Here is a 576,716-nt window from a genome sequence, read left to right as displayed (position 1 = left end):
GCTACATTTATTGGTCCTATGTATAGGAATATTTGTACCCATGTTTTCATTAAAATATCAATATGTATGTAAAAAATAGATGCAAGCATATATCACCTATTCCAAATGCAACCTTTGCCCAGGGATGCTATATATATTTTTAATACATATATAAATATAATTATATCTAATAATAATCTTCGCCTACATGTATATATGTATGATATACATATATACATGTAGACTGTAAACCATATAGTTATATTATATTTGTTTGTAAATATATATGTTCGAAAAAATAAGGGAATCAAATATTTGTGTTATGTCACTTTAAATTAAAGGGATAGTATATTCACAATTAAACATTCAGGAATCAGATAAAGCATTCAATTCCAATCAACTTACATATGCACTCATAAGCAATTTAATTTTTATTTCTTTCTTATTTTAATTATATATTTAAATTTAGGAGGCATTCCATTTAATGTTCAGCATCTGTGTTGCACTTGCTGATTGTTAGCTACATTTAGACAACAATCATCAAGCGCTCCCCATGTGCAGAATCAAAATGGGAAGATTCCTAAGCTTACATTCCTGCTTTACAAAATTACAGATGACAATGACGTTAAATAGATAATAGGAGTACATATTTAAGTATATTAATACTGCATGCTCTGATTCATGAATATAATTTTGAATAGACTATCCTTTTAAGAAATATGTCAAATCCTTATTTTAAAGAGACAAATACAGATATAATATAATCCTTCAAATAAACATAGATTATCAATGCATACAATCCCCTGAAATTAATCACTTGAATGGCATGGTTACCTGAAAAACAATAATATAGAAAAAATAAGTCAAAGGAAATAAGTTGTTTATCATGAAGATGAGTTTTATTATTACAGATTTACCCTCATTTATATGTAATTGTCAATAAGTAAATCATTGAACATATTTATTCAATAGCAAAACGATGACACATTAAAGTATAATGTGGCATAGTACTAATATTTATAAAATATATGTAATATCATGTCTGCTAAAGCAGACAATACATTTGCAATATTTAGAATATTAACCAAAATACATAAGTGCTACATATTACATACTTCAAGAGATTTGAAGTATTGTCTTTAACATGGAGTTATTGAAACAATTTAAAAGTGCATTGTGCATTGGTCCCAGGGAGAGTCTGTGGGGTCAATTTATTATAGTGCGAGCGGAAATGATACAATGTAGCGTATCATGTCCGTTGCACATCGATAAATGCAGACAGCATACGCTGTTGGCATTTATTATTGCACCAGCAGTTTTTGTGAACTGCTGGTACAATACCGGCCCCTGCAGATTGGCCACTAGCAGGGGGTGTCAATCAACCCGATCCTATTCGATCAGGTTAATTTCTGTCCGCCGCCTCAGAGCAGTCGGACAGGTTATGGAGCGCAGTCTTCTGTTTCCATACGGAGCTTGATAAATATGCCCCTTTGTCTGTTCATATGATGTTAATTAAAATTTATTAATCACCTCTATATCATGGCAATCACATATATGCTGTGCATACATCAGTGCTTAAATATCATATAGCTGCATTTCTCTAATTAGTCTAAATATTTAATAATATTCTTGACAAAAAGGAGTGCATTAGTCATGATAGGTATAGGTTTCAAATATTACATTCCACACATGACTATAAGCATGAATGCAAGGTATTTGGCCATATCAACAGGAAGGAGTATTTACTTTTCACCTCTTCTACAACAGGATTACCCTTATTAGCTTCATCTGAAGGAGCAAACAACATATGCTTGTGGAATATTAATCATAACATTTACACATGCCATGTTGACTGATGTTAGATAGCATATACTGTATTGATTTCAGACACGTATCCTCAAGTATTCTTAAATGGCATAATATTCTTGATAGAAGTACGCATACATTTATTAACAATGTACACCTGCATATTAATTGACATCATGTAAAATAAAAATGAATAAAGCTGTTAATTTTCAGCAAATAAACAACTATTAGAATAATATTAAAATATATTTTCAAATTTGGATTAGAAAAATAAATGCATATTTATGAGATGGAAATTGCACTTAAAAAGTGCTTTAGTGCAAAAACTAGATATGATATATCTTGGGGGAAGAAAATAATAAATAATATTACTTAATTCTTGCGGCGGGATTTGGCCTTTGGAGGAGAGGTACTTGGGGAGGAAGTATGGTGTTTTGTGTGATGCCCACTAGCTGAATGTGAGGCTAATAGACGGGATTCAGGGTCCTGCAGGGAGATGACAGAGGATGCAAGCCAGGATGGAGTTTGCGGCCTATCCGCGAGTCTCTCCACTGCCAATGCTAGATGGACGAGTGAGGCATCATGGATGTCCATTTTGCTCTGTATCCTCCTGAAAGCCTGCTGCTGCTGGAGCCTGGACAGCCTAAGCTCTCTATGGATCAACTTCAGTAGATCATCCTGCTGGGACTGTGCCGGACCCTGTTGTAGACTTGGTGTCTCAGGAACCAATTGTTGGCTGGTTCCAGGGGTGTTTCTCTGTATTGGTGACTGGGAGGTTGTCTGTGATGGCACTGTTGGCAAAACATTGGTGGGTGCAGTGGGTGGTGGTGGTGTGAATTCCTGGTGTACATGACTAAGAGCCTATTGTAGGTTCGAAACGTTGTTCCTGTAATTTTTGGACCCAACTAATGAAAATAAAAATCTTTTAAACAAAGAATTTTGATGGTGGCTGGAGTGCTTTGGATGTATGACTATGTGGATTCCTGGTGTGCCATAGGAGTGGGAGGCATATAGTACAGATGATGCAGATCTGTATGCTGCTGTGGTGGGTGCATAATCTGCTGCGGGGGATGATGTTGTGGGGGATGCATCATGTGCTGTGGTGGGTGCATCATCTTCTGCGGTGGGTGCATCTGCTGCGGTGGGTGCAGCTGTCGGGGGTGTGTTATCTGTTGCTGCGGAGTATGCATGAACTGCCAGTGTTGAGGAGAATGAGTCTGCTGGGGTTCATACCCCATAACATGATATGTCGTCTCCGAGGTAGATGGTTATATTTAATATAGAATATTCACCTTCATACACCTCTTCAGGTGGCACAGAGGTGTCCATTGTCCCGTTACATCCTAGGACAGCTTCACCTGAGATGACGTTGGACAGCATCTCCTCCCTTGACTTCAGGTGAATCTGCTTACTAGGACCACCACCTGTCTCACGTGCATATTTAGCCTGCTGCTCCATCTTCCTGACACTCGCCCTCAGGTTAGGGTTCTCCAGCTGAGGTGCCCTCTCCAAGTAGGCCTCATCCAGATCCTTATAGGCGAACCTGTGCCAACATATAGATATCTATTTATATAGTGGTAAGGACTAGGCATTACTGCGAATAGCAAAGATAACTTCAGGTTTAATATACTATCTTAACGTCAGAGTACATAAAACAGAAGTGTAAGGGTACAACAAAATATACAAATGGGTCTGGATTATTTAAACTTGCCCTCTCTAATAAGTTCTAGGCTTCTGCCTCACCTCTAGCCTATGCCGTTATCTGAGAACAAAAGGTCAGAGTTCATTTATGCACTCCAGGCGCATTCAAAAACCTGATGGTTTAAAGGGTGGTGTTTCTCTATTAAGGAGTGGTGGCTCGCAAATAGGGGACTTAACTGCTGATCGCCATTAGAAAGGTCAATAACCCTTGCAGGATGTCTGATAGTTCATGTCTTTAGATCCATGAGATGTATGGGGAAATAACATACATATCCCGGCAACAATCTCTCCAGGTGCTTCAGTTTCATGTCACATCTTAATCCCCCATCAACCGGAACCAGACTGTATGTATAGTGGAGAGTCTAGATGGGTATCATTTAATGGCACCTTTCTGCCGTCATCTGGTAGTGCATCAGCTTTATCGGTTTCATTCGGATCGTTAACAAGACCACTGTCATAGTCTACTTCACTTGTGTCTTGAGTCGGGGCTGACATGTATGTCAAGTTCTCATCCGAGATGTTGTCCCCCTCTGCTCTCAAACTCCCCATGAGGGAGGTAAAATGGTCCTCCATCTTATAGGATATCAGCTTTAAAAGCGCTATGATGTCAGGCTCCATAATTATAGATAACAGCCTGATATTCTCCGATTCCATGTGAACTGTGTTTTTCACTTGTCTCTTTTATAGGAGTACAGTCAAAGTGGTGAAGTGTATCACTCTCAGCAGACTAAAGCCACTCTTACCCAGCCTGTTGTCCGACTGGGGGAGGGGGGATGTTGTAACGTGACATAGGCCGCTGCCAACAGGCTCGATTGGTTTGGGTCTTCTAAAATCTGGATCTTGGTAATAGAGGTAACAGCTGACTCCGAAACTTCTTAGTGTATACTATAAGTTACATCGATAGATGTGATGTTAGAAATGAGATAGTCAGCAGATAATTCAAGGTATGGTCGGAGCTACTGAAATTTGTGACTTAACATTGCCATGGCTTAGACATGCCCCCACTTGCAATTATTTTTTAAACCTCAAGCAATTGTATTCTCTGGATTTGCTATTGAAAAAGCAAGCAAAAGTATCTCAGCACACAAATCAGTGCCTACATGCTATAAACTAGACATGCAATGGCTAAAAATTTGATTTGTTTTGTCCAAAAGATTTGTTTCAGATTTTTTTAAATGTTCGGTTTGGCCTAATTTCGTCCATGCAGACATTCGGTTCGGACGAATATTGGATTCAGGTTTGTTACCATTATTTCCAATGTGAACAGCTAATATAGACAATATTAACAAACAAAAAAACTTACATTATAGGATTTGAACAATTAAAAGAACCATTTTTTCAATGTTAAAAGAACGTACAACTCCTGTATGACTAAAATCCAGCATTTAGTGCCTGGCCGGCTGTCCTTAACATCAGTCATTATAAATACTATAGCAGGATTGGACAGTAGATGATGAACAAATGAATGATAAGAACCTTATTAAGCTTATTAGCCAAACAATATAACTCCTTCCCTCCATTCCTGCACCTTTTGCTTGGCGCCAAACAGCACGAACAAATTAACTAATCAATTTCGTCAAGCAATCATTTGTTTTTCATCTGTGTATCCAATGACTCGACGAATCAGCAACATGCACATCTCTACTGCAAACGCTCCTGTGGGAGAGCAATAGGGCAAACAGAGCCAGAATAGCTGCACATACAACAGAAAAAACAAACAAAGAAAAAACACCTACATAGATTTTATGGCACTCATTCTTCCTCAGAACATCTAGCAACAACAATTACATAAAGGGATAATATCACATATTTGTTTTACATACATACAACTTGTGTTGATAAAAATAATTAAATGAATTACAAATAACAAAATTTCAGGATACAAACGTTTACAGTTTTCACATAAAATTGGACACTATAATATGGTTTTCACAACTTGTGACAATATAAACTTTTATGTGGCCTTCAAACAAAGGTTTTCATGTAAATTATAAGGTTTTCATGTAAATAAATATACAAACTTTTACGTGGAATTCATGTGTACTTTTCTTTTGGTCTGCAACGCTCATCCAGAAGCATTAAAGTGACATGAAATCCATGATTCAGATAAAACATACAATTTTAAACAACTTTCCAGTTTACTTATATTATCTAATTTGCTACATTCTTTTGGTATCTTTTGTTGAAGAAGCAATTCACTACTGGGAGCTAGCTGAGCGCATTGGGTGAGCCAATAACATGAGGCATATATGTGCATCCACTAATCAGCAGCTACTGAGCCTACCTAGGTATCCTTTTTAACAAAGGATATCAAGAAAACAAAACAAATTACATAATATAAGAAAATTGGAAAGTTGTTTAAAATTATATGCTCTATCTGAATCATGAAAGAAAAAAAGCGTGTTTCATGTCCCTTTAAAGGACCAGTAAATACAGTAGATTTACATAATCAACAAATGCATGATAAAAAGACAATGCAATAGCACTTAGTCTGAACTTTAAATGAGTAGTAGATTTTTTTCTGACAAATTTCAAAGTTATGCCTATTTCTACTCCTCCTGTATCATGTGACAGCCATTAGCCAATTACAAATGCATACACGTACCATGTGACTGTCATCAGCCAATCACAAATACATATACTGTAAGTATATTCTGTGAATTCTTGCACAGGCTCAGTAGGTGCTGGTGACTCAAAAGGTGTAAATATAAAAAGACTGTGTACATTTTATTAATGTAAGCAAATTGGAAAGTTGTTTAAAATGTCTGCTCTATCTGAATCATAAAGTTTAACTTTGGCTTGAGTGTCCCTTAAAGTATGGTTTGTGTGGATTTATTGCATTTATTAGGCAACAAAATATTTTTATTAGGCAACAAAATATATATATGGTGTAATCTGTCTTTACAGAGGATCTTTTTGAATTTTGCTCTTGATACTCTAAAGCTCTCTAGTCTTGCAAGATGTCTAAGGGCTCGATGATTGAAAGCTCTCTGGGCTGGCGGAATTATTAAAGAATGTTCACCAGTCCTTCTATTTCCCTGGTGGAATTATCTAAAGCCACTTGTTACCCAGGGTGTTTAACTAGGGGGCATATACTGCATTTTCATACGAAAAATGCACGTTAAAATTCGTATTTTAAACATCATATAAAACAAATATTTGAACCAATCACACAAAAATAAGCAGGGAAAAATTGTATTGTTAAGTGCATCAAAAATCGTAACAACATTTTTCACCAAAAATTTTACTTTTACAAAATGCAAAGTGTAATTGTTGTTTTTTTCGTAAAATGGGCTGAACATGGGCGTTCCATGGGCGTATATGAAATTGTCTCTCTAATCCCAGTGTAATTCTATAAAGATTTTCACCCTGCAGATCTAATTTATTTCTCGCCAACTAAAAGGCGGCAAGCTTTTCTCAAAACACTACGAACACTTATAACCCCAACAGAAAAACAAATGCATACTAAAATATAGGCAAATGTAAGATGTTATATGCAGAAAGCAGCGTCATGTGATTTATATTGGCTGCAGGATTTTAATTTAAAGTGCTCCCCCTGCCTCCTGCTAACTTTGCACTAAGGAGCGAAGTGTCCCTATCCAGCGAGCCCCATTACTTTTAATAGGAGCCATCTCGCCACTCGCAGTACTGCCCCTTTTTTACAATCATTCCACCAGGTTTCAGTTTGCAAAGTTTTTATCATCGAGCCCTAAGAAGTTTTGTAAATTCTGAGATATCCCTCAACAATTTTAAGAAAGACAAATTTTAGCTTCAGAGCTGTTTATCCAGCCATGCAGGTTCTGGATGTGACAAGAAGCTAATTTTTCTTATAATCTGACATGAAAATCAAAATGAAACTTTCATTATACGGCTTGAGCATGCAATTTTAAGAGACTTTTCAATTTACATATCTAGGTAGGCTGAGGAACAGCAATGCACTACTGTGAGCTAGCTGGTGATTGCATATATATCTTCTTGTCATTGGTTCAGCAGATGTGGATTACTGACTTTAACTATGTATTGTATGCAAAGAATAGTACAATAATAAAATGCTCTAACACATTAGAGTGGAGTAAAAAGTTTGCGCGCGAACAAAAAGCCGGCGTGTAAAGAGTTGAACTTTAAATATTGCAACCGCATTAACGTAGTCTCCCATAGATTTCAATGGAGAGTGAAAACTGTAAAAAAACTAACACCCATACTAGGGCGCTAACCCGGTTGTTTTTATTCAAATGTGCTAAACCCAACATGAAATATGAATATTTCATATTCTAATATTCTTCACATAGAAGAATATGTTCAATTTTATTACAAGGATAGAGACTTATATTTTGCATAAGCCTTTTCCTTTACTGCTCAACAGCTATTTAAAGTAACAATAAACAGTTTAAACATTTAAAGGGACACTGAACCCAAAAAAATCTTTCATGATTCAGATAGAGCATATAATTTTAAGCAACTTTCTAATTTACTCCTATTATCAATTTTGCTTCGTTCTCTTGATATCTTTATTTGAAAAAGAAGGCATCTAAGCTTTTTTTTGTGGTTCAGCACTCTGGACAGCACTTTTTTTATTGGTTGATGAATTTTTCCACCAATCAGCAAGAACAACCCAGGTTGTTCACCAAAAATTGGCCGGCATCTAAACTTACATTCTTGCATTTCAAATAAAGATACCAAGAGAATGAAAATTTGATAATAGGAGTAAATTAGAAAGTTGCTTAAAATTTTATGTTCTATCTGAATCACAAAAGAAAAAATTTGGGTTCAGTATCCCTTTAACATAGAGATAACAGAAATGAAAATAGTGACCAATGAGAAACAACCCTGTATGGTATGATTTAAAGCAGACCAATTGGAAAAGTTAATCTTGTTATAAACTGACCACACAGTATCCCAACTGCCTCTTTTCTCTTTGCTGCTCTCAAGATAAGTATATTTCTTTGTGAGCTCATCAAGAGTTTTTTATGCTTGTATAATACATTAGTATTGTTCGTTTTTTCATTATTGCATATATATATTTGTTTTTTATCATTTATCTTTTCTTCCTTTTCTTTCATTCTTTCTTGTTACTTCATTTTTTACTTTTGCATTTTACTTTCGTTTTTATTTTATATTTTTTTTCCCTCTTATAGCATTGGGATCTGACAATCTCTTTACTGTTACTTTTATTACATCACTCGTTTTCCTTGTTTTGTTTGTCTCTGGTTTTCTTACCCCTCCGTTGTTGCTTAGCTGTCCTCTTCTGTTTCTCTTCCTGTTGCTTGCCGACTTCTTACGTCCGGGTCTCGTGACCACACCCCCATCTTGTGACGCGGTTGAATTTCCTCTCCTTAGCTGACGCAGCTCCTTCCCGCCCACATTCTTCCCTCAGTCGGCAGTTGATACATCATTTCTCTTTGTGCTCGTAGTGAAATTGTTATTGTGCGGTTTTACTTATTTCAATTACAGGGTTTTTTTCACACATACTTTTTGTTTATTTTATTTAGTTAATTGATTTAGGTCTTGCCTATTATTTGGTGTTTTAACATTTAGGTTTAGTTAACTTAATTTTATTTGCTCAATCTCCTTAGAATAGTTTTATTTTATTTAAGTTAATTATTTGAATTATTTATTTAAAATATTTAAATTATTTTAATTACTTCTTCATTGTTTGGCTAAGATGTCTCAGGAAGGCTCTTATTCTTTAAGTACAGAGTCTGTAAAAAATTCAATTGATTCATCTATTAAAGATCTGAGGCATAAGTTTCAGACAGCTATTAAATCTGTCCAAAAGATTCTGGATCACCCAGAAAGGCTACTCATAAAAGAAAGCATTTGTCTAAAAAATTTAGAGATAATGTTTATGATGACTTTGATGAAGGAGCTTCCAGTTTATCCAGATCAGACAAAAGAGTTAAAACTCGTAAATTAATACATTTAACTTCAGATTCAGATTCTGAGTCTGAGATTTTTGCTCCTAAAAAACGTGCTGCCAAGAGGAAGGTAGACTTGGTCTCTACAACTGAGTCTTCAAACTCCAATATAGATACAGATATTAATTCTTGGCAGTCTATTTATACTCCAGAATTTTCTGAGAATTCTACTTCTGATTACTCTCCTAAAGCCAAAAAATGCTAAGAAACTTAAAAAAGTTAAAAAATTATTTAAAAAATCTAAAGTTAAATTGACAGTCAATGAGGGCCATGAATATTTGGATCCGGAAGATCTCCAGCACCCTAGATCTTCCAATTGGAGACCCTCCAAGAGGGTTGCTAAATTTCTTGATCATTATTTAAGAAAGTCCCTTTCCAATAAGACTAGATCTACTCTAAAAGCAGAATGTCCTTGTCCTGATTTGCTCCATAAAACCTCTATTACTCCGTAGATTGATGCAAGTATTGTTAAATTTGTCAATAATACATTTTTTTATCTCAAAAAAGGCCCTGACAGATTTTTTAAAAGCGTGTCAGGATAGATATTTGGATACTTTAGGTCCGATTACTAAAGTTTTCGAACAGAAGAAGCTATTGTAAATAAAGCTATGTTGGATCTCTACATTGTAAGACAATGGATCCAAATACCTGTTTATTTATTTGTGGATGCTAACACAGCTCTTTCTTCTCAATGTTGGAGAATGGTTTTAAGGAGAATAGATCCCAAAATATCTGATTTTGCTCCCACAGAGATGGGTCCTCAAGCTGAGGGTCTTCTTTTTGGGGATTTAGGCCTGAAAGAACTCAGTACATATGTCAATACATTCAATTCACTAAACAAAGTTAAAACATCTACTAAAAATATTTTTTACAGTCAACCCAGTCATGTTTTTGAATGGGCCGGGAAAGGAAGAGGTCGTTTTCCAGGTCGTTCATACTTAACAGACCTCAATTCCAACAATTCCATCAATTCCCCCCTTCAAACCCCTCCCTTTCAAATCTTTTCCCCTCAAGACAACGTTCCTGGACACCTAGATTCTCAAGATCAAGATCTCGCCCTAGACCTTTCCCAGGTAAGACTTTTCTCATTACACAACATACATTTTTTCCCACACAGAGATGGAGGCAGATTGTCCCTTTTCATAGAAAATTGGAAATTAATTACTTCAGATGCTTGGGTAATAGAAGCTGTCTCAGGTCTTCTTCTAAACTTTCAGTCCCCTCCTTATCAGATTCGAATTCCAAATCCTATCGTTTTCGCAAAAACGGATTCAGACTTATTAGATCAAGAGATTTTGAATCTCCAATTGAAACAAGCTATAGAACCAGCTCCAGACATGCTAGATCCTTTTCTCAGCAACATGTTCTTTGTGAAAAAGAAAGAGGGTTCTCTTCGTCCTGTGATAAATCTGAGGAATCTGAATGCCTTCCTTTCTTACAATCATTTCAAGATGGAGGGCATTCATCTTCTGAGGGATTGTCTAATGGACAAGGACTGGTTGGTAAGATTGGATTTGACAGATGCCTATTTGACAGTTCCAATTCATTTTTCTCACCGCAAGTTTCTCAGATTTCTTTGGAAAGATTCTATTTGGCAGTTTACTTGTCTCCCCTTTGGTCTGTCTTCTGCTCCTTGGGTTTTACCAAGATTTTAAAACCGTCTGTAGCCTGGTTGAGACTCAGGGGAATTCATTTGATCATTTTTTTAGACGACATTCTCCTTATGAATCAAGACCCTTCTCTCCTTCTTCTTCATTTAGAAATGACCAAAGATATTTTAAAGAATCTAGGTTTTCTAATCAATTACAAGAAATCAGTTCTTTACCATCTCAGAAATTAGTCTTTCTTGGTTTTCTAATAGACACCACTGTTTCTACTCTGAGTTTACCTTTAGAGAAAATAAAAAAAATAAAATTAGAGATTTCTCATCTTTTAAAGAAAGAATTCTTCCCTATTAGGACTCTTGCCAGAATTGTGGGACTTCTATCTTCCTCAATTCAAGCAATATTTCCAGCTCCATTACATTACAGAGCTTTACAGAGATTACAAATATTTTATTTAAGGAAGGGTTTTTCTTATTCTCACAGAATCTCAGAAGAAGCCAGACTCGAATTGATCTGGTGGCTTTTCAATATAGAAGCCTAGAACAGCAAAGCTATATTTGGGAAAGCTCCAGATATCATAATTGAATCAGATGCAAGCAAATCGGGTTGGGGTGCTAGATGTGGTTCTCAAATAACTGAAGGAAAATGGTCTATTTCGGAACGCAAATTACACATAAATTGCCTGGTGTCAGGGTGCCAGGAATCAGACTGAGATGAGAAGTGCAAAAATAATCACACCTTTATTAATAACAAAAAATAATAAAAAGTCCACAAGTAAATAACAAGCCAGGAGTCAAAGCCAGAGCTGGTAGTCAGACGAGCCGAGTCAGGAGCCAAAGCAAATAGTCAGACGAGCCGAGTCAGGAGCCAAAGCGAGTAGTCAGACGAGCTGGAATCAGGAACAAGGAGAACAGCAGAGTCAAGAACAAGCCAGGGATCAGGAACCAGGAGGGATGTAAGACAGCCAGGTAATAAACAGGAACAGGAACTCACAAACAGGTCTGAGACAACGCAAGGGCAAAGCATACTGAACAGAGGCCCTTTAAATAATAAGTGATGACATCACAATTCTGAGACTGCAACCTGTCTCACACGGATGATGTACACCTATCTGGCCATAAGAGGGAAATGAGCAGCATCACACACTCTGCACCAGACTCAGCAAGAGAGGTGAGTAAAATGGCTGCCAGCAGCGCATGGCAAACAAAGCAGGAAAAAAAACCCTGACAGTACCCTCCCCTCAACGACCCCTCCCCCATGGGAGGACAAAAGGCTTATTGGGGAAACAGGCATGGAAGGCACGGAGGAGGGCGGGAGCATGAACATCAGAGGAGGGAACCCATGAACGCTCCTCCAGACAGTAGCCCCTCCAGTGAACCAAATACTGTACACGGCCCCTGGATATACGAGAGTCAATAATGCTGCTGACCTCATATTCTTCATGGTTGTCAACAGAGATAGGACGGGGATGAGGCTACACAGTGGTAAACCAATTACAAACAAATGGTTTCAAGAGGGAGACATGAAAAACATTGGAGATGCGCATTGCAGGAGGAAGGTCAAGAGCGTAGGCCAGAGGATTAACCCGTCGGAGTATTTGAAAAGGACCAAGATAACGGGGAGCCAGTTTATTGGAAGGCGCACAAAGATTCAAGTTGCGGGAGGACAGCCGAACCATCTCACCAACCTGGTAGGAAAGCACGGGCAGACGCCTACCTGGAACTTTTGGCGCATAGAACGATGAAGGCAAGCCTGAATCTGCACCCACGTGGAACGGAGTTGCCGGATATGCTCCTCCAAAGCCGGAATACCTTGAGACATGAATGAATCGGGCAAGAAGGATGGTTGAAACCCATAATTCGCCATGAACGGGGATAACTGGGAGGAAGCATTAATAGCACTATTACGAGCAAACTCTGCCCAAGGTAACAGTTCAGACCAATTATTGTGGTGATCTGTGACATAGCAATGGAGGAACTGTTCCAGAGCTTGATTAGACCATTCCGCAGCCCCATTGGATTGAGGGTTATATGCTGAGAAGAAGGAAAGCTGGATCCCCATTTGAGCACAAAAGGAACGCCAAAATCTGGGGACAAACTGGCTACCCCAGTGCGACACTATCTCCTTGGGTAACCCATGTCAATGGAAAACCTTCCGGGCAAAAATTGAAGCAAGCTCCTGAGCGGTAGGCAGCTTCATCAAGGGAATGCAATGTGACATTTTAGAAAAACGGTCAACCACCATAAGGATAACAGTATTGCCACTGGAAACAGCGAGCTTGACAATGAAGTTTATGGAAAGATGTGTCCAAGGACGCTCACCATTAGCACTAGGTTGAAGAAGACCCACAGGAAGACGTCGAGGAGTCTTATTCTGTGCACAAACTGAGCAGGAGGCAACATATGCAGCAACATCAGAATGAAGACCTGGCCACCAGAATTGTCGAATGACAGACCAAATCATCTGGTTCTTGCCCGGGTGACCTGCGGCTTTAGGATAGTGGTAAGTGTGCAAAAGTTTAGTTCAAATATTCTCAGGAACAAAGCACTTATCACTAGGTTTCTCAGGAGGTGCATTGGTTTGTGCAGCCAGGATCTCCTCCCCCAAGGGAGAAGTCAAATTAGTACGTATGGTAGCCAAAATATGCTCAGGAGGTATAACTGGAGTAGGTACAGACTCCTCCTTGGACAGAGGCGAAAATTGTCGAGAGAGGGCATCAGCACTAACATTCTTATTACCTGGCAGGTAGGAGACCACATAATTAAACTGAGACAAAAATAGCGCCCATCTGGCCTGTCGGGCGACAAACATTTTGCTTTGGATAGATAAGTTAAATTCTTGTGGTCAGTAAGAATGAGCACTGGTACGTTAGTACCCTCGAGAAGATGCCTCCATTCCTTGAGTGCCAAAATTATGGCCAGTAATTCCCTGTTGCCAATTTCATATTTGCACTCCGCTGAAGACAATTTCTTAGAGAAGAAACAGCATGGATGCAAGGAACCGTCAAGCGTAGGACGTTGAGACAAGAGGCCACTACTCCAGTCTCAGACTTCAAGAGCGAAAGGCAGGACAGGGTTAGGATGAGCCAGAACTGTAGCGGCAGCAAAGGCAGTCTTAAGACTATCAAAGGCCTTAATGGCAGTAGGTGACCAATGGAGTGGATCATTATCTATGTCTGTGATAGGTTTGACCAAGGAAGAAAAGGTTTTAATAAACTTTCTATAGTAATTGGCAAAGCCCAAAAAATGTTGAATAGACTGAAGACCAACTGGGCGAAGCCACTGCAGAACTGCAGACAACTTGTCAGGATCCATGGAGAACCCTGCAACGGAGATAACATAACCTAGGAAGGTTACTTGAGTCTGATGTAACTCAAATTTCTTGAGTTTACAAAACAGGCCGTTCTCATAGTCTCTGAAGAACCCGTGTAACATCAGAAAGATGAGCCTCAAGTGTGGGTGAGTGTATGAGGATGCCGTCTAAGTACACCACAACACACTGTTGCAACATATCTCATAGGACATCATTAATAAATTCCTGGAAAACAGCAGGAGCATTACATAGGCCAAAGGGCATTACAAGATATTCATAATGCCTGCTCCTGGTGTTAAATGCTGTTTTCCATTTGTGGCTCTTCTTGATCCTAACGAGATTGTACGCTCCTCTCAAATCAAGTATAGAAAAGACCGTAGCTCCCTTGAGGCAGTCAAAGAGTTCCGTAATGAGAGGAATAGGGTAAGCATTCTTAATGGTAAGACTATTAAGACCCCTATAATCGATGCATGGTCTTAACTCGCCATCCTTTTTCTTCACAAAGAAGAAGCCAGCCCCTGCAGGAGAGCAGAATTTGTGGATGATCCCCCGCGACAGAGCATCGGCAACATACTCCTCTATAGCACAATTCTCAACAGACAGAGGGTAAACCCTGCCCCGAGGAGGAATGGCTCCGGGTTGCAGGTCTATGGCACAATCGTAAGACTGGTGAGGAGGCAACATACCAGCACGCACCTTGTCAAAAATGTCTAGGAACTCTCTGTACTCCACTGGCAATTGAGATACCAAAGAAGTGCACAAGACTTTAACTGGTTTCCGAAGAAAAGTGGAAATACATTGCGGAGACCATGACAACATTTCGGACCTGCGCCAGTCGAGACTGGGATTGTGCTTTTGGAGCCAGGGATAACCCAGAACAACTGGAAAATGTGGAGAGTTTATCACCTGGAACTGGAGGGTTTCAAAATGGAGAGCCCCAACAGCCATGGATAATGGAGCGGTTTCGTGAGTAACGAGTGTGGGCTGAAGGGGCCTGCCATCAATGTCCTCAATAGCAAGCAGAACGGACCGAGGCAAAACAGGAATGGAGTGCTTTGATACAAAAGCACTGTCAATGAAATAGGCCGCAGCACTGGAGTCAACCAGAGCCTGGGTGACTATGGAGGAGTCGACCCAGGAAAGGACAACCGTGACCAAAGGTTTCTCCTTTAGCGGTTCTGGGGACGAGGATAAACCACCCAAGGTCTTCCCCCGAGAGGACCTTAGGTGCGAGCGTTTCCCGGCCATGTAGGACAAGACTTTAAAAGGTGGCCCTGTAACCCACAATAGAAGCAGAGCCCCTCCCTCCTCCTAAAGGCCCTTGCATAATGTCAGGGTACCAGGAATCAGACTGACACGAGAAGTGCAAAAATAATCACACCTTTATTAATAACAAAAAATAATAAGTCCAGAAGTCAAACAACAAGCCAGTAGTCAAAGCCAGAGGTGGTAGTCAGACAAGCCGAGTCAGGAGCCAAAACGAATAGTCAGACGAGCCGAGTCAGGAGCCAAAGCGAGTAGTCAGACGAGCTGGAATCAGGAACAAGGAGAACAGCAGAGTCAAGAACAAGCCATTGATCAGGAACCAGGAGGGATGTCAGACAGCCAGGTAATAAACAGGAACAGGAACTCACAAACAGGTCTGAGACAATACAAGGGCAAAGCATACTGAACAGAGGCCCTTTAAATAATAAGTGATGACATCACAATTCTGAGACTGCAACCTGTCTCACACTGATGATGTACACCAATCTGGCCATAAGAGTGCGTGCAGGAAATGAGCAGCATCACACACTCTGCACCAGACTCAGCAAGAGAGGTGAGTAAAATGGCTGCCAGCAGCACATGGCAAACAAAGCAGGGAAAAAACCCTGACACCTGGATCTGATTGCAGGCTCTTTTGCAATCAAGAGTTTTATCAGACAGAATTCTCCCATTTCAATTCTCTTAAGGATGGACAATATTTCAACTGTCCGTTATCTGAATCGTTTGGGTGGCACTCATTCCAAACAATTATCAGATATCACAAAGAATTTAATTCATCAATGCCTTCCAAACAACATTTCTATTTGAGCAAAATATATTCAGGGCCTTTCCAACACTGCAGCGGATTGGGGTTCTCGTTATATTCTAGACTCAAGCGATTGGAAATTACACCCAGATCTTTTTCAAAAATTACTTCTTATCAGAGGTCCTTTCTCAATAGATTTATTTGCGTCCCGGCTCAATAATCAGATTCTTCCCTTTTACAGTTGGCGTCCGGATCCGGAAGCTTTAGCGATAGATGCATTTCTCCAATCTTGGCCACTTCAAGGAGCTTATGCCTTCCCACCTTTCTCAATGATTCCTCGAGTCTTGAATGTTGTCAGGAGGAGCAAGATTTCGCTGCTCCTGATATCCCCGTTTTGGCCAACTCAGTCCTGGTACCTGTCACTATTAGAAATGTCATTTCAGTTTCCAGTTGCAGGAGATTTTCACGAACTAGTTCTTCAAGGTTCACTTCGACTTATTGCATGGGCAATTTCAGGGGATCCTGGACTTCCGAAGGTCTTTCTTCATCAGCTAAATCATTATTACAAGATTCATGGGTGCCAGGAACTAAGAAATGTTACTTATCCTCCTGGTCTAAATGGTCTTGCTGGTGCAGTCAAAGACATTTGGATCCCTTTTCAGCTCCTTTAAATGAGATTTTAAATTTTCTCTCTTCTCTTTTTGACAAAGGTTTAGCCTATAGGTCTATTAATGTTTATAGATCGGCTATTTCAGCAGACCATGAATTAATCAATAATTGTCCTATTGGTCAACATATTTCTGTTTCTAGACTTAAGAAATCTATTAAAATTAAGAGACCTCCTTCGGCTAAATATTCTTCTTTCTGGGATGTTAATTTATTATTTTTTCTCTTGGCCTTATAATGAATTACTTTCCCTTAAACAACTTACTTCTAAACTTGCTTACCTCTATTATCTTGCAGAAGGGTCAAGGCTATAGATTTTTCTTCTAAAATGTTCTCACCTCAAGGTGTAATTTTTAATATTTTTAAAAGAACTAAATCTATGTCTTCTTCTATATGTTATATCTTCTATATGTTATCCTTATTTTTCTGATCATCTTCTTTTATGTGTAGTACTTTGTCTCAAAGAATATGAGAAACTTACTTTTTTTTTCGAAATTCCTCTTCTAATCAACTTTTGATTTCTTTTTCTCCTCCTCATCTTCCTGTTTCTTCTACTTCTGTTAGCAAATTGATCACATGGGTTATGAATGAAGCAGGCATAGATAAATCTTTAACTTCTCATTCTATAAGAGGAGCTGCTGCTTCTAAAGCTTTTTGTAAACCAGCATCTCTTCAAGAAATTCTAAATGCCGCTGACTGGTCTTCAGACTATGTCTTTAGACAATTTTATTTTAAACCTATTAATTCTTTACCTCAATGTTTATTAGATTAATTATTGTATTTGTTAGCTATAAACTTGCAAAATATAAGTCTATGTCCTTGTAATAAAATTCAGATTATCCTAGCTTTGTGAAGGTATAATCTAGATTTTATTAAAGAGACAGAGACGATTATTTTCCCTCCCTATTCCCATGCCCTGTTTTATGTTTTAATATTTATTGTTAATAGTATATTTTTCAGCTCTAGGTCCCTCTCCTTCTGGATTCTGAAATTCGGATTTCTTCAAAGGATTTTCTTTGAGTTCAAAATTTATCTGCCATTTTACCTTCCAGTTCTTCAGGATTTCTTCCTTCGTTTCAAGTTTCGTCTGATGGACTATGTTTCCAGTTTTTTCGGGTTCCTGATTATTTTCTTTATTTCAGTTGGACTTATTTCAGAAGATTTCAATTTTTTCTTATCCAGCACCAAAGATCAAAGAGGCAGTTGGGATTCTGTGTGGTCAGATTATAACAAGATTAACTTTTCCAATTGGTCTGCTTTGGATCATACCATACAGGGTTGTTTCTCATTGGTCACTGTTTTCATTTCTGTTCCCTCTATGTTAAATGTTTAATCTGTTTATTGTCAGTTTGAATAGCTGTTGAGCAGTAAAGGAAAAGGCTTATGCAAAATAATCGTCTCTGTCTCTTTAATAAAATCTAGATTATACCTTCACTAAGGATAATCAGAATTTATTCTTAAATAAATATTACCATATGTATATCTGATTTTTATTAGTAAAATATATATATACCTATATATACAGTTAAACACTTTATTAAATATGAATATTGCATAAATATGATTTTTCATGATTTCAGCTATTTGACTGTAAAGGGCTCCAATGCATGTACTGTGAAAAAGTCTTAGGCCACCATTAGATTTGTTGTTTTAGCAATGGTATAATGACTATATATAATTATTTCTCTCTTTATTAGAATACAATCAGAAAATACAGGGTATTTGTATGCAGTATTAAAAAAACAGAAAAAAATCAGAATAACAGCTTCTATAGGCTAAAGTGGCAAGTATTTAGTGTGACCTCCCCTTACACTACAGCAATATCAGGAACCTTGTAAACCTAAATGGAATGGAACCCAAAATAATGTCATTGCTAACACCTGTATTTGTCCTACTATTTTATGTCAAAATGACTGCTGTGAAAAAGGTCTATTACACCAGGTTTGTGCAAGACATGCTTGAGCATTACATACACATGTGGTATGAGTTTAATTAATTGGAAGGTTGCTAATAAGATCGACTTTCAATCACATCATTCCACCCAAAAGGCCAAAGATCACAGAATTTGACAGACATAAAATCATACTTTTGCATCAGCAAGTCCACTCTCAAAGGGAAATCAGCAAAAAAACTGGATACTCAAGATGTGGTATTCAAGCTGTTATATAGAAATTTGAAGAATCAGGAGAGGTCAAGGACAAAAAAAGGACTGGAAGGCTGAGAAAACTTTCAAAATCTGATGAGAAGTTTATCAGAGTTTCTTCTTTGAGAGACCGGAAGAAGTCCAGCAAAGACATGGCTCGGCATCTGGCAGCTTTATCGGGATGCCAAGTTGACCCTTCTACAGTCCGAAGAAGCTTGATCAGGAATGGTCTTTATTGAAGGGTAGCAGCCAAGAAACCACTTTTTCGGAAGGGAAACAGGATGAAAAGGCTAAGATATGCTATAGCTCACAAAGATTGGAATGAAAATCAATGGAAAAGAGTATTATGGAGTGACAAATCCTAGTTTAAAACTTTTGGGTCCAATCGTAGACAATATTTGAGAAGAAGAGTTGGAAGAATTAGTGCTTGTGGCCTTCAGTGAAACATGGTGGAGGGTCTGTCTTGGTTTGGGGCTGTATTTCTGCCAGTGGTGTTGTCGATATTGTCCGAATTGATGGGTTCATGAATGCTGAAAAGTACAGACAGGTTTTAATTCATCATTCCTTCTGGTAAGCGCCTGATTGGGAATGGTTTTAGTTTTCACCATGATAACGATCCCAAGCACACTGCTAATGAAGTGAAATCAAATTTGGAGAGAAAAACAGCTGATAAAACACTGACAGTCAGGGAGTGGCCTCCACAGAGTCCAGTCCTGAATATTATAGAGGCAGTATGGGATCACCTGGACAGAGAAATAAATAAAAGACAACTTACATCTAAAAAAGAACTCTGGGAAGTGCTGTATGAAGCCTGGTATAATATACCAGAAGATTACTTCAGAAAACCTCTGGACAGTCTCCCCAAAAGAGTTCAAGATGTGCTTAGTGCCATAGGAGGTCCCACTAAATACTGACTTTTGCCTGAAGAAGAACCCATTTTGTTCTGAAAATTCTGTTTTTTTATATTTTGTGTACATAGTTCCTGTATTTTCTGTTTGTATCTTAATAAAGAGACAGAAAAATAAATATGGATGGTCATAAAAACTTTGCTAAAACAACAAAGCTGGTGGTGGCCTAAGACTTTTGCACAGTTGATGTGCAGTGAGGTCAGAGGCTGGTGAGGCACTGGCAATAATATGCCCAGGAAACATACACACATACATATTATTTTATATATATATATATATACACACACACACATACGCACTAACTCTCACACTCACTCTCTTTATCTCTCTCACACACTCTCTCTCTCACTCTATCTCTCTCACATTGTCTCACTCACTCTGTCACGCTCTCTCTCACACTCTCTCTATCTCTCTCAGTCTCGCTCACTCCCTCTCACACTCCATCTCACACTCCCTCTCACACTCAGGGGCAGTAATCATCAACAGCTTATATACAAGCACCCCAGAAGATGCCCCAAGATTATTTCAAAAATGCGCAGAAGAAAAGGGGTTATTAGGTTATCCTAGCATACTGCATAAAAAATTGCTAACATTTTAAAGATAAGTCCCTTTAATTGTTTTCTATTTTGCAATGACATCACACACAGAGGTATATAGTAGCTAGGTCAGCACAGACATCACACACAGAGGTATATAGTAGCTAGGTCAGCACAGACATCACACACAGAGGTATAGTAGCTAGGTCAGCACAGACATCACACACAGAGCTGACAATAACACAGTGCGTGTAGTACTGTTATCAGGCCATTAGATAACAGACAAGACCAGATAAATTAAACATTTTCAAAATAGGAAATTTGCAAGAAAAAAAACTAAGAATTACTGCTGTATTTGAGCATAAATAATCTAAAATATACAGACAGTATTAAGCAAAATCATCCTTAGCTCAATCTGAGCAATAAGCATTGTCATAGTCCTTGTAACAGGCAGCTTGTAGACTTTTAGTATACACGTCACACACAGAAGAGCTCATACTCCATAAGGCATACATTTGCACAGGAGTAGATCAAGCAAGCAGTAATATTAAAGTTTTTTTTTAATTAATGGAGTGTGGAAAAGGCTTTCAACCTTTGGCAGCAGAAGATATCAAAAGGAGAAGTTGTCCTGTATGTTAACCAGTATTTAAACTGCAGGTAAGCAGCAAGCCTTCCTTCTCCCAACTTTTATATAGTGTGCAGATTTTGTAATACAGTCACATAAACATTATCTTCAGTGTTGCAATTAAACCATATACTGTATATAAAAAAGAAAAACAACTCTGAATTACCTGAGGAATGGAGACTAGTACCTCACAGACAAGGCTCAATATAAATAAATAAGTCAGCAGACAGTCCCTCTAGAAATCATACCTTCAACTTATGCAGCTAGAGAATCAAAAATTAGAGTCCCATGTCAGGGACTCCACTTGTCATCACACTCAACACTAGCAGCTCTCCTTGGCAGGAGTGGAGTTTTATGCAAATACTCCACCGTACGTGACCTACCTACTAAACCTTACCCAACTAATATTACTAAGCCACTCACAGTCTCAAACACTGACTGTTGTCCACTCCAGAGTCCACAGTCCAGTCCACACATATACATATAGAATTTGAAAACAAGGGACGAGTACAGAGGGATCAAGTGTGACACACAATTAATGTCTATTCTCCTGATCATGATACGGTGCAACAATTTACATTATAAATTAATCTCTTTCTGGGTAATCAGCCTGGCGCAGATTGAATCACTCCACTCCAGTGACCAGTCCTCCACCTCCTCGGTAGTAGTATAGATTAGAATCGATAGTAGTGTACTCACTGTTTTGTACCACCGGTCGCCGTTGGTAACGAAGTCCAAGTCCAACCGACACTGGCAGTCTGGCACTAACCACCACAAGGACTTTGGGCCCAGCTTACGGCTCATTGACACTGAGTGTCCTCCTGCTCAGTCACACATGTCCCGGCAGGTCGGCACCACCTTACCAACACATAACTGCTCATCTCAGTCCGCGTCTCTCTGTGTCGGCTCAGCACCCAGGCTGCTACATCATAAAAAAAGCTGGGCGCTGATTGGCTCAGAGGAGCTTAGAGAGCAGCCTCTATGGGAGGGGTTACAATGGTATGGGCATTGGGCCATGAACAGAGACTTAAGCACGTTAAGCGCCACTGGGGGCAGTCTCTAGTAGCAGCTTATATGATTACATCCATAATATTGTGCAAAGGAGGGGAGCTGAATGGCTCACAGCCTCTCCTTCTTTGCACAATATGGATATCGATAGATGTGGATATAGTTTACTAATTAGGCAGCCTTATTGTGAGAAAATGGTGGCCGAGTTGTTGGTGGGTGGTTAGGGGGGGTACTTTTAGTGTACAAAAAAAATATAAAAAATATTTTTTTAATAAACTTCAATAAAACGTGACGGCACGTTTTTATATATATATATATATATATATATATATATATATATATATATATATATATATATATATATATACATATATATATATGTATGTAGACATGTGTATGTATGTATTTCTATGTTAAATCCCTTTTTCTAACACCTGAGACCTCATATCTTTGAGCCTTATATCTTTTTAATGCAATTTTTAAAAAAATAATTTTTTATCAGATAGTGCAAATATGTGTAACTGTACTGTTGAATGTATATTTGATGTGTTTAATACAGTTTTTTTAACTCTCTGAAGTTGCACTAACCTAATGCATGTTAAATTTGATTGTGCAGAAGCTAATGTTTACTTTTAACTCGTAATATGCGCACTATTTCCGTTTCATGCAAAGAGCCAAGAAAAGCCCCATATTGCTTGCGCGCTACAGTTAGCGTACCACTCGTAATCTATCCCAATATTAATTCATTTGCAATGAACGATTTCACATAATTTTGATTAACTTACATTGATTAAATACATTTGTTTTTAAATATTCAAACATTTCCTTTGAGTTATAAATACATTTGTTTACAAGTTTCATAATTTAAATGTGAGATTTAAACTATATTTTTACATTTTTATTAAACAAAACATTGTAATAAACACGTGACTATGCAAAAAAAAATAATTAACCTTGATAAAAAGGTTGGTCATTTAAAAACCCCCAAAACAAAACATTATTTTGAAGTTAGATGTTAATTTCTTAATTTTTTATTTTTTATTTTTTATAATTGTGGGTTTGCGTATTCATCCTTCATTTCAACAGCTATTAAATTGGCACAAACTAATATTATTACATGTTGCCCAATTGCTAAATAATATATGTAATGTATTTTCCAAGTGATGCAGAGAGAGTTTTGTTCTCCTACGCAAGGCTTGTACGTGCACACCCAATCATTATCAGTAAGTACATGGTTACATAATCTTGCTCATCTTGTATTATGCATTGTAACATATAAGAATGTTACTACCCAAATATACAGTGCTTGATTTTAAGGGGTGTGGAAAACAAGCTAACAAGGCTAGCACAAGTCATAATCACCTAGATTACGAGTTTTGCGCTAAACAGGGTGCGAAACTAACGGAAAAAAAGTTGCGATATGGTGGTGTTAAGCTCCATACCACACAAAAGCCAAGGGCTGCTTTGACGTGCTCGTGCACGCTTTCCCCCATAGACATCAATGGGGAGAGAGTGTTAGAAAAAACCTAACACCTAAAGTGCGGAATTAAAAATCTCGGTAACACAACCCCATTGATGTCTATGGGGAAAAAAGTTATGTTTAAACCTAACACCCTAACATAAACCCCAAGTCTAAACACTGATCTTGCTCATCTTGTATTATGCATTGTAACATATAAGAATGTTACTACCCAAATATACAGTGCTTGATTTTAAGGGGTGTGGAAAACAAGCTGTAAAATTGATATTAGGATATTTGCACCACAATCACTGAGGGTAACAGAATGCACAAAACTCTTGTAATTCCAAGACATTTATATAAGTAGAATTACTTATCAGCCAAGTCTAAACGTTTTTAAAACAAATTGCATCTTGTTTCTCACTATCCAAGCTGACCCACCACATCCTCTCATTTAGAGGAGCTAATATGGGCTTGAGTCTGTAGTTAACAAGGCTAGCACAAGTCATAATCACCTAGATTACGAGTTTTGCGCTAAACAGGGTGCAAAACTAACGGAAAAAAAGTTGCGATATGGTGGTGTTAAGCTCCATACCACACAAAAGCCAAGGGCTGCTTTGACGTGCTCGTGCACGCTTTCCCCCATAGACATCAATGGGGAGAGAGTGTTAGAAAAAACCTAACACCTAAAGTGCGGAATTAAAAATCTCGGTAACACAACCCCATTGATGTCTATGGGGAAAAAAGTTATGTTTAAACCTAACACCCTAACATAAACCCCAAATCTAAACACTCCTAATCTTCCGCCCCCGACATTGCCGACACTAATAAAGGTTATTAACCCCTATTCCGCTGCTCCCCGACATCGCCGTCACTAAATAAAGTTATTAACCTCTATTCCGCCGCTCTCCGACATCGCAACACTATAATAAAGTTATTGACCCCTATTTCGCCGGTCCTCGACATTGCCAACACTATAATAAAGATATTAACCCCTAAACCTCCGCCCCCTACATCGCCACTACTAAATAAACTTATTAACCCGTAAACCTCCGGTCCCCCACATCGCAAAACACTAAATTAAACTATTAGCCCCTAAACCTAACATCCCCCGAACTTAAAATTTAAATTACAATATAACTATGTTAAAATAAATAAAAACTTACCTGTGAAAAAAAAACAACTAACATTAAACTATAAATTAAACTAACATTACTATTCTAATTAAATAAAAAAATACTACTAGTTAAAAAATCTAAATTACAAATTTTAAAAAACCTAACACTTACAAAAATTTCAAAAAATAATAAACACTAAATTACGAAAAATAAAAAACACTTAGCTTACAAAAAATAATAAACAAAATTATCAAAAATAAAAACAATTACACCTAATCTAATAGCCATATAAAAATAAAAAAGCCCCCCAAAATAAAAACACCCCCTAGCCTTCAATAAACTACCAATAGCCCTTACAAGGGCCTTTTGTAGTGCATTGCCCTAAGTTAAACATCTCTTTTACCTGTAAAAAAAAATACAAAGTCTCCCAACAGTAAAACCCACCACTCAACTAACCCCCCAAAATAAAAAAAACTAACTCTAAAAAAAAACTAAGCTACCCATATAGGGGCATTTGTATGGGCATTGCCCTTAAAAGGGCATTCAGCTCTTTTTCACTGCCCTTAAAAGGACATTCAGCTCTTTTACAAAAGCCCAAAGCCCTAATTTAAAAAAAAAGCCATATATAATTTACACACACACACTCACATACATATATAAATGCGCACGCATTCATGTGCACATACATACAAACACATTCACATGCAGTATAAATACACACACACACACACAAATATATATATACAGGTGGCCCTCGGTTTACGCCGGTTCAATTTGCGCCGTTTCAGACTAACAACCTTTTTTTCAGTCATGTGACTGCTATTGAAAAGCATTAAAAAGCAGTGCACTAATTAAAATAGCCAGTAGGTGGAGCTGTCCGCTTGTGTTGCAGCAAAGTTATGCAACTTAGCAGACTGAAATGAATCTGTGTACACAGAACAGACCTTAGCTATCTAGCAGCTTTCAAGCAACAAGATCTAGCAGCCACTTCCCTATTATCTTCCTGTCCAGCTGCTTGAGGTTAGGGTGCCTAACTGCCTATTAATCACTCTAGATTGAAATGCATAGAATAGGTGCAGACCCAATATTATCTAACATGCTAACAATGCAGAAAAATGCAAGTAAAAAAATGTTTTTGATCATTAAACTTAGTTTGATGATACAGTCTGTTGTGTGATTATTTGATTAGGTTTATAATGCTGTTTAGCATTTAAAGTCTTCATTTCAAAGCTTTAAAAATAATGTATTAGGTGTTACTTATGACAATTTTGAGAGGGGCCTGGAATCTAACTCCCTCACTTTCCATTGACTTACATTATAAACTGGGTTTCAATTTACAACCGTTTTGATTTACAACCATTCCTTCTGGAACCTAACCCCAGCGTAAACTGAGGGCTACCTGTATATACAGTATCTCACAAAAGTGAGTACACCCCTAAGTGGAAATGTCCAAATTGGGCCCAATGTGTCAATATTTTGTGTGGCCACCATTATTTTCCAGCACTGCCTTAACCCTCTTGGGCATGGAGGTCACTAGAGCTTCACAGGTTGCCACTGGAGTCCTCTTCCTTTCCTCCATGACGACATAACAAAGCTGGTGGATTTTAGAAAACTTGCGCTCCCCCACCTTCTTTTTGAGGATGCCCCACATATGCTCAATAGGGTTTAGGTCTGGAGACATGCTTGGTCAGTCCATCACCTTTACCTTCAGCTTCTTTAGCAGGGCATCTGGTCATCTTGTAGGTGTGTTTGGAGTCGTTATCATGTTGGAATACTGCTCTGCGGCCTAATCTCCAGAGAGGGGATCATGCTCTGCTTCAGAATGTCACAGTACACGTTGGCACTCATGGTTCCCTCAATGAATTGTAGCTCCCCAGTGCCGGCAACACTTATGCAGGCCCAGACCATGACACTCCCACCACCATGCTTGACTGTAGGCAATACACACTTGTCTTTGCACTCCTCACCTGGTTGCTGCCACACACGCTTGACACCATCTGAACCAAATAAGTTTATCTTGGTCTCATCTGATCCATGTCCTTAGTCTGCTTGTCTTCAGCAAACTGTTTGCGGGCTTTCTTGTGCATCATCTTTAGAAGAGTCTTCCTTCTGGGATGACAGCTATGCAGACCAATTTGATGCAGTGTGCAGTGCATGGTCTGAGCACTGACAGGCTGACCCCCACCCCTTCAACCTCTGCAGCAATACATCTATTTCTTAAAAACAACCTCTGGATATGACGCTGAGCATGTGCACTCAACTTCTTTGGTCGACCATGGCAAGGCCTGTTCTGAGTGGAACTTGTCCTGTTAAACCGCTGTATGGTCTTCCCCACCGTGCTGCAGCTCAGTTTCAGAGTCTTGGCAATTTTCTTATAGCCTAGGCCATCTTTATGTAGAGCAACAATTCTTTTTTTCAGATCCTCAGAGAGTTCTTTGCCATGAGGTGCCATGTTGAACTTCCAGTGACCAGTATGAGAGAATGTGAGCGCAATAACACCAAATTTAACACACCTGCTCCCCATTTACACCTGAGACCTTTTAACACTAACAAGTCATATGACACCGGGGAAAAAATAGCTTATTGGGCCCAATTTGGACATTTCCACTTAGGGGTGTACTCTCTTTTGTTGCCAACGATTTAGACATTAATGGCTGTGTGTTGAGGAGACAGCAAATTTACACTGTTATACAGGCTGTACACTCACTACTTTACATTGTAGCAAAGTGTAATTACTTCAGTGTTGTCACATGAAAAGATATAATAAAATATTTACAAAAATGTGAGGGGTGTACTGTGAGATACTGTATATGTGTGTGTATGTGTAGTACTTTATTTTGTTTATGTTTTAAGGTACTTTTATTCTAGCCCGCACCCTGCGCAATCAATAGCACTCCACTTGAAATCTATGCCTATATGTTTATATTGTCTCCCTTTACAAATATCTACGGACCCTGGATTAAAACATTTAACTAATTGGATTTTTATTTGCCTCACTGTATAATTTTGGGATATATTTGCTGATTGATTCATGTTTTATATTTACCACCTTTGAATTGTATCACATTTATTTGTTACTATTTGACACTACCCATTATCCTGATGGTCATTACTGCTTGTGATTTTACTGGCCATTTCTTTCATTAGATGGAGAGAGTCCATGAGCCATCACATGTGGGAATATTCTCCTCCTGACCACCCTAACACAAGAGCTTTACATACACCTTATACTAATGGTATGGACACTTTTGAAATTTTTTGTTTTTTGAGGTTACTGTTGCTTTAAATTTAGCACCATCGGCTTAGCACGCTCAGAAGTTGCTTCTAAACTATGCACAGTATGTATTACTCCACTTGTTCCAAATTTTTGCTTGTTGCTTTCGGGTTTTTAGCTATAGCATCCACGCTTAGTGCAGGTGCCCCAAGGGTTAACTGTTAGCGTGTAGGAAGGTTCTCAGGACTGGTGGAGGCGGTAAGGCACTCTAATCATCAAGGCTAAAAGGGATAGGAAAATCAAAATTAAACTTGCATGATTCAGACATGATTTTATTTTCAAATGTTCTTTGTTTTCTTATTATCCCTTGTTGAAATACAATACACACATATCTTACACTAGTGGGAGCTAGCTGATTGGTGCCTGCACACATTTGTGTCTTTTGATTGGCTAAATAGATGTGTTTAGCTAGCTGTCAGTAGTGCAATGCTGTTCCTTCAGCTAAGGATACCAATAGAATGAATAACATTTGATAACAGAAGTAAATTTGAAACTTGTTTAAAATTGTATGTTCTATCCAAAACATGAAAGACAATATTGGGGTTTCCTGTCCCTTTAATTTGAAATTTGGGGTACAAATTTTATTTAAACCTTGTGTGCTATTTGCTATGTTCTGTTTTACAATTTGTCAGCATATATTTGAACAGTACCTTATGTTATTTTTGCTTATTACTTTTTTTGGGTTAATTAGTTTTACATTGTGCCTTTTTTCTGTTTATCTATAATACTTACTCTATTTTGTTACTGGCACTATGGAGCAAACTGGTGCATCTCAGACCTCTGGTCCGTCAGCTGATCATCTAGAAGGGACATAGAAACATAAATAATGACCAAAAGGCCATTCAAGTCTACCTATATTACATGTTACTGTTTTCTTAGGGTAGCCTTATGCATGTGTCAGGCATTTTTTTAATTCTTTTACTGTCCCTGTTACTTAAACCCCTTTTAGCTTGTATTCGCTTTGTAAGGATTCTCAGGTGTGTGTCCCTGCTCAGCTATGTATCTCATGTGCTGAGTCTATTGTTAATCCTAAACAGGGTTTTACTGTGCTTCAGAGTGTGCAAGGGTTTTTAACTTATCAAAGTTGTTCGCAGGAGAGCTCATCTGAAATTTCTCCAAAAAGAAGGCTTATATTCACTCTGCTATTAGTTAGGTTTTAGCTTGCTTGATTGTTGAGAATTTGAAAATGGTCCTTCTTTGGCTTTTAGCTCATTCAGGGACTTCTCTTAGGATCTACCACTCTAAGTGATAAATGATAGGTATATGATTCTTATTTTTAGGACAGTATTCTTAGTATAGTCTCTCTGAGTCTCAGGACCCTGTTGCTGTAGCTAGGGCATATACATGCCTTATTGCAGGAACTTTTAATTACTTTAGAGGTAAAGGATTGCCCGGCTACAGTCAAGCAACCTGTTAAGAGGACTGACAAAACAGCCTTCCTCTTTACCCATGCCTGATTCAGTTTCTGAAATTATCTGTTTTTTAAGGAATGGCAAGTATTCCTTTTGTTCCATCTGCTAAGTTTAAATCTATCTCCAATATTTCCACTTTGGCAAGGTCTACTACTATTCCTTTGGAGGAAAGTACCTATTTTATGGATCCTTTAGATAGAAAGCTTAAAGGTTTTTATATGTGATCCTTTCATCTTGCAGGTTTTATACTTAGACCTGCAGTCAGTGTAGCCTGTATCATTGCTGCCACTGCTGTTTGGTGTGATAATTTCTTAGAACTTGTTTCTGGGGAAACTCACAATGGATGAGATTCAGGATTGTATTGATCTGCTGAGAACAGCAAATTATTTTGTTTTGTGATCTTGAATTAGCTGTTTTAGCTAGGCGAGCTTTGTGGCTTAAGTCTTGGTCTGCTGATATGGTTTCTAAGTGCTGACTGCTTTCTCTCTACTTCCAGGGTAAATATCTGTTTGGGCCTGGGTTGGATGCTATTATTGTCACAACCACTGGGGGTAAGGGAGCTTTTTTGCCATAGGATAAGAAATCTAAGTGTAAGCTTAGATCTGCAGGACATTTTCGTATCTTTGACAATCTAAGGTTTAGGAAGATTCCCCCTCTGCCCAGAGTTTTGACTGCTCCAAATTCTCCTGGAAGTCTAACTCTGGTCAAAAAATAAACAGTTTAAGGAGACTACCCCAGCTCCCAAGACCACATGAAGGTATGCCCCTCCACTAGATCAGTTTGTGGTGGGGCAGATTGAGCCTCTTTTAGGAGGCCTGTGAGAGATCTGTTTATTATACCTGGGAATTGAAAATAATTTTCAGAGGTATCAAATAAGCTTTTGTTAAAGGCCTCCTCAGGGAGTATTCTTTCTTTCTTGATTTCCTTGAGATCCTTTAAAGGCCCAAGTCATCTTGGCTTGTGTGAGATATCTGAAATTTATGGGAGTGATTACCCCAGTAATCTCCAATCTCTTTATAGCTTCAAAGAGGATACATGTGCAGTCAGTGGGTCTTGGAGAGCTCAGGGAGGTTGGTCTCCTCAGGAGGCAAGGTTACCGAAAAAGATTCTGGAACTCCATGCAATATTCAGGGCTCTGCAGAGTTGGCCTGAACTTAGACACAAATCTTTTCTGAGATTCCAGTCAGACAAAGTAATTGCAGTGGTTTATGTCAATCATCAAGGAGGAAATAATAGTTCCTTAGCGATGAGGGAAATGTCCTGCATCATCAGTTGGGCAGAGCTCTGTCATGCAGAATTGCTTCCATCCACATTCCGGGTTTGAACAATTGGCAGGCAGACTTTCTCAGTTGCCAGTATCTTCACTCAGGCAAATGGTCTCATAATCATGAAGTTTTCTACCAAATTGTGAGACGTTGGGATCTGCCAGAGATATATCTAATGGCTTCTCATTTAAATCACAAACTGCCTGAGTATTGTGCCAGGTCTCAGGACCCTTGGGGAAGTCTGATATATGCCCTAGTGGTCCCTTGGTTGTTCAACCTGATTTACATTATTCCTCTGTTTGTGTTGCTATCTAGAATATTCAGATAGCCACATTAAAGCAGGAAGAAACCTCAGCAAATTCTGATTTCTCCTGTGTAAATTTTGTTTTTTCTGATGACCATTAGTTCATGTGCTCTTGTTGGCCATTACCTTCTGTGTTCCTGCAGGCCGTTACTTGCTGGGTACCTGTAGACCATTACTTCCTGTGTTCCTGCAAGCCATTACTTCCTGTGTTTCTGCAGGCTATTGATGCCTGTGTTCCTGCAGGCCATTACTTCCAGTGTTCCTGTTGGCCATTACTTCCTCTGTTATTGTTTTTCTTAGATTTTAGTAAATAATACTGAAAATGGCCAAGTGACCACTGCTGTTACTTTGATAACCTTACTAAATTGTCATCATGGGTAGCCACATGTAAAATAGAGGCCTATACAGGTGTTTAGGGGTTATAATATAGAATAGACACAGTAATCACCTGCCTATACAAATAAAATTCATATTGTGTTTTGAGAGAGGGACTTGTCTACTAGAAAATAAACTTTATAAGGGGTCTCTACACTAGATTTTTTTATTGCACATATGACTCATTCCCAAGTAAATCCCCATGTGTTTTTTCTACTTAATTGTTAAAACATCTGCTGTATGGTACTGTCATAATTTTAAATAACAGATGATTCTCTTTCAAATAAGGAGTCTTGGAGGTTTGTAGCTGCTATGGGAGTTGAGATTGAGGGGTTTAAAGAACTTTCCCCCATCCAGCTCCCTTGCAGCTATACTGAGTTTCCCGGTTCTGCCCACTTTGTGGGTGGTGATGTCACAACACTCTCATGAAGCTTGGCATGTCTCCCAGTAGGCTACCAATGATTCCTGTCCTGTAGTGCGAGGATCTCCAAAAGCAGCATTTGATCCCCAGCATGACGAAAAGGGCTTGTCATGAGCACACTATAGGTTGTGATGCACATTAATGGGGTTAATTGTAGGTTTTACACACTATGCTATTAGACTCGCATGTTGCCTTCTTCTCAGATGAAACTTCTTCAACCAAAATTGTCAAATTTGTATTCATCAGTAACCAGGACATTTTTAAATTCTATAAATTTCACTGTGAAATTTCTAGTAGTTTTAGCCCATGCTGTTATTCTCTTGTGAAGGCTGCAGTTTGCCAGTTGTCTTTTGACTGTTCTTTTGCCTACTGGGGTAGGATGTTCCAGGTTTAGCTGGGCTTGAATTGTGAATGCAGATGCTGTTTTATTCTGTAATGATTTTATCTTGATATGTTTGTCTTCTAATGGTTTAGTCGCTTTAGGTCTGCCTGGTCTTGCTTTGGATGAAAATGGTTTGGTTTCCCTTAGAAATATTCTAAGCTGCAATTTGGATTTGGTATACTTTTGCAGCACTAGAAAATTATAGGACCATACTATTGGTAATAATAAAAAATAATAATAAAGTGTTTAAAGACAATACAATTCACGTGTGATAGGATGTTACCCTTTTAATAAAATATAAAGTGTCACAACTGTTTTGAAAATGTGTAGGTAAATTATGTGTCTCAGTTTTAAATAATACATATCAACTGATTACAATACGTTATTACTTTAAAAAAATTATAATAAAATGATTAAGTGATATTTGGCTTGTGGCAAGTGACACTATGGGGTAGATTTATCATACCCCGGGCGGAAATGATTTGATATAGCTTACAATGTCGGCATTTAACATTGCACAAGCATTACTGGTAAAATGCTTGTACAATGCCGCCCCCTTCACATTTTCGCTAGCAGGGGTTGCCAATCATCCTGATCATATCTGATCAAGATGATTGCAGTCCACCACCTCAGAGGTGTCGCATGAGTTAAGGAGCAGCAGTCTTAAGACCGCTGCTTCTTAACTCCTGTTTCTGGCGAGCCGAAAGGTTCACGCGGAATAAGCAGCATCTGTTGCTTAATAAATCCGGTCCTATTTCTTAATATGGACATATTTAAGTTCTGTTTTCCAATCAGAATAATAAGGAGGGCTTTTGTCAATAATTCCTTCTTTTTGATTGAATGGACATAATACAATAATATCTTTTTGCTATTTTTCAGTAAATAATTTGTTTAGAATATACACCTTCTTCTAGTTGCTATGGATTTTTTTTTATGATGAACATTATTTGAGCCTTTTGATTATAACACCCTTCCCCTAACTTTCCTCCATGCTGTACTTAATAAGGTTATAATGTCTTTCATCATGAGTCGTTCTGTTCTGTAAAAAGTCACACACTTAGCCAGATCTAATTGATAGCGTAATAAGAAGACAGTACCCATATCTACTCATGGGAAATGCTTTGTATTTAAGGAAAATGAAAAACGTGTTACCCTTACATGACACTATTCTTAGACTGGCACTATTTGTCCCCAGACAGGTATTCAAATGGCAAGATGACCTTATTCTGAGCCCAGAGCAGCACAGTTATATATTAGTGTCTTAATTTGGATTTGTAGGATTTAGTAGACTTGAGGTGAATGAAGGTTGCTGGATAGTTGAAATGCAATCACCTTGTTTATTACAAGAACTGAGACAGACAGCAGGAGAGGCGGCGAGATTTCTTGAGGAAATGAAAGACAGAGACATGTTGAATAATATCAATACAGTGTGTTTGTCAGGGAGACAGCTCACATAGGAAAAAATAAAAATAAATAGGGAGGGTTAAATGAAGTGGAAATCCAGGTAACATTTTAAAGTCAAATAATTCCACTGTGATATGTTTTTAAATAATCAGGATCCAATACCAAAAAACAAAAAACTTACGTTAATTCCAGAGTTTGAGATAGATCCTCAAACAGTAAAAATACAGAAATTCCAAAATGAATCCCCCAATTAAAATAATATTTTATTATATTATCCCGGTTAGGTGGAATTTATTTTATTTTCTAAGCTTGATTGGGAATTTATTAATATAGATTTTTATGCCATTGAATTTCCTAAGCATGTGATTGTAAAATTGTAAAAAACAAAAGTTTATATGTGTGTTTAGTACGTGTGCTGCTTATAGTGAAAAAATTAAGGGCCAGATTACAAGTGGTGCACTATTTAGCGCTTTTGCTCGAGTGTTAACACTGCCACATATAAAGTTTTTGTGCACTCGTATTACAAGTTGAAGGTAAAAAGTTTGCACGCAAGTGTAACCAGACTCGTGTTAATTAACAGACCTTGGATATTGCGACCGCTTTAACTTCTTCTCCCCATAGACTTTAATGGAGCGCGCTGATAAAAAACAACACTTATCGCTCGTGCGCTAACCTGGCACCATCTTAAACCCACAGTGCTATACCCAAGAGGAATTATTAATATTTCACATTCCTATATTCTTCACATACAGGAAAATGTTCTTTGTATTTTAAATAGATATTTATATTGGGCTTAGCCAGGTATTTCTTTTTAATCCTTCGGTGAGAAGTCTTCATCCAGACGGCCTCTTCAATCTTCATCCCGGCGGCATAGTCCTCATCCAAGTGGCGAGAAGTCTTCATCCAGGCGGCCTCTTCAATTTTCATCCAGGCAGCCTCTTCTATCTTGATCCCGGAGGTGCAGAGCGGGTCCATCCTGAAGACATCCGGCGCGGGGCATCATCTTCATACGGTTGCCGCTGTACACTGAATCTTCAATGCAAGGGACGCGATCCAAGATGGCGTCCCTTGCATTCTTACTGGCTGAAAAATTTGAATCAGCCAGTAGGAATTAGAGCTGCTAAAATCCTATTGGCTGTTCAAATCAGCCAATAGGATTTAAGCAGCTCTAATTCTATTGAATGATGAATCAGCCAATAGAATGAGAGCTGCTTAAATCCTATTGGCTGATTTGAACAGCCAATAGAATTTTAAGCAGCTCTCATTCTATTGGCTGATTCATCATACAATAGAATTAGAGCTGCTTAAATCCTATTTTTTAGTTTAGGGTCTGGGCAGTAAAAGAGCTAAATGCCCTTTTAAGGGCAATGCCCATACAAATGCCCTTTTCAGGGCAATGGGTAGCTTAGGTTTTTTTAGAATTCGGTTTTTTTATTTTGGGGGGTTGGTTGGGTGGTGGGTTTTACTGTTGGGGTTTTTTTTGTATTTTTTTTTTACAGGTAAAAGATCTGATATCTTTGGGGCAATGCCCCACAAAAGGCCCTTTTAAGGGATATTGGTATTTTGTTGTAGACTATTTTTTTTTTTTTTGGGTGGGATTTTTTATATTGATAGGGCTATTAGATTAGGTGTAATTCTTTTTTATTTTGGATCATTTCGTTTGTTATTTTCCATAATTTAGTGTTTGTTATTTTTTGTAACTTAGTATTTTTTTGTTTTTGTATTTAGATACTTTGTAATTTTTAGAATAGTGTTAGGATTTTTTTTTAATTTGTAGTTTAGTTTAATTTAATTGGTAGTTAGTTTAATTTTAGTTTAATTATTATATTAGTTTAATTGTTAGTTTAAACTTATTTTTTTTTAATTTGACAGGTAAGTTTTAATTTAAGATAGGGAAATTGTAATTTTATAAAATTTAGGGAATGTTAGGTTTAGGGGTAAATAGTTTAATTTAGTTTATTTTGATGTGGGGGCTTTCGGTTTAGGGGTTAATAGTTTAGTTTAGTATATTTCATTGTGGGAGGGCTTGCGGTTTAGGTGTTAATAGGTTTAGTATAGGGGCGGCGGTGTAGGGCTTAAAGGGTCATGAAACCCATAATTTCTCCAACATTGGTGTGTCCGGTCCACAGCGTCATCCTTACTTGTGGGAATATTCTCTTCCCCAACAGGAAATGGCAAAGAGCACAGCAAAAGCTGCCCATATAGCCCCTCCTCAGGCTCCGCCCCCCAGTCATTCTCTTTGCCGCTCTGAACAAGTAGCATCTCCACGGAGATAGTGAAGAGTATGTGGTGTTTAGTTGTAGTTTTTTATTCTTCTATCAAGAGTTTGTTATTTTAAAATAGTGCCGGTTTGTACTATTTACTCTAAAACAGAAAAGGATGAAGAGTTCTGTTTAAAAGAGGAGTATGATTTTAGCAGCAGTAACTAAAATCAATTGCTGTTCCCACGCAGGACTGTTGAGCCCAGAGAACTTCAGTTGGGGGGAACAGTTTGCAGACTTTTCTGCTCAAGGTATGACTAGCCATTTTTCTAACAAGACTGTGTAATGCTAGAAGACTGTCATTTTCCCTCTTTGGGATCGGTAAGCCATTTTCTTAGACTCATAACAGAATCAAGGCTTATTATGGGATATATACTGGTTGACACTATTGTGGGCTAAATCGATTGCTTTATTTAATATTTTTATAAGGTTTGAAGTGCTTTCAAAACTTTAGAATTGGGGAACGTTTTTAGGCACCAGGCAGTCGTTTAGACACCTTCCCAGTCAGGAAGGGCCTTTCACTATAGTAGGCAGAGCCTCATTTTTGCGCCATAATTGCGCAGTTTCTTTTGGATGCAGTGCATGCAGCTTCATGTGAGAGGGTCTGGTGGCCATTGAAAACGTTCCTGAAAGGCTTATTTTGGTGTCGTATAACCCCCAAGGACAGGTGAAGCCGCAGCAAACGCTGTGGCTGGGACTGTAGTGGGTTTAAAGTTGCTAATTGATAAAACAGCTCCGGTTTCCTCATTTAAGGGGTTACAAACTTGAAAATTGTGGTGCAATACTTTAAAAGCATTAAGACACTAGGGTAAATTTGGTAAAGATCGGATATTTCCTTCATAGTTTTTCACACATTCAGAAATAAAGTGTGCTCTGTTTAACATTTAAAGAGACAGTAACGGTTTTGTTTAAAAACGGTTTTATTGCATTATTAGCCTGTGTAAGCCTGTCTAACATGTCTGTACCTTCAGATAGAACATGTTCTGTATGTATGGAGGCCAAGGTGGTCCCCCCTTCAAATGTATGTGATAATTGTGCCATGGCGTCCAGACAAAGTAAGGACAGTACTGTCACACTTAATAAGGTTGCCCAAGATGATTCCTCAAATGAAGGTAGTGGGGATAGTTCTTCATCCTCTCCTTCTGTGTCAATACCAGTTATGCCCGCGCAGGCGACCCCTAGTACATCTAGCGCGCCAATGCTTGTTACTATGCAACAATTAACGGCTGTAATGGATAATTCCATAGCTAATATTTTATCCAAAATGCCAGCATTTCAAAGAAAGCGTGATTGCTCAGTTTTAAATACAGTAGAGCAAGAGTGCGCTGACGATAATTTATCTGTCATACCCTCACACCAGTCAGAAGTGGCAGTGAGGGAGGGTTTGTCGGAGGGAGAACTTTCTGATTCAGGAAGAATTTCTCAACAGGCAGAACCTGATGTTGTGACGTTTAAATTTGTTAGAGCATCTCCGCGCATTACTTAAGGAGGTACTAACTACGCTGGATGATTGTGACTCTTTGGTCATTCCAGAAAAATTGTGCAAGATGGACAAATTCCTAGAGGTCCCGGTGCACCCTGATGCCTTTCCGATACCTAAAAGGGTGGCGGACATAGTGACTAAGCAGTGGGAGAAACCAGGCATACCTTTTGTCCCACCTCCTATATTTAAGAAAATGTTCCCCATGGTCGATCCAAGGAAGGACACATGGCAAACAGTCCCTAAGGTTGAGGGGGCAGTTTCTACGCTAGCCAAACGCACGACTATTCCCATTGAGGACAATTGTGCTTTCAAAGATCCTATGGATAAAAAATTGGAGGGTTTGCTTAAAAAGATTTTTGTTCAGCAAGGTTTCCTCCTTCAACCAATTTCGTGCATTATTCCTGTCACTACGGCGGCGTGTTTTTGGTTCGATGAACTAGAAAAGTCGCTCAATAAGGAGACTCCATATGAGGAAGTCATGGACAGAATTCACGCACTTAAGTTAGCTAATTCCTTTATTTTAGATGCTGCTTTGCAATTAGCGAGATTAGCGGCGAAGAATTCAGGGTTTGCAATTGTGGGGCGCAGAGCGCTCTGGCTAAAGTCTTGGTCGGCGGATGTATCTTCCAAGACAAAATTGCTTAATATCCCTTTCAAATGTAAGACCCTTTTTGGGCCAGAATTGAAAGAAATTATTTCAGACATCACTGGGGGAAGGGCCATGCCCTCCCACAGGATAGGCCTTTCAAGGCTAAGAATAAGTCCAATTTTCGTTCCTTTCGTAATTTCAGGAACGGACCGTCTTCTAACTCTGCAGCCTCTAGACAAGAGGGTAACGCTTCCCAGGCTAAGCCAGCTTGGAAACCAATGCAAGGCTGGAACAAGGGTAAACAGGCCAAGAAGCCTGCTGCTGCTGCCAAGACAGCATGAAGGGGTAGCCCCCGATCCGGGACCGGATCTAGTAGGGGGCAGACTCTCTCTCTTTGCTCAGGCTTGGGCAAGAGATGTTCCGGATCCCTGGGCACTAGAAATAGTCTCTCAGGGTTATCTTCTAGAATTCAAGGAACTTCCTCCAAGGGGAAGGTTCCACATGTCTCGCTTATCTTCAGACCAAATAAAGAGACAGGCATTCTTACATTGTGTAGAAGACCTGTTAAAGATGGGAGTGATACACCCAGTTCCAACAGTGGAACAAGGTCAGGGGTTTTACTCAAACCTGTTTGTAGTTCCCAAAAAAGAGGGAACTTTCAGACCAATTCTGGATTTAAAAATTCTAAACAAATTTCTCAGAGTTCCATCGTTCAAAATGGAAACCATTCGAACAATTTTACCTACAATCCAGGAGGGTCAATATATGACTACCGTGGATTTAAAGGATGCATACCTACACATTCCTATCCACAAAGATCATCATCAGTTCCTAAGGTTCGCCTTTCTGGACAAACATTACCAGTTTGTGGCTCTTCCGTTCAGTTTAGCCACTGCTCCCAGAATTTTCACAAAGGTGCTAGGGTCCCTTCTAGCGGTTCTAAGACCGAGGGGCATTGCAGTGGCACCTTATCTAGACGACATTCTAATTCAAGCGTCATCTCTTTCCAAGGCAAAGGCTCATACAGACATTGTTCTAGCCTTTCTCAGATCTCAGTTCCTTTTGCTCAAATTCATCTAAGACCATTACAACTGTGCATGCTCAATCAGTGGAATGGGGACTATGCAGACTTGTCTCCCCAGATTCAAGTAGACCAGGTAACCAGAGACTCACTCCGTTGGTGGTTGACTCAGGATCACCTGTCTCAGGGAATGAGTTTCCGCAGACCAGAGTGGGTCATTGTCACGACCGACGCCAGTCTATTAGGCTGGGGCGCGGTCTGGGATTCCCTGAAAGCTCAGGGTCTATGGTCTCGGGAAGAGTCTCTTCTCCCGATAAACATCCTGGAACTGAGAGCGATATTCAATGCGCTCCGGGCTTGGCCTCAACTAGCGAAGGCTGGATTCATAAGATTCCAGTCAGACAACATGACGACTGTAGCTTACATCAACCATCAGGGAGGAACAAAGAGTTCCTTGGCGATGAGAGAGGTATCCAAGATCATCAAATGGGCGGAGGATCACTCCTGCCATCTATCTGCAATTCACATCCCAGGAGTAGACAACTGGGAGGCGGATTATTTGAGTCGTCAGACTTTCCATCCGGGGGAGTGGGAACTCCACCCGGAGGTCTTTGCCCAGTTAACTCAATTATGGGGCATTCCAGACATGGATCTGATGGCGTCTCGTCAGAACTTCAAGGTTCCTTGCTACGGGTCCAGATCCAGGGATCCCAAGGCGACTCTAGTGGATGCATTAGTGGCGCCTTGGTCGTTCAACCTAGCTTATGTGTTTCCACCGTTTCCTCTCCTTCCCAGGCTCGTAGCCAGGATCAAACAGGAGAAGGCCTCGGTGATTCTGATAGCTCCTGCATGGCCACGCAGGACTTGGTATGCAGACCTGGTGAATATGTCATCGGCTCCACCATGGAAGCTACCTTTGAGACAGGGTCTTCTAGTACAAGGTCCATTACAACATCCAAATCTAGTTTCTCTGCAGCTGACTGCTTGGAAATAGAACGCTTGATTTTATCCAAGCGTGGGTTTTCAAATTCAGTGATAGATACTCTGGTCCAAGCCAGAAAACCTGTGACTAGAAAGATTTACCATAAAATATGGAAAAAATATATCTGTTGGTGTGAATCCAAGGGATTCTCCTGGAGTAAGATTAAAATTCCTAAGATTCTCTCCTTTCTCCAAGAGGGTTTGGATAAAGGGTTGTCAGCGAGTTCTCTAAAAGGACAGATTTCTGCTTTATCTGTTTTGTTACACAAACGACTGGCAGCTGTGCCAGATGTACAAGCTTTTGTACAGGCTTTGGTCAGAATCAAGCCTGTTTACAGACCCATGACTCCTCCTTGGAGTCTAAATTTAGTTCTTTCAGTTCTTCAAGGGGTTCCGTTTGAACCTTTACATTCCATAGATATCAAGTTACTATCTTGGAAAGTTCTGTTTTTGGTTGCTATTTCTTCTGCTAGAAGAGTTTCTGAATTATCTGCTTTGCAGTGTGATCCACCCTATCTGGTGTTCCATTCAGATAAGGTTGTTTTGCGTACCAAGCCTGGTTTTCTTCTAAAAGTTGTTTCCAACAAGAATATTAACCAGAAAATAGTTGTTCCTTCTCTGTGCCCGAAACCAGTTTCTAAGAAGGAACGTTTGTTACACAATTTAGATGTAGTTCGTGCTTTAAAGTTCTATTTAGAAGCAACAAAGGATTTTAGACAAACCTCATCTTTGTTTGTCGTTTACTCTGGTAAGAGGAGAGGACAAAAAGCTACGGCTACCTCTCTTTCTGGCTGAAAAGCATTATCCGATTGGCTTATGAGACCGCCGGACGGCAGCCTCCTGAACGAATCACAGCTCACTCCACTAGGGCTGTGGCTTCCACGTGGGCCTTCAAGAACGAGGCTTCTGTTGATCAGATATGTAAGGCAGCGACTTGGTCTTCTCTGCACACTTTTGCCAAATTTTACAAATTTGATACTTATGCTTCTTCGGAGGCTGTTTTTGGGAGAAAGGTTTTGCAAGCCGTGGTGCCTTCTGTTTAGGTAACCTGATTTGCTCCCTCCCTTCATCTGTGTCCTAAAGCTTTGGTATTGGTTCCCACAAGTAAGGATGACGCCGTGGACCGGACACACCAATGTTGGAGAAAACAGAATTTATGCTTACCTGATAAATTTCTTTCTCCAACGGTGTGTCCAGTCCACGGCCCGCCCTGGTTTTTTAATCAGGTTTGAAAAATTTCTTTCTCTATACACTACAGTCACCACGGCACCCTATGGTTTCTCCTTTTTTTCTCCTAACCGTCGGTCGAATGACTGAGGGGCGGAGCCTGAGGAGGGGCTATATGGGCAGCTTTTGCTGTGCTCTTTGCCATTTCCTGTTGGGGAAGAGAATATTCCCACAAGTAAGGATGACGCCGTGGACCGGACACATCGTTGGAGAAAGAAATTTATCAGGTAAGCATAAATTCTGTTTTTTCTTTATGATTTAGAAAGAGTATACCATTTTAAACAACTTTCTAATTTACTTTTATTACCTAATATGCTTAATTCAATCGATATCCTTTGCTGAAAAGCATATCTAGATAGACTCAGTAGCTGCTGATTGGTGGCTGCACATAGATGTCTCATGTGATTGGCTAACCCATGTGCATTGCTATTTCTTCAACAAAGGGTATCTGAAGAATGAAGCAAATTAGATAACAGAAGTAAATTGGAAAGTTGTTTAAAATTGAATCCTCTATCTGAATCATGAAAGAAAATTTTTGGGTTTAGTATAGTGGGGGCAATGTGGGCAGACAGCAGATTAGGGGTTAATAATATTTAAATATTGTTTGTGATGCGGGTGGGCGGTGGTTTAAAGGTTAATAACTTTAGTATAGTGTTGACGATGTCGGGGAGCGGCGGAATAGGGGTTAATACATTTTTTAAGTAGCAGCGATGTCGGGAGCGGCAGATTAGGGGTTAAAAACTTTAAAATAGCCTTTACGATGCCAGAGGGCCTTGGTTTAGGGGTTAATAGGTAGTTTATGGGTGTTAGGGTACTTTTAAAACTTTAGTTATGAGTTTTATGTTACAGCTTTGTAGCGTAAAACTCATAACTACTGACTTTAGATGGCGGTACAGATCTTGTCATTTTAGGGTGTAACACTCGCTTTTTAGCCTCACCGCAAAACTCGTAATACCGGAGCTATAGGAATCCCATGAAAAAAATGTCATTTTTAGGAGTGCCGTACTGACGTTGCGTTACAGGCTAAAAGGTTTGCGATACACCTATATATATATTTTTTTTTAGCCTGATAAAACAGCTTGTTATAGCTGAGAAATGCGTCACATTTTAAATAAAGATTTTTAAGTTATACACTTGCTTTTTTAATGTAGGTTCTTTCACCACTTGAATGATGCTAATTTACATGCTGGCACCTGAGAGTTATCCTGTTTTCACCTGGAGTTATCAGTCTACTGGGCGACTGTTTGGTTCCAGTATGCTGTGAATGCACCTGCAGGTGCTCTTGAACTTGTAAGTAAGATTGCTCATTTCACCATTTACCTGTTTAAACGTTACTGGGCTATGGTATGCACATTTTGTGTCCACTTAGGAATCTGACAACAACTATCACCAAGGACTCTGATTGACTCCTGATGTGCATCAGTGAGCTGGACCACTGAGAGGCTCCAGTCTGTCCCAATAGCACCAATGGGTGAGTCCCCTTTGTGAGTATCCAATTGTTATTTGTGTGGATTGCAGATTTTGGTTTCTGGCTGTACTAGGCCATGTTTGGCGCCTCTGTGTTCTCTCTTTTTTCAGCTCACGAGAGCTGATGGTGCAATGCTGAATACGGAGAGCGTATTGCTCTCCGCATTCAGCAAGGTCTGTCGGACCTGATTTGCACTGTCGGATCAGTTCCGACAGACCCTTGATAAATAGGGGCCATGATCTTTGCTTTACTTTGTGAAGTTAAAAGGCGTCCTAACACACTACTGACGTGTTTCGCCCGTTAGGGCTTTTTCAAAGGCAGCGAGGCGCCGGTTCAACAAGAATTTACATGATTTGGTTCCCGGAAGTTCCACATTTTTTAGTTTTCTATTGGATATATTGACGGTCTGTCAACATACACTTGAGATCGTTAAGGTAGTCTATACCTATTGATTATGATAAAGCATGTCTTTGGCAGTACTTTCTAGGGCTTTTTTGGTTAAGTCTGGGTCTATGGATATGGTTTCTAAATACAGACTTTTATCTCTTTCTTTTCATGGAAAGATTTTATTTGTCGCTTGTTTGGATTCTATTAGTATTTGTTCCTTTTTTTGGAACAGGGCAGAAATCTGATTCCTTCTCTCATAAGCTGGTTCCTCTGGTTCTGTCTGGAAACCAAGTTCTAACTGGAAAATGTCTGAGCAGTCCAACTAATCTACCTTATCTCGGTTTGCATGAAGGTGGGGCTCTTGTTCCAGAGACTCTAGTTGGGGGCAAGTTTAGTTTCTTTCTGGAAGTTTATTTTCAGTCTGTTCAGGATCCTTGGTTTTTAATATAGTCTCCCAGGGTTAATAAATAGGTTTCAGAATGAGGCCTTCCTGGGAAGGTTTATTCTGTCCTATATTTTGTGAATTCATGTGAAGGCTCAGGCCTTTTTTTTTCATTTTAGGATCTAGAATTTATGGGAGTGATTGTTCCTGTACCTTTGTTAGTACAGGGAATGGGGTTTTGTTCTAACCTCTTCCTTATTCCTTTATATGAAGGAATTTTCAGACAACTTCTGGATCTAAAGGCTCTGAACTAATCTTTGAGAGTTTTTATTTTTAAAATAGTGACTATTACGATTTTTCTGCCCCCTTATTTTGCAAGGTCAGTTTATGTCCATAATAGTTTTATGGTATGTTCATCTTCATGTTCCTAATTTCTAGGAACATCATCAGTTTCCTAGGTTTTCCTTTTTTGGTCTAGCATTATTAATTTGTTGCTTTACCGTTTGGTCTGGGTTCAGCTCCTAGAATAGGTCTTGGGTACCCGTGTGTCTGCAATAAGAACTCAGGGTATTGCAGTGTTTCCTTTTCTGGGCTTTTTTTTTGTTCAAATTTCATCTTTTTATTTAGCAGAATCTGTCACCTTCAAATTGTTGTTTTTTCAGTATCATAGTTAGAAAAATATTTTTTTCTTAAGGGTTCACTGGTGCCTCAGACTAAGATGGTTGTTTCTCAGATTCAGTCTCCATGGATCTTTTCTTTACAGTTTAAAAGTATGAAGCCAGTGTCTGTATCACACAATCACACTCTATAGGGATATACAATTCTCAGATTAGACAGTATCTGGCTATTACATACATAGACAGATTACTTGCCAATTTTACATGTGATATCAAATGGTAGGGTAGTAGTGTATGCAGGGTTAATGGGGAGGATCTATAGTAAAAATCCACTCCAGGTAGAACCTGCAATTTTATATAGTCAAAAAAGAAAAATATAGACAAAGGAAAATCAAAAGGAAAAAATAGAAAACACAAAATGTATGTATTTTTTGGAGAGGTTTATTGTAAACAACTCAGCAGAAACCTATGAATACTATAGTGTTAATTCTGGCTTAACACATAGCTAATAAGGTAGATGTAGCAAGAACTATTTTTAAGGCAAGACTAACTCCAGGTATAGATTATTACAATTTAGATTATTTATACAATAAGGTCAGGAATGTAGGAATTAATACAACATTCATCATTTACTAAGCAGATAGTAATAGATTGTATCTGACAGTTCCAGAGTATAACTGGTCCATGGAATCAATCTGCTGAGAAAAAGTAGTTCCAGCCGTAGCGGTTAGCTACCAGAAGCATGCAGAGGAGTAAGACAACTTGGATGTTACCAGAAGAGCAGTTAGAGACCCGTATAATTAGAGGTTCGAGATGAAGGCTTCTCAGGTCTTAGATGCAAATAATTACTTAACAGCTGGATAGCAGTGCGGTCAGGATTAGGAAAATGTGGAGCATAGCTGCAGAGAGGTTTAGATGAGAATGAAAGAGAGACTGATATAAACAAATCAATTACAGAATGCAGCCAAGCACAATGACTAGCATGAACGATAACCAAGCACCTCTCAGTTAGAGCAGGTGCTTTTTATTAGGAGAAAGAAAGGTTTTTAAAGAAACAGCAGCAACAACAGATCAAGTATGTGACAGTCTGTCTGTCTAAACCTTCTGTTTCTTTCTTTTCCATCAGTTGCTCTTTACATGGAGGTGTTAGGTTGTATGTTGGTGGCTTTGGATGCTAATCCGTTTGCTCGTTTTCTCATAAAGCCTTTTCAGCTTTGTATGCTTTAGCAGTGATGCAGGAGTCTGGCTCTGCTATTTCAAGAATTCATCTAGACTTCAGATCGAGCTAGTCTCTTTCTTGGTGGCTGTATCATCAGCTTTTTTCACAGGGGGCTTCTTTTGATCATCCTACTGGATCCGTATTCTTTACAAATGCAAGTCTTTCAGGGAGGGGGTCAGTCTGGGGGTCTCAGAGAGTACAAGGTTTTTTCTGGTTTCCTTGCGGGCAAGGTTTTATTTCTTATATTTTTTAACTCTGTACTATTTTTAGAGTCCTTTAAAGTTGGCCTATGTTGGTAAGCGAGTTTTATCTCTGATTTCAGTTAGATTATGTTTCAGCAGTAGCATATGTCATCATCAAGGGGGGATAATAGATCTTTGGGGTCTCCCAGAGATAGATATGATAGTTTTTTTTATTTCATTCTCTTTCTTTCTGTCAGGGTACCTGTGAAATAACATTAAATAAACTACAGATGTGTAGAACAAAAGAAATAGACACTTGTAAAACTCAAGATGTCACTTTAACAGAGGATCCCTCTTCTATGTAATAAACATTATCAGGTAATGACCCCATGTGGAGTTATACAGACATACTGTTTATAATGACCTCTTTGAAGCTCAGGAAGACAGTAAGTAACACAATGGCTCACTAGACCCACTTTAAAGATCTAATACACATTCTTATTTTGATTTTTCTGCCCCTTATTTTGCAAGGTCAGTTTATGTCCATAATAGTTTTATGGTATGTTCATCTTCATGTTCCTAATTTCTAGGAACATCATCAGTTTCCTAGGTTTTCCTTTTTTGGTCTAGTATTATTAATTTGTTGCTTTACCGTTTGGTCTGGGTTCAGCTCCTAGAATAGGTCTTGGGTACCCGTGTGTCTGCAATAAGAACTCAGGGTATTGCAGTGTTTCCTTTTCTGGGCTTTTTTTTTGTTCAAATTTCATCTTTTTATTTAGCAGAATCTGTCACCTTCAAACTGTTGTTTTTTCAGTATCATAGTTAGAAAAATATTTTTTTCTTAAGGGTTCACTGGTGCCTCAGACTAAGATTGTTGTTTCTCAGATTCAGTCTCCATGGATCTTTTCTTTACAGTTTAAAAAGTACGAAGCCAGTGTCTGTATCACACTATCACACTCTATAGGAATATACAATTCTCAGATTAGACAGTATCTGGCTATTACATACATAGACAGATTACTTGCCAATTTTACATGTGATATCAAATGGTAGGGTAGTAGTGTATGCAGGGTTAATGGGGAGGATCTATAGTAAAAATCCACTCCAGGTAGAACCTGCAATTTTATATAGTCAAAAAAGAAAAATATAGACAAAGGAAAATCAAAAGGAAAAAATAGAAAACACAAAATGTATGTATTTTTTGGAGAGGTTTATTGTAAACTACTCAGCAGAAACCTATGAATACTATAGTGTTAATTCTGGCTTAACCCATAGCTAATAAGGTAGATGTAGCAAGAACTATTTTTAAGGCAAGACTAACTCCAGGTATAGATTATTACAATTTAGATTATTTATACAATAAGGTCAGGAATGTAGGAATTAATACAACATTCATCATTTACTCAGCTGATAGTAATAGATTGTATCTGACAGTTCCAGAGTATAACTGGTCCATGGAATCAATCTGCTGAGAAAAAGTAGTTCCAGCCGTAGCGGTTAGCTACCAGAAGCATGCAGAGGAGTAAGACAACTTGGATGTTACCAGAAGAGCAGTTAGAGACCCGTATAATTAGAGGTTCGAGGTGAAGGCTTCTCAGGTCTTAGATGCAAATAATTACTTAACGGCTGGATAGCAGTGCGGTCAGGATTAGGAAAATGTGGAGCGTAGCTGCAGAGAGGTTTAGATGAGAATGAAAGAGAGACTGATATAAACAAATCAATTACAGAATGCAGCCAAGCACAATGACTAGCATGAACGATAACCAAGCACCTCTCAGTTAGAGCAGGTGCTTTTTATTAGGAGAAAGAAAGGTTTTTAAAGAAACAGCAGCAACAACAGATCAAGTATGTGACAGTCTGTCTGTCTAAACCTTCTGTTTCTTTCTTTTCCATCAGTTGCTCTTTACATGGAGGTGTTAGGTTGTATGTTGGTGGCTTTGGATGCTAATCCGTTTGCTCGTTTTCTCATAAAGCCTTTTCAGCTTTGTATGCTTTAGCAGTGATGCAGGAGTCTGGCTCTGCTATTTCAAGAATTCATCTAGACTTCAGATCGAGCTAGTCTCTTTCTTGGTGGCTGTATCATCAGCTTTTTTCACAGGGGGCTTCTTTTGATCATCCTACTGGATCCGTATTCTTTACAAATGCAAGTCTTTCAGGGAGGGGGGCAGTCTGGGAGTCTCAGAGAGTACAAGGTTTTTTCTGTTTTCCTTGCGGGCAAGGTTCTCTTTCTTATATTTTTTAACTCTGTACTATTTTTAGAGTCCTTTAAAGTTGGCCTATGTTGGTAAGCGAGTCTTATCTCTGATTTCAGTTAGACTATGTTTCAGCAGTAGCATATGTCATCATCAAGGGGGGATAATAGATCTTTGGGGTCTCCCAGAAATAGATATGATAGTTTTTTTATTTCATTCTCTTTCTTTCTGTCAGGGTACCTGTGAAATAATATTAAATAAACTACAGATGTGTCACATAATCTAATATTTCATTTTTAGCTAATATCTAATTTGAGATGAATTGGTCTCACTATAGCCCCAACCCCCTCTTGTTCTGAAACACAGATGTGTAGAACAAAAGAAATAGACACTTGTAAAACTCAAGATGTCACTTTAACAGAGGATCCCTCTTCTATGTAATAAACATTATCAGGTAATGACCCCATGTGGAGATATACATACATACTGTCTATAATGACCTTTTTGAAGCTCAGGAAGACAGTAATTAACACAATGGCTCACTAGACCCACTTTAAAGATCTAATACACATTCTCATTTGGAAAGGCTGCTGGCTCAAATAACAGCAAATTCTCAGATAAATGACTTGTGCCTAATTTTCATGTAGTTTAAGATACTCAAATAAATATATATTCAGACGCATATTAAATATGAACATATGAATCTGGGAGATTGTCTATGCCTAAGAATGATAATATGGGAAGTTGAAAGCATAAGAATTAAGATTTGAAAATATCTATGTACTTTTGATAAAAAATTATCTATAAAGTTCTTAGGAAAATTGATGTGTACCACAGACTGCCTGAATAATATGTATAACGATCTAAGAGATACATCACATGTTACATACTGTCATGATCCGGTGTACATGCGCTCAGGACACAGACCCTCGGGGCAGTGGTAGGGATTTGAAGACACCGACCCCTGACCCGGGGAAGAGTATCCTGGACGTGGATAGATGATATTCTGTGATTCATAGTTGCTAGAAGTTATTGTAGAATAAATGGAGAGTGCAACATTTGTATACAATATATTCTGAGTTCACTGTGACTTATAGTTAGTTAATAGAAGTAACTGCAGGATTCAAAGAGACAAAAATATAGCAAAGTGGAATGTTCAGGCTTCAGAGTAATCTGGTAAAAGATTGACACTTAGATGCAAACTAAGGATTGTTGCAGGTTCACAGTACATAATATTATATAAAGCTGTATGTCAGAGTTAAAGCACAGCTGCACAGGTACTTAGACAAGCTGCAAATTTAGGCATTAATTACTGTTTGTGCATTTAGATGCAAACTTGGTTTGTTGCAGGTTCACAGTACTTATTATTATAAAGAGCTGTATGTCAGTAATTAGCAGAGCAGCACAGGTGAAAGTTAAGTTTAAGGCATCAATTACTGTTTGAACATATATTGGAGAATCACAGGAAAGCTTTTAATTGAACACATAGATGCAGAGTTCAGAATATGTTAACATATTTGCAGCAGGATATTTCAGCAATGACAACTTGTAGCAGAGAAATAGTTATAAAGTTCTGAGTAGGATGCTGTTGTAATTAGAGAGTGATGATAACCAAAAGTATGCTTGATTTATAATAAAGTTCTGAATTTGTTAAGTAGCAGTGTCCAGGAAACAGAAAATGGAATTATTTGGATACTTGCGATTTGATGATTTTAGGCATTGGAATAGAAAATGCTGTAGGTTGAAATAGTTGGTAAATTCATACAGGAAACAGTCACAGACCTCTGTTGTTCAGGATCACAACTTCAATGTTAATGCAAGGCACATTAGACCTGAGAAGGCTTAAAAAGAGGCTGAGGTAATCAGGTGCATGAATGATTAATCAGGCAGGCAGGCAAGCTGAATGTGAATACTGCCCAAATGCAGCAGTCAGAGAAGGATTTCTTAAAGGGATAGTGACATTAGGCTGAGATATGTTACACATACTGTGTTGGATATAATGAATTAAAAATAAATAACTGCATTGATATTTATTAATATTTGACTTATTTCAAAATAACAACATCTGTTTCTTTATTTTTCAGACGTGTAATAAACCAACAAGATGCCCTATGAATATTGGTCATAAACATAAGTACATGCACTCAAAAATTATTAGAAACATGAAATATACTGTATTCATATTAAGATACAATATAATGCCAGGATGTTGAATGCTATGATTCTGTGAAGACCAAGTAATTAACAGTATAATTGCTTACTAATATTATGCTGGAAGCATACTCATGTTTAGTCTCAATAGATACATGCTAAATTATATTAGATGGAACATATATGTGACCAGATAAGTTTATTAATACAAGAAATTATAGTATATGGAATAAACATTTTAAGGTGAGATATTTAGGCTGTAGTAGTGTTGATGGTAAAACTGCCTTTCTGGTTGTCTGCTGCCACCTATAGTTCAGAAATGGTATTGCTGCCAAAAGATATCTGGCCGCTCAGGGAGGCGTCTCCCAAATAACCAATGATAGTTCAGATCCGAGGGCAAATCAGAGACAAGCATCGGTAAGGGCCTATCCAATTCTGTGGGAATGATTAAAGAAAAGAAGGAGGGGTTATATCTTTGATAAGAGCCCACATACACTAGACAAAGGACAGACTCAAAGAAGCATAACTTTTGGAGAGAAAAATACACAGGTTTTGTGCCAATTATATTCTCTGCCATTTTGGGACACTTTCTTGGACAAAGGAAGATAACAATTTTGAGGCCTGTATCCTTACAATAGTGGACTAAATTCTTCTTAGATGACCCACAAGAAATTCTGGAAGCTGAACACTCATTTGGTTCTGTGGTAACATATGGCTGCTCTATATTTTTAATATTTTAAACAAAGGTATTCTAAAACTATAGTTATATCGTAGTTGTGATTTAAAAGGAAAATTTATTTTTGTATTTAATATAAATTATACCAAGGGTAGTAAGTATACTGATATTAAATATTAATGTTTAGAAATAATTTTGTATTTTAATATCATAAATTAATTACAGTTATTGCTATCTATATATTTTGGAATTTGCCTTATTGTAGCTAAATAAGAGGTTATTTCAGGTCAGACATATTGACTTATAAATTGACTGTTTGCATTAATACTATACACAATATCTGGTGTTTTTAATTGAAGTTATATAAAATCATTTGTGGGCTAAGTAGCTTAATTATACTTGTCTGAAAGTTATCTTAAATCTATTGAGATCCAGTAAGATTTGTGTAAAGTATTTTGTTATTTTGTTTAACTAAACACTGTTAAGTTAACGGTCCGTACTCTGGTATTTTAATTTGATTAATTGTGAGTAAAGTTAATTTTAAAGGTATATTTTTTTATGATCTGTTGTATAGAATATTGTAACGGAATAAGCATGCATAATTGATTCATAATCTAGTATCTACTTAATATATTTCAATGTGTTTATAAATTTAACTAATCTCAAGAATTTAGGAATAAATATTAATTTCAATTGTTTTGTATATACATTTTAATTGGAGGTTATTTTAAAGAATAATAATAAGTAAATTATATTTATAACCCTGGTATATACTGACATTTCCAGGTACTGTACTCCAGGTCCATGGAGCCTCAAGCAGTGTTTGTGGTTGCTTAGATAGTTCCTCTGTCATTTCGACTAACCTTTGTTTTTTCCATCTCTGGTTCTTCTTCCAGGATGGTTGCATAATCAGTTTAGAGGGAGCATCTGTGATTCTATTATCTCCAATTTGGTCTCGCTGTTTTTGGTATGCAAATCTAGTTTAGATGTCCAGTTACCATTTTTGGGTTTCTTCTTTTGCATTTCCGATTTTTGGTCTCAAATCTCTTAGCCTGATGGCATGGAGATTGAATGAATACTTCTTAAGAAGAGAGGGTTATCTGATTCTGTTATTGAGTCTCTGATACAGGTTTGTGAGTCTGTGTTCCAGAAGTTTTTTTATAAGGTTTAGAGGACCTTTATTTCAAGGGACAGTCTACCATATAATTGTTATTGTTTTAAAAGATAGATAATCCCTTAATTACCCATTCCCCAGTTTTGCATAACCAACACAGTTATTTTAATATATTTTTTACCTCTGTGATTACCTTGTATCTAGGAACCTTCTTCCAGCCCCCTGATCACATGACTGTGACTGTTTATTATTTATTGTCTTAAATTTAGCATTGTTTTGTGCTAAATCTTAAATAACCCCCTGTGCCTGAACACAGTGTTATCTATATGGCCCACGTGTACTTTCTGTCTCTTTGTGTTGAAAAGAGATTTAAAAAGCATGTGATAAGAGGCAGCCCTCAAAGGCTTAGAAATTAGCATATGAGCCTACCTATGTTTAGTTTAAACTAAGAATACCAAGAGAAAAAAGCAAATTTGATGATAAAAGTAAATTGGAAAGTTGATTAAAATTAAAAGTCCTATCTGAATAATGAAAGTTTAATTTATACTAGACTGTCCCTTTAAGGATCGTGATTTTTTTCCTGCCATTCTTTTCAGAATTTGTAGATTTTTTTTTGCAGAATGGTTTGGATAAGGGTTTATCCGCAAGTCAGATTTCAGCTCTTTCAGTTCTTTCCCTTTGGAAGATTGCTAATCTTTCAGACATTCATATCTTTGTCTAGCTTTGGCTATTGTTCAACCAAATCTACTTCTTGGATTCTTATTTTGGTTTTGAGTGTTTTGCAGACTTCTCTATTTGAGCCTATACATTAGGTTTTCTGAGTTATCTGTTCTTTTATGTGATTTTCCTTATCTTATCTTTTTAGGATAAGGTAGTTTCTTAGGACTAGATTTGTTTTCTTTCCTAGTGTTGCGTCTTCTGTCTGTATCAGACAAGAATTTGTTTTTAAGGCATCAAAGTATTATGTTGACGTAACTATAGTTTTCAGACTAACTTCTAATTTGTTTGTGCTCTTTTCTGGTTAAAGAAAAGGGCAGTAAGCTTCTGCCATTTCTTTGTCTTCTTGGTTGAGACTTCTGTTCCATAAGGCTTCCTTGGAGGCAGGTTAGCCTCCACCTTAACGGATTACTGCTCATTCTATTACATTGATTGCCATTTCTTGGCCTTTTAGAAATGAGGCTTTAGTTGTCCTAGTTTGCTAGGCAACTATTTTTTCTTAAATTCTACCATTTTGGTGTTTTTGCTTCTTCTAAGACGGCCTTTAGTAGGAAAGTCCTTCAGCTAGTTATCTCAGGATGATTATTTGCCTGTTGGTTAATTTTTCTTTGCTTCGTTTTGCCCCTTTTGGGTTTTATTGGGATTGTAGATTTAGTATTTCAGTGAAAAAAAGATGTTTCTTAAATCCCACCCTTTATGTTTTATTACTCGTGGACTCAACTGCTTGGTTATTAGTTCCAACGAGTAATGGATCTTGGAATTTATACTTACATGATAAATTAATTTTATTAATTGTTTTTCGGGTGTTGTTGTTTTATTAATGCACATCTTTTTTCCCTGCTCCTATTTTTTTGCTCTTGATTCTTTTCATACCCCTTTGGCTTGTTTTTTTTTTATAGAGTTCCTGGATTTGGGAATCTTTCCCTCCTCCTAGTGGTAGGGAGGAGTAATGGATTGTTGACTCTCACCAACATGAAAGAAATTCATTTATCAGGTTAGCATAAATTATGATGGTTTTTTTTAATAGGGGTTAGCTTTTAGTTGTCCTTTATATACAGGTTAAACCAGGGGTCGCCAACCTTTCCGACCTCAGGGACCACTAAACTCACAATTTTGAATCCCGTGGACCACTAACATGAATTGTTTTGAAAAGGTACAAATCTGTAATGTGTGTATGTATATATACAGGGAGTGCAGAATTATTAGGCAAATGAGTATTTTGACCACATCATCCTCTTTATGCATGTTGTCTTACTCCAAGCTGTATAGGCTCGAAAGCCTACTACCAATTAAGCATATTAGGTGATGTGCATCTCTGTAATGAGAAGGGGTGTGGTCTAATGACATCAACACCCTATATCAGGTGTGCATAATTATTAGGCAACTTCCTTTCCTTTGGCAAAATGGGTCAAAAGAAGGACTTGACAGGCTCAGAAAAGTCAAAAATAGTGAGATATCTTGCAGAGGGATGCAGCACTCTTAAAGTTGCAAAGCTTCTGAAGCGTGATCATCGAACAATCAAGCGTTTCATTCAAAATAGTCAACAGGGTCGCAAGAAGCGTGTGGAAAAACCAAGGCGCAAAATAACTGCCCATGAACTGAGAAAAGTCAAGCGTGCAGCTGCCAAGATGCCACTTGCCACCAGTTTGGCCATATTTCAGAGCTGCAACATCACTGGAGTGCCCAAAAGCACAAGGTGTGCAATACTCAGAGACATGGCCAAGGTAAGAAAGGCTGAAAGACGACCACCACTGAACAAGACACACAAGCTGAAATGTCAAGACTGGGCCAAGAAATATCTCAATACTGATTTTTCTAAGGTTTTATGGACTGATGAAATGAGAGTGAGTCTTGATGGGCCAGATGGATGGGCCCGTGGCTGGATTGGTAAAGGGCAGAGAGCTCCAGTCCGACTCAGACGCCAGCAAGGTGGAGGTGGAGTACTGGTTTGGGCTGGTATAATCAAAGATGAGCTTGTGGGGCCTTTTCGGTTTGAGGATGGAGTCAAGCTCAACTCCCAGTCCTACTGCCAGTTTCTGGAAGACACCTTCTTCAAGCAGTGGTACAGGAAGAAGTCTGCATCCTTCAAGAAAAACATGATTTTCATGCAGGACAATGCTCCATCACAGGCGTCCAAGTACTCCACAGCATGGCTGGCAAGAAAGGGTATAAAAGAAGAAAATCTAATGACATGGCCTCCTTGTTCACCTGATCTGAACCCCATTGAGAACCTGTGGTCCATCATCAAATGTGAGATTTACAAGGAGGGAAAACAGTACACCTCTCTGAACAGTGTCTGGGAGGCTATGGTTGCTGCTGCACGCAATGTTGATGGTGAACAGATCAAAACACTGACAGAATCCATGGATGGCAGGCTTTTGAGTGTCCTTGCAAAGAAAGGTGGCTATATTGGTCACTGATTTGTTTTTGTTTTGTTTTTGAATGTCAGAAATGTATATTTGTGAATGTTGAGATGTTATATTGGTTTCACTGGTAAAAATAAATAATTGAAATGGGTATATATTTGTTTTTTTGTTAAGTTGCCTAATAATTATGCACAGTAATAGTCACCTGCACACACAGATATCCCCCTAAAATAGCTATAACTAAAAAAAACTAAAAACTACTTCCAAAACTATTCAGCTTTGATATTAATGAGTTTTTTGGGTTCATTGAGAACATGGTTGTTGTTCAATAATAAAATTAATCCTCAAAAATACAACTTGCCTAATAATTCTGCACTCCCTGTATATATATATATATATATATATATATATATATATATATATATATACACACACACATACACACATACACATACACACACAACTAGTATAACCATAGCTAAGTTTACATTATGTATATATTTACATATTTTTAAGAATTATTTTTTGGAATTAACTAACTGATGATGAAGGGTGAGTGCCAACTTTTGAGCTGGAAACAGAGATGCAGAAAGTAGGAAAAAAAGAATTATGTTTAAAAGGAACACAAGACTTCCAAGTTACCTCCCCAGTTAGGAATTATTCAAAACTACTTATGATCATGGACAGACATTGGAGTCATAAATGAAGTTTATATCAGAAAGCTCTTGATATGGATGTGAGCTAACCAAGACAGATGTTACTGGCAATTACTATAATACTGTGGGATATGGCTGATCTGCTGGATAGTAATTACTGGAATTCAGGTGGAATGACTTTGTGCAACGCAACGTGCGTAGGGAGATTGTAATTTAACTCCTCCTCCGTCAGTTTTCTCTAATGTCCAGCTAGGCACTGTATGGAGTTGCGGAGTGATGGGGGTGACACCATCAGAAGAGATAAAGTCCTGCTTGATGGTGTCGCGGACCACCAACATCTTCTCACGGCTAAACCCTCTTGTTAATTTATATTAAAAAAAGTTAACTTATTTTCCTTTGAAAACATATTACCTTATGTATATTTTAATATTTTCATTGATAATGTGAGAATTTATTTGATTTTTTCCTATAATTTATATGTCAATGCTAGTTGTTTATACTGTAATAACGGCAATGGGTCTGACTGATCACGTGGTGTATTGATCTCAAAAGGAGGCATGGTCGTCAATATTTTTTTTTATGGATAATTACTAATACAGTTTTTATATTTTTATAATTAAGACCTGTGAATGCCTTTCAACATGTAAAGTTTTCTGTTTATATTAATTAAAGAGCACACAGGCATTACAAGAGGAGAGTAGTCAGTCAATGCCTACATATACATATATATATATATATATAGAGAGAGAGAGAGAGTATATATATATATCTATATATATATATATATTAGGGTGGCCATATTGCCGCTTTAAAACAGGACACATATGAAATATACATATGTTTAAAGAAATGTTTTGAATAATGTTACCTTATAAGAACCCTGACATATGTATTTCATCACTGTGAGTGTGTTTGAGCTGTCCCTGGACTACGTGCAGCTGTCGGGAGCAGGTGAGCTGAGACACCTTTATACTGCCAGCCTGCGTCTACTAGCACACAAGGGTGCTCTATGGAAATGTGAGTACCCTGTGTTTGACATTTTCTATATGATTTGTCTATTTGGTGACTGATACACACATGAGGCGCCTCTCTTATATTTGCTAGATGCTGTTATTTTATTCCAGACCTTACATTGTAGCAAAGTGTAATTTCTTCAGTGTTGTCACATGAAACAATATAATAAAATATTTACAAACATGTGAGGGGTGTACTCACTTTTGTGGGATACTGTATATCAGGACACTGCTGCTTGGATTAATTTAATAATTAAAATGTTGAGTTCAGTTACTTAATTGCAAGCAAACATTAAAGTAATGGTAAATCGTAGCATTTCTGAAAGTATAAAAAATTTCCTGCTGAAAGTTCCTTTATTCACAGCGGGTTTATGCCAAGCTGAGCACCTCTGGCTGCAAATAGCTGTGCTTGCCCTTTGGCATTATGCTGGATGGCTAACACGCTATTGGCTAAGAGGTGGAAATACCACCTCATTGAGGAAATAGAGTTTTTTGCCGTGGGCAGCCAGAAGCACTCAGCTCGGCATAAACTGGCTGCAAATAAAGGAACTTTCAGCATGAAGTTTTTATGACTGAAAGTCCCCTTTATTTATAGCACTGGTAAATCCTAGCTTTTCAAAAAACTATCTAATGATTTTATCTAATTTGTGTACAAGTTTCATGTGTTATCTATTGTTTTACTTTTTACTTTTCATTAAACAAACAAAAAAATGTTGTTAACATGCAAACGTAGCATGCACAGGCACATTTAAGTAGATATTAAACACTATTGGGTAAATTTATTAATGTGCGAGCGGACATGATGTAGCATAAATGTATTTATTTAAACCTCAAGAGTAGGTTAATTAAGATATATAGCAAATAATCAAAAAACAATTGCAAACAAAGGAAAAACCAGAACATTAGCTCTGCTGCAGTCAGAGCTATCTGATTAAACAAATAAATGTAAAAGGTATACCTATTTCTAAACAATATGGTACAATCACTAACTCACCTAAAAAATTAGCATGTGCTTAAAACATTTTTATATCATAAAAAACAATGTAGACATATATATACAATGATACTGCTAATTTCCTCCAAATAAATTCTTAACTGATGACAATATGTTCATTGATTCTTCAGCTGAGAGAAGTATAGTTTGTTTCCCATTTTTATATATAACGGATATGTTCTTTGAGCACGCTCTGATTTTTTTTTAGGTACCTGATAGTCACTGTTTGAAAAAACACACCGGAGCTCCGGGTATAAGGTTAGATGTTTCCTGAATCCTGTGGATTATGTCTTTTTCATAAGATTTATTACCCTGTATAATGTAGGGTGCACTTTAGAAAACTTCTTCTACTTTACAGCCCTGGGGTCCCTGAAGCTGTACACGAAAGAAAGCCGCAAATCTCCTCCTTCCTGTTTGCTTCTGGAAACACTTTCCGCTGTCAGCTGTTTGGTTCTCAGCTGTATGATCCTCCGTGTCTCCTGGAGTATGGTGTCCCTTCTCAGACAAAGAGAAATAATAGCAACGCGTTTTAGCTCACTCCAAAGCCTTTGTCAAGCCTATCTTTCTCTGTCTGAACTCGCTCCTTAAGTACTCTCGCCACAATAAGTTTTTTTAAAGGGGCCAAACTTTTTTCTCTCTTTTCTCTTGTACTCATTTGGTTGAGGAGTCTTATTCTAAATCAATAAACTAAATATTTCAGATTTCTATAGATCTCATAGTCACATATATAATAAGACTATTTGATAAATCTCTAAAAATATACATTAAGATATTAATACAAACTAATTTGTATTAAAATTAGTATTTCCCAAAGATGATTACTTTCCACATATTAATAGATTCCAAACAATTAATAAGTACCAAAAATTAATTAATAGTTTGGCTCTCTAATAAACCTCAATTGAAATCAATATATATTCTATTTAACATTAAAATCCATATAACCTCAAATATAATATATAAAAAATATATATAAAAAAATATATAGAGAAAATATTGTTACCATTAGACCATATTATAAAATACAATTGCTTATCCGCAGAATTATGAAGCTAGGTTCTCTTCTAATTTGCATGGTTTGTCTCCAAACCAGCATAAATAACACAGAACTAATATTTAGAGCTTACAGGTCGCAAAAGCTTCTTTTAAATGTAAGATTTTGCATAAGTAAGCAGTAGAGAGTTTATGTGCCAAGTACTTCAAATTAAACTCTAAATATAGCTCTCCAGAAGCCGCATAATAACTGTAATTATGAGAACTTTAATGTGTAGGTACTTCAGTACAATGCACTGGTTCATGTAGAAACACTTTGTTTAAAGATAAAACATTTTTAAAAAGAAAAAAAACTGCTCTCATAATTTTGATAATTGGGGAAAATATTTTATAGCATCTGCACACTTAAAATGCATAGATCAAAACTACTTCTTTAGTTGCTGAATGCAGAAGATGGCCTGTTTTTCAATAGGTTTTTAATAGGTGTTAAAAAAATAAGGACTGCATAGGGTTGTTTACATAAAGATAGATACATACACATGTCTAAATGTTTCTATGTGTTTAGGTATGTATTTATATGTTTATTTATGTTTTTACAGACATATATACACATTTAAAACATAAATACATTTGTACACATATGTAGACAGATATATAAAAAGCATTTGGAGCTCTTTGCAGTCAAGTAGCAGAAAACATAAAAAAACATATTTATGCAATATTTATATTAAATAAAGTGTTTAACTGTATATTGATGTGACTCACATTCCAATGTTCTTCACTAGGAGGAATATGTTCTCAGTATTTTTAAATAGTTATTCATATGTATATATTTATCTCTCTCTCTCTCTCTCTCTCTCTCTATATATATATATATATATAAATATATATATATATATATATATATATATATATATATATATATATATATATATATATATATATATATATAGATCCGCGTGAAGAAGGGCACTCTCAGGATTTGTAAATTTACAAATCCTGAGAGTGCCCTTCTTGACACGGATCTACATAGTTATTCTTTGAGGATTGCACCCAGGTCTACTACACACCACTTTGGTTTGAGTGCTGGGCCACAGGCTAATTGTTATACTATATATATATATATATATATATATATATATATATATATATATATATATACATATACACACACACACACTCACCGGCCACTTTATTAGGTACACCTGTTTAATTGCTTGGTAACACAAATTGCTAATCAGCCAATCACATGGCAGCAACTCAATGCATTTAGGCATCTAGATGTGGTGAACCCCAAGGCAGAACATGCTGTGATCTGAGATGTCATCACAGAAAATTGTCTGCAGAAAGTATGTGGACACATGTAGGAACTGTTAGCGTTTTCACTTTGCAGCGCTGCCCACATTAGACTATTCTCTTCAACAAAGCATTTCCCTGGCTGCACTGTGTAAGTTTTCCTTAACACAGTGCAGCCAGAGAAAAGTGTTGTTTGAGGAGAACAATCAAATACAGACCAGCGATGCAAAGTAGTGTGCATTGATTTTTTCAGCCTGCCCCATAGCCTTTCCTGGTCTGCAAAGCTGTGACTTCTGAATGTAAGACATTCTTTTGAGCAAGAATGTAAGACATTCTTTTGACCTTTTATTTCTAAATTTTTACCATATAATTATGTGATGTTAGAGCAAGAGAAAAGAAAACAAATTTGTTCGAAGCATTTTAAAAACTTTCATTATTCAGATAGGGCCTGTGATTTTAAACAATTTTCAATTTACATCTATCACCAATTTTGCTTTTTGTGCAAACATCGCTAGTTGAGTTTTTTCGTGCATGTCCATGTGTCTTCCCATAGAAATCAATGGAGAAAAAAAAGTGGGAACAAAAATCAAATTACAGATTCAAATCAGCCAGTAGGAATGCAAGGGTACCCATATATAAAAGGTGTACCTTGCATTTAATCTTCAGTGTGCGGCTGGAGACCACATGAAGAGGACCTTCGTGTTGCTGGTCTGAAGAGGAGGACCAATGTCACCGCTGACAACGGGCTGAAGAAAGAAGATACAGCCGGCACCAATGGAAGAAGATGAATATGGATGAAGATGAAGCGCCGCCAGGATGAAGATGGAGTGCCGCCCATCATCATTGGTGAGTACAAATTTTGGGGTTAGACTTTTTTTTGGGGGGGTGTTTTTTTTACATTTTATTTGGGCTGCAAAAAAGCTGAATACCCTTTTCTGGGCAACAGGTAGTTTAGGATTTTTTTAGGTAGGTTTTTTTATTTTGTGGGGGTGGGGTTTGTAATGTTAGGGGGTTATTGTTTTTTTATACAAAAGAGCAGTTTGCTGTAGGGCAATACCCTACAAAAGGCCCTTTTAAGGGCTATTGGTAGTTTAATTTTAGAATAGGGCTTTTTTATTTTGGGGTGATTTTTTAGGGGGTATTAAAATAGGATTATTTTTTTTGTAAGGGTAGATTTAAATTTTTTTGTAATGGTAGGGTTTTTTATTTTTGTAATGTAGGTTTTTTATTTTTTGTAAAAAAAATTTTAAATTAATATTTTATTAGGTTTTCAAAATATCAAACAATCCACAGTTCAAAGATGTTTACAATACATTGTCTCTACGCAATCATTACAGTTTGATTAAATGAAAGTCCATATAACGAGTAATCAGACTTTATGATCATATCTTCATCCTCTGAGCAGGACTGATGCGGAGAGCTGGATGACTGGTTCAAAACATAAACTCTAAATAACTTACAACAATGAACTTAAACCAAACAATAATAATAAAATAATATAAAGTAATTCCAAGGAATGGTCTGTATTGTAATTTTTTTTTTTTTTTTTTTTTAGTAATGGTAGGCTTTCTTTTTACGGTAAGCTTAGATTTTAATTTAATTTTACAGGTTTTTATTTATTTTAAGGTAGTTAGAATATTTTTTTAGTTATTCTATGGGTATTTTAATTGGGGTTAAATTAGGGGTGTTAGGTTAGGGGGTTTAGATGTTTATTACATTGTGTTGTGGGGGGATGGCGGATTAGGGGTTAATGTTTATTTAGTTAGTTTGTGTTGTGGGGGGATGGTGGTTTAGGTGTTAATTGTTTATTGAGCTAGTTTGTGTTGTCGGGGGATGGCGGTTTAGGGGTAATTAGTTTATTTAGTTAGTTTGCTTTATGGGAGATGGCGGTTTAGGGGTTAATAGTTTATTTAGTTCGTTTGCATTATCGGGGATGGCAGTTTAGGGGTTATTAGTTTTATTTAGTGTTTGCGCTATGGGAGGGGTGACGGTTTAGGGGTTAATAGTTTTATTCAGGGTTTACATTAGGGGGTTTAGATGTTTATTACATTGTGTTGTGAGGAGATGGCGGATTAGGGGTTAATGTTTATTTAGTTAGTTTGTGCTGTGGGGGGTGGTGGTTTAGGTGTTAATTGTTTATTTAGCTAGTTTGTGTTGTCGGGGGATGACGGTTTAGGGGTTAATAGTTTATTTAGTTAGTTTGCGTTATGAGGGATGGCGGTTTAGGGGTTAATAGTTTATTTAGTTGGTTTGCGATGTGAGGGATGGTAGTTTAGGGGCTAATAGTTTTATTTAATGTTTGCGATGTGGGTGATGGTGGTTTAGGGGTTAATAGTGTAGTTTATGTGTGTAAGTGTACTTTGTAATGTATATTTGTTGTGTTTTGTGCAATTTTTTTTTTTTTTCGTAAAACAGTTTACCAGAGCTTTTAGATTGCGGTAAGGATTGAAGCGGAAAAGGCGATTGCGCTAGCGCAATTGTGATTTCTCCCAACTTGTAATATCAACGGGAGAGAAAAATTACATTGGGTTGTCTGGGGGATGGCGGTTTAGGGGTTAATAGTTTATTTAGTTAGTTTGCGATGTGGGGGATGTAAGTTTAGGGGTTAATAGTTTTATTTAGTGTTTGCAATGTGGGGGATGGCGGTTTAGGGGTTAATAGTGTAGTTTAGGTGTGTAAGTGTACTTTGCAATGTATTTTTGTTGTGTTTTGTGCAACTTTCTATTTTTGTAAAACAGTTTACCAGAGCTTTTAGATTGCGGTAAGGATTGAAGCGGAAAAGGCAATTGTGCTAGGGCAATTGTGATTTCTCCCAACTTGTAATATCAGCGGGAGAAAAATGGATCCCAAAATCGCGATTGTGCTAGCCCAAAATCCTTTGCACTACACTTGTAATCTATCCCTATGTTTTTAAAAATAAATAGAACATATTCTGCTATGTGAATAACATTAGAATGTGAAACAATAATATTTAATTTCAGATTAGCGCACTTGAGAAAATGCGATTGGGTTTGCACGTGAGTAAGGGTCTTTTTTCCACTTTTGCGCTCCATTGAAGTCTATGGGGAATACGTTAACGCAGTCGCGATATTCAGATTTTGTGCTTCAAAGTAAAAACTGATCTGGTAGAATAAGAAGTAATACACTTTGAAGAAAATTTTCGGCCACCAAGTAATCTTTAACCACAAAGCTTAAGTAACAGCAGAAGCCTTCTGACCCTTCCATGGACCTGAGAAATTAATAAAAAAGACTAGAAGACTGTTTAAACTCTGATGTAGCCTGAAGATAAAACTTCAAATCACACACTACATACAAATTTATGCAAAAGACATCCTTTAGAATTTTGAGGGTTGGGATAAAGAGAAGGAACTACAATTTCTCTACTAATGTCTGAAGAGACTACCTTTGGTAAGAAATCAAATTTAGTTCTCAGGACCACCTCAACCTGATGCAAAACTAGATAAGGAGTATCACAAGAAAGCGCAGAAAGCTCACATACTCTTCTAGCTGAGGACATAGCTAATAGAAATTTATTTGATAGTAGCTGAATGTCCAGGGAATACATAGGCTCAAATGGAGACTACAACACTCTTAAAACCAAGTTAAGGTTCCAAGGAGGAAAAAATGGCTATATAAAAGGTCTTAATTGATGCAAAGCTTGAACAAAATTCTGCACATCAAGAAGTTTAGCATTCTTTTTATGGAACAAAACAGAAAGAGCCAATAATTGACCCTTTAAAGAGCTAGCAGACAAACCTTTGTCTAAACCATCTTACAAAAATGGTAAAATTCTAGGAACTCTGATAGAATGCCAATTAAAATTGTGTTTTTTCTACACCAAGAAAGAAAAACGTTACAGATCTTATGATAAATCCATATTGTTATTGGTTTTCTAGCTTCAATTAAAGTATTTATCACTAAATCTGAAAATCCTCGCTGTATCAAAATGATGTGTTCAATCTCCAAACCGTCAAGTTGAGAGACTTGAGAACTTGATGATAAAATGGGCCTTGAGACAGGAGGTTGTGTTGAAGTGGAAAAGTCCAAACTGGATTTTGTACTAAGTCTGCAAACCAAGGTCTGCGAGGCCAAGCTAGAGTCATAAGAATTACGAATGACAGCTCCTGCTTTATCCAAGCTATCACTTTTGGAAGAAGAACAGTAGGATGAAAATATGTCAGACAAAATTACCTGCTTTGCCTGAGGCTCCCTGGACTTCACAAAATATCTTGGAAGCTTGTTGTTTAATGGAGAGACCATCCGGTCTATCTCTGGAAGAACCCATCTCTGAATGAATGAAGAGACCATTCCCATGGATGAAGTGATTGGCGACTGTGAAAGTGTGGGATTTGTATTTGTAATTTTCCCAAAGTGTAAATATACTTTGAAGTTTAAACTACCCAAGTAGTTGTGTATCTCTTTGTTGCTTTTCACCAAGGAACAATACCTATGTTTAAATGGTGAACGAACAGTGAGACATATTACTGAAGAAGATTTAGGTATTGATAGACACAATGTCTGTGGTTAACAAGAGATAGATTGTAACTAATGCCTAAGCATTAAAGATAGATATCGTAAAGATAAACACTGTGGCTCATTAGAGTTAGTAAAGATAATTTCGCAAAGCTAACTTGGATTAGATAGAGTTCCTGAGACTTCAGGGGTTAATATATGACATCAGTATAGATACAATAGGTTTTAGCAAGGTTAGTAAACAAAGTCCTGGATACAAGGAGTTAATACTGAGGTAACTCTTTAAGGTTAGTAATGAATTCTCACACGGGTTTGAATATATCTCCAATTGAATTTATAATCCACAAAGATAAACTTGGTGTTGCCGTTTTCAGGATGTAATATCTTCACACACTCACACATAATCATTCAAAGGTAAAATATTTACAGTTCTCCATTCACTCAAATAATTCTTAAACAGAATATTTGCAGGTTGGTTAGTTTGCGTGTTAATGCAAGGTAAAGATATACAAATAGCAAACAGAAGCTGCGATAACTCAGTTGCACATAAATAATGTAAGTAGAGCCAGTTTACAAAGAAGCAAGCATGATTATCCTCTTAGCGATATACAAATTTCCTCTGGAAGAGATAATACATGGAGCGGTACCTTGATAAAAAGTTTCCCCCAGAGCGATACTTTACCAACTGCTACAGTGTCCAGTGTGAGTGTGTCTGACTTCCGGAACGCCGGGGAAATGAGATCCATCACAGCTGATAGTGGAGTGATCTAGAGGTGGATAACAGCCGGTCCTGGCTGTAAGGTTGAAATAAGCTACGAATGGATTAACCACAGGTACAATGATCAAATGAATAAGAGTTATACAAGGTATATCACATATCCCCCTTCTCAAGGAACCACCCCAGGAGAGTCCAAGGCAGGTTTGAAAGAGTTTCTCAAATGATAAGCACGTAGTAACCGAGGAGCATGTACATCCGAATGAGGCTGCCATGAATCCTCCTCAGGACCATAACCCTTCCATCTAATTAAATACTCTAGTCTATTACGTTGTATCCTTGAGTCAAGGATAGTTTTTACTTCATAATGTTCAGAATCATCAATCAACGTAGGAGGTGGTGGTTTTGAGTTACTTCTTTGAGCCTCAGAACAATACGGTTTCAAAAGGGATACGTGAAAAGTTGTATGAATTTTATAATCTTTCGGTAAATGCAAACCTACAGCATTGGCATTGACAATCTTATTTATGGTGAATGGACCTATATATTGGTTTGCCAGTTTTTTGCTTGGTAAGTGCAATTTGAGGTGTTTAGTTGAGAGTAGGACCCTATCCCCTAATTTGTAATTTGGACTTGGACTGTGCTTTGTGTCATAATATGTCTTCTGATGTTCTTTTGCTTCAGATAAATGAGTTTTTAGTACGTTCATTCGTGTTTGTAGTGATAAAGCGATCTCTGTAGCGCTAGGTGAATTATTGTTAATGGTGGTTAGTGATAAGGTGTTTGGGTGATATCCATAAGTTGCGTAAAATGGTGACATCTTTAGTGATGATGGTTTAGAATTATTATATGAAAACTCTGCCATAGGGAGATATGACTCCCAGTCATCTTGCAGATATGTAATGTAACATCTGAGATACTGCTCAAGTGTTTGGTTTAACCTTTCGGTTAATCCGTTTGTTTGGGGGTGGAAAGCTGTGGAATATCTTGGATTGATATGCAATGTATCACAAATAGCCCTCCAGAAAGAAGAGGTAAACTGCGAACCTCTGTCTGTGATTATATTCTTTGGTAACCCATGTAAACGGAAAATAGTGCCAATAAAGACTTTCGCAGTGGTTTTTGCAGATGGTAAACCTTTAAGTGGTATGAAGTGTGCCAATCTAGTTAGGTGATCTACTATAACTAGGATGGTGTTGAACTGTTGTGATATAGGTAAGTCTACTATAAAATCCATTGCTATAGTAGACCAAGGCCTATCAGGAATTGGTAGAGGCATTAATAAACCAACTGGTTTTTTAAGGTTCTAATTTATTACGTGCACAAGTATCACAGCTTTTGACGTAATCGTAAACATATTGGTCTATATTGGGCCACCAGAAATGTCTTCTTGTCAAATCTGTTGTTTTTTTGTATACCCATATTTCCAGACATAGGGCTATCATGAGTATGAGTTAAAATGGTTTTTCTTAGAACTTTGGGTATATATAATTTTCCATCATGATAGAATAAGTTTGTGATCGGATCTTTATAACAAGATTTTGGAGATTCTGTCTCAGTTTTCAATGCTTCTTGGACCTCTTCCTCTAACGTGGTAAGATTTCCAATAATCTTCTCATGTGGGATGATGAATTCTTCATTTCCAGTTTCAGGTGATGAATCAAATTGACGTGATAAGGCATCAGCCTTAGTATTATGATGCCCAGGTCTGTAAGTGATAAAGAAATTAAACCTATCCAGAAACAAAGACCATCTTACTTGGCGTGCAGTTAAAGTTTTACTCCTCTTTATATATTCAAGGTTTTTGTGATCTGTATAGATTGTAAATACATCCTGGATGCCTTCTAGGAGATGTCGCCAATGTTCAAGTGAACACTTTATTGCCAGTAACTCCTTATCTCCAACACAGTAATTGGTTTCTGCTGGTGTTAGTGCCCTAGAGGAAAATTCTATTGGATGTGGTTCAGAAGTATCTTTGTCAATTTGAGATAATATAGCACCAATACCTGTATTTGATGCATCCACTTCAACTATGAATTTTGAATAATAATCTGGCATTCGTAAAACTGGTGCTGTTACAAAACACTGTTTTAAGATGGTAAAAGCTTCTTGAACTTCTTCTGTCCATTTGAATTTGTGTTTTTTACCTCTTAATTGAGTTAATGGTTTTACGATTGTTGAGAAATTCTTTACAAATTTTCTATAAAAATTTGCTAATCCAATAAATCGTTGTACAGATTTCACGGTTGTGGGTTTCGGCCATTTTGTTATGGCAGAAAATTTTTCAGGATCCATTTCAATGTTATTTGGGGTTATTATGTAGCCAAGAAATTTTATACGGTTTACATGAAAACAACATTTTTCCTGTTTAGCGAACAACTTATGTTCTTTCAGTCTGGTTAATACCCATCGAACATGGTGTTCATGTTGTTCTTGGTCTTTGGAATAAATTAATATATCGTCAAGATATATTATCACACATATGTCGGTTAAATCATGAAAAATCTAATTTATAAAATGTTGAAAAGTGGCTGGTGCATTTGTAAGACCGAAAGGCATGACATTATATTGAAAAAGTCCGTATCTTGTACGAAACGCTGTCTTCCATTCGTCCCCCTCCCTTATTCTGATTAAATTATAGGCTCCTTTCAGGTCTAACTTGGTATAAATGGTTGCTCCATTTAAACGTTCTAGCAGCTCAGGATTGAGGGGTAATGGGTATTGTTTTTTTTATTGTAATTGCATTCAAAGCTCTATAATCTTTAATTGGTCGGAAGGTCCCATCCTTATTCTTTACCAGAAACAAACCTGCGGCTGCAGGTGAAGTAGAGTGTGAGATAAAACCTTTCTTTAGGTTTTCATCTAAGTATGCTCTTAAGTAGGTTAATTCTGTTTGAGATAAAGGATATATCTTCCCATGAGGGATTTCAGATCCAGGTATGATATCTATGGGGCAATCAAAAGTTCTATGAGGTGGTAAATTTTCTGCCTCTTTCATATCAAAAACCTCCACCATATCCTGATAGACCTCAGGTATACCACTTACAGTGAGAGATATAGTACTATGTGGAAAACATGTTTTTTGACAGAAGAGTGAATCAAACCTTGCAGTATGTTGTGACCAATTTATGATGGGATTATGTCTACTTAACCAAGTATATCCTAGTATTATAGGGTGTAATGAGTTAGGTAGTACGTCAAAGGTCAAGCATTCTACATGTCCTGAATTTGTGGTTATCAGTATTGGTATGGTTTGGTGTGTTATGGGTGCTTTCTGTAACAGTCTTCCGTCAATTAATTTAACAAAGACTGGAATTTGCTTACACACTAGTGGAATTTTATTGTTGTCAACATAACTTGCATCAATATAATTCTCAGAAGCTCCTGAGTCAATCAGCCCTTTAGTTTGTGTGCTTGTCTGGTCCCACTGTAAAGAGAGAGGGATTAACATGTGTTTTAGATTTACTAAACTGTGTATTTGGTTAAGTATATTTAGCTTACCCCTCTTTTGCTTGGCTAATATTGGACATGTCGCTACAGAATGTTCTTTTTGGGCACAATACATGCAAAGGTTTCTTAATCTCCTCCTGGTCTTTTCCTCCAAAGTTAGAGGTCCCTTCATAGCTCCTATTTCCATGGGGGTTGATCCACTTGTAGTTTTGTCCTGTTGTGCTGTGAAAGGTCGTCTTATAGGTATTTCGCTTGATACTTTTTCTGCCCGTCTCTCCCGTAATCGTCGGTCCAAGGTTGTACTTAATTTAATGAGAGAACTTAGTGTCTCTGGGAATTCTACTCGTGACAATTCGTCTTTTAATGTCTCGGACAATCCCAGACGAAACTGATTTTTCAAGCTAATTTCATTCCACTGTGAATCAGTGGCCCACATTTGAAAATCTGTGGTGTATTCTTCGACTGTGCGTTTGCCTTGTTTTAATTGGCGTAAACGTGTCTCTGCATATAATTGATTATTAGTGTCCTCATATAAACTTGACATGGCAGTGAAGAAATCCTGGATAGACTCTAATATAGGATTGTTTGTTTCATAGAATCGGTTTGCCCAAGTACGTGGTTCACCCTGTAAATAGGAAATTACTGTACAAACGTTAATCCTATCAGAGTGATAAGTCCTTGGTTTTAGGGTGAACATTAAACTGCAGGCATTCTTAAACTCTCTGAATTCACTCCTTTTACCAGAAAAAGGTATAGGTGGTAGGATTTGTGGTTCTGGTATTTCAGCTTGTTTAGGTGTCATACACTCTTTAATAATATTTTTTAATGCTAATGTTTCTACTTGCACTTCAGTTAGCCCATGTGCCAAGTAGTCAAGTTTATTATGTACATTAGTGAATTCTTTCTTTACTTCTTCAGCATTCATTATACTTAATGGAAATATAAACTTCAAATTATAGTATATTTTATTGGCCTGAAAATTATGTGGGATATGTATTTGTAATTTTCCCAAAGTGTAAATATACTTTGAAGTTTAAACTACCCAAGTAGTTGTGTATCTCTTTGTTGCTTTTCACCAAGGAACAATAGCTATGTTTAAATGGTGAACGAACAGTGAGACATATTACTGAAGAAGATTTAGGTATTGATAGACACAATGTCTGTGGATAAACAAGAGATAAATTGTAACTAATGCCTAAGCATTAAAGATAGATATCGTAAAGATAAACACTGTGGCTCATTAGAGTTAGTGAAGATAATTTCGCAAAGCTAACTTGGATTAGATAGAGTTCCTGAGACTTCAGGGGTTAATATATGACACCAGTATAGATACAATAGGTTTTAGCAAGGTTAGTAAGCAAAGTCCTTAAAGAGGTAACTCTTTAAGGTTAGTAATGAAATCTCACACGGGTTTGAATATATCTCCAATTGAATTTATAATCCACAAAGATAAACTTGGTGTTGCCGTTTTCAGGATGTAATATCTTCACACACTCACACATAATCATTCAAAGGTAAAATATTTACAGTTCTCCATTCACTCAAATAATTCTTAAACAGAATATTTGCAGGTTGGTTAGTTTGCGTGTTAATGCAAGCTAAAGATATACAAATAGCAAACAGAAGCTGCGATAACTCAGTTGCACATAAATAATATAAGTACAGCCAGTTTACAAAGAAGCAAGCATGATTATCCTCTTAGCGATATACAAATTTCCTCTGGAAGAGATAATACATGGAGCTGTACCTTGATAAAAAGTTTCCCCCAGAGCGATACTTTACCAACCGCTACAGTGTCCAGTGTGAGTGTGTCTGACTTCCGGAACGCCGGGGAAATGAGATCCGTCACAGCTGATAGTGGAGTAATCTGGAGGTGGATAACAGCCGGTCCTGGCTGTAAGGTTGAAATAAGCTACGAATGGATTAACCACAGGTACAATGATCAAATGAATAAGAGTTATACAAGTATAACCCGGTTATAGCGATTAAGATGCAGAATTGACCTGAAGAGAAAATAACTAATAAGACAAAGTTATTAGCTGAACACATTACTGCAATTTTCAGGCACGGTATCCTTGTATTGAGCTCCTTAAATAGGGTGGAGTTGTATAATGGCGGGGATATACCTTAAAGGTATATCACAGAAAGTCTGCTTCCCAGTTGTTCACAACTGGAATGAGAATCATCAAAATGATACAGCAATTGTTCTCTACCCATATGAGAATTCAAGATACCTCCTTCATCGGTAGAGAACTGTGAGTCCCTCCCTGATTTATTATTTATATATGCCATAGTTTTGACATTGTCCGATTGAAAGCGAAGATGATACCCTTCTTTTTGAATGGGCCAGCTCTGGAAAGCTCTGAAGATCGCACGGAGCTCCAACACATTTACAGGTAACTTTGCCTCCTGAGGTAACCAAACTCCCTGCACTCTCCTGGATCCTGACACTGCTCCACAACCTGAAAGACTGGCATCTGTCATTATTGTTGTCCAGGGTGGATGAAGGAAGGATGACCTTAAACAGATGGACTGGACTTATCCCCATGAAAGAGAATGGCTTCCTAAAGAACCCAACAGAATCCTTTGAGAAAGCTGATCGTAATCTTTGCACCATTGACTTTACATGCAAAGCTGAAGAGGTCTCATGTGAAACTGAGCAAAAGGTATGGCATCTGATGCCGCAATTGTAAGAGCTAATACTTTCATACAGAGGGTTACTGTAGGATTGGGAAATGACTGAAGACTGGTGCAAGTTGACTGTAACTTTAATTTTCTCTGATCTCTTAAAGAAAGAGTCATTGAAGCAAATTGATGATCAATCCAAGAAAAGACAGGTCTGAGGAAATAGAGAACATTTATTCTCCAACCATGCTGTTATAGAATAAAAAGAAGATTAATGAAATGAGAAATTGCTAAAGGTAAAGATGGAACCTGAACCATGATATCTTCCAGGTATGGAGCCACCAATATACCTTGAGCTCTGAAGACATATAAGAGAGTAAAAATTCTGGGAGCCATAGCCAGACCAAATGGAAGAGCAACAAACTGGAAATATTTGTCCAGATAAGGAAATCTGAGAAAATGAAAACGGTTCTTGTGAATTGAAATATGAAGGCATCCTTCGAGTCTATTGTGGACATAAATTGTTGAACAGGAAAAAGAATAGTTATGATTGTCTCCATTTTGAAGGTTGGATCTCTGAGAAACTTGTTCAAGGACTTTAGATCCAGAATAGACCTGAAAGTTCCTTCTTTCTTGGGAACAATGAAAAGATTGGGGTAAAACCCCTGTCCTCATTCCTCCAAAGGAACAGGACGGATCACTCCCATGAGTTCTCGATCTTTAATACACTGAAAGAGGGTTTGAGTCTTTAAAGAATTCTTTGGGATGTTGGACAGAAGAAACCTTCCTCTGGGAGGTTGAGATCTGAATACTATTCTGTATCCCAGGGAAATAATACTGAGAAACAATAATACCTTATGTCATTTATGCAATATTTACATATAATACAGCTTATACATGCAACATAAAGGTAGTTTTTTTTATATAATTTTTCATACTTTTATATATATATAGTATAATCATAAAGATAGTATAGTTCATTCATTAAAAAGGTAATAGTTGTTGTTTTACATAAATATAGAATGGTATTTAGTTTTATATTACAAAAAATCAAACCAAAGACACATACAGAAATTCTGTTCTTTGGAACAATTCCAGATTTTGGAATTCCGGATTTGGGGATTTGTACCTGTAATAATAATAATTATCATAATAAATAATAATTCCAAGTAGGTCATTAAATATTTTGGTCAGTTTTTTAAAAGGGGGAAGGTTTACTCAGCTTGTGTTTATTAAATCCACATTTCACCTTATGTACCTCCTTTCCACTGTGGCTCCAATGATCGAAAGTGCCACGAGGCAGTAGGATATTTTAGAGGGCTCGGTCACAATATGTCAATATAGCTGGCAAAATATTCCAATCGGCTGATATTAGTGTTTGAAGGCATCATTGCCAAGAGGTGTTTTACTATACATCTCAATGGGTGGCGGATGCGATGCTGGCGAAATATTCCAAGCAGCATCACCACTTACATTGATGATGTAAAGTAAAGGCTTCCTTTTGCATATATCACACAACCAAATAAACGTACAGCAGCCTACAACAATTGAAAAAATAAAGAAACAATGTATTACTGAAAACTATTAATACATTTGTTTAGTCCTTATTCTTTTAATGTAAATACAGCACACCAATAAATATGTTAAACGACCCTACAATATTAACCATTTCCACGCCCTTACCAACACTGCAACCTAACCTTACGACATTATTAACCTCCTCTTCACCCTCGGGCTTCCTGCATCCTAACCCCACTACATTTTGAACCCCATTCCATGACCTTAGGCCCACTGCACCCTAACCCTTTTACACTATTAACGTCTTCTGCACCCTTATCCCAGTGCATCCTAAACCCTCTAAACTATTACACCCTCTGCACCTTTTCCCCCAGCACATCCAAACCCATCTACACTATTAACTCATTACGCGGTCTCACCCCCAGCGCATCCTAACGCCTCTACATTATTAATCCCTTACGTTGTCTCACTCCAAGTGCATTCTAATTCCTTTTCACTATTAACCCCTAAACTAATGAAACACCAATGCATAAAAGAATAAAAGAGAACAAAAAAAAAACAGCAATAAGAAAAGAAAAATTTAAAACAAAACAATAAAAAAACACTACCATAAAACCTTCCAGAAAAAAAAAAACACTAACCAAAAAGCAATCTTAAAAAAATACACTAACCAAAAACCTTGGGGGGGGGGGGAAATTACACAAAAATAATAATTAACCAATAGCAGTACATAAAAAAACATTATACTCACCATTCAGAAGTTTTCATCAGTTGTACATCCTTTACAATTCAGGGGAGGAATTTGACAAAAAAAAAGGAAAAAATAAGGGCCAAAAAAATGAAGGGCATTATCAGTTGTACATTCACAGCTATCCTGGCGATGAAAAAACATGACTAAATTAAAAAGCCCCCCAAAAAATAATTAAATCCAGGAAGAGCCATTTGTAATCCACAAGGGTTTTGGCGAAGTCAGCAGTGGTCCTACAGGTCACCGATGTCAGCAGTGGTCCTCCCCAGTGACAGTTCCTTAATCAATAGTGATGTGTCCATGTCGTTGATTAATCCATACCGGCGGTGACGATCATTGTTAGAGATGGTTCCCCTCCGTCAGAGATGCTCCTTGGCAGCGATGGATTCCCTCCGGTTGCGACGGATCACTTGTGGTGATGTCTCCTCGAAGGGAACCCTCCTCTTTGTCTCGGCTCCTCTCTACATGCTGTCCAGCAGAACACTCAATTCAGGGTTTTCACATTTTGTTAAGGGTGTGCTGGCATCCTATTGGCTGATTTTTCAATTTTTTTCAAATCAATCAATAGAAATGTTTCTCTTTTTTCAAATCAGCAAATAGAAGAAAAATATTATCTATTGGCTGATACATTTTTAAAATCAGCCAAAAGAATTTACTTTATTTCTATTTGCTGATAGAAATGACTCCTCATCGCTGCCGTGGAGGAGCTGTCACCAGGGAGGACCACTGTTGACATTGGTGACCTGGAGGACCACTGCTGACTTCACCTAGTCCCTTGTTTTGTTATGTTTTTTCATCACCAGGATCGCTGTGGAAGTACAACTGATAAAAAAAGAAGAGGATCCTTGTTTTGTTTTTTGGCCCCTCATTTTTTTATTTATTTTTTTGGTCAAATTTTCCCAAGGTTTCTGGTTAGTGTTTTTTTAGGATTGCTATCTAGTTATTTTTTTTTTTTTTTAGGATTGCTTTTTGGTTTGTTTTTTTTTTAGGAAGGTTTTGTGGCTGTTGTTTATTTTTAGGAAGGTTTGTGGTTGTGGCTTTTATTGTTGTGCATTTAATTTTTTTCCTTACTGCTGTTTGTTTTTAATTTTTGTGTCTTTTATTATTTTTTTATGAAAGGTGTTTGGTTAGTTTAGGGGTTAATAGTGTACAGGGGTTAGAATTTCCTGGGGGTGAAACCGTTGTGACAGGAACACTTTTAACCACGGTCTTCTAGGGCACAAATGCAGCACAGGACAATCCACTGTAGTTTAAAAGGCTTTATTTTTCACAGCAATAACAAACAGGCAGTTCATTTTCAAAAGAGGGAAATCCTTCCCCTGCAGCAAAGTTAAGTACTTTTAAATGTGTCCCAGCACTTCACAGCATTCCACAAGTGCTTTGTAAAAATAATGTCCTTTTACAGTTCACAGGAACAAAAGTCTTTTACACAGTGTAACAAACACACACACCAGCTTCTGTAGCTGTATATCTCTCTCTCAAGGCCTAAGTGAGGCTCCTATTTAAACCCTCACAACTTCTAATTAGCCACACCTGTGATTAGCTGCTGGACAGCTTCACAGCTGTCTGGGATAATCAAATACACACTCTTTCTCCCTGGGGTTTTAACTGAAAGGAGAAATAGTATGTACAATGCTTGGTCTTAAATATCTTCCATTTATAACCAGGCCTTGCTTTCTGTCACATATCCTCCCCCTCAGCTCACACCCAGTGGGTTGAGCAACCATGGACATAAATGAATGTACCCGAGACAAACCATCAGCATTGCCCTGCAAAAGACCGTCCCTGTGCTCAACAGTAAAATTGAAGGGTTGCAAGCTAAGAAACCACCTAGTAACCCTTGAATTTGTTTCCTTATTCTGACTCATCCATGTGAGAGGAGCATGATCTGTTATTAATTTAAATTTTCTTCCCAACAGATAGTACCTAAGGGTCTCCAAAGCCCACTTAATGGCAAGGCATTCTTTCTCCACTATAGAATAGTTCTTTTCCTGTGAAATAAGTTTTCTGCTTAGGAAAAGGACAGGATGCTCTTCTCCCTGACACTCCTGCAAGAGAACTGCTCCTAAACCAACATCAGAGGCATCTGTCTGTACAATAAAATCTTTAGCGAAATTGGGGGTTACCAAAACTGGATGGGCACAAAGGGCATCTTTCAAATGCTTAAAAGCTTGTTCTGCTTCTGGGGACCATTTTATCATAATTGGGGCCCTTGCTTTTGTGAGATCTGTCAAGGGTGCCGCAATTGTAGCGAAATTCGGGATAAACCTTCTATAATAACTAGTTATCCCAATAAATGCTCTCTTATCCCCTTTATCCCCTGAACAGTCTTACCAGTTCTTGTAGAGCTCTGGGACTTGGGATTGTGGGGCTGATCCATTGAAGATTGTTGCAAAACTTCTCCTGAAGCTATAAATCTTTCGACCAATACAATCAACTGATCCGCTGTTTGAGGATCACCTTGATTAACCCACCGCCGCAGGGAAGCAGGTAATCCACGCTGAAACCGGTCCATCACCAGTAGTTCCACTATTTTGGTAGCCAAATTAACCTCTGGTTGCAGCCACTTCCTGGCAAGGTGTATAAGGTCGAACATCTGGGATCTTGCAGCATTATGAGATGAAAACATCCAGGAATGGAATCTTTGTGCACGGACTGCCGAAGTCACCCCCAGGCGTGCAAGGATTTCTGCTTTCAATTTCTCATAGTCACCGGCTTGTGCTGGCTCTAAATCAAAGTAGGCCTTCTGAGGTTCACCACTAAGAAATGGCGCAAGTATACTCGCCCACTCAACTGTCGGCCATTTTTCTCTTTCTGCTGTGCGTTCAAATGCCAAAAGATACGCCTCAACATCATCAGCTGCTGTCATTTTTTGAAGATAATGACTAGCCCTTATTACTCTGGAACCTTGGCTGCCACCAACATATTCAGAGTTCAGTCTTTCTGATATGGCTTGAACCTCTCGTTGCAGAGTCTTTGTAGCACTTTGCTGCTCCTCCCGGGTCTTCCTGAATGTCTCAGCTTGCACAGCAGCCATCTGTTGTATCAACAATTCAGTGTTCTCCTTCTGTGATTTAGCCAGCAGCATAGCACTCTCTGACTGGGCCAAGACCAACTGTTGCAGTGCTGCACTATTTTCAGCAGCTTTTCTGTTAGTCTCCTGCTGTATAGCATTAGAATGGATCAAAGCTTTAATGACTTCCTCCATGTTGCTTGCAGATTATTATGCCCACAGACATACAACGTGGTTGCCTGGATTCTCCACCAAGTGTGACAGGAACACTTTTAACCACGGTCTTCTAGGGCACAAATGCAGCACAGGACAATCCACTGTAGTTTAAAAGGCTTTATTTTTCACAGCAATAACAAACAGGCAGTTCATTTTCAAAAGAGGGAAATCCTTCCTCTGCAGCAAAGTTAAGTACTTTTAAATGTGTCCCAGCACTTCACAGCATTCCACAAGTGCTTTGTAAAAATAATGTCCTTTTACAGTTCACAGGAACAAAAGTCTTTTACACAGTGTAACAAACACACACACCAGCTTCTGTAGCTGTATATCTCTCTCTCAAGGCCTAAGTGAGGCTCCTATTTAAACCCTCACAACTTCTAATTAGCCACACCTGTGATTAGCTGCTGGACAGCTTCACAGCTGTCTGGGATAATCAAATACACACTCTTTCTCCCTGGGGTTTTAACTGAAAGGAGAAATAGCATGTACAATGCTTGTTCTCAAATATCTTCCATTTATAACCAGGCCTTGCTTTCTGTCACACCGTGTAAGGAGTTAATAGTGTACAGGGGTTAGAATTTCCTGGGGGTAAGACTGTGTAAGGAGTTAATAGTGTAAAGGGGTTAGTGTCCGCTGGGAGTAAGGGCGTGGAAGGGGTTATTAGCTTAGAGGCATTTTAAAAATATATGATATAAGTCTACACTGTGTGCACATTAGGCAAGTGAGTATTTTGACCAAATCATCAATTTTATGCATATTGTCCAACTCAAAGCTGTATAAACGTGAATGCTTATTGGATTTAAGCATATCAGGTGATGTGTATTTGTGTAATGAGGGAGGGTGTGGCCTTAGAAGATCAACACCCTATATCAAGGTGTGCATAATTATTAGGCAGCTTCTTTTTCTCAGGCAAAATGGGCCAAAAAAGAGATTTAACTGACTCTGAAAATTATTTATTTTTTAAAAAGTCTTTCAGAGGGATGCAGCACTCTTGAAATTGCTAGGATATTGGGGCATGATCACAGAACCATCAAACGTTTTGTTACAAATAGTTAACAGGGTCGCAAGAAACATGTTGAGAAAAAAAAGAAGCAAATTAACTGCCAAAGATTTGAGAAGATTCAAACGTAAACTACCAGCTGTCATATTCCAGAACTGCAACCTACCTGGAGTGCCCAGAAGTACAAGGTGTTTAGTGCTCAAAGACATGACCAAGGTAAGAAAGTCTGAAACCTGACCACCACTGAACAAGACACATACGTTAAAACGTCAAGACTGGACCAAGAAATATCTGAAGACAGATTTTTCAAAGGTTTTATGGACTGATGAGATGATAGTGACTCTTGACGGACCAGATGGATAGGCTGTGGCTGGATCAGTAGCGAGCACAGAGCTCCACTTCAACTCAGACGCCAGCAAGGTGGAGGTGGGATACTAATAAGGGCTGGTATTGTTAAAGAACAGCTAGTTGGACCTTTTCGGGTTGAAGATGTTCTTAAAATCAACCCTCAAACCTACTGCCAGTTTTTAGAAGACACTTTCTTCAAGCAGTGGTACAGGAAAAAGTCTGCATCTTTCAAGAAGACCATGATATTTATGCAGGACAATGCTTCATCGCATGCATCTGCGTGGGTAGCCAGTAAAGGCCTTAAAGATAAAAAAATAATGACATGGCCCCCTTCTTCACCTGACCTAAACCCTATTGAGAACTTGTGGGCCCTTCTTAAATGGGAGATTTACCGTAAAGGATAACAGTACATCTCTCTGAACAGCGTCTGGGAGGCTGTTGTTGCTACTGCACAAAAAGTTGATTGTCAACAGTTCAAGAAACTTACAGACTCCATGGATGGAAGGCTTATGACTGTTATTGAAAAGGAGGGTGGCTATTTTGGTCACTGATTTTTTTTGTGTGTGGAAATGTCAGAAATGTTTATTTGTAAATTTTGAGTTGTTTGTTTATTATACTCACTTTAACAGATGAAATAAACAAGTGAGATGGGAAAAGTTTTGTTTTTTATTTAGTTGCATAATTCTGTACACATACTGTAGATATTCTCAAAAGAAATCCAAAACCTCACCTTTTACTTTCTTAAATATTCAGGTTTGAGGTTTATAAACATTTTGGATTGACCGAGAGCACTGTAGTTGTTCAATAATTAAATGAATCCTCAAAAATACAACTTGCCTAATAATTGTGCACACAGTGTTTATGTTTACTGTATATGTATTGTATAGTATAGTGTGAACTTTAGGAGTGATTATACAAATCTTTGAACTTTTTTTAACATCGAAATGGTGCAATCACAATTTTAATATTGTGATATATGTTCTGTTTTAATGTTTTAATATTGTGATTGCATTGTAGCAAACGTATTATTAATATAGAATTTGAATGCGATCACAATATTATAAGTAAAACACAATTGCGCCATCACGTTTACAATGTTAAAAGTATGATACACATGCAGAATTGAAAGCATAAAGCTAGATTACAGAAACACAAATCACATGAAATTTATGAAATAGTAATATTGAAATCACACCATCGCAATCTTAAAATAAATTTCAAAAAATACGCACAAGGACACAATTAAACATTTGTACAATCAAGCCTAACGTTTACATACATATTAAAACACTATACTATAGATATAGATTAAACATTGTGGGCCATATTACAAGTGAAGTGCAAAATATCGCTTTAGCTAAAGTGATATTTGTGCTCTTCTTTGTAATACCAGCACACTCTAATGTGCGCTGGTATTACAAGTTTACAGCAATGCGCTCACGAGAGCGCTCATCTATAGGCTCCTATGGGTGCCTCGTTCTGATGCCATCTGTGACCACGCGCAGAAAAGAGGTAAGTATCACAGCTATGGGCAGCAGTTAATAAATATATACTGTATGTATATGACTATATACATATATATGTGTTAATATGTGTATATCCACATAGCAACACTTAAATATATATGTATATTGTCAAATACATATATATTTCCTGAGAACACACAGTTTCCATAGGATGCAATGTAAAGGCACTTTTCAGTGCTGTTTTTTTTCTAACACCCCCCTCCCACCAACTTTAAAGCCCCAAAACTGCCTAGTGCATCTGATCTCTGGTTAATTTTCATAGTGCTAATTGCTACCACTTGCACTTGAAATGGCTGGTTAATTATCCCGCTCCCACATACGGGCAAATTTGCCCATTTGCAGGAGCGCGATAATTTAGCGCTATACTTGTAATCTAGCCCCCATATATATATATATATATATATATATATATATATATATATATATATATATATATATATATATATTTCATATACCACATTCCAAGCTTATATAGATTTTAATAAGAAGCTTTTGTTTATTTTGTCTTTATAATTTAGGTAGATGAAAGACATGACGTAGATATAGGCATTCTGTGGGAGTTTGCTGGGTGTTCCATGGGAGTAACCTGCATTTTAATGGGGAAACATCACCAGTAGTAAAATATATTCCAAGCGCTGCACTGCAGGTTAGATACAGGTTTTCAGCCATAGTTGTCTCACCACCTTTTCAGTGGCGAGAGTTTCCAGTGTGTGAAATTTAGTGACTGTAGAGTGACACTAAGGTTACAGGTGCACTATTTGAAGTGTTCGTACACAGAAACCTCTTCGAATACAGCCCTACTTCCTCCGCTGATATTGCAGAAAAGTGACGATGTTAGCAGACTTTTGCTGAAGCAGCGATCCCTATTATTTTCTATGAGAGACACATCACCACTCGCCGGCACAGCGAGGGTCAGCCCACTTTTTTAGAATATATCACCAGACCGACAGACTGCGAGCTTGGCAAACCCAAAGAGGCAATTTCTCTTCGGTCTGTCAATGTTTTGAATATCGGGCCTGAGTCAGAAATGCACAAACCTCAGTGGCGACTAATTTCCACCACTACCAGCCTGCTCCAAAGCCACATGCTCACCATCTCAAACCTTTTTCTTAGGGCATGTATAGGGTTGCCAGTTTTCTTTCACAAAAATACTGGAAATCTGTAGGTAACTGGGCATGATGGGCTGAGGAGTAGTGATGTCGCGACTTGTTCGCCGGCGAATAGTTCCCGGCGAACATAGCTTGTTCGATCCGCCCCCTATTCATCATCATTGAGTAAACTTTGACCCTGTATCTCACAGTCTGCAGACACATTCCAGCCAATCAGCAGCAGACACTCCCTCCCAGACCCTCCCAGCTCCTGGACAGCAGCCATTTTAGATTCATTCGGAAGCTGCATTGTTAGTGAGAGGAGGGACAGTGTAGCTGCTGGTGATTTTATAGGGAAATTGATAGCTAGGCTAGTGTATTCAGTGTCCACTACAGTCCTGAAGGACTCATCTGATCTCTGCTTTAAGGACAGTACCCCAAAAAGCCCTTTTTAGGGCTAGAACATCATTTTTTTCCCTGTGTAATCTAATTGCAGTTGCTTGCCTGCCAAGCCACTTGCCCAGTGCCACCACTCAGTCTGCTAGTGTAATCTAATTGCAGTTGCCTGCCTGCCAGCGTGTGTGCCAGACTCACAGCGTATACTTGCGTGACTTTTCCGCCACCAACTAGGGTCAAGCCGCAATGTTTTAGGGCACTTTCTGCCTGGGAAACAAACATCAATTTTTCTGGCCGCTACTACAGCAACGGCTGCAACAATACCTAATTTTTCAGGCATGTGTACATGCCAAATTTTTCTGGCCTCTGGTGCTGCACTGTGGCTTCAAAAACCACACCACTCATATCTGGTGGCACAGTAGATTGCACGCGCAGTGCCCCAAATTTGAAGTAGGAGGACCGACCAAGCATCTTTTTCCATCTCCCGGTTCCTAAAATCCATGCCATATACACATCCCCTGATAGGGGACGTAACAGGGATTAAACTGATCAGAATAGTACTACTTAACACACCACTCATATCTGGTGGCACAGTAGATTGCATGCGCAGTGCCCCAAATTTGAAGTAGGAGGACCGACCAAGCATCTTTTTCCATCTCCCGGTTCCTGAAATCCATGCCATATACACGTCCCCTGGCGCCGCAACTGCCTCTGGGAACCTTACCATGGGTCCCAGACCGCACGTCTTGTAATTCTCTGTCTGGGAAATTATATATCTATCAAATTTATCTATTTATCTATCACATCTATCTATCTATCGTATCTATCAAATGTATATTGCATCTATTGATCTATCTATCTAATCTATGTATATATCTATCAAATCTATCTATCTCGTGGCCTGACTGTTTTGTGACAGCCACTTGTGTTTCGGACAAATGTCCATCGGACAAATGTCCGTCGGCTAAAAGTCCGGCCACGATTGCACGCGCAGTGCCCCAAATTTGAAGTAGGAGGACCGACCAAGCATCTTTTTCCATCTCCCGGTTCCTAAAATCCATGCCATATACACGTCCCCTGATAGGGGGAGTAACAGGTATTAAACTGATCAGAATAGTACTACTTAACACACCACTCATATCTGGTGGCACAGTAGATTGCACGCGCAGTGCCCCAAATTGGAAGTAGGAGGACCGACCAAGCATCTTTTTCCATCTCCCGGTTCCTAAAATCCATGCCATATACACGTCCCCTGGCGCCGCAACTGCCTCTGGGAACCTTACCATGGGTCCCAGACCGCACGTCTTGTAATTCTCTGTCTGGGAAATTATATATCTATCAAATCTATCTATTTATCTATCAAATCTATCTATCTATCTATCTATCGTATCTATCAAATGTATATTGCATCTATTGATCTATCTATCTAATCTATGTATCTATCTATCTATCTATCTATCAAATCTATCTATCTCGTGGCCGGACTGTTTTGTGACAGCCACTTGTGTTTCGGCCAAATGTCCGTCGGCCAAATGTCCGTCGGCTAAAAGTCCGGCCACGATTGCACGTGCAGTGCCCCAAATTTGAAGTAGGAGGACCAACCAAGCATCTTTTTCCATCTCACGGTTCCTAAAATCCATGCCATATACACGTCCCCTGATAGGGGGCGTAACAGGTATTAAACTGATCAGAATAGTACTACTTAACACACCACTCATATTTGGTGGCACAGTAGATTGCACGAGCAGTGCCCCAAATTTGAAGTAGGAGGACCGACCAATCATCTTTTTCCATCTCCCGGTTCCTAAAATCCATGCCATATACACGTCCCCTAGAGCCGCAACTGCCTCTGGGAACCTTACCATGGGTCCCAGACCGCACGTCTTGTAATTCTCTGTCTGGGAAATTATCTATCTATCAAATCTATCTATTTATCTATCAAATCTATCTATCGTATCTATCAAATGTATATTGCATCTATTGATCTATCTATCTAATCTATGTATCTATCTATCAAATCTATCTATCTCGTGGCCGGACATCTTTTTCCATCTCTCGGTTCTATGTATCTATCAAATCTATCTATCTCGTGGTTGTGCAAATGGACTGTTTGCGGTTGTTTGTGGTGCGTTAAATGGGGAGTTTGGTCTGTCACTGTGAAGCGGGCGTAACCCTTACACTACCTGATGTTTTAAAGCACGTTATTCCAAACAATTTAGGAATGTTAGGTGATTAATGCCCTTTATGGATTAAAACCAGACTATGTAATTTTCCATGGGAGTTTTGCCGTGGATCCCCCTCCGGCATGCCACAGTCCAGGTGTTAGTCCCCTTGAAACAACTTTTCCATCACTATTGTGGCCTGAAAGAGTCCCTGTGGGTTTTAAAATTTGCCTGCCTATTGAAGTCAATGGCGGTTTGCCCGTTCATGAACAGTTGCGGACGTTTGCTGTTTGCGAACGGAAAATTTTCAGTTTGCGACATCACTACTGAGGTGTCACAAAGTCCCACAAACCAAAGATCTGCCTTAGACTCCAGTAACCTACAAGCACCACTTTGGTTGCCAGTAACAAATGTATACAGTAGAGACAACCTCATTGCCTGTTCCTTGCTTCTTTCTGCTCCATATTTGTACTGCATTAAGGCATAGGATTAATTTTACATTTAGCTAACGCTCAGTGGCTTTAAATTTTGTTTAAGATTTTACTGGACAGCCTGCTAAAATACTGGACTGCCCTGTTAAATACAAGGCACCTAGCAACCCTAAGCATGTTCCTTATAGGGACAGGAAACACCAAATGTTTCTTTCAAGATTTGGAAAGAACAACTTTTTTATTGACTTATATTATCAAATCTGCTTCATTCTCTTGTTTTCCTTTGCTGAAGAAACAGCATTGCTGTCAGCTAGATGTAGGGCTAGAAGTAGAGCTCTAGTTTATTGAGCACCATGCAATAAATAACCAGCCATTACAAGTGGTAAAGTTGGCTGAGTGGGGTATTAGAAAAAAAAAAATGGCACTGAAAGGTGCATTAGCGTGCATTGGTATTACAAAGTAGAGTGCAAATATCGCTTTAGCGAAAACGATATTTTGCACTCCACTTATAATCTGACCCCTAGTTAGCCAATCACAAGAGTCCAATGTGTGCAGGCACCAATCGGCAACTAGTTCCCACTAGTGTAGGATATGTGCATATTCTTTTTCAACATAGGATACCAAGAAAATGAAGCACATTTGAAAATAGAAGTGAGTTCAAAAGTGTCTTCATGACATGCTCTCTGAATCATGCATGTTCACACTCCACCCCACCACGTGCCTTATTTGGAAATGCAAATTCAGGGTTGCTTCTGCAAAAAAAAAACATTTTATGTGAAAATCTCAAAGTGCCCTAAATGTGAGGTCAAAGCTCTTTCAGTCCTCTCTATCTTCCTGGCTCAGTCTCTCTTAAAGGGACATGAAAGCCAATTTTTTTCTTTCGTGATTTAGAAAGAGCATGTCATTTTAAACAACTTTCTAATTTACTTCTATTATCTAATTTGCTTCATTCTCTTGATATCACTTGCTGAAAAGCATATCTAGATATGCTCAGTAGCTGCTGATTGGTTGCTGCACCTAGAGGCCTTGTGTGATTGGCTCACACATGTGCATTGCTATTTCTTCAACAAAGGATATCTAAAGAATTTAGCAAATTAGATAATAGAAGTAAATTGGAAAGTTGTTTAAAATTGCATGCCCTATCTGAATCATGAAAGTTTAATTTTGACTAGACTGTCCCTTTAATCATTTTCAGGAAGATTACAAGTTTTGCGGTACGGCTATACTGCTGTAAAATTGGCCTTTTTTAGTGGCATTGGCAGGTCTCCCGTATTACAAGTCGCGGCGGTACAGCTATACCGCTAGCATTTTAGCCTGTACCGCAACTCTCCATTCTGCACTCAAAAAATGGCTTTTGAGTGTAGAATTTTTAGCTCACCGTATTACAGGTTGTGTGGTCTGGCTATTTTGCTAGCGCTATAGCTTATACCGCCACGATCCATTCCGCGATCAGAGACTAGTAATTATGGATTTTGCAAAACAAAAATGTTTCACAAAACTTAGAACAAAAATGTTAAAAAGTACACTAACACAGATAATGTACCTATTAACCCCTACACCGCCATCACCCCGCATCACAAATACTTAGTTAAACTTATTAACCCCTAAACCACCCTCCCCCCACATCGCAAATACTAAACTAAACCTATTAACCCCTAAACTGCCGGCCCCCCACATCACAACTACTATAATAAAGCTATAAACTCCTAAACCGCCGACCTCCCACATCGCAACTACTATAATAAAGCTATTAACCCATAAACCGCTGCCCCCCCCACACCGCAACTAGTAAACTAATCCTATTAACCCCTAAACTGCCGCCCCCCCACATTGGTACACACTAAATTATTAACCTCTAAACCTAACCCCCCCCTAACTTTTAACTAAGGTTACAATATAACTATCTTAAAATAAATAAAAACTTACCTGTGAAATAAAAAAATAAGCTACCCATTGCCCCAAAAGGGGCATTTGTATGGGCAATCAGCTCTTAAGTGCCTATTAAAAAATAAAATAAATCCCTAATCTAAAAAAAAAAAACACCCCAAAAATTAAAAAAAAAACAATCTAACACTAACCCCAAAAAATGTACTCACAGTTCCTGAAGTCCAGACATACATCTTCAACCAGGCGGCGACAAGTCTTCCAGGCTGCAACACCTATATCCATTGAGGGGGCATCTTCTATCTTCATCCCGATGACACTGAGCTGTGGCAGCACAGGGCAGAGAAGAACCGGCGGCGATGATGACATCCAGTGCAGAGCCTCCTCTTCATGCGATCTCCGCCGCACACTGAAGATTGAATGCAAGTTACCCCTTTTATATTTGGGGTACCTTGCATTCCTATTGGCTGAACTATTCAAATCAGCCAATAGGATGAGAGCTGCTTAAATCCTATTGGCTGTTCAAATCAGCCAATAGGATTTAAGTAGCTCTCTTCCTATTGGCTGATTTGAAAAGTTCAGCCAATAGGAAAGCAAGGTACCCCAAATATAAAACAAGTACCTTGCATTCAAGCTTCAGTGTGCAGCGGAGATCGCATGAAGAGGAGGCTCTGCGCTGGATGTCGTCGTCGCCACAGCTCTGCACCACAGGTATAAAGATAGAATTTGCCCCCATGATGGATAAAGATGTCGCTGCCTGGATGAAGACTTGTCGCCGCCTGGATAAGGATGGATGTCTGGACTTCAGGAACTGTGAGCAATTTTTGGGGAGTTAGTATTAGGGTTTTTTTTTTATTTTTTGAGGGTTTTTTTTTTTAGATTAGAGATTTTTTATTTTAATTGGAACTAAAGAGCTAATTGCCCTTTTAAGGGCAATGCGCATACAAATGCCCATTTAGGGGCAATGGGTAGCTTAGGGTTTTTTTTTGGGGGGGGGGGGGGTTGGTTGGGTGTTTTTTTTTAACTGTTATTTACTTTGTAATTTATTTATGTAAAAGAGCTGATTGCTTCAGGGCAATGCCCTACAAAAGGCCCTTTTAAGGGCTATTGGTAGTTTATTGTTAGATTAGGGGGTGTTTTTATTTTGGGGTGGCTTTTTTGTTTTTATAGGGATATTAGATTAGGTTTAATTTTCATTATTTTGGATAATTTTGTTTATTATTTTTGTAATCTTAGATTTTTTGTATTTTTCGTAATTTAAGTGTTTGTTTGTTTTTGTAATGTTAGGATTTTTTAATTTTGTAACTTAGTTTTTTTATTTTCATTTATATGTTAGGTTAAAGGGACACTATACGCAAAAAAATTCTTACATGATTCAAGTAGAGAATACAATTTTAAACAACATTCCAATTTACTTGTATTATCTACTTTGCTTCATTCCTTAGATATCCTTTGTTGAAGAAATATCAATGCACATGTGTGAGCCAATCACACAAGGCATCTATGTGCAGCAACCAATCAGCAGCTACTGAGCCTATCTAGATATGCTTTTCAGCAAAGTATATCAAGAGAATTGAGCAAATTAGATAATAGAAGTAAATTAGAAAGTTGTAGGTAAGTTTTTATTTATTTTAAGATAGTTATATTGTAACTTTAATTTAAAGTTAGGGGGGTGTTAGGTTTAGGGGTTAATAGTTTAATTTAGTGTGTCGCAATGTGGGGGCCCGGCAGTTTAGGGGTTAATAGGTTTAGTTTAGTATTTGTGATGTGGGGCGAAGGCGGTTTAGGGGTTAATAAACTAGAGCTCTACTTCTAGCCCTACATCTAGCTGACAGCAATGCTGTTTCTTCAGCAAAGGAAAACAAGAGAATGAAGCAGATTTGATAATATAAGTCAATAAAAAAGTTGTTCTTTCCAAATCTTGAAAGAAACATTTGGTGTTTCCTGTCCCTATAAGGAACATGCTTAGGGTTGCTAGGTGCCTTGTATTTAACAGGGCAGTCCAGTATTTTAGCAGGCTGTCCAGTAAAATCTTAAACAAAATTTAAAGCCACTGAGCGTTAGCTAAATGTAAAAGGAATCCTATGCCTTAATGCAGTACAAATATGGAGCAGAAAGAAGCAAGGAACAGGCAATGAGGTTGTCTCTACTGTATACATTTGTTACTGGCAACCAAAGTGGTGCTTGTAGGTTACTGGAGTCTAAGGCAGATCTTTGGTTTGTGGGGCTTTGTGACACCTCAGTAGTGATGTCGCAAACTGAAAATTTTCCGTTCGCAAACAGCAAACGTCCGCAACTGTTCATGAACGGGCAAACCGCCATTGACTTCAATAGGCAGGCAAATTTTAAAACCCACAGGGACTCTTTCAGGCCACAATAGTGATGGAAAAGTTGTTTCAAGGGGACTAACACCTGGACTGTGGCATGCCGGAGGGGGATCCACGGCAAAACTCCCATGGAAAATTACATAGTTGATGCAGAGTCTGGTTTTAATCCATAAAGGGCATTAATCACCTAACATTCCTAAATTGTTTGGAATAACGTGCTTTAAAACATCAGGTATGATGTTGTATCGATCAGGTAGTGTAAGGGTTACGCCCGCTTCACAGTGACAGACCAAACTCCCCATTTAACGCACCACAAACAACCGCAAACAGTCCATTTGCACAACCACGAGATAGATAGATTTGATAGATACATAGAACCGAGAGATGGAAAAAGATGTCCGGCCACGAGATAGATAGATTTGATAGATAGATACATAGATTAGATAGATAGATCAATAGATGCAATATACATTTGATAGATACGATAGATAGATTTGATAGATAAATAGATAGATTTGATAGATAGATAATTTCCCAGACAGAGAATTACAAGACGTGCGGTCTGGGACCCATGGTAAGGTTCCCAGAGGCAGTTGCGGCTCTAGGGGACGTGTATATGGCATGGATTTTAGGAACCGGGAGATGGAAAAAGATGATTGGTCGGTCCTCCTACTTCAAATTTGGGGCACTGCTCGTGCAATCTACTGTGCCACCAAATATGAGTGGTGTGTTAAGTAGTACTATTCTGATCAGTTTAATACCTGTTACGCCCCCTATCAGGGGACGTGTATATGGCATGGATTTTAGGAACCGTGAGATGGAAAAAGATGCTTGGTTGGTCCTCCTACTTCAAATTTGGGGCACTGCACGTGCAATCGTGGCCGGACTTTTAGCCGACGGACATTTGGCCGACGGACATTTGGCCGAAACACAAGTGGCTGTCACAAAACAGTCCGGCCACGAGATAGATAGATTTGATAGATAGATAGATAGATAGATAGATACATAGATTAGATAGATAGATCAATAGATGCAATATACATTTGATAGATACGATAGATAGATAGATAGATTTGATAGATAAATAGATAGATTTGATAGATAGATAATTTCCCAGACAGAGAATTACAAGACGTGCGGTCTGGGACCCATGGTAAGGTTCCCAGAGGCAGTTGCGGCGCCAGGGGACGTGTATATGGCATGGATTTTAGGAACCGGGAGATGGAAAAAGATGCTTGGTCGGTCCTCCTACTTCCAATTTGGGGCACTGCGCGTGCAATCTACTGTGCCACCAGATATGAGTGGTGTGTTAAGTAGTACTATTCTGATCAGTTTAATACCTGTTACTCCCCCTATCAGGGGACGTGTATATGGCATGGATCGTGGCATCTTCTATCTTCATCCCGATGACACTGAGCTGTGGCAGCACAGGGCAGAGAAGAACCGGCGGCGATGATGACATCCAGTGCAGAGCCTCCTCTTCATGCGATCTCCGCCGCACACTGAAGATTGAATGCAAGTTACCCCTTTTATATTTGGGGTACCTTGCATTCCTATTGGCTGAACTATTCAAATCAGCCAATAGGATGAGAGCTGCTTAAATCCTATTGGCTGTTCAAATCAGCCAATAGGATTTAAGTAGCTCTCTTCCTATTGGCTGATTTGAAAAGTTCAGCCAATAGGAAAGCAAGGTACCCCAAATATAAAACAAGTACCTTGCATTCAAGCTTCAGTGTGCAGCGGAGATCGCATGAAGAGGAGGCTCTGCGCTGGATGTCGTCGTCGCCACAGCTCTGCACCACAGGTATAAAGATAGAAGTTGCCCCCATGATGGATAAAGATGTCGCTGCCTGGATGAAGACTTGTCGCCGCCTGGATAAGGATGGATGTCTGGACTTCAGGAACTGTGAGCAATTTTTGGGGAGTTAGTATTAGGGTTTTTTTTTTATTTTTTGAGGGTTTTTTTTTTTTAGATTAGAGATTTTTTATTTTAATTGGAACTAAAGAGCTAATTGCCCTTTTAAGGGCAATGCGCATACAAATGCCCATTTAGGGGCAATGGGTAGCTTAGGGTTTTTTTTGGGGGGGGGGGGTTGGTTGGGTGTTTTTTTTTAACTGTTATTTACTTTGTAATTTATTTATGTAAAAGAGCTGATTGCTTCAGGGCAATGCCCTACAAAAGGCCCTTTTAAGGGCTATTGGTAGTTTATTGTTAGATTAGGGGGTGTTTTTATTTTGGGGTGGCTTTTTTGTTTTTATAGGGATATTAGATTAGGTTTAATTTTCATTATTTTGGATAATTTTGTTTATTATTTTTGTAATCTTAGATTTTTTGTATTTTTCGTAATTTAAGTGTTTGTTTGTTTTTGTAATGTTAGGATTTTTTAATTTTGTAACTTAGTTTTTTTATTTTCATTTATATGTTAGGTTAAAGGGACACTATACGCAAAAAAAATCTTACATGATTCAAGTAGAGAATACAATTTTAAACAACATTCCAATTTACTTGTATTATCTACTTTGCTTCATTCCTTAGATATCCTTTGTTGAAGAAATATCAATGCACATGTGTGAGCCAATCACACAAGGCATCTATGTGCAGCAACCAATCAGCAGCTACTGAGCCTATCTAGATATGCTTTTCAGCAAAGTATATCAAGAGAATTGAGCAAATTAGATAATAGAAGTAAATTAGAAAGTTGTAGGTAAGTTTTTATTTATTTTAAGATAGTTATATTGTAACTTTAATTTAAAGTTAGGGGGGTGTTAGGTTTAGGGGTTAATAGTTTAATTTAGTGTGTCGCAATGTGGGGGCCCGGCAGTTTAGGGGTTAATAGGTTTAGTTTAGTATTTGTGATGTGGCGCGAAGGCGGTTTAGGGGTTAATAGGATTATTGTAGTGTTGGCGATGTGGGTGTTTTTTTTTTTACATTTAACACAGAAAAAAAAATGTGAATCAGATTACATGTCTGCAAAAGGAGGTACCCTGTGCCCACAGTCTGTGAGATGGTCTGACCCCTATTACTGTATATAGTGACACTGTTTAACCCACCAGTAGTGTATATAGTGAGTTAGTGAATGTAATCTGCCGGTGAGATGGTTGGCCTGATCCTACCCACCCCAGTACTTTATAAAGTGACCACAGCAGTCTGTGACATGGCAAAGTGAGTTTGCAGCTGCGACAGCTCACGGAGCACACAACACAGATCCGTCCCGGGCAAGTGACGTCATCCGCCTCAACAGCAGCGTAATCTTCCAGTAGTTAGACCCTCAATCCTGGCAAAGTGCAGTGCTCTGGGGTGCGGGAACCATCCGCCCAAAGTAGTACCAAAAGATAGATGAGCCGCACACAGTTTAAATGTCCAACTTCACAAATGTATTGCAGAAGTAAAAGTTACCAACACAAACACAGAGACCAGGTGTCTGACGCGTTTCCCGCCCTATAGTGGCGCTTCATCAGAGACATAATGACAATGTAGACAATCCATCCTTGCTATGCTTTTCAGCAAAGTATATCAAGAAAATTGAGCAAATTAGATAATAGAAGTAAATTAGAAAGTTGTAGGTAAGTTTTTATTTATTTTAAGATAGTTATATTGTAACTTTAATTTAAAATTAGGGGGGTGTTAGGTTTAGGGGTTAATAGTTTAATTTAGTGTGTCGCAATGTGGGGCCCCGGCAGTTTAGGGGTTAATAGGTTTAGTTTAGTATTTGTGATGTGGGGCATAGGCGGTTTAGGGGTTAATAGGATTATTGTAGTGTTGGCAATGTGGGTGGCTGGCAGTTTAGGGATTAATAGGTTTATATAGTGTTAGCAATGTCGGGGGCAGCGGTTAAGAGGTTAATAACTTTATTTAGGTGTTAGCGATGTGAGTGGGCAGCGGAGTAGGGGTTAATCACTTTAGTGTCGGCGATGTCAGGGGGCGGCGGATTAGGGGTATTTAGACTAGGGGTTTATGTTAGGGTGTTTGGTTTTTACATAACTTTCTTGTCCCCATAGACATCAATGGGGAATGCGTTATAGCCAGAGGCGTAACTAGAAACCACCGGGCCCAGGTGCAAGAATCTAAAAAGGGCGAGTAGACAACTGGGTACTAGAGCACGAGAACATTTTAACGATGAATTACAATAAAGATTCTAGCATAGCTCAGCACTTCAATGGAGTACATTTCACGAATGTCGGGGACTTCAGCATAAAAGCAATAGATAAGGCATTGACTCCTATAAGAGGGGGTAACAGATATAAGGTATAAGATAAGAAAGAGCTTTATTGGATCTTCAAATTGAAGACCAGGGTCCCCTTGGGGTTAAACAAAGAATGGGACATCAGTTATTTTGTTTAGCATATTTAAATAATGTCATGAGTCTATCCTAGATTCTAAGTTAAGATATATTTATAAACTAATGCCCATATCTGTACCTCTATACACCATTTATCTTTATAAGCTATGCGCATGTATGATTATGTCATATCAGCCAACTAGGGCCACATGTACATGCCCATTTAGATGGATATTTTACATGTGGCCTATACTCGAGCGGATTGTGTATTCGTGTCCTGTACAAAGTAATTCACTATTCAAAGGGTGCTATATTAATACGGAAATATAATATAATATATACACCTAGGGGTACTTAGTTGTATTAAATGTTTGTATGTGTTTTCACACTAACTTATCTTTTTTATTTCTAATGATAACTCGGTGGAGTACCGTAATATATCGCACCACTAATGAAATGTCTTTCTTTAGTTAACTAGAATATTAAGTGTGTTTAATATTGTACAGAGGAATAATAATATATTGAAATGTGATTTGTATTACATTCCACCATTGATTGTTTTCTGAGTACGAAGGTTGGGGTGCTTTGCTACTATGTATAACATAAAGACATTTTCAGATATATAGTTATTTTGTATTGTCTGATTGGCTACTATCATAGGGCTTAGGATGATGTTATTGTGTGCATGCACATATGATCAATGATACATTGTTTGTTTATATAGATTGAGAGAGTGGATTTTCCCTTTTCTCTTTAACATTAATATGTGTTATAGTGCGAGCAAACAACAACATAGTATCAAGAAGCTAATTAGTTTTTTTTTCAATGGTTAAACTGATTTATAGAATACTTAATATTAGTCTAAAACAGCATTGCAGATGAGATGTACTTTGTTCTGTTTTTATCTGTTTTGCATGTTTCTTTAAATTTGTTTTCATGTGTGGGCAGATGTGAGGGCAAGTATTGCTCTATATAAGGATGGATTGTGTACATTGTCATTATGTCTCTGATGAAGCGCCACAAGAGGGCGGGAAACGCGTCAGACACCTTGTTTCTGTGTTTGTGTTGGTAACTTTTACTTCTGCAATAAATTTGAAGTTGGACATTTAAACCGTGTGCGGCTCTTCTATCTTTTAGTCTGTGACATGGTACTGTATATAGTGGTATTGTATAGACTGACACTGTTTACCCCCTACCCCCCCATGCTATTGTAACAAGGTCTGTAATTTGCTGGTTCCACAAACATACAGACACACACATACATGCATAAATACACACACAGTCACATACCGTACATACATACACACATATACACACACACAAACACCAATGGGTAAAACAGAAACACTAACCCCTGTAGTCAGAGACACTAGTGAAGCATCATGTCACACTCACATGATATCAGTGCAGGCAGTGGCAGGCCAACGTTTTTTATTGTAAAATTGTTTTTATTTTTTTTTAAGCTGGGCCCCCAATTGCGACCTCTGCACCCCCTGTAGTTTTGCCCCTGATTATAGCGATCGCCATTCCACGATCACAGGTGTTAGTTTTTTTCTAATACTTTCTCTCCATTGATGTCTATGGAGGAAAACGTGCACAAGCACATCAAGTCAGGCCTTGGCTTTTGTGCGGTATGGTGCTTTAAGCTCCATACCGCACAAAAGCCAAGGCCTGACTTGACAACAAAAGAAGGTTTTTCTGTAACTTGTAAAGGCAGCTCTATGGAAAATGCAGCAGCGCTAAATTTTTAGCGTTATTTACGCAACGAGTTTAGCGCGCAACTTGTAATCTTGGTATTTATCAGGTACAGTCAAATCCATCTTGTGTTTATTTTGAAGCTAACATAAGGTGCAACTGGTACTCAAGCCTGATTGCTCACAGGCTGATATCCTGTTGCTCTATTGGTGGACAGTGACACACCTCACAAGCATAAAAACAAAAAATCAGTACAAGAAAACATTAAAACAAACAAAACTGCTATACGTTTTAAGATAAGCAATTTGTAAGAAACCAACATGTGATTTTAAGCGTTGAAGGCTGTTGAAAGAGAAAAAGTATTACAGCGCTATAGGTTTAACGCGGGCGGTGTTAGCTTCAACAGCACTAATATTTTTGCCCTCTATTGCAGAGGTTAAACAAATAGCCATGCAACTTCACTACATGATCTAATGATTTAGAACATGGAATTTCTTTTCACTAAAATGTCCCTTTAAATTTAAAAACCCACTTGAAGTCAGGTGAAACAATTTCCACAAGTTTTTTAACAAAACAAAATGGAAGTTTGCCTAATTATGTGACATCAACCAGAAACTTAAACCTTTACATTCATTTAATATTGGAAATGTTTTAGTTTAGTGATAAGGCTTCATAATGGAGATGTTCAGGTCATTACTGTATATATCCTCTATTAACTAAAGTCTTAGAACTTTCAAACAGTTGGATGTCAGACACATTCCATTTTAGAAACGCAGCATGCAATGTATTATCCCCACACTTGCCATAATTGTATTGTTTATTAAGGGGAAAAGCAGCTCATTGTATTTGGAGGCAGATGGCTCAAACCTACAGGGAACTTGTAAATGATAAATATAGCTAAATAACATTTAGGCTTTATGGAGCAGGGAAATTGCAAGAAGCAGGTTATAAAATGTGTAAAATGTGTAATTATTCATTATATCCTCAATTTTACCATTATATGTCTAAATAATTGAGAACTTTGCTATATTCTCTGAGAAATTTACATAAACTCAAAGGTCAATATAAAAAAAATCTTGTTTTCTTGAATGACTCAAATGAAATATTTGCTGTGTATTGTTTTGGGTGCATGAAAAGTAAGGAGAAATATTTGTTATAGCAATATCTATTACCTAGTCTCTTTTAAAATAGTAGTATGTAAAAATATTATTATATAGTCCAGAAAATGGTATTATACATATAAGACAATTCAACAGAACAGGTCTAAGAGTTGTGGAAGTCACCTGAAATAACATAAAAAATATGTTCTTATTTGATACAGTAACTTTTTTATTTTAGTGTATGCTTCTCCCTGTCCACCAAAAGTTATGGATGTGTTCCTTAAGAGCCAATAATCATATGGTACATAGGAATCAGTTGTGCACAAACACACATCTTTGAAACAATATATTCTGGCTGGCCATGAACTGTAACTGGAGGAGGTGGAGGTACATTTCGGGAAAAACGGTTAAACATGAAGAGATGATGGAAGTGCTAGTTTGAAGACCGTGTCAGTGACTCGTTGTACAATTCAGTAGGGACCGATTAATTAATTAAAGACCGAGTTTGTAGGAGGGCTGTTTTAACCGGGGTGGCAAGTAAAGAGCCACACCTTGTCACCAACTTTCAGTTTAGGAGGAACACAATGGGATCTGTCTGTGGACTTCTTGTAAAGATAAGGAGAACATTGAAGTATGATGCGGATCTTGCACCAATAAGCTACTAGATTTTGGACACGACGGTCAGCCACAGGTACACCAAATTGTGGTGAGTGTAGAGGAAAAGTTCTGTTTTGATAACCTAGAGCAGCCAGAAATGGAGTGGTCTTTAGGGAGCTCTTCCACAGGGAATTCTCAGCCAACTCTACTAAAGGAAGAAGATCTGCCCAGTTTGACTGTTGAGAATTAACATAATTGCGGAGATAGCTTTCAAGTTGTGGGTGATGACTGGTAGAAAAAGATACTGTAGTACCCAGGCGTTTGCAAAGACCTCTCCAGAAAGCAGATTAACTGAGTTCCAAGATCAGAGACAACTGTTAGGGAAACAGGATTCTTGTATTGGGCTGCTTGCAAACGCTTTAGAAGAGATGTGGAAAGTTGTCCAATAATCCACTCTGCTGGAATAATAGGTCGAGGGGCTTCTGATGAGTGAGGTATCTGGAGCAAATTGCCTAGATAAGGCATCAGCTTTAGTGTTCTTAGATCCAGGAATGTAGGACACAATGAAGTTGAAGTGTGAAAAAAACATTGCCCAGCGGGCCTGTTGTGCATTTAGTCGTTTAGCAGTTTCAAGGTATGTCGAGTTCTTATGGTCAATAATGTTAGGTTAATTTATAGTTTAATCTTTTTTTATTTTTTTATTTAACAGATGAGTTTTTATTTATTTTAATTTAGTTATATTGTAACTTTTATTTAAAGTTAGGCGGTGTTAGGTTTAGGGGTTAATAGTTTAATTTAGTGTGTCGCGATGTGGGGGCCTGGCAGTTTAGGGGATAACAGGTTTAGTTTAGTATTTGTGAAGTGGGGCGTAGGCGGTTTAGGGGTTAATAGGATTATTGTAGTGTTGGCGATGTGGATGGCCGGCGGTAGGTTTATTTAGTGTTGGCGATGTCGGGGGCGGAGGTTTAGGGGTTAATAACTTTATTTAGGTGTTAGCGATGTGGGTGGGCGGCGGATTAGGGGTTAATCACTTTAGTGTTGGTGATGTCAGGGGGCGGCAGATTAGGGGTATTTAGACTAGGGGTTTATGTTAGGCTGTCTTTCTTGTCCCCATAAAAATCAATGGGGAATGCGTTATAGCGATCGCCATTCCGCGATCACAGGTGTTAGTTTTTTTCTAATACTTTTTATCCATTGATGAGTAGAGAGCCATACCTTGTCACCGACTTTCAGTTTAGGAGGAACACGACGGGATCTGTCTGTGGACTTCTTGTAAAGATAAGTAGAACATTGAAGTATGATGGAGATCTTGAGGAGATCAGTCTGTCCATTAGTCTGTGGGTGATGACTGGAAGAAAAAGATACTGTAGTACCCAGGCGTTTACAAAGACCTCTCCAGAAAGCAGATGAACTGAATTCCAAGATCAGAGACAATGTTTTCTAGCAAGCCGTGCAGTCTAACAATGTAAGTAATAAATAATGAAGCCATGTCTGGAGCAGAAGGTAATTTAGGAAGCGGAATGTAATGAGCATGTTTGGAAAAGCGATCTGTTACAACCCAAATCACAGTGCAGCCATTAGATGGGGGAGGAAACATATTCTTTAACATCTCTTTGAAAATTCAGCCACCATAAATGTGACTGAAGTTGCTGAGTAGTGCGTAGTACTCCGGGATGGCCAGAACTCATGGGCCCAAGACAGTGGACTCTTGTGAAGAGAACCAGGGACAAAGTATTTCTGTGGTGGAACTGTTAGGGAAACAGGATTCTTGTATTGGGAAGCTTGCAAACGCTTTAGAAGAGATGTGGAAAGTTGTCCAATAATCCACTCTGCTGGAATAATAGGTCGAGGGGCTTCTGATGAATGAGGTATCTGGAGCAAATTGCCTAGATAAGGCATCAGCTTTAGTGTTCTTAGATCCAGGAATGTAGGACACAATGAAGTTGAAGCATGAGAAAAACATTGCCCCGCGGGCCTGTTGTGCATTTTGTCAATTAGCAGTTTCAAGGTATGTCAAGTTTTTATGGTCAGTAAGGATAACAACAGGTAATATGGTACCCTCCAGTAAGTGCCTCCATTCAGAGAGAACCATCTTGATAGCCAAAGCTCTTTATCTCCCACACCATAGTGAAATTCTGCTGAAGAGAATCTCTTGGAAAAGAAAGCTACAGGATGATTTTTTTATGTTAACAAAGTACTGCCCGAGCACCAACGTCTAAAGTATCCACTTCCATGGTAAACTGTAAAGATGCGTCTGGGTGAGCAAGAATTGGAGCAGCACAAAAATAATTCTTTAATGTTTCAATGGCCTTGAGTGCAGGTTCAGGCCAAATTTTGCACTTAGTCCCTTTGCGGGTAAGCGCAGTTATTGGGGCAATAATTTGTAAAAAGTCCTTTATAAACTTCTGGTAATAATTGGCAAAGCCAATGAAGCACTGTATTCCCCTGGCAGTAGTGGGCTGAGGCCAATCAGCAATTGCCTGTAAATTATTGGGATCCATGGCAAATCCTTCTTTAGATATGACATAGGCCAAAAATTAGATCTCTTGTCTTTCAAACTCAAATTTGGACAATTTAGCATAAAGGACTTGATTCACATGACTGCGGTGCTCTTTTATGGAGGAAGAAAAGATCAAGATATCATCCAAATAAACTAGCACATATTTGTTGAGAAGGGCCTGGAAGATACTTAGAAACTTCAAGCTTAGTGGGGCTTCTCCTGACTCCACTAAGCACTGTTTTTTCCCTGGACGGGAAGGGCATTCTCTGAGTAGGTGGTCCTTGGCACCACAATAAAAACAAAGTCCATGAGCGCGTCTCTTAAGTCGTTCAGTTTCAGATCGATGGACAGCTTCTAGATCGGCTCCACAATCAGCACTTTGCTTTTTCCCCAAATCATTCTGGCGGGCCATCCTAATCGCCCAGTGAGACTTCAGCATCTGCAATTCCTATGACTATTCTGTATCTGATTTGCTCTTCTTTAGCAACACCAAACTTACAGAATTCCGCTAGTTCATACAGGCTGCGCACAAATGACTCCACAGATTCTCCCACACGCTGAGCACGTTTGTGAAAACAAGTCCTCTCATGAATTACATTTCTTTTGGGCACGAAGTGAGCACTGAGTTTTTTCATAACTATTTCAAAGTCAAATTCTACCCCTTCTTGGACTGTAAAGACATTAAACACTGACTCCACATCTTTCCCTATAGAGTATAAAAGAGAATTAACTTGTACTTCACTACTCTCCTTGTCCATCTTGGAAGCAATCCTGAAGCGTTGAAACCACTGACGCCATGTGGGCCAAGCTGCAGGCTGAGAGAAATCAAAAGGCTCAGGTGGGGTAAACTACGACATTGTCATTTCTCAGGAAACAGAAGCGCAGGAAAGTACTTCTGACACCATTTCATGAATGCAGGACACAGTAACAAGTTACAAGTAAACATTACAGGACTGTATAAAAGGAGGCAACTAATTTGATTACTGTAAATTTATTGCAACTGTTGCAGCATCAACAAATGTATTTAAAAAAGTATAGTTATTAATAAAGGTATGAAATACTGAGTACCAGTGATGATGTTACTAGCAATGAAACATCATTATATTACATTAAAGGGACATGAAACCCACAATTTGTTTCATTCTCTTGGTATCATTTGTTGAAGGAGCAGCAATTCACTACTGATTTCTAACTGAACACATAGGTAAGCCAATGACAATCGGTATATATATGCAGCCACCAATCAGCAGCTAGAACCTAGGTTATTTGTTGCTCCTGAGTTTACCAAGATAAACCTTTCAGCAAATGATAACAAGAGAAGGAAGCTAATGAAATAATAGAAGTAAATTGGAAAGTTGTTTAAAACTGTATGCTCTGTCTAAATCATGAATGTATAATTATGACTTACTGTCCCTTTAAGACTTTATTTATAATCAGGACATGGCAAATTGTTTTGGTTGCATCATTAAAAAACCCATATAGCAACCAGTTGGATAACTGTAACCTCAGCGCTTTTAAATGATAATGAGTATGAAGAATTTGGCTAGCTTATAGAAGATAGCTTCACAGTGAGTGTTTAATAGTACACCCAAACATGATGAAATAATCTGTTTCTTCAAATGTACAAAAAACAGGAAAGTATATCTGCTTAGTTGTACTATAATAACACACATAGGGGCCGATTTATCATGTGTCTGGCTAACATGATGCGCTGAAGCAATCATATCCGCCAGAGATCGATAAATGCCGACAGCATACGCTGTCAGTATTTATCATTGCACAAGCAGTTCTGGTGAACTGCTTGTGTAATGCCGCCCCCTGTAGATTCGCTGTCAATCATCCCAATCGTATGCGATTGGACGAATTGCTGTCTGCTGGATCAGAGGTGGCGTACGAGTTAAGGAGCAGCGGTCTTAAGAGGAAACAGATGTATATGGCCCCATTCGGGCCAGGATAAATCGGCCCCATAGACTAAGTTTTATTATGTAGAGTGTAAGCTGCTGATTTTTAGATCAAATCAGATCAACCAAAAAAGGAAATTATGGAATGAGAACAAACTGAGGAGATTTTGATCTGTGTCCATAAATATCTACATTAAAAAGTCCCTTTAAAGAAATGAGTATCTATTTTTTTATATAAGACACACTCAGGTTAATTAAACAGTCCTGTGTTGCTTGTATTGTTTTTAATTGTTTTTAATAAATGCTATTGCCTGGTGTTGACGGTGTGAAGTCTAATCCCAGTTGATGCTGCAGCATCATTGAAGACACTCGCATACACAAGAAGCAGATAGTGCCCTATAGACAAGAAACATGTTGCGTAAGTGTGACATTCTGTTAGGCTAATTCAACTGGCTGTGATGGTGCTTTGTACGCTGGAACCAACTATAGTATTTTTTTATACCCTTTTCGGTCTATTGACAGATGGGATTCATTCATTTATTCTGGACTTTACGTGTCTGGGAAAACCTAGGCTGCGCTTTAAAGGGCCTAGTTATCAAGCCGTCAACCTCAAATACGCTGGAATTCCGCAGCGTATTTGTGGCGAGGCTGATTCGCCTTAGTTATCAAAGGCTAGAGACCGGCAAAAGTAGAATTTTGTGACGTAAACTTCGATCCGCCGGACTCAGTCCAACACAGATCGATTCTTACGTCACTCCAGATGTTCCGCACACAAGTACGGCACAATCTGACTACTTTTGCTAGTTATCAAAAAACTAGCAGGTACGCTCTGCACTTTTATGGCCCAGCGTACCTGGTTTTCAAACCGCCACCCTGGAGGCGGCGGATCCCATAGGAATCAATAGGAGTCTGACCATAGCGAAAGTACAAGTTCGCTGCTGCCAGACATCCCATTGATTCCTATGGGAGATGTCTGCACCTAACACCCTAACATGTACCCCGAGTCTAAACACCACTAATCTGTCCCCCCTACACCGCCGCAACTAAATAAAGTTATTACCCCCTAAACCGCCGCTCCCGGAGCCCACCGCAAGCTACTCTATACATATTAACCCCTAAACCGCCGCTCCCGGAGCCCACCGCAACTATAATAAATGTATTAACCCCTAAACCGCCGCTCCCGGAGCCCACCGCCACCTACATTATACCTAGTAACCCCTATCCTGCCCCCCCTATACCGCCGCCCTCTATAATAAAGTTATTAACCCCTATCCTGCCGATCCCGCACCTCGCTGCAACTAAATAAATAGTTTAACCCTAAACCGCCGCTCCCGGACCCTGCCGCAACCTATATTAAATTTATTAACCCCTAATCTGCCCCCCCTACACCGTCGCCACCTATAATAAATTTATTAACCCCTATCCTGCCCCCCACTACACCGCCGCCACTGTAATAAATGTATTAACCCCTAAACCTAAGTCTAACACTAACCCTAAATATTAATTAAATAAATCTAAATAATATTTCTATTATGAACTAAATTAATCCTATTTAAAACTAAATACTTACCTTTAAAATAAACCCTAATATAGCTACAATATAAATAATAATTATATTGTAGCTATCTTAGGATTTATTTTTATTTTACAGGTAACTTTCAATTTATTTTAACTAGGTACAATAGCTATTAAATAGTTATTAACTATTTAATAGCTTACCTAGCTAAAATAAAGAGAAATTAACCTGTAAAATAAAAACTAACCTAAGTTACAATTACACCTAACACAACACTATACTTAAATAAATTATTCCTATTTAAAACTAAATACTTACCTGTAAAATAAACCCTAAGATAGCTACAATATAATTAATAATTACATTGTAGCTATCTTAGGATTTATATTTATTTTACAGGTAACTTTGTATTTATTTTAGCTAGTTAGAATAGTTATTAAATAGTTATTAACTATTTAATAACTACCTAGCTAAAAGAAATACAAAATTACCTGTAAAATAAATCCTAACCTAAGTTACAATTAAACCTAACACTACACTATCATTAAATTAATTAAATAAATTAACTACAAATAACTACAATTAAATAGAATTACATAAACTAACTAAAGTACAAAAAATAAAAAAAGCTAAGTTACAAAAAATAAAAAAAATAAGTTACAAACATTTTAAAAATATTACAACAATTTTAAGCTACTTACACCTAATCTAAGCCCCCTAATAAAATAACAAACCCCCCAAAATAAAAAAATGCCCTACCCTATTCTAAATTAAAAAAGTTCAAAGCTCTTTTACCTTACCAGCCCTTAAAAGGACCTTTTGTGGGGCATGCCCCAAAGAATTCAGCTCTTTTGCCTGTAAAAGAAAAATACAACCCCCCCAACATTAAAACCCACCACCCACATACCCCTAATCTAACCCAAACCCCCCCTTAAAATAACCTAACACTAATCCCCTGAAGATCATCCTACCTTGAGTCGTCTTCACTCAGCCGAGCAGCGATGGAACCGAAGAGGAGACCCGGAGCGGAAGAAGTTATCCTCCAAGCGGCGCTGAAGAAATCTTCCATCCGATGAAGTGATCCTCCAAGCGGCGCTGAAGAAGTCTTCCATCCGGGCGATGTCATCTTCCAAGAGGCGCTGAAGAAGTCTTCTATCCGGGCGATGTCATCTTCCAAGCGGGGTCTTCAATCTTCATCCCGATCGGAACAGCCAATAGAATGCGAGCTCAATCTGATTGGCTGATTGGATCAGCCAATCGGATTGAACTTGAATCTGATTGGCTGATTCAATCAACCAATCAGATTTTTCCTACCTTAATTCCGATTGGCTGATAGAATCCTATCAGCCAATCGGAATTGAAGGGACGCCATCTTGGATGACGTCCCTTAAAGGAGCCTTCATTCGTCGGTAGTCCGTCGGTAAAGAAGGATGTTCCGCGTCGGAGGGATGAAGATTGAAGACCCCGCTTGGAAGATGACATCGCCCGGATAGAAGACTTTTTAGCGCCTCTTGGAAGATGACATCGCCCGGATGGAAGACTTCTTCAGCGCCGCTTGGAGGATCACTTCATCGGATGGAAGATTTCTTCAGCGCCGCTTGGAAGATAACTTCTTCCGCTCCGGGTCTCCTCTTCGGTTCCATCGCTGCTCGGCTGAGTGAAGACGACTCAAGGTAGGATGATCTTCAGGGGATTAATGTTAGGTTATTTTAAGGGGGGTTTGAGTTAGATTAGGGGTATGTGGGTGGTGGGTTTTAATGTTGGGGGGGGGTTGTATTTTTCTTTTACAGGCAAAAGAGCTGAATTCTTTGGGGCATGCCCCACAAAAGGTCCTTTTAAGGGCTGGTAAGGTAAAAGAGCTTTGAACTTTTTTAATGTAGAATAGGGTAGGGCATTTTTTTATTTTGGGGGGGTTTGTTATTTTATTAGGGGGCTTAGATTAGGTGTAAGTAGCTTAAAATTGTTGTAATATTTTTAAAATGTTTGTAACTTATTTTTTTTATTTTTTGTAACTTAGCTTTTTTTATTTTTTGTACTTTAGTTAGTTTATGTAATTGTATTTAATTGTAGTTATTTGTAGTTAATTTATTTAATTTATTTAATGATAGTGTAGTGTTAGGTTTAATTGTAACTTAGGTTAGGATTTATTTTACAGGTAATTTTGTATTTCTTTTAGCTAGGTAGTTATTAAATAGTTAATAACTATTTAATAACTATTCTAACTAGCTAAAATAAATACAAAGTTACCTGTAAAATAAATATAAATCCTAAGATAGCTACAATGTAATTAGGTTTTATTTTACAGGTAAGTATTTAGTTTTAAATAGGAATAATTTATTTAAGTATAGTGTAGTGTTAGGTGTAATTGTAACTTAGGTTAGTTTTTATTTTACAGGTTAATTTCTCTTTATTTTAGCTAGGTAAGCTATTAAATAGTTAATAACTATTTAATAGCTATTGTACCTAGTTAAAATAAATTGAAAGTTACCTGTAAAATAAAAATAAATCCTAAGATAGCTACAATATAATTATTATTTATATTGTAGCTATATTAGGGTTTATTTTAAAGGTAAGTATTTAGTTTTAAATAGGATTAATTTAGTTCATAATAGAAATATTATTTAGATTTATTTAATTAATATTTAAGTTAGGGGGGTGTTAGGGTTAGTGTTAGACTTAGGTTTAGGGGTTAATAATTTTATTACAGTGGCGGCGGGGTAGTGGGGGGCAGGATAGGGGTTAATAAATTTAATATAGGTTGCGGCGGGTTCAGGGAGCGGCGGTTTAGGGGTTAAACTATTTATTTAGTTGCGGCGAGGTACGGGATCAGCAGGATAGGGGTTAATAACTTTATTATAGAGGGCGACGGTATAGGGGGGGCAGGATAGGGGTTACTAGGTATAATGTAGGTGGCAGCGGTGTCAGGGAGCGGCGGTTTAGGGGTTAATACATTTATAAGAGTTGCGGCGGGGTCTAGGAGTGGCGGTTTAGGGGTCAGTAACTTTATTTAGTTGCGGGAGACTCCGGGGGCGCCGGTATAGGGGGTAGAACAGTGTAGTTAGTGTGGGTGCTTAGTGACAGGCTAGCAAAAAAGCTGTAAAAAAGCCGAAGAGCAGCGAGATCGGATGAGTGATAACTCTCACAGTCCGCTGCTCATCGCCCCGTACTTGGTGCGCAGCTTTTTCACAGCTTTTTTGATAACTTAGGCAAATTTTTGCAGGTCCGCGGCGGCGATGTGAGGCGAGCTTAGGCGGGCGTATTGGGCCGGCGAAGGCAGGAAAAGTAGACACGTTGATAACTACCCCCCACTGAATACAATTGCAGTAGAATGGTTACTTCTCCCCATGATATTGTTCCTCCTGTACCTGCAGCTGTTTTCAAACCCCTTATCATTATCGGTTAGTGAAGCTCTTGATCTTCACACTGGGTACCGCCATCTTGGAGCTTATATTTGTTATGTAACTTTTAAACTGTGCAATAAACTACAATAATGTAACACTTCTGCTCTATATTATGTGCAAGGAGCAGCTGTCAGAAGTCACAGACCTGTGAAAGCACACTGCTTAGGTCACAAGATGGCGACGCTCAGTAAAAAATGCAGAGCTATACCAGTTGGATTCTGTAATTAATTAAAATAAGATGGCTTTAAAGAGAGCTGTAGGTACAGGCAGAAAATCAATTACCTGGTGGGCTGTAACCATCCTACTGTAGATGTGCACAATAGTTCAATGTCCCTTTAAAGGGACAATCTACTCTAAAATGTTTATTGTTTAGAATGATAGATAATCCCTTTATAACCATTCCACAGTTTTGCATAACCAACACGGTTATATTAATATACTTTTTACCTCTGTGATAACCTTGTATCTAAGCCTCTACAGACTGCCTACTTATTTATTTTAGACTTTTATTTTAGCCAATCAGCGCTGACTCGTAAATAACTCTACGGGAGTGAGCACAATGTTATCTATATGGCACACATGAATTAGCGAGTGTTTCCAGTGAAAAGCTAATAAAAATGCACTGAGATAAGAGGCTGTCTGTAGTGGCTTTGAGACAGGTCGAAATGTAGAGGTTTAAAGGTTATAAGGCATATTAATATAACAATGTTGGTTGTGCAAAGCTGGGGATTGGGTAGCAGAGGCATTATCTATCTTTTGTATAATCAAACATTTGGGAGTGGACTGCCCTTTTAAGCACATGGTGGTGCTTTATGCTTCTGAGCGCTACTTTTATTGGGTTCATTATTTTTTAATATATCACACTATTTGGCACCTTGTTTTTTCTTACAGATACTTTTATATAGTTTCTTCAGATCTGAATAGCACCATACAAGACTGTTATACAATAATGCAGAAGCTTTAAATGTATGACAGATTTACTTCTAGGCCTTTACAGAGAAGTACTTGGTTTCTAACATCTAGATTACGAGTTTTGCGCTAAACATGGTGCGAAACTAACTGCAAAAAAGTTGCGTTATTTCACTCTCCATATCGCTGCCATTACGAGTTACTGAAAAGCCTCCTTGTGCGTGTGATATGGTGGCGTTAGCTCCATACCGCACAAAATACAAGGGCTGCTTTGACATGCTTGTGCACGCTTTCCCCCATAGACATCAATGGGGAAAAAACACCTGAAATGCGGAATGAAAAACCTCTGTAAAGCAACCCCATTGAAAAAAATAACGTTTAAACCTAACACCTTAACATAAACCCCTAGTCTAAACACCCCTAATCCGCCGCCCCCGACATCGCAGACACCTAAATAAAGCTATTAACTCTTTTTCCGCCACTCCCCGACATCGCCGACACTATAATAAAGTTATTAACCCCTATTCCATCGCTCCCCAACATCGCCGACACTATAATAAAGCTATTAACTCCATATGCGCCGCTCCCCAACATCGCCGACACTATAATAAAGTTATTAGCCCCTAAACCTCTGGTCTCCCACATCGCTGCCACTATATAAACCTATTAACCCCTAAAACTTCGGCCTCCCACTTCACTGCCACTAAATAAACCTATTAACCCCAAAACTACCAGCACCCCGCCACATCACAAAACACTAAATTAAACTATTAACCCCTAAACCTAACACCAGCCCAACTTAAAATTAAAATTACAATATAACTATCTTAAAATAAATAAAAACTTACCTGTGAAATAAAAATAAACCTAACATTAAACTATAAATTAACCTAACATTACTATTCTAATAAAATAAACAAATACTACCAATTAAAAAATCTAAATTACAAATTTAAAAAAACCTAACACCACGACAAAAAATAAAAAAACTAAAATTACAAAAATTAATAAACACTAAATTTCCGAAAAATAAAAACCACTAAGCTAATAAAATAATAAACTAAATGATCAAAAATAGTTTAATTTAGTGCTTTGGGATATGCGGGGGCTGGTGGTTTAGGGGTTAATAGGTTTCTTTAGTAGCGGCGATGTGGGAGTCGGAGGTTTAGGGGTTAATAGGTTTATTTAGTGGCGGGGATGTGGGAGGTTGGAGGTTTAGGGGTTAATAGGTTTATTTAGTGGCGACGATGTGGGAGGCAGGAGGTTTAGGGGTTAATAACTTTATTATAGTGTCCGCAATGTTGGGGAGCGGCGGATTAGGGTTAATAGATTTATTATAGTGTTGGCGATGTGGGTGGGCGGCAGATTAGGGGTTAATAGGTTTATTTAATAGTTGAGATGTGGGTGGGTGGCAGATTAGGGGTTAATAAGTTTTAAATAGTGTTTGCTATGCAGGAGGGCAGCGGTTTAGGGGTTAATAGGTAGTTTATGGGTGTTAGTGTACTTTGTAACAGTTTAGTTATGAGTTTTTTAAACATTTTTGTTTCGCAAAATTCATAACTACTGCTCTCAGATGACAGAATAGATTGTGTCGGTATAGGCTGTAACGCAAGCATTTTAGCCTGAACGCACAACCTGTAATACAGGCGCTATGAAAATCCCACACAAAAACGTAATTTTTTTGAGTGCGGAATGGACGTTGCATTACAGGCCATTATTGGCCATTACGCTGGAATGAATATTTTTTCAGCGTTAAAAGCCGTAACGCAACACTTGTAATCTAGCCTATGAGGCCTATTTATCAAGCCGTCAACCGCAAATACACTGGAATTCCGCAGTGTGATTGTGGCAAGCTTTATTCGCCTTATTTATCAAAGCCTACAGACCGGCAAAAGTTTAAATCTGTGATGTAACATACGATCTGTTGGTCTCAGTCCGACACAGATCGATGCTTACGTCATTACAGATGTTCCGAATGCAATTTCTGCACTATCTGACAACTTTTGCTAGTTATCAAACTGCTAACAGGTACGCTCACCACTATTCCGGCTTAGCATACCTTGTTTTCAATCCGCCGCCCTGGAGGCCGCGGATGCCATAGGAATCAATGGGAGTCTGAAAGCAGTGAAAGCAGCGAAAGCTCATGTTCGCTTCTGTTCCAATCAGCCAATAGAATGCGAGCTCAATCCTATTGGCTGATTGCATCAGCCAATAGGATTTTTTCACCTTTAATTCCGATTGGCTGATTCTATCAGCCAATCGGAATTCAAGGGACGCCATCTTGGATGACGTCACTTAAAGGAACTTTCATTCGGGAAGAAGACTTCGATTGAAGAGGATGCTCCATGCCGGATATCTTGAAGATGGACCCGCTCCGCGCCGGATGGATGAAGATAGAAGATGCCATCTAGATGAAGACTTCTGCCCGTCTAGAGGACCACTTCTGCTGGCTTGGATGAAGACTTCTCCCGGCTTCGTTGAGGACTTCTTGCTGCTTCGCTGAGAACTTCTCCCAGCTTCGTTGAGGATGGATGTCTTCAAAACTGTAAGTGGATCTTCGGGGGTAATGTTAGGTTTGTTTAAGGGTTTATTGGGTGGGTTTTAGTTTTAGATTAGGGTTTGGGCAATTGAAAAAGAGCTAAATGCCATTTCTCCAACATTGGTGTGTCCGGTCCACGGCGTCATCCTTACTTGTGGGATATTCTCTTCCCCAACAGGAAATGGCAAAGAGTCCCAGCAAAGCTGGTCACATGATCCCTCCTAGGCTCCGCCCACCCCAGTCATTCTCTTTGCCGTTGCACAGGCAACATCTCCACGGAGATGGTTAAGAGTTTTTTGGTGTTTAAATGTAGTTTTTATTCTTCTATCAAGTGTTTGTTATTTTAAAATAGTGCTGGTATGTACTATTTACTCTGAAACAGAAAAGGATGAAGATTTCTGTTTGTAAGAGGAAGATGATTTTAGCAGACAGTAACTAAAATCGGTTGCTGTTTCCACATAGGACTGTTGAGATGAAGTAACTTCAGTTGGGGGAAACAGTTAGCAGACTTTTCTGCTTAAGGTATGACTAGCCATATTTCTAACAAGACTGTGTAATGCTGGAAGGCTGTCATTTCCCCTCATGGGGACCGGTAAGCCATTTTCTTAGTCAAAAACAAACAGAATAAAGGGCTTATTATGGGCTAAAAAACTGGTAGACATTTTTATGGGCTAAATCGATTGCTTTATTTGTGCATATTATTCAAATTTAGGCTAACAATTGACATTTATAATCTTGGGGAACGTTTATAAAACGGCAGGCACTGTATTGGACACCTTTTTCAGTCAGGGGGCCTTTCTAGTCATAGACTGAGCCTCATTTTCGCGCCATTAATGCACAGTTGTTTTTTGAGAACAGGGCATGCAGATGCATGTGTGTGGATCTAAGAATCTCTGAAAAAGCTTTTAGTAGGCGTCATTTGGTATCGTATTCCCCTCAGGGCTTGGTTGGGTCTTAGCAAAGACTGTATCTGGGACTGTATAGGGGTTAAATTGAAAAACAGCTCCGGTTCCGTTATTTTAAGGGTTAAAGCTTAAAATACTTTTAAGGCTTTAAGACACTGTGGTGAAAATTTGGTAATTTTTGAACAATTCCTTCATACTTTTTCACATATTCAGTAATAAAGTGTTTTCTGTTTGAAATTTAAAGTGACAGTAACGGTTTTATTTTAAAACGTTTTTTGTGCATTGTTGACAAGTTTAAGCCTGTTTAACATGTCTATACCTTCAGATAAGCTATGTTCTATATGTATGAAAGCCAATGTGTCTCCCCATTTAAATTTATGTGATAATTGTGCCATAGCGTCCAAACAAAGTAAGGACAGTACTGCCACAAATAATGATATTGCCCAAGATGATTCCTCAAATGAGGGGAGTAAACATGATACTACATCATCTCCTACTGTGTCTACACCAGTTTTGCCCATGCAGGAGGCCCCTAGTACATCTAGTGCGCCAATACTTATTACCATGCAACAATTAACGGCTGTAATGGATAACTCCATAGCAAATCTTTTATCCAAAATGCCTACTTATCAGAGAAAGCGCGATTGCTCTGTTTTAAACACTGAAGAGCAAGAGGACGCTGATGATAATTGTTCTGTCATACCCTCACACCAATCTGAAGGGGCCATGAGGGAGGTTTTGTCTGAGGGAGAAATTTCAGATTCAGGAAAAATTTCTCATCAAGCTGAACCTGATGTTGTGACATTTAAATTTAAATTAGAACATCTCCGCGCACTGCTTAAGGAGGTGTTATCTACTCTGGATGATTGTGACAATTTGGTCATTCCAGAGAAATTATGCAAGATGGACAGGTTCCTAGAGGTTCCGGTGCCCCCCGACGCTTTTCCTATACCCAAGCGGGTGGCGGACATAGTAAATAAAGAGTGGGAAAAGCCCGGCATACCTTTTGTTCCTCCCCCTATATTTAAGAAATTATTTCCTATGGTCGACCCCAGAAAGGACTTATGGCAGACAGTCCCCAAGGTCGAGGGGGCAGTTTCTACTCTAAACAAACGCACTACTATTCCTATCGAAGATAGTTGTGCTTTCAAAGATCCTATGGATAAAAAATTGGAAGGTTTGCTTAAAAAGATTTTTGTACAGCAAGGCTACCTTCTACAACCAATTTCATGCATTGTTCCTGTCACTACGGCAGCGTGGTTCTGGTTCGAGGAACTAGAAAAGTCGCTCAGTAGAGAAACTCCATATGAGGAGGTTATGGACAGAGTTCACGCACTTAAATTGGCTAACTCTTTTATTTTAGATGCCGCTTTGCAATTAGCAAAATTAGCGGCGAAAAATTCAGGGTTTGCTATTGTGGCGCGCAGAGCGCTTTGGCTAAAGTCTTGGTCAGCGGATGTGTCATCCAAGACAAAATTACTTAACATTCCTTTCAAAGGTAAAACTTTATTTGGACCTGATTTGAAAGAGATTATTTCAGACATCACTGGGGGAAAGGGCCACGCCCTTCCACAGGATAGGTCTTTTAAGGCTAAAAATAAGCCTAATTTTCGTCCCTTTTGCTGAAATGGACCAGCCTCTAATTCTGCATCCTCTAAGCAAGAGGGTAATGCCTCACAACCCAAACCAGCCTGGAAACCAATGCAAGGCTGGAACAAAGGTAAGCAGGCCAAGAAACCTGCCACTGCTAACAAGACAGCATGAAGGAGTAGCCCCCGATCCGGGACCGGATCTGGTGGGGGGCAGACTCTCTCTCTTTGCTCAGGCTTGGGCAAGAGATGTTCAGGATCCTTGGGCGCTAGAAATAGTTTCTCAAGGTTATCTCCTGGAATTCAAGGAACTACCCCCAAGGGGAAGGTTCCACAAGTCTCACTTATCCTCAAACCAAATAAAGAGACAGGCATTCTTACATTGTGTAGAAGACCTGTTAAAGATGGGAGTGATACACCCAGTTCCAATAAAGGAACAAGGAATGGGATTTTATTCCAATCTGTTCGTAGTTCCCAAAAAAGAGGGAACGTTCAGACCAATTTTGGATTTGAAGATCCTAAACAAATTTCTCAGGGTACCATCGTTCAAAATGGAAACTATTTGAACGATTCTACCCACCATCCAGGAAAGTCAATTTATGACTACCGTGGATCTAAAGGATGCGTACCTACATATCCCTATCCACAAGGAACATCATCAGTTCCTAAGGTTCGCTTTTCTGGACAAACATTACCAGTTTGTGGCTCTTCCATTCGGATTAGCCACTGCTCCAAGGATTTTCACAAAGGTGCTAGGGTCCCTTCTAGCGGTTCTAAGACCAAGGGGCATTGCAGTAGTACCTTACTTGGACGACATTCTAATACAAGCGTCGTCCCTGTCAAAGGCAAAGGCTCATACGGACATCGTTCTAGCCTTTCTCACATCTCACGGATGGAAGGTGAACAAAGAAAAGAGTTCTCTGTCCCCGTCAACAAGAGTTCCCTTCTTGGGAACAATAATAGATTCCTTAGAAATGAGGATTTTTCTGACAGAGGTCAGAAAATCAAAACTTCTAAGCTCTTGTCAAGTGCTTCATTCTGTTCCTCGTCCTTCCATAGCGCAGTGCATGGAAGTAATAGGATTGATGGTTGCAACAATGGACATAGTTCCTTTTGCACGAATTCATCTAAGACCATTACAACTGTGCATGCTCAAACAGTGGAATGGGGATTATACAGACTTGTCTCCAATGATTCAAGTAGATCAAAAGACCAAAGATTCACTCCGTTGGTGGCTGACCCTGGACCATCTGTCCCAGGGAATGAGCTTCCGCAGGCCAGAGTGGGTCATTGTCACGACCGACGCCAGTCTAGTGGGCTGGGGTGCGGTCTGGGAATCCCTGAAAGCTCAGGGTCTATGGTCTCGGGAAGAGTCTCTTCTCCCGATAAACATTCTGGAACTGAGAGCGATATTCAATGCTCTCAGAGCTTGGCCTCAACTAGCAAAGGCCAAATTCATAAGGTTCCAATCAGACAACATGACGACTGTTGCTTATATCAATCATCAAGGGGGAACAAATAGTTCCCTGGCGATGAAAGAAGTGACCAAAATAATTCAATGGGCGGAGGATCACTCCTGCCACTTGTCTGCGATCCACATCCCAGGAGTGGAAAATTGGGAAGCGGATTTTCTGAGTCGTCAGACATTTCATCCGGGGGAGTGGGAACTCCATCCGGAAATCTTTGCCCAAATAACTCAATTATGGGGCATTCCAGACATGGATCTGATGGCGTCTCGTCAGAACTTCAAGGTTCCTTGCTACGGGTCCAGATCCAGGGATCCCAAGGCGACTCTAGTAGATGCACTAGTAGCACCTTGGACTTTCAACCTAGCTTACGTATTCCCACCGTTTCCTCTCATTCCCAGGCTGGTAGCCAGGATCAATCAGGAGAGGGCCTCTGTGATCTTGATAGCTCCTGCGTGGCCACGCAGGACTTGGTATGCAGACCTGGTGAATATGTCATCGGCTCCACCATGGAAGCTACCTTTGAGACAGGACCTTCTTGTTCAAGGTCCATTCGAACACCCAAATCTGGTCTCCCTCCAACTGACGGCTTGGAGATTGAACGCTTGATTCTATCAAAGCGTGGGTTTTCAGATTCGGTGATAGATACTCTGGTTCAGGCCAGAAAACCTGTAACTAGAAAAATTTACCATAAAATATGGAAAAAATATATCTGTTGGTGTGAATCCAAAGGATTCCCATGGAATAAGATAAAAATTCCTAAGATTCTCTCCTTTCTTCAAGAAGGTTTGGAGAAAGGATTATCTGCAAGTTCCCTAAAGGGACAGATCTCTGCTTTATCTGTCTTACTACACAAAAGACTGGCAGCTGTGCCAGATGTTCAAGCATTTGTTCAGGCTCTGGTTAGGATCAAGCCTGTTTACAGACCTTTGACTCCTCCCTGGAGTCTAAATCTAGTTCTTTCAGTTCTTCAAGGGGTTCCGTTTGAACCCTTACATTCCATAGATATTAAGTTACTATCTTGGAAAGTTTTGTTTTTGGTTGCAATTTCTTCTGCTAGAAGAGTTTCAGAGTTATCTGCTCTGCAGTGTTCTCCTCCTTATCTGGTGTTGCATGCAGATAAGGTGGTTTTGCGTACTAAGCCTGGTTTTCTTCCTAAAGTTGTTTCTAACAAAAATATTAACCAGGAGATAGTTGTACCTTCTTTGTGTCCGAATCCAGTTTCAAAGAAGGAACGTTTGTTACACAATTTGGACGTTGTCCGTGCTCTAAAGTTCTATTTAGAGGCTACTAAAGATTTCAGACAAACATCTTCCTTGTTTGTTGTTTATTCTGGTAAAAGGAGAGGTCAAAAAGCGACTTCTACCTCTCTTTCCTTTTGGCTTAAAAGCATCATCCGATTGGCTTATGAGACTGCCGAACGGCAGCCTCCTGAAAGAATCACAGCTCACTCCACTAGGGCTGTGGCTTCCACATGGGCCTTCAAGAACGAGGCTTCTGTTGACCAGATATGTAAGGCAGCGACTTGGTCTTCACTGCACACTTTTGCCAAATTTTACAAATTTGATACTTTTGCTTCTTCGGAGGCTATTTTTGGGAGAAAGGTTTTGCAAGCTGTGGTTCCTTCCGTTTAGGTGACCTGATTTGCTCCCTCCCTTCATCCGTGTCCTAAAGCTTTGGTATTGGTTCCCACAAGTAAGGATGACGCCGTGGACCGGACACACCAATGTTGGAGAAAACAGAATTTATGCTTACCTGATAAATTACTTTCTCCAACGGTGTGTCCGGTCCACGGCCCGCCCTGGTTTTTTAATCAGGTCTGATGAATTATTTTCTCTAACTACAGTCACCACGGTATCATATGGTTTCTCCTATATATATTTCCTCCTGTCCGTCGGTCGAATGACTGGGGTGGGCGGAGCCTAGGAGGGATCATGTGACCAGCTTTGCTGGGACTCTTTGCCATTTCCTGTCGGGGAAGAGAATATCCCACAAGTAAGGATGACGCCGTGGACCGGACACACCGTTGGAGAAAGTAATTTATCAGGTAAGCATAAATTCTGTTTTTAAGGGCAATGCCCATCCAAATGCCCTTTTCAGGGCAATGGGGAGCTTAGGTTTTTTTACTTAGGGTTTTATTTGGAGGGTTGGTTGTGTGGGTGGTGGATTTTACTGTTGGGGGGGTGTTTGTATTTTTTTTTTTTTACAAGTAAAAGAGCTGATTTATCTGGGGCAATGCCCCGCAAAAGGCCCTTTTAAGGGCTATTGGTAGTTTAGGCTAGGGTTTTTTTTATTTTGGGGGCTTTTCTTATTTAGGTAATTTATTTAATTGTAGTGTAAGGCTATATTGTAGCTAGCTTAGGGTTTATTTTATAGGTAAGTATTTAGTTTTAAATAGGAATTATTTAGGTAATGATAGCAATTTTTATTTAGATTTATTTTAATTATATTTAAGTTAGGGGGTGTTAGGGTTAGACTTAGGTTTAGGGGTTTATAAATTTAGTATAGTGGCGGCGACGTTGGGGGCGGCAGATTAGGGGTTAATAAATGAAGGTAGGTGGTGGCGATGTTAGGGGCGGCAGATTAAGGGTTAATAATATTTAACTAGTGTTTGCGATGCAGGAGTGTGGCGGTTTAGGGGTTAATATGTTTATTATAGTGGCAGAGATGTCGGGAGCGGCAGATTAGGGGTTAATCATTTTCTTTTAGTGTTTGTGATGCGGTAGGGCCTCGGTTTAGAGGTTAATAGGTAGTTTATGGGTGTTAGTGTACTTTTTAACACTTTAGTTATGAGTTTTATGCTACAGCTTTGTAGTGTAAAACTCATAACTACTGACTTTAGATTGCGTTTAGAATCTTGCGGGATAGGCTGTACCGCTCACTTTTTGGCCTCCCAGAAAAAGCTTGTAATATCGGCGCTATGGAAGTCCCATTGAAAAAAGACTTTACGCAAATTGCTAAAGTTAATTTGCGTTAAGGCCAAAAAAGTGTGCGTTGCCCCTAAATGCAAGACTCGTAATACCAGCGGGAGTGAAAAAGCAGCGTTATGAGCCTTAATGCTGCTTTTTCACTCATACCGCAAAACTCGTAATCTAGCGGCATGTTTACTAATCAGCTGATTATTTCACCTGCGCTCCAGTTCAGATATCCTGAAAATCTTGCCTCTTAGGAAGGCCTGAGGACAGGTTTGAAAACCCCTGCTTTAGAACAAAAAGATCAGACTAGTGCAGGAAAGAGCTGTAAATAAAAAACAATATGTATTCAAATATAAGTAACTTAAATCTGTAGACATTTTATAAAATATTACGTATAAAGATATGTATAAAAGCAAAATATTACCATTTTAGGTGTGGGTTACAATCTTGCGGCTGTTTTATGTAGATATTGGCCATTGTTGTCAATGTGTTTTTACAGTGATCAAAATTCTGAAATGCTTTTGTCTTTACAACCCACCAAGCTTGGATTTGTTACCTCTCAAAAACAAAACAACATAATTATCTGCATTGTTCATCTAAAGATGATGTAATCTGGAATATGCGCGATAAATGACAAAAATATTTAGAATTTTTGGGGGGTTTAGTGATTACATCATAGGTCGAAGGGTCTGTAAGTTGACAGATTCTTTTCAGTTGAGTGTAGAGATGCTATTAGGAGATGTGTGATTAACTTGTGTGTCAGAGCTATAGAGATGTGTGCAGGTCTTTTTTAGGAATTTGAATGAGGGCATTTTCGTTGTATGTGTTTGCTGGGTTATTGATTTTGCTAATTTTTATTAGTCTAAAAATGCAATTGTTTTAGCTTTAATTGGTTGAGCAGGAAGCATTTAAATCTGTTTTGGTGACTTCCTAATCTCATCCAATATGACGTGGTAAGGTCAGAGTGCATTGCGCGTGTACAAAACCAATGTAAAATGTATAAACTTTTTGGGGTACTCTGTAATCATTTAAAAAGTGTTGTCTGGGGCTTTATCAAGTCCCATTAGCTGTGAAATTAGATAAGTGAAAATGGCCCTGTAAATGTGTCATCTAGAGATGAGAATCTGGATTGTAATCAGTCAAACAAGACTAGTATATGCTACGTATGGGACAATTTCCCCCAGAAGGTTTTAAAATTAGAAATACACCAGAGCTTCAGATATATAACAAGCTTATAGTAAGAAGACATATTGAGGAAATTATTGATGTTCAACCAAACATTTGGTTTCCAGAGGGGGAATACGTATTTGTTATACCATAAGGATGTAGAACTTTTATCCCCCCATGAGGACATTTTCCATTGATTTAATGGGTGTAGGGTATGACCTAGTAAGCATTTTTATACTTGTTTCAGTAGTTGATATAAAGAAAGTGGCTTTAAAGGAGGAAATTAAAATAAGTGTCCACTGATCATGGGGAGAGTTGTCTTAAACCTTTGGTAGGATATCTGGGAATAGCCTTGTGAATTGCCTGGAGGAGGAGTTAATGTGAAAGACAAAGTAGTTTGCAAGAATGGAGTTTGCAGTAGCCTAGTTAATTGTTTGGTGTTTGGTTATGAATAAGTATGGTGAAATTGACAAAATGATAACCAGTTTCTAAATGGATACCCTAGCTCCTGTTTTAGCTCAGTATAGATCCCCCCCCCCCCTTTAAAAAAAAACAAAACAAAAAAACCTCATTAATAATAAATAAATATTAGAGTGTGGATCCCTTTGGGTTCCTAGCTTGTTGGTAGAAAAAAAAGGGGAGTCAGGGTTTACCAATATGGGGCTAAATTTCATGTGGAGCACTATATATCGCTAAGCGATATTAGCTCTCCACTTTGTAATACCAGTGTGCAATAATGTGCGCTGGTATTACAAGATAGCCGCAATATGAATGCAAGCTTGCGTTCGCATTGCTAGGAAGCACTGCACTCATGAGATCGCGCTTCCATAGCTCCTATGGGAGCCTCATTCTAATGCCTTCAGAGACGGCGTCAGAACTTCTGCGCCAGCGGAGGTGGTAAGCCGCGCAGCAATGGCTGCATGTATAAATATATATGTATATGCTTATATACATAGATATTTATGTGTTAATATGTGTATATACACATATTAACACTTAAATATATATATATATAACCATAAACTATGGATTGCACTCGCTGTCTGAGGAAGGGGATACGGTCCCCGAAACGTTACATTAAAGGCACTTTTTTTAAAAAGACCAGCGCGTGCAATCCATGGTTTATGGATATACATTCTCTGTTTGCACCCTGGCAATTTGACTTGAAGTGAGAGTGCTCTTCATTTGCTTATATATATATATATATATATATATATATATATATATATATATATAAAAGCATATACATGTATATTTACTGGGGACACACAGTTCCCATAGACTGCAATGTACAGGCTCTTTTCAGTGCCATTTTTTTTTCTAACACCCCACTCCCACTAACTTTAACCCCCAAATACTGCCTAGTGCAGTACTTTTATTAAAAAATAAAGATGCTGCCATCTTCAATTTTTTAATAAACTACACTAGACAGTATTTTGGGGGCATTTATAAAATTATTCTGATTCTTAAATTTATAATTTAATTATTATTCTTAAATTTATAAATTATATCTGATCTTAAATTTTATAAGCGCTAATTTCTACTGCAAGCTCGCGGTTGCAATACCCAGCCATTTGTAATGTCTGGTTAATTATCCCGCTCCAGCAAACGGGCAAATTTGCCGTTTGCGGGAGCGCAATATTTAGTGATACACTTGTAATCTAGCCCATGGTTGTCAACAGGGAGGTGATATAGGAAATCAGGAGCTTTTTTTATATCTTATCCTAGATTGTTAGAGTGGATTTAGTCAAGGGGTTTGTGAGAGTCTGAGGGTGTCTATGTATAGGCAGTATCCAACACCCAAATTACTAGCAGAGATAATACCTTCTTCCTAACTCAGTGCCATTTTATGAATCTCATCACATGCAAGGCTAAGTAGCATAACCATAAATTTGGGACACCCAACCTGTCCCTTTTTCTAGTTCTCTAGAGGATTTGTTTATTGATTTGGGATTTGTGGGGGCCCCATATAAAATAGTCAAATGGTGCTTGTGAGTTAGTAATATAGTTGAAAGAAAAATCTATAGGGAGAGTCTGGAAAGGAAAAAGGATTTTAGGTAAAACAGACCTCTTTAGGGTATGGATGCAACCAAACTAAAATAAATTAAGATGTGACTATCAGGTAGATAATTACTGTTTCATCTACTGAAGTGTTGTGCAATTATTATGGTGGAATAAACTATTTTAATGTATTGTGAGTTTAAATAAAATATTTATTTTTTGTATTAGTTACTTGATATTCTGAAATCCTGGCTATCTGTGTTAGGATTAGTGCTGGTATATTTAGATTAGGATGTCAGGCCTATTTATATTTATTAAGAAATTGGAGAAAAAGACTGTGGGGTTAATTTATCAATGCGTCAACCTGACCACATTTGCTTCATTAAATACGCTCACTGATGTGAATCTCCATTTGATGTTGTTACTTATCCAAAAAACTGTCAAACTCACTTCCGTCAAGTATGAAGCGAAGAACATCGCACTGTTGATAAATATGAAGCATCGTTGGCGAGGATTTCACTATTTATTAAGTAATCTACCCAGAATTGTGTAGGATCCTCATCAAATGTCCATCACTTAACTTGTGTTTCATACAGTTTTTACTCTGTACGCCATTTTACTTACAACATTTCTTTATTGTCCATGAATAAGTATAGTTCTTTAATGTAATATTTAGTTGGTTAACTTGTGTCCCTAAAATAGCTATTTTTATACCAGTACAAACAATAAATCTTACATATATTTACTTATACACATAACTATTTTAGATTTGATGGTTTGTATTATCTCCAAATTAGAGGGACCGCCATGGGGGCAAGGTTTGCCCCAGCATATGCTAATTTAACGATGGGGTGGTGGGAGACCACTCATATTTTTGGAGATCATAACAAATTTGCCAACAAAATTAAATCTTATCATAGATTTATCGATGATCTGCTTTTTGTTTGGAAGGGTACTGTTAGTGAGTCTTTCTGTACATAGGGATCTAGGGCAACTATATCTATTGTTTATTATTTATTATCTATTAACTGTTTAGAATATAGATCATTATTGTAGATGTGATAAGCATACAGAAACATAATCAAGTTAATAGCTATATAGTAAGGGTTAGATCTGTACTAAACGTTATGCATATATACAGTAAGAAGTATATAGGGATACAGGGCCATCTCATAATTATTTATTGATTATTTATTCATCATGTATTATTTATTTATATCACAACAAGATCATTGATATATATGTACATTGTTTAATAATATGTGACAAGCCCATATAATCTGAATCATGCATAGTTATGCTTCGACTGGTTATAATATGGGTTACATTTGTATATAACATGTATGTTTCAGTATATATTTTCTGTAGTATTAATGGTCACAATCAACATACATGTAGAATGTATAGGGTTAATGGGGTGTATATATCACTCAATTAGGACACATGACTATAGCTATCCAATTAGGAAACAGCCACAGGTATAAATTTTTAAAGGTTTTAAGTACGAGTTATGTTTATGATTAAGGCCTGATTGGCGAAACATGTTAAACAATTCATCCTGTGAGAGCTGCTAATTTGCGTTTTTTAATCCAAGATTAAATAAAGGAACTTTGTTTTTACATACATTTGTGATTGCTGGATTATCGTTTTCTCTTATATATATATATATATATATATATATATATATATATATATATATATATATATATATATATATATATATATATATATAGATAAATAAATAAAAAGAGAGAAGCGCTCAACCTGAAAACGAACAATAGCATAATAGCTTGTTCTATGGCTAGTTACCACCCAAGAAGCAGCCTCTTTTTGCTCAACATGTGCCTTTGAAGCATATCAGTCTGATCCTGACTTAACAGTACAGTCCAGCCCCGAAATACCAGGGAATCCCTCTCTGAACGAGAGAAGCGCTCAACCTGGAAACGTACAATAGCATAATAGCTTGTTCTATGGCTAGTTACCACCCAAGAAGCAGCCTCTTTTTGCTATTATGCTTTTGTTCGTTCCCAGGTTGAGCGCTTCTCTCTTTTTATTTATGCAAATTATGACATTTTGGGAAGTCTCCCTAAGTGTGATGCAGGAATCCAGACGTGGACCCGTTGCTCAGTGTGCCTAGAGGGATATGGCTGCACCTCACTGACGAGGCCCACAATAGGCCGAAACGTACATCTGGGGTTTTGCTATTTCTCTCGTTCAGAGAGGGATTGCCTGGTATTTCGGGGCTGGACTGTACTGTGAAATCAGGATCAGACTGATATGCTTCAGGAAAGTTCTTCTCTGTGAAAGGCACATGTTGAGCAAAAAGAGGCTGCTTCTTGGGTGGTCACTAGCCATAGAGCAAGCTATTATGCTTTTGTTCGTTCCCAGGTTGAGCGCTTCTCTCTTTTTATTTATATATATATATATATATATATATATATATATATATATATATATATATATATATATATATATATACATACAGGGAGTGCAGAATTATTAGGCAAGTTGTATTTTTGAGGATTAATTTTATTATTGAACAACAACCATGTTCTCAATGAACCCAAAAAACTCATTAATATCAAAGCTGAATATTTTTGGAAGTAGTTTTTAGTTTGTTTTTAGTTTTAGCTATTTTAGGGGGATATCTGTGTGTGCAGGTGACTATTACTGTGCATAATTATTAGGCAACTTAACAAAAAACAAATATATACCCATTTCAATTATTTATTTTTACCAGTGAAACCAATATAACATCTCAACATTCACAAATATACATTTCTGACATTCAAAAACAAAACAAAAACAAATCAGTGACCAATATAGCCACCTTTCTTTGCAAGGACACTCAAAAGCCTGCCATCCATGGATTCTGTCAGTGTTTTGATCTGTTCACCATCAACATTGCGTGCAGCAGCAACCACAGCCTCCCAGACACTGTTCAGAGAGGTGTACTGTTTTCCCTCCTTGTAAATCTCACATTTGATGATGGACCACAGGTTCTCAATGGGGTTCAGATCAGGTGAACAAGGAGGCCATGTCATTAGATTTTCTTCTTTTATACCCTTTCTTGCCAGCCCCGCTGTGGAGTACTTGGACGCGTGTGATGGAGCATTGTCCTGCATGAAAATCATATTTTTCTTGAAGGATGCAGACTTCTTCCTGTACCACTGCTTGAAGAAGGTGTCTTCCAGAAACTGGCAGTAGGACTGGGAGTTGAGCTTGACTCCATCCTCAACCCGAAAAGGCCCCACAAGCTCATCTTTGATGATACCAGCCCAAACCAGTACTCCACCTCCACCTTGCTGGCGTCTGAGTCGGACTGGAGCTCTCTGCCCTTTACCAATCCAACCACGGGCCCATCCATCTGGCCCATCAAGACTCACTCTCATTTCATCAGTCCATAAAACCTTAGAAAAATCAGTCTTGAGATATTTCTTGGCCCAGTCTTGACGTTTCAGCTTGTGTGTCTTGTTCAGTGGTGGTCGTCTTTCAGCCTTTCTTACCTTGGCCATGTCTCTGAGTATTGCACACCTTGTGCTTTTGGGCACTCCAGTGATGTTGCAGCTCTGAAATATGGCCAAACTGGTGGCAAGTGGCATCTTGGCAGCTGCACGCTTGACTTTTCTCAGTTCATGGGCAGTTATTTTGCGCCTTGGTTTTTCCACACGCTTCTTGCGACCCTGTTGACTATTTTGAATGAAACGCTTGATTGTTCGATGATCACGCTTCAGAAGCTTTGCAATTTTAAGAGTGCTGCATCCCTCTGCAAGATATCTCACTATTTTTGACTTTTCTGAGCCTGTCAAGTCCTTCTTTTGACCCATTTTGCCAAAGGAAAGGAAGTTGCCTAATAATTATGCACACCTGATATAGGGTGTTGATGTCATTAGACCACACCCCTTCTCATTACAGAGATGCTCATCACCTAATATGCTTAATTGGTAGTAGGCTTTCGAGCCTATACAGCTTGGAGTAAGACAACATGCATAAAGAGGATGATGTGGTCAAAATACTCATTTGCCTAATAATTCTGCACTCCCTGTATATATATATATATATATATATATATATATATATATATATATGTATATATATGTGTGTGTTTTTTTTTTGCTTGATGGAGTATTCAAATGTAAAGACATTAATCATGTTCATTTTAATGACTGTATGAAAGGACAAACAGCCTAGGGCCTCAATTTATCAAAGCGTCAATCTTGGTGCATTCGTTGGCGTCAATACGCTCGGCAGACATCGCTGCCGCGGATCTGCATACAACGCCCTTATTTAACAAAAAGTCTGTCAAAAACATGCGCGTCAAGTACATAGCTATGAGCATCAGACTTTTGATCAATTTAGAGTCATCGATGTCGCGGATATTCTGTTTTTTCCAACATTATTTATACCATTTCATTACTGTCCATGAATAAGCACATTTCTCTAAAGCTAATATTTTTCATCTGTTAATGTTAAGCTATATTTATACCTTAAAAAACAATAATAGCTCATAGATATTTATTTTTCTTTTTATTTGTTATACAAAAAAAATCTGCTATATGATATTTTCACATACATTAATGTGTATTAGTATTTCTCTGATTCATTATATGCCTATCTCATGTTTTTTTATTTTTATTTTATTTAATGATTATTAATGCTAGAATTTGTACATATATCTTTGCACAAACTTGTATATATATATATATATATATATATATATATATATATATATATATATATATATATATGTATGTCAGAAATATTTTGCAAACATATTTACATGTCCCTAAATTACTTTTTATATTGTAAACAATGTTGTCTGTCATATCTCTGTGTTTATTTATACCACTATATGTATATAGTGTATATTTATTATTATTCTGAGCAGAAATAATTGCAAATATAACATGTAATCAGAGTATCATATGTATTTATTTGAAATCAATGGATATTTTAAGAGCTGGGACAGTTTTCTCTCTGTACCTGTGTAACCCCTCCTGATTGCAATCTAGTTTTAAAAGCCATCCCTTCACAGGTGTTATAAAATGGGCTGGCATATAAGATGACATTTCTTACTGAAAAAGAAATTCAAGAGAAGGAAGAAATACACTGAAAATAGCATGACAGTAAAGAGGTGATTTTAATTTCTGCTGCATCTAAATCATGACAGTTTAATGTTAGGTGGGCTATCCCTTTGTGCAATCATTTTAAGATTATATTGAATCAAACATCAATTTGAATTTTAAAATCCTTGTCTAAAATATTACACTGTGTGTCCTAATGTCAGCATTAATATTTATATTTAATACTATTTTAACATATATATATAAAGACACAATGTAACAAATGGCACTTACAAGTTTTGATGAGTGATCAATGACAAAAGTATTGAGCAATTTGATTCATTAGTGATAGTTTAAAATGTATATTTGAATCAGATTGGCTAATTTCATAAATCATGTGATTATGCATATTCCAATCAAAACTGGTTGAAAAATTCAAGTGGTTGTTTAGGAGTTTGCATCATAATTGGTGCAAAAAGTGTTGCGTCAAATTTGGTGCGAAGTGGAGAGTGGGTCTTGTATTACATGGCTTAAACATAGTGCACATAGATTTTTCACAAAAAATAAAAAGGAAGTTAGCTATATTATGCTGTGTATTTATTTCATTTGTATCTCTTTATCTATTAGTGCGACAAGTTTGGTGCAAAACTTTTCAACAAATTTGTAGAAATAATATTGTCCCCTTGCTTTGTAATGAGAGACAAATTTGTAGCATAATCCATAAGTAGTAGTGTATTTTTTATTTTTATCCCTATATCAACTAGTGCACCAAATGTGGAGCAATAATATTGTTTGATTTAGAAAGGGCATACTATTTTAATAGTGTTTCTAATTTACTTTAATTATGTAATATACTTCATTCTCTTGCAGCATCGAACATAAGATTTCTGTGTTTTCAAACTCCCATTGAGTTCTATGGCATCCGCGACCTCAAGGGTGGCAGTTTGAAAACTAGGTACGCTGCGTCGGAATAGACGTGAGCGTACCTGTTAAATGTTCGATAAATTAGGAAAAGGGTCAGAGTCGAATGTGAATTCGAAACATCTGTAATGACGCAAGCATCGATCTGCATCGGATTGAGATTGTGGGATCGTATTTTACGTCACAAATATCAACATTTGACAATCTTGACACTTTGTTAACTACGGCGAATCAATCTCACGTCATATTCGACTCGGAATTCAATCGTGTTATCTGTTGAAGCGTTGATAAATTGAGGCCTATAACTAAACCTTTTTGTGTTGGTAGACACACCCTTTTATAGTCTAGTAGCATCCCTTTTATTTTGTTGGCATTCACATGCTCAAAGGTGGCAGATTGAAATTAAAATCAGGTTCGCTGCATCATTTGAGATGCGAGTGTATCTGTTGAATGTTTCAGAAATTGTAATTTGGTCGAATAGAGTCGTATGTAAAAGCAGATTACCAGTAGTGCACTCAAAGAACGCGAGCATCGATTTGCATCAAACTCATCTTGCCTCAGCGTATGTTACAGTGAACTGGCCTACATTTTACTATGTTGACGCATTGTTAACATTGGCGTATCAATTTTGCGTTTAATTTGATTCAGAATTACAGCGTATTCACAGTTGAAGCTTTGATAAATCGACCCCTGTATCTACTTATTTCAGCTTCTAGTGCTGGTATTTAGGTATTTTCTGAACTAAAATGTTATGGTCAAGGCGAATAGTAAAGGGGACAGGGGGCCTGTTTTGTACCGTTATGGATATAAAAGAGGTCTGAGAGATCACCATTTGTTTTCACTCAGGTGGTGGCTACTCTGAAAAGTGTTAATATCCTGTGTATAAATGTATCACTGAAGTCAAAGTGTAACAGGGTGACAGAAATTAAAATTCCAATCAACCCTGTGAAACTCTTTTTCAGCATCTGTATTCAAATTTTTTTACAGAAAACCATGTATGTGTAAAAATATATATATATAAAATTCTACCATTTAAAGATACAGTTATAAATTAGTTTGTGGGGTGTTCTAACTAAAACAGAATGTATAAAATATCAATGGCATAAAACAAATGTACATACTGTGACACGTTTTGCTCTGTTTGCTACATTAATTAAAGAGACAGTCTACACCAGAATTGTAATTGTTTAAAAAGATAGATAATCCCTTTATTACCCATTCCCCAGTTTTGCACAACTAACACAGTTATAGAAATATACTTTTTACCTCTGTGATTACCTTGTATCTAAGCCTCTGCATACTGCCCCCTTATTTCAGTTCTTTTGACAGACTTGCATTTTAGCCAATCAGTGCTGACTCCTAGGTAACTCCATGGGCATGAGCACAATATTATTTATATGGTACACATGAACTAATGCCCTCTAGTTGTGAAAAAAATGTCAAAATGTATTCAGATAAGAGGCGGCCTTCAAGGGCTAAGAAAATAGCATATGAGTCTACCAAGTTTAGCTTTCAACAAAGAATACAAAGAGAACAAAGCAAATTGATGATAAAAGTAAATTGGAAAGTTGTTTCAAATGACACGCCCTATCTTAATCATGAAAGTTTATTTTGTCTAGACTGTCCCTTTAAAAGAGGTTCAAGCAAGCAGTTTATTGTATAAATGTGTTGGTGCTGGATTGTGCATAAGCAGCACTTTTGCTGGAACAGGGGGCTATACATAAGGTTAATTGCAATGTGGGGTATCAGATTAATCATGGACAAGGTTAATTGCAGTGAGGGTGTAGGTTGAGCAGCCTTTAGGGCTTAGTTACAGTGTGGGGATTGTGCAGCAGCAGTGTCAATTAGGTTTAACTTGTAGTGGGAGTATTGAGTCAACAGTGACCAGGTTGCTGTAAGGGTTAAGGGGATCAGGTAAGGATATAAGTTTGGTTTCGGGTTTGGGTCAGCTGTGGTTAAAGGTAATTGTCCAAGGTCATGGTTTCACTTTATTGTGATAAAAAGTTAATCAATGTGAAGAATCATTTCTTATTCACCCTTTACTTTGAGCTGTGTTTATTTAAAATCTGTTGTGCAGTAGCTAAAAAGCTAAAAAGAATTGGTCTGCAGAAACAATACAACTCCTCATGTTAGTGATAGTCATAAATTACTGTAGTTATAATGTTCTATTTGCTGTTACTTGAGCCACTTATTTTCTTCAAAAATGTATCAACACCTTCAAAGTCTTGAAAACCCTTTTTCCTCGTTATCGTATAGGTCCAGATGGCTTAATGACCATACTGAGCCATTAAATAGAATTAGAAATGCATGTTCACTAAGTAGTAATTAGAAAGAGTGGGACTATAGTCCTCACTGAGGGTGACTGTACTTGGCTGCATGAGATAAATAGCTACCTGGGTGAAACGGTTGTATAAATTAACTTAACATGGAATACAAAAATGGCTTTAATATACATAGCACTTCAACACCTAAACCCAAACCTAAAACATAAACCTCTCCAAAATTGCAAAAAAGTCCTAAAATAATAATAAAAAGAAAAATAATATGAGACCCACATATGTTCACTCCCTGAAGCCTATTTAAAGAATCTTTATTCTTCAGTTTGCAGCAACATAGTATAAAACTAAGGGGATTTATCACATATAATAAATGTGTTTGACTTACAAACTACAAAGCTTCTGTTACAACTAATTTCTTTATGGTAATGTATAAAATAATTCTGTATACAATGTATCTATTTTGTTGTGGCACAGCTTGCTGTAATTTAATAGCATCAATTTTTGTGCAATTCTATAAACTTTCAGGTCATTTGCGTTCAAAACTTTCTGTAAATATATCTTTGGAATATCTGGTAATATCGATTTCTCTTTTAATAAGCCTTTAAATTATCTTGCACTGACATACACAACAAAAACGTAGAAAACCTGATCTCATGCCAACCCACAGTTACACTAGTATGTGAGAATGAAGGTGATGTTACAGAGCATATTTATGATATTATGATACATAAAAGCATAATTTATTTTAAAATGGCTTATAACATTGGACATATTATCATTATTACCATTTAATTGTAGAGCGCCAACAGATTCCGCAGATTAACTCTTTATCACGTTTGTGTTCATGATAACAGAATGCTGCATTATAAAGCCTTATTTTTGTTTTTGTAATGCTTATTACTGTGGATTGGAATAACCAATTTGTCTCAAATTTAGTATTAATAGTAGACAAATAAATCAGGTATTTGGTCATGAACAGAGGACAGCTGCCATTAGGGAGCCTGTCTATGATTAATTTTTATGTGGTATTGAACCACACAGTTCAATACTTTCAGCTAGATTACAAGTTGTGCGTTCGTGTTTTAATGATGAAAAAATGGTAATTTCAGCTTGAAAACAGCACCACAGCCATTACAAGTTTTGTCGGTATAGCTGTACTGCAAGCCTTTTATCCGTTAACGCAACGTCAGTCCCGCACTCATAAAAATTATGTTTTTTTATGGGACTTCCATAGCGCAGCCATTACGAATTTTGCGTTCTGGCTAAAAAGCCGGCATTATAGCCTACCCATTACGCCATCTAAAGTCAGTAGTTATGAGTTTTACACTACAAATCTGTAACATAAAACTCATAACTAAAGTGTTAAAAAGTACACTAACACCCATAAACTACCTATTAACCCCTAAACCGAGGCCCTCCCGCATCGCAAACACTATATTAAAGGGACACTGTACCCAAAATTTTTCTTTCGTGATTCAGATTGAGCATGAAATTTTAAGCAACTTTCTAATTTACTCCTATTATCACATTTTCTTCATTCTCTTGGTATCTTTATTTGAAATGCAAGAATGTAAGTTTAGATGCCGGCCCATTTTTGGTGAACAACCTGGGTTGTCCTTGCTGATTGGTGGATAAATTCATCCACCAATAAAAAAGTGCTGGCCAGAGTACTGAAACCAAAAAAAAAGCTTAATGCCTTCTTTTTCAAATAATGATAGCAAGAGAACGAAGAAAAATTGATAATAGGAGTAAATTAGAAAGTTGCTTAAAATTGCATGCTCTTTCTGAATTACAAAAGAAAAAATTTGGGTACAGTGTCCCTTTAAACTTATTAACCCCTAATCTGCCGCTCCCGATATCGCCGCCACTAATAAAATTTATTAATCCCTAATCTGCCACTCCCGACAATGCTGCCACTTTAGAAAAATATTAACCCCTAAACCGAAAGCCCCCACATCGCAATAAACTAATTTAAACTAGTAACCCCTAAACCTAACTCCCCCCAACTTTATATTAAAATTACAATTTCCTTATCTTAAATTAAATTAAAATGTACCTGTCAAATTAAAGGAACTAAGTTTAAACTAACAATTAAACTAATATAATTATTAAACTAAAATTAAAGTAACTACCAATTAACTAAAACTAAACTACACATTTAAAAAATCTTAACGCTACTCTAAAAATTACAAAGTATCTAATTTTAAAAACATACAAAAACTAAATTACAAAAAATAACAAACACTAAATTACAGAAATAACAAACGAAATTATCCAAAATAAAAAAGAATTACACCTAATCTAATAGCCCTATCAAAATAAAAAAGCCCACACAAAATAAAAAACCCTAGCCTACAATAAACTACCAATAGCTCTTCAAAGGGCTTTTTGTGGGGCATTGCCCCAAAGATATCAGCTCTTTCACCTGCAAAAAAAATACAAAGCACCCCCAACAGTTAAACCCACCACCCAACCAACCCCCCCCCAAAAAAAAACTAACTCTAAAAAAACCTAAGCTATCCATTGCCCTGAAAAGGGCATTTGGATGGGCATTGCCCTTAAAAGGGCATTTAGCTCTTTTACATGCCCAAACCCTAAACTTAAAAAAAAAAACACCCAAAAAACCCACCCATAAAACCCTTAAACAAACCTATCACTAACCCCCGAAGATCCACTTACAGTTTTTTAAGTCCCGCTTGAACGATCTTCATCCAGGCGGCGAGAAGTCTTACTCAAGGCGGCCTCTTCAATCTTCATTCAGGCGGTGAAGTCCTCATCCAAGCGGCGAGAAGTCTTCATCCAGACGGCCTCTTCAATCTTCATCCAGGCGGCATCTTCTATCTTGATCCCGGCGGCGCGGAGCGGGTCCATCCTGAAGACATCCCACGCGGAGCATCCTCTTCATACGGTCGCCGCCGTACACTGAATCTTCAATGCAAGGGACGCAATTGAAGATGGTGTCCCTTGCATTCCTATTAGCTGAAAATTTGTAATCAGCCAATAGGAATTAGAACTGCTAAAATCCTATTGGCTGTTAAAATCAGCCAATAGGATTTAAGCAGATCTCACTCTATTGGCTGATTTGAATTAGCCAATAGAATGAGAGCTGCTTAAATCCTATTGGCTGATTTGAACAGCCAATAGGATTTTAGCAGCTCTAATTCCTATTGGCTGATTTAAATTTTTCAGCCAATAGGAATGCAAGAGACGCCATCTTGAATTGCGTCCCTTGCATTGAAGATTCAGTTTACGGTGTCGACCATAGGGGTGTTTAGACTCAGGGTTTATGTTAGGGTGTTAGGTTTACACGTTAGTTTTCTTTCCCCAAAAGACTTCCCCAAAAAACTTTTCATTCCGCGATCGCAGGTGTTAGGCTTTTTTTCTGACCCGCTCTCCCCATTGATGTCTATGGGGAAAGCGTGCATGAGCACATCAAAACAGCGCTTGTTTTTGGTGCGGTATAGATCTTAAAAAACCCATATCGCACGCACAAGCCGGGTTTTGAAAAGCTTGTAATGGCTGCGCTATAGGGGGTTAAATAACGCAACTTTTCTTGCAATCGTTAAATTCTCTATAGCGCACATGACTCGTAATCTAGCTTGTTTCTAAACTGTATGAAAACAAAACTGTCACATAAATATATTTTTTTTACATCCCTACTGAAGTGATGGGGCCTGTTTGTAGTGACATAGTGATGTCACTCCTCATATTGTCATGTTTTCTCTGGCTGGCAGCCAGGCCAGGTCTTCTCCTCTCACTGCCCCCTATACAGAGAGAGAGAGGCTACACATCCCATGCAAGAGACACCGAGATGGTCCATTGTTTATTAAGGAAATGGGCTGTAAGGGTGAGGGATCTGATGTCATATGTGAGTCAGAAGTGGGATGTGATGTTGGTATGTGGCTAAGACAGAGGCTGCAGAGAAAGGGGTATTATTTTGGGTCTGATATGAGTATATAGCTAATAGGCTGGATATAGACCAAATGTCTAATTTTATGACTGACAGACATGTGGCTGGAGAGGGGCTGCAGAAGACAACGATCTGATCTGAAATCTAATGTTTTTCAGGATGTCAGTGTGAGAAGGGATTATGTACCTGCATCCAGATGATTAATGTGCATCAACAATAAACTCACATTTGTGACACTGCAGACGTTCTCTAAGAAGTTATTTTTGTATTATTATTATACTTTATTTATGAAGCACCAACATATTCCGCAGCGCTGTCCATGGATACAATTCATTTAAATAAAACAATGATATAAAACTTGTAAGAGACAAGACAAAATTTACAAACACATACAGGAATTTACAATCTAGAAGGGTAGGAGGTTGAGAAACAGGAGGTGAGGACTGCAAGATTGAGAAAGATGTTAATGCAGAGTTAGATGAGGGAAATGTTGTTAGGTAAGTGAAATTAATTTATTATTGAGTTGTGGTAGGCTTCCCTGAACAGAAAAGTCTTCAGGGAACATTTAAAGGAAGACAGATTAGGGCAAAGCCTGACAGCATGAGGGAGAGTATTCCAGAGGGTAGGTGCTGCACGACTGAAGTCCTGCAGTCTAGCATGAGAAGAGCTGATAGTCGCGGATGCAAGGAGCAGGTCATTGTTGTATCTTAGTGGGTGGGCTGGAGTATACGTGTTTATTAGAGAGGATAGGTAGAGGGGAGCGGCGTTGGTGAGAGATTTGTAAGGGTAAGAATTTTGAATTTAATTCTGCTGTGAATGGGGAGCCAATGAAGGGACTCTCAGAGAGGTGCAGCAGATACAGAGCAACGGGAAAGGTGGATCAGCCTGGGAGAGGCATTTAGAATGGATTGAAGGGGGAGAGGTGGGAAAGAGGAAGGCCAGTAAGTAGGTTATTGCAGTAGTCAAGTCGGGAAATAACAAGGGAGTGGATTTTTTGCTTTGTGGTGTTAGCTCTCAGAAAAGGTTGAATCTTGGAAATATTGTATAGATGGTTGCGGCAGGATGTAGAAAGCGATTGGATATGGGGGACGAAGGATAGATTTGAGTCAAGTGTAATTTTGAGGCAGCAGACTTGGGGTGATGGGGAAATGGTGATGCTGTCCACAGGGATAGAAAAGTCAGAAGTCGGTGTAGAGCTTGGGGGGGGGGGATAAGAAGCAGCTCAGTCTTGGACATGCTAATCTTTAGGTGGTGAGAGGCCATCCAGGAAGAAATACCAGATAACAGCAGTCGCTGACATGAGAAAGGACAGAGGGAGAGAGAGCAGGGGTGGAGAGGTAGAACTGGGTGTCATCAGCATAGAGGTGATATTTGAAGCCACAACTGTTGATAAGTTTACCTAGCAAAGAAGTATAAATGGAGAAGAGCAGAGGACCCAGAACAGATCCTTGAGGTACTCTAAGAGACAGAGGCATTGGAGAAGAGGAGTCGCCGGCAAATGACACATTAAGCTTCATGTACACACTCAGAATGATGCATAAATATTTAAAGGTAGTTGTGGGTGTGATGTCGCTGACTTTAACTTTAGCATTCACACCCAAAGTTACAGAGGTAACCCAACATTGTACCTGTCACTCTCAGATTCCTACCTATAAATTCCAAGTGTGTGTCGATATCAGTATTTGGTTATTTTTGGCTGTTTGTAAAATAAAGACCTGGACCTGGTTCAAAGGAGTATTTACTCGGTACCCACACATTCCTTTCCCCTTTCCTGATAAAGAAGATTATTTTGGTTCTCTTTCCTGTATGCTATGAAATTTACTTCCTTTTCTTGGTATGTTTTCTTGAAGAGGGTGCCTAGGTAGGCTCAGGTCTGTGCATGTGACTTGGTGCTGGGCACTATATGGTAACTGTCATGAGATGCAGGACATATGCAGGACACAGCAATGATGGTATAACTCTATTTTATTACAGAGCATAGCAATACACATCCAGACAGGTTGATTGTACTAAACTAACTGCGACACAGACACCGGACCTAAGCCCCGCCCACCAGCTAGTGACATCACATCCTGCTATCATCACATCTTCCCCTTTTTCAAAGGCAAAGCATACATTCGCATATATTAAATAACAAGGTACACCAACAGGGTATACAACAACATTTTGTTTTAGAACATTATAAGAACAGATAGATTAGAAAACATGAACAAATAAATTACATCCTGACTTGGACATCGGGGTAGACTACCCTAGTCCACAGTGACCATGGGATTATTCTGCCCATACTTCCGGTCACTGTTCTAGCTAAAGTCAGTCCCTGTATCGGGCCGGAAGCCTCACCACTCTTCCGCTTGATGTAACTTTGCATGAACTGTCCTCTGATACAGAAGATGGTGAACAAGAGTCTGCTGGAGGCAAAGATATATCCCCGCTATGATCTTGCTGAGGGGAAGGCACCTCTCTTAGAACAGGGGATCCCACCGGCGGTGGTACTGAGGTATCCGGTTCCAGACTCTCAGGTACAGGCTGAAGATGTCTTCGGTTACGGCGTGTAACCGTCCCTCCCTCTGTAAGGACTGTGTAAGACCTTGGTTCTGGAGAGCGGCCCACTACCGTAGCAGGCGTCTTCCATTTCTTCTCATCATCCAGTTTAATTCTGACACTTTGGCCCGCTTTCAGTTCCTGTAAAGGCCTGACAGAATGTCTCCTGTCGTAGAAGAAACGATAACCCTTTTTGGCCTCTTCATCCCTCCTAAGGACTTCGTCCCGAGGAACAGGGCCAGGCGGCTTGAAGACACCCACTGAGGGTAAAGTGGTGCGAATCTGGCGTCCTAGCATCAGCTGTGCCGGGCTAAACCCGGTGGCTTGAATGGGCGTCGCCCTGTATGACAAGAGGGCTAGGTACGGTTCAGATTGCTTTAGGATGAATTTTGTTGTTTGAACTGCCCTTTCAGCCATTCCGTTGGCCTGCGGATAATGTGGACTTGACGTGGAATGTACAAAATCATATTCCCTGCTGAAAGCACTGAACTCTGTAGAAGCGAACTGCATGCCATTATCACTCACCAGCTCCATTGGAATGCCCCAGCGGGCGAACAAGCTCTTCAGGCGAATGATAACGGCCTGACTTGTGATATCATTCAGGGGTGCTATTTCCAAATACCTGGAATAGTAGTCGATAACAACAAGAAACTTTTTCCCGTGCAGTTCGCACAAATCAGCAGCTATTTTCTGCCACGGCCCCGCAGGCAGCGGAGTAGACATTAAGGGCTCCCTTCTCTGAGTAGGCCGGCGTTCCCGGCAAAAGGCACATTTAGACACGTGATTTGCAATGTCGGAGCTGATCCCAGGCCACCACACAGCTGTAGCTGCTCTTTCTCTGCACTTTGTAATGCCTAAGTGGCCATCATGAATCCTGTTTAACATCTCCTTCCTCATGCTGACAGGAATTACAATACGGTCTTGGAACAGCACCAACCCCTCCAGCTCCGTGAGCTGCGACCTCTCTGGCTGGTAAGCATTTAAAGACATCCAGGCTGCCCGGCTCTCGGGCCAGCCATCTCTTATGTACCTTATAACTTCTTGCAGATCTGTGTCCAAATATGTCTCTTTCTTTATCTCTTCCAGTTTCCTTGAAGAAATGGACTTAGAGGCCAGAACTGAATCAACATACACTTTTACATCCGATTCTGTAGAGGATTCTTCAGCAGCAGCCAGCGGGAGCCTGGACAGTGTATCTGCCACAACCAGCTGCTTCCCCGGCACATGCACTGCCTGAACATTGAACCTGAGCAGTCTCATTAAAAGTCTCTGGCATCTCAAGGGTGTTTTGTCGATGTCATAAGAATTGATAAGAGGGACTAGCGGTTTGTGGTCAGTTTCCAGACTAAATTTCTCCAAACCCACTAGATAACGCTGAAAGCGCTCACAGGCCCAAACTGCAGCCAGGCACTCTTTCTCAATTTGAGCGTATTTTGACTCCGCAGCCGTCAGTGTGCGGGAACAGTAGGCGATGGGCTGTAGTTTGTTGTCATTCAGCTGCAGGAGTGCAGCCCCCAACCCATAACTGCTTGCATCAGCACTAACCACAGTCTTTTTTGAAGGGTCGTAGAACCCCAGCACTGGGGCAGACCCCAGCAGGGACTTAGCATGCAGGAACGCTTTTTCTTGTGAGGGTCCCCAGACCCAGGCAACATCTTTCTTAAGCAACTCTGTGATAGGGTGCAAAACTGTAGATAAATCTGGAAGAAACTTGCCCACGTAATTTACTAGGCCCAATATCTGTCTCAGCTCATGTACATCAGACGGGCTTTTCATCTGTTCGATAGCCCGAATTTTCTCGGGGTCCGGCTTGATGCCATCCCCGTTGATGATATGCCCAAAGTAGCATAATTCCGTTTTCCTAAAATGACATTTTTCTTTATTCAGCTTCAGCCCAGACTCTTTGATAGCCTGCAGCACACAACTCAAACGCTGATCATGCTCTTCCACTGTAGACCCATACACTAGAATGTCGTCCATGACGACTGCTGTGCCCACGTGGCCACTCAGGAGAGAACTCATTTCCCTCTGAAAGATCTCAGGAGCGGAGGATATCCCAAAGGGAAGTCTGCAGAAACAGAACCGACCTACCGGAGTGATAAAGGTAGTCAGTTTGCGGCACTTTGGATCCAGGGGGATCTGCCAAAAGCCGCTAGAAGCGTCTAATGTGGAAAAGAACTTCGCCCCAGCCAACTTCGGGGCTATATCTTCCAGTGTCGGCAGCACAAATCTCTCCCTCTTCACTGCCTCATTCAACCTTTTCAGGTCCACACAGATGCGCACCTTTCCGTTTTTCTTTGCAACTGGAACAATGGGGGCACACCAATCAGTTGCTTCAACAACCTCTTCAATAACCCCCATAGACTTCATGCGCATGAGCTCTTTCTCCACTTGAGGCATAAGCGGGAACGGAATTCTGCGAGGAGTAGAAATACTGTACGGGACTGCGTCACTTTTAAGTGCTATACGGACAGGTTTGCAGCTCAGTAGGCCCAACTCGCCAAACATATCTTCAGAGATCTCATTCACTCTGGCCACGAGGCCCAAGTCACAGGCTGCTTTTCTGCTCAATAAACTGTTAACACACTGACCTCGGATCACATGCACCCACATGGTGAACTTCCTTTGTTTGTACTCACAGCTGGCAAGAAATTTCCCCACACAATCAATGCGGCCACCAGGACTATGAACATTTGTAGTAACCTTCGCCAGCTGGGGCTGTCGAGGCAGTCTCATAAATTCAGCAAAAGACATTACAGTGATATCTGCTCCTGTGTCAATCTTAAAATCAACATTGGCTCCCATTACAGTAAAGGTAACTTTCCAATCTTCCTCTGAGCTTGTCCGTTCCACAACAGACCCCACAAAAGACACTTCCTGACCCTCCTGGTCACTGTCCACCTGCATCTCCTTAATGTATTCAGTTTTACACACCACTTCAAAATGGCCTATTCTGTTACATTTTCTGCATCTTTTATCTCTGGCCGGGCATATAGCACTCTGATCATGAGCCCGGTAGCACCGTGTGCATCGGCCATGTTGCGCCCATCCACTTCTAGGCCTTTCCAGTACTTTAGATCTACCGCTCACACTGTGCCTTTCACTAGTAATTTTCCTAGACTGTTGCACTTCATCCACAATACTCTCAGACCTCAGATCAGCACTTTGCTTTTTCACCAGTTCACTCTGGCGGGCCATCCTAATAGCCCCGTCTAATGTTAAATCAGGCTCTAACTGCAGCTTCAGGGAGACTTCAGCATCTGCAATTCCAATAACTATTCTGTCTCTGATTTGCTCTTCTTTAGCAACACCAAACTCACAGAATTCAGCTAATTCATACAGGCTGCGCAAAAATGACTCCACAGATTCTCCCACACGCTGATTACGTTTGTGAAAACAAGCTCTCTCATGAATCACATTTCTTTTGGGCACAAAGTGGGCACTGAGTTTATCCATAACTATATCAAAGTTAACTTCTTCCCCTTCTTGGAAAGTAAAAGCATTGAACACTGGCTCTACATCTTTCCCCATAGAGTATAAAAGAGAATTAACTTGTACTTCACCACTCTCCTTGTTCAGTTTGGATGCAATCCTGAAGCGCTGAAACCGCTGACGCCATGTGGGCCAAGCTGCAGGCTGAGAAAAGTCAAAAGGCTCAGGTGGGGTAAACTTTGACATCGTCATCATCAGAAACAGAAGCGTAGTCCAGAACTTCTGACACCATGTCATGAGATGCAGGACATATGCAGGACACAGCAATGATGGTACAACTCTATTTTATTACAGAGCATAGCAATACACATCCAGACAGGTTGATTGTACTAAACTAACTGCGACACAGACACCGGACCTAAGCCCCGCCCACCAGCTAGTGACATCACATCCTGCTATCATCACAGTAACAATGCTTGCAATAGTGTTTTTAATGTTACATTGTTACAAATAATGCTGCCAAAACACAAGCACGACACTGAACATATCTAGATATGCTCTTACAAAATGCTTTCCAAGAGAACAGTCAATGTAATAATAGAAGTTGTAAGAATATTATTTTTTTAATTGCATACTTTATCTCAATCATTAAATTTTAACCTTCTCACATCTAAGAATGTAAATGATGTGTGATAAACAAATATACATGTATTATAAATGATTTCTCTCTATAGTGACTTTATGTGATATCACCAGATACACAATTCATTGCACATTTTCAAGTTGGTAGGTCAGCAAAATATAAGCTCTTCTGAAGAACTGAAACAGACTTCATTCACACTGATCTGTTCTTCATACGTTTTTACAACTCTTGTGATACTACTGTGTTGAAGAACCGAATTCAGGTATATAGTCACCAACGTAATGTCTAAATTACAATTGTGTATGTTTTACTTTAAATATCTTATGAGCATAAAATAACAATAATACATTTCTTCTAATTAATTTGCCAAAACCTAAAACATCAACAAAGCGGATCGTCACTATTTACTATACATTCATTCCATTCACACGAGCCGCCTGACATGACCCCCAAACGCCCCTTCCCTGCTTTTACTGTCACTGCGCATGCACCTGTTCTTGGGTGACGTGCACACTGCCTGCGAGTCCACGATTAACCCGTAGAGATTGCGCATGCGCAATATCGCCCAGTGCAGGGACTGGATGAGGTGCGGACTCTCCGCCTCATTCTTTGGAACAACACAGACTATCAGCTCTTGGTCAGCGCTCGGCGTCCTGTGGATCGCATTTTTACCAGTGGCGTTTAATGAAACGGAAAAGCATTTCGGACGCTATTGCCAAGAGTATTATACCGGAGTTACGCGTCACCCCACCCAGTGCACCCGGACTGTATGCTGAGCTGTGACCCGGCAGCCGGGGAAGTGCGCGAGCCCCGGACTTTATCTGCACGTGCACCCTATTGACAGCCACAATCTAGTACACTATATAAAACACGCACATCTGTACATACTCTCCGCACACATGTGCACATGCACTTTTGTCCTATGCACACCGTCATTATCATTACCTACACTGACAGCTCCTGCACTTCATCCCATCTGTAGGTAGGCGCTCACACCCCCAGGTACACTGTCAGTACAGTACACCTGTATCGCTTCCATCCTCATACATCTGGAGATGCTATCCTGCCATTACCTACAGATCTGATTTCTGCAACACATTTACTGTTTTCCCAAATAGAGTTTTAGTTATTTGCTTTTGAGTCTACTTCGATTTTAGTCCATATAGGTATCCTCTGCAGAGAATAATATTTATAAAATGCAATACCCATTTTAGATCTGCAGATTTCCAATCTTATGGTTTAAAATACATGTAAGTACCTTGTGAAATTTAATATTATACATAACTATTTAAAATTCTATTATAAAAATACATATACCTATATTTAACTGCTTCCATTAAGTAACATATGCAAATTAAAAATCTCTTTATCAAATAACATTTAACTCTTTCTATGAAACTTCTGAAACTGTAGCTTGTTCTGCAATAAAACCTATAACAAATATATATTTATATTAAGTCTATGCACATCCTTTAAGGGAATTGTAAATGCTGACATATCTTGCAATACAGGTGCACATTGGTTCTGTTTTATTGATAATATAAATACTGATATTAGGTACATCTCAGTATAGGTCTTACATCTGTACACAGTTTAATAGCTAGGTTCCAGTGACTCACGGTACAATGGCAATGCTGCCATTATTGAGCCGGACTACTTTACGCCCAACTGTTACTCTGAAACCATGGACCTGGCTTGGAATGAGCAGGAAGAAATGCCTGGGTAGTCCCATCATGCCCTCCTGCAGGGCCCTTGGCACCCATCCAAGGAAGGAACCTATGGAGCCCCTCAACACAGCTCAAGGAGCCCGGGATTTCATATACAGTCTTCACCCCACTGAGAGAAGCTGCTTGCTGCGAGAACTGCATCGATTTGAATCCATAGCTATTGCACAAGGTGAGTGGGAACAAGAAAAACAAACACTGGGGTTATAATAAATCAAAATAGTTCTATTTCAAATGCACCAGAATTATCTCATTCTCAAAAATACTGAATAGGTTAGAAAAGTAAAAACAGTCTATTAAGACTCTAATATAAATGAAAGAGCAAGAAACAGTTTATACATTATAGTGTGTGTGTTTTTTTACCTGTGGTGACACTTTAGGTGAACTAATTTTTTGAGGCAGAATGTAAGTATTTAAAGGGACAGTCTAGTCCAAAATAAACGTTCATGATTCAGATAGGGAATGCTATTTTAAACAACTTTTCAATTTACTTTTATCACCAAATTTGCTTTCTCTTGGTATTCTTAGTTGAAAGCTAAACCTAGGTAGGCTCATATGCTAATTTCTTAGACTTTGAAGGCCGCCTCTTATATAAATGCATTTTGACAGTTTTTCACATATAGAGGGCGTTAGTTCATGTGTGTCATATAGATAACATTGTGCTCACGCACATGGAGTTGCCTAGGAGTCAGCACTGATTGGCTAAAATACAAGTCTGTCAAAAGAACTGAAATAAGGGGGCAGTCTGCAGAGGCTTAGGTACAAGGTAATCACAGAGGTAAAAAGTATAATAATATAACCGTATTGGTTATGCAATACTGAGGAATAGGTAATAAAGGGATTATCTATCTTTTTAAACAGTAAACAAATCCGGTGTAATCTGTCCTTTTTAACACTAAAAACTTAAAAGCAGTGAATTGCCATGTTCTATTTATTTTTCAGATCATGTCATTAAAAAGCACATCGTATTTAGGGTTTTGTATACTTTGTGATATTTTGCAGGGATTAAAGGGATGGGAAAGTCAAAATTAAAGTTTCATGGTTTAGATAAAGCTTTACATGTTTAGAGCATATTCAATCTCTAATGTACTTTGTTCTCTTGGTATCTTTTTTTTTTTTTTTTAACCCCATATGTAGGTATGCTTTGTAGTAGCAATGGGCTACTGGGAGCTAGCAGGTGATTGGTGGCTATGCACATATGCCTCTTGTCATTGACTCACCAGATGAGTTCAGCTAGCTCCCAGTAGTGCCGTACTGCCCTGGAGCTGACTTTGATGTGTTTAGGCAAACAATAGTGTAATAATATACTTGTCTAACAAATTGTAGCATTGTATTTTAATAGTTTGTAGTCTACTGGAATGTGTACACAGAATTCATCTATAGACTTTACTAATCTGTATTTTGTTTGTTAGTTGGAAGATGGGACACATGCATCTGTACAATACACACTTTTTTAAGATTGAGTCTGCGTGAGTACAGGTTGTTACTGTGAGACACTCATTGGTTGATCCATCAGTGCCCAGACAGGAATTCTAACATTGTTTCCACTTCTTGTTCACCTTTTGTTGTTAAACAACTGTAAAAGGAAATGTGACCAATCTATGTACTGTATTTGTGCCATTATACAGGATTAGGGCCCCACTTCTTTCACCTGATATCAGGGTGGGGTAAAATACTGCAAAATATTTTGTTTGGCTGGTTACAGAATTGAAAATGAGCACTACTGTCAGCTGTTTGTAGCCAATCTAACTGATCATAGAACCTTGGGGTTTTGTCACAAAGGAAATGTCAGAATTAATAATATTCTTATTAACAGTGACATATTTAACAAGATTCTCTGGTGCTGCAGCCTCGCAGCTCGTGCTCTAATAGGCTTTATTTGTAGTGATCACTTTTATATTTATTGTATAGGACATAGCTAGATATGTCACACATTTGTATTGTTTATTCATTTTAAAGGGACAGTCTACTCCAGAATTCCTATTGTTTAAAAATATAGATAATCCCTTTATTACCCATTCCCCAGTTTTGCATAACCAACACTGTAATATTAATACACCTGTTACCTCTGTGATGATTAGCTTGCATCTAAGCCTTTGCAGACTGCCCCCTTATCTCAGATCTTTTGACGGACTTGCATTTTAGACAATCAGTGCTGACTCCTAGGTAACTCTACAGACATGAGAACAATGTTATCTATATGACACACATGAACTAATGCTTTCTAGCTGTAAAAATAACTGTCAAATTCATTCAAATAAGAGGCGGTCTTAAGGGCTTAGAAATTAGAAAATGAGCCTACCTAGGTTTAGCTTTTAACTTAAAATACCAAGAGAACAAAGTAAATTGGAAAGTTTTTTTAAAATTACATGCCCTATCTGAATCATGAAGTCTAGACTGTCCCTTTAATGGTATTGTAAACAAGTGGACCTCATCTGATAAAACTTTCACTTGTGTGTCTTTTTTGGAACTTGGCAAAAACATGTTTCATGCCTTATTCCCCTGACTGCAACGCTTTTGAAAGTTGATGAGATAAGTTGAAAAATGGTTTTATTTTATATAAAAAAGATAAATTATATCTAGTAATTGTGTATACTTTATTTTTGCTGCAGTTGCCAAATTCTGCTGAGTTCTGAACGAACATGAGTCCTGATACCATCTCTATGTCTCATAGCCACTGTTGTAAATATCTTATTGGTACGGGGACATTTGTTTTTTTTCCACAGATTTATAAGATGTCAGTAACACTTTATACTATGCTGCTGTAGTAAAGTTCATATTTTCCTTAGCATTTAAGACAATACAACATTTGGGTGTAAAAATAAAATGCTCTAATTTTTTTTAGCACATTATAATGGTAAATACTAAAGTATTTTAATGTTGCACTGTTTACTTCTGTAAAGATGTGGGCTTTCACATGAGGTTTGAAGAGAATTATATAACTGTTTGTAGAAGTGCTTTATTTACAAAGGCAAAGCTGAGAGCATACTGCAGTAGTGGTATTTGTGGTCAAGTGGAGACATTCCTGAGCAGAAATTTAGCAAGAGAGATTAGATGTGAAAGCTTGGAGGAGTGAATAGCCCTGGATGAAACGAGTAGAATTCGGAATCTCTTTAATGTGTAGACACAAGGGGATTCTGCAGTGCACTAGAAGAAAATGACATGAACAATGTCATTTAGGATATTCTACACATGAGAATAGGAAGTCCGGGAAATAAGGTTTTATTTTACAAAAAGCAAGAGACGAGTAATATTTTTCAGTGTAATGAACTGTAATGGTAAAGTTTTCACACCTGATTACATATGGAATGAAAGAAACATATTTTCCTGTATTGTGTGTGTGTGTGTGTGTATATCAGAGCTTTCCAAACTTTTCATGTTGGTGACACACTTTTTAGACCTACATAATTTCATGACATAGTAATTCAGTTGTACTGCCAAACAGGAGGTTAAACTAACTTGTTTTAAGAGATACGGACACATACATAAATGATATAATCGCGAAATGTATTTACAAGTAACAGTATGTAAGTATGTGCAAGAATTTAATTTTTTTTTAATATCACTAATAGCTACTTACTATTTTAATAGGATGTATGAGGTTGATGGGATGAACACAGTTTCTGAATATTTGGTGGAATATAAAATAAAGACACTCACATTTCATCATCAAGCATTTTTAAGCTTCCACTTCCTATCCATATATCAAGAGCAGGAGCAGCAATGCACTACTGGGAGCTAGCTGCAAAAATAAAAAACACTTTGACTTCTGACTAAGGGCTAGATTTATTAAAGCTGAGGGGTACAAGAGCTTAGGGAAGCAGCGGTCTTGTGACCGCTGCTTGATAAATAACGGAGAGCAAGTTCTTGTGAGAACTTGCAGGCGTAGGGGCTTGATAAATCGAGCCCTTAAGCTTAACGTTTAAGCTGTGGCCCTCAGAGCTCTGAGAGTTGCACTGACTACTGACCGTGCTGCAAACACACTGCTGTCTCACTCACTGACTACACATGCAGTGACGAGCCGATTGAGGAGACTACACATGCAGTCAGGAGCCAATGTGCCGCTAAAGCCGCCAATAGGAATAGTTTCAGTTCCCACTGAGCTTCGCCAATAGGTTAAGATGATCTGTAACTAACCCACTAGGTATCAATCACGAGTCAACCATGTGATATGCGTAGCAAGCAGGCGGAAACCAAAAAAAAATTTTAAAAAAATTTGTGCTGAAGCAGGGACACACCTACATATTGCTGCTGACACACTAATGTGTCACGACACACAGTTTGGAAAGCACTGGTGTATATGATATTACTTGACAGTCAGTCACTTTATCACATTTATTGAATCTCCTGAATTTCTTATACATTTTTAGTAACTGTAGACAGCTTGTAATCATTGCAATAACTCGTGCCGGAATTTATGACTGCCGCCTTAGAAACTCATTCAAATTGGCTGAATTACTGTGCTCCAGTACAGATATTATAGTCATGTAGTGGCTTTTTGTTGTCAACAGGAACCGTTTGGGAAGTACAGCTATGATTAGCTGTTCGCAGTCAGCACTGTTGTTACACGGAATTAGTGCTGAATCAATAAAGATATCAAATTCATTTTGTTTGTATTTTCTTTTGTGTCTAAACTCGGGATCTTGAAAAGCCTTAGTGACAGATTTTGTGTGATTGTTTTTATACTTTTTATGTAATAGCATTTTAATTTTAATTAATAGATTCCTTTTAGAAATCTTGAACATGGGGAAAAAAAAGAGGGAAGCAAAAAATATGGTTACCACAATCACTGCTCTAGATTGTTGGTCGTTTTGACATTTATGCTTAAAGGGACATAAATGTGTAAATATAAATGGGTTTATTTGTCACGGTGTAATTACTATAACTTTTTGATATAATAATGTTTTGTATATAATGTATATTTAAAGGGACAGTTTAATATAAATTTAAACTTTCATTATTCAGATAGGACTTAATTTTAATCAACTTTCCAATTTACTTTTATCGTCAAATTTGCTTTTTTCTCTTGGTATTCTTAGTTTAAACTAAACATAGGTAGGCTCATATGCTAATTTCTAAGCCTTTGAGGGCTGCCTCTTATCACATGCTTTTTAAATCTCTTTTCAACACAAAGAGACAGAAACTATACATGGGCTATATAGATAACACTGTGTTCAGGCACAGGGGGTTATTTAAGATTTAGCACAAAACAATGCTAAATGCAAGTCAATAGATAATAAACAGTCACAGTCATGTGATCAGGGGGCTGGAAGAAGGTTCTTAGATACAAGGTAATCACAGAGGTAAAAAGTATATTAATATAACTGTGTTGGTTATGCAAAACTGGGGAATGGGTAATAAAGGGATTATCTATCTTTTAAAACAATAACAATTCTATGGTAGACTGTCCCTTTTAAAGGGACATTTTACACCAACTACATTTTATAAGCATAGTATTGAGGTTATTCCCGCCTCCCTCTAGTCATGGGTGTCGCCGTGTTGAAATATTTCACTTAATTCCAGTGCTATTGTGTTTGCACATGTGCAGTAACTCTCCTTCAGATACCTGTAGTGAAACCTAGGTTCCAATATGGCGGTACCCAAAATTAGAGGGAGGTGTATGAAATGTATTTAGTTTTTATATCACAAAGTGGCTATAAAGTTATACTGGGGCAAAATATAATTTCTGTTGGCATTTTTTTTTCTCTCTCTGAAAATTAGTGAGTTTAGATGCCAAGGTCAGTGGTTTCCATGGAACAAATCTATTGGACCTATCAAAATACATTGTAATATGTGTCTGAAAATAAAATTGGATTTGCAAAGCATTTGTGTAACTTTTGGCCTCTGCAGTACTGAGAGCATATGACGGGTGAAACAGGGAAGTCAGCTGCTAGTCTGCACTGTGATTCATTATAAGCTTTGAAAGCATATGATTTTGTTATGCTTGTGGGCGTGCCTGCATGAGTAACGCTTGCCAGCACATAGTTTCCTATTCCTTTGCTTATAATTATTTGCAGAAATACTGTGTGTACAATATATTTATTTTTCATTGAAAATTATGAATGAACAAGAGACCAGAATGACCAACCCAATTATTTTAATTATTATTTTTCTCTTGTTACACAAAGGTGTAGATTTATCAAAGCCTTCGGCAGGCTTTGCCTATGACTGCAGGTTCTCACAAGAGAACCTGCAGTCCGTATTTATGAAACGGTGATCACCTCTTTCCCAACCTCTTCACCACCTCTTAGGTGGCGAATTTCATTTTCCACGGTCCCATCCGGTCTTGTCTGGCAGCGGAATTCAGCCAGCCAGAGGCGAGCTGCGGCGGACAGGGGTGCCTATGTACGCCCCTGTCCGCCGCAGCTTGATAAATCGGCCCCAAAGTATACATTGGTCTGTTTTCCACATAATCTACCGGGATTGCAATTTGGATTTATGACCTGCCATTAAAAAGAGGGTGATACCTTCTTTGCCCACTCTGGAAGGGGCCTGGTCAGAAAGATGACCTAAGGGAAACCTGTATATAATGGTGAATTTAGCAAATTAATATTGCCATTCTACATAGGAAGCTGCGGGCAACAGTGTGTCTGACCATTCCCATTACATTTCCCTGGAGCAGAGGCTATACTGGTATAAAGTTATAGGTTCTGTTATATTTCTCCTTTTATTTTTTTAAAACTGTTTTGCTTTGTGTAATTGTGTTTAAAGGAACAGTATGCACTCATTTTCATATAACTGCATGTAATAGACACTACTATAAAGAATAAGATGCACAGATACCGATATAAAAATCCTGTATAAAACTGTTTTGCTTTGTGTAATTGTGTTTAAAGGGACAGTATGCACTCATTTTCATATAATTGCATGTAATAGACACTACTATAAAGAATAAGATGCACAGATACTGATATAAAAATCCTGTATAAAACTGTTTTGCTTTGTGTAATTGTGTTTAAAGGGACAGTATGCACTCATTTTCATATAATTGCATGTAATAGACACTACTATAAAGAATAAGATGCACAGATACTGATATAAAAATCCAGTATAAAACTGTTTAAAAACTTACTTAGAAGCTCTCAGTTTACCTCTGTTGAAAAGGTAGTTGGAAAGCCCACTGCAAGTGGCAAATAAGACACTCCCCCCTCCCCCTACTTTTGCATATGAAACGACCCTTTACACAAACAGGAGCAAGCTGGAGTAGGTAGCTGACAGTATTCACATAAAACTTTGGGGCTTGGTTAGGAGTCTGAAAATCAGAGCAATGTTATTTAAAAATAAGCAAAACTATACATTTAAAAAAAATAAAAATAAATAACTTTATGGGCTATATAAATCGATCATCTACAAAACATTTATGCAAAGAAAAAATGAGTGTATAATGTCCCTTTAACTCCTTTTTCATGTAAATGCATTGTGACTTTTTTTCCACTATAAATGTTCCTTTTATTAAGTTTTTTTTGCCTTTTTCTAAAATTTGTACCACATTCCTGAAGAGACTGGTAGTAGTACTGTTTATTTTAGATTGATTTTTGCCAAATTGTGTTTTAGGATTTTTAATCTGTTAGTCTGGGGTTTTGCTTAGGGTTTCCTATATAATAATCTTAAAGTAGTGGCAGCAGAGTAGGTTTAGTGTGGGTTGGATTAAAGGGAAGTTTGGGCATTTTTCTGGGTCTAGTACACGATCTAGTAGACTTGGCTTGTCTAGAGTGGCTCGACTGTGACAAACTGGTTAAGGTGGAAAGGGTCTGTTAATCCTTTCTGTGACACACTATTGACTGTTGCAGGGTTGGCAAAACCCTGTACGACACCGTTGTTTTTAAGCATCATACACACATATGCTGTGAGTGCTCTTTGCACCAGCATTCACCACACCTTTTTCAGAGGGTCAGCAGTGGCTTGTGTATTGTCACTGAAGACTGAATTTGTATCACACCTCCTGTTCTCTGAGCAAGCATGGTGTTTGAATCCTGATACTGTAGTCACACGTAAATATGTGCATGTCGCTGAAACAGTTATACGTTATACTAGAAGTATTTTTGTTAATTGAATTATATTGCAAAAATGCTTCTGTTTAAAATTGAAATGCATTCATGCACATTCAAATTTTGACCTTTCTAGCCCTTTAACTGCTTAGATGCGCATGACGAGCCATTATCATGCAGGGGAATCACAGACCAGAAGCTGTTTTCAGCTCCCCCCCCCTGCACTACAGCCCACATCGTTAGTGGCTGGCACTTCCAAGCCTTCAGTGGGAGTCTCTGTGACATTGCCATAAATGTTTGGTGATATCACAAAGGGCCGGAGTCACAGTAGATGCAAAGGTGGGGGGTTATTTAAACTCTTTAATCTCAGCTCTCTTAGCAGCTAAAGATGATCAAAACCTCTCAATTGAAAGTGAATCACCTGCTCTTCCAAAAAATTGGGTTTTCCTGGTGAGGAGATATTGAAGGACACATAATAAAAAAAGAAAATCTAAAATGTTCATAGAGTAAAAGCAATCAAAATTTGTTTTGTATATTAATTTAATACAGGGCTCAACAAACCCAGGAGCCAGTGAGCTGCTGGCTCCTAGAATTGTATCCCTGGCTCCTAATTTACTGGGTTATTCTCCATATATCTTTATTTACAAATACTCTGGTCTGACTCCTAAATATTCTTACTGACTCTTAAATTTTAAACCGATTTGTCGACCCCTGTTTAATGTGTATGTAATGTTTTTTTTTTTTTCTGACCAGCTAGGTGATCACTGTGGTGGGTGAGCATGATCACCTAGCAGAAAAAAAGTGTTTGTTTATTTTTTTTCTGGCACAAAGCGGGCCCTATAAAAGCTTTTGTATGTAAATAAATATTTAATTTTTATGACTGTGACTAGCCTTGTTGTCTGCAGGCTCAAGGTCAGATTGGCTGCTGCAAATAAGGCAAATGGTGGGTGGAGTTTGGCTATTGAAAAACAGTTGCGGTAAAAAGGATGTTAATTTGTTTTATACTTGGCTAATATGTTGTTCAATAGCAACACAACAAAAATATCTTGTAATTACAAGGTGTTTACTTTCCCTTTTTAAAAAGAAAGAAAACCAAGTCTGTTTGGTGCAGCTTCATTATTATCTCTATAAAGAAATCTGCAGTGCTTTTAAAATGACATCCTCGTACGATCTGAAGCATCATGTCAAACGCGTTCCTTAACATAAACTTCCTAAATAAACTTGTGAAAATAATACATATAAACACCAAAAATAGCAATGTGTGTGAATCATTTATGATACCATCTGCTATACAGAGTTTAACTGTGACAATGCAATGAACCTGCTATATACTGAGAAGCAGTGTGCGTTCCAGATATCCACTATATTGCCTACACTTTGTAGATAATACAGTTATGAAAATGTTGTTAAATAACCAGAGTTCTAAATGTATTTGCAGTGAACAGAAGGGTAAATGAAAGCTAATTGTACATTAGTCCAGGGTTCCATTCCAGTCCTGAGGACCAATCAACAATCCAGAAGTTCAGGATTACTTTTTACAATTTTATTAAAAGGACACTGAACCCAAATTTTCTTTCATGATTCAGATAGAGCATGCAATTTTAAGTAACTTTCTAATTTACTTCTATTATCATTTTTTCTACGTTCTCTTTCTATCTTTATTTGAAAAAGAAGGCATCTCAGCTAAGGAGCCAGCAGATGTTTGGTTCAGTACCATGGACAGCACTTTTTTTATGGGTGCTGTCCAATCAGCAAGGACAACCCAGGTTAGTCACCAAAAATGGGCCGGCATCTAAACTTACATTCTTGCTTTTCAAACAAACATACCAAGAGAATGAAGAAAATGTGATAATAGGAGTAAATTAGAAAGTTGCTTAAAATTGCATGCTCTATCTGAATCACAAAAGAAAAATTTTGGGTTCAGTGTCCCTTTAAGTGCAGCTTATATCACCTTTACTGTAGTTCAGCTTTTCTGAAAATCTGGCCTGTCAGTGGAGTCTGCGTGTTGCTTCTGTCTCATAAACCTTTAGCTATTTTACTATATGTTTTATATATAACATATTCTACAACAGATATATTTGATATTTCATCTGGCTCATAGGTTTCATGCACATTTGTATGCTTTGTATTAATAAAGATCTGAGAATACATTTTATTTTTCTCTCTCTTTTTTTTCCGCTCTTTTTTTTTTCTCTCTTTCTCTTTTTCTTGCTCGCTTGCTCTTTCGCGCTCTTTCGCTCTCGCTCTATTTCTCTCCACAAAAAGCTACTGTGGCTAATACTTAATAGAAATCATTCCAGCATGTATTATTCATCATTTTTAAAATTATTTGACCATTTTTTTTTTCATGGCCCATTACTTCCTGTCACAGCCCCAAAAGGGAGCTGTAATCTCTACAGGAAGACAAAGGACTAGCTTTTTCTCTAATGTGGTTGCTAGGAGTTACCTGCTCTAGCTGCAGTCAGTTTATTGCCAGTGCTGTAAGATAATATGACAGTAAAACTTAAGTTTTGTAATGTCAGCTCTCTTATCTGACTAAAGACAGTGGCTACACTGAGAATTTCTCATTGGTAATTTTGCCAGAAAACAAGTAGTGTTGCTGTTTTGTAATCCAATAGGCATTTTTATGTTTACTTTGATTTAACAATTTTATATTTTTAATGGAGCACTTTTTCAAATCCCTTTAACAACTTAATGACAAGGGTGTACCATATTTCACGTGCTTAAAGTGAAGGTCCATTTTGATGAATTAGTGCCCGGTTTTTAATAAACCTATTAAAAACAAGGACGCTCCAGCGATTTCCCCCGGCCGTCGGAAGCCTCTGCAGACGTCAGAAATGACGAATCAGGCTTCCTCCAATCACAGCTTCCCCCCCGGGGGAATCTTGGCCTGATGCAACGCTGTGATTAGAGGAAGCCGGATTCGCCATTTTGGACCCGCGAAGACGGCTTGCGACGGGCGGAGGAAGTGCTGGAGTGGCTGCTAGGATTAAAAGGTAAGTTTTTGAAGAAAACGGTGAAATGTCAATTTTGGTGAATTAAAGTGCCCTTGTTTTTAATAGGTTTATTAAAAACCGGGCACTAATTCATCAAAATGGACTTTCACTTGCAACATGCCTCATTCTCAGAGGCATAGGGCTATAGCGCAGACTCACTCTGTTGGCAAATTGGATGTTAGACAGTACACACACACGGCTCCATTTATGAAGTTGTGAATGCAGCTTCTCAGTCCTTTTTGATGTAGGCTCGCTCAGAGCTAGCCAAGTTAAAGGGACAGTCTAGTCCAAAAAAAATGTTCATGATTCAGACAGAGCATGTAATTTTAAACAATTTTCCAATTTACTTTTAGCACCAATTTTTCTTTGTTCTCTTGGTATTCTTAGTTGAAAGCTAAACCTAGGAGGTTCATATGCTAATTTCTTAGACCTTGAAGGCCGCCTTTAAGAATGCATTTTAACAGGTTTTTTTCCACTAGAGGGCGTTAGTTCATGTTTTTCATATAGATAACACTGTGCTCATGCACGTGAAGTTACCTGGGAGCCATCACTGATTGGCTAAACTGCAAGTCTGTCAAAATAACTGAAATAAAGGGGCAGTTTGCAGAGGCTTAGATACAAGATAACCACAGAGGTATAAAATATATAAATATAACTGTGTTGGTTATGCAAAACTGGGGAATGGGTAAAAAAGGGATTATCTATCTTTTAAAACAATAACAATTCTGGTGTAGACTGTCTCTTTAAATCACCCTGGACTGATCCGACCAGATTGACTGACAACCCCTTCTTTTACAAGATTTGGTTGCGTGGGAGCAGTGGGCAGGATTGCGCAAGAAAGTTCACCAGTGTTAACTTCGCCAGCGATTAGGGTTGCCAGCTCGGCCATGTTTTCCTGGACTCTTATGAGTTACACATGCTGCAGGGTATGCAGAGGGCAACATGCATTGCACACCTAAACAGTACACGAATAGTGACCCTGGACAACACTATCCATGTTCCTCCCTGAAGCATGTGTAACTCATATGTGACCAGGAAAAAATGACTGAGGAGGCAACCCTACCAGCGATGCTTGCACCTTTATTAAAGTGATGGTAAATCAAAGAGTATAAAAATCACTAAAAATAAACATTACTTTGTCATCATTTATTAAAAAAAATGTTGTTAAACTCACCCTATCTTTGCAGCAAGTAGATCTCTAAACTCGGCGCCTCCGACTGACCACAGCACAAAGCTCTTCTCCAATGAGGTGACGTTTCCACCTCCTAAACCAAATAGCGGTGCTAGGATGTCAGTTGACGCACACAGCTATTAGCTTAGAGGTGGAAACGTCACCTCATTGAAGAAAAGCGATGTGCCGTTGGCTCTGAGTTAGCAATTATACTTGCGGCACATATAGGGTGAGATTAACACTTTTTTTTTTTTTTTTTTTTTTTTTTAGTAATAAACTAATGGTTTTTTTTAGTGATGGTAAATCCTAGCATTTGTTATATGCTTGGATTTACTATCACTTTCAAGGGGGCAAATTGTGTGATTTTGTAAATTAAATTCCTTGGCCTTTCTGAGTTATTCAACTGCTTACTTTGACTATTAAATGGGCGTTTAATTTTTCTATATCTGGTCATAAATTCACTAGCCATTAATAAAGCAAGTTAAATATTTGTCAACAAGCTGAATGGTAGTAGCTTATATTAAATGATATCCCGCAGCACTAATGCATTTTTGTAGTACGCTGCATTTAGATATGGGAAATATTTCAAATATGCAACCCTTCAGAATGTGTTTTTTTTGTTTATGTAATTTTTGCTTATGTTCTATTGTGTGATGGTTTTAATATTTTATTCTTCTTACTAGTCACATTGTGGTTTAAAATACAAACGGTTAATCTAGTGCTTTTATCTATTTTGTTCTTGTAATATAAATATTGCTTTTGAAGTATTATCTGTGGATTGGTAGATATTGAAGAGAGTAACATTCGGAGCAATCCTGTAGGAGTGTCTATCTGAATATGCATGTTACTCTCGTCCGTTTCTGAGTGCTGAAACTACTAAACAGCTAATCTACTCCCTGGTAATTTCCCGACTTGACTACTGTAACAATCTGCCAGGCTAATCCACCTCTCTCAACGCTCTGTTTCTGCTGCACCTCTCTGCGAGTCCCTTCACTGGCTCCCCATTCACAACAGAGTTAAATTCAAAATTCTCACCCTGACCTACAAAGCCCTCACCAATGCTGCCCCACCCTACCTGTTCTCACTCATCAACAAATATACTCCTGCCAGTCCCCTAAGATCTAACAACGACTTGCTCCTTGCTTCCTCTACCATCAACTTCTCTCGTGCGGCACCAACCCTCTGGAACGCACTTCCTCGAGATGTCAGACTTGCCCCTAACCTTTCCCCCTTTAAACGTTCCCTAAAGACCTTTCTGTTCAGGGAAGCTTATCACCCGACTTATTAACAAACTAACTTCACTTAAAGGGACATTATACACTCATTTTTTCTTTGCATAAATGTTTTGTAGATGATCTATTTATAAAGCCCTCTATCTCCTCACTAATATCATTCTCACCTTTGCAGTCCCCACCTCCTGTTTCCCATCCTCCTACCCATCTAGATTGTAAGTTCCCACGGGAATAGGGCCCTCAATTCCTCCTGTATTCGTCTGTAAAATGTTGTCTCTTATTGTATTGTTTCTCCGTTGTGCTTTTATCTTTGTACCCATGGGCAGCGCTGCGGAATATGTTGGTGCTTTATAAATAAAGAATAATAATAATAATAATATGCACAATATACAGAGAGAACTATAATCTTACAGAAGAATGACACTTGATAGAAATATTTCACTAAAACATTGAACATTTTATAGGTGATCACTGGACATATGTAACTTTCTGACACTAAATACAATTATTGTCTTGTTTGTATGTAGAATAAAATGTGTGTGTGAAAAGAGAACGGACATTTCAGTGCAGACAAAAATAAAAAACCGCTACAAAGTAGTTACATTATCTCACAGAACAGGCGTGTGAAATATTAAAGCTTAAAAAATAGGTCATGTAATTCCCTTATTGTCCATCAGTATTTTAGGTTTCCTACAATGAGGCATGGCGTACCCACCTGTAAACAAGTAATAGCATTAGATATATTTTCACAGATCTGTCAGGTCTCGGTGGATACATGTAATTAAGCTCCGGCACAAGCTAGCTGTTTGTATTGTGAGCTCACTGTATGATGTCTGTAATACTCATTTACTCTGCAGAGATTTATTTTTGTAGTTCGTGTTTCCTGCTTTCTCATTAAGCTGCGGGCTTTGTTAGATACAGTAGTGAGATTAATGGGGAGTAAATCAGTGGTGAGAGATGCTCAGCATCAGGACCTGTGGTTAGAACACAGCTGAGGGTATTGGCCTGTGTTCTGTTTGAGCAGCATTAGGGTGTAGTAAATTAACATCTTACCTTAAGGTGTATATATAATATTGTTAACACTTTGTGTTCCTGTTTCCATCTAGTTAAATCTGTATTTATTAAATCAGTATATCCTTCAAATAAATGCTTTTGCCTGGAATTGACAAATCTATACAGTTAAGCAGCTTGCTATACATGTTTTTTTAATTGCATTTTTGTAACTAGTCTTTTAAAGGGACAGTCTAGGCCAAAATAAACTTTCATGATTCAGATAGAGCATGTAATTTTAAACAATTTTCCAATTTACTTTTATCACCAATTTTGATTTGTTCTCTTGGTATTCTTAGTTGAAAGCTTAACCTAGGAGGTTCATATGCTAATTTCTTAGACCTTGAAGGCCACCATTTTTCAGAATGCATTTTATCAGTTTTTATTTACCACTAGAGGGTGTTAGTTCACGTCTTTCATATAGATAACACTGTGCTTGTGTATGTGAAGTTATCTGGGAGCAGGCACTGATTGGCTAAACTGCAAGTCTGTCAAAAGAACTGAAATAAAGGGGCAGTTTGCAGAGGCTTAGATACAAGATAATCACAGAGGTTAAAAGTATATTAATATAGCTGTTGGTTATGCAAAACTGGGGAATGGGTAATAAAGGGATTATCTATCTTTTAAAACAATAAAAATTCTGGTGTAGACTGTCCCTTTAACAATTTAACCTGTATTATGACGTACATATTGCCTAAATGACGTGATATTGTAATTTACACTTGGTCCCATTCCCTCTCCTCAAGCTGTCCAATCTATTTACTACTCAGAAAAAAAAACCATTCTACTCTTGGTTTCTTCTGTTAAGTGTGATCAGTCCACGGGTCATCATTACTTCTGGGATATTACTCCTCCCCAACAGGAAGTGCAAGAGGATTCACCCAGCAGAGCTGCATATAGCTCCTCCCCTCTACGTCACTCCCAGTCATTCTCTTGCACCCAACGACTAGATAGGATGTGTGAGAGGACTATGGTGATTATACTTAGTTTTATTTCTTCAATCAAAAGTTTGTTATTTTAAAATAGCACCGGAGTGTGTTATTACCTCTCTGGCAGAGTTTGAAGAAGAATCTACCAGAGTTTTGCTATGATTTTAGCCGGAGTAGTTAAGATCATATTGCTGTTCTCGGCCATCTGAGGAGTGAGGTAAACTTCAGATCAGGGGACAGCGGGCAGATGAATCTGCATAGAGGTATGTAGCAGTTTTTATTTTCTGATAATGGAATTGATGAGAAAATCCTGCCATACCGATATAATGTCATGTATGTATACTTTACACTTCAGTATTCTGGGGAATGGTACTTCACTAGAATTACACTGTAAGAAATACATAAAGCTGTTTAATAACTAGAGATTATGTTTAACGTTTTTGCTGGAATGTAAAATCGTTTTCATTTGCTGAGGTACTGTGTGAATAAATGTTTGGGCACTATTTTTCCACTTGGCAGTTGCTTAATCTGTTTTTCTGACAGTTTCTGTTCTCCCTCACTGCTGTGTGTGAGGGGGAGGGGCCGTTTTTTTGGCGCTTTTTCTATGCATCAAATATTTCAGTCAGCAACTCATTGTATTCCCTGCATGATCCGGTTCATCTCTACAGAGCTCAGGGGTCTTCAAAACTTATTTTGAGGGAGGTAATTTCTCTCAGCAGAGCTGTGAGAATTATAGTTTGACTGAGATAAAAAACGTTTATTCTGTAATTTGTTTCCTGCTTTCAGAATTTGTTATCTTTGCTAATGGGATTAAACCTTTGCTAAAGTTGTGTTGTTTACAAGGATTGAGGCTATAACTGTTTCAATTTATTAATTTTCAACTGTCATAGATCTTCTGTGCTTCTTAAAGGCACAGTACATTTTAATATTATTCTAATTGAATTGTATTTCCAAGTTGCAAGTTTATTTGCTAGTGTGTTAAACATGTCTGATTCAGAGGATGATACCTGTGTCATTTGTTGCAATGCCAAAGTGGAGCCCAATAGAAATTTATGTACTAACTGTATTGATGCTACTTTAAATAAAAGTCAATCTGTACAAATTGAACAAATTTCACCAAACAACGAGGGGAGAGTTATGCCGACTAACTCGCCTCACGTGTCAGTACCTACATCTCCCGCTCAGAGGGAGGTGCGTGATATTGTAGCGCCGAGTACATCTGGGCGGCCATTACAAATCACATTACAGGATATGGCTACTGTTATGACTGAGGTTTTGGCTAAATTACCAGAACTAAGAGGTAAGCGTGATCACTCTGGGGTGAGAACAGAGTGCGCTGATAATATTAGGGCCATGTCAGACACTGCGTCACAGGTGGCAGAACATGAGGACGGAGAACTTCATTCTGTGGGTGACGGTTCTGATCCAAACAGACTGGATTCAGATATTTCAAATTTTAAATTTAAACTGGAAAACCTCCGTGTATTACTAGGGGAGGTGTTAGCGGCTCTGAATGATTGTAACACAGTTGCAATACCAGAGAAAATGTGTAGGTTGGATAAATATTTTGCGGTACCGACGAGTACTGAGGTTTTTCCTATACCTAAGAGACTTACTGAAATTGTTACTAAGGAGTGGGATAGACCCGGTGTGCCGTTCTCACCCCCTCCGATATTTAGAAAAATGTTTCCAATAGACGCCACCACAAGGGACTTATGGCAAACGGTCCCTAAGGTGGAGGGAGCAGTTTCTACCTTAGCTAAGCGTACCACTATCCCGGTGGAGGATAGCTGTGCTTTTTCAGATCCAATGGATAAAAAGTTAGAGGGTTACCTTAAGAAAATGTTTGTTCAACAAGGTTTTATATTGCAACCCCTTGCATGCATTGCGCCGATCACGGCTGCAGCGGCATTCTGGATTGAGTCTCTGGAAGAGAACATTGGTTCAGCTACTCTGGACGACATTACGGACAGGCTTAGAGTCCTTAAACTAGCTAATTCATTCATTTCGGAGGCCGTAGTACATCTTACTAAACTTACGGCGAAAAATTCAGGATTCGCCATTCAGGCACGCAGGGCGCTGTGGCTAAAATCCTGGTCAGCTGATGTTACTTCTAAGTCTAAATTGCTTAATATACCTTTCAAAGGGCAGACCTTATTCGGGCCCGGGTTGAAAGAGATTATCGCTGACATTACAGGAGGTAAAGGCCATGCCCTGCCTCAGGACAAAGCCAAAGCCAAGACTAGACAGTCTAATTTTCGTTCCTTTCGTAATTTCAAAGCAGGAGCAGCATCAACTTCCTCTGCACCAAAACAGGAAGGAGCTGTTGCTCGCTACAGACAAGGCTGGAAACCTAACCAGTCCTGGAACAAGGGCAAGCAGACTAGGAAACCTGCTGCTGCCCCTAAAACAGCATGAATTGAGGGCCCCCGATCCGGGATCGGATCTAGTGGGGGGCAGACTTTCTCTCTTCGCCCAGGCTTGGGCAAGAGATGTTCAGGATCCCTGGGCGCTAGAGATAATATCTCAGGGATACCTTCTGGACTTCAAATACTCTCCTCCAAGAGAGAGATTTCATCTGTCAAGATTGTCAACAATCCAGACAAAGAAAGAGGCGTTTCTACGCTGCGTACAAGAGCTCTTGTTAATGGGAGTAATCCATCCAGTTCCACGATCGGAACAGGGACAGGGGTTTTACTCAAATCTGTTTGTGGTTCCCAAAAAAGAGGGAACTTTCAGACCAATCCTGGACTTAAAGATCCTAAACAAATTCCTAAGAGTTCCATCGTTCAAGATGGAGACTATTCGGACAATTTTACCTATGATCCAAGAGGGTCAATACATGACCACTGTAGATTTAAAAGATGCTTACCTTCACATACCGATTCACAAAGATCATTATCGGTACCTAAGGTTTGCCTTCCTAGACAGGCATTACCAGTTTGTGGCTCTTCCATTCGGATTGGCTACAGCTCCAAGAATCTTCACAAAGGTTCTGGGTGCTCTTCTGGCGGTACTAAGACCGCGGGGAATCTCGGTAGCTCCATACCTAGACGACATTCTGATACAAGCTTCAAGCTTTCAAACTGCCAAGTCTCATACAGAGTTAGTGCTGGCATTTCTAAGGTCACATGGATGGAAGGTGAACGAAAAGAAAAGTTCACTCGTTCCACTCACAAGAGTTCCCTTCCTGGGGACTCTTATAGATTCTGTAGAAATGAAGATTTACCTGACAGAGGACAGGCTAACAAGACTTCAAAGTGCTTGCCGCACCCTTCATTCCATTCAACACCCGTCAGTGGCTCAATGCATGGAGGTAATCGGCTTAATGGTAGCGGCAATGGACATAGTACCCTTTGCACGCTTACACCTCAGACCACTGCAACTGTGCATGCTAAGTCAGTGGAATGGGGATTACTCAGACTTATCCCCTTCTCTGAATCTGGATCAAGAGACCAGAAATTCTCTTCTATGGTGGCTTTCTCGGCCACATCTGTCCAGGGGGATGCCATTCAGCAGACCAGACTGGACAATTGTAACAACAGACGCCAGCCTTCTAGGTTGGGGTGCCGTCTGGAATTCTCTGAAGGCTCAGGGACAATGGAGTCAGGAGGAGAGTCTCCTGCCAATAAACATTCTGGAATTGAGAGCAGTTCTCAATGCCCTCCTGGCTTGGCCCCAGTTGACAACTCGGGGGTTCATCAGGTTTCAGTCGGACAACATCACGACTGTAGCTTACATCAACCATCAGGGAGGGACAAGAAGCTCCCTAGCTATGATGGAAGTATCAAAGATAATTTGCTGGGCAGAGTCTCACTCTTGCCACCTGTCAGCAATCCACATCCCGGGAGTGGAGAACTGGGAGGCGGATTTCTTAAGTCGTCAGACTTTTCATCCGGGGGAGTGGGAACTTCATCCGGAGGTCTTTGCCCAAATACTTCGACGTTGGGGCAAACCAGAGATAGATCTCATGGCGTCTCGACAGAACGCCAAGCTTCCTCGTTACGGGTCCAGATCCAGGGATCCAGGAGCAGTCCTGATAGATGCTCTGACAGCACCTTGGGACTTCAGGATGGCTTACGTGTTTCCACCCTTCCCGTTGCTTCCTCGATTGATTGCCAGAATCAAACAAGAGAGAGCATCAGTGATTCTAATAGCACCTGCGTGGCCACGCAGGACTTGGTATGCAGACCTGGTGGACATGTCATCCTGTCCACCTTGGTCTCTACCTCTGAAACAGGACCTTCTGATACAGGGTCCCTTCAAACATCAAAATCTAACTTCTCTGAAGCTGACTGCTTGGAAATTGAACGCTTGATTTTATCAAGACGTGGATTTTCTGAGTCAGTTATTGATACCTTAATACAGGCTAGGAAACCTGTTACCAGAAAGATTTACCATAAGATATGGCGTAAATACCTATATTGGTGTGAATCCAAAGGTTACTCTTGGAGTAAGGTTAGGATTCCTAGGATATTGTCTTTTCTACAAGAAGGTTTAGAAAAGGGTTTATCTGCTAGTTCATTAAAGGGACAGATCTCAGCTCTGTCCATTCTGTTACACAAACGTCTGTCAGAAGTTCCTGACGTCCGGGCTTTTTGTCAGGCTTTGGCCAGAATTAAGCCTGTGTTTAAAACTGTTGCTCCACCATGGAGTTTAAACCTTGTTCTTAATGTTTTACAGGGCGTTCCGTTTGAACCCCTTCATTCCATTGATATAAAGTTGTTATCTTGGAAAGTTCTATTTTTAATGGCTATTTCCTCGACTCGAAGAGTCTCTGAATTATCAGCCTTACATTATGATTCTCCTTATTTGATTTTTCATTCGGATAAGGTAGTCCTGCGTACTAAACCTGGGTTCTTACCTAAGGTAGTTACTAACAGGAATATCAATCAAGAGATTGTTGTTCCTTCCTTATGCCCAAATCCTTCTTCAAAGAAGGAACGTCTACTGCACAACCTGGATGTAGTCCGTGCTCTAAAATTTTACTTACAGGCAACTAAGGAATTTCGACAAACGTCTTCTCTGTTTGTCATTTACTCTGGGCAGAGGAGAGGTCAAAAAGCTTCCGCTACCTCTCTTTCTTTTTGGCTTCGTAGCATAATTCGTTTAGCTTATGAGACTGCTGGACAGCAGCCTCCTGAAAGAATTACAGCTCATTCTACTAGAGCTGTGGCTTCCACTTGGGCCTTCAAGAATGAGGCCTCTGTTGAACAGATTTGCAAGGCTGCAACTTGGTCTTCGCTTCATACTTTTTCCAAATTTTACAAATTTGACACTTTTGCTTCATCGGAGGCTATTTTTGGGAGAAAGGTTCTTCAGGCAGTGGTTCCTTCTGTATAAAGAGCCTGCCTATCCCTCCCGTCATCCGTGTACTTTTGCTTTGGTATTGGTATCCCAGAAGTAATGATGACCCGTGGACTGATCACACTTAACAGAAGAAAACATAATTTATGCTTACCTGATAAATTCCTTTCTTCTGTAGTGTGATCAGTCCACGGCCCGCCCTGTTTTTAAGGCAGGTAAATATTTTTTGATTTATACTCCAGTCACCACTTCACCCTTGGCTTTTCCTTTCTCGTTGGTCCTTGGTCGAATGACTGGGAGTGACGTAGAGGGGAGGAGCTATATGCAGCTCTGCTGGGTGAATCCTCTTGCACTTCCTGTTGGGGAGGAGTAATATCCCAGAAGTAATGATGACCCGTGGACTGATCACACTACAGAAGAAAGGAATTTATCAGGTAAGCATAAATTATGTTTTTTACACATTTGTTATGTTATTGCAATCTGTGGACTCCAGTATCAGAAACTGATGTGTGTAAACTGTGACGTCACACACAAATAGTTCTTTCTGTTAAGATTGTGCATGTTTGAACATACGCGAGCGATAGACATTTTAAATAAATTTCCAATTTACTTCCATTAACAAAATGTGCACAGTCTTTTTATATTTACACTTTGAGTCACCAGCTCCAACTGAGCATGTGCAAGAATTCACAGAATATACGTATATGCATTTGTGATTAGCTGAAATTTGTCAAAAAAATGTACTACTTAATTTGAAGTTCAGACTAAGGCCTCTAGTTATGAAGGTCTGGCGGACCTGATCCGACACTGCGGATCAGGTCCGCCAGACCTCGCTGAATACGGCGAGCAATACACTCGCCGTATTCAGCATTGCACCAGCAGCTCACAAGAGCTGTTGGTGCAACGCCGCCCCCTGCAGACTCACGGCCAATAGGCCGCCAGCAGGGGGTGTCAATCAACCCGATCATACTCGATCGGGTTAATTTCCGGCGATGTCTGTCCGCCTGCTCGGAGCAGGCGGACAGGTTATGGAGCAGCGGCCTTTTTGATCGCTGCTTCACAACACACGGGGCATCAAGCTCCATTCGGAGCTTGATACATATGCCCCAATGTGCTATTGAATCGTCTTTTTATCATGCGTTTGTTGATTATGCAAATCTACTGTATTTACCGGTCCTATAAGGATCGATTTCTCATACATTTTATAATCTGCAGCTGGTATAACAAGTCAATGGGAACACATTAAGGGGAAAACAATTTTACAATCTTTTAATTATGCAAGAGTTAAACGTTGAAATTATACATGACAGGTAATTGTGCTTTTCCTATCAAAATCCATATTTATTTATTTTTTGTTGGTTGTGGAAAGGGACATTTTAGATTTCAGTTTTTCCCCTTTAACTTATAAACTTCCTTATCAGTTTAAAGCTGTTTAATCTTCCTACTTCCCTCTATTTAATACTTTTCTATTGAGTGGCTGTGTTCAATGTGCTTTATAAGTTTCAAACAAATTAACCAGCCACAGCATGAACAGTCAGTGTCACTAACCTGCACTATTCTAGGGAGCCCATTTAGAGCTTGGGCAACGATGCATAGAACAATATCTTGCTCAGCATCCTGTATGGAAAAGGATATAGTATTTCCTGCTGGGCTCCATTCATAAATATCGGCTTGCTTATATGGGATGATAGTAATAATGCCGTAAGCGCTCTCTTGGTTTCACTGTTGATCTTTCAGCAAGAGCAGTTCAAAGCTAAACAGTATTTGCAGTGAAACTGTTGGTGTTGTGGGTGGTAGGGTTGTTTTAGTTGTGTGTGATATGTGAACATTTAGAAATAATGAAACTATAACAATTGTGATATGCATAAAAAGTTTAATGTGAATTGCTTTTCTGTATAATAATCATTGATCTTGCTTTGCTTTTTGCTTTTTAAACGTGGCATTGTTCTTTTAACTGTAGCCTTTCAGGAATAAGATTGTGTCCTTTTATAAATAACATCTGTTTTCTTTTATATTTCACTTTGTTCAATAAGCAATAGGTGAATTGTTTGAGCTCAGAAGCTTTAGTGTTGGTCATATCCATGGGAGAAAACCTGTATTCCCATGAGTAAGGGGAGGGACTGGTTAAGTGCCTGTAACAGACAGTACAGATTTCATATCATTTCTGGGAGCGGAAAACAAGTGCAGAGAGACGCAGTGGATGTGATAGTCATCTATGAATTCAATGAAGCGTTTAATACAGTCTGGTAGCTATTATCTTGAATTCAGAACTGAAAATTGGACTTGGAGGTACCAGCAGATAATCAACTAGCACAGAGATTGGTGCCAAACTATCAATCATCAATGACAGGCAAGATGTAGCAGGAGATTAAAACATCAGCATTGGGCTGGCATGTTGGGATTTTTGAGTTCAGGTATTTTAGCCACATCCACTGCTAACAGGTGCAAAAATACAACATATAGCAATGAAATATCCATAGACAAATTTTGAAGTGGGTCATTCTTAAGAGTCCAGTCTAAACGTGGCATGGTTTTGTTAGTTGTCACCTTTGCCCTGCCCAACTGTAAGCGCTATTGTTGTGAAGTGGAAGTATTTAGGAGCACAGACCACACAAACTTACAAAGCTGGGCCGACAAGTGCGTCACTCACTACAGAATTTCAAACTACCCCCGGAAGCAACATTGGCACAAGAACTGTGCATTGTGAGATTCATGAAATGGGTCTTAATGGCCGAGCAGCTGTATGGTTTACTATCTGACAGTCTGATGGAAGAATCTGGGTGTGGGGGATGCCAGGTGAACCCTAGCTACCAGAATACATAGTTCCTACTGTAAAGTTGGCTGGAGAAGAGATAATGGTCTGGGGCAGTTTTTCAGGGTTTTGGCTTGACCTCTTAGTTCCATTGAAGCATCATTTTAATGCTATAGGATACAAAGACATTTTAGACAATAGGTTGCTTCCAACATTGTGGCAATAGTTTTCCAGCATGACTGTGCCCCTGTGCACAATGCGAGGTCCATGAAGATAAGGTTTGACAAATTTGTAGTGGAGGAACTCAAGTGGCCTGCACAGAGCCCTGCCCTGTATTTTATTGAACACTTTTGTGATGAATTGTAAGGCCGATTGCAAGCCATACCTTCTTGTCTAGCATCACTGCCTGACCTCACAAAGGCTCTTTTGGCTGAATTCCTACAGGTACACTCCAAAATCTTGTGGAAAACCTTCCCAGAAGAGTTGTGACTTTCATAACCACAAAGCACCATCTTCATTTTAATACCCATGGTTTTAGAATGGAGTGTCCAATTTTTGCTATGTAATGTATTTGATGCCAATGAGCCTGTTAGTACAGCTTTCCATTGAAAGTACAGGCTACACTTTATGTATCTGACATGGTAAAAATGATTTGGTCAGATAATTTAACGGAAAAACCAATGCAATGTTGTTGTTTACGTGAGCCAAGCATAACACTTGTAATCTAGGTCTTTGTGTTGGGGATAAAGTCCCTCTCTGTTGTCACAGATATTGCAGCACCTTGGTGTATAGGCATTTAAAAAAGGATACTAAGAGAACACAGTAAATCTGATAATAGAAATAAATTTAACTGTGTCTTACATTTATCTCTCTGAATAATAATGAAAGTTTATTTTTTACTTTCATGTCTCTTTAATCTTTATGAATTTTTCTGGAAATAATGGATATTTACAGAATTATTTACATATTATTATTATTATTATTACTTATAGCAACAATAGACTCATGGAAATATTAATCCTAGCTATGGGATAGTTTCTGTTATGTCATGGAATGGCTTTGCTGTTATTGTGATGAAACTGATCTTTTAAGTTTTGTGAATATTATACATTACTTCTAACTCACATTAGCTTCAGTGTTACAATAATTAGTTAATTTAAAGGGACACTGTATCCCTTTTTTTTTATACCTTTAAAAGAGCATTTTTTAAACCTGTTTGTTTTGCATGAAAAAAATGTGACGTAACTACTGCTTAAGTTTCAATTGAAACTAATGCAACCTCTTGTGCCCCTCTTGCTAATGCTCATTGGTTGTTTGACACTCAATCCTGCTAGTGTTCAATGGCTAAAATATACTTCCTGCTAGTGCTCATTGGTTTATAGGTACTTTATGCTTTTGCTTATTGAGCATTAGTAGAAAGTGCAGCGCTTCAATTGGTGTGCTGGTTTAGAGTTAAACAACTTTTACTTAATAATTTTTTCAGGCAAAATAAAAATGTCAAAATGTTTTAAATGCAGTTTATTTCATGTGGATGATACAACTTTTTTTCTCTGTATGATCTCCTTTTAAGAACCTGGAGTATGGTAAATAAAGGGAAAATTGGTGCTTCCTTTTGGAGTTAAAGGGCCATTTTAGTAAAAAAATGACGTTATCTAATCCGTTAGACTATATAATATTAAAGGACCAGTCAACACTGTAGATTTGCATAATCAACAAATGCATGATAAGAAGACAATGCAATAGCACTTAGTCTGAACTTTAAATGAGTAGTAGATTTTTGTTAAATAAATTGCAAAGTTATGTCTATTTCCACTCCCCCTGTATCATGTGACAGCCATCAGCCAGTCACAAATGCATATACGTATATGCTGTGAATTCTTGCACATGCTCAGTAGGAGTTGGTGACTCAAAAAGTGTAAATATAAAAAGACTGTGCACATTTTGTTAATGGAATTAAATTGGAAAGTTGTTTAAAATTGGTGCTCTATCTGAATCATGAAGTTTAATTTTGACTTGAGTGTCCCTTTAAAGGGACAGTATACTGTAAAATAGTTTTTCCCTTAATGTGTTTACAATTGCTTTTTTTACCAACTGCAGAGTAAAAAAATTATGAAAATGAGCTTTTTAAGGTTTATTTCTGTATATTAAAGCTCTTATTTTGTGTTTTGAAGCCACAGCCTAATAAAATAGGTTGAGCTTGTAGGTATAATCAGATCTCATTACTGTATCACATTTGTGCACATATACCGGCTTCTTTATCTTATATCTGTCCTTAAAACAATCACAAATACTTTGAGAGAACAATGGAAAATCAAAATTTTATTACCTTATCTCTCCTTTATCACACTGGGATTGTAATTTCTTCTGCTGGCTTTGTTTACAAAGCTTATCTATAGCTGGTACGCGCGGCCACAAACTTTCCGAATAGGTGGGGATACCACATGCTAAATTAACAATTTCAAATGCCAATATAAGGGTAAAGGAGCTACTTGTAAACAATTTAATACACTCCAGCAGGTAAAGTGGATCATTGGGAACAAATTAAATGGGAGAAATTTTTTGAGTAAACTGTCCCTTTAAGGCTATAGGCCCTGCAGTCTTGTGCGTTTAGCCCCTCTCTTAACCACACAGTAGAAATACTGCTTGGGACTCGCAGAGCAACAGATCTAATCCACATCTGATTCTGGCAACTAGTGCTGCTGATTGGAACAGCAGCATTTTTCTCTCATGACCAGCAGTGCTCTGCGTGTCATACGTGGTATTTCTACTGTGTGTTTAACCACTTTGCAGGGATTAAACACAGTAGTCGAGGGTCGACAGTCTTAAAATGAACTAGAGAATAGAGCATAGCAATTATTCAACTATAATGGCCCTTTAATGAACATAATAGCTGTTGCTATGAAAATGGTCAAGACTGTGATCCTTGCAGTTTAAATCTTCAAGGTTTTTTCTTGCTACCCTCATCGATACAGCAGTACTATATATAGAATTCACAGCCTCTTTCCTCATTTAATTATCATCACTTCTGATGTGCCGAAATAATAGTCGTACTACATTAGATAGGATAACAGGGCATGTTTCCATAGCAACATCAGAAACACATGCATACAAAGTCATTCACTATTAGTGTTTACAGGAAATTGATACATTCCTATAATTTTTTGTTATTTTCAAGGAAGTGGAAATATTTAAATTGCTATTTTATTTGGATGAAATGTTCTCCTATTGAATGAATATATTGCTCAGGATCTGTATTATATTTCCCCCGTAATAGCAATAGGCGTAATGTTCTACTTCTGTAAGGTATTTTCCAAGCAGATTTTCTTTTCTGCTTGTTACTTAAAATACCCATGAACTCAGTTACAAAGAAGGCAGGAGATGTGATGCGAAGTACTAAGATGTTTTATTCACTACTGTAAAATGATTCTAGCTCATGGGCTCTTGGAATATTTATATTACTGATGTATTTGATCAACCATTTCAAAATCTCATTATCCATTTTTAAAAAAAATATATTCCGTCCATTAAAGAGGGGGAAAATGGTTCCTGCCATCATGTATTGTACACTCTGTACTATTGACAGACTATATATATATATATATATATATATATATAGAGAGAGAGAGAGAGAGAGAGAGAGAGAGAGAGAGAGAGAGAGAGAGAGAGAGAGAGAGACAGACCCCTCACAAAGGCTCTTTTGGCTGAATTCCTACAGGTACACTCCAAAATCTTGTGGAAAACCTTCAAAATGACATTTGAAATGTGATACAAAACTATTCAAGTGTTTTATTCAATAAACAAACAAAAAAGCTTTATTTAACAAAATAAAGTTGAATGTTTGGCAAACCCTTGACCTTCGTTTATAATGAACAAATAGCATCAGTGTTCCTTATTATTTTTATTTGATCAAACATTCGGTCCTCTGTATTAGAGCTTACTAGCTTGGAATAAGGAAACCAGTTTCTAAACTAATGCAGGATGTGAAGAACAAAATATAAACTTTAAGCATGTTGTTATGAACGTGCTCCTCACAATAACCTAACACACAAGTTTAGTGTTCTAAATGCAAGAGAAAAGCTGAGATATATCGGTTTTGAAAATGTGTTTTTTTTGTTTTAATTTCTTTTTATTGAGAGAAGACATGTGTATACACAGCCATATCATCATTACATTGCAATTCTTAGTACATTCAAGAATAGGTTGTAGGAATGACAATGCCTGAAATAGTTCATGCAGATCATCATTTTCTAGAACCATAATAGCAATATACAATATACATGTTTTTCATAAACATAGCATATACATTTTTCCACATGTAGCAAACTCTAATATGTTGTATTTTCCAATTAGAGAAGATTACTTCTCTTAACTATTCTCTTACCAAACCTATTAACAATCTAACCTTAAACCTAACCTACATGAATAAAATGAAAGACCTGCTTTTACATTTCTTTTCCTTTCCTTAATTATTACCTTATCCTCTCCCTCTTTGTTTGTTTGTTTGTTTGTTTAGTTAAGCATCATCGAGGATCCAGCAAAGAGAAAAAAAAAAAGGAAAGGCCATATGCCCGTTCTCCTCTCCCTCCCCCTAGTGTCTCTGTTCTTCATGAGAAAACAATATGTGATTCCACTCCCCTCGCAGGGAATCTTCTAAAAAGATACTCATGTGTCGAAATGGAAAGAGAACCTGTCTTTGGACTTCTAACTCAAATGTTAAAATTAATCTACGCCATTTTCGTAAAAACAAGTTTAGCCTATTGCCTACATCTACTCTAACGTCTATTTGCTCCACAAACAACTGCGCCTTCAGCATATTACGAAAGTGAGCCACAGTGGGCCCTTGAAAATGTATTTTTAAATCGGCCTTTTAATGGTGTCTGCCTGCACAGACAGAAGCTTAAGTGAGATATATAACAATGCCATTCGTCGCATTTAAGTTACCAGCAGGAAGAGACTTAACTGCCATCTGTAATGAGAAGCGATTCTGTTGTATATTACAATCTGTAGATCCTTTACACAGTACAGTGTGAAGAAAATGAGAGCTGTGACTGTACAACTGGAAGAATGATCCCGCTTTTCTGGGGAGTCCATAGTCATTCTTGAGCCGTTAAATCAGTACCAATAACTGTAAAACGAAGATTCCACAGAGAGAAGACAGAGATTACTTTGTTACAGCTATTTCATCCTGTTTTTTTTTTTCTTTTTTGTTTCTTTTAATTAGGTTTTTTATTTATTTTTAAAGGGTAAATGGACTTGAAACACAATTTTTTTTATTGCATGATTTAGATAGAACATACAATTTTAAACAACATGCCAAATTACTTCTATTACCAAATATGTTTCTCTTGGTAACCTATTTGAAGGAGAAGTAATGCACTACTGGGAGTGAAATTAACACATGTGAGCCAGTAATGAGGCATATACACTCACCGGCCACTTTATTAGGTACACCTTCCTAGTACCGGGTAGGACCCTCTTTGGCCTTCAGAACTGCCTTAATTCTTTGTGACATAGATTCAACAAGGTGTTCGAAACATTCCTCAGACATTTAAGTCCATATTGACAAGATAGCATCATGCAGTTGCTGCAGATTTGTTGGCTGCACATCCATGATGCAAATCTCCCGTTCACCACATCCCAAAGGTGCTCTATTGGATTAAGATCTGGTGACTGTGGAGAACATTGGAGTACAGTGAACTTGTCATGTTCAAGAAACCAGTTTGAGATGATTTGAGCTTTGTGGCATGGTGCATTATCCTGCTGGAAGTAGCCATCAGAAGATGAGTACACTGTAGTCATAAAGGGATGGACATGGTCAGCAACAATACTTAGGCCATTGCGTTTAAACAATGCTCAATTGGTACTAAGGGGCCCAAAGTTGGCCAAAAAATTATCCCCCACACCATGACACCACCACCACCAGCTTGAACCGTTCATGTTGTTTAGGCTAAATTCTGACCCTACTATCTGAATGTCGCAGCTGAAATCGATCAGACCAGGCAACATTTTTCCAATCATTTATTGTCCAATTTTGGGGAGCCTGTGCGAATTATAGCCTCAGTTTCCTGTTCTTAGCTGCCAGTAGTGGCACCCGGTGTGGTCTTCTGCTGCTGTAGCCCATCTGCTTCAAGGTTCGGCATGTTGTGCCTTCAGAGATGGTATTCTGCATACCTTGGTTGTAACGAGTGCTTATTTGAGTTACTATTGCCTTTCTATCATCAATGTTGCCCATTCTCCTCTGACATCAACAAGACATTTTCGTCCACACAACTGCCGCTCACTGGATATTTTCCCTTTTTCGGACCATTCTCTGTAAACCATAGAGATGGTTGTGTGTGAAAATCCCAGTAGATCAGTAGTATTTAAAATACTCAGACCAACCCGTCTGGCACCAACAACCATGCCACATTCAAAGACGCTTAAATCCCCTTCCCTATTCTGATACTTTGTTTGAACTTTCTTTGCCCAAGTCTAGATGCCTAAATGCATTGAGTTGCTGCATGTTATTGGCTGATTAGCAATTTGTGTTACCAAGCAATTGACCAGGTGTACCTAATAAAGTGGCTGTTGAGTGTATGTGCAGCCACCAATCAGAAGCCATCTCCTGAACCTACCTATGTATGATTTTTTTTTAACAAAGGATACCAATAGAACAAACAAATTTGATAAGTCAATTACAAAGTTGTTTAAAATTGCATGCTCTTAATCATGAAATAAAAATGTTGTGTTTCATGTCCCTTTTTATGCTTTTAAAAAAAGAAAAAGTAACAAAGTAATTTCTGACTTCACTTTGTGGAATCTCCATTTTACGGCTCTAGAATTACTATTGGCTCCCCAGAACAGTTCCTGTTGTACACAACTCTTATTTTGTTGACACTGTGCTGTGTTTTGGATCTACAGATTGTAATATACAACAGGTATATTGCTTAATATAGGTTGCTTAAAATATATATTTTCTTTCTCAACAAGAAGTATCATTCTTCTGAAATGTACAATGTTTTCTTGGTGTAACTAAATAACTGGTCATCTGTCTCTATAGGTGGGTTTAGGAGTGTGTTTGTGAAACCATAGATATTGATAATATGAGGTGTCTCTCTGTAAGAAAGAAACATTCTATGTCCTGTATTATACTACTATACTATATGTTTAAATCTCCTGTCATTGATCTTGCCCACAGCATCTCTGAAGTGACACAATTCTAATTTATTTGCAACTGAGCTTTCCTCAAGATATAAATACATTGTAAAAAATGCTCAGGGGTAAAGTGGACCTTTTTTTTTATTATAAATTTGTGCTTAAAAAATCAGTTAAATATATGAATTATATTGCTTCTTGGGCCAAGTGAATAAGATTATAAATTGTAAGATGGTTTGAGATCACATTGATCGTAAATGGTCATATAACCTTGCCTGGCAGGAATAAGATACACCTTGTTGCCATTGATCAATAAATCTGATATGTTATAACCATAACACAGACGCTCATTATTTTTTGCAAAGGCTTCAGAATTGAATACTATTTTTCTTTTTTTTTCTTTTTTAAATATTTTTATTAGATTTTTACATGTGATCAATTAATATGTCAAAGATTAATTTACATCTGACCAAACAAAAATAATTATGTATACATAAGCTCTTCTCATACCATAAACAAAACAATATGCTGGGTTTACAATAACACAATATAACAGAAATACATGTCATAAATTCTGTACAAAAGAATACCTGATACATTATAAATTTCTTCTCAATTTTTACAATTATTCAATAATTCCTAATGTGAAGAGCAATACAACACTCTATTTATGAGTATCAAAAGAAGGGGAAAAGAGAGAGGGGAAAAAAAACAGTACTAAAAGTCAGTCCTTATATATCTCTACCGTCACCTAATCTTCTAGAGACCATGTACCGGGTATTTCCCCTACTTCTAACTGCTGTCTGACCCAGCTGGAGGTTTTAAAATATGACACTGCCTGTCGTAACCCTAGTGGAAGTGAATCAACAAACTCTCTCCATTCACTAAAGTACCAACCAATTTGCTTATTATTGGGATTTTTTAGATTAAATTGTTCGGAGATCATCTGGTATTGAACATAATTAATAAACTCTGATATTTTAGATCCATTATGTCCTTTCCAGTTCTTCAATATTAAGTTCCCCCCTATTAAAAAAGAGTGTTAATAAATCTAATATTGGGTATATTGACTGTATAGTTACGTAGGAAGAATATTTGCATATAATCCAATTTAAAGGGAGTTCCCAATATTCTCATACACCAAAAAGTAACTTTTTGCCAGAATTAATGAATATTTGGACATGCCCAGAAACAATGAACTTGATCCGCATTTTCCCATCCACATTTATAGCACTTCCCTTTATACTGCGCCCACTTTGCCATTCTAGCTGGGGTCAGGTAAACCATATTTAGCATCTTCATATGTGCTTTTTTCCAACTGATAGAAGCTGCTGCTTTGGTTACAAGAGTTATACTATGCATAATCTTTTCCCTATATACATGGATCTTAACCTTATTCCATTTGACTAGCATTTTTGTAATATGTCCTTCCCCATGCGATTTCAGTATTAAATTATAGGTCTGGGAGATGGCGTTAACCCCCCCCCCCCCCCCCCATGAAAATCCCTAATTATTATTCCCAATTTCCCTAAATCTAGTTCTGAACCTGTTTCTTGCCTCAGGTTCCCTATCCAGTGTCTTACCTGGAGATAGGCATAGAAGTCTGTACTCGGCAGGCCAAAACATTGTCCCAGTTCCTCAAAGGAATTTACCATCAATGTCTTATTTTCACATAACTGGCCTACATATTTAAGACCCTTATCAGCCCACCTCAAGAAGACAGAGGTATCCAATCCGGGGAGAATTTGGAATTACCTAACAATGGAAGGAAGTCTGATTTACGGTAACTTATATTGATCTCAGTACACATTTTTTGCCATGCCTAAATAATATATTTAAATGAATACAAGCAAGAGATATTGCTAGGAAGTTTAGTGAAGGGATGATGTAAAATCGCTTTCAAGGCGAAAGGTGTGACCAGTCTAGATTCTACTTCATAGAACGTGACACATTCTTTCTCTGTTATCCAGTGTAATGCAAACTTACATAGAGCTGCATAGTTACAAAATTTTATATTTGGGCATGCCAGGCCACCATAATATTTGGCTAAAGTTAATGTAAATGGGGAGATGCGTGGTTTTTTACTCTGCCAAATAAATTGGCTAAAGATCCTATTAAGAAAGGCTATATCTTTTTTTTTTTTTCTTTTTTTTTTATACAGCAGAAGTGGTAAATTCTGCCAAAAATAAAGTAACTTAGGAAATAGGATAGCTTTGATCAGCATCACCCGGGCAGTAATTGACATAGGGAGGTTAGCCCAACTTTGTAGTTTTGTCTGAAACTCATTGAAACACTTCACAAAATTGAAACACAGTCCCGGGTTACTACTCAGGTCAATGCCTAGATATTTATTATGTTTAGTCTCCTTAAACAAATGTGGGGCTACCTGAACTGGTTTATAAATCCACAATAACTCAGATTTCTCGTAATTGGTTTTGTAGCCAGAAAAGGAGCTGAATAGGTTGCAAATCTGTAGGACCTGTGGGATCGAATCTGCTGTCTTGCTCATAAATAGTAGGAGGTCATCTGCATAAAGCAAGAGTACCATATTTTGTCCTCCTATATTCCTTTTAATTCCTGCCTCAGGTAAATCGCTAAAGGTTCCAAAGATAGGTTAAACAATAGGAGAGACAATGGGCACCCCTGTCTACCTCCCTTAAAGGTGAAGTTGTCTGAAAGATCCCCATTAACTATTATTGCTGAGAGGGGGGCCCTATAAAGCTGCCTAACAAAATGTTGAAAAGGTCTTATTAAACCAAACCCTACTAATGAGGAGAAAAGATGTTCCCAGATAATAGAATCAAATGCTTTCTCAGCATCGACCATGAGAATAGCTAGGTCTGGCTTAGCATGCAATTTTTTTTTTTTTGTTCTACATTTTTATTCCAGAAAAGTCTATCACCATTTGCACCTTCCGTATATTCTTAACTGGGTTCCTACCTGTCATAAAGCCGGTCTGGTCTGAATGAATAATATAATCTAGACAGGATTTTAATCTTTTGGCAATGATGGCTGTTAAAATCTTATAGTCCTGATTCAAAAGGGATATAGGCCTATATGATGATGGTAGTTCTGAATCTCTGCCTTTTTTAAGAATCAGAGTTATATTTGATGCGGCCAAGAGTGGTGACGGGTTTATTCCCTATAAAGTATTCATTATATAGGGCGCATAGGGTAGGTGACGTTTGCTCAATTAGTAATTTATAAAACTCAGTTGGCAAGCAGTCTGGTCCTGGAGATTTTCGTGGTTTGTTTCCTAATAGTTTCCACAATTTCTGCTTCCAAGATAGGTTTATTTAAACTCTGAAGGTAAGAGTTCTTGATCTGGGGGAGAATTACGCTATGCCAAAAAGCTCTTTATTCACTTTGTTAGTCAAACTTGAGGAATAAAATTCCTGGTAAAAATTCAGAAATGCCTGCCTCATCTCCTTAATATTGGTGATTTCTTTTATTCTGGTATATCAATGTTATATAGTTATTCTGCTGCCTAATTTTGGATATCTTGGCCAAGTACTCAGCTGAAGAACCTTGTATGCCAGTAAAAAAATGATTTCTGCTTTTGTTCCTCAAAAATCATATTTTGTTTAAGAAATACATCATGTTCTGGTTTACTTTCTTTATATTTATTCCATAGGTCGATGGACGGATAGTTGAGATACCTCCTATAGCTATTCTTAACCATATTCGCAAGTTGTTCCTCCTTCCTTTTCCTTATAGCCTTCATCCTCACCAAATATACTTTAATATGCCCTCTAAAGACTGCCTTTGCAGTTTCCCAAAATATTTCGGGCTTATCCAGATAATCGCTGTTATCATCATAGAATTGCTTCCATCTATTTTGTATCCAGGATTTAAAATGCATATTCTGCAAAAGATATTGTGGAAAAATAGTCTAGCATTACCTACCGAGCACCGTTTTCCGTAGCCCAACTCCAGCTAAATAATAGCATGGTCTGATACTGCAATTTCTTGGATATCTGACTTCATTTGTGTCAGGGTTTTTTCCCTGTTGTGTGTGCCTTGTGCTGCTGGCAGCCATTTTACTCACCTCTCTTCCTGACTATGGTGCATTGTGGGGGATGGTGCTCAATTCCTGCACTTCCTTTTATGGCCAGACTGGTGTGCATCATCCATGTGAGACAGGATGCAGTCTCAGAATTGTGATGTCATCACTTATTATTTTAAGGGCCTCTGTTCAGTATGCTTTGCCTTTGTGTTGTTTCAGACCAGTTTGTGAGAGTTCCTGTGTATTACCTGGCTGCCTGACGTCCTTCCTGGTTCCTGATCACTGGCTTGTCCCTGACTCTGCTGTTTTCCTTGTTCCTGATTCCGGCTCGTCTGACTACCAGCTCTGGTTTTGACCCTTGGCTTGTTATTTGACTTGTGGACTTTTTATTATTTTTTGCTATTAATAAAGGTCTGATTATTTTTGCACTTCTCGTCTCAGTCTGATTCCTGGCACCCTGACATTACGCAAAGGCCATGAATCCTGATGGTGCTAATAATCCACCTTTACCTGCCATCATTTCCAGGATGGATGAACAGGATCACCGCTTGGATCAATTTTGCACTAGCCCTGCTAACCCTGCTGACTCGCACTGCACATTTGGACCAAAGTGTCTCGCAAGTTATGGCTGTTCCTGTTTCCGCTGCTGCACCTATGCCTACAAGGAGCATGTCTGGTTCTGCACCTCTACCTCAGCGATTTGGAGGTGATCCTATTCAGTGCAGAGGGTTTTTGAACCATGTGGGCATTTACTTTGAGATGTTACCTCAGGCGTTTCCCTCTGACAGAGCTAAGGTGGGATTTCTCATCTCGTTACTCTCTGACACAGCTCTTGCCTGGGCTAATCCCTTGTGGGAGACTAATAAACCTGTGATTTCAAATTACCCTGAATTTGTGGCCTCCTTTCGAAGGGTATTTGATGTTCCGGCTTGCTACTCCTCTGCTGCTAAACGACTCATGTCCATTCAGCAAGGTACAAGATCTGTTGCTCAGTATGCTATTGAGTTCCGTACGCTTGCCGCACAGGTAGGTTGGAACAATGAAGCCCTTGTTGCTGCCTTCTTTCATGGGCTCTCTGATGTGATTAAAGACAAAATTGCTGCCAGAGATTTACCAGAGGATCTCGAGGCATTGGTGTCTTTTTTGATCCTAATTGACAGACTCAGAGAGAGGCCCTCTTTCAAGGAGCGCTTGCGGAAGCCTCCTGTTCCGTTGTCTCCTATGTGTTCTTTTCCACCCATGCCTCCCTCTCCTCCCATGCCTCCTGGTCCCGAGTCACCAGGTACTGCTGAGCCGATGCAGCTGGGATTCACGCGTCTCTCCACGGCGGAGAGGGCCTTTAGGAGGAGGGAGGGGCTCTGCCTCTATTGTGGGTTACAGGGTCACCTTTTGAAGTCTTGTCCTACACGGCCGGGAAACGCTCACACCTAAGGTCCTGTCAGAGGCAGACCTTGGGTGGTTTATCCCCGGAACCGCTAAAGGAGAAACCTTTGGTCACGGTAGTCCTTTCCTGGGTGGACTCCTTCATAGTCACTCAGGCTCTTGTTGACTCCGGTGCTGCGGGCTATTTCATTGACAGTACTTTTGTATCAAAGCACTCCATTCCTGTTTTGCCTCAGTTCGTTCTGCTGACCCCTTCAGCCTTCACTCGTTACTCACGAAACTGCTCCGTTGTCCATGGGTGTTGGGGCTCTCCATTTTGAAACCCTCCAGTTCCAGGTGATAAACTCTACGCATTTTCTGGTTGTTCTGGGTTATCCCTGGCTCCAAAAGCACGATTCCAGTCTCGACTGATGCAGGTCCAAAATTTTGTCGTGGTCCCCGCAATGTATTTCCACTTGTCTTCGGAAACAAGTTAAAATCTTGTGCACTTCTTCGGTATCTCAATTGCCAGAGGAGTACCGAGAGTTCCTAGACGTGTTTGACAAGGTGCGTGCCGGTACGTTGCCTCCTCACTGATCTTACGATTGTGCCATAGACCTGCAACCCCGAGCCATTCCTCCTCGGGGCTGGGTGTACCCTTTGTCTGTTGCAGAGAATTGTGCTATGGAGGAGTATGTTGCCGATGCTTTGTCGTGGGGGATCATCCGTAAATCCTGCTCTCCTGCAGGGGCTGGCTTCTTCTTTGTGAAGAAAAAGGGTGGTTAGTTAAGACCATGTATCGATTATAGGGGTCTTAATCGTTTTACCATTAAGAATGCTTACCCTATTCCGCTTATCATACAATCTCGTTAGGATTAAGGAGGGCCACGAATGGAAAACAGCATTTAACACCAAGAGCGGGCATTATGAGTATCTTGTAATGCTCTTTGGCCTATGTAATGCTCCTGCTGTTTTTCAGGAATTTATTAATGATGTCCTACGAGATATTTTGCAACAGTGTGTTGTGGTGTACTTAGACGACATCTTCATACACTCACCCACACTTGAGGTTACACAGGTTCTTCAGAGACTACATGAGAATGGCCTGTTTTGTAAACTCGAGAAATGTGAGTTCCATCAGACTCAAGTAACCTTCCTAGGTTATGTTATCTCCGTTGCAGGGTTCTCCATGGATCCTGACAAGTTATCTGCAGTTCTGCAGTGGCCTCGCCCAGTTGGTCTTCGGTCTATTCAACGTTTTTTGGGTTCCCTCCTCTGATGTTCATGCTCCTGCCCTCTTCCGTGCCTTCCATGCCTGTTTCCCCAATAAGCCTTTTGTCCTCCCGCGGGGGAGGGGTCATTGAGGGGAGGGTACTGTCAGGGTTTTTTCCCTGTTGTGTTTGCCATGTGCTGCTGGCAGCCATTTTACTCTCCTCTCTTCCTGACTATGGTGCATTGTGGGGATGCTGCTCATTTCCTGCACTTCCTTTTATGGCCAGACTGGTGTGCATCATCCATGTGAGACACGATGCAGTCTTAGAATTGTGATGTCATCACTTATTATTTAACCCCTTAATGACAACTGACGTACCAGGTACGTCCTGCAAAAACTAGCAGTTAGTGACAATGGACGTACCTGGTACGTCAGTTGTTTAAGAGAGTGCTGGAAGCGATCGCAATCGCTTCCAGCAGCTCTCAGGGTATTGCAGTGATGCCTCGATATGGAGGCATCCTGCAATACCTTTTAACAAGCCTCCGATGCAGAGAGAGCCACTCTGTGGCCCTCTCTGCACCGGTAACAATGGTGCTGTGTTCCGGGGGGAAGGGAAGCAAGGAGGCGGCAGCGTGCGGGCGCGCGCGTGTGCACGTGGGCGCGCGCGCATATTAGCCACTGACACCAATGGGAAAAAAATTAAAAGTTCAAAACATAAAAAATAAATAAAATATATATATATATATATATATATATATATATATATATATATATATATATATATATATATAAGGATCGGGGGGGGGGTTGGGGGTATTGAGGGGGGGGCTGCTACAGTACAAAAAAGTTTATAAATATTTTTGGGGGCAAATTGGGTACTGGCAGACAGCTGCCAGTACCCAAGATGGCGGCAATTAAGTAGCAGGGAGGGTTATAGAGCTGTTTGGTGGGGGATCAGGGAGGTTGGGGGCTAAGGCAGGGCTCCATTACAGCAGAATACATTTTTTTTAAAAATAAAATAAAAAAAACTCCTTTTATTTAGTACTGGCAGACTTTCTGCCAGTACTTAAGATGGCGGGGACAATTGTGGGGTGGGGGAGGGAAGAGAGCTGTTTGGGAGGGATCAGGGGGTGGGATGTGTCAGGTGGGAGGCTGATCTCTACACTAAAGCTAAAATTAGCCCTACAAGCTACCTAATTAACTCCTTCACTGCTAGGCATAATTCCCGTGTTGTGCGCAGCAGCATTTAGCGGCCTTCTAATTAACAAAAAGCAACGCCAAAGCCATATATGTCTGCTATTTCTAAACAAAGGGGATCCCAGAGAAGCTTTTACAACCATTTGTGCCATAATTGCACAAACTGTTTGTAAATAATTTCAGTGAGAAACCTAAAATTGTGAAAAATGTAAAGGTTTTCTCCAACATAGGTGTGTCCGGTCCACGGCGTCATCCTTACTTGTGGGATATTCTCTTCCCCAACAGGAAATGGCAAAGAGCCCAGCAAAGCTGGTCACATGATCCCTCCTAGGCTCCGCCTACCCCAGTCATTCTCTTTGCCGTTGTACAGGCAACATCTCCACGGAGATGGCTTAGAGTTTTTTAGTGTTTAACTGTAGTTTTTATTATTCAATCAAGAGTTTGTTATTTTAAAATAGTGCTGGTATGTACTATTTACTCAGAAACAGAAAAGAGATGAAGATTTCTGTTTGTATGAGGAAAATGATTTTAGCAACCGTTACTAAAATCCATGGCTGTTCCACACAGGACTGTTGAGAGGAATTAACTTCAGTTGGGGGAACAGTGAGCAGTCTCTTGCTGCTTGAGGTATGACACATTCTAACAAGACGATGTAATGCTGGAAGCTGTCATTTTCCCTATGGGATCCGGTAAGCCATGTTTATTAAGATAGTAAATAAGGGCTTCACAAGGGCTTATTAAGACTGTAGACTTTTTCTGGGCTAAATCGATTCATTATAACACATATTTAGCCTTGAGGAATCATTTAATCTGGGTATTTTGATAAGATTATATCGGCAGGCACTTTTTTAGACACCTTATTCTTTAGGGGCTTTCCCAAATCATAGGCAGAGCCTCATTTTCGCGCCGGTGTTGCGCACTTGTTTTTGAGAGGCATGACATGCAGTCGCATGTGTGAGGAGCTCTGATACATAGAAAAGACTTTCTGAAGGTGTCATTTGGTATCGTATTCCCCTTTGGGCTTGGTTGGGTCTCAGCAAAGCAGATACCAGGGACTGTAAAGGGGTTAAAGTTAAAAACGGCTCCGGTTCCGTTATTTTAAGGGTTAAAGCTTCCAAATTTGGTGTGCAATACTTTTAAGGCTTTAAGACACTGTGGTGAAATGTTGGTGAATTTTGAACAATTCCTTCATATTTTTTCGCAATTGCAGTAATAAAGTGTGTTCAGTTTAAAATTTAAAGTGACAGTAACGGTTTTATTTTAAAACGTTTTTTGTACTTTGTTATCAAGTTTATGCCTGTTTAACATGTCTGAACTACCAGATAGACTGTGTTCTGAATGTGGGGAAGCCAGAGTTCCTTCTCATTTAAATAAATGTGATTTATGTGACAATGACAATGATGCCCAAGATGATTCCTCAAGTGAGGGGAGTAAGCATGGTACTGCATCATTCCCTCCTTCGTCTACACGAGTCTTGCCCACTCAGGAGGCCCCTAGTACATCTAGCGCGCCAATACTCCTTACTATGCAACAATTAACGGCTGTAATGGATAATTCTGTCAAAAACATTTTAGCCAAAATGCACACTTATCAGCGTAAGCGCGACTGCTCTGTTTTAGATACTGAAGAGCATGACGACGCTGATAATAATGGTTCTGAAGGGCCCCTAAACCAGTCTGATGGGGCCAGGGAGGTTTTGTCTGAGGGAGAAATTACAGATTCAGGGAACATTTCTCAACAAGCTGAACCTGATGTGATTACGTTTAAATTTAAGTTGGAACATCTCCGCGCTCTGCTTAAGGAGGTATTATCCACTCTGGATGATTGTGACAATTTGGTCATCCCAGAGAAGCTATGTAAAATGGACAAGTTCCTAGAGGTCCCGGGGCTCCCAGAAGCTTTTCCTATACCCAAGCGGGTGGCGGACATTGTAAATAAAGAATGGGAAAGGCCCGGTATTCCTTTCGTCCCTCCCCCCATATTTAAAAAATTGTTTCCTATGGTCGACCCCAGAAAGGACTTATGGCAGACAGTCCCCAAGGTCGAGGGAGCGGTTTCCACTTTAAACAAACGCACCACTATACCCATAGAAGATAGTTGTGCTTTCAAAGATCCTATGGATAAAAAATTAGAAGGTTTACTTAAAAAGATGTATGTTCAGCAGGGTTACCTTCTACAACCAATTTCATGCATTGTCCCTGTCGCTACAGCCGCATGTTTCTGGTTCGATGAGCTGGTAAAGGCGGTCGATAGTGATTCTCCTCCTTATGAGGAGATTATGGACAGAATCAATGCTCTCAAATTGGCTAATTCTTTCACCCTAGACGCCACTTTGCAATTGGCTAGGTTAGCGGCTAAGAATTCTGGGTTTGCTATTGTGGCGCGCAGAGCGCTTTGGTTGAAATCTTGGTCAGCTGATGCGTCTTCCAAGAACAAGCTACTTAACATTCCTTTCAAGGGGAAAACGCTGTTTGGCCCTGACTTGAAAGAGATTATCTCTGATATCACTGGGGGTAAGGGCCATGCCCTTCCTCAGGATCGGCCTTTCAAGGCCAAAAATAAACCTAATTTTCGTCCCTTTCATAGAAACGGACCAGCCCAAAGTGCTACGTCCTCTAAGCAAGAGGGTAATACTTCTCAAGCCAAGCAAGCTTGGAGACCAATGCAAGGCTGGAACAAGGGAAAGCAGGCCAAGAAACCTGCCACTGCTACCAAGACAGCATGAAAGGTTGGCCCCCGATCCGGGACCGGATCTGGTGGGGGGCAGACTCTCTCTCTTCGCTCAGGCTTGGGCGAGAGATGTTCTGGATCCTTGGACACTAGACATAGTCTCCCAAGGTTATCTTCTGGAATTCAAGGGGCTTCCCCCAAGGGGGAGGTTCCACAGGTCTCAGTTGTCTTCAGACCACATAAAAAGACAGGCATTCTTACATTGTGTAGAAGACCTGTTAACAATGGGAGTGATTCATCCTGTTCCATTAGGAGAACAAGGGATGGGGTTCTACTCCAATCTGTTCATAGTTCCCAAAAAAGAGGGAACGTTCAGACCAATCTTAGATCTCAAGATCTTAAACAAGTTTCTCAAGGTTCCATCGTTCAAGATGGAAACCATTCGAACAATTCTTCCTTCCATCCAGGAAGGTCAATTCATGACCACGGTGGATTTAAAGGATGCGTATCTACATATTCCTATCCACAAGGAACATCATCGGTTCCTAAGGTTCGCATTCCTGGACAAGCATTACCAGTTCGTGGCGCTTCCTTTCGGATTAGCCACTGCTCCAAGGATTTTCACAAAGGTACTAGGGTCCCTTCTAGCTGTGCTAAGACCAAGGGGCATTGCTGTAGTACCTTACTTGGACGACATTCTAATTCAAGCGTCGTCCCTTCCTCAAGCAAAGGCTCACACGGACATCGTCCTGGCCTTTCTCAGATCTCACGGATGGAAAGTGAACGTGGAAAAGAGTTCTCTATCTCCGTCGACAAGGGTTCCCTTCTTGGGAACAATAATAGACTCCTTAGAAATGAGGATTTTTCTGACAGAGGCCAGAAAAACAAGACTTCTAGACTCTTGTCGGATACTTCATTCCGTTCCTCTTCCTTCCATAGCGCAGTGCATGGAAGTGATAGGTTTGATGGTAGCGGCAATGGACATAGTTCCTTTTGCGCGCATTCATCTAAGACCATTACAACTGTGCATGCTCAGTCAGTGGAATGGGGACTATACAGACTTGTCTCCGAGGATACAAGTAAATCAGAGGACCAGAGACTCACTCCGTTGGTGGCTGTCCCTGGACATCCTGTCACAAGGGATGACCTTCCGCAGACCAGAGTGGGTCATTGTCACGACCGACGCCAGTCTGATGGGCTGGGGCGCGGTCTGGGGATCCCTGAAAGCTCAGGGTCTTTGGTCTCGGGAAGAATCTCTTCTACCGATAAATATTCTGGAACTGAGAGCGATATTCAATGCTCTCAAGGCTTGGCCTCAGCTAGCGAGGGCCAAGTTCATACGGTTTCAATCAGACAACATGACAACTGTTGCGTACATCAACCATCAGGGGGGAACAAGGAGTTCCCTGGCGATGGAAGAAGTGACCAAAATCATTCAATGGGCGGAGTCTCACTCCTGCCACCTGTCTGCAATCCACATCCCAGGAGTGGAAAATTGGGAAGCGGATTTTCTGAGTCGTCAGACATTGCATCCGGGGGAGTGGGAACTCCATCCGGAAATCTTTGTCCAAATCACTCAACTGTGGGGCATTCCAGACATGGATCTGATGGCCTCTCGTCAGAACTTCAAAGTTCCTTGCTACGGGTCTAGATCCAGGGATCCCAAGGCGGCTCTAGTGGATGCACTAGTAGCACCTTGGACCTTCAAACTAGCTTATGTATTCCCGCCGTTTCCTCTCATCCCCAGGCTGGTAGCCAGGATCAATCAGGAGAGGGCGTCGGTGATCTTGATAGCTCCTGCGTGGCCACGCAGGACTTGGTATGCAGATCTGGTGAATATGTCATCGGCTCCACCATGGAAGCTACCTTTGAGACGAGACCTTCTTGTTCAAGGTCCGTTCGAACATCCGAATCTGGTCTCACTCCAGCTGACTGCTTGGAGATTGAACGCTTGATCTTATCGAAGCGAGGGTTCTCAGATTCTGTTATCGATACTCTTGTTCAGGCCAGAAAGCCTGTAACTAGAAAGATTTACCACAAAATTTGGAAAAAATATATCTGTTGGTGTGAATCTAAAGGATTCCCTTGGGACAAGGTTAAGATTCCTAAGATTCTATCCTTCCTTCAAGAAGGATTGGAAAAAGGATTATCTGCAAGTTCCCTGAAGGGACAGATTTCTGCCTTGTCTGTGTTACTTCACAAAAAGCTGGCAGCTGTGCCAGATGTTCAAGCCTTTGTTCAGGCTCTGGTTAGAATCAAGCCTGTTTACAAACCTTTGACTCCTCCTTGGAGTCTCAACTTAGTTCTTTCAGTTCTTCAGGGGGTTCCGTTTGAACCCTTACATTCCGTTGATATTAAGTTATTATCTTGGAAAGTTTTGTTTTTGGTTGCAATTTCTTCTGCTAGAAGAGTTTCAGAATTATCTGCTCTGCAGTGTTCTCCTCCTTATCTGGTGTTCCATGCAGATAAGGTGGTTTTACGTACTAAACCTGGTTTTCTTCCAAAAGTTGTTTCTAACAAAAACATTAACCAGGAGATTATCGTACCTTCTCTGTGCCCGAAACCAGTTTCAAAGAAGGAACGTTTGTTGCACAATTTGGATGTTGTTCGCGCTCTAAAATTCTATTTAGACGCTACAAAGGATTTTAGACAAACATCTTCCTTGTTTGTTGTTTATTCCGGTAAAAGGAGAGGTCAAAAAGCAACTTCTACCTCTCTCTCTTTTTGGATTAAAAGCATCATCAGATTGGCTTACGAGACTGCCGGACGGCAGCCTCCCGAAAGAATCACAGCTCATTCCACTAGGGCTGTGGCTTCCACATGGGCCTTCAAGAACGAGGCTTCTGTTGATCAGATATGTAGGGCAGCGACTTGGTCTTCACTGCACACTTTTACCAAATTTTACAAGTTTGATACTTTTGCTTCTTCTGAGGCTATTTTTGGGAGAAAGGTTTTGCAAGCCGTGGTGCCTTCCATCTAGGTGACCTGATTTGCTCCCTCCCATCATCCGTGTCCTAAAGCTTTGGTATTGGTTCCCACAAGTAAGGATGACGCCGTGGACCGGACACACCTATGTTGGAGAAAACAGAATTTATGTTTACCCGATAAATTACTTTCTCCAACGGTGTGTCCGGTCCACGGCCCGCCCTGGTTTTTTAATCAGGTCTGATAATTTATTTTCTTTAACTACAGTCACCACGGTATCATATGGTTTCTCCTATGCAAATATTCCTCCTTAACGTCGGTCGAATGACTGGGGTAGGCGGAGCCTAGGAGGGATCATGTGACCAGCTTTGCTGGGCTCTTTGCCATTTCCTGTTGGGGAAGAGAATATCCCACAAGTAAGGATGACGCCGTGGACCGGACACACCGTTGGAGAAAGTAATTTATCAGGTAAACATAAATTCTGTTTTTTTTATTTGCTCGCATTTGGCGGTGAAATGGTGGCATGAAATATACCAAAATTGGCCTAGATCAATACTTGGAGTTGTCTACTACACTAAACTAAAGCTAAAATTAACCCTACAAGCTCCCTAATTAACCCCTTCAGTGCTGGGCATAAAACACGTGTGGTGCGCAAAAAGCAACCCCAAAGCCATATAAGTCTGCTATTTCTGAACAAAGGCGATCCCAGAGAAGCATTTACAACCATTTGTGCCATAATTGCAGAAGCTGTTTGTAAATAATTTCAGTGGGAAACCTAAAGTTTGTGACAAAATGTGTGAAAAAGTGAACATTTATTTTAATTTGATCGCATTTGGCGGTGAAACGGTGGCATGAAATATACCAAAATGGGCCTAGATCAATACTTTGGGATGTCTTCTAAAAAAAAATATATACATGTCAATGGATATTCAGGTATTCCTGACAGATATCAGTGTTCCAATGTAACTAGCGCTAATTTTGAAAAAAAAAAGTGGTTTAGAAATAGCAAAGTGCTACTTGTATTTATGGCCCTATAACTTACAAAAAAAGCAAAGAACATGTAAACATTGGGTATTTCTAAACTCAGGACAAAATTTAGAAACTATTTAGCATGGGTGTTTTTTAGTGGTTGTAGATGTGTAACAGATTTTGGGGGTCAAAGTTAGAAAAAGTGTGTTTTTTCCATTTTTTCCTCATATTTTATAATTTTTTTTATAGTAAATTATAAGATATAATGAAAATAATGGTATATTTAGAAAGTCCATTTAATGGTGAGAAAAACGGTATATAATATGTGTGGGTACAGTAAATGAGTAAGAGGAAAATTACAGCTGAACACAAACACCACAGAAATGTAAAAATAGCCATTGTCATTAAGGGTAAGAAAATTGAAAAATGTTCCTGTCATTATGGGGTTAAAGAGCCTCTGTTCAGTATGCTTTGCCTTTGCGTTGTCTCAGGCCTGTTTGTGAGAGTTCCTGTGTATTACCTGGCTGCCTGACGTCCTTCCTGGTTCCTGATCCCTGGCTTGTTCCTGACTCTGCTGTTTTCCTTGTTCCTGATTCCGGCTCATCTGACTATACGCTTTGGCTCCTGACTCGGCTCGTCTGACTACCAGCTCTGGTTTTGACCCCTGGCTTGTTATTTGACTTGTGGACTTTTTTTATTTTTTGCTATTAATAAAGGTGTGATTATTTTTGCACTTCTCGTCTGTCTGATTCCTGGCACCCTGACAATTTTCATTCCCATCATATGTTTTGCTATTAGAAAAAAATCTATTCTAGAAAAGGATCTATGGACATTGGAAACACACGTATACTTTCTGCTATCTGGATTTTGAATTCTCCAGATATTGTTTAGTGCCAGTTTCTGGCAGAGCATTCGTAGTATCTTCAATAAGCTCTTTTTTTTCCTAGACGTATATCTCATATTGGATCTACCTAAGGTATATGAAAAAGCCATATTAAAATCACCCACCATCACTATATTTTTCCAGATAAATGAAAACAATTTTAGGCTAAGGCCATCCCAAAACTCCTTCTCCACCGTATTTGGCCCATATACATTACAGAACACAATCTGATTTTTGTTTTTCTATTTCTATTATCTGGTATCTCCCTTCTGGGTCATTATCCAGTGATACTATATGATAATCCAACTGCGTATTAATCAACATAGCTAAGCCTCTTTTAGATTTGTCATATGGGGTAAACGCCACCTCCCCCACCCATTTAGATTTGAGTTTAATAGCTTCCTGTGGCCTGAAATGCGTCTCCTGGACAAACGCTATATCCGGTTTCAGTTCTGCTAAATGCTTAATCATAAGCTTCCTTTTAATAGGGGATGAGATCCCTCCAATATTTCATGACACCAATGTAAATCTATTCATTAGCCTTTAAAGCAGGGATCCCCCAAAGTAGGAGAGAGAGTAGAAAAAAAAAAAAATTAAAAACCCATTCCTTATCCGGATAATACATATAAAACGGCAAAGGAGCCCCTTCACACACATAGGAATACCTAACTATCTGGAAATCATCATCATCATTTTCAACCAGCATACAATTGTCAAGTACATTATAAAGACAGACAGGGTAGAGGCCTTGCTCATTTTGTGTTTTTAAAACTAGACACATTAACTTCTGGATATTTACTCCACACCATTCTTAGAGAAAAAGCCTGGGCTTCCTCAGCCTTGTTAAATGTTACTCTGTAATATCCCAGAAGGGGATACAAAAAGGCGCGCTGTCAGATTTGAAAACGAAGGGGGCGGGAAAAGAATGAGGGAATGACAGAAAAATAAGATATAAAGAGACTAAAAACAATATATATTTCACAACAATGTGATGGTTATCAAAGTTAAAATACCGTGTCCCAAAAGTGTTGATCACAATGTTTTAGTCCATAAAATAGATTACCGCCGGACGTTTCCTGGCGGGGCAGCTCCTCTTGGTCCCAGAGAGCGGGGATGTCACTGTAGTTGGAGAAAAAGCAAAAGAAAGTGTTGGAAAAAACTAATAAAGTGCTTGTGTTAATAGTTAATAAATTGAACAATTTATAGTATATAAGGAGGCTCAATTTGACTTACCATAATACAGTCTTGGGAAAGGCCCAAGGAAGGGCCGAAACGCGTTGGCTAGTTTATGGTAAGCCTCATTTCATTTAGATATAGGATTTACTTAGCGTTATTGCACTATTTTGTTATTTGTATTCCACAGGTACACTGGGAATTTATGTTCTATTTTTGGATTTATTGTGCCATCTCTGGTATGAATCTTACTACAGAATGCACTGACTATTAACACAAGCACTTTATTAGTTTTTTCCAACACTTTCTTTTGCTTTTTAATTGTGTTTATAACTGAACAAATTGGATTTTTATTTTTATTTTTTCTATTTTTTACTATTTTTCACCGCACATCTTTTTTCATTGTATAGTTTTTTTCACCATCTTTTGCATCATTTTTTAGACACAGCTTTAACGTTTCTACATTTTGGACACCGTCACATCAATTTTTTCTGCACATCATTTTTTTCCCCACAGGAGAGACTTTATTTAAGAGCTTTCTATAGGACTGGGTGCCTTTAAAGACTGGGAAAACCACTCACACCCTGTGAATCAGGGAACGCTTATATTGTATGCGGAAACGCATATACACTGATTAATTACAAGTTATTTTTAGTAGAAATTTAAGATTGTCATTGTAGATTGTCCATTCAGGATTATTTAGGAAGCTTTAGGACTGTTTTTTAAGAATATCATTTGTTGGTATACTATCCCTCCTAACCGAGGCGTAGCACAATATACTCTAAATATATATCTACATTGTAATCTTCATCTATTATGGTTATGTATTGATTTTAATTTTTATGTAACATGGATCCATGAATATTTTTATAACTAATTTGTATGTGATATTTTTATGCTGAGGAATTTCCTACTGGTCATTTTTACATTTTATATATCATTTTTAATATTTTGTGTACGTTAATAAATTTGTAAATTATCACCATTTATCACCTCTATTTTATCATATATATACATATCAGGATTATCCTCTGCCCACTCTGAGGCGCTCCCTAGAATCTCTTGTCTTCTGTAACTGCCTCCAAGATATACTAGGTGTCTTGTTTTTCTGGGGAGCCAGTAGGATAGATAGAAGGCGCTTTGAGAAAACCACAATTTTTCATAAAATATACAGTGCCCTAGGGCTGGGCGATATGGGGGGGGGGGAAATCACAATTTTCTTATAAATTAATATAACACATTAATTTTGGACACGTGATGGGTCTCTCCCCCTGAGCAGTCGGCGTTCCTGGGATGGCCCGGGGAGGAGGGGTGGGGCATAGACTGGGATGGAGTTGTGTCTCTAGCAGGTGATTGGTGGACTGGTATTACTGTAGCACAGACACGACACCGGCTTTTTCATTACAGGTGGTGCTGTGGGATCATGATACTTCCTGTTCTGTCATTACAGTTCCTGTGAACCCCACATCTTCACATCTGAGGGAAAATATTAACTTGTTTTAATGTTTAAAATGCACTCCGGTCCCTGGGAGGCAGCTTCGAAAATACTATTTCTCCAACATTGGTGTGTCCGGTCCACGGCGTCATCCTTACTTGTGGAAATATCTCTTCCCCAACAGGAAATGGCAAAGAGTCCCAGCAAAGCTGGCCATATAGTCCCTCCTAGGCTCCGCCCACCCCAGTCATTCTCTTTGCCGTTGCACAGGCAACATCTCCATGGAGATGGTTAAGAGTATGTGGTGTTTAAATGTAGTTTTTTTTATTCTACTATCAAGAGTTTGTTATTTTAAAATAGTGCTGGTATGTACTATTTACTCTGAAACAGAAAAGGATGAAGATTTCTGTTTGTGAGAGGAAGATGATTTTAGCAGACAGTAACTAAAATCGATTGCTGTTTCCACATAGGACTGTTGAGATGAAATAACTTCAGTTGGGGGAAACAGTTAGCAGACTTTTCTGCTTAAGGTATGACTAGCCATATTTCTAACAAGACTGTGTAATGCTGGAAGGCTGTCATTTCCCCTCATGGGGACCGGTAAGCCATTTTCTTAGTTTCAAACAGAATAAAGGGCTTAATATGGGCTATAAAACTGGTAGACAATTTTATGGGCTAAATCGATTGCTTTATTTGGACATTTTATACATGTTTATGCTGATAATTCACACTTATAAACTTGGGGAATGTTTTTTAACGTCAGGCACTATGTTAGACACCTTTTCCAGTCAGGGAGGGCCTTCCCAGTTGTAGGCTGAGCCTCATTTTCGCGCCATTTCTGTGCAGTTGTTTTTGAGAGCAAGACATGCAGATGCATGTGTGAGGACCTGAAAGTAGTTGGAAAAGTTCCTAGAAGGCGTCATTTGGTATCGTATTCCCCTCTGGGCTTGGTAAAGTCACAGCAAAGGCTGTAGCTGGGACTGTATAGGGGTTAAATCTGTAACCGGCTCCGGTTTCGTTATTTTAAGGGTTAAAGCTCTGAAAATTGGTGTGCAATACTTTTAATGCTTTAAGACACTGTGGTGAAATTTTGGTAAATTTTGAACAATTCCTTCATACTTTTTCACATATTCAGTAATAAAGTGTGCTCTGTTTAAAATTTAAAGAGACCGTAACGGTTTTGTTTTAAAACGTTTTTTGTGCTTTATTGACAAGTTTAAGCCTGTTTAACATGTCTGTGCCTTCGGATAAGCTATGTTCTATATGTATGAAAGCCAATGTGTCTCCCCATTCAAAATTGTGTGATAATTGTGCCATAGCGTCCAAACAAAGTAAGGACAGTACTGCCACAGATAATGAAATTGCCCAAGATGATTCCTCAGATGAGGGGAGTAGACATGATACTACATCATCTCCTACTGTGTCTACACCAGTTTTGCCCACGCAGGAGGCCCCTAGTACATCTAGCGCGCCAATGCTTATTACCATGCAACAATTGACGGCTGTAATGGATAACTCCATAGCAAATATTTTATCCAAAATGCCTGCATATCAGAGAAAGCGCGATTGCTCTTTTTTAAACACTGAAGAGCAGGAGGGCGCTGATGATAATTGTTCTGTCATACCCTCACACCAATCTGAAGTGGCCATGAGGGAGGTTTTGTCAGATGGGGAAATTTCAGATTCAGGAAAAATTTCTCAACAAGCTGAACCTGATGTTGTGACATTTAAATTTAAATTAGAACATCTCCGCGCACTGCTTAAGGAGGTGTTATCTACTCTGGATGATTGTGACAAATTGGTCATTCCAGAGAAATTATGCAAGATGGACAAGTTTCTAGAGGTTCCGGTGCACCCCGACGCTTTTCCTATACCCAAGCGGGTGGCGGACATAGTGAATAAGGAGTGGGAGAAGCCCGGCATACCTTTTGTTCCCCCCCCTATATTTAAGAAATTATTTCCTATGGTCGACCCCAGAAAGGACTTATGGCAGACAGTCCCTAAGGTCGAGGGGGCAGTTTCTACTCTAAACAAGCGAACTACTATCCCTATTGAGGATAGTTGTGCTTTCAAAGATCCTATGGATAAAAAATTGGAAGGTTTCCTTAAAAAGATTTTTGTACAGCAGGGTTACCTTCTACAACCCATTTTGTGCATTGTTCCTGTCACTACAGCAGCGTGGTTCTGGTTCGAGGAACTAGAAAAGTCGCTCAGTAGAGAGACTCCGTATGAGGAGGTTATGGACAGAGTTCACGCACTTAAATTGGCTAACTCTTTTATTTTAGATGCCGCTTTGCAATTAGCTAGATTAGCGGCGAAAAACTCAGGGTTTGCAATTGTGGCGCGCAGAGCGCTTTGGCTAAAGTCTTGGTCAGCGGATGTATCATCCAAGACAAAATTGATTAACATCCCTTTCAAAGGTAAAACTCTCTTTGGGCCAGAATTGAAAGAGATTATCTCAGACATCACTGGGGGAAAGGGCCACGCCCTTCCACAAGATAGGCCTACGCCCTTCCACAAGATAGGCCTTTCAAGGCCAAGAATAAGTCTAATTTTCGTTCCTTTCGCAATTTCAGGAACGGACCGGCCTCTAATTCTGCATCCTCTAAGCAAGAGGGTAATGCCTCACAGCCCAAACCAGCCTGGAAACCTATGCAAGGCTGGAACAAGGGTAAGCAGGCCAAGAAGCCTGCTGCTGCTAACAAAACAGCATGAAGGAGTAGCCCCCGATCCGGGACCGGATCTAGTAGGGGGCAGACTCTCTCTCTTTACTCAGGCTTGGGCAAGAGATGTTCAGGATCCCTGGGCACTAGAAATAGTTTCTCAGGGTTATCTTCTGGAATTCAGGGAACTACCCCCAAGGGGAAGGTTCCACATGTCTCACTTATCCTTAAACCAAATAAAGAGACAGGCGTTCTTACATTGTGTAGAAGACCTGTTAAAGATGGGAGTGATACATCCTGTTCCAATGACGGAACAAGGAATGGGATTTTACTCAAATCTGTTCGTAGTTCCCAAAAAAGAGGGAACCTTCAGACCAATTCTGGATTTAAAGATCCTAAACAAATTTCTCAGGGTACTATCGTTCAAAATGGAAACCATTCGAACGATTCTACCCACTATCCAGGAAGGTCAATTTATGACTACCGTGGATCTAAAGGATGCGTACCTACATATTTCTATCCACAAAGAACATCATCAGTTCCTAAGGTTCGCCTTTCTGGACAAACATTACCAGTTTGTGGCCCTCCCATTCGGGTTAGCCACTGCTCCAAGGATTTTCACAAAGGTACTCGGGTCTCTTCTAGCGGTTCTAAGACCGAGGGGCATTGCAGTAGTACCGTACTTGGACGACATTCTAATACAAGCGTCGTCCCTTTCAAAAGCAAAGGCTCATACAGACATTGTTCTGGCCTTTCTCAGATCTCACGGATGGAAGGTGAACATAGAAAAGAGTTCTCTGTTTCCGTCAACAAGAGTTCCCTTCTTGGGAACAATAATAGATTCCTTAGAAATGAGAATTTTTCTGACAGATGTCAAAACTTCTAAGCACTTGTCAAGTTCTTCACTCTGTTCCACGTCCTTCCATAGCTCAGTGCATGGAAGTAGTAGGGTTGATGGTTGCAGCAATGGACATAGTTCCTTTTGCACAAATTCATCTAAGACCATTACAACTGTGCATGCTCAAACAGTGGAATGGGGACTATACAGACTTGTCTCCAGTGATTCAAGTAGATCAGAAGACCAGAGATTCACTCAGTTGGTGGCTGACCCTGGACCATCTATCCCAGGGAATGAGCTTCCGCAGACCAGAGTGGGTCATTGTCACAACCGACGCCAGTCTAGTGGGCTGGGGCGCGGTCTGGGAATCCCTGAAAGCTCAGGGACTATGGTCTCGGGAAGAGTCTCTTCTCCCGATAAACATTCTGGAACTAAGAGCGATATTCAATGCTCTCAGGGCTTGGCCTCAGCTTGCAAAGGCCAGATTCATAAGATTCCAATCAGACAACATGACGACTGTTGCGTATATCAATCATCAGGGGGGAACAAGGAGTTCCCTAGCGATGAAAGAAGTGACCAAAATAATACAATGGGCGGAGGATCACTCCTGCCATCTATCTGCGATCCACATCCCAGGTGTGGAAAACTGGGAAGCGGATTATCTGAGTCATCAGACTTTCCATCCGGGGGAGTGGGAACTCCATCCGGAGATCTTTGCCCAGTTGACTCAATTATGGGGCATTCCAGACATGGATCTGATGGCGTCTCGTCAGAACTTCAAGGTTCCTTGCTACGGGTCCAGATCCAGGGATCCCAAGGCGACTCGAGTGGATGCACTAGTAGCACCTTGGACCTTCAACCTAGCTTATGTGTTTCCACCGTTTCCTCTCATTCCCAGGCTGGTAGCCAGGATCAAACAGGAGAGGGCCTCGGTGATCTTGATAGCTCCTGCGTGGCCACGCAGGACTTGGTATGCAGACCTGGTGAATATGTCATCGGTTCCACTGTGGAAGCTACCTTTGAGACAGGACCTTCTTGTTCAGGGTCCATTCGAACATCCAAATCTGGTCTCCCTCCAGCTGACGGCTTGGAGATTGATCGCTTGATTCTATCAAAGCGTGGGTTTTCAGATTCTGTGATAGATACTCTGGTTCAGGCCAGAAAACCGGTAACTAGAAAGATTTGCCATAAAATATGGAAAAGATATACAGGGAGTGCAGAATTATTAGGCAAATTAGTATTTTGACCACTTCATCCTCTTTATGCATGTTGTCTTACTCCAAGCTGTATAGGCTCGAAAGCCTACTACCAATTAAGCATATTAGGTGATGTGCATCTCTGTAATGAGAAGGGGTGTGGTCTAATGACATCAACAACCTATATCAGGAGTGCATAATTATTAGGCAACTTCCTTTCCTTTGGCAAAATGGGTCAAAAGAAGGACTTGACAGGCTCAGAAAAGTAAAAAATAGTGAGATATCTTGCAGAGGGATGCAGCACTCTTAAAATTGCAAAGCTTCTGAAGCGTGATCATCGAACAATCAAGCGTTTCATTCAAAATAGTCAACAGGGTCCCAAGAAGCGTGTGGAAAAACCAAGGCGCAAAATAACTGCCCATGAACTGAGAAAAGTCAAGCCTGTAGCTGCCAAGATGCCACTTGCCACCAGTTTGGCCATATTTCAGAGCTGCAACATCACTGGAGTGCCCAAAAGCACAAGGTGTGCAATACTCAGAGACATGGCCAAGGTAAGAAAGGCTGAAAGACGACCACCACTGAACAAGACACACAAGCTGAAACGTCAAGACTGGGCCAAGAAATATCTCGACTGATTTTTCTAAGGTTTTATGGACTGATGAAATGAGAGTGAGTCTTGATGGGCCAGATGGATGGGCCCGTGGCTGGATTGGTAAAGGGCAGAGAGCTGCAGTCCGACTCAGACGCCAGCAAGGTGGAGGTGGAGTACTGGTTTGGGCTGGTATCATCAAAGATGAGCTTGTGGGGCCTTTTCGGGTTGAGGATGGAGTCAAGCTCAACTCCCAGTCCTACTGCCAGTTTCTGGAAGACACCTTCTTCAAGCAGTGGTACAGGAAGAAGTCTGCATCCTTCAAGAAAAACATGATTTTCATGCAGGACAATGCTCCATCACACGCGTCCAAGTACTCCACAGCGTGGCTGGCAAGAAAGGGTATAAAAGAAGAAAATCTAATGACATGGCCTCCTTGTTCACTTGATCTGAACCCCATTGAGAACCTGTGGTCCATCATCAAATGTGAGATTTACAAGGAGGGAAAACAGTACACCTCTCTGAACAGTGTCTGGGAGGCTGTGGTTGCTGCTGCACGCAATGTTGATGGTGAACAGATCAAAACACTGACAGAATCCATGGATGGCAGGCTTTTGAGTGTCCTTGCAAAGAAAGGTGGCTATATTGGTCAATGATTTGTTTTTGTTTTGTTTTTGAATGTCAGAAATGTATATTTGTGAATGTTGAGATGTTATATTGGTTTCACTGGTAAAAATAATTGAAATGGGTATATATTTGTTTTTTGTTAAGTTGCCTAATAATTATGCACAGTAATAGTCACCTGCACACACAGATATCCCCCTAAAATAGCTATAACTAAAAACAAACTAAAAACTACTTCCAAAACGATTCAGCTTTGATATTAATGAGTTTTTTGGGTTCATTGAGAACATGGTTGTTGTTCAATAATAAAATGAATCCTCAAAAATACAACTTGCCTAATAATTCTGCACTCCCTGTATCTGTTGGTGTGAATCCAAGGGATTCCCATGGAATAAGATAAAAATTCCTAAGATTCTTTCCTTTCTGCAAGAAGGTTTGGATAAAGGATTATCTGCGAGTTCTCTAAAGGGACAGATTTCTGCTTTATCTGTCTTACTACACAAACGACTGGCAGCTGTGCCAGATGTTCAAGTATTTGTTCAGGCTCTGGTTAGGATCAAGCCTGTTTACAGACCTTTAACTCCTCCCTGGAGTCTAAATCTAGTTCTTTCAGTTCTTCAAGGGGTTCCGTTTGAACCTCTACATTCCATAGATATTAAGTTATTATCTTGGAAAGTTTTGTTTTTGGTTGCTATTTCTTCTGCTAGAAGAGTTTCAGAGTTATCTGCTCTGCAGTGTACTCCGCCCTATCTGGTGTTCCATTCAGATAAGGTTGTTTTGCGTACTAAGCCTGGTTTTCTTCCAAAGGTTGTTTCCAACAAGAATATTAACCAGGAGATAGTTGTACCTTCTTTGTGTCCGAAACCAGTTTCAAAGAAGGAACGTTTGCTACACAATTTAGATGTAGTCCGTGCTCTAAAATTCTACTTAGAAGCTACAAAAGAATTCAGACAAACATCTTCTCTGTTTGTTGTCTATTCTGGTAAAAGGAGAGGTCAAAAAGCAACTTCTACCTCTCTTTCCTTTTGGCTTAAAAGCATCATCCGATTGGCTTATGAGACTGCCGGACGGCAGCCTCCTGAAAGAATCACAGCTCACTCCACTAGGGCTGTGGCTTCCACATGGGCCTTCAAGAACGAGGCTTCTGTTGATCAGATATGTAAGGCAGCGACTTGGTCTTCACTGCACACTTTTGCCAAATTTTACAAATTTGATACTTTTGCTTCTTTGGAGGCTATTTTTGGGAGAAAGGTTTTGCAAGCCGTGGTGCCTTCCGTTTAGGTAACCTGATTTGCTCCCTCCCTTCATCCGTGTCCTAAAGCTTTGGTATTGGTTCCCACAAGTAAGGATGACGCCGTGGACCGGACACACCAATGTTGGAGAAAACAGAATTTATGCTTACCTGATAATTTACTTTCTCCAACGGTGTGTCCGGTCCACGGCCCTCCCTGGTTTTTTTAATCAGGTCTGATGAATTATTTTCTCTAACTACAGTCACCACGGTACCATATGGTTTCTCCTATATTTTTCCTCCTGTCCGTCGGTCGAATGACTGGGGTGGGCGGAGCCTAGGAGGGACTATATGGCCAGCTTTGCTGGGACTCTTTGCCATTTCCTGTTGGGGAAGAGATATTCCCACAAGTAAGGATGACGCCGTGGACCGGACACACCGTTGGAGAAAGTAATTTATCAGGTAAGCATAAATTCTGTTTTCAAATTAAAACACAGTGCATAATAAAGCGGTACTTTATTAGCGTTTTAGCCTCTCAGCTGCCTCCCAGGGACCTCAGTGCATTTTAAACATTAGAACAAGTTAATATTTTCCCTCAGATGAAGCCGTGGGGCTTCTTTTCAGTCGCCGCTAAGCCTGTTTACATGGGGCGAGTGATGTCACTTCTGGGCGGGGCTAAAAATTTCGCACTATTGCAGTTTTTAAACCGCAGCGATAAGTCGCGGTTTAAAACTGTAACCGCGATTAATTGTGCAGCGCTACAGTGCCCCTCATATATTTCCCTACATCCAGTATGGTTGTTTCCTTGTTATCTGCTCCAAATACCCATCAGTGGTTATGCATATTTAGTTGTAATCCACATCACATATATGAGCAGCAACAAAAAGAGACAAGAAAAAAAAGGAAATGAATACTAGTTAATAAAATGAAGCTGTTCTGAATTACTTGGATTCATTCTGAAACTGTCCTGCTATGTTCAGTCATTCTTTCCCCACTCTTTAGAGGCTCTACTTTTAAAGGGATAGAAAGGTCAAAAATAAAATGTGTATAGGTGCATTTCGATTTAAAATATATGCATTTTTGCAATATACGTGCACTAGCCAAAGCTCTTTTAAGTGGCATACGCACATATCCTGCAAAGGTTTGTGCACCAGTTATCGTACACCACACCTTCTCAGATAGTCCAGCAGTGTCTTGCATGGCACAAATTATGTCTTAAGAAGCAATATCTCTCTCTGTCTGTCTGTGTCTCGCTCTCTCTCTCTCTCTCTCTCTCTCTTTCTCTTTCTCTTTCTCTTTATCTTTCTCTCTCTCTCTCACTACAAAAAAAACAAGATATTGTGTTGCATGTTGAGTTAATAAACCTAGCAAATATACAAACTGTTCAGAGACGTATTTATTTATTCTGTGGTTCCTACTGGCAGGTGGATGCAGTTTATTATGTATTTATTTGTTTTATTTGCAGAGTGCTTTGCACAAAACTTTAAAAAACGACTCTTACATGTGGTTAATTGATTTAACTGATGTGTATGTGTTTTAATGGTACTGCTAATATTTTATTTGATGTCACACATGTTCTTTTTATGACCAATAGGAAGGTGACTTCCTTCAAACACTTTTCCAACCACAACACTTAAAAAAGGTTGGAAATCAGGTTCCATGCAAACTTAATGGCCTTTGAACATCCTTTTTAAGCAACCCTTCCTGTTTCATGATTCAGGTAAAAACTTCCTAATTCAATTCTATTATCCAATGTACTTTGTTTGATTGGCATCCTTAGTTGAAAAGCAGTTCAGTAGGTTAAGAAATGTTCACGTGTCTAGAGGACTATATAGCAGCAGTTTTGCAAGAATTTGTTTAACAATGTTATGCATAAGCAAGAGCACTAGGGGGCAGGAGTGTTTGCTGCCATGTAGTGCTCCAGAAATGTGCACGCTACCTACCGAGCTTCATGTCCCTTTAATGTAAAAATTTTTTGACAAGATTAAAGCAGTGCTCGGCGAATTCTAAGAAGCAGTGGCTCCCTGGCTCCCTGGCTCCTGGGTTTGTCAAGCCCTGGATTAAATAAAATAAAAAGTGAAATTTCTATTCATGAAGATCTGAACAAACTACAGTTGTTTTTAAAGTGTTCATTTGTGTTGTCACTGCAGAGACTCTTCCTATTACTTGCCTGCAACTAGACATTTGCTTATAAACCATTTCTATTGGTTTGAGTATGTGTTGCATGGAAAAGTTTATTCTTTAAAATAAAGATCTGCAATCACATTCAGCACTGGTATTTATTTGAATGTAAACACCACAAAACCAAGCTTTCTCTTTTTTTCGCTCTCGCTCTCTCTCGCTCTCACTTTTTCCCTCTCTCACTTTTTTCTTTTGTTTTTGTTTCTCTCCTTTCTCTTTCTCCTAGGCCTCCCTAGGAACTAAGTCACAGAATGAGTTAAATAAAAGGTTAACATTCTTCAAGACACCAGCTTTATTTTTAGTACACTTGGTGGTAATCCATTCCAGCTTATGTTTTAGATAGATGTGGCTGCATGTACACTGAGCACACTGTGTATTACAGAAAATATGTGGGAATCTGAGATGCATGACTACAGTGTTTCTGGAATAGATGAGTCATTTTATACTGTAGTTTAAATTCTCTTCTTTAAGATACAAAGCAAAGCATTACGTTTTTTAATCTGACTGTGATGTTGTGTCAACTTTATTTGCATCTCATTCATTATAGCTAGTAGTAGAGTGAAACTATTTTTTTTTGTAAACTTTAATTAGATATGTTGTATGCAGCATGTATATGTATATTGGTGTATAATAGTATCTACTGATAGACGTAGGGACCAGATACTCATAAAGACGGCCACTGATACCTTAGCTCCACTCATGACTTTAATACCTGCCCATAGAACCCCTTGCGACCTCTTCCTCTACACTTTTATAAGCACATAAAACCCAACATTTTGTCTTTCATGATTCAAATAGAGAATATAATTTTAAACAACTTTGCAATTTATTTATATTATCTGTGCTTTATTCTTTTTGTATCCTTTGTTAAAGAAGCAACCATGCACTAATGAGAGTTGAGCCAATATCATAAGGCATATATGTGCAACCACCAATCAGCAGCTTCTGTGCCTACCTAGGTATCCACAAAAGAAATTGGATATCAGTAGTAAATTAGAAAGTTGTTTAAAATCGCATGCTCTATCTGAACCATGAAAGAAAAAAATTGGGTTTCATGTCCATTTTAAGTCTCCTCTCAGAAATGTTGTGAGGAATCTGTCTGTAATGTACTGCAGAAAATAGGTGCAGTTTCTCTACATAAATACCTCTATGGACAGAACCCAAGAAAAGAACCCTTGCTTGCTCTTTGGCAACTGCAAGATTAAGCTTTGCTAAACAACATGGAAAGAAGCCTGAGGAATATTGGGAGCACATTCTTTGGTCAGATGAGACCAAGATAAATTTGTTTGGCTCAGATGGAGTCCAGCATGTTTGGCGTGAACCTGGCCAGGGTTATTACAGTAAATTTATAGTCCCAACAGTGAAGCACAGAGGTGGGAGTGTGAAGCTACGGGACTGCATAAGTGAAAAAGGTGTTGGGGAGGTGGCATTTATAGAGGGCACCATGAATGCCCGTGGATATACCAAAATAATGGCTGACAAGATGACTCCCTATCTCCAGAAGAGGAGTATTCCAGCATGATAGTGATCCAAAGCTCACTGCCAAAATCACAAAAGCGTTCTTAAAAAAAAAAAAAAAAAAAAAGTGAAAACTATGACTTGGCCAAGTCTGTCGTCTGACTTGAAAGCAATAGAACACCTTTGGGATATTTCTTTCTTATTGTTGTGAGAGTCCATGATTCCTTACTTTTGGGCATTAATCTCCTGGCCACCAGGAGGAGGCAAAGACAACCTACATCAGAGCTTTAAGTATCCCTTCTTCTTCCCTTTCCCAGCCAGTAGTTCTTTGCCTCGTCAAGGAGAAGGCAAGGATAGAGGAGTTCAGGATTTGTTGAAGATTTACAGCAATATTAATCCCAAAATTCCTCTTAATGTATAGTTCCTGGCAGAGAGGACATCAGACGTCGTTGGGAAGTTCCTTTAAGCTGCCTGCTGTTTGGCCATGTAGATGTACTCTTTCTGTATATCCTTTACTGTTAGTTACAGTACAGGAGGGGCTCTCTACTGTATCCTCAAGACTAGTTGCTGGGTAAGATCAATGGAGGGGACATTATTTGGGTAAATACCTTCATTTCTAACACAGCCCACAGGCTATCAGTAGGTACATCCCTTCTTGTACATCAACGCTAGGTCATTGCAGCATAGCACATAAGCAGCTACCTCAGACTGAAGCACATGGTAAATATAAGCACTGCAAGGGGCGTAACAGTACAATCATGTGATACAAATCAGCTTGGTAACTGGCTTGTTATATTGGGGGCACACTGTATCCAGTCAAGGGCTTGTGAACTTTTAATTTTGCCAAGGCAGTTTAATCATTTTTTTTTTTTATGGTTCTAAGGGACATGACTTACATTATTTTTATACATAAGCATGCAGGCCTGGGTGCTTATACTGTGTTTTCATTTGTATATGCTGCAGCCCCTTTAAATACCAGATTCTGCTCAGGACCAGCATTTTTAGCGCTCCTCTTTCAGTATATAAACCTACTCAAGAGAGTTATGATGACCAGGGTCCATTTCTACTGCAAGGGGTAAGATGGTTCAGAGCACAGCATGGAGGATTAGGAGCGAGACATTTTAAAGATTTTCCCACGCCGTGTCAATTTGGGCACACTTCCTGCCTCTTCCTTTCATTTTCCTGTCTGCTATAGTGTGCAACGGGTGGTTTCCTCTGCATTGTATTTACATGTGACCAGTAACCATTCGTCACCATGTGCCGTATTCGGTAGCAAAGGGACAAATTTTGAGATTGAAATGCAAATGGACTAGGGCAAATGAATATGAACAGGAATGTGAGGTCCTAACCCAACAACTAAAATAAAAAAAGGTTATTCCAATCAAATTATACGAAGGGCAATTGATCAAATTGATTGATTTATTATCAAGGTCCGCACTTCTAGAGGAGGTGTGCAGGAAATATGAGGCAGAAATAACCTCAGGATATGACTTTTGTCACAAGCTTTAGAGGTTTGTATACACAGATTTGCAAGGTAGTGAAATAAACATCTAATTCTTTTTGACAGATGACAAATTAAAAAATATTATAATATAAGGATTTTCCTATAGACGTGGGGTGACTTTGGGTAATATATTGTCCCAGGCACAATTACATGTGATGACTAGCTACAGCTCGTGGCTGTTACATAAGGGTGCTTTCAAATGTGGTAGCAATCGACCTAGAGCCTGTGATTTTATTCAGTTTACAAAGTATTTTCAATCTTTTATCACAGGTTAAAGTTTTTAAACCGCACATTATATAAATGGGCTACATAATTTGATATTATGTGTCAGCTGTAAAATGCAGTGTGTAGGTCTCGCCACCAGGGAGGCGAGATCTAGAATTGGGGAACATTTGCGCAATATTTCCGTTGACAGAGTGCGCTCAGCTCTGGCTAGCCATTTTATTTTCAAACATAAAAAGAATGTGTCTACATATATCACAGGTATGCCCACATTTTTCTGGCTACTAACTTTATGGATTGTTTTCTAGATTGTGAACATTTGTTGAGACGTGCTTTAAACAAAAAAAGGTATTGTCAACCATTCACAATGTAGAGAACAGTAGTGCTTTTCCAAATTCATACATCTTTACAGCATACTGGGACTGTATTATGTAACAAATCAACAAATCCATTTATTGCAAATCCAATAGAAATATCTAGCAGCTTGTAAATGCTGGCTGTTTGATTTTTAGCAACTGGTCAAACCTTCTGAAACAGCACGGATTAGCTTTCCTTATGTGCCAGCAATCTGACAGTGCTGACTGCAGCATTTTGAACAAGAAAATGTGATTTATTTTGTGTAATGGTTATTAACAGTGGAAACTACTGATAGTGACAATCATCACCTACAGTTGGTGAGCTGGCTGATACTGCTGCTTCTGTGAATATTCATGTGAATATGTATCTCCAAATGCAGGCACTTAACTTAAAAAATGCAATAAAAAATTGTGAATTTGGGGGTAAAAAAGAGCATTCTTTAGTCCAATGAGTGCCTGAGTTTGTATTTTTATGTACTATGCATATTTATGTACCCTGGCATGTTGCTATTGCAGGTAGAAAACCCTCTATCCCAACTGCTTGGGACCCGAAAACGTTGTTGTTTTAAATAGACTACTATTTGTATTTTAGAACACTATAAAACACAGGCAGAGAAGACTGTCACTTACATGTGGGGAAAATTGTAATTTTTGAATGAATTATAAAAGGTTTGATTTCAGAATAAGTTTGGATTTTGGAATTCCAGATTTGGGGATTTGTACCTTTTATTTGTGCTGGTTATATTGAAATGTAAAATAGATGTGATAGAGATTATACAGTCGGTCAGTAGTGTGTGTGTATGTATTTGTAGTTCATTGTATTGCCCACCGGTATATTCTTCCACAACCACCAGTATTTTCCTCTGGAGCTAAGGACTTTGGGTAAAGATACACAAAAAAAAGTATAATAATAATACCTCACCTTTTTGCTTGAAGTATCTGTTTTAAACATAAATTCCCTCATGGGCTTCTAAGCATAGCAGGGATTGAGGGGTGTAGCAAATAAAATCATAGGTTTCACAAGATATAAAACCAAATGTGCCACAGGGCCATGGTATAAAACAGTCACGTTCTCCAATTTCATTTCATGTTTTTCATCCCACAGCGTATAACGTGGTAAAATAGTATGTTGTGGTCACTATAGTGACGTACTTTCCATGCGTTGCGCATACAGGAATATAAATTCACAGGAGTATAATAATCTTCCCCAGTTTGAGTACTGCTATAGAGGCAGTAAAATTCCCAGGTTAATTGTATTCGTACATCATAGATTTGTAGCCTTAAGTAATCTACATAAACTGCGATCTGTCTGTAATGTAGCAATAATCCATCATAGAAATGCAAAGCTTTTACTCATCTCAGCTGTATTCCAGTAGCAGTGCTGTGAAGTGTCTGAGCTAATGAATACCCTTTTCTCCAACATAGGTGTGTCCGGTCCACGGCGTCATCCTTACTTGTGGGATATTCTCTTCCCCAACAGGAAATGGCAAAGAGCCCAGCAAAGCTGGTCACATGATCCCTCCTAGGCTCCGCCTACCCCAGTCATTCTCTTTGCCGTTGTACAGGCAACATCTCCACGGAGATGGCTTAGAGTTTTTTAGTGTTTAACTGTAGTTTTTATTATTCAATCAAGAGTTTGTTATTTTAAAATAGTGCTGGTATGTACTATTTACTCTGAAACAGAAAAGAGATGAAGATTTCTGTTTGTATGAGGAAAATGATTTTAGCAACCGTTACTAAAATCCATGGCTGTTCCACATAGGACTGTTGAGAGGAATTAACTTCAGTTGGGGGAACAGTGAGCAGTCTTTTGCTGCTTGAGGTATGACACATTCTAACAAGACGATGTAATGCTGGAAGCTGTCATTTTCCCTATGGGATCCGGTAAGCCATTTTTATTCAGACAGTAAATAAGGGCTTCACAAGGGCTTATTAAGACTGTAGACATTTTCTGGGCTAAATCGATTCATATATTACACATTTTTAGCCTTGAGGAATCATTTAATCTGGGTATTTTTGTTAAATAATATCGGCAGGCACTGTTTTAGACACCTTATTCTCTAGGGGCTTTCCCTAATCATAGGCAGAGCCTCATTTTCGCGCCGGTATTGCGCACTTGTTTTTGAGAAGCATGACATGCATGAGGAGCTCTGATACATAGAAAAGACTTTCTGAAGGCGTCATTTGGTATCGTATTCCCCTTTGGGCTTGGTTGGGTCTCAGCAAAGCAGATACCAGGGACTGTAAAGGGGTTAAAGTTAAAAACGGCTCCGGTTCCGTTATTTTAAGGGTTAAAGCTTCCAAAATTGGTGTGCAACACTTTTAAGGCTTTAAGACACTGTGGTGAAATTTTGGTGAATTTTGAACAATTCCTTCATACTTTTTCGCAATTGCAGTAATAAAGTGTGTTCAGTTTAAAATTTAAAGTGACAGTAACGGTTTTATTTTAAAACGTTTTTTGTACTTTGTTATCAAGTTTATGCCTGTTTAACATGTCTGAACTACCAGATAGACTGTGTTCTGAATGTGGGGAAGCCAAGGTTCCTTCTCATTTAAATAAATGTGATTTATGTGACACTGAAAATGATGCCCAGGATGATTCCTCAAGTGAGGGGAGTAAGCATGGTACTGCATCATTCCCTCCTTTGTCTACACGAGTCTTGCCCACTCAGGAGGCCCCTAGTACATCTAGCGCGCCAATACTCCTTACTATGCAACAATTAACGGCTGTAATGGATAATTCTATCAATAACATTTTAGCCAAAATGCCCACTTATCAGCGTAAGCGCGACTGCTCTGTTTTAGATACTGAAGAGCATGAGGACGCTGATGATAATGGTTCTGAAATGCCCCTACACCAGTCTGAGGGGGCCAGGGAGGTTTTGTCTGAGGGAGAAATTTCAGATTCAGGGAAAATTTCTCAACAAGCTGAACCCGATGTGATTACATTTAAATTTAAGTTGGAACATCTCCGCGCTCTGCTTAAGGAGGTATTATCCACTCTGGATGATTGTGAGAATTTGATCATCCCAGAGAAACTATGTAAAATGGACAAGTTCCTAGAGGTCCCGGGGCTCCCAGAAGCTTTTCCTATACCCAAGCGGGTGGCGGACATTGTAAATAAAGAATGGGAAAGGCCCGGTATACCTTTCGTCCCTCCCCCCATATTTAAAAAATTGTTTCCTATGGTCGACCCCAGAAAGGACTTATGGCAGACTGTCCCCAAGGTCGAGGGAGCGGTTTCTACTTTAAACAAACGCACCACTATACCCATAGAAGATAGTTGTGCTTTCAAAGATCCTATGGATAAAAAATTAGAGGGTTTGCTTAAAAAGATGTTTGTTCAGCAAGGTTACCTTCTACAACCAATTTCATGCATTGTCCCTGTCACTACAGCCGCGTGTTTCTGGTTCGATGAGCTAGTAAAGGCGATCGATAGTGATTCTCCTCCTTATGAGGAGATTATGGACAGAATCCGTGCTCTCAAATTGGCTAATTCTTTCACCCTAGACGCCACTTTGCAATTGGCTAGGTTAGCGGCGAAGAATTCTGGGTTTGCTATTGTGGCGCGTAGAGCGCTTTGGTTGAAATCTTGGTCAGCGGATGCGTCTTCCAAGAACAAACTCCTTAACATTCCTTTCAAGGGGAAAACGCTGTTTGGCCCTGACTTGAAAGAGATTATCTCTGATATCACTGGGGGTAAGGGCCACGCCCTTCCTCAGGATAGGTCTTTCAAGGCCAACAATAAATCTAATTTTCGTCCCTTTCGTAGAAACGGACCAGCCCCAAGTGCTACGTCCTCTAAGCAAGAGGGTAATACTTCTCAAGCCAAGCCAGCCTGGAGACCAATGCAAGGCTGGAACAAGGGAAAGCAGGCCAAGAAACCTGCCACTGCTACCAAGACAGCATGAAATGTTGGCCCCCGATCCGGGACCGGATCTGGTGGGGGGCAGACTCTCTCTCTTCGCTCAGGCTTGGGCAAGAGATGTTCTGGATCCTTGGGCACTAGAAATAGTCTCCCAAGGTTATCTTCTGGAATTCAAGGGGCTTCCCCCAAGGGGGAGGTTCCACAGGTCTCAATTGTCTTCAGACCACATAAAGAGACAGGCATTTTTACATTGTGTAGAAGACCTGTTAAAAATGGGAGTGATTCATCCTGTTCCATTAGGAGAACAAGGGATGGGGTTCTACTCCAATCTGTTCATAGTTCCCAAAAAAGAGGGAACGTTCAGACCAATCTTAGATCTCAAGATCTTAAACAAGTTTCTCAAGGTTCCATCGTTCAAAATGGAAACCATTCGAACAATTCTTCCTTCCATCCAGGAAGGTCAATTCATGACCACGGTGGATTTAAAGGATGCGTATCTACATATTCCTATCCACAAGGAACATCATCGGTTCCTAAGGTTCGCATTCCTGGACAAGCATTACCAGTTCGTGGCGCTTCCTTTCGGATTAGCCACTGCTCCAAGGATTTTCACAAAGGTACTAGGGTCCCTTCTAGCGGTGCTAAGACCAAGGGGCATTGCAGTAGTACCTTACTTGGACGACATTCTGATTCAAGCGTCGTCCCTTCCTCAAGCAAAGGCTCACACGGACATAGTCCTGGCCTTTCTCAGATCTCACGGATGGAAAGTGAACGTGGAAAAGAGTTCTCTATCTCCGTCGACAAGGGTTCCCTTCTTGGGAACAATAATAGACTCCTTAGATATGAGGATTTTTCTGACAGAGGCCAGAAAAACAAAACTTCTAAACTCTTGTCAAACACTTCATTCTGTTCCTCTTCCTTCCATAGCGCAGTGCATGGAAGTAATAGGTTTGATGGTAGCGGCAATGGACATAGTTCCTTTTGCGCGCATTCATCTAAGACCATTACAACTGTGCATGCTCAGTCAGTGGAATGGGGACTATACAGACTTGTCTCCGAAGATTCAAGTAAATCAGAGGACCAGAGACTCACTCCATTGGTGGCTGTCCCTGGACAACCTGTCACAAGGGATGACCTTCCGCAGACCAGAGTGGGTCATTGTCACGACCGACGCCAGTCTGATGGGCTGGGGCGCGGTCTGGGGATCGCTGAAAGCTCAGGGTCTTTGGTCTCGGGAAGAACCTCTTCTACCGATAAATATTCTGGAACTGAGAGCGATATTCAATGCTCTCAAGGCTTGGCCTCAGCTAGCAAAGGCCAAGTTCATACGGTTTCAATCAGACAACATGACGACTGTTGCGTACATCAACCATCAGGGGGGAACAAGGAGTTCCCTGGCGATGGAAGAAGTGACCAAAATCATTCAATGGGCGGAGACTCACTCCTGCCACCTGTCTGCAATCCACATCCCAGGAGTGGAAAATTGGGAAGCGGATTTTCTGAGTCGTCAGACATTACATCCGGGGGAGTGGGAACTCCATCCGGAAATCTTTGCCCAAATTACTCAACTGTGGGGCATTCCAGACATGGATCTGATGGCCTCTCGTCAGAACTTCAAGGTTCCTTGCCACGGGTCCAGATCCAGGGATCCCAAGGCGACTCTAGTAGATGCACTAGTAGCACCTTGGACATTCAAACTAGCTTATGTATTCCCGCCGTTTCCTCTCATCCCCAGGCTGGTAGCCAGGATCAATCAGGAGAGGGCGTCGGTGATCTTGATAGCTCCTGCGTGGCCACGCAGGACTTGGTATGCAGATCTGGTGAATATGTCATCGGCTCCACCATGGAAGCTACCTTTGAGACGAGACCTTCTTGTTCAAGGTCCGTTCGAACATCCGAATCTGGTCTCACTCCAGCTGACTGCTTGGAGATTGAACGCTTGATCTTATCAAAGCGAGGGTTCTCAGATTCTGTTATTGATACTCTTGTTCAGGCCAGAAAGCCTGTAACTAGAAAAATTTACCACAAAATATGGAAAAAATATATCTGCTGGTGTGAATCTAAAGGATTCCCTTGGGACAAGGTAAAGATTCCTAAGTTTCTATCCTTTCTTCAAGAAGGATTGGAGAAAGGATTATCTGCAAGTTCCTTGAAGGGACAGATTTCTGCCTTGTCTGTGTTACTTCACAAAAAGCTGGCGGCTGTGCCAGATGTTCAAGCCTTTGTTCAGGCTCTGGTTAGAATCAAGCCTGTTTACAAACCTTTGACTCCTCCTTGGAGTCTCAACTTGGTTCTTTCAGTTCTTCAGGGGGTTCCGTTTGAACCCTTACATTCCGTAGATATTAAGTTATTATCTTGGAAAGTTTTGTTTTTGGTTGCAATTTCTTCTGCTAGAAGAGTTTCAGAATTATCTGCTCTGCAGTGTTCTCCTCCTTATCTGGTGTTCCATGCAGATAAGGTGGTTTTACGTACTAAACCTGGTTTTCTTCCAAAGGTTGTTTCTAACAAAAACATTAACTAGGAGATAGTCGTGCCTTCTTTGTGTCCGAAACCAGTTTCGAAGAAGGAACGTTTGTTGCACAATTTGGATGTTGTTAGCGCTCTAAAATTCTATTTAGATGCTACAAAGGATTTTAGACAAACATCTTCCTTGTTTGTTGTTTATTCTGGTAAAAGGAGAGGTCAAAAAGCAACTTCTACCTCTCTCTCTTTTTGGATTAAAAGCATCATCAGATTGGCTTACGAGACTGCCGGACGGCAGCCTCCTGAGAGAATCACAGCTCATTCCACTAGGGCTGTGGCTTCCACATGGGCCTTCAAGAACGAGGCTTCTGTTGATCAGATATGTAGGGCAGCGACTTGGTCTTCACTGCACACTTTTACCAAATTTTACAAGTTTGATACTTTTGCTTCTTCTGAGGCTATTTTTGGGAGAAAGGTTTTGCAAGCCGTGGTGCCTTCCATTTAGGTGACCTGATTTGCTCCCTCCCTTCATCCGTGTCCTAAAGCTTTGGTATTGGTTCCCACAAGTAAGGATGACGCCGTGGACCGGACACACCTATGTTGGAGAAAACAGAATTTATGTTTACCTGATAAATTACTTTCTCCAACGGTGTGTCCGGTCCACGGCCCGCCCTGGTTTTTTAATCAGGTCTGATATTTTATTTTCTTTAACTACAGTCACCACGGTATCATATGGTTTCTCCTATGCAAATATTCCTCCTTAACGTCGGTCGAATGACTGGGGTAGGCGGAGCCTAGGAGGGATCATGTGACCAGCTTTGCTGGGCTCTTTGCCATTTCCTGTTGGGGAAGAGAATATCCCACAAGTAAGGATGACGCCGTGGACCGGACACACCGTTGGAGAAAGTAATTTATCAGGTAAACATAAATTCTGTTTTTTGACTGCTGTAGTATGCAACATTCAATGACTTTCCTGAGATTTCCCTAGTACCAGCAGACCCAGGGGCTGTGTAGTATCTAACTATTGTGTGTTTGTTTCATTTTACCAAGCAAGCTATAGTGTTGATCTACATAAAAATCCCTGATGACAGGTTATAAAATAACAAACTGTCACACATTGTACAATCAACCCAATAATTTCACAGGTGCTGCTTTTCATTGATTGAGCAAGCTCAATTCACTGTAATTAGTTTGCTAAAATAATTGTGTAGCTGTGGGAGAGAGAGCAAAATACATTCTCTACGCTTTAGAAGTCTGACATTGCAATTGGATTGTTCAAATTTATAATAGTCTCTTTTATATGTAATACAGTTTAAAGTAATGTGGAATGATAAAATTGTATTCAATCTAAAATGAAATTGTAATAATCATTCCCATTAACGTCTAATATCACATTTGACTTTGTCTTTCGTTACCCTTTGTTAAAACCTAGTTGCTTTCCATGAGTGTACAGAGGTAGGCTCAGGAGCATGCGTGTGTCTAGGGCACTATCGGCTTATTGTTGCAAACACTGTTGATATAGGCTAAGGAGTGTTCACATGTGTATGAGCTCTACCCTAGGTATGCTTTTATGGAAAGAAGCAAACTATATAAAGACACAGGATTAAATTTGCCTTTTTTTATTTATACATTGGGCTCCATGTACTAAGCAGTCAGCGAGCTACCCGCAACAAATCTCGCGTCAAAACTCGCAAACTGATATGTACAAAGCCGTCAATTATGTTAAAACTCGCATCTTTAAAATTGCGAGCGTACTTATCCGCCAAACCTCGCTACCGCTCCATTTTTCACTGTAATTAGACACATTTGACCACCAACTCGCCAAAAAACGAATGTACTAAAAAATCTATTTGTCCGCTCGCTACAATTTCCGCTCCCACCTCGCTATTTTTGCCTCGCCACCTTTTAGGTGGCGGGCAAGGTACAAAACAATAGGAAAGTCAATCTAGACGCCAGTCTAGACATATATAAAAGGCAGTAATATCAGCATTGTACTTACAGCATAACTGGCGTCTAATTTGTCTCTCATTTCCATGTACATAAATTGCGCCCAATTTGTCGACTGTAATTAAAGAGTAATCTATTTAAATTTGTATTGTTAGTTGTCAATCTTTATAATTATTTTTATATTAATATTTATATATTATCAGATCCAGATGAAGCCATATCCAAATTGTAAATAAATATTACAAAAATAACGCTCTGTTATCACTCTTCAAAAAATTTTGAACAATAATAAAGTTGTTTAGATAAGTTGAACTTTTATAGGAGCAAAATTCTATTCCCGCGACTACTATGATGTTCGTGACACCTTGCATGTCACGTGTTAATAATTGGCCAGACAATTCAACTGAAAGTTAAGTACCATCAGCTTAGTCGCGGCGAGCGAGGCGTCAAATTTATCAACAATCCGCAACTGCTCGCGGCGGGCTAGACTTGTCTATTTATTGGGGGAATATTAGTACATAGCGACAGCGGACACCATTTCGCCCGCGGCGAGTAACGGCGAGTTTATCCGCGTCTACAATGACGGATGAATTGACGGCTTAGTACATGGAGCCCACTGTCTGAATCCATTAAAGTTTAATTTTAAATTCCATGTCACTTTTTAAGTTTTTCCTTTTGCTAAATAAACTTCCATATTCTTCCAGGCTTGTAAAGACATACTCTTTTATTCATTGCAGATGCTGTAGAGTTACCTGTTGGGATAACCTACCTTTTAGCTGTGCACAAACTTGCATTTCCTTTTAGGTTACATTTTAAAATGTTTTTACTTACCCTTTTTGTTCATGGAATTGTATTTAATATATTTAATTGCTATTCATTTATAGCCAGGATAGAATATATAGCCTTTAAAGGGATATTATACACTAGATTTTTCTTTGCATAAATGTTTTGTAGATGATCAATTTATATAGCCCATACAGGTTGTTTTTTAAAAAAATATATAGTTTTGCTTATTTTTAAATAACATTGCTCTGATTTTCAGACTCCTAACCAAGCCCCAAAGTTTTAGGAGAATACTGATGTATACCTACTCCAGCTTGCTCCTGTTTGTAAAAAGGGTCTTTTAATATGCAAATGAAGGGGGAGGGGTGAGTGTCTGCTGTTTCCCACTTGCAGTGACTGTTCCAGTTACATTTTTAACAGAGCTAAACTGGGAGCTTCTAAGTAAGTTTTTAAATGGTTTTATACTGTTTTTTAATATCAGTATCTGTGCATATTCTTCTTTATAGTAGTGTCTATAGCATGCAATTATATTGAAATTGGTGTATACTGTCCCTTTAATAAAAAAATAAAAATTTTAAAATGTGCCAATAAAAGAAGTCATTTAATTAGAGAATTTGAAATAATATTTATATATTGGAGTTCTCCCCAGGATCTTTTTAAATATGGGTGCACCACCCTGCTAAAATTTAGCCAATATTAATCTAAAATTAGCTAATATTAAAGGGACATTATACACTCATTTTTTCTTTGCATAAATGTTCCAGTAACCTTTTTAAATAGAGCTAAACTGAGAGCTACTAAGTAAGTTTTTAAACCGTTTTATACTGTTTTTTTATATCGGTATGTGTGCATCTTATTCTTTACAGTAGTGTCTATTAGATGTAGTTATATGAAAATTGGTGTTTACTGTCCCTTTAAAAACTTTCAATGTTTATTGCCCACATTATTAATACATACATTTGTTAAATTATGCAATTTGTGCTTTATGTGTTTAACTCATTTGCAGGTAGGCAGGGGTAAAACACACAGTAAAATGAGATATAGTTAGATAAATGCATTTGCGCACTTCGTGACCAAACAAATCAGGAAGAAGGCACATTTGGCTCTTTTCAGAGTCAGATTTCTTCTTGTGAAAGTGCAACACACTGACATCTGGATTTGCACAGATCTCATCATGCTGCACTTTCACAAGAATAAATCTGGATCCAAAAAGAGCTGAATGCGAATTGTGGCCGCCGCCTTCCTGTTCTCAGAAAAGTTTTCCAGCTGGGTAACATTATAAAGTAGTCAAAATTTAAAGTTTCTTGATTCAGATAAAGCATACAGTTTATGAATTCTTTATCAAAACGTGCACATTCTTTTTATATGCACAATAGCTGTGGCCCAGCACCTCCTGAGCATATGCAAAAGTGCACAGTACAGTTGTGCTCATAAGTTTACATACCCTGGCAGAATTTATGATTTCTTGCCCATTTTTTCAGAGAATATGAATAACACAAAAACTTTTCTTTCACTCATGGTTAGTGTTTGGCTGAAGCCATTTATTATCAATCAACTGTGTTGACTCTTTTTAAATCATAATGACAACAAAAACTACCCAAATGACCCTGATCAAAAGTTTACGTACCCCAGTTCTTAATACTGTGTATTGCCCCCTTTAACATCAATGACAGCTTGAAGTCTTTTGTGGTATTTGTGGATGAGGCTCTTTATCTTCTCAGATGGTAAAGCTGCCCATTCTTCCTGGCAAAAGCCTCCAGTTCCTGTAAATTCTTGGGCTGTCTTGCATGAACTGCACGTTTGAGATCTCCCCAGAGTGGCTCAATGATATTGAGGTCAGGAGACTGAGATGGCCACTCCAGATTCTTCACTTTATTCTGCTGTAGCCAATGACTGGTCGACTTGGCCTTGTGTTTAGGATCATTGTCTTGTTGGAATGTCCAAGTACATCCCATGCGCAGCTTCCGGGCTTAGGAATGTACATTTTCCTGTATTTCACCTGAAGTTATTTGTGGGTTTTTCTTTGCATATCGAACAATTTTCCTGGCAGTTGTGGCTGAAATTTTAGTTGTTCTACCTGACCATGGTTTGGTTTCAATAGAACCCCTCATTTTCCACTTCTTGATTAGAGTTTGAACACTGCTGATTGGCATTCTCAATTCCTTGGATATCTTTTTATGTCCCTTTCCTGTTTTATACAGTTAAACTACCTTTTCCCTCAGATCCTTTGACATTTCTTTTGCTTTCCCCATGACTTAGAATCCAGAAACGTCAGTGCAGCACTGGATGAAAGATGCAAGGGTCTGTCAGGAGTCCAGAAACTCACTGACCTTTTATACACACACAGCTCACAGGTGAGGATGGTTACCTTTTAATAGACATTCAAACCCCTTTGTGTCAACTTGTGTGCATGTTATCAGGCCAAAATCACCAGGGTATGTTAACTTTTGATCAGTGTCATTTGGGGAGTTTCTGTTGCCATTATGATTTAAAAGGAGTAAACACAGTTGATTGATAATAAATGGCTTCTGCCTAACACTAACCATGAGTAAAAGAAAAGTTTTTGTGTTCTCATTCATATTCTCTGAAAATTGGCCAAGAAATCATAAATTCTGCCAGTGTATGTGAACTTATGAGCACAACTGTATATACATATATGCATTCTGTGATTAGCTGACGCCAGTCACCTGATACAGGGGAAGGGAAAATTGAATTAATTTGACATTTGTCAGAAAATATTCTACTACTCATTTACAATTCAAAGTGCTATTGTATTGTCGTCGTATTGTGAGTTTGTAAATTATTTACTACTGCATTTAGTGGTCCTTTAACTTTAGCACTGCACTGTTGCTATAGGTCTTCACTGCTTGAGAACTAAGTCCCAATGTCCCACGTGTGATGGTTTGCAACCTCTCGCTATCATTTCAAATATAATAAAATCTATGCTTACCTTAAAAGCCAACGACCCCACCCTGTTACTTCATTGGACAACAGGTCCTATTATGCATTTCATTTTCCCTGCATTGGTCCTTTCCTGTTTCACTACGAGATTGGGGATATTTTAATGCTTATAATGTGACGATGGGAATCCACACTTTATTTCCCTAGCTGTTAGATATTGTATTTGAGGTTTAGTCATCCTATAATATAAATGGCCAAGTGTGTTTGTCCGAAGCTGTCATGCGCAGTAGAGACTGTGCGAGGACAAACACTGTTGGCCTTCAACAGAGTTTCAGACTGACCTGGCATCTGGGTCCGAGGGGGTGTGACGCTGGCGGGGCTGGGCGTGACACGTACAGGGCTGGGCGTGACGCGGGCGGGCCGGCGTGATGTGCGCGGGGCTGGGCGGGCGTGAGAGAGCTCAAAAGAGGGCAGATAGAGAGAGAGAAAGAGCAAAAGAAAGGGGAGAGAGAGCAAAAGAGAGAGGGTAGAGCACAAAAGAGAGAGACAGAGAGAGCGCAAAAGAGAGGGGGGAAAGGGTGAAGAGAGAGCAAGCAAAAGAGAGGGGGGAGAGAGCGCAAAAGAGCGGGGGAGTAAGAGACAGCAAAAGAAAGGGGAGAGTAAGAGAGAGAGAAAAAGAGAGGGGGGAGAGAGAGAAAAAGAGAGGGGGGAGAGAGAGAAAAAGAGAGGGTCGAGAGAGAGAAAAAGAGAGGGGGGAGAGAGAGAAAAAGAGGGGGAAAGAGAGCAAAAGAAAGGGGAGAGAAAAAGCAAAAGAGGGGGGATATAGAGAGCAAAAGAGGGGGGATATAGAGAGCAAAAGAGAGGGGGGGAGATGGCAAAAGAGAGGGGGGGAGATGGCAAAAGAGAGGGTGGGGAGAGAGCAAAAGAGAGGGGGGGGGATAGAGAGAGCAAAAGAGGTAGGGGGGGGGATAGAGAGAGCAAAAGAGAGGGGGGGATAGAGAGAGCAAAAGAGAGGGGGGGATAGAGAGCAAAAGAGAGGGGGGGGGATAGAGAGAGCAAAAGAGAGGGGGGGAGAGAGAGAGCAAAAGAGAGGGGGGGAGAGAGAGAGCAAAAGAGGGGCGATAGAGAAAACAAAAGAGAGAGAGAGGGGAAGAGAGCGCAAAAGAGAGGAAGGAATAGAGAGGGGGTGAGAGAGCAAAAGAGAGGGAAGGGAGAGAGACAGCAAAAGAGAGGGTGAGAAAGGGGAGAGAGCAAAAGAGGGGGGAGAGCACAAAAGAGGGGAGAGAGCGTGCAAAAGAGAGGGGGGAACAGAGAGGGGGGAGAGAGAGCATAAGAGTGGAGGAGAAGAGCGCAAAAGAGAGGGGGGAAAGAGAGGTAGCAAAAGAGAGGGGGGGAGAGAGACAGCAAAAGATAGGGGAGAGAGAGCAAAAGAGAGGGGGGATAGAGAGAGAGCAAGGGGTGGAACCGCTATACTGCAAAATGTCCCGTGTACACCGGCTTTAGGACTAGGTAGCTATATTTAGGCTGCTTCATTTTTTTTTATTTGTCGCTTGTTTGGATTCTATTAGTAATTGTTCCTTTTTTTGGAACAGGGCAGAAATCTGATTCCTTCTCTCATAAGCTGGTTCCTCTGGTTCTGTCTGGAAACCAAGTTCTAACTGGAACATGTCTGAGCAGTCCAACTAATCTACCTTATCTCGGTTTGCATGAAGGTGGGGCTCTTGTTCCAGAGACTCTAGTTGGGGGCAAATTTAGTTTCTTTCTGGAAGTTTATTTTCAGTCTGTTCAGGGTCCTTGGTTTTTAATATAGTGTCCCAGGGTTAATAAATAGGTTTCAGAATGAGGCCTTCCTGGGAAGGTTTATTCTGTCCTATATTTTGTGAATTCATGTGAAGGCTCAGGCCTTTTTTAATCCGTTTTGGATCTAGAATTTATGGGAGTGATTGTCCCTTGGAATTTGAAAAGACCTGTTGTATTATACAGTGCAAATGAAAAAACAAAAAATAACTAAATGACTATATATAAAACAGCAAAAAATATTTAAGTAAAGTGCCAATTATTACGTTGTGTTCTCCCCAGAACTTTTTTCATGTGTTCAACACCAGGCTGATTTTACTGGCCACAGGGCTAAAATTCAAGTATATTCATATAAATTTGTTAATTGTTTATTTCCAATGTTTATTGCACAAATTATTAATTTGCAAAATAATTTTCATGGAAAATGATTCCTGCTTGCCGTTCATATAGTGTGACTGACTGGTTTCATTACTACCTAGATATTTGATTAGATTTGTTTTTTGTTCTGACCACTGATGTGGCTCTGTATGCTAATGTAATTATATACTGTCTTTTTCATGTATTTTTATGTGTAAAGTTAAAATATGATCTAACCCTGTTCTTGTACCATTTCATAATTTAAGCAAACTCGTTAGCTGCGTATGGTGCTCCTCAGTACAAATTGTAAATACTTTAGTTTTGTAGAGGAGAAACGTTTCTAGCACAATCGGTTTAATATTATCTTTCTCCTGGTGGTTCAGTTAAGAAATGAGAAATTTTAAGATTATCCTTCAGTTTGGGATGACCTAGATTGAGAACTACATCAGTTGAAAGTGGCAACGCTGTCTGTCACTGCTGTGCTTCCAAAACGTGTCCCTCACGGGCTTGTAACGCATTGAGCAGACCATTGTGGAGAAGCCTAGCCATGATTGACATATGTGTCCTTCTGTGAAGTGTTAATTCTCTTTCACTGTCATACCAGTGTAGCACATGATTTTATACACCTGTCTGATGTATTAAGCTAGTGTCAGTTTGATATGATAGAATGCAATGGTGTTACTTTGCTAATTGTTGCAGGGTTTAACATCTGTTTGAGGGGGCAAAACCATTTCGTTACATTTAGATAACTTAAAATGTTTTTGTTTGTTTTTTAGCACATACATTTTTAAACACTATATATTTGTTCTAGCCCCTATCTATCTGTCTGTCTATCTGTCTATCAGTCTATCTGTCTGTCTATCTAAAAATAACCAAATTATGATTAAAATATAAAAACAAAGTCGAAATTAAAATTTCATGATTCAGATAAAGCATGAAAAAATGCAAAATCATTATCAAATTGTGCAGTCTTTTTATACGCACAGTTTTTTAGGCACCAACTCCTGAGCATGTGCAGGAGTTCACAGTGCATACATTGTTATTGAATTACAGCTGTCACATGATACAGATGGCCGGTATATTAAAGTAAATTTTACAATTTCTCAGTAAAATATCTACTACTCATTTAAAATCATCCATAGTAAGTGCTGTTGCATTGTGTTTTTTTTTTATTATGTTTTTGTTGCTTATGCAATTTTACTATATTTAAAGGTCCATTAAAATATTCTCTCTACCCAATATCTCTGCAAAACAGGAGTTCACTAGTGCATGCATTATATGGCCAAACATATATGGACACCTGACCATTACATCCAAATGAGTTTGTTAGACATCCCGTTTCAAAACCATAGGCATTAATATGAAGTTAGCTCCCTTTGCGGCTATTACAGCTGCAACTCTTCTGGGAATGCTTTCCACAAGATTTTTGTAGTGTCTGTGGAATTTGGGCCCATTTAGCCAAAAGAGCATTTGTGAGGTCAGCACACATGTTGGACAAGAAGGTCTAACTCACAATCGGCATTCCAGGTTATCCCAGATTTGTTCAGTGGGTTGAGGTCAGGGTTCTGTACATGCCACTTGAGTTCCTGCACACCAAACTCATCAAACCATGTCTTCATGGACCTTGCTTTGAGCACAGTCATGCTGGAACAAGAAAGGACCTTCCCCTAAAACTGTTGCTACAAATTTGGAAGCACCCAATTGTCACTTGAACTAAGGGGCTAGCTAAACCCTGAGAAACAGCCCCAGACTATTATCCCTACCCCACCAAACTTTACAGTTGGCACTTTACATTCTAGTAGGTAGCTTCCACTTTGCATCTGCCACACCCAGATTCTTCAATCAGCCTGTCAGATAGTGACACATGATTCATCACGCCAGAGAACATGTTTCCACTGCTCTAGAGTCCAGTGGCATGAGGCTTGTGAAGCTCCGGACGCAAAGTTCTTGTGCTGATGTTGCTTCCATAGGCAGTATGGAACTCTGTAGTGAGTGATGCAACACATGATAGGTGATTACTCACTACACTCTTTAGAAGTCGGGGGTCCTGCTCTGCTTGCATGGTCTACCACTTGGTGGTGTGGTTGGGCTGCTGTTGCTCCCAGACGCTTCCAAAGGTGTTATTCTATGCAGTGCCATGTTTAAAGTCACCAAGCTCTTCAGCATGGCCCCATTGTACTGCCAATGTTTGTCTGTGGAGATTTCACAGCTATCTGCCTCATTTTATGCACCTGTTAGCAATGGGTGTGACTGAAACACTTTAAACTCTGTAATACAAATGCATACAGAAAGAGAAGCACTACACTAGGAATGAACAGCTCAGTACCTTGTACTATGGCGAGTTACCACCTAGAAGCAGCCTCTTTTAGCCCAATTGTGCTTTTCACAGAGGAGGACTTTCCAGAAGTACAACAGTCTGATCCTGCCTAGTAAGGCCATTACAGCTCCGAAATACCAGGCAATCCTCTTCTGAACAAGGAACATGACAACCCCAGACAATCGTAATAAGTAAGGTTGTCCACATTGTTTTGTCCATATAGTGCATATTAAGATTAGGAACCAACAAGAATTTTGAGGAGCCAGCCATTCATTTTATTGAGCATATTTGGAACTTCTGGTGGTGTTGAGCTATTGTCTAAAATTAGTACACAAAGCTTTAGGGTTTATCTAAGTCATTCTTTTGCTACATTTAGATGTTGTTTTTTTTAACTGTAAACTTTCATGATTCAGAGACAGCACTCCGGTTTAAGCAACTTTCCCATTTACGTCTATTTGCTTTGTTGTCTTTGTTTCCTTTGTTGAAAACCACATCTTAGTAGGCTCAATAGCAGCAATTCACTATGGAACGTAGGTGCTCTCAGTAGTGCTTAGCTGCTCCTTCAGCAAAGGATACCAAGAGAATGAAGAAAGTGTGGTAATATAAATAAACTGTTCTATCTGAAACACATAAGAAAACATTTGGGTTCATGGCCCTCTAAACCCCCCTAGCTTATGCTGCTATTGGTGAAGAATCCCTTGGTACTGTGAACACTGTAACTCACTTATAACTATTGTCAAATGGTCTGCTAACCTGATACAACTACTATTTAGTTTTTCTATATATGCATTTCTTGGCAGAAGAACACATTCATACTTTCTTGGCAAGCATAATGTTTTTGTATAATAGGTTTGTTAAAATCTCTTTTAAATTGTTTTTAGCTTCTCGGTATCCAAAAACTCAGCCTATTGTGAAGAAGCCTAAACTTAAGGTGGTTTCCCTGGAAGACACTAATAATTATGGTATGGTGGTAGCTATTTGTTGTGTGACGCGAGCTGGCTTGAGCTTGCTGCTCATCAGCTTTTAGCTTGGCATCAAGCATGTTTGATGGTATCTGTGCTCTCTTGTTTAGAGTTATTGCATGACTTAGATAATTTAATGGATTGCTCGACATTTAATTACACAAATCAGACTTTCTTTAATACAGGTGGTGAGCGTCCACAATCCATTACTCCTGGGAATTACTCCTCTCCTCCACTAGGAGGAGGCAAATATTCTCCAACCACAAGAGCTCTATAAAACTCCTCCCACCTCATGGGTAAATCAGTCTTGTCATGAAGAATGAAAATGTGCTTGTTGTTCTTCAGTGAGAAGGGGTTCTCAGTCTGAATTGAGGCCCATTTCCCATCAGAGTGCAGTGCTTGTGAGTGTTGTATATGGAGTGTATGTGTATGTATATTGGTGAGATTCTATTGAGAAACGCACATGGGCATGGGATCCTTGTTTCATGCCAGGCCAAAGATAAGACTAAACTGAAAAATCTCTGTTATTTATTATGCTGAACACTGCAAAATGCATTATTCCTAGACACTGAAGGACCCTTGAGGTATCAAATAGGGAGTAATAGGTAGCCCAGATGACAGAATTCTTGCACTTAGAAAGATATCATCTTTAAACAGGCAAAGTAGAACTGCATTTGAGAAAACAAAAGGAGAAAAGAAAAGAGGCGCACAAGGCACGACTCAAGTGAAAGATTTATTTACATATATTGCACACGCAAGGGATAATGCACTTACTAGATTAAAACGAATAGCAAGCATTCAAATGGATCATTAGAAGTTTGCAGCTCCTTGTCTCACACAGGCATAGATGGTCCGCCTTCTCTTAGCTAATACAAGTTGCTGCAGGCAAAAGTAATCTGGATCCTTTACTCGGCTGTTTGTATAGCTTGTGTGACAAAGTTCCTGCTGCTCTCCTACGATCACCAAGTGATGTGTCTGCTGGCCTGACGCGTTTCCCCTGAGCTGCGGTCGGGCTTTTTCAAAGGCTCATTCAATAACGGATATCCCCAGAGTTGCGCCTGTTTTTTTTAAAGGCGTTTTGGCCAACCCAAATGTAGGTGTGTGCTAAGTGGCCAATAATATGAGAGGGTGTGTAAAAGTCCCGTATCAAAGTTTGCAATAGCAATTTCGGAGAAAAACAAAATATCTAAAATCTGCAAATAAAATACAAATTATAAAAACAACATGTACACTAAAACATAATTTTAACACAGTTTGAAACTTATGTTATAACATATGAACACATACATTCTTCCATTTGGAAAAAAACACATGGCGGGCCAATACCAATGCAAGACTATACTGACTGGCCAAAAATGAGAGTATATACGTTCTCCGAGTCAATGACACCGGTGAATAGCAAATTATACAGTGTATCTTTGGTTAAAAATACAAAGAGCTACGTATTATTACAATTACTTATAAGATAAAAACAATCTTACAATTTCATCATTAACAAATATATAAATGCATTAATTTAAAAACAAAATAGTGCACACAGATTTAAAAACATAAGAAGCAATGCATAAACCGTACAAGTTCATTGCAAGTTAATTTTCCTTAAGAGGCTCCCATTATGCGCTGCTAGCTACAAACTTAGAAATAACTCTATGTGCAGAAAACAGGGGATACTTTGCGAGTGTTAGTTGTGACCCATTAAATGACATGTTCTATTGTTGCAAAAATGTATATGTGTGTATATACACTGCTCAAAAAAATAAAGGGAACACTTAAACAACACAATGTATCTCCAAGTCAATCACACTTCTGTGAAATCAAACTGTCCACTTAGGAAGCAACACTGAGTGACAATCAATTTCACATGCTGTTGTGCAAATGGGATAGACAACAGGTGGAAATTATAGGCAATTAGCAAGACACCCCCAATAAAGGAGTGGTTCTGCAGGTGGTGACCACAGACCACTTCTCAGTTCCTATGCTTTCTGGCTGATGTTATGGTCACTTTTGAATGCTGGTGGTGCTTGCACTCTAGTGGTAGCATGAGACGGAGTCTACAACCCACACAAGTGGCTCAGGTAGTGCAGCTCATCCAGGATGGCACATCAGTGCGAGCTGTGGCAAGAAGGATTGCTGTGTCTGTCAGCGTAGTGTCCAGAGCATGGAGGCGCTACCAGGAGACAGGCCAGTACATCAGGAGACGTGGAGGAGGCCGTAGGAGGGCAACAACCCAGCAGCAGGACCGCTACCTCCGCCTTTGTGCAAGGAGGAACAGGAGGAGCACTGCCAGAGCCCTGCAAAATGACCTCCAGCAGGCCACAAATGTGCATGTGTCTGCTCAAACGGTCAGAAACAGACTCCATGAGGGTGGTATGAGGACCCAACGTCAACAGGTGGGGGTTGTGCTTACAGTCCAACACCGTGCAGGACGTTTGACATTTGCCAGAGAACACCAAGATTGGCAAATTCGCCACTGGCGCCCTGTGCTCTTCACAGATGAAAGCAGGGGCACACTGAGCACATTTGACAGACGTGACAGTCTGGAGACGCCGTGGAGAACGTTCTGCTGCCTGCAACATCCTCCAGCATGGCCAGTTTGGCAGTGGGTCAGTAATGGTGTGGGGTGGCATTTCTTTGAGGGGCCGAACAGCCCTCCATGTGCTCGCCAGAGGTAGCCTGACTGCCATTAGGTATCAAGATGAGATCCTCAGACCCCTTGTGAGACCATATGCTGGTGCGGTTGGCCCTGGGTTCCTCCTAATGCAAGACAATGCTAGACCTCATGTGGCTGGAGTGTGTCAGCAGTTCCTGCAAGACGAAGGCATTGATGCTATGGACTGGCCCTCCCGTTCCCCAGACCTGAATCCAATTGAGCACATCTGGGACATCATGTCTCGCTCCATCCACCAACTTCACTTTGCACCACAGACTGTCCAGGAGTTGGTGGATGCTTTAGTCCAGGTCTGGGAGGAGATCCCTCAGGAGACCATCCGCCACCTCATCAGGAGCATGCACAGGCGTTGTAGGGAGGTCATACAGGCACGTGGAGGCCACACACACTACTGAGCCTCATTTTGACTTGTTTTAAGGACATTACATAAAAGTTGGATCTGCCTGTAGTGTGTTTTTCCACTTTAATTTTGAGTGTGACTCCAAATCCAGACCTCCATGGGTTGAAAATTTTGATTTCCATTTTTTAATTTTTGTGTGATTTTGTTGTCAGCACATTCAACTATGTAAAGAACAAAGTATTTAATTAGAATATTTTATTCATTCAGATCTAGGATGTGTTATTTTAGTGTTCCCTTTATTTTTTTGAGCAGTGTGTGTATATATATATATATATATATATATATATATATATATATATATATATATATATATTTATTAAAATATATTACAATTTTTTTTATTTTATTAAAAATATATACTTCATATAAGATATAGATTTCATAAAAATACCCCTATCTTGAAATAATTTAATACTCTAAAATACTTAAATAGGCTTATAAAATATTTAATAATTTAAAATTTAAAAGGTCATTTTGGTCACAATCTACTCTAAGTTAAAATTACAGACTCCTACTAACTATAAAACTAATATATATTTATTATTAAATATTAAAATACCCTAAAAAATTATTTATAGGAAAGCTGCCACATCTATGTCTATATTTAATCCTAGAGGTTGTAGTGTTTTGAGTTTATAAATCCACTTTGTTTCCAATTTTCTCAATTCCAATAGTCTATTTGGTTTTGTGTGAGAAACATAATCTATTATTTGTACTTTTAAAGAGCTAGGATTACTTCCATGGCAGTCCAAAAAATGTTTTGGAACACTATGGTTAACCAATTTTTCCTTAATATTATAAAGATGTTCATTGGATCTACGTCTTGCTTTCCTTTTTGTGTGGCCTACATATAATAGGCCACACCCACATTCTAATAAATAAACAACATGTGGAATCACAATTGCTCTTACATTTTATGTTGTATGTTTCTGTTTATTGACTGTTATGGAAAGTTGGTGCTCTATTGATGTGTTTACACATATTACATCTCGTTTTGCCACACCTCATAGTACCTTTCCATTCTTTTAACCAATTATCGGTCTTTTTATCATCAATGCTCTTTAGAATGGGTTTGATTTTGCTTGGAGCCAACAAATTTCTGAGACTTTTACCCTTTTCATATGTAAAAATGGGTTTATCCTCCAGATGTGGTCCTAAAAGAGGATCTGATTTTAAGAGGCCAGTGTTTTTTTATTATATTTTCTAATTTCTTGGAACCTTCATTATAGGTAGTAATAAACCTTATAGGATTACTTTTATTGGATTGTGAATTTATAAATTTATTATGTAAATTCGTCCCTATTACTGCTGAATTTTCTGTAGAAATATTATTATGAAAAAACGTCTTTCTATCCTTGGACGCTACCTTTGATTTGGCTACCTCTGCATTTGAGTATATTTGAGATTCTGGAAGTCAAAAAATAACCTAATTGGTAGAATAACTACTACTTAGGAGATGTCTATACATGCTGGATATGCCTCATTGAATATTTTTAACTACTCCATGTTACACAAAAATTCACTTTAAAACTAGCTCACTTATACCGGCTGTAGTGCCCACCTCTACATCATTCAGGCAGCCGATCAGTCTGCTGTTCTGTATGCAGCATTACACTCCGCTGAGTGTGTAATACTTGCCCCTTCACTTGTGCTACTGTCAGAGGTGGCAAAGAATGTAAGAATCAGCAGTCTTATGACTGTTGCTTCTTACATTGTGGGAAGCAGGCTCACATGTGCGAACCTGCCCTGCAAGGGCTCCGGAGCAGCTAACGCTGCTTCATATGTGGAGCCCCTAGTCTTTCTCAGTATTTCTTTACTAGTTGATACTATCTTATTTTCTGTAATGTTCTCTTGCTTATTATTATGAAACTTCTTAAGCAACTTATAACATATTCTCAATAGTCCATAGAATACTAAAACCTCTGAAAAACAACAAGCTTAACAAGGGGATTAAGATATGAAGGGTTCTTGTGAACTGCTTCTGCCTAGCTCACCCATGTAGATATGGATAAGCTGGACTTTGGAATTTATGTTGAGTGCAGGAACTATGCACTATCTTTTAACCCCCTCACTACCGGGACTTTCAGAGAAAAACTTGCCCAAAATACCGGAGATTTTTTAGCATTTTTGCTATCACTCCATTTAAACAGAAATAGAGCCTTGCATTTTTTTTTATTTACCTGTCAAGGTATTGATCTAGGCCCATTTTGGTATATTTCATGCCACAATTTCTCCGCCAAATGCGATCAAATAACATTTTTTTTATTTTTCACAAACTTTGAGTTTCTCACTGAAATTATTTACATACTGCTTGTGCAGTCATAGCACATATGGTTGTAAACGTTTCTCTGGGATTCCCTTTGTTTAGCAATAGCAGACATATATGGCTTTGCCATTGCTTTTTGGTAATTAGATGGCCACTAATTGCAGCTGTGCACCACACTATATATATATATATATATATATATATATATATATAATTTCTTTCATGTAATTGGCAAGAGTCCATGAGCTAGTGACATATGGGATATACAATCCTACCAGGAGGGGCAAAGTTTCCCAAACCTCAAAATGCCTATAAATACACCCCTCACCACACCCACAATTCAGTTTTACAAACTTTGCCTCCTATGGAGATGGTGAAGTAAGTTTGTGCTAAGATTTCTACGTTGATATGCGCTTCTCAGCATTGTTGAAGCCCGATTCCTCTCAGAGTACAGCGAATGTCAGAGGGACATGAAGGGAGTATCACTTATTTGAATATGATGATTTCCCTAACGGGGGTCTATTTCATAGGTTCTCTGTTATCGGTCGTAGAGATTCATCTCCTACCTCCCTTTTCAGATCGACGATATACTCTCAATTTACCATTACCTCTACTAATAACTGTTTTAGTACTGGTTTGGCTATCTGCTATATGTGGATGGGTGTCTTTGGGTAAGTATGTTTTTTATTACTTAAGACACCTCAGCTATGGTTTGGCACTTTATGCATTTATATAAAGTTCTAAATATATGTATTGTACTTATATTTGCCATAAGTCAGGTTCATGTATTTCCTTCTGCAGACTGTCAGTTTCATATTTGGGGAATTTAAACATTTTAAGAAATGTATTTCTTACCTGGGGTTTAGTCTTTTTTTCAATTGACTACTTCTTGCTATTGCGGGTATTAGGCCCGCGGGTGCGTAAAATGCTAAACTTTATTGCGTCATTCTTGTTGCGAAAAATTTTTTGGCACGAAAAGACGTTTATGACGCAACTTCGTCATTTCACATGGTGGCGTCATTAGTGACGCAAGTGTGTCATTTCCAGTTATTTTTGGCGCCAAAGAAGTTTACGTTACGTTGTGCGTCATACATGGCGCCAAATTTTTTTCATTATTTCAATACCCCTTGTATGTTTGCCTCTTGCTTTTTGCTATCAGAGGCCTATGCTATTGCATTTTTTCACATTCCTATATATGTTGTTTTTTCTCTTACATTGTGCAAGATGTCCCAATCTGATCCTGCCTCAGAAGTTTCTGCTGGAACATTGCTGCCTGACATCACCAAAGCTAAGTGCAATTGTTGTAAAATTATAGAAATTATTCCACCGAATGTCATTTGTAATAGTTGTCATGATAAACTTTTACATGCAGATAGTGTTTCCATCAGTAATAGTACATTGCCAGTTGCAGTTCCTTCAACTTCTAATGTGCATGATATACCTGTAAATTTTAAATAATTTGTTTCTGATTCTATTATGAAGGCTTTGTCTGCATTTCCACCTTCTAATAAACGTAAAAGGTCTTTTAAAACTTCTCATTTAGCTGATGAAAATTTCAAATGACCAACAACATAATAATTGATCCTCTTCTGATGAGGATCTATCTGATTCAGAAGATCCTTCCTCAGACATTGACACTGACAAATCTACTTATTTATTTAAAATAGAGTATATGCGTTCTTTATTAAAAGAAGTGTTAATTACTTTGGATATTGAGGTAACCAGTCCTATTGACGTTCAGTCTAATAAACGTTTAAATGCTGTTTTTAAACCTCCTGTGGTTTCTCCAGGGGTTTTTCCCATTCATGAGGCTATTTCTGTTATGATTTCTAGGGAATGGAATAAGCCAGGTACTTCTTTTATTCCTTCTTCAAGGTTTTAAAAAATTGTATCCTTTACCAGCAAAATCTATAGAGTTTTGGGAAAAAATCCCCAAAGTTGATGGGGCTATTTCTACTCTTGCTAAACGTACCACTATTCCTATGGAAGATAGTACTTCTTTTAAGGATCCTTTAGATAGGAAGCTTGAATCTTATCTAAGGAAGGCCTATTTATATTCAGGTCATCTTCTCAGACCTGCTATTTCTTTGGCTGATGTTGCGGCTTCATCAACTTTCTGGTTGGAAAATTTAGCGCAACATGAATTGGATTAGATTAGATCCATGTCTTTAGCTGTATTAGCTAGAAGAGCTTTGTGCCTTAAGTCTTGGAATGCTGATATGACATCTAGATTATTATCTCTTTCTTTCCAAGGTAATAATTTATTTGGTTCTCAGTTGGATTCTATTATTTCAACTATAACTGGGGGAAAAGGAGTTTTTTTTGCCTCAGGATAAAAAACCTAAGGGTAAATCTAAGGCTTCTAACCGATTTTGTTCCTTTCGTCAGAATAATGAACAAAAACTCAATCCTCCCCCCAAGGAATCTGCTTCCAATTGGAAGCCTTCCTCAAATTGGAATAAATCCAAGCCATTTAGGAAACCAAAGTCAGCCCCTAAGTCCGCATGAAGGTGCGGCCCTCATTCCAGCTCAGCTGGTAGGGGGCAGATTAAGGTTTTTCAAGGACTTTTGGATAAATTCTGTCCAAAATCATTGGATTCAGAGCATTGTCTCTCAGGGGTATCGAATAGGATTCAAAGTAAGACCTCCTGTGAGAAGATTTTTTCTCTCACGCATCCCTGTAAATCCAGTAAAAGCTCAGGCTTTTCTGAAGTGTTTCAGACCTGGAGTCTTCAGGGGTAATCATGCCAGTTCCTCCTCAGGAACAAGGTTTGGGGTTTTATTCAATCCTATTCATTGTACCAAAGAGAGAAAATTTATTCAGACCAGTTCTGGATCTAAAAATTTTGAATCGTTCTGTAAGAGTACCAACTTTCAAGATGGTGACTATAAGGACTATTCTGCCTTTTGTTCAGCAAGGACATTATATGTCCACAATAGACTTGCAGGATGCATACCTTCATATTCTGATTCATCCAGAACACTATCAGTTTCTGAGACAAGCATTACCAATTTGTTGCTCTTCCATTTGGCCTAGCAACAGCTCCAAGAATCTTTTCAAAGGTTCTAGGTGCCCTACTATCTGTAATCAGAGAACAGGGTATTGCGGTGTTTCCTTATTTGGACGATATCTTGGTACTAGCTCAGTCTTTACATACTGCAGAATCTCACACGAATCAACTAGTGTTGTTTCTTGGTTGGAGGATCAATTTACCAAAAAGTTTCTTGATTCCTCAGACAAGGGTCACCTTTTTAGGCTTCCAGATAGATTGTGTCCATGACTCTGTCTCTAACAGACAAGAGATGTTTAAAATTGGTCGCAGCATGCCGGCACCTTCAGTCTCAGTCATTCCCTTCAGTGGCTATGTGCATGGAAGTTTTAGGTCTCATTACTGCAGCATCGGACGCGATCCCCTTTGCTCGTTTTCACATGAGACCTATACAGCTTTGCATGCTGAATCAATGGTGCAGGGATTATACAAAGATATCACAATTAATATCCTTGAATCCCATTGTATGACACTCTCTGACATGGTGGATAGATCACCATCGTTTGGTTCAAGGGGCTTCTTTTGTTCGGCCAACCTGGACTGTGATCTCAACAGATGCGAGTCTTTCAGGTTGGGGAGCTGTTTGGGGATCTCTGACAGCACAAGGGGTTTGGAAATCTCAAGAGGCGAGATTACCAATAAATATTTTAGAACTCCGTGCAATTCTCAGGGCTCTAAAGTTTTGGCCTCTGCTAAAGAGAGAACCGTTCATTTGTTTTCAGACAGACAATATCACAACTGTGGCTTATGTCAATCATCAGGGTGGGACTCACAGTCCCCAAGATATGAAAGAAGTATCTTGGATACTTGCTTGGGCGGAATCCAGCTCCTGTCTAATCTCTGCGGTGCATATCCCAGGTGTAGACAATTGGGAGGCGGATTATCTCAGCCACCAGACTTTACATCCAGGGGAGTGGTCTCTCCATCCAGATGTGTTTTCTCAGATTGTTCGGATGTGGGGTCTTCCAGAGATAGATCTCATGGCCTCTCATCTAAACAAGAAACTACCCAGATACCTGTCCAGGTCCAGGGATGTTCAGGCGGAAGCAGTGGATGCACTGACACTTCCTTGGTGTTATCATCCTGCTTACATCTTCCCGCCTCTAGTTCTCCTTCCAAGATTGATCTCCAAAATCATCATGGAACAGTCTTTTGTGTTGCTGGTGGCTCCAGCATGGCCACACAGGTTTTGGTATGCGGATCTGGTTCGGATGTCCAGTTGCCCGCCTTGGCCACTTCCGTTACAGCCGGACCTACTATCTCAAGGTCTGTTTTTCCATCAGGATCTCAAATCCTTAAATTTGAAGGTATGGAAATTGAACGCTTAGTTCTAAGTGATAGAGGTTTCTCTGACTCAGTGATTAATACTTAGTTACAAGCTCGTAAATCTGTCTCTAGAAAGATTTATTATAGAGTTTGCTCTTCTCATAAATTCTCCTGGCATTCTTTTAGAATTCCTAGAATTTTACAGTTCCTTCAGGATGGTTTGTCTGCAAGTTCCTTGAAAGGTAAAATCTCCGCTCTTCCTGTTTTATTTCACAGAAAGATTGCTATACTTCCTGATATTCACTGTTTTGTACAGGCTTTAGTTCGTATTAAGCCTGTCATTAAATCAATTTCTCCTTCTTGGAGTCTTAATTTGGTTCTGAAGGCTTTACAGGCTCCTCCATTTGAGCCTATGCATTCTTTGGACATTAAACTACTTTCTTGGAAAGTGTTGTTCCTTTTGGCTATCTCTTCTGCTAGAAGAGTTTCTGAGCTATCTGCTCTTTCTTGTGAGTCTCCTTTTCTGATTTTTCATCAGGATAAGGCAGTTTTGCGGACTTCTTTTCAATTTTTACCTAAGGTTGTGAATTCTAACAACATTAATAGAGAAATTGTTGTCCCTTCCTTGTGTCCTAATCCTAAGAATTCTTTGGAAAGATCCTTACATTCTTTGGATGTGGTAAGAGCTTTGAAATATTATGTGGAAGCTACTAAAGATTTCAGGAAGACTTCCAGTCTATTTGTTTTATTTTCTGGTCCTAGGAAAGGTCAGAAGGCTTCTGCTATTTCCTTGGCTTCTTGGTTGAAACTTTTGATTTATCAAGCTTATTTGGAGTCGGGTCAGGCCCCGCCTCAGAGAATTACAGCTCATTCTACTAGATCAGTCTCCACTTTGTGGGTTTTTAAGAATGAAGCTTCAGTTGATCAGATTTGCAAAGTGGAGACTTGGTCCTCTTTACATACATTTACTAAATTCTACCGTTTTGATGTATTTGCTTCTTCGGAAGCAGTTTTTGGTAGAAAAGTTCTTCAGGCAGCTGTTTCAGTTTGATTCTTCTGCTTTTGTTTTAAGTTTTTTTTCTTTCAAAAATGAAATAAACTTATTTTTTTGGGTTGTGGATTAATTTTTTCAGCGGAATATGGCTGTTTTTATTTTTATTCCCTCCCTCTCTAGTGACTCTTGAGTGGGAGACTCCACATCTTGGGTATTGCTATCCCATACGTCACTAGCTCATGGACTTTTGCCAATTACATGAAAGAAAACATAATTTATATAAGAACTTACCTGATAAATTCATTTCTTTCATATTGGCAAGAGTCCATGAGGCCCACCCTTTTTATGGTGGTTATGATTTTTTTGTATAAAGCACAATTATTTCCAAATTTCCTTTGTTGATTCTTTCTACTCCTTTCTTTATCACCCCACTGCTTGGCTATTCATTAAACTGAATTGTGGGTGTGGTGAGGGGTGTATTTATAGGCATTTTGAGGTTTGGGAAACTTTGCCCCTCCTGGTAGGATTGTATATATGTCACTAGCTCATGGACTCTTGCCAATATGAAAGAAATGAATTTATCAGGTAAGTTCTTACATTAATTATGATATATATATATATATATATAATTTTTTTATTACTTTCTGTAGCGTAGTGCCCCCCATCTCCCCCCACGTGGATAATTAGTGTAGCTGTTCCATCCCTCCCTGTCCCTTTATTTTTGGTTTTCTATAGCGTAGTGCCCATCCGCCTGCTTCCCGCCGGCACCTGGAATGATCATTATAGACGGTGATACACCATCTGTAACGATCATGCATCTGCCCTCATATGGAACTGGAGCACCGATCGAGCTCCGGTTCCATATGTGGCAGATGCCTGGAGCTTCAGGAACTCCAGCTCTCGGCTGTAACTTAACAGCCCAGACTGCTGGAGTTTCCTGAAGGTAATGCGTATATTTATGTCTTGCGGTACGATCGTCAAAGTACCGCAAGGCGTATATATGTCTTATTGGGTAAAGGGGTTAATACCTCATTATTTACTACAAGTGAAATACGGATATTTTTTGTTTACCTTTTCACATTTTATTTCTGATATTGCAGATAAAGTTTATAAAATAAATAAAAAGACAGTCTAAAAGTTTAGATATTTCTATTGTTTTTTTTATAAGAAATCTCTCTCTTTCTTTCTTTCTTTCTTTCTTTCTTTCTTTCTTTCTTTCTTTCTTTCTTTCTTTCTTTCTTTCTTTCTTTCTTTCTTTCTTTCTTTCTTTCTTTCTTTCTTTCTTTCTTTCTTTCTTTCTTTCTTTCTTTCTTTCTTTCTTTCTTTCTTTCTTTCTTTTTCTTTCTTTTTCTTTCTTTCTTTTTCTTTCTTTTTCTTTCTTTCTTTTTCTTTCTTTTTCTTTCTTTCTTTTTCTTTCTTTTTCTTTCTTTTTCTTTCTTTTTCTTTCTTTTTCTTTCTTTTTCTTTCTTTTTCTTTCTTTCTTTCTCTTTCTTTCTCTCTCTCTTTCTCTCTCTCTCTCTCTCTCTCTCTCTCTGTCTCTCTGTCTCTCTGTCTCTCTCTCTCTCTGTCTCTCTGTCTCTCTGTCTCTCTGTCTCTCTGTCTCTCTGTCTCTCTCTCCTCGTCCTCAGACGGACAAAATATGAACCTGTCTGAGGACGAGCATGTTAAGCTCGAAAACGTTCACGGAATAAAGGTGAATTATCATACAAGTCCTTTGGAGTGCGCTTTCTTCTGCAATACTGGATATTACTTTTGCTGCACCCAAGGCTTAACTACAGAGGTTTGGAGTGCACTTTGTCTATCATATTATATATATATATATATATCCAATACATTCATTTGGGGTTCATTTATTATATGTCGAGTGGACATGATTCGCTATCCGCATTTATCATTGCACAAGCATTTCTAGAGAAATGCTTATGCAATGCTGCTCACTGCATAAGCATTCACTGCTTCATAAATGGACCCCAATTGATTTTGGTTAATACATATAAGGAGTATAATTACGTCATTTGTAATAAAAAATAAAAAATCTGAAGCAGTGGTGATAGTAGTCCACTGCCTGATAAAGAGTTGGAACCTCAAAACGCGTTTTGTCACATAGTCTGGCCAGACTCAAGAAACTGGATCAACTACATTAGTGGAATGTCTAATTATTCAAGTATCCTTGTTTAATGCATTTTATTACATTGTAATATTGTTTTTAGATAATTTTTATTTTTTTAATAAATATATACTATTTTTATTGAACAATACTGTTTGAGCACTGTCTGTTGTTTCTATTGCTATTTACATCATTTGTACATACTTGCATTATGTGTTTTAAAATAAAAATTATTAATTGCACTAACTTTTGCTTCCGTTAAACATTTACAGTTACTAACATGGTTAAAGAATGCTGCAGGCTAATTAAACTGCATGAACATATCAAGTTTTGATACTTTGATTCCATGACAGTGTTATCATTTGTTCATTTTGCATTTTTACTCTGAAAAGTAAATCTTGCCTGATTTGCTAGACTTATGCCACAAATTGTTCTGTGGAAATTAGGTTGTTATACACAATTGTAAATAAATTATTGCCATTGCACATCTCTGGTGCAAATTATAATTTATGTTGCTATAATGGTTCCCACAAAATAGGAATAATGTTTAACAGTGTAGTAAAAGCAAAGACGTTTTACAGCGCTCTGGATAACTATAACACAAGAACTAAAAAACTTTTTGTGTGTCCACAGAGATATAACCCTTGGTTTATTGCATATGTGTCTTACACTTTGTGCGATACATTACAAATGTGCTTGGAACAATTGCTGCAGCATAACGAAATTAGAATAATTTGCAATATCAAATTTATGTAACTTCAATACAATTTAGCTTTACTAACTAAAATGTATTACATATTCTATATGTGCATTTCTGGATATATGGACAATTTTTTTTTGGTGTAAACTCCTTTTAATGGGACAGTTTTTTCCAAAATTGTTATTGTTTAAAAAGATAGCTAATCCCCAGTTTAGAACAGCCACCATGTTTATATTAACCCTTTAACGACCGAGGACGTGCAGGGTACGTCCTCAAAAAAAAAAGGCATTTAACGCCTGAGGACGTACCCTGCACGTTCTCGATGTGGAAAGCAGCTGGAAGCGATCCTTCTCACTTCCAGCTGCTTTCCGGTTATTGCAGTGATGCCTCTATATGGAGGCATCCTGCAATAACCTTGTATGGCCATCCGATGCAGAGAGAGCCACTCTGTGGATCTCTCTGCACTGGACATCGATGGCCGTTATCGTTGGTGGGTGGGAGCCGACTTGGGAGGCGGGTGGCGGCCATCGATGGCCCTGGTGATGTGGAGGGGGGCAGGATCGTGGGTGGGGATGGCCGGGGGCGCGCACGTGCACGGGAGGGCGGGTGCACGGGGAGGGAGCGGGTGGGAACCGCTACACTACAGAAAAAGTTGTAGTAAAAAATGTAAAAATTGGGATAAGGCAGGTGGTGGGGGTTGGTCTGATGGGGGGGAAGCTACACTACAGAAAAAAACAAAAAAAACATTTTTTTTTTGCAAACTGGGCACTGGCAGACAGCTGCCAGTACCCAAGATGGCCCCCAATAAGACAGATAGGGAGGGTTAGAGAGCTGTTTTGGGGAGGGGGATCAGGGAGGTTGGGGGCTAAGGGGGGATGCTACACCACAGCATATGTAAATATGCTAAAAAAAACAAAAACAAAAAAAACTTATTTTAGTACTGGCAGACTTTCTGCCAGTACTTAAGATGGCGGGAACAATTGTGGGGTGGGGGAGGGAAGGGAGCTGTTTGGGAGGGATCAGGGGGTCTGATGTGTCAGGTGGGAGGCTGATCTCTACACTATAGCTAAAATTAACCCTGCAAGCTCCCTTCAAACTACCTAATTAACCCCTTTACTGCTAGCCATAATACACGTGTGATGCGCAGCAGCATTTAGCGGCCTTCTAATTACCAGAAAGCAACACCAAAGTCATATATGTCTGCTATTTCTGAACATAGGGGATCCCAGAGAAGCATTTACAACCATTTGTGCCGTAATTGCACAAGCTGTTTGTAAATAATTTCAGTGAGAAACCTAAAATTGTGAAAAATGTAACGTGTTTTTTTAATTTGATCGCATTTGGCGGTAAAATGGTGGCATGAAATATACCAAAATGGGTCTAGATCAATACTTTGGGTTGTCTACTACACTACACAAAAGCTAAAATTAACCATACAAGCTCCCTAATTAACCCCTGCACTGCTGGGCATAATACACGTGTGGTGCGCAGTGGCATTTAGCGGCCTTCTAATTACCAAAAAGCAATGCCAAAGCCATATATGTCTGCTATTTCTGAACAAAGGGGATCCCAGAAAAGCATTTACAACCATTTGTGCCGGAATTGCACAAGCTGTTTGTAAATAATTTCAGTGAGAAACCTAAAATTGTGAAAAATGTTACGTTTTTTTTTAATTTGATCGCATTTGGCGGTGAAATGGTGGCATGAAATATACCAAAATGGTCCTAGATCAATACTTGGGGTTGTAGATACAAGGTAAATGAAGGATACTCGGCAATCTTGTGCAGCGGTAAAATCTTTTTCTTTATTCATGAGGACCAATTTAAAAGACAGATGTCAGCTTCTTTTTTCCAAATACTATATACAGCACACTAATGCTAATGCTGACGCGTTTCGGCTCCCCACGCCGTAGTCATAGCATACCTTAGTGGCCATCAACCTCAATTTAAAAAGGATTACATCAAACCCTATTGGTTAATTCCAAACACACCTCCTATGCTGCTTAACTACCATATTGTCTCTTATAGATGAGTACATACTGGTATCAACCTAGTCTAAACTTAAACTGACAGGTTACCCTATGTGACTTAATACAATATCCTCATCACTCTTTTTTCTTTTTTCAACCGTAATCATATTAGTTCTGGCTTATGGGTTGAATTAAACTAAACTTGGTTATACTTAATTAAATTTGATTTAATTCTTAATGTTATCATTTTAAGGCTCCATTGACTATTGTTTAATATCAATGGGTGATATTTCAAATATGATACACTATAATTCATTTATTGATTTATAAAGTGTAATTCATTTAGGTAATGCAATGTTTTGAAGGCTGTAATTACTTAATGCCAAAAGTTAATGAGGTCATATTCACTGTTTAGACCAGATGGTCTTCTCGTTTTCATTTTTAGTATCCAGAAGACCTCCTCTCTGGCTAACATGAGATCTCTGTTCCCTCCCCTTACTGGGGGGGGGGATATATTTGACTATTGTCCAGGTGAGTGGGCTGGGGTCTTTGTCATGGACCTGGAAAAAATGTGTGATTAGGGGTGTAGTGAGTGTACCCATTTTTATGTTATTTATATGCTCACGAATTCTAGATCTGACCTCTCTTGAGGTCATACCTATGTATTGCAAACCACATTGTGTGCACGTGAGCATATAAACAACATAAGTTGCCCTGCAGTTAAAGCATCTTTCATGTAAATATGCCTCCCCAGTAATAGTACTGGTGAAACCATTTCCAACTGCTAAATGCTTACAGGCTATGCAGTCTGTGTAGTGGCACCTGAATACACCTTTTGTACTTAACCATGAACTTGTGTTGTTTCTATCTCCTGATTTGAATACAGTGGGTGCTACCTTGTTTCCAATTGTGACTCCTCTTCTGTAGGAGAAGCGACAGCCCCCTCTGACTATATTGGCTAGATCATCATCGGCCAAGAGTAATGGGAAGTGCTTAGATATAATGTTGCAGACTTCCTTGTACTGATCACTATATGTTGTCAAAAAACTTTTGGCCGTTGGTTTGCGAAAAATACTTGTGATGATGTTGCCCTTGTCACCTCCAATTTCCCCTTCCAAAGTTACATCCAAATAGGTGATTTTCTTGGGGTCAGTCTCAAAGGTAAAGCCCAGATTCATCTTGTTATTGTTGAGGTATTCAACAAAGTGTTTCACCTGATCTCTGTCACCTCTCCAAATCACCAAAAGATCATCTATAAATCTTTTGTAGAAAATAATATTGGGCTTGTGCATGTTTCTATCTCCATAAATGTGGGACCTCTCCCACCACCCCATGTAGAGGTTGGCGTAGGAGGGGGCAAACTTGGCCCCCATCGCGGTCCCACATTTTTGGAGATAGAAACAGCCATCAAAACAAAAATAATTATGGGTAAGCAAAAACTCAGTTACCCGTAGTATGAAACTACAATGTTCCTCCTCATGCTGCCCTGAATGTGTAAGAAAAAACCTTATAGCTTTTAGGCCTTCCTTATGTGGGATAGAGGAGTATAGAGATTTTACATCTATCGTTAGCCATACATTGTCCTCTTTCCAGTCTTGTTCTTTAAGTAGGCCTAGCAGATGTTTCGTATCTTTTAGATGGCTTGGAAGATTTTCCACAAAGGGCTGCAAAATCGCATCCAACCATTGCGAGAGCCTCTCCGTAAGTGAACCAATGCCACTTATGATTGGTCTTCCATGTATCTCTATGCCAGGTTTATGAACCTTTGGCAAGTGGTTGAACGTAGGTCTGATGGGGAAATCTACTTGCATAAATTTGAATGTTTCCTCATCAAACATGCCTATCTCTCTACCCTCATCTAATAGGTCTTTGAGCTCATTACCAAAGTCATTGGTTGGATCCCTTCTTAATAGAATGTATTGTTCCCTATCTGTCAATTGTCTCCTGGCCTCCTCTACAAATTGACTCTTGTTCATTACAACAATTGAGCCGCCCTTGTCTGCGGCTCTTATTACAAGATCCGCATTATTCTGTAATCTAGAGAGGGCTTCTTTTTCTTTTTTTGTTAAATTAGAACCGCCCCTCTGTGATCGATTATTAGCATCCAGTGCAGTTAAATCCTTCTCTACTCTTTTTTGGAAGGTTTCCAGGATATGTCCCCTGTTCTGTATGGGGTAGAAGTTTGAATTTCCTTTAAATTTGGGAAAATATTTATTATCATTATTTCCCTCATTCCCTGGTGTATATAAATCTTCCAATGCCAACAAATCACAATCCTCACTGAAGGTGAGATTGGGCCTAGTTGGAGCTATTGTTCTATCACAATCTATGTCAATGCTGGACGAAGACGTGACGTCAGACGCTGAGCCAAGTCACGCGTCATTTCTCTGTACCCGGAACCAACAGGCGGCTTGAGGAGGGGAGCGGGCAAGTGTTGCCGAGTGAACCGCAGTCAGCGGAGAGTCTGCGCTCCCCCAGGACCGAGTGCCACGGACGGAATGGGACAGAGGAAACTGTGAGTTATAAAATAGAATGCACAGAATCTTCTTTGCAAGGAATTTGCAACTGTTTATCAACTTATTGTTTTAAAGTCTGCTAAGGTGGTGTATGTGTGAGGAGTTGGGAGTACTGGTCATACACGGAAAGGAGAAAACCCCTTCTTTGTTGTTTTTTCAATACTTGGGGTTGTCTACTACACTAAAGCTAAAATTACCCCAAAAAGCTCCCTACATGCTCCCTAATTAACCCCTTCACTGCTGGGCATAAAACACGTGTGGTGCGCAGTGGCATTTAGCAGCCTTCTAATTACCAAAAAGCAACGCCAAAGCCATATATGTCTGTTATTTCTGAACAAAGGGGAACCCAGAGAAGCATTTACAACCATTTATGCCATAATTGCACAAGCTGTTTGTAAATAATTTAAGTGAGAAACCGAAAGTTTGTAAAAAAAATTTGTGAAAAAGTGAACGATTTTTTGTATTTGATCGCATTTGGCGGTGAAATGGTGGCATGAAATATACCAAAATTGGCCTAGATCAATACTTTGGGATGTCTACTAAAAAAAGATATATACATGTCAATGGTTATTCAGGGATTCCTGAAAGATATCAGTGTTCTAATGTAACTAGCGCTAATTTAGAAAAAAAAAAATGGTTTGGAAATAGCAAAGTGCTACTTGTATTTATGGCCCTATAACTTGCAAAAAAAGCAAAGAACATGTAAACATTGGGTATTTCTAAACTCAGGACAAAATTTAGAAACTATTTAGCATGGCTGTTTTTTGGTGGTTGTAGATATGTAACAGATTTTGGGGGTCAAAGTTAGAAAAAGTGTTTTTTTTTCCATTTTTCCTCATATTTTATAATTAATGTTATAGTAAATTATAAGATATGATGAAAATAATGGTATCTTTAGAAAGTCCATTTAATGGCGAGAAAAACGCTATATAATATGTGTGGGTACAGTAAATGAGTAAGAGGAAAATTACAGCTAAACACAAACACCGCAAAAATGTAAAAATAGCCTTGGTCCCAGATGGACAGAAAATAGAAAAGTGCTGTGGTCATTAAGGGGTTAATATACTTTTAATCTCTGTTATTACCTTATATCTAAGCCTCTTTTGACAGCCCCCTGATCACATGGCTTTTTATTTATTATCTATTGACTTGCATTTTAGCCAATTAGTGCTGTGTCCTGCAGAACTCCACTGGAGAAAGCACAATGTTATCTATACAGCACATATGAATTGGCAGTCTCTTGTTGTGAAAAGCTAAAAAAAAAAAAAAGAGCATGTAATAAGAGGCTGTTTGTAGTGACTTGGAAACAGGTAGAAATTTAGAGGTTTAAATGTTATAAAATATTAATATAACAATGTTGGTTGTGCAAAGCCGGGGACATGGGTAGTATGGTAGTATGTTCAGTCATTGAACCATTGAGCAAACTGAAGCTGTGTGCTTAATGGGGTTACATTTTGAGTGTATGTGGAAGTTTCAATACGCAAAAACATCTGTTTGTAAATAGTTTAATACACTACAGAAGGTAAAATGGATCATGAAAGTTTTATACTGAACCCACAGTTTTTCTTTAATGATTCAGATAGAGCATGCAATTTTAAGCAACTTTCTAATTTACTCCTATTATCATTTTTTCTTTGTTCTCTAGGTATAATTATCTGAAAAAGCAGGAATGTAAGCTTAGGTGCCCGACCGTTTTTGGTTCAGAACCTTGGGTAGCGCTTGCTGATTGGTGGCTACATTTAGCTACCAATCAGCAAGCACTATCCATGTGCTGAACCAAAGATGGGCCAATTTGTAAGATTACATTCCTGATTTTTCAGATAAAGATATCAAGAGAACAAAGACAAATTGATAATAAGAGTAAATTAGAAAGTTGTTTAAATTTGCATGCTGTATCTGAATCATAAAAGAAAAAAAAATTGGGTTCAGTATCCCTTTAAGAACATATTAAAGGGAAGACATTTCTTTCCTATAGGTGGTGAGAGTCCACGATTTGTTACATATGGGATATACATTCCTACCATGAGGAGGCAAAGTTTCCAAAACCTCAAAGCCTATAAATACCCCACCCTCCTCACTCATCTCAGTTTAAACTTTGCCTCCTTTGGAGGTGGTTAAAGTATGATATGCTTCAGTGTATATGTTGAAGTCCGTTTTTTTCCCTCAGATTTACAGTGCTGGTCAGAGGGACGTGAAGGGAGTTTTGCCTTAGGTTATCATGTTCTACCTGTATTTAAAACCTTTCTATGGGCTATCTGTAAACCGGTCGCAGTGATTTATCTCCTGCCTTACTTTATAGTTCAACATACTTCTATATCTGTACCTCTGCTGATATGTTTTCAGCACTGGTTTAGCCTGTCTGCATTTGTGGACGAGTGTCTGCTTCATTACGGTAAGTATAATTTTTTACTAAGGAACTCCTGACTAATTTGGACACTTTTTTTTTTAAAAGGTTATTGCATTATTGTATCATATATTGCAGCCCAGGGACTTTAGTTTTTTCTCTGCTTAAATTGAGACATATTTGCAAAATGTTAGTGTTTTGATGATAGATTATTAACTGGTGCTATGTGCTAAGGTTTTTTGTTTAATGCTCTTAAACTTAGATGCTTACTTTTTACCGGTCACTTGAATCCGGCAAGTGTGCCGCCGAATAGCGTCTTTTTTAAACCCGCCCCTATGACTTAATTAATTTTACTTTTTTCAGAATTGTTTCATTTTTCTCTGCCATAATCGAACAACCCACTACTGTCCCTGAAATCACCATAGGACCTGAGTCTGTTGAACACATTTTCTACCAAAGCTAAGTGTATCTTTTGCAAAACTACTGAAAGTGCCATTTTCAGCAAATTTATGTGACTCATGTATAGTGTTTTTATTATGACCTACTGATGTCCCTATGGTTTCAAATGCTCCTTCTGTTTCAATTTCACAGATGGATGTAGATGGCATACTCCCAGCAATGAAGAAATGTATTGCTGCTTCAATTGAGAAGGCTCTGACTGAATTTCCGCCTTCAAATAAGTGTAAGAGATCACACATGTTTTGCCTTCATCTAGTAAAATCTGTACTGATCAGACTAATACTGACGTATCTTGTCATGATGATGATTCCTCTGATACTGAGGCTCCATCATCTGATACAAAACCAGATAAATCTTTTTTTTTATTCATTTAAAATTAAGCACATTCGTTCTCTTATAAAATAAGTTTTAGTCACTTTAGGTATTGAAGAAGTTAAACCTTCTGATGATATTCCTTGTAACAAGTTAAATTCCTTTTTTAAGTCTAACATTGTTATTTCAGAAATAATTCCTGTTCCTACTGCAGTCTCTAATATTAACTCTAAAGAATGGTCTAAACCTGGTACTTCTTTTAATCCTTCTTCTAGGTTTAAAAAATTGTATCCTTTACCTGTTGCCAATTTGGAGCTATGGGAAACTATCCTGAAGGTAGATGGGGCTATTTCTTCTCTAGCTAAGCATACTACAATTCCGTTAGAAGATAGTACTTCTTTTAAAGATCCTTTAGATAGGAAATTTAAATCTTTTTTAAAAGGGCTTATTTACATAGTGGTTATGTTATTAGGCCAGCAATATCTATTGCTGATGTAGCAGCCTCCTCTACTTTCTGGCTTTCTAATCTTGCTCAGAAACTTTCTTCAGACCCTGAATGCTCTAATGTGATACATCTACTACAAGAAGCAAATCTAGTATTTGAAATTGTCAAAATTTGCATTAAAACTATGTCTTTAGCTATTCTTTCTAGAAGAGCTTTATTGCTTAAAACTTGGAATGCTGATATGGTTTCCAAGATGAGATTACTATCTCTTTCTATTCAGAGTAAGAATCTATTTGGTTCACAATAAGATTCAATCATTTCTTCCATTACTGGAGGTAAGTCAGTTTTTTTGCCCCAAGATTATAGATCTAAAGGGAAGTTCAAGGCTCCAAATAGTTCTTGTTCTTTTCGAAACAAAGATCAGTAGCCTTCCCCCTCTCCAAAAAGCCACTGGCTCTAACTGGAGACCTTCTTCAAATTGGAAAAAATCTAAACAATTCAAGAAACCTAATCCTGTCCAGAAAACAGCATGAAGGTGCGGCCCTCCAATCCAGTTCTTCTGGTAGGGGCAGGTTAAAACTTTTTCAGAAAATTTGGTCAGAATCTGTCCAAAATCCCTGGATTCAGAATATAATTTCTCAGAGATATCGAATTGGTTTCAAAATCAAACCTCCATGGGGACGGTTTTATTTTACTCATGTTCCAAAACATCCGTTAAAAGCTCAAGCTCAACATGTGTCTCTCATCTAGAATTGGTGGGAGAGATTGTCCCATTTCCTCTACAGGAACAAGGAAAGGGGTTTTACTCAAATCTATTCATTGTACCAAAGAAGGAGAATTCCTTCAGACCAATCCTAAATCTGAAAACACTAAACAAATTTGTAAGAATTCCAACTTTCAAGATGAAAACTATAAGGACTATTCTACCTTTTTTTTCTGCAAGGTCATTATATGTCCACAATAGACTTACAGGATCTTATCTTCACATCCCTATTCATCCAGACCATTTTCAATTTCTGAGATTTTCTGTTCTAGAAAAGCATTTTCACTTTGTTGCTCTTCCGTTTGGCCTAGCAACAGCACCAAGAATATTTTCAAAGGTTCTCGTGCCCTTCTATCTGTAATCGGAGATCAGGGTATTGCTGTGTTTCCTTATTTGGTTGATGTCCTGGTTCTAGCTCAATCTTTTCATTTAGCAGAATCTCACACGACTCACCTTTTGTTGTTTCTTCAAAATCATGGTTGGAGGATCAATTTTCTAAAGAGTTTCTTGATTCCTCAGACAAAGGTCGCTTATTTGGGATTCCAAATAGCCTCAGTGTCCATGACTCTTTCTCTGACAGAAAAGAGACAAAGTTAATTTCAGCTTCTCTGAACCTTCAGTCTCTATCATACCCTTCAGTGGCTATGTGCATGGAGGTGTTAGGTCTAATGATTGCAGCATTGGACGCAATCTCCTTTGCTCGTTTTCATATGAGGCCTTTTCAACTTTGCATGCTGCGCCAATGGTGCAAGGATTATATTCAAATATCACAACTAATATTCTTGGATCCCAACACTCGTTTTTCTCTGACATGGTGGCTAGACCACCAATTTCTTCAGGTGGCCTCCTTTGTTTGCCCTACCTGGTCTGTGATTACAATAGATGCAAGTTTTACAGGTTGCAGAGCAGTATAGGGGTCCCTGACTGTACAGGGAATTTGGAATATTCAGGAAACAAAGATTCCAATCAATATCTTTGAACTCTGTGCTCTTTTCAAAGCTCTTCAAGCTTGGCCTCTTTTGAAGAACGAACCTTTCCTTCGTTTTCAAACAGACAATATCACAATAGTGGCATATGCCAATCATCAAGGGGGAACTCGATGTTAACTAGCCATGAAAGAAGTATCTTGGGTACTTTCTTGGGCAGAAACCAATTCCTGGCTCATCACTGCGATTCACATCCCAGGTGCGGACAACTGGGAGGCATATAATCTCAGTCGCCAGTTACTACACCTGGGGGAATGGTCTCTCCATCAGGATGTATTCTTACAAATTGTTCAAATCTTGGGTCTTCAACAAATAGATCTTATGGCCTCTTGTCTGAACAAGAAACTTCCCAGATACCTTGCAAGATCAAGGGATCCTCAGGCAGTAATGACAGATGCTCTAGCAGTCCCTTGGTCTTTCCAATATGCTTATATATTTTTTCCACTAGTTCTACTACCCAGAGTGATTTAAAAAATCAAGATAAACAATCATCTGTACTTCTAAAATCTCCTGCGTGGCCTCTCAGAATCTGGTATGCAGATCTAGTTAGGATGTCCAGCTACCCGCCATAGCATCTTCCTCTAAAACCAGACCTTCTGTCTCAAGGTCCCTTCTTTCATCCAGACATAAAATATCTGAACTTAATGGCGTGGAGATTGAACGCCTAATTCTCGGTCACAGAGGTTTTTCAGACTCTATAATTAATGCTATGATTCAAGCAAGAAAACCTGTTTCCAGGAAAATTTATTATACGGTTTGGAAAACTTATATTTCCTGGTGTTCCACTCATAATTTTTCTTGGTATACATTTAGAATTCCTCGAATTCGTCAGTTTCTTCAAAATGGTTTAGATAAGGACTTACCTGCCAGTACTTTGAAAGGAAAGATATCTGCTCTTTGTTATGTTTCACCGAAAGATTGCTCTTCTTCCAGACATTCATTGTTTTGTTCAGGCTTTGTCTAGAATAAAACCTGTAATTAAATCTATTTCTCCTCCTGGAGTCTCAATCTAGTGTTAGTCTTTACAGGTGCCTCCTTTTGAGCCTATGCATTCTTTAGACATTAAACTACTTTCTTGTAAAGTTCTATTTCTTTTAGCTATCTCTTCTGCTAGAAGAGTTTCAGAATTATCCACCCTTTCTTGTGAAACACCTTACTTGAATTTTCATCAAGACAAAGCAGTTTTGCGGACTACTTTAACATTTTTGCCAAAGGTTGTTAATTGTAACAACATAAACAGGGAAATTGTTGTTACCACTTTGTGTCTTAATCCTAAAAAATATGCAGAAAGATCTTTGCATTCTTTGGATGTTGTCAGAGCTTTGAAATATTATGTTGCTGCCACTAAAGATTTCAGACAGACTTCTAGTTTGTTTTATTTTTACTGGTTCACGGAAGGGTCAAAAAGCTTCTGCTATTTCTTTAGCCTCTTGGTTAAAACTTATGATTCACAAAGCTTATTTTGAAGCGGGTCAGTCTCTGCCTCAGAGAATTGCTGCTCATTCTACAAGATCAGTTGCCACATATTGGGCTTTCAAGAATGAGTCTTCAGTTGATAAAATCTGCAAAGCAGCCACTTGGTCTTTGCATACTTTTACCAAATTTTGATGTTTTTGCCTCCTCAGAAGCAGCTTTTGGTAGAAAGGTTCTTCATGCAGTGGTCACTCGTTGATTCTGTTGCCTATAAAAATTTCTTCATGTTTTTTAGTGAAAAAAGCTGTTTATATTTTATCCCTCCCTTTTTATTTTATTACTCGGGGTCTTCCACATCATGGGTATTATATCCCATATGTAACAAATCGTGGACTCTTGCCACCTATATGAAAGAAAACATAATTTATGTAAGAACTTACCTGATAAATTCATTTATTTCATGGTGGTGAGAGTCCATGAGGTACTCTCCCTATTATGGGATGTTTTTTAACAGAGCACATCTTTTTCCTCACTTTTTGGCTATACGTTAAACTGAGATATGAGTGAGATGGGTGGGGTATTTATAGGCTTTGAGGTTTGGGAAACTTTGCTTCCTCCTGGTAGGAATGTATGTTTTATCAGTAACAAATGGTGGACTCTCGCCACCATGAAAGAAATTAATTTATCAGGTAAGTTCTTACATAAATTATGTTTTTTACAGTACACTGTCCCTTAAATGGATAGATGACAGCCATTTTTATAGTGGTTGTCTACTAGCTAGAGGGGTAATTCTTTTTAATTGGATGGCTGTGTTTATGTAAAGTATATATTCTCTTTAGAGGATTGATTTACAAAATTATTTGTAACCAAGGAGCCACAACATACTGAACAGCTATCAATACATTTTACGCTGAGGAAAACAAAAAAGGATGCATAGTAGATGAATTACCTTGAAATCTGTCTTAAATAGTTTTGATCTGGCTTTTGAATAGATTTGACACAGGTGAAGGTCAGCCCCTCTGATTGACTCTTATATAATTTTTTTTCTACCAGGTGTTGCACCTCTGTTGAAATCATTGGGATATACAAGACTTCTGGGATGTTCTTACAGACTCAAAATGGCACAAATCTTTATTCCTGCCAGTGAATCCCATAATTTATCTTGATTATAAATAAATATTTCCATCTTAAAGGGACAGTCAAGTCCAAAAAAACTTTCATTATTCATATAGGGCATATCATTTTAACCCCTTGAGTGCTAACGACGGCTCTGAGCCGTCGCAGAGTTTCCCACTCAGGTGCTAATGATGGCTCAGAGCCGTCGCTAGCACTCTCCCACCTTGAGGGAGATCTTGGGGCTCCCACCCACTCCTACCCTGGCGATCGGGGCTGTATAGTGACGGGCATCGCCGGGGCTTCACATTATGTGGGGTGACGTCACGCGCAATGACGTGATGACGTCACCGCGCAACTTTATTTAAACTTAACAATGTTATGTATAGGAAAAGGGGGCATGCTGCTTAGATGCCTGTGTCTCAGGCATCTAAGCAGCTACAGACCCCCAAGACCCACCGTTGGAATGGTAATTGCCTAACCTTTCCAACAGTGTAAGTGTGGATCTGGAGAAAGAAAAAAAAGTTAATAAAAATAAAATTTAAAAAAAGAAAAAAATCCTTTGAACAGCTTATCACCCAGGTGGGAAAGTGCTTAGCACTCAAAGGGTTAAACAATTTTCCAATTTACTTCTATCACCATTTTTGCTTTGTTCTCTTGGTATTCTTAGTTGAAAGCTAAATCTAGGAGGTTCATATGCTAATTTCTAAGCCCTTGAAGGCCGCCTCTTAGCTCAGGGCATTTTGACAGTTTTTTTCACCACTCAAGGGTGTTAGTTCATGTGTTTCATATAGATAAATGTGCTCGTGGAGTTCCTAGGAGCCCGCACTGAGGCAAAAGACACCCCAGCCAAATGCTTAAATACCTCCCCCACTCCCCTCATCCCCCAGTCATTCTTTGCCTTTCGTCACAGGAGGTTGGCAGAGAAGTGTATGAAGATTCAAAGTAGTCTCTTATGGAGGGTAGTACTTTTCGAAATGGGACTGGACTTTTAAGTAGTCCTGTCAGCCTCTCAGTGAGAGCATGGGTGAATGTTAGAGTCCAGAGATACAGGGAGAGTCTTTTTGCGAAACCATCCTGACTGATGATTAAGCAATCAGCGTTGACGAGTTTCACTGCCTGCTTTTCTTTTCTCTACTCCTTGTCAGGAGAGACGCTACTAACCTGTCACACTTGAAGGGCCATGTTCCTGTTCCACGATGTTGATTCTGGTAAGATCGTTTATATATATATATATATATATATATATATATATATATATATATATATATATATATATATATATATATATATATATATATATATATATATATATATATATATATATATATATATATAAGCAAATGAAGAGCACTCTCACTTCAAGTCAGATTCCCAGGGTGCAAACAGAGAACAAATAACCATAAACCATGGATTGCACTCGCTGGTTTTTTGAAAAAAAGTGCCTTTAATGTAACGTTTCGGGGACCGTATCCCCTTCCTCAGATGTGTATGTGATAACGCAAGAAGACAGGATCACAGTGTGTCTCCTTTTATCTGTATAGATTCTAGGATAATACCGTCAGAAGGGGGTTATGGAACAGGGGGATTTTATTATGTATAATATTGTTTATTGTGTTTCTGCTGCACTTGTGGGAGATGAGGCTCTGTCAGTGTGGAACAGTTAGAGAGATTGAGGCGTTTTTTTTGGCGCGTCTCTCTCGAGTGCAGGGGCGGTCCTGCTGGCACTCCATGTGACCGGGTGTGGCCTCTGTTACTGCCTCTTTCTCGACCTGCGTTCGGAGGAGACAAAAGCTGTTTCTTGTAGTCCAGGTCATAGGAGGTGGTGAGTGCCACGGCCATTGGGATATAAAGGTGCCATTTAATAATTTGATCAAGTCCATAATAAAGGCGCAAGCAATGGAGGACTCTGATATGTTAGAGGATACTCCCTCTTTATCTAAACCTATTAACTGTGTATACTGTGAGGAGGTTCTGGTCAAACCACCAACACAACTCTGTTCCACATGTTTTGACAATATTGCTATATCAAAAAAGAATAAAGTATTTAGTACGACTGAGCCGTCCACCTCTGAGGGTTCTCTGCCCCACGAGGTGCATTCTCTACAATCATCTCCGAATACACAAGCAGTTCTACTGGCCTCCAGACTTCGCAGATCAGTTGTAGACGGCGGTTTCTGCGGCCATAAATGCGATGCCTCATTCTACTAAGCAGAAGGTACGGCACTGCTATCAGTCTCAGGGGTCTTAGACTCCGCTGGATGTCTCAGACAGATTATCCGCTGAGGAGGACAACTTCGACTTATCGAAGGATGTCGCTTCTGGGTCGGAATCGGCTACTTCTAGGCCTCCGTCTGCGGAGGAACCAGATTTCAAATTTAAGATGGAGCATTTGCCTTTTCTGCTGATGGAAGTGCTTGCTACGATGGAGGTTCCGGAACCGAAACTCCAGGAGGAACCTTAGATCCCTAAACTGGATAGGGTTTACGAGGACAGGGTAGTGCCCTAGGCCTTCCCGGTTCTTATCAAAATGGCGAACATTATTAAGAATGAATGGTAGAAACTGGATTTGTCCTTTTCTCCCTCGTCTTCTTTAAAGAAGCTTTTCCCCGTTCCTGACGCGCAGCCTGAACTGTGGGGAACCGTCCCTAATGTGGATGGTGCTATCTCCACGCTCGCTAAGAGAACGACCATTCTGCTTGAGGATAGCTTCTCTTTTTAGGAACCCATGGATAAAAAGATGGAGTGCATGTTGCAGAAGATGTTGCAACTGATGGGGTTAATTTTCCAACCAGTGGCGGCAGTCGCTGCGGTGGCTGGTGCGGCTACCTACTGGTGTGACACACTATCAGCAATGGTCAAAGTGGAGACCCCCCTCGATGAGATTCTGGATCGAATCAAAGCCCTATTCGTTCATTTGTGATGCTCACATGCAGATCATTCGCCTGAATGCTAAGACATCAGGGTTTTCTGTTTTAGCCCGCAGGGCTCTGTGGATAAAATCGTGGTCTGCTGACATGACGTCTAAGTCTCGCTGGCTTTCCCTACCATTCAAGGGGAAGGTTTTATTTTGCCCGGGCCTGGATTCTATCATATCTGCAGTCATGGGTGGCAAGGGTGCCTTCTTACCTCAGGATAAATAAAGCCAAACCTAAGGGATCTACTTTTCGTCCCTTTCTTGCGGACAAGTCTCAGCGCCAGCAGCCTTCCGAGGGATCTTGGAAGCCATCAGACTCTTGGAACAAGTCCAAGCAGATCAAGAAGCCCGCAGAGTCAAAGTCGGCATGAAGGGGCGGCCCCTGACCAGTCCTTGGACCAGGTAGGGGGCAGACTATCTCTTTTTGCGGAGGCCTGGAGGGGAGACGTTCCAGACCCTTGGGTCCTGGAAGTCGTCGCCTAGGGGTACAGAATAGGTTTCAAATTGTATCTGCCCAGAGGCAGGTTCCTCCTGTCGAACATCTCCAAGACAAGAAAAGAGACTCCTTCCTGGGGTGTGTGAGGGATCTCTCATCTCTCGGAGTAATCGTCCCAGTCCCTCCGGCAGAAAGAGGTCTGGGGTATTATTCAAACCTTTTCATGGTCCCAAAGAAGGAGGGCACGTTTCGTCCAATTCTGGACTTAAAGACCCTAAACAAGTTTTTGTCAGTTCCATCGTTCAAGATGGAGACGATCAGGTCAATTTTGCCCCTGGTCCAAGAGGGGCAATTCATGATGACTATAGACCTGAAGGATGCTTACCTTCATGTTCCAATCCACAAGGATCACTTCAAATTTCTTAGGTACGTATTCCTGGACCAGCACTTCCAGTTTGTGGCCCTTCCGTTTGGTCTGGCGACTGCCCCAAGAGTCTTTACAAAGCTTCTGGGAGCTCTTCTGGCAGTAGTGAGAGCCAGAGGGATTGCAGTGGCACCGTATCTGGGCGATATCCTGGTCCAGGCTCCATCCTACAGTCTGGTGGAGGATCACTCGAGAGCTCTTCTTCTTCGGTCCCACGGGTGGAAGATAAACGTAGGAAAGAATTCATTGGTCCCCAACAACAGGGTTGAGTTCCTGGGTACGATAATAGATTCTTCAGCAATGAAGATATTTTTGACAGACCAGAGACGTTGCAAACTTGCGTCCAACTGTCTAGCCCTGCAGACATCCTCCAGGACATCTGTGGCCCAGTGTATGGAGGTTATCGGGCTCAAGGTATACAGCATAGATGTCATTCCATTTGCCAGGTTCCATCTCAGACCTCTTCAGCTGTGCATGTTGAGACAATGGAATGGCGATCATTCAGATTTGTCCCAACAGATATCTCTGGACAGACCGGTGAGGGAGTCCCTGTCTTGGTGGACCCGACTGGGGCAGTTGTCTCAGGGGACATCCTTCCTGAGACCATCCTGGGAGATTATAACCACGGATGCGAGTCTATCAGGATGTGGAGCCGTTTGGGGTGCCAGAAAGGCACTAGGCAGATGGACTTGAGAGGAATCGAGTCTACCTATAAATATTTTGTAACTTTGAGTGATATTCAATTCTCTGAGGGCTTGGCCCCCTCTGGGGTTGTCCCAATTAATCGGATTCCAATTGGACAACATTACCTTGGTGGCTTACATAAACCACCAGGGGGGGGGATGAGAAGCTCCCTAGCAATGAGGGAAGTATCTCGGATTCTGGAATGGGCGGAGACTCACAATTGTTCACTCTGTGATCCACATTCTGTGTGTGGACAACTGAGAAGCGGATTATCTGAGCAGACAGATGTTTCATCCAGGGGAATGGTCTCTCCACCCCGAGATGTTTGCAGAGATCTGCAGCAGATGGGGGACCCCGGAAATAGATCTCATGGCGTCAAGACTCAATTGCAAGCTACACAGATATGGGTCACGATCCACGGATCCCCAGGCAGAACTGATAGACGCCTTGGCGGTACCCTGGGACTTCAACCTAATTGACATATTTCCACCGTTGCCTCTTCTACCTCGAGTAGTGGCCCACATCAAGCAGGAGCAAGCTTCAGCTATTCTGATTGCTCCGTCGTGGCTGCGGAGGACGTGGTTTGAGGATCTAGATGGGTACATGATATGCATCATCGAGTTTTTATAGCCACAATCCTGTGCTTGAGGAAGGAGCGCTTGCGGGTTGTGATCTGTGTGCGTTCTGCCCTGCAACTCATCTGTTGAGAGCTCTGCAATTATGAGGGTATAGGTTTTGGGTAGATATGTAGGACTCTTAAGAGCAGCTTCTGATCTTTTCGCTGGCACTCTCTTGTTTCTATGGCCTTGCATTCCGGATCACTCACAGGCTCTTCATAGACAGGGTGTGGACCCCGGGGCCCCAAAGCACCACTACTCCTCCCTTCTAACGTGTTGGTCTCAGTTTGAGTGGGTTGTAGAAACAAGTAAGTGCTGCTGCTATCAGTTGTTGAATAGAGCTTGTCTTCTAAGGCAGCGTGGTAGCTCGCGAGCAAGCTACATAGTTCCTCAAGGAAGTTTGATGGGATCTCCATATTAAGTGTTTGGCATTGAACTTTAGATATGGATGTGTGAGCGATGTTTAAGATAAATATAGTGTCTTGCTGGTTTGAGAACTTGCAGTGTCGTGCGGGATGTCACTGCTTTCTAATGACAGAGGCAAGTGATTGCCCTGCTGGGGGGTTAAGATGGTAGGCTGCAACCTCTAGATATTTCCGGAGTGCTGGATATTGCATCAAATCCAAAAATAGTGGTAATGCACAAAGAAGCTTGCTTTACTGTGGTAGTTTAACCCAAAAAATACGTGTGATGCAGTGTTAGGGAGAGGATTTCATATAGATTTGTGCTGAGGGTTGAAGGAGCTGAAAGTCATGCGACCTATCATGGCCGCCACTCGGAAGTTCCCCCCATAAATAAATAATTTTATGTGGTGTATAGACTTATTATTATTTATTATAAGAAACTGAGAGTGTTCATGGTACCTTTTTTATAAATTGATATACACATTTCTTACTCTGATTTATTCATATTTAAATATTCTGGTTGCACGCCTATTCCACCCCCCCCCCCCCCCCATATACAGCAAAGTATAACTATCAATTATTTATTTGGCACATTCTGCTTTGATTACTGAGCCAGAATAGAAATCAATTTTAGGCATCACAGTTCTTCTATGATCTTGGGAACTCATATAGCCAGACTTTATGATTAATGTTGCAGTGGCTTAGAATACCTCTCATCAATAGAGAGAGACTAGTGTCCGTATTTTGATATTTGAATAACAGAAAGAATGCTTGTCTTGAAATTCTGACATATAGAAAAAATGTAACATTTCTGAAAGTTTTTATATTTTTATTTTACTTTTGTATATTAATAAATGTAATTATTACATTAAAGTCTGAGAATTCACATTTAAATGTTAAATTCCATTAAAGGGATATGAAACCCCCCAAAATTATTTTGTGTTTCAGACAGATTGTGATTCTTTTCCATTATCAAATTTGCTTTGTTCCCATTGTATTCTTTGTGGAAGATACTGTTAGGTGTCCCCCCAGGGGGGTAAGTGTCAGGTCAGGCCAAAGCCACGGGGCCAGTGTACCACCTGAGGCATATGTAGATTACCTGATAAGGGCCCCTTAGAATGACTCAGACCACGCAGCATTATGATCGAAAGCCAATTCTGTTTATTGCACAGTGCAAGCCTTTCTTATAGTGACATACAGGGTTAAGGGGATGACACGTTAGGACCGCGTCATCTTACACAGTTATACAGAGCAAAATACAAGGAAAAGCTGGAACATGAGTTTCTCATAACAATACTTAGAGTCATAACAAGCTACCATCTGCAGAGACAACAAGGTTTCTGAACCATCTTGTTTACATTATCTTATTCTATCTTATTCTGGGCGTAGGGCCAGGGTACATTGGCAAGGCCGAACAGCTAAGGAAACTATCATAACATGCACATAGTTCTCACTACATAATAACCCAGTATAATAAAGTTTACTCATTACAAAATGGCTACTAGGAACAAGATGGCTGCGAGGAACAAGATGGCTGCCATCAGGTTCATATTACCCCTAACATACCATCCTTTTATTCTAACAGAATAACATAAAATAGACAGGCATAGAAAATTAGTAAAGCCTTATATTATGGTAACAGAACTCTATAAGAATACTAAAGAGAAAAATATTCCTATGTCGTGATATACTTTTATAGGCTAATTGTCACTGCATATAGGTACAACCCCTCCAATACCCTCCATCTATCTTCCAGCCTTCCCAAAACTACCGGTCTACCGGCACAGAGACCCAACCAGCCCCCCCATCTACCCCCAAACAACGCTGCATCGTTTATTTCTCCACCTGCATTGCTAGCACCCCCCCAATATGTCCAACAGTTCCTTTTTCCACAGTAAAGCATGACATAGCAACAGCACAACTGTCTCTAGGTGGCCTCTGATCACTTTAAGAACAGTCTTTGTCCATTTGAGAGCGCTGCACCTTGACACTTTGCTATAATACAGTTCTTCAACAGTTCATTTGCAGTAGGGGTGCTTATCCACGGTTCTTCTGCAGGGAGATACTGGAAATCTGATGGTTTGTTCATGTGGTAGACAAGGCAACCAGTGGATACCCATAGCAAGCAAACACTCGAGTCACAGGGAGTCTAGGAAGCAAACAGAAACAGTACAGGATGAGTACACACCGCAATACAATCACAATTATGTCCAAATAAAACGTCACTTTCATCCTATGTCATTTAAAATCAAGAAAAATATTGTTGATATATAATACAAACTAAATACATTGATATTTCTCAGAGAATAATTTACAACTTCCCTATACACTTTTAAATGATACTTCATGAATACTACGCAAGTGAAAACCTGTCAGACTTCATCAAGGGCCTGAATGGTTATGCTAAAACTTATGCTAAGGCCTGCCCTGTAGTAAGAATGGAAAAAAGAAAACAGTCAATGAAAATAAATGAATTTCTTTACACTGTCACTTTGAACTTCTAAAAATAAAAGAGCCTTGTGTTGCTTTATTCTGGATGGCTGCTATCTATAATGTTTATAATTCTCCAACCTAAATTCTCTCACACTCCTGTATGAGGAAAGCATACAAACAGAGCATCATTTAAAACTACAAGTTCTTTTAAAGGTAAACACGTCTTTATGGTAAGAATTACTCTCTTTGACAAACATCAGGAATGACCAAATTCACTTTGCAGATACCATACTAATTAATAAAAGGGAAAAATACTTTTGCTTTCATAAACTATAATTATGAAATTATAGTTCAGCAACTTTTTTTTACTGCAGTATGGTGGGTAAAACAAGCTTGACAAAAGGTCTTTCATTTTCTTCTTTTCTTTCTTTAAAGGTTTACTTGCTTTCAATCTTTAATCTTTTGAAGAGTGCACTTATGGAATTTTGCCTGTACAGATTTTACCTAAATATGGAAACTCAAAAATAATTCAGTTAGTGTGTTTCAATCTCTGAATACAGCATACTCTCCTGCTGCAAATACAAATATAGTGTTAAGAACCAAATAGGAAAATAAAACATTTTAGGCATCTGAAATTAACACAGAAAGACAATAAAAAGATCTAATCCACCAGGGAGGGAAAAAAAGGAGTGGGGTGTGGGTGTACAGGCTACGACCGGGGTGGCCAGCAAGGTAGATGCTTTTCCGTGGCCAGATTCCCAATGAAGGAAAGTTCTAGACAATCCTAGGGACGTAGTGCATCCTGCATAGGGGTAAGACAAGGAAATTTAGGGCACAGCTGGTGGTTAGACAATAACATTGTACGAGGAGATTCAAAACGTTTTAGGTTCACCTCCTAAAAACAATCACCCCCATTACATAAAGATATTCATCAATACTCATCAACACTTCCCCCATGTTTGCGTGAAACATCTCATGTGACACGCAAACACAAGATAACAAGAAACTAAACGGCAAATCATGCACTCCACTCATGCAGAGACAATTCTCAATAGCAAGCAAAAATGAAATACACTTCACTATTCACTATGCTGTCCATACACACGCTTCCACACGTAGTCACAAAAGAGAAAAACATAACAAACAAACAGTGAAAACTAATCGTTCTTGTCTTTCACAAAACAAAACATTAGCTGCTGACACAATTTTCAAACAACCACAATTAACTTAGAATGCAACACATATTCTGACATTCACTGGAATGCAACACTCTCAGAACACTACAAACAATTAAAAACATCCACTATGTACAATCACGGCAGATGCACAAGAAACTTCAGTTGCAGATTATACAAATAAAATTGCGCTTATTTGGGAATGATCAGATAACCACGGTAGCCACTGTTAAAGGGACAATCCAGAGCACTGCATGGCAGGAAATAGTGCAGCCAATTAGTGCTCTTGCATATGGATAACATTCTTGCAAAACTGCTGCCATATAATGCTCCTGACGTGCACGCATCTGATCTTGCATCCCTGCTTTCCAACGAGGGATTACAAGAGTACAAAGAAAGTGTGATAATAGAATTAAATTATAAAGTTGTCTAAAATTGTATGCTCTATCTGAATCATAAAAGGACAATTGTGTGTTTCATGACCCTTAAAGAAAAAGAGAACGTTACATTTCAAGCAGACAATAACGTTTGTTTAGCTCTAATAAATTATACCATCAGATGTCATTTTAACATGGTTCAAACATTTACCCATCCATGCAGAATATCTAGATCTATCCTACTATAAGTATTTTAATAGTGGCTGAGTTTTTTTGTACACATTTTTTTTTTATTTTTTTTTTTTAATATTTTTATTGAGGTCGAGATTTTGGCATACAAATAAAGTATTACAACATTGGGTGGTTACATTCCAAAAAGACTTATGACAAAGTAGATAACATAGGTTACATATTGAGAAAGGCATATGCATTGAACAGAGTCTGCTGTAACAAAAAGCTTAAGGTAGATTAGTCTCTAGCAATGCTTATAACGAAAGTCATAATATAGATTACCAAATAAAAGTTTGCATGTCTGTTGTCTATATGATATAAAACTTAGAGAATAAACAGTTGCTGCAGAGAAGTAAGGAAAACACCCATAGGGAAAAAAAAGTTAAACGTGCCAATAACAATTTAAGCCCTCTCAGTTATACAGGAGGCCTCTCTTGGACCTCATTCTCAATGGGGTGATGATGTTAATAGAGGGCTAACTAAAAAAAAGGAGAGACCGCTTATGGATCTCCTACTTTGGACCTCAGGTTTTTTGTTTATTATTGCATTACATAACAAAAATTATACTGTACTAACCAACTCTCGGTAAATAATGGCCTCAGGAGAAGTTGTATGATAAAGTAAAGGCAAAGGTAATACTTAATCCAGCTAACATTTAGTAAAGGATGTATACTGTAATCACATGGAGTTGTTTGCAGCAGATGGTTGCAAAGCCACCGTGGCTGTGAGGGAGATATAACTAGTCAGAGAAAACAGAAATCTATCCCCATTAGGTCATAGACTGAGAATCTAACATTACTTCCTATCTAGAATAGGGAGATTGATAAGGTGAAAGAGGGGACCTTGTCATGTGTAAAAAAAAAAAAAAAAAAGAGGGTCTAGAGGGTTCAGAATTGCACTCTCACATGAAATTAGTCAAATAAGCAGACAGATTATAGAGTGTAAAAATAAAATCTGGGGCAATCAGCACATTTTAGAGGCACACTATAGGAAACTGAGCATTTTCCTATATCCTCTGTTAGCTGGAAAGAGACTGGTCAAATAGCTGCATAGAAAGCGCACCGTCTCGGCCGCTGACGGCGCGACACCACGCAGCAACTTTCCAAAATAACAAGTGATAGCTTACTCATTCTATGAGAAACAGTATTTGGCATAAAACAATGATAGTGTGTTGGTCTCCCCTATCTAGCGATATAACATTCTATGTGGAGCAGATACTCAAGCAGTTCAGGTTACCAAAACCTGCAGCTAGCTAAGTCCCTGTGTCAAGTAAACATATTTTATAAAGCTACGAAAACGCTTAGGCAGAAGTACAATTGTATAGAAAAACAAAACCCTCATGACCCATGAAATAAACTATAAGGACTCAATCAGGGTCAAACCGCTATTGAAATATAACAATATCTTGCATTAACAAAGTGCGAGGAAGCAATAAAGTTATTATCATAGTTCTGTTATTCTTATTATGTCCTATGTTTAACCAACTCCTGACCGGGTCTCCTGGAGGTAATCTATAATATCAGTCAGCTGCAAAATCGCCAGGTGTGATAGGCATATTGGTGAGAGGGAAGAAAGGCAAAGTCTCAGTGTCCAGACATCCTCCCAATTAAGCCCTGGCAACTCTGTATAACATGGGGCTCCCATGAGCAGAAAGGTAGCAGAGGAGCCTATTCTTAATGATCGTGAGTCTCTTTGGCTCTGGGAGAAGCTTTTGACAAGGGCTCTCTTGAATGTGTATATCCATGTGGTCGGAGTAGGCATACAAACTGATTGAGACTCAGCTGCGCTATTGATGTCGGTCTGGACAGAAGCAGCGTTGCTTGCAAGAAATCTGTCACTGATCCCGGCTGCAGGCATAGCATCTCCGGACACAAGCTCCGTGATAGATTGTGCCTTAAATTTATCTCGGTTGGTCAGGTTAGTTACACAGCGCTGGGGCCCCAACGCGCTGTTGTCTGGGTACTTCACCATAACAGGCTCAGCTTGTATAGGCAGCCGGGATACTTGCGGGGGTTCAGGTGCAAACGCCATATGTAGCTGTTGAGCAAGGGCTGCATGGTGATCTAATAAGAGATCATGTAGTGCCTTGAAAAATTTTGCAGCGTTCTCCATACCGGCCTTCTAATGTGTTTTTTGGGTCAGACAATACAGTAGATAGAGGATGGCGGTTATACTTGCGGTGCTATTGCAGTGATTAGTGAGGCAACACTGCTCCTTAACGACAGGCCTACTAAGAGTACCCGCCGGGGGGTCCAGATGGTGGTAAAAGTCCTCACAGTATCTTGGAAGTCCGGGTAGATTTGTGAAAATCTGTAGCCACGAGGGTGGCAAAATGGCTGCAGCTTGAGCAGATTTAGGTAAGAGCCCCGGTCCTAGTACAAAGGAATAGCTCTTGGATTTAATTTTGGCTTCCACCAGCCGTTAGATAATAGCCCAAGGTGTGTGTAGAGAATTTTTCCAGCTTCACTCTAAGAAAAAATTATATATAGAAGGGTATATTGCATAACTAGGACCAGAGCAGCAAGATTATGCGACTGCTCCCATGAGCTCCGGACTCCGCCCCCTTTTGTACACATTTTAAATATGTGATTGTAGTCGTTGTCATATTTTTTTTTTTGTACAAAATACATATAAAATAACTAATATAAGATTATAATGTGTATATGCTCAAAGGATATATGTGAAAAGTCCCAATCTGGGTGTGAAGAAAGTCCTCAGATATGTTCCATGTGAAGTCTGAGGACTATCTTCACACCAAGATTGGGACTTTTCACATATATCCTTTGTGCAATACACATTGTATGCGTTATTTTTGAGTATCAACAGGTTTTTCCTATAGTTTACTGCTTTATATAAAATAGCTGCCTATTTTTTTTTTCTTTTTCTTAAGAGCAGTCTTGCACAGTCTATAGCCTACAGCCCAGAACAGTGGCTAAGTGCCACCCCACTTCTGTCCTTTTTGGCAGTAAACAGCCATACAGTTTATTTTTACCTTGATTAAAAAATTCCAAGGCAGCCAGGACCAGATGATTCTTCTGCTTTCTCTAACCCTGTGCATGACTCTATGGCCTGAAGAATCATACCTTTAGCAGCAAAAAGTATCAACAAAATTGGGCATGTAGTTACTTGAGAGTATAACGTTTTTGCTTGGCAGATGTGTCTTCTGATATTTTTAGACTCCTAGCTGGCACATATTTAATGTTAGGTAGCTAAACACAGGCAATGATGCCTTATTAACCTTTTGTTGTAATGAACAGCTGTTATTGGCAAGACGAGGTGGACTTGCTTCCATGAATAAAGGGACATAACAGTTGGTTATTTTTGGAAAAATGGTTTTATCCATATGAGAATACTTTGGGGGGGGGGGAAACAACCAAATTCTGTGTACACAGTCTTTGTACAGTTCTTGCTAAAACCTAGATGTTTATTCTTGGATGTATGTGCTGCTTTATTTACACTTTAGATCAAAAGGCTACTTACTACCTGTGTATTAACAGGGATTAACCCTTGCACTTCTATCAAAACTTTTTAATCTTTTGACTTTTTGCAAAAACAAATAGTATACCATATAGGTAATATAGATGTAGCACCTCTAAGGCTAAGCTACCACCTATATAATTTGATTATCTTTAACCACCACAGAACTGCCAATAAAATATTAAAATACAAATTCAGTTAAATTCAGCTATCAGTCTACAAAATAACTGATATCCCATTAATGGTTTTATGGTCTCATACTATTCCCTTTGGACACAACATTAATTTTGTCACCACATTAAAATGGACCTTAACCACTGTAAACCAGCACATCACTTTCCTGTTGTTTTTTAAAAAGTTAACATACTAGCTGAATGTGAAATATATTACGGACTACTAAATACTGTAGAATTGTATAATTAACATGCACATAATAGGCCCCCTGTATCATGTGACAGCCATCAGCCAGTCACAGACTAGTATACGTATACCCTGTACCCTAGTTTTTTAGTAGCCCGACGTTCCACCACTTGATTTATTCGGAGGAGGCAATCCAAACTTGTAACTGGAGACAAAACTAGTCGCTGTCATTTTGTGTTAACAAAGCTTCCATTGTTTATCAGTTGCTTATCTAATCACCTCTGCTGAGACCAGTTAGTGACCAGTATATAGTATAATTGGAAAACTCACAAGTTTCATAGTTAAATTACATGAAAAGGGGCAAAATAAATAATGAAAGTATATTGCAATGTTGTTTTGCTATTATTAATGAAATATTTTCTATTACAATCTGCAGGTGTTTTATATCCCTTTTATTGTTCTATCTATTTGGATTTTGAAACGGCATACTTGAACATTCATTTGCCTAAACCATGGATTGGGTATTTATGATGTGGTCTGATAGCTGTATCTGTATTTTGTATATTTTTAAAATTATAGTTCTTGGGTGATGTGGAAATTGCAGATTATAGTAGCTATTTCTTTCCTATGGCATGCAAAGTCTACAAAACATTCTAATTACTAGTGGGATATTCACTCCTGGCCAGCAGGAGGAGGCAAATAGCACCCCAGCAGAGCTGTTAAGTATCACTTCCCTTACCCATAACCCCCAGTCATTCTCTTTGTCTTGATCACGGGAGGATGGCGAAGATGGTGTCTGAAGATTTTAATCCTTTTAATGGGTACTTTTCCCTGCAAGCAAGGATTGGGGCTATGCTGTGTCCATGTCAATCTCTTAAGTAAGAGTAATGGTGGCTATTAGCAGTTAGAAGACGGCGAGGTGGTCTTTGCTTAAACTTCTAACATTATTGCTACCCCTATTATAGAAAGCCAGAGTTGGTTACTCTGTTCTTTCTTTTCTATAGGTCCCTGGTAGATATGGTGAAGCTGCCACACCTCAGAAAACCGCTCCGGCCTGACAGAGCAGGATCCACAGGTAAGTGCTTTCCCTTATAGGTTTGAAGGTACCGGCACTATAGGGGTAAAATCCTTGTGGAAAGTATTTGAATCTGTTTTAGGGGCACTCCTTTTATGTGAAGAGGCATAATTTTTTATCGGGGGCTCAGAGATGGAGAGTGTATGAAGTGTTTGATAGGTGTTTGTTTTACTTTTTACTTGTTGCAATCGCTTTTTCAGCTCAGCTTATTGGCCCAATCACTTTTCCTTTTCTGCTGTTGGTTTTCATGCTGTTTTTGCTTGGCACAATTTAAAAAAAAAAAAAAAAAGTTTTTTTTTTTTATTGCGTTCACGTGACCGCTCCTCTGCACTTCAGGTTTTCAGGTTTTAGGTGCTTATTTATGTTTTAGTGCTTCATATAAATAAACCGAATTTGGCATTTAAATTTTTTTGTTAATTGTTAGGAACTGACACCCAATTATGGACATTAATACTGAAGTTGATTCATTTGAAAAATGCTTATTGTGTTTGGAGGGTGATAATTCCTCCTGTACAGTTTTGCTCTTCATGTCTAAATAAAACTTTAAAGTTGAGAGATAAGATTTCTCTTGCTTAGCCTCCTGTCTCTCAGGATAGTGTTATCCTAGCTACGCCTCAGCTTTCCCCTCAAGCTTCTCAAGCTTCACATGCAGTGGCCTGTAGTTCCTCTCAACCTCCTGGGGGTGTTTTTTTACCTGGGGATTTCGCTGCGTAGATTACTTCTGCTGTTTCTACAGCTTTATCAGCTTTTCCAAAGGTTTCTGGTAAGCGTAAGAGGAATTCTAAACATATTGATGTTAGTAAGGCTGACTGCCGCTAAGTCTGAGTTAGTCAGTTTGTCTCAATTATTTGATGAGGATGATTCTTCAGTGGCTTCTGAAGGGGAATTGTCAGTTTCTGATACTGTAGTGACAAATTCTGCAGATGCAGAGGAGATTAATTTCAGATTTAAGTTAGAACACCTACAAGTTCTTTTGAAGGAGGTTCTTGCTACTTTGGAAGAATCCGACACATCTGTTGTGGAGAATCCAAAGAGGTCTAGTAAGCTTAATAGGGTCTTTGATGTACCCACATCTGTGGAAGTATTTACAGCTCCAGACCATATGGCAGATAATATAACTCAGGAATGGGATAAACCAGGGATTCCCTTTTCCCCGTCTCCTGTTTTTTTGTTTTTTTTTCAATCCAAGTCTTCTTGGAGGTCCAGTCAGCCTTGGTATAGGGGGAAGCAAGCTAAGAAGCCTTCCGTTTATTCTAAAACAACATGAAGGGGCCATCCCCGATCCTGCAGTGGATCAAGTGGGGGGCAGGCTTTCTTTTTTCAGCAGGCTTGGATATGCGATGTTCCAGATCCTTGGGCCATAGATATAGTATCCCACGGTTACAGAATAGGATTCAAATATTGTCCTCCCAGGTGCAGGTTCCACCTGTCAAGGTTCTCTGCAAACCAGATAGAGAGAGGCCTTCTTAAACTGTGTAAAGGACCTATCATCCCTGGGAGTGATTGTTCCAGTTCCTCTAGCGGAAGATGGTCTAGGATTCTATTCAAATCAATTCGTAGTTCCCAAGAAGGAGGGCACTTTTTGTCCCATTCTGTACCTAAAGTGTCTCAATCAATTCCTCAGGGTTCCATCCTTGAAGATGGAGACTATCCGTTCTATTCTTCTTTTTGGTCCAAAAGGGTAAGTTCATGATGACCATAGATCTGAAGGACGCATGTCTTCATGTTCCTATTCACAGGGATCATTACCAGTGTCTAAGGTTTGTCTTCCAGGACAAACATTTCCAGTTTGTTGCCCTTCCTTTTGGCCTTGCTACAGCTCCCAGAATTTCTACAAATGTTCTGAGGGCTCTTCTGGCCATGGTGAGGTCCCATGGTATTGCTGTGGTGCCTTATCTAGACAACATGCTAGTTCAAGCTCCATCTTTTCATTTAGCAAGATCTCATACCGAGATGTTGTTGTCTATTCTACGTTCCCATGGGTAGAAAGTGAATCTAGGAAAGAGTTCCCTTGTTCCAGATGCAAGGGTTTGTTTCTTGGAAACAATCATAGATTCCCTGTCCATGAAGATTTTTCTGACGGACGTCTTGCCTGTCTCTCTAGTCTGCTATTTGTCCATCTGTGGCTCAATACATGGAGGTGATTGGACTGATGGTTGCCTCCATTCACATCATTCCTTTTGCTCGGTTCCATCTGGGACCTCTGCAGCTATGCATGCTCAGTCAATGGAACGGGGACCACTCAGATCTCTCGCAGAAGATACATTTGGATTCCCCAACAAGAGTCTTACTCTCATGGTGGGTTTCACAGGACCATCTGTCTCACATGCTTCCTGAGGCCTTCCTGGGTAATTGTGACCACGGATAGCAGTTTGGGGTTTCTTAAAGACACAGGGTCTGTGGACTCCAGAGGAGTCATCTCTTCCAATAAACATCTTGGAGTTGAGAGCAATTTTCTATGCCTTAATAGCTTGGTCTCAACTAGCTTTGGCCAGATTTATCAGATTTCAGTCGGACAACATCACCTCGGTGGCCTACATCAATCACCAGGGAGGAACTCGGAGTTCCTTGGCAATGAAGGATGTGTCTCGCATTTTCCAGTGGGTGGAGTCTCACGATTGCCAACTCTCCACATACCAGGGGTGGACAACTGGGAGGCGGATTTTCTAAGGAGGCAGACTTTTCATCCAGTAGAGTGGGCTTTCCACCCAGAGAATTTCACAATGATAACTCTCAGATGGGGGGTACCGCAGTTGGATCTGATGGCGTCTCGTCAAAACGCCAAGTTTCCAAAGTACGGTTCAAGGTCAAGAGATCCTCAAGCCATTCTGGTATATGCTTTAGCAGTTCCTTGAAGCTTTAATCTAGCATACCTGTTTCCCGTTGCTTCCACGAGTAATTGCATCAAACAGGAGAGAGCTTCTGTGATTCTAATAGTTCCTGCATGGCCTCGCAGGATCTGGTTTGCGGACCTGGTGATGTCATCTCTTCTGCCGTGGAGGTTACCTTTTCAGAAAGGACCTTCTACTTCAGGGTCCCTTTCTTCATCCAAATCTGGTTTCTCTGAAGCTGACTGCTTGGATACTGAACGTCTAAGTTTGGCTAGACGTTGCTTCTCTGAGAAAGTCATAGATACTATGCTTCAGGCTAGTAAACCGGTTACTCACAGAATTTACCATAGGGTATGGTGTAAATACCTTCATTGGTTTGATTCAAAAGGTTTTTCTTGGAACAACGTAAGGGTTCTTCAAATTTTGGCTTTTCTTCAGGGTTAGTCAGTTAGTACTTTAAAGGGGCAGATTTCTGCTCAGTCTATTCTTCTGCATAAATGTCTGGCAGTTCTGCCAGATGTTCAGTCTTTTGTTCAGGCCTTGGTCAAAATCAGGCCTGTGTTCAAATCTGTTGCTCCTCCTTGGAGTCTTAACCTTGTTCTTAGAGTTTTGCAGCAGGCTCAGTTGGAGCCGATACATTCTGTTAGTATTAAATTACTATCTTGGAAGGTTTTGTTTCTTCTTGCTATTTCTTCTGCTCGCAGAGTTTCCGAACTTTCGGCTCTGCAGTGTGATTCCTATTAACTTATTTTTCATACTGTTAAGGCGGTCGGTCATACTAAGCTGGGGTTTCTCCCTAAGGTAGTGTTGGATCGCAATATTAATCAGGAAATTGTTGTTCCTCCTTTTTGTCCTAACCCTTCTTCCCAGAAGAAACTTATTTTGCATTACTTGGATGTTGTGCGTGCTCTTAAATTTTACCTTCAAGCTACTAAAGATTTTCGGCAGACCTGTTTATTGTTTTCCAGTTCCTTTAGCGAAAGATGGTCTAGGATTCTATTCAAATCAATTCGTAGTTCCCAAGAAGGAGGGCACTTTTTGTCCCATTCTGTACCTAAAGTGTCTCAATCAATTCCTCAGGGTTCCATCCTTCAAGATGGAGACCATCCGTTCTATTCTTCCTTTGGTCCAAAAGGGTAAGTTCATGACGACCATAGATCTGAAGGACGCATGTCTTCATGTTCCTATTCACAGGGATCATTACCAGTATCCTCCTTTTTGTCCTAACCCTTCTTCCCAGAAGAAACTTATTTTGCATTACTTGGATGTTGTGCGTGCCCTTAAATTTTACCTTCAAGCTACTAAAGATTTTCGGCAGACCTGTTTATTGTTTTCTCTGGTAAGCGTAGGGGTCAGAAGGCCACTTCTACCACTCTTTCTCTCTGGTTGAGAAGTCTTGTCCAGCTGTCTAATAAGCTAAACGGATAGCAGTCTCCTGAGAGAATTATGGCTCATTCCACTAGAGCTGTTTCATCTTCATGGGCTTTCAAAAATTGCTTCTGTGGAGCAAATCTGTAAGGCAGCCACTTGGTCCTCTATTCATACTTTTTCCAAATTCTACAAATTTTATACTTTTGCATCAGCTGAGGCTTCTTTTGGGAGAAAGGTTGTTCAAGCTGTGGTGCCTTCAGTTTAGGTCCACCTGTCTTGTTCTCCCTCCCTATTCATTCTGTGTCCTCTAGCTTGGGTATTGGTTTCCACTAGTATTTAGAATGTTTTGTGGACTCTCCATGCCATAGGAAAGAAAACAAAATATATGCTTACCTGATAAATTTATATCTTTCCGGGCATGGAGAAGTCCACGACCTGCCCTTATTCAAATTAAGACGGCAGTTTTTTTGTCTAGTCCTCAGGCACCTTTTATACCCTTGTGTTATCTTCTTTTTCCGTTTCCCTTTGGCCGAATGACTGGGTAATAGAAGTTATATTTAACAGCTCTGCTGGGTGCTCTTTGCCTCCTACTGCTGGCCAGGAGTGAATATCCCACCAGTAATTAGAATGTTTCATGGACTCTCCATGCCCGGAAAGAAATACATTTATCAGGTAAGCATAAATTTTGTTTTCTTGAGGGGCGTCTATTTCCTACTTCCTATTTTACATTTTGTTAATGTTGCAGGTATGTTAAATAAGCTAAATGTATTAAGTGCAAATAAAGTGTATCTAATTATAAAAACAATGTGATAAAAAAAAAATAACATTTAGTTAATAATGTGATTAGTTTGTCAGTCTCTAATAATTTTTCCTTGTAGTCAAATGGTTCAACGTTATTTTTAAAGAATATGTAAGAAAAAAAACAATAGTGCAGAATTGCGACGATAAACGTTAATCCTGTAAGGATGGAGTAGTAGTCACACATTTTTGAGTTGTAAATCACGCTCTTAGTATGTAAAGCATTGGTCATAGATATCACAAGTCTCAGCAGTGATCTGGTACAACAACCCAGGTATGTATAAACAAACTTTTATTAAAACAGTAAAAACATACAGACAGGATACCAATCACATAATAGAGGTAGGTAGTGCGAAACTCCAGACCTCCTGTTAAGTCCAAGATTTTCAGAGTTAGTCCCAAAATGAGTCCAGACACAATACTGAAACCCTCCTCCTACTCGTGATGGCTCTCCTCATCCGACGTAAGTTTATCAAAATCTTGCTTTTTCAAGGATGATAGTCTGTAGCTTTTCACTCCACTTTTAAATCCCTAAGAAGTTCCTCATTGGATGACAAAGTTAACTATTTATTTCTTTTTCAGAGTAAAATCTACCATATCTACCTTCTTATATGTAAGGGAACCAACAAATGTAAATAATATATATATATATATATATATATATATATATATATATATATATATATATATATATATATATATATATATATATATATATATATATATATATATATATATATATATATATATATATATATATAATATATATATATATATAATTTTTTTATTTTATTTTTTCTCAATATTCCTTTAACAATACCTACACATAATATACGTAGAAAGAGAACTCATATTTGAAATATTTTCATAAGTTCAAAAATGATAACGTGGGAATCGAATTCTGGTCCTTATGATCCCAGGCATAAAACAATACCTCAAGACTATTTTAGGTCATGTGTACTAACTATATAAAACCTTAATATCTCATCTCATTTAAAATGTTTTGGATATTATAATAATATTATGACATCTATATTCATACTTATGAGTTGGTTACTTTCAATGCATAATACATCGAATTATATAAAAAAAAATATTAAAAAAAATGTCCTTTTTTTTTTTAACTATTAATTGAACTTATGGGTGGTATGCAGGTTCTTAGGTGGTCATCTTACCTCTAAGCCACTATTCATTTAATTGGAAATTATCCTATAAGGATTAAAAAAAGAAACATTTATGATATCTCCATTCTTACAAAACCTTAAAATGTAAGAGACACACCTTAAACAATATAATAATTTAGGCCCACATTCAGTTTGTTATAAAAATTGATGCAGCTTAAAGTCGATATTTAACCCACTAGTAACCAAGGTGTTTAATTGATAAATACACCTTATCTTCATTTATCCTTATTCCTGTGATTATATTCCCTCCTCTCCAATGATATTTTACATGTTTAATTCCAACAAATTGAATTATCTCCTTTGGATTGTTATGCATTTTTTTAAATGCTCAAGACACATAGACATGTTCAACTAATCTTTTACACAGTGGTCTTGTGTTACGTCCCACATACTGCATTGAACAAAAGCATTCCAACACATAACATTTTTAGGATTGCAAGAAATAAAATGATCAATATTATAACTCATCCCATGTTTAGATCCAGTAAAGGTCTAGGTTATCCTTTCCTGACTACCAACATTTGTATAGCCCATACACTCATTAAAAATAACAAACCCTTTAACATTTCTATTTAACCATGTTCCTTTGTCTTCAGGTTTTAGATCACTCTTTGTAAGTAGATTTTTCAAATTGGGGGCCTTTTTAAAAATGATCCTAGGTTGATCATCTAAACATTTTTTTAATGGACTGGTCTTTTTTTAAAAAAAATATCCCAATATTTCCTTATGATATTGACCACTTCTCTGTTTTGAGTATTGATATAAAATATCAATGACTCAACTTTGTTTTTTTCCAAATAATCTGTCCTTGGTTTATATTCCAAAAATTCAGATCTCTTTCTGATAGTTAATAGGTTGTTCAATTATCTCTTTACAATATGTTTTTCTCCAAAAACCTTTTGTTTATTATATTACTTTGGTGAAAAAACACCCACTTCTTTATCAGTATAGTTTCTCCCAAGTCTATGTATTTGACCTTTCAATATATTTCTGAGCCATTTCCTATGGTGGCAAATATTCATTTCTATATCATTGTCCACATTCACAATTTAAATATTTTTTTGTTTTTATTCTACATCCCCCCCCCCCTTCCACACACACACACACACACACGCATAATATATAAAATAACAAAAGGACAGTGCACCTCTGATTCCCAGCAAACATTTAATGCAAAGAAAAGGTCCCTGTTTACATCTGCACCTACTAAAAATGTGAGTAAAGACAGCTCATCACTTAACACAGAAGTCCGTTATTTGTACAGCAATAACACATCGTGTTATCTATATATTCTGTCAGCTGAAGTTTCTCGATATGCGTGTTCCACTGTATGTTCCTAGGACAAATCACAGGCAGTAATCGCTGGCATCCTCTGTGGGTGAGAGAGGTTAGGAATACCCAACGTGTTTCGTCTGCTTAAAACGAGCAGACTTCCTCAGGGGTCTAAAAACTCAGCTATTTAGGACTGTGTTGGTATCACACCTTTAAACAGCCCAGACCGAAAGTGACACAACGCCAATGGCAAAGTGTCATATATGCCATCAAACGTTACTTATATTGTTAAGTAATTAGAAACATGTTATGCACTTTAAAACATATGTGGCATATATATATATATATATATATATATATATATATATATATATATATATATATAGTTGTGCAGTCATAGGAGGCAGGGAAGGTACTGCTTCCCCTGCCATATGGGCCAAAGTTTAGTTAAATTAATTTTAATTAAAAAAATAAATAATATATATATATATATATATATATATATATATATATATATATATATATGAAACTTATTTTATGATAACATTCCCATTTTAAATATATTTGCCAAACTTTACTTTTTAGATGACCCATAAATTATCCCAATTGGAGTTCTGTTCGCTTCATGTTCTTTGGAGATAAATTTGAATCACTTGATTTAAAGGGACAGTCAACACCAGAATTTTTGTTGTTTAAAAAGATAGATAATCCCTTTATTACCCATTCCCCAGTTTTGCAAAACCAACACTGTTATATTAATACACTTTTTACTTCTGTGACTAACTTGTATCTAAGCATCATCTGACCGCCCCTAATCACATGACTTTTAGTTATTATCTATTGACTTGCATTTTAGCCAATTAGTGCAGTGTCTGCCACTAGCCACGAGCGTGATCACAATGCTATCTATATGGCCTACATGAGCTTGATCTCCCATGCTGTGAAAAGTAAATAAAATAGAGGCGGCCTTCAAGGGCTTAGAAATTATCATATGCGCCTTCCTAGGTTTGCTTCCTACTAGAATACCAAGAGAACAAAGCAAAATTGTTGATAAAAGTAAATTGGAAAGTTGTTTAAAATTACATGCCCTATTTGAAAAATGAAAGTTTTTTTGGACTTGACTGTCCCTTTAAAGGAGAAAGTATTAAAGACTGACAAACCAATCTGAATATATAGCCTTTAAATATGTTTCATATATATGCACGGTGTAGTGTTAACTGTATTTTTTCTTTTTTATGTTGCAGTTATAATTGTATACGGGTTAACACATAAAAGCAAGGCTAATTAGCCATTAAATAGTTAACACTCTACAATTAATTTGATGCATTTCTCTTTAACAATTGCTCTGGTTGTGTGCCTTGATGTGTACATCATTTACCCCCTAACAATGTTGTGTGAATAAATGACACTCGTGTGTATGCAGTTATTGCGTGTTTTTGTTTTGTGGAACTTGAATGAAATGACTTGACTTTCACTTGGCACAGTATAAAGCAATCCATGAATAATTTATTTGTGTAGCAAAAGACTAGTAAATATATTAAGGTTGGTCATTAGAGAGACTTGTTCAAGCACCTGTTTAAAACTCTGCCCATTCATAAAAACCAGGTGCACCAGTTAGGGTGCGGCTGAAACTGCTACTAAGTATGTATTTTGTATGAGGCTCAATTTTTCTTGCTGACTCTTAATTGAAGTTGTGGTTTCATTACACAGAATGAGATCACATCAAATGCATTTCCAAGTTTCTTTTCTCTTGTAAGGTGTATCCAGTCCACGGATCATCCATTACTTGTGGGATATTCTCATTCCCAACAGGAAGTTGCAAGAGGACACCCACAGCAGAGCTGTTATATAGCTCCTCCCCTAACTGCCATATCCAGTCATTCTCTTGCAACTCTCAAAACGCATGGAGGTAGTAAGAGAGAGTGGTGAAATATAGTAACCTGATTCTGATATTTCTACATTTAAATTTAAGCTTGAACACCTCCGCGTGTTTCTCAGGGAGGTTTTAGCTGCTCTGAATGACTGTGATACAATTGCAGTGCCAGAGAAATTGTGTAGACTGGATAAATACTATGCAGTGCCGGTGTGTACTGATGTTTTTCCAATACCTAAAAGGTTTACAGAAATTATTAATAAGGAATGGGATAGACCAGGTGTGACGTTCTCTTCCCCTCCTATTTTTAGAAAAATGTTTCCAATAGACGCCACCACACGGGACTTATGACAGACAGTTCCTAAGGTGGAGGGAGCAGAATTCTGGTTTTGCTATACAGGCGCGCAGGGCGCTATGGCTTAAATCATGGTCAGCTGACGTGACTTCAAAATCTAAGCTGCTTAACATTCCCTTCAAGGGGCAGACCCTATTCGGGCCTGGTTTGAAGGAGATTATTGCTGATATCACTGGAGGAAAAGGTCATGCCCTTCCTCAGGACAGGTCCAAATCAAGGGCCAAACAGTCTAATTTTCGTGCCTTTCGAAACTTCAAGGCAAGTGCGGCATCAACTTCCTCTAATGCAAACAAGAGGGAACTTTTGCTCAGTCCAAGACGGTCTGGAGACTAAACCAGACCTGGGACAAAGGTAAGCAGGCCAAAAAGCCTGCTGCTGCCTCTAAGACAGCATGAAGGAACGGCCCCCTATCCGGTAACGGATCTAGTAGGGGGCAGACTTTCGCTCTTCGCCCAGGCGTGGGCAAGAGATGTCCAGGATCCCTGGGTGTTGGAAATTATATCCCAGGGATATCTTCTGGACTTCAAAGGTTCCCCCCCAAAAGGGAGATTTCACCTTTCACAATTATCTGCAAACCAGATAAAGAGAGAGGCATTCTTACACTGTGTTCAAGACCTCCTAGTTATGGGAGTGATCCATCCAGTTCCAAAGGAGGAACAGGGACAGGGTTTTTACTCAAATCTGTTTGTGGTTCCCAAAAAAGAGGGAACCTTCAGACCAATTTTGGATCTAAAGATCTTAAACAAATTCCTCAGAGTTCCATCATTCAAGATGGAAACTATTCGTACCATCCTACCTATGATCCAGGAGGGTCAATATATGACTACAGTGGATTTAAAGGATGCTTATCTTCACATTCCAATAACAAAGATCATCGGTTTCTCAGGTTTGCCTTTCTAGACAGGCATTACCAGTTTGTAGCTCTTCCCTTTGGATTAGCTACAGCCCCAAGAATCTTTACGAAGGTTCTAGGGTCGCTCCTGGCGGTCCTAAGGCCGCGGGGCATAGCAGTGGCCCCTTATTTAGACGACATCCTGATACAGGCGTCAAACTTCCAAATTGCCAAGTCTCATACGGATGTAGTACTGGCATTTCTGAGATCGCATGGGTGGAAAGTGAACGAGGAAAAGAGTTCTCTATCCCCACTCACAAGAGTTTCCTTCCTAGGGACTCTGATAGATTCTGTAGAAATGAAAATTTACCTGACGGAGTCCAGGTTATCAAAGCTTCTAAATTCCTGCTGTGTTCTTCATTCCATTCCGCGCCCTTCGGTGGCTCAGTGCATGGAAGTAATCGGCTTAATGGTAGCGGCAATGGACATAGTGCCGTTTGCACGCCTACATCTCAGACCGCTGCAACTATGCATGCTCAGTCAGTGGAACGGGGATTACACAGATTTGTCCCCTCTACTAAATCTGGATCAAGAGACCAGGGATTCTCTTCTCTGGTGGCTATCTCGGGTCCATCTGTCCAAAGGTATGACCTTTCGCAGGCCAGATTGGACAATTGTAACAACAGATGCCAGCCTTCTAGGTTGGGGTGCAGTCTAGAACTCCCTGAAGGCTCAGGGATCGTGGACTCAGGAGGAGACACTCTTTCCAATAAATATTCTGAAAGAGTGATATTTAATGCTCTTCAGGCTTGGCCCCAGTTAGCAACTCTGAGGTACATCAGATTTCAGTCGGACAACATCACGACTGTGGCTTACATCAACCATCAAGGGGGAACAAGGAGTTCCCTAGCGATGTTAGAAGTCTCAAAGATAATTTGCTGGGCAGAAACTAACTCTTGCCACCTATCAGCTATCCATATCCCAGGTGTAGAGAACTGGGAGGCGGATTTTTTAAGTCGTCAGACTTTTCATCCGGGAGAGTGGGAACTCCATCCGGAGGTGTTTACAGAATTGATTCATCGTTGGGGCAAACCAGAACTGGATCTCATGGCATCTCGCTAGAACGCCAAGCTTCCCTGTTACGGATCCAGGTCTAGGGATTCCAAGGCGACGCTAATAGATGCTCGAGCAGCGCCCTGGTCTTTCAACCTGGCTTATGTGTTTCCACCGTTTCCTCTGCTCCCTCGACTGATTGCCAAGGTCAAGCAGGAGAGAGCATCAGTGATTTTTATAGCGCCTGCGTGGCCACGCAGGACCTGGTATGCAGATCTGGTGGACATGTCATCCTTTCCACCATGGACTCTGCCTCTGAGACAGGACCTTCTACTTTAGGGTCCTTTCAACCATCCAACTCTAATTTCTCTGAGACTGACTGCCTGGAGATTGAACGCTTGATTTTATCAAAGCGTGGCTTCTCCGAATCAGTCATTGATACCTTAATACAGGCACGAAAGCCTGTCACCAGGAAAATTTACCATAAAATATGGCGTACATATCTTTATTGGTGTGAATCCAAGGGTTAGGATTCCCAGAATATTATCTTTTCTCCAAGATGGTTTGGAAAAAGGATTGTCAGCTAGTTCCTTAAAAGGACAGATTTCTGCTCTGTCTATTCTTTTGCACAAGCGTCTGGCAGATGTTCCAGACGTTCAGGCATTTTGTCAGGCTTTGGTTAGAATCAAGCCTGTGTTTAAACCTGTTGCTCCCCCATGGAGCTTAAATTTGGTTCTTAAGGTTCTTCAAGGAGTTCCGTTTGAACCTCTTCATTCCATAGATATCAAACTTTTATCTTGGAAAGTTCTGTTTTTGGTAGCTATTTCCTCGGCTCGTAGAGTCTGAGTTATCTGCTTTACAATGTGATTCTCCTTATCTGATCTTCCATACGGATGAGGTAGTCCTGCGTACCAAACCTGGGTTTTTACCTAAGGTGGTATCTAACAAGAATATCAATCAAGAGATTGTTGTTCCATCCTTGTGTCCTAATCCTTCTTCAAAGAAGGAACGTCTATTACATAATCTGGACGTGGTTCGTGCTTTAAAGTTTTACTTACAAGCTACTAAAGATTTTTGTCAAACATCTGCTTTGTTTGTTGTCTACTCTGGACAGAGGAGAGGTCAAAAGGCTTCGGCAACCTCTCTTTCTTTTTGGCTAAGAAGCATAATCCGCTTAGCCTATGAGACTGCTAGCCAGCAGCCTCCTGAAAGGATTACAGCTCATTCTACTAGAGCTGTGGCTTCCACTTGGGCCTTTAAAAATGAGGCTTCTGTTGAACAGATTTGCAAGGTGGCGACTTGGTCTTCGCTTCATACTTTTTCAAAATTCTACAAATTTGATACTTTTGCTTCTTCGGAGGCTATTTTTGGGAGAAAGGTTTTACAGGCAGTGGTACCTTCCGTTTAAGTACCTGCCTTGTCCCTCCCTTCATCCGTGTACTTTAGCTTTGGTATTGGTATTCCACAAGTAATGGATGATCCGTGGACTGGATACACCTTACAAGAGAAAACACAATTTATGTTTACCTGATAAATTTATTTCTCTTGTGGTGTATCCAGTCCACGGCCCGCCTTGTCATTTTAAGGCAGGTAATTTTTTCATTTAAACTACAGTCACCACTACACCCTATGGTTTCTCCTTTCTCTGCGTGTTTTCGGTCGAATGACTGGATATGGCAGTTAGGGGAGGAGCTATATAACAGCTCTGCTGTGGGTGTCCTCTTGCAACTTCCTGTTGGGAATGAGAATATCCCACAAGTAATGGATGATCCGTGGACTGGATACACCACAAGAGAAATACATTTATCAGGTAAGCATAAATTGTGTTTTTTTAACTTGAGCACATTTTAGTTAAAGGGACAGTATAATCCAAAATAAACTTTCATGATTCAGATAGAGAATGCAATTTTGAACAATTTTCCAATTTACTTTTATCACCAATTTTGCTTTGTTCTCTTGGTATTCTTAGTTGAAAGCTAAACCTATAAGGTTCATATGCTAATTTATAAGCCCTTGAAGGCCACCTTTTCTCTCAGGGCATTTTGACAGTTTGTCACCACTAGAGGGTGTTAGTTCATGTGTGTCATATAGATAACACTGTGCTCATGCATGTCAAGTTCAGATGAGCCAGCTCTGATTGGCTAAAATGGATGTCTATCAGAAGAAGTAAAATAAGGGGGCAGTTTGCAAAGGCTTAGATGCAAGGTAATCACAGAGGTAAAAAGTGTATTTATATAACAGTGTTGGTTGTGCAAAACTAGGGAATGGGTAATAAAGGGATTATCTTTTTAAACAATAAAAATTCTGGTGTAGACTGTTCCTTTAACAATTGCAGTCGCAGACGTCGGCTGAATCAGTGGGGGGATTTAACCTTTAACAGTAAAATGGTTAAAATAAATTAAGGCATTGCTGGGAGGATGCCTCTAACATGAAATTCCTGGCAAGCTATGTATCTTACTATATTTTACTGTATTAAACTTGTATATTCTGAGACATGGTAGGATAATCTGTAGTTTGCTCTAAAGCCAATGATAGTTGCAAAATGAATGTAATCCAGTAAATTACCCCTTTTTCACACCCCTGTGCTAGAGGTGTTTTTAGTTGTTTGGCCTTCATTACATTAGCACATACGTGTTCACTTTTTTTGAGGTACTCAATCAAATTATACCTTGTTTTATCTAAATATTCCTTATGTTTTATGTCCCCACATTTAGCATCAGTTCATCTTCCCAAAACCGCAAAAGTTATGATTTTATACTTTATGGTTCAATTAAAATTCAAAAAGAAAGTACTGTAGCACCTTCCAATTCTGTGTACCGTTTGCCAAAGTGTTCAATATATACACATAAGAATTACTCAGTCCCTTAGGGTACTCAAGAAGAAATCCCCTTGAGTTTACCAATTCACACTGTTGTAAATTTAATTAAACACAAAATGCAAACACTTTGCAAGACTAAAATGTAGAAAATACAGTACCGGTCACTTGGGGGTAGCTTTTCATACCATCGGTATCCGCCTCGTGGTGTCCCTCCTACTCACAAGCAATCTTTCAGTACTCCACCTCCTCTAACTACGTCACAGTGATACAGCGTTAAGTGTGATTACTCACTGGGAGCTTGTCCGGCAAACAGTTTGCTCCAATTAACGATCCGTGCTCAACTTAAAGGGACAGTATACTGTAAAATAGTTTTTCCCTTAATGTGTTTACAATTGCTTTTTTTACCAACTTCAGAGTAAAAAATGTATGAAAATTAGCCTTTTAAGGTTTATTTCTGTATATTAAAGCTCTGATTTTGTATTTTGAAGCCACAGCCTAATAAAATAGGTTGAGCTTGTAGGTATAATCAGATCTCATTACTGTATCACATTGTGCACATATACCTGCTTCTTTATCTTATATCTGTCCTTAAAACAATCACCAATACTTTGAGAGAACAATGGAAAATCAACATTTTATTACCTTATCTCTGCTTTATCACACTGGGAGTGTAATTTCTTCTGCTGGCTGTGTTTACAAAGCTTATCTATAGCTGGTACGCGCGGCCACAAACTTTCAGAATAGGTGGGGATACCACATGCTAAATTAACAATTTCAAATGCCAATATAAGGGTAAAGGAGCTACTTGTAAACAATTTAATACACTCCAGCAGGTAAAGTGGATCATTGGGAACAAATTAAAGGGGAGAAAAATTTTGAGTAAACTGTCCCTTTAAGGATCCCAAACAGCATAGGTAAACATCAGAAGACAGGAGCACCGGTAATCGTTAAACTCAATTTATTCACAAAAATAACATGGATGGTTCACATCAAAGTATCTTGCAAGGAAGAATGGAGTGTTGGTGGGGTGCTCCGTTACCCGCTGATGCATTTCGGCAATTCAAATTAACAATTACAGGTAGAAAACCCTTTATCCAAACTGCTTGGGACCATGTATCTTTTAAAATGGGACAGTTTGGAGAGGGGATGGAACCAAGTATATACAATAATGTTATGTCATTTAGGCATTGCATACATGTCATAATACAGCTTATACATGTAACCTATATGTAGTTTTATATAATTTTGTATGCATAGTACCACCAGAAACTGTATTTTTAGATGATTTAAAAAAAAAAAAAAAAAAATTATTTAAAAAGTTTTTTGTTTTCAGAGTAAATTTGGATTTTGGAATTCTGAATTTCAGAATATGTACCTGTAAAAATCAGGAAAGAGAACAATTATTTTTGTCTTTATTCACCATCTTTAAATTTATTTAGAAAATGAGTAGGTATAATATATGCAACCATACAAATATTACATACTTTTAAAATTAGAAAACATTCAAAATCCCCAGAGGGGTGGATTAGCCCATTTTGAAACTGTATGTATGTTTTTATGCCTGTCCAAAATCACTCAACAAAGTAAAAATAATATTTAAAAATAAAACAAAAAAAAACCTTAAATATGAAACCCAATTTTTTTTTTCTTTCACGATTCAGATAGAGCAGGCAATTTTTCTTCGTTCTTTTGGTATCTTTATTTTAAAAAACAGGAACGCAAGCTTAGAGGCCAGTCCATTTTTTGTTTAGCACCAGCTTATAGTTCTGATAGGTGAATATTGTTAACACACTGGTCAGCGGATAACCACTTGGGCATGTGACCCCTCCTTTGAAAGAACGACCTTGCCTCTTTATAAAGAGGGGTCTCTAGCCTTGTGGTAGTGTATATTTCTATAGCAATCACCTGCTATTTAAATGGGTGTGAAACCACTCGTTTGATGATGGGCAGCATCCTTTTTTATATGAGGGGTATTGTGTGCATGTGTGTCCTATTCTGCCTTTAGGGGGATAGGGGTATCTTTGTGGCCGCTGTCCTCAATACAGTAAAACAAATGTTTTTAATATATTCAATTTCATCTTACTTTTTGCCCTGTGACCGTTAGTGTGTGTCCGTTCACCAACCCCTCCTTGTCATCTCAAACGTGGGCAGTATAGACCGAATCGGTACCTCCCACATGCAAATGATGTTACGCCCATTTTACCTCCCTTTGAAGCTCGCTCATGCTTCAGTGACAACAGAGCGGCTTTTTTTTTCTCATAGCAACAGCGCATGTGTAAATAAAGTATCTATACCTCGATCTGATATAATTTCTAACTCTGCGTTTGCTACGGTAATTACATACAGATTTTAGAGACATTAATTTTGTCGTCATTTTCTTTATTGATAACAAACCATTTATATTTTATAAATTGATCTTTTATAAACTCTATATACATTGTTGGAAGCATCGATCACTTCCTGTGAATGTAGGATTTTGGGCATTTGCATAAATGAGAAAAGAGGAAACCAGAAGTAGATGATGTCATTGTGCGTGCGCTTTCACTTATCTGGTACATAGCGCGGCAGATATCATCACTATAGGTTGATCTCTAATTCTTAAAAAATCGGGGGAAAAAAGTGGCGGTTCGGTATGCGAACAGTGAACACACAAGGGGTAAAGGTTTGTAGATCAAATATATAGTCTTAAAATATAGTTTTGATTGTAGGTTGATTTACATGTTGAACATGTAATTTTGATCTTAAAATTTCAGAGTATACTGTCCCTTTAAGCAACAAAAATATCTAGTAGCGTGTGCTTTAAATATTTAAAGAACTATAATGTTATAAATACAACTTTTATTATTCTCAAACTAATATTTAAGTCTGGCATGTGTTCCTTTTTTATACTACAGGGAACGGTGCTTAACAGAGATTTTTGTGTGCAATGATAAATGCAGGCAGCCCGCTACACACTTAGTTGGATAGATTCTTTAGCAAGGTGACTGACAAACCCTGCTTGCTTAAGAGAAGTAAGGACGCTTTACAGAAATTTTATTGTGCAATGATAAATGCAGGCAGCTCACCACACACGCAGTCGGATAGGTTCTTTAGCAATGTGATTGACAAGCCCTGCTTGCTTGAGAGCAGCGATGGCGCCTCAGAACGTTTTTTTTATTGTGCAACTAGTGGGAAAGCCTGCCCATAGGGCAGTCTATTGTGATGATGGAACCACCCTGCCATATTCGGAAGGTCAGTCTATTGTGGTGACGGAACCACCCTGCCATTTTTGGAATGCACCTGGATGCAGCTTATTCTGCATCCAGGTGGATTCCGAAAAAAGCAGGGTGATGAAAGAATCCATCCAGGTGGATTCTTTCACCCCCCTCTCTTTTGCTCTCTCTCCCCCCTCTCTTTTGCTCTCTCTCCCCCCTCTCTTTTGCTCTCTCTCCCCCCCTCTCTTTTGATCTCTCCCCCTGTCAAACTCACTAACCTTAGTGGTAAAATCAGATCCAGATTTTAATTGAGTGACTAAGTTTTGTGACAGGTGGGTTAACAACTGTTGACAACAGTCAGAGTTAACCCCTCTGTCTTATTTTAGCCAGAATCTTTACTCGGTTTACACACCGGTGCAACTGATGGGGGTATGACCTGGCAACAGGCAGTTCAAGTCTTATGAGACTATAATCTCTGGAGATTAACAAGTTGGTAAAGAAAACCTTAGGTTAACGCTGAAGAATAGTGAAGCAACAGGTGTAAAGTACTTATGTAAATCTGCGGAGGCCAATGATAGCTTTATAAACATACAGTATAAGAATCACATATGTAGTTGCTGCTATGAAGCAGTTATACAACCTGTCCTGGAGTGGATGTCTGGAAAGGACAAGCGACAGACTGAGACACTGAATCCTCCGTGTATTGCTGGAGGATAGGCCGTGCAGTGAGAGAGAGGGAGCTACGGGCGGTAGCTGATGACGTCAGATAAGCCGAGCCGAGTATGCAGTCTGAGGCTACGGAACAAAGGCAGGAAGAAGAGTCCCAGTACACTGCAGGCAGCAGCAGATCGATCAGGTTACCTTCAGGCGAAAACAAGCAAGGGAGACTGGAGAGCAGGACAAGCTATTCAACTTCAATAATCCAGCAAAGAGTGCTGGAAGGGTGGAGCTTTAAATAGCATTCTGAGGCTGGTGTCCTTAAAGGTATAGTGCGGTATGAGTATAATGGTAATTGGAAGGAAGACCTGACATAGTCCCCCCAAAAAGACACCTCAAGGAGGTGCTAAGGAGAAGGCCTGTCGGGTTCCGGCTATGAAACCTAGACACCAAACGAGGGGCTGTGAGGTTGGCAGCGGATTCCCAGGAATCTTCAGAATGATCATATCCGGTCCAGTGTACAAGATATTTGAGGATACCTCTACGTCTCCTGGAGTCAAGGATGCTATGAACCTTATATTGCATATCGGGTACATGTTGAGGTAGGGAGTCGGGTGAGAGAGGAGGGGAAAGACACGGCTTTACCAGGGACACATGAAATGTTGGGTGAAGCTTATAAGTGTCAGGAAGTCGTAAGGTTACAGTCACTGGATTGGGGAATGGCCCAATGTATAGCTTGTTGAGTTTACGGGATGGCGTTCGCAACCTTAAGTTTCTGGTTGATAACCAAACATGTTGTCTAATCTTGTAGGGAGGTTGTGGTCTATGTCTGAGGTCATAGAAACGTTTATGTGAAGCCTGTGCAAACTTAATGTTGTCTTCAATAATGTAAAAAGTCTGGATTATATTGTTTATGGTATCGTTGACCACAGGACATGTGACATCTACTCGAGGGTAAAAATCCAATCGCCGATGCAGTCCATTATTAGCGAAAAACAGACTATTGTTAATTGTAACATTTTTTGCATTGTTATATGCGAATTCGGCGAGTGGAAGGAATTTAGCCCAAGAGTCCTGTTGGTGTGAGCAATAGCAACGGAGGTATTGTTCGATCTATTGATTTGTTCTCTCTTTTTGCCCATTAGTCTGTGGGTGGTATGAAGTACTAAGCTTCTGGGTGATGTGAAGTGAAGCACAGCGTTGTCTCCAGAATCTAGATGTGAATTGAGATCTCCTGTCACTAAAGACTGAAATGGGAAGTCCATGAAGCCTCACAATTTCCTTGATAAAAATGTCTGAGGTCTGTGCAGCCGTTGGAATCAAAGTGAGTGTAACGAAATGTGCCATCTTGCTGAACATGTCAACAACCACAAAGATGGTAGAGTATTTAGAGGATTTCGGGAGGTCCACGATGAGATACATCCGTCCAAGGATGTTTTGCGACAGGATAAGGTTGTAGAAGGCCAACTGGGACCTGATGAGAAGGATTGGATGTTGAGCATGTTGGGCAGTGCGATACATACTTTTTGATGTATGCAGACATAGTTGACCACCAATAAAATCGTTTTAATAGATCAATGGTCTTCTCAATCCCGAGATGACCAGCAAGAGGTGTATCATGATTTGCTTGTATAATCTTGTTCCTTAATGCTGGAGGTATATATAACCGGTCATGGAAATAAAACAACCCATTGTCTAATTTATGAAGTAGGTGTATTGGTTTAGTCACATCTTGATCCTGGAAGGTTTTGACCTTTGAGTCCGGTTTAACTAATAAACCCAGTATGTTCTCTTTAGGGACGATGGTAGTAGGAGCACTTGGATTAGGTGGCCTTTGATCCTTTCTTGACAAGGCGTCTGCCTTCCCGTTCCTATTTCCGGGTCTATAGGTAATTACATAGTCAAAACGTGAAAAGTAGAGACTCCATCTCAACTGGCGTACTGATAGTCCTATTCTTTTGGAGTATTGAAGATTTTTATGATCCGTACTATGACTGGGTGAGTAGCTCCTTCTAACAGGTGCCGCCAGTGTTCAAAGGAAGATTTGATGGCGAGAAGTTTTTTCCCCGACAGGATAGTTTATTTCAGCCTGACTCATGATTCTAGAGTAATAGGCGACTGGGTGCATCCGTCCCGTAACAGTATTCTTCTGTGAAAGTATTGCACCAATTGCAAAATCAGATGCGTCTACTTCGAGTAGAAATTGATGGTTGGGGAATTGTAGTACTGGAGCTGTGGTAAAACAAGACTTAAGTTGGTCGAATGCCAATTGAGAAGAACGGTTCCAGTGGAAAGTTTTATTGTTTTTGGTCAGGTCAGTCATAGGTTTCGCTATGGATGCAAAATTTGTAATAAATTTGCGGTAAAAGTTTGCAAACCCTAAAAGCCTCTGAACATCTTTTTTGGATTTGGGTATTGCCCATTATTCTACAGTGAGTATCTTAGTGTTTTCCATCTCTATACCGTCTTTTGAGATGTGGTAACCCAGAAAAGATACTTCAGTGGCATTAAATAAACATTTTTGAAGGTTACCTTCAGGCGAAAACAAGCAAGGGAGACTGGAGAGCAGGACAAGCTATTCAACTTCAATAATCCAGCGAGGAGTGCTGGAAGGGTGGAGCTTTAAATAGCATTCTGAGGCTGGTGTCCTTAAAGGTATAGTGCAGTATGAGTATAATGGTAATTGGAAGGAAGACCTGACACCCCCCTCTCTTTTGCTCTCTCTCCCCCTCTCTTTTGCTCTCTCCCCCCCCTCTCTTTTGCTCTCTCTCCCCCCTCTCTTTTGCTCTCTCTCCCCCCTCTCTTTTGATCTCTCTCCCCCCTCTCTTTTGATCTCTCTCCCCCCTCTCTTTTGATCTCTCTCCCCCTTCTCTCTTGATCTCTCTCCCCTCTTATTTGCTCTCTCTCCCCTCTCTGTTAAATTAATTTTTTTTTTAAAAATATAAAAATAAAACCTAATCCCTATGAAAATAAAAAAGCCCCCCCCCCCCCAAAATAGGCATTGCCCTAAATTAAACAGCTCTTTTGCAGTTACCAAAAATTATAAGTCCCCCCTAACAGTAAACCCCCCCAAAATAAATAAACATAACACTAAAAAACCTAACCTATCCATTGCCCTGAAAAGGGCATTTGTATGGGCATTGCCCTTAAAAGGGCATTTAACTCTTTTACTACCCATCCCTAATCAAAATTAAACAACCCCCCCAAAAAAATAAAACCTTACAAAAACCTAAGTCTAACCCCCAGGTTGGTACTCACCGTTCCTGAAGTCCAGCGGAGAAGGTCCTGTTCCAGGCGGTTGAAGTCTTCCAAGTGGCGACCTGTTCTTTCTTCTTCCAGGAACATCTGGCGCGGCGTGGATCTGAAGACCGATGACCGCAGAGCTGAAGACCGGCTATCCTGGAACTGAAGACCGGCGACCGCAGAGCCATGGAGCGTCGAGGATCCTCTTTGTACGATCGCCACCATACACTGGATAGTGAATTCAAGGTACGCGATTAAAATGGCGTCCCTTAAATTCCTATTGGCTGATTTGATTCTTCAAATTCAAATCAGCCAATACGATGAGAGCTACTCAAATCCTCTTGGCTGTTCAAATCAGCCAATAGGATGAGAGCTACTAAAATTGGCTGATTTGAATATCCAATAGAATTTCAGTAGCTCTCATCCTATTTGCTGATTTAAACAGCCAATAGGTTTTGAGTAGCTCTCATCCTATTGGCTGATTTGAATTTGAAGAATCAAATCAGCCAATAGGAATTCAAGGGATGCCATCTTTAATCACGTACCTTGAATTTACTATTCAGTGTATGGCGGCGATTGTACGCAGAGGATCCTATACGCTCCATGGCTCTGTGGTTGCCGATCTTCAGCTCTGTGGTCGCCGGTCTTCAGCTCTGTGGTCGCCGGTCTTCAGCTCCGCTCCGCGCCGGATGTTCCTGGAAGAAGAAAGAGGTTGCTGCTTGGAAGAGAACTTTATCGCCTGGAACAGGACCTTCTCTGCCGGATTTCAGGAACGGTGAGTAGCAACCTGGGGGTTAGACTTAGGTTTATACTAAGGGTTTTTTGTTTTTTTGGGTTTTTTTTTAGATTAGGGATGGGCAGTAAAAGAGCTAAATGCCCTTTTAAGGGCAATGCCCAAATAAATGCCCTTTTTAGGGCAATTGGTAGTTTAGATTATTTAGTGTTAGGTTCTTTTATTTTGGGGGGTTTGGTGGGTGGGGGGGGTTACTGTTAGGGGACTTTTTTCTGTAAAATAGCTGTTTATCTTGGGGCAATGCCCTGCAAAAAGCGCCTTTTTATTTTCTGTAATGTTAGCCTTTTTTATTTTTTGTAATCTTATTTTTTGTAACTTTAGTATTTTTTAGTTTAGTTAATTTGTGTTAATTTAGGGGGTGCTAGGTTAGGGAGCTTAGTAATTTAATTAGTTATTTGCGTTGTGGGTTTTGGCAGTTTAAGGGGTTAATAGGATAATTAGGTTTATTGCGTTGTGGGTTTTTTGCGGTTTAGGGGTTAATAGGGTAATTAGGTTTATTGTGATGTGGGGGTTTAGGGGTTAATAGGGTAATTAGGTTTATTGCGATGTGGGTTTTTTGCAGTTTAGGGGTTAATAGGGTAATTAGGTTTATTGCGATTTGTGGGTTTTGCGGTTTATGGGTTAATAGGTTAATTATGTTTATTGCGATGTGGGTTTTTTTGCGGTTTATGGGTTAATAGGTTAATTATATTTATTGCGATGTGGGGCGTTTTGCGGTTTAGGGGTTAATAGGGTAATTAGGTTTATTGCGATGTGGGTGGTTGACTATTAAGGGGTTAATGACTATTTTGCGATGTGGGGGTTTGCGGTATATGTGTTGATACTTAGTGTGGGAGGTTAGTTTTTTTTGTTATACTTCGTGCGGGCGTTTTTTTGTTTTTTTTTAATACTTGATGCGGGCGGTTAGGTTTTTTTTTTTTTAATACTTGATATGGCCGGTTACTTTTTTGCTTTTGTAATTCTCCGCTTCGCTGCATCCAGGTGAATTCTTTAGTCCTCGCGCTGCCAACATTCCATTGAGGATGTGTGCGCAACTGCCGATGGCAACGGACATTACAAACGCAATTATAGTATAGATGATTAATGCACACAGCTTGCCACAAACTTAGGCAGATACCAAGGAATATCTTCCTTCTATATGAAATGTGGAAGATCCCTCAGGAAACTCAATTAAAAACTTCTTTAGAAAGTGGGAAACGTTGATACAAAGCTACCCAAATAATCTATATTTACAATGTATGTCTCCCTTTATTTTGATATAAAATGTAATGTTCCCATGAAAGGTCACACTTATGTTAGAGGTTGTGGGAGATATCTTTGTATGAGTTAATGTTTTCATTGAGCTTTTTGAAAGTTGGTAAAGGGGTTGATTGTGTACATAGAATTGCAGAGGAACAATTAGATTAAAGGGACTGTAAAGTCAAAATTAAACTTTATGATTTATATAGCACTGCTGGGAGCTAGCTGCTGATTCATGGCTACACATATGTGCCTCTTGTTATTGGTTCACCAAGTGTGTTCAGCTAGATTCCATTAGTGCATTGCTGCTCCTTCAACAAAGGATACCAAGGGAACAAAGCAAATTTGATAATTTAAGTAAATCTGAAAATTGTTTAAAATTGCATGCTTTATCGGAATCATAAAATAAAAATGTTGGGTTTAAGTCCATTATAGGTTTATTTGTCAACTTTGTGTGTTTTAAAAATTGTTGCTGTGAAGAAGAGATTTTTCTGCAGACACAAATAAATTCACAGTTTGGGAACTACAAAACCAAGAATATGTGATTATGTATTCTAGATAACCTAATGAGCATGACATTGTGAATGGATTAATTGAATTAATTTCATTCCCCAAAAATAAACATTGCAGCCATTCATATACAGCCTTGTGCTACATAATTAGTAACTGTTTATTTGACAATGAATAACCTTTAGATTATAATATAACTTAAAGGGACATGATACTCAAATGTTGAAGCATTTGAAAGTGATGCAGCATAGCTGTAAGAAAACTGACTAGAAAATATCACCTGAACATCACTATGTAAAAAAGGAAGATATTTAGCTCAATATTTCCTAAGATTTTGCACCAAACTGTAAAGAGACTTTAGTCTTAGGACTTCCATGGGAGTGTGCATCTATCATGTGCAGGCACAGTCATGTTATTTACCTATTCATTTTAAGGACGTTTACTGTTAAAGGACCAGTCAACACAGCAGATTTGCATAATCAACAGATGCAAAATAACAAAACAATGCAATAGCACTTAGTCTGAACTTCAAATGAGTAGTAGATTTTTTTTCTGACAATTTTAAAAGTTATGTCTATTTCCACTCCCCCTCTACCATGTGACAGCCATCAGCCATTCACAAATGCATACACGTACCATGTGACAGCCATCAGCCATTCACAAATGCATACACACTTATTCTTGCACATGCTCAGTAGGAGCTGGTGACTCAAAACGTTTAAAATGGCATGCTCTATCTGAATAATGAAAGTTTAATTTTGATTGAGTGTCCCTTATGAGATTAAAGTGAAATTTAAGTGAGATCACAGCAAAGCCTCAGCGCTACTGACTTTTTTTTTTTCGTTTTGGTTTTTCCAACTTGCAACTTTAAAGCATCTCTAACTGTTCACAGAGCACTTACTGAAGAAATTTTGAGGTACAATATCTTCCCTTTTTATAGAGAGATGTCTAGGTGATATTTTTTTACAGTTCTGCTGCATCACTTTTAAGTGATTTAGCATATGAGTATTATGTCCCTTTAAGGGAGTGTGCACATTTTTTCTTTCATGATTCAGATAGAACATGGAATTTTAAGCAAAATTCTTATTTACTCCTATTAATTTTTCTTTGTTCTCTTGGTATCTTTATTTAACAAGCAGGATTGTAAAGCTTAATAACTGACCCATTTTGGTTGATAACCTGGGTTATGCTTGATAAATGGTTTGCGAAATGTAGCCACCAATAAGCAAGCACTATCCAAGGTGCTAAACCTAAAATGGGCCGTCACAAATTGATAATAGGAGTAAATTAGAAAGTTGCTTAAAATTGCCTGTTCTATTTGAATCATGAAATAAAAAATGTGGTATTTAGAATCCCTTTCCTTGTACTATTAATTCTCAAGAGATTTCAGTGAAATCGCATGAGAGATCACAGTAAAGCAAAGTGTTTCAAATATGCATCAGACAGTAACTAAAAGATAACTGTTCACAGAGCACTTTCTATTGTAAGCTGAAAAAACATTGAGGTAAAATATCTTGCTTTTTTACATAGAGATGCTCAGGTGATATATTCTTGCCAGTTTTTACAGTTATGCTGCATCTCTCAAGTGATTTAGAATATGGGTATTATGTCCCTTTAAATAGTAATTATCTTTAGATAGATTGGTTCTCAAAAAAACTTTTTATTTAAAAAAAAATCCTATTTAAATTGGAAAAAAATCTGATTTTTTTTTTTTAAACATCATTGCTTTTTATCCTCCCTACTTAAAAGCATGGAATGCCCATTTTTTCAAGAAACGCTGTTCTAAAGTTAAAACTGCCATCAGAGAATAAAGACAGGGGCTTAATTTCTTAGAGCATCTCATAAGTCCAGAGAGGTTTAGATAATTGGACCTTAAGTGTTGTGTTGGAAACCTAGTTAAATAAACCTTACTTATAGCCACTCACTATATATCCAGAAAGTGTTGAGAAGAGGATTCACATTTAAAATTCTGTGAAAAAAATCAATATAATTAGCACTTTTTCATAATATTTTTGAGGTAAGATGTTTCAGAGCATATTTTATTCATAAACCAATATGACTTTAAGTACACATTTTAGTTTATTCTAAAATGTGTTCTGAAATTTCTAAATTATTTGTTGAATAAATTGTAGCAGTTTCTTGGCAGACATTTCTCAAGTGTAATTAATTTGTTAGATAAAGACATTTGCATTATTTTACAAAATCTCCATGGAATGATTTCACAAAATAAACACACAATAATGCTGAAATATCCCATCTTAAGACCTTCCTTTACCGTAAAGTGGTAGAATACCTCAGATAATGGAAATTTTTTATAATCATAATTAAAACTTATATTACCTATATAAGTTTATATATATCTATATCTCTATCTATATATATATATATATATATATATATATATATATATATATATATATCTATCTACAAGAAAAAATTCCCCTGTATACGGATCCCAGACCAAGTAAGATGTCCACTGAGTTAGGCACAGCACAGGCACTTAAGTCAAGATAAAGTGTATCAATTCATACCTTTATTGTGGCATATCCGACAAACACTCTGCATACAATTGCGGTGTGACTACCAGGAGACACAGGTGTGTGTGGAGTGTGACGTCATCTGACGCGTTTTCAAGCCCTTCTGGCGCTTTGTCAAATCTTTGACAAAGCGCCAGAAGGGCGTGAAACGCGTCAGATGACGTCACACTCCACACACACCTGTGTCTCCTGGTAGTCACACCGCAATTGTATGCAGAGTGTTTGTCGGATATGCCACAATAAAGGTATGAATTGATACACTTTATCTTGACTTAAGTGCCTGTGCTGTGCCTAACTCAGTGGACATCTTACTTGGTCTGGGATCCGTATACAGGGGAATTTTTTCTTGTGGAAATTTATACCTGAGAACCAGCAGCCTGGTCTGCAAGCTTAGGTTTGTGCCGGGAGAGGCGCCGACACAGCTTCCCTTTTTGGCTCCTATTCAGACCAAACCGCTCATTATTCTTAACTCTCACCCTTCCGTGTACATATATATATATATATATCACTGTTGCACTCAGAACAGGCCTCGCCATGGTTGACCAAAGGAGTTGAGTGCACGTGCTCCGCGACATATCCAGAGGTTGTCTTTGGGAAATAGATGTAGGAGTGCTGCCAGCATTGCTGCAGAGGTTGAAGGGGTGGGGAGTCAGCCTGTAAGTGCTCAGACCATACGCCGGACACTGCATCAAATTGGTCTGCATGGCTGTCGTCCCAGAAGGAAGCCTCTTCTAAAGATGATGCACAAGAAAGCTTGCAAACAGTTTGTTTTAGACAAGCAAACTAAGTACATGGATTACTGGAACCATGTCCTGTGGTCCGATGAGACCAAGATAAACTTATTTGGTTCAGATGGTGTCAATTGTGTGTGGCGGCAACCAGGTGAGGAGTACAAAGACAAGTGTGTCTTGCCTACAGTCAAGCATGGTGGTGGGAGTGTCATGGTCTGTGCCTGCATGAGTGCTGCCGGAACTGGGGAGCTACAGTTCATTGAGAGGACCATGAATGCCAACATGTACTGTGACATACTGAAGCAGGGCATGATCTCCTTCCTTCAGAGACTGGGCCGCAGGGCAGTATTCCAACATGATAAAGACCCAAAACACACCTTCAAGACGACCACTGCCTTGCTAAAGAAGCTGAGGGTAAAGGTGATGGACTGGCTAAGCATGTCTCCAGACCTAAACCCTATTGAGTATCTGTGGGGCATCCTCAAATTGAAGGTGGTGGAGCGCAATGTCTCTAACACCCACCAGCTCCGTGATGTTGTCATGGAGGAGTGGAAGAGGACTCCAGTGGCAACCTGTGAAGCTCTGGTGAACTCCATGCGCAAGAGAGTTAAGACAGTGCTAGAAAATAATGGTGGCCACACAAAATATTGACACTTTGGGCCCAATTTGGACATTTCCACTTAGGGGTGTAATCACTTTTGTTGCCAACTGTTTAGACATTAATAGCTGTGTGTTGAGTTATTTTGAGGAGACAGCAAATTTACACTGTTATACAGGCTGTACACTCACTATTTTACATTGTAGCAACGTGTCATTTCTCCAGTGTTGTCACATGAAAATATATAATAAAATATTTACAAAAATGTGAGGGGTGTACTCACTTTTGTGAGATACTGTGTGTGTGTTTGTGTGTATATATATATATATATATATGTATGTATGTATGTATGTATGTATATATATATATATATATATATATATATGTGTGTGTATATATATATATATATATATATATGTGTATGTATATGTATATACAGGTAGCCCTCAGATTATGCCAAGGTTAGGTTCCAGAAGGAATGGTTGTAAATCAAAACCGTAGTAAATTGAAACCCAGTTTATAATGCAAGTCAATGGGAAGTGAGGGAGTTAGGTTCCAGGCCCCTCTTAAAATTGTCATAAGTAACACCTAATACAGGTGGCCCTCGTTTTACAACGGTTCAATTTACACCGTTTCAGAATAACAACCTTTTTTCCCAGTCATGTGACTGCTATTGAAAAGCATTGAGAAGCAGTGCAGTGCATTTATTAAAATAGCCAGTAGGTGGAGCTGTCCGCTTGTGTTGCAGCAAAGCCAAGCAAGCTGAAATGAATCAGTTTAACCAGACCTGAGCTATCGAGCAGATTTCAAAGGAACAAGATCTTCCTGTCTATAAACCAGTCCAGATTGGAATGCATAGAAAGAACTGTTTGCAGAAAAAGTGAAGTCTGTGTTGTGTGATTATTTTATTAGGTTTATAATGCTGTTTAGCAAATTTTTTTCTTCATTTAACTTAGTTTAATTATATATTCTGTGTTGTGTGATTATTTTATTAGGTTTATAATGCTGTTTAGCATTTAAAGTCTTCATTTCAAAGCTTTAAAAATAATGTATTAAGTGTTACTTATGACAATTTTGAGAGGGGCCTGAAACCTATCTCCCTCACTTCTCAATGACTTACATTATAAACTGGGTTTCAATTTACAACGGTTTCGATTTACAACCATTCCTTCTGGAACCTAATCCTAGCGTAAACTGAGGGCTACCTTACATTATTTTAAAAGGTTTGAAATGAAAACTTTAAATGCTAGGCAGCATTATAAACCTAATAAAATAAATCACACAACACAGAATATATAATTAAACTAAGTTAAATGAACAAAAACATTTGCTAAACAGCATTATAAACCTAATAAAATAATCACACAACACAGACTTCACTTGCATTTTTCTGCAAACAGTTCTTTCTATGCATTCCAATCTGGACTGAGTTATAGACAGGAAGATCTTGTTCCTTTGAAATCTGCTCGATAGCTCAGGTCTGGTTAAACTGATTAATTTCAGCTTGCTTGGCTTTGCTGCAACACAAGCGGACAGCTCCACCTACTGGCTATTTTAATAAAAGCACTGCTTCTCAATGCTTTTCAATAGCAGTCACATGACTGGAAAAAAAGTTGTTATTCTGAAACGGTGTAAATTGAACCGTTGTAAAACGAGGGCCACACACACACACAGTGGATATAAAAAGTCTACACACCCCTGTTAAAATGGCAGGTTTCTGTGATGTAAAAAATTAGACAAAGATTAAATCATTTCAGAACTTTTTCCACCTTTAATGTGACCTATAAACTATGCAACTCAATCGAAAAACAAACTGAAATCTTTTAGGTGAAGGGAAATAAAAATAAAAAAATAAAATATGGTTGCATATTTGTTGTTGAAGCAACTTTTGATTTTATTACAACACTCAGTCTTTTGGGGTATGAGTCTATCAGCATGGCACATCTTGACTTGGCAAGATTTGCCCACTCTTCTTTGCAAAAACACTCCAAATCTGTCAGATTGCGAGGGCATCTCCTGTGCACAGCCCTCTTCAGATCACCCCACAGATTTTTGATTGGATTCAGGTTTGGGCTCTGGCTGGGCCATTCCAAAACTTTAATCTTGAATCTTAAGATTCCTTTGTTGATTTGGATGTATGCTTTGGGTCGTTGTCATGCTGAAAGATGAAGTTCCTCTTCATATTCAGCTTTCTAGCAGAAGCCTGAAGGTTTTATGCCAATATTGACTTTGATTTGGAACTGTTCATAATTCCCTCTACCTTGAATAAGGCCCCAGTTCCAGCTGAAGAAAAACAGCCCCAAAGCATGATGCTGCCATCACCATGTTTCACTGTGGGTATGGTGTTCTTTTGGTGATATGCAGTGTTGTTTTTGCGCCAAACATATCTTTCTCCAACATTGGTGTGTCCGGTCCACGGCTTCATCCTTACTTGTGGGAATATTCTCTTCCCCAACAGGAAATGGCAAAAAGAGCACAGCAAAAGCTGCCCATATAGCCCCCCCTCTGGCTCCGCCCCCCAGTCATTCTCTTTGCCGCTCTGAACAAGTAGCATCTCCACGGGGATGGTAAAGAGTATGTGGTGTTAGTTGTAGTTTTTTATTTCTTCTATCAAGAGTTTGTTATTTTAAAATAGTGCCGGTTTGTACTATTTACTCTACAACAGAAAATGAAGAAGATTTCTGTTAAAAGAGGAGTATGATTTTAGCAGTAGTAACTAAAATCGGTTGCTGTTCCCACGCAGGACTGTTGAAACCTGAGAACTTCAGTTGGGGGGAACAGTTTGCAGGCTTATCTGCTACAGGTATGATCAGTCATATTTCTAACAAGACATGTTAATGCTAGAAGACTGTCAATTTTCCCTTAAGGGGTAGGTAAGCCATTTTCTTAGACTTATAACAGATTAAGGCTTATTATTGGGCTCTATACTGGTTGACACTATTGTGGGCTAAATCGATTGATTTATTTCATGTTTGGGTGGCAGTGTTTTTGAGTATGTAAAAACACTTTTGGGAGCGTTTTTATTCGCCTGGCATTTAGTTAGACTACTATTTCTCTCAGAAAGGCCCCTTCACTCTGGTATGCAGAGGAAGGATTCCCCGTTTTCGCGCCTCAATTGCGCAGTTTACTTCCATGGCAGTGCATGCAGCTTCAAGTGAGGGGTCTTGTGGCTTCAAAAAACGGACTCAGGAAGGTTTATTTCAGTGCTGAATAACTCTCAGGGAAGGTAAAGAGCCGCAGCAAGGCTGTGTCTGTGATTGTAGTGTACTAAAGTGGTTAAATTATACAAATAGCTCCGGTTTGCTCATTTTAAGGGTTAAAGTCTTGAAACTTGGTGTGCAATACTTTCAAGGCATTAGGACTCTGGGGTAAAATTGTAAAAATCGGACATTGCCTTCATTGTTTTCCAACCTATCAGAAATAAAGTGTGTCTGTTTATTATTTAAAGGGACAGTAACGCTTTTCCTTAAAAACGCTTTTATTGCATTATTAGCCTGCCAAAGTCTGTCTAACATGTCTATACCTTCAGATAACCTATGTTCTGTGTGTATGAAAGCCAAGGTGGTTCCCCCTGTTAATGTATGTGCAAATTGTGTCATAGCGTCCAAACAAAGTACGGACAGTCCTGACACATTGAATAAGATTGCCCAAGATGATTCTTCTAATGAAGGTAGTGAGGATAGTTATACATCCTCTCCTTCTGTGTCAACACCAGTTTTGCCCGCGCAGGCTAGTACATCTAGCGCGCCAATGCTTGTTACTATGCAACAATTAACAGCAGTAATGGATAATTCTATAGCAAATCTGTTATCCAAACTGCCATCCCACCCTAGAAAGCGTGATAGCTCAGTTTTAAATACAGAAGATGAGCAGGCTGGCGCTGAGGACAATTTATCAGTTGTACCCTCACATCAATCCGAATTGGTAGCGAGGGAGGGTCTGTCTGAGGGGGAAATTTCTGATTCAGGAAAAGTTTCTCAGCAGGCAGACACTGATGTCGTACTATTTAAATTTAAGTTAGAACATCTCCGCGTCCTGCTTAAGGAGGTCCTAACTACTCTTGATGACTGTGATTCTTTGGTAATTCCAGAGAAATTGTGCAAGATGGACAAATTCTTAGAGGTCCCAGTGCACGCTGATGCCTTTCCGATACCCAAGCGGGTGGCGGACATAGTGACTAAGGAGTGGGAAAAGCCAGGTATACCTTTTGTTCCGCCTCCTATAGTCAAGAAAATGTTCCCCATGGTTGACCCCAGAAAGGACGCATGGCAAACGGTTCCTAAGGTGGAGGGGGCAGTGTCAACATTAGCTAAGCGCACAACTATTCCTGTTGAGGACAGTTGCGCTTTTAAAGATCCTATGGATAAAAAATTGGAAGGATTGCTAAAAAAGATATTTGTTCAGCAAGGTTTCCTTCTTCAACCTATCTCGTGCATTATTCCTGTCACCTCGGCAGCGTATTTTTGGTTCGAGGAACTAGAAAAATCGCTCCAAAAAGAGACTCCATATGATGAAGTCATGGACAGAATTCACGCACTAAAATTGGCTAATTCCTTTATTTTGGATGCCGCTTTCCAATTGGCTAAGTTAGCGGCGAAAAATTCAGGTTTCGCAATAGTGGCGCGCAGAGCGCTCTGGCTAAAATCCTGGTCGGCGGATGTTTCGTCCAAGAATAAATTGCTTAATATTCCTTTCAAGGGTAAGACCCTTTTCGGGCTGGAATTGAAAGAGATTATTTCGGACATTACTGGTGGAAAGGGACATGCCCTTCCACAGGATAGGCCTTTCAAGGCTAAGAACAAATCCAATTTTCGTTCCTTTCGCAATTTCCTAATCCTCTGCGGCCTCCAGACAAGAAGGCAACTCTTCCCAGCCTAAACCAGCATGGAAACCATGGCAAGGCTGGAATAAGGGTAAACAGGCCAAGAAGCCTGCTGCTGCTACCAAGACAGCATGAAGGGGTAGCCCCCGATCCGGGACCGGATCTCGTGGGGGGCAGACTTTCTCTCTTCGCTCAGGCTTGGGCAAGAGACGTTCCGGATCCCTGGGCGCTAGAAATAGTCTCTCAGGGGTATCTTCTAGAGTTCAAGGAACTCCCTCCAAGTGGAAGGTTCCACATGTCTCGCTTATCTTCAGACCAGATAAAGAGACAGGCATTCTTGTATTGCGTAGGAGACCTATTAAAAATGGGAGTGATAAACCCAGTTCCAACAGTGGAACAAGGTCTGGGTTTTTACTCGAATCTGTTTGTAGTTCCCAAAAAAGAGGGAACTTTCAGGCCAATCCTGGATCTAAAAATCCTAAACAAATTCCTCAGAGTTCCATCATTCAAAATGGAAACCATTCGGACAATCTTACCAACAATCCAGGAAGGTCAATATATGACTACCGTGGACTTAAAGAATGCGTACCTGCATATTCCTATCCACAAAGATCATCATCAGTTCCTGAGGTTCGCCTTTTTGGACAAACATTACCAGTTTGTGGCTCTTCCATTCGGTTTAGCCACTGCTCCCAGAATTTTCACGAAGGTGCTAGGGTCCCTTCTAGCGGTTCTAAGACCGAGGGGCATTGCTGTAGCACCTTTTCTAGACGACATTCTAATCCAAGCGTCGTCTCTTTCCAAAGCAAAGGCTCATACGGACATCGTTCTAGCCTTTCTCAGGTCTCACGGGTGGAAGGTGAACGTAGAAAAGAGTTCCCTGTCCCCGTCAACAAGAGTTCCCTTTTTGGGAACAATCATAGATTCTTTAGAAATGAAGATCTTCCTGACAGAGGTCAGAAAGTTAAAGCTTCTAAACGCTTGTCAAGTTCTTCACTCTATTCCTCAGCCTTCCATAGCTCAGTGCATGGAAGTAGTAGGATTGATGGTTGCAGCAATGGACATAGTTCCTTTTGCTCAAATTCATCTAAGACCATTACAACTGTGCATGCTCAATCGGTGGAATGGGGACTATGCAGACTTGTCTCCCCAGATTCAAGTAGACCAGGTAACCAGGGATTCTCTCCGCTGGTGGTTGTCTCACGATCACCTGTCTCAGGGAATGAGTTTCCGCAGACCAGAATAGGTCATTGTCACGACCGACGCCAGTCTCTTAGGCTGGGGTGCGGTCTGGGAATCTCTGAAAGCTCAAGGTCTATGGTCTCGAGAAGAGTCTCTTCTCCCGATAAACATTTTAGAACTGAGAGCGATATTCAATGCGCTCCTGGCGTGGCCTCTCCTAGCAAGGCCAAATTCATAAGGTTTCAGTCGGACAACATGACGACTGTAGCGTACATCAATCATCAGGGGGGAACAAAGAGTTCCTTAGCGATGAGAGAGGTATCCAAGATCATCAAATGGGCGGAGGATCACTCCTGCCACCTATCTGCAATTCACATCTCAGGTGTTGACAACTGGGAGGCGGATTATCTGAGTCGCCAGACTTTTCATCCGGGGGAGTGGGAACTCCACCCGGAGGTTTTTGCCCAGTTAACCCAACTATGGGGCATTCCAGATATGGACCTGATGGCGTCCCGCCAGAACGCCAAGGTTCCTCGATACGGATCCAGATCCAGGGACCCCAAGGCGACACTGGTGGACGCATTAGTGGCGCCTTGGTTGTTCAACCTAGCTTATGTGTTTCCACCGTTTCCTCTCCTTCCCAGGCTTGTAGCCAGGATCAAACAGGAGCAGGCCTCGGTGATCCTAATAGCCCCTGCGTGGCCACGCAGGACTTGGTATGTTGACCTGGTGAATATGTCATCGGCTCCACCATGGAAGCTACCTTTGAGACAGGATCTTCTGGTACAAGGTCCGTTGGAACATCCAAATCTAGTCTCTCTCCAACTGACTGCCTGGAAATTGAACGCTTGATTCTATCTAAGCGTGGGTTTTCAGATTCAGTCATAGATACTCTGGTTCAAGCTAGAAAACCTGTAACTAGGAAGATTTACCATAAGATATGGCAAAAATATATCTGTTGGTGCGAATCCAAGGGGTTCCCTTGGAGTAGAATTAAAATCCCTAGGATACTTTCCTTTCTCCAAGAAGGTCTGGATAAAGGTTTGTCAGCTAATTCCTTAATAGGACAGATATCTGCTCTGTCTGTTTTGCTACACAAACGTCTGGCAGCAGTGCCAGATGTACAGGCGTTTGTACAGGCGTTAGTTAGAATCAAGCCTGTTTATAGACCCATGACTCCTCCTTGGAGTCTAAATTTAGTTCTTTCAGTTCTTCAGGGGGTTCCGTTTGAACCCATGCATTCCATAGATATTAAGTTACTATCTTGGAAAGTTCTGTTTTTGGTTGCTATTTCTTCTGCTAGAAGAGTTTCTGAATTATCTGCTTTGCAATGTACTTCTCCCTATCTGGTATTCCATACAGATAAGGTAGTTTTACGTACCAAGCCTGGTTTTCTTCCAAAGGTCGTTTCCAACAGGAATATTAACCAGGAAATTGTTGTTCCTTCTCTGTGTCCGAATCCAGTTTCAAAGAAGGAACGCTTGTTACACAATCTAGATGTGGTCCGTGCTTTAAAGTTCTATTTAGAAGCAACAAAGGATTTCAGACAGACGTCATCCTTGTTTGTTGTGTATTCTGGTAAGAGGAGAGGGCAGAAAGCTACTGCTACCTCTCTTTCTTTTTGGCTGAAAAGCATCATCCGATTGGCTTATGAGACTGCCGGACGGCAGCCTCCTGAACGAATTACAGCACATTATACTAGAGCTGTGGCTTCCACTTGGGCTTTCAAGAACGAGGCTTCTGTTGATCAGATCTGTAAGGCAGCGACTTGGTCTTCTCTGCATACTTTTGCCAAATTTTACAAATTCGATACTTATGCTTCTTCGGAGGCTATTTTTGGGAGAAAGGTTTTGCAAGCCGTGGTGCCTTCCGTTTAGGTAACCTGGTTTGCTCCCTCCCTTCATCCTTGTCCTAAAGCTTTGGTATTGGTTCCCACAAGTAAGGATGAAGCCGTGGACCGGACACACCAATGTTGGAGAAAACAGAATTTATGTTTACCTGATAAATTTCTTTCTCCAACGGTGTGTCCGGTCCACGGCCCGCCCTGGTTTTTAATCGGGTTTGAAAAATTTCTTTCTTTATACACTACAGTCACCACGGCACCCTATAGTTTCTCCTTTTTCTCCTAACCGTCGGTCGAATGACTGGGGGGCGGAGCCAGAGGGGGGGCTATATGGGCAGCTTTTGCTGTGCTCTCTTTGCCATTTCCTGTTGGGGAAGAGAATATTCCCACAAGTAAGGATGAAGCCGTAGACCGGACACACCGTTGGAGAAAGAAATTTATCAGGTAAACATAAATTCTGTTTTTGGAATTATTGCCAAAAAGTTCAGCCTTGGTTTTATCAGACCATAACACCTTTTCTCCAACATTGGTGTGTCCGGTCCACGGCGTCATCCTTACTTGTGGGAATATCTCTTCCCCAACAGGAAATGGCAAAGAGTCCCAGCAAAGCTGGCCATATAGTCCCTCCTAGGCTCCGCCCACCCCAGTCATTCTCTTTGCCGTTGCACAGGCAACATCTCCACGGAGATGGTTAAGAGTATGTGGTGTTTAGTTGTAGTTTTTTTATTCTACTATCAAGAGTTTGTTATTTTAAAATAGTGCTGGTATGTACTATTTACTCTGAAACAGAAAAAGATGAAGATTTCTGTTTGTGAGAGGAAGATGATTTTAGCAGACAGTAACTAAAATCGATTGCTGTTTCCACATAGGACTGTTGAGATGAAGTAACTTCAGTTGGGGGAAACAGTTAGCAGACTTTTCTGCTTAAGGTATGACTAGCGATATTTCTAACAAGACTGTGTAATGCTGGAAGGCTGTCATTTCCCCTCATGGGGACCGGTAAGCCATTTTCTTAGTCTCAAACAGAATAAAGGGCTTAATATGGGCTATAAAACTGGTAGACACTTTTATGGGCAAAATCGATTGCTTTATTTGGGCATTTTATACATGTTTATGCTGGTAATTCACACTCATAAACTTGGGGAACGTTTTTTTTAACGTCAGGCACTGTGTTAGACACCTTTTCCAGTCAGGAAGGGCCTTCCCAGTTGTAGGCTGAGCCTCATTTTGGCGCCATTACTGCGCAGTTACTTTTGAGAGCAAGACATGCAGATGCATGTGTGAGGATCTGAAAGTGGTTGGAAAAGTTCCTAGAAGGCTTCATTTGGTATCGTATTCCCCCCTGGGTTTGGTAAAGTCGCAGCAAAGGCTGTAGCTGGGACTGTAGAGGGGTTAAAACTGTAACCGGCTCCGGTTTCGTTATTTTAAGGGTTAAAGCTCTGAAAATTGGCGTGCAATACTTTGAATGCTTTTGAATGTGGTGAAAATTTGGTATATTTTGAACAATTCCTTCATATTTTTTCACATATTCAGTAATAAAGTGTGCTCTGTTTAAAATTTAAAGAGACAGTAACGGTTTTTGTGCTTTATTGACAAGTTTAAGCCTGTTTAACATGTCTGTACCTTCAGATAAGCTATGTTCTATATGTATGAAAGCCAATGTGTCTCCCCCTTCAAAATTGTGTGATAATTGTGCCATAGCGTCCAAACAAAGTAAGGACAGTACTGCCACAGATAATGAAGTTGCCCAAGATGATTGGGAACAATAATAGATTCTTTAGAAATGAGGATTTTTCTGACAGATGTCAGAAAGTCAAAACTTCTAAGCGCTTGTCAAGTTCTTCATTCAGTTCCACGTCCTTCCATAGCTCAGTGCATGGAAGTAGTAGGGTTGATGGTTGCAGCAATGGACATAGTTCCTTTTGCGCGAATTCATCTAAGACCATTACAACTGTGCATGCTGAAACAGTGGAATGGGGACTATACAGACTTGTCTCCAGTGATTCAAGTAGATCAGAAGACCAGAGATTCACTCCGTTGGTGGCTAACCCTGGACCACCTATCCCAGGGAATGAGCTTCCGCAGACCAGAGTGGGTCATCGTCACGACCAACGCCAGTCTAGTGGGCTGGGGCGCGGTCTGGGAATCCCTGAAAGCTTAGGGACTATGGTCTCGGGAAGAGTCTCTTCTCCCGATAAACATTCTGGAACTAAGAGCGATTTTTAATGCTCTCAGAGCTTGGCCTCAGCTAGCAAAGGCCAGATTCATAAGATTCCAATCAGACAACATGACGACTGTTGCTTATATCAATCATCAGGGGGGAACAAGGAGTTCCCTGCCGATGAAAGAAGTGACCAAAATAATACAATGGGCGGAGGATCACTCCGGCCACCTATCTGCGATCCACATCCCAGGAGTGGAAAACTGGGAGGCGGATTATCTGAGTCGTCAGACTTTCCATCCGGGGGAGTGGGAACTCCACCCGGAGATATTTGCCCAGTTGACCCAATTATGGGGCATTCCAGACATGGATCTGATGGCGTCTCGTCAGAACTTCAAGTTTCCTTGCTACGGGTCCAGATCCAGGGATCCCAAGGCGACTCTAGTGGATGCACTAGTAGCGCCTTGGACCTTCAACCTAGCTTATGTGTTTCCACCGTTTCCTCTCATTCCCAGGCTGGTAGCCAGGATCAAGCAGGAGAGGACCTCAGTGATCTTGATAGCTCCTGCGTGGCCACGCAGGACTTGGTATGCAGACCTGGTGAATATGTCATCGGCTCCACCATGGAAGCTACCTTTGAGACAGGACCTTCTTGTTCAGGGTCCAGTCGAACATCCAAATCTGGTTTCCCTCCAGCTGACGGCTTGGAGATTGAACGCTTGATTCTATCAAAGCGTGGGTTTTCAGATTCTGTGATAGATACTCTGGTTCAAGCCAGAAAACCGGTAACTAGAAAAATTTACCATAAAATATGGAAAAGATATATCTGCTGGTGTGAATCCAAGGGATTCCCATGGAATAAGATAAAGATTCCTAAGATCCTTTCCTTTCTACAAGAAGGTTTGGATAAAGGATTATCTGCGAGTTCTCTAAAGGGACAGATTTCTGCCTTATCTGTCTTACTACACAAACGACTGGCAGCTGTGCCAGATGTTCAAGCATTTGTTCAGGCTCTGGTTAGGATTAAGCCTGTTTACAGACCTTTGACTCCTCCCTGGAGTTTAAATCTAGTTCTTTCAGTTCTTCAAGGGGTTCCGTTTGAACCTCTACATTCCATAGATATTAAGTTGTTATCTTGGAAAGTTTTGTTTTTGTTTGCTATTTCTTCTGCTAGAAGAGTTTCAGAGTTATCTGCTCTGCAGTGTTCTCCATCCTATCTGGTGTTCCATGCAGATAAGGTGGTTTTGCGTACTAAGCCTGGTTTTCTTCCAAAGGTTGTTTCTAACAAGAATATTAACCAGGAGATAGTTGTACCTTCTTTGTGTCCGAATCCAGTTTCAAAGAAGGAACGTTTGTTACACAATTTGGACGTAGTCCGTGCTCTAAAATTCTATTTAGAAGCTACAAAAGATTTCAGACAAACATCTTCTCTGTTTGTCGTCTATTCTGGTAAAAGGAGAGGTCAAAAAGCGACTTCTACCTCTCTTTCCTTTTGGCTTAAAAGCATCATCCGATTGGCTTACGAGACTGCCGGACGGCAGCCTCCTGAAAGAATCACAGCTCACTCCACTAGGGCTGTGGCTTCCACATGGGCCTTCAAAAACGAGGCTTCTGTTGATCAGATATGTAAAGCAGCGACTTGGTCTTCACTGCACACTTTTGCCAAATTTTACAAATTTGATACTTTTGCTTCTTCGGAGGCTATTTTTGGGAGAAAGGTTTTGCAAGCCGTGGTGCCTTCCGTTTAGGTAACCTGATTTGCTCCCTCCCTTCATCCGTGTCCTAAAGCTTTGGTATTGGTTCCCACAAGTAAGGATGACGCCGTGGACCGGACACACCAATGTTGGAGAAAACAGAATTTATGCTTACCTGATAAATTACTTTCTCCAACGGTGTGTCCGGTCCACGGCCCGCCCTGGTTTTTTAATCAGGTTTGATGAATTATTAACTACAGTCACCACGGCACCCTATGGTTTCTCCTATTTTTTCCTCCTGTCCGTCGGTCGAATGACTGGGGTGGGCGGAGCCTAGGAGGGACTATATGGCCAGCTTTGCTGGGACTCTTTGCCATTTCCTGTTGGGGAAGAGATATTCCCACAAGTAAGGATGACGCCGTGGACCGGACACACCGTTGGAGAAAGTAATTTATCAGGTAAGCATAAATTCTGTTTTCTCACATGCTTTTGGGACACTTCAGATGTGTTTTTGCTAAATTTAGCTGGGCTTGGATGTTTTTCATAAGAAAAGGCTTCCGCCTTGCCGTCTACCCAAAGCCCAAACATATGAAGAATACGGGAGATTGTTGTCACATGTACCACACAGCCAGTACTTGCCAGATATACCTGCAGCTCCTTTAATGTTGCTGTAGGCCTCTTGGTAGCCTCACAGACCAGTTTTCTTCTCGTCTTTTCATCAATTTTGGAGGGACATCCAGTTCTTGGTAATGTCATTGTTTTGCCATATGTTCTCCACTTGATGATGAATGTCTTCACTGTGCTCCATGGTGTATCTAATGTCTTTGAAATTCTTTTGTACCCTTCTCCTGACTGATACCTTTTAACAATGAGATCCCTCTGATGCTTTGGAAGCTCTCTGCGGACCATGGCTTTTGTGTAGGACGTGACTAAGAAAATATCAGGAAAGACCTACTAGAACAGTTGAACTTTATTCGGGGTTAATCAGAGGCACTTTAAATTATGGCAGGTGTGTGATGACATATTTAACATGGTTTTGAATGTGATTGCTTAATTCTAAACACAGCTACATCCCCAGTTATAATGCAACCACGTTAAGTTATTTTAGTTTTTTTTTTTGTTTACTTCCCTCCACCTTAAAGATTTCAGTTTGTTTTTAATTGAGTTGTGTAGTTTATAGGTCACATTTAAAAGGTGGAAAACATTTCTGTAATGATTTATCTTTGTCTAATTTTTTTACATCACAGAAACCTGACATTTTAATGGGTGTGTAGACTTTTTATATCCATATTTATATGTGTGTGTGTATATATATATATATATATATATATATATATATATATATATATATATATATATATATATATATATATATATATATATATATATATATATATACTGTGTATATGTGTATGTATGTGCGTATATATATATATATATATATATATATATATATATATATATATATGCATTGTTAGATCATGTTCTTGGTTCTTAGGTTCTTCCTAAGGGTTATGAGGTAATCCAGACGTGGACTCCTTGCCTAGAGGAATATGGCTGCACCTCACTGACAAGGCCCAAAGAAGGCCTAAACGATTGTCTGGGGTTGTTATGTTCCTTGTTCAGAGGAGAATTGCCTGGTATTTCTGACCTGAACTGACCTTACTAGGCAAGGTCAGACTGATATAAACTTCAGGAAAGTTCTCCTCTGTGAAAATCATAATTGTACTAAAAGATGCTCCTCCTAGGTGGTAACTCGCCATAGAACAAGCTACTGGGCTGTTGTACATTCCTGGTAGAGACTTTGTCTTTGTTCATGCATGTGTGAAGTAATTTTTCATTTGAGTTTTTTTAATATTTGAACTTTAAAATATTTTGAACATGAAAATGATACCTAAACGAACAAAAATTAAAAAGTGTCATGGACAACATTTTTCTTTCTTTTTTTTTGAGACTGAATGAATAATGTGTTTATCGTTAGCATGTGCATTCAGTCGATTCTGACGCAAACTACAGGGAGTGCAGAATTATTAGGCAAATGAGTATTTTGACCACATCATCCTCTTCATGCATGTTGTCTTACTCCAAGCTGTATAGGCTCAAAAGCCTACTACCAATTAAGCATATTAGTTGATGTGCATCTCTGTAATGAGAAGGGGTGTGGTCTAATGACATCAACACCCTATATAAGGTGTGCATAATTATTAGGCAACTTCCTTTCCTTTGGCAAAATGGGTCAAAAGAAGGACTTGACAGGCTCAGAAAAGTAAAAAATAGTGAGATATCTTGCAGAGGGATGCAGCTCTCTTAAAATTGCAAAGCTTCTGAAGCGTGATCATCGAACAATCAAGCGTTTCATTCAAAATAGTCAACAGGGTCGCAAGAAGCTCGTGGAAAAACCAAGGTGCAAAATAACTGCCCATGAACTGAGAAAAGTCAAGCGTGCAGCTGCCAAGATGCCACTTGCCACCAGGTTGGCCATATTTCAGAGCTGCAACATCACTGGAGTGCCCAAAAGCACAAGGTGTGCAATACTCAGAGACATGGCCAAGGTAAGAAAGGCTGAAAGACGACCACCACTGAACAAGACACACAAGCTGAAACGTCAAGACTGGGCCAAGAAAAATCTCAAGACTGATTTTTCTAAGGTTTTATGGACTGATGAAATGAGAGTGAGTCTTGATGGGCCAGATGGATGGGCCCGTGGCTGGATTGGTAAAGGGCAGAGAGCTCCAGTCCGACTCAGACGCCAGCAAGGTGGAGGTGGAGTACTGGTTTGGGCTGGTATCATCAAAGATGAGCTTGTGGGGCCTTTTCGGGTTGAAGATGGAGTCAAGCTCAACTCCCAGTCCTACTGCCAGTTTCTGGAAGACACCTTCTTCAAGCAGTGGTACAGGAAGAAGTCTGCATCCTTCAAGAAAAACATGATTTTCATGCAGGACAATGCTCCATCACACGCGTCCAAGTACTCCACAGCGTGGCTGGCAAGAAAGGGTATAAAAGAAGAAAATCTAATGACATGGCCTCCTTGTTCACCTGATCTGAACCCCATTGAGAACCTGTGGTCCATCATCAAATGTGAGATTTACAAGGAGGGAAAACAGTACACCTCTCTGAACAGTGTCTGGGAGGCTGTGGTTGCTGCTGCACGCAATGTTGATGGTGAACAGATCAAAACACTGACAGAATCCATGGATGGCAGGCTTTTGAGTGTCCTTGCAAAGAAAGGTGGCTATATTGGTCACTGATTTGTTTTTGTTTTGTTTTTGAATGTCAGAAATGTATATTTGTGAATGTTGAGATGTTATATTGGTTTCACTGGTAAAAAATAATTGAAATGGGTATATATTTGTTTTTTGTTAAGTTGCCTAATAATTATGCACAGTAATAGTCACCTGCACACACAGATATCCCCCTAAAATAGCTAAAACTAAAAGCAAACTAAAAACTACTTCCAAAAATATTCAGCTTTGATATTAATGAGTTTTTTGGGTTCATTGAGAACATGGTTGTTGTTCAATAATAAAATTAATCCTCAAAAATACAACTTGCCTAATAATTCTTCACTCCCTGTATTGGGAAAGATTGAGGCCACCACTGTTGTTTGGCTCTTTTCGGAGCTGAATTTCATCCAGTGAAAGTGGAACACACTAAGATCAGTGCAAATCCAGATCTAAGTGTGGTGGCCACCATCTATTCCATTCGATTGCAGCTGAATTTTCCTAATGCACATTCCTATTTATCATGCAGCACTTTTTTTATCATAGTATTTTTTTTTCCAACAAATGTGTATTGGTGAGATGTGGGAGAAAATTAGGGAAGTTGCATATTTCTGTCTGCACAATAGCACAGGTTCATTCCTGCACCATGTTGCCAGGTAACTACTGACATTTATAGCTAAAGCATTTTTAATCTGAAGCCTTCTTCTGTAAATTTCAGCACCCGGGTACTGTAATTAAATAAATAAAACAGGCGTGCAACTCAAAGTATCTGTGAAAATAAAAATATTCTGAGTTGCAGAACTACACAAATTCGGGAAACTGAGGATAACTTTGTTATTCATTTTTGGAATTTATGTGTTGCAATATTCTACAAATGTTTTGTAACAAATAGGAACATTTTAATTTTTCACCAGAATGTTCATTTAAATGAGTTTGTCACTACTGCTTTATAATCTTGTTGAACAATACAGTATATCATGTTTTTGTCTTCATGCTTCTTCATCTTGGTATAAAAAAAGCCTATTACATCAGCTTTGCCTGTAGGTCTGAATGCTACGAACATATTGATAAATGATCATTCCTTTATCCTGAATAAAACTACTTTTTTATTGTTGAATATTCCTCTTGAATATGCCAACTGCATATTCTTAGCCATAAAAAAATCTTTTTAAAGATTTTTTTTTCATTTATTATTTTCTCTTGCACACAATGTACGGCCACTTTGCAATAAACATTGTTCTTGGGGAAAATAAATCCTAATTATTCAATAAGGCCCCACAGACTCATTTGTCTTTCTTGGCACCCAGAAGTTTCTAAGGAAAAAAAAAAATAGTGCATTTCTTTCTGATTAAAAGTATTTGTCTAAAATGACTTGGTAAGATTGTATTATTGGTACACATCTAATGTTTTCTTTTATTTTGTTTTCAGAAAAACTGGAAGTTGCCCCACCATCTTCAACACAACTAAAACATGGTAAGTACAAATAAATTTCCTATTAGCTAAGATTTTTTGTTAATTTTAACAATGGGTAATAACATTCGTTATTGGTAAACAGCATTTTGTAACCCCAAATAGATGCAAAATGATCAACTTTATGATTCACAAGAGTGTACAAAAAAATCAATTGATTACTGAATTAATTGTCCATTTAGTTTACTTGCATTGTGTACTAAAATGGGAGGTTCCAATTTTTTTTCAAATTCTTTAGGCAGGAGTAATACAGAGTAGCTAGTGACACACTTTTTTTCTAATGACACAATGAGTCCATGGATCATCATTAATTACTGGGAATATCACTCCTGCCCAGCAGGAGGCGGCAAAGAGCACCACAGCAGAGCTGTTAAATATCTCCTCCCTTCCCTCCCACGCCAGTCATTCTCTTTGCCTACTTTAGAGCAAGGAAGTGGTAAAGTTAGGTGTTAGTAAAAGATTCTTCAATCAAGAGTTTATTATTTTTTAAGTAGTACAAGATTGTGCTGCTTTGTTCTGGGGTGTAGCTGTAGTCCATATCAGTCTCTTCAGTAGAGCAGTGGTGGCTTCAGAGCAGGTGTGGGCAGACTTTTGTAAGGCAAGGGCTACCTCTATTTTTATTCCAAGTGACCTGGTCATCTAACTAAAAAAAGTCGGTGACTGAAAATTGTATTTTTGCCACAAATAGGACCTGCTGGCTGAAAATGGCATTTTTGCTTTAAAAATCAGCCGCACTCTTTAATAATAAATACAGCCGCTCTCTTTACTTACTGCGAGAGCTCTATATTTACATTATACAGGGACCATCAAGCAACCTTATCTGTGTACCGCGACTGAGTATGAATAAGTAGTCTCACAATTAAGATGGCTCGAGTCTAGGGCTAGCGAAATAGTCAAGCCCTGGAACACATGGGAAACCCACAGCTCAGGTACAACGATGACAATAAACTATTCTCAGCCAATCATAGACAGACTCATTCTTCAAAGTAATTTTATTGGCTGGACACCATGTCAGGTTGATTAGGGGGCAGGTCCTGTTGGCTGCTCTCCATCTGTACTAGCTGAAGACTACTTCCAATAGTTTAGACAGTGACAGCGGCAGGACCTGCTGGCTCTGTACCGCCTTACACAGCAACCATAGACTGGTATAGCAGCAACAGCACTGACCTGCACAATTTGGTGACAATAATTTCTGGGGACAAAAAAGCGGCAGAAACTAGCACAAAGTATAGCTAATATTAGTGTGTCAGATAATGTATCAGATAGCAGCATCAAAGCCTGGTACAGAGAAATTAAAAGAACCTAAGGGGTAGTAACAGACCCTGGGGGGGGGGGGGGGAGAAAAATCACCAGACCATTCACCCAGCAGAGCCTGGTGACAAGTAATGGAGGACAGAACTAGAAAGTAGCAGCAGAATATCAGACAGGACAGGACCTGGAACTGCCAAACCCAGGGATACCGAGCAGCATCTCAGCCTGGCGCATGAAGAGTCTGTACTATGGGCTGACCGCTCTTGAGACAAAAAGTAGGAGAATTTGGGACAGGCAGTAACCAAAGCTGGGGCAGCGAGTTCAGCTACAGCCACCTTGTGCATGCTGAAGTACACGTACCGCCGTCATAGACTCATAACCGATTTCAAAAGTCTGCATAAGAGAAACATTTCTCATACATCTACGGTGACGAGGCTCTTCACTCAGAATCTAGATGTGTGAGAAATGTTTCTCTTATTATGCAGACTTTTGAAATCTTCCAGGAGGTCACCTCAAAATTCACTCGCGGTCCACTGGTAGACCGCAATCTACCTCTTGCCCACCCCTGCTTTAGAGCAATGGGAACTTGTGGGACATAATTCTCACTGCACCTCCCATATATTTATGCTGCCCTAATCCTGATAGCCTAAGTAAGATTACTCAGGCTTTATCTTTTCTCCACAGGCCTATGTGAGGGAGAGGACCTCTCAAACCTGGTGAGCTGCCTTGCTGTCTGGCAGATTTAAGAGGTAAGTGTTGACTTTTTATTCTGGTTCTGGGAAATAAAAAACGGATCTCAGAGGAAGTGGAGCACTTTATTTATTTGGGACAATAGCCTCCCATAGATGAAAGGAGGGGACTTAACAACAGCATTTTCTAGGCAGGCACTGGGGCTAATAGACTTGAGGTGTTTTTCACTGCTCCCAGTGGCTTAAATCACAAGGGCTGAAGAGATAGGCTCAGTATGAGGTGGCTTTTCACTATTCCCGGTGGCTTAACTTTTACATAAAATGCCGACCGGGAAATTGCTTTTTGAAACGCCCACGATGGGCGGAGCTATGTGTGGCGCCAATTTGGGTTGCGCTTCACTGTTTCAACACTTCCTGCTATCGGAAGGAAGAGAGGGTTATAAACAAAGTCCTCAGAATGTTAACACATGCGTTAGGACCGGATAGCGGTTCGTTAAATAACATCTACAGCTGAGTTCCGGATGTTTTCCTGAGGGGATTGTACGCGGTGTCAGAGGGGCAGGTAGGCACCTCAGCAGCAAGTTAAGCTGAGGTGTAGAAGTGTTCTGCATTATTTGTGTAGATATTTAGTTTTTTCTGCACATGTAAATAAAAAAGTTACGTTTTTAAAATTTGAGACAGTAAAGTTTTTTCTGTTTTAATTTTTATTACATTTGTTTTAGACTTTTATGTGATTAAATCATCCATTGTGAGTCAGAATGGACCAAGAGGCCCTGCAATATGTTTTGATGCTAATGTGGAACCACCAATCCCTTTCTGTTCCTCATGTAGTGAGAGAACTTAAATTATAGAGAGATTTTTTTCTGAGCCAACTCCTTCTAAGGTGGATGCTGTTCAGGAGTCTATTGACAAATTTCAATATATGCTGCAAATTACTCCAAGTGTCCCAAATTTTATCACCCACACATGCAGTGCCCTGCGCTTCCTCTCAAACTCCACCTGGAGTTACCTTGCAAGACATCGCTTCTCTAATGTCATCGGCGGTATCTGTTGCATTGTCTGCTTTTCCCATGCTGCAGGGAAAGCACAAGAGGAAATGTATTCAATCAGTGAATAATGTTGCTGATACAGTAGTGACTATTCCGAATGTTTCTTGCCTGAAGAGGAAGATACTTTGGTAGTATCTGAGGGGGTAATATCAGTGTAATACCTTTATCTGATACTGAAGTTGTTTCTTTCAGTTTTAAGCTTGAATACCTCCGTTTGTTACTTAAGGAGGTTTTAGCTACCCTGGGCGACTCCGACACCACAGGTGTAGTCAATCCAAAAAATTCCAGTAAACTATACAAATATTTTGACGTGCCCTCCATGGTGGAAGTATTTCCTGTACCAGATAGGGTTACAGAGATGATTGCTAAGGAATGGAAGAAACCGGGTATCCCCTTTTCTCCATCTCCTATTTTTTTAAAAAGATGTTTCCTATAGCAGACTCTATCAAGGAGTCTTGGAAGACGGTACCCTAGGTGGAAGGGGCAATTTCCATGCTAGTCAAGAGAGATACTATTCCCATAGAGGATAGTTATGGATAAGAAGTTAGAGGGTTTACAATAGCAATTTGTATTGCTACTGTCACCAGTGCGGCGGCGTACTGGTTTGATGCGTTGTCTGATTCTATTCGGACAGACACCCATCTCAAAGAAATCCAGGATAGGATAAAGGCCCTTAAGTTAGCCAACTCCTTTATTACAGATGCTTCCCTTCAGATTATTAAAATGGGAGCTAAGATTCCAGGCTTTGCCATTGACCCGCGGAGCGTTATGGTTAAAATCTTGGTCTGCGGATGTCTCATCTAAGTCTAAACTTTTGACTATTCCTTACAAGGGAAAGACCTTGTTTGGACCTGGTTTGACAGAGATAATTTCTGATATTACGGGAGGTAAGGGACATTCCCTCCCTCAGGATAAGAGAAATAAACAAAAAGGATGTCAGAGTAATTTTCGTTTCTTTCGAAGTTTCAAAGGAAATCCTTCCACTCCCTCTTCCAAGCAGGAGCAGTCTAGACCTTCCTGGAGACCCAATCAGTCTTGTAATAGGGGAAAGCAATCCAAGAAGCCTGCTGTTGAATCAAGACAGCATGAAGGGCCTGCACCCGATCCGGGTCTTGGGGGGGGGGGGGGGGGAGGCTATCCTTCTTCGCTGTGGCTTGGGTTTGAGATTTTCAAGATCCCTGGGCAGTGGACATTGTGTCCCAGTGATACAAACTAGAGCTCAAGACTTTTCTGCCTTCAAGATTATCTGCAGACCAGACACTGTGTACGGAACCTCTCCAACCTGGGAGTAATAGTTCCTGGTCCAATGCAGGAACAATGTCTGGGATTCTATTCCAATCTATTTGTTGTTCCCAAAAGGAGGGAACCTTCAGACCAATTTTAAATCTTAAGAGTCTAGACAAGTTTCTCAGAGTGCCGTCCCTCACAATGGAATCTATCGTTCCATTCTTCCTTTGGTCCAAGAGGGTCAATTATGACCACAGTGTTCCCATCCACAAGGACCATCACATATTTCTAAGGTTAGCTTTTCTAGACAAACCCTTCCAGTTTGTGGCTCTTTCTTTGGCCTTGCCACAGCTCCCAGAATTTTCTCAATGGTTTTGGGATCCCTGCTGGTGGTGCTCCGATTGCGGGGCATTGCAGTGGCACCTTCTCTGGACGACATTCTGGTTCAGACGCCTTCCTTTCAACAAGCAAGATCACGCATGGAAATGTGGTTATTTTTCTTGCGGCCTTGCGGATGGAAGGTGAATTTGGAAAAGAGTTCCTTAGTTCCAACTACAAAGGTAGATTTATTGGAAAACTATATTAGTCTCTTCATCAATGAAGTCTGACAGTAGTCAGGAAATCAAAGTTTTTCGATTCTTGCCTGGCACTTCAGTCCTCTCCTCGGCCATCAGTGGCTCAGTGCATGGAGGTGATTGGGCTGATGCTAGCGGCAATGGGCATCATCCTGTTCACCCGTTTCCACCTCAGACCAGTTAAGCATAATCAGGTAGTGGAACGGAGATTATGAGGATCTGTCTCCGCCGTTTCAGTCGGAGCAGGAGACAAAGGATTCTCTACTTTGGTGGTTGTCTCAGAATCTTCTTTCCCAGGGAACCTGCTTTTGCAGTTCTTCCTGGGTGATTGTGACAACAGATGCCAGCCTTTTGGGCTGGGAAGCAGTTTGGGGCTCTCTAAGAGCAGGGAACATAGACTTGGTCGGAGTCTGTTCTACCCATAAACATTCTGGAATTGAGAGCAATTTTCAATCCTCTCCTAGCCTGGCCTCAGTTAGTTTCGGCCTGGTTCATCAGGTTCCAGTCGGGCAATATAACCTCAATGGCTTACATCAACCGTCAGGAACTCAGAGTTTTCTTGGCCATGACAGAGGTAGCCAAGATCGTTCAGTGGGCGGAGACCCACAATTGCTGTGTGTCGGTGATTCACATTCCAGAAGTGGACATCTGAGAAGGCGGTCTTCATAAGTAGGCAGACCTTTCACCCGGGGGAGTGGGAACTCCAGCCGGAAGTGTTTTTCCAGCCTTACTCTCAAATGGGGTCAGTTGCAATTGGATCTCATGGCTTCTCGACAGAATGCCAAGCTTCCGAGGTACGGGTGGAGGTCAAGGAACCCTCAGGCTGTACTGATAAACGCTCTTGCGGTACCTTGGAATTTCAGTCTCGGAAACCTATTTCATCCGTTTGCTTTTCTTCCTTGAGTCTTGACTCAAATTAAGCCGGAGAGGGCGTCAGCACTGGCGTGGCCTCGCAGGATTTGGTATGCAGTCCTGGTGGACATGTCACATTTTCTACCTTGGAGACTTCCGTTGAGGAAGGATCTTCTACTTCAAGGACCCTTCTTTCATCCAAATCTAGTTTCTCTGAAGCTGATTACTTGAAGATGAACTCTTTATTTTATCCAAACGTAGATTTTCGGAATCGGTCATTGAGACCATGATTCAGGCTTGTAAGTCTGTGACTACGGAAATGTTATCCATAAGATATGGCATAAATATTATACTGGTGTGAATCCAAGGGCTTCTCTTAAAAACGAGTAGAGTTCGAATTCCTAGAATTAGGTCTTTTCTCCAAGAAGGTTTGGAGAAGGGATTATCGGCAAGTTTCCTAAAGGGTCGAATAACTGCCTTGTCTATTTTGTTACATGAACGTCTGGCTGACTTCCCAGACGTACATTCATTTGGTCAGGATCAGACCTGTGTTCAAATCAGTTACTCCTCCTTGGAGTCTTAATTTAGTTCTTAAAGTTCTTCAAGGGGCTCCGTTTGAGCCGCTGCATGCCTTAAGATATTAAGTTATTATCTTGGAAAGTTTTGTTTCTTGTTGCTATTTCTTCTGCTCGTAGAGTGTCAGAGTTCTCGGCTTTACAGTATGAGTCTCCTTACCTTATTTTTCATTCGGATAAGGTGGGTTTACGTACTAAATTAGGGTTTCTCCCTAAAGTAGTTTCAGACCGGAACATTAATAAGGAGATTGTTGTTCTTTCCTTGTGTCCTAATCCTTCTTTTCATGAGAAACGGCTTCTACACAATCTGGACGTGGTACGTGCACTATGATTCTTTTTACAGGCGACTAAGGATTTTCGTCAGTCTTCTGTTTAACGTAAGAGACAGAAAGCTATGGCTACTTCTTTTACTTTGTGGCTGAAGAGTATCATTTGCTTTGCTTATAAAACTGCTGGACAGCAGCCTCCCGGCCGAGTAACGGCTTTGTCTGCGAGGGTTGTTCCCTCTTCCTGGGCATTCAAAATGAAGCCTTTATGGAACAGATTTGCAAGCCTGCAACCTGGTCCTCTCTTCACACTTTTTCAAACGTCTATAAATTTGACTCTTTGCCTCAGCTGAGGCCTCTTTTGGGAGAAAGGTTTTTCAAGCAGTGGTGCCTTCCGTTTAGGTTTCCTGTCTTGGCCCTCCCTTATCTGTGTACTCTAGCTTGGGTATTGATTCCCAACAGTAATTAATGATGATCCGTGGACTCATCGTGTCATTAGAAAGAAAACAAAATTTATGCTTACCTGAAAAATGTATTTATTTCTTGACACAATGAGTCCACGGCCCGCCCTGTTATTTAGACAGGTTGTTAGTATGTTATAAACTTCAGACAGCTCTGCTGTGGTGCTCTTTGCCGCCTCCTGCTGGGCAGGAGTGATATTCCCAACAGTAAATAATGATGATCCGTGGACTCATCGTGTCAAGAAAGAAATACATTTATCAGGTAAGCATAAATTTTGTTTTTTATCAGAGATGTGCAAATATTCTGAATTTGGAAGTCCTAATCCAGATAGTTTTGTCTTACACTTTTACTGTAATAATTCCGGTGCGGAAATGATCTTAATGCTGCAGACAGTGGCCATTTTTGTCATTTGTTTCAAGAACGAATTCTGAATTCCAAATATTTGTGCATCACTATTTTTAGGCCCTAGAGACAGGCATTTTATACAGATATGTGTAGAATAATCATAAATGTTAAATTTATAGAATAATTCTCATTTGATTTGTCAAGCCTTGGTCTAAGTAGTTTTGGTAATAGCATTTTCTCCTTAGACTGCAAAAGATTTTCTTATACTTTGTAATAGCTCCTCCAACTGAATAAATTTAATAATAAATGAAATGAGCATCTGTGCCATCTGCTACCATGTTCAAATCTTAGATAGTGGTTGGTTGTTTGTATTATTTACAGGATCACAATATCTACATTTCTTTCCTAAGATATGGTAAGGCCAGCAGGAGGAGGCAGTGTTGGCTATCAAGCAGTTAGGAACTTGTGAGGTGGGCCTCACTGCGTTTTCCCAACATATTTGCTGCCCATGGTATAGAAAGCCTGAGTAGGTTTACTCTGTCCTTTCTTTTTCTACAGGTTTTCAGTCTACACTAAGCAATATTGTTGACATTTTTTTTTGGTAGAAATAAACACATTAAAAATAGATTAATAGACTGGATTTTGTACAAGATCTGCTTGCCATAGTACTCTGTAATATACTACAGGGGTTGACGGATACAAAGTGGTCAGGACACAATAGGTGACAGTATGACACATTATTTGAGGTCTCCCCACCAGATCACACTATGAAGCAGTAATATCGTGTTGTAAAAAGAGCAATAAAAATGTGTGATCGATCACCCAGGCTCCGAAATGTGAGGCAACAGTGTATTGTGTAATGTGCTTTTGTCACATTAAAAGGACTAAAATGTTTTTGAAACCGTTAAAAGAACCTTGCTAAAATTAGATTTCATAAACCATATTTACCTGTTACATATAGAGTTAACACATTATTTTTATTTTCTCATTAGCAAAATATTTAATTTTACACAATGAGATTTTGCAAGTTTCAATACATTTTTTAAAAATTGTTTTAAAAACAAAGATATCACAGAACTATTTACTAATACAAATCTATACTTTTTTATTTATCCTCCTTAATAAAAATATGAAGCCTTTTCTGTTTCAGATGCGCAAATAGCGTAGCGAGCTGCGTGTGCGCAGTTGCACTTCAAGGCTGAGTCTGATTCTAGTTACAAGCACGGGAGCGTGCTCTCAGTAAATTACATCGGGCATATGGCGAGGCTCCGATTGACTTAATGATCTGCCGGTCAAATCACAGAATAAGAAAATCTGTGACAGAGGCTGAATTGAAGCAGGTAACGGAGCTTCACAAAGACGGTGTTTTTATCGAAGTTGAATACGATTTGAAATAAAATAAGCCCATTGATATGCTTAACATTACTAGAGGTTTCAATATATTTAGTTAGTGAGGTAAATTTACCATCACTTTAAGTTCTAAAATGCTCACATTTGTAAAATACTGTATAGGTTTATCAAAAGTTTTTTGAATATTGCTCTTTTTCTACTGTATATTTTAAATGCTTTAATTTGTTGGTGCATTCTATAGTTCAGCAAAGGCTCTTCTCTAATTGTTACATATAAAGTCATGTACCAGGGCTCTGCTGAGCAGTAAAAAAGGTCAGTGACTGCCAGCTACGCGAGAATGTCGCTCACTAGCGTTGTCTTGCTCAGGAACAGTAAAGCATTGACAAAAAAACAAACATTAGCTCAATAATAAAATACACTTTCTTCAATATTTATTCTACAGTTTTAACCCCTCTCATAGGGTTAAACACATTGTACAAGATTCTCTCTTATGCCCAGATGAGGACATGACAATTATAAGTGTTGTACATTCTTATGTTTCAGTCACATGGGAGTGCGCCGGCTGCTCGGTGTTGACAGTGTTTTTAACCCTTTAGAGTGTTTTGTAACACTGACTGAAGCAAATTTGTTTTACAATAATGTCACGTTTTGCTGTAATTTGTATTTGTACATGTTTTCCCAGCACATTAATAGTTTTACTGTACATCTTTGGGTGCTTCCATTCAAGTGCCCCTGCAGTCAGCGAGATTCCAGTGAGTCATCTTTAAAGAGGAGCATCTGGCCCCACTTAAGGTTGCTGAAAGTCTAATTCACTTCTTATAGGGAATAGGGGGAGAATAAACAACATATACAAACAAATGGCTATTCTTTGCATTACTACGATTAACCCTTCAGTTTCCAAAGTAATTTGACTTGCCGTGTGCATTTAATTATATGAAACGTTTGATGTTTTAGTTCCATAACCTGGCAAAGTAGCTTTGTTGGTCTTTTCATGCCAGCCTTGTTTTTTTGTTAAAGGGACATGAAGTCGAAAAAATTTTCTTTCATGATTTAGATAGAGGTTACAATTTAAAAAAAATATTTCCAATTTACTTCTATTATGAAATGTGCTTTGTTCCTTTGTTATTCTTTGTTGAAGAGATAGTGTGCACATGCCTGAAGCACTACATGACAGGAAATAGTGCTGCCATCTAGTGCTCTTGCTCATGTATAACATTGTTGCAAAACTGCGGCTATTTAGTGCTGCAGACACGTGCACACTCCTGAACCGTCTTGCTTTTAAACAGAGGATAACAAGAAAACAAAGACAATTTGATAATAGAAGTCATTTGGTAAATTTGTATGCTCTGTCTGAATCCTGAAAGAAAAATGATGGGTTTTATGTCCCTTTAAACTTACTAAGCTGTTACTGTGTACAATTAACGAGCTGTTATTTCTTATTTTTCAGTGTTCTTCCACAATGCCCTTCCATTTGTAGGCTTTGGTTTCCTAGATAACGCCATCATGATTGCTGCGGTAAGATGCGATTTCATGTTCTTTACTTATACACTGGTCCAGTTGATCATCTTGGTGACTCACATTTATTTCTGTCCTGTATATATTGAGCACTTTTACAACTAAATAATAATTAGAACAAACACTTAAAGGCACATAAAGTACAAAAATAAAATGCTGTAATGTATTCTAGTTTGTAAATATCAGTTAAACCAATGTAAAAGCAGTTAAAGGGACGGCCTACTCCAGGATTTGTATTATATTAATCCCTTTATTACCCATTCCCCAGTTTTGCATAACCAAAACTTATATTTATACACTTTTTACCTCTGTTATTACCTTGTAACTAAGCCTCTGCAGGCTGCCTCCTTATCTCAGTTCTTTTGACAGACTTGCATTTTAGCCAATCATTGCTGACTCATAAATAGCTACACGGGAGTGAGCACAATGTTATAGAAACATAGGTTTTGACGGCAGATAAGAGCCATAGGCCCAATAAGTCAGATATTTCCTAAACGTATAAACTTAAAGGGACAGTCTACACCAGAATTTTTATTGTTTTAAAAGATAGATAATCCCTTTATTACCCATTCCCCAGTTTTGCATAACCAACACAGTTATAATAATATACTTTTAACCTCTGTGATTATCTTGTATCTAAGCCTCTGCAAACTGCCCTTTTTTTCAGTTCTTTTGACAGACTTGTAGTGAAGCCAATCAGTGCCTGCTCCCAGATAACTTCACGTGTACGAGCACAGTGTTATCTATATGAAATATGTGAACTAACACCCTCTAGTGGTGAAAAACTGTTAAAATGCAATCTGAAAAGAGGTGGGCTTCAAGGTCTAAGAAATTCGCATATGAACCTCCTAGGTTAAGCTTTCAACTAAGAATACCAAGAGAACAAAGCAAAATTGGTGATAAAAGTAAATTGGAAAATTGTTTAAAATTACATGCCCTATCTGAATCATGAAAGTTTATTTTGGCCTAGACTGTCCCTTTTAAGTTTGTAGGATAGTCTTATGCTTATCCCCCACAGTGTTTGTTATTTATATGACACACATGAACTAGCTGTGTCAAACTGTCAAAATGCACTGAGATAAGAAGCAGTTCAACAGCTTAGAAATTACCATACAAACCTACCTAGGTTTAGCTTTCCACAAAGAATACCAAGAGAGCAATGCAAATTTGATGATAAAAGTAAATTGGAAAGTTGTTTAAAATTGCATGCCATATCTGAATCATGAGAGTTTAATTTTGACTATGCTGTCCCTTTAAACATGCTTTTTAAGTCAGTTTCAGAACTGCAATGTACTACTGGGAGCAAGAGGCGCATATCTGGTGAGACAATGACAAGATGCATATATGTGTAGCCATCTTTCACAAGCTAACTTCCCATATTGCATTGTTGTTCCTGAGCCTACCTAGGTATGTTTTTTAACTAAGAATTCCAAAAGAAAAAAGTAAATTTGGTGACAGGAGTAAACTGAATTTATTTTTAAAAATTGCACCCTCTATCTGAGCCATGAAAGGTTAATTTTGACCTTTATGTCCCTATAGAGGGACCTAAAATACATTTTGCTTTTGCGTAAAATTTGTGTGAGAAACTGTCATAAATGAGGACTTAAACACTACAGGTGGCCCTCGGTTTACAACGGTTCAATTTGCACCGTTTCAGAATAACAACCTTTTTTTTCAGTCATGTGACTGCTATTAAAAAGCATTGAAAAGCAGTGCATTGATTAAAATAGCCAGTAGGTGGAGCTGCCCGATTGTGTTGCAGCAAAGATAAAATGAAGCAAGCTAAAATGAATCGGTATAACTAGACCAAAGCTTTAAAAATAATGTATTAGGTGTTACTTATAACAATTTTGAGAGGGGCCTGGAACCTAACTCCATCACTTCCCATTGACTTATAAATTATAAACTGGGTTTCAATTTACAACGGTTTTGATTTACAACCATTCCTTCTGGAACCTAACCCCGGCGTAAACTGAGGGCTACCTGTACATTCTAATGCAAACATTTTTAAAATAAATTATAATAAATTTGTGTGGTGTGAAAACATTCTAAAAAAACCCAAACATAATTAAAGCAAGACTGCAGACTTGCGGCTATTTTTTTACTAGTTGAGAAAGAAGCCTTTTGTCCTTGTGCTTTTTTTATATTTGATCATCTTCTGTCCTGTTTTAATGCATAGATATTACTTGTTGCAGTTGTCACTGTGCGCAAGTGTGATCATCACTACAAACGGTCACTACTATAAATGCGCCTGACGTGTTAGGCCTGCAAGCAGCGGAAGGTTGAGTGTATGCAGGTGCATATATTTTACAGCCGTTTTTAGTAACACAATTTACTCTCTGTCGAAGGTCGCACTAGGAAAATGCAACTTGCAGGACTCAAAAATACACCAGATGCTGTAGTCAAGCCACATAAATAATGCTCCTGAATACATCTGTATGTCTTAAAGATGTAACAGGAATCTGTTTTTGCCTTTAAGTGTCATAGCATTTGTCTTTTCTCCAACATTGGTGTGTCCGGTCCACGGCGTCATCCTTACTTGTGGGATATTCTCTTCCCCAACAGGAAATGGCAAAGAGTCCCAGCAAAGCTGGTCACATGATCCCTCCTAGGCTCCGCCCACCCCAGTCATTCTCTTTGCCGTTGCACAGGCAACATCTCCACGGAGATGGTTAAGAGTTTTTTGGTGTTTAAATGTAGTTTTTATTCTTCTATCAAGTGTTTGTTATTTTAAAATAGTGCTGGTATGTACTATTTACTCTGAAACAGAAAAGGATGAAGATTTCTGTTTGTAAGAGGAAGATGATTTTAGCAGACAGTAACTAAAATCGGTTGCTGTTTCCACATAGGACTGTTGAGATGAAGTAACTTCAGTTGGGGGAAACAGTTAGCAGACTTTTCTGCTTAAGGTATGACTAGCCATATTTCTAACAAGACTGTGTAATGCTGGAAGGCTGTCATTTCCCCTCATGGGGACCGGTAAGCCATTTTCTTAGTCAAAAACAAACAGAATAAAGGGCTTATTATGGGCTAAAAAACTGGTAGACATTTTTATGGGCTAAATCGATTGCTTTATTTGTGCATATTATTCAGATTTAGGCTAATAATTGGCATTTATAATCTTGGGGAACGTTTATAAAACGGCAGGCACTGTATTGGACACCTTTTTCAGTCAGGGGGCCTTTCTAGTCATAGACTGAGCCTCATTTTCGCGCCATTAATGCGCAGTTGTTTTTTGAGAGCAGGGCATGCAGATGCATGTGTGAGGATCTAAGAATATCTGAAAAAGCTTTTAGAAGGCGTCATTTGGTATCGTATTCCCCTCAGGGCTTGGTTGGGTCTTAGCAAAGACTATATCTGGGACTGTATAGGGGTTAAATTGAAAAACGGCTCCGGTTCCGTTATTTTAAGGGTTAAATTTGGTGTGCAATACTTTTAAGGCTTTAAGACACTGTGGTGAAATTTTGGTAATTTTTGAACAATTCCTTCATACTTTTTCACATATTCAGTAATAAAGTGTTTTCTGTTTGAAATTTAAAGTGACAGTAACGGTTTTATTTTAAAACGTTTTTTGTGCTTTGTTGACAAGTTTAAGCCTGTTTAACATGTCTGTACCTTCAGATAAGCTATGTTCTATATGTATGAAAGCCAATGTGTCTCCCCATTTAAATTTATGTGATAATTGTGCCATAGCGTCCAAACAAAGTAAGGACAGTACTGCCACAAATAATGATATTGCCCAAGATGATTCCTCAAATGAGGGGAGTAAACATGATAGTGCATCATTTCCTACTGTGTCTACACCAGTTTTGCCCATGCAGGAGGCCCCTAGTACATCTAGTGCGCCAATACTTATTACCATGCAACAATTAACGGCTGTAATGGATAACTCCATAGCAAATCTTTTATCCAAAATGCTTACTTATCAGAGAAAGCGCGATTGCTCTGTTTTAAACACTGAAGAGCAAGAGGACGCTGATGATAATTGTTCTGTCATACCCTCACACCAATCTGAAGGGGCCATGAGGGAGGTTTTGTCTGAGGGAGAAATTTCAGATTCAGGAAAAATTTCTCATCAAGCTGAACCTGATGTTGTGACATTTAAATTTAAATTAGAACATCTCCGCGTACTGCTTAAGGAGGTGTTATCTACTCTGGATGATTGTGACAATTTGGTCATTCCAGAGAAATTATGCAAGATGGACAGGTTCCTAGAGGTTCCGGTGCCCCCCGACGCTTTTCCTATACCCAAGCGGGTGGCGGACATAGTAAATAAAGAGTGGGAAAAGCCCGGCATACCTTTTGTTCCTCCCCCTATATTTAAGAAATTATTTCCTATGGTCGACCCCAGAAAGGACTTATGGCAGACAGTCCCCAAGGTCGAGGGGGCAGTTTCTACTCTAAACAAACGCACTACTATTCCTATCGAAGATAGTTGTGCTTTCAAAGATCCTATGGATAAAAAATTGGAAGGTTTGCTTAAAAAGATTTTTGTACAGCAAGGCTACCTTCTACAACCAATTTCATGCATTGTTCCTGTCACTACGGCAGCGTGGTTCTGGTTCGAGGAACTAGAAAAGTCGCTCAGTAGAGAAACTCCATATGAGGAGGTTATGGACAGAGTTCACGCACTTAAATTGGCTAACTCTTTTATTTTAGATGCCGCTTTGCAATTAGCAAAATTAGCGGCGAAAAATTCAGGGTTTGCTATCGTGGCGCGCAGAGCGCTTTGGCTAAAGTCTTGGTCAGCGGATGTGTCATCCAAGACAAAATTGCTTAACATTCCTTTCAAAGGTAAAACTTTATTTGGACCTGATTTGAAAGAGATTATTTCAGACATCACTGGGGGAAAGAGCCACGCCCTTCCACAGGATAGGTCTTTTAAGGCTAAAAATAAACCTAATTTTCGTCCCTTTCGCAGAAATGGACCAGCCTCTAATTCTGCATCCTCTAAGCAAGAGGGTAATGCCTCACAACCCAAACCAGCCTGGAAACCAATGCAAGGCTGGAACAAGGGTAAGCAGGCCAAGAAGCCTGCCACTGCTAACAAAACAGCATGAAGGAGTAGCCCCCGATCCGGGACCGGATCTGGTGGGGGGCAGACTTTCTCTCTTTGCTCAGGCTTGGGCAAGAGATGTTCAGGATCCTTGGGCGCTAGAAATAGTTTCTCAAGGTTATCTCCTGGAATTCAAGGAACTACCCCCAAGGGGAAGGTTCCACAAGTCTCACTTATCCTCAAACCAAATAAAGAGACAGGCATTCTTACATTGTGTAGAAGACCTGTTAAAGATGGGAGTGATACACCCAGTTCCAATAAAGGAACAAGGAATGGGATTTTATTCCAATCTGTTCGTAGTTCCCAAAAAAAGAGGGAACGTTCAGACCAATTTTGGATTTGAAGATCCTAAACAAATTTCTCAGGGTACCATCGTTCAAAATGGAAACCATTCGAACGATTCTACCCACCATCCAGGAAAGTCAATTTATGACTACCGTGGATCTAAAGGATGCGTACCTACATATCCCTATCCACAAGGAACATCATCAGTTCCTAAGGTTCGCTTTTCTGGACAAACATTACCAGTTTGTGGCTCTTCCATTCGGATTAGCCACTGCTCCAAGGATTTTCACAAAGGTGCTAGGGTCCCTTCTAGCGGTTCTAAGACCAAGGGGCATTGCAGTAGTACCTTACTTGGACGACATTCTAATACAAGCGTCGTCCCTGTCAAAGGCAAAGGCTCATACGGACATCGTTCTAGCCTTTCTCACGTCTCACGGATGGAAGGTGAACAAAGAAAAGAGTTCTCTGTCCCCGTCAACAAGAGTTCCCTTCTTGGGAACAATAATAGATTCCTTAGAAATGAGGATTTTTCTGACAGAGGTCAGAAAATCAAAACTTCTAAGCTCTTGTCAAGTGCTTCATTCTGTTCCTCGTCCTTCCATAGCGCAGTGCATGGAAGTAATAGGATTGATGGTTGCAACAATGGACATAGTTCCCTTTGCACGAATTCATCTAAGACCATTACAACTGTGCATGCTCAAACAGTGGAATGGGGATTATACAGACTTGTCTCCAATGATTCAAGTAGATCAAAAGACCAGAGATTCACTCCGTTGGTGGCTGACCCTGGACCATCTGTCTCAGGGAATGAGCTTCCGCAGGCCAGAGTGGGTCATTGTCACGACCGACGCCAGTTTAGTGGGCTGGGGTGCAGTCTGGGAATCCCTGAAAGCTCAGGGTCTATGGTCTCGGGAGGAGTCTCTTCTCCCGATAAACATTCTGGAACTGAGAGCGATATTCAATGCTCTCAGAGCTTGGCCTCAACTAGCAAAGGCCAAATTCATAAGGTTCCAATCAGACAACATGACGACTGTTGCTTATATCAATCATAAAGGGGGAACAAAGAGTTCCCTGGCGATGAAAGAAGTGACCAAAATAATTCAATAGGCGGAGGATCACTCCTGCCACTTGTCTGCGATCCACATCCCAGGAGTGGAAAATTGGGAAGCGGATTTTCTGAGTCGTCAGACATTTCATCCGGGGAGTGGGAACTCCATCCGGAAATCTTTGCCCAAATAACTCAATTATGGGGCATTCCAGACATGGATCTGATGGCGTCTCGTCAGAACTTCAAGGTTCCTTGCTACGGGTCCAGATCCAGGGATCCCAAGGCGACTCTAGTAGATGCACTAGTAGCACCTTGGACTTTCAACCTAGCTTACGTATTCCCACTGTTTCCTCTCATTCCCAGGCTGATAGCCAGGATCAATCAGGAGAGGGCCTCTGTGACCTTGATAGCTCCTGCGTGGCCACGCAGGACTTGGTATACAGACCTGGTGAATATGTCATCGGCTCCACCATGGAAGCTACCTTTGAGACAGGACCTTCTTGTTCAAGGTCCATTCGAACACCCAAATCTGGTCTCCCTCCAACTGACGGCTTGGAGATTGAACGCTTGATTCTATCAAAGCTTGGGTTTTCAGATTCGGTGATAGATACTCTGGTTCAGGCCAGAAAACCTGTAACTAGAAAAATTTACCATAAAATATGGAAAAAATATATCTGTTGGTGTGAATCCAAAGGATTCCCATGGAATAAGATAAAAATTCCTAAGATTCTCTCCTTTCTTCAAGAAGGTTTGGAGAAAGGATTATCTGCAAGTTCTCTAAAGGGACAGATCTCTGCTTTATCGGTCTTACTACACAAAAGACTGGCAGCTGTGCCAGATGTTCAAGCTTTTGTTCAGGCTCTGGTTAGGATCAAGCCTGTTTACAGACCTTTGACTCCTCCCTGGAGTCTAAATCTAGTTCTTTCAGTTCTTCAAGGGGTTCCGTTTGAACCCTTACATTCCATAGATATTAAGTTACTATCTTGGAAAGTTTTGTTTTTGGTTGCAATTTCTTCTGCTAGAAGAGTTTCAGAGTTATCTGCTCTGCAGTGTTCTCCTCCTTATCTGGTGTTCCATGCAGATAAGGTGGTTTTGCGTACTAAGCCTGGTTTTCTTCCTAAAGTTGTTTCTAACAAAAATATTAACCAGGAGATAGTTGTACCTTCTTTGTGTCCGAATCCAGTTTCAAAGAAGGAACGTTTGTTACACAATTTGGACGTTGTCCGTGCTCTAAAGTTCTATTTAGAGGCTACTAAAGATTTCAGACAAACATCTTCCTTGTTTGTTGTTTATTCTGGTAAAAGGAGAGGTCTAAAAGCGACTTCTACCTCTCTTTCCTTTTGGCTTAAAAGCATTATCCGATTGGCTTATGAGACTGCCGGACGGCAGCCTCCTGAAAGAATCACAGCTCACTCCACTAGGGCTGTGGCTTCCACATGGGCCTTCAAGAACGAGGCTTCTGTTGACCAGATATGTAAGGCAGCGACTTGGTCTTGACTGCACACTTTTGCCAAATTTTACAAATTTGATACTTTTGCTTCTTCGGAGGCTATTTTTGGGAGAACGGTTTTGCAAGCTGTGGTGCCTTCCGTTTAGGTGACCTGATTTGCTCCCTCCCTTCATCCGTGTCCTAAAGCTTTGGTATTGGTTCCCACAAGTAAGGATGACGCCGTGGACCGGACACACCAATGTTGGAGAAAACAGAATTTATGCTTACCTGATAAATTACTTTCTCCAACGGTGTGTCCGGTCCACGGCCCGCCCTGGTTTTTTAATCAGGTCTGATGAATTATTTTCTCTAACTACAGTCACCACGGTACCATATGGTTTCTCCTATATATATTTCCTCCTGTCCGTCGGTCGAATGACTGGGGTGGGCGGAGCCTAGGAGGGATCATGTGACCAGCTTTGCTGGGACTCTTTGCCATTTCCTGTTGGGGAAGAGAATATCCCACAAGTAAGGATGACGCCGTGGACCGGACACAACGTTGGAGAAAGTAATTTATCAGGTAAGCATAAATTCTGTTTTTTAGTCTGTGCAGCAATATGATATTAAGAACACACATTTAAAGGGACAGTATACTGTAAAATTGGTTTTCCCTTAATATATTTCAAATGACTTGCTATCCCAGCTGCAGGGTATAAATTGTAAAATAAATAGCATTTTCAGGTTTATTTGGGTTATATGAGTAGCTGGTTTTGTCCTTTGAAACCACAATCTATTAAAATGGGTAAAGCTTGCAGGTAAAATCAGATATCATTATTTTATCACTCTGTGTACACATACATGCTTCCTTATCTTTCATCTGTCTGTAAATCAAAACCCAATACTTAAAGAGAACAATGGGACATTACAATTTTATTCCTCACCTCTTATACACCCCATTGGGAGTGTAATTTCTTGTGCTGGCTGTGTTTGGGTATAGGTAGGGATACCACAGGCTAAATCGTTTTTTTTTCAAATGCCAAAATAAGGGTAAAGGAGTTACTTGTAAACAATTTAATAAACTCCAGCAGGTAAAATTGATCATTGGGAACAAATTCAAGGGGAGAAAATGTTTGCGTAAACTGTCCCTTTAATTTCAAACCTCCTTGTATGAATCAGTATGCAAATTATAATACAACTTTTATGCATGATTTAATAAGCATTATGAAAAAAGATTTTTCAAAGAGGCCAAACATAATTTTAGGACACATGAAGGGTTGTGTATTAAAATATATTGTCTAAATGTTTCTTTTCATGCACAGAACCACATTGGTTTTCACAAGCCTAGTAAACGCTTCTTGTAATTGTTGTTAATATAAGCACATTCAAAATTGTAGGTACACACTTAAAGGGACATAAAACCGGTTGAGATCTGTGCATATCCTAAAAGGCCTTATTAATTAAAAATAGGTTGCAGAAAAACTATCAGTGTTTAGACACATGCATTGTATTTCAATGAGTTCACAGCTTCTAGGCATGCTCCAGCAGATAATCTCTATTTACTTTTTTATTCTACGAAAAGCAACCATAGATATAGATAAAGCCTTATAAATAAAAATAAAAGTAATTGTGTGTGGGGAGTTAGAGCTTTACAATTCAGAAACTAAAAAGAAAGGGTTAATGGTGAGGCACTGCAGTATAAATTTGCAGGTAAAGTAATTAAAGTACATATTATTATATTTTATCTCTATCCCAACTTGTTTTATGTCCCATTAAAAAAAGCAACAAAACTGCTTTTGTAAAGAAACAGCCTTTGATTGTGTAGACTTCAATGCTGGTATTGGTAATTTGAACAATGTGTTTGTTCAAGAGTGGTATTAAAGGGATGTTAAACTTAACATTTAAAATCTGTGGATAATGTTTGTCATTTAAAATATTGTAATGTCTTATTTTGATCAAAGTAAAGGTAGATAAGCTATCTGTAAAAAAATGTAATACACTCCAGCAGATAAAATGGATCATTTGGGAACACATTGAAGGGGGGATACAGTTACATATGTGGCCGAAAGTATTCGTATCCTTGAATTTTAATCAAATAATGCACCATTTGCCCTGGAAAGTGTTGAAATAAAAATATATTTTGTCATCCATACATAGTGCAATTGTGCACAAAGTATGGAGCAAATTCTTATAGCGGAAAAGCAGAGAGTTGTCTGAGGAGGTTAGAAAGAAGGTAATAGCCAAGCATAGTCAACGTAAAGGCTACAAGACCATCTGTTAAGAGATTGATGTTACTGCGAACACTGTTGCCAGTATGATTACATGGTACTGTAGCCAACATCCCTGGACCTGGCCAGCAAGAGGACAATATACCCAGGATTGATGAGAAAGATTGCTTGAATGGTGGAGAAAGAACTAAGGACAACTCCAAAACCGATCCAAGCTGACGTTGAAGTTTCAAGTTGCACCATCCATCACTGTCTGAATGAAAATGGGCTTCATGGTAGAAGACCTAGGAAGAACCCACTTCGAAGAGAGAAACACAAAAAAGCCAGACTGGAGTTTGTCAAAATACATGTTGACAAGCCACAGTCCTTCTGGGATAATGTATTTTGGACAGACTAAACAAAAGTAGAGCTTTATTTGGCAAATCACAACAATTTCATGTTTACAAAAGGAAAAAATAAGCTTCCAAAGAAGAAAATACCATTGCTACTGTGAAACATGGAGGAGATTCAGTAAAGTTTTGGGGTTGCTTTGCTGCCTCTTGCACTGGGGGCCTAGGATCTGTGCAGGGCACAATAAAATCAGAAGACTATCAAGGCATTCTGGAGCAAAACATCTGCCCAGTGTCAGAAAGCTGTGTCTCAGTCATAGGTCATTGGTCCTCCAGCAGGATAATGACCAAAAACATATCTGAAAAAGCACTCAAGAATGGATAAGAAGAACTCAAGAATGGATAAGAAGAACATATTGAATCATTTCGAAGTGGCCTACTATGAGTCCAGATCTGAGTCCCATCGAACATCTTTGGAAAGAGCTGAAACTCTCAGTTGGGAAAGGCACCAATCAAACTTGAGAGAACTGGAGCAGATTGGTCAAGAAAAATGGCCGGTTGAAAGTGTAGAAATCGTATTCAGAGCTTGATTGCAGTTATTGTCTTCAATATTAGGTTAAGAGTACCAATATTTTGTCTGTTTCATTCTCATTTGTTTTACTGTTTAAAGTAATGTGTCCAGTATTGCTGTCCTGAAAAACCTGCCACCATATTTGTATAGAAAGGCTGCATACTCTCTGGCAGTGTTCTCCCCAGGACCTTTTCATTGGTTTTACTGACCAGCCGGGCTAAAATTTTACCAAAAATTAGCTTATGTTACAGAAAAATGTTTCAATGTTTATTGCTCAAATTATCATTAAATAAATTTGTTAAATTATGCAATTTAATTTGTGCTTTGAAAATGTTGTAATACCAGAAAGTATTATACTACTTCCACGTGGGTACTTTATAATGCCAATCTGGCTGGCAACATTTTCTGTGGAGAACACTGCTCTGGTGTAATTTAGATACGGAAGAATGACTCGTCACAGAGAAGCAGCTCCTCTTTCTCCTATGTTGCTGCCAGCTCAGGTTTTCCAAATGTCCAGAAAGGGTACTGTTGAAATAATAGGGGCCTATCACAACCATTGCCTTGGGGCCCAGTGATGTTTAGTTACACCCTTGTTGTGACCAGATATTAGTGTTTAATAATACAGGCTACCTCTCAGTCCCTTGTGCTAATACTTTTTTATAATTGTTTTATCCTCATTGGCCGTGAAAACACCGTAACTGACAGCTGATAAACAGTGACGTGCAGTAATAGGAGGCAAGGGAGGCAGTGCCTCCCCTGTCCAATCAGAAAAAGAAGTTTTTATTTATGATTAAAAAAAATAAAAAAAGGTTGTGTAATTTATTTTGTACATTTTGTGACCACGCCCCCCCAGCTACAACACCCCCCCCCCCCTTGTCGGCTCCACAGATGCAATACCATCCATTCCCATCCATGTTGCGCAATTAAGAGGCAGTGAGCTGCTCCGCTGCCCTCCATTAATTGTGCAACATGGATGCTAGCTACTGTTTAGTGCTCACTATGAGCTAGCGCCACCCAGTGGTGTCTTACCGGGCCCATGCCTCTCTCCAATAGAGGCGGTTCTCTAAACCGCCTCTATGAGATGGAGGTGACCACAGCCAATCAGCATCAGTGCTGCTAGGGAGGCGTGCCGGCTGGGCTTGTTTGAAGCAGTGACTGGGACGGCTGTTGGCGGGAACTAGTGAGCAGGGGGAGCTGCAGCAAGAGAGGGGACTGTCTGAGACTCGTGTCAGAGTAAACAGACCGGTAAGTAATAACAGCTTATTTGGGTCATCAAGGTCTATTCCCCAATCCCCTCCCCCCTCCATGCTATACACAGTCACTCGCATACCCTCTCAGCCAGGCCAGCAGAGCAGTCACTCAGAAGAACGTGTGTCCACCGGCTGCAATATACTTTATTTCAGGATCATCTCTCCTCCTGGGCACTCTGTGTTATTAAGCAAGTTCTCACTGCAGCAGTATGGCTATGTGATGATCGTGACATGATGTTATTTTTTTCCAGATCTAAGGGACTGAAGATTCAGAATCATTAGCATTTTCTAATGGGAAATGTTAATGATTCTGAATCTTCAGTCCCTTAGATCAGGAAAAAAATAACATCATGTCACGATCTCATCACATAGCCATACTGCTGCAGTGAGAACTTGCTTAAAAACACAGAGTGCCCAGGAGGAGAGATGATCCTGAAATAAAGTATATTGCAGCCGGTGGACACACACTGTTGTGAGGTCAGTAGGGGGCTAGGGACCTCAGGCAATTCCATATACTGAGCTCAGCACTTTCCCTTAACGGCTCTAACTAACACACAGAGCCTGCTGCCTTAGCACAATATAGTGATTTAGAACTGAGGGGAAATGCAGCCTACAACGGCAGCTGTTATGACAAGTGGGAACGCTGCCTGATAAGAGAACAACTATAAATCAAATCCTTCCCTCAGTAGCCCAGCCCTGCATTTACAACCCCTTCGTTCTCAGGGAAGAGCCTGTCGTCCTCCTGCTGCTTAGTGCTGCTATGTAAGGAATGTGCCCTTCTTCTTACTTTGCTATGTAAGAATACTCTATCTCTAACCTGTGTTTTCTCATGGATTGTGGATCTCTACTTGAAAAGGTGCATGTATGTATTTAGGGAGTGCACTATTTTCTGTGTTATCAATTACTAGTTAACCTCTTTGATGCCTGTGGATTTTAATGAACACTGCTTATCAATGGAATGCAGTAGCTCTGGCACCTTGTAAATTAAGAGCACTCTGCCTGCCTTTGTAAGCCTTCCCTACACAGCTAGCTATTGCGTAGAATAAATCTCATATTACATTTCCACATGTCAGTTTGCATTGCAACACACACAGCACATCACTAATGCATGCAGTTGACATTTAAAGTTAAAGAATAATTTTCTTCCCATTGTGCCTGGGTCATTCCTGTCCTTTCTGGGGGAATAGAATGAATTTGCTGATTTGTAGCTCTGGTTCTTATTGGAAATAGGGGGAAAATGTAAAGATATTACAGTGAAAATCAGCACAGAAATGTAGCTTGCAACATTGCTGCTGATTATGGATTGCAAAACTTTTCTATTTATATCTATTTATCTATTTCCATGAGTTATGAGTACTGGATTTGCATATTTAGTATTTACAAATTGCATTAAACTCTATGCTTTTTTAAAATAAATATAAATATTAAATATAAATAAGCACATGGCTCTTTATAAAAACTGTGTGCATTTGTAAGATTAGTATACAAGTCTGTTTGTCAGTGAGTCAAGTGAACTTAGTGAAGAGTGCTCAGTGGTACTAGTAGTGCTTCATCTTTTACTATATTGAATTATTCCTGGTTTTATTTTATTTTTTAAAAACTCCCCTCCTTTATCCCTGCATGAGCCAGAACACAACACTTGATATGTACAGTGTGTGTGTTGAGTCTGTCTGTGTGTGTGTGACTGTATGTGTGGGTTTGGGGGGGTCTGTGTGTGTATGGATCTGTGTGTGTGGGTTTGTCTGTCTGTCTGTCTGTGTGTGGATGTGTGTCTGTGTTTGTGTGACTGTATGTCTGTGTGTTTGGGGGTCTGTGTGTGTGTGTGGGTCTGTGTTTATGTGTGTGGATTTTTCTGTGTGTGTGTTTGGGGGGTCTGTGTGTGTGGGTCTGTCCCTGTGTGTTTGTGTGGGTCTGTTTGGTAGGGGTCTGTGTTTGTGGGTCTGTCCCTGTGTGTGTCTTTGTGTGTGGGGGGGGTCTGTCTGAGTGTGTGTTTCTGTCTGTGTGTTTGGGGGTCTGTCTGTGTGTGTGCATCTGTTTGTGTGTGGGTCTGTTTCAGTGTGTGTGGGTCTGTGTGTGTGAGTCCAGTACTTGTGTTATGTGCTATTTCCCATAATGCTCAGCCACCATTTCAGCTGGGAAATCTAGTTCCAAAACCTCTGGAGGGTCACAATTGATGAGCCCTGTGCTGTAGGTGAACATAACTAACTCTTTTCAGGTGCAAAATATTTGTTGGTGCCAATAATTTAGTGATATGTATATGTGTGTGTGTGTGTGTGTGTGTGTGTATATATATATATATATATATATATATATATATATATATATATATATATATATATATTTACACACATATATATATATATATATATATATATATATATATATATATATATATATATATATATATACATATATATGTGTGTGTGATTCTTGTGCGTATCATTGTCAGTGCCTCACTTGCCGCTGACGTCACCGCACGTCACTGCTGATAAATAGGTTCCTATGAAAGCTGACACCTTTGTTTTCTAATACACATTGGGGGTAAAGCATCTTCTGTTCAAATTACAATTATGTACATGTTTGTAGCTTAAATACGTGATGTGCAGGATGAGAAGGGGAAGCGGTTTGTATCCTTCCTAGCAATATTAGAAACACATTTTCCAACTTAAGAGCTCATTTGTTTGTTTTGTGTAAATAAATGTACTGCTATGGGATGGATGGCCTAAACAATGTTTATATTTAGTGTAAGATATATGTTTACCATAGCTGGTTTCCACATCTTACCGCTTGCCAAGCTAGGGATTACCTACTCCAGCTTGTCATTTGGTGTCTTACCTGCATATCTTCCCATTTTTGTAAGCACAATCATCTCAACCATGAAACCATTGAAAGGTTTTAGGCAGAAGAAATATCTGTGCTTGTGTGTTTCTGTACATTCAGAGATGAAACGTAAGTGGATTAAATGGCATGACAACAATTCCTGTACCTCAGGGCTTGACAAATTGCTGAAGCCGTGGCTCCAAATATTCTGTTGTTGGCTCCAACCTTTTTGGATTTTACTATATACAAAAATATATTAAATAATTCTGTGTATCTAAACTAATGATTTAGAATGCTAGTAATCAAATCTTTTGCTATACCTTTTTGTAATCTACTTTTTGCTGTATGTGATGGGTAGTGTGATCCAAGATGATCCGTAATTGAATAATTGACAACTTCACAATAAAAAGAACATACAATAGTATTTACTTTGAATTTGAAATGAGTAGTAGAATATTTTTTGCCAAATTTCAAAGTTAATCCGGTTTTCCTCCCCATGAATCACGTGACAACCTTCAGCCAATCAGAAAATGCATTTACTTGTATACTGTGCACAAATGCCCAGTAGGAGCTGGAGCCTCAGAAAGTGTGCAAATAAAAAGAATGTGCGCATTTTGACAATGGATTTTTTTTTTATATTGAATGCTTTTTCTGAATCATGAAACTTTAATTCGGACTTCAGCGGCCCTTTGAGACGGTTCTGTTGGTTTACTATAGAGTATCATATCAACAAAGTTTAAATATTTTTAAAGCAACAATCTTGTTTGCTGTAGATTTTTTCAATAGCCAAACTCCAACCACCACTTGCCTTATTTTGTGAAGCCAATCTGGGCTTGAATCTGCAGCAAACAGAACTAATCACAGTAATAAAGTTAGTATAAAGTGATTTGTTTTGCAGCTGTTATCTGTTAAAGCCAATTAAAGAGATGTATAGAGCAGGAATAGCCTTAAAGGGATATTATCACATTTGCATCGTTCCTATGGTATTCTTTGTTGAAGAGATACCTAGGTAGGCATCTGGAGCACTACATGGCAGGAATTAGTGCTGCCCTCTAGTGCTCTTTCAAATGGATAGCATTCTAGCAAAGCTGCTGCCATATAGTGCTCTTTCAAATGGATAGCATTCTAGCAAAGCTGCTGCCATATAATGCTCCAGTTATGTGCATGCTCCTGACCTTATGACCCTGCTTTTTAACAAAATATACCAAGAGAACAAAGACAATTTGGTAATAGAAGTAAACTAGAAAGTTGCTTAAAATTGCATGCTCCATCTGAATCATTAAATGCACATTTTGGGTTTAATGTAGATTAAGAAGTCAGATTTCTGGGTCCAGCATAAAGTTGTCAGCTTGCATTTGCTTTCCAGAAGAGACAAAGCACACATTTGTCCTGTTGAATGGTACAGTCTGGAGCAGTCATTACACAGAACACTATTGTATAGGGAGCAATGTTACACAGTTACTTTATCCATGGTAACTGACAACCTGACAGCAAATGTAGTAGAGCTCAGGGTGATAAGGGTCAGGATTGTCTGAAAAATACACAGACAATTTAACAGCAGTAGCCTACATCAGCCTTCAGGGAAGTACTTGTAGCTGATGCAGGAAGGCAGACTGACTCTGCTGTGGGCAAAGTAATCCTGAAAATCTAGCCTGTTGGGGCTAGACTTTCCTGGGATTTTGCCTGTACAACAACTACTGATTCTTGCAAATTCATGAAGTTTTTTTTTCTCTTCATTCTATAGCTGTATTCCACCTCAAATCTGTTCACGAGGGATTGATTACGTTTTATGTTTCAGTCTCGGTTTCATTGTTTTGAATGTTCAAGTCTCTGCTTTGGTAGCCATCACTAGAATAAGATAGCATAAAGTTCCTTGTTCATACATTCTTTTAAGGAAGTACTAGTATTCATCCAAGATGTAAGTCTGCAGACTGCACGGTCTCACATTTTGACCATTTGCAGAAAGAATTGCTCTTGTTTCTTCTGGCTATTACTTTGGCTTGTTGAATAAGCTGCTTTTAATCATTTCTTATCAGCTACTTGTGTAAGTCCATTGTCCTTTTTTTTTACCCTTTTCTTGCCAAAATATAGAGTAATATGTGTAATTGTAGCTCTTTATATGCATGGCAGCATGTTCGAGTTAACTTTGTCTGTGAGTCAAATTATTTGCTGACTTCACTGCTGTTACACAAACATTTAGAAATCCTTTAGCTGTATTATCATAGCAGCAAATATCATACTAATAAAATAATGTTTTAAAGGGATATGAAACCCCCCCAAAAATGTTGTGATTCATTATATTCTTTCTTGAAGAGATAGCTGGAATAGGGGTCTGCCATCTAGTGCTCTTGCAAACGGATAACATTCTAGCAAAGCCGCAGCCGTATTGTGCTCCAGAAATGGGGCGTCTCCTGAGCTTATGTCCCTGCTTTATAACAAAAGATACCTAGAAAACAAAGAAAATTTGATTATAGAAGTAAACTAGAAAGTTGTTTAAAATTGCATGCTATATCTGAATCATGAAAGAAAAATGTAAGGTTTCATATCCCTTTAACTTTAGTTACAGTGTGTCTAAACTACATAAAATGGTTTTGTACTATGTTCTTAAGTTTATATGTTTTCTAATTTCAGGGCACACAGATAGAATTATCTATAGGCGTCGTTTTAGGAATCTCAACAATGGCAGGTAAGTGTGCTTTTATATTTCTTTTCCTTCTTCTTTTAATTGTGGTCCAAGCTCAGATATTACAGTTCTTACAGTTTATATATAGAAAGCAATGATGATCTGGCTACTAGAAATATGTGATGGGGGTGGGGGGGGGGGTGCCTTTTGGAATTTTGACGTTTAAATGTTTCCCTTGACACTTGCTCTGCCTTTTAGAAGTTTCTAAAGAATGAATGTTAACATTTGAATGTAACAATAACATATTCAAACAAATTAATATCCATATACGTTTAGTGACTATTACATTCGATAATCAAAATGTTATGTTTGATACAGGAGAAATGTAACTTTTGGAGAAAGGATGTATAATGCCTGGCAGTATGTGGCCAATATTAGTTATTTTCAATAAATATGCAAAGGCATTTACACATCCCCTGTTAGAAATGTATACCAGCTGTTCTAGATATATAAAATGAACAATGTAATAAAAGTTGTACAGTTTGACCTGACACAACTGATGCTAAAATGTTTTCTGTATCCACCAGAAACTGTGTGAGTCTTTAAGAATGTGCATTTTTTTTCTGCTCTTTCATAAACTGTAACCAATCAGTGTGGTTCATCTTCTTTGCTGCTAGTCAGTGTGGATTTATATGAAAGGAACTCTTTATTCCACTCATTTCATGTCTAAAAATATCTCAATCATTTCTTATAAACTACTTTCCCCAGGGAATGTATTCCTGCCATTATACAGTAGGCTATTAAACTGTATATATCCTACTACATAATAACTTAAGAGATTTGATGTTTTGAATCTGCCAAAATGCTGCTAAGCAGAGATGTTAGAGATTTGGAAAGCTCACATTTCTATCACATTTTGTTTTAGAGGTTTTAAGACTTTTACTTATCAGTAAAAGCAAGTTTCATTCTTTAGAATCTGGCCCACCCTAGCAGCACTCACTAACAAAGAGTTATTTTTGTTTAAAGGGACAGACAGAAGCCCAATACCTCCACCATTGCAGGTGGGTAAAATATCTCTACCTTTTCTGCCAGATTCCATTATTTTTTGTTCTTTCTAGTGGCAGGTTAGAAGATTGCTGATTGCTGTCCATGCTTTGATGTCCCTCTCCATCAAATTAATTTATTAAAAAAAATAAATAAAAGGAAACAAATGCAGTAATGGTGTATTCCATACACCAATGCCCATAAGAAGTATTGTAAGCTCGATAAGTCCACCCAGTCAAGCATTTTATATTGTTCACTTCCAGAACAGCATGTTCTCCGCAACATGTTTAGTAAAGCTCAGCAAAGTACTTTCACTGAAAAATGTAGCCCTTGTCTGGGTGATCTCTGTGACAATTATACAGTCAGCCAATTGGAAGATGTGTCCTTTTAAATGTTTCATTGTAGATGTTTTACACCCCTGCATTAAAGTTGTGAGCGAACCTGGCATTGTCTGGGTGCCCAGTGCAGTCCAGTTAGGAGTAGAGTGGTCCTTTGACAGGCCTGCACTTGCTATTTATTTAACAAAGAAAACTCATATATACCTTTGGTCATTAGCTGTGTTGATGATGATAAATACATTGCATCTCAGGATGATTGGTCTGGCTTTTCATCATACGGCTGTGAATGTCTTTCATAGGAAGTATACAATATTATGCTTCAGTTTTCAAAAGTCCAGGAATCCAGTCACATTCTGCACTGGATGGAAATGCATTTTCTAGAAAGCCAGTAGCAGTTTGCCACCCAGTAAATGGCAATTGTTAGGTGGAGACTCTGTCACCAACAGATGTTTCTGGGGATTGGAGCCCCCACAGGTAAATCATCAAATAGAAACATCTGCATTACCACTAAGACATGGATTAATGTGCTGGTTTGTCTAGTTGCTTTACTCTCTCATCTTTCATGCCCTCTGAGAAGAGAATGCATTAGTAGTAGCTGTCCTGTTATATTGGCCAAGACTAATTGCCGATTCTGTTAAATTGATTATGGCTCCTTCTTGGATTTGGCCAGGGCTACTGTTGCAAAGTCCACTCTTTTTCCTCTGTATCCACATGTCCACCATGTGACTGCTTAAAGAATTGGTGCTGTTTTGAACTTTCTGTGGTGGGTGTACTTTAGAAAGCTCATTCTGTCAGCGTTCTCTCTTTATGAATGCAGTTTTATAGACTGGTTTTGGATTATATTACTATACACCATTAAATTCATGCCTGATGGATTCCAAAACTATCTGCATTCAAGTGTAAATAATAGTAAATATATATATATATATATATATATATATATATATATATATATATTAGTATTTTATTAAAGACATTGCACACAATTTAATTTGACTTCCATGTTCCTTTAAATGTTTTAGATTTAAAATGAAACTAGCAGGTGTGTGCAGCATGCCTGGGTATTAAGGGGGTTTTAAATGATGGCTATAATGATGCATTAAAAAAAAAAAAACGATTAGCCTGCTAGTAGTATTGTAGGGGAATTTTTCAATTATATTATTGTTTAAATATTGAATAAATAATTAGTGTTTTAGTTTCTATTAAGTAATGGAAGCTGCCCTGTAAAGACCTTCCTTTGATTTATATAATCTCTTCTGCTGAGGACAATTATAGACAGATATAAAAAAAAAGCCAACAAAGTACTCAAGCAACGGTTGTGTGGAATATTGCAATGTTAAAGGGACTTTAAACCTTGTGAGATGGACAAATTGTCTTTGTTTTTGGAAGGGATCATTGTCTTTCAAGAAGATGTGTGTACCTTTTTAAACAGGATTCTAGTTCTTCATGTAATTGCCCTCAGTTTTGTAATTAGTACAATTTGTAAACTATTTCTATCAGCCCTTTTAAAAAATCCATTATAGCCCCTTATGTGAAACTTCAGGGCACCTGTGGCCTTCATCAGATTAATAGGTTGTGTTTAATCTTCATTTAGCTAGAAATATAGATACGTACAGTTTCTTGAGATACTTTAAAGGGATATTCCAGCCAAAATTGGAAACCACATGGGTGCATTTCAGTATTGAACTGAAGCAATTTTGTAATATACATGCATTAGCTAAAATGCTTCTAATAAAAGCTATAGCTGTTTCAAAAGAGTATTTACATATGCAACGTGCACCAGCATTTTATACACAGTACTTGCTCAGACAGCCTAAGGTGCTTGTATCATCTGGTAAAGATTCAATTTGTTAATTGCTGACATGACACAAGCCCCAGTGATGAGCTGAGCCGCTGCAGTATTTAAAATGTGGGTGCAGTGACAATATCTAGCTATGCTTCACATGCACGTGCAGAGAAAAATGTTAACACTAAAACAATGATAACTTTTACTAGAAGCATTTTTGCCAATACATGTATATTGTAAATATGTTTCTATTCAAAGATTTAATTAATCTATGTGCATTTAAATTTTGACTGGAATGTCCCTTTAAATATCAGTGTTTAACAGTTTCCTATTAATAGGCACTGCAGGATTCCAGATACCCCTCTGTTATGAAAAGAAGTTCAGCAGTCACTTTCTTGTTCCACTGAACTAAGCATTCACATTTTTCATAATTAGATTTCAATTGGAAATCTGCATTGAAGTTGTGAAATAAAATCCTTTATTAAACTACAATTGTTAATTATGCCATTGTTTGTAATTTACAATGGAAAATGTTTGTTTTTTACCCCACTTCCTCGCTGCAAGACTTAAGGGACATAAGAACCCCAAATTTTCCTATTCATGATTCAGATAGTATTTTAAACAACGTTTATAATTTATTTCAGTGATCTAATATGCTTTCTTCACTTGGTATCCTTTATTGAAGAGCATATCTAGGTAGACTCACAAGCAGCAATCCACTTCTAGGAACTAGATGCTGATTGATGGCTGAATATATATGCCTTTTGTCATTGGCTCTACCGCCCAGTAGTGCGTTGCTGTTCCTTCAACAAAGGATGCCAAGAGAATGAAGCAAAGTTGATAATAGAAGTAAATTGGAAAGTTGTTTAAAATGGTATACTCTATCTATATCATGAAAAAAAAATACCTTTCTTTCATGTAATTGGCAAGAGTCCATGAGCTAGTGACGTATGGGATATACATTCCTACCAGGAGGGGCAAAGTTTCCCAAACCTTAAAATGCCTATAAATACACCCCTCACCACACCCACAATTCAGTTTTACAAACTTTGCCTCCCATGGAGGTGGTGAAGTAAGTTTGTGCTAGATTTCTACGTTGATATGCGCTTCGCAGCAGGCTGAAGCTCGGTTTTCCTCTCAGAGTGCAGTGAATGTCAGAGGGATGTGAAGAGAGTATTGCCTATTTGAATACCATGGTCTTCCTCTAGGGGATCTATTTCATAGGTTCTCTGTTATCGGTCGTAGAGATTTCTTCTCCTACCTCCCTTTTTTCTGATCGACGATATACTCTTATATACCATTACCTCTACTGATTCTCGTTTCAGTACTGGTTTGGCTATCTACTTTATGTAGATGAGTGTCTTTGGGTAAGTAAGTCTTATTTCTCTTGTTAGGTGTATCCAGTCCACGGATCATCCATTACTTGTGGGATATTCTCCTTCCCAACAGGAAGTTGCAAGAGGATCACCCACAGCAGAGCTGCTATATAGCTCCTCCCCTAACTGCCATACCCAGTCATTCTCTTGCAAGCTCTCAACATAGCTGGAGGTAGTTAGAGGAAAGTGGTAAAATATAGTTAGTTTTTTCTTCAATCAAAAGTTTATTGTTTTTAAATGGTACCGGAGTGTACTATTTTATCTCAGGCAGCATTTAGAAGAAGAATCTGCCTGCGTTTTTCTATGATCTTAGCAGAAGTAACTAAGATCCACTGCTATTCTCACATATGTCTGAGGAGTGAGGTAACTTCAGAGGGAGAATGGCGTGCAGGGTATCCTGCAATAAGTTATGTGCAGTTAAGTTTTTCTAGGGATGGAATTTGCTAGAAAATGCTGCTGATACCGGATTAATGTAAGTTAAAGCCTAAATACAGTGATTTAATAGCGACTAGTATCAGGCTTGCTATCAGAGGTGTATACTCTGATTAATGTGCAATATAAAACGTTTGCTGGCATGTTTAATAGTTTTTATATATGCTTTGGTGATAAAACTTATTGGGGCCTAGTTTTTTTCACATGGCTGGCTTTATTTTTGCCTAGAAACAGTTTCCTGAGGCTTTCCATTGTTATAGTATAAAAGTTACAGTTGGTGCAGTTAAAATTACAAACTGTGACATTCAGCTTCCCTCAGCAGTCCCCTGCATGCTATAGGACATCTCTGAAGGGCTCAAAAGGCTTCAAAAGTAGGAGCTGTGGCAGTTGTTATGACTGTTTAAAAAACATATTTTTCGTTTTGTTAATCTGTTTTTTGTATTAAGGGGTTAATCATCCATTTGCAAGTGGGTGCAATGCTCTGCTAACTTGTTATATACACTGTAAAAATTTTGTTAGTTTAACTGCCTTTTTTCACTGTTTCAAATTTTGCCAAAATTTGTTTCTCTTAAAGGCACAGTAACGTTTTTTTTATATTGCTTGTTAACTTGATTTAAAGTGTTTTCCAAGCTTGCTAGTCTCATTGCTAGTCTGTATAAACATGTCTGACATAGAGGAAACTCCTTGTTCATTATGTTTAAAAGCCATGGTGGAACCCCATAGGAGAATGTGTACTAAATGTATTGATTTCACTTTAAGCAATAAAGATCAGCTGTTATCTTTAAAAGGATTATCACCAGAGGATTCTGACGAGGGGGAAGTTATGCCGACTAACTCTCCCCACTTGTCGGACCCTTTGACTCCCGCTCAAGGGACTCACGCTAAAATGGCGCCAAGTACATCAAAGACGCCCATAGCGATTACTTTGCAGGACATGGCGGCAATCATGGATAATACCCTGTCAGCGGTATTAGCCAGACTGCCTGAATTCAGAGGAAAGCGCGATAGCTCTGGGGTTAGACGTAATACAGAGCGTGCAGATGTTTTAAGGCCCATGTCTGATACTGCGTCACAATATGCAAAAGCTGAGGAAGAGCTTCAGTCTGTGGGTGACGTCTCTGACTCGGGGAAACCTGATTCAGATATGTCTACTTTTAAATTTAAGCTTGAGAACCTCCGGGTGTTGCTTGGAGAGGTTTTAGCTGCTCTGAATGACTGTGACACAATTGCAGTGCCAGAGAAATTGTGTAGACTGGATAAATACTACGCGGTGCTGGTGTGTACTGACGTTTTTCCAATACCTAAAAGGTTTACAGAAATTATTACTAAGGAGTGGGACAGACCCGGTGTGCCGTTTCCCCCCCCTCATATTTTTAGAAAAATGTTTCCAATAGACGCCACCACATGGGACTTATGGCAGACGGTCCCTAAGGTGGAGGGAGCAGTTTCTACTTTAGCAAAGCGTACCACTATCCCTGTCGAGGACAGTTGTGCTTTTTCAGATCCAATGGATAAAAAATTAGAAGGTTACCTTAAGAAAATGTTTATTCAACAAGGTTTTATCCTGCAGCCCCTTGCATGCATTGCTCCTGTCACTGCTGCTGCGGCGTTCTGGTTTGAGTCTCTGGAAGAGGCCTTTCAGACAGATACTCCATTGACTGAAATACTTGACAAGCTTAGAACACTTAAGCTAGCTAATTCTTTTGTTTCTGATGCCATTGTTCATTTGACTAAACTAACGGCTAAGAATTCTGGATTCGCCTTAAATCTTGGTCAGCTGACGTGACTTCAAAGTCTAAATTACTTAACATTCCCTTCAAGGGGCAGACCCTATTCGGGCCTGGTTTGAAGGAAATTATTGCTGACATTACTGGAGGTAAGGGTCATACCCTTCCTCAGGACAGGGCCAAATCAAGGGCCAAACAGTCTAATTTTCGAGCCTTTCGAAACTTCAAGGCAGGTGCAGCATCAACTTCCTCTGCTACAAAACAAGAGGGAACTTTTGCGCAATCCAAGCCGGCCTGGAAATCTAAGCAGCCCAGAAAGCCTGCTGCTGCCTCTAAGACAGCATGAAGGAACGGCCCCCTATCCGGCAACGGATCTAGTAGGGGGCAGACTTTCTCTCTTCGCCCAGGCGTGGGCAAGAGATGTTCAGGATCCCTGGGCGTTGGAGATCATATCTCAGGGATATCTTCTGGACTTCAAAGCTTCCCCCCAACAAGGGAGATTTCACCTTTCGAGATTATCTGTAAACCAGATAAAGAAAGAGGCATTCTTACGCTGTGTGCAAGACCTCCTAATAATGGGAGTGATCCATCCAGTTCCACAGATGGAACAAGGACAGGGATTTTATTCAAATCTGTTTGTGGTTCCCAAAAAAGAGGGAACCTTCAGACCAATTTTGGATCTAAAGATCTTAAACAAATTCCTCAGAGTTCCATCGTTCAAAATGGAAACTATTCGGACAATCCTACCTATGATCCAGGAGGGTCAGTACATGACCACAGTGGATTTGAAGGATGCTTACCTTCACATACCGATTCACAAAGATCATCATCGGTTCCTAAGGTTTGCCTTTCTAGACAGGCATTACCAGTTTGTGGCTCTTCCCTTCGGGTTAGCTACAGCCCCAAGAATTTTTACAAAGGTTCTGGGGTCTCTTCTGGCGGTCCTAAGACCACGGGGCATAGCAGTGGCCCCTTATCTAGACGACATCCTGATACAGGCGTCAAACTTCCAAATTGCCAAATCTAATACGGACATAGTGTTGGCATTTCTGAGGTTGCATGGGTGGAAAGTGAACGAGGGAAAGAGTTCTCTATCACCCCTCACAAGGGTTTCCTTCCTAGGAACTCTGATAGATTCTGTAGAAATTAAAATTTACCTGACGGAGTCCAGGTTATCAAAGCTTCTAAATTCCTGCCGTGTTCTTCACTACATTCCGCGCCCTTCGGTGGCTCAGTGCATGGAAGTGATCGGCTTAATGGTAGCGGCGATGGACATAGTGCCATTTGCGCGCCTACATCTCAGACCGCTGCAATTATGCATGCTCAGTCAGTGGAATGGGGATTACACAGATTTGTCCCCTCTGCTAAATCTGGATCAAGAGACCAGAGATTCTCTTCTCTGGTGGCTATCTCGGGTCCATCTGTCCAAAGGTATGACCTTTCGTAGGCCAGATTGGACAATTGTAACAACAGATGCCAGCCTTCTAGGTTGGGGTGCAGTCTGGAATTCCCTGAAGGCTCAGGGATCGTGGACTCAGGAGGAGAAACTCCTCCCAATAAATATTCTGGAGTTAAGAGCAATATTCATTGCTCTTCTAGCTTGGCCTCAGTTAGCAACCCTGAGGTTCATCAGATTTCAGTCGGACAACATCACGACTGTGGGGGGACCAGGAGCTCCCTAGCGATGTTAGAAGTCTCCAAGATAATTCACTGGGCAGAGACTCACTCTTGCCATCTATTAGCGATCCATATCCCAGGTGTAGAGAACTGGGAGGCGGATTTTCTAAGTCGTCAGACTTTTCATCCGGGGGAGTGGGAACTCCATCCGGAGGTGTTTGCTCAATTGGTTCATCGTTGGGGCACACCAGAATTGGATCTCATGGCGTCTCGCCAGAACGCCAAGCTTCCTTGTTATGGATCCAGGTCCAGGGACCCAGAAGCGACGCTGATAGATGCTCTAGCAGCACCGTGGTTCTTCAACCTGGCTTATGTGTTTCCACCGTTTCCTCTGCTCCCTCGACTGATTGCCAAAATCAAACAGGAGAGAGCATCGGTGATCTTGATCGCGCCTGCGTGGCCACGCAGGACCTGGTATGCAGACCTGGTGGACATGTCATCCTTTCCACCTTGGCCTCTGCCTCTGAGACAAGACCTTCTACTACAAGGTCCTTTCAATCATCCAAATCTAATTTCTCTGAGACTGACTGCCTGGAGATTGAACGCTTGATTTTATCAAGGCGTGGCTTCTCTGAGTCAGTCATTGATACCTTAATACAGGCACGAAAGCCTGTAACCAGGAAAATATACCATAAGATATGGCGCAAATATCTTCATTAGTGTGAATCCAAGAATTACTCATGGAGTAAGGTTAGGATTCCTAGGATATTGTCCTTTCTCCAAGAAGGTTTGGATAAAGGATTATCAGCTAGTTCTTTAAAGGGACAGATTTCTGCTCTGTCTATCCTTTTGCACAAGCGTCTGGCAGAGGTTCCAGACGTCCAGGCATTTTGTCAGGCTTTGGTTAGAATTAAGCCTGTGTTTAAACCTGTTGCTCCTCCATGGAGCTTAAACTTGGTTCTTAAGGTTCTTCAAGGAGTTCCGTTTGAACCCCTTCATTCCATTGATATCAAACTTTTATCTGGGAAAGTTCTGTTTTTGATGGCTATTTCCTCGGCTCGTAGAGTCTCTGAGTTATCAGCTTTACAATGTGATTCTCCTTATCTGATTTTCCATACAGATAAAGTAGTTCTGCGTACAAAACCTGGGTTTTTACCTAAGGTAGTTTCCAACAAGAATATCAATCAAGAGATTGTTGTTCCATCATTGTGTCCTAATCCTTCTTCAAAGAAGGAACGTCTTTTACATAATTTGGACGTAGTCCGTGCTTTAAAGTTTTACTTACAAGCGACTAAAGATTCTCGTCAAACATCTTCCCTGTTTGTTGTTTACTCTGGACAGAGGAGAGGTCAAAAGGCTTCGGCAACCTCTCTTTCTTTTTGGCTTCGGAGCGTAATATGCTTAGCCTATGAGACTGCTGGACAGCAGCCCCCTGAAAGGATTACAGCTCATTCTACTAGAGCTGTGGCTTCCACCTGAGCCTTTAAAAATGAGGCTTCTGTTGAACAGATTTGCAAAGCGGCGACTTGGTCTTCGCTTCATACCTTTTCAAAATTTTACAAATTTGATACTTTTGCTTCTTCGGAGGCTATTTTTGGGAGAAAGGTTCTACAGGCAGTGGTTCCTTCCGTTTAAGTACCTGCCTTGTCCCTCCCTTCATCCGTGTACTTTAGCTTTGGTATTGGTATCCCACAAGTAATGGATGATCCGTGGACTGGATACACCTAACAAGAGAAAACATAATTTATGCTTACCTGATAAATGTATTTCTCTTGTGGTGTATCCAGTCCACGGCCCGCCCTGTCCTTTTAAGGCAGGTCTAAATTTTAAACTACAGTCATCACTGCACCCTATGGTTTCTCCTTTCTCTGCTAGTTTCGGTCGAATGACTGGATATGGCAGTTAGGGGAGGAGCTGCTGCTGTCTGCTGTGGGTGATCCTCTTGCAACTTCCTGTTGGGAAGGAGAATATCCCACAAGTAATGGATGATCCGTGGACTGGCTACACCACAAGAGAAATAAATTTATCAGGTAAGCATAAATTATGTTTTTATTTATGACACTCTCAGCTATGGTTTGGCACTTTATATGTAAAGTTCTAAATATATGTTTTATACTTATATTTGCCATGATTCAGGTCAATCAGTTTATTTTCCTTCTTTCAGACTGTCGGTTTCATTTTTTGGGAAAATGCATATGAATGAAATATTTTTCTTACCTAAAATTTTCAATTGACTTTTTTCCTTTAAATTGCGGGCTGTTAGGCTCGCGGGTGCAAAAAATGCTAGAATTTATTGCGTCATTTTTGGCGCAAGATTTTTTTGGCGCGAGATTGACGTTTGTCTGACGTCAATGACGTCATTTCCGGCGTTTTAGTTCATGCCGGAAGTTTTCACATAGTTGCGTCATTTTTTACTCTCGTGTTTATTACAGACGTTTTTGGCGCCAAAAAATATGTGGGCATCATACTTGGCGCCAGTTTTTTTACATTATTTAAGTCTCACTTTTTAGTTGCTTCTGGTTTCTAGAGGCTTGTTCTGTTTGCATTTTTTCCCTTTCCTGAAACTGTCATTTAAGGAATTTGATAATTTTGCTTTATATGTTGTTTTTCTATTACATATTGCAAGATATTCCAAAAACTGTTCCTGTATCAGAAAATACTGTTGGATTCCTGATGACTGATATCAGTCCTACCAAAGCTAAGTTAATTTATTTTAATGTTATGAATTTTATCTTTAGCTATGGTTTGTAATAAGTTATCATGATAAACTTTTACATGCAGAGTCCATTAGTATTTATGCATTATCTATTGCTATTCTTTTTACATCTAATGTTCAAGATATACCTAGGAATTTATGATAATGTTTTTCTGATTCTATCCTAAAGGCTTTGTCTGACATCCCGCCTTCTAATAAAATTTATAGGTCTTTTTGAAACTTCTCATTTAGTTGATGAATTTTTAAATGACCGACAACATACTGAATTATCCTTCTCTGATGATGTTTTTTCTCATTTAGAATATACTTCATCAGATATTTGACACTAACAAATCTACTTTTTTATTTTTAAATGGAGTTCATTCGTTGTTGAAAAGGTGTTGATTATATTGGATATTGAGGAGTCTAATGCTTTTGATTTAAGACTAGCTAACATTTAAATTCATTAACCTCCTGTGCTTTCTTCAGAGGTTTTTTTTCCCAGTTCATGATACTAGGGAATGGAATAGGCCTGGGACTTTTTTTATTCCTTCTTTAAGGTTTTTAAATTGTATCCTTTGCCGGCAGTTAGTTTAAAGTTTTGAGGAAGATCCCCAAAGTTAATGGGGCTATCTCTACTCTTGCTAAACATACTACTATTCCTATAGAAAATAGTATTTATTTTTTTCCTTCAGATGGGAAACTTGTATCTTATTTAAGGAAAATTATTTTATTTCAGGTCCTTTTCTTAGGCCTGCAATTTATTTGGCTAATGTTGCAAATGCTTCAACTTTCTGGTTGGATACTTTAGTGCAACAAGTATCGGATTATGATTTGTTTTAGCATTATTAAGTTGATCAACATGCTAATAATTTCATTTGTGTCGTCATTTTTTGTTATATTTTCACAATTGAGGTTTAATCTATGTCTTTAGCTATTTTTAGCTAGAAGAACTTTGTGACTTAATCTTGGAATGCTAATTTGATTTCTAAAATTCATATTTCTTTTTTACCAAGGTTGGATTTTTTTCCAACTGTTACTCTGGGGAAGGGAGTTTTTTGTTGCTTCTAAGAGTAATTCTTAACCTTATATTAGTTTGTTCTTAATAAGGAACGGAATCCTAATTCTTTCCCAATAACATGTTTATAATTGGAAGCTTTCTTCAATATGGAATAAATTTAAGCTATTTAAAAGATCATAGTCAGCCCCCCAAATTTGCATGTAGGTGCGTTTTTTTATTCCAGCTTAGCTGGTAAGGGGCAGGTTTTGACTTTTTTAAATTTGTTTGGTTCAATTCGGTCCAAACTTCTTAGATTGGAGTACTGAAAAGGATTCAGAGTAACCGCCTGTGAGAAGTTTTTTTTCTCTCTAGCATATTCCAGCTATTCCAGTAAAGGCTCACACTTTTCTGAAGTATGTTTCAGACCTGTATGTGTTGGATACTTGTGAGGTGCGGCTGGTTACCCGTTGGGGGCTCAGACCTGGAGTTATCTGGGGTATTCATACCAGTTCCATTTCAGGAACAGGGTTTGGGGTTTTGTTCAAAATTATTCATTGTCCCAAAGATAGAAAATCTTTTTGATTTGTCATATAAGAGTTCCTTATCTTCTTCTGTTTTCATTCAGATTATTTTAAATTTTCTGAGATTATCTTTTTTTTTTTTTTGACAAGCATTACCAATTTGTTGCTTTTCCTTCTGGTCTGGCGACAGCTCTGAGAATCTTTTCAAGGTTCTCAGTGTTTCCATATTTGGACAATCTCGTGGTACTGGCTCAGTCTTTTAGTTCTGCAGAATCTCATACGATTCAACTTTTGTTGTTTCTTCTTAGACATGGTTGGAGGATCTTTTTATCAAAAGATCCTTGGTTGCTCAGACAAGGGTCACCTTTTTTAGGTTTCCAGATAGATTGTGTCAATGTCTTTGTCTCTAACAGACAGGAGACAATTATATTGGGTTCAGTTTGTCGGAACCTTCAGTCTCTATTATTTCCTTCAGTAGCTATATGCATGGAAGTTTTAGGTCTCATGGCTGCAGCATTGGATTCAATTCCCTTTGCTCATTTTCATATGAAACCTTTCCAGTTTTTTATGCTGAATTAATGGTGCAGGGATTCTAGGATATCATTTTTAATATCTTTGAATTCCAATGTTCAACTATCTTTGACTTGGTGGTTAGATCACCATCATATAGTTCTACGGGTTTTTTCGATTCATCCAACCTGGACCTTGATCACTACAGATGCGAGTCTTTTAGGTTGGGAGGCTGTCTGGGGATCTCTGTCAGCACAAGGGGTTTGGAAATCTCAGGAGGCGAGATTACCATTCAATATTTTGGAACTCCGTGCATTCTCAGAGTTCATCAGTTTTGGCTTCTTTTTGATGAGAGAGACGTTATTGTTTTTCAGACAGACAATGTCACAACTGTGGCGTATGTCAATCATCAGGGTGGGACTCTCAGTCCTTAGGCTGTGAAAGAAATATCTCGGATACTTGCTTGGGCTAAATCCAGCTCCTGTCTAATTTCTGCGGTCCATGTCCCAGGTTTAGACAATTGGGAAGCGGATTATCTCTGTCAATCAAGCTTTACATCCGGGAGAATGGTCTCTTTACCCAGATGTGTTTTTTCAAATTGTTCTGATGTGAGGGTTTCCAGTAATAGTTCTGATGGCATCTCATCTAAACAAGAAAACTTCCCAGGTACTTATTCAGGTCCGGGGATCCTCAGGCGGAAACATTGTATGCATTGACACTTCCTTGGAGTTATCAATCTGCCTATATTTTTGCTCCTTCTGGTTCTTTTTAAGAGTGATTTCTCTTGTTAAGTGTAGTCAGTCCACGGGTCATCCATTACTTATGGAATATATCTCTTCCTAACAGGAAGCTGCAAGAGGATCACCCAAGCAGAGCTGCTATATAGCTCCTCCCCTCACATGTCATATTCAGTCATTCTCTTGCAGCCTAACTAAAGATAGGTCGCTGTGAGAGGTCTGTGGTGTTTTTTAACTTAGTTTATTTCTTCAATCAAAAGTTTGTTATTTTAAATGGCACCGGAGTGTGCTGTTTGTTCTCAGGCAGCATTAGAAGAAGAATCTGCCTGCGTTTTCTATGATCTTAGCAGACGTAACTAAGATCCACTGGCTGTTCTCATCTGAGGAGTGAGGTAACTTCAGAAAAGGGGAATAGCATGCAGGGCCCCCCTGCAAACAAGGTATGTGCAGTAAATTATTTTTCTGAGGAATGGAATTGACTGAGAAAATACTGCTGATACCAATGTAACGTAAGTTCAGCCTTAAATGCAGTGATAGCGACTGGTATTAGGCTGATGAGTGTGTGTACACTGAATGTATTTTTCTAAGGAATGGAATTGACTCTGAAAATACTGTTAATACTGAAATAATGTATGAGCCTTAACTGCAGTAAAAGCGACTGGTAGCAGGCTTATTAATAACACTTCATAACTTTTAAAATGTATGTTCAAAACGTTTAATGGCATGTTAATCGTTTTTTGTGAGGTACTTGGTGATAAAACTTATTGGGGCATGATTTTTACCACATGGCCATCTTTGTTTTCTGCATAGAAACAGTTAACTGAGCTTCCCCACTGTTGTAATATGAGTGGGAGGGGCCTATTTTAGCGCTTTTTTGCGCAGTAAAAATTCATTCACAATCTGTCTACTTCATCCTCCATGATCCAGATCGTCTCTAGAGAGCTCAGGGGTCTTCAAAATTCATTTTGAGGGAGGTAATCAGTCACAGCAGACCTGTGACAGTGTGTTTTGACTGTGTTAAAAACGTTAATTATTAAATTGTTATCCGTTTTTGGGTATTAAGGGGTTAATCATCCATTTGCTGGTGGGTGCAATCCTTTGCTAACTTAATACATTTACTGTGAAAAATTGGTTGCTATAACTATTTTGGTTCATTGTTATTTCAACTGTGACAGCTTTTTGTGCTTCTTAAAGGCACAGTAGCGTTTTTTATATTGCTTGTAAATTTATTTAGAAAAGTATTTCCAAGCTTGCTAGTCTAATTGCTAGTCTGTTTAAACATGTCTGACTCAGATGAATCTCTTTGTTCACTATGTTTAAAGGCCAATGTGGAGCCCAATAGAAATTTGTGTACTAATTGCATTGATGTTACTTTAAATAAAAGTCAATCTTTACATGTAAAGAAATTATCACCAGACAACGTGGGGGAAGTTATGCCGACTAACTCTCCTCACGTGTCAGTACCTTCGCCTCCCGCTCAGGAGGTGCGTGATTTTGTGGCGCCAAGTACATCAGGGAGGCCCTTACAAATCACTTTGCAAGACATGGCTACTGTTATGACAGAAGTATTATCTAAATTGCCAGAATTAAGAGGCAAGCGCGATAGCTCTGGGTTAAGGACAGAACGCGCGGATGAGGTGAGAGCCATGTCAGATACTGCGTCACAGTTTGCAGAACATGAAGACGGAGAGCTTCATTCTGTGGGTGACGGGTGAGAACCTCCGCATATTGCTAGGGGAGGTATTAGCGGCTCTGAATGATTGTAACACGGTTGCAATTCCAGAAAAATTATGTAGGTTGGATAGATACTATGCGGTACCGGTGTGTACTGACGTGTTTCCTATACCTAAAAGGCTTACAGAGATTATTAGCAAGGAGTGGGATAGACCTGGTGTGCCTTTTTCCCCTCCTCCCATATTTAGGAAAATGTTTCCTATAGACGCCACCACACAAGACTTATGGCAGACGGTCCCTAAGGTGGAGGGAGCAGTTTCTACTTTAGTTAAGCGTACCACTATCCCGGTGGAGGATAGTTGTGCCTTTTCAGATCCAATGGATAAGAAATTAGAGGGTTACCTTAAGAAAATGTTTGTTCAACAAAGTTTTATCTTACAGCCCCTTGCATGCATTGCGCCTGTCACTGCTGCGGCGGCATTCTGGTTTGAGTCTCTGGAAGAGGCCATTCGCACAGCTCCATTGGATGAAATTATGAACAAGCTTAAAGCACTTAAGCTAGCTAACGCATTTGTTTCTGATGCCGTCGTACATTTAACCAAACTTACGGCTAAGAACTCCGGATTCGCCATCCAAGCGCGCAGAGCGCTATGGCTTAAATCCTGGTCAGCTGACGTGACTTCTAAATCTAAATTGCTTAATATTCCTTTCAAAGGGCAGACCTTATTCGGGCCCGGCTTGAAAGAAATTATAGCTGACATTACGGGAGGTAAGGGCCATGCTCTACCTCAGGACATGGCCAAATCAAAGGCCAAACAGTCTAATTTTCGTGCCTTTCATAACTTCAAGGCAGGAGCAGCATCAACTTCCTCCGCTCCAAAACAGGAAGGAGCTGTTGCTCGTTACAGACAGGGCTGGAAAGTTAACCAGTCCTGGAACAAGGGCAAGCAGGCCAAGAAACCTGCTGCTGCCCCTAAGACAGCATGAAGAGAGGGCCCCCTATCCGGAAACGGATCTAGTGGGGGGCAGACTTTCTCTCTTCGCCCAGGCTTGGGCAAGAGATGTCCAGGATCCCTGGGCGTTGGAGATCATATCTCAGGGATATCTTATGGACTTCAAAACTTCTCCTCCACGAGGGAGATTTCATCTTTCAAGGTTATCAGCAAACCAAATAAAGAAAGAGGCGTTTCTACGCTGTGTACAAGACCTCTTACTAATGGGGGTGATCCACCCAGTTCCGCGGACGGAACACGGGCAAGGATTCTATTCAAATCTATTTGTGGTTCCCAAGAAAGAGGGAACCTTCAGACCAATCTTGGACTTAAAAATCCTAAACAAATTCCTAAGAGTTCCATCATTCAAAATGGAAACTATTCGAACCATCCTTCCCATGATCCAAGAGGGTCAGTACATGACCACAGTGGACTTAAAGGATGCCTACCTTCACATACCGATTCACAAGGATCATTATCGGTACCTAAGATTTGCTTTCCTAGACAGGCATTACCAGTTTGTAGCTCTTCCCTTCGGATTAGCTACGGCTCCAAGAATCTTTACCAAAGTTCTGGGCTCACTTCTGGCGGTACTAAGACCGCGAGGCATAGCGGTGACTCCGTACCTAGACGACATTCTGATACAAGCGTTAAGTTTTCAAACTGCCAAGTCTCATACAGAGATAGTTCTGGCATTTCTGAGGTCGCATGGGTGGAAGGTGAACGTGGAAAAGAGTTCTCTATTGCCACTTACAAGGGTTCCCTTTCTAGGGACTATTATAGATTCTGTAGAGATGAAAATTTACCTGACGGAGGCCAGGTTATCAAAACTTCTGAATGCTTGCCGTGTCCTTCATTCCATTCCACACCCGTCAGTAGCTCAGTGCATGGAAGTAATCGGCTTAATGGTAGCGGCAATGGACATAGTTCCATTTGCGCGCCTGCATCTCAGACCGCTGCAATTGTGCATGCTAAGTCAGTGGAATGGGGATTACTCAGATTTGTCCCCCCTGCTAAATCTGGATCAAGAGACCAGAGATTCTCTTCTATGGTGGCTTTCTCGGCCACATCTGTCCAAGGGGATGACCTTTCGCAGGCCAGATTAGACGATTGTAACAACAGACGCCAGCCTTCTAGGCTGGGGCGCAGTCTGGAACTCCCTGAAGGCTCAGGGACTATGGACTCAGGAGGAGAAACTCCTCCCAATAAATATTCTGGAATTAAGAGCAATATTCAATGCTCTCCTAGCTTGGCCTCAGTTAGCAACTCTGAGGTTCATCAGATTTCAGTCGGACAACATCACGACTGTGGCTTACATCAACCATCAAGGGGGAACCAGAAGCTCCCTAGCGATGTTGGAAGTCTCAAAGATAATTCGCTGGGCAGAGTATCACTCTTGCCACCTGTCAGCGATTTACATCCCAGGCGTGGAGAACTGGGAGGCGGATTTTCTAAGTTGCCAGACTTTTCATCCGGGGAAGTGGGAACTTCATCCGGAGGTCTTTGCTCAACTGATTCATCGTTGGGGCAAACCAGATCTGGATCTCATGGCGTCTCGCCAGAACGCCAAGCTTCCTTGTTACGGATCCAGGTCCAGGGACCCGGGAGCGGTGCTGATAGATGCTCTGACAGCCCCTTGGGTCTTCAACATGGCTTATGTGTTTCCACCATTTCCGATGCTTCCTCGTTTGATTGCCAAGATCAAACAGGAGAGAGCTTCGGTGATTCTGATAGCGCCTGCGTGGCCACGCAGGACCTGGTATGCAGACCTAGTGGACATGTCGTCCTGCCCACCATGGTCTCTGCCTCTGAGACAGGACCTTCTAATTCAGGGTCCTTTCAACCATCCAAATCTAATTTCTCTGAGGCTGACTGCATGGAGATTGAACGCTTGATTCTATCAAAGCGTGGCTTCTCGGAGTCGGTTATTGATACCTTAATACAGGCTAGGAAGCCTGTTACCAGAAGAATTTACCATAAGATATGGCGTAAATATTTATATTGGTGCGAATCCAAGAGTTACTCATGGAGTAAGGTTAGGATTCCTAGGATATTGTCTTTTCTACAAGAGGGTTTAGAAAAGGGCTTATCTGCTAGTTCGTTAAAGGGACAGATTTCTGCTCTGTCTATTCTTCTACACAAACGTCTGGCAGAAGTTCCAGACGTTCAGGCTTTTTGTCAGGCTTTAGCTAGGATTAAGCCTGTGTTTAAGACTGTTGCTCCGCCGTGGAGCTTAAACTTAGTTCTTAACGTTCTTCAAGGCGTTCCATTTGAACCCCTTCATTCCATTGATATCAAGCTGTTATCCTGGAAGGTTCTGTTGTTGATGGCTATTTCCTCGGCTCGAAGAGTCTCTGAGTTATCTGCCTTACATTGTGATTCTCCTTATCTGATTTTTCATTCAGACAAGGTAGTTCTGCGTACTAAACCTGGGTTCTTACCTAAGGTAGTTACTAACAGGAATATCAATCAAGAGATTGTTGTTCCATCACTGTGTCCTAACCCTTCTTCAAAGAAGGAACGACTTTTGCATAAGCTGGACGTAGTCCGTGCCCTGAAGTTCTATTTGCAGGCAACTAAAGATTTTCGTCAAACTTCTTCCCTGTTTGTCGTTTACTCTGGACAGAGAAGAGGTCAAAAGGCTTCGGCTACCTCTCTCTCTTTTTGGCTTCGTAGCATAATACGTTTAGCCTATGAGACTGCTGGACAGCAGCCTCCTGAAAGGATTACAGCTCATTCTACTAGAGCTGTGGCTTCCACCTGGGCCTTTAAAAATGAGGCCTCTGTTGAACAGATTTGCAAGGCTGCAACTTGGTCTTCACTTCACACTTTTTCAAAATTTTACAAATTTGACACTTTTGCTTCTTCGGAGGCTATTTTTGGGAGAAAGGTGCTTCAGGCAATGGTTCCTTCTGTTTAAGGTTCCTGCCTTGTCCCTCCCTTCATCCGTGTACTTTAGCTTTGGTATTGGTATTCCATAAGTAATGGATGACCCGTGGACTGACTACACTTAACAAGAGAAAACATAATTTATGCTTACCTGATAAATTTATTTCTCTTGTAGTGTAGTCAGTCCACGGCCCGCCCTGTCTTTAAGGCAGATCTAAATTTTAATTAAACTCCAGTCACCACTGCACCCTATGGTTTCTCCTTTCTCGTCTGGATTTTGTCGAATGACTGAATATGACATGTGAGGGGAGGAGCTATATAGCAGCTCTGCTTGGGTGATCCTCTTGCAGCTTCCTGTTAGGAAGAGATATATTCCATAAGTAATGGATGACCCGTGGACTGACTACACTACAAGATAAATAAATTTATCAGGTAAGCATAAATTATGTTTTTTTCAAAATCATCATGGAGCAATCGTTTGTGCTGCTGGTGGCTCCAGCATGGCTGCTCAGGTTTTGGTATATAGTTCTTGTTCGGATGTCCAGTTGCCACCCTTGGTCACTTTCATTTAGGCCAGACCTTATATCTTAAGATTCGTTTTTTTCGTCAGGAAATCAAATTATTAAATTTGATGGTATGGAAATTAAAACGCTTAGTCATAGAGGTTTCTCTGACTCAGTGATTAATACTATATTGCAGGTTTCGTAAATCTGTGTCTAGAAAGATTTATTATCGACTTTGGAAGACTTACATCTTATGATGCTCTTCTCATAATTTCTCTTGGCATTCTTTTAGAATTCCTAGGATTTTATAGTTTCTTCATAAGGTTTTGTCTGCAAGTTCCTTGAAAGGACAAATCTCTGCTCTTTCTGTGCTGTTCACAGAAAAAAATTGCTAATCTTTCTAATATTCATTGTTTTGTTCAGGCTTTGGTTCGTATCAAGCCTGTCATTAAGCCAATTTCTCCTCCTTGGAGTCTTTATTTGGTTCTGAGGGCTTAAAAGGCTTTTCTGTTTGAGCATATGCATTCTTTGGACATTGAATAATTTTCATGGAAAGTATTGTTCCTTTTGGCCATCTCTTCTGCTAGAAGAGTTTTTGAATTATCTACTCTTTCTTGTGAGTCTCCTTTTCTGATTTTTCATCAGGATAAGGTGGTTTTGCTGTCTTTATTTAAATTTTTACCTCAAGTTGTGAATTCTAACAACATTAATACAGGAATTATTGTTCCTTCCTTGTGTCCTAAATCCTAAGAATTTTTTGGAAAGATCCTTACATTCTTTGGATGTGGTCAGAGTTTTGAAATATTATGTTGAAGCTACTAAGATTTCAGAAAGACTTCTAGTCTATTTGTTAACTTTTCTGGTTTTAGGAAAGGTCAGAAGGCTTCTGCCATTTCTTTGGCGTCTTGGTTAAAACTTTTGATTCATCATGCTTATGTGGAGTCGGGTAAATCCCTGCTTCAAAGGATTACGGCTCATTCTACTAGGTCAGTTTCTACTTCCTGGGCTTTTAAGAATGAAGCTTCTGTTGATCAGATTTGCAAAGCAGCAACTTGGTCTTCTTTGCATACTTTTACTAAATTCTACCATTTAGATGTTTTTTCTTCTTCAGAAGCAGTTTTTGGTAGAAAAGTACTTCAGGCAGCTGTTTCAGTCTGATTCTTCTGCTTATAATTTAATTTTTTTTTATTATAAAGATTAAAACTTTTGATTTGGGTTGTGGATTGTTTTTTCAGCGGAATTGGCTGTCTTTATTTTATCCCTCCCTCTCTAGTAACTCTTGCGTGGAGTTCCACATCTTGGGTATTTGCTATCCCATACGTCACTAGCTCATGGACTCTTGCCAATTACATGAAAGAAAACATAATTTATGTAAGAACTTGCCTGATAAATTCATTTCTTTCATATTGGCAAGAGTCCATGAGACCCACCCTTTTTTGTGGTGGTTATGATTTTTTTGTATAAAGCACAATTATTCCAATTCCTTGTTGATGCTTTCGCTCCTTTCTTATCACCCCACTTCTTGGCTATTCGTTAAACTGAATTGTGGGTGTGGTGAGGGGTGTATTTATAGGCATTTTGAGGTTTGGGAAACTTTGCCCCTCCTGGTAGGAATGTATATCCCATACGTCACTAGCTCATGGACTCTTGCCAATATGAAAGAAATGAATTTATCAGGTAAGTTCTTACATAAATTATGTTATTCCTAATTGATCTCTAAAAAGATCAGAAATATACTGAAGAAGCCTTTCAAGGTTTATGTTCCTGGACTTCTCTTAAATAGGAAAACATTTCCAATTTCCCTAACAAATTAAATTGAAAGGCTTATAACATATTTATTTTATATGCAGATATTTTGCAATACAATGTTTTTAGAGACATCATAATGTTGTAATAATTGCCCTTATTGTATGTATTAGAGAATTTTCGTATTGCTCTGTCGCTTGCCTATACATATGTGCAAAGGGAGGTTGATAATAATCTTCCACTTGTTTCCATTGACCACAATCCTAAAACTCTTCTGCTGTTAATATCCCTGTGTTGTTATTACCCCAATTTTGTAATGCAAAAGCCAAGCTTTTGCATGTGTTTGATGGTGATGCTCCCTAATATCAACCAGTATGGTTGGGGTGATATCAGTTACATTTGAAAACTTCTTTGGCACTCTGTAATAAGTAAAGTGTTCATTTAGCTTTTGAACTTGATCCCTGAAAAAAGGGCCTATAAATGTGTAGTTACATTTGGATCGTGATCAGAAAAACAGAGCTGGCACATATGTACAAAGCTACTTTTCACCAAAATGATCATGTAAAAAGTGCTGCTAATAAACTATAAAAAGTGGGTGGATTGTGAGCTCATCATTAAAGAAAACGGCTCATTAGTTGATCGTAACTTGCAGATAATTATCATATGATAGATTATGATCAAAAACCCATAGTCCCCTCTGGATTTGCAATGCGCTACTATTCTTTAGCTGAGTGTGGCAGTAGAGCCAATTAGAACAGCATGTGTAGCTGTGTTCCGCTCGGGATAGGCAGTGCATTTCCCCCAAGGCAGAACATAGTGCGATCTGCGATGATATCGCAGAAAGTGGAGCCTGCCTGCAGAAAGAATGGCCAGTTCTGTTAAGCACAGAATTTTCTTCAACAGGAATTTTTTTTTTTTTTGTGCAGTGCAACCGGCACATTTTTACTTTGAAATTATTGGCTAGGCTGCTCTGCTCATAAAATTGATACTTTTTTTAGATGCTATATCTTAATTGTTACTTTTAGCCGCCAGAACGGCTTCTGCGACTGAGAGGTAAGTGTAGCCAGGGATGCGCAATTCATATCGCACAGGACATGCAGTTGTGGGCGCAGGGCATGTTTTTCTTTTTACATTTAGGGCAAGCAGAAGGGGTAAAAGCTTTCACGGTAGTGTGAGAAGAGAGCATAAAAAGAAGCTAGCGCTGCGCGCACATTCACAACAAATGTTTACCGCTTGGGCGCGGGCTTCAGTAGAGAGGGGGGTTAAAGCACTGCTTTAAATAATTTGCTGCCTGAGAGAGCGACGGTTACTTGAGGAGGGATACACTTATTCACATCCTCGTAGCACACACATCCTGGTGAACTCAAGCTTCCGGAACCCCAGCCAGCCGAAACAGAAACTTGTTTTGTGACGCTTCTAACTTAGTACAAAATAAAATTTGTTGCAGATATAGTCTATACCATACGAGGGATAGAGACTAGAAGGATGCACTTAAGTAGCCCTTCTGTTTCCAAAAATTTTTTTTGGGTGTAAATGAAAACTTCATTCAATACCTTCCAAAACCAAAGGGTTGATGTGTGAGATTAAAACATAACTTTTATTGACACTACAATAGATAAAAAAATAATGTGTAAATGTGTGCACATAAAAACTCGATCAATAATGGGAATGGCTATAGGTATATTGTTGGTAAATTACCTAGGACCTTTAATACTGATGTGGTGGGCAAATATTAAGTATTCATGGGTCTATTAGGTAAATAATATAATCATATACGTAAGGATTGCGCACCGTAGGGGAATTCAATATATCCACATTTAAACTGATATCTTATAGGATGGAGAAACCATATGGAAATTATTATTGGATACAAAGGTTATTCAGGGGAGTATTCCTTCTAGAGGGATATTAGTTTCTATCCCTTATTCATATTACCTTAAATAGTAAGATTGTCTCACATTTATTAATAGCTGTTATTGGGTATTGGATCAGTATATCGCCTTATGTCTCAGAAAATCAATCCTGAATACCACATTTTATTACAATTGTTTTTGGGTAATGCAGTGGAAAGTTTGCTATGTTAATGTGAGCAGTTCACTCCTGCAGTTCGAATGTTTGGCCCCAAATAGTTGTGGGATCTATATACAGATTAACCTTAATTCTGGTTTCTCATCAATATTTATACAGTAACTTGTACTGTTTATACTTGTATGGAGTAAGTGATGTGTGCTTTTAGTTCCGTTTTTTAGTCTGGTAGATTCTTCAAATACTGAAATCAGCGGATTCAAAATATATATGCACATACACATAGAGTATAGTTTAATTATGATTTCAACATGTACTATTGTGGATTAATTGTTCTGCAACATGCAACAGTGCTTAATGTACATTAACATAAAGTATCTTAATATAATCTGAGAATAGGCGTTTATATTTTTATCAGTAGTGATATTCAATTTTCACCATTATACATTTTCATTATGCTATTGGCTTCCGGAACCCCAGCCAGCCGAAACAGAACCTTGTTTTGTGACGCTTCTAACTTAGTACAAAATAAAATTTGTCTACCCCTGAAGAGGAAAACGCTAAATTAATTTGCTCCTTCCTTCCATGATGTTCATGTCCCTAGCCAAAGCCGCCCTGGGGCCACAATTCATTTCTCCAGTCAAAACTCCTCCTCTGTTTCATTCCTTTCCTCACACCCTCAGTGTTAATATAATGATCTACATTTGCGTGTGTGTCTATGTATCTGTTTTTAAAAAAAAAAAAAAAGTTTTAATTTACTTTTTAAGTTCACTGGCTGTGTCTGTGTGAGTGTAAATAATACATTCCCAGGGCCAGTACATTTTAGGTTCTTTTGGCATTACTGCAATATTTTTTTTTTAATTTACATTTTCTCTAAAAATAAAATAAAAATAATTAGTAGTAGTATTTTATTGATGAAACATTAAAGTCTACATTAGCAGTGGTTCCTCAACAACTAGAACAGTAAAAATAAAACCAGGGTTGTGATATACATTTTAAATGTTAACAGACCAAAAATTCTATTAACATTTAAAATGTATATCAATATCACCACCCTGGTTATTTTTCTTTAGAAAAAAGGAATGGTAACTCTATTGTGGTTCTTTAAGCATATATGCACTGTATGCACAAAAGGTAGATTAGGGGATAGGGGACTTTATAGTTGTCAGCTGAGCTGGTAATGATAGAATGGGGTCACATTAAAATAAAATAAATGTATACATTTGCTTTACACAAGATGACTATAACCATAGATACAGATTATATAGTGTATAGAGCTATATAAGACAGGGTGTTAATGTGTGTATGTGTGTGTGTATATGTATATGTGTGTCTATCAAGAGATGACTGTAACATACAGATTATTGATTGTATTGAATAGAGCTATATGACAGTGTGTGTGTGTGTGTGTATATATAAATCAATTATATATATATTTATTAAAACTGAATTTTATTTCAAAATGCCCTGCAGAAAATTATTTACTACAAAAAATCTCATCGCAGAAAGTGAAAAAAGTTCTGCTTCTGGGTACATTTCCACCCAAGCTAAACTTTAACCATGTGTTTAACCCCTTGCTGTTTGTTGCACACATAGGTGTAGGCAAGCAACAAGAAAATAGTTTACATTATACCCGTTCTAGAAACCTTAGCCAGGCTCCTTTAAATTTTCTGAATTTTATACCACTTTTCTCTAAACCAGCAAAAACTATTATTATAGCTTTTTGTTTTGAGATCTGATCTTGGATAATTATGTGCTTCACAATAATGATTATGTCTTGCGAGTTCACTTATTTTATTGTTTGTTTTGCAGCTGCTGCCTTAGGAAACCTAGTGTCGGATTTAGCAGGGCTTGGGTAAGTTTTATTTTTTAAATCTCTTTTCAAAGTTTTTTTTCTTTAACATTTGGCCTTAACTTTAAATATGTTTTTAAAGATCTGCTTGTAAATTAATGTTTTTATGTTTGTTTTTCTTCTACTAGATACGACAAGTCCACGGATTCATCCTTACTTGTGGGATATTATCCTCCTGTTAACAGGAAGTGGCAAAGAGCACCACAGCAGAGCTGTCTATATAGCTCCCCCCTTGACTCCACCCCCCAGTCATTCTCTTTGCCTACACTAAGTAATAGGAAGAGGTAAAGTGAAAGAGGTGATAAAATGTTAGTTTTTATTTTCTTCAAGCAAGACTTTTTTATTTTAAATGGTACCGGTGAGTGCTATTTTTTCCCAGGCAGCAGATGGATGAAGATTTCTGCCTGGAGACTGATGATCTTAGCAGTTGTCACTAAGATCCAGAGTAGTTCCCACATAATGGCTGAGGAGTACTTGAGAAGCTTCAGTGTGAGGAACGTTTTTCATGCTACAAGCATTGAGGTATGTTCAGTCATTTATTTCTGGAGAGACTGTTATTTCAGAACTGGCTGACAGTATTCCCATAAGGGAAGTGGTAAGCAGTAATCCTACATATGATAGAAGGGTATTACTGGGACCTGTATGTTATGGGCTAATAAATGGTTGACACTGATAAAGAATGATTTTATGTTTGGAAGGCAATTTAACGTTTTTTGTTTGTATGCAAACGTTTTTTGACTTTGATGGCACTGAGGGTTCACATGGCTTTCTATGATAGTTTGGGTATAAGGAAACCCACATGGCTAGGTTCTAAACCACTTTACAGCGGTTTTTACTAGGCAGTGAGACATCGATGTAGATGGGCGGGGCCTAATTTCGCGCCTCAGATGCGCAATTGAATTTCCCATGCAAGCAGCAAGCTCCAGCTCCGGTGGGCCTAAACTGACAGATTGGGCCTAAACAAAATGCTAGGGTGATTTAACAAACCCCTGAGGGCAGGTAGGCACCACAGCAGAGCTGTGGCGAGGTGCAGTTGATAGATTGTTTAAATTCATAACGTTTTTTTGGGTAACGTTTTTTCATTAAGGGTTAAAAACATCTTACTTGTGGTGCAATCTTAGCTGGCAAGATAAGTCACCTGTATACTAAAATTGGGACAATTATAGCATTTTAGAGCAGTTTTGGAAAAATTGTAAGCTTTTTTTGTCTTAAAGGCGCAGTACCGTTTTTCAGATTGTTATTTTTTTCACCAAATAAAGTGTTTTCAAGCCTGTTTGTGGTCATTACTAGCCTGTTTCAACATGTCTGACATTGAGGAAAGTCAGTGTTCTATGTGTTTAGAAGCCATTGTGGAACCCCCACTTAAAATGTGTCCCTCATGTACTGAAAGGGCCTTACATTGCAAAGAACATATTTTAGGTGATAAAAGTATGTCTCAGGATGATTCTCAGTCAGAAGAGAATCAGGTTGTGCCATCTAATTTTTCCCCAGTGTCACAACCTTTAACGCCCGCTCAAGCGACGCCTAGTACTTCTAGCGCGTCTATTTCTTTCACCCTGCAAGATATGGCTGCAGTTATGTCTACTACCCTTACAGAGGTATTATCTAAACTGCCAGGTTTACAGGGTAAGCGCAGCAAGTCAGGTATTAGAGTAAATGCTGAGCCCTCTGATGCTTTATTGGCCATCTCCGATGTACCCTCACAGTGTTCTGAATTGGGGGTGGGGGAATTGCTGTCTGAGGGAGAGCTTTCAGACTCTGGAAAGATGTTCCCTCAAACAGACTCAGATGGGACGGCCTTTAAGTTTAAGCTTGAACACCTCCGCTTGTTACTCCGGGAGGTTTTAGCGACTCTGGATGATTGTGACCCTATTGTCATCCCACCAGAGAAATTGTGTAAAATGGATAAATATCTAGAGGTCCCTACTTACACTAATGTTTTTCCAGTCCCTAGAAGGATTTCGGACATTGTCACTAAGGAATGGGATAGACCAGGCATTTCCGTTCTCTCCCCCTCCTACTTTTAAGAAAATGTTTCCCATATCTGACACCATTCCGGATTCCTGGCAGACGGTCCCTAAGGAGGAGGGAGCTATTTCTACCCTGGCTAAGCGTACAACTATCCCTATTGAGGACAGTTGTGCTTTCAAAGACCCTATGGATTACAAAATTAGAGGGTCTTCTAAAGAAATTGTTTGTTCATCAGGGTTTTCTTCTACAACCTATAGCGTGCATTGTTCCAGTAACTACTGCAGCAGCTTTTTGGTTTGAGGCTCTAGAGGAGTCTCTTCAGGTTGAGACCCCATTAGATGATATTTTGGATAGAATTAAGGCTCTCAAGCTAGCTAATTCTTTTATTACAGATTGCCATTTTAGCGCGTAGATCGTTATTGCTTAAGTCTTGGTCTGCGGATGTGTCCTCAAAATCTAAGCTTTTAGCTATCCCTTTTAAAGGTAAGACCCTATTCGGGCCTGAACTAAAGGAGATCATTTTCGACATTACTGGAGGTAAAGGTCATGCCCTTCCTCAGGACAAGACAGTTAAAATGAGGGCCAAACAAAATAATTTTCGTTCCTTTCGAAACTTTAAAGGTGGACCCTTTACTTCCTCCTCTGTCACAAAGCAGGAGGGGAATTTTGCACAATCCAAGTCAGTCTGGAGACCTAACCAGACCTGGAATAAAGGTAAACAGGCCAAGAAGCCTGCTGCTGCTACCAAGACAGCATGAAGGGGCAGCCCCCGATCCGGGACCGGATCTAGTAGGGGGTAGACTTTCTTCGCTCAGGCTTGGGCAAGGGATATTCAGGATCCCTGGGCATTAGAAATCGTGACCCAGGGGTATCGACTAGATTTCAAGGAATTTCTCCCAAGCGGGAGATTTCATCTTTCACGTTTGTCTGTAGACCAGACAAAAAGAGAGGCGTTCTTACGCTGTGTAAAAGACCTATATACCATGGGTGTAATCTGCCCAGTTCCAAAACCAGAACAGGGGCAGTGGTTTTAGTCAAATCTATTCGTGGTTCCCAAAAAAGAGGGAACTTTCCGACCGATTTTAGATCTCAAATGCCTAAACAAATCAAGATGGAGACCATTTGATCAAGATGGAGACCATTTGAACTATTTTACCAATGATCCAGGAGGGTCAATATATGACTACCATGGATTTAAATGATGCGTACCTTCACATTCCTGTCCACAGAGATCATCACCAGTTTCTCAGGTTCGCCTTCCTGGACAAACACTACCAGTTTTTGGCCCTTCCCTTCGGGTTGGCCACAGCTCCCAGAATCTTCACAAAGGTGCTAGGGTCCCTTCTGGCGGTTCTAAGGTTTCGGGGCATAGCAGTGGTGCCCTATCTAGACGATATTTTGATTCGGGCGTCAACTTACCAGCTAGCAAAATCTCACACGGACATTGTGCTGGCTTTTCTAAGAACTCACGGGTGGAAGGTGAATATACAAAAGAGTTCACTAGTTCCGCTGATAAGAGCTCCATTTCTAGGAACTCTGATAGACTCAGTAGATATGAGAATATTTCTGACGGAGGTCAGAAAGTCAAAGATATTAACCACTTGCCGGGCACTTCGGTCCACTCCTCGGCCATCAGTGGCGCAGTGTATGGAGGTCATTGGATTAATGGTAGCGGCAATGGACATAGGTCCGTTTGCTCGCTTACATCTCAGACCACTGCAGCTGTGTATGCTCAGACAGTGGAATGGGGATTATGTGGACTTGTCTCCTCAGATAACTCTGGATCTAGAGACCAGAGACTCTCTTCTTTGGTGGTTGTCACAGGATCATCTGTCCCAGGGAATGTGCTTCCGCAGGGCAGCATGGGTCATAGTGATGACGGACACCAGCCTATTGGTCTGGAATTCCCTGAAGGCTCAGGGTGTTTGGACTCAGGAGGAGTCCCTACTACCAATCAATATTCTAAAAATGAGAGCAATATTCAACGCGCTTCAAGCGTGGCCTCAGTTGGCCTTGGCCAAATTCATAAGGTTCCAGTCGGACAATATCACGACTGTAGTATATATCAATCATCAAGGGGGAACAAAGAGTTCTCTAGCGATGATAGAGGTTTCCAAGATAATTCGATGGGCAGAGATGCACTCTTGCCATCTATCAGCAATTTTCTTCCCAGGAGTGGAGAACTGGGAAGCGGATTTTCTAAGTCGTCAGACTTTTCATCCTGGGGAGTGGGAGCTCCATCCGGAGGTGTTTGCGACATTGATTCATCAATGGGGCACACCGAAATTGGATCTGATGGCATCTCGTCAGAATACCGAACTTCCTTGTTACGGATCCAGATCAAGGGATCCTCAAGCAGTACTGATAGATGCTCTAGCAGTACCTTGGTCATTCAACCTGGCTTATGTGTTTCCTCCCTTTCCTCTCTTGCCTTGTCTGATTGCCAGAATCAAACAAGAGAGAGCTTCGGTAATCTTGATAGCACCTGCGTGGCCACGCAGGACTTGGTATGCAGATCTGGTGGAAATGTCATCTCTGCCACCGTGGAAACGGCGACTGAGACAGGACCTTCTCATTCAAGGTCTGTTCCAACATCCAAATCTAAATTATCTGCAACTGACTGCCTGGAGATTGAACGCTTGATTTTATCTAAGCAGGGTTTCTCTGAGTCGGTTATTGATACCTTGATTCAGGCTCGGAAGCCTGTCACTAGGAAAATTTACCATAAGATATGGCGTTAATATCTTTATTGGTGCGAATCCAAGGGCTACTCATGGAGTAGGTTTAGAATTCCTAGGATTTTGTCCTTTCTCCAAGAAGGGATTATCAGCTAGTTCCTTAAAGGGACAAATTTCTGCTTTGTCAATTTTACTACACAAGCGTCTGGCGGATGTCCCAGACGTTCAGTCTTTTTGTCAGGCTTTAGTCAGAATCAAGCCTGTGTTTAAACCTGTTGCTCCGCCATGGAGTCTGAATTTAGTTCTAAAGGTTCTTCAAGGGGTTCCGTTTGAACCCATGCATTCCATAGATATTAAGCTTTTATCTTGGAAAGTTTTGTTTTAAGTTGCTATCTCTTCTGCTCGAAGAGTTTCTGAGCTTTCTGCATTACAATGCGTCTCGCCTTATCTTATATTCCATTCTGATAAGGCAGTTTTGCGCACTAAACCTGGATTCCTTCCTAAGGTTGTTTCAAATAAGAATATTAATCAGGAAATTATTGTTCCCTCTCTATGTCCTAATCCTTCTTCTAAGAAAGAGCGTCTGTTACATAATCTGGATGTGGTTCGTGCCTTGAAGTTTTACTTACAAGCGACCAAGGATTTCCGTCAAACATCTTCTCTATTTGTTGTTTATTTTGGAAAGCGTAGGGGTCAAAAAGCTACGACTACCTCTCTTTCTTTTTGGCTGAAAGGCATCATCCATTTGGCATACGAGACTGCTGGACAGCAGCCTCCTGATAAGATTACAGCTCATTCTACTAGAGCGGTGGCTTCCACATGGGCTTTTAAAAACGATGCTTTTGTTGAACAGATTTGTAAGGCTGCGACTTGGTCCTCCCTTCATACATTTTCCAAATTTTACAAATTTGATACTTTTGCTTCTTCTGAGGCTATTTTTGGGAGAAAAGTTCTTCAAGCAGTGGTTCCTTCTGTTTAGGTATCTGTCTTGTCCTTCCCGTTCATCCGTGTCCTGTAGCTTTGGTATTGTATCCCACAAGTAAGGATGAATCCGTGGACTCGTCGTATCTAGTAGAAGAAAAGGAAATTTATGCTTACCTGATAAATTGATTTCTTCTACCATACGATGAGTCCACGGCCCTCCCTGTCATTTTGGACAGATTATATTTTTAATTTTTCAAACTTCAGTCACCTCTGCACCTTTTTAGTTTCTCCTTTTTCTTCCTATACCTTCAGTCGAATGACTGGGGGATGGAGTCACGGGGGGAGCTATATAGACAGCTCTGCTGTGGTGCTCTTTGCCACTTCCTGTTAGCAGGGGGATAATATCCTACAAGTAAGGATGAATCCGTGGACTCGTCGTATCATAGAAGAAATCAATTTATCAGGTAAGCATAAATTTCCTTTTTAACAAATTGCACTTTGGGTGCCCACTTTCACATTTAAAGAATTTAAACTAAACATTTTTATTCTGAACATACACAGAGAAATCATTGTGTTAAATAAATATAATAGATACATCGGTATTTATTTGGACATTTGATAAATAGAACTTAGTTTTAGTTTTATCCAGGACAGTGGTTTGCAATTATTTGCTCTCTAAATTAAGGACTGTTGAGCTACATTAGCTAGTTTGCTTTAGTGTTATGGATTCGTAATATAAGCAACACACCCAAGTTGTGTTTTCACTTGTTAAAATTATGTTTGATTATTCCTCTGGCCTACAATAAAACAATTATTTTTTTCTAATTAAATGTAACACAGCATTACCATATTTCTAACTTAAAGGGGAAATGCATTTTATTTTTACACACACACACACACACACACACACATATATATGTGTATATATGTATATATATATATATATATATATATATATATATATATATATATATATATATATATATATATATATATTGTAGCACTGCATATTTATGAAAGCTATCAATATAAAAACAGTCCTTGCATTAAGAATTTAGTCCCAAGTGTGTGCCGAAATACTCACATTGTACTGCCGTGCCACTGAAAGAAAGCAAAGTGCTCTCCTGCACCTCTGCTTCTCAGGCTAAAGTTTTTTGTTTGATGGGTAAAACAGAGGTATTGCACATATGTGATCTCCCAACCATAAATATTAGCAGTGGAGCTGTAGGAGTGCACTCTACTTTCTTTCAATAGAGAAATGGTAAAACATCTGATTGGCTTTTCCACCTACCAAGTCATAAGTTTAACAAATTGCTAACATCTAAAGGCTGGCTGGGTATGTGAATATGCAGGCACCCACAGGGGTGTAAAATATTTAAGAGGTAATAAAACGTTCATAATTCTGATATAGCATGCAATAGTTCTCTTGATATCATTTGTTGAAGAGCAAACATAGGTAGATGAATAAATATTAAAAAGGGTACATTTTTCGAGTAGCTTTGGTTGGCAAACGTATATTCTTTTAAATAATCCAAATAAAGCAATATGGTTTTTTTTTTTTTTTTTTTTTTTCAAAAAGCTTTATTTGAAAGTAGAATGATACAATACAGTTTAAACCAACTGGACATAAATCAAGAAAACAAAAATTATAAAACAATACAATCAAAATGATATAAGGTTGTCACTAAATTGTCACTCATGTTAGTTACATGAAAAATATATATTCAATAGAGTTGCTTATGGGTCATCTTCTACAGTTCAATTTTGCCTGCATCCCATATGTATTACTAAATATTTAATGTTTATGCCTTCAGGGTAACCGCTTAGATGTATTGGTTGGTGTTCCTAGTGTAAGGTATCGGTTGGTAAAATAGGAGACATTAGGCCGCCTCTAGGGAGAATATATATTCTTCCCAATAGAATTCCAAGAGATGATAAAAGTCGAGCCTGTTAGTTTGTTGAAAGTGATATTTATCTAATGAAATGAGTCTAGTGACATTTTGTCTCCATTTCGAGATTGTTGGGGTTTGTGGTGTCTTCCAGAGCCTAGGTATCAGCTGCTTAGCTAATCATTATATAAAATAAGGCCAGTCTATAGTGACATGTGAGCTTCGGTGGTTTATTGAATATGAATATCTTTGGGTCTAAATATAAGTTCTGTGCTACTACTGTTGATATTTCTTTACTCACAGCTTCCCAATATTTAACAACATGTGGGCAGCTCCACCATACATGTGCCAGTGTACCATCTTGCCCGCATCCCCTCCAGCACAATTTGCTAGTGTGTGGGAACATTTTGCTTAACCTCTCTGGGTATAAATACCATCTGGTTAGTAGTTTCATGTTTGGTCTCTGTAATGCTCATCGAGGAGGGTGATTTTCCCATGTGTTTAAATATAATTTGCCACTCTTTGGGGGATATTGTGATGTTGAGTTCCTTTTCCCAGGCTTTAGTGTATTTTGGTAAGGTTTTTGAGTGGAGTTCTAACAATATTCTATAAGATAGAGATAAGCCCTTTTTAGAGAGTCCCGGGTAATGACAAAGAATCTCGAAAGGCAGTAGTGGTCTATTTAGGTCTTGTTTATTCATGTTGCTTTGTATAAAGTGAGCCATTTGGAAAAATGTGTACCAATTCTGCGTTGTAAATGGGATTTTATCCCTAATCTCTGACTCTGACAATAGTTTCCCGTTATTTAGTATAATATATACTGGAATATGTGCATGAATGTTTGCTGTAGTGGATTCGTGTTTTGTTTGTAATGCTGGGATGTCTGGACAAGAGTGGTGTTAACGGAGAAGGCACACTAGATATCTCTTTTTTCCCCCTGAGTAGTTTGTCCCAAGTATTAAGGGTTTCTAGAGTGATGTTAGAGGGGAGAGTTGACGTTTCATTTTATGAATCCAGCAGGTACTGCTTAGACTCAAACATTCTGTTAAAGTATGTTCCAGTCCCACCCATTCTTTATGATCTATATGTTTACTCTACAGTTTATTATTCTTGTAGGATGGACTGCTATTTTATAATGAGAGATTTGGTACCCCTAGGTCCCCATTATCTCTATTTCGGAACATATGAAGTTTTGCTAATCTGGGTTGTTTATTGTGCCATATGAACCCAAAAGATATGTTTTGTAAAGATTTGATATAGGTCTCTGGTACCTGTATGGGTAACGTTTGAAAGAGGTAGAGGATTTTTGGTAGCATGGTCATTTTAAAGGCGTGAATACATCCGAGCCAAGAGAGAGGTTTCGTGCTCCATTTCTGGAAATCTGTCTGTAGGTCTTTGAGTCATTTTTGATAATTTAATGTGATTAGCTCTTGTGAGGTTTTTGCTATCTGGATCCCTAAGTATTTGATGGGATTCTGCTGGTTGGAAAAGTGATATGTGTTTTTAATATGTCAGAGTTCAGACTCTGGTATTGCTATGCTTAAGAGTTCTGATTTAGTGGTGTTAATTTTATAATATGATAAGGAACCATATAGGTCGGATTCGATTTTAAGGGCTTCTAGGGAGCTTATTGGGGACGTTGGCATTAATAGTACATCATCCGCATAAAGGGACATTTTTTATTGCTTGGTGCCTATCTCTAATCCTTGTATGTCGTCGTTTTGCCTTATCCTAGATGCTAATATTTCTATGGCTAGGACGAAGAGGATCGGGGACAAGGGGTATTCCTGTCGCGTGCCGTTAAAAAGTTATTTTGCCCGATAGAGTGTCATTAAGTTTTATGCGCGCCGTGGGATTGGAATATAATGCCAATATTCTATCGATCGTTATGTTTCCAAACCCAAACCTATCAAGAGTAGCTTTTAGAAAAGACCAGTTCAGCCGGTCAAAGGCTTTTTCAGCATCTATTGCCAGCAGGGCAGTTGGTATTTTACGTGTTTGCGCAAAGTCTAGTAAGTTAAGTACCTTAAGGGTGTTGTCCCAGGCTTCCCAGTGTGGTACAAAGCCCACTTGGTTAAAGTGAATTAGTTGTGGTAGTATTCTATTGATGCGTGTTTCAATGATTCTAGCATATATTTTGATGTCGACATTTAATTGCGAAATTGGTCTGAAATTTGGAGGCGTGTCAGGTAGCTTCCCTGGCTTTGGTTAAAACGAGATTTGGGCTTCCAGCATTGTGTGGGGAAATTGTGTCTGGTTGTCTATTTTATTGAAGATTTAAGTGGGGTATCAATATGTGTTGGAGTTTTTTATAATATTTTACTGTAAAACCGTCCGGTCCAGGACTTTTACCAGTGTTCATTAGGGTGATGGCTATCTTAATATCAGACTCTGAGATGGGGCTGTCTATTGAATCTTTTTGTTCCTTAGTTAGTTGGGGTAGATTCACGGTCTCAAGGTATGAGGTTAAATCCAACGGAGGTAATGGGTAATGTTCTTTGTTTTTGATATCATACAGATCTTTGTAATAAGCTTCAAATTGGTGCATTATGTCTGGGGTAGTGTGTACTAGCGTATTGGTCTTTATTTTAATACTATGTATGAAGGTTTTAAGGTTTTTTTTAGCTTCAATGAACGTGCTAACATTTTTCCTGCTCTATTGCTTTCGAAGTGAAATTTTTGTTTGGTACGTTGAGCTATCAGGTTATGCTCTCTAAGCAATAGGTATTGCAGCTCTTTTCTGATTTTGTGTAATTGTAGGTACAGTTGCTGGTCCTTGGGATTCTGTTTGTGTTTAAATTCTGCGGTTGCTAGGGATTGGGATAGGGTTAGGTATTGGTGTCTGGCATTCTTGTTAATTTGTGATTTCGTCTTGATGAACTCCCCCCTCATAAAGCAATTATTTGCTTCCCATACCGTGTAAGGATCACATTCTTCTAAAGAATTAAAGGTGAAGTATTCGGTTAGGGCCTTTGCGGCCTGTTCTAATAGGGTGGGCGATTCTAACAGGGTATCATCTAGTTTCTAGATATAGGGGTGCAGGGGTGTATTAGGCCGTTTGAATTGTGTAATTATCGCTGAATGATCAGACCAACTAGTGTTGAGAAATCCTGGTTGTCTGCGTGAGCAATAGGCCATCTGCATTTGTGAGTAAATAGTCAAGCCTGCTGTATGTATGGTGCGGGTGAAAAAATAAGGTATAGTCCCTTCTATTTGGGTGCATGAATCTCCATATATCATGAAGGTTACAGTCCCTCATCAGCTTTCCTAAATATCTAATGGGTTTTTTGGGGGTATTTTTACTTGGATTCGACGTGTCCATTGGAGGATTCAGCGGTAAATTAAAATCGCCCCCAACCAATAGTATTCCCTTTGTGATATCTAGTATTCTATTGAAGGATTTCCTGAAGAACTGTAATTGTTTGGTATTTGGTGCATATAGGTTAACTAGTGTTGTCGGGTGCCATATAATAAGCCAAACACTCCCAGGAACCTGCCCTCCTGATCTCTGTTTGTTTGTATATGTTTGAACGGAATGTCTTTATGTAGTAATATGCTGACCCCACTTTTGTTTGATGTGGCCGAGCTGTGATAATGTTGGGTGTAATGGCTCCCTAAATATTTTGGTTCTTTTGATTTTAGGAAGTGTGTCTCTTGTAGAAACAGAATGTTCCCCTTCCTCTTTGATAAATCTAGCAGTGCCATGGCTCTTTTCTGTGCGTAATTTAGGCCCTTTGCATTTTGGGATATAAGAACAATGTTTTTATTTATGTGTGCCATTTATGTGGTCTATTAAGTTTGTATAATAACATGGAAGCTCCCTGAATGACATAGTATAGATCAGAGACCCCTGGTGAAAAAAATACCAACAACGTTGTGACATGTTTTTCATAGTGTACAGCAAGAATCACAATAAATAATAATAAAAATAAAAAAATAACAGAATTTAACTGGTATAACTCAAATTGAAAATGCAAACTACAGTATTTAACCTAGATAACCAATATAGATTATACCCTAATGGTATGTACTGTATTAGTCTTAGAGTCATATGATATTAACAAAGGGGAAGAAGGTGATAACCAGCTCCTCTACAAGCTTTTATGTCTTAGTCTAATTGTTGCCTTTTGATCTCATTTATTCTGACAGTAAACTTTTATATGTCATGTTCTACTTTCTAAATCCTATATAAGTTACTAAACATTAACCATTATCAAGTATTCCCTAACTCAGTGACACACAGCCATGACATTTTCATATCATTTAAGCCTACTTTTAAGCATGGTATGTAATCGTGTAACATTACCCATCTACATCGCCTTCTGTCTCATCTGTCCATTGTCGCTATATCTTCCATTTAGGATAAAGTACCTGGTATGCAGGCAGGGTTACTATGGAGTGTCTCTTAATGGAGAGGTGAGAGTCTTGGAAGTAACTTGACTTCCCAATTTGGGGTTTACCCGTTGCCATCTTTGATAGTCTATTTGGGCTGTCTTTTGTTTTTGGTGGTTGCTGAAACTCATCTGGATCCGGCATCTTCGGAGGTTCTATGTCCAATGCTGAACAAAAGTCTCCTATGTCTGCTGTAGTTCTGCAAATCAATTTCCTATTACCATGTAAGACGTACAGATGGAAAGGGAATCCCCATCTATAGAGAATTCTCTTTTGAGGCAGGAGGGTTGTTAGTGGTGCCAGTTCTCTTCTCCTCTGCAGTGTTTGTTGTGACAAGTCCTGGAAAAATTGGAGCACAACTCCCCTGAACTTTACTGGCTGTTTTTTCTGTGAGAGATTTAAAATGTCCTCCTTTTCTGTGAACTCCTTGAATTTCATTACAGTATCCCTTGGGGGTGCTGTGTCGGGAGGTTTTGGCCTCAACGCCCTGTGGGCCCTGACCCTGGGGATATCTGTAGATGGTGCGGTGTTCCTTATATGCGCAAATAAGGCTGGGAGATATGTGGGAAGACCCTTAGGGAGCACAGACTCCGGTATACCTCGGATTCTGAGGTTCTTTCTGCGACTCCTGTTTTCAAGATCTTCGATTTTATCGTATAATTCAGCCATCATGGTCGTATGATGTGTTACAGAATCTTAAACGGTATTTATTTCATCTTGTAGGTTATCTGTATATTTTCCCAAAGCTTCCACCCTGTTCCCTATGGTATCTAGATCTTGCTTGATTTCAGCAATTTCCTCTCTTATACAGGAACGTATGATATCTGCAATGTCCTGTTTGGATGCTAATGTGGAAAGAAGCGCATTTGAAACTGGTGTACTTTCTTCTGCAGGGTCTGAGTTGTTTTGAAGTGTGGTGACCCTGCTCCTTGGTGATGTACCTGCCTCTCCATCCATTCTAGCTTTTGGGCCTGACAATGAGAAGAAATGTTCCACCGTATTGTCTTTTTGGCTCGTTATTTTAGCTGTTCTGGTGGATTTGGGTAATCATTTGCTGTTCATGATGTAGTTTTATTGATGTGCCTCCGTGTCCAGTGGCCCTTCCCTAGTTTCTTATATAAAGGGTTTCTTTTTCTGGATGGGTGCATTTCTGCTTATGTGTTTTCTGGCTTGATCTCACTTCTGCTGCTCACTGTGCTTGTTGGGTGTTTTTTAGGTAGCTAGGGCCTATGGCTCACAGCTGCGCCGTGCCTGTCTTGGTAGGGGCAGTATGTATCTCTTTCTCTTGTTAAGTGTATTCAGTCCACGGGTCATCCATTACTTATGGGATATATTCCCTTCCCAACAGGAAGTTGCAAGAGGATCACCCAAGCAGAGCTGCTATCTAGCTCCCCCCCTCACATGTCATACTTAGTCATTCTCTTGCAACTCTCAACATAGTAGGAAGGTCGTGAGAGGAGTGTGGAGTTTTTATACTTAATTATTTCTTCAATCAAAAGTTTGTTATTTTAAATGGCACCGGAGTGTGCTCTTTTTCTCTCAGGCAGTATTTAGAAGAAGAATCTGCCTGCGTTTTCTATGATCTTAGCAGAAGTAACTAAGATTCACTGGCTGTTCTCGCACATTCTGAGGAGTGGGGTAACTTCAGAAAGGGAATAGCATGCGGGGTCCCCTGCAAATGAGGTATGTGCAGTAAAATATTTTTCTAAGGAATGGAATTGACTAAGAAAATACTGCTGATACCGATGTAATGTAAGTACAGCCTTAAATGCAGTAGTAGCGACTGGTATCAGGCTGATGAATGTATGTGCAGTAAAGTAATTTTCTAAGGAATGGAATTTGACTAAGAAAATGCTGTTAATACTGAAGTAATGTATGAGCCTTAACTGCAGTAGAAGCGACTGGTAGCAGGCTTATTAATAACACTACATAACCTTTAAAATGGATGTTTAAAACGTTTACTGGCATGTTAATCGTTTTTGTGAGGTACTTTGGTGATAAAACTTATTGGGGCATGATTTTTCCACATGGCTGACGTATTTTTCGGCATAGAAACAGTTAACTGAGGTTTCCCACTGTTGTAATATGAGTGGGAGGGGCCTATTTTAGCGCTTTTTTGCGCAGTAAAAATTCAGTCACAGTCTTCCTGCTTCTTCCTCCATGATCCAGGCCGTCTCTAGAGAGCTCAGGGGTCTTCAAAATTCATTTTGAGGGAGGTAATCAGTCACAGCAGACCTGTGACAGTGTGTTTGACTGTGATAAAAACGTTAATTGTTAAATTGATTATCCGTTTTGGGTATTAAGGGGTTAATCATCCATTTGCTAGTGGGTGCAATACTTTGCTAACTTAATACATTTACTGTGAAAATTTGGTTGCTATAACTGATTTGGTTCATTGTTATTTCAACTGTGACAGTTTTTTTTTTTTTTTTTTTGTGCTTCTTAAAGGCGCAGTAGCGTTTTTTATATTGCTTGTAAATTTATTTGAAAGTATTTTCCAAGCTTGCTAGTCTCATTGCTAGTCTGTTTAAACATGTCTGACACAGATGAATCTGTTTGTTCACTATGTTTGAAGGCCAATGTGGAGCCCCATAGAAATATGTGTACTAAATGTATTGATGTCACTTTAAATAAAAGTCAGTCTTTATCTATAAAGAAATTATCACCAGACAACGAGGGGGAAGTTATGCCGACTAACTCTCCTCACGTGTCAGTACCTTCGCCTCCCGCTCAGGAGGCGCGTGATATTGTGGCGCCAAGTACATCAGAGAGGCCCATACAAATCACTTTGCAAGACATGGCTACTGTTATGACAGAGGTATTATCTAAATTGCCAGAATTAAGAGGCAAGCGCGATAGCTCTGGGTTAAGGACAGAGCGCGCTGATGATGTGAGAGCCATGTCCGATACTGCGTCACAATTTGCAGAACATGAGGACGGAGAGCTTCATTCTGTGGGTGACGGATCTGATCCAGGGAGACCGGATTCAGAGATTTCTAATTTTAAATTTAAGCTTGAGAACCTCCGTGTATTGCTAGGGGAGGTATTAGCGGCTCTGAATGATTGTAAGACAGTTGCAATTCCAGAGAAATTATGTAGGCTGGATAGATACTATGCGGTGCCGGTGTGTACTGACGTTTTTCCTATACCTAAAAGGCTTACAGAGATTATTAGCAAGGAGTGGGATAGACCCGGTGTGCCCTTTTCCCCTCCTCCTATATTTAGGAAAATGTTTCCAATAGACGCCACCACACGAGACTTATGGCAGACGGTCCCTAAGGTGGAGGGAGCAGTTTCTACTTTAGCTAAGCGTACCACTATCCCGGTGGAGGATAGTTGTGCTTTTTCGGATCCAATGGATAAAAAATTAGAAGGTTACCTTAAGAAAATGTTTGTTCAACAAGGTTTTATCTTACAGCCCCTTGCATGCATTGCGCCTGTCACTGCTGCTGTGGCATTCTGGTTTGAGTCTCTGGAAGAGGCCATTCGCACAGCTCCATTGGATAAGATTATGGACAAGCTTAAAGCACTTAAGCTAGCTAACGCATTTGTTTCTGATGCCGTTGTACATTTAACCAAACTAACGGCTAAGAACTCCGTATTCGCCATCCAGGCGCGCAGAGCGCTATGGCTTAAATCCTGGTCAGCTGACGTGACTTCTAAATCTAAATTGCTTAATATTCCTTTCAAAGGGCAGACCTTATTCGGGCCCGGCTTGAAAGAAATTATTGCTGACATTACTGGAGGTAAGGGTCATACTCTTCCTCAGGACAGGGCCAAATCAAAGGCCAAAAAGTCTAATTTTCGTGCCTTTCGTAACCTCAAGGCAGGAGCAGCATCAACTTCCTCCGCTCCAAAACAGGAAGGAACTGTTGCTCGTTACAGACAGGGCTGGAAAGCTAACCAGTCCTGGAACAAGGGCAAGCAGGCCAGAAAACCTACTTCTGCCCCTAAGACAGCATGAAGAGAGGGCCCCCTATCCAGAAACGGATCTAGTGGGGGGCAGACTTTCTCTCTTCGCCCAGGCTTGGGCAAGAGATGTCCAGGATCCCTGGGCGTTGGAGATCATATCTCAGGGATATCTTATGGACTTCAAAACTTCTCCTCCACGAGGGAGATTTCATCTTTCAAGGTTATCAGCAAACCAAATAAAGAAAGAGGCATTTCTACGCTGTGTACAAGACCTCTTAGTAATGGGGGTGATCCACCCAGTTCCGCGGACGGAACAAGGGCAAGGATTTTACTCAAATCTGTTTGTGGTTCCCAAGAAAGAGGGAACCTTCAGAACAATCTTGGACCTAAAAATCTTAAACAAATTCCTAAGAGTTCCATCATTCAAAATGGAAACTATTCGAACCATCCTACCCATGATCCAAGAGGGTCAGTATATGACCACAGTGGACTTAAAGGATGCCTACCTTCACATACCGATTCACAAAGATCATTATCGGTACCTAAGATTTGCCTTTCTAGACAGGCATTACCAGTTTGTAGCTCTTCCCTTTGGGTTAGCTACGGCCCCGAGAATTTTTACAAAGGTTCTGGGCTCACTTCTGGCGGTGCTAAGACCGCGAGGCATAGAGGTGGCTCCGTACCTAGACGACATTCTGATACAAGCGTCAAGTTTTCAAATTGCCAAGTCTCATACAGAGATAGTTCTGGCATTTCTGAGGTCGCATGGGTGGAAGGTGAACGTGGAAAAGAGTTCTCTATTACCACTCACAAGGGTTCCCTTCCTAGGGACTCTTATAGATTCTATAGAGATGAAAATTTACCTGACGGAGTCCAGGTTATCAAAACTTCTAAATGCTTGCCGTGCCCTTCATTCCATTCCACACCCGTCAGTAGCTCAGTGCATGGAAGTAATCGGCTTAATGGTAGCGGCAATGGACATAGTACCATTTGCGCGCCTGCATCTCAGACCGCTGCAATTATGCATGCTAAGTCAGTGGAATGGGGATTACTCAGATTTGTCCCCTCTACTAAATCTGGATCAAGAGACCAGAGATTCTCTTCTCTGGTGGCTTTCTCGGCTCCAAGGGGATGACCCTTTAGCAGGCCAGATTGGACGATTGTAACAACAGACGCCAGCCTTCTAGGTTGGGGCGCAGTCTGGAACTCCCTGAAGGCTCAGGGATCGTGGACTCAGGAGGAAAAACTCCTCCCAATAAATATTCTGGAGTTAAGAGCAATATTCAATGCTCTTCTAGCTTGGCCTCAGTTAGCAACACTGAGGTTCATCAGATTTCAGTCGGACAACATCACGACTGTGGCTTACATCAACCATCAAGGGGGAACCAGGAGTTCCCTAGCGATGTTGGAAGTCTCAAAGATAATTCGCTGGGCAGAGTCTCACTCTTGCCACCTGTCAGCGATCTATATCCCAGGCGTGGAGAACTGGGAGGCGGACTTTCTAAGTCGCCAGATTTTTCATCCGGGGGAGTGGGAACTTCATCCTGAGGTCTTCGCTCAACTGATTCATCGTTGGGGCAAACCAGAACTGGATCTCATGGCGTCTTGCCAGAACGCCAAGCTTCCTTGTTACGGATCCAGGTCCAGGGACCCGGGAGCAGCGCTGATAGATGCTCTAGCAGCCCCTTGGGTTTTCAACATGGCTTATGTGTTTCCACCGTTTCCGCTACTACCTCGACTGATTGCCAAGATCAAACAGGAGAGAGCATCGGTGATTCTGATAGCGCCTGCGTGGCCACGCAGGACCTGGTATGCAGACCTAGTGGACATGTCGTCCTGTCCACCATGGTCTCTACCTCTGAGGCAGGACCTTCTAATTCAGGGTCCTTTCAACCATCCAAATCTAATTTCTCTGAGGCTGACTGCATGGAGATTGAACGCTTGATTCTATCAAAGCGTGGCTTCTCGGAGTCGGTTATTGATACCTTAATACAGGTTCGGAAACCTGTTACCAGAAAAATTTACCATAAGATATGGCGTAAATATTTATATTGGTGCGAATCCAATAGTTACTCATGGAGTAAGGTTAGGATTCCTAGGATATTGTCTTTTCTACAAGAGGGTTTAGAAAAGGGCTTATCTGCTAGTTCGTTAAAGGGACAGATTTCTGCTCTGTCTATTCTTTTACACAAACGTCTGGCAGAAGTTCCAGGCGTTCAGGCTTTTTGTCAGGCTTTGGCTAGGATTAAGCCTGTGTTTAAGACTGTTGCTCCGCCGTGGAGCTTAAACTTAGTTCTTAAAGTTCTTCAAGGTGTTCCGTTTGAACCCCTTCATTCCATTGATATTAAGCTGTTATCTTGGAAAGTTCTGTTTTTGATGGCTATTTCCTCGGCTCGAAGAGTCTCTGAGTTATCTGCCTTACATTGTGATTCTCCTTATCTGATTTTCCATTCAGACAAGGTAGTTCTGCGTACTAAACCTGGGTTCTTACCTAAGGTAGTTTCTAACAGGAATATCAATCAAGAGATTGTTGTTCCATCATTATGTCCTAACCCTTCTTCAAAGAAGGAACAACTTTTGCATAATCTGGACGTAGTCCGTGCCCTGAAGTTCTATTTACAGGCAACTAAAGATTTTCGTCAAACTTCTTCCCTGTTTGTCGTTTATTCTGGTCAGAGGAGAGGTCAAAAAGCTTCGGCTACCTCTCTCTCCTTTTGGCTTCGTAGCATAATACGTTTAGCCTATGAGACTGCTGGACAGCAGCCTCCTGAAAGAATTACAGCTCATTCCACTAGAGCTGTGGCTTCCACCTGGGCCTTTAAGAATGAGGCCTCTGTTGAACAGATTTGCAAGGCTGCGACTTGGTCTTCGCTTCATACCTTTTCAAAATTTTACAAATTTGACACTTTTTCTTCTTCGGAGGCTGTTTTTGGGAGAAAGGTTCTACAGGCAGTGGTTCCTTCAGTTTAAAGTTCCTGCCTTGTCCCTCCCATCATCCGTGTACTTTAGCTTTGGTATTGGTATCCCATAAGTAATGGATGACCCGTGGACTGAATACACTTAACAAGAGAAAACATAATTTATGCTTACCTGATAAATTTATTTCTCTTGTAGTGTATTCAGTCCACGGCCCGCCCTGTCTTTTTGAGGCAGATCTAAATTTTAATTAAAACTCCAGTCACCACTGCACCCTATGGTTTCTCCTTTCTTGTCTTGTTTCGGTCGAATGACTGGATATGACATGTGAGGGGAGGAGCTATATAGCAGCTCTGCTTGGGTGATCCTCTTGCAACTTCCTGTTGGGAAGGGAATATATCCCATAAGTAATGGATGACCCGTGGACTGAATACACTACAAGAGAAATAAATTTATCAGGTAAGCATAAATTATGTTTTTGACTTGTTCCTGCTTTTGAGATATGAAATAAAATATTGTTCCCACAAGCTTGTGTGTCTATATATCCTTTTCGTGGGATTTATTGTACTAGATGTGTTACCTGTCCCTTTAGGCAGATGTTGTTTCGTTTGATTCGCTTTCCACTTGATTCTTTGCAGGATCTGCAGATTGCATACTATATTACAGTTCTATGATCACTGGTTGAGGTGTCTAGAGGATATGGTGTAAAAGACTGCCGTTTGATCTGCGTTCCAGGCAGCACTTCTGTGCTTGTCTTATGCTAAGGGTTTCGTGCACTGTTCACTGTTACCAGCAATATGTTTTAAAGGGACACTGAACCCAAATTTTTTCTTTCATGATTCAGATAGAGCATGCAATTTTAAGCAACTTTCTAATTTACTCCTATAATCAAATTTTTATTCATTCTCGTGGTATCTTTATTTGAAATGCAAGAATGTAAGTTTAGATGCCGGGCCATTTTTTGTGAACAACCTGGGTTGTTCTTGCTGATTGGTGGATAAATTCATCCACCAATAAAAATATGCTGTCCGTAGTTCTGAAACAAAATTTGTTTTTTAAATAAAGATAGCAAGAGACCGAAGAAAAATTGATAATAGGAATAAATGACAAAGTTGCTTAAAATTGCATTCTCTATCTGAATCACAAAAGAAAAAAAATTGATTCAGTGTCCTTTTAATGCTCTGTAATGCATGAAAAGCAGACACGTGTAGAAATAGTCATAAAAAATTGTAGATATAGTAGAAACTCCAGTTAGCAATTCAATTTAGTCAGATCTCTTTTTTGTAAACTCACCTGTCAGAAAATGTTTTGTCACTAGGATGGGTGTGTCCAAATGCGGAAATCCTTAAAGGGCCAGTCTACACCAAAATTGTTATTCTTTAAAAAAAATAGATAACGCCTTTTCTTCTATAAGGTACGACGAGTCCACGGATTCATCCTTTACTTGTGGGATATTATCCTCCTGCTAACAGGAAGTGGCAAAGAGCACCACAGCAGAGCTGTCTATATTGCTCCTCCCTTAGCTCCACCCCCCAGTCATTCTCTTTGCCTACTCTATGTACTAGGAAGGGTAAAGTGAAAGAGGTGATAAAATATTGGTTTTTAATTTCTTCAAGCAAGAGTTTTTTGTTTTAAATGGTACCGGTGTGTACTATTTACTCTCAGGCAGCAAATGGATGAAGACTTCTGCCTGGAGGATGATGATCTTAGCATTTGTAACTAACCAGAGCTGTTCCCACCGAGGCTGAGGGGTACAAGAAACTTCAGTGTGAGGAACGTTTTCATGCTATATAGCAGTGAGGTATGTTCAGTCCTTTTTTCTGGAGAGACTGTGTATTTCAGAAAGGCTGACAGTATCCCCATGAGGGTAAGGGTAAGCAGTAATCCTAAGAGCTATAGAAAGGCATTACTAAGCTTGCATAAGGGGCTAATTACAAAAATGGTTGACACTGAGTTTCGAATGTTTGTGGACAAACGTTTTATGAACTGGGAGTGATGTTAACGTTTTTTGTGCAATAACGTTTTTTGGGCAACTTTATTGAGGGTACACTTGGCTTATTTTTTGGGTCTCAGAACCCACATGGCTAGTTTAAAACCGCTCTGGTGCGGTTCTTTGAGGCTGTAGAGACATCGAGTGAGATGGGCGGGGCCTATTTTCACGCCTCAGACGCGCAGTTGTTTTCACGCAGCAAGCTCCAACTCCTGAGGGCCCTTGTGGATGTTTTGGGCCAAATCGAAGCTTTAACCCCATATTTACTATCCCTGAGGGCAGGTAGGCGCCACAGCAGGGCTGTGGCAAGGTGCTGGGGGTGTTTTTTCCGGATTTAGGCCTAATTTCAATCCGGTTTGCACATTAAAGGATTAAATGTTAAATTTCCTTGTGGGGCAAACTTAACTACACATATTGAGGCTGCTTGCAAAAATTTTAAAAATTTGGTGCATTTTAAAGCAGTTTTGCAGAACGTGTATGCTTTTTTTCTCTTAAAGGCGTAGGCGCAGTACCGTTTTTTAAGATTGTTATTTTTTTCACTAAATAAAGTGTTTTCATGCTTGTTTGTAGTCATTACTAGCCTGTTCAACATGTCTGACATTGAAGAAAGTCATTGTTCAATATGTTTAGAAGCCATTGTGGAACCCCCACTTAGAATGTGTCCCTCATGCACTGAAAGGTCAATAAATTGCAAAGAACATATTTTAGCTACTAAAAGTATGTCGCAGGATGATTCTCAGTCAGAAGGGAATCGGGTTATGCCATCTAATTCTCCCCAAGTGTCACAACCATTAACGCCCGCACAAGCAACGCCAAGTACTTATAGTGCATCTAATTCTTTCACGCTGCAAGATATGGCCGCAGTTATGAATACTACCCTCACAGAGGTTTTATCTAAGCTGCCTGGGTTGCAGGGGAAGCGCAGTAGGTCTGGTGTGAGAACAAATGCTGAGCCCTCTGATGCTTTATTAGCCATATCCGATGTACCCTCACAATGTTCTGAGTTGGGGGTGAGGGATTTGTGGGGTGACAGTAGAGCGCTGGTACAAAGAGATACCACACACTTACAAAATGAGAAGATCCTTCGTTCTTCTCGGTGTTGTTTAAGTGAAAAAGGGGGAGTGGGGTAAGTGCGATAAAAAAAGCTAAAGGTATCAAAATAAAGTTTAATTACTAATAGTATTAATATTGGAAAAAATGTTTATGTATAACTATATTTAAACAGTGTGAAAAAAATAGTAAAATGTGATTTACAAAAAATAAAAATAAATTACTAGAACAAGTGTTGTTCTTTGTATTAAAATTGGGAGTGGATTTCAACTCTCTAAGTGATATCATAAAAAGGTCACTAAGGCAATGTGAAAAAATGTATCATTAATAATGTTTTAAATTTGTTACATGTGATAAACTCCTTATATAAGGTAATTAGATACTAAATAGTAAGAATAGATTATCGATAGCAAAATATTAAGATTATGTTATTCTATGGGTCCAGAACTGAAAAATAGCAGGTTCCCAGGGACCTCTCAAATAGCCCTAATATAGTAAATGCACACAGATGTAAAGAATCTTATATATTTATTATTAGTTAAAAGTTTTACAATATAGCAATTATAAAGGGGACGTCTCCCCAAATGCACAGCCTAAAATTTCTCTGAAACCATTAAAAATCTAAAAAACTGAAATAAAACAATCTCTGTAATTGTCAGTAAATATTCAGAAACCATATATCATATAAGCACGATAGAATTTTGTATTGTGAACTCTTGTAATGACTATTATGATAGATTCGTTATCCAGAGTGAATTTTTTATTTCACCTGAGGATTATGAGTGGATAGTACATAGTCTCTATGCAAGTTCAGTAATAAAATATGTTGACACGCAGAGGTATGTTATCTAGGGGTGATTACACACTCCCTTCAGTTGTGGTTAAGACAAATTTTTAAAGCTTACTTTATCTGAATCCTTGAAGAGCTTCTGGATCCTGTGTCCACCGGCTATCTCTCAGTCGAGTCAGCACGCCGCATGGATCTTGGCGTCTGATGTCACCGGTAAATCGCCGGTTGTCAAAAAATTATTTTCGGCTAGAGTGTATATTGTATCCAGATATGATTTGAGAAATAAGTTCTTTGTCTGTCAGTAGAGATTACACCCTGCACCTAGTGCCAATGCACGCAGGGGAAAGTCAGACTCCGATATTGATGAATCAAAACGTAGCAGAATAACCCGGGTTACCTCAGATATTGATTACAAATTGATTTGGGAATCAGATGTCATCATCTGTAGTAGGCACAGTCACTTAGATCGACGCGTTTCACTCACCAGGGAGCTTTATCAAGATGCAGGTGACTGGCAAAAGGTGTTCTTAAGTAGGCAGTAGATGATTCTGATTGGTCCTTTTTCGGATACTTTTTTATAAAGGTGGAATTACAGGTGTTTTCTTCATACGGGTATCGTATTCCTTATACATGCTCAGAGATTTAAGGTGGAAGTCTTTAAACTAAAAAAAAAAGGCTTTGAAACTTTTTAGTGCAGTTCTTTTTTGGTGGTGCTTAAGTCATTTTCCTTACCGGTTTCCTATTGTTAATTTCCATTATACATTGAAGATCAAGTTTTAATTTGTGAGGGATTTGCTGTCTGAGGGAGAGATTTCTGATTCAGGAAAGATGTTCCCTCAGACAGACTCAGATATGACGGCTTTTAAATTTAAACTAGAACACCTCCGCTTATTGCTCAGGGAGGTTTTAGCGACTCTGGATGATTGTGACCCTATTGTAGTTCCAGAGAAATTGTGTAAAATGGACAGATTTCTAGAGGTTCCTGCCTACACTGATGTTTTTCCGGTCTCTAAGAGGATTTCGGACATTGTTACTAAGGAGTGGGATGGACTAGGTATTCCGTTCGCTCCCCCTCCTACTTTTCAGAAACTTTTTCCCATATCAGACACAATGCGGGACTCATGGCAGACGGTCCCTAAGGTGGAGGGAGCTATTTCTACCCTGGCTAAGCGTACAACTATACCTATTGAGGACAGTTGTGCTTTCAAAGATCCTATGGATAAAAAATTAGAGGGTCTCCTAAAGAAAATATTTGTTCATCAGATTTTTGTTCTCCAACCTGTAGTGTGCATTGTTCCTGTAACTACTGCAGCTTCTTTTTGGTTCGAGGCTCTGGAGGAGACTCTTCAGGTTGAGACCCCATTAGATGATATTCTGGATAGAATTAGGGCTCTCAAGCTAGCTAATTCTTTCATTACAGATGCCACTTTTCAACTGGCTAAATTAGCGGCAAAGAATTCAGGTTTTGCCATTTTAGCGAGTAGAGCGTTATGGCTTAAGTCCTGGTCTGCTGATGTGTCATCAAAATCTATCTTGGAAAGTTCTGTTTTTAGTTGCTATCTCTTCGGCTCGAAGAGTTTCTAAATTATCTGCATTGCAATGTGACTCGCCTTATCTTGTTTTCCATGCTGATAAGGTGGTTTTGCGTACCAAACCTGGATTCCTTCCTAAGGTTGTTACTAATAGGAATATCAATCAGGAAATTGTTGTTCCTTCTCTGTGTCCTAATCCTTCCTCTAAGAAGGAGCGTCTGTTGCACAACTTCAACGTGGTTCGTGCTTTGAAGTTTTACTTGCAAGCAACCAAAGATTTCTGTCAAACGTCTTCTTTGTTTGTTGTCTATTCTGGAAAACGTAGAGGTCAAAAAGCTACGGCTACCTCGCTTTCTTTTTGGCTGAAAAGCATCATCCGTTTGGCATATGAGACTGCTGGACAGCAGCCTCCTGAAAGGATTACAGCTCACTCTACTAGAGCGGTGGCTTCCACATGGGCTTTTAAGAATGATGCTTCTGTTGAACAAGTTTGTAAGGCTGCAACTTGGTCTTCGCTTCATACCTTTTCCAAATATTACAAATTTGATACTTTTGCTTCTTTGGAGGCTATTTTTGGGAGAAAAGTTCTTCAAGCAGTGGTGCCTTCTTTTTAACCATCTGTCTTGTCCCTCCCGTTCATCCGTGTCCTGTAGCTTTGGTATTGTATCCCACAAGTAAAGGATGAATCCGTGGACTTGTCATAACTTATAGAAGAAAAGTAAATTTATGCTTACCTGATAAATTAATTTCTTCTATGGTACGACGAGTCCACGGCCCGCCCTTTCATTTTAAGACAGATTATATTTTTTCATTTTAAACTTCAGTCACCTCTGCACCTTGTAGTTTCTCCTTTTTCTTCCTGTACCTTCGGTCGATTGACTGGGGGTGGAGCTAAGGGAGGAGCTATATAGACAGCTCTGCTGTGGTGCTCTTTGCCACTTCCTGTTAGCAGGAGGATAATATCCCACAAGTAAAGGATGAATCCGTGGACTCGTCGTACCATAGAAGAAATTAATTTATCATGTAAGCATAAATTTACTTTTCTACTCATTCCCCAGCTTTCCACAACCAACATTGTTATTTTAATATACTGTACTTTATAACATTTAAAACTCTATTTCTGCCTTTTTTCTAAGCCATTACAAACAGCCTCTTATCACATGCTTTTTTATTAGCTTTTCACTGCTAGTTCATGTGAGCCATATAGATAACATTGAGCTCACTCCCGTGGAGTTGTGCAGGACACAGCACTAATTGGCTGACATGCAAGTCAATAGATAATAAATAGCCATGTGATAATAGGGCTTTCATCGTAGGGGGCTGATTGATTTGGTTTCAGAAGGCCTGGTCTCGATCAGTACAGGATCCCTGGGTTCTCAATATCATATCCCAGGCTTTCTCACCAGCCCTCCCTGGAAACAGTTTCATCTGTCTCATGTTCCAAAAGACCCTGTTCAATGTGGTTAAGACTTAGAGGACATGGGAGTGATCAAATATGTTCCAATTTCTCAACAGGGACAAGGTTTCTATTCTCTTGTCCCAAAGCAGGAGGGCACCTACTGTCCTAAAATGGAAAGGTCCGTACCATTTTGCTTCTAGTTAAAGAAAGTCAATTTATGACATCCATAGATTTAAAGGATGCTTATCTACACATTCCAATTCACAAGGACCATTTCCAGTTTCTAAAATTTTGTATTTCTCAACAAACATTACCAATTTGTGGCCCTCCCCTTCGGTTTGGCCACAGTCCCACACATCTTCATGTTGGTATTAGGGGCTCTCTTAGCAGTGATCAGTGCACAGGGAATCTCCATTGCCTTATCCAAAATGCCAGCATTTCAAAGAAAGCGTGATTGCTCAGTTTTAAATACAGTGGAGCAAGAAGGCGCTGACGATAATTTATCTGTCATACCCTCACACCAGTCAGAAGTGGCAGTGAGGAAGGGTTTGTCGGAGGGAGAACTTTCTGATTCAGGAAGAATTTCTCCACAGGCAGAACCTGATGTTGTGACGTTTAAATTTAAGTTAGAGCATCTCCGCGCATTACTTAAGGAGGTACTAACTACGCTGGATGATTGTGACTCTTTGGTCATTCCAGAAAAATTGTGCAAGATGGACAAATTCCTAGAGGTCCCGGTGTACCCTGATGCCTTTCCGATACCTAAAAGGGTGGCGGACATAGTGACTAAGGAGTGGGAGAAGCCAGGCATACCTTTTGTCCCAACTCCTATATTTAAGAAATTGTTCCCTATGGTCGACCCAAGGAAGGACACATGGCAAACAGTCCCTAAGGTTGAGGGGGCAGTTTCCACGCTAGCCAAACGCACGACTATTCCCATTGAGGACATTTGTGCTTTCAAAGATCCTATGGATAAAAAATTGGAGGGTTTGCTTAAAAAAGATTTTTGTTCAGCAAGGTTACCTCCTCCAACCAATTTCGTGCATTATTCCTGTTACTACGGCGGCGTGTTTCTGGATCGATGAACTAGAAAAGTCGCTCAATAGGGAGACTCCATATGAGGAAGTCATGGACAGAATTCACGCACTTAAGTTAGCTAATTCCTTTATTTTAGATGCCGCTTTACAATTATCAAGATTAGCGGCGAAAAATATTAGCGGCGAAAAATTCAGGGTTTGCAATTGTGGCGCGCAGAGCGCTCTGGCTAAAGTCTTGGTCGGCGGATGTATCTTCCAAGACAAAATTGCTTAATATCCCTTTCAAAGGTAAGACCCTTTTTGGGCCAGAATTGAAAGAAATTATTTCAGACATCACTGGGGGGGAAGGGCCATGCCCTCCCACAGGATAGGCCTTTCAAGGCTAAGAATAAGTCCAATTTTCGTTCCTTTCGTAATTTCAGGAACGGACCGGCTTCTAACTCTGCAGCCTCTAGACAAGAGGGTAACGCTTCCCAGGTTAAGCCAGCTTGGAAACCAATGCAAGGCTGGAACAAGGGTAAACAGGCCAAGAAGCCTGCTGCTGCTACCAAGACAGCATGAAGGGGTAGTCCCCGATCCGGGACCGGATCTAGTAGGGGGCAGACTCTCTCTCTTTGCTCAGGCTTGGGCAAGAGTTGTTCCGGATCCCTGGGCACTAGAAATAGTCTCTCAGGGTTATCTTCTAGAATTCAAGGAACTTCCTCCAAGGGGGAGGTTCCACATGTCTCGCTTATCTTCAGACCAAATAAAGAGACAGGCATTCTTACATTGTGTAGAAGACCTGTTAAAGATGGGAGTGATACACCCAGTTCCAACAGTGGAACAAGGTCAGGGGTTTTACTAAAACCTGTTTGTAGATCCCAAAAAAGAGGGAACTTTCAGGCCAATTCTGGATTTAAAAATTCTAAACAAGTTTCTCAAAGTTCCATCGTTCAAAATGGAAACCATTCGAACAATTTTACCTACAATCCAGGAGGGTCAATATATGACTACCGTGGATTTAAAGGATGCGTACCTACATATTCCTATGCACAAAGATCATCATCGGTTCCTAAGGTTCGCCTTTCTGGACAAACATTACCAGTTCGTGGCTCTCCCGTTCGGTTTAGCCACTGCTCCCAGAATTTTCACAAAGGTGCTAGGGTCCCTTCTGGCGGTCCTAAGACCGAGGGGCATTGCAGTAGCACCTTATCTAGACGACATTCTAATTCAAGCGTCGTCTCTTTCCACGGCAAAGGCTCATACAGATATTGTTCTAGCCTTTCTCAGATCTCACGGGTGGAAGGTGAACGTAGAAAAGAGTTCCCTGTCTCCGTCAACAAGAGTTCCCTTTTTGGGAACAATAATAGATTCTTTAGAAAGAAGATCTTCCTGACAGAAGTCAGAAAGTCAAAGCTTCTAAACGCTTGTCAAGTTCTTCACTCTATTCTGCAGCCTTCCATAGCTCAGTGCATGGAAGTAGTAGGATTGATGGTTGCAGCAATGGACATAGTTCCTTTTGCTCGAATTCATCTAAGACCATTACAACTGTGCATGTTCAAACAGTGGAATGGGGACTATGCAGACTTGTCTCCGCAGATTCAAGTAGACCAGGTAACCAGAGACTCACTCCGTTGGTGGTTGACTCAGGATCACCTGTCGCAGGGGATGAGTTTCCGCAGACCAGAGTGGGTCATTATCACGACCGACGCCAGTCTATTAGGCTGGGGCGCGGTCTGGGATTCCCTGAAAGATCAGGGTCTATGGTCTCGGGAAGAGTCTCTTCTTCCGATAAACATTCTGGAACTGAGAGCGATATTCAATGCTCTCCGGGCTTGGCCTCAGCTAGTGAAGTCCGGATTCATAAGATTCCAGTCGGACAACATGATGACTGTAGCTTACATCAACCATCAGGGGGGAACAAAGAGTTCCTTGGCGATGAGAGAGGTATCCAAGATCATCAAATGGGTCGGAGGATCACTCCTGCCATCTATCTGCAATTCACATCCCAGGAGTAGACAACTGGGAGGCGGATTATCTGAGTCGTCAGACTTTCCATCCGGGGGAGTGGGAACTCCACCCGGAGGTCTTTGCCCAGTTAACCCAATTATGGGGCATTCCAGACATGGATCTGATGGCGTCTCGTCAGAACTTCAAGGTTCCTTGCTACGGGTCCAGATCCAGGGATCCCAAGGCGACTCTAGTGGATGCATTAGTGGCGCCTTGGTCGTTCAACCTAGCTTATGTGTTCCCACCGTTTCCTCTCCTTCCCAGGCTCGTAGCCAGGATCAAACAGGAGAAGGCCTTGGTGATTCTGATAGCTCCTGCGTGGCCACGCAGGACTTGGTATGCAGACCTGGTGAACATGTCATCGGCTCCACCATGGAAGCTACCTTTGAGACAGGATCTTCTAGTACAAGGTCCATTCGAACATCCAAATCTAGTTTCTCTGCAGCTGACTGCTTGGAAATTGAACGCTTGATTTTATCCAAGCGTGGGTTTTCAAATTCAGTGATAGATACTCTGGTTCAAGCCAGAAAACCTGTGACTAGAAAGATTTACCATAAAATATGGAAAAAATATATCTGTTTGTGTGAATCCAAGGGATTCTCCTGGAGTAAGATTAAAATTCCTAAGATTCTTTCCTTTCTCCAAGAGGGTTTGGATAAAGGGTTGTCAGCGAGTTCTCTAAAAGGACAGATTTCTTTCATGTAATTAGCAAGAGTCCATGAGCTAGTGACGTATGGGATATACATTCCTACCAGGAGGGGCAAAGTTTCCCAAACCTCAAAATGCCTATAAATACACCCCTCACCACACCCACAAATCAGTTTTACAAACTTTGCCTCCTATGGAGGTGGTGAAGTAAGTTTGTGCTAGATTCTACATTGATATGCGCTCCGCAGCAGGTTGGAACCCGGTTTTCCTCTCAGCGTGCAGTGAATGTCAGAGGGATGTGAGGACAGTATTACCTATTTGAATTCAATGATCTCCTTCTACGGGGTCTATTTCATAGGTTCTCTGTTATCGGTCATAGAGATTCATCTCTTACCTCTCTTTTCAGATCGACGATATACTCTTATATATATCATTACCTCTACTGATTTTCGTTTCAGTACTGGTTTGGCTTTCTACTACATGTAGATGAGTGTCCTGGGGTAAGTAAGTCTTATTTTCTGTGACACTCTAAGCTATGGTTGGGCACTTTTTTATAAAGTTCTAAATATATGTATTCAAACATTTATTTGCCTTGACTCAGGATGTTCAACGTTCCTTATTTCAGACAGTCAGTTTCATATTTGGGATAATGCATATGATTAATCAATTTTTTCTTAACTTAAAATTTGACTTTTTCCCTGTGGGCTGTTAGGCTCGCGGGGGCTGAAAATGCTTCATTTTATTGCGTCATTCTTGGCGCAGACTTTTCTCCAACATAGGTGTGTCCGGTCCACGGCGTCATCCTTACTTGTGGGATATTCTCCTCCCCAACAGGAAATGGCAAAGAGCCCAGCAAAGCTGGTCACATGATCCCTCCTAGGCTCCGCCTACCCCAGTCATTCTCTTTGCCGTTGTACAGGCAACATCTCCACGGAGATGGCTTAGAGTTTTTTAGTGTTTAACTGTAGTTTTTATTATTCAATCAAGAGTTTGTTATTTTGAAATAGTGCTGGTATGTACTATTTACTCAGAAACAGAAAAGAGATGAAGATTTCTGTTTGTATGAGGAAAATGATTTTAGCAACCGTAACTAAAATCCATGGCTGTTCCACACAGGACTGTTGAGAGCAATTAACTTCAGTTGGGGGAACAGTATGCAGTCTCTTGCTGCTTGAGGTATGACACATTCTAACAAGACGATGTAATGCTGGAAGCTGTCATTTTCCCTATGGGATCCGGTAAGCCATGTTTATTACGATCGTAAATAAGGGCTTCACAAGGGCTTATTAAGACTGTAGACTTTTTTTGGGCTAAATCGATTCATTATTAACACATATTTAGCCTTGAGGAATCATTTTATCTGGGTATTTTGATATAATAATATCGGCAGGCACTGTATTAGACACCTTATACCTTAGGGGCTTTCCCAAAGCATAAGCAGAGCCTCATTTTCGCGCCGGTGTGGCGCACTTGTTTTTGAGAGGCATGGCATGCAGTCGCATGTGAGAGGAGCTCTGACACTTAGGAAAGACTTTCTGAAGGCGTCATTTGGTATCGTATTCCCCTTTGGGCTTGGTTGGGTCTCAGCAAAGCAGATACCAGGGACTGTAAAGGGGTTAAAGTTTAAAACGGCTCCGGTTCCGTTATTTTAAGGGTTAAAGCTTCCAAATTTGGTGTGCAATACTTTTAAGGCTTTAAGACACTGTGGTGAAAATTTGGTGAATTTTGCACAATTCCTTCATGTTTTTTCGCAATTGCAGTAATAAAGTGTGTTCAGTTTAAAATTTAAAGTGACAGTAACGGTTTTATTTTAAAACGTTTTTGTACTTTGTTATCAAGTTTATGCCTGTTTAACATGTCTGAACTACCAGATAGACTGTGTTCTGAATGTGGGGAAGCCAGAATTCCTATTCATTTAAATAAATGTGATTTATGTGATAATGACAATGATGCCCAAGATGATTCCTCAAGTGAGGGGAGTAAGCATGGTACTGCATCATTCCCTCCTTCGTCTACACGAGTCTTGCCCACTCAGGAGGCCCCTAGTACATCTAGCGCGCCAATACTCCTTACTATGCAACAATTAACGGCTGTAATGGATAATTCTGTCAAAAACATTTTAGCCCAAATGAACACTTGTCAGCGTAAGCGCGGCTGCTCTGTTTTAGATACTGAAGAGCATGGCAACGCTGATACTAATATCTCTGAAGGGCCCCTAACCCAGTCTGATGGGGCCAGGGAAGTTTTGTCTGAGGGAGAAATTACTGATTCAGGGAACATTTCTCAACAGGCTGAACCTGATGTGATTGCATTTAAATTTAAGTTGGAACATCTCCGCATTCTGCTTAAGGAGGTATTATCCACTCTGGATGATTGTGACAAGTTGGTCATCCCAGAGAAACTATGTAAAATGGACAAGTTCCTAGAGGTGCCGGGGCTCCCAGAAGTTTTTCCTATACCCAAGCGGGTGGCGGACATTGTTAATAAAGAATGGGAAAGGCCCGGTATTCCTTTCGTCCCTCCCCCCATATTTAAAAAATTGTTTCCTTTGGTCGACCCTAGAAAGGACTTATGGCAGACAGTCCCCAAGGTCGAGGGGGCGGTTTCCACTTTAAACAAACGCACCACTATACCCATAGAGGATAGTTGTGCTTTCAAAGATCCTATGGATAAAAAATTAGAAGGTTTGCTTAAAAAGATGTTTGTTCAGCAGGGTTACCTTCTACAACCAATTGCATGCATTGTCCCTGTCGCTACAGCCGCATGTTTCTGGTTCGATGAGCTGATAAAGGCGGTCGATAGTGATTCTCCTCCTTATGAGGAGATTATGGACAGAATCAATGCTCTCAAATTGGCTAATTCTTTCACCCTAGACGCCACTTTGCAATTGGCTAGGTTAGCGGCTAAGAATTCTGGGTTTGCTATTGTGGCGCGCAGAGCGCTTTGGTTGAAATCTTGGTCGGCTGATGCGTCTTCCAAGAACAAGCTACTTAACATTCCTTTCAAGGGGAAAACGCTGTTTGGCCCTGACTTGAAAGAGATTATCTCTGATATCACTGGGGGTAAGGGCCACGCCCTTCCTCAGGATCGGCCTTTCAAGGCAAAAAATAAACCTAATTTTCGTCCCTTTCGTAGAAACGGACCAGCCCAAGGTGCTACGTCCTCTAAGCAAGAGGGTAATACTTCTCAAGCCAAGCCAGCTTGGAGACCAATGCAAGGCTGGAACAAGGGAAAGCAGGCCAAGAAACCTGCCACTGCTACCAAGACTGCATGAAATGTTGGCCCCCGATCCGGGACCGGATCTGGTGGGGGGCAGACTCTCTCTCTTCGCTCAGGCTTGGGCAAGAGATGTTCTGGATCCTTGGGCGCTAGAAATAGTCTCCCAAGGTTATCTTCTGGAATTCAAGGGACTTCCCCCAAGGGGGAGGTTCCACAGGTCTCAGTTGTCTTCAGACCACATAAAAAGACAGGCATTCTTACATTGTGTAGAAGACCTGTTAAAAATGGGAGTGATTCATCCTGTTCCATTAAGAGAACAAGGGATGGGGTTCTACTCCAATCTGTTCATAGTTCCCAAAAAAGAGGGAACGTTCAGACCAATCTTAGATCTCAAGATCTTAAACAAGTTTCTCAAGGTTCCATCGTTCAAGATGGAAACCATTCGAACTATTCTTCCTTCCATCCAAGAAGGTCAATTCATGACCACGGTGGATTTAAAGGATGCGTATCTACATATTCCTATCCACAAGGAACATCATCGGTTCCTAAGGTTCGCATTCCTGGACAAGCATTACCAGTTCGTGGCGCTTCCTTTCGGATTAGCCACTGCTCCAAGGATTTTCACAAAGGTACTAGGGTCCCTTCTAGCTGTGCTAAGACCAAGGGGCATTGCTGTAGTACCTTACTTGGACGACATTCTGATTCAAGCGTCGTCCCTTCCTCAAGCAAAGGCTCACACGGACATCGTCCTGGCCTTTCTCAGATCTCACGGATGGAAAGTGAACGTGGAAAAGAGTTCTCTATCTCCGTCAACAAGGGTTCCCTTCTTGGGAACAATAATAGACTCCTTAGAAATGAGGATATTTCTGACAGAGGCCAGAAAAACAAAGCTTCTAGACTCTTGTCGGATACTTCATTCCGTTCCTCTTCCTTCCATAGCTCAGTGCATGGAAGTGATCGGGTTGATGGTCGCGGCAATGGACATAGTTCCTTTTGCGCGCATTCATCTAAGACCATTACAACTGTGCATGCTCAGTCAGTGGAATGGGGATTATACAGACTTGTCTCCGAAGATACAAGTAAATCAGAGGACCAGAGACTCACTCCGTTGGTGGCTGTCCCTGGACAACCTGTCACAAGGGATGACATTCCGCAGACCAGAGTGGGTCATTGTCACGACCGACGCCAGTCTGATGGGCTGGGGCGCGGTCTGGGGAGCCCTGAAAGCTCAGGGTCTTTGGTCTCGGGAAGAATCTCTTCTACCGATAAATATTCTGGAACTGAGAGCGATATTCAATACTCTCAAGGCTTGGCCTCAGCTAGCGAGGGCCAAGTTCATACGGTTTCAATCAGACAACATGACAACTGTTGCGTACATCAACCATCAGGGGGGAACAAGGAGTTCTCTAGCGATGGAAGAAGTGACCAAAATCATTCTATGGGCGGAGTCTCACTCCTGCCACCTGTCCGCTATCCACATCCCAGGAGTGGAAAATTGGGAAGCGGATTTTCTGAGTCGTCAGACATTGCATCCGGGGGAGTGGGAACTCCATCCGGAAATCTTTGCCCAAGTCACTCAGCTGTGGGGCATTCCAGACATGGATCTGATGGCCTCTCGTCAGAACTTCAAAGTTCCTTGCTACGGGTCCAGATCCAGGGATCCCAAGGCGGCTCTAGTGGATGCACTAGTAGCACCTTGGACCTTCAAACTAGCTTATGTGTTCCCGCCGTTTCCTCTCATCCCCAGGCTGGTAGCCAGGATCAATCAGGAGAGGGCGTCGGTGATCTTGATAGCTCCTGCGTGGCCACGCAGGACTTGGTATGCAGATCTGGTGAATATGTCATCGGCTCCACCTTGGAAGCTACCTTTGAGACGAGACCTTCTTGTTCAGGGTCCGTTCGAACATCCGAACCTGGTTTCACTCCAGCTGACTGCTTGGAGATTGAACGCTTGATCTTATCGAAGCGAGGGTTCTCAGATTCTGTTATCGATACTCTTGTTCAGGCCAGAAAGCCTGTAACTAGAAAAATTTACCACAAAATTTGGAAAAAATATATCTGTTGGTGTGAATCTAAAGGATTCCCTTGGGACAAGGTTAAGATTCCTAAGATTCTATCCTTCCTTCAAGAAGGATTGGAAAAAGGATTATCTGCAAGTTCCCTGAAGGGACAGATTTCTGCCTTGTCTGTGTTACTTCACAAAAAGCTGGCAGCTGTGCCAGATGTTCAAGCCTTTGTTCAGGCTCTGGTTAGAATTAAGCCTGTTTACAAACCTTTGACTCCTCCTTGGAGTCTCAATTTAGTTCTTTCAGTTCTTCAGGGGGTTCCGTTTGAACCCTTACATTCCGTTGATATTAAGTTATTATCTTGGAAAGTTTTGTTTTTAGTTGCAATCTCTTCTGCTAGAAGAGTTTCAGAATTATCTGCTCTGCAGTGTTCTCCTCCTTATCTGGTGTTCCATGCAGATAAGGTGGTTTTACGTACTAAACCTGGTTTTCTTCCAAAAGTTGTTTCTAACAAAAACATTAACCAGGAGATTATCGTACCTTCTCTGTGTCCGAAACCAGTTTCAAAGAAGGAACGTTTGTTGCACAATTTGGATGTTGTTCGCGCTCTAAAATTCTATTTAGATGCTACAAAGGATTTTAGACAAACATCTTCCTTGTTTGTTGTTTATTCTGGTAAAAGGAGAGGTCAAAAAGCAACTTCTACCTCTCTCTCTTTTTGGATTAAAAGCATCATCAGATTGGCTTACGAGACTGCCGGACGGCAGCCTCCCGAAAGAATCACAGCTCATTCCACTAGGGCTGTGGCTTCCACATGGGCCTTCAAGAACGAGGCTTCTGTTGATCAGATATGTAGGGCAGCGACTTGGTCTTCACTGCACACTTTTACCAAATTTTACAAGTTTGATACTTTTGCTTCTTCTGAGGCTATTTTTGGGAGAAAGGTTTTGCAAGCCGTGGTGCCTTCCATTTAGGTGACCTGATTTGCTCCCTCCCTTCATCCGTGTCCTAAAGCTTTGGTATTGGTTCCCACAAGTAAGGATGACGCCGTGGACCGGACACACCTATGTTGGAGAAAACAGAATTTATGTTTACCTGATAAATTACTTTCTCCAACGGTGTGTCCGGTCCACGGCCCGCCCTGGTTTTTTTAATCAGGTCTGATAATTTATTTTCTTTAACTACAGTCACCACGGTATCATATGGTTTCTCCTATGCAAATATTCCTCCTTAACGTCGGTCGAATGACTGGGGTAGGCGGAGCCTAGGAGGGATCATGTGACCAGCTTTGCTGGGCTCTTTGCCATTTCCTGTTGGGGAGGAGAATATCCCACAAGTAAGGATGACGCCGTGGACCGGACACACCGTTGGAGAAAGTAATTTATCAGGTAAACATAAATTCTGTTTTTTGGCGCAAAATTTTTTTTCTGTTTCCGGCGTCATACGTGTCGCTGGAAGTTGCGTCATTTTTTGACCTTTTTTTGCGCCAAAAGTGTCGGCGTTCCGGATGTGGCGTCATTTTTGGCGCCATAAGCATTTAGGCGCCAAATAATGTGGGCGTCTTTTTTTGGCGCTAAAAATTATGGGCGTCACTATTGTCTCCACATTATTTAAGTCTCATTATTTATTGCTTCTGGTTGCTAGAAGCTTGTTTTCTGGCATTTTTTCCCATTCCTGAAACTGTCATTTAAGGAATTTGATCAATTTTGCTTTATATGTTGTTTTTTCTATTACATATTGCAAGATGTCCCACGTTGACACTGAGTCAGAAGATACTTCTGGAAAATCGCTGCCTGGTGCTGGTTCTACCAAAGTTAAGTGTATCTGCTGTAAACTTGTGGTATCTGTTCCTCCAGCTGTTGTTTGTACTGAATGTCATGACAAACTTGTTAATGCAGATATTTCCTTTAGTAATGTTACATTACCTGTTGCTGTTCCGTCAACATCTAATACTCAGAGTGTTCCTGATAACATAAGAGATTTTGTTTCTAAATCCATTAAGAAGGCTATGTCTGTTATTCCTCCTTCTAGTAAACGTAAAAAGTCTTTTAAAACTTCTCATTTTTCAGATGAATTTTTAAATGAATATCATCATTCTGATTCTGATAATGGTTCTTCTGGTTCAGAGGATTCTGTCTCAGAGGTTGATGCTGATAAATCTTCATATTTATTTAAAATGGAATTTATTCGTTCTTTACTTAAAGAAGTCTTAATTGCATTAGAAATAGAGGATTCTGGTCCTCTTGATACTAAATCTAAACGTTTAAATAAGGTTTTTAAATCTCCTGTAGTTATTCCAGAAGTTTTTCCTGTCCCTGATGCTATTTCTGAAGTAATTTCCAGGGAATGGAATAATATGGGTAATTCATTTACTCCTTCAAAACGTTTTAAGCAATTATATCCTGTGCCATCTGACAGATTAGAGTTTTGGGACAAAATCCCTAAGGTTGATGGGGCTGTCTCTACTCTTGCTAAGCGTACTACTATTCCTACGGCAGATAGTACTTCCTTTAAGGATCATTTAGATAGGAAAATTGAATCCTTTCTAAGAAAAGCTTACTTGTGTTCAGGTAATCTTCTTAGACCTGCTATATCTTTAGCAGATGTTGCTGCAGCTTCAACTTTTTGGTTAGAAGCTTTAGCGCAACAAGTAACAGATCATAATTCTCATAGCATTATTAATCTTCTTCAACATGCTAATCATTTTATCTGTGATGCCATCTTTGATATCATTAGAGTTGATGTCAGGTATATGTCTCTAGCTATTTTAGCTAGAAGAGCTTTATGGCTTAAAACTTGGAATGCTGATATGTCTTCTAAGTCTACTTTGCTTTCCCTTTCTTTCCAGGGTAATAAATGGTTCTCAGTTGGATTCTATTATCTCAACTGTTACTGGAAGGAAAGTAACTTTTTTACCACAGGATAAAAAATCTAAAGGTAAATTTAGGTCTAATAATCGTTTTCGTTCCTTTCGTCACAATAAGGAACAAAAGCCTGATCCTTCATCCTCAGGAGCGGTATCAGTTTGGAAACCATCTCCAGTCTGGAATAAATCCAAGCCTTTTAGAAAACCAAAGCCAGCTCCTAAGTCCACATGAAGGTGCGGCCCTCATTCCAGCTCAGCTGGTAGGGGGCAGATTACGTTTTTTCAAAGAAATTTGGATCAATTCCATTCACAATCTTTGGATTCAGAACATTGTTTCAGAAGGGTACAGAATTGGCTTCAAGATAATGCCTCCTGCAAAGAGATTTTTTCTTTCCCGTGTCCCAGTAAACCCAGCGAAGGCTCGAGCATTTCTGAAATGTGTTTCAGATCTAGAGTTGGCTGGAGTAATTATGCCAGTTCCAGTTCTGGAACATGGGCTGGGGTTTTATTCAAATCTCTTCATTGTACCAAAGAAGGAGAATTCCTTCAGACCAGTTCTGGATCTAAAAATATTGAATCGTTATGTAAGGATACCAACATTCAAAATGGTAACTGTAAGGACTATCCTGCCTTTTGTTCAGCAAGGGCATTATATGTCCACAATAGATTTACAGGATGCATATCTGCATATTCCGATTCATCCAGATCACTATCAGTTTCTGAGATTCTCTTTCCTAGACAAGCATTACCAGTTTGTGGCTCTGCGGTTTGGCCTAGCAACAGCTCCAAGAATTTTTACAAAGGTTCTCTGTGCCCTTCTGTCTGTAATCAGAGAACAGGGTATTGTGGTATTTCCTTATTTGGACGATATCTTGGTACTTGCTCAGTCTTCACATTTAGCAGAATCTCATACGAATCGACCTGTGTTGTTTCTTCAAGATCATGGTTGGAGGATCAATTTACCAAAAAGTTAATTGATTCCTCAGACAAAGGTAACCTTTTTAGGTTTCCAGATAGATTCAGTGTCCATGACTCTGTCTTTGACAGACAAGAGACGTCTGAAATTGATATCAGCTTGTCGAAACCTTCAGTCACAATCATTCCCTTCGGTAGCCTTATGCATGGAAATTCTAGGTCTTATGACTGCTGCATCGGACGCGATCCCCTTTGCTCGTTTTCACATGCGACCTCTTCAGCTCTGTATGCTGAACCAGTGGTGCAGGGATTACACAAAGATATCTCAATTAATATCTTTAAAACCGATTGTACGACACTCTCTGACGTGGTGGACAGATCACCATCGTTTAGTTCGGGGGGCTTCTTTTGTTCTTCCAACCTGGACTGTAATTTCAACAGATGCAAGTCTTACAGGTTGGGGAGCTGTGTGGGGGTCTCTGACAGCACAAGGGGTTTGGGAATCTCAGGAGGTGAGATTACCGATCAATATTTTGGAACTCCGTGCAATTTTCAGAGCTCTTCAGTCATGGCCTCTTCTAAAGAGAGAATCGTTCATTTGTTTTCAGACAGACAATGCCACAACTGTGGCATACATCAATCATCAAGGAGGGACTCACAGTCCTCTGGCTATGAAAGAAGTATCTCGAATTCTGGTATGGGCGGAATCCAGCTCCTGTCTAGTTTCTGCGGTTCATATCCCAGGTATAGACAATTGGGAAGCGGATTATCTCAGTCGCCAAACGTTACATCCGGGCGAATGGTCTCTTCACCCAGAGGTATTTCTTCAGATTGTTCAAATGTGGGGACTTCCAGAAATAGATCTGATGGCCTCTCGTCTAAACAAGAAACTTCCCAGGTATCTGTCCAGATCCAGGGATCCTCAAGCGTAAGCAGTGGATGCATTGTCACTTCCTTGGAAGTATCATCCTGCCTATATCTTTCCGCCTCTAGTTCTTCTTCCAAGAGTAATCTCCAAGATTCTGAGGGAATGCTCGTTTGTTCTGCTGGTAGCTCCAGCATGGCCTCACAGGTTTTGGTATGCGGATCTTGTCTGGATGGCCTCTTGCCAACCGTGGACTCTTCCGTTAAGACCAGACCTTCTGTCGCAAGGTCCTTTTTTCCATCAGGATCTCAAATCCTTAAATTTAAAGGTATGGAGATTGAACGCTTGATTCTTAGTCAAAGAGGTTTCTCTGACTCTGTGATTAATACTATGTTACAGGCTTGTAAATCCGTATCTAGGGAGATATATTATAGAGTCTGGAAGACTTATATTTCTTGGTGTCTTTCTCATCATTTTTCCTGGCATTCTTTTAGAATTCCGAGAATTTTACAGTTTCTTCAGGATGGTTTGGATAAAGGTTTGTCTGCAAGTTCCTTGAAAGGACAAATCTCTGCTCTTTCTGTTCTTTTTCACAGAAAGATTGCTAATCTTCCTGATATTCATTGTTTTGTACAAGCTTTGGTTCGTATAAAACCTGTCATTAAGTCATTTTCTCCTCCTTGGAGTTTGAATTTGGTTCTGGGGGCTCTTCAAGCTCCTCCGTTTGAACCTATGCATTCAATGGACATTAAATTACTTTCTTGGAAAGTTTTGTTCCTTTTGGCCATCTCTTCTGCCAGAAGAGTTTCTGAATTTTCTGCTCCTTCTTGTGAGTCTCCTTTTCTGATTTTTCACCAGGATAAGGCGGTGTTGCGAACTTCTTTTAAATTTTTACCTAAGGTTGTGAATTCTAACAACATTAGTAGAGAAATTGTGGTTCCTTCATTATGTCCTAATCCTAAGAATTCTAAGGAGAAATCATTGCATTCTTTGGATGTAGTTAGAGCTTTGAAATATTATGTTGAAGCTACTAAGAATTTCCGAAAGACTTCTAGTCTATTTGTTATCTTTTCCGGTTCTAGGATAGGTCAGAAGGCTTCTGCCATTTCTTTGGCATCTTGGTTGAAATCTTTAATTCATCATGCTTATGTCGAGTCGGGTAAAACTCCGCCTCAAAGGATTACAGCTCATTCTACTAGGTCAGTTTCTACTTCCTGGGCGTTTAGGAATGAAGCTTTGGTTGATCAGATTTGCAAAGCAGTAACTTGGTCTTCTTTGCATACTTTTACTAAATTCTACCATTTTGATGTGTTTTCTTCTTCTGAAGCTGTTTTTGGTAGAAAAGTACTTCAGGCAGCTGTTTCAGTTTGATTCTTCTGCTTATATTTTCAGTTTTTCTCTTTATAAGATTTAAACTTTATTTTTGGGTGTGGATTTTTTTCAGCGGAATTGGCTGTCTTTATTTTATCCCTCCCTCTCTAGTGACTTTTGCGTGGAAGATCCACATCTTGGGTAGTCATTATCCCATACATCACTAGCTCATGGACTCTTGCTAATTACATGAAAGAAAACATAATTTATGTAAGAACTTACCTGATAAATTCATTTCTTTCATATTAGCAAGAGTCCATGAGGCCCACCCTTTTTTGTGGTGGTTATGATTTTTTTGTATAAAGCACAATTATTCCAATTCCTTATTTTTATGCTTCGCACTTTTTTCTTATCACCCCACTTCTTGGCTATGCATTAAACTGATTTGTGGGTGTGGTGAGGGGTTTATTTATAGGCATTTTGAGGTTTGGGAAACTTTGCCCCTCCTGGTAGGAATGTATATCCCATACGTCACTAGCTCATGGACTCTTGCTAATATGAAAGAAATGAATTTATCAGGTAAGTTCTTACATAAATTATGTTTTCTGCTTTTATCTGTTTTGTTACACAAACAACTGGCAGCTGTGCCAGATGTACAAGCTTTTGTACAGGCTTTGGTCAGAATCAAGCCTGTTTACAGACCCATGACTCCTCCTTGGAGTCTAAATTTAGTTCTTTCAGTTCTTCAAGGGGTTCCGTTTGAACCTATTCCATAGATATTCCATAGATATCAAGTTACTATCTTGGAAAGTCCTGTTTTTGGTTGCTATTTCTTCTGCTAGAAGAGTTTCTGAATTATCTGCTTTGCAGTGTGATCCACCTTATCTGGTGTTCCATTCAGATAAGGTTGTTTTGCGTACTAAACCTGGTTTTCTTCCAAAAGTAGTTTCTAACAAGAATATTAACCAGGAAATAGTTGTTCCTTCTCTGTGTCCGAATCCAGTTTCAAAGAAGGAACGTTTGTTACACAATTTAGATGTGGTCCGCACTTTAAAGTTCTATTTAGATGCAACAAAGGATTTCAGACAAACCATCTTTGTTTGTCGTTTACTCTGGTAAGAGGAGAGGACAAAAAGCTACTGCTACCTCTCTTTCTTTCTGGCTGAAAAGCATCTTCCGATTGGCTTATGAGACTTCCGGACGGCAGCCTCCTGAACGAATCACAGCTCACTCTACTAGGGCTGTGGCTTCCACTTGGGCCTTCAAGAACGAGGCTTCTGTTGATCAGATATGTAAGGCAGCGACTTGGTCTTCTCTGCACACTTTTGCCAAATTCTACAAATTTGATACTTATGCTTCTTCGGAGGCTATTTTTGGGAGAAAGGTTTTGCAAGCCGTGGTGCCTTCTGTCTAGGTAACCTGATTGGCTCCCTCCCTTCATCTGTGTCCTAAAGCTTTGGTATTGGTTCCCACAATTAATGGATGACACCAATGTTGGAGAAAACAGAATTTATGCTTACCTGATAAATTACTTTCTCAAACGGTGTGTCGGTCCACGGCCCGCCCTGTTTTTTTAATCAGGTTTGAAAAAATTTCTTTCTCTATACACTACAGTCACCACGGCACCCTATAGTTTCTCCTTTTTTCTCCTAACCGTCGGTCGAATGACTGGGGGGCGGAGCCCGAGGAGGGGCTATATGGGCAGCTTTTGCTGTGCTCTTTGCCATTTCCTGTTGGGGAAGAGAATATTCCCACAAGTAATGGATGACGCGGTGGACCGGACACACCGTTGGAGAAAGTAATTTATCAGGTAAGCATAAATTCTGTTTTTCTTTCATAAGGGGGTGAGAACTCCTGGCCACTAGGCGGAGGCAAAGGTTCCCAAAACTTTCAAGAGTACTTTATCGCTCCTACCTCACTGGTATGCTAGTCTAATCTTTGCTTCCCAGGAGGAAGGTGAAGAATTCAGGCGCTTTAAAATAAAAAATTTGTTCACTCCAGTGGGAGGTAGAAGAGAGAGGCAATAAAAAGTTAATTTTCAATTCTCTCCAAAATCGCACAAAATCTTCAAGATTTTTTTTTTAGACCTTAAGTTGTAATATAAGAGTCTCTCCATTACATACATAACCTTGTATAGTGAGATAAACATTTCTCATGATAAAATTTGTGTTTCTACGATCTTTACCTCGCTGTACTGATGAGACGACTTAGATCATCTCGCCAGAGCAGAGAGATTTAAGTCATCGGGCCCTAAGTATTGGGTTTTGGTATACAAACAAAAATACGATGATGCATTTATGTGTGCAGAAAGGGATAATATAAGGTGGTCTGATTCCCCTGCAAGCTCAACTTATTTTGATGGGTTGTGGTGACAAAGAACAAGACCAGCTATTTCATATAAAAATTAAACCTAAAGAAGAAAATTTTCATATACTTTATACTCTGCAGTTAGTATAACGAGTCATTGGAAACACATTAAGGAAAACATTTTTTTACAGTATACTGTCCCTTTAATTTTCAGGAGCCTGGTTTCTATTTTTGGGGTAAATTTTCACTAACTTTTTTATTTCAAGTCTGTTTTCTCTACTATTTCCCCCCTCTTATTCTTGGACTTAAACGTTTAAGTTCCTGCATATTTATGGGCCGCCTCTTGTACCCTCCTGTTTTAGCATTCAGCGTCCTCTATGGCTTGGGATTCAAATTTAAATATTATAAAGTTGTTACTGCTAATATCCAACTTTATAATATTTAAATTTGAATCCAACTGTGAGTTACAAATTACACACAGTACATTCGAGTCAATATTACAAGATAGCAGCTTTACTGATACTAAGCAAGTGCTACTAATATCGAAATAATACACAGTGATAGAGAATACCCTGATGTCCAACTGACTATCAGTTAAAGTTTCTCTTAAACATTTATCACAACCACTCCAATCTCCCGTGAATCACGGAGAGAATCTAACCAGACCCAATCCTGTAATTTTAATAAAGTATGTATGTAAATTGTGTTTGTTGTTGCTTTTTATTTTAATTTTCAAAATAAGTTATATTTTAATATATCGCCACGCACTCCTCCCATTTCAGACTTCTATATCTTGTCCAACTCTTGCCATTATTCAATAGGGGAAGAGTGCTACACAGGTGTACATTCCATCAATCCCAGGATTGATAATTCTTGAGTCAAGCAGCAAGCAACTTCTCCAGAGGTCCTGATACTCTTCTGGGGCCATAATCAAAGCTTTATACTCGTATTATTGTTCCCTAAGGGCAGGTAGGGCCACAGCAGAGCTGTGGCAAGGTGCTAACAGGGGTTTTTACCGGTTTTAGACATTTATCAATCCGTTTTTTTCATTTGGGGGTTTATTGCTTATTTACTTGTGGTGCAATCCTTCTAGCTTAGTGGGTACACTGTTAAAATTTTGGAAAATTTGAAGCAATTTTAACCTGTTTTGCAGTTTGTGTATACCTTTTTTTCTCTTAAAGGCACAGTACCGTTTTTGCAAATTGTGTTTTTTTCATTAAATAAAGTGTTTTCCAAGCTTGCTTGCCTCATTACTAGCCTGTTAAACATGTCTGACATTGAGGAAACTCCTTGCTCAATTTGTTTAGAAGCCATTGTGGAACCCCCTCTTAGAATGTGTCCCACTTGTACTGATATGTCTATAAATTGCAAACAGCATATTTTGACTTATAAAAGTTTGGCATTAGATGATTCTCAGACAGAAGGAAATCAGGTTTTGCCATCTAGTTCTCCCCAAGTGTCATAACCAGTAACGCCCGCACAAGCGACGCCGAGTACTTCTAGTGCATCTAATTCTTTCACCTTGCAAGATATGGCTTCAGTTATGAATACTACCCTCACAGAGGTTTTATCTAAACTGCCAGGGTTGCAAGGGAAGCGCAGTAGCTCTGGGTTAAGATCAAATGCTGAGCCTTCTGACGCTTTAGTAGCTGTATCCGATATTCCCTCACAATGTTCTGAGGTAGGGATGAGGGATTTGCTATCTGAGGGAGAGATTTCTGATTCAGGAAAGATGTTCCCTCAGACAGATTCAGATATGACGGCATTTAAATTTAAGCTAGAGCACCTCCGCTTATTGCTCAGGGAGGTTTTAGCGACTCTGGATGATTGTGACCCTATTGTAGTTCCAGAGAAATTGTGTAAAATTGACAAATATTTAGAGGTTCCTGTTTACACTGATGTTTTTCCGGTCCCTAAGAGGATTTCGGACATTGTTACTAAGGAGTGGGATAGACCAGGTATTCCGTTCGCTCCCACTCCTGTTTTTAAGAAAATGTTTCCCATATCTGACACCATAAAGGACTCATGGCAGACGGTCCCTAAGGTGGAGGGAGCTATTTCTACTCTGGCTAAGCGTACAACTATACCTATTGAAAACAGTTGTGCTTTCATTGATTCTATGGATAAAAAATTAGAGGGTCTCCTAAAGAAAATGTTTGTTCATCAAGGTTTTCTTCAACCTATAGCGTGCATTGTTCCTGTAACCACTGCAGCTGCCTTTTGGTTTGAGGCTCTAGAAGAGGCTCTTCAGATGGAGGCCCCACTAGATGATATTCTGGACAGAATTAAGGCTCTTAAGTTAGCTAATTCTTTTATTACAGACGCCGCTTTTCATCTTGCTAAGTTAGCGGCGAAGAATTCAGGTTTTGCCATTTTAGCGCGTAGAGCGTTATGGCTTAAGTCCTGGTCGGCTGATGTGTCATCTAAATCTAAGCTTTTGTCCATCCCTTTCAAAGTTAAGACCCTATTCGGGCCTGCACTGAAAGAGATCATTTCAGACATTACTGGAGGGAAGGGTCATGCCCTCCCTCAAGATAAGTCAAATAAGACAAGGACCAAACAAAATAATTTTCATTCCTTTCGAAACTTCAAGAGTGGCCCCACTTCCTCTTCCTCTGCTGCAAAGCAAGAGGGGAACTTTGCTCAATCCAAGCCAACCTGAAATCAGGCTTGGAACAAGGGTAAACAGGCCAAAAAGCCTGCTGCTGCCACTAAGTCAGCATGAAGGGGAAGCCCCCGATCCGGGACCGGATCTAGTAGGGGGCAGACTCTCTTTGTTCAGGCCTGGGCAAGAGACGTTCAGGATTCCTGGGCAGTAGAAATTGTAATCCAGGGATACCTTCTAGATTTCAAGGATTCTCCTCCAAGGGGGAGGTTCCATCTTTCTCAATTGTCTGTAAACCCGACAAAAAGAGAGGCGTTCTTACGCTGTGTAGAAGACCTTTTTACCATGGGAGTGATCTGCCCAGTTCCAAAAGCAGAGCAGGGGCAGGGGTTCTACTCCATCTGTTTGTGGTTCCCAAGAAAGAGGGAACTTTCAGACCAATTCTAGATCTCAAGATCGTAAACCAATTCCTAAGAGTCCCATCTTTCAAGATGGAGACCATTCGGACTATATGACCACCGTGGACTTAAAGGATGCGTATCTACACATTCCTATCCACAAAGATTATCACCAGTTCCTCAGGTTCGCCTTTCTGGACAAGCATTATCAGTTTGTGGCTCTTCCCTTCGGGTTGGCCACGGCGCCACAAGTCTTCACAAAGGTGCTAGGGTCCCTTCTGGCGGTTCTAAGGCCGCGGGGCATAGCAGTGGCGCCTTATCTAGACGACATTCTAATTCAAGAGTCGACTTTTCAATTAGCCAAGTCTCACACGGACTTAGTGTTGGCTTTTCTAAGATCTCACGGGTGGAAGGTGAAAGTTCTCTTTCCCCACTCACAAGAGTTTCATTTCTAGGGACTCTGATAGACTCGGTGGACATGAAAATATTTCTGACGGAGGTCAGGAAATCAAAGATTTTGTCCACCTGCCGAGCTCTTCATTCCATTCCTCTGCCGTCAGTGGCTCAGTGTATGGAGGTAATCGGTCTAATGGTAGCGGCAATGGACATAGTTCAGTTTGCTCGCTTGCATCTTAGACCACTGCAACTATGCATGCTCAATCAGTGGAATGGAGATTATGTGGATTTATCTCGTCAGATTAATCGGGATCAAGAGACCAGAGACTCTCTTCTTTGGTGGTTGTCACAGGGTCATCTGTCCCAGGGAATGTTTCCGCAGGCCAGATTGGGTTATAGTGACAGATTCCAGCCTTCTGGGCTGGGGTGCAGTCTGGAATTCCCTGCAAGCACAGGGTTTGTGGACTCGGGAGGAGGCTCTCCTACCGATAAATATTCTGGAATTAACCCCTTAATGACCACAGCACTTTTCCATTTTCTGACCGTTTGGGACCAAGGCTATTTTTACATTTCTGCAGTGTTTGTGTTTAGCTGTAATTTTACTCTTACTCATTTACTGTACCCACACATATTATATACCGTTGTTCTCGCCATTAAATGGACTTTCTAAAGATACCATTATTTTCATCATATCTTATAATTTACTATAAAAAAAAATATAAAATATGAGGAAAAAATGGAAAAAAACACACTTTTTCTAACTTTGACCCCCAAAATCTGTTACACATCTGCAACCACCAAAAAACACTCATGCTAAATAGTTTCCAAATTTTGTCCTGAGTTTAGAAATACCCAATGTTTACATGTTCTTTGCTTTTTTTTGCAAGTTATAGGGCAATAAATACAAGAAGCACTTTGCTATTTCCAAACCACTTTTTTTCAAACTTAGCGCTAGTTACATTGGAACACTGATATCTTCCAGGAATCCCTGAATATCCCTTGACATGTATATATTTTTTTTTAGAAGACATCCCAAAGTATTGATCTAGGCCCATTTTGGTATATTTCATGCCACCATTTCACCGCCAAATGCGATCAAATAAAAAAAATTGTTCACTTTTTCACACATTTTGTTACAAACTTTAGGTTTCTCACTGAATTTATTTACAAACAGCTCGTGCAATTATTGCACAAATGGTTGTAAATGCTTCTCTGGAATCCCCTTTTTTCATAAATAGCAGACATATATGGATTTGGTGTTGCTTTTTGGTAATTAGATGCCACTGCGCACCACACGTGTATTATGCCCAGCAATGAAGGGGTTAATTAGGGAGCATGTAGGGAGCTTGTAGGGTTAATTTTAGCATTATTGTAGTGTAGTAGACAACCCTAAGTATTGATCTAGGCCCATTTTGGTATATTTCATGCCACCATTTCAACGCCAAATGCGATTAAATAAAAAAAAAGTAAAATTTTTCACAATTTTAGGTTTCTCACTGAAATCATTTACAAACAGCTTGTGCAATTATGGCACAAATGGTTGTAAATGCTTCTCTGGGATCCCCTTTGTTGAGAAATAGCAGACATACATGGCTTTGGCGTTGCTTTTTGGTAATTAGAAGGCCGCTAAATGCTGCTGCGCATCACACGTGTATTATGGCTAGCAGTGAAGGGGTTAATTAGGTAGCATGTAGGGAGCTTGCAGGGTTAATTTTAGCTTTAGTGTAGAGATCAGCCTCCCACCTGACACATTACACCCCCTGATCCCTCCCAAACAGCTCTCTTCCCTCCCCCACCCCACAATTGTCCCCGCCATGTTAAGTACTGGCAGAAAGTCTGCCAGTACTAAAAAAAAAAGCTATCCTTGATAAAAAATAAATTAAAAAAAAGGCATATTTACATATGCTGCTCTGGAGGATCCCCCCTTAGCCCCCAACCTCCCTGATACCCCCCAAACAGCTCTTTAACCATCCCCCTCTAACTTATTAGTAGCCATCTTTGGTACTGGCAGCTGTCTGCCAGTACCCAGTTTATAGTAAAACATGTTTTATTATTTTTTTTTAAATAATTTTCTGTAGTGTAGCTTGCCCCCCCCAAAAGACCAACCCACCACCCCTCCCAGATCTCTCAGATTTACATATATTTAAATATATTTGGCAATCACTGCCACTTTTCTCCCATCATTTTTCTGTAGTGTAGCGGTTCCCACCCGCTTCCTACCCCCGCGCGCGCACCCTTGTGCGCGCACCCTCGTGCGCACCCGGCGTTCCCGCCCACGATCCCGCCCCCCTCCACATCATACGGCCCATCGATGGCCGCCCACCCGCCTCCCAGACTGGCTCCCACCCACCAACGAAACCGTCCATTGATGTCCGGTACAGAGAGGGCCACAGAGTGGCTCTCTCTGCATCGGATGGCCAAGGGGGGTTATTGCAGGATGCCTCGATGTTGAGGCATCACTGCAATAACCGGAAAGCAGCTGGAAGCGAGCAGGATCGCTTCCAGCTGCTTTCCAGACCAAGGACGTACGCCACACGTCCTCGGTCATTAACTGTATTTTTTTTGAGGACGTGTGGCGTACGTCCTTGGTCGTTAAGGGGTTAAGAGCGATATTCAATGCTCTCCAGGCATGGCCTCAGCTGGCTTCGGCCAGATTCATCGGGTTTCAGTCGGAAAACATCACGACTGTGGCTTATATCAATCATCAGGGCGGAACAAAGAGTTCCTTAGCGAAGATAGAAGTCTCAAGGATAATCCGATGGGCAGAGGCTCACTCTTGCCATCTGTCAGCGATCTATATCCCAGGAGTAGAGAACTGGGAGGCAGATTTTCTAAGTCGTCAGACTTTTCATCCGGGGGAGTGGGAACTCCATCCGGAGGTGTTTGCTCAACTGGTTCGGCTATGGGGCACACCAGAATTGGATCTGATGGCGTCTCGTCAGAACGCCAAACTTCCTTGTTACGGATCCAGGTCAAGGGATCCTCAGGCAGTACTGATAGATGCTCTAGCAATACCCTGGTCGTTCAACCTGGCTTATGTGTTTCCACCATTTCCTCTCCTTCCTCGTTTGATTGCCAGAATCAAACAGTAGAGAGCTTTGGTGATCTTGATAGCTCCTGCGTGGCCACGCAGGACTTGGTATGCAGACCTGGTGAACATGTCATCTCTGCCACCATGGACTCTGCCACTGAGACGGGACCTTCTCATTCAAGGTCCATTCAAGCATCCAAATCTAATTTCTCTGCAACTGACTGCTTAGAGATTGAACGTTTGATTCTATCAAAACAGGGTTTCTCTGAGTCAGTCATAGATACCTTGATTCAGACTCGAAAGCCCGTTACCAGGAAAATCTATCATAAGATATGGCGTAAATATCTTTTTTGGTGCGAATCTAAAGGCTACTCCTGGAGTAAAATCAGGATTCCTAGGATTTACTCTATTATCCAAGAGGGATTGGAGAAAGGATTGTCAGCTAGTTCCCTAAAAGGACAGATATCTGCTCTGTCTATTCTGTTGCACAAGCGTCTGGCAGATGTTCCAGACGTTCAGGCTTTTTGTCATACTTTAGCTAGAATTAAGCCTGTGTGTTAAACCTGTTGCTCCGCCATGGAGTCTAAATTTAGTTCTGAAAGTTCTTCAGGGGGTTCCGTTTGAACCCATGCATTCCATAGATATTAAGCTTTTATCTTGGAAAGTTTTGTTCCTTGTTGCTATCTCTTCAGCTCGAAGAGTTTCTGAACTATCTGCATTACAATGTGATTTGCCTTATCCATGCTGATAAGGTGGTTTTGCGTACCAAGCTTGGGTTCCTACCTAAGGTTGTTACTAACAGGAATATCAATCAGGAAATTGTTGTTCCTTCTCTGTGTCCTAATCCTTCTTCTAAGAAGGAACGTCTGTTGCACAACTTGGACGTGGTTCGTGCTTTGAAATTTTATTTGCAGGCAACCAAAGATTTTCGTCAAACATCTTCTTTGTTTGTTGTCTATTCTGGAAAGCGTAGGGGTCAAAAGGCTACAGCGACTTCTCTTTCCTTTTGGCTGAAAAGCATCATCCGTTTGGCTTATGAGACTGCTGGACAGCAGCCTCCTGAAAGGATTACAGCTCATTCTACTAGAGTGGTAGCTTCCACATGGGCTTTTAAAAATGATGCTTCTGTTGAACAGATTTGTAAGGCTGCGACTTGGTCTTCGCTCCATACCTTTTCAAAGTTTTACAAATTTTATACTTTTGCTTCTTCAGAGGCTTTTTTTGGGAGAAAGGTTTTGCAAGCAGTGGTGCCTTCCGTTTAGGTTGCTGTCTTGTCCCTCCCTTCATCCGTGTCCTAAAGCTTTGGTATTGGTATCCCACAAGTAAGGATGAATCCGTGGACTTGGTACATCATGCAAAAGAAAACAGAATTTATGCTTACCTGATAGATTTCTTTCTTTTGTGATGTACCGAGTCCACGGCCCGCCCTGTCTATTCAAGACAGATGGTATTTTTTTATTAAAAACTTCAGTCACCTCTGCACCTTATTGTTTCTCCTTTTTCTTCCTTGGCCTTCGGTCGAATGACTGGGGGGTAGAGTTAAGGGGGGAGCTATATAGACAGCTCTGCTGTGGTGCTCTCTTTGCCACTTCCTGTTAGGAAGGATAATATCCCACAAGTAAGGATGAATCCGTGGACTCGGTACATCGCGAAAGAAAGAAATTTATCAGGTAAGCATAAATTTTGTTTTTTAATGACCCCTGCCCAATTGTATTAATATTTAAAAAAATAATAATCTTGAAACAGTTCCATTTTTGCACCTCTATGTTCTGTGCTTTACCCTTTCCTACCTTTCTTGCTATTTCTCCTTACTTGGCTTTACATCAGCCTGGCATACCAGTGAGGTGGGAGAGATGAAGTGCTCTTGAAAGTTTTCGGAATCTTTTTCCATCTCCTAGTAGCCAGGAGTTGAATACCATGTACCGAATACCGAATTGTACAGCTCTAACTCCCCCCACACAATTCCTATTTATGGCTGCATATATATCCACTGTTGATATGATGGAATGCAAAACTTTAACAGTCATTATCTGCTGGAGCATGCCTAGAGGCAAATAAGCTGCTGTGAACTTAGTTAAAATACAATGCCTGTGTTTCTTCTGTTAAACACTGATAAAGGGGGGCTTCGGTCTACTCCAGAAAGCACAGCTATATAAGTCATTTTGCTTATTTTTGAAAATTATTTTAAAATACTTGCCAGAAAGTTTTAAACAATTTTTTAATGCAATCTATTTTACTTAATTAGTCCTTTTAGAATATGCACAGATCTCAATATGTTTTATGGCACTTTAAGAAAGTACCACTCCCTCAGACTTTTGTGATTTTTTTCTAATTGAATGTCTTTTTTCATTTTGTTAAGGATTACTGTGTATTTTAAAGGAATTTCGGTTTTACTATTTAAGTGCTATTTTAAATTCAGCTTTGTAATTCTATGGTATTTATTTAGCATTTCATAATGTTTTATTATATTACCATGTTCTGGCAAATATTTGATATGAATTGATCTACATTGTCCAGTGAATGACATGTGTTGGATCCTAAGGTTTCTTATTCTGAATATTGCTTCTTATTGCTTCTTATTCTGAATATTACAAGTGCATTGTATTTTTTAACCATTGGAAGAGGTTTTATTTTAACTAATACAGTTGTTAGAATGTGTAGAAAACGTATGAGCACAGACTGTTCACATACCATTTTCACAAAATACATTTGATCGAGACCAATTTAGAAGTTCTTGTGTACTAATGATTTAAGATAACATTTAAAGGATTACTTTCTGTTATAATTTTTAAGCTAAACAACTAACATATTAAAGTTAATAAACATTAATTAAAACCTACTGACCTATATTTTCTCCAAAACGAAGTTTCATAACGTTCTAAAACTTATATCTTTTATTCGCCGATGATTTCACGTTATCCTGCCCACTATTTTCAGCACTGCATGTTCAAAATACTTAAACCAATAACTTTGTGTTTAAAGCGCCATTTTGAAACCTAGGTATTGTAAACGGATTGGTACAGAGCAAAGGATACCCACGGAGTGGGTTTGGAAAACAATTAAATTTGCAGACAATATTTCTCCTGTTAAGTGTAGTCAGTCCACGGGTCATCATTACTTATGGGATATTAACTCCTCCACAACAGGAAGTGCAAGAGGATCACCCAAGCAGAGCTGCTATATAGCTCCTCCCCTCTACGTCACACCCAGTCATTCTCTTGCACCCAACTAATAGATAGGATGTGTGAGAGGACTGTGGTGATTATACTTAGTTTTTATATCTTCAATCAAAAGTTTGTTATTTTAAACAGCACCAGAGTGTGTTGTTTCTTCTCAGGCAGAATTTGAAGAAGAATCTACCTGAGTTTTGTATGATCTTAGTGGACGTAACTAAGATTCATTTTGCTGTTCTCGGCCATTCTGAGGAGTGAGGTAAACTTCAGATCAGGGGACAGCGGGCAGGTTCACCTGCAAAGAGGTATGTTGCAGTATATTATTTTCTAAGGAATGGAATTGACTGAGAAAATACTGCCAATACCGATATAATGTAAGTTCAGCCTTAAATGCAGTAGTAGCAACTGGTATCAGGCTGATATGTATATATGTTTACACTTCAGTATTCTGGGGAATGGCACTTCACTGGGACAATACTGTATGCATATAACTTTTAGCCTAACTTGCAGTGTGAACGACTAGCAGCAGGCTTTTTAATGACATTTCATATAATTAGATTTTAAACGTTTGCTGGCATGTTAAATCGTTTAATTATCGGAGGTACTTGGTGAAAAATTGTTTTGGGCATTATTTTCCACATGGCTGTCGTTTATTTTAAATTAAAAACAGTTTCACTGAGCTTCCCTCACTGTTGTGTGTGAGTGGGAGACGGTCCCTAAGGTGGAGGGAGCAGTTTCTACTCTGGCTAAGCGTACCACTATCCCGGTGGAGGATAGCTGTGCTTTTTCAGATCCAATGGATAAAAAGTTAGAGGGTTACCTTAAGAAAATGTTTGTTCAACAAGGTTTTATATTGCAACCCCTTGCATGTATTGCGCCTGTCACGGCTGCGGCCGCATTTTGGTTCGAGTCTCTGGAAGAGACCCTTGACTCAGCGCCAATAGATGAGATTTCAAACAAGCTTAAAACCCTTAAGCTAGCTAATTCATTTATTTCTGATGCCGTAGTACATTTAACTAAACTTACGGCTAAGAATTCCGGATTCGCCATTCAGGCACGCAGAGCACTGTGGCTAAAATCCTGGTCAGCTGATGTTACTTCTAAATCTAAATTACTTAACATACCTTTCAAGGGGCAGACTTTATTCGGGCCCGGTTTGAAAGAAATTATCGCTGATATTACAGGAGGTAAAGGCCATGCCCTGCCTCAAGACAGAGCCAAACCTAGGGCTAGACAGTCTAATTTTCGTGCCTTTCGTAACTTCAAGGCAGGAGCAGCATCAACTTTCTCTGCTCCAAAACAAGAAGGAGCTGTTGCTCGCTACAGACAAGGCTGGAAACCTAACCAGACCTGGAACAAGGGCAAGCAGGCCAGAAAACCTGCTGCTGCCCCTAAGACAGCATGAAGTGAGGGCCCCCGATCCGGGAAAGGATCTAGTGGGGGGCAGACTTTCTCTCTTCGCCCAGGCTTGGGCAAGAGATGTCCAGGATCCCTGGGCGTTAGAGATCATATCTCAGGGATATCTTCTGGACTTCAAAGCCTCTCCCCCAAAAGGGAGATTCCATCTTTCAAGGTTGTCAACAAACCAGATAAAGAAAGAGGTGTTTCTACGCTGTGTACAAGATCTTTTACTAATGGGAGTCATCCATCCGGTTCCGCGGTCGGAACACGGACAAGGGTTTTACTCAAATCTGTTTGTGGTACCCAAGAAAGAAGGAACCTTCAGACCAATCTTGGATTTAAAGATCCTAAACAAATTCCTAAGAGTTCCATCGTTCAAAATGGAAACTATTCGGACAATCTTACCCATGATCCAAAAGGGTCAGTACATGACCACAGTGGATTTAAAGGATGCCTACCTTCACATACCGATTCACAAAGATAATTTCCGGTATCTAAGGTTTGCCTTCTTAGACAGGCATTACCAGTTTGTAGCTCTTCCATTCGGGTTGGCTACGGCTCCAAGAATCTTCACAAAGGTTCTGGGCTCTCTTCTGGCGGTACTAAGACCGCGAGGAATTTCGGTGGCTCCGTACCTAGACGACATTCTGATACAAGCGTCAAGCTTTCAAACTGCCAAGTCTCATACAGAGTTAGTACTGGCATTTCTAAGGTCGCATGGGTGGAAGGTGAACAAAGAGAAGAGTTCTCTCTTACCACTCACAAGAGTTCCCTTCTTGGGGACTCTTATAGATTCTGTAGAAATGAAGATTTACCTGACAGAAGACAGGTTAGCAAAGCTTCAAAATGCTTGCCGTGTCCTTCATTCCATTCAACACCCGTCAGTGGCTCAATGCATGGAGGTAATCGGCTTAATGGTAGCGGCAATGGACATAGTACCCTTTGCACGCCTGCATCTCAGACCGCTGCAATTGTGCATGCTAAGTCAGTGGAATGGGGATTACTCAGATTTGTCCCCTACTCTGAATCTGGATCAAGAGACCAGAAATTCTCTTCTATGGTGGCTTTCTCGGCCACATCTGTCCAGGGGGATGCCCTTCAGCAGGCCAGACTGGACAATTGTAACAACAGACGCAAGCCTACTAGGTTGGGGCGCTGTCTGGAATTCCCTGAAGGCTCAGGGATCATGGACTCAGGAGGAGAGTCTCCTTCCAATAAACATTCTGGAATTGAGAGCAGTTCTCAATGCCCTTCTGGCTTGGCCTCAGTTAACAACTCGGAGGTTCATCAGGTTTCAGTCGGACAACATCACGACTGTAGCTTACATCAACCATCAAGGAGGGACAAGGAGTTCCCTAGCGATGATGGAAGTATCAAAGATAATTCGCTGGGCAGAGTCTCACTCTTGCCACCTGTCAGCGATCCACATTCCAGGAGTGGAGAACTGGGAGGCGGATTTCCTAAGTCGCCAGACTTTTCATCCGGGGGAGTGGGAACTTCATCCGGAAGTCTTTGCCCAAATACTTCGACGTTGGGGCAAACCAGATATGGATCTCATGGCGTCTCGCCAGAACGCCAAGCTTCCTTGTTACGGGTCCAGGTCCAGGGACCCGGGAGCGGTCCTGGTAGATGCTTTGACAGCACCTTGGACCTTCGGGATGGCTTATGTGTTTCCACCCTTCCCGATGCTTCCTCGTTTGATTGCCAGGATCAAACAGGAGAAAGCATCGGTGATTCTAATAGCGCCTGCGTGGCCACGCAGGACCTGGTATGCAGATCTAGTGGACATGTCATCCTGTCCACCTTGGTCTCTGCCTCTGAGACAGGACCTTCTGATTCAGGGTCCTTTCAAACATCAAAATCTAATTTCTCTCAAGCTGACTGCATGGAAATTGAACGCCTGATTTTATCAAAGCGTGGATTTTCGGAGTCGATAGGTAATCGATACCTTAATACAGGCTAGGAAACCTGTTACCAGGAAGATTTACCATAAGATATGGCGTAAATACTTACACTGGTGTGATTCCAAAAGTTACTCATGGAGTAAGGTTAGGATTCCTAGGATATTGTCTTTTCTACAAGAAGGTTTAGAAAAGGGTTTATCTGCAAGTTCTTTAAAGGGACAGATCTCAGCTCTGTCCATCCTTTTACAAACGTCTGTCAGAAGTTCCAGACGTTCAGGCTTTTTGTCAGGCTTTGGCTAGGATTAAGCCTGTGTTTAAAACTGTAGCTCCACCGTGGAGCTTAAACTTAGTTCTTAACGTTTTACAGGGTGTTCCGTTTGAACCCCTTCATTCCATTGATATCAAGTTGTTATCTTGGAAAGTTCTGTTTTTAATGGCTATTTCCTCGGCTCGTAGAGTCTCTGAGTTATCAGCTTTACATTGTGATTCTCCTTATCTGATTTTTCATTCAGATAAGGTAGTTCTGCGTACTAAACCTGGGTTCTTACCTAAGGTAGTTACTAACAAGAATATCAATCAAGAGATTGTTGTTCCATCATTGTGCCCTAACCCTTCTTCAAAGAAGGAACGGCTTCTACATAATCTGGACGTAGTCCGTGCCCTGAAATTTTATTTACAGGCAACTAAAGATTTTCGTCCAACTTCTTCCCTGGCTTCGTAGCATAATACGTTTAGCCTATGAGACTGCTGGACAGCAGCCTCCTGAAAGAATTACAGCTCATTCTACTAGAGCTGTGGCTTCCACTTGGGCCTTTAAGAATGAGGCCTCTGTTGAACAGATTTGCAAGGCTGCGACTTGGTCTTCTCTTCATACTTTTTCCAAATTTTACAAATTTGACACTTTTGCTTCTTCGGAGGCTGTTTTTGGGAGAAAGGTTCTTCAGGCAGTGGTTCCTTCCGTATAAAGATCCTGCCTGTCCCTCCCGTCATCCGTGTACTTTAGCTTTGGTATTGGTATCCCATAAGTAATGATGACCCGTGGACTGACTACACTTAACAGGAGAAAACATAATTTATGCTTACCTGATAAATTCCTTTCTCCTGTAGTGTAGTCAGTCCACGGCCCGCCCTGTTTTTTATGGCAGGTCTAAATTTTAAATTATTCTCCAGTCACCACTGCACCCTATAGTTTCTCCTTTCTCGTTTGGTTCTCGGTCGAATGACTGGGTGTGACGTAGAGGGGAGGAGCTATATAGCAGCTCTGCTTGGGTGATCCTCTTGCACTTCCTGTTGGGGAGGAGTTAATATCCCATAAGTAATGATGACCCGTGGACTGACTACACTACAGGAGAAAGGAATTTATCAGGTAAGCATAAATTATGTTTTCTGATATACGGTAGAGATATGTTAATGAAATGCTATTGATAAAAAGCGTATTTGGGGTAGTTAGTTAGTAACAGGCATAGAAAATATTTACTTACAGTGGCCCTTTAAGGCTGTGAACAAGAACAAAGCCTCCATGTGTTACTTGAGAAAATGGGATAAATATATAGAAAGATGTTCAGTTTGGTCCAAAAGTAGGAGCTAACCATCCCCATCTGGTTTTAGTTCATTCAAAAGTAGTAAAACACGTTAATCAATTAATACTACTTCTTCAAGAACACATTACGTAAAACCAAGACAAATACTATTTTTATCTTTGTTAAATCTTTATTATATTGCCATTAATAGGAATATTGTCATCACACACAATTTAAATATACATTTTCAATGTCACTGTTGTGGCACCAGATATTTCATTCAAAGGGTAACAATTCTCTTGCAAGTGTTCCTTGATTAGTGAAGCAATTAAAGGATAAGTTTAGATTTTAAGTTCCCACGGGAACAGGGCTCCCAATTCCCCCTGAATTTGTTTGGTAAATTTTTTCTGGTGTCTCATATTGTACTGTCCTTTTATCTTTGTTACCTATGAACAGCGCTACAGAATCTGTTGGCGCTTTATAAATAAAGAATAATAATAATAAAAGTTGATTGCTGAAAAACTTCCTGAGCACCAAATTGCAGCTAAGTTGAATAATTTTAAGGGAGCAGTACAGTGCGCACTGAAGATATTTTCTGAAACCGAATCATTTTCATCCAAAGCAAGAGCAGGCAGATCAAGTAACCACACTATCAGATCAGTATATCAAGCTAACATCATTACTTATTAGAACATTATCTGCATTTACAATTCATGCCCAGATGAACCTGGAATGTCCTACACCAGTAGGCAAAATTACAGTCATAGGATAGCAGCAGTTTCTACAGAACTTGTCTGTAGAAGAACAAGTCTAAACCTTTAGCATAAACCTTCATAGGTGTGTCCGGTCCACGGCGTCATCCTTACTTGTGGGATATTCTCTTCCCCAACAGGAAATGGCAAAGAGCCCAGCAAAGCTGGTCACATGATCCCTCCTAGGCTCCGCCTTCCCCAGTCATTCTCTTTGCCGTTGTACAGGCAACATCTCCACGGAGATGGCTTAGAGTTTTTTGGTGTTTAAATGTAGTTTTTATTCTTCAATCAAGAGTTTGTTATTTTAAAATAGTGCTGGTATGTACTATTTACTCTGAAACAGAAAAGAGATGAAGATTTCTGTTTGTAAGAGGAAAATGATTTTAGCAACCGTTACTAAAATCGATGGCTGTTTCCACACAGGACTGTTGAGAGGAATTAACTTCAGTTGGGGGAAACAGTGAGCAGACTTTTGCTGCTTGAGGTATGACACATTTCTAATAAGACTTGGTAATGCTGGAAGCTGTCATTTTCGCTATGGGATCCGGTAAGCCATTTTTATTAAATGAGAATAAAGGGCTTCACAAGGGCTTTAAAGACTGGTAGACATTTTTCTGGGCTAAAACGATTGATATATAAGCATTTTTGATACTTCATAGTTTTGAGGAGTTATTTTATTCTTGGGAATTATGTAAAATAACCGGCAGGCATTGTATTGGACACCTTTTTCACTGGGGGCCTTCTCTAATCATAGGCAGAGCCTCATTTTCGCGCCTCTATTGCGCAGTTGTTTTTGGGAAGCAAGACATGCAGATGCATGTGTGAGGAGCTCAGATACATAGAAAAAGCTTACCGAAGGCGTCATTTGGTATCGTATTCCCCTTTGGGCTTGGTTGGGTCTCAGCAAAAGCAGATACCAGGGACTGTATAGGGGTTAAATATAAAAACGGCTCCGGTTCCGTTATTTTAAGAGTTAAAGCTTTCAAATTTGGTGTGCAATACTTTTAAGGCTTTAAGACACTGTGGTGAAATTTTGGTGAATTTTGAACAATTCCTTCATACTTTTTCACATTTTCAGTAATAAAGTGTGTTCAGTTTAAAATTTAAAGTGACAGTAACGGTTTTATTTTAAAACGTTTTTTGTACTTTGTTATCAAGTTTATGCCTGTTTAACATGTCTGAACTATCAGATAGACTATGTTCTGTATGTGGGGAAGCCAAGGTTCCTTCTCATTTAAATAGATGTGATTTATGTGACACTAAATTTAGAGAAAATGATGCCCAAGATGATTCCTCAAGTGAGGGGAGTAAACATGGTACTGCATCATCCCCTCCTTCGTCTACGCCAGTCTTGCCCACACAGGAGGCCCCTAGTACATCTAGTGCGCCAATACTCCTTACTATGCAACAATTAACTGCTGTAATGGATAATTCTATCAAAAACATTTTAGCCAAAATGCCCACTTATCAGCGAAAGCGCGACTGCTCTGTTTTAGAAAATACTGAGGAGCATGAGGACGCTGATGATATTGGTTCTGAAGTGCCCCTACACCAGTCTGAGGGGGCCAGGGAGGTTTTGTCTGAGGGAGAAATTTCAGATTCAGGGAAAATTTCTCAACAAGCTGAACCTGATGTGATTACATTCAAATTTAAATTGGAACATCTCCGCGCTCTGCTTAAGGAGTTGTTATCTACTCTGGATGATTGTGAGAATTTGGTCATGCCAGAGAAATTATGTAAGATGGACAAGTTCCTAGAGGTCCCGGGGCCCCCCGAAGCTTTTCCTATACCCAAGCGGGTGGCGGACATTGTAAACAAAGAATGGGAAAGGCCCGGCATACCTTTTGTCCCTCCTCCTATATTTAAGAAATTGTTTCCTATGGTCGACCCCAGAAAGGACTTATGGCAGACAGTCCCCAAGGTCGAGGGGGCGGTTTCTACTCTAAACAAACGCACTACTATCCCTATAGAAGATAGTTGTGCTTTCAAAGATCCTATGGATAAAAAATTAGAGGGTTTGCTTAAAAAGATGTTTGTTCAGCAAGGTTACCTTCTACAACCAATTTCATGCATGGTTCCTGTCACTACAGCAGCGTGTTTCTGGTTCGATGAACTAGAAAAGTCGCTCAATAAAGATTCTTCTTATGAGGAGATTATGGACAGAATTCATGCTCTCAAATTGGCTAACTCTTTTACTTTAGACGCCACTTTGCAATTGGCTAGATTAGCGGCGAAAAATTCAGGGTTTGCTATTGTGGCGCGCAGAGCGCTTTGGCTAAAATCTTGGTCAGCGGATGCGTCTTCCAAAAACAAATTGCTTAACATACCTTTCAAGGGGAAAACGCTGTTTGGCCCTGACTTGAAAGAGATTATTTCTGATATCACTGGGGGTAAGGGCCACGCCCTTCCTCAGGATAGGTCTTTCAAGGCTAAAAATAAACCAAATTTTCGTCCCTTTCGCAGAAACGGACCAGCCCCAAGTGCTACATCCTCTAAGCAAGAGGGTAATACTTCTCAAGCCAAGCCAGCCTGGAGGCCAATGCAAGGCTGGAACAAGAGTAAGCAGGCCAAGAAACCTGCCACTGCTACCAAGACAGCATGAGATGTTGGCCCCCGATCCGGGACCGGATCTGGTGGGGGGCAGACTTTCTCTCTTCGCTCAGGCTTGGGCAAGAGATGTTCTGGATCCTTGGGCGCTAGAAATAGTCTCCCAATGTTATCTTCTGGAATTCAAGGGGCTTCCCCCAAGGGGGAGGTTCCACAGGTCTCAATTGTCTTCAGACCACATAAAAAGACAGGCATTCTTACATTGTGTAGAAGACCTGTTAAAAATGGGAGTGATTCATCCTGTTCCATTAGGAGAACAAGGGATGGGATTCTACTCCAATCTGTTCATAGTTCCCAAAAAAGAGGGAACATTCAGACCAATCTTAGATCTCAAGATCCTAAACAAGTTTCTCAAGGTTCCATCGTTCAAAATGGAAACCATTCGGACAATTCTTCCTTCCATCCAGGAAGGTCAATTCATGACCACGGTGGATTTAAAGGATGCGTATCTACATATTCCTATCCACAAGGAACATCATCGGTTCCTAAGGTTCGCCTTTCTGGACAAGCATTACCAGTTTGTGGCACTTCCATTCGGATTAGCCACTGCTCCAAGAATTTTCACAAAGGTACTAGGGTCCCTTCTAGCTGTGCTACGACCAAGGGGCATTGCAGTAGTACCTTACTTGGACGACATACTGATTCAAGCGTCGTCCCTACCACAAGCAAAGGCTCATACGGACATTGTCCTGGCCTTTCTCAGATCTCACGGGTGGAAAGTGAACGTAGAAAAAAGTTCTCTATCTCCGTCAACAAGAGTTCCCTTCTTGGGAACAATAATAGACTCCTTAGAAATGAGGATTTTTCTGACAGAGGCCAGAAAATCAAAACTTCTAAGCTCTTGTCAAGTACTTCATTCTGTTCCTCTTCCTTCCATAGCGCAGTGCATGGAAGTAATAGGTTTGATGGTCGCGGCAATGGACATAGTTCCTTTTGCGCAAATTCATCTGAGACCTTTACAACTGTGCATGCTCAGTCAGTGGAATGGGGATTATACAGACTTGTCTCCGACGATACAAGTAGATCAGAGGACCAGAGATTCACTCCGTTGGTGGCTGACCCTGGACAACCTGTCACAGGGGATGAGCTTCCGCAGACCAGAGTGGGTCATTGTCACGACCGACGCCAGTCTGGTGGGCTGGGGCGCGGTCTGGGGACTCCTGAAAGCTCAGGGTCTTTGGTCTCGGGAAGAATCTCTTCTCCCGATAAATATTCTGGAACTGAGAGCGATATTCAATGCTCTCAAGGCTTGGCCTCAGCTAGCAAAGGCCAAATTCATACGGTTTCAATCAGACAACATGACGACTGTTGCGTATATCAACCATCAAGGGGGAACAAGGAGTTCCCTGGCGATGGAAGAAGTGACCAAAATAATTCAATGGGCGGAGACTCACTCCTGCCACTTGTCTGCAATCCACATCCCAGGAGTGGAAAATTGGGAAGCGGATTTTCTGAGTCGTCAGACATTTCATCCGGGGGAGTGGGAACTCCATCCGGAAATCTTTGCCCAAATTACTCAATTGTGGGGCATTCCAGACATGGATCTGATGGCCTCTCGTCAGAACTTCAAGGTTCCTTGCTACGGGTCCAGATCCAGGGATCCCAAGGCGACTCTAGTAGATGCACTAGTAGCACCTTGGACCTTCAACCTAGCTTATGTATTCCCACCGTTTCCTCTCATCCCCAGGCTGGTAGCCAGGATCAATCAGGAGAGGGCATCGGTGATCTTGATAGCTCCTGCGTGGCCACGCAGGACTTGGTATGCAGACCTGGTGAATATGTCATCGGCTCCACCATGGAAGCTACCTTTGAGACAGGACCTTCTTGTTCAAGGTCCGTTCGAACATCCGAATCTGGCCTCACTCCAACTGACTGCTTGGAGATTGAACGCTTGATTTTATCAAAGCGAGGGTTCTCAGATTCTGTCATTGATACTCTTGTTCAGGCCAGAAAGCCTGTAACTAGAAAAATCTACCATAAAATATGGAAAAAATATATCTGTTGGTGTGAATCTAAAGGATTCCCATGGAACAAGATAAAAATTCCTAAGATTCTATCCTTTCTTCAAGAAGGTTTGGAGAAAGGATTATCTGCAAGTTCTTTGAAGGGACAGATTTCTGCTTTATCTGTTTTACTTCACAAAAAGCTGGCGGCTGTGCCAGATGTTCAAGCTTTTGTTCAGGCTCTGGTTAGAATCAAGCCTGTTTACAAACCTTTGACTCCTCCTTGGAGTCTCAATTTAGTTCTTTCAGTTCTTCAGGGGGTTCCGTTTGAACCCTTACATTCCGTAGATATTAAGTTATTATCTTGGAAAGTTTTGTTTTTGGTTGCAATTTCTTCTGCTAGAAGAGTTTCAGAGTTATCTGCTCTGCAGTGTTCTCCTCCTTATCTGGTGTTCCATGCAGATAAGGTGGTTTTGCGTACTAAACCTGGTTTTCTTCCGAACGTTGTTTCTAACAAAAACATTAACCAGGAGATAGTCGTGCCTTCTTTGTGTCCGAATCCAGTTTCAAAGAAGGAACGTTTGTTACACAATTTGGATGTAGTTCGTGCTCTAAAATTCTATTTAGAGGCTACAAAGGATTTCAGACAAACATCTTCCTTGTTTGTTGTTTATTCTGGTAAAAGGAGAGGTCAAAAAGCAACTTCTACCTCTCTATCTTTTTGGCTTAAAAGCATCATCAGATTGGCTTATGAGACTGCCGGACGGCAGCCTCCTGAAAGAATCACAGCTCATTCCACTAGGGCCGTGGCTTCCACATGGGCCTTTAAGAACGAGGCTTCTGTTGATCAGATATGTAAGGCAGCGACTTGGTCTTCACTGCACACTTTTACCAAATTTTACAAATTTGATACTTTTGCTTCTTCTGAGGCTATTTTTGGGAGAAAGGTTTTGCAAACCGTGGTGCCTTCCATCTAGGTGACCTGATTTGCTCCCTCCCATCATCCGTGTCCTAAATCTTTGGTATTGGTTCCCACAAGTAAGGATGACGCCGTGGACCGGACACACCTATGTTGGAGAAAACAGAATTTATGTTTACCTGATAAATTACTTTCTCCAACGGTGTGTCCGGTCCACGGCCCGCCCTGGTTTTTTAATCAGGTCTGATAATTTATTTTCTTTAACTACAGTCACCACGGTATCTTATGATTTCTCCTATGCAAATATTCCTCCTTTACGTCGGTCGAATGACTGGGGAAGGCGGAGCCTAGGAGGGATCATGTGACCAGCTTTGCTGGGCTCTTTGCCATTTCCTGTTGGGGAAGAGAATATCCCACAAGTAAGGATGACGCCGTGGACCGGACACACCGTTGGAGAAAGTAATTTATCAGGTAAACATAAATTCTGTTTCTTTCATGTAATTAGCAAGAGTCCATGAGCTAGTGACGTATGGGATATACATTCCTACCAGGAGGGGCAAAGTTTCCCAAACCTCAAAATGCCTATAAATACACCCCTCACCACACCCACAAATCAGTTTTTACAAACTTTGCCTCCTGTGGAGGTGGTGAAGTAAGTTTGTGCTAGATTCTACGTTGATATGCGCTCTGCAACAGGTTGGAGCCCGGTTTTCCTCTCAGCGTGCAGTGAATGTCAGAGGGATGTGAAGAGAGTATTGAATTCAATGATCTCCTTCTACGGGGTCTATTTCATAGGTTCTCTGTTATCGGTCGTAGAGATTCATCTCTTACCTCCCTTTTCAGATCGACGATATACTCTTATATATACCATTACCTCTGCTGATTCTCGTTTCAGTACTGGTTTGGCTTTCTACTACATGTAGATGAGTGTCCTGGGGTAAGTAAGTCTTATTTTCTGTGACACTCTAAGCTATGGTTGGGCACTTTTTTATAAAGTTCTAAATATATGTGTTTAAACATTTATTTGCCTTGATTCAGGATGTTAAACGTTCCTTATTTCAGACAGTCGGTTTCATATTTGGGATAATGCATATGAATAAATCATTTTTCTTACCTTAAAATTTGACTTTTTTTCCTGTGGGCTGTTAGGCTCGCGGGGGCTGAAAATGCTTCATTTTATTGCGTCATTCTTGGCGCGGACTTTCTTGGCGCAAAAATTTTCTTGTCATTTCCGGCGTCATACGTGTCGCCGGAAGTTGCGTCATTTTTTTTTATGTTTTTTGCGCCAAAAAATGTCGGCGTTACCGGTTGTGGCGCCATTTTGGCGGCAAAAACATTTAGGTGCCAAATAATGTGGGCGGCTTTTTTGGCGCTAAAAAATTCGAGCGTCATTGTTGTCTCCACAATATTTAAGTCTCATTATTTATTGCTTCTGGTTGCTAGAAGCTTGTTCATTGTCATTTTTTTCCCATTTCTGAAACTGTCATTTAAGGAATTTGATCATTTTTGCTTTATATGTTGTTTTTTCTATTACATATTGCAAGATGTCTCAGATTGACGCTGAATCAGAAGCCACTTCTGGATAAACGCTTAACTGAGTTTCAGTTCTACCAAAGCTAAGTTCATTTATTTTAAATGTTATAAATGTTTATCTTTAGCTATGGTTTGTAATAAGTTATTATGATATACTTTTACATGCATAATCCAGTAGTATTTATGCTTTATATATTTCCATTCTTACATCTTATGTACAAGAAATATTTAGAAGATTTATATTATTGAAGTTTCAAATGACCAACAACATACTGATTTATCCTTCTCTGATGATGTTTTTTCTCTTTCAGAAATTTTCTTCATCAGATATTGACACTAACAAATCTACTTTTTTATTATTTTTCTATTATTAAAGTACATTTGTTCTTTGTTGAAAAGGTGTTGATTATTTTGGATATTAAGGTAACTAGTTCTTTAAGACTAGCTGACACTATTTCTGCCTATTTATTTCTTCTGTGTTTTCAGAGGTTTTCTTTCCAATTCCCCATTCTAGAGAATGGAATAGGCTGAGAATTTTCTTTTATTCCTTCTTCGAAGGTTTTAAACTATATTCTTTGCCAGCAGTTAAATTCAATTTGGAGGGTTCTGCAATTTATTGGGGCTATCTCTACTTCTACTAATTATGCTATTGTTTCTATAGCAAAATAGTATTTATTTTCCTTTAGATAGTTGTATCTTATTTATGGAAAATTATTTAGTTTCAGGTACTTTTCTTGGTCCTGTGATTTATTTGGATATTGCAATTGCTTCATTTTTTCTGTTTACTTTAAGATCAAGTATCAGATTATGATTTATTTTAGCATTGTTAAGGGACAACATTTACTAGACTAGGTGCTGTTGCATTTGTCTTGTTGTTTTGCATTTATTGATTATGCAAGTCCACTGTATTGACTGGTCCTTTAAACTGGACTATCATGCTAATAATTTCATTTGTGTCTTCATTTTATTGAATATTTTCGCAAATGAGGGTTAATCTATGTCTTTAGCTATTTTAGCTAGAAGAATTTTGTGATTTAAAAAAAAAAAAAAAAAAAAAAATCCATATTTCTTTTGTTCTAAGATAATCAATTATTTGTTTTATAATTGGATTCAATTCTTAACTGTTACTCTGGGCTTCAAGATTGAGTTCTAAGACTAAAACTTTAAGCTTATACTAGTTTGGTTGTTCTTATTAAGGAACGGATTCCTGAGTTCTTTCCCAAGTAACATGTTTATAATTGGGGTTCGAAATCAGCTCCCTAATATTGCGATGTACGTGCCGTATTCCAGCTTGGCTGGTAAGGGGCAGGTTAAGACTTCTTTGAAATTTATTTGGTTCTATTTTGTCCAAATTTCTTTGATTTTATTCTAGTAAGGCTAACACTTTCTTTAAGTGTGTTTCTGTCCTATATATTTTGGGTACTGTTGAAGCATGGCTGGGCACCCATGGGGTTCAAGCGCTGCTCAGACCTGGAATCTTCTGGGGTATTTCTTCCAGTTCCTTTTTTAGGAACCGGGTTTGGAGTTTTATTCAAACTATTTTGCCTTTTTATGGTCATTGATAGCATTATTTGTTTTCATTAGATACAATAAATGCATATTTTCAGTTTTCAGTTTTCATTCAGATTATTTTCTGAGGATGCGGAATCTCATATGATTCACTTGCTCTTCAGGACATAATTAGAGGATCTTTTTTTCAAAAGCTCTTGATTCCTCACACAAGGGTCACCTTTTTTAGGTTTCCAGATAGTTTGTGTCACTGTCTTTGTCTCTATCAGACAAGGGATAATTCTATTGGGTTCCGTCTGTCGGTACCTTTAGTCTCTATTATTTCCTTCAGTTGCTATATATGCACAGAAGTTTTAGGTCTTATGGCCACAGCATTGGATTCAATTCCCTTTGCTCATTTTCACTAGAAAGAACCTTTCCAGTCTTTTATGAGTGTTGTTTCTTCTAGAACATGGTTGGAGGATCAATTTACCAAAAAGTTTGTTGATTCCTCAGACAAGGGTAACCTTTTTAGGTTTCCAGATAGATTCAGTGTTCTTGACTCTGTCTCTGACAGACAAGAGACGTCTGAAATTGGTTTCAGCTTGTCGAAACCTTCAGTCTCAATCTTTCCCTTCGGTAGCCTTATGCATGGAAATTCTAGGTCTTATGACTGCTGCATTCGACGCGGTCCCCTTTGCTCGTTTTCACATGCGACCTCTTCAGCTCTGTATGCTGAACCAGTGGTGCAGGGATTATACAAAGATATCTCAATTAATATCTTTAAAACCGATTGTACGACACTCTCTGACGTGGTGGACAGACCACCATCGTTTAGTTCAGGGGGCTTCTTTTTGTTCTTCCAACCTGGACTGTGATTTCAACAGATGCAAGTCTGACAGGTTGGGGAGCTTTTTGGGGGGTCTCTGACAGCACAAGGGGTTTGGGAATCTCAGGAGGTGAGATTACCAATCAATATTTTGGAACTCCGTGCAATTTTCAGAGCTCTTCAGTCATGGCCTCTTCTAAAGAGAGAGTCGTTCATTTGTTTTCAGACGGACAATGTCACAACTGTGGCATATGTCAATCATCAAGGAGGGACTCACAGTCCTCTGGCTATGAAAGAAGTATCTCGAATTCTGGTATGGGCGGAATCCAGCTCCTGTCTAATTTCTGCGGTTCATATCCCAGGTATAGACAATTGGGAAGCGGATTATCTCAGTCGCCAAACGTTACATCCGGGCGAATGGTCTCTTCACCCAGAGGTATTTCTTCAGATTGTTCAAATGTGGGGACTTCCAGAAATAGATCTGATGGCTTCTCATCTAAACAAGAAGCTTCCCAGGTATCTGTCCAGATTCAGGGATTTTCAGGGGGAGGCAGTGGATGCATTGTCACTTCCTTGGAAGTATCATCCTGCCTATATCTTTCCGCCTCTAGTTCTTCTTCCAAGAGTAATTTCCAAGATTCTAAAGGAGTGCTTGTTTGTTCTGCTGGTGGCTCCAGCATGGCCTCACAGGTTTTGGTATGCGGATCTTGTCCGGATGGCCACTTGCCAACCGTGGACTCTTCCGTTAAGACCAGACCTTCTATCACAAGGTCCTTTTTTCCATCAGGATCTCAAATCCTTAAATTTGAAGGTATGGAGATTGAACGCTTGATTCTCAGTCATAGAGGTTTCTCTGACTCTCTGATTAATACTATGTTACAGGCTCGTAAATCTGTATCTAGGAAGATATATTATCGAGTCTGGAAGATTTACATTTCTTGGTGTTTTTCTCATCATTTTTCTTGGCATTCTTTTAGAATTCCTAGAATTTTACAGTTTCTTCAGGATGGTTTGGATAAAGGTTTGTCTGCAAGTTCATTGAAAGGACAAATCTCTGCTCTTTCTGTTCTTTTTCACAGAAAGATTGCTAGTCTTCCTGATTTTCATTGTTTTGTACAAGTTTTAATTCGTATAAAACCTGTTAAGTCAATTTTTCCTCCTTGGAGTTTGAATTTGGTTCTGGGGGCTCTTCAAGCTCCTCCGTTTGAACCTATGCATTCGCTGGACATTAAATTACTTTCTTGGAAAGTTTTGTTTCTTTTGGCCATCTCTTCTGCTAGAAGAGTTTCTGATTTATCTGCTCTTTCTTGTGAGTCTCCTTTTCTGATTTTTCATCAGGATAAGGCGGTGTTGCGAACTTCTTTTAATTTTTACCTAAGGTTGTGAATTCTAACAACATTAGTAGAGAAATTGTGGTTCCTTCATTGTGTCCTAATCCTAAGAATTCTAAGGAAAGATCGTTGCATTCTTTGGATGTAGTTAGAGCTTTGAAATATTATGTTGAAGCTACTAAAAATTTCCGAAAGACTTCTAGTCTATTTGTTATCTTTTCCGGTTCTAGGAAAGGTCAGAAGGCCTCTGCCATTTCTTTGGCGTCTTGGTTAAAGACTTTGATTCATCATGCTTATGTCGAGTCGGGTAAAACTCCGCCTCAAAGGATTACAGCTCATTCTACTAGGTCAGTTTCTACTTCCTGGGCGTTTAGGAATGAAGCTTCGGTTGATCAGATTTGCAAAGCAGCAACTTGGTCTTTTTTGCATACTTTTACTAAATTCTACCATTTTGATGTGTTTTCTTCTTCTGAAGCAGTTTTTGGTAGAAAAGTACTTCAGGCAGCTGTTTCAGTTTGATTCTTCTGCTTATAATTTCAGTTTTTTTCATTATGAGATTTAAACTTTATTTTGGGTGTGGATTATTTTCAGCGGAATTGGCTGTCTTTATTTTATCCCTCCCTCTCTAGTGACTCTTGCGTGGAAGATCCACATCTTGGGTATTCATTATCCCATACTTCACTAGCTCATGGACTCTTGCTAATTACATGAAAGAAAACATAATTTATGTAAGAACTTACCTGATAAATTCATTTCTTTCATATTAGCAAGAGTCCATGAGGCCCACCCTATTTTGTGGTGGTTATGATTTTTTTGTATAAAGCACAATTATTCCAATTCCTTATTTTTTATGCTTTCGCACTTTTGTCTTATCACCCCACTTCTTGGCTATGCGTTAAACTGATTTGTGGGTGTGGTGAGGGGTGTATTTATAGGCATTTTGAGGTTTGGGAAACTTTGCCCCTCCTGGTAGGAATGTATATCCCATACGTCACTAGCTCATGGACTCTTGCTAATATGAAAGAAATGAATTTATCAGGTAAGTTCTTACATAAATTATGTTTTTTCCTTTTTTAATGCAACAAGTATACAAAAAAATTCTTTAATAAATTAAACAGTAATCCAGAATACCCACATTACTTCTGTGTGATTTAAACCAGGTGATGACTTCAAATATCACTTTCTTTGTATTAAACACAATTATTTCTTTTTCAGACTTGCAGGCTATGTTGAAGCAATATCTTCAAGGTTAGGTCTACCGATTCCAGATTTGACTCCCAAACAAGCGGATATGTGGCAGACACGTGTCAGTGCTCACGTTGTAAGTACAATGTTTTGTGTCACTATTGTACTTATGCCTTAGTAACAAAACAAGATCATTAATTGTTTTATAAAAAAAAAAGTGTTATAGTATACAAACAACAGTATGCAAAACAAATTGTGTTTTTTTTTTTCCCCAATTTGTTGTGCTCAGTAGCTCATACAGTAATTATGTCAAGTTTTGACTTAAAAAAGACAAAAAAAAACAACCACCACTAAATATCTTGCAGGGCTTGATTTTGTTTTGTTTTTTTTCTTTTCATTTTAATAATGTTTTCTAGTCAAAGCATGACAAATTTGTTTAAAATTGTAATACACACTTCCCGCTGCGATTAAACAATTTGAGATAGATAATATTTATTTTGTCCAATTTTCTGTAATATCACCTTAAAAATTGTGTGCGTTCAAATTTGTGTACAAAGTGGAAGTGCAGTATCCAAATGTAACACTGCTATATTTATTTATTTGTTGCCCACTCTAGTAGTTCATTTCTTTCCTAAGATATGGTGAGTCTACGGCATCATCGATTACTAGTGGGAATATCACTCCTGACCAGCAGGAGGAGGCAAAGAGCACCACAGCAAAGCGGTTATATGTCACTTCCCTTACCCATAACCCCCGGTCATTCTCTTTGCCTCTGTTCATGGAGGAGGTGAAGTGGATTTATTTCACTTCAATCAAGATTTTATTATTTTGAAAGCCAGAAGGAGGTTTACTCTGACCTTTCCTCTCAAGATTGGGTTTAGCCGTACTCCATGTTAGTCTCTTCAGTAGGGCAGTGGTGGCTTTAAAGCACTTAGGAACTTGTAAGATTTGCCTTGCAGCGTTTTCTTAACATGTTTGCTGCCCTAACACAGAAAGCCAGAGTAGGTTTGCTCTGATCTTTCTTTTTTCTACAAGTCCCTGTGAGGAGTGGCTTACTCTCATACCGGGTAGGCTGTCCTCCTGCCAGACGGCTAGACTGCAGGTAAGTGCCTTTTTGTCTTCTGGGACTGGGAGACTAGCACTAAAGGGGTTAACTCTCTGCAACTTTTTTTTGGGACATACATATCCTTTCAAAGGATATTTTAGGCAGGATGCAGGCACTTTGTGGTGACAAGAGACTAGGGAGATCCCCTGATTTTGGGCTCATGTGTTTTTGAGGCACCTAAGGGGTTAATTCACCTATTTTTTTATTATTTTGTCTTTGCATGCAAACGTTTCAGATATTAAGCATCTATTTGTTATTTTTATTCTCTATGCCCATTTGTTCGAAACTCCGATAGGCTAGAGTCCTTGCTGGTGGCTTGTTTCGGCTGGGAGAATGAAGCGCGATGTTAGTAATTTTCGTGCTTCATTCTCATACTGCTGCCGTGTTCCCGCCTCCTTCGCTGAGTCATGTGACCCCTCCTGATTCCGTTTTCTCAGTCTGAGAACGGAACTCCAATAGAAGGAAAGTCTACCGGGTTATTGACTTAGCTTGTCTCTGTGAGAGAAAAAAATGCTGTTGGCAAAGTGTTCTAGACCGGTAACTGCTAAGGCTTGTTTCGCCAACCTTAAAGGGACAGTCTTTCCCCAAACATAAGTTTAAGGGAGGTGTTATTGTAAACTGAATTTTTTTTATTCCAAATCTCTGCTTTTAGTTTTCACTAGCAGACTAGGATCTTTTAAGTTCTAGAATCGCTTAAGATAACTGTTTAATTTTAAAGTGACAGTTTTGTTTGTACTATTTTAATAATAAAATATTAAAATCTTTGCTTTTAGTTTTCACTATACTGTGTATGCTATTGCCACTGTAGTATATTGGTAACCATCCAAGATGGGGGATATAGGCTAGGATGTTTTAAGTTCTAGAATCACTTAACATAACTGTTTAATTTTAAAGTGTCAGTTTTGGTTGTATTATTTTTATAACATATTAACATTTTGTATATATAATTTAATTTCAGTTTTTCTTTTGCAAATAATTCTGTTTAGTTCTTGGATACTACATAATTGTTTTTAATATGCAATTATGTGTGTTCTTGCTTCGCTGAATCTCTTGAGATAGAGACAAAAGAGTTGCCTGTGAGCCCAATGTCTTTTAGGATGATGCTATTAGGCAATGCCACAGTTTTCTCCTTAAATGTCTCCAGCCTTATAGTGTCACATACAGTGCCCTGCGTTTTCCTCTCAGTCTCCTAGAGGAGCTTATTTGCTCGCAGATTTTTTTTTTTATTTTATTTTTTTTGCTCCGATATCTTCTGCAATCTCTGCGGCATTATCTGCCTTCCCTATGCTAATGGTAAATAGCAACAAGAATATTAGAGATTCAGATAGTAAGGTTTCTGTTCCACCTACTGCTACGCAGGTTGCTCTTCCTCATAGGTTTGATGAGGAGAATTCGTTGGTAGCCTCTGAGGGTGAAATCTCAGATTTGAACAGTATAATTCCTTCATCTGATGCTGAAGTGGTATCCTTCAGATTTAAGCTTGGACGCCTTCGTGTATGCATAAAGGATGTTTTGCCTACTTTGGAGCAACGCTGATACGTCTGTCGTCAACCCTAAAGAATCCAGTAAACTATATATATATATATATATATATATATATATATATACACACTAGGATTCCTCTGTGGAAGTCTTTCCTGTTCCAGACCGTGCTAAGATTATTCACAGGAATAGGTGAAGTCAGGGATTCCTTTTTCCCTGTCTCCATTTAATATTGTGGTGCATGGTGCCTTAAGTAGTAGGACATTTCTACTCTGGCTTAAAGAACTACGATTCCTAGAGAGGATAGCTGTTCTATTCAGGATCAACGGACTAAGCTGGAGGCTTACATGGAAGTTTGTATTGCCTCTGTGTCAAGTGTGGCATCCTATTGGTGCAACGCCTTGTTTGATTCCAAGTTGGTAGGGATTCCTTTGGAGGAGATCCAAAACAGAATTAAGAATCTTAAGCTAGCCTGCGGGGCGTTGTAGCTATATTCTTGGTCAATTAATTTTCCTCTGAGTCCAAGCTTCTGGCGCTTCCCTAAAAGGGTAAGACCTTGTTTGCTCCTGATTTTACAGGAATCTTTCGGATAATGTATACGAGATGTCCCAGATAGGCTGCGGACACAGTATTTCAGGGATCCTACTTAGAATTCATACTTTTCCTCTCAGAGACAGGCTCCACCTCTCAATTCATCTGCAGTCTAGTTAACAGTGAGACATTTTTTAAGTGTGTTTGGGACCTCTCTGCCCTATGGGTGTTAGTTCCAGTTCCTGTAAGGGAAGAGGGTCTAGATTTCTATTCATTCCTGTTCGTGGTTCCTGAAAAAGAGGGAATGTTTTGTCCTATGGTAGATGCTCTGTTGTGGCTTAGTGGTTAGCACACTGGGCTTGCAAGCAGATGGTCCAGGATTCACAGAGTGTCTAAACAAGTTGACTCAGGGTACTGTCCTTTCAAGATGAAAACCAGTGGTTTCATTCTTACTTTGGTCCAAAAGGGTCAGTTCATGGTGACCATAGACCTGGAGGACACGTATTTTCAAGTTCCTGAGTTTTGCCTTTCTGTCAAACATTTTCAGCTTATGACTCTTCCCTTTGGCCTTGGCACAGCTCCCAGAGTGGGCTATCTTGGCAGAGATCAGTTTTCCGGGAATTGTTGTGTTGCCCTTCCTGGATGACATAATGGGTCAGGCGCCATCTTTTCAACAAGCAAACTCTCGTACAGAGTCTTTCTTCATTCCCACGGATGGAAGTGAATCTGAAAATGAGTTCCCTTGTCCAGCTACAGGGGTAGTTTCTTAGGGATCATATTAGTTTCCCTATGTCTGACAGACAGAGGTCAGGAAATAGAGGATTTTTTTTCTCTTGCCTCTTTCGGCACTCTGTTAACTTGAGATTATTCCCTGTGGATCAGAGAGGGGAATTAGTGGTAGAGTGCTTGCTTTGCTTGCGAGAGGTAGCGGGATCGTTACCCGCGTTCTCCAGAATCTTTGGTTTTCTCTGGAGTATCTGTCTTGGGGCACATGCTTCTGGAGACCTTAAAGAGTAATAGTTACCATGGTTGCTAGCCTGTTGTACTCAAGAGGGGTCTGCTCTCCTCATAACTATCTTGGAGTGGAGAGCGATCTACAATGCTCTGATGACTTGGTATCCGTTGTCTTATCCGTTTTTTTCAGGTTCTAGTTGAACAATTTCATCTCAGTGGTTTACATTAACCACCTGGGATGAACCTGGAGTTCCTTTGCCATGATTGGCGTGAGTACTGGGAGCGTACTTCTTGAGCAGTCAGATTTTTCGCCTGGGGAGTGGGCGCGTCTCCCGGAGGTGTTTTCCAGGTTAACCCTCAAATGAGGGGTGCTGGAGTTGGAGATGGCAGTATGCCAGCCTTCCAAGTTATGTTTAAGGTCAAGAGATCAACAGGTTGCTCTGCTAAATACCTTGACGGTTCCTTGGGATTTCAGTATGATTGTTCTCCTTCCACGAGTCATTGCTCATATCAAATGGGAGTGGGCATCGGTATTTTCATAGTTCCTGCATAGTCTCGCATGATCTGTTTTTTTTTTGTTTTGTTTTTTTTTTTTTTTTTTTTTTAACAAGCTTTATTAGAGTTTTATAACAAACATAAACAGAGTCACTGTATTTCATAAAGGATTACAATAACAACAAGTATGGGTGCGCGCAGCGCAAAACCCCATTACCGTAATTTGTCACAGTGAAGTGGAGCTTGATATTTTAACAAATTTTAACAATAATTGTTCAAATCATTATGGTCAGATGAAAATACTTATTTTGTGCTTAAAGTCTTCCAGGACACCCAAAGAGACGGGAGGAAAATGAGGATTCAGATACAAGAAGGGGGAAAAAAAAAAAAAAAAAAAAGGGGGGGGGGTGGAGGGGGGTAATGACCATGAAGGCCGTCGGGCATTTGTAAAATTTTCAGAAGTAATTGTTGATGCCCGTGGACCTCACACAGGGGCAGGGGACCAGACGGCCAACATTAATTCGTATGCGACCATTTGGTTACACTTATAGTAATGTAATTTTTCCATAGTTAATAGCTCTTCAACCGAAGAGCGCCAGTCTGTCAGCGTGGGTACCTCCCTAGATTTCCACAACCCAGGGATAAGTTTCTTCGCTCCTGTGAGCATTAGAGCATGATCTGGTTTTTAGACCTAGCGGAGATGTATTTCATTGACCCTTGGTGGTTGTTCCTGAGGAAGGACCTTCTGACTCAGGGTCCGTTCTTTCATCCAACTTTCGTTTTCTCTGAAGCTTTCTACTTGGAGATTGAATGCTTAGTTCTGTCTAAGCGTGGTTTTTCTGAATAAGTCATTGAGACCATGATTCAAGCTCGCAAGCATGTTACTGGTCATTTTTACCATAAGGTTTGGAGTAAATTCCCTGATAGGTGTGAATCCATGGACTACTCTTGGTGGAAGTAGGGTCAGGATTCCTAGAGGTTTTTTCCTTCTCCGGGACGGTCTGGAGAACATTTTGTCAGTCAGTTCGCTGAAGGGTCAGATTTCTGCGTTTTCCTTTTTTACATGAGCGTCTGGCGGATGTGCCAGATGTGTAACCTTTTTGTCAGACCCTGGTTAGTATCAGGCCTGTGTTTAAGTCTGTTGCTCCTCTTGGAGCTTTAACCTTGTTTTGAGGTTTTGCAGCAGGCTCAGTTTGAGCCTTAGCATTCCATAGTTTTTAAATTTTTTATCTTGCAAGTTTTCTTTTTTTGCTATATCTTCTGCTCGGAGAGTTTAGGTACTCTCGTCTTTGCAGTGTGACCTTATCTTTTTTCGAATATGGTGGTTATTTTTCCTGAGTGGAATTATTGTTTGGGAATTTGTTATTCCTTTTCTGTGTCCTCATTCTTATATCTTGAGGAATGTGGGTACACATCTTGGATGTTGTGGGTGCTTTAATATTTTTTCTACTGGCAACTAGGGTTTTTGCCAGTCTTCTGGTTTTGTTTGTTTTCTCTGTAACAGAAAACTACTGCTACTTCTCTTTCTCTGGTTGAGAAGTTTAATTCGTTGTTTTCAGACTTCAGTCTCCTGAGAGAGTTATGGCTCATTCCACGAGGGCTGTCTCTTCTTTTTGGGCTTTTACAGGTGAAGCTTCTGTGGATCAGTTTTGCAACGCCGCAACTTGGTCTTCTCTGCATACTTTTTCCAAATTTTCCAAATGTGATACTTTTGCCTCGACTGAGGCGTCTTTTGGGAGAAAGGTTCTTCAAGTGGTGGTGCCTTCTGTTTAGGTTACCTGTCTTGTCCCTCCCTAATCATCTGTGTCCTCTAGCTTGGGTATTGGTTCCGACTAGTAATTGATGATGCTGTGGACTCACCATATCTTAGGAAAGAAAACATAATTTATTCTTACCTGATAAATTTATTTATTTTCGGATATGGTGAGTCCACAGCCTGCCTTTTATTTTAAGACAGTTATTTTTTTACTAACACCTCCGGCACCTCTACACCTTTGTGTTATCTTCTTTTTCCATTTCCCTTTGGCTGAATGACTGGGGATTATGGGTAAGGGAAGTAACATATAACAGCTTTGCTGTAGTGCTCTTTGCCTCCTCCTGCTGGCCAGGAGTTATATTCCCACTAGTAATTGATGATGCTGTGGACTCACCATATCCGGAAATAAATTTATCAGGTAAACATAAATTATGTTTTTTATCTGTTCCTAATTGGACACCTAGGTTTCAACATGGTGGGATCCATTACTTACAACTAATATTTTTTAAGGAATGTATCTGCAGGCAGTGGCGGCTGGGGACTTTTGAAGATGGGGGAGCACTAGCCCCGCCCCTCAGATGGCTCCGCCCATTTTAGTGTGTGTATATATATATACACATACATACACACACACACATAGCCCACACACAGACACACAGCCCCCCCCCACACACACACACACAGCCCCCCCTCACACAGCCCCCCCACACTCACACAGCTCCCCCCACACACACACACAGCCCACACACACACACAGCCCCCCCCCACACACAGCCTCCCCCCCCACACACACACACACACAGCACCCCCCCACACATACACACACAGCCCCCCACACACACACACACAGAGAAGGGACTGGAAAGCACATTGTATTTAGTATAAAGTTACTAGCAGACCATCAGTTCTTCACATCTAGGAGCAAAATGGTTAATAAAAAGGCTGTGAGCTGCAGGGAGAAGGGTTGAGACCTCTTGCCCTGTAGAGCAATACACATCAAAGAGGCTTGAGTCCTTTAAAAATAAACAGGAGACATGAGTAAAAGCTACCCTTGTCTGTCTTCCCTCTTACCTTGGTTCACAAACTATCTCCTGCCTGAACATTCATCATGACCTGTGTGCAGTGTACTGGCTCAAGCAGAGGATCAGGATGTCAGCATGACTGCACCACACACGGGCAGGGAGAAGGGGGGGCCGTGGGGTGAACTTCCATGATGATTTGTGCTGTGTGTCATTAGCATGGCGTGTGGGACTAAGAAGGTGGGGGAATCGGATTACAGTTAGCACTAAAGTCAATCTAGTAGTCTGCAGCCATTCACCCTAGCATTGCCAAATACACCCCATCCATAATCATCAGTATTAATTCACACTGGACTACAGACAGTATTACATGATTTGTCTGCCTGCCTGGAACACAGTGTGTGTGTGACAGAGAGAGAGAGACTGTGCCTGTGTGACAGAGAGAGAGACTGTGCATGTGTGACAGAGAGAGACAGCGTGTGTGTGACAGCGAGAGAGGCTGTGTGTGTGTGGCAGAGAGACGGTGTGTGTGTGACAGAGAGACGGTGTGTGTGTGACAGAGAGATAGTGTGTGTGTGACAGAGAGAGAGACAGTGTGTGTGTGACAGAGAGAGAGACAGTGTGTGTGTGACAGAGAGAGTGTGTGTGTGGCAGAGAGAGACAGTGTGTGTGTGTGACAGAGAGACTGTGTGTGCATGTGTGTGTTTCTCAATTACTGAGCCCCAGGCCCCTAGAATATTGGAGCTAGATGAATCCCTATATATATATATATATATATATATATATATATATATATATATATATATATATATATATATATATATATATATATATATATATATATATATATATATATATATAATTAAAGAAAAATAATATTTAACCCAACACAAGTAACAAGTATAATATTTTTATTATCATTTACACTGACTTCTCCCCTTTAGATGAATACTTTAAGTATTCATCTAAAGGGGGGGGGGTGTCAAAGTGTAAATGATAATAAAAATAAATATTTACTTTGTGCATTGCAATATTGCATATTTTTCAACAAGAAAGTGAAACTTTGGAATGACACAGCCCAGGTGCACAAACAAAAATGGAAGTTTTTTGCAAGAAACTTGTTTGCATATATAGATATATATTCCAACACTCTCAAGCACACATCAGAAAGACACTACATCACAAATAACACTTGTACCTTTTTGCCTCCTGCCTGCCTTGATATACTGTATGTGTATATATATATATATATATATATATATATACATACACACAGTATATATTTTACCTGTCAAGTCATATCTCTTATGCAAATATTTACAATTGGACTCGCAGGAGCAAAGGAGAAAGTGAAAGTTACAGCCTGCTACCGATCTGAAGGAGACTAAGGATTGCATTCCTGACATTCTCTCGGTAGCAGGCTGTCCAGATTTTCAGCTCTTAGGCTTTAATTTATTGCAAATTGTGCTTTCAGGGGTCATAAGAGAAGAAACAGTCATGTAATAAATCGTATGTACATGTACTGCCAGAATGAAACCGTCCAGTGCACATCAGACAGGGCTTATAAACTGCCGTAACATGTTCCCTGCAGCAAGATACAATCTGTCCTCTCATTTGCAGCGTAAATAATAATAGGAAGCACCACATGATGAAGCTGCAGCAGATCATGATCCAGGTTTAAATTCCTATTCAGGCACACCCCGGGCAAAGCTAAACTGTTTCTGACCATTACCCACCTGACAATAATGCTGCACATAGCCTGCACTTCTAGAGTTCAGGTTGTAGCTGCAGGATGGTCCAACTTCAACACAGCAGAGCGCGCTTTTCAGTAATATTGTCTCCTAGGCTAGAGCCTAACTACAAGCCTTGCCCCCACAAAGCATAAGACACCCACATTCAGACCCACTTGTTTTAAGGCAACAGCAACACTCACAAGTGACTAAATAACTTTATACACGAGGGCTATAAAAAAAAAATTAAAAACAGAACCTTAGCCTGCGGCTGCCTGTAGTCCAAGTTGCTTGCTTCCGGCTCCTTCACTCGCCTAGCCTGAGTGAGTCGCAATCTTCTCCTCCAGCACATATGCCCACATGCTGCTATGCTGCTCCAGCCCCTAACTTTATGCGCAGTTGCGCATGGCCCCTGGGTGGGGTGGGAGCTGGCTGCTGACTGACTGTCTCAGAGACTCACTCTAGCTGGCAGTCCGTCCCGGCTCCGCCTCCTCGCTGCCTCTCTGCCCACAAGACAATACTCCTCCTCCCACACACACAGCTCTTAGTGTGCGAGTGTCACATGACAGCTGGCTCTCGCACACTAAGAGCTGTGCGGTTAGGAGACCTATGGGCTGGCCTTTAGGTGGCGCTGCAGTCAATGCAGTTTTAAAGTGGAAAGGGCTTTTCAGCATGTGCGATATAGATAGAAGTATTAGGCAAAAGACCATTCCACTGTAAAACTGCATTGACTGCAAATAAATAAATAATTAAAAACAGCAATTTTAATGGAGCCTGGAGGATTTTTTAATTTAAATAAGCAAAAATGGTTTAAAAATTAATATTTTTTTTATTTCTCAATCTTTTTTCTTTTTTTTTTTTAATGTTCAGGGGTCAGGGGGTTTCAGGGATCAGGGGGTTCACGTGCTCAAGTTCTCCTATAGAGGAGCCTCCACTGTCTGCAGGTTATTTTAAGTCTAATCTTTACTTTTAAAAAATACAAGATATATATATATATATATACACATAAAAACAAGGTCAATAACACGTCTATAAATAGTCATTTTGGGTCTGATTATGTATCAGTTGGTTGCATAATTTATCCCTGCTTGTGGGTGGCAATAGATTATGTGCAGACAATGCTGCTATGCTCAAAACTACATCTATGAGGGGCATGCAATTGGCAGCTCTGCCTTGACTAGTAAGTGAATAATGATTTTTGGCATTACTTACTAGTCACAAAGGACAGTAAAGGGATTTAATCACCACTGCCTTGAAATCCTCAGAGCAGTGATTAAGTAACATTTCTGGCAGCAAAGGATACAGCAGTGACCTATCACTCTTATTGAGAATCTGCTTCTGACTGCTGCAGATTTGTTTATGTCAATTGTAACCGAGCAGGCAGCAGAATGTGAAATAATGTATCTGTGATGGATACAACATATCTTCTTTGCCATTGGGGGAAAGTACATTCTGGCTATAACAATAAGTTAGGGGTACCATAAACCAGCCCAGCTCAGGGTCATCAGTGCATTGTCAATTCAGAGCTTATTTTCTCTGTGTGTTTATGGGGATTGCACACATAGTTATAAGCAAGAAATAGTACATTAAAGGGACAGTCTACACCAGAATTTTTATTGTTTTAAAAGATAGATAATCCCTTTATTACCCATTTCCCAGTTTTGCATAACTAACACAGTTATAATAATATACGTTTAACCTCTGTGATTATCTTGTATCTAAGCCTCTGCAAACTGCCCCTTTTTTCAGTTCTTTTGACAGACTTGCAGTCTAGCCAATCAGTGCCTGCTCCCAGATAACTTCTTGTGCACGAACACAGTGTTATCTATATGAAATACGTGAACTAACACCCTCTAGTGGTGAAAAACTGTTAAAATGCAATCTGAAAGAGGTGGGCTTCAAGGTCTAAGAAATTAGCATATGAACCTCCTAGGTTAAGCTTTCAACTAAGAATACCAAGAGAACAAAGCAAATTGGTGATAAAAGTAAATTGGAAAATTGTTTAAAATTACATGCTCTATCTGAATCATGAAAGTTTATTTTGGCCTAGACTGTCCCTTTAAGACAATGCTGTAACACACATTTGTATTACATCTTTATATCCCTTTAAGGTTATGTGAATGCTCTTGGGGAAAGGAACCAGAACTGATGCACATGATGCTTTCAAATTGAGAAGAAACATTCACTTACCGACAGTCTGCTCCTGCACACACATATATATTATTTAAAGCTGCTATTGTATGCTGTGTTTTCCAAAACAAAATGATTTATAGTTACAGCAATAAAAAATCAGTAAGAGGAAGACATCATCTTGAAAAGAAAGCAAAATTAGTATAGAGAGAGACCATGGGGCGCATCTTGTAGTTATGAATATTTAGCAACATTAATATAATAGCCCTACAAAGGAAATGGCTAAGAAGCAAGAGGAAATGTCGTTCATAATTATAAACAGTAGCGGCTGTGTATGATTCAATGAAACTGTGGTTTGTGATATAATTTCCTGTAAAGTAAATAAAAGCATCATAATATAGGTCTAATTTCTCCCTGATTATTTTGGCTTTGGTATTCTATAGCAATCTTTTGCATACATAAAGCTTTATGCAACGAAAATGATAATAGAGGCAATCCTATTCTAAAATCTCTACTTCTCATTTTAGCAGGATCTGGATTTAAAATAAGACTACCATCGGTTAAATTTGACTATAAATCTATTCATAATATTTGCTAGGGTGTGGGACTGGATCTCTGAATAATAATAAAAAAAGTTATTCAATTATTAACTAGCACTGTGTATCAATATCTGGATTCCATGTTTTGATTGCACAAACACAGCAGCAAAAATCTCACTAGTTCGCATTTATTGCTCTCACATTAATCACTGCCCCAGTGATTGACAGAGCCAGTCTGTGGGAGGGTTCTCAAGGAAATACATCAGCTTTCAAAACTAAATTTGGCACACAAACATTTTAAATATTTATATTGGTGTTTTTTTTACTTATTTTTAAATGTATATTTTGAATGTTTTTCCATTTGCACATATGTGATCACATTTTTAAACAGCAAACTAATTGATATGTCTGTGTATGGTTATTAATACTATAAACAATGTGCAATTTTCTCAGTAAAATCTATTTTGTCACTGTAGTTTAGCATGTCATAATGACAGGTTTCTATTTTCCTCTAATACTTCTGCTTGCAGAAAGATTTTAATCATTTGCATAAGCAGATAAAATATAATAAACCTGAAACACTAAATCACTGATTAAGGTAGCTGACTTGTGAGACTGAAGCGGTCATTTATAAGCTAGCCCATTTTTGTCAGTGAGACTAATTTGCATGCAGTTTGAGATATAACTGCTTGGTGGACGGAATGTACTACAATACACTTGTGCAAAGGGTTAAAGACATAGGGTTAAAGTCTGTTTAGTTGAAAAAAAAATGATAGCATGTTTTAGATTTTATCTTGAGTACTTCATGTTTTATTAATTTGTCCTTATTATTGGAGTATGGCATTAAAGAGACCTAAACAAATTCAGATTATATTATAAAATGTTTAATTATGTATAGTACATCAAGTTTGCAATATACTTTGTTTTTCACAGTTTTCCTGTAATTTAAAGTAAATGTCAACTTTCTTGATAAAGTGCCCGTTTTTTTAAAAAAGCTATTAAAACAGGGGCCCTTTCATTAATGAAAGTTTACATTGCACCGGATTTTACAAATACTTACGTTCTCCTAAAACGCTGGATCGCCAGTCCCCCGCCTGCAGGTCCTCTGTACTTCGTCAGCAATGACGAAACGGCTTCCTCCAATCACAGCTTCCCCCCTAGGAGCGTCCATCTGGTGAGGCCACACCGTGATTGGAGGAAGCCGGTTTCGTCATTGCTGTGTAAGTACAGCAGGAAGAAGCATGCGGGGGGGATTGGCGATCCGGCGTTTCAGGAGAAGAAGGTATTTGTAAAATCCGGTGCAATGTAAACTTTCATGAATGAGAAGTGCCCCTGTTTTTTTTTTTAAAAAAAACGGGCACTTTAACTTGAAAGTTGACATTCACTTTAAGTCTGAAAATTATGTATTTTTCAGTTCTAAGAACGCAAAGAGCTTCACACTTACCAAAGCATAACATGTGATTTGTATATTTAATGTGTCCACATACTAAAATGTCTGTTTTTTTATTACAGGGTAAAGCAATAGGCGTTGCAATTGGCTGCATTTTAGGAATGTTTCCTTTGCTGTTCTTCTCAGGGGATGAAGAGGAAAAATCAGAGAAGAAGAAATGACATTTTATAACCTAATAAAATCATACCTCAATTCAGTATGTTGTCACCATATTTACAAGCAAAGGACAGATAACTGGGAACAAACATTCAGCATGTAGGGAACGTTTGAATCGAAGATGCGACAATTAATTCTTTCTTTGATTGTCTCCCCTTTTTTGCGTGACAAATCAGTACAATTTTCTACACTTAAGATCAGTTATCATCTTCTCAGTTTTCAGTGAAAGGGATTTCCAAGACCTTTAGTACTTTAGATAAGGAAAATATAGTCTGTTTATCATTTAACCTAGTTTTTGGTGCTATACCTTGGAAAAATGGGTGATACGTTGCTATGGTTTCCTTTATGCTTTGCAAACACTAATCCACTGTATCACATCACTGCTTCCAGACCATAACCCCCTTTAAATAGAATGCTCATGAAAAATTCATACTGGACAATGCCTTGTAATCTTTTGGTATCATCATATCTTATGCATTTAAAATACCTAGCACTGTAAAGAGGATATATGGTCAACTACTACATAGGAATAAAATAAGCTGCTCCACTTATACTTAAACATAATGTTAATGAAACAATAAAATGGTCTTTATACTTATAAATTACTATCTCTACATAACTCCATTAAAACCAGTAATGACTCAATATGATCTATATAGGTTTACTAATTTAGTTTTCTCCTCTCTCTCTGCATGGTTTTAAAGAATTATTGTAACCTCACTTGGCTGTGCGTGCCTTGAGTGAGACTTTAGATGTTTTGCTGCATTTTCTTTTTAAAGAAATGTACAACTATTTTGAAATGTAATATATTTAACTTAATTTTGGTTCTCAGTGACTTTTAAAAAGTTGAAGAGAATACTTATACAAGCTTATCATCAATGATTATATTGTATAAATGTGTTCATTTTATTGGAACACTGCCAAGGTATATTAGCTACGCTATTTAATACAAAATGTAGTGTTAGTGGTATCGCTATAAATCTCTTCCGCGTCAGTTTTATATTGTAAAGAAGAAAAAAAAGTTATTCTTTCTTTTTTTCTGAGAATGAACCATGGAGTTTTTGTTTGTTTTTTTATTGATGTAATGGTTAACTTCCCCTTTGTATGTACAGATCTGGAATGTTAGAGATATTTTAGATGCAGTTTAATTCATCAGTTAACGAAGATGCGCTATAACTTACTTTTTAATGTATCGCTGAAATTCAAATAACCTGTGCTTTGGCCAACCACTTCAAAACCATTTTTGTGAGCTAATGTGTTGAGCTGTTCTCCAATCGGCGCTATAGCCATACGGCACTCAATTTTTATTTTATTTTTAGCTAGAGTACAAATTGGAGAACAGTTCAAACCACCCACAAAGATAAAAATTACTTTTGAAGTGGGCGGCCAGAGCACGGGGTATTTGAATTTCTGCACTACATTAAAAAGTAAGTTAAAGCACATCTTCATTAACTGATTAATTAATCTCCATCTAAAATATTGGATCTGTTTATACTATGTGGAAGGTTTAACATCACTTTAAGCTCTGCATTTGGAAAATAGTTATGTTGTGGAAGTTGCAAATAGATAATAGGGATTGAACCTAAGGGTCCATTATATGAATTAACGCCTCAAATGAACAAAGCCTTGTAATGTCTAAATACATACAACTCAACCTTATTGTATGGTGTGATCATTGTGGAAAGACGTCCAATTTATGTCAACAATGTTGTTAGTCAATGGTCTTAAATTAAAAATGTGTATATACATATATTTACAGCTGTATGAGGAAACATCTGATTTGCTCCCTACATTAAACACAAACACATATTGAAGTGCATATAAAAGTTAGTAAGGAGCAGAAACAGTCACCACTATTTTGTTTGTAATCCAATCCCAGTGTAAATCATCCACTTTTGGTTACCTCTTTAATTCGGAACTCCTATCCTCTTTTTTTTTTTTGTGAATCGGAGATGTACGTTAAACATATTTTCTTACACTGTTTATCACACAAATAATTTTCATCAGGATTAAATACTGCAGTCTAATACAATCTTTGTATGGATCATGTATGTTCTTACTTGGAAATGGATAGACAGTGAGTAACAGTCATTGACCTGCTATATTGTATATTACAATTATGCTTTTATTTATTTTTTGGTTCATTGAATTTAAATTAATAATTTAAAAGACACAAAGTTTAATTTATAAGGTAGTTTGAGAAACACAGAATTATATAGATGTTAGAGGACTTTCTAGAGGAGGTGTACATTTCAGCTTAACATTGGGAAGATCTAATTAATTTACTAGATGGTTAAAAAATTCAAAATAAAATACATGGGTCATAAAGGGAAATGTCATTTGGTTGTTAATATAGATACAGAAGACTACTAATCTTGCACTAGTGTTGACACACCACATACTAAAAAAAAGACATCAGGATGTGTATAGAATTATTCTTATGTTGGTAAATTATTTCTTTCATGTAATTGGCAAGAGTCCATGAGCTAGTGACGTATGGGATATATAATCCTACCAGGAGGGAGGTTTCCCAAACCTCAAAATGCCTATAAATACACCACTCACCACACCCACAATTCAATTTTACAAACGTTACCTCCTATGGAGGTGGTGAAGTAAGTTTGTGCTAAGATTTCTATGTTGATATGCGCTTCTCAGCATTTTGAAGTAGTGATGTCGCAAACTTAAAAATTTCGGTTCGCGAACGGCGGACTCGGACTTCCGCTATTCGCGAACCGCCATTGACTTCAATAGGCAGGCAAACTTTAAAACCCACAAGGATTCTTTCTGGCCACAATAGTGATGGAAAAGTTGTTTCAAGGGTACTAACACCTGGACTGTGGCATGCTGGAGGGGGATCCATGTCAAAACTCCCATGGAAAATTACATAGTTGATGCAGAGTCTGCTTTTAACCCATAAAGGGCCTAAATCACCTAACATTAATAAATTGTTTGCAATAACGTGCTTTAAAACATCAGTTATGATGTCGTATCGATCAGGTAGTGTAAGGGTTACGCCCACTTCACAGTGACAGACCAAACTCCAAGTGTAACACACCGTAAACAGTCCATTTGCACAACCACAAGATAGATAGATTTGATATAGATACATAGATTACATAGCTCAATAGATGCAATATACATATGATCGATACAAATTACATAGATCAATAGATGCAATATACATTTGATAGATACGAATTACATAGATCAATAGATGCAATATCCATTTGATAGATACGAATGTTATCGATCAAAAGATGCAATATACATTTGATAGATACGAATTACATTGATCAAAAGATGCAATATACATTTTATAGATACGAATTACATAGATCAATAGATGCAATATCCATTTGATAGATACGATTGATAGTTAGATAGATTTGATAGATAAATAGATAGATTTGAAAGATATATAATTTCCCTGACAGAGTATAACAATAAGACATGCGGACTGGGACCCGTGGTGTGTTAAGTAGTACTATTCTTAGCAGTTTACTACTATCTGTTACTCCCCCTATCGGGGAAGGTCTATATGGCCTGCATTTTTGGAACAGGGAGATGGAAGAAGATGATTGGTCTGTCGTCCTACTTCAAATTTGTCAAAAACACAAATGGCTGTCTCAAAACAGTCCGGACACGAGATAGATAGATTTGATAGATAGATAGATAGATAGATAGATAGATATACATAGATTGATAGTTAGATAGAATCAATAGAAGATAAATAGATAGATTTTTTTTTTTTTTTCCAAAAGTAATTTTTATTTTAAGGTGAACTGATACATAACAATAACATGTTATACAGTTTCTTGTATATACATAGGTCTTTTTGAAATCACAATGAGAGTGTCAGCATAAGCAAACACAGGTCGTATCAAATACCCACAAGGGTTTCTCAATTTACATAAACACATAAAAAAATGACATTACATTTTGACTGATCTTAATTATAATGATTGGTAGGATATAATAATCCTAGGTATTAACTCAACATTATAGTAATTACAGCAAGTCAGTCTAGGGAAAACCATTACCATGCTTCTCTCAGTGACCCGACGGATCAATTCCAGTGTGCATCTCCAGGCGGGGCAAACCGCCCCAGAAGAAATAGGAGCAGTAGAAAGTAAGGACTAGGGTAGGGGATTAGGTTGCATAGTGGGAGGTGAGAGGATGGGGGATAGGGAAATAGAAGGTGGAGGTGAGAGAGTGTGGGTCAGTGATTGCAGGTGGGAGAGAGCAGATGGGGGGGTCTATGACAAGGGTCAAGGACTGCCCATCTATCTAGAGTTTTCTTGGTAATAAAACCAAGGTTCCCATATCTGCCAGTAGAGATCTTCTTTATCCATATTGAAGTAAAAACCTTGCTCCATCCTGGCATATGTCTGTATTATGGAGGTGATGGCTGCAATGTCTGGGGGTTGTGTCTGTTTCCAGGCTCTCGCTATCGCCAATTTAGTGGCCGCAAGGACAAAAATTAGTAGTTTAGACAGAGGGGCCTGAATATGTCTCGGGAATATGTGCAGTAGAGCTATATCAGGGGTAAGTGGTCTATCAAGCCCTAGGGTAGAACAAAGGGAGGACACTTGCGCCCACAAATGCTTTAACCTAGGGCAGTCCCACCATATATGTATATCGGAACCTCTCAAATCGCAGTCTCTCCAGCAGAGAGGGGATGTTGTAGGAAACATCAGGGAAAGTCTAGAGGGGGTATAGTACCATTTCAGAAACAATTTCATATACGATTCTAGAGTGTTCGCACAATGTACTGTCTTCTTGGTTAGTGTCATTGCCGTGTGTAGATCTTTGTCAGTGATTGGTCTGGACAAGTCTCCCTCCCATGCTCTAAGTTGCCAAGGTCTGTCTTTGTTTGTGGACGACTGTAGTAAGCTGTAATGAAATGAGATAAGTTTAGGGGTCCTAACAGGGAGTTGCCACAATTTTTCCCAGGTGGTCAAAGGTCTATTAGGGCCTTTAGGGAATCCCCAAGAGATCAAGAAAGCGTATAGTCTAGAGTACTCGAATTTAATCCATACGGGGGGGTTTGGAATGACAGATCTTACATTGCTCGGGGCGACCAAAGTGCCCGAGGGATATAGCTGGGAGATCATTTTCAAATCCCAAACACCCCAGCTCTGCACATGTGTGTCAGGCAGGGCTGCAAGCAAGGCGGGCAAAGACTGGATAGGAGATGGGTGCAGAGCAACCTCTGGCAGATTTCGAAGGGTATACCAAATTTTCTCTAATAATGACATTTTTAATTCCCAGAGTGTCTAATCGATAGGCAGGAATCCATGGCAGGTCAGGCAAACTCAGACCTGTAGGGAGATCGCAAGCCTCAATGGTCTTCCATCCTTGTGGTTCACTTTTATCTGCCCATGCTAAAATATGAGAGAGCCTGGCGGCCTCATAGTACCGGCGAATACTAGGCATAGCTACGCCCCCCTGGTCATACCTTTTCTGAAGTATCTTTGCTGCAATACGAGGCTTAGATTTACCCCAGATATACTTTTGACCAAGAGATTGGAGCTTATCTATAAGGGCACTAGGAACATTGAGGGGAATGCAGCGGAAGTAATAAAGAATTTTGGGCAGGATCGTCATCTTAAAAGATGCTATGCGGCCCAGCCATGAGATTTCTTTGAAGTTCCATGAAGTGGTGAGCTCAGTAACTTCTTTAATAATATTTGAGTAGTTTATAGCAAGTACTGCTTTCGGATCTGCCCCAAGTTGGATCCCCAAGTGTCGGAGGGTGGAATGTGACCATTGAAAGGAGTATGAGGTTCGCAAAACATCTAGTTCAAAAGTAGGGAGACCAACAGGCAGAGCCTCGGTCTTAGAGACGTTGACCTTATAATAACTATGGGCACCAAATCTGGAGACAAGATCCAGGAGGGCAGGTAGTGAGCCCAGTGGGTTTGTGAGGAATAGTGTCACGTCATCCGCGAACAATGCAATTTTTGCAGTTCGGCCGGAAAACTGTACACCCTGTATCGTACGTGAATTTCTAATGGCTTGGGCCAAAGGTTCAATGGCTAGTGTGAAAATTAGGGGCGATAGGGGACACCCCTGTCTAGTACCATTCGTGATACAAATTTCCGGAGAGGCAAAACCCAAGCCCTTAACAACCGCAGATGGAGAGGAGTATAAGGCGCGGATAGCTGTTATCACTTCGCCTGGCATGCCGAATTGGGCTAGTGTGCACCACAGGTAATCCCATCTGACCCTGTCAAACGCTTTTTCTGCGTCTAAAGACAGGGCCAGCATGGGAAGTTTTAAACGAGATGCCTCTATGAGGATATTCAGCATTTTTCGAGAATTATCTGGCCCTTCTCTACCAAAGGTAAATCCAACCTGATCTGAATGTATTACCTTCGGGAGCAGGGTATTAAGGCGGTTGGCCCAAAGTTTGGCATAGAGCTTTACATCACCATTAATCAGCGAGATTGGCCTGTAGCTTGTACATTGTGTTGGATCTTTATTTGGCTTGGGGATTGGTAGAATTATTGCCTGCAGGAATTCTTTAGTAAAAAGGCCTGAGACTCGAGCTTCCGAAAAAACTTTGAGAAGGATTTTATTTAAATCAGCTTTAAAGAGCTTGTAGAAGGATGCCGGGTATCCATCCGGGCCCGGGGCTTTACTATTTTGGGTATGCTTGATGGCTAAATTAATTTCAGTTAGAGAGAATGGGGCCTTAAGTATTTCTTTATCTTCCTCTGATAGAGTGGGTAGATTAAGACTTTGTAGGAAATCCTTCACTTCTGATATGGGGGATTCTTCACCAGCCATTGAAGGATGAAGATGGTATAAATCAGAGTAATAGGCCGCAAAAGTTTGTCCAATTTCTTTAGGCGAGGAGACCGATATGGTCCCCTGTTTGAGTGACAGAATTCTAGCTGCCGCAGTTCTACCTCTTAGTTTATTCGCTAAGAGTGTCGAGGCCTTATTACCTTGACAGTATAGTAACTTTTTGAATCGAGTATGGGCTTCCTTAACTCTCTCCAACTCCTTGTCTGCTATTTGCGCTCTAAGCGTTTTGATTTTATCAGCCAGAGGGCCCGACGGGGAAATCTTATTTTCTTGTTCAGTCAGTCGTAATTCCGTCATAAGAAGGCCCAGAGGGGCTTTCAACTGATGTCTAAGTTTTGCCTGCCTCCGAATGCAGATCCCTCTCACATACGCCTTCAGGGCAGCCCAAACTGTTTGAGATGGCATGCCTGGAGTTTCGTTTAGACTTAAGAATTCTCTTATGGAGTTTTGGAGGGATGTCCTAAAAGGCCTATCCTGGAGGGCCTGTCTAGGGAATTTCCAGCTAGGCCTAGACATAGTTGTTTGGTCAGTGGAGAGAGTAAACATGAGAATATCGTGGTCCGACCAAGCACAGACCTTTATATGCGACATTAAAACTCTGTCAAGTGTCCATGAATCTGTGAAAAAATGGTCTAGTCTCGAGTAAGAGTGGTGGGGTCTAGAGAAGTATGTGTAATCTCTGTCATTATGGTGGTATGCCCTCCAAATATCATAAAGATTGTGCTGGATTATGTGCTGACGGAATTTGTTGGCAGTATTTATGGTATATGTGTCAATTTTTTTCTCCTTCTGAACTTTCTTGTCAACTAGGGGGTCCCACACCATATTGAAATCGCCCCCTAGAATCAGAGTTCCAGTCTTGTATTTTTCTATTTTAGACAGTATCCCTTTCAAGAAATTGGGTTGCGATTGGTTAGGGGCATAGATATTTACCAATGTGAATAGAATTCCGTTAAGCTTACAGGTGAGTAAGAGATATCTACCCTGAGAGTCTTTCTCTTCATAGATATGTTCAAAGTGTATAGTTATAAATAGATAAATTTGATAGATATATAATTACCCTGAAAAAGTATAATAATAAAACATGCGGTCTGGGACCCATGGTAACTAGGTTGTGTTAAGTAGTACCATTCTTAGCACTTTAATCCCTGTAACTCCCCCTATCGGGGGAGGTCTATATGGACTGCATGATTACCCTGACAAAGTATAACAACAAGACACGCGGTCTGGGACCCATGGTAACTAGGTTGTGTTAAGTAGTACCATTCTTAGCACTTTAATCCCTGTAACTCCCCCTATCGGGGGAGGTCTATATGGACTGCATGATTACCCTGACAAAGTATAACAACAAAACATGCGGTGTGGGACCCATAGCAACTAGGTTGTGTTAAGTAGTACTATTCTTAGCACTTTCATCCCTGTAACTCCCCCTATCGGGGGAGGTCTATATGGTCTGCATGATTACCCTGACAAAGTATAACAACCAAACATGTGGTCTGGTACCCATGGTGGTACTGGTATAACTAGGTTTTCTTAAGTAGTACTATTCTTAGCAGTTTAATCCCTGTGATTGGCCTGTTCTCCCACTTCAAATTTGTCAAAAACACAAGTGGCTGTCTCAAAACAGTCCGGACACGAGATAGATAGATTTGATAGATAGATATACATAGATTGATAGTTAGATAGAATCGATAGAAGATAAATAGATAGATTTGTTAGATATATAATTACCCTGACAAAGTATAATAATTAAACATGCGGTCTTGGACCCATGGTAACTAGGTTGTGTTAAGTAGTACTATTCTTAGCACTTTAATCCCTGTTACTCCCCCTATCGGGGGAGCTCTATATAGCCTGCCTGATTATCCTGACAAAATATAACAACAAGACATGCGGTCTGGGACCCATGTTAACTAGGTTGTGTTAAGTTGTACTATTCTTAGCACTTTAAACAAACATATTTTCTTACACTGTTTATCACACAAATAATTTTCATCAGGATTAAATACTGCAGTCTAATACAATCTTTGTATGGATCATGTATGTTCTTACTTGGAAATGGATAGAAAGTGAGTAACATTCATTAACCTGCTATATTGTATATTACAATTATGATTTTATTTATTTTTTGGTTCATTGAATTAAAATTAATAATTTAAAAGACACAAAGTTTAATTTATAAGGTAGTGTGAGAAACACAGAATTATATAGATGTTAGAGGAGGTGTACATTTCAGCTTAACATTGGGAAGATCTAATTAATTTACTAGATGGTTAAAAAATTCAAAATAAAATACATGGGTCATAAAGGGAAATGTCATTTGGTTGTTAATATAGATACAGAAGACCTAATCTTGTACTAGTGTTGTACTAGTGTTGACACACCACATACTAAAAAAAAAAGACATCAGGATGTGTATAGAATTATTCTTATGTTGGTAAATTATTTCTTTCATGTAATTGGCAAGAGTCCATGAGCTAGTGACGTATGGGATATACAATCCTACCAGGAGGGAGGTTTCCCAAACCTCAAAATGCCTATAAATACACTCCTCACCACACCCACAATTCAATTTTACAAACGTTGCCTCCTATGGAGGTGGTGAAGTAAGTTTGTGCTAAGATTTCTATGTTAATATGCGCTTCTCAGCATTTTGAAGTAGTGATGTCGCAAACTTAAAAATTTCGGTTCGCGAATGGCGGACTCGAACTTCCGCTATTCGCGAACCGCCATTGACTTCAATAGGCAGGCGAACTTTAAAACCCACAAGGACTCTTTCTGGCCACAATAGTGATGGAAAAGTTGTTTCAAGGGTACTAACACCTGGACTGTGGCATGCTGGAGGGGGATCCATGTCAAAACTCCCATGGAAAATTACATAGTTGATGCAGAGTCTGCTTTTAACCCATAAAGGGCCTAAATCACCTAACATTAATAAATTGTTTGCAATAACGTGCTTTAAAACATCAGTTATGATGTCGTATCGATCAGGTAGTGTAAGGGTTACGCCCGCTTCACAGTGACAGACCAAACTCCAAGTGTAACGCACCGCAAACAGTCCATTTGCACAACCACGAGATAGATAGATTTGATAGATAGATACATAGATTACATAGCTCAATAGATGCAATATACATATGATCGATACAAATTACATAGATCAATAGATGCAATATCCATTTGATAGATACGATTGATAGTTAGATAGATTTGATAGATAAATAGATAGATTTGAAAGATATATAATTTCCCTGACAGAGTATAACAATAAGACATGCGGTCTGGGACCCGTGGTGTGTTAAGTAGTACTATTCTTAGCAGTTTACTACTATCTGTTACTCCCCCTATCGGGGGAGGTCTATATGGCCTGCATTTTTGGAACAGGGAGATGGAAGAAGATGATTGGTCTGTCGTCCTACTTCAAATTTGTCAAAAACACAAATGGCTGTCTCAAAACAGTCCAGATACGAGATAGATAGATTTGATAGATAGATATACATAGATTGATAGTTAGATAGAATCAATAGAAGATAAATAGATAGATTTGATAGATATATAATTACCCTGAAAAAGTATAATAATAAAACATGCGGTCTGGGACCCATAGTAACTAGGTTGTGTTAAGTAGTACTATTCTTAGCACTTTAATCCCTGTAACTCCCCCTATCGGGGATGGTTTATATGGCCTGCATGATTACCCTGACAAAGTATAACAACAAGACACGCGGTCTGGGACCCATGGTAACTAGGTTGTGTTAAGTAGTACTTTTCTTAGCAGTTTAATCCCTCTTACTCCCCCTATCGGGGGAGGTCTATATGGCCTGCATGATTACCCTGACAAAGTATAACAACAAAACATGCGGTGTGGGACCCATGGTAACTAGGTTGTGTTAAGTAGTACTATTCTTAGCACTTTAATCCCTGTTACTCCCCCTATCGGGGGAGGTCTATATGGCCTGCCTGATTATCCTGACAAAATATAACAACAAGACATGCGGTCTGGGACCCATGTTAACTAAGTTGTGTTAAGTTGTACTATTCTTAGCACTTTAAACAAACATATTTTCTTACACTGTTTATCACACAAATAATTTTCATCAGGATTAAATACTGCAGTCTAATACAATCTTTGTATGGATCATGTATGTTCTTACTTGGAAATGGATAGAAAGTGAGTAACACTCATTGACCTGCTATATTGTATATTACAATTATGATTTTATTTATTTTTTGGTTCATTGAATTAAAATTAATAATTTAAAAGACACAAAGTTTAATTTATAAGGTAGTTTGAGAAACACAGAATTATATAGATGTTAGAGGACTTTCTAGAGGAGGTGTACATTTCAGCTTAACATTGGGAAGATCTAATTAATTTACTAGATGGTTAAAAAATTCAAAATAAAATACATGGGTCATAAAGGGAAATGTCATTTGGTTGTTAATATAGATACAGAAGACTACTAATCTTGCACTAGTGTTGACACACCACATACTAAAAAAAAAGACATCAGGATGTGTATAGAATTATTCTTATGTTGGTAAATTATTTCTTTCATGTAATTGGCAAGAGTCCATGAGCTAGTGACGTATGGGATATACAATCCTACCAGGTGGGAGGTTTCCCAAACCTCAAAATGCCTATAAATACACCCCTCACCACACCCACAATTCAATTTTACAAACATTACCTCCTATGGAGGTGGTGAAGTAAGTTTGTGCTAAGATTTCTATGTTAATATGCGCTTCTCAGCATTTTGAAGTAGTGATGTCGCAAACTTAAAAATTTCGGTTCTCGAACGGCGGACTCGAACTTCCGCTATTCGCGAACCGGCGAACTGCCATTGACTTCAATAGGCAGGCGAACTTTAAAACCCACAAGGACTCTTTCTGGCCACAATAGTGATGGAAAAGTTGTTTCAAGGGTACTAACACCTGGACTGTGGCATGCTGGAGGGGGATCCATGTCAAAACTCCCATGGAAAATTACATAGTTGATGCAGAGTCTGCTTTTAACCCATAAAGGGCCTAAATCACCTAACATTAATAAATTGTTTGCAATAACGTGCTTTAAAACATCAGTTATGATGTCGTATCGATCAGGTAGTGTAAGGGTTACGCCCGCTTCACAGTGACAGACCAAACTCCAAGTGTAACGCACCGCAAACAGTCCATTTGCACAACCACGAGATAGATAGATTTGATAGATAGATACATAGATTACATAGCTCAATAGATGCAATATACATATGATCGATACAAATTACATAGATCAATAGATGCAATATACATTTGATAGATACGAATTACATAGATCAATAGATGCAATATCCATTTGATAGATACGATTGATAGTTAGATAGATTTGATAGATAAATAGATAGATTTGAAAGATATATAATTTCCCTGACAGAGTATAACAATAAGAGATGCGGTCTGGGACCCGTGGTGTGTTAAGTAGTACTATTCTTAGCAGTTTACTACTATCTGTTACTCCCCCTATTGGGGGAGGTCTATATGGCCTGCATTTTTGGAACAGGCAGATGGAAGAAGATGATTGGTCTGTCGTCCTACTTCAAATTTGTCAAAAACACAAATGGCTGTCTCAAAACAGTCCGGACACGAGATAGATAGATTTGATAGATAGATAAACATATTACACTTTAATCCCTGTTACTCCCCCTATCGGGGATGGTCTATATGGCCTGCATGATTACCCTGACAAAGTATAACAACAAGACACGCGGTCTGGGACCCATGGTAACTAGGTTGTGTTAAGTAGTACTTTTCTTAGCAGTTTAATCCCTCTTACTCCCCCTATCGGGGGAGGTCTATATGGCCTGCATGATTACCCTGACAAAGTATAACAACAAAACATGCGGTGTGGGACCCATGGTAACTAGGTTGTGTTAAGTAGTACTATTATTAGCACTTTAATCCCTGTTACTCCCCCTATTGGGGGAGGTTTATATTGCCTGCATGATTACCCTGACAAAGTATAACAACAAGACACGCGGTGTGGGACCCATGGTAACTAGGTTGTGTTAAGTAGTACTGTTCTTAGCAGTTTAATCCCTCTTACTCCCCCTATCAGGGGAGGTCTATATGGCCTGCATGATTACCCTGACAAAGTATAACAACAAAACATGCGGTGTGGGACCCATGGTAACTAGGTTGTGTTAAGTTGTACTATTCTTAGCACTTTAATCCCTGTTACTCCCCCTATCGGGGGAGGTCTATATGGCCTGCCTGATTATCCTGACAAAATATAGCAACAAGACATGCGGTCTGGGACCCATGGTAACTAGGTTGTGTTAAGTAGTACTATTCTTAGCACTTTCATCCCTGTAACTCCCCCTATCGGGGGAGGTCTATATGGCCTGCATGATTACCCTGACAAAGTATAACAACCAAACATGCGGTCTGGGACCCATGGTGGTACTGGTATAACTAGGTTTTATTAAGTAGTACTATTCTTAGCCGTTTAATCCCTGTGATTGGTCTGTCCTCCTACTTCAAATTTGTCAAAAACACAAGTGGCTGTCTCAAAACAGTCCGGACACGAGATAGATAGATTTGATAGATAGATATACATAGATTGATAGTTAGATAGAATCGATAGAAGATAAATAGATAGATTTGTTAGATATATAATTACACTGACAAAGTATAATTAAACATGCGGTCTTGGACCCATGGTAACTAGGTTGTGTTAAGTAGTACTATTCTTAGCACTTTAATCCCTGTTACTCCCCCTATCGGGGGAGCTCTATATGGCCTGCCTGATTATCCTGACAAAATATAACAACAAGTCATGCGGTCTGGGACCCATGTTAACTAGGCTGCGTTAAGTTGTACTATTTTTAGCACTTTAATCTCTGTAACTCCCGCTATCGGGGGAGGTCTATATGCCTTGCATGATTACCTTACCAAAATATAACAATAAGACATGCGGTCTGGGACCCATGGTAACTAGGTTGTGTTAAGTAGTACTATTCTTAGCACTTTAATCCCTGTTACTCCCCCTATCGGGGGAGGTCTATATGGCCTGCCTGATTATCCTGACAAAATATAACAACAAGACATGCGGTCTGGGACCCATGTTAACTAGGTTGTGTTAAGTTGTACTATTCTTAGCACTTTAATCCCTGTAACTCCCCCTATCGGGGGAGGTCTATATGGACTGCATGATTACCCTGACAAAGTATAACAACAAAACATGCGGTGTGGGACCCATGGCAACTAGGTTGTGTTAAGTAGTACTATTCTTAGCACTTTCATCCCTGTAACTCCCCCTATCGGGGGAGGTCTATATGGTCTGCATGATTACCCTGACAAAGTATAACAACCAAACATGTGGTCTGGTACCCATGGTGGTACTGGTATAACTAGGTTTTCTTAAGTAGTACTATTCTTAGCAGTTTAATCCCTGTGATTGGCCTGTTCTCCCACTTCAAATTTGTCAAAAACACAAGTGGCTGTCTCAAAACAGTCCGGACACGAGATAGATAGATTTGATAGATAGATATACATAGATTGATAGTTAGATAGAATCGATAGAAGATAAATAGATAGATTTGTTAGATATATAATTACCCTGACAAAGTATAATAATTAAACATGCGGTCTTGGACCCATGGTAACTAGGTTGTGTTAAGTAGTACTATTCTTAGCACTTTAATCCCTGTTACTCCCCCTATCGGGGGAGCTCTATATGGCCTGCCTGATTATCCTGACAAAATATAACAACAAGACATGCGGTCTGGGACCCATGGTAACTAGGTTGTGTTAAGTAGTACTATTCTTAGCACTTTAATCCCTGTTACTCCCCCCTATCGGGGGAGGTCTATATGGCCTGCCTGATTATCCTGACAAAATATAACAACAAGACATGCGGTCTGGGACCCATGTTAACTAGGTTGTGTTAAGTTGTACTATTCTTAGCACTTTAAACAAACATATTTTCTTACACTGTTTATCACACAAATAATTTTCATCAGGATTAAATACTGCAGTCTAATACAATCTTTGTATGGATCATGTATGTTCTTACTTGGAAATGGATAGAAAGTGAGTAACATTCATTAACCTGCTATATTGTATATTACAATTATGATTTTATTTATTTTTTGGTTCATTGAATTAAAATTAATAATTTAAAAGACACAAAATTTAATTTATAAGGTAGTGTGAGAAACACAGAATTATATAGATGTTAGAGGAGGTGTACATTTCAGCTTAACATTGGGAAGATCTAATTAATTTACTAGATGGTTAAAAAATTCAAAATAAAATACATGGGTCATAAAGGGAAATGTCATTTGGTTGTTAATATAGATACAGAAGACCTAATCTTGTACTAGTGTTGTACTAGTGTTGACACACCACATACTAAAAAAAAAAGACATCAGGATGTGTATAGAATTATTCTTATGTTGGTAAATTATTTCTTTCATGTAATTGGCAAGAGTCCATGAGCTAGTGACGTATGGGATATACAATCCTACCAGGAGGGAGGTTTCCCAAACCTCAAAATGCCTATAAATACACTCCTCACCACACCCACAATTCAATTTTACAAACGTTGCCTCCTATGGAGGTGGTGAAGTAAGTTTGTGCTAAGATTTCTATGTTAATATGCGCTTCTCAGCATTTTGAAGTAGTGATGTCGCAAACTTAAAAATTTCGGTTCGCGAATGGCGGACTCGAACTTCCGCTATTCGCGAACCGCCATTGACTTCAATAGGCAGGCGAACTTTAAAACCCACAAGGACTCTTTCTGGCCACAATAGTGATGGAAAAGTTGTTTCAAGGGTACTAACACCTGGACTGTGGCATGCTGGAGGGGGATCCATGTCAAAACTCCCATGGAAAATTACATAGTTGATGCAGAGTCTGCTTTTAACCCATAAAGGGCCTAAATCACCTAACATTAATAAATTGTTTGCAATAACGTGCTTTAAAACATCAGTTATGATGTCGTATCGATCAGGTAGTGTAAGGGTTACGCCCGCTTCACAGTGACAGACCAAACTCCAAGTGTAACGCACCGCAAACAGTCCATTTGCACAACCACGAGATAGATAGATTTGATAGATAGATACATAGATTACATAGCTCAATAGATGCAATATACATATGATCGATACAAATTACATAGATCAATAGATGCAATATCCATTTGATAGATACGATTGATAGTTAGATAGATTTGATAGATAAATAGATAGATTTGAAAGATATATAATTTCCCTGACAGAGTATAACAATAAGACATGCGGTCTGGGACCCGTGGTGTGTTAAGTAGTACTATTCTTAGCAGTTTACTACTATCTGTTACTCCCCCTATCGGGGGAGGTCTATATGGCCTGCATTTTTGGAACAGGGAGATGGAAGAAGATGATTGGTCTGTCGTCCTACTTCAAATTTGTCAAAAACACAAATGGCTGTCTCAAAACAGTCCAGATACGAGATAGATAGATTTGATAGATAGATATACATAGATTGATAGTTAGATAGAATCAATAGAAGATAAATAGATAGATTTGATAGATATATAATTACCCTGAAAAAGTATAATAATAAAACATGCGGTCTGGGACCCATAGTAACTAGGTTGTGTTAAGTAGTACTATTCTTAGCACTTTAATCCCTGTAACTCCCCCTATCGGGGATGGTTTATATGGCCTGCATGATTACCCTGACAAAGTATAACAACAAGACACGCGGTCTGGGACCCATGGTAACTAGGTTGTGTTAAGTAGTACTTTTCTTAGCAGTTTAATCCCTCTTACTCCCCCTATCGGGGGAGGTCTATATGGCCTGCATGATTACCCTGACAAAGTATAACAACAAAACATGCGGTGTGGGACCCATGGTAACTAGGTTGTGTTAAGTAGTACTATTCTTAGCACTTTAATCCCTGTTACTCCCCCTATCGGGGGAGGTCTATATGGCCTGCCTGATTATCCTGACAAAATATAACAACAAGACATGCGGTCTGGGACCCATGTTAACTAAGTTGTGTTAAGTTGTACTATTCTTAGCACTTTAAACAAACATATTTTCTTACACTGTTTATCACACAAATAATTTTCATCAGGATTAAATACTGCAGTCTAATACAATCTTTGTATGGATCATGTATGTTCTTACTTGGAAATGGATAGAAAGTGAGTAACACTCATTGACCTGCTATATTGTATATTACAATTATGATTTTATTTATTTTTTGGTTCATTGAATTAAAATTAATAATTTAAAAGACACAAAGTTTAATTTATAAGGTAGTTTGAGAAACACAGAATTATATAGATGTTAGAGGACTTTCTAGAGGAGGTGTACATTTCAGCTTAACATTGGGAAGATCTAATTAATTTACTAGATGGTTAAAAAATTCAAAATAAAATACATGGGTCATAAAGGGAAATGTCATTTGGTTGTTAATATAGATACAGAAGACTACTAATCTTGCACTAGTGTTGACACACCACATACTAAAAAAAAAGACATCAGGATGTGTATAGAATTATTCTTATGTTGGTAAATTATTTCTTTCATGTAATTGGCAAGAGTCCATGAGCTAGTGACGTATGGGATATACAATCCTACCAGGTGGGAGGTTTCCCAAACCTCAAAATGCCTATAAATACACCCCTCACCACACCCACAATTCAATTTTACAAACATTACCTCCTATGGAGGTGGTGAAGTAAGTTTGTGCTAAGATTTCTATGTTAATATGCGCTTCTCAGCATTTTGAAGTAGTGATGTCGCAAACTTAAAAATTTCGGTTCTCGAACGGCGGACTCGAACTTCCGCTATTCGCGAACCGGCGAACTGCCATTGACTTCAATAGGCAGGCGAACTTTAAAACCCACAAGGACTCTTTCTGGCCACAATAGTGATGGAAAAGTTGTTTCAAGGGTACTAACACCTGGACTGTGGCATGCTGGAGGGGGATCCATGTCAAAACTCCCATGGAAAATTACATAGTTGATGCAGAGTCTGCTTTTAACCCATAAAGGGCCTAAATCACCTAACATTAATAAATTGTTTGCAATAACGTGCTTTAAAACATCAGTTATGATGTCGTATCGATCAGGTAGTGTAAGGGTTACGCCCGCTTCACAGTGACAGACCAAACTCCAAGTGTAACGCACCGCAAACAGTCCATTTGCACAACCACGAGATAGATAGATTTGATAGATAGATACATAGATTACATAGCTCAATAGATGCAATATACATATGATCGATACAAATTACATAGATCAATAGATGCAATATACATTTGATAGATACGAATTACATAGATCAATAGATGCAATATCCATTTGATAGATACGATTGATAGTTAGATAGATTTGATAGATAAATAGATAGATTTGAAAGATATATAATTTCCCTGACAGAGTATAACAATAAGACATGCGGTCTGGGACCCGTGGTGTGTTAAGTAGTACTATTCTTAGCAGTTTACTACTATCTGTTACTCCCCCTATTGGGGGAGGTCTATATGGCCTGCATTTTTGGAACAGGCAGATGGAAGAAGATGATTGGTCTGTCGTCCTACTTCAAATTTGTCAAAAACACAAATGGCTGTCTCAAAACAGTCCGGACACGAGATAGATAGATTTGATAGATAGATAAACATATTACACTTTAATCCCTGTTACTCCCCCTATCGGGGATGGTCTATATGGCCTGCATGATTACCCTGACAAAGTATAACAACAAGACACGCGGTCTGGGACCCATGGTAACTAGGTTGTGTTAAGTAGTACTTTTCTTAGCAGTTTAATCCCTCTTACTCCCCCTATCGGGGGAGGTCTATATGGCCTGCATGATTACCCTGACAAAGTATAACAACAAAACATGCGGTGTGGGACCCATGGTAACTAGGTTGTGTTAAGTAGTACTATTATTAGCACTTTAATCCCTGTTACTCCCCCTATTGGGGGAGGTTTATATTGCCTGCATGATTACCCTGACAAAGTATAACAACAAGACACGCGGTGTGGGACCCATGGTAACTAGGTTGTGTTAAGTAGTACTGTTCTTAGCAGTTTAATCCCTCTTACTCCCCCTATCAGGGGAGGTCTATATGGCCTGCATGATTACCCTGACAAAGTATAACAACAAAACATGCGGTGTGGGACCCATGGTAACTAGGTTGTGTTAAGTTGTACTATTCTTAGCACTTTAATCCCTGTTACTCCCCCTATCGGGGGAGGTCTATATGGCCTGCCTGATTATCCTGACAAAATATAGCAACAAGACATGCGGTCTGGGACCCATGGTAACTAGGTTGTGTTAAGTAGTACTATTCTTAGCACTTTCATCCCTGTAACTCCCCCTATCGGGGGAGGTCTATATGGCCTGCATGATTACCCTGACAAAGTATAACAACCAAACATGCGGTCTGGGACCCATGGTGGTACTGGTATAACTAGGTTTTATTAAGTAGTACTATTCTTAGCCGTTTAATCCCTGTGATTGGTCTGTCCTCCTACTTCAAATTTGTCAAAAACACAAGTGGCTGTCTCAAAACAGTCCGGACACGAGATAGATAGATTTGATAGATAGATATACATAGATTGATAGTTAGATAGAATCGATAGAAGATAAATAGATAGATTTGTTAGATATATAATTACACTGACAAAGTATAATTAAACATGCGGTCTTGGACCCATGGTAACTAGGTTGTGTTAAGTAGTACTATTCTTAGCACTTTAATCCCTGTTACTCCCCCTATCGGGGGAGCTCTATATGGCCTGCCTGATTATCCTGACAAAATATAACAACAAGTCATGCGGTCTGGGACCCATGTTAACTAGGCTGCGTTAAGTTGTACTATTTTTAGCACTTTAATCTCTGTAACTCCCGCTATCGGGGGAGGTCTATATGCCTTGCATGATTACCTTACCAAAATATAACAATAAGACATGCGGTCTGGGACCCATGGTAACTAGGTTGTGTTAAGTAGTACTATTCTTAGCACTTTAATCCCTGTTACTCCCCCTATCGGGGGAGGTCTATATGGCCTGCCTGATTATCCTGACAAAATATAACAACAAGACATGCGGTCTGGGACCCATGTTAACTAGGTTGTGTTAAGTTGTACTATTCTTAGCACTTTAATCCCTGTTACTCCCCCTATCGGGGGAGGTCTATATGGCCTGCCTGATTATCCTGACAAAATATAACAACAAGACATGCGGTCTGGGACCCATGGTAACTAGGTTGTGTTAAGTAGTACTATTCTTAGCACTTTAATCCCTGTGATTGGTCTGTCCTCCTACTTCAAATTTGTCAAAAACACAAGTGGCTGTCTCAAAACAGTCCGGACACGAGATAGATAGATTTGATAGATAGATATACATAGATAGATAGTTAGATAGAAGATAAATAGATAGATTTGTTAGATATATAATTACCCTGACAAAGTATAATAATTAAACATGCGGTCTTGGACCCATGGTAACTAGGTTGTGTTAAGTAGTACTATTCTTAGCACTTTAATCCCTGTTACTCCCCCTATCGGGGGAGGTCTATATGGCCTGCCTGATTATCCTGACAAAATATAACAAGAAGACATGCGGTCTGGGACCCATGTTCACTAGGTCGTGTTAAGTTGTACTATTCTTAGCACTTTAATCCCTGTAACTCCCCCTATTGGGGGAGGTCTATACGGCCTGCCTGATTACCCTCACCAAATATAACCACAAGATATAGGTTGTGTAAAGTAGTTCTATTCTTAGCACTTTCATCCCTGTTACTCCCGCCTCTCGGGGGAGGTCTACATGGCCATCATGATTAGCCTAACAAAGTACAACAATAAAACCTGGGCTCTTGGAACCATGTTAAGTAGGTTTATTTCAGTAGTACTCTTCTTATAAGTTTAATACCTGTTACAACCCCTAATGGTGGGAGGTCTATATGGCCTGCATGATTAGCCGGACCAAACAAAACAACAAGACATGCGGTCTTGGACTGGGATCCATGGCTAACTAGGTTGTGTAAAGTAGTACTATTCTTAGCACTTTTATCCCTGTTACTTCCAGACCTCTCGGGGGAGGTCTATATGACCATCAGGATTAGCCTAACAAAGTACAACAATAAAACCTGGGCTCTTGGAACCATGTTAAGTAGGTTTATTTCAGTAGTACTCTTCTTATAAGTTTAATACCTGTTACAACCCCTAATGGTGGGAGGTCTATATGGCCTGCATGATTAGCCGGACCAAACAAAACAACAAGACATGCGGTCTTGGACTGGGACCCATGGCTAACTAGGATGTGTAAAGTAGTACTATTCTTAGCACTTTCATCCCTGTTACTCCCACCTCTCGGGGGAGGTCTACATGGCTTGCATGATTACCTTACCAAAATATAACAATAAGACATGCAGTCTGGGACCCATGTTAACTAGGTTGTGTTAAGTTGTACTATTCTTAGCACTTTAATCCCTGTTACTCCCCCTATCGGGGGAGGTCTATATGGCCTGCATGATTAGCCTCACCAAAATATAACAACAAGACGTGCGTTCAGGGAACCATGGTAAGGTTACTTCCTTTTGCACAATCAAGTATACCAGTTGCAGACAGAGCTTCTGACCCTGCATTATGGCTGCACCTCTCCCTAAAAGAGGCATCTGTTACAGAGTCTTTGGGCCTGTATGCAAAGAGCTGGCCTGCCTTAAAGGAGCAGCAAGGCAGTACAGGTCGTTCTCCTTCAGCCGTTTTATACGATGGCCCACGACCCTCAACAGGCACAACAGCATGAAACACCACATATACCATCCTTTTGCACAATAGAGTACAGGTATGGCATTGATTTGAGGAACCCGGAGATAATTTAGAGGAACCGGGAATATTGAACAAAAAACGTGCATGGACACCCAATACAGGTCGTTCTCCTTCCGCCTTTGTAGACGAGGGTCCAGGACCCTCCACAGACACAACAGCAGGAAACACCACCTATGCCATCCTTTTGAACAATAGAGTACAGGTATGGCATTGATTTTAGGAACCCGGAGATAATTTTTAGTAACCGTGAAATTTAAAAAAAAAAACATGATTGGACACCCAGTACACTTCGTTCTCCTTCAGCCTTTTTATACGAGGGTCCCGGACCCTCAACAGAAACAACAGCAGGAAACACCACATATGCCATCCTTTTGAACAATTCAATACAGGTATGGCATCCATTTTAGGAACCCGGAAATAATTTTTAGGAACCGGGAGATGGAAAAAGATGCTTGGACAACCAGTACACTTCGTTCTCCTTCAGCCTTTTTAGACAAGGGTCCAGGACCCTCAACAGAAACAACAGCAGGAAACACCACCTATGCCATCCTTTTGAACAATAGAGTACAGGTATGGCATCGATTTTAGAAACCCAGAGATAATTTTTAGGAACCGGGAAATTGAACAAAAAAAATGATTGGACACCCAGTACACGTCGTTCTCCTTCAGCATTTTTATAAGAGGGTCCAGGACCCTCAACAGAAACAACAGCAGGAAAGAGGACATATGCCATCCTTTTTAACAATAGAGTACAGGTATGTCACTGATTTTAGAAACCCGGAGATCATTTTTAGGAACCGGGAAATTGAAGAAAAAAAATTATTGGACACCCAGTACAGGTCGTTCTCCTTCAGCCTTTTTATACGATGGCCCACGACCCAAAACAGGCACAACAGCATGAAACACCACATATGCCATCCTTTTGCACAATAGAGTACAGGTATGGCATCAATGGAACCCGGAGATAATTTTTCGGAACCAAGAGATGGAAAAAGATGCTTGGTCGGTCCTCCTACTTCAAATTTGGGGCACTGCACGTGCAATGTACTGTGCCACCAGATATGAGTGGTGTGTTAAGTAGTACTATTCTTAACAGTTTAATCACTGTTATGTGCCTTTTTTTTGCTTTGAGTTTTGTAGCCACAGTGCAGCAGCAGAGGCCAGAAAAATTAGGCATGTACAAATGCCTTAAAAATTCGGTATTGTTGCAGCCGCTGCTGTAGCAGCGGCCAGAAAAATTGATGTTTGTAAAACAGTTAGAAAGTGCCCTAAAACCTTGCGGCTTGAACACTAGTTGTTGGCGGATAAGTCACGCAAGTCATCCTGCATTATAAGAAAAAAAAAGCCAGTGTGTGTACCATTTGTAGCCCAAGGCAGCTCATCTCATCATCAGGGCTTTTTTACTCAAATGTATCGCCCAATGTCATTGCCCTTGGGGATCCATCCCTCATTCATTTTAATAAATGTGAGATAATCAAGACTTTTTTGACCTAGGCGACTTCTCTTCTCAGTGACAAAACCTCCTGCTGCACTGAAGGTCCTTTCGGACAGGACACTTGAAGCGGGGCAGGCCAGAAGTTCAATTGCAAATTGGGATAGCTCAGGCCACAGGTCAAGCCTGCACACCCAGTAGTCAAAGGGGTCCATCGCTCCTCAGAGTGTCGAGATCCGCAGTTAATGCTAGGTAGTCTGCTACCTGTCGGTTGAGTCTTTCTCTGAGGCTGGATCCTGAAAGGCTCTGGCGATGCATAGGAGATAAAAAGGTCCGCATGTCCTCCATCAACAACACGTCAGGAAAGCGTCCTGTCCTTGCCGCCGTGGTAATGGGAGGAGGAGGATTACTTTCATCTCTTCCCCTGTTAGATTCCCGTTGTGCTGTGACATCACCCTTATACGTTGTGAAAAGCATAGTTTTTAATTTATTTTTGAAATGCTCCATCCTTTCCGACTTGCGGGAATTTGGTAACATTTCAGGCACTTTATGCTTATACCGGGGGTCTAGTAGCGTGGACACCCAGTACAGGTCATTCTCCTTCAGCTTTTTTATACGAGGGTCCCTCAACCGGCACGACAGCATGAAAGACCCCATTTGCACAAGGTTGGATGCCGAGCTAATCATGTCCCGTTCCTCGTCCTGATGTCACTGAGGGTATCTTCTTCCCCCCAGCCACATACAACACCACGGGTACCAGAGAGGTGACAACAACGAGCACCCTGGGATGCCTGTTGTGCTTGGTCTTCCTCATCCTGCTCCTCAAAGCCACATTCCTCCTCTTCCTCACAATCCTCTTCCTGCGTTGCCGCAGGTCCAGCAAGCAATGCTGATAAGGCTGTTTCTGGTGGTGATGGACACCACAACTCTTCCTCTTCACGCTCATCTACGGCCTGATCCAGCACTCTGCGCAGGGCACGCTCCAGGAAGAAAACAAATGGTATGATGTCGCTGATGGTGCCTTCGGTGCGACTGACAAGGTTTGTCACCTCCTCAAAAGGACGCATGAGCCTACAGGCATTGCGCATGAGCGTCCAGTAATTTGGCAAAAAAATCCCCAGCTCCCCAGAGGCTGTCCTAGCACCCCGGTCATACAAATACTCATTAACAGCTTTTTCTTGTTGGAGCAGGCGGTCGAACATTAGGAGTGTTGAATTCTACCGTGTCGGGCTGTTGAAAATCAAGCGCCTCACTGGCAGGTTGTTTCGACGCTGGATATTGGACAAGTGCGCCATGGCCGTGTAGGAACGCCTGAAATGGTCACACACCTTCCTGATCTGCTTCAGGACGTCCTGTAAGCCTGGGTACTTATGCACAAAGCGTTGTACAATCAGATTACACACAAGTGCCATGCACGGCACATGTGTCAACTTGCCCAATTTCAATGCCGCCACCAAATTACTTCCATTGTCAGAAACAACCTTGCCAATCTCCAGTTGGTGCGGAGTCAGCCACTGATCCACCTGTGCGTTCAGGGCAGACAGGAGTGCTGGTGCGGTGTGACTCTCCGCTTTCAGGCAAGTCAACCCCAAGATGGCGTGACACTGCCGTATCCGGGATGTTGAATAGTACCTGGGGAGCTGGGGGGGTGCCGTTGATGTGGAGCAAGACACAGAAGAGGACTCAGCTGAGGAAGAGGTTATGGAAGAGGATAGAGTAGGAGGAGTAGAGGAGGTAGCAGCAGGCCTGCCTGCAAGTCATGGCGGTGTCACCAACTCCTCTGCAGAGCCACGCATTCCATGCTTGTCAGACGTCAGCAGGTTTACCCAATGTGCAGTGTAGGTGATATACCTGCCCTGACCATGCTTTGCAGACCAGCTATCAGTGGTCAGATGGACCCTTGCCCCAACGCTGTGTGCCAGACATGCCATTACTTCCTTTCGCACAATAGAGTACAGGTTTGGGATTGCCTTTTGTGAAAAGAAATTTCTGCCAGGTACCTTCCACTGCGGTGTCCCAATAGATACAAATTTTTTATTTTTGAAATGCTCCATCCTTTCCGACTTGCAGGAATTTGGTAACATTTCAGGCACTTTATGCTTATACCGGGGGTCTAGTAGCGTGGACACCCAGTACAGCTCATTCTCCTTCAGCTTTTTTATACGAGGGTCCCTCAACCGGCACAACAGCATGAAAGACCCCATTTGCACAAGGTTGGATGCCGAGCTAATCATGTCCCGTTCCTCGTCCTCACTGATGTCACTGAGGGTATCTTCTTCCCCCCAGCCACATACAACACCACGGGTACCAGAGAGGTGACAACAACGAGCACCCTGGGATGCCTGTTGTGCTTGGTCTTCCTCATCCTGCTCCTCAAAGCCACATTCCTCCTCTTCCTCACAATCCTCTTCCTGCGTTGCCGCAGGTCCAGCAAGCAATGCTGATAAGGCTGTTTCTGGTGGTGATGGACACCACAACTCTTCCTCTTCACGCTCATCTACGGCCTGATCCAGCACTCTGCGCAGGGCACGCTCCAGGAAGAAAACAAATGGTATGATGTCGCTGATGGTGCCTTCGGTGCGACTGACAAGGTTTGTCACCTCCTCAAAAGGACGCATGAGCCTACAGGCATTGCGCATGAGCGTCCAGTAATTTGGCAAAAAAATCCCCAGCTCCCCAGAGGCTGTCCTAGCACCCCGGTCATACAAATACTCATTAACAGCTTTTTCTTGTTGGAGCAGGCGGTCGAACATTATTAGTGTTGAATTCCACCGTGTCGGGCTGTTGAAAATTAAGCGCCTCACTGGCAGGTTGTTTCGACGCTGGATATTGGACAAGTGCGCCATGGCCGTGTAGGAACGCCTGAAATGGTCACACACCTTCCTGGTCTGCTTCAGGACATCCTGTAAGCCTGGGTACTTATGCACAAAGCGTTGTACAATCAGATTACACACAAGTGCCATGCACGGCACATGTGTCAACTTGCCCAATTTCAATGCCGCCACCAAATTACTTCCATTGTCAGAAACAACCTTGCCAATCTCCAGTTGGTGCGGAGTCAGCCACTGATCCACCTGTGCGTTCAGGGCAGACAGGAGTGCTGGTGCGGTGTGACTCTCCGCTTTCAGGCAAGTCAACCCCAAGACGGCGTGACACTGCCGTATCCGGGATGTTGAATAGTACCTGGGGAGCTGGGGGGGTGCCGTTGATGTGGAGCAAGACACAGAAGAGGACTCAGCTGAGGAAGAGGTTATGGAAGAGGATAGAGTAGGAGGAGTAGAGGAGGTAGCAGCAGGCCTGCCTGCAAGTCATGGCGGTGTCACCAACTCCTCTGCAGAGCCACGCATTCCATGCTTGTCAGACGTCAGCAGGTTTACCCAATGTGCAGTGTAGGTGATATACCTGCCCTGACCATGCTTTGCAGACCAGCTATCAGTGGTCAGATGGACCCTTGCCCCAACGCTGTGTGCCAGACATGCCATTACTTCCTTTCGCACAATAGAGTACAGGTTTGGGATTGCCTTTTGTGAAAAGAAATTTCTGCCAGGTACCTTCCACTGCGGTGTCCCAATAGATACAAATTTTTTATTTTTGAAATGCTCCATCCTTTCCGACTTGCGGGAATTTGGTAACATTTCAGGCACTTTATGCTTATACCGGGGGTCTAGTAGCGTGGACACCCAGTACAGGTCATTCTCCTTCAGCTTTTTTATACGAGGGTCCCTCAACCGGCACGACAGCATGGAAGACCCCATTTGCACAAGGTTGGATGCCGAGCTAATCATGTCCCGTTCCTCGTCCTGATGTCACTGAGGGTATCTTCTTCCCCCCAGCCACATACAACACCACGGGTACCAGAGAGGTGACAACAACGAGCACCCTGGGATGCCTGTTGTGCTTGGTCTTCCTCATCCTGCTCCTCAAAGCCACATTCCTCCTCTTCCTCACAATCCTCTTCCTGCGTTGCCGCAGGTCCAGCAAGCAATGCTGATAAGGCTGTTTCTGGTGGTGATGGACACCACAACTCTTCCTCTTCACGCTCATCTACGGCCTGATCCAGCACTCTGCGCAGGGCACGCTCCAGGAAGAAAACAAATGGTATGATGTCGCTGATGGTGCCTTCGGTGCGACTGACAAGGTTTGTCACCTCCTCAAAAGGACGCATGAGCCTACAGGCATTGCGCATGAGCGTCCAGTAATTTGGCAAAAAAATCCCCAGCTCCCCAGAGGCTGTCCTAGCACCCCGGTCATACAAATACTCATTAACAGCTTTTTCTTGTTGGAGCAGGCGGTCGAACATTAGGAGTGTTGAATTCCACCGTGTCGGGCTGTTGAAAATCAAGCGCCTCACTGGCAGGTTGTTTCGACGCTGGATATTGGACAAGTGCGCCATGGCCGTGTAGGAACGCCTGAAATGGTCACACACCTTCCTGGTCTGCTTCAGGACGTCCTGTAAGCCTGGGTACTTATGCACAAAGCGTTGTACAATCAGATTACACACAAGTGCCATGCACGGCACATGTGTCAACTTGCCCAATTTCAATGCCGCCACCAAATTACTTCCATTGTCAGAAACAACCTTGCCAATCTCCAGTTGGTGCGGAGTCGGCCACTGATCCACCTGTGCGTTCAGGGCAGACAGGAGTGCTGGTGCGGTGTGACTCTCCGCTTTCAGGCAAGTCAACCCCAAGATGGCGTGACACTGCCGTATCCGGGATGTTGAATAGTACCTGGGGAGCTGGGGGGGTGCCGTTGATGTGGAGCAAGACACAGAAGAGGACTCAGCTGAGGAAGAGGTTATGGAAGAGGATGGAGTAGGAGGAGTAGAGGAGGTAGCAGCAGGCCTGCCTGCAAGTCATGGCGGTGTCACCAACTCCTCTGCAGAGCCACGCATTCCATGCTTGTCAGACGTCAGCAGGTTTACCCAATGTGCAGTGTAGGTGATATACCTGCCCTGACCATGCTTTGCAGACCAGCTATCAGTGGTCAGATGGACCCTTGCCCCAACGCTGTGTGCCAGACATGCCATTACTGCCTTTCGCACAATAGAGTACAGGTTTGGGATTGCCTTTTGTGAAAAGAAATTTCTGCCAGGTACCTTCCACTGCGGTGTCCCAATAGATACAAATTTTTTGAAAGCATCAGACTCCACCAGTTTGTATGGTAAAAGCTGACGGGCTAAGAGTTCAGACAAGCCAGCTGTCAGATGCCGGGCAAGGGGGTGACTTTGAGAAATTGGTTTCTTACGCTCAAACATGTCCTTGACAGACAGCTGACTGTGGGCAGATGACCAGGAACTGCTATGTAAGAGAGACTCAGTGGAGGATGGTTGAGAGGGGGCAAGGAGGACAGCAGTGGTTGACGTGGCTGAAGATGCTGGAGCAGGAGGAGGAGGGCGGCTTTGAGTTTGTGTGCTGCTTCTACTCATGTGTTCTTCCCATCGGCGTTTGTGATGTGAGACCATGTGCCTTCGCAAAGCAGTTGTACCTAGGTGGGTGTTAGACTTCCCACGACTGCAAATGGCATCACTGTTGTCTGAGGCAGACACACAAAAAAAATGCCACACTGCTGAGCTCTGCGATTATGGCATTCTGGTGGTGGCAACAGCATGCGTTGATTGGCGTCGGCGTTCTGTCTGGCTGACCCTGGGTGCCGATGCATGCTGTCTGACTGTGCCACTAGTTCTTTCCGACGACCTCCCCCTGCTTCCAACTCGTCTCCTCCTCCTCCTCCTCTCTGTCTCCCCATCTGAACTTTCCCCCTCTTCTTCTTCTCTTCTAGCAGGCACCCACGTGACATCCACCGACACATCATCATCATCAACCGCTTTACTTGTATCTGACACATCAACAAAGGAAGCAGCAGCGGGTACAACATCATCATCACACCGTACCTCCATGTCTGTAATGCTGCCTGACTGAGACATTTCACTGTTATCTACATCCTCTGTCAATGATGGTTGCGCATCACTCATTTCTTCCAACTGATGTGTCAATAACTCCTCTGACAGATCAAGTGAAGCGGCTGTGGTGCTAGTGTTGGTGGTGGCGACAGGCGGGCGAGTGGCACTGGTCACTTGAGAGGTGCCCAAAGCACAGCTGGATGTGGATGGTGCATCAAGGTTAGGAGGACTAGGAGCGAAGATGTAGAAGATTGGGTGTCCTGTGTTAGCCATTCAACTAGGTCCTCCTCAGAACTTTTTGCATCCCCCCTGGCACCTGGCATCTGAACAATGTGCATATTTGTAGGGTCTAAAGGAATCACAGCACCACGACCACAACGGCACCTGCGGGGTGGCCTGCCTCTGCCTGTCATTTTTTTTAAAATGTACACTTACAATACTATTAAACAAATTATGAGTGGTGGCACTGGGCAAGTGGGCACAGTATACGCTGTGAGCCTGACAACAAAAAAAAGACTGATGTTTCAAAGTCAATTTTTTTTATTTTTTAAATATTAAAAGTACTGTGACAATAAATATGATTGGTGGCACTAGTTGGCAAGTGGGCCTGGCTGGCACACACGCTGGGAGGAAGGCAACTGCAATTAGATTACACTAGCTGAGTGATGCTTCACAGTCCAAAAAATGAAAAAAAAAAAAATTGACAATACTGTTAGAACAAATATGATTGGTGGCACTAGTTGGAAACGGCAAGTGGGCCTGGCACACACGCTGGCAGGCAGGCAAATGCAATTCAATGGCACTAGCAGACTGATGATTCACAGTAAAAAAAGTTTTTAGTTTAAATATTTTCAAACCTGTTAGAACAAATATGATTGGTGGCACTAGTTGGCTTGGCAAGTGGGCCTGGCACACACGCTGGGAGGAAGGCAACTGCAATTAGATTACACTAGATGACTGATGTTTCACAGTCAATAATTTTTTTATTTTAAAAATTTACAATACTGTTAGAACAAATATGATTGGTGTAACTAGTTGGAAAGTGGGCCTGGCACACACGCTGGCAGGCAGGCAACTGCAATGGCACTAGCAGACTGATGATTCACAGTCAAAAAAGTTTTGATTTTAAATATTTTCAATAATGTTACAACAAATATGATTGGTGGCACTAGTTGGCTAGTGGGCCTGGCACACACGCTGGCAGGCAGGAAACTGCAATTCAATTGCACTAGCAGACAGATGATTCACAGTCTAAGAATTTTTTATTTTAAATATTTACAATACTGTTAGAACAAATATGATTGGTGTAACTAGTTGGCAAGTGGGCCTGGCACACACACTGGCAGGCAGGAAACTGCAAGTCAATTACACTAGCAGACAGATGATTCACAGTCCAAGAATTTTTTATTTTAAATACTTACAATACTGTTAGAACAAATATGATTGGTGTAACTAGTTGGCAACTGGGCCTGGCACACACGCTGGCAGGCAGGCAACTGCAATTCAATGGCACTAGCAGACTGATGATTCACAGTCAAAAAAGTTTTGATTTTAAATATTTTCAATAATGTTACAACAAATATGATTGGTGGCACTAGTTGGCTAGTGGGCCTGGCACACACGCTGGCAGGCAGGAAACTGCAATTCAATTGCACTAGCAGACAGATGATTCACAGTCTAAGAATTTTTTATTTTAAATATTTACAATACTGTTAGAACAAATATGATTGGTGTAACTAGTTGGCAAGTGGGCCTGGCACACACACTGGCAGGCAGGAAACTGCAAGTCAATTACACTAGCAGACAGATGATTCACAGTCCAAGAATTTTTTATTTTAAATACTTACAATACTGTTAGAACAAATATGATTGGTGTAACTAGTTGGCAAGTGGGCCTGGCACACACGCTGGCAGGCAGTCAGGCAACTGCAATTCAATGGCACTAGCAGACTGATGATTCACAGTCAAAAAAGTTTTGATTTAAAATATTTTCAGTACTGTTACAACAAATATGATTGGTGGCACTAGTTGGCTAGTGGGCCTGGCACACGCTGGCAGGCAGGAAACTGCAATTCAATTGCACTAGCAGACTGATGCTTCACAGTCTAAGAATTTTTTATTTTAAATATTTACAATACTGTTAGAACAAATATGATTGGTGTAACTAGTTGGCAAGTGGGCCTGGCAGTTGGCACACACGCTGGCAGGCAGGCAACTGCAATTCAATGGCACTAGCAGACAGATGATTCACAGTCAAAAAAGTTTTGATTTAAAATATTTTCAAAACTGTTATAACAAATATGATTGGTGACAATAGTTGTCAGCAAGTGGGCCTGGCACACACACTGGCAGACAGGCAACTGCAATTAGATTACACTAGCAGACTGATCTTTCACAGTCAAAAAATATATTTTTTTAATATTTACACTACTGTTATAACAAATATGATTGGTGGCACTAGTTGGCAAGTGAGCCTGGCACACACGCTGGCAGGCAGGCAGGCAGGCAGGCAACTGAAATTCAATTGCATTAGCAGACTGATGATTCACAGTCAAAAAAGTTTTTATTTTAAATATTTACACTACTGTTATAACAAATATGATTCGTGGCACTAGTTGGAAAGTGGGCCTGGCACACACGCTGGCAGACAGGCAACTGCAATTAAATAACAATAGCAGACTGATGTAACAGTTTGTTTTTAAAAAAGTTACACTAATGTTACAACAGATAGGAGTGATGGCACTCAGGATAGAACTAGGCACAGTATGTGCTGGTTGCCTGACACACAGGCTGGCACTAGTGGCAGGCTGGCCCGTAAACTAAAATTAAATAACACTAGAAGACTGATGTAAAAGTTTTTTTTTTTACAAAATTTAAACTAATGTTACACCAGATAGGAGTGGTGGACTGGCACTGAGGATGGAAGTAGGCACAGTATATGCTGGCAGCCTGACACACAGGCTGGCACTAATGGCAGCCAGGCTGGCCTGGCAACTAAAATTAAATAACAATAGCAGGCAGACTGATATAAAACATTTTTTAAAAAAATTTACACTAATGTTACACCAGATATATAAGTGGTGGAAAAAATAGCTATTAATCACACTATATGATGTGGGCCAGAAACACACAGGCCTGATGGAAAATGAAATTAGATTACACTAGCAAAATGATTTAAAAGTTTTTTTTTTTAATTTTAAATAATGTTAAGCAGATATGAGTCGTGGCTGCTAGGGCAGCAATCAACCATAGTATGCTGCGTAAGCCAGAAACACACAGGCCTGATAGAAAATGAAATTAGATTACACTAGCAAAATGATTTAAAAGTTTTTTTTTAAAATTTAAAATAATGTTAAGCAGATATGAGTGGTGGCTGGCTGATGCTAGGACAGCGATTAACCACAGTATGCTGTGTAAGCCAGAAACACACAGGCCTGATAGAAAATGAAATTAGATTACACTAGCAAAATGATTTAAAAGTTTTTTTTTTTAATTTAAAATAATGTTAAGCAGATATGAGTCGTGGCTGCTAAGGCAGCAATTAACCACAGTATGCTGTGTAAGCCAGAAACACACAGGCCTGATAGAAAATGAAATTAGATTACACTAGCAAAATTATTTAAAAGTTTTTTTTTAAATTTTAAATAATGTTAAGCAGATATGAGTCGTGACTGCTAGGGCAGCAATTAACCACAGTATGCTGTGTAAGCCAGAAACACACAGGCCTGATAGAAAATGAAATTAGATTACACTAGCAAAATGATTTAAAAGGTTTTTTTTAAAATTTAAAATAATGTTAAGCAGATATGAGTCGTGGCTGCTAGGGCAGCAATTAACCACAGTATGCTGTGTAAGCCAGAAACACACAGGCCTGATAGAAAATGAAATTAGATTACACTAGCAAAATAATGTAAAAGTTTTTTTTTTAAATAATGTTAAGCAGATATTAGTCGTGGCTGCTAGGGCAGCAATTAACCACAGTATGCTGTGTAAGCCAGAAACACACAGGCCTGATAGAAAATGAAATTAGATTACACTAGCAAAATGATTTAAAAGTTTTTTTTTTTTTAAATTTAAAATAATGTTAAGCAGATATGAGTGGTGGCTGGCTGCTGCTAGGACAGCAATTAACCACAGTATGCTGTGTAAGCCAGAAACACACAGGCCTGATAGAAAATGAAATTTGATTACACTAGCAAAATTATTTAAAAGTTTTGTTGGTTAAATTTACACTAATGTTAAGCAGATATCAGTGGTGGCACTAATCACAGTATATGCTGTGAGCCTCACACACAGGCTGAAAGCCAGGCAAATGCAAATAAATTACAAATAATAAAATAAAAAAAACGACTGAAGTTATAGCCCTAAAAAGGGCTTTTTGGGGTGCTGTCCTTACAGCAAAGATTAGATGAGTCCTTCAGGACTGTAGTGGACACTAAATACACTAGCCTAGCTATCTATTTCCCTATAATGTCAGCAGCAGCAACACTAAAGCTCCACTCACTAAGAAAGCAAGATCGTAATGAATCTAAAATGGCTGCTGCCAAGGAGCTGGGAGGGTCTGTGAGGGAGTGTCTGCTGCTGATTGGCTCAAATGTGTCAGAAGGCTGTGAGATACAGGGTCAAAGTTTCCTCAATGATGACACATAGGGGGCAGATCGAACATCGCATATGTTCGCCCGCTGCAGCGAACAAGCTATGTTCGCAGGGAACTGTTCTCCGGCGAACAGTTCGCGACATCGCTATTTTGAAGCCTGATTCCTCTCAGAGTACAGTGAATGTCAGAGGGATGTGAAGGGAGTATTACCTTTTGAATGCAACGGTTTTCCTCATGGAAATCTATTTCATAGGTTCTCTGTTATCGGTCGTAGAGATTCATCTCCTACCTCCCTTTTCAGATCAACGATATACTCTCATATTCCATTACCTCTACTGATAACCGTTTCAGTACTGGTTTAGCTATCTGCTATATGTGGATGGATGTCTTTTGGTAAGTATGTTTTCATTACTTAAGACACTCTCAGCTATGGTTTGGCACTTTATCGGCTAGATTTAGAGTTCGGCGGTAGATGGGCTGTTAACGCCACGCGTGTTTATGTCTAACGCACGTCATTGTTTGACTCCGGTATTTAGAGTTAATATAAGACCATCTAACGATGCTCCTAACGCGTGTATGTCACACGCGTAATCCTGCCCGCGTTAGACAGTCTCCCATAGAGATCAATGGGAAATCAAATAAATTGCCTTTTTTCACCTAACACTCGATCTCGCGAGAATACGCACAGCTCGGTCATATGACGCATACCACATCATGCACAACAATAACACGCCGCAAATGTCACAACAACAATCAATCAACAAAGCACACAAGCATTACACATTCACAAGCGGGGGAAGTTTTAATACTATTTATACGGGGAATACGCATATACTTTAAGATGCGGAAAATCGCACAATAACAACAAGGATTAAAAAATATATACATACACTAGAAACAAAATCACATTCAATATCATTATATATTATGAAAAACATACATATACAACACTTCACGAAGAACACACCATCGCAAATTCACATTTAAAAAGAATACTTTTGGACAATGAAAGCGAAAACGAACACTATGACATCATCGCATTCTACACATTCCACAAATACCAACTCTAAATGAGCATGCGCAAATTAACACACCTAATACACATTGCAATAATATTAATTGCTAATAAAGCACACCTGAACACTAATTACAATGGAAATTGGGACATCATTAAACATTTACACAGGGTATATAAGCACCACACAAGCATGGCTTCTTTGACTGTGTTGCTGGTGGGTCTTTTGAGATTTAAGAATAGAGAGTTTGAGATTTTTTGAGAGTGAGTTAGTGTTAGCGTGAGAGAGTCAGTTGGTAGTGTTAGCGTGAGAGAGTCAGTTGGTAGTGTTAGCGTGAGAGAGTCAGTTGGTAGTGTTAGCGTGAGAGAGTGAGTGAGTTAGTGGGAGTTAGTGGGAGTGGGAGAGAGTCTGTTAGTGGGAGCGTGAGTGAGTTAGTGGGAGTTATTAGTGATAGTTGTTAGTGTGAGCGTCAGTTAGTGGTAGTTAGTGAGCGTTAGTGGGAGTGTTTGTTATTGAGAATTAGAAGTAGTGTGAGTTAGCGAGCGAGTGATTTATCTGTACACTTAACACATTTACACGCAAACACATTCAATACATACATACACTTATCAATAACACTACATACACTCCATACCCCCTACCCCCTCATACTACACTCCATACCCCATTCCTTGTAGTCCCATTCCCTTTCATCCCATTTACTCTTATCCCATACCCCATACCCATCCCATACCCATCCCCTAGTTACATTTAGTTTACATATCCTCCTTTTAGTCTTATTCTTTTCGTTTATTTAAATACTCCTTACCCTCTTTGTTTTGTTTACATCCCTCACACTTTAAGCACCTTTTTTGTCTTTTTAGTTCTTTATTTTGACCCCCTTTCATTTCATCACACTCACTTTTTGTTTGATTATTTGGGGTTTAGTTTAGGGAGGAGATGGAGGCCAGGCAGGGGACAGGTAGAGGGGGGAGTAGAGGGAGGGGGAGAGGAACAGGGCAGGAAGGGGGGCAGGAAGCGGGGGTGGAAGCGGTGGGTGGACCCAGCCACTTGGTTCAAGATGACCAAGTGGCTGGGCCCAGTGGCGGTCAGAGTAGGGCTTCACAGTCCGGGAAACAGAGGGCATCGTCACAGGGGAAGGCCAAGGCGACTAGGGAGGCGAGGTTTACGATGGAGGAGAAGGAGGCCCTCGTAGAGGCCTATATGGCCAGGCATAGGATGCTGCAGCACCAGAAGACTACCCCGACTGACAGGAGGAGGCTCTGGAACGAGATTAGGAATGCAGTCAATGCAGTGGGTGGCCGGAACCGGGATATGGATTCTATCAAACATCGGTACCGGGACTGTAAACTTGAACTTAAAAAAAAGTTAAGCCTGGAGGCCCGACATGCCGCAGGGACCGGTGGCGGCCCTGCCCTTGAAATGGAGTACTGCAGATGGGAGGAAATGTTGCGGCCCAGCATCTCCGAGGTGGAAGTAGTCGGTATCGGAGGAATCGATACCGGGAACCTGCCACTCTCATCTGACGGTAAGCTCATTGAACAATAATTTCACATACGAATGTATTTCAATGGACACTATACGCAAACATTTACTTTCATGATTGAGGTAGCGAATACAATTTGACAAAACATTCAAATGTACTTATATTACCTAATTTGATTCATTCTTGAGATATATTTTAATGAAGAAATAGCCATGCACACGGTGAAACAATCACAGGAGGCAGCTATATTCAGCTAACAATCAGCATCTTATAAGCATATTTAGATATGCTTTTCAGCAAAGAATATCCAGAGAATGAAGCTAATTAGATAAGAAAAGTACATTCGAAAGTTGATACTAAATGTATGCTTCTAAATCATGAAAGATAAAACATTGGGTTTCATGTGTTAAGGATCAGATTAATGCTATTACGCTGTTTACACGCATTCTATTACTTTGCGGTTACATCAGTATCTAGGCTATAGGTTAGGTGTGCATTTAAACAGACTGAAAACAAACGCAAAAACATTCACATTGACCAGATATCACAAACACGGTTTAGAAAAAGCGGAAATCGTATTGATTGTTTGTTAGATTTCAAAGTGGATTAATGATTCTGCATTTGTAATTGTATCGTAAGCTAAGTCATTTAAACCTTGATTTGCAAATATGCTAATATATATATATTTTTTTTTTATTTTTTTATTTATATACAGAGTCTGGGGACGAGGCAGCACAGCCTCCTGCATCTCCCCGGGATGAGAGTGGTGGTGAGGAATTCCCACTTCGGAGGGAAGAGGCCCCCCGTGACGAACAGCGCACGGGAGATGATGAAGAGGCCCCGGAAGCACAGGAGGATCCCGCTGAACCCGCGGAACCCGCGGAACCAGATGTCCCTCAAAGACCCGCACTCCGCCGTGCACGGTCACCCCGCCGTGCACGGGTTCAACAGGCACAACAAGAAGAAATAGCGGAGGTGCGGGTTCTACTGGAGTACATAGACCAGATGCGTACCTCCCGGATAGAAAACATAGAAGGACGACGCAGAATACTTGATGGGCAGAATCAAATAATTCAAGGCCAAAATGAAATAATCAATATACTGAATAGAATACAAGAAGGACAAACAAGAATGTTTAATCTTCATCAGGAAATGTTCACATTTTTCCGGGAGGCGCATGCTGGTCTACCTCCTGTTGCTGGGCCTCTTGTTGCTGGGCCTCTTGCTGCTGGGCCATCTCCTCCTGCCGGCCCATCTCATCCTCCTCCTCAGCCATCTACTCCTCCTCCTCCTCAGCCATCTACTCCTCCTCCTCCTCCTCAGCCATCTTCTCCTCCTCATCCATCTTCTCCTCCTCCTCAGCCATCTACTCCTCACCTTGTTCGTCCCAGTACTCTTCCTTCCACTCCTCCCACAACAGCTCCAAGGAGGACTCTTCGGAGTCGGCAGTTGCCTCTCCCAGAGCCTCAGCCCCGTGGGAAGAGGGGAAGGAAGAGGAAGTAAGTATTTTTTTCCATCTTCAAATTTTTTTTTTGTGTAATGGATAGGTATGTTATGATGTGGTTTTCATACACTTGTGGACCACACTCTGTATATAATCGACTTCTATGGGACCGGGTCCATGGAGGAAGATTCTTTGCAGAGTGTGGGTTATAAGTGTGTGAAAACCACATCATCACATACCTATCCTTGTTCATGATATTGATTGGTTTCTGTGATGTGATGTCCAAACTGTTTCCCGAATCGCTAACTAAATTACCATAACAATTATCCATGATGGCATATTACTGTTTGAATGCCAATAACACAGCTTAAAGGGACAGTCAGAAAATTATTGATTACAAAGAAAACACTGTATTACGCATTATAAAGTTTGAAACAACAAAACATGGAGAAATACATGTGTGACTTATGTGCTTACCCTTGTATCTATGACTATGAAAAATGACCACTTATTTGTTGTTCTGACATAACAACATTTTAGATATCAATGATCAATACATGGTCAATAATATGCTGTATGAGCACAAGGTTTTACATATACAAATGCTATCCAAATGCCCTCTAGTGCTCAAATTGTATAATGATTACAAGCACTCTTCAAGATTTAAGAAATGAGCACACCAACCTCATAGGTTTAGAGAGCAAATTTAAATAAACCCAGACAAATGTTCAATTGTTGAGAAACATTTGATATCCTTGATATTACAGAATTGACTTTTCGAATAATTTTAAAATTATTTTTTTTCTAAACTGTCCCTTTAACAACATTACATATGCTAACACATATTTTAAGCTTGTTGGTATATCTACATGTACTTTGTCAAAAAAAAAAATTTAAAATAACATTTATATTGACGTGTTAAATAAAGTCTATTTTCTTTAAGAGACATTATTGTGTTAATATTTTATTGTAAATATTTTTATTTTAACAATGAATATGGTTTAAAGTCCTTTTAGGAGTGGGGGGGGGAAATATGCTAACAAAAATATATTTGAAGATTAAACTATGTGGATCTCATACATGATACAAAAAACAACATTTGCATTCAAGGGACAGTATCCTATATTTTTTACATAACTGTATGTAATAGACACTACTACAAACAACAAGATTAACATATACTGATATCAATATTAAAAAGCTTCAAACACTTGCAAATAAAATAGGGTTAGCTATATTGAAAATATAGATGAACCACCATTACAACCGTAAAACAACACAATACCCCATCATTAACATATGAAAAGACCCTTTACACAAACTGGACAAAGCTGGAGATGGTACTCACATGAAACTCATTGGCTTTGCGAGGAGTAAGAAAATTACTTACATTTTCTTACAACACAAGACAAAATAAACCGATTGGTTAAACAATGGACTATCTAACTAGAGACAAAATCAAATATTTTTATTTATAATGTGAGTGTCTAATGAACCTTTCATAAAATATACAACGAAATTACATTTAGAAGAAGTCGGCATCATATATTTAGCATATGATAAATGCATATTGATTACTTTATTCAAACACAATAGCGCATATTTATTAATTAGATATGTTCAACATTAAACACAACAGTAATTTTTCAGAAAAAGGAACATTGTTGACAAACATATTAAACATGGACTGGAGAGATTTGCACTTGCCTATAAATATCCTATGCATGAAAACATTTTGCTTTCGTTCGTTGATTCAACCAGACATCCAGCAAAAGAGAATGTGTTGGTCTTTATCAGCTACGGGTCAACAATGTAACATGATGCAAATAATACATATTCGCAAGCTTTGTAAAATTGCATGCAGTCACAAACGTTTTTAACGTGCACAAATATTGCGGGACTACGCAATCCAATCACACGTTTTTTTACCTTTACATGTTCTGTCTTAACATGGCGCTTCCTTGATCACGTAAGAACGCCATCCAATGAAAGGCACATTATTGATCACGTAAGAACGCACAAAAAAAAAAGGCGCATCCTTGATCGCGTCAAAACGCAATACAATAAAAGGCATATTCCTGATCACGTAAGAACGTCAGTCAATACAAGGAATCATTGGACAGCCTGGCAGGTGACGTCTTAAGCAACATGGCGCATCCGAGATCGCTGAAAAAACGCAGACAATACAAGGACTCAGTGACATCTTGGCATATCACTAAGAAACGTATTTATATTTTAGGAACTAGTATGTGTGTAGATTGCTATCTAGGAATGTCACCAAATCATGAATCATCTTTTCGGACTTGACTGTCCCTTGAATTATAGCTATGGTGTATGTCTTTAACATTTAAAAGATACACATGAGAAATACATATGCCATTGATGTTTTAAGATATGTTTGGATTGTTGTTGAATAACAATAGTTATACATGTATTGATTAAACGTGTCATTTATTCAAGTTTAATTATTGTCAGCCTACCTATAGCCATATATGGGAGGAGATGTATTTTGTTAACATATTAGTTAACTAATATTCATCATCTACATTATTTGCATTACACACAGAGATTGATTTGGTTACACTTTGACAATAATATAGATTTGAAAATGAAATACAGGTGCTGTCAACATTACAATAAGATTGTTTATTAATAAAACTATATGTCCTTGTTCTTGTAAAAAGGACAAAAACGCTTTACAAATGGAAATACATTCATTTACAATAGTGATCAACATCACTTAAAGGGACATTATTTTGTTTTTAAAAAGAGCATACACATAGTCAATACTATTTAAATAAAATGAACACTTTACAGGGATTATATCATTGTATCAATACTCAGATCATTTGGTAAAGGTGCATCAATTCATGCAGAGTTTATAAATACACACATGGATCTGAACATTTAAATATACATATATACACAAATACAAAAATATATATACATATATAAAGAAATTACTCTGCTAATCATAATCAGGCAATGATAGAGCTAAGAGAAAATAATATAAACACAAATAATAAGATTACATTGGAGATGTTAATCTTAAAGTCATTTACTATTGTCTTACATATATGATTTCATTATAACAAATATATTTGTTAGGTCCCTTTAAGGATAAACAACATAAACTAGAGCTTTCAAAAAATAACAGGAAGAATGAGGACAAAGATTTGTGAAATAAAATGTATTTTATTAGTATGTAAGAAAACATACACAACGTTTATAAATAATCTTGTAAAAATAAGGAATATATGAGCCATATGACAAGGTAACACAGTGCATCACAGTCCATGAAGAGAGTTGCCAAGGGCCAGCATAGCCCCATTGGAGACACATGGCAAGGTAACACAGTGCATCACAGTCCATGAAGAGAGTTGCCAAGGGCCAGCATAGCCCCATTGGAGACACATGACAAGGTAACACAGTGCATCACAGTCCATGAAGAGAGTTGCCAAGGGCCAGCATAGCCCCATTGGAGACACATGACAAGGTAACACAGTGCATCACAGTCCATGAAGAGAGTTGCCAAGGGCCAGCATAGCCCCATTGGAGACACATGACAAGGTAACACAGTGCATCACAGTCCATGAAGAGAGTTGCCAAGGGCCAGCATAGCCCCATTGGAGACACATGACAAGGTAACACAGTGCATCACAGTCCATGAAGAGAGTTGCCAAGGGCCAGCATAGCCCCATTGGAGACACATGACAAGGTAACACAGTGCATCACAGTCCATGAAGAGAGTTGCCAAGGGCCAGCATAGCCCCATTGGAGACACATGGCAAGGTAACACAGTGCATCACAGTCCATGAAGAGAGTTGCCAAGGGCCAGCATAGCCCCATTGGAGACACATGGCAAGGTAACACAGTGCATCACAGTCCATGAAGAGAGTTGCCAAGGGCCAGCATAGCCCCATTGGAGACACATGGCAAGGTAACACAGTGCATCACAGTCCATGAAGAGAGTTGCCAAGGGCCAGCATAGCCCCATTGGAGACACATGACAAGGTAACACAGTGCATCACAGTCCATGAAGAGAGTTGCCAAGGGCCAGCATAGCCCCATTGGAGACACATGGCAAGGTAACACAGTGCATCACAGTCCATGAAGAGAGTTGCCAAGGGCCAGCATAGCCCCATTGGAGACACATGGCAAGGTAACACAGTGCATCACAGTCCATGAAGAGAGTTGCCAAGGGCCAGCATAGCCCCATTGGAGACACATGGCAAGGTAACACAGTGCATCACAGTCCATGAAGAGAGTTGCCAAGGGCCAGCATAGCCCCATTGGAGACACATGGCAAGGTAACACAGTGCATCACAGTCCATGAAGAGAGTTGCCAAGGGCCAGCATAGCCTCATTGGAGACACATGACAAGGTAAAAGAGTGCAACAGGCACAACAATAAACTGATAAAAAGGCCAAATGGCAACAATATAAATACTAATTCAACATGTGGACGGAGGATTATTATCTGCCACCATGGAGCATATCCAGATCCTCCACTTACTGGTCATCATCTTCATTGTCCTGTGCATGTCCAGCTCCAGATTCAGGCCTTGAACGTAATTGCATAATTTCACGCAGAGTCAAGTCCTGAACCCGGAGCTGGGCCTGCATGGTGTTGTTCATCCCTCTCAGGACATCTGCGTTCCTCAACACGGCCTGCTCTACTCTTGCTATCCCTTCTAGCATGAGCCATGCTGAGTCACAGCCTAAAATAAAATAAAATTAAATATTAAGGATAATTACACAACAGAATAAAAGATTTTAATACATACATTGTCATCATAAAGACAAATAATTATTTACATAAATTATTTTTCATATATTCTTTACACATGAATTAGGTTATTCAGACAGACAGAAATCATTAAAGGCTCATGTTACTCAAACATGTTGTCCCCTTTAATTGGTTTTAGATGATCCACTTATACAGCTTGAGTGTATCAAATCTTGTTAAAGGATTTACATTGTACTTACATCAGCTATTTAAAAATTCAATTTAGACTGTGGTAGGCACACCTATCCTTAAACATTTTGGCATTGAGGACAAGCTGTGTAAACATAGCAACCAGAAGAAATTAAATTCCCACTGGGTTAGACAAGAGATAATGTATCCACATTTGGACATAAAATTTTGGATCCAAGTAGTGGTGTTTGGTATATGTAGTGATATCCAATTAAAGGGACACTGAACCTAAATATTTAATGGACTGATTCAGATAGAGCATGACATGACAAATCTTTAGAAATTACACATATTCATTATATGTTTTAATTGTCAAGCTATATTTTGAATGCAAGAATGTTGGTTTTTATGGAAGCCAATATTTGTTGATGAACTTTGTTTGTGCATGCTGGTTGATGGATACATTCATCCAACAATAAAGAAATGATGGCCACATTTATTTTATTGTTTAAACTAATTATAGGAATAAGTTGTTTTCCATAAATATATCAAGAGAATGACAAATAATTCATAAGAGTATTCTATTATACATTGGCTTAACATTGCATGCTGGATTTGAATCACAATTTAACAAATTTAACTTCACTGTACCTTTAAGTATCTTATAAAGTGTATTTAGAATGATACTTACAGCTGTGCCTGGGAAGGACAATCTGACACCCAGGACAATGAAGGTTTAAACAGGGGGGAGGGATGGGATTGGCTTGGGGAGGGATGGGAATGGCTTGGGGAGGGATGGGAATGGCTTGGGGAGTGGTGAGCTGCTGCTCCAGGGTAGGCCGTACAGCTGGGGAGTGGGGAGTTTGGGTCTGGACAGCTGTACGGGCCAGAATACGGGGAGAGCGGCGAAGGGGGGTGTATGGGCGTTTTTTGGGAGGGACAGGATATGAAATATGGGAAGGGCTGGCAGTGGTCGGGGCATGGTCATGAGTTTGGTGATGGGAAGGGCTCTGGGTGTGTGCAGAGGTGTGGCCATGGTCAGGGGTGTGTGCACGGGGAGGGGTCTGTGACTGGGCAGGGGCAGAATCCAGATGACCAGAAGTGGTGGATCCATCTGAAAATGTAAAAGAAATATATTAACATCTCATACATCCTGACATCAAATCAACGCATTTCAAATTGATTATGTTTTCAATATACTTCGAAGTGTGTTTGAATCTGTAAACTATTCTGAAATGAGGATATGGTATCTATATAGGCACTCAGATGAATCTCAATGACTGTCTGTACAATGTGAAACTTATTATTGTGTTTTGGCATGGAATATGCATGTGACATAATGATGGCATGAATTATATATTCTTAAAAAAATATATACAAGCAGATTTTCATGCTGCCTGATATAGAAAGGGGCCAGTAGTGTATTTGAACAGACAAATAATATTCCTTTTTAAAGGGAAAAAGCTGTAGACTTTGAATGTCTTCAATAAAATGATTTCAAACTAAGAAACATGTTGGAAACATGATAGATATATTTCACATACCATCAGACTCCAAGGCAGCCTCTTCCTCCTCCATCCCACATGTGACATCAATCTCTGTAAAACATAACATGTTGTGTACACCTTAAGATCAGATATTATAACATATGTTACTGTTGCTCAAATACGCACATCAATGTTGCATTAAAGATATACACACACAAAGTTATGATTTACATCATTTTGATGGAGCATACAAATGACAATAGATTTGTTATTGTCAATAAATCAGAATATTAATGTATTGTTTGTCTTAATGTTAAATTCATAAAAGCATAGTACATAGAACATTTAAGATTTCTCATGTGTGTATCACTTGATGACTGTTGTCAAAAAAACAAATTGAAAAAAACATATGTTAGACATCTTATGAATAACAAATGTGTAGACTAATAAAGTAGAAATTATTAATCGCTCAATATTAAAAATAAATATATAAACAGAAGATAAATTCTATGTTTTTTTATAATGTTATGCTTCATCGGAATCATGATCATAATATTGATTAGCAATACACCTTCAATTACATATAAATGAGTCCATGGACTTACCAGGAGACCGCAAAGGCGGCTCTATGTCACTGCTGGATTCCTGTGGGCTTCCCACACCAACTCTCTCTATGAATGATATAGATATATATTATTAAACACATTTTGGATATCACTAAATCACATCTGTCTAGAATTTTAACATTAATCAACTTTAAAATGTGAAGAATAGAGCAGTCATTACACCAGAAAATGCTTGATTGAATCAAGGGGATTCTGTAAACATATCTGTATTGAACATATGTTTAATGTCAGACTACATTAGACATCAAATTCATCTCAGATGCTGCTATTGCATATCTAAATATACCCAATGATCAATGTTCTTAACCCTTTAAGGACACAGCTTTCACTTAGCTCAATTGTTTTATGACGGAATAATTCCGTCATATGTCCTTAAGAAGTTACAAGAATACACACAAACCACATATTGAGGAGCATCTGTTGACAAATCTAAACAAACATGTGTCACATCGACCCATTTTTTCAATGTACAGTAATCTTGTTTAGGACACAACACATATTTATCACAATACATAACAAACTTGATTATTACAAATATGTAATCATGGTGCTGTTAGAGTATGCAGATATCTATAAAGTAACTCCAACAGATAATTAGATTTATATATCAATAGTTTTTAATAAAAATAATGTAAAGATGCATGAATCTATTTTGTCTTAAAAGGACACTGACATGATTAATTTAAATAATTGATTTCTATGTTCAAAATGTAAAAAATGATTTTACATTGACTCCTATTATAATTAGAATGTTGTTCGATATTAATCTTAAAGGCAGATAAGGAATATTGGATTCAATAAATATTGTTTGTTGAAGGTATCCACCAATCATCAATATAAACCCAGGTTGGTCAACAAATTTTTAGATGCACATAAACGTACTTTCTTTATTTTAAACTACATTTAGCAATAGAATATGTCACATATGATGATAGTATTATATTTTAGGTTTATTAATATTGCATACTGTATGTGAAAGACAATATTAATAATTGTAGCTCAGTATCCCTTTAATCTAAAATTAAATAGATTCCACAATGTTGTTGTTTGTTAATGAATTATCTACTCCATATGTTGATGTAATGAATGGTATTGAGCATGCAATTAAAATCAAATATGTTATTTAAGGATATCCGAATAATTATATAATTTTCATCTATTAAATAGACATTACATATAAATATTGAACAATGTGTATTTAGTATGTAATGTTCATTCCATGTTTCTAAGACAAATGTCAATTAAAATGAGACATACCATACTGTGACAAGCCCTGGCTTGAGGATCCAGCAGCCACATCCATATCTGTAATATATTAAATGAGGATTGCATATCATTAATACTAATCATGCCATGTTTAAAATATTTACATTAATATCAAATCAATAGAAAAATATTAATCCTTTGGTAGTCCCATGAGTTAATAGTTTCCGCAATTAAATTAATGATAAATATATCCTGGACTCTTATTTTCAATCAGTTGTGTTGTTTACTGTATCTTTAAGAATATCTGCTTGTTATTACATAATCATCAATTGATGGCCATATGTTATAATTTATTAGTATTATTCGTTTTTTATTAGATATAATATTTAAAATAAGAATACTGTATTCTTCACTAATCTAAGAATTTCCATTTAATTTTTAACAACATGTATAAAGCAATGCCACTTTCCGCAAACCCATGTTAACGTGGATGAGAAATGCCATTTTCGCGATCATTGCGCAATGATTCCAAGCGGAATTACGCATCCGTCATTTGAACAACATGTATAAAGCAATGCCACTTTCCGCAAACCCATGTTAACGTGGATGAGAAATGCCATTTTCGCGATCATTGCGCAATGATTCCAAGCGGAATTACGCATCCGTCATTTGAACAACATGTATAAAGCAATGCCACTTTCCGCAAACCCATGTTAACGTGGATGAGAAATGCCATTTTCGCGATCATTGCGCAATGATTCCAAGCGGAATTACGCATCCGTCATTTGAACAACATGTATAAAGCAATGCCACTTTCCGCAAACCCATGTTAACGTGGATGAGAAATGCCATTTTCGCGATCATTGCGCAATGATTCCAAGCGGAATTACGCATCCGTCATTTGAACAACATGTATAAAGCAATGCCACTTTCCGCAAACCCATGTTAACGTGGATGCGAAATTACATTTCCGCTCTGTGACGCATATTCTGTAGAGCGCAAGAAACATCATTCCTATTTCATGTGTCAATAATCTAAAATCAGATATCTAAACATCATATGTAGTGTATGTTGTGAGATCTGTATAGGTTTAGTATCTGACTAAATACACATTTTTGAATTTTAAAATTATAAATATTATATGAAGTTGGATAATTACCTGGTTCAGATTCTCTATCGGCTCCTCCCAGGCCACCGGACGGAGAAGCATCTGCCCTGTCCCCCGCGTCAGGACTTTCAGATCCCGCAGCTGGGAGGGAAGAAGAGGAGGCCGAGGATGGCGAGGATCTAAATCTTTTGGGGACCCGGAGATTGAGGAGCTCGCATAAAGTCACCTCATAAGGGAGTAGGTACAGTTTCCGCGGGGCCTTTCTTTGGCCCCCTCTTTTACGGGCTTGTACCCAGTCCCTTATGAGGTTGACTTTTTTCGATAAACGCAACCTCATATCTCCGAATCTCCTCATGATCTGATCCTGGGTCCTCTGGACGTCACACACCAATCTAACCGCATTGGTGATAGACTCCCAGAGGGCCTTCTTAACAGGCGCATCTGTCGAGCTCCTCTTGTTCCCAAACAGCTGGGGATAAAAGTCCTTGACGGCGTGGACCAGTGCAGCGCTCTCCTCCTTGGTGAACCTGGGAACTGACATGCCTGCTGGGTTGTCCAATAAATATATTATAATAATATAAACTGCCTGCAGGCATTAGAGAACTGACAAAGATGGCAACGTGTAATGGACTTTTATATGGTGAAGTAAACATGAGATGCACCATGGGACAATTTATCTGTACATCTGATTGGATAAAAGTTTGAAATATTGTTATAATGTCTGTGAGACCATCCTGACTCAAGTTGTGTTTGTGTGATGAACTCTGATTGGCCGTTCCTTAATGTTTCATATCTTAGTAACTTCCTTACACATACCGCTTGGTGGTGCTGTAAATTCATTTTTCATGTAGACTTATTTGTAACTCATGGGCCTGTCATGCGGATATGTGTGACGCAGATTTAATATCCGGGATCCGTGAAATATTAATGATTAAATACTCTTTAAAATCTAATCCTGTCACATTATTAATGTTGTAGACATTTCTCGGTTTAATAACGGTCTGTTTCTTTAATACAAATACACATTTAATATTGTATGTCTTTATTGTTCTTTAAATAAATTGATTGTGAAGTATTGACATTGCTCTATTAAATGTATTTATAATGCACATTGATTGTGTGCTATTGCGTGACATTACACTAATGTTTAAATATGCTAATCTGGTGTTTGAAGATGCGTTTCCCACGCAATATTTATTAATGTTAAAATTCCGGTTAGAATGTCAGTAACTTGGATAATCTGTTTATAAATGTTAAACTACAGCTTTGTTATTCGCAAATAAACCTCGAGCTTGTATTTCTCTGAAGTGCTCATATATGTTATTGTGCAATGGCGTATTTAGTTTTAAAGAGACATTACAAACAAACAATTGTATCAAATGATCTGTAGAGATAGAAGATTGTTTAGACTTTAAACTGTAAATCATTTTCTCTTAGTATTTATATATCCTCAACAGAAGAAATTTAAATGCACATGGTTGAGACAATCACATAAGGCATCTCTGTGCATCCACCAATCTTCATCTACTGAGCCTATCTCGATATGCTTTTCAAGCAAAGTATGTCAAGATAGGAAGAGAAGTAAATACACTCTTTAAATCTCTTAAAGGGACACTGTCCAAACAAATTTACCATTGGTGATTGAGCATGAAATGTTAATCAACTTTATTATTTAATACGATTATCAAATGTTAAGTTATCTTGTTATGTTTCTTTGCAAATCAATAATGATATTTTATATTACGGACAATTGTTTAATAAAAACCTGGGTTGTCCTTGACGATTGTTGCATCAATTATTCCAAACAATCAAGTTCTGTCCAGAGTACTGAAGCAAATAAATTAGCTATTTACTGTCTTATTTCTAAAGTAATGATAGCAACATCACAATGAGCATTCATAATATGAGACAAGTTTTAAAGTTGATTAAAATAGAATACTCATTCAGAATGTATAAATCATTGTTTTTTTAAATGGCTACCTTTAAGTATATTTTGAGTTCATGTCCCTTTAAATAAACATTTCACAATAATGCTTAATATATCATAAACCTAGGCACCTTCCTTTTGCTAAATGAGTCTAACATATGAGTAAAGCAAATTTAGATTAACTTCTAGATTGTTTTACACACTGACTGAAATATATTTATTAAATGAGGTCTTTTTTAGCCTTCAGCGTAGAGGGACATTAAGCTATATGTTATGTATGCATTTTGTATAATAATCTTATATTTGACCAACTTAATATGTTTTGTTATTCAATCATTATATTGTAATTATATATATATTCGTGGATTAAATACATCTCTACATAGGCTATTTTGATGCTGATTGTTGTTTGCATATAGATGCCTTATATCATTGACTAAGATATGTGCATTTATTTGTATTTTAACAAGTATATTTAAAGACTGAATGTAATTCTATAGTACATTCTAAATATGTTTAAATTCTTGTATGATATTTGTTACAATGTATACAAAATATAAATTTTGAATGACCCCTTTAAGGACCCAAACATATTGTATTTTGATTTAACATTGACAAAATAAACTAAAGGGGAAATTACATTCTATATAGATATTTGATGTCTAACCCAAGAGGTAAGATTGTAATAAATACATAATATTACTAAGTATAGTTAAATGACTCCACTAGAAAATTACATAGATTAACCTGGCATCCAATAACTAATTTTTTAAAAATATCAAGTTAAATGACCTACCATTTATAAATGTAATAATTGTAAAATATTTTCGAATAATGTTTTGAGATACCTAAGGAAGATACATGATCTTATACAATTCTTTTTACATTCAACAACACTGTCACTTTCATGTAATTGAACCACTTCACCTTATTAAATGTTAAAACAATCATAATATTAATACATATCCTAAATATTTTTAATATATACTTTTTAAATATAAAAGCATTGAAGAATCAGACTCCCCAATTAATGTTAAAAGATATATTTTAATATTCTCTGAAGATTTTTATTTTCTACTATTAATGCATTATTTTCTCTTATGCATGTGCTTGTCAAATGGACTCCCATGACTGGTAGTTGGCTAAGTTTTATTTATTTACAGATTATATTGATATATATTAGAATATGTTAAAAATAAACATATATTTAATTTAAAATAATTAAATATTCCAGGAAGTCATCAGATGCCAATCTGAAATGAAAAATAATAAAAATGGAACAAAGTTAATACACACGTTGTAAAATATTCATAAAATACATTTAAAATCATATGGTGTCTATGCTCTAACTTTGATCAACATTTTTTAAAGATAATCATTACATTGATTTTAAATTAATGAAATCCATACACCATTATATTGTTGATTAAAAATTATATTTAAATATCAAAAATTAAAATTATACATAATAATGTATATCACATGTAAACAATATATGTATGCTGAACATAAATGTAATATTTCATGTCCATTCAAATACCTCTATATCAACTATAATATGTATTCCTTTTTCTGATTGTGATCCCTAAATATCTCATTAAGAACTAAATATGACTAATGTATGTAAGCTACTAATATTCTACAGTCTTCACTAGCATGCATTGGTACACCAACCTGGACAATGCATGGTCTTTGAAAGTCAATTCAGGGGTAAACAGTTGATCTTCAATAGGTGTCTTATTCATCAGTTCATTAAATAGAGGACTGGGAAATACCATCTAAAAAAGTACAATCATCTAAGTGTCTGATTGTGATCCCTAAATATCTAATTAAGAAATAAATATGACTAATGTATGTAAGCTACTAATATTCTACAGTCTTCACTAGCATGCATTGGTACACCAACCTGGACAATGCATGGTCTTTGAAAGTCAATTCAGGGGTAAACAGTTGATCTTCAATAGGTGTCTTATTCATCAGTTCATTAAATAGAGGACTGGGAAATACCATCTAAAAAAGTACAATCATCTAAGTGTCTGATTGTGATCCCTAAATATCTAATTAAGAACTAAATATGACTAATGTATGTAAGCTACTAATATTCTACAGTCTTCACTAGCATGCATTGGTACACCAACCTGGACAATGCATGGTCTTTGAAAGTCAATTCAGGGGTAAACAGTTGATCTTCAATAGGTGTCTTATTCATCAGTTCATTAAATAGAGGACTGGGAAATACCATCTAAAAAAGTACAATCATCTAAGTGTCTGATTGTGATCCCTAAATATCTAATTAAGAAATAAATATGACTAATGTATGTAAGCTACTAATATTCTACAGTCTTCACTAGCATGCATTGGTACACCAACCTGGACAATGCATGGTCTTTGAAAGTCAATTCAGGGGTAAACAGTTGATCTTCAATAGGTGTCTTATTCATCAGTTCATTAAATAGAGGACTGGGAAATACCATCTACAAAATAGAAAATCATCTAAGTGTCTCCAATAGGATGTCTCCACAGCCTTATTCTATCAAATAGTTTGCACTTACCATGTGAACATGTATTTGTATGGTTTTCAAGGTCAGCAGAATTGAAATATAATGCCAGACATGATCCCATTGGTATACTTCAATTTCAATCTTGGCTTTTTCCCCACTGTCAGTCTTGGAAATCTTCACTGTCAGGCTTCAAATTGTTCCCTTTCAGTCTTTAGATTAAGTCATCTCCCTAATGTAAGAAATTATATATAAAGATTTCATACAAGTGTGTGAATCAGTTCTGTACCCCTCTCCCACCCCCCATTTCATAATAAATATCTATCACTAGCTTACTAAGCCTGTGTATGAACCTGTGTTATTTTCTATCAAGTGTGAAGATGAGTCATATTGAGCAGAACAAACCTCTGTGTGACATTGAACCATAGTCATTCTAGAGTATCCCTTTCTGATTATGTACATTTTAAGTAATGTGTAAACAAAGTTATATTTTTTAAAATGTATGCCATATGATGTATTTGTGTACAAATCATGCCAGCAACAGTCCATACATTTCTACTTACCATCTGATGTCCTCTTTAAAAACCAGGTGGCAAAGACTCGCTATAGGACCCAATGCCCAGAGCATCACCTATATTATGAGAAATAAAGATTATTCTAACATTTGATCAATACTAACATGTTTGCACAATTCTCTACTTGTCATTTCCCTAGAGTTCACATCTATTGAAAATACTCCAGTGTAACTTCTATTATTTACCGTCTAAAGTGGCGGTTGATGACGTCTGCTCTGACATCAAGTCCCTCGTCCTGGAATTCCCCCTCTAGAACAGGATCATCCTCCTCATCTCTGAGGAGGTCTCTGTCCACCGGGACGGCCTGCAGCATCCCAGCCCGCTGTGCAATATTATGCAGGACGCTACAGGCTACAACGATCTTAGCCACCTTCTTTGGGTTGTACTGGAGTGCTCCTCCAGAACGGTCCAGGCACCTGAATCTCATCTTCAGGAGCCCGAACATCCTTTCAACCACCGCCCTGGTTCTCTTATGAGCCCTATTGTAGCGCTCCTCAGACACATCAGTTGGGCTACGCAAGGGGGTAATGAGCCAAGGCCGGCTCATGTACCCAGAATCACCTATAAATTTAGAACAGAACATAATTCAAACAGAATACTTAAACTAGTATATTGTTGTATAAATATATTTTTTAAAAACCATAATCCATATTAAAAGTTGTCAGAAAGATAAAATAAAAAAAATAAATTTATATATAAATCTGTATCTTGCCATTTCATCTAAGACATGCTACATATGCGTATTTCTCCTAAACCAAACCTTGTGTAAAATGCTAACTACATGGTTACATTGCATTCTCTATCTGAACACTTAAGGTAAGACATGCTACATATCTGCATTTCAATAAAAATAGACATTAGCAGAAATAGACAATGACAGGGTTAAATTGCATGAGATAATATCTTGCCTTTTCATCTAAGACATGCTACATATGCGTATTTCTCCTAAACCAAACCTTGTGTAAAATGCTAACTACATGGTTACATTGCATTCTCTATCTGAACACTTAAGGTAAGACATGCTACATATCTGCATTTCAATACAAATAGACATTAGCAGAAATAGACAATGACAGGGTTAAATTGCATGAGATAATATCTTGCCTTTTCATCTAAGACATGCTACATATGCGTATTTCTCCTAAACCAAACCTTGTGTAAAATGCTAACTACATGGTTACATTGCATTCTCTATCTGAACACTTAAGGTAAGACATGCTACATATCTGCATTTCAATAAAACTAGACATTAGCGGAAAAAGACAATGACAGGGTTAAATTGCATGAGATAATATCTTGCCATTTCATCTAAGACATGCTACATATGCGTATTTTGACTAAACCAAACCTTGTGTAAAATGCTAACTACATGGTTACATTGCATTCTCTATCTGAACACTTAAGGTAAGACATGCTACATATCTGCTTTTCAATAAAACTAGACATTAGCGTCGGTAAATAACTAATGGTTAAATTTAATCCTATAGCTGAACATGACGCTAACAGTTAAAAAATACAGGGGCAATTGTCAAAATAATTAACCATGTTGAGCACAAATACTCACCAACGAGATAACCAGGGGGCATTTGTCTTTCCTCAAACTGTCTCCACAGGGACGACAGAGAGAGGATGCGGGCATCATGACAAGCCCCTCCAAAATTCGCATACACATGCATAATCCTCATCCGTGCGTCACAAACATACTGCACGTTGAGGCTATGAAAATGTTTGCGATTTCTGAAGGGCAAGTCATCAATTGGAGCACGCAGCGCAATGTGGGTACAATCAATGGCTCCCAAGACATTGGGCAATTGAGCAATATCAAAGAATTCCCGCTTCAGGCGCCTCCAATCACCATCATTCTGTGGGAATCCTATGTATTGCTTACTGATACGTACCATGGCGTTCAGAAAGTTATCAAACACCCCAGAGAATGTACCTTGAGCCAGGCCATGCATGTACAGTTCTCCGGATTGAAAACTCCCTGAGGCCAGGACGTATAGACAGCTTAGCATCTTACTCATGGGGGGAACAGCAGTCCTTATTTGTATACGTGGCTCCAAATGAGGTTTAAGAAGCTCGTAAAGGCCAATGAGCTGTTCGCGATCGAGCCGATACTTATCAAAAACCTCAAAGTCACTCATGTTTTCCAAGGTGGGTCTCACCCTGTAGACACGAGGACCTCGAACCAGACGACCCCTTCGTCTCAGTCTGAGCCGCCGAGGCTGCCTGATTCGACCAACAGCTAGTTCGCCAATAGCACCACCAGCAGCGTCTACCATGTCATCGTCATCCATCTTTCAAAACAGCATAACAAGGTATGCACTTGATCTGATGTGGATCACAAGTGATGCATTGGCCATGTTGTTTGGGGGATTTATAGTACAATTAGTCCAATGGTAGTGAGTTTGTAATGATTGCTAATTGTATTCACTTGTTTGTATGTGAGCGGCGCGAATGCTTTCACAGTGGGCGTTTTTTGGTTGTTTGCTGAAATGTTAGTTTCAAACAATGATTCTCAATGTGAAAGTGTCCAATATCACACATACAGTGCATGTTTGTAATGTTTGATCATATGCGTAATCAATATTTCTTAAACGCGATCTTATAGTAACAAGCACACGTCCAGGCTAACATGAATGAAAGTGCATAGTTGTGTATAATGTGCATCGAATGTGATCGATCAATGTTGATGCAATATTGTTTGTAAACGATAAAGTAACATCTGCCATCTGTAGTATTGTATATAAGTGATTGTCGATCTGTCAATATTGTATGCGTCCCTTTAAAATTGCACTAATGCTGAATAACTTCCGGCTGCCATCTGTAGTATTGTATATATAAGTGATTTCCGAGCTGTCAATATTGTATGCGTCCCTTTTAAATCGCAATAATAATTCCGAACTTCCCGTCTGCCATCTGTAGTATTGAATATATAAGTGATTGCCGAGCTGTCAATATTGTATGCGTCCCTTTCAAATGGCACTAATACTGAATAACTTCCGGCTGTCATCTGTAGTATTGTGTATATAAGTGATTGCCGAGATGTCAATATTGTATGCGTCCCATTCAAATCGCACTAATACTGAATAACTTCCGGCTGTCATCTGTAGTATTGTATATATAAGTGATTGCTGAGCTGTCAATATTGTATGCGTCCCTTTCAAATGGCACTAATACTGAATAACTTCCGGATGTCATCTGTAGTATTATATATATAAGTGATTTTATATCTGACAATATTGTATGCGTCCCATAAAAATTGCACGAATACTGAATAACTTCCGGCTGCCATCTGTAGTATTGTATATATAATTGATTTGCGATCTGACAATATTTCTTAATTGTCCCATTGAAATCTCCATAATAATGCTGTTCAAAAGTGTGGTTTACGTATATGTTGTATTGTAGTATTGAGTGTTAAAGTTCCTAAAGGGGCGGTACAGTGGTGAATCTGTGATGTGTATGGTTGAATCTTGTAATGACGTCATGATATTATTAACCTGCCTATGTAGTTGTGAAATCCTCATTGTGTTGTTGTATTGTGCTACATTGTTATTGTGTGCTGAATAAAATATAAATGTGTGCTTTGTGGTTGCGTGATGGGGGATACGTGTTATGTACATGTAGTACGTATATATTGTGATTGTGTCCCACATATGCTGACTTGTATATAGCGGTCTGGCATTGTTGTTCCTTCCCATAAAGTGACATCTGTAATCTGGTGTAATGATGTTCTTCTTGTACGTAATTCCTAATGGTTTCTGGTGATGGAATCATGATGTTACAAGTACAGTCAAATCCATATGTTGTGTTTTGTGATTCCTGTAGAGAATGTAATGTGTTTGTCCCCCATCATTTGAATGCACATGTATGAGTGAATGTTAAACGTAATGTATGTGCATCCATGAGTGATTATGTGTTAAGCCTATGTAGATATGCAGTTGCTGCAAGCATATGAGTTGAATAACTGAAATGCAATAATAAAGGTAAATGAGAGATGTTTCCCATTGTGTAGTGTTTGTGAATCCAGAAATGTGTATTGAATTTTATTTTAATTGTAAATGTAATTTTATTGAAATAATAATGTGTTACTAGTGATGGGGATTTGTAGTTGATGTAATCTAAAAGTGTTAAAAATATTTATGGTGTGGTGAATATTTAATATTAAAAACCATAAGTCCACCATAGGGAAATAGTCATTTCTTGATCTATTTATCATCGCTAGGTCTAACGCATGAAATCATGTATTTTCTAGCGCTGGTATTTGGAGTTTTTCAGTCTACGCTATTTGCGTGCGTTAGGGAAATGAGGGTTTCGCGTGCACGAGCACGTCTTCCCAATAGAAGTCAATGGAGGCTCCAAATATTTCTAATTTTTTTTTCTAAGACTGGTTTTCCTCGTAAAGTGAGTGACGTCATGATCTTGTGTGAAAAAGTCGCTAAATCGTGTTCTTTTTGTAATAAATAAATATTTTGTGTATGTCATGTGGTGTATATTGTTTGTATGCATCGATGAGTGTATGTTTGTGATAATGTTATTAGTTAGATGTAGGTATATGAGGGTCTTTTCCCGTGTGTCTATGTAAGTCAATGGGAAAATGGATTTGTGTGGATTTTTTTCAAACACCCGAGATCTCGCAACTTTAATCCTTTGTATTTTAATTAAAAAAAAAAAAATAAGAAAAATAAAGATAGTGTTGTGTTTGTATGAGTGTAAGTGTACTTTGTGTAATATTTGTTTTGTGATTCGTGGATGTTTTTTTTTGCGGTATATGTTTACTACTGGGTCTGAGGTGGCGGTAGAAAGGTGAGCGTTAGGTGTATTTTGAGTGGCGGTAAATAAACTCTAAATACCGGAGTGCGTAAGAAACCCGCGTTAGGAGCAGTGTTAATTTCGTCGACTAAAACTAGACTAAAATGACTATAAAACTAAAGAAATTCTGATGACTAAAATACGACTAAAACTAAAATGACATTTTAGTCAAAAGACTATGACTAAAACTAAATCAAAATGACATTTTAGTCAAAAGACTATGACTAAAACTAAATCAAAATGACATTTTAGTCAAAAGACTATGACTAAAACTAAATCAAAATTTGCTGACAAAAACATTTTATGCAAGGTGTTAATCAATCCCTATCCAATTACTGCTCTTTTGTAAAATTTACTAAACTTAATTTTATTAAATTTTAAGATAAATAAAGACATGTTATATACCACAACAGTTAAATCTGTTAAATCTGTATTGCATGTTCAAACCTTAATACCATAAATCAAATCAGGTTAATAAACCTTTACTCCAGGACTATATAATTTGTTTCAAAGTTCTAGAGCAGTGATAATTTCGTTGCCGAAAATGTTTCGAATCTGTGAACAATCAATTGATTCTTCCTATAGAAATAAGCATAACCCATGAGTATGGATTTAAGTTATGCTGTGCCTGTGCTAGCTGCAGAAACTTTTTGTTATGTTGAGTTACTTGATACTTGTTTTAATTATTAACAGAGAACTGTTAAAGTTTTTATATTGGGTAATATGTGCAATACAGCCAATACAGTTTACAGTTTTGTTTTTTTTATATTTTAAAGTTGCACTTCTGTATCTCCAGTAGATTTTAGTCGACTAAATCTCCAGTAGATACTAGAGATTTAGTCGACTAAAATCTACTGGAGATTCAGTCGACTAAAACTAGACTAAAACTAAAACAATTCAGATGACTAAAATACGACTAAAACTAAAATGGCATTTTAGTCAAAAGACTAAAACTAAGACTAAATTGAAATTTGTCGTCAAAATTAACACTGGTTAGGAGCCTCTAACGCTGGTTTTTACGGATAACGCCGAACTCTAAATCTAGGCCTATGTATTTATATAAAGTTCTAAATATATGTATTGCACTTATATTTGCCATGATTCAGGTTTCAGTATATTTCCTTTTGCAGACTGTCAGTTTCATATCTTCTAAATTTTAGGAAAATGTATTTCTTACCTGGGGTATAGTCTTTTTTCAATTGACAGTAATTTTAAATTTGCGGGCAGAATTAGGCTCGCTAGGGCGCGAAATGCCAAACTATATTGCGTCATTTTTGGCGCAATTTTTTTTTGGCCTGAAGTTATGTTCGATGACGCAAATTCGTCATTTCAGGTGTCTTTGTCGTCATTGAGTCCTTTCACAAGGTTGCATCTTCAATGACATGAGTGTGTTATTTACGGATGTTGTTAGCACCAAAAAAATTTCTGTTCGTTTTTGCATCATACTTGGCGCCAAATATTTTCTTTATTTTATACCCCATTCCTATATGCCTCTTGCCTTTTTTTCTATCAGAGGGCTATGCTGTTTGCATTTTTTTTCCCATTCCTGAAACTGCCATATAAGGAAATTGATAATTTTGCTTTATATGTTGTTTTTTCTCTTACATTTGCAAGATGTCTCTATCTGATCCTGTCTCAGAAATCACTGTTGGAACCCTGCTGACTGATAAGTTCTACCAAAGCTAAGCTGTGGTTTGTAATGTTATGATAAACTTTTACATGCAGATAATGTGTCCATCAGTAATAGTACATTGCCTGTTCTTTTAACATCTAATGTACAAGATATACCTGTGAATTTATAAGAATGTATTGCTGATTCTATTCAGAAGGCTTTGTCTGCCATCCCACCTTCTAATAAATGTAAAGGTCTTTTAAAACTTCTCATAAAGTTGATGAAATTTCAAATGACCGACAACATACTGTATTATCCTTCTCTGATGAGGATCTATCTGATCCAGAAGATCCTTCCTCAGATATTGACACTGACAAATCTACTTATTTATTTAAAATGGAGTACATTCATTCTTTGTTAAAGAGGTGTTGATTATATTGGATATTGAGTAGACTAGTCCTCTTGATATTAAAACTAGTAAACGTTATAAACCTCCTGTGGTTATTTCAGAGGTTTTTCCCAGTTCCTGATGCTATTCCTGATATGATTTCTAAGGAATGGAATAGGCCTAGTACTTCTTTTATTCCTTCTTCAAGGTTTAAAAAAAATTGTATCCTTTGCCAGCAGTTAGATTGGAGTTTTGGGAAAAGATCCCCAAAGTTGATGGGGCTATCTCTACTATTGCTAAACGTACTACTGTTCCTACGGAAGATAGTACTTCTTTTAAAGATCCTTTAGATAGGAAACTTGAATCTTATCTAAGGAAAGCTTATTTATATTCAGGTCTTCTTCTTAGGCCTGCAATTTCTTTGGCTGATGTTGCAGCTGCTTCAACTTTTTGGTTGGATACTTTAGCGCAACAAGTATCAGATCAGGATTTGTCTAGCATTGTTAATTTGATTCAACATGCTAATTTCATTTGTGATGCCATTTTTGATATAATCAAAATTGATGTTAAATCTATGTCTTTAGCTATTTTAGCTAGAAGAACTTTGTGGCTTAAATCTTGGAATGCTGATATGACTTCTAAGTCCAAATTGCTATCTCTTTCTTTCCAAGGTAATAAATTATTTGGTTCACAGTTGGATTCAATAATTTCAACTGTCACTGGGGGGGGGGGGGGGGGGAGGGAGTTTTTTTGCCTCAGGATAAAAGATCTAAGGGTAAATCTAAAGCTTCTAACCATTTTCGTTCCTAAATAAGGAACAGAAACCTAATTCTTCCCCCAAGGAATCTGTTTCCAATTGGAAGCCTTCTTCAAATTGGAATAAATCCAAGCCTTTTAAGAGATCAAAGCCAGCCCCCAAGTCCGCATGAAGGTGCTGCCCTTATTCCAGCTCAGCTGGTAGGGGGCAGATTAAGATTTTTCAAAGATGTTTGGATCAATTCAGTCCAAAATCATTGGATTCAGAATATTGTCTCTCAGGGGTACAGAATAGGATTCAGAGTAAGACCACCTGTGAGAAGATTTTTTCTCTCACACATTCCAGCAAACCCAGTAAAGGTTCAGGCTTTCCTGAAGTGTGTTTCAGACCTGGAGTTATCTGGGGTAATCATGCCAGTTCCGTTTTCAGGAACAGGGTCTGGGGTTTAATTCAAATCTATTCATTGTCCCAAAAAATGAAAATTCATTCAGACCAGTTTTGGATCTAAAAATTTTGAACCAATATGTAAGAGTACCAACTTTCAAAATGGTGACTATAAGGTCTATTCTGCCTTTTGTTCTGCAAGGGCATTATATGTCCACAATAGACTTACAAGATGCATATCTTCTTATTCTGATTCATCCAGATCGCTATCAGTTCCTGAGATTCTCTTTTCTAAACATGCATTCCCAATTTGTTGCTCTTCCTTTTGGCCTAGTGACAGCTCCAAGAATCTTTTCAAAGGTTCTCGGTGTCTTGCTCTCTGTAATCAGAGAGCGGGGTGTTGCAGTGTTTCCTTATTTGGATGATATCTTTGTACATGCTCAGTCTTTACATTCTGCAGAATCTCACACCAATCAACTACTGTTGTTTCTTCGAAGACATGGTTGGAGGATCAATTTACCAAAAAGTTATTTGATTCCTCAGACAAAGGTAACCTTTTTAGGTTTCCAGATAGATTCAGTGACCATGACTTTGTCTCTAACAGACAAGAGACGTTTAAAATTGGTTGCAGCCTGTCGGAACCTTCAGTCTCAGTCATTCCCTTCAGTAGCTATGTGCATGGAAGTTTTAGGTCACATCACTGCAGCATCGGACGCGATCCCTTTTGCTCGTTTTCATATGAGACCTGTCCAGCTTTGTATGCTGAACCATTGGAGCAGGGATTATACAAGGATATCAAAATTAAAATCCTTAAATCCCAATGTTTGACTTTTTCTTACTTGGTGGTTAGATCACCATCGTATAATTCTAGGGGCCTCTTTCATTCATCCAACCTGGACTGTGATCACAACAGATGTGAGTCTTTCAGGTTGGGGAGCTGTTTGGGGATCTCTGACAGCACAAGGGGTTTGGGAATCTCAAGAGGCGAGATTACCAATAAATATTTTGGAACTCCATGCGATTCTCAGGGCTCTTCAGTTTTGGCCTCTGTTGAAGAGAGAAACGTTAATTTGCTTTCAGACAGACAATATCACAACTGTGACATATGTCAATCATCAGGGTGGGACTCACAGTCCTCAAGCTATGAAAGAAGTATCTCAGATACTTGTTTGGGCGGAATCCAGCTCCTGTCTAATTTCTGCAGTTCATATCCCAGGTATAGACAGTTGGGAAGCGGATTACCTCAGTCATCAGACTTTACATCCGGGAGAATGGTCTCTCTACCCAGATGTGTTTTCTCAAGTTGTTCAGATGTGGGGGCTTCCAGAAATAGATCTGATGGCATCTCATCTAAACAAGAAACTTCCCAGGTACCTGTCCAGGTCCAGGGACCCTCAGGCGGAAGCAGTGGGTGCATTGACACTTCCTCGGTGGTATCAACCGGCTTATATTTTCCCGCCTCTAGTTCTTCTTCCAAGAGTGATCCCCAAAATAATCATGGAGTAATCGTTTGTGCTGCTGGTGGCTCCAGCATGGCCTCACAGGTTTTGGTATGCAGATCTTGTTCGGATGTTCAGTTTCCAACCTTGACCACTTCCATTAAGGCCAGACTTTCTATCTCAAGGTCCGTTTTTCCATCAGGATCTCAAATCATTAAATTTGAAGGTATGGAAATTGAACGCTTAGTGCTTAGTCATAGAGGTTTTTCTGACTCGGTGATTAATACTATGTTGCAGGCTCGTAAATCTGTTTCTAGAAAGATTTATTATCGAGTTTGGAAGACTTACATTTTATGGTGTTCTTCTCATAAATTCTCTTGGCATTCTTTTAGAATTCCTAGAATTTTACAGTTACTTCAGGATGGTTTGGATAAAGGTTTGTCTGCAAGTTCCTTGAAAGAACAAATCTCTGCTCTTTTTCTGTTTTATTTCACAGAAAGATTGCTAAACTTCCTGATATTCATTGTTTTGTACAGGCTTTGGTTCGTATCAAGCCTGTCATTAATCAATCTCTCCTCCTTGGAGTCTTAATTTGGTTTTGAAGGCTTTACAGGCTCCTCCGTTTGAGCCTATGCATTCTTTGGACATTAAACTACAGGGAGTGCAGAATTATTAGGCAAGTTGTATTTTTGAGGATTCATTTTATTATTGAACAACAACCATGTTCTCAATGAACCCAAAAAACTCATTAATATCAAAGCTGAATAGTTTTGGAAGTAGTTTTTAGTTTGTTTTTAGTTATAGCTATTTTAGGGGGATATCTGTGTGTGCAGGTGACTATTACTGTGCATAATTATTAGGCAACTTAACAAAAAACAAATATATACCCATTTCAATTATTTATTTTTACCAGTGAAACCAATATAACATCTCAACATTCACAAATATACATTTCTGACATTCAAAAACAAAACAAGAAAAAATCAGTGACCAATATAGCCACCTTTCTTTGCAAGGACACTCAAAAGCCTGCCATCCATGGATTCTGTCAGTGTTTTGATCTGTTCACCATCAACATTGCGTGCAGCAGCAACCACAGCCTCCCAGACACTGTTCAGAGAGGTGTACTGTTTTCCCTCCTTGTAAATCTCACATTTGATGATGGACCACAGGTTCTCAATGGGGTTCAGATCAGGTGAACAAGGAGGCCATGTCATTAGAATTTCTTCTTTTATACCCTTTCTTGCCAGCCACGCTGTGGAGTACTTGGACGCGTGTGATGGAGCATTGTCCTGCATGAAAATCATGTTTTTTTCTTAAAGGATGCAGACTTCTTCCTGTACCACTGCTTGAAGAAGGTGTCTTCCAGAAACTGGCAGTAGGACTGGGAGTTGAGCTTGACTCCATCCTCAACCCGAAAAGGCCCCACAAGCTCATCTTTGATGATACCAGCCCAAACCAGTACTCCACCTCCACCTTGCTGGCGTCTGAGTCGGACTGGAGCTCTCTGCCCTTTACCAATCCAGCCACGGGCCCATCCATCTGGCCCATCAAGACTCACTCTCATTTCATCAGTCCATAAAACCTTAGAAAAATCAGTCTTGAGATATTTCTTGGCCCAGTCTTGACGTTTCAGCTTGTGTGTCTTGTTCAGTGGTGGTCGTCTTTCAGCCTTTCTTACCTTGGCCATGTCTCTGAGTATTGCACACCTTGTGCTTTTGGGCACTCCAGTGATGATGCAGCTCTGAAATATGGCCAAACTGGTGGCAAGTGGCATCTTGGCAGCTGCACGCTTGACTTTTCTCAGTTCATGGGCAGTTATTTTGCGCCTTGGTTTTTCCACACGCTTCTTGCGACCCTGTTGACTATTTTGAATGAACGCTTGATTGTTCGATGATCACGCTTCAGAAGCTTTGCAATTTTAAGAGTGCTGCATCCCTCTGCAAGATATCTCACTATTTTTGACTTTTCTGAGCCTGTCAAGTCCTTCTTTTGACCCATTTTGCCAAAGGAAAGGAAGTTGCCTAATAATTATGCACACCTGATATAGGGTGTTGATGTCATTAGACCACACCCCTTCTCATTACAGAGATGCACATCACCTAATATGCTTAATTGGTAGTAGGCTTTCGAGCCTATACAGCTTGGAGTAAGACAACATGCATAAAGAGGATGATGTGGTCAAAATACTCATTTGCCTAATAATTCTGCACTCCCTGTACTTTCTTGGAAAGTGTTGTTCCTTTGGCCATCTCTTCTGCTAGAAGAGTTTCTGAATTATTCGCTCTCTTGTGAATCTCCTTTTCTGATTTTTCTTCAGGATAAGGCAGTTTTGCGGACTTCATTTAAATTCTTACCTAAGGTTGTGAATTCTAACAACATTAATAGAGAAATTGTTGTTCCTTCCTTGTGTCCTAATCCTAAGAATTCTTTGGAGAGATCTTTTACATTCTTTGGATGTGGTGAGAGCTCTGAAAATATTATATTGAAGCTACTAAAGATTTCAGAAAGGCTTCTAGTCTATTTGTTATCTTTTTTGGTCAGAAGGCTTCTGCCGTTTCTTTGGCTTCATGGTTACAGCTTTTGATTCATCAAGCCTACTTGGAGTCGGATTAACGCCCGCCTCAGAGAATTACAGCTCATTCTACTAGATCAGTTTCCACTTCCTGGGCTTTTAAGAATGAAGCTTCAGTTGATCAGATTTGCAAAGCTGCTACTTGGTCTCCTTTGCGTACATTTACTAAATTCTACCATTTTGATGTATTTGCTTCTTCGGAAGCAGTTTTTGGTAGAAAAGTTCTTTATGCAGCTGTTTCAGTTTGATTATTTTGCTTTTTATTTAAGTTTTTTCCTTTCATTTATGAGAATAAACTTATCTTTTGGGTTGTGGATTAATTTTTTTAGTGTAAAATGACTGTTTTTATTTTTATCCCTCCCTCTCTAGTGACTCTTGCGTGGAGTTCCACATCTTGGGTATTGCTATCCCATACGTCACTAGCTCATGGACTCTTACCAATTACATGAAAGAAAACATAATTTATTTAAGAACTTACCTGATAAATTAATTTCTTTCATATTGGCAAGAGTCCATGAGGTCCACTCTTTTTTATGGTGGTTATGATTTTTTTTGTATAAAGCACAATTATTTCCAAATTCCTTTGTTGATGCTTTATTACTCCTTTCTTTATCACCCCACTTCTTGGCTATTTGTTAAACTGAATTGTGGGTGTGGTGAGGGTTGTATTTATAGGCATTTTGAGGTTTGGGAAACCTCCCTCCTGGTAGGATTGTATATCCCATACGTCACTAGCTCATGGAAGCTTGCCAATATGAAAGAAATGAATTTATCAGGTAAGTTCTTACATAAATTATGTTTTTGTCTGTTATCTAAATTTAGTCTTCACTTTTGGGTTTTCTTAAAGAGACAGTCTAGTCCAAAATAAACTTTCATGATTCAGATAGGGCATGTAATTTTAAACAACTTTCCAATTTACTTTTATCACCAATTTTGCTTTGTTCTGTTGGTATTCTTAGTTGAAAGCGAAACCTAGGAGGTTCATAGGCTAATTTCTTAGACCTTGAAGGCTGCCTGTAAGCTGAATGCATTTTGACAGTTTTTCACCACTAGATGGTGTTAGTTCATGTGTTTCATATAGATAACACTGTGCTCACGCACATGGAGTTCCTAGGAGTAAGTACTGACTGGCTAAAATGCAAATCTGTCAAAAGAACTGAAATAAGGGTCAGTTTGCAGAGGCTTAGATACAAGATAATCACAGAGGTAAAAAGTGTATTAATATAACTGTGTTGGTAATGCAAAACTAAGGAATGGGTAATAAAGGAATTATCTATCTTTAAAAACATTAAATATTCTGATGTAGACTGTCCCTTTAAAGGTGGACACTTCCCAAAAGTCGTTAAGCCTCCTTCCTTTTTCCTAAATATTCCTCCTTTTATTGCCAGCATTTGTAATGCTTGTGGGATATTTCCCTATCAGACCAAACTTGGCCAGTAGTCTTCTTATCCCGGCGTCAAGTGGAAGGATAAGGAAATATCCCAGAACAAAGTGAGTTTAAGAAATTAGGTAAGCAGTACTCATGGTAGACAGGGTAGTCCTTCACAACAATAAGGGTAAGGCAGAGAATGGTCAGAGACAAGCAAAATCCGACAACAGAAAGGCAATCGAGCAGTTCAGGGGTAAACCAGTAGAATGGTCTGGAACAGGCAGAGGTCAGCAAACAATAAGGCAATCCAGCAGTTCAGGGGTTATTCAGTAGAAGGGTCAGGAACAGGCAGAGGTCAGCAACAATAAGGCAATCAGCAGTTCAGGGGTTAAGCAATAGAGTAGTCTTGAAAGAGGCAGAGTTCAGTAATGAAAAGGCAAACAGCAGTTCAGGTTGAAAATATAAACAACCAGGAGCGCACACAGTAAAATCTATACTTGGCCAAAGTGCATAAAATGAGAGGTACTTCCATAGGCGCAGGTTCGTGCCAAGGAGAGCAGCATCAGAGGCCAGAAGCGGCGTGTGGCGATGATGACATTGCCGCAACCATGGCAACGGCCGTGGGAGGAGAAGCAGAGCCGCTGCCAAGACGTAGTGGCATGACAGCATTAGCTCTGTTTACACATGTAACATGGGGTAAGTTTTGTCCGAACAAACAGGAAGTGTAATGTTTTTTGTGTGTATGAATAGAGACTTTGTAATCCATCTCTGTATATTTTGGCCACCTCAAGTCTTCTGTCCAAGTTGGCCACTACATGCTGGTATTATGAGCATCCCTGGGTTAGGTTCCATAGGTAGATTGGAGAGTAAAACCTGTCTTGGAACCATATTCTATTGTGCAAGCAAAAAAAGAATTTCAGTGTTTTAAGTGGTCTTTACTGGCTCTTCTGATTAGTCAGCACCTCTGGTAGCTGTGCTTGGCTGGAATCCAATACTCGTTTCAGTTACATCCTTGTCATTTCATCAAGTTGCATGTCTCTATTTAAGGTAATTATTGAAGGGAAAATGTTCCAGTCCATGCATGCATTCATTATTTATGTCCCTGCAAATTCCTGTATCTTTGTGTATAAATATTTGCTATACAAGTCTGGCTTTTATTTTTGCAGTGCTAGGAATGACTCTACAAGAATTAAGGGGTTAATCTTGCACACAGTCAGAGGTTTATCATGCTACTGCAATTGTTTAAAAAAATATTTTTGTTGTGCTTTCTGTTTGCTTTGAAATTTGTCATATAATTTATGTAATACCACTAGCTTCCCTGCTGTAGAGGTAATTGTGTTAGCCATCTGCTAGGTATTTTTGATTTACAGATGGGAAAGGAATATTTTCCCTTGTTGCAGAAGGCATAGTGTCCAGGTACTGAATTATTACCTATGGAGGAGACTGTATTGAAAAAAACTCCCAAGGATTTTTGCAAATTTACACTATTTTCAAGTCTAATGTTTCCTATATAAAATGTGTCAATGTGTTATGTACAGGTGGCCCTCAGTTTACGACGGTTCAATTTGCGTCTTTTCAGAATAACGCCCTTTTCTCTTGTAAGGTGTATCCAGTCCACGGGTTCATCCATTACTTGTGGGATATTCTCCTTCCCAACAGGAAGTTGCAAGAGGACACCCACAGCAGAGCTATCTATATAGCTCCTCCCCCAACCCCCACCTCCAGTCATTCTCTTGCAACTCTCGACAAGATAGGAAGCATCAAGAGATATGTGGTGACAGTGTAGTTTTACCTTCAATCAAGAGTTTGTTATTTTTAAATGGTACCGGCGTTGTGCTGTTTTACTCTCAGGCAGAAATTAGATGAAGAATTCTGCCTGGAGGTTGATGATCTTAGCGGTTTGTAACTAAGGTCCATTGCTGTTCTCACACATAACTGAAGAGTATGGAAAAAACTTCAGTTGGGGGAATGGTCTGCAGATTACCTGCTTTGAGGTATGTTCAGTATATTTATTTCTAGAGAGATGAAATAAGTTCTAGAAAATGCTGACAGAGCCTTGTGTATTGGAGGTAAGCCAGATGCAGTGATTTAACAGTGACTGGGATCATGCTTACAAAACAGGGTAATACTTATGTTCATACTCATATTACTTAGTGACAAAACGTTTGCATGTATACATAAATAGGACGTTTTTTCTCAGAGGGAGATAAGTCTTTATTTGGGGCCTAGTTTCCACATGGCTAGTCAGATACTCCTAGGAGTATTTTCTTAAGGCCCCTCTGACATCCAGTACATGGTGGGAGGGGCCTATTTTCGCGCTCTAGATGCGCAGTTTTAATTCAGACTGAGACATCCAGCTTCCCTAGAGGAGTCCTCTGGCATCTGAGGACCACTATAGAGGGTTTATTTCTTCCCTAAATCGTATTTGAGGGAAGGTAGGAGCCTCAGCAGAGATGTGGCAAGGTGTTTAACTGTTTTTTACCGGTGGTTAATGTTTTTTAAATCCGGTTTGGGGGCTTAGGGGTTAATCATCCATTTGCAAGTGGGTGCAATGTTGCTTTAGTCCTTTACACACACTGTAAAAATTTCGAAAAATTTACTACTGTTTTGCAGTTTAAGTGCTAGTTTTTTTCTCTTAAAGGCACAGTAACGTTTTTGTTTAATTGCTGTTTTTACATTTATTAAAGTTTTTTCCAAGCTTGCTTGTCTCATTACTAGTCTGTTAAACATGTCTGACATTGAGGAAAATCCTTGTTCAATATGTTTAGAAGCCATTGTGGAACCCCCTCTTAGAATGTGTACCAAATGTACTGAAATTTCTATAAACTATAAAGACCATATTATGGCACTTAAAGATTTATCTCCAGAGGAGTCTCTGACTGAAAAGAGGGAGATTATGCCATCTAGCTCTCCCCATGTGTCAGAACCCATAACTCCCGCTCAAGTGACGCCAAGTACATCTAGCGCGTCTAATTCTTTTACCTTGCAGGACATGGCGGCAGTTATGACTAATACCCTCACAGAGGTATTGTCCAAACTGCCAGGGTTACTAGGAAAGCGAGACAGCTCTGGGGCTAGAACAAATACAGAGCTTTCTGACGCTTTAATACCTGTGTCCGATATACCCTCACAATATTCAGAAGCCGAAGCAGGAGAGCTTCTATCTGGGGGTGACATTTCAGATTCAGGGAAGGCGTTACTTCAGTCTGACTCTGAAATGACAGCGTTTAAATTTAAGCTTGAACACCTCCGCTTGTTGCTCAGGGAGGTTTTAGCGACTCTGGATGACTGTGACCCCATTGTAGTCCCAGAGAAATTGTGTAAAATGGACAAATACTTTGCAGTGCCTGTTTACACTGATGTTTTTCCAGTCCCTAAGAGGTTTTCGGAAATTATTACTAAGGAATGGGATAGACCAGGTGTGCCGTTCTCTCCCCCTCTTGCTTTTAAAAAGATGTTTCCCATAGATGCCGCAATACGGTACTCGTGGCAGACGGTCTCTAAGGTGGAGGGAGCAGTTTCTACCCTAGCTAAGCGTACAACTATCCACGTCGAGGACAGTTGTGCTTTCCTAGATCCTATGGATAAAAAATTGGAGGGTCTCCTTAAAATCTTTATACTGCAAGGTTTTATTCTCCAGCCTCTTGCATGCATTGCCCCAGTCACTGCTGCAGCGGCTTTCTAGTTTGAGTCTCTTGAGGAGGCTCTACAGGTGGAGACCCAGTTGGATGATATTTTAGACAGGATTAAAGCTCTTAAGTTAGCTAATTCCTTTATTTCTGATGCCATTTTCCATTTAACCAAGCTAACGGCTAAGAATTCAGGTTTTGCCATTCTGGCACGTAGGGCGCTATGGCTTAAGTCCTGGTCAGCAGACGTTACTTCAAAGTCTAAGCTTCTCAACATCCCCTTCAAAGGGCAGACCCTATTCGGGCCTGGACTGAAAGAGATAATTTCTGATATTACTGGAGGAAAAGGTCACGCCCTTCCTCAGGATAGGCCTAATAAATTAAGGACCAAACAGAATAATTTTTGTTCCTTTCGAAACTTCAAGAGTTGCGCAGCTTCAGCTTCCTCTAATGCAAAGCAAGAGGGAAATTTCGCCCAGTCCAAACCAGTCTGGAGACCTAACCAGGCTTGGAACAAGGGAAAGCAGGCCAAAAAACCTGCTGCTGCCTCTAAGACAGCATGAAGGAGTAGCCCCCGATCCGGGACCGGATCTAGTAGGGGCAGACTTTCTCTCTTCGCTCAGGCTTGGGCAAGAGACGTCCAGGATCCCTGGGCATTAGAGATTGTTTCCCAGGGATATCTTCTGCAATTCAAAGGTTCATCTCCAAAGGGGAGATTTCATCTCTCACAACTATCTGCAAACCAGATAAAGAGAGAGGCATTCTTACGTTGCGTTCAAGACTTACTGGTTATGGGAGTGATCCACCCAGTTCCAAGGGAGGAACAGGGGCAGGGTTTCTATTCAAACCTGTTTATAGTTCCCAAAAAAGAGGGAACGTTCAGACCAATCTTGGATCTCAAGATTCTAAACAAATTTCTCAGGGTCCCATCTTTCAAGATGGAGACAATCCGAACCATCCTCCCTATTATCCAGGAGGGTCAATATTTGATTACCGTGGACTTAAAAGATGCTTATCTCCACATTCTGATCCACAGAGATCATCATCAGTTTCTCAGGTTCGCCTTCCTAGACAGGCATTACCAGTTTGTGGCTCTTCCCTTCGGATTAGCCACGGCGCCAAGAATCTTTACGAAGGTTCTAGGGTCCCTACTGGCGGTTCTAAGGCCGCGGGGCATAGCGGTGGCTCCTTACCTAGACGACATCCTGATCCAGGCATCGACTTTTAAAATCGTCAAGTCCCATACGGACATTGTTCTGGCCTTTCTAAGGTCTCACGGGTGGAAGGTGAACAGAGAAAAGAGTTCTCTCCCCCCCCTCACAAGAGTTTCCTTCCTAGGAACTCTGATAGATTCAGTAGAAATTAAATGTTTTCTGACAGAGGTCAGGATATCAAAGCTTCTAACTTCCTGCCGTGTTCTTCATTGCACTTCTCGGCCGTCAGTGGCTCAGTGTATGGAAATCATCAGCCTAATGGTAGCGGCAATGGACATAGTTCCGTTTGCCCGCCTTCATCTCAGACCACTGCAACTTTGCATGCTCAATCAGTGGGATGGGAACTACACAGATTTGTCTCCTCAGTTAAATCTGGATCAAGAGACCAGGGATTCTCTTCTCTGGTGGTTATCTCGGGTACATCTGTCCAGGGGAATGAGTTTCCGCAGGCCAGAGTGGACTATAGTGATGACAGATGCCAGCCTTCTGGGCTGGGGCGCAGTCTGGAACTCCCTGAAGGCTCAGGGTTCGTGGACTCAGGAGGAAGCCTTCCTTCCGATAAACATTCTGTAACTAAGAGCGATATTCAATGCTCTCCAGGCTTGGCCTCAACTAGCTAAGGCCAGGTTCATCAGATTTCAGTCGGACAATATCACGACTGTAGCCTATATCAACCATCAGGGGGGAACAAGGAGTCCCCTGGCAATGATGGAGGTTTCCAAGATAATTCTTTGGGAAGAGGTTCACTCTTGCCATCTCTCAGCTATCCATATCCCAGGAGTAGAGATCTGGGAGGCGGATTTTCTAAGTTGGCAGACTTTTCATCCGGGGGAGTGGGAGCTCCATCCGGAGGTATTTGCCCAGCTGATTCAACTATGGGGCAAACCAGAACTGGATTTGATGGCGTCTCGTCAGAACGCCAAACTTCCTCGTTACAGGTCCAGGTCAAGGGATCCCCAGGCAGCGCTGATAGATGCTCTAGCAGTGCCCTGGTCCTTCAGCCTGGATTATGTGTTTTCACCTTTTTTTCTCCTCCCTCGTCTGATTGCCAAGATCAAGCAGGAGAGAGCTTCGGTAATTTTGATAGCACCTGCGTGGCCACGCAGGACTTGGTATGCAGATCTGGTGGACATGTCATCCTTTCCACCATAGACTCTGCTGCTGAGGCAGGAACTTCTACTCCAAGGTCTTTTCAAACATCCAAATCTAATTTCTCTGCGTCTGACTGCTTGGAGATTGAACGCTTGATTTTATCAAAGCGTGGTTTCTCCGAGTCGGTCATTGATACCTTGATTCAGGCTCGTAAGCCTGTCACCAGGAAAATCTATAATAAGATATGGGGTAAATATCTTCATTGGTGTGAATCCAAGGGTTACTCATGGAGTAAGGTCAGGATTCCTAGGATATTGTCTTTTCTCCAAGAAGGATTGGAAAAAGGATTATCGGCTAGTTCCTTAAAGGGACAGATTTCTGCTCTGTCTATTCTTTTGCACAAGCATCTAGCAGATGTTCCAGACGTTCAGGCTTTTTGTCAGGCTTTGGTTAGAATCAAGCCTGTGTTTAAACCTGTTGCTCCTCCATGGAGTTTAAATTTAGTTCTTAAAGTTCTTCAATGGGTTCCGTTTGAACCTTTGCATTCCATAGATATCAAGCTTTTATCTTGGAAAGTTTTGTTCTTAGTAGCTATCTCTTCGGCTCGAAGAGTTTCAGAATTATCGGCCTTACAGTGTGGTCTTCCATGCAGATAAGGTAGTTTTGCGTACCAAACCTGGGTTTCTTCCTAAGGTTGTTTCTAATAAAAATACCCGTAGATTGTTGTTCCGTCTCTGTGTCCTAATCCTTCTTCAAAGAAGGAACGTCTGTTACACAATCTTGACGTGGTTCGTGCTTTAAAGTTCTATTTACAACCTACTAAAGAGTTTCGTCAAACATGTGCATTGTTTGTTGTCTACTCTGGAAAGAGGAGAGGCCAAAAGGCTTCGGCAAATTCTCTTTCTTTTTGGCTAAGAAGCATAATCCGTTTAGCTTATGAGACTGCTGGGCAGCAGCCTCCTGAAAGAATTACAGCTCATTCCACTAGAGCGGTAGCTTCCACATGGGCTTTTAAGAATGAGGCCTCTGTTGAACAGATTTGTAAGGCGGCGACTTGGTCTTCGCTTCATACTTCTAAATTTTACAAATTTTATACTTTTGCTTCTTCGGAGGCTATTTTTGGGAGAAAGGTCTTACAGGCAGTGGTGCCTTCCGTTTAAGTTCCTGCCTTGTCTCTCCCTTCATCCATGTCCTAAAGCTTTGGTATTGGTATCCCACAAGTAATGGATGAACCCGTGGACTGGATACACCTTACAAGAGAAAACAAAATTTATGCTTACCTGATAAATTTCTTTCTCTTGTGGTGTATCCAGTCCACGGCCCGCCCTGTCACTTTAAGGCAGGTGTTTTTATTTTTAAAACTACAGTTACCACTGCACCCTATAGTTTCTCCTTTTTCTTACTTGTCTTCGGTCGAATGACTGGAGGTGGAGGCTGGGGGAGGAGCTATATAGACAGTTCTGCTGTGGGTGTCCTCTTGCAACTTCTTGTTGGGAAGGAGACTATCCCACAAGTAATGGATGAACCCGTGGACTGGATACACCACAAGAGAAAGAAATGTATCAGGTAAGCATAAATTTTGTTTTTTCAGTCATGTGACTGCTATTGAAAAGCATTAACTGCTATTGAAAAGCATTGAGAAGCAGTGCATTCATTAAAATAGCCAGTAGGTGGAGCTGTCCGCTTGTGTTGCAGCAAAGAGATGCAAAGCCAAGCAAGCCAGACGTGATCAATGGATCAGCTTTCAAAGGAACAAGATCTAGCTTCCCTTAGCTGCAGACTCAATGCAGAGAACTGTTTGCAGAAAAAGACAAGTAAAAAAACATTTTTGTTTATTAAACTTAGTTTGATGATGATACAGCCTGTTGTGTAATTATGTTATTAGGTGCTGTTTAGCAAATGTTTTTGTTCATTAAACTTAGTTTGATGATGATAAAATCTATTTTATTAGGTTTATAATGCTGTTTAGCATTTAAAGTCTTCATTTCAAAGCTTTAAAAACAATATGTTAGGTGTTACTTATGACAATTTTGAAAAGGGCCTGGAATCTAAATCCCTCACTTCCCTTTGATTTACATTATAAACTTGGTTTCAAATTATGTTTTAGATTTACAACCATTCCTTCTGGAACCTAACCCCAGCGTAAACTGAGGGCTACCTGTATACTGAAGGAGCTCAGAGCACAAATAGAGCAACAATGGGGCTTGAAGTAAAGGTAAGCGGATTTGTCAGATTGAGTGAAGATGTTGGGGATATCAGTTCAGGGGTGGTAGTGTCAGAGAGGGCTGTTTTGCCTATTAAAGTGAACAGTCCTCCAGCCATCGAAGCGGGGCATACTATAGTTAACAGTCCTTCATTCATGGAAGAGGGGCATTCAAGTCAGGGACCGAGGCAGATGTTAGTGGTAGGAGACTCTATTATTCGGAAGGTTAATAGGGTAATTTGTCATCCAGACCCATTAAATAGAACAGTTTGCGGTTTTTCAGGGGCTTGTGTTAGGCATAATGTGGAGCGTATTGATAGATTGTTAGAGGGATCTGGGTCTGATCCTGCAGTCCTGGTACACATTGGTACTAATGGAGGAATCAGTGGGAGATGGAGTGTCCAAAAAAATAAAGACTTCTGAAAGTTAGGTAACAAGCTTAAAGCAAGGACCTACAAGGTAATATTTTCGAAGATATTACCAGTGCCATGTGCTTACTCAGTATGGCAGAAGGAGCTAAGGTCAGTTAATTTCATGGTTAAAACCATGGTGCAAAATGAGGGATTTGACTTTTTAGAGCACTGGGCTGATTTTTCACTTGTGTACAATTTGTACAGTAAGGATGGATTGTACCTGAATGACATGGGTGCAGATGTGTTGGGGGAGAGGATGGTAGCACGCTTAGAGAATCTTTTATATTAGGTAAAGGGGGGTAGAGTGCATTTCTGGGGACCAATCTAAAATAAGACATTGCAGACCTAGAAAAAGTTCAGCGAAGGACCACAAAGCTAATAAGGGGAATAGAGAATTTAATCTATGAGGAGAGGTTAGCCAAACTGGGTCTGTTTTCTCTTAAAAAAAAAAAAAAAAAAAGGCGCTTGAGAAGGGACATGATTACTTTATATAAATATATTCAAGGCCCATATACAGAGGTGGCAGAAGCTCTGTTTATTCCAAGAAAATAGTTTGTGACAAGAGGTCACAATTTAAGGCTGGAGGAAAGGAGATGTAATCTCCTGCAACGGAAACTTTTTTTTCACTGTAAGAGCAATAAAATTGTGGAACTCATTACCAAAGAGGTAGTGAATGCCAATTTCTTAGATACATTTAAAAATGATTTTGATACATTTCTGGCTAGAAGCAGTATTTATGGATATGATTGCTTGTATTAAATGGGTCACATTTTAGTGGGATTAATTTAAGCTCAACTGGATCTTTTTTGTAAGTATATTTGATCCAGGTTGAACTCGATGGACTTCGGTCTTTTTTGAACCTCGTCTGCTATGTTACTATGTTTATATCCTTTACCTGCTGCTAACTTAGAGTTATGGGAAACGGTTCACAGAGTTTATGGGGCCATTTCCACTTTGGCTAAACGTACTACTATTCCTTTAGAAGACAGTACTTCTTTTAAAGACCCTTTAGATAGAAAACTTAAATCTTATCTCAGAAGGGCATTTTTACATATTCTTAGACTAGCTATTTCTAATGCCAATGTGGCTGTTGCTTCAACTTTCAGTTTATCCCGTCTAGCTCAGCAGTTGTCCACTGACCCTGAATGTTATAATCTCTTGAATTTACTTCACTATGCAAATAATTGTATTTTCGATGCATTATTTGACACTATAAAAATTAATAGCAAGAGCATGTCTTTAGCTATACTTACCAAGCTTTATGGCTTAAATCCTGGAATGGATTTAAGCCCTTTTATTAAGATGGGGCCAATTTATTAAGATGTGGGCAGACATGATCCGCTGTAGTGTATCATGTCCGCCCGACATAGCTAAATGCCGACAGCATTTAGTGAAATGCTTGTGCAATGCCGCCCCCTGCAGATTCGCGGCCGCTAGCAGAGGGTGTCAATCAGCCTGATCGTATCTGATCAGGATGATTGCTGTCCACCGCCTCAGAGGTGACGGACGAGTTAAGGAGCAGCGGTCTTGTGACCGCTGATTCTTAACTTATGTTTCTGGTGAGCCTAATGGCTTGCGCAGAAACTTCTGCATTCGCAGCATGTTAAATGGGCCCATGGTGTCTAAAACTAGATTACTATCTCTTTCCAAGGAAAGAAAATGTTTGTGTCTCAACAGGATTATATTATTTCTACTATTACTGGAGGTAAGGGAGCTTTCCTTTCTAGAGTGAAATTTAAAGCTCCCAATCATTTTCGTTCCATTCATCAGAACAGAGCACAGATAACTGTCTCCTCCCCTAAACCCTCTGGCTCAGTCTGGAGACCCTCTTCAAATTGGAATAAATCCAAGCAGAATAAGAAACCTAATCCAGCCTCTAAAACCTCATGAAGGTACGGCCCCAAATCCAGTATTACTGGTAGGGGGCAGATTAAACCTTTTTCAGAAAACTTGGTTACAATCTGTCCAAAGTCCCTGGATTCAAAATAGGAATTTTCAGGGATATTGAATTGGATTCAGACTACGACCTCCTACTGGAAGGTTTTTTTCTCACCCATATTCTAAAACATCCACTGAAAGCTCAGACTTTTCTACAATTTGTAACAGATCTGGAAAATATGGGAGTAATTGTTCCAATTCCTTTGCAGGAATAGGGGATGGGATTTTATTTAAATATCTTCATTGTACTAAGAAGGAAAATTCTTTCAGACCTAGTCTGGATCTTAAAAACTCTAAACAAATTTTAAGAAATCCAACTTCTAAATGGAAACTATAAGGACTGTTCTGCCTTTTGTTCAAAAAGGTCACTTTATATCCACAATAGATTTACAGGATGCTTACCTTCACATCCCAATTATCCTTGAATTATACCATTTCTTTGGGATGGCCTAGAAAAGGATCGACCATTTTTTTCAGTTTTATTGCTCCGTAAGCTTTCCTGTCTAACGGTTATTCATGCTTTGGTTTAAACCATGGTTAGAATCAAAACTGGTATCTAGGCCTTTTTATCCTTCATAGAATTTAAATGTGGTTCTAAAGGTTTTGCAGTTCCTCTTTGAACAAATGCATACACTAGATCTACATTTCTATCTTTCAAGGTTTGCTTCTATAAGCCATTTCATCTGCTCAGAATATCTGAATTATTGGCTTTTTTTATTCTCTGTATTTGGTATTCCGTCAGGACAAAGCAGATTTACAAAGGCTGTTCAGTTTCTTGCCTAAGGTGATCTCTTCTGAGTACATTAACCAGGAAATTGGTCTTCCATCCTTCTGTCCTAATCCAACATCTTAAATGTAGAGATTTATACAAAATCTAGATATGGTCAGGGCACTGAAACTCTATTTACAGGCTACTAAGAATTTTAATCAGTCTTCAGGCTCTTTGTCTAGTTTTTAGGTAAGCAAGTCAGAAGGCCACTTCTGTCTTTTTTTGGCCTCCTGGTTAAAGGATTTCATTCACAGAGCTTTCTTGGAAGTGGGACAAGTGCCATCTTTTTACGTATTCGGCTCATTCAACTCTTTTTGTGTCTACTTCTTGGACCTTCAAAAAATGAGGCTTCAGTGGAACAAATTTGCAAGGTTGCAACTTAGTTATCTTTTCATACTTTCACTAAACTTTTATCATTTCTTTGTCTTGCCTTTATAGAGGTAGCTTTTGGTAGGAAGGTTCTTTAGACTTGTTTCCTGCTAAATAGGTGCCCACCTTTCTGTTTCCTTTTCATTTTGTCCCACCTTTTTTTAGTGTAACTCCACAGCTTGGGTATTAGTCCCCAACAGTAAGGAATTGTGGACTCTCACCACCTTAAGAAAGAAAACCTAATTATTCTTACCTGATATATTCATTTCTTTCTTAGTGATGAGAGTCCACAAACCTGCTCATTTTTCCCATTTGGCGACAGTTCTAGTTAGCCCCTCTTTACCCTACTATCTTACTTCCTCTTGTTCTTGGCTATATGTAATACTGGGAGGGAACAAGAAGTGAGATGAATATTAAAGCTCTTGATGTAGGGTATCTTTGCTTCCTCCTGGTAGCCAGGTGATAAATTCCCAACAAAAAGGAAGAAAGTAATATATTTGTGGGCCCACCAAGCTACATTCACAGCTTCTTAAATGGGGCCCATTGTATTAGTCATATTTATAACATAGAAATAATAATTTGTGGTTGTACCATAGCCACTTTTTTATTTTTGAATAAGTTCTTAGCTTGAAAGTTTAAATTTAAGCATTTCTATATAATGAATTTAACTTGATCTTTCCATCGGTTTCACAATATGCACTGTCGGCTCTACATAAACATGCTAAATCTACAGATGGATTTGTGAGAGTACATTCTGTAATGGAGTACAATGCCATCTGCTATGAAATTGCATAGGGAGCAGGGCACTGCCAGCACTTCTACTGCTTAGCTGCCATAATCTGGAAAACATCTCAAGAAATGCTTTAATTTATTGCATTTATTTATATGACTTAATAACCTTTTTATCCGTACGTAATAGTGCTAAACAGTATTGTGAGTAAATGGATTTTTTTAAATATAGCAAAATCTGGAGATCATTGTGCAAAATAAAATAAATAACATAATTTATGTAAGAACTTACCTTATAAATTCAATTCTTTCATGGTGGCGAGAGTCCACGATTTTGTTACTGATGGGATATACATTCCTACCAGGAGGAGGCAAAGTTTCCCAAACCTCAAAGCCTATAAATACCCCACCCACCTCACTCATATCTGTTTACTGTATAGCCAAGAAAGGAGGAACAGGAAAAAAGATGTGTTTTGAAAAAACAACCCACAATAGGGAGAGGACCTCGTGGACCATAAAAGAAATTAATTTATCAGGTAAGTTCTTACATAAATTATGATTTCTTTCTTATAGGTGGTGAGAGTCCACAATTTGTTACTGATGGTATATAATACCCAAGATGTGGAAGTCCACGAGTAACAAAATAAAGGGAGGGATAAAATATAAACAGCTTTTTTCACTGAGAAATTAAATCCAAAAATAAAGTCTCTTAATAACTAAAAAACATTAAAAAAATATAGGCAACAGAATCAAAGAGTGACCACTGCCTGAAGAACCTTTCTACCAAAAGCTGCTTCTGCTGGTTGAAAAATAAATGGTGATAATATCAATAATCAAAATTATATTAATAAACCCAACATTTTTGGGGAATTTTATGATTAAATTCAAGAAGAAAATCCTAGCCAGGAAGAATTAACTTTCTAATCAAGTTGCAAATGCATATAATGCTTACTTACCTTTTCCCATTACAAGTAATTGGCTCAAATACATATCAGCACATAAAGAAAGAGATCTCTTCCTGGTCCAAACGTCCTATAGAGAAGAGTTAAGGAAACAGTATTTTTTTTTCTCAAGTTTGGAAATAGATATGGTATAATCTTGCTAATATGGCTAAAGCATACAAGAAGTCCAATCGGATAGACCTTATTAAGATTGGGGCAGCATATCTCTCTGAGACCCAGGATATATCTAACGAATTCTATAAATATTATCAAAAAGTATATGATAAGGATAGAGTGGATACTCAAAATAAAGAGCACTTTTGGCATCAAATTTGTACCCCTAGGGTAACTCCACAGGTATGTCTAGCCCTCAACGAACCCATTACAGAGCTTGAGATAATAACGGTTATTTAGGCTTTATCTCTAAATAAAGCAGCTGGCCCAGATCAATTACCCAATGACTTTTATAGAATTTTAGCTCCCGAGATTGTTCCCACCTTACTTCATCTATTTAATGATTATTACTCTCATGGAAAGACACCATCCCATTATTTCAAGAGAACCCTTACCACCTTAATTCTGAAAAAAAAACAAAAAGATCTTCTGAATCTAAGTGCTTATTGACTGATATCGTTATTAAATTCAGATTATAAGATCTTAGCTAGTATTCTTGCAAAGAGACTTCAAATAGTGCTACCTAATCTTATTCACCCCGATCAAACGGGTTGTATGCTGGGTCGTAACTCATCTTTAAATATCCGAAAGACCTTATTAATACTAGATTATTTTTGGGCTAAAGGCAAAGATAAAAAATTCATCCCACAGTCAGACGCTGCTATTATTGCGTTAGATGCTGAAAAAGCGTTTGACCGGGTAGATTGGGACCATCTGTTCACTTCACTAGCCAATTTTGAATTGCAGGGCAATTTCCTCAGTTATAATAATCTTACCTCAGCTATTTTAGTTAACGGTTCTAGCTTCATAGAGGTACAAGGCAGGGCTGCCTGCTCTCTCTTGTATTGTTCAATATTGCAATTGAACCCCTTGCTATCCTTCTTAGACAAAAGCTCGAAGGGATCCACTTAGTTAAAACCAATCCAAAGATTTCACTTTATGCTGATGATCTTTTAATTAATCTTTAATTAATTAAGTAATACGAAGAAGAATATTTCCGATCTCTTGCAAATTATACATTTGTTTAGCTCCTTCTCTGGGTATAAAATAAATATACAAAAATCGCAAATTCTCTGGATACTTAGAAATATACATTCTTTTAATATACCACTATTCCAGGAAACAGAGAAATGTTTTACCTATCTAGGTATTAATATTAGTAAATTCCCAAGAGACTGGTATAGGTTAAATATACCAGAAACCATCAAGAAGATTATCACCCTAGTTCAGAATTGGACCAACTTCCCGCTCTCACTTTCGGGCAAGATTAGTTTATTTTAAATGATAGCTTTTCCTACATTAATGTATAAACTACAACATCTTCCCATCTTTATACTGCAAAGAGATCTTCAGAATATTAACTCTGCCTTAAAGACTTTTCTTTGGGGTAAAAAGAAAAAAACAAGATTAGCCGTTAAACTTTATCAGCTAAAACAATTTGGTGGTCTTGCACTGCCAAACATCAAATATTATGATTGGGTTTCCTTAGTTAAATTTGCTGCAGAATGGCTAACTGATACTTTGCACCAAGAGATCTCAAATCTAATCTAGCCTGCCCCTTCTCTTTAAACAACTTACTACATTCTGATAGCAAACTGCGTCCGGCTTTTGCTAGAGACAAGATCTGTATAAGTAATGTAATTGTGGCCTGGCATAAATACCTGAAACAATTGGTGATTAATAATAAAATCTCTAGGTTTTTAACATTTAGAGCCAACCCCAACTTACCCAAAGGTGTTTCTTCTGAGGGTTTTTTAAGATGGGCGAATAAAGGTTTAATATTTCTGTGTCAGCTGATTAATACTGATTCTAGATCACTTAAATCCTATCAGGACCTAAAAGTAGAATTTGACTTAGAGAACCGTGATTTCTTCGCTTTCTTACAAGCCAGACGCTACTGAGTCTTTTTCCCACAGATAGAAGCTTTAAAGAGGATTAGCATCCCTTATACTCATGTCTAAACATTTACAAACAGGGCAACCACCATATTTCATTTTGGTACAAGACCCAGTTAATAAAAGAAGAGAATATTCAAATTTTAGCAAATAACTGTCAAGATCTTTCCCATCTAAACATAGATAACAATATGATTAGTCTAAGTATCTCCAAGGCGTCATCTACCTCCCTGTCAATAATCTGGAGAGAGTCAAACCTTAAAGGGACAGTCAAGTCCAAAAAAACCTTTCACTTTTCAAATAGGGCATGTAATTTTAAACAACTTTCCAATTTACTTTTATCACCAATTTTGCCGGTTCTTTTGGTATTCTTAGATGAAAGCTCAACCTAGGAGGTTCCTATGCTAATTTTTTATACCTTGATGGCCGCCTCTAATCTAAATGCATTTTGATTGTTTTTCACCACTAGAGGGCATTAGTTCACGTGTTTCATATAGATAACATTGAGCTCATGCACGTGAATTTACCATGGAGACAGCTATGATTGGCTAAAATGCAAGTCTGTAAAAAGAACTGAAATAAGGGGGCAGTCTGCTGAGGCTTCGATACAAGGTAATTACCAAGGTAAAACGTGTATAATTATAACTGTGTTGGTTATGCAAAACTGGGGAATTGGTAATTAAGGGATTATCTATCTTTTAAAACAACAAAAAATCTGGTGTTGACTGTCTCTTTAAAATTCTGCATAAAGCTTATTTGACTCCACGAATACTCTCAAAATGGAATGCGGAAAGTGTAAATTGTTCAAAATGTGGCATTCCCAGAGCTCACATTGTACATTACTTTTAGTCTTGCCCCAAAGTTAATTCTTTCTGGTTGAAAGTAGCTTATTGGTTGTCCGGTAGAATGAGTCATAGGATAGAATTTGACATTTCTAAAGTCATTTTCCATGCTGAAAAAACACCTAATAGCACTAATTGCAATCTTATTAACACTGTAATCTTTCTAGTTAGACATCAAATCCTAAAGAATTGGAAATCCCCAAAATCACTCAGACTTAGGGAGATTATTGATAAAATGTATCATCATATTACCCTAGAACAAAATTTAGTTGATATGCAATCTGACGCGAGTGTTCAAAACTTCATTGTAAAATGGGAAGATATAATCAAAACGTATTCTCTCAATATCCAAAAACTTATACTCTACCCTTTTAGAAATTACAATATCGTAACTGAGTCTAAACTCTTTTCTTCCTTATTTGAAAGGGCAGAAAGTTTTGTTGAGAGAGGAACTAGAAGTTAGGGAGGGGAGGGGATTGGGGAGAGGGGGTTAGGAAGAGGATGGCCAATTTCCCCCCTCCCCGTTTACTTATTTATTTATTTTTCCCCCTCTTCACCTACTCCTGTTTGAATCTCTGTCCTTTTTAGCCTACAGATTAGATGGCCCCTCAGTTTAGTTTAATTTGTACTTGGTTTGGTTTTTTTCTTAAGCCACTACAGAATTGTCATTCTACTATATATGAAACTTGCTATATTTGAGTTGGACATATATTTCAGAAAACAGCTTGATTTGACTTACTCAATTCTGTTAATTCCACTTGCATAGTCAAAACTGATCCGAAGTCAAGTTATGGTTTCTCTTTTGTGAGGAAAGAAAATCTCACAAATATTTTGTGCTTTGAACAAAATGTATTGCGTTAAAGGGACACTCAAGTCAAAATTAAACTTCATGATTCAGATACAGCATGCAATTTTAAACAACTTTCCAATTTACTTCCATTAACAAAATGTGCACAGTCTTTTTATATTTACACTTTTTAAATCACCAACTCCTACTGAGCATGTGCAAGAATTCACAGTATATACGTATATGCATTTGTGATTGGCTGATGACTGTCACATGATACAGGAGGAGTGGAAATATACATAACTTTGCAATTTATTTAACAAAAATCTACTACTCATTTGAAGTTCAGACTAAGTGCTATTGCATTGTCTTCTTATCATGCATTTGTTGATTATGCAAATCTACAGTGATGACTGGTCCTTTAAGTACATATTCATGAACAAAATGTATTTTGTTAAGTACATATTCATGAACAAAATATATTGCGTTAAGTTCTACTTACTTCTTTTTTTTTTCTTTGCCCAAAGATACTGATTATTGGGAATCTTAATCTTTTATATCATCTACTGTATGAGATTTTGTTTGTTTTAAGTCTTTGTCTGACTCTTTTTTTCTTTTGCTATTGTGGATGTTATTCTTTTATTTCTCAATAAAAATAAAATTTAAAAAAAAAATGTTTCTGAAGAGACAAAAACATCAAAATAGTAAAATTTGGTAAAAGTATGCAAAGAAGACTAAGTGGCTGCTTTGCAGATTTGATCAACTGAAGCTTCATTTTTGAAAGCCCAAGATGTGGCAACTGATCTTGTAGAATGAGCTGTAATTCTTTGAGGCGGAGACTGACCCGCTTCCAAATAAGCTTTGTGAATCAGAAGTTTTACCAAGAGGCTAATGAAGTAGCAGAAGCTTTCTGACCTCTCTTCGAACCAGAAAAGATAACAAATAAACAAAGTCTTTCTGAAATTTTAAGTGGCATTAACATACTATTTCAAAGCTCTAACATCATCTAAAGAATGTAGAAACTTGTCGGCATCATTCTTAGGATTAGGACAGAAGGAGGGAACAACAATTTCCCTGTTAATGTTGTTATAATTAACAACCTTTGGCAAAAAATTTAAAGTAGTAGACAAGCTGAAATTAATTTTATTTGTCTCTTTTCTGTCAGGAAAAAAGACATGGACACTGAGTCTATTTGGAAATCCAAATAAGTGACCTTTGTCTGAGGAATCAATAAACTCTTTAGAAAATTGATCCTCCAACCATGATTTTGAAGAAACAACAATAGTTGAGTCATGTGAGATTCTGCTAAATGATAAGATTGAGCTAGATTCAAGATATCGTCCAAATAAGGAAACGCTGCAATACTCTACTCTCTGATTACAGATAGAAGGGCACTGATAACCTTTGAAAATATTTTTGGTGCTGTTGCTAGGCCAAACGGAAGAGCAATGAACTGATAATGCTTTTCTAGAAAAGATAATCTCAGAAATTGAAAATGGTCTGGATGAATAGGGATTTGAAGATAAGCATCCTGTTAGTCTATTGTGGACATATAGTGACCTTACTGAACAAAAGGTAGAATAGTCTTTATAGTTTCTATTTTGAAAGTTGGAACTCTCATAAATCTTTTTAGTGTTTTCAGATCCAAGATTGGTCTGAAGGAATTCTCTTTCTTTGGTACAATGAATAGATTTGAGTAAAATCCCTTTCCTTGTTTCTGTAGAGGAACTGGGACAATCACTACCATGAGTTCTAGATGTGAGACACATTTTAGAAAAGCCTGAGCTTTTAACAGATGTTTTGGAACATTTTAGATAAAACCATCCCCTTGGGGCTTTGATTTCTAAAGCAATTCGATATCCCTGAGAGATTATATTCTGAATCCAGGGATTTTGGACATATTTTGACTAAATTGTCTGAAAACGTTTTAATCTACCCCTACCAGAAGAACTTGGTTGTGGGCCGCATCTTCATGCTATCCTCTGGACAGGATTATGTTTCTTGAGTTGTTTAGATTTATTCCAAATGGAAAAACCTCCAGTTAGACCCAGGGGCTTTTGGAGAGGGGGGAAGGCTTCTGATCTTTTTTTAGAAAAGAACGAAAACGATTTTGAGCCTTGAATTTCCCGTTAGATCTCTAGTCTTGAGGCAGAAAAACTGACTTACCTCCAGTAATGGAAGAAATAATTAAATCTAATTGTGAACCAAATAGATTCTTACCCTGAAAAGAGATAGTAATCTAATTTTAGAGACCATGTCAGCATTCCAAGATTTAAGCCATAAAGCTCTTCTAGAAAGAATAGCTAAAGACATAGGGGCCGATTTAACATCCCCAGTATCGGCCCCAATGTAATGTCTTAAGACCGCTGCTCCTTAACTCATCTCCTAAGGCTTCGGTTTGCAATCTGCCCGAACGTGTACGATCGGGTTGATTAACACCACCTGCTAGCGGCTGATTGGCCGCAAATCTTTAGGGGGCAGAATTGCACAAGCAGTTCACCAGAACTGCTTGTGAAATGTTAAATGAAAAAAAATGGTGAGGAGGGTTTCCAAATATACCAAAAATTCCTTTATTGCAAAATAATGTCCATAATAGGGTCATTTTTGGGGCACATGCCCCTTAATCATGTGATAAAATAATACACAGATTCACCTGTTTAAATAGGCACCTGAGATTTAACCCTTACATTCTATATAGACACCTTATGCTGAATCTAACAGCACCATCTAGTGAATCCATTAAGGCGAATCTATTAAAAAAAGAGAAACAGCTATGAAACCTCCAGAAAATATTAGTACGTTGTGACAAAATACACACGTCATCTATAATTCAACTACATTCCAACATGAAAACGAAATCACCGGTATGATACAGAATAAAACACCTCATCAATTAAATATTGTGCACTTTTTATAAATACATCAGATCAAAACATATGATCCTATATACATTATTCACTTGTTACTTGCTTTACAAGTAGAGATCAGATAACCTAAATGTTAAATGCCTACAGCGTATGCTGTCGGCATTCAACGATGTCTGGCAAACATGATCCGCTACAGCAGATCATGTCCGCCAGACATTGATAAATAGGCCCCTAAGTTTTAATATTGATCTTAATAATGTCAAATACTGCATCGCAAACAAAGAGATTTGCCTCTTGTAGTAAATTAAGAATATTACAACATTCAGGGTCTGAAGAAAATTTCTAAGCAAGATTAGAGAGCCAAAAAGTAGAGGCGGCTACATCAGCAATAGATATAGCTGGCCTAAGGACATAACCAGTATGGTAAATAAGCCCTTCTCAAAAAAGTTTCAAGTTTCCTATCTAAAGGATCTTTGAAAGAAGTACTATCTTCCAAAGGAATCATAGTACATTTAGCTAGAGAAGCAAAAGCCCCATCTACTTTAGGTATAGTTTCCCATAGCTCCAAATTAGCAACAGGTAAAGGATACAATTTTTTAAACCTAGAAAAAGGGTTAAAAGAAGTACCAGGTTTAAACCATTCTTTAGAGATAATATTAGAAACAGTGTTAGGAAAAATAAATATCTCTGGAAGATCAATTGTAGACTAAAAAAAAATAATTTAACCTGTTACAAGGAATATCCTCAGAAGGTTTAGTTTCTTCAATTCCTAAAGTGACTAAAACTTCCTTTAAAAGAAGATTCATCTGGTTCTGTATCAGATGAGGGAGCCTCAGTATCAGAGGAATCGTCATCATGTACATACTTTGCTAGATGAAGGTAAAACATGGGCTGATCTCATACGCTTATTTGTAGGGGGAATTTCGGTCAGGGACTTCTGAATTGAAGCAGCAATACATTGCTTCATTGTTGGGGGGTACACCATCTGCATCCATCTGTGAAACTGAAACAGAAGGAGCATTTGAAATCATAGAGACATCATTAGAACGTGATAAAAACACTATACACGAGTCACATAAATTTGCTGAAGAAGCTACTTCCTTAGTTTTACAAAAAACACTTAGCTTTGGCAGAAAGGTGTTCTACAGATTCAGGTCCTATGGTGATTTCAGGGACAGAAGCAAGATGTTCAATTATGGCAAATAAGTAATAAAGCAAAAAATGTACAATATAATAATACTCCTTTTTTTTGCTAAAAAAAGCTTTGAGGATTGGAAAAGTTTTTGCTAATAAAAATGCTTAATAAATGAATGTCACTAAAAAACATTAAATATAGAGCGCTAAAATATAGCTTAACTTAAAGCCCCTATATTAGAAATGAGGGTGCAAAGAAAAAAAAGCGAGAATCTATTTAAATTAAAAAAGGGCACAAAATTTATCGCAGCAAAAAAAAAGCACCGTCGCAGCTATGACGTCACGGGAACTTAAAAAAGGCGCAACCTGGAGATCGTAGGTCAAAACCCCCTGATCCTTGACGCTCCTCACTTATAACATAAAAAGAGGCTTCAGAAATATCTTTAACGCTCCCATAAAGACCATAAAGTACAACTGTAACATCCCAGGGGGGGTAAAAAAACCTTAAAATTAAACAGATAAGCCAAAATGTCTCTAGCAAAAACAAGGAGAAAAAAACATGCTTGTCCCTGGGCCGCATATATAAATTATATAAGCAAAAACTTAAAAAGTGCCCAAATGACTAAAAGTGTCTTAGAGAAAAAGCAATATACTTGCCTTATTTATTTGCAGACACTCGTCCACCAGAAGTAGACAGCCAACCAGTAGTGAAACATATCAGCAGAGGTAGAAAATAGGAGTATGTCGATCTGTAAAGGGTGGCAGAAAATCAATCACTGCAACCGAATTTACAGAGAGCCCTATAAAAAGACTACCAGAGGTTAAAACATTGTGTCTTAAAGTGAATGTAAATTGTGATGCTAAAGAGCCCGGTTTTTAAAAATTTGATTAAAAACAGGGGCACTTTAATTCATCAAATTTACATTTCACTCCTGTTGAGAAAAAAAAACTTACCTTACCTATTTTTAGGCTTTCAGGTTTGGGAAACTTTGCCTCCTCCTGGTAGGAATGTATATCCCATCAGTAACAAATCGTGGACTATCGCCACCTATATGAGAGAAATCAGGATGGCATTGATGCCATGCACTTCTTTATCAGCTTACAGCTTAAAGGGACACTAAACCCAAATTTTTCTTTCATGATTCAGATAGCGCATGCAATTTTAAGCAAATTTCTAATTTACTCCTTTTATTCATTTTTCTTCATTCTCTTGCTATCTGTATTTGAAAAGCAGTACTGTAAAGCTTAGGAGCCAGCCCATTTTTGGTTAAAGGGACAATATACACCAATTTTCATATAACTGCATATAATAGACACTACTATAAAGACTTAGATGCACAGATACTGATATAAAAATCCAGTATAAAACTGTTTAAAAACTTACTTAGAAGCTCTCAGCTTAGCTCTGTTGAAAAGGTAGGTGGAAAGCCCACTGCAAGTGGGAAATAAGACACTCCCTCCCTCCCCCTTCTTTTGCATATGAAATGGCCCTTTACACAAACAGGAGCAAGCTGCAGTAGGTATACATTAGTATTCTCCTAAAACTTTAGGGCTTGGTTAGAAGTCTGAAAATCAGAGCAATGTTATTTAAAAATAAGCAAAACTATACATTTAAAAAAAAAAAAAAAAAAACTTAATGGGCTATATAAATAGATCATCTGCAAAACATTTGTGCAAAGAAAAAATGAGTGTATAATGTCCCTTTAAGCACCTGGGTAGCGATTGCTGTGATTGGTGGCTAAATGCAGAAATGGGCCACCTCCTGGGCTTATGCCCCTGCTTTTCAAATAAAGATAGCAAGAGAACAAAGAAAAAATATTAGGAGTAAATTAGATAGTTGCTTAAGATTGCCTGCTCTATCTAATTCATGAAAGAAAAAATGTGGGTTTAGTGTCCCTTTAACCTACTCAGAAAATTATTTTGTAGCCTGTACAAGTCGGTTTAATACTGATTAAGCAACTTTCAGACACATCTAATAGACATTTATTAAAAGTACAGTTACTAGAATTGTTTTCATTTTTTTTTAAAAAGATAGATAATTCCTTTTTTTTTACCAATTCTTCAGTTTTGCATAACCAATACTGTTAAATTAATATAATTTTTACCTCTGTGATTACCTTGTATCTAAGCCTTTGCAGACTGCCCCCTTATCTCAGTTCTTTTGACACTTTCATTTTGGCCAATCAGTGCTGACTCATTAATAAATCAGTTGGAGTGAGCACAATAATATCTATATGGCACACATGAACTATCACTGTCTAACTGGGAAAAACTGTCAAAATGCACTGAAATAAGAGGCAGCCTTCAAGGGCTTAGAAATTAGTATATGAGCCTACCTAGGTTCAATAAAGAATAACAAGAGAACAAAGCTCATTTGATGATAAAAGTACATTTTAAAGTTGTTTAAAATTGCATGCCCTCTCTGAATCATGAAAGTTTAAAGGGACATGAAACCCAATCTTTTTCTTTCATGATTTAGATAGAAGTAAATTGGAATGTTGTTTAAAATTGTATTCTCTATCATCTAATGTGCTTCATTCTTTTTTTGAAGAAAAAGCAATGTACATGGGTGAGCCAATCACACAATGCATCTATGTGCAGCCACCAATCAGCAGCTACTGAAACTATTTAGATATGCTTTCCAACAAAGGATATCAAGAGAATGAAGCAAATTAGATAATAGAAGTAATTTGGAACGTTGTTTAAAATTGCATGCTGTTTCTAAATCATGAAAGAAAAAAAAAATCTAGGTTTCATGTCCCCATACTTTGACTTGACTGTCCCTTTAAAAATTGGAAGTTAAAAAAACAAAATACAGATATTTCTATGTTTTTAAATAACATTCACACATGAAGACCTTACTCTTCCCCATTCCCCCAAGGGATTAACAGATCTCTATCCTATTCACTTTACATAGTTCTAAAATAGGATTATTTAAACCTATACCTCATTCTTATGGAACATCATAAAATATCCTCTATGAACATAAAATGGAGAGGGGGGTTGGTGAATGCTTAGTTGAGATTTAAGCTAACATATGGAAATATATGTATTTTGGTCTTCATTTCTGATTATCTTGTCTCACTCTAGTTTAACATTCACCAGTGAAGAACTGACACCCATAACAGAAAAGATAGCAAGGGGGAAAGGGAATAAGAAAAACAAATTTGCAGTAAAAATAAATTTATTTATGAGAAAGGACAACATGTAATTTTTCTCTGACATATCTCCTTATGCGGACTGATGAATTACCAACTCTAAATGGTAAAGTTATATGAGGAATTCCAAACAGCTGCTTGGAAAGGTCTGCAAGTGAGGCACCTGTTTTAGCTTCCAATGAGGTAGATGCAGCTCCAGGGGAAGGAAATCTGAGCAATACTGGAACAGAAACATTTTTAACTTGGTAGAAATTGATTTAGAAATGGTAGTTTTGGCTTGAGGGTAGCATTTCTTATGTCCTTAAAGGGACATTAAACTCAATTTTTTTCTTTCATGATTCAGATAGACACAGAAAAGAAAGGATATACAAGGCGCTGCTTACAATCTATGTACCAGTTTTCCTCTAATGAGTAGTATTATTCAAATACACTTATAGATAATACCCCTGATATTGTGCAGAGATAACATTCGATAAGACAAATAAAAATAAGTTCTTACAATTCTCACACAATATATCACAATACAATATATCACACATAAGAATCACACTCACAATTTAAAAAAAATAAAACAAGCGGTGTATAAAATCACCCGATGAGTTCTCCGTTCCTTCAGCTCCAATGTCGTTGCGTGCGGCGTCAGTACCCCGGCTGTCTGTGGGTGTGTGATTCTTATGTGTGATATATGTAATTGGCCTAATAAATTTGTACATACTGTCTGCACTTAGATGCGTTTGGGTGCTCTTTCTTCTCTATTTTTATCTATGATTCAGATAGAGAATGCAATTTTAAGCAACTTTCTAATATACTCCTATTAACAATGTTTCTTCGTTCTCTTGCTATCTTTATTTAAAAAGCAGGAATGTGATGCATAGGAGCCGGCCCATTTTTGGTTGAGAACCTGGGTTATGCTTGCTTATTGGTGGGTAAATGTAAGCCTCCAATAAGCAAGCGCTATTCATGGTGCTGAACCTAAAATGGGCTGGCTGCTAAGATTTACATTCCTGCTTTTAAAATAAAGATAGCAAGAGAACGAAGAAAAATTGATAATAGGAGTAAATTAGAAAGTTGTTTAAAGGGACACTGAACCCACATTTTTTCTTTCATGATTCAGATAGAGCATGACATTTTAAGCAACTTTCTAATTTACTCCTATTATCACATTTTCTTCATTCTCTTGGTATCTTTATCTGAAACACAAGAAAGTAAGTTTAAATGCCGGCCCATTTTTGGTGAACAACCTGGGTTGTTCTTGCTGATTGGTGGATAAATTCATCCACCATAAAAAAGTGCTTTCCAGATTGTGAACCAAAAAAAAGCTTGGATGCCTTCGTTATCAAATAAAGATCGCAAGAGAACAAAGAAAAAATGATAATAGGAGTAAATTAGAAAGTTGCTTAAAATTGCATGCTCTATCTGAATCACAAAATAACAAAATTTGGGTTCAGTGTCCCTTTAAAAGTGCATGCTCTATCTGAATCATGAAAGAACAAATGTGGGTTCAGTGTCCCTTTAATGTATAGCAAACAGATTAACTTCCTTCAGTCATTGGTTTTATCTACATAAATATTAAGATAATTCTGACACAGTTCTGAAAACCATTTTATCTTTATGCAACACCAGATATGGTCCCTTAACTAGAGATTGAATTTCAGAAACCCTCCTAGCAAAAGTAATTGCAAGAAGAAATAGAAGACAAGATTATGAGGGAAGTGCAAATTAACTCTCCCGCTTGTGCTAGAAGTAAGATTTTTGCACTCGTATTCCGAGTTTAAAGTAAACTGTTTTCGCTTTAGCGTAAATTGCGATTGCATTCGTGCGATCACGCTTACTTTAAACTCGTAATATGAGCAGTAAGCCTGGTGAGCGCAAACCTTTGCGATAAACCCTTTATTGCTCGGCGCTAACATAATCTAGCCCATAGTGAGTAACACTCCATAAGTGGCATGCCCCAAATCACCACCTATCTGCAAGTCATTTTCCTTCTCCTGCAGCATATTTAAAAACAACCCATTCACGCAGGCCGTGCCCATTTATAGAACCTTCTATTTACTGTTCGTGTTTGCTGAATTCTTATCTGGCTTTGTTTTTGACTATTCTTATTCGATTGACTTTATTTTTGACTGACTTCTGGACTTGTATCTTTTTGCCTGTTTACTGACCCTGCTTTTTGCCTCCTGATTTTCTACTGCTTTTGTCTGATATGGTCTGACCTTCTGTCTAAGACTTTGTTTTCTGCCTGCTGCTTTTATTCCTTTTACTCTGACCTTGACTAAGTTTAACTACTCCTTTGGGTGCTTTTCCTGGCTGTATCCTCTGCTGGTCCTATTGTAACCAGTGCCCTAAGTACTTCTGTAACCTCCAAAAACTGACTCCAACTAGTGGCCAGGACAGTTAGAAAGGTAGATGCTTGTTACAGGGACTTAGATGTCTGACAATAAGGATACAGGCCTTAACAGCATAAATAGGACTGTAATCAAACACAGATCCCATGGTGGTGGGATTGGTCTGAATCACTGTACTAACCCTATCTTAGCTTAAAAGCTGTGTATACAGTGATGATAAGGCGTAAAGGCAAGTCTGCCTAAAAGCAGGCAAATATATATAGATTAAATCTATAATATTAATGAAATCAGATTATATGATTTATAGCTTAAGTCATATAATCTGATTTTTGGCTGGTAATGAGCCAAGTCTTGAAAAAGTGGAGTGATTAATGTTCAAAGGGACCATCTTGTACCAGTTAGTGCCAAGTTGGCAGAGACTTACAGTACTGGAGGAAAAAAATCTATTACCAACATTTAAGAACTGTAGAACAGGGGAATTTGTCATCTGATGTAGACATGCTGTAGCTAACCATCCAGTAGGAAAAGACATTCTGAGTTAGTGTGGCTTCCGTTTGTTCTCCATTAGATCGTTAAATTACCCTGAACCATCTGTAGGAAAAATATATATTTTTTTTAATAAACAACAAAAACAAAACCTTTATAATATCAGCATCCACTTTCATGCTTGAAATTATATCTAATGACTGAATTTTTAAATGGCTGCAGTTTGCTTGGGTCAGAGAGGTAAAGGTTAAAGTATGACGGGAAGATTGGAAACGTGGTTAGGCTTCATGTTTGGTGGGGGATCAGGAATGCATGGTTAGAATATTTTGCAGTGGTCACGGATTTAGTTAAAGTAACTGCAAATGGCTTGCAATTACAATTTCTTTCTGCAGTCTGCAATAAATGAACATACTGTGCAATGTAATTTTAGAATGCATTGCCACCTTGATTCATTTTTTTCAATATCCGCTTATGAAGTCCCCCACAATTTTCAGACTAAAAGTACAGAGAATAGGGGTGTCACAGATACCAGATAGCCAAGGCTACCCCCCACCCCCCTACTACATGGCTCACTCCCTGTTACATTAGATTTGTCCATGTCATGGCTTATGGGATCTCCCAGATGCGTGATATGTGTTGTTATGCTGTGTACACTTGGTCATGGAAAAGCTGATCTCTGACCGGGAAAAACCCTCCTAGGCTGGTCAGGCTCCTGGAACTCCCGGTCAGCTGCCTCACAATTGTCACCCGCCTAACCCCTCTCAGGCTGGCCAGGCTCCTGGAACTCCCAGTCGGCCACAGAACAGCAGGAAACACGTTAACTTTGCCCCTGGTCGCTCCAGTGGCCCTTTGCCTCAGAGCTCAGCTCTTTTGGGGATTGGTACCCCCTAGGGAAGGCAAGAGGTGGGGGATTACCGAAGGGGAGCTCCTTTGGGAACCGGGGTTTTTTGACACCCCTACCCCCATAACTTCAAAGGACTGTATCTCCGGTCCCCAGTAACGAATCACGACGTTTTTTGGACTGTGGCATCTGGGGACCGAGAGCTTTAAAATGACAAGTGCCGCCACTCCACCAGGATCACCCGAAACTGCCGCCCCTGTGTACCGGGACTCTGTGGGACTGTGGCTGCTATGGAGGCGCCAGCCTGTCTGGAGGGGTGGGAATGGCGGGAAAACTGTGGGATTGTCCAGTGTCTTATCAAGATGAGCTTTGTGTATAAAAGGAGTGTGTGTTTTCCAATAAAATCAGTTCCTGTTTCACCTAAATGCTAGTATGTCTAGTTATTTTGGTGGTCTCCTGCTAAAATCACTTTCCTGGGCTACATAGCAGCCTGTTCCAGGCAGAGGAAGGACCCTCTGGCAGAGCTACCTAGTCTAGGTAGCCGGAGTCTGCAACAGGGTGGAACTCTAAGTACTACTGCTGTCGGGCATCAGGGGTGACTACAGGCTGTGGTCACTTGCCAGCTACATAGCTGCCATTGGCAGGGAGGAAGCAAGACCCATTTGGCAAAGCTACCCAGTCAGGGTAGCCAGGGTATCTGTCACATTGGTTGGCAGCGGTGGGATCTGCTTCTTTCACACAGTTTCTGCTGACAGAGGAGACGTTCCACAGTAGCTGGTATCTATGGAAGCCGAGTTCCTAAGGAGAGTATAGGAGGCGCTGACCCAGCTGGACAGTCCTGGTTCTGAACAGGACCAGCTGAGCTGGAGGAGCATTGTCCACCAGCAACTATGGAGGGAGAGGTTTCAACAAGAAAAGGATTGTGATGGAAAGGTCCTCCCCACAGATGATGAGAGGTACTGGGTCTGGTGGGACTTGCGAGTGCCTTTCCTGGGAGAGCAGTCCATAGAGGAATGGCTATCGGAAATAGATAGACTGGTCCAGGCAGAGATGTGGGTGGAGGACGGCTACCGGGTCCTCCGATGGCTCGCTATGGAAGCACAGCCATTAGGGTGTTTATTTTTCCAAAGATGTGATTTTCATGTGACTTTGCTTACTCCCCGAGTCTCAGTGATGTAAAAGATATATATGCCAAATTTTAAGAAGATTGGATAATGTTTAGGGGTTGCACACATTGATCACTTTTATCACAAACTAGTGAAATTTCTAACATTGAAGTGCTTTACACTAATGGTCTTCTCATGTATTTCTTTCATCTTTTGCAGGTAATTGCTCTTTATAATGGGAACGAAAAGAGGAATTTGGCTGCTAGAAAAGGTGCCTAGTGGTGAGTTTTTAGGAGCTTGGCTCCCTTCAAAGGAACAAGTTTCTTTTAGTTTTTATTTACCATCACAAGGAAATGAAAGAAACACTTTCGGATGCTGATAAATCTACCAGTACTAAACTACAGGAAGTGTGGAGGAAATTAAATATCCCTGTTAAGACGGAGGAGAATATCTGTGCTGTTATACAGAAGCTGTACAAAGAATACCAAAATCTGGTTAAAGAGAAATCGAGAAACACGGATAAAGCAAATGTGAAACAGCAGATTTGGAAAGGTGATCTCGTCGAGTTATTTGACATTTCCCGGCAAAATGTGATGGACATGAATAGCATATCACAAGAAGATTAAGAATTTCTTAGGCCACAAAGAGAAGATCGTATGAGTTCGTCAATGAGTGGAATAGACAAGGCTTTCGCCTTTAAAAATAAGAACTAAGTGTACAAAAGAAGAAAAAAAAAGATTCATATAAGAATAAACATTACATTCAGGATCCCAGGGGCACTGCATCAAGCAAGGTGGATGGCAAAGGCAATATATGCACGAGTTGCACATTTTGTCAGCCTCATATATGTTCGCTTTTGGCATGAGGCAATTGTAAGTCGATGGGCTCCAAAGAATGATTTGGATATGCTACAGCTTCTGAGCACTTACCCAGATGCAGACGTCAAAAAATGTGCTCTCACAGTTGCTAAGAGACACCTTTGGTATCTGTCAGAAACAAACGTAGGATTGGCTTTTTTGGATGACCGTATTACTCAGGCTGTTAAAGGGACACTAAACCCAATTTTTTTAATTCATGATTCAGATAGAGCATGAGATTTTAAGCACCTTTCTAATTTACCCCTATTATCAATTTTACTTTATTCTCTTGCTATCTTGATTTGAAAAAGCAATACTGTAAGCTTTAGAGCCAGACCATTTTTTGTTCAGCACATGGTTAGCACTTGCTGATTTGTGGCTAAATGTAGCAAACCAATCGGCAGCTCTACCAAGCTGCTGAACTAAAAAAATGGTCCGGCTCCTAACCTTTTATTACTGCTTTTTCAAATCAAAATAACATGAGAACAAAGAAAAATTGATAATAGGTGTAAATTAGAAAGTTGCTTAAAATTGCATGCTCTATCTGAATCATGAAAGAAAAAAATGAGGGGTTAGTATCCCTTTAATGAAAATATAACTAAAATTTAGTTCCACATCTCACCTCGATACCAGCGTTGCTTACTGTAGCGGTAAGCAGTCAAAACGTGCTTGTGCACAATTTCCCCATAGGAAACAATGGGGCTGAGCTGGGTGAAAAAAAAACCTAACACCTGCAAAAAAGCAGCGTTCAGCTCCTAACGCAGCCCCATTGTTTCCTATGGGAAAATAAAAGTTATGTCTGCACCTAACACCCTAACATGAACCCCGAGTCTAAACACCCCTAATCTTACACTTATTAACCACTAATCTGTCAGCCCCGACATCGTCGCCACCTGCATTATACTATTAACCCCTAATCTGCCGATCCGGACTCCGCAGCCACCTACATTATACTAATAAACCCCTAATCTGCTGCCCCTAACATCGCCGAACCCTACATTATATTTATTAACCCCTAATCTGCCCCCCCAACGTCGCCGCAACTATATTAAATTTATTAACCCCAATCTGTCGCCGCCACTATAATAAAGTTATTAACCCCTAAACCTAAGACTAACTCTAACTTAAATATTATTTAAATTAAATGAAATTAATTTAACATAATTAAATAAATTAATCCTATTTAAAACTAAATGCTTACCTATAAAATAAACCCTAAGCTAGCTACAATATAACTAATAGTTACATTGTAGCTAGCTTAGGTTTTATATTTATTTTACAGGCAACTTTGTATTTATTTTAACTAGGTACAATAGTTATTAAATAGTTATTAGCTATTTAATAACTACCTAGCTAAAATAAGTACAAAATTACCTGTAAAATAAATCCTAACCTAAGTTACAATTATACCTAACACTACACTATCATTAAACTAATTACCTAAACTACCTACAATTAAATACAATTAAATTAAGTAAACTAAATTATGAAAAACCCCCCCACTAAATTACAGAAAAAAAAGAATTACAAGAATTTTAAACTAATTACACTTAATCTAATCCCCCTAATAAAATAAAAAAAGCCCCCCAAAATAATAAAATTTCCCTACTAAATTACAAATAGCCCTTAAAAGGGCCTTTTGCGGGGCATTGCCCCAAAGTAATCAGCTCTTTTACCTGTAAAAAAAAGAATACAATACCCCTCCAACATTACAACCCACCACCCACACACCCCTACTCTAAAACCCACCCAATCCTCCCTTAAAAAAACCTAACACTAATCCCCTGAAGATCACCCTACTTGAGCCGTCTTCACCCAGCCGGGCTCAAGTGGTCCTCCAGAGGGTCCGAACTCTTCATCCGATTGGGGCAGAAGAGGTCCTCCAGATGGCAGAAGGCTTCATCCAGGCGGCATCTTGTATCTTCAACCTTCCGGAGCGGAGCGGGTCCATCTTCAATCCAGCTGACGCGGAGCCATCCTCTTCAAACGAAGTCCTAATGAAGAATGAAGGTTCCTTTAAATTACGTCATCTAAAATGGCGTCCCTTGAATTCCGATTGGCTGATAGAATCCTATCAGCCAATCGGAATTAAGGTAGGAAAAATCCTATTTGCTGATGTAATCAGCCAATCGGATTGACCTCGCATTCTATTGGCTGTTCCAATCAGCCAATAGAATGTGAGGTCAATCCTATTGGCTGATTGGATCAGCCAATCAGATTGAACTTCAATACGATTACATCAGCCAATAGGATTTTTCCTACCTTAATTCCGATTGGCTGATAGGATTCTATCAGCCAATCGGAATTCAAGGGATGCCATCTTGGATGACGTCATTTAAAGGAACCTTCATTCTTCGTTAGGACTTCGTTTGAAGAGGATGGCTCCGCGTTGGTTGGATTGAAGATGGACCAGCTCCGCTCCGGAAGGATGAAGATACAAGATGCCGCCTGGATGAAGCCTTCTGCCGTCTTTAGGACCTCTTCTGCTCCGATTGGATGAAGACTTCGGACCCTCTGGAGGACCACTTGTGCCCGGCTGGGTGAAGACGGCTCAAGGTAGGGTGATCTTCAGGGGGTTAGTGTTAGGTTTTTTTAAGGGGGGATTGGGTGGGTTTTAGAGTAGGGGTGTGTGGGTGGTGGGTTGTAATGTTGGGGGGGTGGTATTGTATTCTTTTTTTTACAGGTTAAAGAGCTGATTACTTTGGGGCAATGCCCCGCAAAAGGCCCTTTTAAGGGCTATTTGTAATTTAGTATAGGGTAGGGAAATTTAATTTTTTATTTTATTAGGGGGATTAGATTAGGTGTAATTAGTTTAAAATTCTTGTAATTCTTTTTTTTTTTGTCTGTAATTTAGTGTTTTTTTCTGTAATTTAATTTATTTCATTTAATTATAATTAATTGTAGGTAGTTTAGGTAATTAGTTTAATGATAGTGTAGTGTTAGGTGTAATTGTAACTTAGGTTAGGATTTATTTTACAGGTAATTTTGTACTTATTTTAGCTAGGTAGTTATTAAATAGTTAATAACTATTTAATAACTATTGTACCTAGTTAAAATAAATACAAAGTTGCCTGTAAAATAAAAATAAATCCTAAGCTAGCTACAATGTAACTATTAGTTATATTGTAGCTAGCTTAGGGTTTATTTTATCGGTAAGTATTTAGTTTTAAATAGGATTAATTTATTTAGGGGTTAATAAATATAATGTAGGTGGCGGCGATGTCTGGTCGGCAGATTAGGGGTTAAAAAATGTTATTATAGTGTTTGCGATGTGGGGGGGGCCTCGGTTTAGGGGTTAATAGGTAGTTTATGGGTGTTAGTGTACTTTGTAGCACTTTAGTTAAGAGCTTTATGTTCCGGTGTTAGCCCATAAAACTCTTAACTACTGACTTTTAAATGCGGTAGGAGTCTGGACAGGAGAGGGTCTAACGCTCACTTCTTCCAAGACTCGTAATACTGGCGTTAGGCAAATCCCATTAAAAAGATAGGATACGCAATTGACGTAAGGGGATTTGCGGTAGCCTCGAGTCGCGGAATAAAAGTGAGCGGTACACCTGTACCTGCCAGACTCGTAATACCAACGGGCGTTAAAAAGCAGCGTTGGGACCTCTCAACGCTGCTTTTAAGGCTAGCGCTAAACTCATGATCTAGGCGATGGCTTTTGAAGAAAAAGACCTGAGCCATTTCGTTACTAATAAAACAAAGATGTTCTTTGAATTGTTTGGGATCCACGACGTGACAGAATACTTCAGTGATTCTCTAAGAAGCCATGTGAACGCTCTTAAGGTTGTCAATGATACCGCAGAAAGAGGAATTGCTCTGATAAAAAAGTATAATGAATTGGTCAGGGATGAAAACAATTCTTGTTGAGGGTAGTAGAGCATCACAGAAAAGTCGTCACAAAGCGAACAAAACAAGGGATTGCATTGTTCAAAGTTGATTAATAGAACACATGTTTTGCCTATCATATTACCTATTAATCTTAGTGTATAGTTTTAATAGTATTTTAAGTTTGTGATTTCTAGTTTTAACAATAAAAGTAATTAACATTGAAAAATCATAATTTTTGCTTACTTTTACAAAACAGATCAAAGTGTGCAACCTCTAAATATTATCCAATCTTCTTGAAATTTAGCACATATATCTTTTACATCACTGAGACTCGGGGCGTAAGCAATGTCTGCAAAAATGTTACAGTTTATTTTTTGCCTTAGAAAATGAAACACCCTAGCAGCCATGGCTGGAGGATTGCACCCCCACAGAGGGCTTTGGCTCGGCCGCCCTGGATTACTATTGGAAAAGATGACACAGGACCCAGAATTTGGGAGCAGGGTGACACTGAGAGTAAAGAACATTTGCCTCTCCCGAGAGCAGCTGTTGGATCTCTCGGGGGTACTCTGGCTGGTATACAATATGGTATCGCTTATTTTCCAAGACTTGGAACTGGAAAAGGCATACAAGAGACTGCTAGAATGAGTTCAGCAGCATGCCACATAGTCTGCACAGAGCTGGGGTGCAGCAGTCTGGGAATCATGGAGGTTGGCCTGCGAGGTGTGGCAACAGAGCATAAGCGACGACAAGCTGCTAGATACAGATCAGCAGCCTGGCCCCAAGCTTATGGACTTGGACAAGGGAGCCACCCCAGCAGATGTGCTGGCAACAGGGCAGAGAGCCAGCGGCCTCTGCCCAGCCCCTGCAGCAGCTCCGGGAAACCAGGGACAGGAGGTAGTCACCCTCCCTCCCCATAGGCAGAACCCCTTGCAGGGAGAGACGGATGTCGATAACTCTCCCCAGCAGCAGAATCCCTTCCTGGGAGAGGAGGCAGGCGGTCTCTCTCCCCAGTGGCAGAGCCAGGTACAGGGAGAGGAGACAACTGGTCTCTCTCTTCAGCGACAAATCCATCTACTGGGAGCGGAGGTAGTCGTCCTCCCTCCCCTTATGCAGAACCCCTTCCTGGGAGAGGAGACAGTCGGTCTCTCTCCCCAGTGGCAGAGCCAGGAGCAAGGAGAGGAGACAGTTGGTCTCTCTCCCCAGCGGCAGAGCCAGGAGCAGGGAGAGGAGACAGTCTGTCTCTCTCCCCAGCGGCAGAGCCATCCCTTGGGAGTGGAGGTAATCGTCCTCCCTCCCCTTATACAGAACCCCTTCCTGGGAGAGGAGACCGTCAGTCTCTCTCCCCAGTGGCAGAGCCATCCCCTGGGAGTGGAGGTAGTCCTCCCTCACCTTACACAGAACCCCTTGCAGGGAGAGACGGATGTCGATAATTCTGCCCAGTGGCAGAACCCCTTCCCGGGAGAGGAGATGGTCGGTCTCTCTCCCCAGCAGCAGAGCCAGGTACAGGGAGAGGAGACAAGTGGTCTCTCTCCCCAACCGCAGAGCTATCCCCTGGGAGTGGAGGTGGTAGTCCTCCCTCCCCTTACACAGAACCCCTTCCTGGGAGATGAGACAGTCAGTGTCTCTCCCCAGCAGCAGAGCCATCCCCTGGGAGTGGAAGTAGTTGTCCTCCCTCCCCGTAGGCAGAACCCCTTGCAGGGAGAGACGAATATTGATATCTCTCCCCAGCGGCAGAACCCCTTGCAGGGAGCGGAGACAGACGGTCTCCCTCCCCAGCGGCAGCACAGTTTCTCAGGGAGTAGAGGTAGCTGGCCTCCCTACCCAGCGGCAGCACAGTTTCTCAGGGAGTGGAGGTAGCCGGCCTCCCTCCCCAGCGGCAGGTCCCCTTCCCAGGAGGAGAGACAGCCCGTCTCTCTCTCCAGTAGCTGGGCATGATCTCTACCATTTTTGTGCCCAGGAGGATTTCCCACAGGGGGCAGACATGACATGGGGCCTGGGGGAGACCCGGCCCTGCAGTTGGTGCCACAAGTTTGGGCACCTGAGTCTTGCCTGCCCCACTAAGGAGCAACCTCACCCTCCAGTCTGGGGTGGGAATACAGCCGGGAAACCGGCGCTGGCTATGTTTGTATGTGGGTCAGCTGGTACTCAACAGAGTGTCACAGAGGGAGGCAGTGTGGCCATGGAACCTAAAGACAATAGAACTTGTGGGAGAGCCTTGACAAACTTGTTTTGGGACTTTGCATCGTGCGACTATCCCTGCGCCTAGGACGCAGGGGATAAATGCCAGCAGGAACCCCCCAGGATGCCCCAAGCTCAGGAGAGATAGGATAACCTCTCCCAGCAACCGAGAAGTGGAGGACCACCCTCGGACAGCCAGAGTCTGACCCGTTAAGGGTCTAGCCGGGTCTGCCGAATGGAGGGGGAGATGTCACGGATATCAGACAGCCAAGGCTACCCCCACCCCCCTACTACATGGCTCACTCCCTGTTACATTAGATTTGTCCATTTAATGGCTTATGGGTTCTCCCAGATGTGTGCTATGTGTTGTTTTGATGTGTACAATTGGTCATGGAATTTTCCAGTGTCTTATTAAGATGAGCTTTGTGTATAAAAGGAGTGTGTGTTTTCCAATAAAATCAGTTCCTGTTTAACCTGAATGCTAGTATGTCTAGTTATTTAGGTGGGCTCCTTCTAAAATCACTTTCCTGAGCTATATAGCAGCCTGTTCCAGGCAGAAGAAGGACCCTCTGGCAGAGCTACCTAGTCTGGGTAGCCGGAGTCTGCCACAGGGTGGGACCTTGAGTACTGATGCTGTCGGGCATCAGGGGTGGCTACAGACTGTGGTCCCTTGCCAGCTATATAGCTGCATTTGGCAGGCAGAAGGCAGGACCCATTTGGCGGAGCTACCCAGTCGGGGTAGCCAGGGTATCTGTCACATTATAAATATATTAGGTTTACAATATTTATTATTATATCAGCAGTAATCTCTAGTAAAATATTGGAGTACTTATCTTAGCAGTTGCCAACCAATAAATGTTGTATATCCTATAATTATGAATATTAATAATTAATATTCAATCCTTTGTTCTCGATTAGTTATCTTTATAAACACCTTGAATTATATTTTTGTAAAAACTAGATTATGAATCAATTATACATACTTATTCTGTTACAATTATTCTACACCAAACCAGATCATAAAATGTACCTCTAAATATTAACCTTACTCACAATGAGTCACTCGTTAAAATATCACAATGAAAATACCAAAATATGGACCGCTAATTTAACAGTGCTTAGTTAAACAATATAACAAGATACTTCACACAAATCTCAATTACTAATTACAAATCATTACTAAATCTCAATAAATCTAATATAACTTTCAGAAAAGTATGATTAAATTTTTCTGCCCACAAATGGTTCTATATCACTTCAATTAAAACACTAGAAATTGTATATATTATTAATGCAACAGCCAATTTATATGCCAATATGGTCTGGCCTGGAATTACCTTCTTATTCAGCCACAATAAAACAAATTCTAAAATATATATAGCAATAACTGTAATTAACTTATGATAGTAGCCCTTATGATGTAAGAATGTTCTTTTTAAAATTTAAATTTCTTCTCTACTTTAAATTGGCTTCCATTTTTTCTCCATTAGATTGTTAAATTACCCTGAACCATCTGTAGGAAAAATCCGTTTTTTTAAAAACAATAACAAAAAAACCCTTTATAATATCAGCATCCATTTTCATGTTTGAAATTATATCTAATGACTGTGAATATTTAAAGGGCTGCAGTTTGCTTGGGTCAGAGAGGTAAAGGTTAAAGTATGACGGGAAGATTGGAAACGTGGTTAGGCTTCATGTTTGGTGGGGGATCAGGAATGCATGGTTAGGATATTTTGCAGTGGTCATAGATTTAGTTAAAGGAACTACAAATGGCTTGCAATTACAATTTTTTTCTGCAGTCTGCAATAAATGAACATATACTGTGCAACGTATTTTTAGGATGCATTGACACCTTGATGCATTTTTTTCAATAGCCGCTTATGAAGTCCCCCACAATTTTCAGACTTAAAGTACAGAGAATAGGGGCATAATAAATAATGAAAATATATTGTAATTTGATTTCTTATAATGAATAATTAAATAATTTATATTACAATCTCATGTTTACTGTCCCTTTAAGGTTTTTTTGCAATGGTGTTCTGTGCCAGTACGGTTAGGGCAGTTGCATCAAGCCTGAATTATTTTTTTTTGTGGCCCACACTAGTAACTAGTATAAAAAGCATTTGTATTTGTACCATCTTTAGCATATATGTGAGTATAATATAATGTGGCCCACTGCCAATCTGACCATTAGTGTCCATTCCTCCACAAAAAAAAATGTTTGGGTGTCCTTATGTTAGAATATTTAATGGTGGAGTGATTGTATTTAAAGGGATAGTAAACACCGAAAATGTTATTGTTTAAAAAATATAGATAATCCCTTTATTTACCATTCGCCAGTTTTGCATAACCAGTACTGTTATAGAAATATACTTTTTACCTCTATAATTTCCTCGTATCTAAGCTTCTGCTGACTGCCTCCTAATCTCAGCTCTTTAGACAGACTTGCATTTCAGGCAATTAGTGCTGACTCTTAACACTGTGCTCATGCACATGGATTTATTTATCTATACACATGAACTAATGCCCTCTAGCTTTGAAAAAATGTCAAATGCAGAGGTGCCCTTCAAGGTCTTAGAAATTAGCATATGAGCTTACCTAGGTTTAGCTGTCAACTAAGAATAACAAAAGAATAAAGCATAGTTGATGATAAAAGTAAATTAGAAAGTTGTTTAAAATAACATGCCCTCCAAACCTAGCACCTAGTTCTAACACGTTCCACTACTTTAAGATATAGGTATGATATTGGGAGCAAACCTGACAGCTCTCCTCTCCTTATTATGGTGTACGAGAGGAAAATTACACTCACTGTTAGTTTTTTACTAATTTGTTATGAATGTTATGTATCAAAATGTCTATTTTAAGTTACTCATTCTGTTTCAGCAGCATCCCCAACTAGTTGTTACACTCTAGCAAAGAAAATGCCGTTTGTCTTACATTGTACCTCTCTATATGGTTTACCAATTTATATGTCTTTTCCTAACCAACACTCCCAGACCCACAAGACTATGGCTAATAACCCTATAGACATAAAAATCCTATTGCATAATGTGAAAGGATTTAATATTCCACAAAAAAGATCCACTGACTGCCTTTAGAGACTATAAGAGACTTGGTTGCAAAATAGTATTAATACAGGAGACTAATTTTAAAAGGGGCCAGGAACTGCAGTCATCCTTCCAAAAATTTGGTTCAGTACACTTGGCTTCCCATTCAACTAAACATAACAGACTGGGCAATGGGCATACTATTAAAAAAAAAAAAACCCAAAAAAACTTTCTTTCCAACTGACAGCTAAAACCAAAGATAAGGAGGGGAGATACATAATCATAATGGGGATACTTTACAATAAGCCTATAACAATAGCTAATATTTATGCACCAAACACTGACTTCAATAAATTCTTCCATAACCTATGTAATAAAATTTTTAGAATTGACGACAGGAAGCTTAATACTAGGAGGGGACTTTAATCTATCCTTAGAACCTAAATAAGACTGCTTCTCTGGCACTCAGCCTTGAACAAAACAATAAAATTAAATAAATCAGCCCTATTCACCATTGCAGTACACAATGCATGGAGGCTATACCACCTTTCCAAGAAAGATTATACCTATTACTCGCAGCCTCATCAAATATATACACAGATTGATTATTTACTCATCGATGTCACTAGCCTAGCACTAGTCCAACAAACCAAAATTCTGCCCCTCACATGGTCAGACCACGCCATGATTAGCTGTATCCTCACGTGGCCCACATCACAAACTTGGGATAGAGTTTGGAGACTAGATGAAACCCTAGTATGCACCCAACTTACAAAAACTATAGAAGACTACTTTAAATTGAATGACACCCCGGATATAGATACACAATACATATGGGAAGCCCATAAATGTGTAGTTAGAGGGGAGCTAATAGCCATAAAGGCAAATAAGAATAGGCAAAATACTACATACCTAAAAGCTCTACTAGAAGACTTATCCAAACTTCAAGATATCCATAAAAGCTACCCCAAAGATTGTTCCTTGTTAGAAAGTATAGAACACAAATGAAACCAACCGAACCTTTACTTAGGAACAGAAGCAAAACGCAGAGCCCTATATCTTAAGAAAATATACTATGAGGGAGCGAATAAACAAGGCAAAATGCTTGCCAGACAACTCAGGAAGAGAATCAACAAACGATACATAATGAGCATAAAAGATGACAAAGGCAAAACTTTGTTTTCCTCCAAAGATATAGCTGAAAAATTTAGAACATATTACGAATAATTATATAACCTAGATAGAAATCATCCTCCACCCAGAATGGAGGAAATTCAAAAATACCTAGCCCAACTAAAACTGTCATCCCTCACGTCAGATCAAAAAGTAAATTTAGACACCCCATATACCATTAAAAAACTACAAAAAGCCATCTCTACCTTACCCTCAGGTAAGGCCCCTCGCCCAGATGGGTTTGGGAACACTTACTACGCTAAATTCGGCGACCTCTTACCTTTTGGATTATTTCCACAAAATAGACAATTAACCCTTTTGTGACAGGGTCATAATGTCTACATCTGAACAATGTTCCCATGTAGACAAATTGCACGATCGTAAGATTTCACTTATGGGATCGGGTCTGGGGGGGCATCGCTATGATGCTAGGAATGCCCTCCAGACCGCAATCAAATCCAGGAAGCGCAGTTGGCTTCAGGACATCCAACGGCTATGACGTTGTATTTCATCCTAAAGCCCAGCGCCGTTTGGATGGAATACAATGGTTAAAACCCCTTCTTCCCAAATGTCTTGCAGGCCCATATAACCATCATCCCTAAACCTAACAAACCCACAGACCAAATTCCTAACTACCGCACGATTCCTTTATTAAATTCAGACGTTCAAAATATTTGCGAACATGATAATGAACAGATTAAATTTAGTCTTACTCCAAATAATACACCAGGACCAAGTAGGTTTCGTCCCCAATAGAGAGGCAAAAGATAATACGGTATGCAATCTTCACCTCATATGGCATGTGAAGAGTGAAATATTTCCAGCTGTCTGGCTCTCAACAGATGCTGAAAAAGCGTTTGACCGGGTCAGCTGGTCTTTCCTTAAAGCGACTCTACAAACACTTGGAATAGGAGAAGCAATGTTACACAGAATTTTTGCCCTCTATGATTCTCCAAGTGCCCAGTATTCTCTCCCCATCCTTTCCAATAACAAACAGAACTAGATAGGGGTGCCATTTGTCCCCATTATTATTTGCATGCCTAATAGAAACCCTTGCGACCAAAATTAGGAACAACCCAGAGATTTCGGGCAATCAAATCAGTAGTAAAGAGTACAAATTATCCATGTTCGCAGATGACATCCTCTTCACACTTACTAATCCTGAAAACTCAATTCCCCCTCTTCTATCCGAATTAGATAAAGTTCATAGTCTCTCGAACTTCCTGATCAATCAAGCAAAGTCAGAGATCCTTGGGGTATCCCTCCCCCAACACACTGAACAAAAAAATCAAAAATATATGCTCATTTCGGTGGTGCGGAGGATCCCTGAAGTATCTGGGCATCTATCTAGCTAATAACTGATGACTCGGTATATAAATTAAAATTAATATATGAATTTAAATAGAGCATATTGTTAAAAGGTAAAAATCGAGAATCTTTGTTATGTTTACTACATTGACTGTAATTATTAATGCATATGTTTTTTTAAACTATGTATTGCCTAAAGATTCTCAATAAAAAGACGTTTAAAAAATAAAACAAATAACTTGCCCTATCTGAATCAGGAAAGTTGAATTTGGACTTTACTATCCCTTTAAGTTTTTATTTGTGTTGGGGATGGCACATGCAGTGATTAGAGTTAAACTAGTTGAGGGTTAAATCACTGAAGATTATAATTTCTTTATGACTCTCAGCAGTAAGTTTTATGCGCCATAGTGCAGCTGTACAACAAGTGCATCACAACTGACTTGTACAAAAGGAATCTGTGGCAGCAAAGTCTTATCATTAGTATGTCATGACATCTTTCCTAAAAAGATAATAGCCTGCACTATAAAGTGGGAGCTTCTGCACTACATGAGCTCCCCAAATCGTGAGCAGCTCAAGTGTCATGTCTTGTAACCTGCTATAGGTTGCAACAGGTATGCATCATTCAAAAAAAATAATTAAATATATATATATAGATAGACCTTGCACACAATCAACTTCATAAATAACTACACACTAAAGTATGCAAAAAAGTGATAATAAAATCTTTATTATATATTTCTTTCATCAGATGTTGAGTCCACGAACCATCATGTGTGGAAATATTCCTCTCCTGACCACTAGGAGAAGACAAAAGACCCCAACACACCAGAGCCTTAAATCCCTCTCACTTCCCAATGTTCCCATGATCCTCTGTCATTTCGTTTTGCCTCTTTGATGAGGAGTGAGGTGAAAGTGAAGTGCAATATATACTCATCGTTTAACAAATTTACTGTGACCGTGTAATAATGTATCCCCTTCCCTTATACAGTATATATATATATATATATATATAGTAAAACGAAGAAAGGTCCAGACAGGGAGCTCAAAGCAAAAGGTGAATGTTTATTGACAAATACAGTATAAAAAGCTTCTAAGATTATTATTGCTGGGCAAATGGCTATGATTAGCAGCAGAAAAGGGGCTGGGGTGGGCGTCATACATATGATGATTTTGGTCAATATACAGTATATCTATCTAAATATATATATATATATATATATATTTATATTTATATATATATATACATACTGTATATATGCATGTACTGTATATACACATATATAGGAATATCTGTTTATAAATACATGTTTATAAATGTAGTAATGTGAAATATTTACAGTAAATACATAGGTAAAACCTTTATTTAAATGAATATTGCATAAATATGCTTTTACATGTTTTCATCTACTTAACTGCAAAGGGCTCCAATGTGTGTATATATACATATACACATACACACACATCTATTTATGTATATATATATATATATATATATATATATATATATATATATATATATATATATATATATATATATATATATAGACATGTTTATGTATTTATCTCAATGTTAAAGACCTTTGTCTGCCTTTTTTATTCTTAACACCTGAGACCTCACATCTTTGAGCCCTTATAATTTTTGTGTGAAATATTGTTTTTTTAAATATTTTTTATTAGATGGTGTTATTATGGGTGTAACTGTGTCTAATGTATTTTTTATGTGTTTTGTGACACTTTTTGTTTTGCAAAACAGTTAATCAGAGCTCTAAGGACGCAGTCATAATTCTAGTGTAAATCATGATTGCACTTAAGCGATCACGTTTTCTTACAACTTGTAATATGAGCAGAAAACATGACCAGCGTAAAACACCCGTGATAAACCCCTTATTGCTTGCATGTAATTTAGCGCTCCACTCGTAATCTGACCCATATTATTGTAGTGTATAACTTATGGATCGATTTAGATTCATTTTCTAATAGCAGCTTCAACCTACTACCCCTCCTCTTCTGAGTGGGGCAATCCCATCCACCAACGATTTGCCAAATGCAACCTTCTGTTGTCGAATCCGATCTTTGACCCTATGGGTCGTCTCACTTACATATGCTAAGCCACATGGGCACTTGATGAAATAAATAACAAATTGAGAGTCCACATAAAGTGATCCCAAATTCGAAATCTATGCCCTGACCTTGGATGTGTAACAGTATCACCTAACTGCGGTTCCTGTACTTTCATTGTAGATCCTTTGTCAGCTCAAACCAATTCATCCCTAAAACTGGGGTTTCATTTAAAAAAATAACTTACATAAGATTACACACTTTAGTCACATGCAATGTAAACAATCTTCCATTGAAGTATACGGCTGTCCTTATAGCCTCTGACTTCCATATGCAACTCTTAAACTCAAGGAACACAGAGGTAAGTAGAAAAGCTCTTGCTCTTAGGTGCAATCCCTTACTATTGTAAAAAGTACAACAGTTTAGTGTGACACATTGAACATTAGTCAATCCCTTGTAACAAACCCTATAAGATACTGTATAATACATGTTCAATGTCATTATCTCAGTGTACGCTGTTCAAAACTCTGGCCCCATGATAGTCGGTAAGGCACCCAGGCTTTGTAGAGGACACCAACACCAGAAGCTGAGACAGAAAGAAACCCCACCCCCAGCAGCTGCACAAGGAGATTTGACATTTAATTGGCCTCCTTCATGCAGATGCACAATAATATGTAGACAAAATATTGTTTGTCCCAAAGGCATGCTTGAAAATAAATAAGCTCTTTATTTCAACTTGTTTAAAAGTGAGAAAAACACCACTCCACACGTGTTTCCTGCCCCACCGGCACTTCGTCAGGGATGTTTTTAGCATGTTTAAATAAAGAGCTTCTTTTATTTTCAAGCAGGCCTTTGGAACATTCCCTTCTATTTTCTTTTAAAAGAGGAGAGGGGGAGGGTTGAAAAGATATTACCCATGTGCCTATATTTTGACAAAATCCTCAAATGTTTATTATATTTTTAATCTCACATGGCCATATTGTAACATATCGGTATCTGATTGTTTAATTGTCTAGATTTTACCTGTTTTTTTAATAATTTCATTCTTGGTATAATTCTAATTTTTTCACAATGTTCCTGTAAAAAGCCTTTACATTCATTTACAAGTTCACCAATCTTCTATCCAATGGATAAGGGTCATCAAGAATTCTCTTAGCCCTTAGGAGTTGTCTAAAGGAAGCACTTTTAATTGTATTATGAGGATGAAAAATGTGAAAACTAAGCAATGTTGGTTTAAAGTACAAGTCAAAGTGCAGGGAACCATCTCTAATGGTCACATTGGTGTCCAGAAAATGTTAATTACATTTTGAGAATTACATAGTAAATTGAAAATTTGTATAAAAATTATTAATGTGAAAATTTTTGTAAAGAGTTTTCATCACCTGTCCAGAAGATGAAAACATCATCAATGTATCTATTCCTTTCCAATGCATCAACTACTACATTAGAATATGTATGTGCAGTATTTGCCCCTCATCACTGTCCTTTTTTTGTACAGAATAGTTATGCTCAAGCATGAAAAAGTTTTTGTTAATATTATTTCCAATAAATCAAGAATTAACATTCTTTCTCAATGGGAGCAATTCAAGAGGAGGTGTTGAAGATAAAAGCAGCCAGCAACACAGATTTTTAGTATGGTGTACATAAACAAAAAAAAGAAAGTATTATAGCATGAAATTTTAATTGCTTTGGTTTGTAAACTGAGAAAGAGCCATGAGTAGAGCATTGCTAAGGGCTCGATTTATCACAAGAGAAACTGCTATCACAATTGATCAAGCAGCGGTCTGATGACCTAGCCACTTCTCCACCTCTTCGGAGGAGAATTTCAATCTCCCTGGGCTCGTCTGACTGGGGAGATTGACAGCTATTGCTCGCACATGATTGGTTGTGCCCAGGCCGCATTGCACGTAAGCGCACAATAGCGGTCGCGTGCAATGTTAAATTCCGCCAGGAGAATTCAGTCCACCAGAGGCGAGCTGAGGTGGACAAGGGCGCATATGTCCACCCATGTCTGCCGTAGCTTGATAAATCAAGCTCTTATGTCATAATACATTGATTTAATTGTCCCTTTAATACAGGATCTGTTACAAGAAAGCAGTTGATCATTTTCAATCTTCCTCAAAAAAGGGCCTGTAGGATTAGTCAAAGTTTATTATAGTGAAACAACAGTTTAATTAAAACATTTATAATGAAATGTATTTCTCCCATTCAGGTGTATATGAAGAATAAATAAGGATCAGTAATAACAAACATGCAGTTTAAATTTATGTATATGCATTTGTGATTGGGTGATGGCTGTCACATGGTACAGGGGGATTGGAAATAGACATAACTTTTAAAATTGTCAGAAAAAAAAAAATCTACTACTCATTTGAAGTTCAGGCTAAGGGCTCGATTTATCAAAGCCCCTGCGGCTGCAAGTTCTCACAAGAACCTGCTCACCGTATTTAACAAGCAGTGATCATCAGACCGCTGCTTTCCTAACCTCTTCGCCACCACTAAGGTGACGAAATTCAATCTCCGCGGTCTAGTCCGACCGAGGAGATTGACAGCTCCTGCCGATGCGTGATTGGCTGTGTGGGGGCAGGGGGCGGGATTTCACGCAAACACAAAATAGCGCTCATGTGCAATGGTAATTTCCTCAGAGGAAATTCGCCCCGCAAGAGGCGAGCAGAGGCGGACAGGGGCGCGTATATGCGCCCCTGTCCGCCTCAGCTTTGATAAATCAACCCCTAAGTGCTTTTGTATTGTCTTGTTATCTTGCATTTGTTGATTATGCAAATCTAATGTGGTAACTGGTCCTTTAAGGTAACATAATAGCATAGTAAATAAGGTGGAGAAAAGCCAGGGGTCTATCAAGTTTAACCTTCTCCAGTTTCCTGTAATTCATTACTTTACTGTATATACATTTGCCAGACCTGAATTTACTTCTACAGTTACAAAATATTTTTGCTGAACAGAAATCTGTTCTCTTGACGTAAAACACATTACAAAATATGAAGATAGAGGCCGAACAGTTGTGTGGTACATTTTTTAAAATTTTGGACTTAAAGGGACATGAAACCCAAATTTTTCTTTTATGATACAGTTTGATAATGCAATTTTTTTTTTTTTTTCTATGTACATCAATGATCAAATTTACTTCATTTTCATTGCATCCATTGTTGAAGAATCAGCAATGCACTACTGAAAGGTAGCTGAACACACAGAGTGAGCCAATGACAAGAGCATATATGTGCAGCCACTGACCCTACCTAGGTATGCTTTCCAAAAAAGGAGAGAATGAAGCAAATTAGATAATAGAAATGAATTGAAAAGTTGTTTAAAACTGCATGCTCTATCTGAATAGTAAAAGATTAATATTGATGTTCCTGTACCTGTAGGAAAGCAGTGGTTCAATATGGAAATCTATCAAATGTCCTAAAGAGCTTATTTGTAGGAGGGAAATGTTAACCCTAATGAACAGATCTTTATGAGTAATGTTTGTTTAATTAATAAATCATTGTACCTATAAATATTCCTCTTAGCTTTATTTACCCACATAGCTATATGTAGTATATATATTTGAATACTCCGGATAAATATATGTTTCTACAAAATGCAATCATGATGTATAGAGAATATTTGAATCCATCTGTTGCAGTCTGGCAGGTACATTTTCTTGCCAGCAGTGACATATTTCTTTGGGCACCCTGAGAAATCGGCATCTGCTGAGTGACACAAATAATTTGCAGTCTTGTTTACCTGCCTGATTTTCTTGTGTTTGCTTCCACAATATGAGTTTTCAATCTCTGTCAACAACTTTGTATTCACTCCTGCTGGGTGCAAAATAATCATAATAATATAAAATAAAAAATTAAAGTACAAAAAAAGAAAAATTGTCTTTGGTTCCCAAGTCCCATTGCATACAGAACTTTTTAACTTATTTGCTTTCTTCAATGCTTTGAAAAGAAATAAATGTTCATCTGATCTATTTTAAAGAACTTTAATGTGAGAAAATAATTCAAATGATGTTTTTCTTGTAGAGTAAATTGTCCAAGGATTTAGATATTCCACAAAATATTAATGAGTCCACCCCAAAAATAGAAAATGAAAAGAGTGTTATGTTATATGTTGTAGATGTAAATGTTGTGATAATAAATAGGCCATCAATCTGAGTATATAATTAATATATACAAAAGAACAGTTACCTGTGCACTATTCCTAAACTTGTGTGAAAAAAGAGGGGGTTTTTTTTTAACACATTTTGGCCAAAGTTTGTAAGCTCATCTTTTTTTGTCCGAATCTGATTGGTGCCGCCTACTCTAATAATATATTTTAATATGTAATGTATCTATAATCAGTTATACTGTTCACTCACATACACTTGATTGTCTCGGCAACCTATATGAATCATCTGAGAAGAAGGGTGGGATTATTTAACTTCACCTAATTAATCATTTAAAGGACATACAAATGTCTTACTCATACATTTAAAAATATGTGTTGCATTTAAAACCAGTTACACTCTGCACCTTTATACTAATGGTTCTCTGAAACCTTAATAAAACATCACAAGGGAAAATAAAAGTGGTCTCATTTCAACACACCCAATTAACCACTGAAAGTGACACACACACATTGATTATTGGCACCATTTGTTTTTTGTACATTATGTATATCTTCAGAAATAATTGATAAGGTACTACTTTATTTATCAGAAGGTATTAATAGAATGTTCAAAGGTAATAATAAAAAAAAAGATACCCTTTTAACTGACATGTAGTGATCTCACAGAAAAAAAACATAAACTATGGCCTGGACAGCATTAAAGGGATAGGAAGTCAAAATTAAATTTGCATGATTCAGATAGAGCATGTGATTTTAAGACACCTTTAAAATTCACTTCTATTTTAAAATGTGCTTCGTTCTCTTAGTATCCCTTGTTGAAAAATAATATGCACATATCATACACCAGTGGGAGCTGCTGTCTCTTGTGATTGGCTAACTAGATGTGTTCAGCTTCCTGCCAGTATTGCAAAACTGTTCCTTCAGCAATGGATAACAAGAGAATGAAGCAAACTTGATAATAGAAGTAGATTGGAAAGTTGTTATTAAATTGTATGTTCTATCTGAATCATAAAAGACAATTTGGGGTTTACTATCCCTTTAAAGGAGCAACTTGGCAACAATGACAGCCTCCATATGTTTCTTTTATTCATTAATAAGCTTCTAGTACCTGTCTGATGGTAGTTTCTCTCACTGTTCAATTGTAATGTGTTCAGGTTCATAACTTTTGCAGGATGTATTTGCCCAATGGCAGGTTTCAGCTCTTTATAAAGATTGTCAGTCGTACTGAGATCAGGAATCATTGCTGACCAGTTTAAAACAATCCATTGTGAGCCATTCCTTCGTGCTTTTGGATGTGTGTTTTGTATTTTTAAACTGGAAGACCCATGCCTAGTTCTCTGATACAGGAAAGCACATGTTGCTGTATAATGTCTCTGATTTCATGATTCCTTTAATATGTTCAACGTCTCCAGTACCAGTGGCAGCAAAGCTGCCTGTCAACATTACAGATCCTCCACCCTATGTAACTGTAGGTGGGTTGATTTTTCCCCCTTGTGACCTTCATTTCATTGTCTATAAACAAATTGCTGGTCTGCATATACAGGAAGCTCTACTTTAGTTTAATTTGTTCATAGAAAATATTCCCAGAATGACTGTGGTTTCACTAAGTAGGGTTTAGCACATGCCAGTCATGCCTTTATGTTTTGCTTTCAACAGTGGGCTCCACCTTGGCCTTAGCCCATAAAGCACTTAAACCACCCCCACATTTTTCTTTAAATATTCAGATAGAAAATGCAATTTTAAAAAGGTATCCGATTTAGTTCTATTATCACATTTGCTCTGTTCTCATGTTATTCTTTGTTTAAAGGGACACTGAACCCAAATTTTTTTCTTTTGTAATTCAGAAAGAGCATGCAATTTTAAGCAACTTTCTAATTTGCTCCTATTATCAATTTTTCTTCATTCTCTTGCTATCTTTATTTGAAAAAGAAGGCATCTAAGCTTTTTTTGGTTTCAGTACTCTGGACAGCACTTTTTTTTATTGGTGGATGAATTTATCCACCAATCAGCAAGGACAACCCAGGTTGTTCACCAAAAATGGGCCGGCATCTAAACTTACATTCGTGCATTTCAAATAAAGATATCAAGAGAATGAAGAACATTTGATAATAGAAGTAAATTACAAAGTTGCTTAAAATTTCATGCTCAATCTGAATCACGAAAGAAAAAATTTGGGTACCTAGGTACCTACCTAGAGATACCTAGGTAGGTAACGTGCACATCGCTGGAGCACTACATGATAGGAAATAGTGCTGCTATCTAGTGCTCTTGCTAATGTATAACATTGTTGCAAAACTGATGCCATATAGTGCTGCAGACACGTGCACACTCCTGAGTTTACATTCCTGTTTTTCAACAAAGGATAACAAGAAGATGGTTTAAAATTGTACGCTCTATCTGAAACATGAAAGAGAAATCTTGGGTTTATGTCCCTTTAACCGCAGCATATATTACAGGTTGAAACCTTCATTTTAGATTGCTCCAGGTCATCCTTAAAGGGACATGAATAGAGAACACAATTTTAAACAACTTTCTAATTTACTTCTATTATCTAATCTGTTTTATTCTCTTGGTATCATTTGTTGAAGGAGCAGCAATGCACTACTGGTTTCTAACTGAACACATGGGTGAGCCAATCACAATCGGTATATATAGGCAGCCACCAATCAGCAGCTAGAACCAAGGTTCTCTGCTGCTCCTGAACTTGCCTAGATAAACCTTTCAGCAAAGGATAACAAGAGAAGGAAGCAAATTAAATAATAGAAGAACATTGGAAAGTTGTTTGAAATGGTATTCTCTATCTGAATTATGAAAAAAAAAAATGGGGTTTCATGTCCCTTTAAGCTGTGCGGCTGTATTATGTGATATTTTTTACTGCAGTTTACAAAAACATTTGAACACTTCTCTGAGTAATTTTCCTCTTGCCACCATGTCCCAGGAGATTCTTCTTGGTTCCCCAAGCTATTAATAACATTAAAAACAAGATCTTTGAAGATGACCATCATTAATTGGTTAATTCAAGTCCTTTTGAGCACTTACAATTTGTCTAATTTTACAGTAATGTCATTATAGTTCCTCTTTTCAAACTGATTTGATGATATTTCCATTTTTATACGTTTTCCTGCCATTTTTTTTTAATTATTGTTTTTGTTCTGTACTTTTCTGTAGCAAACCTATACTTGCATATAGACCACTGCACACTGTTTTTTTCCGGAGATATTGTACATCATATACAAAAGGGTGGCAACAATGTTGACCAGAGTTATGTGTTACTCTATAAAAGCAATGATAGAAGTAAACATATTCAGTAGAGTGTAAATGTACTTTAAAGTTGCAAGATTGTAGGGGCTGAATAAATCCAATGTTAGAAAGGTTTTTACATAGTACAATGTTTAAAATCCACACTATTGTAAACCTACAACTTGTGGCTGCTGTCTTCCAAGGAATATTAAAATGTCACACACGAAATCTTGTTCTGAAAAATAAAAGAACATGCCAAAAGTTTTTAAAAACCCATTTATTAAAAAAAACCCCAAAAAAAAACCCCAGTTAAAATATGTAATATACTATTTTATAATATAATACATATATAACACAATGTTTATATATGCCCCATATACCCAAGTCCCTTTGAACTGTTCTCTAATCAGTGCTCTAGCTACAAAAGAGAAAATATTGTGTGGGTGCCATATGGCTAGAGCGCTGATTTGAGAACAGTTCGAACCGTTAGCTCACAAAAAAATACTTTTGAAGTGGGCAGCAGGAGTGCATGGGTATTAGAATTTCAGCGCTACATTAAAACATTAGTTAAAGCGCATCTTCATCTTCACCAGAGTTTTCAAGTAGTTTAAATAAAACAAAAATGGATTTATACCATTTAAAAGTGTTGAAAATTTACAGACTCTGCCTGGTATCTTGGCTGTTCTGTTTTTTTTTTTGGTTTTTTTTGTTAAAGTAAATAAGTTCTTTTCAAACTCAGTTTATCGTTTTCTGTTTTCATAAAAGTATATGGCAAACTTGTAAATTATGAAATGTGCACGACAAATATTCTAATAAAAATGTTCACTTATGAGTGCTAATCAGTGTAAGTTTTAAAAATATTAATAATAAAATTACAATTATATGAAATTATTAATTATACATATCGACCTAAATTATAAGTGCAGTGCACAGGTTGTGTTATCTTGTGCTTGGCCTAATGCAAAAAATAAAGCTCTATCTGGTAGAAGATGAATATAAACGTAACGAAAACCTCTTTATCTGTCCATAACTGTTTTTAGAGCACAGAGTATAATACCACACTCACTGTTGAGCCTGAGTGTAATCCAAAATGCCATTTTAAAATATAGCTTTTATTGAGAAGTAGATGCTTATTGCTTACTAGTTTGCATAACAAAACAGATGAAAATGCTATGGAAAAAAAAATATTTAGAGGGATACTAAACCCAAATTTCTTCTTTTATGATTTAGATAGAACATGCAATTTTAAGCAACTTTGGGTAGTGCTTGCTGATTGGTGGCTACATTAAGCCGCCAATAAGCAAACGCTACACAGTTGCTGAACCAAAAAAGGGCTGGCTCCAAAGCTTAGATTCCTGCTTTTTAAAATAAAGATAGCAAAAGAACAAAGAAAAATTGATAATTAGGAGTAAATTAGAACGATGCTTAAAATGGCATACTCTATCATGAAAGACATTTATTTTGGTTTAGTATCCCTTTAAGTTATATTTAAACTAAAATGAACATGAAATCTAACATTTTTTTTTCATGATTCAGATAGAGGGCTTGATGTTTAAAACTAGATATGTGCACTTTGTTTCGTTCTGAATCGAAATCCGGACAAATTTGTCAAATTTGGAGCTTTGTATCGATTTGAATTTCCGAATTACCGTAGCAATGTTCGGATTTATTTGTTACTTTCGGATGGCCATGGACTAATCACAATTACACTAGTATTGTACAGTATATTAGGTTATATCACTCTGCTATGGGTTACATTTAATATTACAGTACGTAATACTAGTCTAATACACAGCACATCCCACCTAACACATACCGAACTTCTGAAATTACGAACGGAATACATCCGAATTTATTAGAATCCGAATGAATCTGAAACAAATGCATTCGAATGTATCCGAATTCGAATCCATCCAAAAACGAAATTCGAAAGCATCCGAATCGGTCCGAAACAAACTGAAACAAATTTTTCCGCCGTGCACAAGTCTTTTAAAACTTTACCAGCATGGAGAGAATTCATGCAAAAATCTTTGTTTTGTTTTTTACCTTGGATTGTAATACAGGAGTCTCTGTTTCAGATAAAGAATACTACATAGCAACATAAATATTTCTCAAGTTAAAAATTGTGTTTCTAAATTTGTTTTTAAGGGCCTCGGCGTATCGACAAGACTTCTTAGAATATCTCTCCATTCATGGTTTTGAATATAAGGCCTAGAGAATAAAGGACATTAGATAATAGAAGCAAATTGGGAAATTGTTTAACATTGCAAACATCTTCTGAAAAATGTCATTTTAATTTTGACTTTACTGTCCTTTTAATATAACAAAAGTTTAATCATGAAATGCAGGTTTAGTGGCAAAATTAAAGGGATATTGTATATGATAAGGGGCAGGACTTGGAAGGGGTCAAAGGTTTATGTATATAATATATATGTGTGTTTGTAGTTATTTATATATATATATATATATGTGTGTTTGTAGTTATTTATATATATATATATATATATATGTGTGTGTTTGTAGTTATTTATATATATATATATATATATGTGTGTTTGTAGTTATTTATATATATATATATATATATATATATATATATATATATGTGTGTTTGTAGTTATTTATATATATATATATATATATATGTGTGTTTGTAGTTATTTATATATATATATATATATATGTGTGTTTGTAGTTATTTATATATATATATGTGTGTTTGTAGTTATTTATATATATATATATATGTGTGTTTGTAGTTATTTATATATATATATATATATGAGTGTGTGTTTATGTGTGAAGTGTTTTATGCTTAAGTTTCATTAAAATAGTATAGCACAGAAAGAACTGAAAAGTTCCATTACTTAAAGGGACATGAAACCCACATTTTTTATTTCATTATTTAGAAAGAGCATGCAATGTTAATCAACTTTCCAATTTACTTCTATTATCTAATTTACTTTATTCTCTTTGTTGAAAAGCATATCTAAATAGGCTCAGTAGCTGCTGATTGGAGGCTGCATGTAGATGCTTTATGTGATTGGCTCACCCATGGGCATTACTATTTCTTCAACAAAGGATATCTAAAGAATGAAGCAAATTAGATAATAGACGTAAATTGGAATGTTGTTTAATATTGTATTTTCTATCTGAATCATCAAAGAAAAATTTGTGGTTTCATGTCCCTTTAAGTGTTTTTATTTTTACTTTAACGGCTTTGCGGTCAAGCGTTATCTGACATGAATTCTACTGTGGACCCCTGTAAAAAGTATATTGTGTGAGGGATTTTGCTCACACTTGCTAGCCGACATGCAGATGTTAGCGCTTACTAGACTATTACTCAATCAATAAAAAAATAACATTGGATTTGTAATATGAGTCATGGATTCCACTCAACGTTTTCATATTTGTTAACACCCATAGCGCTACTAATTTTACACTCCACTTGTAAACAAGGCTATCATGAATTTATATTAATGGTTACATAAAAAACTAATACTTAAAGTGAAGGTAAAGTTACATGCTTCACTATACTTAGTTAAATAGTTAATGTAAAATCAATAGTAGTTTCATTCATGATTTTTTTGAAAGTTCGTTCTAAATACATTTTATCAGCAATGAAATATAATTTTTTACAAGTTACAATTCAACCCGTTTTTTTTTTTTTTTTTTTAGGTCCTGATCACGTTGTGTGATCTCCCAATTGACTTTCTGGCCGTTAGGCGGCCGGGCAGCTACGTCATTAGAGTATAGATCGATTTGCGCATGCGTGACATTTTTTATGCCTCAAGTTGCGCGTTCCCGATGCGCGCATGCGCCTACCCGGTTTCTGTAATAAACAGAAATTACCACGGATACGTCAATTTTTCAGCGCACTGATTGGACAAGCTTGCCAGTGCCTGAGCAGCACGGGTGTCTGAGGATTGCGCGGTATTCATGTTCAGTGCTAGGAGACTCCCTTAGCGTGTGCACAGAAGAGCAGAGCCTCTGCGTTGTAGTCTGCCTGAGTGAGTGCTGCCGAGTGCTGAAGCAATGCCTTACACTTAGAATGCAATTCATTAGAGTTTCATTATATTGAACATTCTCAATCAGACAAAGCTATTTTTGTTCATGGATAAAACGGATTGATAACACAATAATGTTATCAATCGTTTTATCCATGAACAAAAATAACTTTGTATGATTGAGAATTTTCAATATGATGAAACGGTAATGAATAGCTGAATTGCCATTGGAGGGGCAATGCGCTCGGTGCTTGTGAACGCGCATTGCAGCTACGTATAGAGTGGTTGGGACCGCTCTATACATAAACTCACTAAGAGAGATAGGAAGTGGAAGGTGGGCGGAGCGTGCTAGATAACGGTAGGAATTATAACAATAAGAATAAAACTGTTAATAATATTTTTATAAAAAAAATAATATAGCAATCTGGATATGTTAATGTCATACAATGCCTGGATGTGTGGTAAACCATGTAACTTTACCTTCACTTTAATTCATACAATAGATTGTTACCAGCAATATGAAGTCAAACAGCTGCCATGTTTGTTTGTTTTTTTTGCTTTGATGTTTATCTTTTACTCTTGCGAAAGCCCATGTGAAACAGCTTCTCAACACCGCCACAAAAATGCCTAAGAAAATCCTTTGCATATTTACCCAGTCTCGGCAAGTGTGGGACTACTAGACATGCAACCAATCATAAACTTACGCAAATCACCGGGAAAACTTTGAATGGAGACTATTTAAGATAGGAAAATAGAAGTTCCATAACTACCCTCTTGAGAAAGTCTGGGTGTCACCGGATGAAACGCGTTGAGGTTACATGTACCTCTATCAACGCAAGTTGTACTGCAGCCTTCGAGAGTTAATCACCTGGAGGACTGGTGGAAACAGCGGGAGACCTATTCAATACTAGACGGTTCCACACTTGCCGAGAAGGAGTGCACGGTGATATTCTGCATTACTTGCATATCAAATTTTTAATCCTGTACGTGCATTTTTATTGATGCGCTTTTTTATGTGTTAAATAAAACTTTTACCCTTAGAGGTGCTTTGGGCGCTTGTGTCCTTTTCTCTTTTTTCACAGCAACTTTATTGAGAGGCAAGCCACAGAAAACCTCTGTATACACAAAGCAGGAGCCCTTGCCTATTGGATGAAAAGGAGTGTTGGACATTGCGGGACACAACAGTTATACCATCACTCCTGGTACTCCATTTATAGGACAATAATTACATCAAAAGGTCGATGATCTGGGGTTTGAAATTACTCATAACCTTAAAGGGCCACAATACCCAAATGTTTAAACACTTGAAAGTGATGCAGCATATCTGTAAAAAGCTGACTAGAAAATATCACCTGAACATCTCTATGTAAAAAAGAAAGATATTTTACCTCAAAAGTTCCTCAGTAGCCACATCCCATTGTAAAGGATTTCTAAGCAGCATATTAGTATGTCTGTCCCGGGACAGCTGAAAGGATGAGCCTTGTGCACTCATGTTATTTTGCTATTCAGTGTAACAATGAAATCTCATGAGAGTTAAGTGAAATCTCATGAGATCACAGTAAAAGAGTTCATGACCTCAGCACTGCTGATGCATTGCTGATTGGCTGCTGTTCATTTCTTTTTTTTTACCTGCAGCTGGGCAGCAGTTGAGTATAACTTTTTACACAGAACTTACTCTGGTGAGCTGAGGAGATTGTGAGATAAAATATCTTCCTTTTTTACATAGAGATGCTCAGGTGATATTTTCCTGTCAGCTTTTTACAGCTATACTGCATCAGTTTCAAGTGATTTAGCATATGAGTATTATGTTCCTTTAAGCCTACCATCTAAGACTTTGGACATATATACTTTGTGACTCTCTATGATCCTATGCAAATATCTCAGATTCCTGAGAAGCCTTTTTGAGGGTCCATTTTACCATTGACAAGTATATATATATCATGTCCAAGTATAACTTGGTGATATTCCATGTTTAGCTCCAGGGAAGCGCAACAGTGTTTTTGATATATTCTTGCAGAACTGCTGCCAAATATAGTGCTCAAAAAAATAGGCCGGCTCCTAAGCTTAGGTCCCTGCTCAGGGCCGCCATCAGGGGGTGACAGGGGTGACTGCTGTCAGGGGCCCAATGGGCCAGGGGGGGCCCATGAGGCAAGAACTAAAAAAAATTTTTTTTATTTTTTTATTTTTTGGCAGCCACCAGTTGGTACTACAGCAGAGTGCTAATTGAGCATGGGAAATGTTATTACAAGGAGTAAAGTATTAGCATTTGAGAGGATTTCTGAGTGTGCACTAAATCACTATGCACAGTGTGAGACAGACTTGGCACTTTGCTTGTACAGTGTGTGCCTGAGTCAGACGGCAGATCACTTTCATTTGCAGAGAAGGTAGGACTTACATAACAAATGTTTTTTATTTCTTTGTGCAATTTCAGATTGTAACTTCAATGTGGTAGTAGTTGTATGGTGGGGCCAGAGGTCCATAAAAACACATTTTCTTTTAGCAGCAGTGTATTTATGATTATTTGACAATGCTGTAAAAAATCTATATTTAAAACCATGCAGAATGGTTCCTCCTCAATACACAAATGGTAGGTGCCCTTTTGGTATATATATATATATATATATATATATATTACATTCCAGTTTACTGCCCCTTTATGCAAGGACTTTCCAGATGCAAGGAGGCATTTTATCATTTATACACTGTGTGCAGAATTATTAGGCAAATGAGTATTTTGACCACATCATCCTCTTTATGCATGTTGTCTTACTCCAAGCTGTATAGGCTCGAAAGCCTACTACCAATTAAGCATATTAGGTGATGTGCATCTCTGTAATGAGAAGGGGTGTGGTCTAATGACATCAACACCCTATATCAGGTGTGCATAATTATTAGGCAACTTCCTTTCCTTTGGCAAAATGGGTCAAAAGAAGGACTTGACAGGCTCAGAAAAGTCAAAAATAGTGAGATATCTTGCAGAGGGATGCAGCACTCTTAAAATTGCAAAGCTTCTGAAGCGTGATCATCCAACAATCAAGCAATTCATTCAAAATAGTCAACAGGGTCGCAAGAAGTGTGTGGAAAAACCAAGGCGCAAAATAACTGCCCATGAACTGAGAAAAGTCAAGCGTGCAGCTGCCAAGATGCCACTTGCCACCAGTTTGGCCATATTTCAGAGCTGCAACATCACTGGAGTGCCCAAAAGCACAAGGTGTGCAATACTCAGAGACATGGCCAAGGTAAGAAAGGCTGAAAGACGACCACCACTGAACAAGACACACAAGCTGAAACGTCAAGACTGGGCCAAGAAATATCTCAAGACTGATTTTTCTAAGGTTTTATGGACTGATGAAATGAGAGTGAGTCTTGATGGGCCAGATGGATGGGCCCGTGGCTGGATTGGTAAAGGGCAGAGAGCTCCAGTCCGACTCAGACGCCAGCAAGGTGGAGGTGGAGTACTGGTTTGGGCTGGTATTATCAAAGATGAGCTTGTGGGGCCTTTTCGGGTTGAGGATGGAGTCAAGCTCAACTCCCAGTCCTACTGCCAGTTTCTGGAAGACACCTTCTTCAAGCAGTGGTACAGGAAGAAGTCTGCATCCTTCAAGAAAAACATGATTTTCATGCAGGACAATGCTCCATCACACGCGTCCAAGTACTCCACAGCGTGGCTGGCAAGAAAGGGTATAAAAGAAAAAAATCTAATGATATGGCCTCCTTGTTCACCTGATCTGAACCCCATTGAGAACCTGTGGTCCATTATCAAATGTGAGATTTACAAGGAGGGAAAACAGTACACCTCTCTGAACAGTGTCTGGGAGGCTGTGGTTGCTGCTGCACGCAATGTTGATGGTGAACAGATCAAAACATTGACAGAATCCATGGATGGCAGGCTTTTGAGTGTCCTTGCAAAGTAAGGTGGCTATATTGGTCACTGATTTGTTTTTGTTTTGTTTTTGAATGTCAGAAATGTATATTTGTGAATGTTGAGATGTTATATTGGTTTCACTGGTAAAAATAAATAATTGAAATGGGTATATATTTGTTTTTTGTTAAGTTGCCTAATAATTATGCACAGTAATAGTCACCTGCACACACAGATATCCCCCTAAAATAGCTATAACTAAAAACAAACTAAAAACTACTTCCAAAACTATTCAGCTTTGATATTAATGAGTTTTTTGGGTTAATTGAGAACATGGTTGTTGTTCAATAATAAAATTAATCCTCAAAAATACAACTTGCCTAATAATTCTGCACTCCCTGTAGTTTTACATCTGCATAAAATGTTATACTCTCAGACTAAGATTGCTCAGTGTTTGAAATGAGACAGGTTAACTTAAAACTGGTCAGTTTACACTACAGCTGACTGAATTTTGAAATACATACCAACAAGCCTAAATCCTGCATTTAACCAGATCTAATGGTATGAGTACCACAGCTTATGGTTCCACCAAGACCATATAGGAGTACAGCATTTTCAAAATCCATAAGTACAGCTGACAGATGGGAACATTTGTACACTATATTTGAAGTGGTGCTCTTGGTTGGGGAAAATGGGGAAAAAACAAACAAACTTATGTCAACCTTTTAAAAGTACTTTTCTTCATCTAGCAATCTTCCCAGATCATTAATGTACAATTTTGAATTCACAGAATTATTTTTGTTTGCACATTTACAAATATGTTTCTTTAAAAAGTGATCTCTTAATTGCTGCAATTTTTTTTATCATGCGTGTCACACACTGTTGATTTAGGGGATGCAAGGTGCATAAATCTTTACTCCTGTGAGTGTTTCTGTGGGTGTCTGTGTTTATGTCTTTGTGCTTTAGTTTATGTCTCTAGGAGTGTGTATGTATTTTTTTTCTGTGGGTCTCTTTGTGAGGGTGTGTGCATATGTCTTTGATATTTTTCTATCGGTGTCTCTGTGAGGGTGTGTGTATGTTTGTCTTTGTGTATTTTCTCTGGATGCCTCTGTGAGGGTGGGTGTGTATGTCTGTGTTTTCTGTGGATGTCTCTGTGAGGGTGTGTGTTTTCTGTGGGTGTCTCTGTGAGTGTGTGTGTATGTCTTTGTGTGTTTTCTGTGGATTTCTCACTGAGGGTGTTTGTATGTGTCTTTGTGTGTTTTATGTGGTTGTCTCTCTGTGTGTGTATGTCTTTGTGTGTTTTCTGTGGGTGTCTCTGTGTGTGTGTGTGTGTGTGTGTGTATGTCTTTGTGTGTTTTCTGAGGCTGTCTATCTTGGTGTTTCCTTGGGTGTATGTGCAAGTTTGTGTGTGTGTGTGTGTGTGTGTGTGTGTCCATTGTATGTTCCTTTTTAGGACATTTTGACCTTACTACTGATTATTCACATCTTTCTACAGACTTTGAGCTAACAAGACCTTTCTGGAAGTCACTAATTCACCAATTAACCTTTAAATTATTGTTTAGGCAGTTCAGGGCCCTTCCTTTCAGCTACTGCATGCTGTTGTCATCATTTAGTTGGCATCTTCCTTTACAAAAAGATAATCAGAACTCCATATTTTGTTTTCTAAATCTCCTTTCTTTTTTTTTACAAAATTGTAGTTTACCTCATTACTTGTCAGGTCAATGTAAACAAGTGCTAAGTGTCTGTTTGGGTGTCTGTGTCTGAGTGTGTTTCTTTGCGTGTCTGCTAGAGTGTCTATATGTAAATCCTTATGTGTGAGTGTGTGTGTGTGTGTTTCAGTGTATGAGTGTGTCTGTGTTACAACATTTCCAAGTTTAAATCGACACTTAAGAATAAAGTGCATATACGTTTTAGTTACTTGGTAAAAAATTGCACATGTCAAAGGAGGGGGGGGTGGGGGCTGATCAATGGTTAAGTCAGGGCCCCCAAAATTTCTAGTGGCAGCCCTGTCCCTGCTTTTCAACAAAAAATTCCAAGAGAACTATGAAAAATTGTTACTAGAAGTAATTTAGAAAGTTGTTTAAAATTGCATGCTGTATCTGAACCATGAAAGAAAAATGTTGGGTTTTATATCCCTTTAAATGGACAAGGGACACCTTGAAATTACAAGACATGCCTGTTGCCTTGTTCAGCTAAGTATAAACAAGATCAAAACAAATTAACATCTTGTTTGCTGCAAATGTTTGTCAGCATTTTTTTAAAGATGTTATCTGTTAAAGCCAATTGGGAAAATATATGTAGCAGTGTTAGCCTGGACCAGTCAGCAGGGTGCTTTTTGAGTTCTGAGTATTAGACAGTTACCATCAATGTGGAATCAAGAGCTGCCTTTTTTTTTTTTTGCTTTGACAGCTGGAGATAGCTTTCACTGTACAATACAATGTGATGTCAAATAAAGCAAGTGTTTTAAAGGGGCAGTCTACACCAGAATTTTTACTGTTTAAAAAGATAGATAATCACTTTATTACCCATTCCCCAGTTTTGCATAACTAACACTGGTATATTAATACACTTTTTACCTCTGTGATTACCGTGTACGTAAGCCTCAGCAGACTGCCCCCTTATTTCAGTTCTTTTGACAGACTTGCATTTTAGCCAATCAGTGCTGACTCCTAGGTAACTCCACATGCGTGAACACAATGTTATCTATATGGCATGCATGAACTAACGCCCTCTAGTTGTGAAAAACTGTCAAAATGCATTCAGAAAAGAGGCGGCCTTCAAGGGCTAATAAATTAGCATATTAGCCTACCTAGGTTTAGCTTTCAACTAAGAATAACAAGATAACAAAGCAAAATTGATGATACAAGTAAATTGGAAGTTGTGTAAAATTACATGCCCTATCTGAATCATGGAAGTTTATTTTTGACCAGACTGTATCTTTAAGGTGGGAGATGCCCTGTAACCCTCTAATATGAATGAATAATAGATATGTGACAGAAGTAGCAAAATAGGTGACGTGACGAAAAATGCAATCTCAACATTTCCCAGGACTTAAAGGGACATAAAACCCCAAATTTATCTTTCATGATTCAGATAGAACATTCAATTTTAAACAACTTTCCAATTTATTTCTATTATCAAATTTATTTTGTTTTCTTGTTATTCTTTGTTAAAAAGAAGGAAGGTAAGTTCAGGAGCGTGCACGTGTCTGCAGCAGTATAGGGAAGCAGTTTTTCAACAATGTTATACATTAGCAATAGCACTAGATGGCAGCACTATTTCATGTCATGTAGTGCTCTAGACATGTGCACACCACTTCTTTAGATATCTCTGCAACAAAGAATAACATGAGAACAACAGAACTTTGATAAAAGAAGTAAACTGGAAACTTATTAAAAATTGTATTCTGTATCTGAATCATGAAAGAAAAAAAATGGTTTAATGTCCCTTTAAATAAACATTCTGCAGGAGTGCATGCACTTACAGCTATAGTATTCATTTTGTAAAAGCGAGGTCTAACTATAGCCATTTATTTTTTATCATTTAGTATCAGCACATCATTTAAATACATTGTGTAAGCCCTTGGCTGCCAATGGTTGTGTGTTGTAGCCCTCTATATAATTCAAGGGGCTAATGGCTAATTTAAAGATTGTTAAGAGGTCTTGAACTCTGGTCTCCCATGTTGTGTTCCTGTGTCCTTCCCCTGAGCTACCAGAGGGGTTTAGTTGTGGGTTCTTTCCTGTTGTTTTTTTGCTTTCTATTTCATGCTCTCTGGCTCCACCTCCTGCCAGCTGTTGGTAATGTGCATCTCCTAACAGACTATTTAAACCTGCCTGGCTAATCAGCCTTGGCCCTGACTTTGAATCCACTCATTCTGTGCCTTTGCTTGCTTAAGAAGAATCCTTGTTGCTTTCTGGTATTGACCTTGGCTTGTTCCTGATTCTGTTTGTGTGTGGCCCCTTGTTTGACACCTGATTTTGGACTGGCCTTCTGGATTTTCTACTTTGCCTGTTTTTGGACCAAGCCTTTGGATTACCCTTGTACTGTATTTGCCAGACTTTGTTTCATGCTTTAAGCTGGCTCCTGAACTCATCTTTTTGCTGCAGTTTCTGAATATTCCTTATCCTCTGTATACCTTGTCTGCTACAACTCATGAGTCACCTGGCCCTCCTCAATCCCTGAGCATACCTGTTTACCTCTGTATTTTAGGAGTTCCCCTGGCTACTACTCCCTTAGTCTGTCAAGCCTTGCTGCGCCTGGGACTAGTTTCAAGTCTGTCTTCAGTTAGCCTCTGCTGTGACCTCCCATCGCTCAGCCTCTACTGTGACCTGCCATCACCTCTGCAAATGAGCTTCACTCTCCAGATCCGACACCAAGTGTGACAAAGATATATGGGGCTCCATGTACGAAGCAGGGAAAGCTGCTCCGGAGTCTTTGCGGGGCAGGTTCGCATATGCGAGCCTGCTTCCCGCAATGTAAGAAGAAGCGGTCATTAGACTGCTGCTTCCTACAGCCTATGCCACCTCTTAGGTGGTGAAGCAAAATCACAGAGAGCACGCTCGCTCTCGGTGATTGACAGCCCCTTCACTCGCGTGATTGGTCGCGCGATTGAAGGGGCGGGCATTACACACTCCGATGAGTGTGTAATGGTACATACGGGCAAGCGGATCAATCGATCCGCTGCCCATGTGTAGCGGAGGCGGGCAGACAGCTTCGTGAGTTAAGAAGCTGTCCGCCCGCCTCTTAGTACATGGCGCCCATGGTTGGTTTATGAACTAGTGCAGCATTTCTGAACTGGGATTTTGAGATACTCTTGAATATATCCACTGAGAATGGCATATAAAATTAGGGATGGTCCCAAATGGATAATGGTATTTTCATTTAAAGGCGGTAAAAAAGCCAAAAAAACTAAAACAAAGAAAAACCTTGCACCAGTTACAAAATGTATTAAAAACAATAAACTTCAAATAACAGGCAACCTTTTGAGACAACTCCCTTAATCATACGATAGTAAAATGTATCAAATACTCATATAATTACCCCTAGGGGGTAAAACTTCCATTATACAAAACAATAAATATTAATTCCCTGTATTGCGCCACCTAGAGGTCAATTACAAATATACAAAAATATACAGTCATTAAATCATTCACACATTTCTTGGCATCCTCTTCTTTGCAACATCATCATCTGATACTATATGTCTAGTTCTAATAAACTGGATTTTAGGAAGTGAATTCAATAGAGATAGGGATGGGTGCTGTCAAAATGCAAGAGACTGTTATGGTCAATCTTCCTAAACAAGTAAATTTGAAATTTGTTACATCACTTAAGTGTCCAAAATAAATTTGTTCCTCTCTTCATGTGATTTTAAATCTAATATGATTAGTCATATTGTTTAAATCAAACACAAAATCATATAGGGTTCTAAAATCACTCAACTAGATGCCAAAAATATCGTCAATATAGCGCCACCAAGAGGGAACATATTTAAAAAGTAATTAATGACCAAAAGTGAAATTTTCCTCATATAAATTTGTAAAGATATTTACACAGTTAGAGGTCGTTAGAACCTATAGCTGTACTCTGATTTTGTAAAAAGTATTCACCCTGAAAAAGAAAATAATTACAACATAGAGCAACTTCCAGAAACTGCAAGGAACAAAACTAACCGGAAGAGTCCAATACCACCCAAATCCACTATTATGTATAAAGACTCTTCATATCTAGACTGAATAGAATAAACATATTTGTTTCCAATATTAGATCCTCAATTTTTCTCAAAAAATCACGTGTCCTGAATAAAAGAGCATGACATTTCAACAAAAGGATGTACAATTCTATCAAGGCAAATGGCTATGTTGAAAATAACAGAATCTGTACTGGCTTCAATAAGGAAACCAGGGGGTCCTATTATATTGGGTAGATGATTGGGTTAATGGCTATATCTTGTATAAGGAACTTTACTGCATTATCATTAATAATACCTTTTTTGAAAGCATTATCCACAATTACCTTAATTTCCTTTTGGATATCAAAAATAGGGTCCTGACTTAAAAGTTGGTAAATAGTGTGATCATTAAGTAGTTTTATTTACATAATAATCCTCCTCTAACATAACAGTAGTTCCACCTTTATTAGCTATCCTCAAAATAACATTAGTATTCTGTTTTAAAGAACGTATAGCCTCATATTCTACATGAGAAAAATTATTGTTCTTTACTAAATGTCCCTGCATAGATTGTACATACATTTTATCTTGTAGTTTCTTGATGTCCCTTTCAACTAATTGGACAAATGTTTTAATACTTGAGTTTTTATGCTGTGGAATAAATTTATTTCTATTTTGCAGTCCTAATTTTTGTAAACTAAGGACATCACAACTTTTAATACCTTGATTAATACCAGTCACCTGGTGAGTAAACCTAGATTTCAGTCTTAATTTTCTAAACACATTAAACCAGTGGTGTATTTACGTTTTGTGCTGCCCTAGGCACACACAATTCTGCTGCCCCCCCCCCCAAGGTTTAAGGCCTTTTTTGCCATAATTTTGTTGTTGAGTGTGTAGTGCAGCATGCATGTATGTGTGTGTATAGTGAGTGTGTGCGTAGGGAGACTCAAAAAGTGCTGCCCCAAATAAATCTTCCTCCTTAGGCAAGTGCATTGTTTGCGTAGGCCAAAATATGCCCCTCTATTAAACAGATCCTTTCTAAGTTGGAAAAAGTCATCCTTCTGATAAGAGCAAAATGACAATCCTTTTTGTAGCACCTGCATCTTGGCAGTAGGGATATCAGAGCTAGAAATATTTACTACTATTTATACTCCCTAGTCTTTCTGCTAGAGAAGTGCTGCAGCAGTTGTCTCGCTCGTTTCTCCTGCTTTTTTGTGCTTCTAGCGTTTTTTTCTCCCACTGAGCCTGAATCACTGTCTGAGTCTTCATATGAAAAAATTGAGGAGCCAGAGCTGGTGCCATCCTGTGCCGGGCTAGAGCTATGGTGGATTCCTGTATTCAAACTCTTCTGACCATCACTTCCTGTTGGGTCCTAGATTTAGCAATTTACACACCCAGCTTGGTCTCAGTTATCTCTAAGAAATGTTAACAGTTTGCCATCCTCAGTCTCTTTGCACAATTCTTAAATGTTTTTATCCACCTGAGAAATCTTCCTTTAAAGGGGCTTTTCTTATACATGCAACAGAAATTGATCACTGCATTGCATCATGTTAGTAAAATTTGTATTGTTTTCCACTCGGAACACACCCCTTAAACAATCCTCTTGAGTGTCTTTAATGTTGTCTCCTTTACTTTGGCCAATAGGGGACAGATAAAAATGTGCTCCTGCGCAAATCAAACAATCACTGTGTAGTATGCTGCAATATGTCAGGGTTCTGCATTTCACAAACAGTAGACAAACTGTACTGTTCAGATTTAAATTACTGTAAAAATAAAATAAACAATGAAAATGCATTGTAAAGTTGGTTTTTTTACTAAACATAATTAAACATTCTATAGGAAATTAAACTTTGAGTTTAATGTCCCTTTAAGCATAAACTTTGTTTGTTTTCACAGGTTTGTTGATACACATTTGTATCGTTGCCCGTTCCTTTACGTTAACAAAATATTAACTTTTACATATCAGGATAACATTGTCATCGATTAATTTAAAAATATGCTTTTGAAGCTAATCTCCAGAGGGTTTCTGTGATGACTGTGACATCACAAAGCCCTGGAGACTTTGAAGCATTGGGCTGCTTATGGAATAGTAAATATTCAAATCCTAGGTTCATTTTATAACAGGTCCTTTCTCTTTACAATAAAGCCCCTATATAAGTTTTAATAGCCAGGTCATCACTGTTAAAAGATAGTAGAGACTCTGTGCACATCAAAGTGATAAAAAAATATGCCCAAAGGCCCTTATTTATGTGAGGATAACGATAACCCCTTCTTCTTTTATACTATTTAGGGTGAATGAAATAGCTTTCATGGGTAATGTGGGGGTTAAAATACATAGAAATATGAGAATTTAGTGCATTTCCTTTGCGGTTATGGTTCCTGAAATAAAACAGGGATTAGAATCAACATTTTTATAATGTACAAACACCTAATTACAACCTAGAACAATCATTTTATTTCTGAACATTTAATTTAATTGAAAATGTGATTCAATTAATATTTTAACATTTTAATGAAACCAGGAAACTTCTGTGCTTGTTAAAATGTTAAGTGCCATTAACCCCTTAACGACTGCGATGTACCATTTGGTAATGTTTTTTCTTGCTTATAACAGCCTGGTTCCCTTCTTGAGGCGAGACTGCCCTATTAATAACGCAAACCCAATTAAAAGGCCAGCGACGTACAGGGTGCTGGCCCTTAAGGGGTTAACATCTTAATAAAACAAACAAATCACAAAATGTTGATAAAAATACATTTCAGTAGGGCAACGGTGTTGAATGAATTCAATGCATAATTCATGTAAATACAGATGCAGAAAATATATTATTTAGAACACAGGACATGCACATTGCAGTCTCAGTATAATTAACTTCCTGTAATCTGTTGGCACTTAAAGGGACATAAACATTTTCTTCATTCTCTCTGTATCTTTTGTTAAAAAGTAGGTATGCAAGTTCAGGACCAAACATGTATATGGACACTATATAGCAACATTTTTACAAGAACATTACCATTTACAAGAGCACTAGATGGCAGCACTATCCCCTGCCATGTAGTGTTCCAGAAACCTACCTAGGTATCTCTTCAACAAAGAATATCATGGGAACAAAGCAAATTTGATGATAGAAGATAATTTTAAACATTGAATGCTCTGTCTGAATCATAAAATCATTTTTTGGGGTTTCATATCCATTTAATGAGATGTCCCATGAGGCTTTTGTTTTATTTATTTATTTATTTATTTGTTTTAAAATGTAAACATACTGGGGCGGAGCCAACTACCTAAAAGAGCAGACGTGTTTTTATGGAGCTCCTCTGCTCTAGCTATTTGAAGATAAGCAAATGCACAATTATCTGCCAACTTACACCTTTAAACTACCCAGATACTAAGAGTACTCAAGCTGGTCAAATCTGCAAAGAATCCATCTACAATAGGCGGAGGCTTGGAGTTCTTTCGAAGACACTATAACCTGAGGCCTAAATGGCCTAATGAAACTGTGAGGGTATCCTTTTACTAACATCACCGGAGAGGCCTTACTTCAACATCAGCCAAATGGAGCTAAATGCCGCACTACTCAGGTTCGAGGATCGTCTCGGTGAGATCCTGAAAGATCACTTCTCGGCAATGAGTTCCCTATTCAAGCAGCTCTTGGACTTGCTCCCCACGACAGAAGACGGGCAAGATGGCGGCGAAGAACCAGGAGACACACTTGCTACCGATATGCAGCCCCCACACAAGCTAGATCTCGCTGTGCCCCAGAAAGCAGTCACGGTCCCAGTAGGGACAGAAAGGAATCTTTGCGATCAGGGCAGAGAGAAAATCCCGCGCAGCCTGACAGGGCCGGACCCGAGACTATCTAAGCGCACTCACCGGGGGGATTCCATGAGCGCTGTTTCATGTAAGCTGCCCTGTGAAGCTGTCTCAGGCTTTCCGCCTCTCGGATGGGTAATTGCCTGTAACCCTCTTACCTTGGATCTCGGAGACTATGAGAGACACAGTTTAGCTCGGTCACCTGTTCACTCCATTTCAGTGCGGTTGACGGAGCCTGACCTGACACCGGCCTCAAGAGTTGGCTAGAGGACAGTCACTGCGGAGATTCTTAGCAGCTGGGAGCGCCTCCTGAGTTCGTGAGATGAGACCCTTTTGCTTATATTACAGCCTATCTTGCGATCCCTAGCATGCCAAGTACGTTCTATGTATATGTGAACCAGCTGCCCCATACTACAGCATTCATTCATATCGCCATGACTGCCAACAGCAGTCAGGGACTTTATAGACTTGCTAGCCTTAGGAGACATTTATGAAGATTTTTATATCAGATACAGACGTCTCCCTGATCAACTTGGGGCCTTTATTCTGTCTCTTTGTTAGAAACTTCCCCTCTCCAGGAACTCAGTTACTCGCTCTAACTAAACACAGCATGATGTCTAACTCTGAGTTATAAACCTGACACATGCATATTATGCTGATCAATTGCTTGGCATCTAACACCAGTATCTGGCATATGTTAATGAACAATTTGGTACCTTTACACTAAGATTCTTGTCGAACGGGTTTATTAATCTGCATAGTTGTGTGATAACATATATGCTCATTTGTGTTATGCTAGTTTTCTGAACCATATCTAAGGTGCCTATATATAAGAGGCAGTTTGATATTTTCTCTTCTAGACAGGTTTATATACTCTCTAGTTGTTCAGTATCAATGCAATTTACACCTTATAATGTTGTCACACTCCTGCTCAGGCTATCTTGTACACTGCGGTCTCTGATACGCTGCCATATTCTACTTATAAATGTTTAGTGTCTACTTATATGCAGGAGACAGTTTACCTCCTTTTTCCTCCAATAGTATTATATCCTACCTCTCTGTTTAATTATAATATCAGTTGTGTTTTATAATGTTACAAGACACTTATTTAGCTCCTTATATTTACTGTGATTTCAGAGCATTTTGGACGTGCTCTTATACGGGATATAGTGGACTGCGGGCTGGTTGGCTAGTATTAGAGCACAAACTGCATCAGGGTGTTACTGAATATCACTGTTGAAACCTGCCTTAGCTGAACGTTTGTGCTCCTAGTGCATTGTTGATTATATCTGCTTACTAATCCCTAATAAGTTGTTTTTTACATTTAATATGCTACAGTTCTCTTGGGAGTATTGCACTATTTCAAATCTATTCAGTTATAACGATATGAGCCTTTCAGAGTCTAGCAGCTGTGTTCATCTCCACTTAATTTATATACATTTGCCAACGCTGTTTATAGCACAGCGCTCTTACCTTGAACCTGTAACCTTGTTTCCATATAAATTATTTCATTAATAGAGGAGCATGGTTTAGTTTGATGCTCCTTTTTACATATTGTCTCAGCTAGTGATGCTTGTTCTCTCCTGCTATATCTTCTCACAGCTATATCTGTTCTCACTGCTACTCCCTGATTTAGAGGAAATCTACAGTTCACCCCTAGCGGTATGAGCGCTCTGTTAGACTTTATAATAAGCCCTAGATTGCCTAAATACTGAAGAGCCATATCACTGCTCAGTAACTAGGTGGACTTTATCTTACCCATTTATAGTCTATACACCATCCAGTCTCATTAAGATCCCCCCTCTCCCCCAAGACAAACCCTACATGTCCAGTAGCTGTCTCATTCATCCCACGTCCCTCCCTAGAATATATAAATCCACCTCACTGTTAATATAGATACTGCCGGGCCGTGCTCACTGGGAAGGCACGGCTAGGCATAACTCTGATTTTGATCTAGGATTTATCAGCAGGGGCTAACAGTACACATAAGTAGAGATACCTGTCTATATTCAACTAGGATTTTCACAAACCTCATAAACCCCTCCTGTTTCGATCCTTGTTGGGAAGCTACTTTTACTCTTGCTCCTATCCTGGCTTAGCTTAACACACGATGTAAGTAGTGGGCAATCCTATTTCATAGTATATTTAATGGCTTTGGGTCCTTGAGTTACCTACCTATCCAACATGCTAACTGGCTCCACCCCCCCACCTTTCCCTTTTTATTATCAAGCGGCTCCTGCCCGCTGTAACCCCCCCTCCCATTAAAATATAGAGCTACCCCCCCCCCTAGCCTCAACCGTTCCCGTATGGATATTTGAATCTTCTTCTCATAGTGCCAGGGGAGGACCTTTCAAGTATATATTATTCTCAGGTTGCTCTATGATAAAACTGAAGTCTCCCTATGAAACAGCCCACACCTCATATTTACGCTTTTGATATCTGAATATGTTACACTGCTAATTATACATTGTCTTTACTCTTCTGTATCTTTTTTTTTTTGTGAGGGCATACCTTATGTAATATATCTGTTCATGACTTCAATAAAAATTTATTTAAAAAAAAAAAAAAAAAATGTAAACATACTAATTTAGAATTATAATGATTTATCAGCAACATTAATCCTTAGCTGTAAATCAGTATACCATACTTTCAGAGTAAATCCAGAAGGGTAACTCTCACAGTTACAAACTCTGAAACACAGAGTGCTATATAAATAGATGCAGTGGTATCAACAGCCAAGGGTGACCTCTCACACCATTCCCTATTTAAAGGGACATAAAACCCCAAATTTGTATTTCATGATTTAGATCAGTGTTTCCCAAACGTGGTCCTCATGCTGATGGGTGAGAGCAGCTTAGTAACCATGGTTACTCGACCTGTGCACTAGTTCAGCTATAATGAAACCCAAGCCTGTGGGGGGTACGTGAGGACCGCATATGGGAAACTCAGATTTAGATACTGTAGATCATACAATTTTCAACAACTTTAAAATTTACTTCAATTATCTAATTTGCTTCATTCTCCTGGTATCCATTGTTGAAAAGTATACCTAGGTTGCTGACCTACAGGTAAAATATTAAATACCAGCAATCTGGAAGTACAAGTATATATTACAATAACCACCACAATTTTGGTGCAAATCATTTAAAACAGACTATCAAAAAAGAAAAAAGGATTTGTGCACTTTATACAATTAAAAATGTATTGTTTATTTTAAATGAGTCTAAAATAAGAAATACCAATATAAAAACGCCATTAGCTTAGGGGACAAAAAGAATAGAGAAACCACCCTGGGAAAGACTAAGCCATGTGATCAACCCTCCACAGTTTCCTGGCCAATAATTAGTCATGTCTATAAGTTACTGACCTGGGCTGTCTTGACTAAGGGCCTGATGATCTAAAGCTGTCCACTTTTTAGATATCTTAGAACTGTGAGATCCCTCAAAGACAGGACAATTTTACCTTGGATATTGTTTATTTCACTATGCCGGTTTTGGATGTGAAGTAGAGACACCCATATTACAATATAATGGTAAAATATACCCCCAAACATGTTGCGATATTTCTCTCCACACTGGTGAATTTTTGATTATTAGGCCATAAGAGTCTGTTAAGTACAGTCAATACGTTGCTGACCTTTACCCTACTAAGGACCAGTCTACTCTTGTCTTCTAGCTGCTGACCTGGTTCTTTGGGTATAACCTATTGTTTGATAACAAAATATTAGTGGGGAAGAAAACAGAGACCACTACTTTCTAAAATAACTCCATAAAGTGATAGGGGGTATGTAGTCAAAGAGTCCAGGTCAAACTAGCAGAGAGAAATTCTGTAAAAAATCAAATAGCAGATGCAAAGCAACAAACAAAACAAGATAAAACCATATAAGCAAACACTTTATACTCAGACTCCCCAATGAAAACATTCAGGGTCAGAAACAGAAGTCAAAGGTAAAATATAAAGTTTGAAGAACAAGTTAACCGGAACCAAATAACAAACCAAAATTAGCGTAGGGAATCAAAGTCAGAGAAACAAGGATAGGAATCAAATAACAAACTAATTGTCAGAGTAGAGAGTCTTGCTACAATTAAGCTTTAATTAAATCTCCTAGACTTAAAGAAACATCTATACGGCAATAAGGCCTTGTTGGATGTCTGGAACCAAGCTTACAGGAGATCGAATATAAACAGATGTCAGGAACAGGCCACGGTCATCACCAGATAAGCAGAACCAAGCGTCTGCTCTCATGGATAATCCAGAAGAATAGTCAAAAGGCCACAGTTCAATAGAAGAGTATCTTTCAGGAACCAAACATAACAGCAGAAGGGACAGGCAAAAAGATAACCAGAAGTTCTGTTCCAGAAGTCAGCAGTCAGTAAATCAGTTCTCAGTTCAGGGTACAGGCAAGACTAAGGCTTGGAGTGTAAACCAGGATGTAAGCAGGGGTAAAAACCAAGAAAGCAGAACAGAGACAAAAACTCCAGTACTTCCATAAGAATAACCAAGCACTGACTGGCATTAGCAGGGATCTTTTAACACCTTCCCATAGTCTTGGCAACAAAACAACTGCTGGGTCACTTCCAACACCAAAGTTACAAACAGTGATACCTTTAGAGCAGGTAACACATTTGGCAATGTTAATAGAAGAAATGGAGTCATGTGCACTAAAACTTAACACACTCCACGCACTCCTCAGAATCCTCCTTTGACAATGAGTTGCCCATAGCGCATCCAGCGATATCAGCAGTGCAAAGCCTCCTCTCTTTAGCGCAGCTCCATTATATTCATATTTCATATTTAAGGACAATTTTTTTATGGAAATGTTCAACTTGTTCCTTTTTAAAGGTGACTACTAACAATTTATTTAAAATAAAAGAACTAAACCTTACATACTACGTGGGGTAGTTAGTTTGTTTGCTTTTAAATTATTTGTCTAGGCACAATGAGTAATTATGGTTTGGCTAGTGCTGGACGCATATAAATATGTAATGGATGAATGAAATCTCAAACAAAAAAACCCCAATATTTATGCTCACAAAAATCATATTTACAAAACAGCATCCCCATTTGTTTTATTTTCCTAAAAAAAGGATTTTTCATCCAGTGTAAAATATGAGTAACATGAAATCTCTAAACTAAATTTGTGTGACATGCGGTCGATACAAACAAATTCACCTATCACTAGATCTGACATAAGATCAATTAATGTTTACTGATACATTTCAGCAAAATTTAGGAGATAAAGAAATACATTCTCTCTGCAGGGACAGAACATTTTGTTAAAACTTATTTTGATTTTCGATGTCAAACAAATCGTTATAAGGATTCTATTCTTTTTTTTCTTCTTTTGTGTGTGTAAATTCTATTTTTACTGTGTTCA

At 39.4% G+C, this 576,716-nt stretch overlaps 1 protein-coding gene across 2 annotated transcripts; it reads left to right on the top strand.

Annotated features, from left to right (window-relative positions):
- The first annotated feature begins 137,352 nt into the window (after nucleotides 1–137,352).
- Nucleotides 137,353–439,725, top strand: TMEM65 (transmembrane protein 65). 2 transcript variants are annotated; one of them, XM_053715338.1, is made up of 8 exons: nucleotides 137,353–138,702; nucleotides 217,099–217,179; nucleotides 301,801–301,845; nucleotides 311,931–311,998; nucleotides 329,643–329,697; nucleotides 355,059–355,101; nucleotides 424,750–424,855; nucleotides 437,973–439,725. In XM_053715338.1, exons 1-8 carry the CDS (start codon nucleotides 138,432–138,434, stop codon nucleotides 438,069–438,071), a joined length of 768 nt encoding a protein of 255 aa, XP_053571313.1. In that variant the 5' UTR covers nucleotides 137,353–138,431; the 3' UTR covers nucleotides 438,072–439,725. The 2 variants fall into 2 exon arrangements, with proteins under 2 accessions (XP_053571313.1, XP_053571314.1); XM_053715339.1 differs by lacking the exon at nucleotides 217,099–217,179 and having other exon boundaries at nucleotides 137,358–138,702.
- The last annotated feature ends 136,991 nt before the right edge of the window (nucleotides 439,726–576,716 follow it).

Source organism: Bombina bombina, chromosome 5 (genome assembly GCF_027579735.1).
Source record: "Bombina bombina isolate aBomBom1 chromosome 5, aBomBom1.pri, whole genome shotgun sequence".
Lineage (NCBI taxonomy): Eukaryota > Metazoa > Chordata > Amphibia > Anura > Bombinatoridae > Bombina > Bombina bombina.
Note: the sequence above shows the minus strand (reverse complement) of the source record. Positions and strands in the feature narration are given on the sequence as shown.

Excerpts from the sequence above, each read along its gene's own strand:
- TMEM65 (XM_053715338.1), top strand. The coding sequence starts at position 138,432 with ATGGCAATGCTGCCATTATTGAGCCGGACTACTTTACGCCCAACTGTT. Across the intron at positions 301,846-311,930 it reads TTCAACACAACTAAAACATG|TGTTCTTCCACAATGCCCTT; the intron begins GTAAGTACAAAT and ends CTTATTTTTCAG. Across the intron at positions 355,102-424,749 it reads TCGGATTTAGCAGGGCTTGG|ACTTGCAGGCTATGTTGAAG; the intron begins GTAAGTTTTATT and ends TTTCTTTTTCAG.